Here is a 572,331-nt window from a genome sequence, read left to right on the forward strand (position 1 = left end):
TTGAACTTCTTGCCACAAATCTACAGTATCATAACCTTATCACCTTAGGATGTATGCAGACTAACTGAAAACCAGAAAAAAACTAGGCCAGATTACCTTTGTCCCAGTTGCTCTTTGATTACTTGTCCAGCCTCACCATATAGGAGTCACCGGAGATACAGTGATTCCCAATCTTGTCCCTGTCCTAGAGGCACTATCGAGGGACATCCAGATGGGGAGGAAGTTTGAGGGCCTTTGTTATATGCTGCAGCAAGCTTGAAAGGAGCGAAAGTCACTTTCAGAATGCTGTCTGTGAATTTACTGGGGGGCTGTCCATAGATTTGAAACAACTGATCTGTAGACCAAACTGTAGTTTGGGGTACAAAATCAGATGTGTTTCTTGCCCTCTTGGAGGTTGGACCCTGGTTGCAGATGATAACCACTACTAAGAGTAAAGTGGGTATTTGGAGATGGGTGGGAGGCATACAGGCAAAAGCAACATTTGTGAGCAAAGCCAGGGGTTTGGGAAAGCAGAGAGCAATGTGCCTGGGGAACATGGCGGCAACTATTTGAGACTAAAGGTTAGTAATGGGGAATAAGGGAAGCAAGTTGAGCAAAATGGATTGGGTCATAGAGGACCTTAAATACCTGGAGGAGAAGTTTGGCCTTTGCCCTGTAAACATAGGAGTACATGGACATGTTTGAGCAAGACGGTGCAGGGGCAGAGCTATGCTTCTGGAACATTCACCTGTCAAGTGTGAGGGATTAAATGCAGGGAAACTAGCAATTCAAGGAATGCAGTAATTCTAGACGGTATGTGTGACCCGAACAAAGGCAGTGGAAGCAGGAGGCAGAAGAGAAAAAAATCAGCAAATTCTGCAAGTGATGAGATGGAGAGGAGCTGTCAGATGCCCGGATGAGGAAGCATTTCTGAGGAACATAAAGTTGGAGGTGGGTTCAGTTTCAGGAGTAGACAAGGCAGCCAAACTCGGGAAGTTCACGCGGTCTTCTCCTTAGAGAAGACCCCTTCATCTGGGCCCATTTTTTTGTGTCATCACAAGATGATGAATCCAACCAGTAATTCCACCCTCTGCATCTTGAATCACTTTTCAGTGAGTCACGGGAATTCCGAATCCCCTCATTTTACCCCTGTAAAGAAGGGGGCATTTATTTGGGCAGTTTTTCTTTCACAAATTAAAAATGTTTTAAACCCAGTAACTAAAAGAAAAAAATCAGCTTTGTTCCTATTCATATTTTAAACATTTATAAGCCATGTTTATATAATTTAATAAGCTGTCATTTAACACTGTAAGTATCAGAAAGTTCTTAAATATTTAAGGTACATTGATTCTACCAAGTGAATTTAGTATGTGTGATTCTTAAGTTTAACAGGGCATGGGAATTCCATGTGCACATAGAAGGGATCCCCTGTCAGCATGTTTTTTTCCAGCAGTTTTTAAATCCATTTATATTTCCTTAGAAATTCAGATTCTGAATGAAAGGGAAGCATAAAGAAATTAACAAGAGAAAGATGGACAGTATCATCTGTTGCCTTCCAGCTGTGCACCAAGAAACATTAGGTGCTTTCATATACATTTCTCATCTTGTTCCCACGGTCGGCCCCTGGGATCAGTGTTAGGCTCAGTTGCAGATGAAGAGGCAGCAGCACGATTGCCACCGTCCCTCCATGCCACGCTCCCGGGCCCTTTCATTCAATAACATTGGATTAATATTTGAGTGCCTTCTATGGGCCAAGCACCCACTTAGGCCTTCGGAATATAGTGTGCACAGGACAGATGAGGCCCCGCTTCTCATGGATCAGGCATATGCCTTCTAGGGATGGGGTTGTGTTTGTCTTATCTCTGTCCCCAGTACCTGGCACAGAGCCTGCCCATGACAGCATTGGTACTTGAACTTGATTCTGAGCATCTTCTGGGGGCCAGATTCTGGACCAATATAGTCTAGCAAATCACTGCAAGGAAATCCCCTGGCACCCCTTATAAAAAGGTTTCTAAGATGCAGCACTTGTTCTGCCCTATGTCCCTCTAATCCCTAAAATTGAGCCAAAGGAAGACAAAGTCTGAAGCTAGTGTGAAATTATACCTGCCCACGCCCTCCCACCCACGGAGGTCTAGAAGACCTTGGGAAGCTCGAAGAAGAGCTACTAGCACCTAATGTGAGTTTGGTGCTTTTATGTACGTTATTTTATGATCCTGTTTTAAAAGATAAAAACAAATGCTAAGGCAAAGTGATTTACCCTGTGTTCCACAGCTAGTGGCAAAGCTCTGGTCCATCCCTAGGTGTCCTGACCCTAGTCGGTTCTAAGCCACCACACTGTATATGCATATGAGTGTACCTTGTACCGCTTTGGTTCTCCCTTATAAAATGTCATCCTTTGTGATAGAGCCACAGGAAGACTCATGAGCTTTAAGTCACACAAGTGAGTTAGTAACAGCTAGGATTTGAACCCTGGTCAAAGTTAAGTCAGTCTCTGCAAGACCTGACCAGTTTTCCTTCAAACATTTCTAAGCTGCTGCAGAAGAATGCCACTAGCCTAGTGCAGTGAATAAAGTTTAATTGTTCCATCATCTTTGCATCATTTGGCCAAGCCTAAATCAATATCCCACATTCTGGATGCCAAGGAATGGAGAGAAGGATTGCTCATTTTAGGTTCGATTGTGTAAATCAATGCACTAATACCCACAAAGATACACACAATTAGGGTTTTTCCAAAAATGGGAAGCAACCAAAGACACAGGTCCACTGTGATCCACCTCCTCAGATGCTCAAGATCCACACATGCCCTTGATTAAACATCCCTTGGAGAGCAAGTGCAGGGAGTCAACCTGAAGTTTCCTGATTGCTACAAAGTCCCTCAGGTAATTTACACTCTTCTAGCTCTTTTAATAATTCCATATTGATAGTCTACATCGTAGGTACTAAATTAGGGGTCGACAAACTTCAGCCAAATCCAGCTTGCCGCTCATTTTTTGTATGGCCCTTGAGCTAAGAATAGTTTTTACATTTTTAAATTGTTGAAGAATATCAAAAGGATTATTTCATGTCACATAAAAAGTATACAAAATTCGAATTTTAGTGTCTGCTATTGGCACACAGCCACACATATCAAAGTGTGTGAATTATCTATGGCTGGTTTTGTACAACAGCAAAGTTGAGTAGCTGCAGCAGAGACTGGCCCACACAACCTAAAATGTTGACTGTGGCTCTTTTCAGAGACTTGCCTTCCCCTGTAGCAAATGGTAAATTTAGCCACAGCTCAAATAAAATTACGAGAAAAAGGAAAGAAAAGGGAAATTATTTAAAATACATAAATGGAAAGATGGCACATCCAAAAAGGAAATACAGGTAGAGGCGATGGGTTTTTGTTTTGTTTTGTTTTGTTTTACAACATGTCATAAGGCCTTAGCTGGTTTATTCTTCCTCTGGGTGAATTTTAATGACATGTAAATAATACCTCGATGAAGCTGGTGTGTTTTTTGTTTCATTTTTAAAGATTCTGCAGGCTACTTGTAACCAAGCTACAGAACAATCATTATATCTGTGTGGGAACTTTTTATTCTCAGTGCAAGCTGGAGGACCTGTTTGGACAATGGGCAAGAATCAGGCAAGTCAAGAGGTCCAGGAAGCAGATGGCGTGGTCAGGCCTTGGGCGGGTGGTTCTGCCTGGCTGGAGAGAGGGAGGAGCTAGTCCCCTCCGCTTCAGAAAAAAAGCAAAAGGCCTCTTCCAAGACGCTGATCAATAGGGAACTTCCCCCAAAGTCAAAGTGGGAAGCTGGAGAACGTGGCAGTTAAAACATTGGGAAATGTCTGCTACTCATTAGCAATATTTGGTGCCAAGTCCTGATGAGGATTCAAAGATGAACCAGACATGCAACTTGTATTCAAGAAGATGAATGGATAAACAAAATGTGGTCTATCCATCCAATGGAATATTATTCAGCTATAAAAATGAATGAAGTTCTGATACATGCTACAGCATGGATGGATCTTGAAAACATTATGCTAAGTGAAATAAGTCAATCACAAAAGGACAAATATTCTAAGATTCCACTTAAATATTTAGACTAGGCAAATTCAGAGACAAAAAATAGATTGGTGGTTACCAAAGGCTAGAGGGGGAGGAGGGAAAGGAATAGCATGTTATTGCTTGATAAGGGTACAGAGTTCCTATTTGGAGTGATGAAAAAGTTACGGAAGTAGTTTTGGAGACAGTGGTGATGGTTGCACAGCATTGTGAATGTAAGTAATGCCACTGAATTCCTCACTTAAACATGGTTAAAATGGCAAATTTTATGTTAATACACATTTTACCACAATAAAAAATTTTTAGCTGTATATTTGTATATCTTTGTAATGCTAAAATCCAAATAAATTAATCCATGCTTGGCACAGGAACACCAGGTATACAAGGCAAAAATCCCAGAATTCGAAATGCAAGACATTTCATTTCACAGCTAAATGCAAGGCAAATCGAAGAGATGCAAACCCTCTGACCCAGCACTTGGACCTCCTCTTTGTACAGACCTACCAGAAATGTGTAAGAACCAAAAACTAGAAACAACCCCCAAAGTCTTCCAATACTAGAATGGATAAGTTGTGGTATGTTTATACCACAGAGTACTTGCAGCAATGAAAATAACCAAATATGTCTGTGTCAGACAACATGGATGAATCTCAGAAGCATAATGAAATCAGACTCAAAAGAATGCAAACTGATGCCATACATATAAACATATATTAAGCCCGCAAAACTAAACTATGGTATTAGAACTCAGCACAGTGTTTCCTTTTGGTTGTGGGAAGGAGGTAATGATTGGAAGGGACATGTAGAGGCATTCTGGGGTGTTGGCGTGTTCTGTTTGTTGACTTGGTCAGGGTTATATGGGTGTTTGCTTCCTAATAATTCAGTGAGTTGGACATTTAGGTTTTCTGCACTTTCCTGGAAGGGTATTATACTTCACAGTAAAAGAGTTTTGCAAAAAGGCAAGCAGAGACAATGAGATTCCACCTGAATCAACTTTTTCATAAGATGAATATACTTAATACAGAATTTCCAGAAAACCCTGGTGTTTCTTAACATCTATTAAGAACCTCAGGATATTCCTAAAGAAATGCAAATTAGAACAACCATAAGGATTGCATCACACCTGGGATCTGTTAGGGACCCTGTGCAGCCCGACCGTGATTCTGGCCCAGGGATCCCCCACAGGGCTGTGCAGTCATAAATCACTGTGGAATTGAGAGAATGTGGTACTTATCCTGAGGGGACAAAGGAAAGTGCTACAAGTTCAAAAGTATATATCCTGCTATTTATGACAGCAAGAAAAATGGAAACCATCCAAATGCCCAGAGAGAGGGGATTCTAAGCCACCGCTGGTAAATCCCCTCAGGGAACCATTATGCAGTCATCTTAGTTGAGACACAGTCTAGCCAAGTAATTTCTCCCCATTCTTGAATTTATTTCTAGGAAAATCTTAACAAAGCTTTAATTAATGATTATCATTTAATTATGCATTTAACGAATCACCTTTATTGGGAAAACATGAATCTCATGAGGAGTAATGCAAAAGTCACAACAGACATCAGTGACCACTATGTGGGGTTTTTTGTCATTTAAATACCATTAAAGTTGACCGTAGATTCTTTCAAAGATCTTTTATTCATCTTCATTTCTCCCCTCCAGCCTCTCTTGGCAAGAGCAATTAGCGAAGTCATTAGTGGTTCTTCCAAACCAGAAATGTCACAGGCATGGCGAGCACCCTGAGGGGTGGGAGGAGTGAGGTGTCCCACTCGCTGGACGCCCTGGGGTCTCCAGGGAGAAGACTTGCACGGCCTCTGACATCCGAGGGCATTGTCTCCTCATCCTTTTGGTTCTCTCTCTTTACTGGCTTAGGATTATGAACGTAATTATCAGTAGGAGATGGGGTGAATGGCCTGATACTGTGCACCCAGAGGGAATTTTACACACTTGATCAGGGATGCTGTCCTCATCTTACGGATATGGAAGTGAGAGATTCTAGGAGGGGCTGTGACTGTCCCTACCTGCTTGCTGTGTTACCTTGGACAAGTTGCTCTGGGCTCCCTAGTTCCTCATCTGTAAAATGGGGATAATTCATACTCTTATCTCCCAACTCTGCATGGAGAAGGCTTTGGAGTCACACAGACTTGGCCTGACTCCTGACACTGCCCCCTACTTTGAGTGACTGGGGGGTCATCTCACCCTGAGCCTGTAAGCAGAAAACACGTCAGTGCCAGCTTCAGCTGCAGGTCACAAGGTCAATGTCCTCATGGTGCCTGGCTTAGAGTAAGTTTCCAGGTAGCAAGTGGTTGCTACAACCTGCTCATGCTGTTCTGTCCCAAATGTCTTTCTGGCCCCTTCTCTGGGATGGAGAGACCCTTTCCAGCCTTCAAAACTCACTGCACAACAGCTTCTCCATTGGGGCTGTCTCCAACCCATGGGAGAACCCACTGCAGCCTGCCATGTCCTCGGTCTCCTCGTCTGCACTGCTGCAGACCCCAGTGTGTGTGGAGGCAGCTGGCTGTGAGTCTAGCTGCTCTCTGCATCTCCCGGCACACAGTAGGTGCTAACTCAACATCTGCAGAGTGCTTGTGAGAGGGTTCCCTGGGCCTCCTATTACCTTTGCAATGAAGGACACGTGGCCTGTCTGATAAAGAAGCAAACTTCTATCGGCCTGGGCTGAAGCCCAACCTGGGAGCTAGGCCAGGCAAGCTCGGGAGGGGCCACCTCAGAGCCGGGACAACTAATCCAGGACCAGAGTTTGGGGTCAGAGTCAGGCAGTCCTGGGTTTGAGCCCACCTGTGTCACCTACCTACTGGGTAAGTCATTTCGTGTCTCTGAGCCTCCATTTCCTCACCTGTAGGGCAGGGATAATGGTAGTGCTGCCCCCTCTGGGACAGTTGGGGGGGTTTCAGAGAACTTTGTATCTGAGCAGCACCTGGCAGGGGCTCACAAGTCCCATAAATGTGCTCAGACCCCTGACCACCCTACACCCTGACCAGGCTCGGTCCCATCCAGTTTAGCTACAAAGTCTTCCTCCTCTGTCCCTCCACCACCTCACCAAAGGCGAGTCTTTGCAACATGGGCAAACTGCTGTTTGCAAGGGAGCTCATGCATGTGGTCTGAAGGCAGGTGACACGAGGTTCCCGATGAGGCCTGGAGGCCCAGAGGGGGTTACATGGGCACCAAGGATCACCATGTGGATAGCTGATGAAGAGATCAGATTGGGCTCCTGCTTCTCTGCCCTAAATGCAGCTGTGCTCTGGACCCAGGAGGGCACAGTTGATGGGCAGGAGGGGACCTGAGCCCGCAGCACCAAGTCACGGGACTGGCCAGAAGCCAGCGGGTGCAGGTGCAGAGCCTCGCCACCAGGTGGCAACAAGGCCGCCTCGCTAGTCCACGGTCTCCCAGGCTCTATCGCTGGTCTCTGGCCTACGCCCTGACACCCCTACCCCAGGCCTGGGTACCAAGCCCTTGGCACAGCTCAGGGTCAGGGGCTTGCCTCCCGAGAACTGAAGTCCTGCCTCACGGTGGTGGCTGGAGGGAGGGTGGAGGTAAACTTGACCATCACCAGGCTATGACCTTGGACATGTCACTCACCCTCCCTGGACCTCAGTTACTGCCTTTACAGTTTGCAAAACACTTTCATTCAAGATCTTTGGACACTGTCATTTAAAATCCTCATGTTATAGACAAAACTGAGACCAGTCCAGGGTTGTAGCATGGGTGGGAGGAACTGGATCATGTGATCTGAGAGCCTGGACAGAAAACTAGACAGAGGGCATCCACTGGCCCCTGTGAACCAGCCACTATCTTCTCTTGGGCAAAATTAAGGGACTGAAGGATGGCTGGGCATAGCTGTCAACCTGGGGCCTCTTATGGCCCAGGGGACTGCCCTGGGTGATTTTCACCTTGAACCCAAGGCTCCAAAGGTGTCCAGCCTCTGCTTTCCTTCCGCGATGACATGGAAATCACTACGTCATCAGCAGTGCAATTTGTCACCAGATGGTGGTGCCACCGCCCCATGACATCTGTGGCAAGGACTTCTAATTGACTCCCAACATTCATTTCCCAGCCTCCCTTGCAGCTAAGTGTGGCATGCAGGCATTATGCCTTTAAAAGGAGAGAGGCTGCTCCCCTCCCCAACCCCCTTCCCAATGGCTGGTCTGCAGCCTCAGGGGAGGGGCTGTAATGAGCATCTTCAACCACAAAGACAAAGGCAGAACAACAAGATGGAAGGAGCCTGGGTCCCTAAATCTGGGGGCCTTCCTGTCAACCCCGGACAGTTAATATGCCAACTGTGAAGTTTAAAGTCACTGTTTTTAAATTCTGCTCTAGTAACATCAACCAGGCCCATTGTTCTGTCATTGGAATAAAAGAATCACATGATTAGCTATCACTGAAGTGCTCACTACATGCGAGGTACGTTAGTTGTCACTGGGTTATGCTGTAGTAACAATTACTCCCATCTCAGTGGCTTACAACAAACAGATTCCTTGTTGGTGCCACAAGTTGCTACTGTGGGTTGACTGCAGCCCTGCTCTACTCTAAAGCACGCAGATGCAATTTTCTCGGTTGAGGTTTCTCTTAGACCCCAGGTTCTTGCTGTGACCTGTGCATCATGAGCTCCCAGAGGAGGGAGGGGGGAGCATTTGTTCACAGGGACTCTCCAGACTCAGACCCTTGCTGGCCACACGTTTTGTGACTGAGGCCTTGGTGGCAGGCTGTGCCCAGTCACACGTCTGCCAGCAGCCCTACTCTGAGCCTTTGGCCAGAGATCACCCAACTCTCAAGATCCAGCCCACACCCTCAACTGCAACCCCCAGGCTGGCAGTCACTTGTAGGGACCCATCACCACCTCTGGAGTTCCTGAGTGGATCCTTACTTCTGGCCAGATCCCTTTGGACCTCCTGGCCCCTCCCCTTCTTGAGCCCAAGCTGATTGGCCCAGGGGTGGATGCCTGATCCAAGCTGAGCCAATCGAGATTTCTCAAGAACTCGAACAAGGACACAGAGTTGTGGAGGCACATTCTAATGGCAGTAGAAATAATGACAATAACAACAATGGCAGCTAAGGTTTATTGGACACTTGCAAAGAGAACTCTGTGACACACTCTTGATGAGCATGGAATCCTCACAACCCTTGGAGATAGGAAACTGAGGCTCAGAGAAGGCCCAGAGGTTGTTTTGGTGTGCACATGGCACTCAAGGCTCTCCATGACCTGGTCTCAAATTCCTCTCCTGCCCATCCCTTGCCATCCTCCCAATCTCCCTCCAAATGACCATATGACCCATACTTCCTTCCTCTTACCCCTCCCCGCCTCTACACTTGCTGTAACTTCTGCCCGGCCTTCTCTCCAAGCCCCACTCAAATCTGCCCTCTTCTGGGAAGCCCTCACTGTCTCTCTCCTCCCAAGAAGATGCCCTGGGCTTCCCCAGCACTTGGCACGATCGGGAGGCCACGAATGGAGCTCCCTGACTGTGCCGTGCCCCTTTTCTGTGCCAGATGGCTTTGAGTGGGTACCCAAGTCTGCTGAGCCCCCACATGTGCTATCCCTCTTAATGCTCCCAATGGCCCTTGAACTGGGTACCTTCCACCTTCATTTTACAGAAAACAAAAGGAGGGCTCAGGAAGACACAACAATCTCACCAATGCCACTCAGCCAGAGGGTGGCGGGGCCGTGATTCAGCCTTGGTCTCTGACTCCTCAGTCTGGCCCCTGATCTAAACATCTCCTTCTCTATCTTCCTACACTGCTGCCTCCAAAAGAGAGTTGAGGAGGGTCCTAGGGGACAGGGGACAGGGAGAAGCAAGAGAACGAAGAGGGATCAGGGTAGGAGGTGAGAGGTGGGCCTTCTCTGGGAGGTGTCAGTGGAGATGGTTCAGGGGCAGAATCAAAGGACCGAGGGTTTGGAGGCTGGTGCTGAGGGATTATTTTTGCCATGGCTACCAGGCCCTCATCCCCGGCCCTGTACCTGCCTCTGGGGCCACCTGTAGCTCCATATTGTGCACCTGCTCTCACAAGCTCTTGGAGAAAAGATCCCATGTGCCACACTGTTTGCAAATTCCTTCTCCAGGCACACTGGTGAGGTCACTCCTCTGCTCTAAAACTCCCTGTGGCTCCCAGTGCCAGAAGTTAAGCTGCAGATCTGAAGCCTGATGTTTGAGGCTCTCTGCAACTGAGCCTTGAGCTCCTCATCCCACTCTCTGCTCCCCTTCTAGCGCCCCACCCCACCCACTGTCCATGCCTCCAGGACTTTCCAAATGCTGTTCCTGCTCCTGGAGTATCCTCCCCCTCTTCAGCCTGGAAAACTCTTCAGTCCTTGAGATCCAGAGGGAATGCCCCCTCTTCCTTCCACCCCCCATCCCAGAGGCAGCTGCTGCTTCCTCAGCTTTAGGGGATCAAGTCTGCCTGCTCAGTCCCTGGGGCTAGTTCCTCTCTGTCCCCCAACATCCTGCCCAGAGGAGACGGCCAGAGATTCGATTACTTTTCTCAGTTTTACATTTTACACGTGAGGAAACTGAGGCCAAGAACCCACTGGAGGCCAGAATGGCCACGGTGCCATCGTGCTTGGTGCTTCCCACATACCAGGCCCAGGGGGTTGAGCTGCATCGTAGCCCTTTGCAGTTACCACCACCATGGCCCCCACTCTGTAGAGGACGAAACAGAGGCATGAAGGGGGGAAGTGACTCCGCCAAGGATCCAGGCCAGTGAGGGGGTGTTAACCGCAGACACTGTTCTAATCCTGACTCTGCCACCGGCCCTCGCTGGGCCTCAGTTTCCACGTGTGTGATCTGGGGTGACAGCTGCACCTAATCACAGGATTGTCTTGCTCACTGAAGGAGGCAATGCCTCCTGGAACTCAGGGGAGCTCAGCGAGACGGCGGCGTTCATCAGTTATTCCTACCGAGGGACAGCTTTGCCCTGTACCCTAGGGGCCTCATTTCCTTCACCTTTCCAGCTTCTTCCTTCTCTTCTCTGGGCCCCAGAGAGGAATGGTGACAGAGGGACCAGTTCTCCCCCGAGCTTTGCCATTGGGCGAGAGACATCTGGTAAGAAGCCCTGAGTCGTCCATGGGAGGAGACGGATTTGGGTTTCATGTTCCAGAACCTTTTCCCCTGAGGGCCTAAGCCACAAATGGAGCCTTGTGCCTGTGGGGCTGAAAGCCCAGCTCTGCCATTTACTAGCCGGGTCACCCCGGGCAAGTCCCAGCTCCTCTCTGGGCATTGGCTTCTGCCTCTATAAAATGGGGCACTGGGGCTGGGATTCTGGATTCTCCTTCCAGTCACTTCTTACTGAATCTGCACACCAGATCGTCCTGTATGGACATATTACCCGGGAGGAGCTGTGAGAAATGCTATGACTTGCCCAAGGTCACCCGTGAGTAACTGAGCAGTATTCCTGCACCTGGGACACGGAGCCATGCTCTTCCCTCTGAATCTGGGTTCTGAATTCTTAGTTGAGGCCCTGGTCTCACCGGGCCAGAGCTGGGAGGTAGGGAGGGTGGGGCCACACTGGCATCAAAGCTGTGTCCTCTGGCTGGGCAGCCCTGAGACAAGGATGCTTTTAGAGACCCCTGAGGCTACAACAGGAAATCCAGGGCAGCCCAGAGCAGCCCTGCCTGTTTTTTTTTTGTTTGTTTGTTTTTTTGCTGAAGCTGAGATGACAGATGAATTTTCAGGCTCTTCTGCTCCGTGGCCTGTGGTAGGGCTGTGACATGAAGGAGGTAACAACTGCTCCCTCCTATGGTAGCTTCTGGATAGGACATGGAGCCTCAAGTATGCAGGGACCTCAGGATTACTTTGTCCAGTCCCGTGCCCCCCAGAGGAGCCTGGAGAGAAATGTTGAACCCCCCACCCCAGTCCCCAGGAGACATCTCATCCAGGTGTCTCCTGGTTCAGAAGTGCTCACAGAGGTCAGGCAGATGTGGGGAGGGACATAGGCTACTTGGGGCAATCGGTGTCACAATATCAAGGCCACTGGCCGCCCACACATCTGCATGTCCCCAGAGCCGAACCAGCAGATCCTACATGAGTCTGGCAGTCCTCTTTGCCACTCTGAACTCCAGTTTCCTCATCTGTGTCCTCCCACGGTTCTTAAGAGGATTGAAAGAGGGCGGACCTCAGAAAGGGGACTGTTCCCTCCCCCACCAAACAAATGACCCCAGCGAAAGTTCTGACAGCCCTTAGATACCACCCTCGGTGCCTGAAACCCCATGGTCAGAAGAAGGAGGGGCTGTTTGCTGGACACCGGCTTGTGGGGCTTTTACTTAATCTTCAAAACAACACTGGGAGGTATTTTTGCCACCCTTTTTTTTAACAGGTGGGGAAACTGAAGCTCAGAAAGACAAGTCCTTTGTCTCCTGCTGTCCGCCAGGGCCCTAGGAGTGGAGAACAGAAGGGGCTGGGGGTGGGAGAGGCACTGGCTTTGTGCACATGCCTCTAACATCTGGGGCCAGTTGTGGTCAGACACTGCCAGCCCGGGGCTCCAGGGCTGCCCAGGGAGACCCAGTCCTGCCCCTCAGAGCTCACAGACAGTGGGGATGGAGGACAGTGGCCAGACTCAATTTCCCAAACAATTTAACCTCGCTTGTGCTCAGGCCCAGAGAAGGTCCAAAGGATGAGCCCGAGCCAGGAGGGGAAGAGGAGGGGCTAGGTGTTCCCAATGGAAGGCCAGGCTTGTGCCAAGGCCAGGAGGCCTAGCCCAGAGGGTTTGGGGATGGAAACAAGTTCAGCCACCCAAGAGAGCAGAGTGTGAGACGGGCAGGAGCCAGTTTATGGAGACAAGGGGGATTTTAAACTCCGTTTGGAGAGCAGAGGGGAACCACTGAGGATTTTAAGCTGGGAAGGTAGAGTGTAGAGATGCTTGGCAACTCTAGGGAGGGGGGTGGAGGCAGTAAGACCGCGGGGGGCTGCAGGCGGGGTGGTTGGTGGCCTGGGGAAGGGTGAATGTGGCTGATCTGAGACGAAAAGAGCAGGGGCCACAAGACTTGATGGATTCGATGGAAGGGGAAGAGGAAGGGGCTCCTCAGAGAGGTGAGAGGGTAGGAGCAGGAATGGGCGAGGGGACTTCCCGGGAGATGTCTAGTTGCTGAAAGCGAAGGGGCTACGATGGCTCAGGCGGAAGGGGTCTGAAGAGAGCCGAGCGGCCGCGGTGTGCGCCTCTGCTGGGCAAGCAGGAGGGGCAGGTGGTGAAGGCCAGGGGGACGTGGAGTCCGCAAGGATGGGGAGGTGGTCCAGGTTTTGGCCCCGGAGTTGGGAGAGGGGTGGTTGAGTCAAGGAGTAAGGGAAAACTGAGGGCAGAGGTCGGAGGGCGCAGCGGGGTCAGCGTATGGGGCGTGGGCGAAGTGGGAAGGGTGGGAGGCCGGAGCCCCCAGTCCAATGGGGAAGGCAGGAAGGCGACCCTGGCCTCGCTCTCGAGCCCGCAGGTGCGGCCCCAACCCCTGTGTGGCCTGGGCCGGCCGCTGGCCTCGGGGCCGCGGGTTCCTCCACGGTGCACGGGGGCAGGCCCTGCCCTCGGGGGTGGTTTCAGTCCCTCTCGAGCACGCCAGGTCCTGGCGGGCCGGGCAGGGGCAGAGCCAGGATCCAGGGCGCGGGTTCGAGCAGGCTGAGGTGTGGCTCCCCGCGGTCCCCGCCCCGCTCCGAGTCAGCACCGCCCCGCGCTGGGGTGGCGGGGCCCAGGCCGACCATCTCCTCGAGTTCCCCTCCCTACCCCCGGCGAACAGCCGGGTCTTATTACCGCCCCTCCACCCCCAGCGTGCCGGGGGGTCCCGCGGCCGGGGTAGAGGGGGAGGGCCGGGCTATAATCAATCCCAGGCCGGAAATTCCTCCCGAGGGGCCGGGCCAGGCCTGCGGGTGTGAGGGGGAACGGGGCGCGCAACCAGGAAACCAGCCCGCACCCCCCTTCCTCCGAGCACGCCCCCCGCATCATGGAAACTGGGCCGCGGGCCCGACCCCCGCCCGGCCCGCTCCGCTCCACATTCTTGCCTCTAGGGGCGGGCGCGTCGCGAGGGCTGGGCCGCCCCTTTCAGGCCCGACAGCAGAGGGAGCGCCAAAGACCTCGGCATCGGCATCCCCACCCCCGCTGTATTTGGGACCAGCGCCGCCTCTCCCCCGGCAGCCTGGACGCATCTTCTTGGGGGAGGGTGGGGAAGTCGAGGCATGACCCTCGACACCCCCTTTGATTCTCCCAGCTCCTAGAGCCGGGTCCACACCCGTTACCCCTCTTCCCCCGCTCCGCGATTACTGCTCATTGAGCGCTCCGGGCGGAGGGCGGGGCGGTGTCCAGGTCCGCGCCCTGGGATGTGCGCTCTGCTCTTAACGCCTCTAGCATCTTGCGAGGCAGACACGGTCATGTCCATTTGACAGATGAAGACAGTGAGATTCAGATAAAGGAAGGGCTGTGGGTCGGGGTGGAGCTGGGACTGGGGCCGCCTCCTCCGGAAAGCCCCCCGGACGGGCAGAGCATCAGTTGGCTCTTGGCCGCGCCTGGAGTCCTCTCCCGGGCGCCTGCGATGAGGGGCTCTGAGAGGCGGGGAGGGCCTGCGGGCTTCGAGTCCCGAGTCTGCACGCCCGGGCTGCACGCGCCACTCTCGGGTCTCGGTTTCCCCGTGTGGGCAGGGGACGCGCTCCAAGGCCTTCGTGAGCGCCGTAAGCGGGGAAGGCGGGTGATGGCAGATGTGGGGCTCCGCGCCCCCCACCTCGAGCTTACGCCAACCACAGTGCTTACCTGCGTCCCTCACACCTGAGTCGCGGCCTCCTCCTTGCAGTCGGGCCCAGCCCTGCTTTGGCCGGACGGTCCCGGGGGCTCTCGAGGGGCGGGGTCGGGGCGGCGCTGGGCGGAGCCGGGGCCGGGGGCGGGGCCGGGGGCAGAGATTCCGCCAAGACCGCGGCTCCGCGGCGAGCCCCCGCGCTCCGACTGCGACCAGGACCCGCCGGGGCGCGGTGGTGCCAGGTGAGCAGAACTAGGGTCCTGAGTTCCACCCCCCAACTTTCCCCAACTTTTTTTTTTACCCCCTCCTTCCAGAAGGGACCCGGAGGGTGGGAGCCGGGTTCCCCTTTCCTCCCGGGCCAGAGCGTAGCCGCGGGCGGTGGGGGGACTCCGGAATGCGGAGGACCCGGTCTCAGCGACTGCCCGCGACTTGGGACGTTCGGGCTGTGTCCCCAAGTCTCCGCCTTCCTGTGGTCTCCAACGTGTATCGCTGCCCTGCAGAATATTGGGGTCTCTGAGCGTGTCCCCATCACTCTGGCCTGCACACCCTTCCCGTTGGGGCTGGGGCGGCGGTCATTTCTCTGGCTTAGGGGTGGGGAAAGGGCTCCACACTCAGGGACAAGGCGGACATGGGCTCCGCCGCCTCCTTGGACGCTCCAGTATTTGGTGCCAAGCCTAGGGTGAGGGTCGGAAAGCCTGGCCTCCGGCCCTGGTGGCGCCCGCGCCTTGCGTGGCGGTGTGGCCCGGGGCAGGCCCCTCCGCCTCTCTGGACCGCAGTTTCCGTCTGTGGAAACCAGGTTTTAGATGCGGTAGAAGCTGCAACTCAAAGTAAGGCCTCGGGCCTTCAGCCCTCCTGTCTGAGGCAGGGATGCAGTGCCCCGTTTTGAGCTTTGGGGGTGCGGATGGGGAGTGGACAGCGTAGCCAAGTCTCCTCCATGGAGCCTCGGCCACGGTCTCCCACGCTGAAGCTGTTTAGAAACCAGGCCGGAAGAGGAAGGATGCACCACTGGACAGCGAGGTCCTAACTCCCCCTCCTGAGGCCCGGGGCGCCCGGGCTGGGGCACCGTTTCTCTCCACACCCTCCCTCCCCGACACGCAGCCCGGCTTCTCCTGTCCCGGCCCGGGTCCAGTCCTCAGTCCCAGCGGCCGGAGGGGAGTAAGCCGGGCAGGCAGGGACTCTAGGGCGCAGGGGCTGTGCCGCCTCGCCCTGGAAGCTCGGGCCACGGAGGCCTCGGGCGGAGGAGGCCGTAAAGGAGGCCAGGCGGCGGGAAAGGGGGATGATTCATTCCGAGGAGCCCGAATTGGAAACACCGCAACCTGGGAAGACTTGCCCGCGCCGACGGGAGAGCGGGGAGGGGAACCGGCCTGGCGAGATCCTGCGCCCAGCACAGGCAGTCCCATCCTCCTGCCCAGGCCGGGATCCGGCCGTTGGGGGAGGGGGAGGCCCCTTCTGCGCCTAGTTTAAAGAAATCTTGGGCAAAGTCTGCCGCCGCCTCCTCCTCTGACTCGTCGTGGTTAGAGCTGTCTTTCCGGAGTCTTGCTCAAGTCTCTCCTGCTGCAGCTTCAGTGCTGACTGAGGAGGTCTGGAAGGAAGGGGCGGGCAAGGAGAGGCTGGAGCCACTGACACCCCCTCCTTCCCACGCTGCGGTATGTAAAGCGCAGGTGGGGGCGGGGGCGGGTTGGATACGAGGGGCCCACGCGCGACCTCTGCGGACCTGAGCGGTCTGAGCCACGTGCGGGGGAGGGGTCGAGCGGGTCTGTACTTACGCGGCTGCTGGGAGCCCTCACGCCTCCCGAGCCCTGGAACTCGCTGGCTGGCTGTGGGGGTGCAGAGGGAAGGCAGGCGGCTGGAACCCGCAGCCAGAGATGCAGCAGGGAGCGTTCTGCGCCCCCTCCCTCCTCTCCGCCCGCGGGCCGGGCCAACCCTGGTTTCTGCCGCGCGTCCCTGGCTCCCAGCTCCTCTGCGGAAAACCCGAGTGGGGGTGGCTCCCCGCCGGGCAGCCCGGGAAAATCCGGGGGTGGCAGCCAAGGATCTCCAAGCGGCCTGGGCGAGGCAGCCCAAGATTTCTTCCCGGATTTGGGACCCGAGCGGGGCGCCCCGACCCCAGGCCCGTCGGTTCAGTTCCTGTCTCCCATCTTTTCTCCGCAGAGCGCCCAGACGACGGCGAGATGACCGTTGGGAGCCCGGGAGACTGTCAGGAGGCGCGGAGGAACCCCGAGGGCCGAGTCTCTCGCCTGGGCCGCCGCCTGGGCCGCCGCCGGCGCCCGCGTTCCCCGCCAGAGCCTCTGCGGGTTCGCGCTCGGCTACGGCTGCGCTCGCCGTCGGGGGCGTTCGCGGCGCTGGGGGCGCTTGTGGTGCTGGTGGGCATGGGCATCGCTGTGGCCGGCTACTGGCCGCACCGCGCCGGGCACCCGGGGCCCCGAGCCGCCAATGCCAGCGGGCCCCTTATGAGCGAGCTGCGACGCGAGGGTCGCGGCGCTGGCCGGGCCCAAGGCCCCCACGAGCGGCTGCGGCTCCTTGGGCCGGTGGTCATGGGCGTCGGTCTGTTCGTGTTCATCTGCGCCAACACGCTGCTGTATGAGAACCGCGACTTGGAGACGCGACGACTCCGCCAGGGTGTACTGCGGACTCAGGCGCTCCGGCCCCCCGACGGTTCCGGCTGGGACTGCGCTCTCCTCCCCAGCCCCGGCTCCAGGACTCCCCGAGCCATAGGCTATGCAGAGCCAGAAAGCTGGGACCTGTCTCCCCACCGGGGTACCTCACCCGTCCCATCAGTGCGGAGTCTGCATTCAGAGCCTGCTAATCCTCGCCTGGGGTTACCTGCCCTGCTCAACAGCTACCCGCTGAAGGGCCCAGGGCTTTCCCCACCCTGGGGTCCGCGGACCCAGACTGGCCACGTGATCATCACCATGCAGCCCTCCAGTTCCTGCACTGAACATTCCAAGTCTCTAGATCTGGGCCTTGGAGAGCTCCTGCTTGGAGCCCCAGCAATTAGGGACTGTGCTCACCGCAGCTGGCCAAGGCTGGACCGCCTCAGTCTGGGCAGTTATGCCAAGTTGGCAGGAGGAGTGGAGGCCAGCCTGCTATGAGGGTGCAGCATGCACTGTGGTTAACAGGACCAGGAGTCCCAATGTCCAGTAGATGCTTCAGTCACATCAGGGGGTAGGGATGGATGCTCCAGCCCCAGCAGCTGCAAAGGCATCCTGACTTTGTGCATGTCAGCAGTCATGCCAACTGAACCAGGGTTCATCTGAGCTGGAGACCATGTTTTAAGGTGGAGTCTGGAAAACAGCATGGCTAGGCTTCAGGAATTCCTTCAGTCTCCAAACATGGCCTTAGCTCTGAGGAGCTGGAGGTCCAAGCCAGGGTAATTGAGAGATGCACTTGGCAAACCCAAAGTGGTAGGCAAGGATCCTTAAGACTTGGTGTTATGGTTTGGGCCTCTGGGAAAGTGGGCCATAGGGTGGCGCTAAGACCCTCTACTGCCATCCAGGATGGAGTCTGAGCCTTAAACTGCCACACCTCAACCCCATTCTTCTCTCAGCCATGCAGGGTACATCCCACTAGGGCTACACTACTGCCACTGCCTTCATTCTGAGGATCTGGTCCTTTTCCAAAAGGGTTTGAGAAACCCCCTTCTCTCCTTACTTCATCGCAGCCTAAGCTACAAAATCTCCCTTCAGTTGGCAGGAGGCACTTGTCAGTTCTCAGAAATCCTTTAATACAGTGTTAATGATGGCTTGAGTGTAGGTCTCCTCCACCCATTTTAATTTTTCCCAAGTTGCTGGTAGGTAGAAGAGAACTTTAAAAGTAGGAAGTAGACCCTCACAGAGTCAGGTTTTTTTTTTTAAAGTTTATTGAAAAATGCAATACAGGAAGCAAGACCAAACACATATCTAAACACTACAACCACTTCTCTTACTACAAAAGGTCAAAATAGCAGACCTAATCATTGCCTATTTAATCTAAAGATTTTACCGATTTGATTCTGCTGCCATAGTACCTATTCTGTCAAGAAATGTAAACAACTACTTGATATGATTCATAATTTGTAAAAAATTTACAAAGCTCCTTCATTTTTGTCACCAAAATAATACATTTGAGAGAGATCTGTAAAAACAAAACCAGCCTAGGGCTGACTCCTAGGCAGAGGTTTCCTGTGAGCATCCCTTGGTGTTGGTCAGGCCACAGGTTCTGGCTCCGTTTCCAAGGGTGGGCTGTTGTCTCCCCACCTCCAGCTGCCTTGTAGAATACGTGGTGGTACAGCCAGGGTTCAGGTCCTGCTTGGTGGGAGGGTGGGAGGCAAATACCTCATGTGGCTTGGAGGAAATCTTTATTTCTCAAGTGAAAATAAAACTGCAGCGAGAGTTGTTACTGTGGTGTGTCTGAGTCATTTTAAGAAAATTGCTGCCAAGTCACTGACCCTGGAAATGGAATTCTCCTCCCCCCTCGTCACCATTTCTACCTGGACAGAGCCTGTATTTCTTCATACACACACACATACACACACACACACACACACACACACACAGCAGGAAGAAAATCCAAATAACTGCCAAACCCCAAGATCTGGTGCCAGAGAGGGAAGGGGAGGAGGCTTGGAAGGATACCCCTTGTCCACATCATGGCTTCTCAGATCTGGAAGGGCATTAGCTTCTGGTACACCTTACAGACAAGGAATAGACTGAGAGAGAAGTGTAGTGAGTTAGTGACAGAGCTGAGGCAAAGTGTAGGTTCCCTGATTCATGATTCTGTGCTACAAAAACTGCCACACTGATTTGCAATGTACAGAATATTCAGTATGCCAAAATTTTAAATGGACATGTTTGTGCTCTCCTTATTTTCCCCACCCTCTTCATTCCACAGGTTTCAGTTTTGTGAGCCCCAGTTCTTTCAGGACAGCTGGCCATCGGCACACTCCTCTTAGGAAGAGAGCTCACAGTGCATCTTGTTTGATATGAGCTGCATTTCTAACCTAGCCACTTCTGGCAACACAGCCCAGGCCTAGGCACCACCTAGAACACCTAATAATTTCAGATTTTATGCCCACAGCCTTTAAGTCTATTCCCAAGATAAGACAATCTCTTTTCCTCCAAGCCTATCACAAATCCCACCTGTGCCCTCACCGTCCCTCCCTAGAGAGAGCTGCCTGTTGGTTAGTAGCAATCTCACATAAGTAATCACAAAAAATACACACACCTGAAATCATTTCCAACCAGCTACGATGTTCCAACAAAACTTAGCCAGTAGAGACTGGCCATATTCCGCTGGCTCCCACTATTAGGAACAGGCTTTAGGCGTCTCTCTCTTGCTCACTTCCCTGGAGCCCCCAGCAACAGCATGAAAATCTGCTGTCTATCTTCTAGCCTAGACTTAAGATTCCAAAAAGCTTCCAAGCAGATCTGTTTGTGGGAAGATGGGAGATTAGAGAAACCCTGCTGAATAAAATAACCCCTAAATTTTTATCAGAGGTGCACAGGCATGGGGGACTCAACACCCCCCCCCAAATAATAAATAAATAAAACAAACCCAAAGTCCACCACAAAATCAAGTCCTCAAAACCCAACAGACTTAGATGGCAAGTGGGAATGAGTGGAGCTGGTGCATGTACCCTTGGCCATGCAGTGCTCTGCGGGAAGGAGGGCCCCTAGAAGCCAATTCTCTTACTCCAGAGGACTGTTTCAAGTAGGTGCCTGTGGAAGGGAAGAAACTTCAAGGAACACAACCCTCTCTGAGTAATATTCCTTATTATCATGGGATTAAAGAAAGAGGCCCAGGAATGGTCATCTAGAAATACTTCTTGGCAGGATCTGATTGAGGTAAACCTGCCATTTCCCCATGTGAAGTGCACACTCCCAGAACTGGAAAACCTTATTTGAAAAACCTCATTAACTTTCCTTCCCCAAATCACCACTAAAGAGGTGCCATTAGAACTTTTAGTTGAAAGTGCCTATTTTTCTGTGAGTTTTGGTCTCCTGAGATGGAAGCTGGGGGAAGAGAGCCACTGCTTCTTCTGGGCAGCTGGGGAGGGAAGGCAGGAAGGTGAAGGCCACCGATATGTTCCAACATTCACAGTATCAGATATAGCTGAAGCAACTTCTTATGTCTTTGATCTAAAGAAGCTCCAAAAAGAAAGAATGGGCTGGAGGAAGGAAGGGAAAAAGGAAGAAAAACATTACATACTTAGCAGAGGTCTCTGCCTCACCCAAATCACCCACAACAAAGCGGGGCAAGGACTTTTTCCTGGGGTCTGTGGATCAGGGTGGCCACCCTGCGTGACATTCTGGTAAAGTCGTATCATTGGCTCTGAGAAAGGGCTGGTTTATGATTTTTTTTGCTGTCATCCAAAGGGTATAAAACTAAGAGAAGAGCAGGGAAGCCCAGTGGCTTTGGCCTCCAACACAGCTGACAGAATTTTTGGAGAATTTCCTGAAGAATTCTGTGGACACTGTCAGTGTCTGGATTGGAAATAAATGGGGAAAGGCTAGTTGAAGAGGCTGCAAACCACCCCATTTAAAAGAAAAAACACTATTTAAAAACAGTCCATAGAGTGAAAAGCTGAGCAATTTCTGGTATCATAATATAGAAAAAGGTATTCAAAAGGATCAGTGATATCTAGCAGAATCTCTTGGTATAAATTCCAAACAGAAGATGAAATTAATTTCCTGGTGGTTTGGAATAATCTTGAAAGTCTGAAGTCCGACTACTCCAGGTTAGCTTCTTTATCATTTTGCTGGTTTTCTCTTGGATGGGAGAAGGGCAGGGAGTTGGGGGTAGGATAGTTCCTAGAGAAAAGAGAAGTAAATTTTTTAAATCCTGAAAAGGAGAAAGTTGCCCACTCCCATTACTCTCTGACATAGTATCACAGCCAAGTTCTTATGGCCACAAGTGGCAATTAAGGTCCAAGAGGTTTTACAAGGTCTAGTCCTAGTTCTCACTGATGGCTTTTTTAAGTCATGTGTAAACTACTTTTAGTCATGAATTTATCTGGATCCTTGGCTCCCAGAAAGCAGCTACCCTGCTTGTAATTCTCTAGTCTGGCTCTAGAGCTTCTGCCATTCTTCCCTCTAAAATGTATCCCTCCCATTTTCAGACATCTTGATCCTGTTTTTCTTGGTTTTGTTCTCCCCAGGCCCACCCAGGTAAGCTCAGAGATACCATAACAGGTGGGTTAAAGCAGCAGAGAGAAGGGAGGGGAAGATGAAGTGGAGAAGCAGGAATATGCATGATGATTCCAGGGGTGGGTTGAGGTTTATCTCCAACTTTGGGGTACCTCCTCCTACCCAACACTGCTAAGGGCAGGGGGCCATGAAGAGACCTGTTTGCTTAAGTTGGAGCCAGCTACTTAATAACCTGCTATATCTCCCACATCACTTAGTCTCTCCTCAGCCTTCACTTTATCAAATCCTAGCATGGACACCTCTTTGAAGAGGTGGGCTCCCGAGTGTCCAGAGTTCCTGTCCCAAGCTCTCTGAGTCTGGGACAGTGGGCATCCTTGATCCAGCTGAAATACCTCTCACCTGAGCTCATTCCTCAGCAATCTCAGTCTCCTGATGGACAACCACCTTGGTCACTGACATGTCTGGGTGCTGCTCCTTTGCCTCCTTGATGGCCTGTACGAGGACCTGACAAAGACAGAAACAAAGCCCATCAGGCAAAAAGCAGCCTACTGGTAAAGCAAGGCAGAGTCCAGAGGACATCATTTCTGTGGCAAATGTGATCCTTTTGTCTGAAGTACCAGGGCAACATTAGGCTAAACCAAGCTGATGGTTACTTTATCCACCCTGTCCTGGGCAGGGAGGGTTCCTGGCCTAATAACACAGACACAGGGAAGGTTAGTGATTCTTTCAAGATATCAAGAGAGGGACTTCAGGGGTGAGAGATGCACTTGTCTGTGTGGGCCCAGGAGGATTCACTCAAGAAGTGAGTCTAGAGGGCAAAGCAAAATCTGAGTTCAACACAGTATAACCAAGAAGTTCAGGACAGGAGAGGAAAATAAACAAGTATGCTATAAAAGGAAGTGATGTCTTTGGCTGACATGGAAAGAATGAAGGAAGAATGAGGTGGAAGGAAAAGAGGAAGCTAACATTTATTGTATGCCTTCCACATATGTGGCCTAAGCATGTAACCTGTTATTTACTTATTATCTTCCCCACAACTCAGTGAATTAGGGTAGTATCATTATTCCCATTTTATAGATGAGAAACTGAGATTGAATGGTTACAGTGTTCAATGTTTCATAACTGGTAAGTAATACAACAAGATTTTAACTCATCTATCAGACTTTCTTCCTTACTATCCTGTCTTTTATTTTCCTACAGGGACCCTGTTTTAGATCTGGAGAATTTTTAATACTTTACAAAAGCTGAAGAGCACAGAAGGAAAATCAAAGAAGAACAATGATGCCACTCTCCTTGGGCTGCAAGTCAAGGTGGAAAACTTACTCAACACAGTCTTTGGGGGATGGTAGTTTGGGGATTCTCAGAGAGAGTGCCAATCACAAAGGACTTCAGTTAGATCTGACTAGCTGGACTGCTGACCCTGACTCTTAATAACCATCTCTAGGAGAGACAGGGGAAAGAAAGAAGATGCCTCTTCTGGTCTTGGCCCCCATGAAAGCCAAGCTTGGACCTGCCAACTCCATATCTCAATAGCCTCCTGCTCTTGCTACTCAGTGCTGTTTGTCCAACACACCTACTCATGCCTGAAGGTCCAGCTCAAGCCTTCTCCCTGGTTACTCTGGCCAGCTTCTATTTAGTCCTTAAAGTGCCACCTTCCCCAGCCAAAATGCACCATATTTTATGCCTTTTCTACCTCAGTACCTAGGAGAACTAAGGGATAGTGGAAGACTTCTTTGCGCTATTCCTTTATCACAACAACCCTGGAAGAAACCTATGATTATCTTTATTTTACAGATGGTGAAAGTAAAGGTCAGAGAAGTAAAATACTTTGTTGACTGCTCTTGCTGTCTAGCACAGACTGAGCATATACATAGCAGGGATCACATCACACCAGACTAAATAGGTAGGTGCAGGCTGGGAATGCAGCAGGACCCACTGAACCGGGGCAACAGACTGCAAGACCTCCCACTTAGGGTTCTCAGCCTTTTTTCTGGGATCCAGAGTCCAGGGTTCTCAGCTTTAAGTCTCAACTTTCCCTACCAAGGGAACTAACTGCCAGCACTGCAGCTCTGTTTTTCTTTTTGTTTAAAGCACTCAGCATATCAGCATAAAGACCACAGAATTATTGTTTCAGCAATCCTGTCAATGACTCCAGAAGCATTTGCATGCAGTCTCTTCTACCCCCTCTTCTTTGCAGCTTTACTGTTCTAACTTTATACCCAGCAGAGAATTGGGAACATTAATTCTGACCTTATTATTTGCTAATTGCTTACACCACACAATTAGCACCTAATTAACATAAAAACAGAATTTTTAGTGCTCAGAAGGGCCCAGAAATTATCTAGATCAACCTACTCTCTTTTAGGAGAAGAAAAAAATTCAGAGGTAAAGTGATTTGCCCAAGGTCACTCTGCAAGTCAATGACAGATCCAGGACAGAAACCAAGTTTCAAGTCTCCTGATTTCTTGTTCATAATACCATGCCCCCACTAGTTGTCTCCATAGCTATCACAGCCCTCTGAGGGTGGGGATTATGACTTTGTTTTGTTTTAACATCATCTACTATCTCTAGCACAGGTTTGGGTACATGATAATCCCTGAATGACAACAGGTCCATTTACTGCAAGTCCACCATGTGACACACACTTGTACATCCAGTATGTCACTTGATCCTCAAAACAATCGAGAGAGGAATATGCTACAATCCCCATCTTACAGATGAGGAACTGAGGGCTCAGAGAGATTAAGAGCTAGGTAAGCACCACGATTTAAACCAAAGTTGATTTGAGTCCAAATTACACGTTCCATTACATTTCTTTACTTCCCTAACTTAAACAATGCAGGACCTGAAGCTTCTTAGGTTCTGAACTACAGGAAGCTGATGAGGCAAAGGAAGTGAAGGCAAAAATCAGAAATCCCTTGCATTTTCATACATTGAATGAATGAATAAAAAAGGGTCCTATACACAGGTCTCTGTGTTTTGATTCCTTTTGTTCCCCTTCTGAAGCTCAGTTCTTCTTGATTAAGAACTAAGAGTAGCCAAAGGGGCTTTCTGGAGATGAAGATGGCAGAGGAGTACTTTGCAAGAAAACTCCTTCTACATTCAACAATCTTCCTGCCCAGGGACCCCTCCCCAGAATCTCCTCAGCATTCCCACCTGATCATGGTCAATATCGGCGTCTCCTGTGATCACAATTCTCTTTTCAATCCGGGTCTCTGAAATCCCACCTTTTACAGTCTGAAACCAAAGGGAGTTGGTCATATGAGTTTAGCAATATAGCAAGAAAGGATGAAAAAGAAAAAAAAAAAAAAGTAAGAGATTATTCTTAAAGCTCCACTTCAAAATCTCTCACCTGTCCAAAATCTTGGTTAGACTTGCTAAGCTGAGCATGGCTCTACTCCCTTGGATTACTAAAATCTCTAATAAACTAACCAGAAGGGCACAGGGCTCTATTTATTTACTCTCTCCCTTTTCTTCCTCTAAAACACAACAGAAATTCAGAGTAAACAAAAAGATAGGTGTTTCCCTTTGCTCCTCTCCTGTATATTTTATTTGATGATTTTCAGAAGGAAAAAAAAGACAATGAGCAAAAATGCCACACAGATTGCAACTGGACTCTTTATCTTGCTCCCATAAGCCATATTCTAATATATTCTAATATTTCAGCATCCAAACCACAGTTTCCATAGACCAACACCGGGCATAACATAAAGATTCTTTGTCAGACCCTTGGTCCTAATTTTTGGCTTGGAAAATATGGTTGCATAATAATACCAACACCACCTGCCCTTAAACTGACTTTTTAAACTTACCTCTACCAGAAGGATAAGGGACTCACTGATAAGAGAGACAGACAGATGTGCAAAGAGAACAGTCACTTCTTGACTGTGGTCTTTCTTGAGAACTACTGAGACTACTGAGTAGGCAGGAATATTCTCAGGGTCTCTCTGGGTTTACTGCGGGGGAAAGCAGCAGGGCCTTTCCACAGAGGAAACTGAACACTTGGAATAATTTGGGTTTCTCGGGATGGAGCTGAAAACCCTTCCTATGGACCAGGGTCCTTCAGGAAAAGAGGCAGCAAGCTCAGCATGCCACTGGATTCCAGATAGAAGTTATAGCTGGTCTGTTACCTTAGTAATCTGAGTTGTGGTGGTACTGCTTGTGGTCTCAGATGTGATGGTCTGCGCTGTCAGCAAGACTCCTGGGTCTAAGTCCCCACTGCTGTCATCAGTCTGCAGAAGGAATCACACTTCATCACCATGCCTCTTAGGAATCTTTATGGGCAAATGCTGCAGGCTGAAGCTTTGTTCTTCAGCTGCACATTCTAAAGCAAAAACTTTACTTCCTTACAGTGAATTATTAATAAAGAAATTCCCTGGGAACAAGGCTCCTTCTAAAACAGTTGGATGGGTCCATTTTCTTTAGCATCGGGTCAGTGACAGAAGTGGATCAGAAAGAGGAGGCAAAAGTATAGCCACATGTTCAACAAGAGTAACAATATCTACACATGTACATAGCATTTTATAGTTCATAAATGGCTTTCAAAACATTATCTTTTCTTGATGTTCCTAGCATCAAATGCTGAAGTAAATAGAAAGGGCAGAGATTATTAGCATCCCCAGGTAAGAAAACCCAGGCTTAGAAAAGGTAAACAATTTGCCCAAAGACTGAAAATTAGTAAATGGCAGTTGTTCTCTCTACAAATCTGGTGCTCTTTGCATACCACCCAAGGCTGGAAAGGTGTAAACTCTTCGTTGGGAACACTATAGGTAGGTTCTGAATCACGTGGTAGAACTTTCCACAAAGAACTAGGAAAGGCTCTTGCTGGGGTTTAAGAGACCTCGGAATCTTAGCCTATCTTTGAAGATCAAGATGGGAAACTGGATGAAGTAGGAAATGTCCCTTTAAGGCAAAGTGGGAGGACATACGTCTGATATCCCTTAATCACATTTCTGATAACAGAACTATTATTGAAACGGGTCCTCCTTATTATAAGGGTTTCTAAAGTATTTTAAATACTGGGCCACACAACTAATCTGTATAGAGAACAAGGGCTCTGCGGCTACTTCTTGTTTCTCCAGAGCTCACTATACTATGACTAAAACAATATGTTATTATGATATTATGATCAGGCTGAGAAGTGAAATTAGCAAAAAGGAAGAGAGATGATTGGCAAGGGACAAACTTAGCTGAAAAAAGTAATCAGCAATCATCTGGGTTGTCAGTAGACTCAGAGCTATTGATAACCCTGTGACCAGATGGAGAGAAATAGGCCTAGAAGGATGGAGTCTGCCTACTACAGCACGCTTTTCAGATAACAGTGACCTAAAATACCCGGTATAATACACTTCTTCTGAGAGGTCATTCTGACTTCTCTGAGCTTTAGTTTTCTCATTTGTGAAAGGGAATACTGTAATATGTGTTCTACCTACACCATAGCATTGTTGCAAAGTTAAAAAAAATCATAGATATAAAGTACTTTATAAATAGTTACAAGAATATAAATTTGCATGCCAGAGGGCGAAACCTTTTTGAAGAATTCCTCCTCTATTAAACCTGTGACTCTCTTTTTCTACCTCCCACCAACTCCCCCTATTCCCTTCTTTCTGTCTTTGAAGAAGGTGAAGATTGAGGAGGCTCTGTTATGATTTCCTACTTATACTCTTTCCACATGGGACCTCTTTTCCTTGACCCTGTTTCCAATGTTCCCTCAAAATGGTATTGTGATTTTGGTAAAATGGTATTGTGGCTTCTAAAGTTAAATATCCATTTATGCTATAGCTTAGCAATTCCTTAGGTGTTTACCCAAGATAAATGAAAACATATGTCCAGAAAAAGATACACAAAGTGTGAGACTTGTGGAAGAAAAAAAAAAAAGGTACTTGTGCCATTTATTGTCAGGCAAGATAATACAAACAGCAGCAAAAATACTTATAGTAAATAAATAAATAATAACAATAGCAAATGATTATCTGGTACTTACTATGTACCAGGCATTTTGGAAGCATTCCTCTGCATTTGTTCTAAATGACCATCTTTAATTCTAAATGATGGTCTAAATGACCAGCCTCATAACCATCTTATGAGATACAATTATTATTAGCTCCATTTTACAAAAGAGGAAACTAAGGCACAGGGAGTTCAGCAATTTCTTGCCTACACATTAGTAAGTAATAGAGCAGGAGTGTTCAAAACCAGGAACAATCTTCCCCATTATACTATACTGTCTCTTATCATTAATAAGAAGTAATTTGTGTCTTCACCGATTATCTTGAGCCTGGTTAAAATTAAATAAAGAGCAATTATAACAACAAAATATAATAGCTACCATTTTTGAATAGCTACTATGTCCAAGGCAAACATTATCTTTATTTATTTCAGTAACCTTATAAAGGTATTTTTCAGAAAAGAAAACTAAGGCTCAAGAAGGTTAATTTGTGGCCCAAGGCCACAAAATTAGCAAGTGTTGGAATTAAGATCCAGGTCTTTCCGACTCTAAAAACTATGTGTTTTATCTAGCACATCATGCTGTATGCCTCCTACATGTTGGCATATTTTTAAATGGTTGCTTCTTTTCCCCTTTTTTGTATGGACTATACTCAAATCACATGGGTTTCTGTGGGCAATGTGGCCCTCACAACTTTTGAAGACAATTTATTTTGAACCATTAAACATTTTTCATGATATCATGCTTATACCACAAAATTCAAAAACTTAAAAGTAGTATACAGTGAAAAATAAGTCTCTCTCCTACTCCTGACCACAGTGCTACAGTTCCCTTCATCGGAGGCCAACACAAAAGCTGGAATTTTTTTTTAGTATCCATCTAGAAATTGTCTATTCATATACAAAGACTACACATAAATAGCTTTACACAATCCCTTTTCCCTCTCATAAAGAGTAGCATATTTTACACACCTCTTTGCATCATGCTTTTTCATTTAACAATTTATCTTGAAGATTGCTCCCATCAGAGGACTTTCTAAAAATAACTGAAGATTGCTCCCATCAGAGGACTTTCTAAAAATAACTGCAAAGAATTACCTTAATTGGAAGTGGCCTAATTATTTAAATAGTTCCCTGTTGATGGATATTTAGGTTGTTTCCATAATAGTGAAAATTTAAAGAGTTTCCCTCCTGTATCCAAGTAATTCTTTCCTACATCCTTTGGCTAATAGTGTGTACAATCTTAAAGCAATTTCCTATTCCTTCCTTTTTCAGTCTTCTTCACTGTCAAGTCCTACTCATTCATTACTTTGTTCCTCTTTACATATCTCTGTTTTTCTCATTTCCTCAGGCTATACTTCAGTTCTTTAAAAGCAACTCCCTGAATGCACTGTAGTCATATTCCTGTCTCCAGGCATCCCCCTTATTTAAAAACACAGCTTTAGGAATCATCTTCCCAAAACATTTTTAATTATGCCACTTTATCACCACCGCTCAAAAACTTTAAGTAACCACTCATTGTTAACCAAATTCAAATTCCACACTCTGGACACACGAGAGAGAAAGGGGAAGCATACTAAAATCAACTGTATGTCTATGAATGTGCCAAGTGCTTTACAGACACCATTTCACTTAATCTTTCCCAAATCTTGCGTGGTAGGTAGTATTGTCCCCATTTTACAGTCAAGGAAACAGACTTAAAGAGTTTAGCAATTTGTCTACAGTTGTCCAGGTAGTACATGGTTGAGCTAGAATACACATTCCATTTATACAACTGCAAAGCACTTTTTAATTACCAAGCTACACTGTTTCCTAAATGGGGATATCACCACTTAGTACAAAAGTGATATGAGGATTAAATGAAAGGACTTATGTGAAAGTACCCAGCCAGAGCTTCACATGACTGTCTTCTTCCTTTGGTCCTCACCCAAAATGTCGCCTCCTCAGAGGGGGCTTCCTTGACTATCCTAGACAAAAAGCAGCATGTAATCCCACATTATTTAATTCTTTACCCCAGTTTAGTTATTGCCGGTCTCTCCTTAGTAGAATTTAAGTTCCAAGAGGACTGTGCCTACCTTCTTCACTGCTTTGTATTCCCTGGGCTAGAATAGGATATAACATATAAATGCTCAATAAGTATTTTTTGCATGAATGAATGAATTAATAATGACTCAGATTAAAGAGGGACAAGTTTTCCTTGCTTTTAGCATCTTTTGAAAAATAAAAAATTAATTCAACATAAATCAACCCTAACCCAAAGTACCAGCACTAGAGGAAAAATTTACTGAAAGAAGTAAACAAAAATTGTAAATACTTACATTCTTATGTGACTTTAAAATTGATTTAATTTTAATAAACTAATTGTAATTATTATAGCTGTAACTTATTTATGCTTTCAGGTATATCAAGTCCTGTCTGCACAATACTTTATCTTATATAATATAGAGGGGATCAAAGCTCAGAGATGTTCAATTACTCGCCCAAGTTAGCAAATGTAGGAACCAGGAACTGAACTCAGGTTTGTCTGACGTCCCAAAAGTCCATGTTTTAAACCATTACACTAGATTCTCTCCCTAACTGGAATGCATGCACATAAGCAATCAGATCTAAGATGATTTTGTTTTTAATACAGCAATTTTGGGACACCCCTTAGATCAGGAGTCTCTTCTAAAAAGAACTGCCCCAGAAAAGCATGGCATTATTTGCAGTAAATACTAGAAATCATGTGAAGAAAAAAGGTTATCTACTGTCTTTGCTCCAGTCTTTGGTTCTGAGGCACTGTAAAATAAAATAAAACGGCCTCCTGCATTGGGCATTGACAGGAGAAAACCCCTTTCGAGGACTTTTCCAGAGGACAAAAACAATTGACCTGCAGGGGTTTCCCGAGAAAAGGGAACACCATACAGGGTCACTGATAAACGACACTTTGTGATAAAATTAGTTTAGGTCCCACAGAGAGGGCTTAACAGAAGGACAAGCATACCATACTAATCAAAGTATATCTGCTCCCCGCTTTGTAAGATCCCACTTTGTAAAATGGAAAACTAATGTCTGCCAATCAAAACATTTCCTCACTTGCTTCAGCATTTGCCCTACATGTGCTTCCCATTTCCACCCTCCTGGAGGAACTCCCATCCACTTTCTGAATGGGATGCTGCCCAATTCATGAATTACTCAATAAAGCTGTGAGATCCTAAATTGTATGTAAAGGTCTTTTATCAGCATCAAACTGTGTCCTACCTGGGCAGCCTCGTAAGTGATGGTCTTGGTCTCAGTGTGGACAATAGGGACATCTTTGGTTGGGATTTCACTTTTTGCAGCATTGGCAGTATCCAAGATGGTGACAGTCTGAGTCTTCACCAGTGGAGGCTGTGAAGCAGTAAAGAACGAGTTATTGGAATCTTTCTGACAGCGGTCAGAGAACTAATCTTCTGACATTGATCTGATCAAAGTGTTAGCAAAGGGTTAGCTCAATCTCCAAAGGCATTTACTCTGCCCACTTGGACAGTATTCCAAAGTAGCCCTGAACAGGTGTCAAATTATGAGGGATATTAAAGAACAATATTTGTGTAATCACTTTCATATGCTTAATGGCAAGTTATGAGACCAGACGTTTACAACTGGTGACAGACTGACCTTCAGAATTTGAATATAAAACTATTTGTCAAATACCAATCACTTTCATTTGTTCTTGTGACTGTGTCACTGTAGTTAGGAAAATCAGCCACATTTCCTCCACAAAGTATAAATGGTACACAAAGCAGCAGTGGCACTGGAATGCATTACTCTGGAATTCATTAACTTCTTTCAAATCAATGTCAGATACCCATTTCAGAGTTGTTGAGAAGAAAAAGTATTTGGAAAACTGGATAGAAAAAAAATCAGTTCTACCACCACCTGGTGATTAACCTCAGAATTTCAGAAGAATGAACATTAGTGTAATATCAAAGGCCTTTTTGCCCATCAGCTCACCTTCCCCGAGACTATAAATCACCCTGAAATTCCCATTTGAGAAGATTAGTGCCTATGATCACAGAAGCCCTTGTGGGTAGGGTCAGTGGGAGTGGTGGGGCTGCACTATGTGGCTGCAATACATGAGTTATTTGAGGACTGAAATCTCATAAAAAGTTCAGTTGCTCCCTTTAATTAAGATTATTTGACTTTCTGAACATGGTCTCAGAACACCTAAGGCTCCTCACCATAGAAGTCTCAGAAATGCACCTCTTCAAATAGTCCATGCTTGAGCAAGGAAAAGGGAAACATACTTAAACCAGCCTCATGAAGATGACTAGCTGGAGTCTACTACCAAGAGTTTTTAAGGCAGTAGGGGAGAAAGCATTTCTAGCCATGGATTTAATTCCTCCAAATAAATTTCTTTGTAGCGATCAATGGCTTTAATTTTATTCTGTGATTTTAAAAAAGCAGAGAGGCTACCCTCACCACCACCACTACCTCCTCCACAGAACAGATTTTGGCCCTTTCCCAAAGAGAGTCATTAGACCTGCATCACTGAATCAGTTACTACCTGGAAACTTCGAATGAGGGTGGGGAACTGGTTACCCACACAAGGATAAAGACATGATCCATTTTGCTTTCCAAGTGGCTCTCCTGGAGTAACACATTCTTCACCACTCTCTGCCTTTTTTTCACCAAGTTGCAGCCGGCAGGAAGCTGGTGTTATTGACAACTTGCCCAACGGGCCTTGTAAGGCACTGACCTGTTCCTCCACTCCTATACATTCCCCATTTGAACCTCTTGGCATCTCCTTAATGTCAAGATGGCCAGCTGCCCCCTGCACCTTCTCTTCTGTCTCATTGCTGCTTATGGAGAGGGAGCCAAAGTCAAAGCTTTGTGGAGATTCCGATGGGGTGGTCATTTGGCTCTCACTAGGAACTACTGAATGCTTGGGGCCCTCCTGTTCAGGGTCAGGTTTAATGGATGGCCCCTTTGCCACAGCAGCCATCTCCTCTGTACGAATGCCATTTATACTCTACAAATGAATGAACACATACAAAAGCAAGAAGAAAAGATTAGCAATAAGTGGAGAACATAAGTGTCCAAACTTATTTTGATTATATTTCCATAACACTGTTAATGTGAGAAATTGTTTCAGTGTGCCTCATACAGAACCCAGCATTTTGTATTCTTCTGGTCTTCCCTGCAGAACATATTCCTTCATGCTTAATTACTTTGCCATTCCTAAATACTGGAACTCATTACTATGCACAGGGTACAGTGCAATTAATGAGTCAATCAAAACATACTTTTTGAGGAGTACAATCAGATTGAAAAATGTTTCACACCTCCAAGCCATATATATCATAACAGCCTCTAATGGAGAAGCTAAAATCTAGACTTTGGTTGGCAGGGATATAGACATTGAATACATCTAGCACATATTTACTCCAATCATTGTCATGGCATCAAATATATAAAAAATACTGAAATGTTTCTTTGAAAACAGAGTAAAAGTGATTCAGCAACAGAGATGCATTTCTTCACAAATGAATGACACAACACTTTCAACCTCCAAAAGAAACAAATTCTGGAAACACAGCAGAGTTCCCTCCTGGTCTAAATGCCTCATACCACAGGAAAAATAGTTATAAAATAAGTACTTCAAAGAGAATTGGATAAGAAGATACCATCACAGCAGATGGATTCATTCCTAAAGTCTATAGAAAGGTGCTCCAGGTGGAGGAAGAAAGAGTTTACACTAGCAGGAAAGGAATATGAGCCATCTGAAAAATGAACAATCTTACAGAAGCTAAATGTCATGGCAAGTAACATCTGCCATGTTTCTAGCACTCACCAGAAAGCTATAAATAAGCCACCTAGGACTGAAATTTTGTTGAGGTCATTTTAGCATATTATATACCACATAGGAACTTTATAACAGAAAGGGATTTTTAAGAAGGTATGCAAGGGTGTGCCTGGAGGATACGATATGTGCTTAAACAAGCTTACACATTTTCATGCTCAAGCAGTGTTGTAAGCATTATGTTACAAAATTGTTGCTGCTCATTAACTTTTAAACTAGCCTACATTGCAATGAATACAAACCAGTGCTCTATTAGAGCAAGAAAAGATGTACTGCACTCAAAAACTTTGGGTCAACTTTATTCCTAAACCATTCTGAAATATGCAACCTAAGAGCATATCAAAGTGGCATAAGTTGAAATCAGATTAGGCAGATCTTTCAATGGCCGATTATGAATATTACTTAGGACACAAAATAGGTTATCAAAAGATGACAACAGGGGCTGTTTCTGTCTGCAGATGTACCAGAGTTACAGAAAACATTCTTGCCAAGAGTATATAAATTTCCTCATGTTTAAAATGAGAATATACTCGGCTTGATGAGGAGGTTGTGAAGACCAAATATAATAACATATCAGGAAGCACTCTGTGAGTTCTAAAGCACCATACAGATTCATTAATTCAACCAATTAACTGGGCGTCCTATTATGTGCTAGGGCCTGGGGACACTAAAATGAATTTGCTGTTATATTATTAATATATTGCACTACTTTCTAAGGCATTTATCTTACCAGTCCTTTTGAGTGTCCAAGAAGCTGCTACAGAGCTGTCCAAAAATAGATCCACTGGTAATAAACAGGCTTTTTCAAATGGCTGTGTGTTAGCCCTAGCATTGGGAAGAACATATCTAAACCCATTCACAGGAAGAGGAACTTCAGTCTTCTCCAAATAATTTTTTCACAACCAAGGATGCTGATTAATAATCAGGAAAATACTTAAAATAATCAAATAAGAGTCAACTTTGTGAAGTCTGCTCAAGAAATAAGTGGTGCTCTTTCATCAAGAAGCCATTTGTGAATTAAACGTTGCTTAGGCCAGCACCACCTGGCTGGAACTACAAAGTTCCTACTGATGAGTAAAATTAGATCAATCATTTTTTTCAAAGCATGTATAGAGGACACCAAGGGTAAAAGCTGTAGCCACTGTAATATTAATTCAACAAATATTTACTGAGCACCTAATATGAGCTACTCAAAGGAAAACTGACAAGAGTTGGGTTATCATTTATCGCACTCTCACATATGACCAAATCAACTTCTCCAGTTGGCTCCATTGTCCAGATCTCTGGTTATCTTCCCAAGCACGTGGAATGCAACATGCCCCAAACTAAGCTAATCTCTGCTGCTGCCTGGGCTACCCACCCCAAATTCCTCCCAAGTTTTCTATTATATTGGTAAATGGCACCATCATCCATCCCATCTTCCATGTCAGAATCCTGACAGTCATCTTTGGTTCCCCCCTCACACTCATCCCCCAAGCCCCATAGATTATATCATCAAGTCATTTCTATTCTACCTTCATTTCTCCTTAATCTATCTACTTGTCTTCATTCTCACATTCATTATCTTGGTTCAAGCTTTTATGCCTCACCCAGACTACTACTAATGCCCTAAACAGTTTTTCTTCTTTCTTCTCTTCTTTTTCATCTCAAATCTTCCTTGAATGAATTACCTAATCGGCTTCTGTGTTGTGTTCTGGTTAAAGTCTAGACCTTTTAGCATGACACAGAAAATACTTCAAAAACCTGATCCACACCTCACTCTCCAGCTTCATTCTTCTACACCTCTGCATATATTCTTCCCTCTATTAATTTAAAATTTGAAGATTCTCAGTTTCATTTTAAAAGTCAGTGGCTCCTGCTGAGTATGATAATTCAGTATTTTCTTTGGGAGAAAAAAAAAGGATTTTTTTCTAAAGGCATTCTCTTGAAAACTATTTAAAGGGTTTATGTCTCAGGATCATCAAACCCTGTGAATGTATACGCCTTTATGAGTTAAAAATTACCCCTCCCTTGGATTATGGATTTCAGATATCATTAAAAGCAGGATGTGGGTGTTTTCCAGGTATTTTGCTGCCACTCCATTAAATGCAATCGAGAGCCTTTTCCTTTTTGGGTTATTTTTGAAGTAAAGGATTTCCATATTTGAAAAGACTGTCCAAAGAACCACAGTTACACTTTACAAGACTATCTTATCCTACAAAAACCACAGTGAAAATACATTCTGAAAATTTTTCTGAATTTTTGCTAAATAAGTAATAGCCATATAATTTTTTTTTTTCCGGAGGGCCTATGTAGTAATTTTTCCACACACAACTAGTCACTTGTTCCCTGCTTAGTGAAGACCAATTTTACCTTTGGGTGGCAACAGGAAAACAATTCTTTTCTCTATTGAAATGAAGATGAAAATTTTATCTTTCTAAATATTACAGATAAATGTCTGGGCGGGCAGATAAAGACCAAATGAAGAACTACAGTGTCACTGCCAAGTTTGTCAACCAATTTCAAGGATCCACTTTCATCTCAGGACTGTGGTTAGATGTTGGGATTGGGGAGAAGACAAAACTGCTGACTTCAAAGACTAAAACCTCCTCTAAAGAATGTGGTATATATGCTTTCATTTCTTATCTACTTAAATAGCCTATTTTCCTATGTGTGTAATTATGCACCTGAAAAAGACTATAAGGATATATACTAAAATATTACTAGTGGTGGGATAGCAAATGATTTGTGTTTTTTTCCTTTGGGTTTTTCATTTCTAAAATGAATATGTATTACTTTCATAATCAGAAAAATGTTATTAAAATTATTTTCCTATGCAAGCTTTTGTATCTGGCTTCAGTAATAGAATGATTTTTAAAATCTGAAGTCTGGTAAACAAATTATGAAGGAAGTGTTGATAAATCCTTAATGTCCTCCAAACCTTTAAAAAATTTGAAAATAAACCTTAATAGGTTCCTACAAAGAAAAAGTAGGCAATGGAAAAAATTAAAAGAAATGTCAGTAACTGTTAAATAGTATGAAAATTCTCTTTTATAAGGATAATAAAAAATATAAGACTTTGACTTTCAAAACCAACTCACTAAATTAACAAAGTTAATGATGGACTTATGGGAGTAAAAGAAATAGCTCAAATTTAAATTGTAGCTTTACTTTATGTGTGTGTGTATATATATATATATATATACACACACACACATTAATATATATATATATATATTTTGAAATCTAACATAAAAAATCTGGTTTATTTCACAAAAGAGACAAAGTTAAGACAAAATCAATGGAGGCTGGCAGGTTTCATAAAGGTGAATTAGCCGCCATGATGACAGGAAGGACAAATCTCTGCAGGTTTCCTTGTCAACTGTACAAATGTCTCAGCTTTATCAACGCCCAGAGAATGGGCGCTAGTAATATTAAGCTCAAGCATCTTTCTAATCAGTGTTTAAAGTTTAAATTATTGTAGCTTTCCCTTGATTTCTACCTTCTTAGCCTTCTTTTTAAAACCATTATTATTTTTTTTAATTAGAGAAGTTGTAGGTTTACAGAAAAATCATGTAAAAAAATAGTGTTCTCATATCTTGTTTAACGTTTTCTGATTTAAGAGATGCAAGGGATATTTTCAGGAATATGAATAAAGATATGGTTCTATCTGTGATTTAATTTCTCAGTAAATTTTGTCAGCTTTCTGCCTCTGAAATGGTGAAGACACTCAAAGGAAATTATCACTTTCTTGGCAAAGTAATGATAACAATTGGGAACTTAAAATACTAAAGATCAAAGTAAATTTGTTTAAATAGTAACTCGAGATTTGTAGTATATGCTATAGATCAACACCACCATACTTCAACATCCAGAATGAGTCTATATTTCTTAAAAGATTACTTTTTGCAAAGAAATGGGAACCAGAGCAATAAAGACATCCTGTTCCTATATGGCAATAAGTATTTCCTGAGCACCTGAAGTGGGCCAAGCCCAAGGGTTTAACTAGAGCTGGTCTTTCTTTCATTTGTTAGCAAGTTCTCAACCAGGTCCTCATTATATTTTAGAGAGCATCACTAGCCAGAACTTTGAGGAAAGAAATTGTAATAGACAAGAATTAAAATATATAGATATAAGACTAGCTAATAAATATTCCTGAGCCAAGAAACTCAGGAAGGACACTGGCCAGTTTTGATATCTGAATTGTCTATTAAAAAAAAACAGATGGCACATTTCTGATTAGTCACAAAATTGACAACCATTTTTAAAGCTTGATAGATTTACTGCTGTTTCTAGGGCCCAAAGCATGTCTTTCCATATTGTTAATATCACACATTTTGGTTCCTGAAAGTACCAACTTTTCCTCAAAAAGAGTCTGAGATTCGGCATGCCATCCTCTAGTCACTTTACTCAATGGACTTCCAAAGTCTACCACACCTATTAAACTACCATTGCTTTCTACATAATCTTCATTCTATTTTGCCATTTGGTCAAGTAAAATGACATTCAAGACTGGCTTTGTAAGTACTACTTAATGATATGATCAACTCTGAAATGTCACCTTCATTTTTGCAATGACTTTGTGGCCCTGCAAATACTTCAGGGAAAGTTAATAACATTAAACTTTTATCAATATCTCTATATTTCAGAAAAAAAGAGATTCACTAGATTTTTTTATATAGATTTATATAGATTTTAAAAAATAAGTTTTGATAAGAAAAAGGGAGAGAACACGAGGTGGCAGTGGGATAAGGGGCACAGACACACATACACCCACAGAGCACATTACCCTTGCTTTGCAAACCCAGTAAGAAATGCTTTGCACTGCAATTGCCCATAGAACCAGCAGGAATCGAGGTTATCTTGCAAAGCACAGAGAAGGAAGATACTCAGCAGAAGAGTCCAGCTCCTGGTTCTTAACTAAAGTAAACAATAAATGTTACAGATAATAAACAATAAATATTATCAACAGTGTATTTAAATAATATCCCCAAATGGTCTACAGCATGCAAACTAAAAAAAGAATCCAATCTTGATAAGATCAGTTAATTGCGAGTGCTTTGTTCCTACATTCTTCTTTTTAATAAAACATAGCAAATTTATGTCTCAGCAAAGAAAGCTTTCAATTGCTGGGGGGAAAGCTCTAAAAAACCATATACTTTATATGCTAACATATTATCAATATTTGTCATCTTCCTATTTTGAAAAATTTTTTAATATTAATGTTTCCCTTGGTTGTATAATCAGTAGGAACAACAAAACTGATGAATTTTTTTAAAAAAATCAAGCCACAACAAATGCTTTTAAATGGGCACTTGCAATAAAAGATAAATCAGATGTGGTAATTGCTTCTTTTGCAAAAACCATTTGTAAATGGCACATAAAAATGACAAGTCAAGCAGCAGTAGCCCATTCTTCAGCCAAAAAAGGAAATAGAAGAAAGAATAAAAATTACAAAAAGAAAAACATTCCCTAACCCTCCCCACCCCAAAAGCCTCATAAATAATAGTTTTGGTATACTTTTGGTAGAAAACTCAGGCCAACTTGCAGTTTAAAAAGAAACACTATAATCACAAACACTGAAGATGGGGATAAACTAACAACCATGTGGCTAGCAAAAGAGTACTTAAAAATGCTATCGTTCCTCTCTGGTGTGCCATCCTTTATTGCACAGTACATTTCTCTTCATTCTAATTTTGCTTTCTTGGCTAGAGTCTCTCCCCTCATTTTTTTTGTTTTGTTTTGTTTTGTTTTAAGTTTGGCATGCTATTGGTCCCTAGCTAGAAACAAATCCTTCTAGTATTCACTAGCTTCTCCGCAAAACTCAAAGCTACTGTCGTGGTCCAATGTTACTCTCTAGTATATAAAGATTATACCTGGATAAAGGAGCTTATTCTGGAATACACTGGCCTTTATTAAATTAAAGTTGATAAAACTGCTTATTATAGGAAAATCACTCCACAACGCAGCCTTTTTGTGGCTTTTACAAAGGCCAGGAAATGAAATTTGCCAGTGACAAATATCCTTTAAACACAGTTTTTATAATTTTCCAAATAGTGCTGTTATTAGATTATCCCCAGAATAGGTGAATGTAAAAGCAAACAGCTTCAAAATCCGTGCATGATGCAAAATTTTAACTACTAAATAGAAAATTTTGCCTTTGCACTGCACTCACCAGCAAGGACTCCTCAGATCATATGAGTGATCTCAAACCTGAATAGAACTATAGAAGTCAAAGTGCTTGGGTAAACACTAAAGGTTATATTAAACATGTCTAGGAGACAAGAAGCCCATACTGGCTAACTTTGTTTTATAAGACTATGAAGGGTCATGTGGATTGTGGGGAAAGGTGGGGCAGATAGATATGTAGAGTAAGGGGCTGTGTAACCAGTACAAAAGCTCTGACCATTTAGTATGGTCAGCATTTAGTATGGAACAAAAAGTCATTCCAAAAATGACTGAAGTCATAATATGTAGTTAAGAAAAACATAACACCTCAATTTGACAGCCAGGAAACAGCATCTTGATTCCACAGAGCTAATGGAAAAGAAAACGATCATTAAATACTAAATAGCTGTGACTTCTCTTCCTGGAAAATTCTATAATAACGAAAATGGCTTTCCATATTAACATTTTCAAGAACCTCCTAAAAGGAATATGGCTTTGGGGAAAAAATACAAAATTTATATCTCATACAGTTGTGGCTACAAAGTACATACTTTAATCTAGTAAAGAGATCACTCCAAAATGTGGAGTGTTCATCTTAAGTATTCACCTGGATAATATACAATAACATCTACAGCTGTGAAAGTAAGATAAGAGAAGTTTTATCCCAGGTGAAATAAGAGATAAATTGATATACCTTCTGTTAATTCCATATTACAGGAGAGAGCTCTTGTCACACCCACGTATCCACACCCAGTCTATTCTTCACTCTTCAATGCAATCAGAGTGGCAATGCTGGATGGTTAATAACTACTAATCTGTAGAGTGCTTTTTTAAAAAAAACAAAAGAAAAATTCAGCATATTAAAAATGCTTCTGACAGATGTGACACTTACATATGTTGTACTGAGTTAAGTGTTGTAGGGACTGAATAAGGTGGTGAGAAAAAAGTTATTTTTAACACTTGGTAAAAATAAGTCAAATGAGTTCAAAGATGATTTAAAACATTAATATTCTGAGGAATGAAGAAATGTCAATAAGTTATCTCTCTTTTAGGACTGAACAAAAGACATGACTGTGAAAATATGGAAAAACAAGAGAACTTCTCTGGAAAGACTGATTGACAGCCATCACTTACAGATCAGTTGAAACAGTAGTTCCTTTTCCCTTTTACTTATTTATTTATTTTTATAGTGGGCCTGTCTATGCACAGCATTACTGGCTTTTATTTCCTTAATGACTAGCAGCAACCAGAATCAGATTTATAATATGATTTATTCATAAATTTACATAACAGAACAAATAATTTGAGAAAAATATCAAAGAAAATGATCCAAAAGAGAAATTCTTTAGCAAACTTCTATGGGTTCAAATATCTTGCTGAGCTGTTAATGGATGAACAATTTATTCAACTAAGTGTCAGAGCTAAAGAATACTGGATAAGAGAACTAAAAGCAACATAGGTTTAGGGATTTATTAGAAAACACCTCTCAAAGCTAATTACAGGTCAAGGACTTCATCAGAACACAACCATGACAAACAGGGAGCAAAGATACTTATAATATAACTTTATTTTATTGTGACTTATTGGTAAATACTGCCCAAATAGGCACTGGATTAGGGAATCCCCCTCAGAGAAATCTCTTTATTTTTAAAGGAATGATTAGAAAGAGGGACTCTTCTGAAATGTTTTCCTTAGATACTCAGCCTTAAATTTATATAACTGCCCAAAGCACTGAGGTGTATTCAAAAGCCCAGATTGAAAACCTTCACTTTCTTTACCACGACTGTTAGACAACTCTGAAACCCTGTTAAGGAGAAGGTGGTTTGGGAATTGTTGTTTATTCTTTAAAGGAAAATGGAGGCAGACCTTTTAAAACTAAACAAAATAAAGGGGTAGTTGGATCCATCAGTGAATATGTTAAGAGCACAGCTAAGAAAGAGCAAGTCGGAAAAGTGACAAAAGAAAGGGTGCTATGGAGGTTGAAGATAGTTGAGATTCCAGTTCAGGTGTACTATGATTGCCAGATAAATAGAAACTACCTTGTCTTTTGTTTTCCATTTCAAATCATAAACAAGGCCAAAAAATACTTTGAAACTGAATGGAAATGCTAGGATTGTTAACTATAGCTACTCAAAACACTCAATGCAAAGGCAGGAAATCAGTTCTCTGGTCTATATCGGGGTTCAGTAAACTAGCCAGTAGGCCAATTCCAGCCTTCTTCTTTTTCTATGGCTATGAGCAAAGAATGGTTTTTACATTTTTTAATGGTTGGGGAAAAAACAAAGGAATATTTAGTAACACATAAAAATTATATTAAATTCACATTGTAGTCAGTGTCCATAAATAAAGTTTGAATAAAGTCATGCTCAATCATTAATGTACTGTTTATGGCTGCTTTCACTCTACAATGGCAGAATTGGGTAGTTGTGGCAGAAAAATATGGCCTGCAAAACCTAAAATATTTATCTGGCCTTCTACAGAAAGTTTTCCAACCTCTGATCTGTATGATGTACAAAACCCAGAAGCATTTGATATATTTGGTGTTTTTATAGCAGGTAATATATAGAAGAAAGGTATTAAACTGCTTTCTGCAATGTATTTTAGATAAACACAAATGTTCAAATAAGTGGTTTCCTTTGTGACATTACTCTCCAAGATGAGTTTATAAATATACATCTGCACCCCTGTCTCAGAAAATATGTTCTATACTGAAAATAGCTGATTATTGTCTATTGTAAATGAACAAGAGCTTTCATTTTGGAACCAAATTACAAGACCTTAACAAGAAGGACTGACATCTACCACAGAAGTATACACAGATTCCCTGAATCCACCAAGACAATACTACAGAGATAATGAGACAGAGAGAAGGAGCTCCTGGACTGTATATGTACTTCCTTGGCTACCTGAGTGTGCTGACTGGGCATATGATGATTACTTAAAAGGATGAATTTGAAAAGTTTTCTGAGAAAGTCTGCTGCCAACATAATTCAATCATAGTATTTGTAGAGAAATGACACTACAAAATATATTAATTTGGCACAAATTTGTGTCCTAATACAAGAGATTCTAGGTGAAAACTTAAGAGTTTACCCACTATCATCTGTGATTAATCATTTAATTCAATTTTACAAATAGTAATTGTTATATACAAGGCTATGTGGTACCTAGGACGCAAAGATGATAGACAGGCAAATAAAGATGAATAACCAAAGCCTGTCACCTTGAGAATCTCATAGTTTTGAGAAGATAGATACAACTAAAAGAGATGGATTAACAACATTTTAAATACTTAATATAACTTACTTGGTGGGCTTTTAATCATAATCAGAACATTAAACAGAAAGTAAGTTTCTATAATTTTATCATGTCACACTTGTATAAATCAAATCACTTAGGGGCTTTAATGCATGTAGAAGTTATTCAGGCTGTTAGAGGAGGCAAGCAAACTTAGAAAGCAGGTTCTAGAGGTGTGCTTCCTCAAAATATAAAAGTGATATTATCTTTACAGATTCTAGGCTACAAAGCCACAATCACCCTCCTTCTCTCATCTAAAAAAAAAAAAAAATCCAAGCTCCTGTTTCTCTGTAGGAGGGTGAGATTACAAGGATTTTAAAATGTGCTTTTAGAGAGAGTAAGATGGGTAAGGACACAAAGCTGAATAAACCATAAAGAAGCAACCTATGGCAGCAAAGCCAGAAAGATAAAGAACTGACAAAACAGGAAAATTAAAAAAAGAAAGGATGCAAGTAGAAGGATAACATGCTAAGGGGAAGATTAGAACAGATCTGAGTATCAGATGATAAATTATCCAGGGGCAAGAACTGTGACTCTTTCCAACACGAGAGTTACCTTTACGTGAAAAACTATGTGGAAGAAAACAGGAAATTCTTCAGAATGCCTCCATTGAGAACAAAGAAGTGAAAGCTAAAGGGAAATAGATTTTGACTTAATATAAGAATGATTTATATATGAAATCAGAGCTATCCGGACTTCAGGTCAACCAAGATGGCGACATAAGACACTCCCTGATGCTATTTCCCCACAGACTCTTTCAACAACTAGCAAAAACTGGCAGAGTCATCTTCCTCAAAACCCCAGAAGCAATGAAAGAAAAACATTAGACTCTCAAAGAGTTAGAAATTTTAAAAAAGAACCAAAAAGAAATACTGGGGTTCAGTTCAGTACTCGAACTGAAAAATTCCCTAGAGGGTTTCAATAGCAGATTGGAGCTGGTAGAAGAAAGAATCAGTGAACTTGAAGACAACACAATTGAAACGGTTTAGGCTAAGGAGCAGAAAGGAAGAAGAACAAAAAAAAAATTATTGGAACCGGAGAGGCGGGGCAAGATGGCAGACTGGTGAGCTGTATGTTTTAGTTACTCCTCCAGGAAAGTAGGTAGAAAGCCAGGAACTGCATGGACTGGACACCATAGAGCAATCTGACTTTGGGCATACTTCATACAACACTCATGAAAACGTGGAACTGCTGAGATCAGCGAAATCTGTAAGTTTTTGTGACCAGGGGACCCGCACCCCACCCCTGCCAGGCTCAGTCCCGTGGGAGGAGGGGCTGTCAGCTCCGGGAAGGAGAAGGGAGAACTGCAGTGGCAGCCCTTGTCGGAAACTCATTCTACTGATCCAAACTCCAACCATAGATAGACTGAGACCAGACACCAGAGAATCTGAGAGCACCCAGCCCAGCAGAGAGGAGACAGGCATAGAAAAAAACAGCACGAAAAACTCCAGAATAAAAGCGGAGGATTTTTGGAGTTCTGGTGAACATAGAAAGGGGAAGGGCAGAGCTCAGGCCCTGAGGCTCATATGCAAATCCCGAAGAAAAGCTGATCTCTCTGCCCTGTGGACCTTTCTTTAATGGCCCTAATTGCTTTGTCTCTTAGCATTTCAATAACCCATTAGATTTGTGAGGAGGGTCCTTTTTTTTTTTTTTTTTTTTAATCCTTTTTTCTTTTTCTAAAACAATTACTCTAAGAAGCCCAATACAGAAAGCTTCAAAGACTTGCAATTTGGGCAGGTCAAGACAAGAGCAGAACCTAAGAGAGCTCTGAGACAAACGCAATAATCCAGTGGCTGAGAAAATTCACTAAACACCACAACTTCACAAGAAAAGGGGGGTGTCCACTCACAGCCATCATCCTGGTGGACAGGAAACACTCCTGCCCATCGCCAGCCCCATAGCCCAGAGCTGCCCCAGACAACCCAGTGTGATGGAAGTGCTTCAAATAACAGGCACACACCACAAAACTGGGCATGGACATTAGCCTTCCCTGCAACCTCAGCTCATTGTCCCAGAGTTGGGAAGGTGGAGCAGTGTGAATTAACAAAGCCCCATTCAGCCATCATTTCAGCAGACTGGGAGCCTCCCTACACAGCCCAGCAGCCCAGAACCGCCCTGGGAGGACGGCACTCACCTGTGACATAGCACAGTCATCCCTCAACAGAGGACCAGGGGGTGCAAGGCCTGGAAGAGGGACCCACTCGCAAGTCTCAGGAGCCATACGCTAATACCAAGGACTTGTGGGTCAGTGGCAGACACAAACTGTGGCAGGACTGAACTGAAGGATTAGACTATTGCAGCAGCTTTAAAACTCCAGGATCACCAGGGAGATTTGATTGTTAGAGCCACCCCCCCTCCCTGACCGCCCAGAAACACGCCCCATATATGGGGCGGGCAACACCAAACTACACACGCAAGCTCGGTACACCAATTGGACCCCACAAGACTCACTCCCCCACTCACCACAAAGGCAAAGCAGGGGAGAACTGGCTTGTAGAGAACAGGTGGCTCGTGGACGCCACCTGCTGGTTAGTTAGAGAAAGTGTACTCCACGAAGCTGTAGATCTGAAAAATTAGAGATAAGGATTTCAATTGGTCTACAAATCCTAAAAGAACCCTATCAAGTTCAGCAAATGCCAAGAGGCCAAAAACAACAGAAAATTATAAAACATATGAAAAAACCAGACGATATGGATAACCCAAGCCCAAGCACCCAAATCAAAAGATCAGAAGAGACACAGCACCTACAGCAGCTACTCAAAGAACTAAAGATGAACAATGAGACCATAGTACGGGATACAAAGGATATCAAGAAGACCCTAGAAGAGCATAAAGAGGACATTGAAAGACTAAATAAAAAAATAGATGATCTTATGGAAATTAAAGAAACTGTTGACCAAATTAAAAAGATTCTGGACACTCATAGTACAAGACTAGAGGAAGCTGAACAAAGAATCAGTGACCTGGAAGATGACAGAAGGGAAAATGAAAGCATAAAAGAAAGAATGGGGAAAAAAATTGAAAAAATAGAAATGGACCTCAGGGATACGATAGATAATATAAAACGTCCGAATATAAGACTCATTGGTGTTCCAGAAGGGGAAGAAAAGGGTAAAGGTCTAGGAAGAGTATTCAAAGAAATTGTTGGGGAAAACAGCCCAAATCATCTAAACAACATAAATACACAAATCATAAATGCTCAGCGAACTCCAAATAGAATAAATCCAAATAAACCCACTCTGAGACATATTCTGATCACACTGTCAAACACAGAAGAGAAGGAGCAAGTTCTGAAAGCAGCAAGAGAAAAACAATTCACCACATACAAGGAAACAGCATAAGACTAAGTAGTGACTACTCAGCAGCCACCATGAAGGCGAGAAGGCAGTGGCACGATATATTTAAAATTCTGAGTGAGAAAAATTTCCAACCAAGAATACTTTATCCAGCAAAGCTCTCCTTCAAATTTGAGGGAGAGCTTAAATTTTTCACAGACAAACAAATGCTGAGAGAATTTGCTAACAAGAGACCTGCCCTACTAGAGATACTAAAGGGAGCCCTACAGACAGAGAAACAAAGAACGGACAGAGAGACTTGGAGAAAGGTTCAGTACTAAAGAGATTCGGTATGGGTACAATAAAGGATATTAATAGAGAGAGGGGAAAAATATATATGACAAACATAAACCAAAGGATAAGATGGCTGATTCAAGAAATGCCTTCATGGTTATAACGTTGAATGTAAATGGATTAAACTCCCCAATTAAAAGATACAGATTCACAGAACGGATTAAAAAAAATGAACCATCAATATGTTGCATACAAGAGACTCATCTCAGACACAGGGACACAAAGAAATTGAAAGTGAAAGGATGGAAAAAAATATTTCATGCAAGCTACAGCCAAAAGAAAGCAGGTGTAGCAATATTAATCTCAGATAAAATAGACTTCAAATGCAGGGATGTTTTGAGAGACAAAGAAGGCCACTACATACTAATAAAAGGGGCAATTCAACAAGAAGAAATAACAATCATAAATGTCTATGCACCCAATCAAGGTGCCACAAAATACACGAGAGAAACACTGGCAAAACTAAAGAAAGCAATTGATGTTTCCACAATAATTGTGGGAGACTTCAACACATCACTCTACAGATAGATCAACCAGACAGAAGACCAATAAGGAAATTGAAAACCTAAACAATCTGATAAATGAATTAGATTTAACAGACATATACAGAACATTACATCCCAAATCACCAGGATACACATACTTTTCTAGTGCTCACGGAACTTTCTCCAGAATAGATCATATGCTGGGACATAAAACAAGCCTCAATAAATTTAAAAAGATTGAAATTATTCAAAGCACATTCTCTGACCACAATGGAATACAATTAGAAGTCAATAACCATCAGAGACTTAGAACTAATTCACAAATACCTAGAGGTTAAACAACACACTCCTAAACAATCAGAGGGTTAAAGAAGAAATAGCAAGATAAATTGCTAAATATATAGAGACGAATGAAAATGAGAACACAACATACCAAAACCTAAGGGATGCAGCAAAAGCAGTGCTGAGGGGGAAATTTATAGCACTAAATGCATATATTAAAAAGGAAGAAAGAGCCAAAATCAAAGAACTAATGGATCAACTGAAGAAGCTAGAAAATGAACAGCAAACCAATCCTAAACCAAGTAGAAGAAAAGAAATAACAAGGATTAAAGCAGAAATAAATGACATAGAGAATAAAAAAAACAATAGGATAAATATCACCAAAAGTTGGTTCTTTGAGAAGATCAACAAGATTGACAAGCCCCTAGCTAGACTGACAAAATCAAAAAGAGAGAAGACCCATATAAACAAAATAATGAATGAAAAAGGTGACATAACTGCAGATCCTGAGGAAATTAAAAAAATTATAAGAGGATACTATGAACAGCTGTATGGCAACAAACTGGATAATGTAGAGGAAATGGACAATTTCCTGGAAACATATGAACAACCTAGACTGACCAGAGAAGAAATAGAAGACCTCAATCAACCCATCACAAGCAAAGAGATCCAATCAGTCATCAAAAATCTTCCCACAAATAAATGCCCAGGGCCAGATGGCTTCACAGGGGAATTCTACCAAACTTTCCAGAAAGAACTGACACCAATCTTACTCAAACTCTTTCAAAACATTGAAGAAAATGGAACACTACCTAACTCATTTTATGAAGCTAACATCAATCTAATACCAAAACCAGGCAAAGATGCTACAAAAAAGGAAAACTACCGGCCAATCTCCCTAATGAATATAGATGCAAAAATCCTCAACAAAATACTTGCAAATCGAATCCAAAGACACATTAAAAAAATCATACACCATGACCAAGTGGGGTTCATTCCAGGCATGCAAGGATGGTTCAACATAAGAAAATCAATGTATTACAACACATTAAAAATTCGAAAGGGAAAAATCAAATGATCATCTCAATAGATGCTGAAAAAGCATTTGACAAAATCCAACATCCATTTTTGATTAAAACACTTCAAAAGGTAGGAATTGAAGGAAACTTCCTCAATATGATAAAGAGCATATATGAAAAACCCACAGCCAGCATAGTACTCAATGGTGAGAGACTGAAAGCCTTCCCTCTAAGATCAGGAACAAGACAAGGATGCCCGCTGTCACCACTGTTATTCAACATTGTGCTGGAAGTGCTAGCCAGGGCAATCCGGCAAGACAAAGAAATAAAAGGCATCCAAATTGGAAAAGAAGAAGTAAAACTGTCATAGTTTGCAGATGATATGATCTTATGTCTGGAAAACCCTGATAACTCGACAATACAGCTACTAGAGCTAATAAACAAATTCAGCAAAGTAGCGGGATACAAGATTAATGCACATAAGTCAGTAATGTTTCTATATGCTAGAAATGAACAAACTGAAGAGACGCTCAAGAAAAAGATACCATGTTCAATAGCAACTAAAAAAATCAAGTACCTAGGAATAAACTTAACCAAAGATGTAAAAGACCTATACAAAGAAAACTACATAACTCTACTAAAAGAAATAGAAGGGGACCTTAAAAGATGGAAAAATATTCCATGTTCATGGATAGGAAGACTAAATGTCATTAAGATGTCAATTCTACCCAAACTCATTTACAGATTCAATGCAATCCCAATCAAAATTCCAACAACCTACTTTGCAGACTTGGAAAAGCTAGTTATCAAATTTATTTGGAAAGGGAAGATGCCTCGAATTGCTAAAGACACTCTAAAAAAGAAAAACGAAGTGGGAGGACTTACACTCCCTGACTTTGAAGCTTATTATAAAGCCACAGTTGCCAAAACAGCATGGTACTGGCACAAAGATAGACATATAGATCAATGGAATCGAATTGAGAATTCAGAGATAGACCCTCAGATCTATGGCCGACTGATCTTTGATAAGGCCCCCAAAGTCACTGAACTGAGTCCTAATGGTCTTTTCAACAAATGGGGCTGGGAGAGTTGGATATCCATATCCAAAAGAATGAAAGAGGACCCCTACCTCACCCCCTACACAAAAATTAACTCAAAATGGACCAAAGATCTCAATATAAAAGAAAGTACCATAAAACTCCTAGAAGATAATGTAGGAAAACATTTTCAAGACCTGGTATTAGGCGGCCACTTCCTAGACTTTACACCCCAAGCACAAGCAACAAAAGAAAAAATAGATAAATGGGAACTCCTCAAGCTTAGAAGTTTCTGCACCTCAAAGGAATTTCTCAAAAAGGTAAAGAGGCAGCCAACTCAATGGGAAAAAATTTTTGGAAACCATGTATCTGACAAAAGACTGATATCTTGCATATATAAAGAAATCCTACAACTCAATGACAATAGTACAGACAGCCCAATTATATAATGGGCAAAACATATGAAAAGACAGTTCTCTGAAGAGGAAATACAAATGGCCAAGAAACACATGAAAAAATGTTCAGCTTCACTAGCTATTAGAGAGATGCAAATTAAGACCACAATGAGATACCATCTAACACCGATTAGAGTGGCTGCCATTAAACAAACAGGAAAGTACAAATGCTGGAGAGGATGTGGAGAAATTGGAACTCTTATTCATTGTTGATGGGACTGTATAATGGTTCAGCCACTCTGGAAGTCAGTCTGGCAGTTCCTTAGAAAACTAGATATAGAGTTACCATTCGATCCAGCGATTGCACTTCTCGGTATATACCCGGAAGATCGGAAAGCAGTGACACGAACAGATATCTGCACGCCAATGTTCATAGCAGCATTATTCACAATTGCCGAGAGATGGAAACAACCCAAATGTCCTTCAACAGATGAGTGGATAAATAAAATGTGGTAAATACACACGATGGAATACTACATGGCAGTAAGAAGGAACAATCTCGCGAAACATGATAACATGGATGAACCTTGAAGACATAATGCTGAGCAAAATAAGCCAGGCACAAAAAAAAGAAATATTATATGCTACCACTAATGTGAACTTTGAAAAATGTAAAACAAATGGTTTATAATGTAGAATGTAGGGGAACTAGCAATAGAGAGCAATTAAGGAAGGGGGAACAATAATCCAAGAAGAACAGATAAGCTATTTAACGTTCTGGGGATGCCCAGGAATGACTATGGTCTGTTAATTTCTGATGGATATAGTAGGAACAAGTTCACAGAAATGTTGCTATATTATGTAACTTTCTTGGGGTAAAGTAGGAACAGGTTGGAAGTAAAGCAGTTATCTTAGGTTAGTTGTCTTTTTCTTACTCCCTTGTTATGGTCTCTTTGAAATGTTCTTTTATTGTATTTTTTTTTTATTTTTATTTTTCATACAGTTGATTTAAAAAAGAAAAAAAATTTAAAAAAAAAAAAAAAAAAAAACAAGGAAAAAAAATACTTAGTGCCTCCTTGAGGAGCCTGTGGAGAATGCAGGGGTATTGGCCTACCCCACCTCAATGGTTGCTAACATGACCACAGACATAGGGGACTGGTGGTTTGATGGGTTGAGCCCTCTACCATAGGTTTTACCCTTGGGAAGACGGTTGCTGTAAAGGAGAGGCTAGGCCTCCCTATAATTGTGCCTAAGAGCCTACTCCCGAATGCCTCTTTGTTGCTCAGATGTGGCCCTCTCTCTCTAGCTAAGCCAACTTGAAAGGTGAAATCACTGCCCTCCCCCCTACATGGGATCAGACACCCAGGGGAGTGAATCTCCCTGGCAATGTGGAATATGACTCCCGGGGAGGAATGTAGACCTGGCATCGTGGGACGGAGAACATCTTCTTGACCAAAAGGGGGATGTGAAAGGAAATGAAATAAGCTTCAGTGGCAGAGAGATTCCAAAAGGAGCCAAGAGGTCACTCTGGTGGGCACTCTTACGCACAATTTAGACAACCCTTTTTAGGTTCTAAAGAATTGGGGTAGCTGGTGGTGGATACCTGAAACTATCAAACTACAACCCAGAACCCATGAATCTCGAAGACAATTGTATAAAAATGTAGCTTATGAGGGGTGACAATGGGATTGGGAAAGCCATAAGGACCACACTCCCCTTTGTCTAGTTTATGGATGGATGAGTAGAAAAATAGGGGAAGGAAACAAACAAACAGACAAAGGCACCCAGTGTTCTTTTTTACTTCAAGTGCTCTTTTTCACTTTAATTATTATTCTTGTTATTTTTGTGTGTGTGCTAATGAAGGTGTCAGGGATTGATTTAGGTGATGAATGTACAACTATGTAATGGTACTGTGAACAATCGAATGTACGATTTGTTTTGTATGACTGCGTGGTATGTGAATATATCTCAAGAAAATGAAGATTAAAAAAAAAATTATTGGAACCGTAGAGACCCATGGGACATCACCAAGCATAACAATATATGCATTATGGGAGTCCTAGGAGGAGAAAAGACAAAGGGGCCGAAAGAATATTCAAAAAAATAATGGCAGAAAACTTCACAAATTTAATGAAAGACATGAATATGCACATTCAAGAAGCCCAACCAAACCCAAACAGGATAAACTTGAAGGGAACCACTTCCAGACACACAGTAGTCACACTGTCAAATGAAAGGGAAAGGAGAGAGCAAAGAAAAGCTGCAACAGAAAAGCAACATGTCATATACAAGAGAGTCCCAATATTTTTAAGTACCAGTTTCTCTCCAGAAGCCATGGAGGTAACAAAACATTTAGAGTGCTGAAATAAAACAATAGCGAACCAAGAAATTTATATCCAGCAAGACTTTCAAACATGAAGAAGACAGTAAGACATTCCCAGATAAAAAAGAATTGAGGGAGTATGTCACCACTAGATCTGTCCTACAAGCAATGCTAAAGGGAATTCTTTGGACTGAAAGGGTCAAAGCAACATAAAGAATTAAGGACTTTCAAGTAAAGGTAACCATATAGGTAATTATAAATGCCAGTACTATTGTATTGTGTTTCTCAGTATGTAAGTCACTTTTTATTTCTTACAGGCTCTAAAATGCAAACACATAAAAATCTATGGTTTTGGACATACAGTGTATAGTTATAATTTATACAAACCCAACAAAAAAGTGAAGGGTTGGAGAGGTATAGAAACAATGCTTGTGTTTGTAATTTTTTTTAATGATGCAAACAATTTAATGATTACTGTTGAGCACATATTTCGGAAATTTTTTACTTAAAACTATAACAAGTTAAATACATGTTTATAATATACAAAGAAAATACAACAAAAGTAAAACTTGCTTTAAGTGTGTCTTGCACCTAGACCAGTGGGTTTTTTTTGTTCTCTTTTTTTCTTAATATATCTTTATTTTTGAGCTGTACAAATACACTTAAGAATTTGATCTTTATAAGTACAGCATCTAGGAAATAAAAATATAATCTCATCTCAAAGAAATAAAAAGTTTGTACATGATTATATGCCAAACAAAAGAGAGAATGCTAGAATACTCTGATAGTGCAGGCATCACTAAAAAGGAAAAGAAAAAGCTTCAAAGGCTCATTAACTCTCTATGTTTTAAGGAAGGAGGATTTTTTGACCAAGTAGCTTAAAAGCCAGCAAAACAAGGATCAGTAATGGCAACTGTAGGGTATGGAGTATGAAATGACAAACTTTACACAAATACACTGTTAGAAATTTACCAGTGAACACCAAAGATCTGAGAAGCTGCTCAGATAGCACCACCTTATTCCAGTGTTTGCTATTGAAGTTAAGTTGGTATCAAATCAAACACAACTGTTATAGATTTAGGATGTTAAATTTAAGTCCATGGTAAGCACAAAGAAAATTTCTGAGAAACAGAAGGAAATGAGAAGGGACTAACAGTGACACAATATTAAAAAATCAAATAAATATGAAAGTAGGCATTAACAGAAAAATTGAGGGACCAGGGTGTGAGACTTACAAAGACCAAAGTAGCAGAAGAAAGTCATACATTACCAGTAGTTACATTAAACGTAAATAGATTAAACTCCCCAGTCAAAGGCAGAGATTAGCAGAATGGATAAAAAACCATGACCCAACAATATGCTGATTATAAGAGATTCACTTTAAAATCAAAGACACAAGTTGGTTGAAAGTGAAAAAAAATGGGAAAAAAAAATATATATATACCATGCAAACAGTAAGGAAAAGAGAGCTAGGACACCTATACTAATATCAGATTTTAAAAAACTGTTACAAGGAATATAGTGGTTTGAAACTGTATGTGCCTGGGAAAAACAAGTTCTTAAAGTGAATCCATTCTTGTGGGTGTAAACCCATTGTAAGTAGGATCTTTGATGAGGCTACTTCAGTTAAGGTGTGACCCACCTCATTCAGGATGAGTCTTAATCAAAAAGGGCACAGAAGCAAGAAGCTGAAAGCAAAGAAACCCAGAAGAGAAAGGAGAGACAGGTAGACGCCATCATTTGCCTTGCCATATGGCAGAGGAGACAAGGATGGCTAGCAGCTGGTCTTCAGGAAGAAAGCATCACCTTGATTTGGACATTTTCCTGGCTTTAAACTGGAATATAATAAATTTCCATTGTTTAAGCCAAACCATTTCATAGTATTTGCTTTGAGCAGCCTAGGAAACCAAAACAAGGGAGAGAAGAAGAAAGTCATTATATTCTAATAAAGGGATCAATTCAATAAGAGGACAAAACAGTTATAAATATATATCCACCTAATAGGAGAGCCCCGAAATATAGAAAGCAAATATTGATGGATTTGAAGGGAGAAATAGACAGCTCTACATTAGTAGTAGGTGACTTCAATATACCACTTTCAAAAACAGAAAGAACATCTAGACCAAAGATCAATAAAGATATAGAAGAACTTGAATGATACTATTAAAAAAAAACTAGACCTGACAGACATATTTAGAACACTTCATCCAATAGCAGCAGAATACACATTCTTTTCTAGCACACATGGATCATTTTCCAGGATAGATCACATGTTAGGTAACAGAACAAGTCTCAATAAATGTTAAAATATCGAAATCATACATTTTATTTTCTCCAATCACAATGGAATGAACCTAGAAATCAATAACAAAGAGAGAAATGGAAAATTCACAAATATGTGGAAATGAAACAAAGTACTCTTAAACAACCAATGGGTCAAAGAAGAAATCATAAAGGAAATTAGGAAATATCTTGAAGCGAATGAAAATGCCAACACAACATACCAAAACTTAAGGGATGCAGCAAAGGCAGTGCTGGGAGAGGAATTTATAGCACTAAATGTTTACAATAAAAAAGAAGAAAGATCTCACATCAGAGACATAACCTCAAAGCAGGAAGAACTAGAAAAAGAAAAGCAAACTAAACCTGAAGATGACAGAAGGAAGGAAATACAAAGATTAGAGTAGAGATACATGAAATAGAGAACTGACAAAACTTCAGCTAGATTGACAAAAGAAAACAAGAAGACACAAATAACTAAAATCAGAAATGAAAAGGGGAGCATTACTACTGACCCCACAGAAATAAAAAGAACTATAAGAGGATACCATGAACAACTGTAAACCAAAAAATTTGATAACCTAGATGAAATGGACAAATTCCTAGAAACACATAAACTACCAACAATGACTGAAGAAGAAATAGAACTTAGCAAACCAATAACTAGAAAAGAAATTGAACCAGTCATCAAAAAACTTCCAACAGATAGGCTGTGGGAGAGAGGTGTGAGGGTAGAACAGTTAGCCAGTTAGAAGACTGTGACTAAACTCCAGTCAAGGTGGGGGGACAGTGGGGATGGTAAGAAGTGAATGCTATAACAAGCCCAGAGGGGAAAACTGTTTTTGAGACTCAGCACACTCATCAAAAGGTAACTTCCCACCTCCCCTCATCAAACAAAAGACAAAAATGTGTTACAAGTAGAATCTGCAGATGTCAGGGAATGTCCAAGGTAAGCCAAGAAAATAAAACTTAATGTCTGAGATCATGTCTGTTACAGGTAAATGCCATTAAGTAAGGATTTATTAGTTATTTTAAGATCAAGGTTGTGTTTTCATGTTGTGTCATTTTACAAGGTTAGTCCTAGGCTCAGCTGTAAAACCAGTCAAGCTAGGGAAGGAAATAATATTCTCTTTGCAAATAACTGCTCCAAAAAGACTCTAAACATTTGTGTGCAATTTTCTTTTTTTAAACAGAAAAATAGAGTGTGAGTCTAGGCCAAAGAACAAGGAAATTCCCAGAGAGCAGGGCTCTTTTTGGTAGCAGACAAAAGATAGGTGAGGGCAGAGCAGCTGGCCAAGGCCACAGAAGGCTCTGCCAGCCCCTATGGGCTCATATTCAGCCAGGCTGGGCAGCTCTGCTCATCACCAAGGAGAGGACTCATCTCTCCTTTGGGCTCAACTTCCTCAGCTCCCATTGGAGGCCATATACCAGAATTCCTCCCCTTCTCACACGGGAGAGGGATTGCTTTTCTCTTTCTCTCTACAAATCTCAGATAGTTGAGGTGAGCTCCACTGAGTTGAAAAGCCTCCTGCAGGAGTAATTCCAGGGACTAGTTCTAACTCAGGAGTCTCAGGGGAAGCCTGAATCCCAGAAATTTCTGTGACTTTGTTACGACTTTACCTTTAAACAATAGCAATGTTCAGGTATAGAAACTGGGCTTGGCATATGCTAAGGCATGTGAGAGGATTCTCCCTTCAGTGAGAGGCACAACAAGTTCTGAAGCTGTTGAGGCAATTATTTAATTCCAGGCTTCAAGGAAAGGGAGAATCCCAAGATATGTTTTAACCTTTGGGTGAAAAAATAATAATTTAAAATACAGTAACACTACTAATATCATTGTAATGATTAGATTCTTTTGGTTGCTGTGCTGGTTTGACTCTATTATCTCCCCCATAATAGCCATGTTCTTTTACTCCAATCTTGTGAGTACAGACTTATTATGAGTGGAAACTTTGATTAGATTATTTCCATGAAGATATGAACCCGCCCATTCAGGGTGGGTCTTGTTTAGTTTACTAGAGTTCTTGACAAAGCTGAGAGCCCACACAGACCCAGATGCTGGGAGAAGCAGACAGAAAGACGTTTGGAGATGCTAACCTAAGAGGTGAAGCCCAAAGTTTGCCCTGGAGAAGCTAAGAGAGGACCCCCAGATGCTTAGAGAGAAATGCCCTGGGAGAATAAGCAAGGATGCACAGAAGCTGAGAGAGAGAAGCTAAAAGAGACAGAAGCCCAGAAACATTTTGGAGAAAGCCATTTTGAAACCAGAACCCAGGAGCAACAGACCAGCAGATGCCAGCCATGTGCCTTCCCAGCTGACAGAGGTGTTCTGGACACCATTGGCCTTTCTTCAGTGAAGTAATCCTCTTACCGATGCCTTAGTTTGGACACTTTTGTAACTGTAAATTTGTAACTGAATAAATTCCCTTTATAAAAACCAAAACAAAAAACAAAACAAACAAAAAAAAACTTCCAACAAAGTAAAGCCCAGGACCAGACTGTTTAACTAGTGAATTTTACCAAACATTCCAAGAAGAATGAACCCAAATCCTGCTCAAACTTGTCCAAAAAATTGAAGAGTCCGAGGGAATTCTCCCTAACTCATTCTGTGAGGTCAACATTGCCCTAATATACCAAAGCCAGAAGAAAATTACAGACAAACATCCCTTATGATTATAGATGTAAAATTCTCAACAAAATACTTGCAAACTGAATTCAACAGCACATTAAAATAATTATACACCAAGATCAAGTGGGATTTATCGCAGGTATGCAAATGGGATTTATCACAGGTATGCAAAGGTAGTTCAAAGTAAGAAAATCAGTCAATTAATGTAATAAACCACATTAATGGAACGAAGGGGCAAAAACACATAATCATCTCAATTGATGCAGAAAAGGCACCTGACAAAATCCAGCACCCCCTCTTGATAAAAACATTTAGAAAACTAGAATAGAAGGAAACTTCCTCAACATGAAGAAGAACATATATGAAAACCCCATACTCAATGGGTGAAACATACTCAATGGTGAAAGACTGAATGCTTTCCCTCTAAGATCAGGAGCAAGGGAAGGATGCCCACTGTCACCACTGTTATTCATTGTTGTCCTGGAAGTTCTAGCCACAGCAATTAAGCAAGAAAAATAAATTAAAAAGGCATCCAAATTGGAAAGGAAGAAGTAAAACTTTCCCTCTTTCTATCTGCAGATGACATAACCCTACACATAGAAAAACCTGAAAATTCCACAACAGAAGTATTAGAGCTAATAAACAAATTCAGCAAAGTGGCAGGGTTCAAGACCAACATGAAAATATCAGTAGTATTTCTATACATTAGGACTGAATAATCTGGGGAGGAAACCAAGAAAAGCATTCCATTTACAATAGCAACTAAAAGAATCAAATATCTAGGAATAAATTTAACCAAGGATGTAAAGAACTAATACACAGAAAACTAAAAAACGTTGCTAAAACAAATGAAAGAAGACCTAAATAAATGCAAGGACATTCCATGTTCATGGATTGGAAGAGTAAATATCATTAAGATATCTATTCTACCCAAGGTAATTTACAGATTCAATGCAATCCCAACCAAAATTGCAATAGCTTTGCTTACAGAAATGGAAAAGCCAACATCAAATTCATATGGAAGGGTAAAGGGCCCCAAATAGCCAAGACCATCATGAAAAAGAATGAAGTTGGAGACTCACAGCACCCAATTTTAACACTTACTACAAAGCCATGGTAATCAAAACAGCATTGCACTGGTACAAGGACAGACATAGACCAGTGGAATTGAATTGAGAGTTCAGAAATAAACCCTCAAATCTATGGCAAATTGATTTTTGACAAGGGTGCTAAGTCCACTCAATGGCAAAAGAATAGTGTGTTCAACAAATGGTGCAGGGAATACTGGATATCTATTTGCAAAAGAATGAAGATGGACCCCACCCTTACACCATATAGAAAAATTAATTCAAAATGGATCAACAACCTAAATATAAGAACCAAAACTGTAATACTCCTGGATCATTGAGACATACAATACAATAGAATACTATTCAGCAGGAAAAAGAAATGAAGTTCTGATACAAGCTACAACATGAATGAACCCTGAAGACATCATGTTGAGTAAAATAAGCCAGACACAAAACAAAAAATATTGTATGATCTCACTGATATTAAATAATTTCAAAAAGCAAATTCAGAGTCATAAACTACAGTAGTGATCACCAGGGTTCAAAGTCCAGGTAGGGAATGAGGACTTAATGATTAATTGCTACAGAGTTTCTGTTTGGGGTGAGGAAAAAGTTTTGGTCATGGTTGATGGTTATGGTGGGGTAACACTGTGAATGTAATTAACAGCACCAAATTATATACTTGAAAGGGAAATTTTAGGTTGTACACACGTTACTAGAAAAAAAAATTTATACAACACAAACAGTGAATCCAAATATAAACTATGGACTATACTTAACACTTTAATTATAATAATATTGTTTGATCAAATCTAATAAAGGTATCACACTAATGCGAAGTGTTAATAAAAGGGAAAACTGCATGTGTTAAAGGGGTTTATGGGAACTCCGTATTTTCTGCAAGATTTTTCTGTAAACCTACAACTTCTCTAATAAAATAAATTATATATACAGATATATAAATCAGAGCTGTCCAAAGGTATAATGTACTAACATGGGAAGTATGTAAACACAGGCTGGGGGATCACTTAGTAGAGATATTATAGAGAACAATCAAGCACTAGGAGGGAGGGGAGTTGGATTAGGGGCCTATCCAATCCTAAAATTCTGATAATGCTTTGTCTTTGTGCCTTACAATGCAGAGCATAGTGCTTGCTAGCGGGCAATGAATGAATAAATGGATAGCAGTAACCATGTTTTCCCCTTCATTCTTACTCTCTTGTGTTTTACTGAGATAGAATCTCCCATATATAAAGATTCCTCAAAAACAGTAGAGAAGAAACTGAGAGGCTGAATTGCATCCTTTATTGACTGTGGGGACCACAAGAGAAAATTGGGACTCTGTGCCTTCCCCCTCCCTTTTAATCTTCAAAATGCCAGATTTATTTCCTTTATCAAAACAGGATTCTGACTATGATAAAGAGGAGGACATTGCTGCCTCTAAGATACCAATCATAAAAGATTATAAAAGTCTTCTCAAAGCATCTGTTTCTTTAATAATCTGTCATCTATACATTTAGTTAGGCTAGTATTAAATTATTTAGGTTTAGTCTGTATTTCTGATATGTGGGAATAATTACTTACTACAATGAACCATAGTTATTTTTTTTCTTTCAAGTTCTAGTATGATAGGAATTTAGTTTATAAATTATTGGTCATAGCCATTCCTCTTTCTCTTCTGGCTAAACTTTATATGGCTGCCTCTCTTATCTGTCCTCACTCCAACACCATATCTTCTTAATCAATACAGGTGCCCCTTCCTAGCCCTGCCCCAATGTGTTTCTTTTTAGGTCATACATAGTCTGTTGCAGTAAAAAGGATATCCTAAAGCATGAAGGGTAACAGCAACAAAAATAAGAGCTAACTTATTGATATCATACATTATAGTGCAGAGGAAGCAAATATGGTTATCCCACATGCCATATAAACTAGAAAATAAGGAGGTGGCCTAGTTTCTAGTACCAAAATACAAACAACAGGGGTAGCTCAAGGGCAATGAAAAAAAAGAGAGAGAGAGAAATTTCTGTGGGTAACATAAACAATATAATAGTCTTTTTCAATGCTATAAAGAAGTTTAGGATTTTATCATTTCAATGAGAAGGAATAGAAGGATGGCAACTTCTGTAGAGAAGTTCTATATATCTTTATCAATTTCCATACCCTGAGCAAAAAGAGCAACAATCAGAAAACGTCTCATTATTTTGGCTTTTTCTGTCTTCCTTTTGTAAATGTGTGGCCACTGGGTAAAGTCCAAGAATAAATTTTGATTGCTAATGGCTTTCAAAAAATAGATGAACTTCGAATGGCTAGTATATCATATATACTTATCTGTAAGAAGTATTTCAGAAATGACTCAGGAAATTAGGAGAAAGCTAATTTGTTTATATCCACAGAAATTTCAGAGTGAATTTTACAATAGTAATTTAATAGAATGAAATATACCAGGTTCTAGAATGACAACTGGAAATGTAATCCAAACTGGTTAGATCTGTTCAGATAATTGAAATCCACAGATAATCCCCAGTCTGATTTTAGCCAACACTCAATTTCTTCTCCCCTCAAAACTTTTACTGAAGATGTAAACAAGTAGTACAACTGATCCATGCAAGTTGAATATCTTTCAGATTCCAAATATTAGCATATAAAAAAAAATTGCTAGAAGATAGGTCCAAAATATAAATGCTGGGTTTATTTTCAAGTATGGTCTGACTTGGATAAAATGAGTTGCTTAAAAGTATGATGAATTTGGAAAGACATTTTTAACTTTAGTAGCTGTGACGTACTTGGTCAAACATCATTGAGTAGATGGAAATAAAGACAGCTATTTAACTGCTTAATTTCAAGCAAAAAATTCCAAGAATTTAATGCATTTTTGTTTTTGTTTTAATTTTCATTTTCTTAGCTCCCAAAAGACCAAGAATTGATCTGGTGTTCAAATGACAACCATAGCCTTTGGTTCCTGGAACATGTTACAGATTCATTCTCATGAGGTAGGTTTGTCTCCACGCTACTAAGTGGAAAAATATGGGCACCAAGTATTTAAGTGAACTTCTCAGAGTCACCCTGGAAATGAATTGCAAAACCAAGGCAAAGACTTTTTACTGGTCTATACTGATACCTTTAGTCCAAATTGTTTTTCAATTATCAACTTGCCATTAAGAAGCTGAACCAGGGTAAAATCAATAAACAGTTTTTCAGATCTCTCTATGGTATTAAGAATATAATAAGGTGAGGAAAGGAAACCAAGAATATTTACAGCTTTATGTTACAAATATTGGCAGCATTAACTTTATTTAGGTAACACAAAGCTGGAATATTTTTCATCTGATAACTATGATGGGTATATCTTTTGAGCCTGCATTGGTCAGTTTAGTACAACACAAAGGCTTGGCTGTTCTCTTCTCAACCATTCTCACTGTATTAATAGATGAAATGACCACTCCTTGTACTTATCAGTAAGTATCTCTAAGGACTCCTGCTGAGATTCAGAAACCGAAAGTATCAGTGACTTAGACTACATGCTTAAAGGACTTGTAGAATAATTCCAATACCAAGGGAGGCATGATTTAGGGTGAAATTTATAATAATAATTAATAAAAAGCTGTGTAGAAAGACAAAAACTGGAAATATAATCTGAAACAGTTATAAAAGTACTAACAAAATTCTAAGATTTCCTTTTCAGTTCCTTAAAAAAAAACAAAAAAGAATTAAACCAATGTTATAGTTACATTTGTTCATTAAAGAAAGCTCTTGTATCTCTATTTCATAGATAAAGGGGAGTACTTAGGATTATCACTTTCTGTTAGAGTAGCTTTGCAATTTTTCAAGTTGATTTGCAGTTTCTCTTATTATGAGTAAATCAATAAATATGCTTAGTTACAAAACATTAGCTATTAACAGACATAGCATGATATGAAAGAAAGACACTTGTACCAGATTTTTAAATTTAACCACTCCGGGCTTCTTTTCCCATTTTTGGAAATCCTATAAGGACAGGGTAGCAGTTTTTATGAAATAACAGAGAATTATTTCTACATGTCTTGAAATATAATAGAATAATACTGGTGGATGTTGAAGGACAAAAGATTCTTGGCTTTACTGATCTCTTTTTTGTTCTAAGAGGTCATCTTCTCAAAGACAAAAAGTCTTGTTTAGAAGTTTCATCAATGAAAAGAGTTGAGAAGTAAAACTGTAAAAATCTGTTTGATAACCCTATAAATTCAGATTTCAAAACAAATATTTGAGACATTAACCAAATCATTCACATTGGTACGTTCATATAGCCATAAAAAGCAAGCTACATGCAAAGTTTCATTAATATTGAGGTAAAAATAATTGGTTAGACATCAGAGTTGTGTTCCAAAGAGAGAGTGCACTCATATTTACATTCAGGGAAGCCTTAAAATCAACATGCAAACAGAGGACACATATTTATCACAATAGTACTTTAGCTCACAAGGCCACTGATTAAAAACAACTGACTTCAACACAAAGTGAAAAAACAAACAGGTCTAAGTGCATCAGGAAAACAAAGTATATAAATATATATTTTAAGCTTATCATAATGGCTGAATATTGCTTCTAACAATATAATTACTTAAGTCATAAAGAAGTTACACAGTAATTTTAATTCAGAAAAGTGTATGCTTATGTACAGCTCATGAAGAAATCTGTATTTCAGGGCTTTTAAAGATGGGTAGGAGAAAGAATAGTTTGGGAAATACAGCCATGCCTGGAGGCTAAGGACACCAGCACCATTTTCCTTAAGCCATCAACACCCTATTTGTGAAAAGACGGCATTCAACCTTTGCAGATTTCTGTATACCAGGTAGGATAAAGTGGTCTGTTCCTGTACATCTCAGAAATACTCATGAGAGGGCCACAGAAGTCAAAAGTTCTTTTCCAGAAAAGGCCTTTGTACATACTGGTTTGATAATCCCAATAATAGAAGTGGTTATAAGACTTGTAGATTTAAAGGTATCATTTTAAGGCTTCTGAAAGGTTAGCAAGTCAAAAAAAAATTTGTTTTTTACTATATGGAGCCCATGCCACACAAATGACTATAGAAGATTAGGAAAATATTCCATCAAATATTTCTAGGAGTATCTTGCTTTGTGAGAAACACTGGAGAAATGGACACAGAATGGTAAATAGTAAAAACATGCAGGATACAAGAGTTAAAGCTTTTGGGAAAAGTACCAAACTGCCATATGCTTATATATGATTTGTCTATGCAATACAAAGGCTTGTTAAACTTTGGGGCATAAAAGTTTAACAACTTTTCAAGTTCAACAAGTGGCTTGGACAATTCATTGCTACTTCTTTAACACCCCAAGTTACATACTCTACAAAGAGTAACACTTTATTGGCAGAAAAGCAATCATAAGCACTCCCCTAGGATACTGAAGTATCAAGATCAGAAGGCATCATACAGGAGATAACACAGTAGAAGCCAAGGACAAAAATTCAATGATTTTAGTCTTGCCAGTTCAGATGAGCACCCTGTTTTCCAATCACAGAAAGACCAACCACCAAATAGCCAATGCAAGGATCACAAGAAAAGACATCACAAAAGGAATACGAGGAGATGGAAAAGTACTAAAGTAGAGGTGGCACTTTTTGAGAGACTTGTGATCCTCAGGGATTGGAATAGAAACCTTGGGAAGAATTTCTTCATTTTCTTGCTGGGGCAAAGCTCTTTCAGTAGATCTCTCTTGCCTTTTAATTTTCTCTTCATCCTGTACTAACAGAGCACGTTCCTGTGTCTGCTTTCACGGTAGAAGATCAAGAAAGACAGAGAAAGATGAACAAAATGACAGATGAAAAATGCTCAAAAACGATACTTGGGGATGTGCAAAGGATTTGGGAAGATCTTTTGGACGTTCTTCACTTTAGCTTCATGTAGGCAATTTATCCTGGCAAAGTATTTGTAACTCAGTAGGGTGCTCAACAGATAATTTTTTGAATGAATTAACATTAGAGCTTCTGAAAGTTCAAGAAACCACTGGCCTTCCTTAGTTGTATTATTAACTCCTCCTTCAGAGGATATTCACATATGAATTTTGGGTCAATTTTCACTGTTTTGGTGCTGCCAATTTTTCTTAGATCAATTGGGCAAAGCCAATAATGAAGCATTCTCCTTGCCATCAGAAAAGTTACTTTTATTACAAATAGAATGGCAGAATATAAAAAGTTATCCTCATATTTCTTCATACAGACTTAAAAAAGCAACAGTTCTTTCGGTCTAGTCATGAGCTTTTGCTCAAGGGAGTAAAAACCTTAATTCTATACATTTTAAAGACTGCGAAAGAAAAACACAAAGTATAAAAATTTATAATGTGTCTCCAAGGTCTATTCAAGTAGAACACAAATGATTCAATTTTTGGAACCTTAAACATACAAAACAGAAAATAAAGAAGGTTTAGCAATTGCAAACTTCCCTTTCTCAGTCATGATTAAAAAATAATAAAAATAACAACCATCATGAAGGTTTATGCATAACATTAAGCAAACACTTTTGATACTTTTAAGGAAAGTTTTTTTTCCAATTGCTCAATTGAGAAGTTTTCCTCCTCCTGTCCCCCAGTTTCTGTACTCTGCCATCAACAGCTAAGACAGATGTTATCTATGAAAGGAAAAACTTGGCTCTAAGTTCTTTCAGTTGAGCTAGTCTTCTCTGATCAGTTTGGAAGTTTGACACTGGTTCTTTGCACACCCCCAAGTGATAGGTATCAGGGAGAAAGTAGCTGGGGGACTGGTCAGCAAAAAGAAAAAAAGGAAAAGAAAGGATGCAAAATTATAATGATTTTTAAAATAAAAAAAATAGGGGAAGAAGAAAGACAACATAAAAAGAATAGGGTACAATTAAATTCATTTTCTCTCTAAATACATATTTATATCTTCATGCAGCTTTTCAACCAGCCATGCGCCGAAATAAGCAAATTGAAAGCTGCAAAAGCTGCAGCAGTGAAAATGTTATGTGTTAGGCCAAAAGGTTGTGGGTGTGAATTTACAACTACAGCCAAAAGAAAAAAAAAATATTACTCAGCAGCTGCTGTTAAGTTCTGGGGGGATTATCTGCTTAGTGCCATGACAAGAGCAAATTCTGATCGAGAAGCACAAGTCATAACAGCAGCTTTACCTCTGGCCCACCAACCTTTCTTTCCGAGGGAAGGATAGAGGTTTTCTTCACCTGGTCATACACAAATTATATAAAATTCAGTTGCCTTGCAATGCAGCAACAATGTTGTCAAAGGTGGAAGAGGTATCCCCAGAGAAAAGAAATACTGTCCTAATTATTAAAGAAAAAGATATGCCAGAAAGTGGAATTATCCCACTATTAAAAGGTTATCACAGCTGAGTTCTTATTTATCACATTGTTTATTTAGAAGGGTAATATACATAAGCATAAGAGCTACAACTGCTCAAGGATTCCCCACGAATCTAATTTAGTTCATAAAGTCATTTCTTTAAAGTCCACAGAATGACATCTCCCTTTCTAATACCAGCCCTGAGATGATTCCTGGATGGTTTCTATTAAAAGACATGATATTTTCTGGAAATGGAGACCAATTTAAATTCACCTAACCTCATCCAAGAGAGTTTTTTAAGGCAGCCAACCTCTATCATAACTTGCTCAGAGTTAAAAAGAAAATTTCAAAAAAAATACGCAGTTACGGTTTGCAGTCAGGGCTAACCATGTCAGAGAGCAATGAGGCATTTTCCCATGGCGTAACAGACTTAATAGAATTTTATAGTCAGTGAGGACCTTAACTACCACCTATCCTATAAACTACTCCTGACAAGATAAGTGACTTGGTCAGAATCACTCAGTTAAACTATGATTAGTCAGACCCTCACAATGAAATCAAGTCACCACCACTGCTAGACCCTTTTGACTCTTATTGCTAGGGATATATCAGAATGAAATACTTGACACTGAATGTGGTGGTCTCACTCAGAAAGCATGGTCATTGTGTCAGTTCAGGGTACATTCTCTAGAGCTACAGAGCAAAGCTAATGTTCCTTTATATCAGGGAATGGAAGCTGAGAGGACAGTTAATAAGACAACAGTATCCTATCGTCCCTGGTAATTCTATTTAGCTGCTTATCATTCAAGTATTCTCCAGCCTTACCTGGATAAACTGGTTCAACTCTGTTTAGAAATCATTAGCCAATTTTTAATCACAGTTTTAAAAAATACAAGAAGTACCCTTTGTGGACTGACTTTTATCATCTCCACTTCCAGAAATGAAACAATAATTTGGATAGTTTCCCATGAATTCTGAATACTAAAACCAGTTTTTAAATTATTAACACATCAATTTATCTCTCTTAACTAGAATTGCTACCGCTTTGGGGGGAAAAATAAGCAATTAATTTTTAAATCATTAAAATCACTCAATGAGTCACTGGGACTATTATAAATAAGGTGACTATATAAATAAAGGATATATAGATATATGCTCAAGGTAATTTTCAAGATATTCTTATTACACAGATTTATTCAGGTATAGGAATTCTAAAATAGGTGATGACAATAATAGAAGAACAACAGACCCTGAAAGGTATCTCTGGCCTCTTCTAAAAGTGACTGTCTTATAAAACAGCATATTAAAAGTTTGATGTTACTCGTTATAAAGATGAAATAAATTGTCAACAGTGTTTCTAAAATTGAAATACTATCATTAATTCTTGGTGTTCTGCATTCTCTGGTTTAGGGGCCTCCTTGGTTTATTACATAATTATGGCCAACCATTCCAGTTGTAGTTATTTCTAACTTATACAAATATTCAAGTAAAGTAAAAAAAAAAAAAAAGGCTAATCCCTTTCCAATTTTGACTTTACTAAATTTAGTAAACTCTCTGGTTCCTGAAAGCAAGTTTGAATATAAACAAAGCTCTACTGGTTTATGGTCAATTTGTAAACACACACTAGTCTGAAATATGCAGCTACAGACACAGTTCTCAGAGCCCCCTCTGCTAATAATCTACTGTTGACTCTAAATGACTCCCATAATTGGATTGGGTAGCCTACAAACCTAAAAAACAAGTGTTTGATTATGAATACCTTAAAATTGAAATGAATTGGTGAGACACCAAAACTAAATTTCAACTCTAAACTTTCTTTCAGATATAGAATATTAATATACAGAAACATTTATTCCATGGATTTTGATAGTTGTTCACATGGACAAAATACTCACTCCTTCTCCTGTTGGGATTTGCCCATTGATGTTCAGTGTTCGGAAGGGAGAGTGAGTAGATAAACGTTTATCCCACTCACTAGGCTGTGGTTCTGGTACAGATTCCATGAAGTTCTTTTTCAGCTCACTGATGCTGGCATGATGTTTTTTGATCTCTTCTTGACTCTTGTCTAGGTCCTATAGTAAAAGGACAAATATGCAAAACAATAAGTACTCAGGGAAAAAACACACTAAGAGCAGCCCATCAGAGACTATGGGCACTGGCTGAAAATATACCATCATCCAGGATAAAGTTACTAATCCATAAACTGTATTTGAACTGTAAATGTAACACATGGTATATTTGCTTGCTTTTTTTTTTTTTAACAAGGTGCTTTTCTTGGAAGCAGTGAAGCATCACTGCCCTTAGCAGTTTTAAAGAGTTCACTTTACATTAAGATACTCCTTAATTTTATGACTCTTCTTCCTGTTATGGCAGATCTCCAACTCCTCATCCCAAGAAGGTAATTCCACAACAGCCTCAGCTTGATATGAACTGATTTAGGCTCAGCTCAGGCAGGATGGAGATAGCAATAGATAGGTTAAATGAAGAACATGGTGAAAGATTCAGCTCCCACCATTGGCTGTCTTGCACTGAAGTGCAACAGTACAGTATTCCTCCATTTGTACCTGAGATAGTTCTGCTTCCCTATTACTAGGGGGTCGTTGTTGCTTTTAAATAAACAGGAACATCCCTTTCTTGATAAACAAATTTATCATCGAAATTCCTCGCTCAAGCTTCCAGGGAAGACTGTTACTACCTCTGGAAAATCACTAAAGCGTATGGAATATAATGGCTGTTTTCCTTTGCCAATGCTATTCACATGAACTAAAAGCCATACGCTTTCTATCTTATAACAGCGTCACTACATCTCTTAATACAATTCAAAACAAGGACCTTCTTCTAGTAACCATTAATGGGTTGAGAGCAAGTTAACAAACGAGTTTGTCAAATACCTTGTATACCTTCTTAACAATTTAAAATAAGTGACTACTCCAGCAATTTGAATACTGGGCAACTAGTGGTAGGGGCAAGCTCTTAAAGGGAATATTCCAGGGAGAAATGATCAAAACTCAGGTTAATAAAGCATGAGCTAAAAGTATAGGAGTTAAGAAATATTAGGTATAAAAGTGTAAAGGGGATGTCAAAGTTTGTCTAAAACAACAACTTTCAAAGGGAGACTCAGCCAAACACAGTCTGGGAGATATAACTTGAAAACAAAAACTCCAATGTTTTTTGTCCAACATACTTAAGAAAAAAAACTCAAAAGATCTATCCTTAAGATCAGAATACATGGGAGCTTGTCATTTGATGACTGATGACAATCCTGGGTTTATTTTATATCAAGCCATCTCTGTATCCAAGAAAAACATAATGCTAAATAAATCTCCTTATATGTTGTGTATATTTTGGGATTAGTCTTTGTTTTGTGGCTCTGTGGGAAACAGCCTAATTTTGAAAAAAAGAAAACTGGAATTCATTTAAATCAAAATTTGTTTGAAAGTTTTTTCTGAGGGCACTATAGGCCTCAACTAGATAAATCTTTTTCAAAGGCAATGCCAAAGGGAAAATAGCATAGGAAAAAGAATCAGTGAGACACATAACAACAATTTTGATTCTGGAGATGTTCATTCAGAAAATTCTCTTTTTATTTATGCAAGACTGAATCATGTATATTTGCTTTGAGATCAGTCAAAGAGAAAACCAACTCCACAAGGGCAATCCTGTAGCTCCCCCATAAGAGTACCTCTTTTCTGCTGGATGAAATGTTGAAATGTGACTATAAGTCACTAACATGGGTTTTGCTCTGGAGAAACAACAGTTTGCACTTTTGTTTTAGCTGAAAGCAAGAAAAGCATGTTTACTAGCTAAGGAAAAGCATAAACAAGCTCATTCAAAGACTCAATAGTGAGCTGACCAACTGAGACCCACGAGGCCTCACCAGGCATGTGAGGCCCTGTGACCAGTTCCTCATTAGAATGTCTATCTGCTTGGGCCAAGAATAACTTAACACAAACAGGAGGGTTAAAAGTGAGAATGGAGCAAAACAAAAATGAACAAGAGATGCTATGGTTAGACCATAACACTCTGGGTTAGCCTTTTAATATGAGAGACTGGTGATTTGTTACTCTTCTTGCCTAGTGTTTGATTAGCTTAGAATCTGAGAAAACAGATATTTCAATAAAACTGATAGCTTCTTAGGGAGCTTTCTCCATCCTTCTTAGCTGGCTTTTTGGAAACCTGTGGGGGCACAGAGTAAAATTAAGATCTCAAAGGGACCTGTTCCAAATAGAATCTGTCAAAGATACTTGCTACAGGTTCTCTTTGGGAGATGGAGGAGGAGGCGGTAGATCTAAAAATGAACTCGACCTTATTTGTGCCAGAACAAAGCATTAGTGAGGGTGGGGTAGGAATAAGGGGAGGAGGGATGCTTAAAAAAAAAAAAAAATGAAAAACTGCTTGAGTGACAGATAACTTGAGAGAACTTTTTTAGGAAAAAAAGAAACTTCTTTTTACAATATCTCAAGAATGATGGTCAGCCAGATTACCCTGGCTGTTTTCAGGTTAGACACTTTTTGATGCCTAGCGTCTTATAATTTTAGCAGCAATCAAATCATACAGTTCATTCAATAGAAAATGTTCTCAAAAGGCATTTACTAGTTTTAATTTTCAAACACACACTTATGTAGGAATCCCCTCTCAGAGTTGTTAATGAAATGCTGGGAAAAATCACATCACACAGGGCCTTGGTAAGTCTAGTAGCCGTAACACACCTCATGGAACAAATGGCAAATATATGATTGGTACTGCAGGTTCCAATTAGGAGGAAGCACTGAAGATGGACTAGTCAAAAAAAAAAAAAAAGAACACATAAATTTGGATTGGAAGATGTTGCATTGCTGAATATAAGGCAAACAACTGATAACTATTATCTTTCCTAATCTCTGAAGACAATCATTTCAGGTCTAATTTTAGATATGGGATAAAACAAAGTGAAGGAAGTTGCCAAGTTTGAAATATTATAGGTTCCAGCCTTGGAAAACCTCATGTTACATACATAATTATATATAAAGCACTTGGTATTTGCCCAGCACGCAGTTCATGCTTAATGAAGGCTGGCCATTAGTATAATTTTTATTAATTTTACCAAAGTACCTCATACATAGCAGAATCAAAATATATGTATTGATAAAGAATAAGAAGAGGTTAAGCAATGATTAGAGGCCATATGGTAAGTCAGAGATCATCTAAAAAAGTTTCTTCAAACTTCCAGTTTCATATTTACCACATTTAAACATGTTCATCAATCAGGTCTCAACAAAAACGTTACCTCTTCCAAGAGACCTTCCCTGACTGCCTTATTGACTAGTTTCCCTTTGTTAACAAAGCATACTGCTTACTTCCTTCATAGCTTTTATAATAATTTGTAATCATTTAATTATTGTCTGCTTACTCATTTATTGTTTCTCTCCTCCCCACTTTCTGAAACTGCAAGCTTCCTGAAGGCAGGAACCATGTTTTTCATCTTTCTATTACATCTCTAGTGCCTACCACAGTATTTGGAATATAAAGGCACTTACAAATGCTATATGAATGAAATGTGTATTTTAATAAATATTTTGAAAAGACAAATTCATAAATTTCAATTATTCCCAAACTGATCAGTCCCCTTACAATAATTTGAATCAACACCTGTCTATTTATTTGTAGATACTTATTATTCTTCCCCAGGCTTAGGTGTGGAGCACTCAGCACACCTAGCACTGTTCAATGGCCCCAATGGGTACTGTATTTTTGATAAAATTGATAGTAATATTGGTGTTAAACAATTACAGGGTCACAGTATTTTAGGATTAAAAGAGAGGCTTCATAGGCTCTTTCTTTTGTCAGCACAACATTCAAATCACTCTGGATGAATGTGAGCCTACTAAATTTAAAAATTCACCCATAGGATTTCTAAAACTAAAGTTCTATAACTTTCTTCAGCAACACATTTTAATGACAAAAAAATCTTCAAATGTTGAGAAATTTTTCTTTATAAATAAGTTAAATCTTGATGCCAGAGTTAAAACTCATTTCTTTTGGCTCTGTCTGAAGTGTAGTTGTGACAGTTGTAAAGTGAAGATATTACTAATCTGCTCATCAACTTATATGTGATTTTTTTCTATTTTGTAAATTAATTTAGCTTCTGCTTTTTTCTACATGGAATAATTCTCATTTCCTTAATTTTTCCTCTAAACTTCTAATTAGTTTTATATTTCTCTATCCTATGTGGAGCCCAAAACTAGGTAAAGTACACAAACATAGGTCTGGTAAAAATCAGACCAATGTGGAATATAATGGGAATGGGATGTTGGTATTGCTAAACAGAAAAATAGTATAATTTAGAAGAGTTAGACAGACCCTAACTCAAATCCTAAATTCACCAATTTACCAGCTTTGTGACCTTAGGGAAATTAAATTACTTAGTTTCTCTAAGCCTCAATTTTCTCACCTTTAAAATAATAATGCTGTATTCACAGGCCTGTTTTTAGAAGTAAACTATCTTATCTCTTCCTGTGTCTCACTTTCTTTTTCTTTCTTTCTTTCTTTTTGACTGTCCTTCTGTCAGTTTCAGGTATCTCCAATATTTTAAGTCCTTTCTGAACTGTGATTTTCCCTACTTTTTCATACTGTCTCAGTTCAGAAGATAAAAAAACAATTCAAATTTGCTTACTGAGAGGCTTTGAAAATTCAAGAAACTTTTAACACTGATGTAGAACTTTCTAAAAGTGGGTGAAACAATGGAACCATGAGAAATAGAGGTATTTCCAATCATATATTTTTTAGATAAATATGAGAGATGGAAAGTAAAAAGGATCAGAAAAGATGGTTGCATATCTTCATGTTTATCAACATGCGAAAGCATTTTAAACCTAAATTCTCTCATGCAACGGCATGCAAAACTAAATGCAGCATAGAAAGAAGAAAAGGGGATTAGCAAAGAATGCAGAAGTTCCACGTCATCAACTGAAATAAGCTTCAAGTTCATACAAACCTCCAACATTAAATTGCTATGTCTGATATAAATGTTTTCACCATCTAGTCTCTCTCTTTTTTTCTGTGAAAATGAAAGGGGAAAAAACAGAAAAGCATAAAAAATTAAAATGTTGTTCTTGCAGGGAAAAACTGCAAACTGGCAAACCAAAAAATATTTAAAATTAAATGTCTGCAGCACAGCATACGCCAACATGAAATGGTCACAGAAGCACAAGGACACACAAAGAACACAATTATCACTAGAAAATGGATGACCTTGTTCATGAATGATGAAAAAATGTAATGATGCTATTTCAATAGACAGTGCTTCTGGTTTCATTGGCTTCTTAAGTAGCAAGGTGTTATATACTCAAATTTGAAATGCTGTTGAAGAGTTTTTGAGCATTACCTTAAAATTTATGACTTTAAAAAGCTTGAAACTCCATGTTCCATGGAATGAAGAAATGCCTAAAAACATTACTTAGCTTTGGAGATATATTTTGTATTTAGTAATACTACAATATGTAAATTTCTAATACCTGTCATAAGAAAAATCTATGGGCATTTTGAACATAATCAGTTAATATTCTTTTAAGTAAGAACTGATTCATCACACTCTATTGTTGGGAAGAGTGGAACACACAGCAGCCAAACCCACAGTTATTAACAATATTGGGAGTCGCTGCTAAGATGTTTTTTTTGATAAATATATATAAAATATTGTCAACAATTCCATGAATACAATTCCATTGTGAAATATTTCTTACAAAGTTTATGTATAAAGGATAGGTTTGGTCTTCACTGATTATTTTTAGTTTAAAGATATATTTTCCTATGGAAAGTTTACTTTAATGTAATCTTTCAATACGTAATACAGGATTATAATTTCTCTAGTGACATGCATGTGTCTGCTTTTTTAAAGTACCTTCCGATCAAGAGAAATCAATGAAAGGAATGGAGCACTGTCCTTTTAATGCACTGTAAATCAGCATGGGTGAAATGGCAATGAAGTTTTGTGAAAGTGAAAAATGGCTAACCTTCCTCATTCTAATCAGATCTTCAGTTTTTTCTGCAAGCTTCTGTTTTGCCATAATTAAAAAAGAAAGAAAAATGATAAAATTTGGGCTTGTTGAAGTCTGTTTGAACCTTCATTTCATAACTTTCATTTTTAAGGAGAGGGAGTAGGGGGACAAGAAAAAATTGAAGGGGTTGGGGGAGAGGAAAAAGCGACCTGTTGGCACAAACCTGAGTTTGGTCACCATTTGAGGTGGGTACTGTGACCTCGATCTGGGTTTTTTCCACCTACATTTAAGAAATAAAGTGGTAAAAACATTTTAGGTTAGTAGGCTTCTATGAATAGTGTTGTTTCAAAATAAGATGAAACTTTAAGTTGGTTGTAAAATATGCTCTGATAAAGTATGTAAACATGATGCAGTCTTATGGAGGGTATTACAAGGAAGGATATTACTCTCAATAGCAGTCTGTTAAGTTCACCATCACACTTTCAATGCCAAAGAGGTAATAGGGATATCCAAATTTTAAAAAAAATAAAATTAAGGTAATTATTCCATTGATGAAGAAAACATATTTTTATACTTATTTATAAAAAGTATTTATTAATTTTAGGTTTATTTAATGCTACAGCCATATGCTTTTGTTTTGCTTTTTTTAATGATCTGGAAGTACTTTAAATAACATTTAAAAACAAATTTACATATGAAGATACCAATGTATGACATACATGACAGTTAGAAACAAAAACAAAATCTTTATACGTAAAACATACATATAAAAAGCCATGTATAACACCAAACTATTATATACATAGGACTTTACTAATCAATTTATTTAAGGAGGCAGTTTCAACCCTTCAGTTTATTAGACAACAAAATAGCAAAAGCAACTCAATCCAAATTGTTACTGATACACACAATTACTCTCAGGGCTGAGTTATAAAATAAGCACATTCAGGGCTCAGCTACAACAGTCAAAATTTGCAATCTCTTCTCTAGGGAGCTTGAGTCCTTGTGTTTGGTGAAAGGGCAAGATTCATCCTCAATAGCACAAATGGAATAGCTGAGTCCTCCTGCCTAGTTTGAAATACCTTTAATAATAGTCATTTTATATTCACAAGATGGAGTAATTTCTTAAAGTAGGCTATTAAGAAGAAGCACAGCAGAGTCAGCAAAGCCTACAACACTGGATATTTCAAAATTACAAAATTAACTTTTTAATTAAGGGTTAAATCAATCACATTGTATCATTAAGATCTTACAAAGTCTCGTCAATCTGTGGTTTTGACACTCTTCTTCTTACATTTGACAGCATTACTTAGGAATACCACATCATTGAGCTACCTCCTCTAGGACTGAATGTAAAGAACATAAGATAACACCAAACTTTGTGACACTGTCAAATCATAAGCACATCCAGTTAGGGCACTTTTAACCACCAGGGGTAATTTGAGGCATTTCTACTGTGGATAACAGCATACTTACAGTATGACCGTTAACAAGTTATTTTACCCCTCCGAGCTTAAGCTTTCTTATTATTAATACATAGATAATGTCCTACTACATATGGTTGTGTATGCTTACTAATGGTAGTTTTTAATCATTCTATAATGCTTAAATTACTAGTTTTAATGAATAATGACTTCTTTTTGCTTTGGATACTTTAGCAATCCAACAAAAGAAACTGGGAGCCTCTACTTCGAAGAATAAAGGCCAAGTAACAACAGTAGTTCTGTCTATGACCCTATAAACAACATTTAATGAGATGAAGATGTACATGAGAGAGAGACGCTACCTTCAGAATAGACCCTGTCAATGATTCAAGATGGCAAAAGCTATCTCTATCTGGCACCAAATTAGTGTTAGATGATGAAATTTACATTGTTATGAGGTTACTTTATTACTACTGTTGCTTTATATAATAAATATGGCTTAAAATAAATGTCATTATTATTTTCTAATTGCTGCAAATAAAATCAGCTCAGCATCACCCTTTATTCTGCTACTACTATTACAGTAGTTGAACATTATCAGAGGTGGCTTTCAGTCTGATTTCAACAAGAGCATCTCAAAACACATATTTATGTAGAATTCACTGGCATCCCCTACTAGTACTTAAAAGGAGAGGAATATACCAGGGAGTGATCTCTCCACTCTGACAAGGTCTCATGCTAAGGGTATCTATTCTTGAAGATACTTGTGTCTGTCTTATATGCAGAAGGAGAACAAGTAAATTAGCATAAGGCCAGAGGAATTTTTGCAACTCAGGTTTCCCTTGCCAACTCCAGAAATCCTACACTTTTCAATTAGTAAAATAGAGGGATAGTCAGAATTGCCAGATAAAAGATATTCTAACATTAAAAACTGAGGTATTCTAACATTAAAAAGTCATTACTGACATGAACTTGTTGGCCAATATCATGCACATTTGACTAGGTACAGAAATGCAAACACCCACTATTCACTCAATCTTTTTTTTCCTCTAGATTCAAGTTGTTCTCAAAGGACAACAGTTTATTTTTTAGATAATACAGTTAAAACAGATCTAGATTGGCCACTGCTCTACCATAAATAAACTAGATACTGAACTGTCTCCAAAAGAACAGGATTAATTCATCTGCAAAGGTGAGAGCACTTACTAAAGTCTTATACAGTTTTAAATTTTTTAACAGACAGATAAAAACATAATTGTTCTTATGAACACTCATCCTGATAATTCCTGTGTCAACAGTGAGGATTATATTTGCTTCAATAAATCTGAACTAGCACCTCAACTTCAACACTGCTTAAATGTGTTTAAAATGCTTATCAACATATAAAAGAGTGGTCCACTAACTGTTATTCCCAGGAAATCTGCTAATTAAATTGGTGCTTTTGCAAAATGGCTTACTGACTGTGGGTACAATCAATTCAGAAATGTAAACAACTCAATAGCATCACATCTCCTACACAACAGATCTTTTCCTCTTTGTAAAGTTACCTTAAAATCTGAACAACTGCATAGATGTGTTTTATGTAATATTTGTTCTCTGGAAATGTTGAGCAAACATCCATCTTAGAAAATAAAATTATATTTTAATCACACTAGCAGAGCATACTCTTAAAAACCAATGTGGAGACTCCTTCTGGATGAGCAAAAATTCTTTTAAAAAGCAGATGATCACTGTACCAGTCTGTTTTACAAACCTGTATTTTTTTTTTTTTTTACGATATAAAGTTGGGTCAAGATATGGACAACCTGTAAACTTCTTCTGGGATAGTTTACTGTCTTCATAACATAATTATATGAAATTATCTTACAGGTTCATAGTAGAAGCCTTCTTTTGGAAGAATGAGGAAGAAATAACTTTGTTATTATTCTACAAAAATCAATTGCTTTTAAAACCTTCCTGGTCAAGGAATTAAGACCTCTAAATCAGAAAGTGAATTAGTTAGATATTTGGACTTATGACATACCTTCCACACTTCTGTGGGCTCTGGCTCAACTTGCTCAGGTGGCACTTCTTCCCTTTTCACTTCAGGCTTAACTGTTTCCTTCTGTGTTTTAGAGACCACTGGTTTTTTGACAGAAGAACCTGGGACACTGCCTTCTGTGACCTGACCCTGAGCAATGGCTGGGGCAGAGGTGGGCCGAGGACTTCGGTCTGCTGAGTCAACAGCCGCTGCCACATGGGAAAGGATAAACAAAACATAAGTGAAGGCAAGAGTTACCATACTATTTCAAAGTCACTAAGTGAACTAATTGTAAATCCAGGACACATATGAGCCATTAAAGTGTCCAACAGGCTATCATACAGAAGGTAAGAAATAAGTTCTCTGCTAGGTAACTGATGAGAACAAGAAAGCTGAAAGTACCCTAAATAGAAAAGCTAAAATGTGCTAATTATCATGTTTCATAAATGTTGAATGTGTATGTGTGTGCAGCATTGCAGTAAGAAAAGATATTGAAGACCCATGTTATTAGTTAGCAAGATTACTTAACCTTGTAATCTGTTAGAAATAAAGGCAGTTTTAAGAGCCTGCAGTGAAGGCTATGGAGGAAAAAAGGGATTAAGTCTGATTTCTTTCTGAAATAAAGATGAGTTTATTTATAGACAATTTCAGGAATCTAAAATATATTCCAGGAAAAAAAAAAGGATTAAGTCCGATTTCTTCTGTGAAACCTTCTTGGAATGATTATGAAGTAGCTTGATAAATGGATCTTCTGATAAGACATGTACTATTCAGTACTTTTAAGGGCAAATCTTTGGACCAGACACTTTTCTTTTTAATAATAAATCATTTGATTAAAATAATATGAATTCACGATGGAATATTGTTTGGCTACAGAAAGGAAAATGAAGTCATGAGACATGCAATGGGGTGAATGACAGTGAAGACAATATGTTGAGCAAAATAAGAAACAAAAGGACAAATATTGTATGATTTTGTATAGAAAACACTTATAAAAAAATTAGGGCTAGATTGTAAGCTCTTACAGCAGTCAGATTCATTCCTGAGTTTTATCCTTTATTTCTAAATTTTGAGATGCTGTGCTCTATGTGTATAATCAGGTATTTCCCTGGAACTTTGGGTACCTATGTGACACCTAAGACTCAGTGTTAGGGTTCTACAGCTCAGAAAGTCAGCATTACTCCATATACCAACTGCTAAAGAAGCTGAAAAAGAGATCAGACCTCAGTTAGACATGAACAAAGTTGACTTGTTTGGGACTAAGATAAATCAGAACACAGGGCAAAGGATAATATGTCTGTATTTTAAAAATTCACCCTCTGTGTGAGATCAAAGAAAGAGATGTTTACTATGTCCAAATTTAAAATTTTCTATAGCACACAATATAACTTGACCTGTGTAGCCAGTTTATTTAAACAACCTAAACACATGGAGCCTAGAATAGGGAATGAGATCTTGTAATTCTGTATAGCTTAATGCAATACCCTGATACATTCCAGAATATGTTGGGTAGATAACCAAAAGTATTTGTAAAGTCCCTTGAGGGACTAGAGAAAAATTTCCCACCTGGGAAATTTCTGATACTTTCTCAAGCATCAGGGACTCCCAGTTGAATGAGCCAAGCTCTCGATCTTCAGGCTTGCTCTTACGAAACTTATTTCTGTAACAGGGAAGCTAAGTCTATCTATAGTTATGCCTAAGACTCACTTCCAGATAGCCCCTTCGGTTGCTCTCTAAGCCCAAACCTGCAAATAAATTCATTACCTTACCCACTATGTAGGACATGACTCTCAGGGGTATATGTCCCCCTGGCAACTGGGACACAACTCAAATGGATGAGCCTGGCCCTGGCATCATGGGAATGAGAGAGCCTTCCTGACCAAAAGGAAGAAAAGAAAGGTAACAAAGTAAGGTTTCAGCGACTAAGAGATTTCAGATAGAGTCAAGAGGCTGTTATGGAGGTTATTCTTATGCAAGTTTAAGCTAGATATTACAAATTGTCATGGTATGTTATAACCCAACCAATAGTATTCCTGAAAACCCTAAAGAATACCCAGGGCTATATTTGAGCCTCTGTAAAAGTTTCATTCACTAAGTTTATTTTTCAGAAACTTAAAACTTCTGGTTTGTAGCTATGCCAGATAAGCCCTGAAACCCAGATGTACCAGTCTCTCCAAGAACATCAACCAGTTGCATCTCCCTAACCCATAATGTCGACATTCCTTTTTCAACATGAAGAAGTTAGAATGGACATTGCCCAAATATCCTTGAAGATTGAGAGAATGATCAAATGTGAGGGAGGAGATGTAACAGAGAAGATAGGATTTAATAAATGATTATGACTAATGAATCATTATATAGATATTTCTTTTTAGTCTCTAATGTATTAGAACAGCTAGAAGGAAATAACTGAAATTGTGGGACTGTAACCCATACCATACTTTGAAATTTGATCTACAACTACTTGTTTAATTGCACTTTGAAAGTTATCACTTTTCTGCATATATGTTTCACAATAAACAATGTTAAATATATATTGATATATATATGAATTCAAAATCTTTGGTTCTTAGTCTGAACCAACAACAAAACCTTTTGGACTCTGTCCTAACCCTCTCCCAAAGTCTTCTCAATTTATATTATAGCATCTATTCTCAAATATATTTAGGGCTTTGGTTCTCATCCATGTGTGATTTTGTCCCCTTGGGACATTTGGCAATGTTTGAAAACCTTTTAGCTTGGTAAATTTGAGGATGGTGGTGGTGCTACTGGCATCTAGTGCATAGAGGCCAAAGATGCTGCTAAATATCTTACAATGTACAATTCCCACAACATAGAATTATCCAGCCCTAAATGCCCTAAAAGTGCTGAGGTTGAGAAACCCTGATTTTAGGGAAAAGACTGTACAGACAACATTAGAGAGAAAGAATAAACAATATTGGCTTATGATAAAAGCTTGATCTTTTCACAGAGCTAATGGATGTTTTGGTTTGGACTATTTGGCATGTAAGTTTTAACAGTTTACTCCAAAATACTCATACTCTTTTTATGGTTTTTATTTTCATTCTTTCAGTGACTAATAGAAAACATCTACACATTTTGTAGTAAAACCTCACTAATCTGGCAGAGTCTAGGAAAGAAGGTGTTTTTCCCATGATTTAATTTTCTGATAATGGATCATTACACTTTTGTGTACTGAGACTTTTAAATTTCAACCATTTTGCATGGAAATATTTATAATTTTTATTATATACTTTCCTGTCTTCTTAAACTGAGCACACTGAACATAATTTATCCTGATAAATTTAGACTCATAAGCTGTAAGGATTGGGCAAAACAAAGGCATTCCATGAATCAGAATAGATAAAAAATTTTAATTCACAGCTACTTCATACACACAATGTCAAGAAAGAAATGCTCATTATCCTGTATTGATCTCCAGTGAGAGGAATCATTCCTCAGAGGATGGAATAGGGAAAATAGCAGAAGTACAAGAATCTATTTTATCTTTTAATGAAAAATCTGTCGCCTCTTCCAAGTCCATTCTACTCATCATAGATGCTCAAAGCCAGTCAATGCAAGAATGGCATATGGCAGACCAAATCTAACAACACAGGAAAATGTGACAAAATATTTTGCTCACAGTTGTGTTAAAGTATCATCATACATGTGTATTCACACCTCCTCCCAAAGAATTAATTTAGCTCTGCCTGGCATCATAAAAACATAGCCCATGCTTTCACCATGTGTTATTTTGCCACTTGCATTTGGTTTCAATCCAACACTAATATCTCAGAGCCAAATGATTTGTCTTCAGCATTCCTAGCGCCTGGCAATCTGTACTGTATGTGGAAAAGTAGGTATAAGTGTGGGAGTTAGGGGCAGAAACAGAGTTCAGAGGTTGGAAAAATGATGACATTACAATGAAAACCCTGACTGTGAAAGGCAGTGTGTAACAGAGGCAAAAGACAAATCATATGTCTTAGGTTTGCTCTCACTTTAGTCATACATAGTAGTATGACCTAAGAAAAGACCTTAATCTTACAAATATTAGTTCCCTCATTTATAAAATATGGAAGATATCAATTCTATAAGATAGATGAGAAGGAAGGCATATTCAATGGATATAAAAATACCTTTTAAAACCCTAAATATCAATCAACTTTTAATGTTGTACCTAAATTCTTATAGTTCTCTGGTTCTGGGTTAATATTATTTCAAGTGTATGTTGAGAAAAAATTAATTATGTGCACACTGACGTGCAATTAAAGTGAAAGATATCACCTGGGAGCCCTGGAGAATGGCAATATTTCTCTTCTTTTCTCAATAAGGAAACTGCAAACATGGAACACAGAGACTCATGGTAGTAACTATATTGTTTTTTAAAAACGTAATTCACATACAATACAATTCATCTATTTAAAGTATATAATTCAATTTTTTTCAGTATACTCCCTGGGTTGTGGGTAGTGATTATTTTAAGATATTTTGGGCTCTTCACTTTTATTAATTCATTTGTTAGCTTTTATAAGATTTTGATGCATACATAGAGGACACAAGTTTAAAAATTCAATATCTCCGATTTCTGAAGGCCTACCGAAAGAAGAGTGCTGGTGGTAATAACTATGGACACATTAAACATTAGCATTATATTGCTTTTGGTTGACAACAGCAAAAAGTTAAACAGTTATATAATAGAGCAGTAAAGAGTAAAACTCAAACCATCATACTGTTTAAAGGTACACTTAAATTCTAGTCTAGCTCTGTTACTTCCTAGTGCAATTCCTGGCATACTAAAGGTAAGCGATGGTACAGTGGTTCCATTACCAGAGGGTCCACATGAATCATCTGTGGATCTGGAAAAATAAACAGAAAAGCCCAGCCAATGCTCAGGTCCACCTCAAACACATGAGTCAGAATATCCAAAAGTGAGGCCTGGACATGAGTTTTGTTTTAAAACTCCAAAGATGATACGGATGTGCTCCCCTGGGAAGAATCATTGCAATCACTACTCACCAAATGAATGTACTACCTGGTTGTATGACCCTAATAAATTATATAACTTTTTTGCCCCAGTTTCCTCATGAGTAAATAAAGAATTCCTAAGTGCTTCTCTGTGGTATTAAATAAGAATATACAGAAAAGTCTTGAAAAGCAAAAAGTGAAACAAAAATGTAAGCTGAAAAAATATTCTTATCACTATTAGCCATCCTTATGATTTATCACTGTACCATATAAACTGGGATCCAAACCAGTTTTAGTTCTCCAGCTGATAAAGCAGAAGCTCTGAGCAGCAGACATAGCAGAATGAGAAAGGGAATGCTCATTTGATTTATTAAAATGAGGTCCCTTATAAAGCAATTCCTTCTTGAAGACAGTTGTATAAAAATGTAGCTTATGAGGGGTGACAATGGGATTGGGAAAGCCATAAGGACCACACTCCACTTTGTCTAGTTTATGGATGGATGAGTAGAAAAATAGGGGAAGGAAACAAACAGACAAAGGTACCCAGTGTTCTTTTTTACTTCAATTGCTCTTTTTCACTCTAATTATTATTCTTGTTATTTTTGTGTGTGTGCTAATGAAGGTGTCAGGGATTGATTTAGGTGATGAATGTACAACTATGTAATGGTACTGTAAACAATCAAAAGTGCAATTTGTTTTGTATGACTGCGTGGTATGTGAATATATCTCAATAAAATGAAGATGAATAAATAAATAAATAAATAAATAAAGCAATTCTTGTAAAAGTTTCCCTAATATACCATCTCTAGCTTAGAGGATTATATTAATTAAGAAAGAAATATGGCCCCGAATAAGGAAAAATCCCTTTTTGAGGAGGATGGATAGGGATCTAGGAAAAGAAGAGAAAAAATAGTAATAGACATGTTTTCATTTTCCAGTTCTTATAATGAGAAGATAGCACACAGAGAAACAAGACATTTGAAAACAGAACTGCAAAAAACACTTGTCTTAGTTTGTATGCAAGTCAGTTGTTTAAAAAGTATATATATAAAGTGCTATAACAGTGCTTAAAATATATGAAGTGCTCAATAAATATTGACTATTAACATCTTTTCTTCTCCCCCTTCTATAAAAAAAAGAAGTCATCATGGCAGAGAGCAAACAGCACTGGTCTGGGAGAACAGTCCTGGATTATACCTCTAATTCTGTCACTAACTAGCTCACTAACTAGCTATGTGACTTGAGGCAAGTTACTTAAATTCCAAGGTTACACTGTACGAAATAACGAATATTGGTGGGTATCTATCTCAAGAAATTAGAAAAAAAACAGTTCAATAAAAGTAGAAAGAAAAAAATACTAAAGATATGATCTGACATGAATTAAAATTTAAAATGTACAATAGGAAGAAAACAAGAAAACTGAAAGTTAGTTCTTTGAAAATTATTAAAATCTAGTAAGATTATTTAAGGGGAAAAAAGGACGCAAACTACCAATATAAGGAATGAAAAAAGGGACATTGCTATAGAACTTATAGATATTAAAAAGGTAGTAAATGGATATTATGCCAACTTCATGTCAATAAATTTGAAAATTTAGATTAAATGGGCATTTCCTAGAAAAACACAACTAATCAAAATTGAACTAAGAACTAGTACATGTCAACAGTTCTTTATCTAGTAAAGAAATTGAATCCAAAGGAAAACCTTACAGATCTCTAGGCCCAGAAGGCTTCATTGGTGAATTCTTCTAAACATAGTAACAGAGCTAGAACTAGAATCAGATTTCAATGATTAAACCAATTTTACATTTTTGGAGTAAATTCAATTTGGTCATAATATGTTTCTCTTTTAATGGCATTTTAGGATTTTTGCAACTATTTTCACAAGAGAGATGAGTCTGTAATTTTCCTTTCTTGTAAGGATGCAGTCAGGTTTTAGTGCCAAATTTATACTGGCCTCATAAAAAGAGTTTAGAAGAATTCCTTCTTCTGTTCTCTGGAAGAGTCTGCATAAGAATGGTGTTATTTTGGTGGAAATTGACAAGCTGATTCTAAAATACATGAGGAAATACCAAGGGTCAAAAATAGCCAAGATAATCTTTAAGAATATAGTTGGAGAATTTATAATATCAGATAAAGACATATTAAAAAACTAGAATAATTAAGATTGTGTGGTGTTGGCACAAGGATAGACAAAGAGACCAATGAACTGATTAGAGAAACCAGATATAAACTCCCAAATATATGGTCACTTGATTTATTACCAAAATGACATGGGAATAAATGGTATTTTCAGTATACAGTGTTGTCAAATTAATATCCATATGGAAAACTAATGAATTTTCACCTCTACTCATTGCACTCATAAAAATAAATTCCAGGTGGATTAAAGATCTGAATATAAAAGGCAAACATTAAAGGTTTTAGAAGAAAACAGGAGAATATTTTTATGACCATGAGTAAGCAAAGATTTCTTAAATAAGACCCAAGAAGTTCTCATGATAAAGGAAAAAGTTGATAAACTGGATTACATTAAAATTTAGAACATCTGTTCATCAAAAAATACTACTAACAGAATGAAAAAGCAGGTCACATAGTGGGAGAATTAATTGCAATATGTATATCTGACAAAAGATTCATATCCAGAATATATAAAGAAATTCTACAAACTAATAAGACAAAAAGCCAACAGAAATATGAGCAAATGATTTGAACAGCCACTTCATAAATGATGAAATGTAAATGGCCTATGAAAAGGTACTCAACTTAATTAGTCATCAGGGTTTGAGTGAAGATCCGAAAAATCAGAAAAAAAAATTAAACCTTTTTTCCCAAGCAGAGGAAGTTAAAGAGAGGGCCAACAGTTGTACTGTATTTAGGAAATTCTAATGCATTCAAATATCATATAAAAGTCTGGAACATAAATTTCTACTTACATTCAATACTCTCTACATACGAAAAACAATCATTTTATTTTCAACATTTATTGAGTACTTACAATGTAGCAAGTACTGTGTTAATTACCAGGACCAGTCAAGATCTTAAATTATTTCTTTTAAAAAGCCTCAAAACGTAAAGACAGAAAAGAGGAGCATGAAATATACCAAAGAAAAAAAAGATTGGGACTTGAGAAAATGTGGATTCTGTTTTAAGTTTGTCCTAACAAATTATGTTACTTTGGACAAATTACTTTGCTAGGCTTTAGGCTCCACTTCTATAAAACTAGATGGCAGAAATAAATGATTTCAAATTTTTTTTTCCAAATCCCCAAACTCTGTCATATTAATGGTAAAGCCATCAAAGCTATAATTGTCTTCCTCTAGAATTGTCTTACATGATTTGCTTTGGGAATCTCAAGCATTACTACAGAATCAAACTTTTGAAGGCAATTTTTTGAAGATCCCCGCCCCTCCACTACAAGCATAGTGTATAACTTACTAATAACTAGCCAGCATTAGCCAGACAGGACATCAAAATTTTTGTTAAAGTCTTGAATTGAGCTATGAGGTTTCTACAACTAGAAAAATAGATAGTCAAGATGGGATTTCTCTAAGTAAAGGTTTCTAATTTGTTCAAGGTACCAAAGCTCATTAACACTTGAATCTTTGGTTAATTTTGCTATCAGAAAGATACATCAGGCATAGTATCCACTTAACCTCTTAGTGGAAAAAACTGAGGGATATGGTATCAGTCAGACCTGGATTTCTTTCCTACCTTTGCAACTAGCATCTGTGAGATCTTGAACAAGTCACTAAAACTTTCTAACCTCAATTTTCTGACCTGAAAAATGGGGATAAAAATAATACCTCCCTATATCTAAGGCAAACTGAAAGTAGGGCAACTTGCTGGTCAAGGAAGGAAATGCCTGATTGTGTTACATGTATACGGCAAAGCAAACATAAGACTTGATTTTCCATATTTCTCCAACACTGCTCCTCTCTCAGACCTTCCCACTGCACTAAATGATCAAACCTAGGAATAAACCTTGATTTTCCCTTCCTTTCTCCAACACTTAATTTATTAGCAATTCTATCAGCCCTACCTCCAAAACGTATCCCTGACCACTTTTTACTGTCTTCATTACAAATACTCAAGTCCAAGCTGTCATCATCTCTCAACCAGATTCTGTAACAGCCTTCTCCCTGCTTTTCCTTTTACAACCCCTTCAGTACCGTATCCACCCAACAGTCATAGTGATCTTTTTAAAATGAAAATCAGATCATAGCACTCCCTCTAATAGCCTCCCACTGCAATTAAAATAAAATCTAAACTCCTTACTGTAGCTTACCAGGCCCTACACAACCTGGCTCCTGTCTACCTCTCTGACCACATTCATTTTGCATTTCTCTCCCCTTCATTCACTAGGCTCTAGACCTATGCTGTGGAATTTGGGAGCTACTAGTCACATATGGCTATTTAAATTAAAATTAAAATTCAGTTCTTCAGTTACATAGTCTCATTTCAAGTTCTCAATGACCACACGTGGCTATAGGTAACCAACTGGGAGAGTGCAGAATAGAAGACTTCATCAGCCCAGAAAGTTCTATTGGATAGCAGTGATCTAGACATGCCAAAATCATTCCTACCTCCAGGCCTCTGTACTTGCTATACACTCTTCTGGAATGCTCTTCTCACAGATTTTGGGATGACTGGCTCCTTCTCATAATTCAGGTGTCAGCTCAAATGAAGCTCCTTAGGAGTCTTCTAAATTTAGATTAGACTAACCAAACTAAAACTGTTCCCTAATGCCCTCCTATTCCCAGAAACTCTCTATCCTACTACCCTGTTTTATTTTCTTCATAGCACTTACATTATCTGAAATTATTTTGTTTTGTTTTGTTTTCTGTTTCCACAAACAGAGTGTAAGTTCCATGAGGCAGGAGAGCATGTTCTAGGGGAAATCACAGACATACCCTAGTGGTCATCTCCCAGTCCTTCCCTACACTTCCTCTTTTTCTATTGTGTGCAGATGTTTCAAGATGTTTCCATTTTTGCAGTCTGGAGGAGATGTTAGGTCTAACGAAAGGCCTGACCATTTCTTAAACCCAAAACCAGAAATAAACAGTTCCAGTTGCTTATCAGGGCAGGAACTCTCAGTGGCAGGGCCCCTACCCCTTGGAGTATATAAATACTCAACATTCAAACAGTATAGGGTCTTTCAACTCTGACTGAAGCAGGGTGTGTGGAGCTGCCATCCACTGACCCGACCTGAATAGTTGTTCTCCCCAGGGGAGACACCACAATGGGATCACTTCCTTTCCTCTTTTGGAATTTTGGGCTGTATAAGTAATAAAGACGTCATTTGCTGAAAGTTTTGTGATGCCCGAGCCTGTGTTCTCATGAATGCACCACGTGGCAACTCACTCCATGCATTTATGTGTTCATAGGTGTATTCTCCAGAACAATACCTGGCACATAGGGAGTCCATAATAAATAGTTGAACAAAGTAATGAATGAATAAATATCTGAAAGTCAAACCAACATGAATTCCAATGCTTGTACTTTTGCTTACTAGGTGTCATATCTTAAGATAAGTTATTTGATCTTTGAGGCCTAATTCATGGTGTTGTCATGAAGATTAAAGAAGACAAAGCATGTAATATGCCTTGTTCAATTACTTTTAAACAGCTCCTTCAAACTCAGGACAGTAGAGAAACACCAAAATAAAGAAGCATGCTCATAGTATGGAGGCACAAAATTCCTACTGCTTGGGTGATTTCTTTTCCAGGTGTGGCTGGCTTATTCCTGATGCCTCTAAATTGACTTAGGTGTATCCAGTACATGTTCCTAGAATGCCCTGTTTTCCCCACTATGATAAGTATCATAAAATCCCCATTAGGTTAAGAGTTCAATGAGGGTAAGGGCTATATATGTCTTATTCACCACTATAATACCCCTAGCACTTAGCGCATTATCTAGCACAGGAGATGACTACGCCATGAAACAGGCAGGAATATCATAAGAAAATCCTCTTACATTCTATTACAAAATTTCCTCAGACCACAGCAAGAAATACTTTCTGAATTAATAGAGAATTTCCAAATGGTGCTTATGATTGCTTTAGGATGCTACAGATACCTCCTCAGAGGGTATGGATACATAAACAAACCACAATATGGGTACATGGTTCTGGATGATACAAAACAAAATAATAATTCTGTGGCCAGAATATTAACAAAATCTTAAAAATAGCTAACATTTTGCAGGGCACTTGTTAAGTGCCAGCCATTGCAGTAAGTACCATATATATATATATCATCTCATTTATTCTTCACAAAAACTCTTTCAGGTAGTATATTATTATCAGTCTCATTAAGGATGAGAAAATTGAGACAGAGATTAGGCAACTTGCCCAGGAACAAGAGCTGGGGTTGAAGAAAATCAGGTCTAATTCTAGAACCCAGAACTTCAGTAGTCTATATAGACATGGTAACATGTATATTCCTTTCACAGTAGATAGCATAGGGCTGTGCATTGGTCGGTCCTGAATAAATGTATTCAATAATGATCTATTTTGGTTAAAACTTCTGGACTGTCAATATATACATTCATGAAAACTATTTATTTCTTCTGTATTTTAAATACATAAAACTCATGTAACTAAACAAGATAAATTTAAATAAAATATTTACAGTGTGAGTATAGTTTAAATATTTAAATATTCATTTAAATATTTCATTTACATAGAAGTTGAGGGCTCCAATAATGGGATTGCTTTTTCCCTATTACTGCCATGTGACAATAGGCTTAAACTTGTTTTTAAATGATTGCTGTAGTCAGGAGGACTCTTTTCATCTTTCCTACTAGAAAATAACTGAAAATGCTTAAAGAGGGCTTTAGTTCAGCATGCTGCATTAGGTTTCGACTCCGGAAGAGAGACTGAATTCTAATTAATAAAGGTGCTCGATCCATACTACCTAGCTGTGGAACCCAGATCTCATTACTACTCTCTCTGAACCTGTTTTACTCTTCTTAAGATGACTCCACTGAATTAGACAGTTAGTAAAATCCATTTCAATTTTACCACTGAGATTTCAAAATTTGGTTCTCTTTTAGATAACTGTTCTTCCTTTATCTCTCCCTAACAAGTTAGGATCACAAGAAATCATTAATACTCAATACAAACCTCCATCAAGGCTCCGGGATGCTCGTTTGCTTGCTGTACGTTCAAAGTGTGGGGCAGGCCTGTCAATCAGAGCACTAGCTTGCCTGGTCTCAGCCTGAGTCCGACCACTGTACCGAAATTTGGATCCCAATGCAAGAAATTTGCTTTTGGGAATGGTGTCTGTAGATGTCAGTCTGGAAAAATAAACCCATAATAATCATATATTTTATATGTACATATTGTCTCATTATTATGAGACCATGAAATAATGTGAGACTAAAAAAAAATCAAATACAGAATGGGAGAAAATAGTTGCAAATCATATATCTGACAATGACTTAGTATCGAGAATATATGAAGAATTGTTATGACTCAACAACAAGAAGACAAACAACCCAATTAAACAATGGGCAAGGGCCTTAAATAAACATTTCTCCAAGAGGATATACAAACAGCCAATAAGCACAAGAAAAGATGCTCAGCATCATTAGTCATAAGAGAATGCAAGTCAAAATCATAATTGGACATTATTTCACACCCATCAGGAAGAGTATTGTTTAAAATAGGAAAAATCACAAGTGTTGGCGAGAACGCAGAGAAACTGGATCCCTTGTACATTTTTGGTGGGATGATAAAGTGGTACAGCCACTGTGGAAAACAGTTTGGCAGTTCCTCAAAAGGTTAAACATAGAATGACCATGTGACCCAGCAATTCCACTTCTATGTATATACCCTGAATAATTGAAAACAGGGTTCAAATATATACTTGTACACCAATGTTCATAGCAGTATTATTCACAACAGGCAAAAAATGGAAACAACCCAAGTGTCCAATGGATGACTGGATAAACAAAATGAATAAACAAAAATACATACAATGGAATATTGTGCAGCCAAAAAAAGGAATAAAGTTCTGATACATGATACATGAATCATTATGTTGAGTGAAGTAAGCCAGACACAAAAGGACATATATTTTATGATTCCACTGACATTAAATATCTAGAATAAACACATTCATAGAGATAGAAAGTAGACTAGAGGTTACCAGGGGCCAGGGGGAGCAGTGAATGGTGAGTTTTTGCTTATTAGGTATAGAAGGCCAAGAAGGAGTCTTGGTAATGGATGTGGATATGGTAGCATAACATTGTGAATGCAATCAATACCACTAAATTATACACATGAAAGTAGTTAAAATAGGAAATTTTGTGTGTGTGTGTGTATATATATATATATATACATGTTACTACAATAAAAAAATTTTTAATTAATAAAAAAAAGTTTCACAATTCTCATAATATCCTTATAATTACCAAAACAGACTTCCAATCAAGCAACCATTATTTTAGTTCTATGTCATTTCTTAAAGTAAGCAGTATAATTTACTTGGGACCTGTATTAATAGTATCATCTTATACCCTATAAAAAGGGCATTGTGATTTTCAAAATGCTTTTATAGTACTGCAAAATTTTCATCACATCCCTGTAATATTTTCACCATTTTACAGATACACGAAACTTAACCTCAAAAAAGGAAAGTTACTTGCTTAAGGTTACACAACTGTTAAGCGGTTGGGCTGTAACAGAATCCAAGCTCAGAGCTCTTTTTTTCACCCTACTAGAAAAATTTGTCAAATGCACTCCAAATTCAATTAATGACTGGTAGCCTATTTAAAAGATTATTTGGTGTTATTATCAACTCATCATCTTTCTATAGAGTACCAAGTACATTCTTTTGTAATGGCACTTACTACACTAAATTGAAACAATCAACTTATATGCTAGTCTCCCCTCTAAAAGCTTGCAAGTTCTCTAAAAGCAAAGGATAAAGGGCATGACTTGTTCATCTTTGTGTTTGTTTTAGCATAGCCTGGCATGAATTTGGTACCCATCAAACGTTTGTTGAATAAACATATAAATTACTACATCAAACACTACCACAAAAAGGGAGGAATATTTTTTTCCCTTTGAGATAATTTTAATTCAGCAATTATTTACTTTCTTTTATATTTTGTTTTATGTAATGGAGCATTACATTTTAATATATCCTTTTATTTTGATGCAATGAATTTAGATACATAATCCTACAGGTGATACAATGGCTGCAACTGAAATCTATAGACCACAGAACGTTTTAAAACATTCAATATCACTCTTTTTCACTCTTCATAACTCTTTTTTTCATTTAATTATCTTTATTAGAAATCACAGCTAAACTTTTCCTGTGTATTTAATGATAGAAAGAGTCATATACTGCTAAAAAGTAATTGGTCTGATAGAATAAAATTTTATTTTTTATTATGAGGAAGTATAAAATAAACATTTTAAAAGATGAAATAAGATTAGGATTATTTATTAGTGGAATAAATATTTTATGATATGAGTTGATAAATGGGTTTTGAACTTCCTTTTTTATTTTTTATTATTTTTAGTTATTAGAGAAATTGTGGGTTTATAGTATCACTCTTTTTTGAAACTATTTTTTTGGTTTGATTTAAAGAAGATGATAGAAGCATACAAATGTGTTAATGCCAATAATTAAAAGATTTTTTTTGAAGTTTCCCCTCCTATTTTATTTTGAGACAACAAGTGAAATACGATTTTCCCTGACTTTTCTTCTTGTCCATTGAACTACAGATTTAAGTATGACATGAAAATACAAATAGAAGGGGACTATATCAGCATTATCTCTCTTGACAGTCATTCATAAACACTCAAGTTTATTTATGTAAGAAATGACATGGGATCTGGGATTTGCTTCAAAATAAACAGGGGGAAGGAGTGAGTAGGGATATAAATGAAACAGGATGGGCCTTGAGTGATGATAATTATTGAAGCTGGGTGACAGGTACAAGGGGAGTTCACTAAGCTACTCTTTACTTTTGATATTTTGCAAGTTTCCTAAATAAAATGATTTTTTTTTAAGGGGAAAGCTGATGATAACCAGCTTGATCTCTTTTCAACACAAGTTAATACTTATCTAAGGTTAGTCTTTTCTGCTGGATAGCATGTCCACTCAGGACAGGGTGTAGGAATTTTATGGTATATTCCCAATGCCTAGCACAGAGCTGTTAACAAGGGGTTAACAATGTGCCCTCCTGAAGAGGTGAGGAAATGAAACTTCCTTTGGTCTTTTGTTTATCTGGACAACTGAGCTTCAAAGACGGTTTGTGTGTTCCCTTCCTGGGGTTGATCAGAGCCAAAAAAAGGATTAGCTTCACACCTTTAATTTTCCAGTAAAAAAGCCTCACTGGGAATTAGAGAAGCACTGTTCAGAGAAACTCCAGTGGAGGCAAGTCAGGATACCTTCCCCTATAGGACTGATTTTAGCTTCAGTTGGGGCAATCCTGGAGCCCAGTAAACACAAAGTCCTCGTTATCACTTCTCCCTTCCTTCTACCATACAAAGAATAGTGTTCTGTGAATGTTGAGGTATATGCTTCAACCCAAGGAGGGAAAACTGCTTTTATTTTGTCTTATACAAGATGTTCTAACCTGAGCTAAAATATACAAAGAAGAAAATTTCAATAGCAGGCTTAAAATAGAAACAAGCATAAATAATTTATCCTTGACAAATATTTAAGTAAGAACAATACCTGAAAAATGTATGATGTTCTACACAGACTTTCCATAATTTCTTAGCTGCTCGATAACTGGGAAGCTTGAATCCAATGGTACTTTCATACTGTTCCTGCTATAAAAACACAAATAAACATGGAACATGAAGTATTATTCAAGTCCCCTTATGTGAATAGTACTGACTATGTGGTACAATACTAGAGAAATATGGTGCTAGAGAAGAAGCCATTGTGAATAAGAACTACGCTACCAGTTTAAGGAGATAAAATACCATTTGAAATTTTTCCTACTTATCAAAAGAAATTCACTCACTGAGGATTTTTCCAAAGTGAGGAAGGCAGGGAATGCATCTTATATTATTTTAGTTCAGAAAACACACAGTGTACATTTTTCTGAGACATAATAAGTCACCTTTTCATTGTTCAAACACTGCTCTTCCTGAGTTACTGTCTTCTTTGTGGATGTTAGAGGCTACTTAATGATTAGGGAAAAGTATGGCAGAGGATTCCTCCAATCAGTGCTGTTATACAATAGTGATTAGTAGTTGAAGCTAAAATTAAGGTCCAAACCAGATTTTTAAAAATTTTTAAATTTTATTTTATATTTATTTATTTAGAGAAGTTGTAGGTTTATAGAAAAATCATGCATAAAATACAGCTCCCAAATACTACCCTACTATTAACACTTTGCATTAGTGGTACATTTGTTGCAATTGTAAAAAAATGTAAGAACATTTTTGTAATTGTACTATTAACTATAGCTCATAGTTTTTATTTTAGTAAAATGTATAGAACCTAAAATTCCTCCTTCTAACTGCATTCATATATATATTTCAATGCTGTTAATTACATTTAATATTGTTCATACTAGATACTTGAATTATACTAAATGTTTTCTCTTTTCCTCCTAGGATTCACCACTAACTTATCTAGAGACCTCTGATTGAAGCAAACCATATCGTGTGAGAGCTATTAGAAACACTGTCCTGCTGCCTTCTTGTTTCTTTGTCTCTGCCTTAGGCATAGTTTATAAGATTGAAAGGAAACTGACATTTATTGAGTGCCTATTATTGCCAATTAACACTACCTTATAGGTAGTATCATCTGTATTTTTACAGATGAAAAAACTGAAGTCAGGGAAATTATTTGCTCAGCCTCAAAGCTGTGAAAGTGGTGAACTGGAATTTCACCGTTTCCACTATATCCAGCCACTTCTAAATCATCTCCTATAGTACTGTAGTCATAATACACTATTTCTCAAAATCCTACCATTGTTCCTGATTGCTTTTTTTAAATAAGAATTCTGAATTTTTAATATATATCATATAATTGACATTTATAGAAATCAAGGACTGCTTCATTATCTTACTAATATCTGTACATATATATTTATTTTCTGTGATCCCACATTAAAATGTAGGATTGTTGAGGGATGAGACTATCCACTGTTACACCTAGCACCTAGAATAGTGACTGGCACAAGGAAAGCCCTCAAAAAACATTTTTGACTGAATGGCTCATGGATTTGAGACTTCTTGAGGGAAAATCCTAATTACTTTCTGCTGGGCACAGTTAAATAATTATAGTACTAAATAGATGACTTCAATGATAATCTTTATCCAAAATTTTTAAGGCTGCTAAATCCCGTGTTTCCACACTCAAATAATGAGCTATATTCACCAGCAGATGGTGATATATACCCAAAAAAGCCACCTTCATAGTATGGTGCTTTTTGTAGAGGGCTATTACACATGTCTTCTCATTTGATCCTCAAACCAACTCTTTTAGGGGGAAGGTATTATCCTGTTTGAATGGTAAGGAAGCGCGCTCTCTCTCTCTTTTTAGGATTCCTATTTAAATTAGGCCAGTATTAGTATATCCTGAAACTTGACCATCAACTAATGACTGAGTTATCTGGTACAAATTTGAACATCCAACTTTTAAAAAAATCTAAAATGACCCTAGAATATACATATTTCTCAGTAACCATTAGAAGCTATACACACAAATACCTTTTAATTATCTTAGGTAAAGGGTGGGTGGTGCAAAAATATGAGTTATTTAACCCCACAAATGAGTTTAAAATCTCATGCTAGTCAATTTCAAACTATTTTTCCATCAAGTTTTTACCTGAGGTAAACAAGGAGCAAATTCATCAATCCGAGTGTCACTTTGGCCATGGTATATTTACTTACACGAACAGAACTGTCCAGAAGACCAGCAGTAAGAAAGAGAAGCAGCATTGCAAGACTGATTAATTTGGGAAATAGCCACTGAATAGTTGGCTACAGAGACCTCTTAGTGATAAAACAAGGAAACCTGGATGAAGAGGTATTTTAGACCTGGTCTGTATTTGGTTTGGGAGGAAGAAACAAGAATCTTGTACCTCTCCAGGCCGAATCTTGATGAAAAAGCTGCTACGTTTATAGGAAATCTTCAGCACTTTGGGCCAGGGAAAGCGGTTAATTCTCAGCTTATCTTTGTAAACCAGAAGGCCACTAGAACAGACACCCAGCATGATATCCACTCCCTCCAAGTCCTGAAAAAGAAAAGCATTAGCATTTCAGTCTTCAGCCAAGTCCCCAACATGTAGGTGTCTCTCATGAGATAAGGTGAAGATATCCACAACCAAAAACAGTTTACAAAGCATCATTGAAATATGAAGATTACCCTAATAATCATAATCCATGGGAATATTCAGTCTATGTAAGAAGTTTGTTACTACACAACATTTTAAGAAAATCAGTGTTATTACCTAACACAAATGTCTTAAAAATGTCCAAATCTGACGTTGGATTTGTTACCTGCCCATATTATTATTTACAATTTATTAGGACAATGTTAGGTAAATTCTTTATTTCTGATTTACGTCAATCTTTATTCATATGGATGGATAAATCAAGCAATTTCAAGGTATTTTAGTTACAATGAATTATTATGCTTAAACTTTCAACCATTACAATCAATTACTTCATTCATTAGTGACTCTAAGCAAACATCTACTTTTCTCTTGTACAAGAAACAGGGACATACATACATCTTACCCACTGAAGGAAGCCAACTACTATAAGGAGCAATACAGCCATCAGCACCACCCCCTACCAAAGTCACTGTGAAATGTCATCGGACTTACACCTCATCCGCCTTTACAATACTCTTTCTGTAACTAAACAACAAAGTTGGAAAATAACTGAGCTTTCATTCAAGTCTTCTGGAAGAAATGGGACCCCATAAAATCAGGCTCTGCATCTTCCAAAAGACTTCCCTTAATAATCCAAAAAAGGGACACTAATTTATTTTTATCATGTCTATCTGTATATGAAATTCCAGGATAAGCACTCATGTTCTTATTTTTGTCTTATAGTTCTAAAATGCACTTAGCTCAAACCTATCACTATCTTAATCAGCAAATAATTACTGCATACTCACTAGATATAGGATAGGAAATACATCAGTGTCGCCCTGTGTATCAATCTAATCATGTCCTTCTGCTGTGGTAGCTGCATGTCCTATACATGTGTGTTTTTAAGTCTGTGGACCACATGTGTCTTAATTTATAAGTTCCTAGGGGCCAGGGCTTAGGGCTATGTATACTTCCAAATATCCATGCACAATTATAATTTTTGTTTTTTAAATTAGAAAGTAGTTTTTCCTTCAGAAATCATAGTAAATATAGAAGTTGCCTCTATTTATACACAAACTCAGTATGAGAGAATCTCAGATTTTTATAATTGATGTTAAGTATTTTAAATTAACTAATTTAATAGTTAGCCAAAAAAGAAGAGTAAAGTAAAATAAATCTATATTTACATGCCTTTTTATTAAAGAATCTTAAAAAATTAAACATACGCTATTCATCATCTATGTCTATAATTCAAGGAAAATAAATTTCACCTGAGTTAATCTCTATAGACGCCCATTTGTTTAGCTAAGTAATCAAAACTCAGAGTTAAATGCTTCTTGACTATGCCTTTTCCCAAAATGATTGTAGAGAAACATACTAATGCCTACATGTTTTATGTACAAGCACAATAAAGAAGCTGAGATTATATATAGCTCCAATTTGATGACTATATAATTGAGGATTTTCAGAAGATGCCCTCTTAAGTTTTTAAAGCCTGTGGGTACAACTATATTTCTCTCTTAATGATGTTTTGGAGAAACAATTTGCCATATAACACTTGGGAAAGGAACATGCTGCCTGACTCCAACCATTCCTGATAATTACTGAATCAACACCAACCTCTAGCAGGAATCGAGTAGTAAAACTTAACAATTTCAGTTCTGAAATACACTTATTCTGATATACTAAGCTTCCTACCATCTACTTTACAGATTCATAGAAGTTACAGCATCCAGCCCAAACAATCTGGAGCAACATCTCAAAAAAAACTACTAATAGGCAATGAATTTCATTAGAATTATAGAATTTAAGAAAGAGACTTTGGATATCAGATATTCAGGGTTGGGAGAAGCCTTAAAGGTGATTTTAGTCCAGTCATCCACCAGATGCTTGAATTTCCTTTTATAAATTCTAATATCAAATGATTATTCACCCTAACCTCAAATACCTCCAGTGATAGGGAGCTCACTACCTACTGAGGTAGTGCCTCCTATCTTTGAATAGCTCTGACTGTTAGACAGTTGGTCAAATGTAGCTGAATAGTTTTCCCTATAGTTTCCCTTTTACTGGCTCTAGTTTTATATCTTGGAAACAGAAAATCTCTACTTCATATACCAATCCTTTAAATATATGAAGACAACTATTATGTCTTCTCTAAACTTTCTCTTCTCTGGGCTAAGTATCTCTATTCCTTCTACTGTTTCTCATTGGGTATGATTTTGAGTTCCCTCATCAGGCATCCTAGTTAAGTTCCTCTGAAAGTGCCTCAGGTCATCCCCCTTGAACTCTTTTTCCTCACAATCCCCTCAATCTCTCCAGCCATTTTAGTAGCTGAAGATGAGAGAAGTCAAGGTACTTGCATTAAGTATTTATACTGTTAGTTTGTACTTGGCTGAATTAGAATTAAAGCTCAGGTTTCCAATTCTTCAACCCAGTAATTTTCAAATGAGCCACTGTGGTTCATTCTGTGTGCATTAGAATCACCTGAAGAGCATGTTAAAACACAGATCTTTGGGCCCCACCCCCAAAGTTTCTGATCAGTTAAGTCTGGGGTAGGGCCTGAAAATGTGAGTTTCTGGCAAGTTCCTAGGCGATGCTAAGTGCTGCTGGTTCAGAAAACACACTTTGAGAACTGCTACCCTACGCCAAAGATTCTCAAATTTAGGATGCATAAGAATCATCTAGGATGCTCACTAAATCTGGAAATCCTAGAGCCTCTCCTTCAAAGTAACTGAGTACACATCTGGCGAGGGGCTCAGGAATCTGCACATTTCATAAATGCTCCAGGTGATTCTGATTCAGATGATGGTGACTTTGAGACATGTCTTGTTGCCACTCTACACTTGCAAATGTAACTGTCAAAGATCCTAGTATTTTAGGAAAATATGATTTATTTTGCTCTAGGTGCTCTATCTTTTTCTCCTTACAATGGCTTGGATATGAAATGTCATCTGGATGGTGGGATTGCTAAGGGGCTAGATTCAACTGACACATTTAAATTAGAACTACTATTTCTTTTGAATATTTAAAAATATTCCCAATAAAGGCTGGTAAGGAGTATTATATAACATAGTTCTGATACATGCATATTAATAAAAGTCAAAGTTACCATTACCTTTGCTTTATGAAGGTCCACTCCATACATAGACAACTTTTTGGCATTCTCAAGAAACTCCAGGTCAGCCTGAGCTGGAGTCATGGACCTTTGAGACAATAAAAACACTCTTTTAGTGTCACAGGGTCAACATCTACAGTAAGAACATTTGTATATTCACTGAACCTTATATAAACAAACATATACATACTAATGTGTATATAAGATATATTTTATAGTCCTGAAAGTAAAATATTATGGAAGAGGACTTTCATCACTACCTGCATCTAAATAATTGAAATATGTCTTAGAAAAAGAAATCTTAAGGAAACAAAAAGTCATAAAAAATTTTTTTAACTCCTAGTAAACAATTTCCTTAAAACTGCCTCATCCACCATCAGTTCTGCCCCTTCCTTTCCGAACCTTCTTGTCCAACACACAGAAACTACTCTCACTAATTTTTCTTGCCAAAGAGGTGACCAAATTCAATCCTCTGAGGGCAGGGCACAATTTACAGTATCATCTCAGCTGCCTTTTTCTTTCTATACCCCTCATTGAATTATTATGGAAATTAAACAAGAGGGCAGCTGACTTTACTTAACTGGAGACTCTTAATGGGGGCAGGCTTGATGAAAAGAAAATTTCTGGTAACAGATGGTGTCCTGCCCACTGATTTAAAGTAAACAATTTGGTTAATAGATGTACATAGATAATAGGGCTGTTTTCTCTGTTATTAAGATGTCTTCATTACTAGGCATGTAATGAATTAGGTTTGTTTGAAAACAATCAGTCTCACTGTCTAAACACTTACTGTGATGGTCTTTCCTTTATAAGTCTCTTCTCTTTTGAAAAGTGCTCATAAACTGTTATGTTGAGCTTTCAAGACAAAGAAATCACTTCTAGTGCAACACATTTCAGACCAATCAAATATAACTTCACGGTAACAATAATGCAGCCACATCCTCAAAGAAAACCATGTAATTGCCTGTTTCCCATAGGACTGCCTCAAGTTATATGAAGCGTCAGGGCCTTTTCATTTAACAAGGAAAAGTCTCTTTCAATCCCCATCTGCCTTTACCCTCATTCAAAAGAACAAAGAGTTTCTATGAACAAAAAGAAATCAAAACTCAGGAAAGAGGCTACAATTTGATAATGACTCAGCACCTCTGAATAAACTTCTTTCCACAATTTCTAAAGCATCACACCTGAATTCTATTCATGAGTGGACCTGAAATTGAAGATGAAAAAAAGAAGAAAGGGAAAATTAACCTATATGCCAATCTGCAAATTCAAGTCATTAAATAGATCTCAGGGAAGTTTTTTCATGTAAGTTATATATTTTTCTAGTTGAGGTTACTCCCAGCTATTTTATGCTTTTTTATTATTGTTATTACTATCAATGGAATGAATTTTAGGATTTTGAAATTGGAATAGAAGTTCAGAATCAGAGTCCAACATTCTTCATTCTGCTGATGAAGAAGCTGAGGACCTGAGCACACAGTCACAGGCAGGTTATGATTCCTAGTTTGAGGGAGGAGGCTTAAGTCAGGACTCAAATCATACCACTTGGGCTGGATTCCTGGCTCTTGCACTTGAAGTATGGTGACCCAGCATCTCCCTCAATCTCCTAACTAAAAAGTAAAAATCATAATGTTTACTTCCAGATATTAGGAAAGGGAATGCATTTTTTTTTGCTTTTGTCTTTGCTGAACAAATTAATGTGGCTATTAGGATCAAGTGAGATAATGGTTGTGAAATTGCTTTGTAAACTATAAATGTTTATTTTTATTGCAGCCTTGGTTTTCTTATAGTCCAGTGGTCCATCTACACATAGCTCATAAAATAAAATAAAGAGAAATGACTTGGATCACTTGATTTGGAAAACAAAATTTGAAACATTAAAAGCTGCAATCATGATAAAATCTTCCCTATACTCACTCCTCCAGCCCTGCAGTATTATCAAACAATCAGAAGAGACATTAACGGGATCAAAAAATTTGAAAACAGATTTTAATTTCAAACTCTGTAAATGAATGTTTCTATACATAAGCATGCTTTAAAATTATATTAAGGGCAGGTGATAAGAAGAGAGTGTTAACTTTAAAACTATGACTTTCCAAGTTAGTTAAAAATAATATATATATTTGAAATTTGGCTGATGCTTACATTTTTTAAATTTTATATGATTTTTTAAATTTTGAAATACTCAAACTTAAAAATTACATTCAATACAAAAAGTTTTTCCTTAACCATCTGAGAGTAAGTTGCCAACCTGAAGACCCATCATTCCTGAATATTTCAGTGTGCATTCCCTACAAACAAGGACATTCTCCCATATAACTTCAATATAACTATAAAAACCTGTCCTTAACCTGGAATCAGACATGTTTTCAAGGAGCCCTGGTTCCTTTTAGTGGAGAATTAATTTTAGAACCTAAGATATGAATTATAGCTATGCTTATTGCTATCGAGTATTGCTATTCTCAGGCCCTCTCCATGTACAGAATTAGGAGACTCGCACATACACACAACACATACCCCTATTTACATCTATATTTCTATTTCTATATCTATTTTCTATTGAAAACCATGAGTTCACACTGAAGCCTCCAATTTTAACCCAGGTTCATTTTAGTTGCTCCCTTTCCATAGTTGTATTTCCTTTTACTGACAGTAAGGAATCTGACTCCCATTATCATTTGCATATTGATTACTTTGGTCAATCCCCCTGTATATAATCAATCTCTCATTTCTGCCGCTGACCCCTCTCCCACGCGGATACCTCCTTACTTTGCTTCTGCTCTCATGCCAGTGGTGGCCACCCCTCTATATGAATGCCTTCTCATCCTGCTTGGACCCTGAATCCCATCCTGGGCTGCTCCCTAACACATGGTTGCCCTCCTTACCTCACTCAGGTTCTGACTGCCCATGTTAGGCCACTCCTTCCATGTACATCTTCATCCTGCTCTGGCTTTGACACCCTGCACCAGGCACCACCTATGTGGACACCCTCCACACCCCACACAGGCCTTACCCCCATGTGGATGCCCTTCTCATTCTACTAGACCTCTGATATCTGCCACCAGGAACCCCACACATGAACACCCTGTTCATCCCATTTGGACTCTGACTCCTCATGCCAGGCTGTGCCTGAACCCATGGATGCTCCTCTCATCCTGCTTAGGCACCAATATCCCAAGCCAGACTGCCCCTCTGCATGCATGACTACCTTGATCTGACTATAAAAATCATATACATCCATCCATAGTATCAAATTTGGAAAATATTAAAAGCATGGAAAGAAAAGAAAATCTCCATAGTCCTTCCACTCACACACATCTATACATGAAAATATAAGACATTTTAAAAACTTGGAATCACAATTTGAATTATATTCAACATAAAATTTTAAAGATCAAGGTTTTTCCTAAATTTTCCAACACTCTTGAAAGTAACAACAAACCAGGAACTCTCTGGGATCAGATTATCTTTAAACCATTAAGAGTACTGTGTTGAGTTTATTCAGTAACACACAATAACTTACTACTTGTAAGTACTGCAGCTTCCTATAGTGCCCAATGGGGGAATTTGGAACTGGCTAACTCTTGCTCATTGAAAAGAAAAGTTATAACAAAGTTTCCCTGTATTTATTTCTTTTGAGCAAGTGGGGTCAGGATAGAGCCATTCAGTGAGCTCCACTGTTATGTGTCTGTTGCATCTCCTAATTAAAAACTGTGACTTTAAATAATTAAGTGGGGCAACTGACAAGTTTAAATACCTTCCTGGTACCCACCGAGGGAAATTACTTTTTTTTTTTTTTCTAGTATTCCTAGTTTTTCATCAGATTAGGTAATCTGTCCATTTCACCTAGGTGTTCTAATTTGCTGGCATATAATTGTTCATAGTACCCTGTTATAATCTTTCTTATTTTTGTAAGGTCAGTAGTAATGTCCTCATTTTCATTCTTGATTTAATTATTTGTGTCCTCTCTTTTTCTTTGTTATTCTGGCCAAAGGTTTGTAAATTTTATTGATGTTTTTTTAAAAAGCCAACTTTTGGTTTTATTGATTCTCTGTATTGTTTTTATATTTTCTATTTCATTATCTCTGCTCTAATCTTTACTATTTCTTTCCTTCTACTAACTTTGAGTTTAGTTTCCTTATCTTGTTCTAGTTTCTTTAGGTGTGAAAATAACATTGATTTGTGATCTTTCTACTTTTAAATACAGGCATTTAGAGCTATAAATTTTCTTCTGAGCAGTGGCCTCACTGCATCCCAAAAGTTTTGGTATGATGTTTTTTGTTTTCATTCACCTCAAGATATTTCCTAATTTCTCTTGTGATTTCTTCTTTGACCTGTTGGCTCTTTAACAGTTGAGTTAATTGCCACATATTTGTAAACTTTCCAGATTTCCTCCTGTTATCGAATCCTAGCTTTATTCCATTGTGGTCTGAGAACATACTTTGTGATTTCAATATTTTTAAATTTATTAAGATTTGATTTGTAGCCTAACACATGGTCTATCCTGGAAAACATCCCATGTGTACTTGAAAAGAATGTGTATTCTGCTATTGTTGGACCAAGTGTAAAACACATGTCCATTAGGTCTAATTGTTTAATAGTGTTGTTCAAGTCCTCTATTTCCTTACTGACCTTCTGTTTAGATGTTCTATCAATTATTGAAAGTGGTATACTGAAGTCTCCAACTATTATTGTAGAACTGCCTATTTCTTTTAATTCTGTCAATTTTTGCTTCATATATTTTGGGCTCTGTTGTGAGGTGCACATATGTCTTCTTGTTGGATTGAACCTTTCATCAAAACATAATACCCTTCTTTTTCTCTTGTAATCTTTTTTTATTTAAAGTCTATATTTTGTCTGACAATAATATAACCATTCTGGCTCTCTTTTAATTACCGTTTGTATAGCATATCTTTTCTACCCTTTTACTTTCAACCTCTCTGTGTCTTCGTACTTAAAGGGAGCCTCTTGTAGATGGCATATAGATAGAGTAAGCTTTTTCATTTAATCTGCCAATCTCTGCCTTTTAACAGGGGAGTATTTAATCCATTGATATTTAAGGTAATAACTGAGAAGGAAGGATTTAGATCTGCCATTTCTGTATATGTCTTGCATGTTTTTTATTCTTCAATTACTCCAATACTGCCATTTTTTTTTTTTTTTGGTATTTAGTTGCTTTTTTGTATTGTACCATTTTGATTCCCGTCTTCTTCCTTTTTTTCTATATTTTTTAGTTTTTTTATTAGTGATTACCTTTGTAATTACAACTAACATCTTAATTACACCCTAGTTTGACTAGTACTAACATAGTTTTCGTAGTAAACACACTCTCTACTCCTATATATCTCTGTCCTTCTTCCTTTATATTGTTATTTCTCAGGTTAACATAGATTTTAAATGTTATTTTACACATTTTGCCTGTAAGTTATATGGGGTGGAAGGCAGTTACAAACCCCAAGTACAATAACACAGCATTTTTACATTTTACGTATGTAGTTAACCTTACCAATGCTCTTTATTTCTTCTTATGGCTTCAAGTTACTGCCTAACGTACTTTTATTTCAGCCTAAAGGACTCCCTTTAGCATTTCTTCTAGGGCAGGTCTTCTGATCATGAACACTTTCACCTTTTGTTATCAGTAAATGTCTTACTTTCCCCTTCATTTTTAAAAGATACTTTTGCCAGATACAGAATTCTTGGTTGACAGATTTTTTCCTAAAGACTTTAAATGTCACCCCACAGCCTCCACTGTTTTTTTGTTTTGTTTTGTTTTTTTACTTTTTTTTAATTAAATTCAGTTTTATTGAGATACATTCACATACCATATAGCTACCCATGGTGTACAACCAGTGATTCACAGCACCACCACATAGCCATGCACCCATCACCACAATCCACTTCTGAATACCCTCCCCACATCAGAAAGAATAAGAACAAGAATAAAAAATGAAAGTAAAAAAGAACACCCAAATCATCCCCCCCATCCCACCCCACTCTTCACCCAGCCTTTGTCCCCATTCTCCCATTCATCTACCCACACACTAGACAAAGGGAGCACAATCCACAAGGACTTCACAATCACACTGTCACCCCTTGTAATCCATACCACTATACAGTCATCTACAGGAGCCCAGACCACTGAGTTGGAGTCTGATAGTTTCAGGTATTTACTTCTAGCTATTCCAACACACCCAAACCCAAGAGGTGTTATCTATATAGTACATAAGAATGTCCACCAGAGCGACCTCTTGACCCCACCTGAAATCTCTCAGTCACCGAAACTCTACTTTGCCTCACCCCACATCCCCCCTCTGGTCAAGAAGACACCCTCAATCCCAGGATGCCAGGTCCAGACGCATCCCCAGGGGTCACATCCTGCACTGCCAGAGAGATCCACACCCCCAGGAGTCAGGCCTCACACAGAGGGGAGGGCAGTGAGTCCACCTGCAGAGGTGGCTCAGCTAGAAAGAGAGAGGGGGCCACATCTGAGCAACAAAGAGATATTCAAGGGGAGACTCTTAGGCAAAATTATATGCAAGTTTAGCCTCTCCTTTGCAGTAATGAGCTTCATAAAGGCAAGTCCCATGATAGAGGGCTCAGCACATCAAACCACCAGTCCTAATGTTTGTGACAACATCAGCATCAGTCCAGGTGAGGAAGTTCAACACTGCCACACTTTCCCCCAGCTCCTTAGGGGGACCTGTAAATATATCCTTATTCTCTGCCCAAATTACTTTGGGATGTGTCACTATTTCACTCTAACCTATACTAACCTATCATATCTCACTTCCTATTCAAAGTTCCATGTAATTGTGGTGTTTGAACAAACCAACTGTAGAAAATATAGATCCTGCACCAAATAGATATCTCTTCCCTTGGTCTCACACGGAAGTTGAAGTTTTAAAACAGTCAGTTTCAACCTTTACCGTTTGGCCCGGTTTGCCCTAGTCTTAACCAGATCTGCTTCATTCATATCGCTAATTGAAGTCTGGGCTTTTTTTCAGCTTTCTTTTTTTTTAATAGTTGCTGTATGCACTGATACTAACATTCATATCTGCTGAGCTTGAGCTGTGAGTTTCAGGTCACAGAGATACGCATTATTCCAGAAACCAATCAGGTTATGCATTAAGAGATCAGCATCTCAAAGTTTGGAGACAGCCATTACAATTCAGGAATAGATTTGACTGCTGTAAGAGCTTACAATCTAGGGACCATTACAATAATTGCTTCCCTCTTAGAATTGAATCTCAGAACACAGTCTGAGTTTACACATTGTAGTTAGTCCAAATTGGTGAGGCATTATAGTGTTTGCCTTTATTTCTGGCGTACTTCACTCAAATGCTGTGTACAAGATCCATTCATCTCGTTGCGTGTCTCACAGCTTCACTCCTTCTCGTAGTTGCTCAATATTCTATTGTATGCGCACACCACAGTTCACCATTCTGTTCCTCAGTCTATGTACCCTTAGGCCACCTCCACCCATTGCAAATCACGAATACTGCCTCCATGAACACCAGTGTGCAAATGTCCATTCATGTCTCTGCTCTCTCCATTGTTTTCTTATGACAAATCCACTCTTAATCTTATTGGGGATCCTTTGTATGTTCCCAGTCACTTCTCTCTTGCTGCTTTCAAAATTCTTTCTTTGTCTTTGGATTTTCACAGTTTTGCTATAATATGTTTTAGAATAGCTTTCTTAAGAGTCTATCCTGCTTGGAGTTTGTTGAATTTCCTGGATGTGTATATTCATATCTTTCACCACATTTGGGAAGTTTTTGGGCATTATCTTCAAATACCCTTTGTGTGCCTTTCTCTGTCTCTTATCCTTCTGGGGCTCCAATGATGTGTATGTTGATACTTGATGATGTCACACAGATCCCTAAGATTCTGTTCATTTTTCTTTATTATATTTTCTTTCTGTTCCTCAGACTGGAAAATTTCAATTTCCTTGTCTTGGAGTACACTGATCCTTTCTTCTGCTTGTTCCATCTGTTCAGTCCCTCTAGAGTTTTTCATGTCTATTATTGTACTTTGCAGGTCCACAATTTGTTGTTGTTGTTTTTAATAATTCCTATCTATTTATTTTGTTCAGACGTTTTCCTAATTTTCCATAGTTCTTTGTATATGGTCATTGAACATATTTAAGTCAGTTGATTTAAAGTCTAATAGTTTCAATGTATGAGCTTGCTCTTGGACAGTTTCTGGCACATTCTCTTTTTCCTCTGAATGGGCCATACTTTCCTGTTCCTTTCTGTTTTTTGTAATTTTTGTTGAAAACTGGACATTCTGAATACTATGTTGTTATACCGCTGGAAATCTAGTGCTCCCACTCCTCTGGGATTGCTAGGCTTTGTGGTTGTGGTGGTTGAGGGCTATAGCCATCAATTTGCGACTTTTCCAACTACTTTTTCTCCCAAATGGAAAATGGAAAGAGGAAAGACAAGAAAAAAAATAGAGGTACTGTCTCTTTAAACTGCATCTCCCACTTTTGCCGGAGGGGGGTTGAAATAATGGCAGTTCTCGGAGCCAGTCCCCCAGCAATCTGAAGTAACTTATTAAAAGCAGTGATCAGCAATAAGGCCACACACTCACGGATGTTGGAGAACTAGGTTTTCAGAGCCTACACTGGTACCAGCAAGCTGCAACACGAGCCTGGGCTGCAGTCCCCACTGCTTCCTGTCATGTGGTTGGGGGATGGTAACCACTGCTCAGAGGGCGAAATTCACTGATTTTTAGTGCCATTTACCAGCTTCTTCCTCCAGCTCTTCCCAAGATGCTGCACAGTGTTCCACTAGACTCAGAGTTTCAAAATAGTTCATACAGACAGTTCCTGCCTGTTCAATAGCTGTTTTGTGGAGGGACAGATTCCTGGAGCTTCCTATTCTGCAATCTTCCCACAGTTCTCTTCTAACCTCATTTTGAATCCTAGACCCCTTTCAGAATCTAAGGAGAGCTGTAAATTCCTCCCAGGAAAAATGAACATAGTTCCACATTTATATAAAACCTTTAAAAAATACCTTCAGGGGTCTCATGGGCCTTCTGATATTTATTGATGGACACATGGATCCCAAGTTAAGAACCCCTGCTCTAAGGCTCTCAAGGCACCTAATACAGCATAATGTGTTTAAAATTTGAAAAAAATAAATAAGGCAATAATAATATTAGTTACAATTTTTGAGCACCTACTGTGTGCCAGTCACTGTGCTAAATGTTTTATATATATTATTTCATTCAGTTTTCATCCCGAAATGTAACTATCGTTACTCACATGAGAAAACTATGGTTCAGAAGGTTTAAATGACTTTGCCAAAGTCAAACAATGGAGGGAACTGAACTCAGGTTGACTCTTTTTACCACACCATGTTCCCTTTAAGGCAAACACTGAATCAACACCAGGCAAGAGTTTAAACTTATTGCCAAAACAAATACAGAGCAAATATTGGAGCCATATTTACCTGTGTGACTTATGCAATTCCATGACCTTCTCTTCAAGCTCTTTGGTCTGATTTGGGGCCAGTTTAAAATCACTAACATAATCCGCACCATGGAGTTCTTGGTCATAGTCTCCCAGCTCAGACTGGATGGTATAAGAACCCAACAATGCTAAGGTTGCAAAGGAACAGGGCAGACGTCCTGCAACTATGTCCTGCCGAAGCTGAAGACATAAATAGTATCTACAGACAAAAAAGAAAAGATGTTATCATGTCAGCAACAACAACAAAATAGAGACAGAAAGGAAGAAAAGGGGGAAGAAAACGAAGGATGAAGAGTGGGAAGGAAAAGAAGGAAAGAGGAAAAATAGAGTAACACTAAATATGACAAAATATAAATAATTCTTATTAATTGTAGTAGATATATGGCTGTTCATTATTTCTTCCTTTCAATATGTTTGAAAATTTTCCATATAAAATTTTTTTTTAAAAAAACTAAAAACTGTAATCATGTTAGACTCTGTATCAAGAAAGAAGAAGAAAAGTCAAGTCTGAAGGAAGTAATTAATATTTTTTTGGGGGTACACTAATTACCATCTACACATAAATTAACTTATCTAGTCTTCATTAAAAACTTATTAGGTGAGTATCATTGTCAGATTATAGAGGAGGAGATAGCCTCAGAGGCTTAGTTAGCTCAATATCAGAAAGTAAAAAGGTTGTTTGGCTCCAAAACTAGGGTCTTTCTTTTCTATCAAACTGTTTTGTCAAATGTGCAAATACCATCCTGCATATACAAAGATGACATATCAACACATTTTCACTAGGATATGAACATTTGGGGTATGTTCCCCCCAAGATGGACTAGTTACTTACAGCTTTCCATACACTATCATCAGTCACCTTGTGAGACTAATTCCACCTATACGGCAAATTATTGGGAACTCAATTGAGTGCCCCCACCAGCTGCTAGGCACTTTCTGTCACTGTAATGTTCACACCTAGGACCCAGCCTTCTGAACACTTGTTTTAACTGACAGAGTTTACCTGTCAGACCATTTTACAAAACAGGAAAGCTAGGAGGTGTGATTACAAAATATTCCTATAATAATTAGAATCATACCCTCTTTGGGACCATAATAAGATATTGAATAACATATGCATCAGCATAGTTTTGTTATTTATAGTCACTACATACATGTCTAAAAAAGAAAAAATCAGAGCAACCAAGTCAGAAAAATCTTAAACTCCTCTAAAATGTAGGTAATTAGCAAAGATATGGGGAGATTTGTTTTGTTTTATACATAATAAACCTGAATGAAGAAAGATGAGTAAGTACTGACTCTAAAAGACAAACAATTTCTTCCAGGCAAATCACAGACACTTGAGACTTCAAGCCCACTTATTTGTAAGCCTGCCTTAGAGTGGCCAGAAACTTCCTAGCTTAGTTACCTGTGAAAAAGAAATAACCAAAACAATTTTCTCAGGCAAAGATACAGCATGTCAACTTCAAGAGGGTACTAAGGATGACTAGACAATGAATAATAATGACAAAAAATGGTATAGACTTTTCAAAGAATTTAACAATTAGATTTTTTAAAAGTTTGCCTAGTCTATTCCCTAATTTTAGAGATATGGAAACTGAGGCCCAAAGATTATAAATTTGCCTAAAGTTGATAGATGACAGCAAAAGCAGAATTAGAAAATAAGTTTGCCAACCAACCATTCAATTCAACAAACATTTATCAAGCACCTTCTATGTGTGAGGCTACTTGCAAGATGCTACAGATACACAAATATGCCCAGTGGTACTCTCCAACATACTGGTTTTCCATTTTCTTCTTTTGTTAATATTTTTACAGAATTTTAAAGAATCCAATAAAGGCCACTTTCTTAGAAGAAATCAATAGGCTTTTTTTTTTTTAAAGAGCACAAGATTTCTTTCATAAATTAAGGGCACTCAAAAATTACAGAGGGTCAGTTCATAAGGATCATGTACTAATCATACACTTTCAGAGAGACATAAATAAGAACAATAACACAGATTTTAGTTTTTTTGATCCCTGTTAGAAGCTTTTAGCCTAAGGAAACTGATGGGAGAGGAGTATTACAAAAAGAAAAAAAGAAAGAAACAGCTGGAGCTATTTTACCATTATATTTGTGTCTTGCCCATTGGAGGGTTACACGGTTTATAGGAGCCCTGTCCACAGCTTAGAACAACACCCAAGATAAGCAGGACTGATTCCCCTAACAATTTCTTCTAGGCAAATAACAGATACTTGAGGCTTTTAGGCTCACTTATTTGCAAGCTTGCTTAGAGTGGCCAAAAATCTCCTATCTTAGTTTAACCATTTCATAGCTCATCAAATTATTTTCAATTCTGAATAGGGAAATTCCAAGAGTTCATGATGATGAGAAATACTTATTACATATTCAACTATTAATCAATTATTTACCTTGTTATATCTTCTGTTAGCTGTGCTGGGTCAGGTGGATAAAACTTTACATTAAATGTGAAATTCCAAGGAATACCTATAAAAATAAACACAAAAGAATTTTATACTCTACGCATAAATTTCTGATTAATAGAAGTATCTCAAAATATTCAAAAATTTCTCTTTTTTTCCTAAAGTTTTTTAATATTCTCATGCTTTGGGGTAAAATACTATTTTTATTTAAAAAATAAAAAGAAGAAGAGAGTTGCTTAGACACCACTTCAGATTTAGAGGATCTGATTATTTTACCCAACCTAATACAATAGTTTTGTTTACAGACGACTAAAACTACACAGGGCCAGCCTTGGTCCCGCTTTTTGGGTCTTCTTCAACGTTTTCTACAGTCACTCGTCAGACCCCCAGCAGCCAAAATGGTGTGGAAAGGAAGATTTTCAGGCAGCCTTGAAAGATGCTGGAAATAAACTTGTAGTAGTTTATTTCCCAGCCACATGGTGTGGGCCTTGCAAAATGATCAAGCCTTTCTTCCATTCCCTCTCTGAAAGGTACAACAAGGTGGTGTGCCTTGAAGTAGATGTGGATGACTGTTAGGATGTTGTTGCAGAGTGTGAAGTCAAATGCATGCCAACATTTCAGTTTTATAACAAGGAACAGAAGGTGGGTGAATTTTCTAGGGCTAATAAGGAAACGCTTGAAGCCACCATTAATGAATTAAGCTAATCTTGTTTTCTGAAAATATAACCAGTCATAAGCTGTTTAAAACTTAACTTGTAATTTTGTTATTTATAAAAAAGAAAGATTACATATGAAGACTATATACCCAATTGCCATCTGATTATAAATGACAATCAAATATTAATCTACACTTAAAAAAAAACTACATAGGTAAAATAACATGAAGGAAACCATCCTACAACTAAACATGTTTGTAGCAGTGGTTTTAAAAATGTGATCAATATACCAGTCCCACAAACACTGAATCGAAGAAAGAGAAAAATATCAGGTAGAAACCTTCTGTCCTGGACTGGCTGGTCCTCTCCTCTCCCCCTCACTTGGTTTCACACAGCTTAGGAAGTGCACAGAAGCAGCAGCCAGGATCCCTCCCACCTCCCACCGGGGACACAGACTATAAAATCTCTCACAGCAGTGAGACAGATCCCCACCTGTACCCAGACCCAGAGACACAAGCCCTCAGAGACCCACAGAAGGACTTAAGCTGCAGGGAGGGCAGAATACAAAAAGGCAGCAAGGAGGAATTTCCAACATGGAAGATTAGGGAGGGAACCACAAAAATCTTCCCTAAAAGCAGGAAGTAGCCAGGCAAAAAATACCCAAATCAACTGTTGGGGACCCGCAGCAGGTGGCCTGATCCTTGCCTGGGAACAGCTGCAGACTGGGGCAACTGGGGAAATCCACTGCCACAAATAAAGTATGTGACACAGCCCCACATTGAACCAGATTTTGGCTGGCATTGGCCAGTGAAGCGAGTGCACAGGAATCTGGCAGTTTCAGCCCCACCTGGTCAGATGCAGCCAGGGCTCCAGGAGGAAAACAGTTTCCGAGCATGATTAAGTCACCAACAGTGCCATCTGCTAGGAAGGCCGGAAAATGCAGGAGAACTGCAGGGCTATTCAGAGCCTTTCAAGACCCTATCCTAGGCCCACGGGAGCTGGTCTACACCCTCTGCAAAGGTACTTGGCCCTGTTATGGCTGAGAAATATGGACGACTAAACAGTCAAAGCAGCACCCTAAAACAAACCTAGATCTTGCTGCCCAGCAAAAAAGCAGAGCACTCCTGGGCCAGCTGCTGGCTGGGGAAGTTGAACCTCTCAGACCCCAGCCCAAGGTCCTTTCACATGGGAGCCTGGGAATCATCAGACACATTATGCCCACAGGCAGGGTCTCAGCCTAGGTGCACAGTGCCCATCCCTAGCCCTGGAGTCAGCAGCTTCCAGCACACATGGCGAACTGCGACCCTGACTGGACTGTTGCTTGGTTGGGTTCTGGACCAGTAGGCTGCCACAGTCGGGGAGAGGTGGGGGTGAGAGGAAGAGGTGGCCAAAGAGTTCCACCTGCTGGGGAGACAGGGAAAGGGCAGTCCAGCAAACTGTTTTATGCCCAGGCCTTAATAGCCTTCTGAAAAGGGTTGCAATTCCTGTGTGAGGCCCCAGCCTTGGCTTGGCTGGGAATTACTGACAAACCAAGTGCCAAAGGAGACATTCAATGCAAACCCAAGCAACTACACTATCTTAGATGAGCAAGGGAAGTCAACTTTCAAAATAACCTTATCAAGATATCAATGCCAAGAAACCTGCAAAAAAATCACAAAGCACATGAAGAAGCAAGAAGATATGGCCAAGCCAAATTACCAAATTAAAAAGCCAGAGGAAAAACAGAATTTGGAACACCTAATCAAAGATGTTCATACTAATCTCCTAAATAACTTCAATGAGTTCACTAAAGAGATAGAGAATATCAAGAAGACACTAGGAGGAGAAACTAAGATGGTGGCTAGGTGAGACAGGGCAAAAAAACACCTCTGTGAAAAACACTAAATAAAAACCAGAAAGTGACCCAGAATACCGGTTACAGTGATACGCCAGCTGGACGAGTTCTGCTAGTTCCACAGGGGCTATATACTTGGCAAAACCGGGAGTCTGCATTCTGAAACGAGTGAGTAAGCTGGCTGGAAGACCCGCAGCCACACGGCATTGTGGGGAACTCAGGGCTTGGTGTTTGGAGACCGACTGGCTCTTTTTAAAAAAAAAAAAGGGGGGGGGAAACCCAGGAGCAGCTGCAGTTGCGGGAGTGGGAACCACGCAGTAAAACACAGCAAGAGGGGGCTGGGCCGGCCTCTCGGTGTCTGGCCTGGAGGATAGTCCACTGCAGATACCCTCGGGGCCGGGGGAACGGAGGGGAGAGCTGGAAGCTGAAAGAAACCCCGCGGCTCGCAGCTGGCTCCCTGGAGGGCTGGATAAACTCCTGCCCAGGGCCGTGCCCACAGCCCAGAGCCCTGCCAGCTGTCCCGGAGCTGGGAAGGAGGAACTGTGAGTGGGGTGGGGGGGTTGAGACACACCGTTCGGCCATTTTTGCTTCAGGCTGAGAGCGCCGCTGCACAGCCCAGTGGCCGGGGCTTCCCTTGAGGGACGGCATGCACTGGTGACGTAGTACAGTATTCCCTCGGCCGAGCTCCTGGAGGATCGTGGCTGGGAGGGGGGACCCGCTCGGAGAACCCAGGGACACTACGCCAAGTCCGGTGGTTTGTGGGACAGTGAGAGAGGGTCTGAGGCTGAACTGAAATGAAGGCTTAGACTATTGCGGCGGCCTTGAATCTCCGGGAACCTGGGGGATTTGAATATTAAAGCTGCCCTTCCTCCCTGGCCACCCATACACACGCCCCGCATTCAGGGCGGACGGCTCCAGCAACACACCCAAACTGAGCTCTCCAACTGAACCCCACAAGAATCATTTCCCCACACACCGTGGGAACAAGGTTGAGAACTGACTTGAGAGGTACAGGTGACTCACAGATGCCATCTGCTGGTTAGTTAGAGAAAGTGTACGTCACCAAACTGTGTTTCTGAAAAATTAGATTGATATCCTTTTTTTTTACAACTTGAAAGAACCTTATCAAGCAAAACAAATGCCAAGAGGCCAAAAACAACAGAAAATCTTAATGCATATGATAAAACCAAATGATTTGGAAAATCCAACTCCAAACACACAAATCAAGATTTCAGAAGAGACACAGTACTTGGCAGAATTAATCAAAGAACTACAATTGAGGAATGAAAACACGGCAAAGGATTTAAAGGACATCAAGACCATGGCCCAGGATATAAGCGACATAAAGAAGACCCTAGAAGAGCATAAAGAAGACATTGCAAGAGTAAATAAAAAAATAGAAGATCTTATGGAAATAAAAGAAACTGTTGGCCAAATTAAAAAGACTCTGGATATTCACAATACAAGATAAGAGGAAGTTCAACGTCTCAGTGTCCTAGAAGTCCACAGAACAGAAAATGAAAGAACAAAAGAAAGAATGGACAAAAAAATCGAAAAAATCAAAATGGATCTCAGGGATACGATAGATAAAATAAAACATCCAAACTTAAGACTCACTGGTGTCCCTGAAGGGAAGAGAAGGGTAAAGGTCTAGAAAGAGTATTCAAAGAAATTGTTGGGGAAAACTTCCCGAACCTTATACAAAATATAAATACACAAAGCATAAATGCCCAGTGAACTCCAAATAGAATAAATCCAAATAAACACACTCCGAGACATATGCTGATCAGACTCTCAAATACTGAAGAGAAGAAGCAAGTTCTGAAAAACAGCAAGAGAAAAGCAATTCACCACATACAAAGGAAACAACAAAAGACTAAGTTGTGACTACTCAGCGGCCACCATGGAGGTGAGAAGGCAGTGGCATGACATACGTAAAATTCTGAGAGAGAAAAATTTCCAACCAAGAATACTTTATCCAGCAAAACTCTCCTTCAAATCTGAGGGAGAGCTTAAATTTTTCACAGACAAACAAATGCTGAGAGACTTTGCCAATAAAAGACCTGTCCTACTTCAGATACTAAAGGGAGCCCTACCAACGAGAAACAAAGAAAGGAGAAAGAGATATAGAGAATTTTAACAGACATATATAGTACCTTACATCCCAAATCACCAGGACACTCATTTTTCTCTAGGGATCACAGATCTTTCTCCTGAAGGGACCATAAGCTGGGACATAAAACAGGCCTCAATAAATTGAAAAAAAAAAAAATTGAATATTCTCAAAGCACATTCTCCAAACACAATGGAATACAAATAGAAGTCAACAATTTTTGAACTGTAACTCCACTGTTTACTTCCTACATGATATAAAATACACAAACTCTAACGACAAATCAATGGTTTTGAACTCAACGTAAAATATGTAATTTTAGACAACTATATAAAGGTGGGGGAATGGAGGAGTATAGGAACATAGTTTACATGTCCTATTGAAATGAAGGTGGTATCAAAGAAAAACAAGATGTTATGGATTTAAGAGGTTAATTTTAAGCTCCACAGTAAACACAAAGAAATTATTAGAGAATATAACCATAGAGATGAAAAGTAGAGTTTGGGTTAAGAGAAATGGGGGAAGGGGCAATGAGGAGTTAAGAAATGAGTGTAGGGTTGTTGTTTGAGGTGAAGGAAAATTTCTAGTAATGGATGGTGGGAAAGAGCATTACAACATTCTAAATGTGATTAATCCCACTAATGGAAGGCCAGGGAGGGGGTGGAATGGGAAGATTTAGGCTGTATATATGTTTCCACAATTGAAAAAAAAGACAGTCTAAATAGATGACAATTGAATGCCAAGGATGAACCTGGATGGGATTGGAGGATGGAGGACAGGAGGCTCAAAGGGTCACAGTTGAGACATAAGGAAAAGGAAATACAGAATGTAAGCTTTGTATCATTGTTGAATCTCTTATACTTCTTAGCTGCACTTAATGGGATTGCATAAAAGAATGTTCTTACTCATGGGGAAGTGTATATGTGAATTATAGTGTTTGTTCAAGGGTGTGAGCAGCTAGCTCTCATATGTTCAGAAGACAGAGCAATAGATGATGGATGATAGCTAGGGAGGGAGGGAGGGAGGGAAAGAAATAGCGATGTGACAGCATGTTAAAGTTGGTGGATTGGGCTATCGGGGGAGGGGGGTCAGTGCATGATGGAATTCTGTGTATGGGGTTAGTATTGTTTTTGCAACTGTTCCTATAACTTTGAATTTATTTCAAAATTAAAAAAAAAGACACTAAAAGACCATAAAGAAGAATCTGAAAGAATAAATAGAAAAATAGCAGATCTTATGGAAATGAAACACACTGTAGTATGTATTAAAAATACACTAGAGACACACAACAGCAGATTTGAAGAGAAAGAAGAAAGAATAAGTGAACAAGAGGACAGAACAACTGAATTTGAACACACAAAAGTACAAATGGTCAAAAAGATGGAAAAATTTGAATTGGATCTCAGGGAAATGACTGACAACATGAAGTGCACAAATATAAGAATCATTGGTGTCCCAGAAGGAGAACAGAAAAGGGTTAGGGAGATTATTTGAGGAGATAATTGGGGAAAACTTCCCAACCCATATAAAAGGCATAAATATACAAATCAAAAAAGCCCAACAAAGGAATGCAGACCTGGCATCATTGGATGGAGAACATCTTCTTGACCAAAAGGGGGAAATGAAAGGAAATGAAATAAGCTTCAGTTGCAGAGATAATCCAGAAGTAGCCGAGAGGTCTACTCTTATGCACAATATAGAAAACCCTTTTCAGGTTCAAATGAATTGGGGTAGCTGGCAGTAGATACCTGAAACTATCAAGCTACAACCCAGAACCCATGAATCTTGAAGACGACTGTATAAAATTGTAACTTATGAGGGGTGACAATGGGATTGGAAAAGCCATAAGGACCACACTCCCCTTTGTCTAGTTTATGGACGGATGAGTAGAAAAATGGGGGAAGGAAAAAAACAAACAAACAAGGCATCCAGTGTTCTTTTTTACTTTAATTGCTCTTCTTTACTTTAATTATTATTCTTGTTATTTTTGTGTGTGCAGTAATGAAGGTGTCAGGGATTGATTTTGGTGATGAATGCACAACTAAGTAATGGTACTGTGAACAATCGAATGTACGATTTGCTTTGTATGACTGCATGGTATGTAAATATATCTCAATAAAATGAATATTAAAAAAAAAAGCCCAAACTCCAAATAGAATAAATCCAAATAGTACCACTCCAAGACACATACTAACCAGACCATCAAATACTGAAGAGAAGGAGAGAGTCCTGAAAGCAGCAAGAAAAAAGGAAATCACCACATACAATGGAAACCAAATAAGACTAAGCACTGACTATGTCAGGCACCATGGAGGCGTGAAGGCAGTGGTATGATATATTTAAGATTCTGAAAAAGAAAAATTGCCAGCCAAGAATTCTTTATCCAGAAAAGCTGTCCTTCACAAGTGAGGGAAAGTTTAAAATTTTCACAGATAAACAAATGCTGAGAGAATCTGCTAACAAGAGGCCTGCCCTACAAGAAATACTAAAAGGAAATTGTCAGCAGAATAAAAAAAGACAGGAGAGAGAGGTCTGGAGGAGGGCATAGAATTGAAGAGTATTACTAAGGTTAAATTAAAGGATAAAAAGAGGGAGAGAAAATAGATCTGACAAATAAAAAATGGAGGATAAGATGGCTGAATCAAAAACTGCCTTTACTATAATAACTTTGAATGTTGAATTAAACTCCCTAATTAAAAGAAGCAGATTGGCAGAATGGATTTAAAAATATGATGCATCTATATGCTGTTTATAAGAGACTCATCTTAGACCCAAAGATACAAATAGGTTGAAAGTTAAAGGATGGAAAAAGATATTTCACGCTAGTAAACAAAAGAAAGCTGGGGTAGCTATACTAATATCAGACAAAATAGACTTTAAATGTAAATATGTCATAAGAGACAAGGAAGGGCACTATTTATTAATAAAAGGGGAAATTCACCAAGAAGAAATAACAATCATAAATGTTTATGCACTCAATCAAGGTGACCCAAAGTACATGAGGCAAACACTGGCAAAGCTAAGAGGAGCAATAGATGTTTCTACAATAATAGTGGGAGACTTCAACACACCACTCTCTTCTATAGAAAGAACAACCAGACGGAGGACCAATAAGGAAATTGAGAACTTAATGTGATAAATGAATCAGACCTAACACACATACACACACACACACACACACAGACACACACACGTATATAGTTGCACCCCCAAATGCCAGGATATATATTCTTCTCAAGTGCTCATGGAACATTCTCCAGCAGAGATCATATGCTGGGGCACAAAACAGGTCTTAATAATTTTAAAAAGATTGAAATTATTCAAAGCCCTTTCTCTGATCATAATGGAATGAAGCTGGAAATCAATAACCACCAAAGAACCAGAACTTTCACAAATATATGGAGATTAAACAACACACTCTTAAACAATCAGTGAGTGAGAGAACAAAATTGCAAGAGAAATCAGTAAATATGTGGACAAATGAAAACAAGAACACAACATATCAAAATCTTTGGGGGAGAGTGAAGTCACCAACATGGTGATTTAAACAGCTACTGAAAACTTCTCTCTAGAGATTCAACAACCAAAAAAAGGACAATTCTGAATTGTTTGAAACTCTAGAGGAGGATGTAGAATGGAGAAAGATGCTGCAAATGCCGAATTGAAGAAAGAGAAGAAATACCACGCAGAAATCTTCAGTCCCAGACTGGCCAGTCCTCTTACCTCCCCTTCACTTGGTCTCAATGTGAGAAAGGCACAGAATCAGCAGACAGGACCCCTTCCACCACAGACACAGACTACAAAATTTCTTACAGCAGTGAGACATACTCCCACAATTTAAAGAACTGGGAGACAGGGGAGGACATTTCAATGCCCAGGTCAGTGAGGGACAAAGAAACTGAGAAAACGTGGACAGAGACTGTGTTTCCAGCTATAGGTCTTAAAGCCCTTCCCCAACCCTTGAGAAAAGCAGCAGCTTGCAGCCGTTTCCTTGCCATGCAGATAGCTGGAGCACTGGGTTAGCTGAGATAGTACTTTGCCATAGGTGGAGCCCCACATTGAGCCAGATTTTGGTCGGCAAAGTGAAGGCATAGGAATACCATCATTTCAGTTCACCTGTGTAGACACAGCCTGTGCTTGCAGGCAAAGCAGCCTCTGGAAATGATTAAGTTTCCAAACAGCACCATCTGCTGGCAATCCAGAAGGTGCAAGGAAACTGAAACACTTTTAAAAAGATGCTCCAGATCCTTTCTTGGGACCATGGGAGGTAGTCTACACACCCTGTATGGAAACACATCCCTTTTTTGGCTGAGAAATAAGGAAGAACCAACTGTTAAAACAAGGCTCTAAAATAAACCCAGGTCTTGCTGGCAAGCAGAAAACAGAGTACCACTGGAAGCCAGCAGATTTGTATTACCACACATAGTGAACTTGCTGGGGTGCCCAGTGCCTACCTCCCATCCCTGTGGGCACCTGATTTTTGAGGGAAGACTAGGGGGCAGAGCCAATTTGACAACTGGCCAGGGAGAGAAACCAAGAAAAGACAAAGAACAAAGACAATCAACAAGAAAACCCTAGGCAAAAGAGAGAAAACAACCTCCAGAATAAACTAATCAAGAAAATCAGATGCCTAGACAGCAAAAAATCATGTCACACCAGGAAACATGTAGATATGGCCCAGTCAAAGGAACAAACTAACACTTCAACCGAGATTCAAGAGTTGAAACAACTAATTATAGATGTTCAAACAAATCTTCCAAACCAAATCAACGGGTTGAAAGAAAATGTGACAAAAGAGATGAAGGATATACAGAAAACACTGGGTGACAATAAGGAAGAATTCATAACTTGGAAAAACAAATGACAGAACTTATGGGAATGAAAGGCATAACAGAAGAGCTGAAAAACACAATGAAGACATACAACAGCACAGTTGGAGAGGCAGAAGAAAGGATCAGTGAACCAGAGGACAAGACACCTGAAATCTTACATACAAAAGAACAGATTGGGAAAATATGAGAGGGTCTCAGGGAACTGAAGACAACATGAAACGCACAAATATACATGTTATAGGTGTCCCAGAAGAAGAGAACGGAAAAGGGGCAGAAAGAATAATAGGGGAAATAATCAACGAAAATTTCCCAACTCTTACGAAAGACATAAAATTACAGGTCCAAGGTAGGGGAAGTAATGCTGGAAAAGTAGGTTAGAGTTAGGGTTTTTTAAAATAACAGCTTTATTGTGTATAACTCACATAGCATACAATTCACACATTTAAAATATAGAATTCAATAGTTTTTAGTATGTTCAGAGATGTCTAACCATCACCACAATCAAATTTTAGAAAATTTTCATCATCCAAAAAGAAAATCCTGTCCCATTAGCACTCACTCCCCATTTCTATCCTTCCCTCTCGATCCACTGGCCCTGGCCACTACTAATCTGCTTTCTGTTTCTATGGATTTGCCCATTGTGGCCATTTCATATAAATGGAATCATGCAATATATGCTCCTTTGTGACTGGTTTCTTTCACTTGGCATACTGATCTCACTTTTTTCTTATTACCAAATAATATGGATGAATATACCACATTTTACTTTTTTACTGAACAGTTGATGGACATTTGAGTTGTTTCCACCTTTTGCCTATTCTGAATAATAATGCTATGAACATTCATGTGTTAAAAAAAAAAAAAAAAATTACAGGTCCAAGAAGCACAGCATATCCAAAACAGAACTGATTCAAATAGACCTACTCCAAGACACTTACTAATCAGATTTTCAAATGTCAAAGACAAAGAGAGAGTTCTGAAAGCAGCAAGAGAGAAGCAATCCAACACATACAAGGGAAACTCGATAACACTAAGGGCAAATCTCTTGGCACAAACCATGGAGGTGAGAAGGCAGTGGAATGATATATTCAAGATAATGAAAAAGAAAACCTGCCAATCATGAATCCTATATCTGGCAAAACCGTTCTTCAAAATGAGGGAGAGTTTAAAATATTTACACGCAAATAGCACTGAGAGAGTTCATGAACAGGAGACCTTCTCTACAAGAAATACTAAAGAGAGTGCTACAAACAGATAGGAAAAGACAGGAGAGAGAGATTTGGACAATTGTAGAAATGAAGATATCATGAGATAAAAAGAGGTAAGATCAGGTATTTGATACTGAAGGAGTACAGAACGTTCAAGAGGATTGATTGTATAGATCCAGAAATGGGTAGCACAATACTGTGTGATGGTACCACAATATTGTAAGTACACTGAACAAAGATGACTGTGAATACAGTTGAAAGAGGAAGGTTAGGCATATGTATGACACCAGCAGGAAAGACAGAAGATGAAGACTGGGACTCCATAATTTAGTGAAACCTAGAGTGGCCAATGATTGTGATTAAATGTAAAATATACGAATGTTTTTACATGAGGGAGAACAAATAAATGTCAATGTTGCAAGATGTTGAAAATGGGATGGTATTGGGGAAAATTACGTCAAGTCTACAGTTAACAGAAACATTATAATATGCTTCCATTAACTGTAACAAAGGCAATGTACCAAAGTTAAATGTCTGTAAGAGGGGGATATAAGGGAGGGGTATAGGATTCCTGGCATTTGTTTAGTTGTCTGACCCTTTTATTGTATTGTATTGTATTTTTCTTTTCTTCTTTTTTTCAGTCATCATTGTTTTTTGTTTCTTTTCTCTTTTCTCTTTTGTCTCCTCATTTTTGTTGTTGTTGTTTTTTTGTTTTACTGAAGAAATGGAAATGTTCTCTATAGATTGTGGTGGTGAATGCATAACTATGTGATTATACCAGAAACGGTATTTTGAAACTTCAGCTTCTATGTGAGACCAAAGAAAGAGATGTTTATTTGGTGCAAAATCTATATTTTCTATAACACAGTATATAATTTAACTTGTATAGTCAGTTTATTCAAACACAATAATTACATGGAACTTTGAATAGGGAGTAAGATCTGGTTGGTTTGTATAAGTTAGTGTGAAGCCCTGACACATCTCAGAGTAACTAGGGGAGAGAATAAAAATGTATTTGCAAAGCCCCCTTGAAGGACTGGGAAAAATTTGGAAATATTAAACTTCCCCACCTGGGGAATTACTGATATTCTCACAAACACTGGGGGCTACTAATTCAGAAGGCCAAGCCCTCGATGGGGCTTGCCCTTATGAAGCTTGTTACTGCAGAGGAGAGGCTAAGCTTACTTATAATTGTGCTTAAGATTCACCCCCAGAGAACCTCTTTTGTTGCTCAGATGTGGCTTCTCTCTCTGAGCCAACTCTGCAAGTAAACTCACTGCCCTCTCCCATAAGTGAGACATGACTCCCAGAAGCGTAAATCTCTCTGGCAACATGGTACATGACTCCTAGGGATGAACCTGGACCCAGCATCAAGGAACTGAGAAAGCCTTGACCAAAAGGAAGAAGAGAAATGAAACAAAATTAAGTTTCAATGGCTGAGAGATTTCAAATGGAGTCAAGAGGTCATTCTAGAGGTTACTCTTATGCATCACATAGACATCCCTTTTTAGTTTTTAGTTTATTAGAATAGCTAGAAGGAAATATCTGAAAGTGTTGAACTGCAATCCAGCATCTTTAATTCTTGAAGACGAATGTATAACTATATAGCTTATATGGTGTGACCGTGTGATTGTGAAAACCTTATGGCTCACACTCTCTTTATCCAGTGTATGGACAGATGAGTAGAAAAATGGGGGAAAGAAAAGTAAATGAATAATAGTGGGGGAGGAGGGGTATGGGATATTTTGGATGTTCTTTTTAACTTTTATTTTTATTCTTATTTTTGGAGTAATGAAAAATTAATAATTTTGGAGTAATGAAAATGTTCAAAAATTTATTGTGGCGATGAATGCACAACTATATGATGGTAATGTGAACAACTGTTGTACACTTTGGATGACTGTGTGGTTTATGAATAGGTTTCAATAAAATTGCATTAAAATTAAAAAAAAAAAAAGAAGACCAGGTTGCCAGAGGCAAAATGGTAAGGCAATCAATATTTCCATGAGTATTCATATCAACCAGAATATGTTACAAAATATAATTCTATACAATAAATTTAAATTGAGATATAATTTACATCTATATCTATAGGCTATAGAATATATATTCTGTTCCACGAGTAAAGACAAATACATATACTCATGTAACCAACACCTCTATCCAGATGTAAAGCATCAACAACAGCCAAGAAAGTACCCCTGAGATCTCTCTATCACCATAGATTAATTTTGGCTGTTCTAGGATTTCATATATATGGAATCATACTGTATGCACATTTTGCATTTGGCTTCTTTTGAGAATTATTGCATTATACTTTTAGTTAATGAAATAAGTTTTAGTTAAGCTTATTATTCAATAATGTAATATTTAAATACCATATTAATGTTATTTGTGGAATCCAGTTGTAAATAAAATATTCAATCTATTTAAAAAATTAAATACAAAAATTGTTTTTAAATATTGAATTTAAGTTTTTAAATGCAATTTTATTGAAACATATTCACAGACCATACAATAAAAAAAAAAAAACAAAAACCTATGGGATGCAGTGAAGGCTGTACTGGGAGGGAAATATATAGCTCAAAATGCCTACATTAGAAGGAATAAACAGCTAAAACCAATGACCTATCTTAACAACTGGAGAAACTAGAGAAAGAGCAGCAAACTAACCCTAAAGCAAAGATTAAAGAAGAAATAAATGAATTGGAAAACATAAAAAAAACAATAGGGAAAATCAATAAAACCAGAAGTTCATTTTTTGAAAAGATCAACAAGATTGACAAACCCTTAGCTAGCCTGATAAAGTCAAAAAAGAGAGAAAATGCAAAAAAATAATATCAGAAATGAGAGGGGGGACATTACCATGGGCCCAAAGAAATTTTTAAAAAATTGTAAGAGGATACTACAAACAAACTGTATGCCAACAAACTACACCACTTAGATGAAATGGATAATTTCCTAGAAACACAAGAACAACCTATACTGACTCGAGAAGAAACAGAAGACCTCAGCAAACCAATCACAAGTAAAAAGATTCAATTCATCACCAAAAACTTTCCTACAAAGAAAAGCCCAGGGCTAGATGGCTACACAGGGGAATTTTGCCAAGCATTCCAAGAACTAACACCCTTCCTGCTAAAACTTCCAAAAAATTGAAGAAAAAGGAACACTACCTAACTCATTCTATGAAGCAAACATCACTCTAATACCAAAACCTGATAAAGATACTAAAAGAAAGGGAAACTACAGACCAATCTCTATAATGAATATAGATGCAAAAATTCTCAACAAAATACTTGCAAATCAAATCCAATGGAACATTAAAAGAATTATAAACCATGACCAAGTGGGGTTTATTCCAGGCATTCAAGCATTGTTCCACACAAGAAAATTAATCAATGCAATGCAACACATTAACAAATTGAAAGGGAAAAATCACATCATCTTGATTGATGCAGTAAAGGCATTTGACAAATTTAGTATCCTTTCTTGTTAAAAAACACCTCAAAATGTAGGAATCAAAGGAAACTTCTTCAATATGATACAGGGAATATACGAAAAACCCACAGCCAGCATTGTACTCAATAGTGAGAGACTGAAAACTGTAACCTTAAGATCAGGAACAAGACAAGGATGCCCACTATCACCACTACTATTCAACCTTGTACTAGAAGTTTTGGCTAGAGCAGTTAGGCAAGAAAAAAAAAAAAAGGCTCCCAAATCAGACAGAAAGAAGTAAAACTCTCATTATTTGCAGATGGCATTATCCTATACTTGGAAAATCCTGAGAAATCTACGAGAAAGCTACTTGAGCTAATAAATAAATTCAGTAAATTGGAGGGATACAAGATTAACACACAAAAATCAGTAGTGTTTCTACACACTAGAAATGACCTAACTGAGGAGGTAACTAAGAAAAAAATTCCATTCACAATGGTAACTAAAAGAATCAAGTATCTAGGGATAAGCTTAACAAAGCATGTAAAGGACCCGTACACAGAAAACTACAAAACATTGCCAAAAGAAATCAAAGAAGACCTAAATATGTGAAAGATATTCCATGCTCATGAATAGGAAGGCTAAATGTCATTAAGATGCCAATTCTACCCAAATAGATCTACAAATTCAATGTAATACCAATCAAAATTCCAACAACCTACTTTGCAGTCCTGGAAATGTTAGTTATTAAATTTATTTGGAAAGGAAAGGGGCCTCAAATAGCCAAAACATTCTAAAAAAGAACAAAATGGGAGCACTTACACTTCCAGACTTTAAAGCTGATTAAAAAGCCACAGTGGTCAAAACAGCATGGTATTGTACCTCTTTGTTGCTCAGATGTGGCCCTTTCTCTTTCTAACTGAGCCATCTCGACAGGTGAACTCACTGCCCTCCCCCCTACGTGGGACCCGACTCCCAGGGGTGTAAATCTCCCTGGCAACGCAGAGTATGACTCCAGGGGATGAATGTGGACCCGGCATCGTGGGACTGAGAGTATCTTCTTGACCAAAAGGGGGATGCAAAATGAGACGAAATAGTTTCAGTGGCTGAGAGATTCCAAATGGAGTTGAGAGGTCACTCTGGTGGACATTCTTATGCACTATATAGATAACACCTCTTAGGCTTTAATGTATTGGAATAGCTAGAAGTAAATACCTGAAACTACCAAACTCCAACCCAGCAGTCTGGACTCCTGAAGACAATTATATAATAATGTAGATTACAAGGGGTGACAGTGTGATTGTGAAGACCTTGTGGATCACACCCCCTTTATCTAGTGTATGGATGAGTGGAGGAATGGGGATAAAAACTAAAGGACAAATGGGGTGGGATGGGGGGATGATTTGGGTGTTTTTTTTCACTTTTATTTTTTATTCTTGTTCTGGTTCTTTCTGATGTAAGGAAAATGTTCAGAGATAGACTGTGGTGATGAACGCATAACTATGTTATCATACTGTGGACAGTGGATTGTACATCATGGATGATTGTATGGTGTGTGAATGTATTTCAGTAAAACTGAATTTAATAAAAAAAAAAAAAGCATGGTATTGGCACAAAGACAGACATACTGATCAATGGAATTTAATTGAAATTTCAGAAATAGACCCTCAGATCTATGGTCAATTGATTTTTCACAAGGCCCCCAAATCCACTAAACTCCGGCAGAATAATCTCTTCAGTAAATGGGGCCAGGAGAACTAGATATCCATATCCAAAGGAATAAAAGAGGACCCCTACCTCACACACTATACAAAAATTAACTCAAAATGGATAAAAGACCTAAATATAAGAGCCAGTATCATAAATGCATGGTATGTGAATATAACTCTATAAAATTGTAGGAAAATATATATAAAGGAGTAAAAGTGTTGGAGAAAACATGGTGAAAGGGATGATGCCTCACCAATATGGACTAACTACAATGTGTAAACTCAGAATTGAATCTTAGAACATAGCCTAACGTGGACATAATAATTGTAATAGTCCCTACATTGTAAGCTCTTACAGCAGTTAACTCTATCCCTGAATTGTAATGCCTATCTCTAAACTTTGAGATGCTGATCCCCTAGCGTATAACCTGATTCGTCTCTGGAACAATGCATATCTCTGAGACACCTGAAACTCAGAGCTAGAGCTCAGCAGATATGAATGTCAGTATTAGTGCATATATCAACTGTTAAAAAAAGCTGAAAAAGAGCCCAGACTTCAATTAGTGATATGAATGAAGCAGGTCTGGTTAAGACCAGGGCAAGCCAGGCCAAAGGGTAAAGGTTGAAACTGATTGTGCTTTAAAACTTCAACTTCCATATGAGACCAAGGGAAGAGATATCTATTTGGTACAGGATCTAAATTTTCTAAACGGTACAACTCTTTAGTCGATTTGTTCAAACACCACAATTTCATGGAACTTTGAATAGGAAGTGAGATACGGTAGGTTAGTATAGGCTGGAGTAAAATAGTGACACATCCCAGAGTAATTTGGGCGGATAATAAAAAATATATTTACAGCCTCCCCCTCCCCAGCCCCGAGGATCTGGGGGAAGGTGCGGATGTGTTGGACATCCTCACCTGGACTGGTGTTGATGTTGTCACAAACATTGGGACTGGCGGTTTGATGTGCTGAGCCCTCAATCATGGGACTTGCCCTTATGAAGCTCGTTACTGCAAAAGAGAGTCTAAACTTGTATGTAATTGTGCCTAAGAGTCTCCCCGAGTACCTTTTTGTTGCTCAGATGTGGCCTTCTCTCTCTAACTGAGCCATCTTGACAGGTGAACTCGCTGCCCTCCCACCTACGTGGGACTCGACTCCCAGGGGTGTAAATCTCCCTGGCAATGCAGAATATGACTCCCGGGGATGAATGTGGACCTGGCATCGTGGGACTGAGAATATCTTCTTGACCAAAAGGGGGAAGCAAAATGAGACAAAATAGTTTCAGTGGCTGAGAGATTTCAAATGGAGTTGACACGTCACTCTGGTGGACAGTCTTATGCACTATATAGATAACAACTCTTAGGTTTTAATGTATTGGAATAGCTAGAAGTAAATACCTGAAACTACCAAACTCCAACCCAGCAGTCTGGACTCCTGAAGACAATTATATAATAATGTAGATTACAAGGGGTGACAGTGTGATTGTGAAGACCTTCCGGATCACACCCCTTTATCTAGTGTATGGATGAGTAGAAAAATGGGGATAAAAACTAAAGGACAAATGGGGTGGGATGGGGGGATGATTTGGGTGTTCTTTTTTCACTTTTATTTTTTATTCTCGGTTCTGGTTCTTTCTGATGTAAGGAAAATGTTCAGAGATAGATTGTGGTGATGAACGCATAACTATGTTATCATACTGTGGACAGTGAATTGTATACCATGATGATTGTATGGTGTGTGAATGTATTTCAATAAAACTGAATTTAATTAAAAAAAAAAAAGAGCCAGTATCGTAAAACTCCTAGAAGAAAATATAGAAAAATATCTTCAAGACCTAATGATTAGAGGTAGCTTCTTAGCCCCCACACTGAAAGCACAAGCAACGAAAGAAAAAACAGATTAATGGGAACTCCTCAAGACTGACCACTTCTATGCTTCAAAGTACTTTGTCAAAATGGTGAAGAGGCAGCCAACTCAATGGGAGAGAATATTTGGTAACACTATAACTGATAACGGTTTGATATCTAGTATATATAAAGAAATCCTACAACTCAACAATGAAAGGACAGACAACCCAATTATAAAACAGGCAAAAGATACGAATAGACATTTTTCCAAAGAGGAAATACAAATGGCTAAAAAGCTATTAGGAAAATGCAAATCAAAGCCACAGTGAGATATCATCTCACATCTATAATAATGGCTGCTATTAAACAAACAGGCAACTACAAATGCTGGAGAGGATGTGGAGAAATAGGAATACTTACTCACTGCCGATGGACATGTAAAATGGTACAGCCACTGTGAAAGAGTTTGGAGGTTTCTCAGAAAACTAAATATTGAGTTGCCCTATGACCCAGCAATTCCGCTACTCAGTATATACTCAGAAGATCTGAAAGCAGGGACGCGAACAGACATTTGCACACCGATGTTCACAGCAGCATTATTCACAATTGCCAAAAGATGGAAACTATCCAAGAGTTTATCAATAGATGAGTGGATAAACAAAATGTGGTATATATACATGATGGAACATTATGCAGCAGTAAGAAGGAATGAGGTCCTGAAGCATGGGACAACATGGATGAACGCTGAGGACACAATGCTGAGGGAAATAATTCAGACGCAAAAGGAAAGATACTGTATAATTTCACTAATATGAACTAATGAGAACATGTAAACTCAGAGACTTAAAATGTAGAATACAGGGTACTCAGAGATAGACAGAAGCTAGAGAAGAGGGAGCATTACCTAATATGTATGGAATTTGTTAACGAAGTTGAACTTAAATGTTTGGGAATGGATAGAGGTGATGGTAGCTCATTATTGGGATTAATAATAATAGTGCTATATTGTAGGTGAATTTGATTTAAAGTGGTTGTTTAAAGTCATGTACGCCACTGATTAACATTACAAATATAAATAAGTTCTACTTATTTATAGTTATTGCATGAACTACTACAAATGTAAATAAATAAATAAATAATAAAAGGGTATATCAGAAAAAAACATAGCTATTGAAAACTATGGACTATGGTTAATAGTAATATTTTAATATTCTTTCATCAACAGTAACATCCTTACTACACCAATACTATGTGTTAATGGGGGGGATAAGGGATATGGGAGGATATGAGTTTTATTTTTTATTCTTATTCCTGTTCTGGAGTAATGAAAATGTTCTAAAATTGATCACGGGGGATATACACACAACTACGTGATGATACTGTGAGCTAGTGATTGTATACTTCGGATGGTTTGTGTGGTGTGTGAACATTATCTCAATACAATTGAAAAAAAAGGGGGGGGGGTCCTGCCCTTTTAGTAACACACACACACACACATGCACATATATACATACTCACATCAATGGAATCATTAATACAGAATTCAGGACAGTGGTGACTTCTCCAGTGGAAAGAGAGGAAGATGCATTTGGGAAGGGACATATATAAGCTTCTGAGATACTGATAATGTTCCATTTCTTAATTGGGTAGTAGGAACATAGGTGTTGATATATATAATACAATGTGTGTACGTGTATGCATATGCATACATACAGACAACGATGTATCTATATACACAGTGTGTGTGTGTATTTACACATACTTTTTTTTATCTGTATGATGTATCTCACTATAATTTTTTTTAAAAGAAAAGCAGAGTTCCATTAATAACTTATCAAGATGGTTAGCTTATAGTTCATGAAGAACAGGATTCAATATGTGACACTAACTTTCATAAATTTCACTCTATAGTCTTTTTAAACATGGAAGGATATTTTGAAAACGTCCATAATTTGCATTAATTATTCATCAGCATTTTATAGTGTATACAGAAGGTGTCAAGACTTCTTGCTTTTGCTATATACTATTAATAGAAAGATGGTGAGGAAGGGATGGTGGTGGGTAGCCTGACTCAATAGGAGAGATCTCTCTTAATCAGAACCAAAGAAATAAACAAAGTTAAACCTTAAGCTTGGAGGAGGGAAAGTGATTATTAACAAATCTCAGAAGAGGGTCCAAATGGGTAAGACTAGGTCTGAGGGAACTTTAAAAAAAACAACCACCATACAAAGCAATACTGTATATTGTACACGGGAATAGATCAATGAGGGAAAAATATAAAAGCATGACTGAAAGGAATCACTGCAAATTCATAACAGATTTCTAGAGGTAGAGAGAGAAGGAGATAGAATTCGGAGGAAAACGAAGCAGACAAATTTTACATGTTCCGTTCTAATCCTTTTAAGTTAAAAAAACTAACACACATTAATTCTGGGTGGTAGGTAAAGGAGAATTTATTACATATACCTTCACAGTTTTCTACATGTTTTGAAACATGGAAAAAATCTTGCTGTTGGAATAGCAATTCAATTTTAAATATTCATTCATTTAGGTTTTTGATTTAGAAATTCTACTTCTAGGAATTGATCTAATTGACACTTACATAACTGCACAGAGATACAAGTAAGTTCACTACAACCTTATTTGTTAAGGCTTACTATTGATATTAGCCCAAAATACCCATCAATAGGACTGGATGTAAGTATTGTGCTACAACTATATAAACATTTAAAAAATAAAAACAAAATAAATGTATATGTCTTGATATGAATACTACTCAAATCTATGTAAAAAAGACTGGTTGTACATTTGTATTAAAATACATGATATATGTGTGTCTATATATACTCAAAACATTTCTGGAAAGAACACAAGAAATTGGTTACCATGATTGTCTCCAGGAAAGGAAATGGAAACCACATGGCCAAGCCAACATTAAAAGGGAGAATTACTTTGTAATGCATCTGCCTGTATTTTTAAATTTGTACCACATATTTATACTATTTTAAAAATTAATTTTAAAAACTAGGGAGAGCATAATTGTATTTTTGAAAAATAAACATAAATTTAAGTATATTATCTGCAGAGAATAGGAGAGGGGCTTATACTTTCTCCATCATATAGTTCCATAATGTTTCAATTTTTCACAATGGGCATATATCACCAACACGAAGAACTACATTAAAAAAAAAAAAAAACCTTTACAATAAACATTCTTTGGCTTAATGAAACGTTGCCATTTTTATTCCTTATTAAAGTTTGTGTTGGGGACATGTTTATTTCCCTATGCTTTACTAAGGGTTTTTATTATTTTGTATTGTTTTAAAATGGATAAACACTTAGATTATTTTTCTTAGCAAGAAATTTTTTTTACAGCCAGAAGATAATCTACTATGTATTTTTCTTCACTTATAACTCTTTTTTAACTTTGCTTCCCAAGGAGTCCTCTTTCACAATAACATTTTCCTGAGTAACACTAGATATTAAAAGAAAAATATTAAATATTGAATATTAAAGGAAAACACTTCACCATAACAAAAGTATTTTCTTTCAAGAAACAAATGAAAAATAAAATATGTATTCAAGTGGTAGATTTAAAACTCAATCATAATAAATAACAACTATTGTACTTCCAAAATGTTTCCTCAAAAATAAACTAAACTGAAGGATATATAGACTTATACAAGAAAAAAAAGTTTCCACCCCCTAGCCAGCCCATTAGACCTGGAAGCTGCAAAATCCTAACCTACACTTTTTTCACCCTAGAAATATTAATCCCAGGACACCAGTCTGAGCAGGATGTGTAGCAGTAATATACGCTAGAGGGCTTGGGGCTAAGCCGCCATGCCAGAAGGGCCACTGGAAAGTAGTTCCTTTTCTTTCCTTCATTTTTTTTTCTTCCACAGTCTTTATTCTTTGATTCGGAAGGGGACTGTTGAACAGGCACAAAAAGAATTACAGAAAGGAAAACATGCTGAAAAGGTAAATAGTCAAGAACAATGTAAAAGAAACAGGATCAGACAGCAAACTCCTAATAATTGGCTACTACGGTTTCAATCATTACCATTTTCAGAAGTGACTCCCATATTCTTTTTCTCTTCTCATCTTTGTTCTTTTCCATCTCTGTGAACCTCAATTGCTCCTGTCTTCTCTAACTTTGCATAGTTGTAAAAAAAAGAAAAATCAAGATCTGACCTACATCTCAGTAGCATCCACCCCTGCTGCATTTTTCTATTATGGAATCTACTCCTTCCAGAGGAAGGCTTTAACTCAATTTCAAAGCCATATGTCATAGTCAGAATTCTAAAGTGACTCACAGTTAGAAAATGACTGGAAATCCTCTCACCTTTAAAAGAAAGAAAGTACTATAAAAAGGGCTATAGCCACTTACCATGAACCTGCTTTTTTATTTCTTTGGCAGAATCCAGCCATGTCTGTAAAAAGAAGAAAAGGCATTCACAAAGAGCTCCAAAAATATAGACAATAGAATACCAGAAGCCAAAGTACTAACCATTTTTAAATAGTGCCTCCATGTCAATCAACATTTCTCTCCATGTTCTTGGCATTAATTTCACATAGCAAAGTGATTCTGAGCAAAGAAACAGGGAGCCAGACGTCTGGGCTTGAATCCTGGCTCCACTTCCTGGCTGGGTGACTTGATGTAACATATCTCTCTGAAATTCTGTTTCCTCATCTGCAAAATGTGATATCAGCAGTACTGCCTATCTCACAGAGGTATTGGAAAGACTAAATGAGTTATATGTAAAATTCTTTAGTAAACAGCAAATGCTCAATAAGCACTTGCTATTTTTATTATTCTGTAGACTAGTAAAGATCTACAACCAGGAATAATTGACATCACTCAAATCTTAACTTTCCTCTCCAATCCTGACCTCCGGTCTCATTCAAGTTTTCTATGTACAGCCTCAGGTATATGGTTTGTGCTCAGTTAATGTTTACTGAATAAATGAATAATATGTTTTCCCTGACGGCTCTTGCCCATATATTCTCTTCCTTCTCTGTTCTCAACTCCACTTAGAGTCTGCACACCACTAGGACAGGGCTTTAAAAGCACCAACTGATAAGTTTTGTGGAACCTCTGAGAATCTTGGTTTATGCTATGCAAGTGCAATCTAGCACTCTCAACAAAGACTACTTTCTATCACTGTGGAATGGATATCTCCCTAGCAAGATGAAGCAACTCCGTGTTTCCATTATTTTTTTTTTTTAATCATCATTTTATTGAGATACATTCACATACCACGCAGTCATACAAAACAAATTGTACTTTCGATTGTTTACAGTACCATTACATAGTTGTACATTCATCACCTAAATCAATCCCTGACACCTTCATTAGCACACACAGAAAAATAACAAGAATAATAATTAGAGTGAAAAAGAGCAATTGAAGTAAAAAAGAACACTAGGTACCTTTGTCTGTTTGTTTGCTTCCCCTACTTTTCTACACATCCATCCATAAACTAGACAAAGTGGAGTTTGGTCCTTATGGCATTCCCAATCCCACTGTCACCCCTCATAAGCTACATTTTTATACAACTGTCTTCGAGATTCATGGGTTCTGGGTTGTAGTTTAATAGTTTCAGGTATCCACCACCAGCTACCCCAATTCTTTAGAACCTAAAAAAGGTTGTCTAAAGTGTGCGTAAGAGTGCCCACCAGAGTGATCTCTCGGCTCGTTTTGGAATCTCTCTGCCACTGAAGCTTATTTCATTTCCTTTCACATCCCCCTTTTGGTCAAGAAGATGTTCTCCATCCCACGATGCCGGGTCTACATTCCTCCCCGGGAGTCATATTCCACGTTGCCAGGGAGATTCACTTCCCTGGGTGTCTGATCCCACGTAGGGGGGAGGGCAGTGATTTCACCTTTCAAGTTGGCTTAGCCAGAGAGAGAGGGCCACATCTGAGCAACAAAGAGGCATTCAGGAGGAGACTCTTAGGCACAAATACAGGGAGGCCTAGCCTCTCCTTTGCAGCAACCGTCTTCCCAAGGGTAAAACTTATGGTAGAGGGCTCAACCCATCAAACCACCAGTCCCCTATGTCTGTGGTCATGTTAGCAACCATGGAGGTGGGGTAGGCGAATACCCCTGCATTCTCCACAGGCTCCTCAAGGGGGCACTACATCGTTTTTTTTTTTTTTTTTTTCCTTGTTTGTCTTTTTTCTTTTTTTTTTTTTTTTAACTTTCCCTTCTTTTTTCAAATCAACTGTATGAAAAAAAAAGTTAAAAAGAAAACAAACATACAATAAAAGAACATTTCAAAGAGACCATAGCAAGGGAGTAAGAAAAAGACAACTAACCTAAGATAACTGCTTAACTTCCAACATGTTCCTACTTTACCCCAAGAAAGTTACATACTATAGCAACATTTCAGTGAACTTGTTCCTACTACATCCATCAGAAATTAACAGACCATAGTCATTTCTGGGCATCCCCAGAACGTTAAATAGCTTATCTGTTCTTCTTGGATTATTGTTCCCCCTTCCTTAATTGCTCTCTACTGCTAGTTCCCCTACATTCTACATTATAAACCATTTGTTTTACATTTTTCAAAGTTCACATTAGTGGTAGCATATAATATTTCTCTTTTTGTGCCTGGCTTATTTCGCTCAGCATTATGTCTTCAAGGTTCATCCATGTTGTCATATGTTTCACCAGATCGTTCCTTCTTACTGCCGCGTAGTATTCCATCGTGTGTATATACCACATTTTATTTGTCCACTCATCTGTTGATGGACATTTGGGTTGTTTCCATCTCTTGGCAATTGTGAATAATGCTGCTATGAACATTGGCGTGCAGATATCTGTTCGTGTCACTGCTTTCCGATCTTCCGGGTATATCCCGAGAAGTGCAATCGCTGGATCGAATGGTAGCTCTGTATCTAGTTTTCTAAGGAACTGCCAGACTGACTTCCAGAGTGGCTGAACCATTATACAGTCCCACCAACAATGAATAAGAGTTCCAATTTCTCCACATCCCCTCCAGCATTTGTAGTTTCCTGTTTGTTTAATGGCAGCCATTCTAACCGGTGTTAGATGGTATCTCATTGTGGTCTTAATTTGCATCTCTCTAATAGCTAGTGAAGCTGAACATTTTTTCATGTGTTTCTTGGCCATTTGTATTTCCTCTTCAGAGAACTGTCTTTTCATATCTTTTGCCCATTTTATAATTGGGCTGTCTGTACTATTGTCATTGAGTTGTAGGATTTCTTTGTATATGCAAGATATCAGTCTTTTGTCAGATACATGGTTTCCAAAAATTTTTTCCCATTGAGTTGGCTGCCTCTTTACCTTTTTGAGAAATTCCTTTGAGGTGCAGAAACTTCTAAGCTTGAGGAGTTCCCATTTATCTATTTTCTCTTTTGTTGCTTGTGCTTTGGGTGTAAAGTCTAGGAAGTGGCCTCCTAATACAAGGTCTTGAAGATGTTTTCCTACATTATCTTCTAGGAGTTTAATGGTACTTTCTTTTATATTGAGATCTTTGGTCCATTTTGAGTTAATTTTTGTGTAGGGGGTGAGGTAGGGGTCCTCTTTCATTCTTTTGGATATGGATATCCAACTCTCCCAGCCCCATTTGTTGAAAAGACCATTATGGCTCAGTTCGGTGACTTTGGGGGCCTTATCAAAGATCAGTCGGCCATAGATCTGAGGGTCTATCTCTGAATTCTCAATTCGATTCCATTGATCTATATGTCTATCTTTGTGCCAGTACCATGCTGTTTTGGCAACTGTGGCTTTATAATAAGCTTCAAAGTCAGGGAGTGTAAGTCCTCCCACTTCGTTTTTCTTTTTTAAAGTGTCTTTAGCAATTCGAGGCATCTTCCCTTTCCAAATAAATTTGATAACTAGCTTTTCCAAGTCTGCAAAGTAGGTTGTTGGAATTTTGATTGGGATTGCATTGAATCTGTAGATGAGTTTGGGTAGAATTGACATCTTAATGACATTTAGCCTTCCTATCCATGAACATGGAATATTTTTCCATCTTTTAAGGTCCCCTTCTATTTCTTTTAGTAGAGTTATGTAGTTTTCTTTGTATAGGTCTTTTACATCTTTGGTTAAGTTTATTCCTAGGTACTTGATTTTTTTAGTTGCTATTGAAAATGGTATCTTTTTCTTGAGTGTCTCTTCAGTTTGTTCATTTCTAGCATATAGAAACATTACTGACTTATGTGCATTAATCTTGTATCCCGCTACTTTGCTAAATTTGTTTATTAGCTCTAGTAGGTGTATCGTTGATTTCTCAGGGTTTTCTAGATATAAGATCATATCATCTGCAAACAATGACAGTTTTACTTCTTCTTTTCCAATTTGGATGCCTTTTATTTCTTTGTCTTGCCGGATTGCCCTGGCTAGCACTTCCAGCACAATGTTGAATAACAGTGGTGACAGCGGGCATCCTTGTCTTGTTCCTGATCTTAGAGGGAAGGCTTTCAGTCTCTCACCATTGAGTACTATGCTGGCTGTGGGTTTTTCATATATGCTCTTTATCATGTTGAGGAAGTTTCCTTCAATTCCTACCTTTTGAAGTGTTTTTATCAAAAACGGATGTTGGATTTTGTCAAATGCTTTTTCAGCATCTATTGAGATGATCAATTGATTTTTCCCTTTCGAGTTTTTAATGTGTTGTAATACATTGATTGTTTTTCTTATGTTGAACCATCCTTGCATGCCTGGAATGAACCCCACTTGGTCATGGTGTATGATTTTTTTAATGTGTCTTTGGATTCGATTTGCAAGTATTTTGTTGAGGATTTTTGCATCTATATTCATTAGGGAGATTGGCCGGTAGTTTTCCTTTTTTGTAGCATCTTTGCCTGGTTTTGGTATTAGATTGATGTTAGCTTCATAAAATGAATTAGGTAGTGTTCCATTTTTTTCAATGTTTTGAAAGAGTTTGAGTAAGATTGGTGTCAGTTCTTTCTGGAAAGTTTGGTAGAATTCCCCTGTGAAGCCATCTGGCCCTGGGCATTTATTTGTGGGAAGATTTTTGATGACTGATTGGATCTCTTTGCTTGTGATGGGTTGGTTGAGGTCTTCTATTTCTTCTCTGGTCAGTCTAGGTTGTTCATATGTTTCCAGGAAATTGTCCATTTCTTCTACATTATCCAGTTTGTTGCCATACAGTTGTTCATAATATCCTCTTATAATTTTTTTAATTTCTTCAGGATCTGCAGTTATGTCACCTTTTTCATTCATTATTTTGTTTATATGGGTCTTCTCTCTTTTTGATTTTGTCAGTCTAGCTAGGGGCTTGTCAATCTTGTTGATCTTCTCAAAGAACCAACTTTTGGTGATATTTATCCTTTCTATTGTTTTTTTGTTCTCTATGTCATTTATTTCTGCTTTAATCCTTGTTATTTCTTTTCTTGTACTTGGTTTAGGATTGGTTTGCTGTTCATTTTCTAGCTTCTTCAGTTGATCCATTAGTTCTTTGATTTTGGCTCTTTCTTCCTTTTTAATATATGCGTTTAGTGCTATAAATTTCCCCCTTAGCACTGCTTTTGCTGCATCCCATAGGTTTTGGTATGTTGTGTTCTCATTTTCATTCGTCTCTATATATTTAGCAATTTCTCTTGCTATTTCTTCTTTAACCCACTGATTGTTTAGGAGTGTGTTGTTTAACCTCCAGGTATTTGTGAATTTTCTAAGTCTCTGATGGTTATTGACTTCTAATTGTATTCCATTGTGGTCAGAGAATGTGCTTTGAATAATTTCAATCTTTTTAAATTTATTGAGGCTTGTTTTATGTCCCAGCATATGATCTATTCTGGAGAAAGTTCCGTGAGCACTAGAAAAGTATGTGTATCCTGGTGATTTGGGATGTAATGTCCTATAGATGTCTGTTAAATCTAATTCATTTATCAGATTGTTTAGGTTTTCAATTTCCTTATTGGTCTTCTGTCTGGTTGATCTATCTATAGGAGAGAGTGATGTGTTGAAGTCTCCCACAATTATTGTGGAAACATCAATTGCTTCCTTTAGTTTTGCCAATGTTTCTCTCATGTATTTTGTGGCACCTTGATTGGGTGCATAGACATTTACGATTGTTATTTCTTCTTGCTGAATTGCCCCTTTTATTAGTATGTAGTGGCCTTCTTTGTCTCTCAAAACATCCCTGCATTTGAAGTCTATTTTATCTGAGATTAATATTGCTACACCTGCTTTCTTTTGGCTGTAGCTTGCATGAAATATTTTTTTCCATCCTTTCACTTTCAGTTTCTTTGTGTCCCTGTGTCTCAGATGAGTCTCTTGTATGCAACATATTGATGGTTCATTTTTTTTGATCCATTCTGCGAATCTATATCTTTTAATTGGGGAGTTTAATCCATTTACATTCAACGTTAAAACCGTGAAGGCATTTCTTGAATCGGCCATCTTATCCTTTGGTTTATGTTTGCCATATTTTTCCCTCTCTCTATTAATATCCTTTATTGTACCCATACCGAATCTCTTTAGTACTGAACCTTTCTCCAAGTCTCTCTGTCCTGTCTTTGTTTCTCTGTCTGTAGGGCTCCCTTTAGTATCTCCAGTAGGGCAGGTCTCTTGTTAGCAAATTCTCTCAGCATTTCTTTGTCTGTGAAAAATTTAAGCTCTCCCTCAAATTTGAAGGAGAGCTTTGCTGGATAAAGTATTCTTGGCTGGAAATTCCTCTCACTCAGAATTTTAAATATATCGTGCCACTGCCTTCTCGCCACCATGGTGGCTGCTGAGTAGTCACTACTTAGTCTTATGCTGTTTCCTTTGTATGTGGTGAATTGCTTTTCTCTTGCTGCTTTCAGAACTTGCTCCTTCTCTTCTATGTTTGACAGTGTGATCAGTATATGTCTCGGAGTGGGTTTTTTTGGATTTATTCTATTTGGAGTTCGCTGAGCATTTATGATTTGTGTATTTATGTTGTTTAGAAGATTTGGGAAGTTTTCCCCAACAATTTCTTTGAATACTCTTCCTAGACCTTTACCCTTTTCTTCCCCTTCTGGGACACCAATGAGTCTTATATTCGGACGTTTCATATTATCTATCATATCCCTGAGGTCCATTTCGAGTTTTTCAATTTTTTTCCCCATTCTTTCTTTTATGTTTTCATTTTCCATTCTGTCATCTTCCAGGTCACTGATTCGTTGTTCAACTTCCTCTAGTCTTGTACTATGAGTGTCCAGAATCTTTTTAATTTGGTCAACAGTTTCTTTAATTTCCATAAGATCATCCATTTTTTTATTTAGTCTTGCAATGTCTTCTTTATGCTCTTCTAGGGTCTTCTTGATTTCCTTCATATCCCGTACTAGGGTCTCATTGTTCATCTTTAGTTCTTTGAGTAGCTGCTCTAGGTGTGTCTCTTCTGGTCTTTTGATTTGGGTGCTTGGGCTTGGGTTATCCATATCGTCTGGTTTTTTCATATGCTTTATAATTTTCTGTTGTTTTTGGCCTCGTGGCATTTGCTGACCTTGATAGGGTTCTTTTAGGGTTTGTAGACCAGTTGAAGTCCTTATCTCTAATTTATCAGATCTACAGCTTCGTGGAGTACACTTTCTCTAACTAACCAGGAGGTGGCGTCCACGAGACACCTGTTCTCCACAAGCCAGATCTCCCCTGCTTAGCCTTTTTGGTGAGTGGGGGAGTGAGTCTTGTGGGGCCCAATTGGTGTCCCAAGCTTGCGTGTGTAGTTGGTGTTGCCTGCCCTGTATGTGGGGCGTGTTTCTGGGCAGTCGGGGAGGGGGGGGTGGCCCTAACAATCAAATCTCCCTGATGATCCTAGAGTTTTAAAGCTACTGCAATAGTCTAATCCTTCAGTTCAGTCCTGCCACAGTTTGTCTCTGCCACTGACCCACAAGTCTTTGGTATTGGCGTATGGCTCCTGAGACTTGCAAGTGGGCCCCTCTTCCAGGCTGTGCACCCCGGGTCCTCTGTTGAGGGATGACTGTGCTATGTCGCAGGTGAGTGCCGTCCCCCCAGGGCAGTTCTGGGCTGCTGGGCTGTGTTGGGAGGCTCCCAGTCTGCTCAAATGATGGCTGAATGGGGCTCTGTTAATTCACACTGCTCCCCCTTCCCAGCTCTGGGACATTCAGCTGAGGTTGCAGGGAAGACTAATGTCCACGCCCAGTTTTGTGGTGTGTGCCTGTTATTTGAAGCACTTCCGTCACACTGGGTTGTCTGGGGCAGCTCTGGGCTATGGGGCTGGCGATGGGCAGGAGTGTTTCCTGTCCACCAGGATGGTGGCTGTGAGCGGACACCCCCCTTTTCTTGGGAAGTTGTGTTGTTTAGTGAATTTTCTCAGCCACTGGATTATTGCCTTTTGTCTCAGAGCTCTCTTAGTTCTGCTCTTGACTTGACGTGCCCAAATTTCAATTCTTTGAAGCTTTCTGTATTGAGCTTCTTAGAGTAATTGTTTTAGAAAAAGCAAAAAGGATTTAAAAAAAAATAAATAAATAAAAAAAAACGGCCCTCCTCAGAGATCTAATGGGTTATTGAAATGCTAATAGACAAAGCAACCAGGGCCATTAAGGAAAGTGCCCAGGGCAGAGAGATCAGCCTTGCTTCGGGATTTGCATATGCGCCTCAAGGCCTGATCTCCGCCCTTCCCCTTTCTGTGTTCACCAGAACTCCAAAAATCCTCTGCTTTTATTTTGGAGTTTTTCGTGTTGTTTTTTTTCTATGCCTGTCTCCTCTCTGCTGGGCTGGCTGCTCTCAGAGTCTCTGGTGTCTGGCCTCAGTCTATCTATGGTTGGAGTTTGAATCAGTAGAATGAGTTTCCGGTAAGAGCAGCCACTGCAATTCTCCCTTCTCCTTCCTGGAGCTGACAGCCCCTCCTCCCCCGGGACTGAGCCTGGCAGGGAGGGGCGCGGGTCCCCTGGCCGCAAAAACTTACAGATTTCGCTGATCTCAGCAGTTCCACGTTTTCATGAGTGTTGTATGAAGTATGCCCAAAGACAGATTGCTCTGTGGTGTCCAGTCCACGCAGTTCCTGGCTTTTTACCTACTTTCCTGGAGGAGTAACTAAAACATACAGCTCACCAGTCTGCCATCTTGCCCCGCCTCCTCCATTATTTTTAAAGGAAATCTCCCAAGGTAGCTGGAAGCTGTCAAGACCTACCAGGGATTCCATCAGCCATTCTAAGACTATGGGGCTAGAATATCCATCAATTTAGACATAGGGAGGGCAAGCCTAGATTTGTGTCAGTCACATGGGGACCCCAAAGTACAAGCTACCATATAGAATAGATTATTATTGTTTCAGTATCTAGACCCCAAATCAAAATTAAAAAAACAAAAAAAAAACCTTCTGGAAAGAATAAAAATCAATATGTACAGGGTGGGGCAAGATGGCGGAGTGGTGAAGTGTGGGTTTTAATTACCCCTCCAGGGCAGTTGGTAGAAAGCCAGGAACTGCGTGCATCGGATACCACAGAGCAATTTGATTTTGGTCATACTTCATACAACACTCAAGAACAGGTGGAACAGCTGAGATCAGTGAAAAAATCTGTAAGTTCCTGCAGCCAGGGGACCCACGCCCTTCCCTGCCAGGCACAGTCCCGTGGGAGTAGGGGCCGTCAGTGCTGAGAACTAGGAGGGAGAACTGCAGTTGCAGCTCTGATTGAAAACTCAGACTGCTGATCAAAAACTCCAAACAAAGACTGAGACCAGACACCAGAGAATCTCGGAGCAGTCAGCCTGGCAGAGAGGAGAGAGGGCTGGCAAAAACAGCAAAAACAAAAAAACAAAACAAAACAAAAACCCCAAAATAAAAACAGAGACTTTTTGGAGTTCGGGTGAACATAATATGGAGAAGGGCAGGGCTCAAACAAAATCAGGCACATATGCAAATCCAGAGGGCGAGGACCCTTGTCTAGAGAGCCAGTTTCTCTTGTGGATAGCACTCCTTTTGTCAAGTGTGTAGATGGATGAGTGGATAAATGGGGACAAAAACTAAATGAAAAATAGGGTGGATGGGGGGGATGATTTGGGTGTTTTTTTTTTATTTTTGTTTTTTATTCTTATTTTGATTCTTTCTGGTGTAAGGAAAATGTTCGAAGGCAGATTGGGGTGATGGGTGCACAACTATGTGATGGTACTGAGAATAGTTGATTGTGCACCATGGATGATTGTATGGTATGTGAATATATCTCAATAAAACTGAATTAAAAAACAAACAAAACAAAAAAAAAAACCGAATGGTGCCATCACCATCCTAATGCAGCCTTGGACTGCATTTGCTTGCATCATTGACTCCTGTTGAGCCTTATTATCAACCAAATCCCATGCATAGAGCCCCCACCTGCCTGCCACCAGAGTGACTGCAGTTGCTAAGCCACATCTCCCACATCCTGCAGTTGTGCATTGTACTTTAGCTCATAAATTTCAACTTTTGTGGGAGCAGTTTTACTATGTTGTAACTTTGATCTTTATATACCACATAAAGAGTCCTCTGTACAGTGTTTGAAATAAACTTAGTGTCTGTACCAAAAAAAAAAAAATCAATGTGTACAAAAATGATTACTCATACTCAATTCATATTATTCAAGTCACAGCATTTTATTTAACCCACAAATATTTGAGGAATGACTCCACGTGCTAGGCACAATGGTTACCAAAAAAAATAAAAAATAAAAAATAGTGCCTGTCCTCAAGGAGCCAAAAATCTAATGGGAGAGACAGACATTAAAGAATCAGTTTGTTTGCTCTAAGTCTGATAAGTGCTATGATCAAAATGTGCTCTGATAGAGCTATGCACAGAGTGCTCTAAGAGCACAGAAGAAGGGCACCAAAATGGACTGGGGATAAGAGACAGTTAGAAATGTTTCTCAACTGAATTTTGGGAGGACAAACAAGAGTTAGCCAGGAAAAGAAGGAAAGAAAGTAATTAGAAAGGCACAAACGTGTAAGAGAGAACATATACTGAGAAGCTGCATATAGTGCAGCACAGCTGAAGCACAGAGCTAAAGAGGAAAGATGTAGAGATGTAAAATTGAAAAGGATGGTAAGCAACAGATCATGGAGGGCATAATCTTCCATGTTAAGAAACGTGGACTCTATCAAATGCTAGGCAAGGCAGAGCCATTGACTGATTTAAAATATAAGAGTGACATAAATTAGAGGAAGCACAAGTGTAGGCAGGGAAACCAAATAAGAGGCTGTTGTTGAAAACGGTAATTATGGTCCAGAAGAGAACAATGCCTAAAGGTACAGACTTTGAAGTCAGTCTTGAGTCCCATCCTGTCTCAACCTTTTCACCATCTATTAGCTATATAACCTTATATAATACAATCTAACTTCAATTTTCTCATATGTAAAATAGGGATAAAACTACCCTCCTCAAAAAATTATTGTGAGGATTAAATTATTTGATGTATATAAAAAGCACATAGCTGGTATGAATAAATGGTAAATGATACTGCTCATCTAAAGGGCCTGATGGGATAATGGACTTCTAGGGGGCTGAGAAGAAAGATATTTAAGAGCTAAAACAGAATTTGTGATTGAATAGATGGGGTGAGCCAATGATGAGAGATGGTAAGGTATAATGGTAAAGGATAGTTACCAAGTTGCTGACTTGGGTAACTGGATGGATGCGGTACTATTTACTGAAATAGTAAACATAGGAAATGGAACAGATTTTATGAGGAAGAAAAAAATTGCAAAAAACTGACCATATCCAAATGTCCATCAACAGTAGAATGAATGAATTGAGGTACATTGATACAGTTGACGATATTTTTAAGGTATCTTTGGAAATCCAAGCAGAATACTTCAATAGATAGCTATATAGGCAAGTCTGGTCCTCAAAAGAAAGATCCGGATCAGAGACATAAGTTTGGGCACTTTCCTCACTTAGGTGGTAAATGAAACTGTGAAAGTACGTGAGATCACCCAGGGAATATACAGCACAGTGAGAAGAAACTTAAGATAGATCCTTGGGGAACACTTGCATTTAAGGGATGGAGAGAGAACAGAGCTGAGAAGGAGTGACCACAATGGTAGGAGGAAAACAAGAGATCAGTATTACAGAATCCAAGAGACTAGAAAGTTTCAAGGATAGAGTAGTCAAGATCATCAATGCTACAAAATGGACAAGTAACTTAAGAACTAAAAACTGTCACATGTATATTGGCAAGAGCAGTTTCAGCAGAGTAGTAAGGGTAGAAATCAAAATATGAGCTATACCAAGTGCAGGTGAGGATATGCACATTCACTGCTGGATGGTAAGCTGGTAAAACCACTTGGAAAACTGTTTGCTAGTTATCTACTAAAGCCTAACATATATCTTCCCTACAAACTAGCAATTCCACTCCTAGGAATATACCCATCAGAAATGTGTATACACATAATATGTAATGCATATTACAAGATATGCACCAAAAGACATGTACTAGAATGATCCTAGCAGCATTCATAAAAGCCCCAAATTGTACACAAGGCAAAAGTCCATCATCAGTAGAATCCATAAAGAAATTGCTGTATAGCCAAACAATGCACAATCATGCAGCAATGAAAATGAACTGTACTACTCACAAAATATGATACTGAACAAAAGAATCCAGATCTAAGAGAACATACTCTATGATTCCATCAATGTAAAGTTTAAAAACAGGCAAAATTATTTGATGGTGATGATGCCAGGAAGAGGTTACTTTTGATAGGGGGTAGGTAGGGATAGCGATTGGTAGGGGTTGGAGGTAGTGACTGGGAGGAGCTTCCGGGGTCCTGGTAATGTTCATTTCCTGATTTTGTGGGTGTTTACATAGATGTGTTCACTTTGTGAAAATTTTTTGAGATGTATATGTATGATTTATACACTATTTTGTATCATACTAACTGGCAATGAGGAAATAGAGATAGCATGTGTAAACTAATTTCTCAAGGGGTGTGGTTGTGAAGAGGAGGGGAAAGACAGGGTTATAGCTAGAGGAAAGAAGAAGGACTTAATTGATAAAACAACAAAATATTGAGAAGACAAAAGCAATTTTAGTATTTTAGGAAGGCCTTACTATCTTAAAATAGCAATTCTGGAGAATCTTCTAGCCTCTATTTGAATACTTTCAGTGGTAGGGATTCCCTTTCAAGTCCTTTTTATCAATCATACCCTTGTGAGTTAAATATATTAACATTTTAAACAGAATTTACATTCAGGAATTTTTGAAAAATCACATTCCAACTCAAGCTTTTCTTTTTTTTTAAGGTTTCCAAATAATATAAAGATGAAGAGCAGCAATATCCTGATCTAGAGCTTCATTTATTCAAAAGAAATACTACAGGTCTCCGGTGTGCTCGTCTATCTCCAAACACCTTCTCACATGTTGTTCTTTCTACTTGGAATACTCTGTTCCCACATCTGCATCTGGAAACTTCCTAACCATGTTTTATAATTCAGTCTGATGTCACCTTCTTCAGAAAGCCCTTTTTGACTCTCCAATCTGTTTGGGTGCCAATCTCACTGCTATACCCTAGTCAGTCTGGGAGCTTCCTGAGGAAAGAGACTACATCTTTTATAGCCCTGTCTAGCACAAGGCAGATGCTACCTGCTCAATAAATGTTTGATGAACAAATGAACAAACAAATGCTACTAAAATAAACCAGTACAGAGATGATAAAGTTTCAACTAGAGCAACGGCATATTAAGGAGGTGGAATGAATAGCTGTTGGTATCTTTTGTAGAAATTACAAGCTTAGATCATAAGGCTCTAAGAAAAACTACATGCCTGAGTTGGCCATCAGTTACCCTTATCTGGAGGTCCAAAAGCCCCACACATATAACCATGTAAATTGTACAACAGGCAAATCCTTGTCTTTTGAGACTTATCTATAAGCTCCACATGTCTGTCTTCCCTAACTTGAAGAATAACTATTATTTATGCTACTGTTAGGATGTTGACTTTAAATCACTGCACCAAGATATGTTTATAAAAACTCTAGAGCAGCTAATCTAGGACCTCAGTCCTCAGATGTTAAAAAAAGTGACATTTAAATCCACTAGAGATGTCAGTCCAAATCTACCTAGCAAAAGACAAGATCCCAAATGCAGCCTTCTTTTATTCTACAAGTATTATTCTACAAAATTCATCTTAGTCTTTCTAATTTATCAGAAACAAAGATACAATAATACTGGCACTTGCCTTTAGGGCTAGTCATGAACCTATGGAAAATAATCCACCCTTTCAGACTAAATTCTTCACGCTCTTAATTTACTATTTACTCCACTGGTGGTTGTTCTTTGATTTTGCAAATTGAGAAAGATATGTTTTGGATATGACTAATGATCTTTTCAGAGTTGATCATCTGGCTCCAAAGGTAAGAAAATTCATCCACATAGAAAACGGAAAGAGAAAGAAAAAGACCATACACTGTTGAATTGCATGTACTTCTAATTTAAAATTCTCATTATTTACCAGGAAAATTCAAAGTTTTTTGCTTAGAGAAAGAATTTGGAGAGGAGAGGCATTTAATGTGGATGACCTTTCTCACAAGGGAAAAAAAAAACCTTGACTCATTCATAAATAACTCATTCTAAGCAGAAATGAAACACAGAAAAGCAAATTTTTAATTCATATAATTTTGATTCATAGTGGTAATAAATCTCTCACAGGGCTATAGAAATCTGGTTGTTTCTGGCTGTTTTTCCTCTTCAGACAAACAAAACATACAGATCCAGAAATTCTTAAGAAGAGAAGTTACATTCTTGAGAAATCAGAGTCTGTTAAGGAATACAGACATAGTCCCATACAATGGATGAAAATCAACCCACACCAAGATATATCACTGTAAAATCTCAGAATCATAAGGATTTAAAAAAAAAAAAAAAAAAAAAAGATTCTACTGAATTCTACAAGAGGGGGTAAGGGGGTGGGAAGAAGGTCATACAAAGGGTCAGGAATCAGGATGGTTTTTGCCTTCTCAATAGCAACATTGGGACTAGAAGACAATGGAGCAATGCCTTCAAAATTCTGAAGACAATCATTTCAAACCTAACATTTTATACCCAACCAAACTAACAATGAAGTGTGAGGACAGAATAGACATTTTTCAGACATATAATGTCTCAAAAAGATTACATTCCATGTACCATTTCTCAGGAGGCATGCTCTACCAAAATCTGAGGGACAGCTATGAGAAAGGAAACTGGAGAGAGAGAGCAAATCCCCAGAATGATGGTGATGGAAAATACCAGGGACACCTGTGTACCAGGCTGAGCAAGCAACCTATCCAGACTTAAGACAGCATATTGAAGGACTGTCATCACCAAGCTGCCTTTTGCTAACGTATTGACCCTTTAACCCAACAATGCTTAGGTAAGTCTTCCCCACATTCATTTTTGTACAGGGTTTGCCTGGGCCATCTGCTAATGAAGTCCTTGTTTTCCCCTGGCCCTGCTTTCTGAATTAGCTAAGGACTCTCATTTTTAACACAATGAAATATTCTGCTTTGACTTATTCATGAAAGCTAGAGGTTGAACATGATGAGGTTAGAAGCAGAAAATATTGAGCAGCCCATTCCCCCTGACCATGTTTCTGCTGGAAATTCTAGAAGCACTTGGCCAAACTATAGACCTGCCAGATTACCTAACTATAAGTCCTATGTTTCCGAAGATTCACTTGTCCACTGACTTCCCCAGAAAGGGCTCTCATAAACTATCAGGGAAGTTGAAGCCAGACTGTTATTTAGGGACACTGGCTTTTCTTTTCCTGAAATACTTCATCCAAAAGGAACAATAATGCCTTTTTCTAACACAACCAATTTTGTGCTTTGCTTATTCAGCTTTTATAATAGGCACTTTTAACAAAATTTTATACATAAACATATAAATGAATATAAATAAAGCAATTTAATATTTGCTCATTAAAAAAATAAATAAGATGATGAAAACCACTGAAGGAAATAAAACTTGCTGACAGGACAAGAGTATGGATGGCACTAACACTGGTGAAAAGTTTTCAATGCAACTCAGAAAGTTTTTGTCCCAGCAATGGACCCTAGGAGCTCAACTGCAAATAGAAAGTATTTCCCTTGCTGAAATCCTGTAGCTGAGCTGCCTCCTAGAAATTTAAACATGCTGGCTCTCAGAAAAATTGTTTCCAGATATATTAAACAAATAGGTACTCAGTGACTTTATTTACACGTCAAATTTAAAGATTCTCAATTATTCTCAAAATACCCTTTTCCCCACACCCAATATAATAACATTCAATTTCTGGGAATCAAAATTATCTCACTGAGTTTGTATAACATAAAATACTTCTCAGTCTTTTACTTGATTCAGAAAATTGAGAATTTTCTAGCTCACAGATGCAAAACATTTTTCATTGTATTTTGGGGGTAGTGTTTTGTTTTCTAATCACCTTCAGTGTCCCTTACTAATAGAAAATAAGGGTTTCAGAAAGCTTGAGCCTTTAGGACAAAAGAGTAAAGGTTAAGTTCTAAAAGGAATATTAACCTACTGCTGGCAGACTTAGTTCCTATGTTTGAGTCAACAGTGATCCATATAGAAGGAACAAACTTGTAAATGTAAACTGCTATAGATACTAAGTAAATTTACTAAGTAAATTCTACAAACAGATTTGTCTTCTAGTTTTCCTCATCTAACTCAAATAACCCAGTCTATAAGGTTTGCAACTGTTAAAAGCTGCTGCCCCTCAAATTTTCTTAATAAATTGAAATCTTGGGAAAAGAACCAACTAAAATGGCTCAAATAAATTGTACATAAGACTCTCTCTCCATGACCCAGCCCTATGTACCTCTCTAGATTCATACATTATTCTATTTTTACTCCCTAATTTTCAGCTAGGTCAGATGGCTCTCAATGCCACTCTCAACCAGGTCTCTACACAAGCCATTCTCTCCACTTTACCTGCTCATTTATCCTTTAGTTCTCGGCTTAGGCATCATCTCCCCAGAGAATACTTCCCTGGCCATACCCTCCCATGACATACTGTACTACCTTTTGTACATCACAGCAGTAACTAATGTTACAGCACTAAACGATACACTCCAGCAGGCAAGAATCATGTCTACCTTGTTTGCAGCTATATCCATATCACCTAGCATAGCACCTGCAGATATCTGTTAAACTGAACGAAAGTTTTCATCTTTAGATTTTAAGCTAAAGATCTGGAATTTTTAGTTAATCAGCCCAGGAAATAATACCAATAGTTCTTAGGTAAACATCTGACTACTTTTCTTCCCTCTTTCATGCTTTCACACTTTATTTCACTTCCTTCAAAAGTTAGCAACTGGTTTCCTTTTAAGCTGAAAGAAAATGTTAGAATTGTATGAATAATTGGGGGCTGACAAGAGCTGAGAGATGTTTTTGGGTCATGAGAATTGTTTAAAATGGAGACTGATGAGGATTGTACAACTGAGTGATGACAGTGTGAGATATGGATGGATTATCGTGGCTATAACATATGCTATGTGAACTTAGGAACCCCCTGCTTTGAAAGTCAGGTCCTCAATATTGAGGCTTGCTAGGGCGAAACTTATGGCTGTAAAGAGGAGGCTGAGTCCACCTGTAATTATGCCTAGGAGTCACCTTCAGAGAACCTCTTTTGTTGCTCAAATGTGGACTTTCTCTCCCTAAGCCTAACTCTGCAAATAAATTCATCAGCTTCCCCCTGATGTGGAACAGGACCTCCAAGATGAATGAGCCTTCCTGGCAACGTGGGACATGGATTCTGGGAATGAGCCTGACCCTGGCATCAAGGGACTGAGAATGCCTTTTTGACAAAAAGGGGGAAAAGAGAGGCAACAAAATACGGTTTTAGTGGCTATGAGAATTCAAATAGAGTCAAGAGGTTGTCCTGGATGTTTCCCCTATGCAAGCTTTACCTACATAGGCCAAATGACCACAATATGATAAGCCCAAGTCAACAGTAGTCCCAAACACCTTAAAGAATACCCAGATCCCTATCTGAGACTATAAAAGTTTCACTTGCTAAGTTTATTCATCAGAAACTTAAATCTTTCAGAGTGCTCCTATGCTAGCTAAGTCCCGAAACCCAGAGGCAATAGCCTCTTCAAGAACATCAACTAGATGTGCCCCCTTTGCTCATAGGGTGACACCCCTTTTCAACATGAACAGGTTAGGGTGGTCACTGCCTAGACATCCCTGAAGATCAGGAAAGTGATTAAACTAGAGGAAAGGGTAGCAACAGACAAGATGGAATTTAACAAAGGATTAGGAATACTAATCTTTATATAACCTTTTATTTCTTAGTTGCTAGGGTATTAGAATAGTTAGAAGGAAAGAACTGAAATGGTGGAACTGTAAACCATAGCATCTTTTGAAATTTGTTCTGTAGCTACTTGTTAAACTGTAATTTGAAAGCTATACTCTTGTATATACGTTAGATTCCACAATCAGGAAATAACTGAAACTCATATTAACTCATAATAACTTGGGAAATTTCCTATATATCTACTTGTTAAATCATAGTTTGAAAGATATCATCTTTTTGTATATATATTTCATAATAAGGAAATAACTGAAACTGTGGAATTGTAACCTATAATATTCTTTGAAATTTGCTCTCTAACTACTTGTTAAATTGCACTTGGAAAGTTATCACTTTTATGTATATATGTTATATTCTGCAATTTAAAAAATGATAAAAAAAGAATCATTGTATGACTGTTCCAGTAATGTTGATTCTTTTTCTCTTTTTTAACATTATCTTCAAACTATAATATAATTATATATCATTGTAATTATACATCTAATGCTAACATCACTTTATTATAATATCAATGAATATCAATGACAGACCATCCATTCAATGAATATTTATTATGAACACTCTATGTATTAGATACAATACTAAATGCATAAAATATGAAGTTACTGGTATCTAATCAGTACATCATACCTCTTTACTTTCCCTGCCTTTTAAAAATATACAATAGATACTTCTCAGTGATTAAAGAATACACCAGTGCAAACACTGGGACTGGTGGTTTGATGTGCTGAGCCCTCGATCATGGGACTTGCCCTTATGAAGCTCGTTACTGCAAAGGAGAGTCTAAACTTGCATGTAATTGTGCCTAAGAGTCTCCCCCTGAGTACCTCTTTGTTGCTCAGATGTGGCTCTCTCTCTCTCTCTAACTGAGCCATCTTGACAGGTGAACTCGCTATAATAATGTAGATTACAAGGGGTGACAGTGTGATTGTGAAGACCTTGTGGATCACACCCCTTTATCTAGTGTATGGATGAGTAGAAAAATGGGGATAAAAACTAAAGGACAAATGGGGTGGGATGGGGGGATGATTTGGGTGTTCTTTTTTCACTTTTATTTTTTATTCTTGTTCTGGTTCTTTCTGATGCAAGGAAAATGTTCAGAGATAGACTGTGGTGATGAACGCATAATTATGTTATCATACTGTGGACAGTGGATTGTATACCATGGATGATTGTATGGTGTGTGAATGTATTTCAATAAAACTGAATTTAATAAAAAAATAATAATAATAATAATTTTTTTTTTGCCAGTTTCTTATGTTCAAGCACTCTCCTCACCTTAGAGGTTGCATTATCCCAAATGGCTAGACCAAAATAGTCTTCTTCCAAAAGATTGAGGTGTTCACATACTCGTTTAAGTAAATCTTGTCCTATAACGTGTTTCTGCAAAAACAAACATTTTTTAGTCGAGGTTTCCTGTTGAGCCCATATTTATCACCAAAAAGATGAAAGGTCAATTTCCAATTTCCTCTTTACCCTTGGTTACTAACAAACTTTCAGATGGCTACATAATCTAAGTAAGAATGATATGTTAAAAAAATCCTGTTTCGTAATTTGTCAGCTTACATATTCAGCACACTGACAGTGGCTTGGAGTGCTACAAATCAAAGCAAAATTCTACCTTCCCTCTATCCATCATCCCCCACCTCCACCCTAAATATCACACTTTTATTTTTGGTACAATATTTCTAGAGCATTTATGGGCTTGCTCTCAGTCACTGTGACCACCTGAATTAATTATATCAACTGTTGACACTGCCAGTTAATTGAGGCTGTGGAGATCATTAGACTCTCTTCCATTTCCAGACCCAAAGTCCCAAGAGAATGAACTATGTTTCAAACTCCTTACAATCTCTTTCAGAAGAATGAATAAAGTGGAAAATTCTAGATATCCTACAGACACTACCTGTTAGTGGCTGTTTCAGTGATGCTACGAATCATTTTCTTAATACTTCTTTACCTAGAAAATCAAACCATCACCCAATTTGGGTACTTGTATTCCTCTTTCTAGGGGACAAATGCCTAACTTAACAGGCTAAGATTTAGAATCAAGAAGTCCTGGCTCCTCTGTTTACTAGCCAAGCAACCTGAATCATATTCAATTAATCTTTCTGAATGTTAGGTTTCTCATCTATAAAATGCTGACAATATTTATACTTGCCCTACCTGCCCTACTGGAATTGTTGAAAAAAATCAAACACGCTAATACCTTCTGAGAAATAAATACAAAAATACTTCAAAAAATTAGAAATCTTTTTTGGATACATATACATGACATGTCCTTCCCTCAATAAGTTGAGTTATTTATAATGACTATAAGTAATTCACATAGCTGTTCATTCATTTTCAGACTTACATCACTTTCCTCATATTTTCCCCTATGTTTTCACTCTAAAGGATAAAAAATGATTTGGGAATTATTCATGTACAAGTCTATAATCTTTTATTCATAATTCCAAATTCTAAAAAATCTGATGACAAATTCTGAGTTGTGACTGTTGTGAGGTTATGATCTTCAGTCATCCCTCTTAGAATGAATCTTTATATAAATTTTACTACTGAAGTAATGTGTTTGATCATGAGGGTGCTGCTACAGACCCTGTTGGGTATATTAGGAAATAGGCAGAACATGTACTTATTGCTTTTCTAAAATCCAAAATATTCTGAATTCCGAAACACATCTGCCATTAAGGGTTTCAGATATAAGGGACCCATATCTTGATCTTGCTCTGAATGAGAAGAATGAGTGTGGAATAGCTTTCCCCAGCTCCAATCTAGTTAGTGGCAAGAAGCAGAGGATGCAAACCCTAGGTCTCCTCTAGCTACTAGGTGTGGTAACTGTTTTCAAAACCCAATAGTACATTTTTCTTTATTTCCTTTTTAAAACTTGAGAGAGAATACCCATGAATAAATACAGTGTAAATGTTTAGACTATTTATTTGTGCTTGGATATATTTGCATTTGTACATAATTCAATTCAGAAATAATTTGTACTTAAGATACAAGTACTTAGGGATTATATGTTTTAGCAATAAAAGCTGTTATTAATAACAATCACAGCGGATTGCTATTATATCAAGCATATGATAACTGACAACTACTGCTCTATTTAAAAAAAGTCAGTTTTTCAAGGATTTTAACTTGTCCTGAAGAAGCAAAAAATAACTCTGATATTTTTATTCAATCCCAATTCAACTATTTATTCCTTCAGAAAATAACAGTAAATCTTAAGAAATGGTATTACTTGATTTAAATTTCTTCTATGTCATTTCATTGGGCTAAAGAAATACATTAAGTAAACTAAAGCTTATTAAGGTTTAGATTTGGGAGACCAGAAATGTTACAAATAGCAATTTTTTTTACAAATATAATTATGGGGATAGCTGCACCTAATATCAGATACTGAGGCTATCCTGAAACCTAGTTATGGAAGGTCACTCTATAAATAACAAACCTATTTTTTTTAACAAAATTGTTTTTGATCATTAAAGAAACATATCCTTACTTCACAAGATTTTGGTAGATACTGAAAAAAGTGGAGAAGAAAAATAAAACTCATTCATAATCATAATCCTCTCACTCCCACCTCCAGAAAATCCCTGTTAACATTTCAGTCCATAGATATGTCATGAGACTAGGACTTATCCAGGAAAATGGCAAAACTTACCCAACCCCATATGAAACAATTTTAAGAGTTCTGAATACTGGAAATTAAAATGTACTCACCTCCAAAACACATTCATAAACTGTGTCATCCAGTAAAGTAACCCTGCAGTGCATGTTTCTATGTCTTCTGATTGACTTCTGGGAAGGCTTTAACTCTTTTTCTGCTTTTGATTCAGGATTTTCTTCTTTCACTTTTGGTTTGGAGCACTCTTCAAGTCCTCCTTCTTCCTTGGTTTCAAAATCCAGATCTTCTCTGTGTTCTTCCTGAGCAGGCTACATATCCATAACATCATCAAGTCAGTAATAAAGACATTTCAAAAAACATGCTGTATACACTCTTATCTATAATAATGCTACCAATAAAAGTACCAAATGCAGAAAATAAATTGTTAAAATAGTAAAAAAAAAAAAACAAAAAAAACATTAAGATTAAACAATTATTTTCCTATAAAGGATCCCTCAAAAGATCTTCAGATTCTGCTATTCTCAAAATTCCTCAGATAGAATCCCATCTTTCCCACATTAATAAATGAAGGTTTCAGGTAAACCAGTAGACATTAAAATCTATTGCTGTCAGGACTATATATTCCTCCTGACTATGCCATTATATGATGTCACTAAAAGCTATCAAAACTTTAACATCTCTGCCCCATGCTCCTCAATTTTAGTAAGGTACTCTAATGAATAGCAGAATAGGATATTATTTTCCACATATTCTAAGTTTTATAAATGGCTAAAGGGGTGGCTGGAAACCAGTTTTAGAGCATAAAACAACATATGTAGTAGGCTAAAAACTGTAATTATCAGTTAACTCCTTCCTACCAGGTATAACAAAAGCTAAATGCAAGGAAGATTCAAAGAAGCAAGAGACAGACTGAAATCTGGGTCCCCTAGGAAAAATCAGTAAGTCATCCCACAGTAATACAAGTAGGTGTGACAACATTTTGGTGTATACTTCCTGACTTCCAACCCAATGAAACTGCTAAAAGATTCTTAACTAAACCCCACTAATTCTTTTCTTTCAAAAGAACACATGGTTGGCATTTAGGAAAAAAGATTTAATTATTTGGCTCCTGCCTTAGATACTGGAGATGGTCTAAAAGGCTCCTTCCCATCCATCACAATCCTCTTAAATATGACCTCTTCAGAAAGACCATCACTGGTTATCCTATCTACCCTAACCTCATTCTACTATTCTTTACAGCAGTACCTTTTGTTGCCTTCGTAAGACTTACTACAATAAAATTTTGTATTTACTACTTTTTTTGTCTCCTCCATTAGATTATAAATTCCACAAGAATAGGGACCATGTCTGTTTTATAATAATAATTATTATTATAGCAGCAAACATTTATATAGCACTTACAATGGGTCAGTTACTTTTCTGAGAGCATTACTTATATGAACTCAGTTAATCCTCATAACAACCCTGTGAAGAGGACACTATTATTATCGCCAGTTGAAAGATAAGAAACTGTGGCCAGAGAAATTAAAGTAACTTGCCTACTAAGATCACATAGTTTATAAGTCACATATCAGTCTGGCTCCAGAATCCGTGATCTTAAAACTCTATGCCAAGGAGATGTGTCCTATTTGCTTTTTATTATTCCAATAATGTTATTTAATATTTCTAGTTTTAGGGTAAGATAATTTTCATATTGTCCTTTATAAGTGATTGTTTTGTTAAGAAATGTCTGCAAATTTGACAAAAACAATAAAACATGTTATACTTGTTTGTAAAAAAAAAAAAAAACAAAACTCTATGCCATTTTGGGCCTGGCACACATGGTGGTAGATAATCAATAAATATATATTTTTATTAGAAAAATTATTATTTATTTCTGTTCCTTTCATACATCTTATTTTTCAGGAAACAATCTTAAATACATACCTGAAATAATGTACTATCATACTAATGGCAAAGCACCATAGTTAAAGCTGATCAGCTGTTCAGAGTTTTCAGGTTACAGGGTCTCACTTCCTGATTTTACATTAATTTCTATAAATCAGAAATGCCATTTCCAAAAAAATGTTAAGGGAGTTGTAAAAAAAAAAAAAAATCACTCTATTCAATACTGTAGTTGTAGAAATGCAGTATATTTCCTTCTAGAAATAATAAAAAAAAAAAAACTAAGAAGAAAATGCCACTTAACATTGTTGGTATGCCAACGTAGGTCAGTAGGAAAAAATACTGTGATAAGATTGTCTCTCTGATGTTACCAAGAAGAAATTCTAGTCCAAGATTTAATAAGTTTCCTGTTTTCACTAGATGCTTCTTCCTCTGCTGCTTTTCATCCTTTTCCACATTTCATATTAGAGGATTGGTCATTAACAGAAGCAAATCCAGTGTCCCTGATTCCTTCTCAAAAGGCACTCTAACCCATCAGATAGCCTGGCAGTTTCATTCTCATGAATACTCTAGCCATGAAAAAACTCATTTTAACACAGACAAATCCAAAGAATAGAAGAAGAAATCTACTGAGTTTTGGATGTTTGGTGCCTTGGATCAGTCCAGGATTATGACTCCTAAACCTCCCATTGTAATCGGGAAGCTGGATGCAAGTCCTTCCAAAACATATTGTCTGTCTACTCTGTAGGCCAGGAAAGCTACTGGCCTCTGATGCCCATGTTCATCAGTCAGAGAGCCAGCACTTGGAGGTTCAACAATAACATCATAAATTATTCTCCAGTGATGAGGAAGTAAGACACCACCACCACCAGAGCATACATCGTCATGGCCAATGACACAGGGTGGTTTCTTCAGCTTCAGGTTGGGACATTCAGGCACTAAGAATGGGACTCGGTACAAGACCTTGATGCTGGTGGCAGCAGCTCTCCCCAATAAAAAAACATTTTATGGCAACCAAAAATATCCAAGGTACTCTGGTACAGCCCTATAATGCACTCACTTTCAAAAAATCCTAAAAACTGGAGATGTGGATAGGAAAGGACCACTTAAATGAAATTCTCCTACATATTCAGAAACATGGTTAAGAAAATAAACTTGGATCCACAAGGTTCGGATGGGACTTGCACTGATTTATAATAACCATATGAATTGTTTATAAATAAACACCAGTTTCCAAAAGACCTAAAATAGTATTTTCCCCTAAACAACATCCCCTTGAAATTCCATTAACAATACTAATTTATTTTATTTTTCTTCATATGTAAACAAATGCCTCTATACAATTTGTCTCAATTCTGAATTAATGAAGCCTCAATGAATGAGATTTTAATTAAATCTAAAACTAAGCTTCTCCAGATTATCTGTTTCAAGCTCAGTATAAATGCTATTATCTCTCAAAAAATAGACAAATTCTGATTCCAATGCCAACTAAAACAAGACAAATTTTCCCTTAATAAAGCACAGGGAGGAAAAGTATCAAGCTTCCTGAGAGATGATGCAATTTAACACTTCTAATCTTCCTGAAATAAAATTAAATTAATAATATTAAGATATGTAGGGTTTCTTTGCCTTCACTGTGAAACCGCTTACTAACTGACTAGCAGTAGCTAACACACTGAGTGCTTACTTAAGCCAAGCAATGTCTTAAGGGCTTTACATGTTTATTTCTTTTAATCCTCACAATAGTCAAATGAGGTAGATATTATTATCCCCATTGTACAGAGGAGGAAACTGAAAAAAAAGTGTCACTTCTCCGTGACTTGAACCCAAAAAGTCCGATTCCATAGTCTGCTTTCTTAACTACTACATTATACTAAATCTTGTTTTCAACATTGTTTCATTAATAACAATTGCATAATTTCAACTTTATCCTAAATTTTACTCTAAGCATTCTTTTTTTTCCAATTCAGTTTTATTGAGATATATTCACATGTCCTACAATCATCCACAGTGTACAATCGTTCACAGTACCATCACATAGTTGTGCATTCATCACCACAATCAATTTTTGAACATTACTCCAAAAAACTAAAGAATAAAAGTACAAGTAAAGAAAACACCCAAAACCTCCCATCCCCCAAATCCCCATTATTCATTTAATTTTTGCTCCTATTTTCTACTCATGTGTCCATTACTCTTAACAATTAATGTACAAGTAGTATTCCTAGAAATACATGTAATATTTTTTTAGAAAATCCTAATAAAACCATATAGGTCAAATCTTGGATCTATAACAGAAACATATAGGATTTTTTAAAATGCGGTCGTAAGTTTTGTTTTCCAATATATTTTTTTTTATTAGAGAAGCTGTAGGTTTACAGAACAATCATGCATAAAATACAAGATTCCCATATACCACCTCACCACCAATACTCTCACTGGTGTGGAAAATTTATTACAATTGATGATAGCACATTTTTACAACTGTACTATTAAAGTCCATGATTTAACTCAGGGCTCACTGTGTGTAGTTCTGTGGATTTTTTTAAAAAATTTTATTTTGTTACCATATGTACAAACATTTCCCCTTTAAATCATATTCAGATAACTATTTCAGTGCTGTTGTGTTCACAGTGTTGTGCTACCTTCATCACCATCTATTACCAAAATATTTCCATCATTCCAAACATGAACTCTGTACATTTTAAGCCCTAACTTCTCATTCCCTATCTCCATCCCATCCCCTGGTAACCTATTTTGAAGATTCTGACTCTATGAGTTTGCTTATTCTAATTATTTCAAAACAGTGAGATCATACAATATTTGTTCCTTTGTGTATGGCTTATTTCACTCAACATGGTGTCTTCAAGGTTCATCCATGTTGTTGCAAAAATCAGGACTTCATTCCTGTTTATGACTGAATAATCATCCACTGTATGTATATACTACTTTTTATATATCCATTCATCTCTTGATGGACACTTGGGTTGCTTCCATCTTTTGACAATTGTGAATAATGCTGCTATGAACATTGGAATGCAGATATCTGTTTGAGTTTCTGCTTTAAGATCTTTTGGGTAAATACCTAGTAGTGGGATTGCTGGATCATGTGGTAGTTCTATACTTAGCTTACTGAGGAACCACCAAATTGTCTTCCACAGTGGCTGCACCATTTTAGATTCCCACCAGCAAAGAATAAATGTTCCTATTTGTCTGCATCCTCTCCAACATTTGTTATTTTCCATTTAATAGCAGCTATTCTAATGGATGTAAATGGTATCTCATTGTGGTTTTGATTTGGATTTCCCTGATAGCTAACGATGTTGAGCATCTTTTCATATGCTTTCTAGCCATTTGTGTATCTTCTTAAGAGAGATGTCTATTCATGTCTTGCACTGGTTTGAAGTTGTTACGCACCCCAGAAAAGGCCAAGTTCTTTTAATCCATTCCTGTGGGTGCAGACCTCATGTAAATTCAATTCTTTTACTTTTGCCTTTAATACAATGTGTTTCTGTGCATAAAATTATTTGTGTGCTTGCTGTCTTAGCCTAACCAAGCAGCAACAGAAGAGTAAACTAAGGATGAAGACAAATATAGTAGTGCCAAAAACCACAATATATATTTTGAGAGGCAGATTAGGCATCCTGAAGTTGGAATGTGGGTAATCCACACTCATGGATGAACTGAGATTTGGATTCACAGAGGACCTGAGTTTAATACAATACACCATAGCTAGACAGGCTGCAGCAATGTTTCTCAAAGTGTGTTTGATGGCTGCATTCTTCTTAGGCCAGTTCCTGTTCCCTGCAGATGTGGAATTCTCAACATCTCTGAAGTTTGGTGAATGGGCCAGTGAGCCTCTTTCTTTAGAGCCAGATCTTATTCTACATTAACGGCTCATCATCTCCTGGTTCTTGTACCAGTGGGCACAAAAGACCCTCGGGCACGCAGGCAGAGACAGGCATAAGGGACAGTCAGTCGCGGTCGGCAGGCGGCTGGCAGTGAGCATCTGTCAGGACAGAGCTGGGCTGTGAGGCGACTGCTGACTGTGTGGGGGGGCCCCTGGCAAGGTGTGGGCCGGGCCAGAAACATATAGGATTTATACTTTTAACTATGCAGGTAATGTTCACATGCTTCAGAAATGGAAACTCTGATGATAATTTGTAGATACTAAGGCTGAAAACAAACGAAACTCCTAGAAAATAGTTTTAATTACAGTATTAATGTAATGTTTTCTGGGCAATGAGCAAATTCACAACTCATGTATAGTTTGACAACACTATGGTGCAATTACCTAAATAACCGTATATTACAAGGGTGACAGAAAGAGCTAGACTTCCTCATCTAAATCTTACAGTCTGTGGTAATATGATCTAGTTGAAGAAGACAAAAATAAGGCAGGCCTGGCTTGAATCTTTTTCAAAACTTTTGAAAGATTTCTGAGAAAAGGACCATGTTTGCTGATAAACTATTCCATTCCTAATTATTTCACCACAATTAACTCTCAACCACCTTACTCCATTTTCTTCCTCTCAGTATAAATCTGAGACTTATTCTATTATTACAGAAAAATTATATATGGATTGAATAAAATAATTCAATACTTTTCCTTCATTTTCTTTCTTTGATTTACAGAGCATAAGCATCTTTTTTAAAATTTGGTTTCCAGTGACTACATAAATGTCCTTAGAGCAGAAATTCCAAAACTTCATGTTACTTAATTACTATCAATATCTAAGTCAACTGGTTAGTAAGAAATAAAATCAAATGTTTTTAAGTGAAAAATGAAGTGTATAACATGTTTTCATCAAACCCACCTCCATACTTTCACACATCCTTACCTGTGTTTCTGCACTGCTTAATGAATGAAGATCCAAGGATGGGTCTGTTTTGAGCTCAGGTTCAGGAGCTGCAATTGGGGCCTTTAAAATAATCTCTTCATCAAGACTGGTTCCAAATTCTATTTCTTTCTGACCTCCTTCACCTTTCTCTTTAGTTGACACTACTTCTTTGCCTTCTTCCTCAGAGACCTGAGACTTGGGCCTTTTGAGAAATGAGGAGAACAGCCGTGACAGGCCCCTGCTTTCTGATGTCCGCTCCTTGTTCTTGGTCAAGTCTTCATGTGTAGGAGTGTCTCCATCTGATGTTTTCAGCTTCTGCTCACACTGACTATCTCCCTCAGCTGCTGTTTGAGAAGCCTCCTCTAGCTGAGTTTCCTGGTGGTCTACGTTTGTGGTTACCTCACCCTCTTCCTTCTGTTGTTGGTGCTGTGAATTTTCAGTATCGGCCACTAAACTCTTCTCTGTTGTCATGATGTTGCTATAAAAAAGAAGAGAAAGGTGGACTCATATAAGCAATACACCGAACTGTAGGCCAAACCTTAAATCAGATCAAGTGTGACAAAATTAATAAACTTAGGTATTTAATCACCAACAAACAGTACTCCACTCCATTAAACATAAGACTTTCCATTAAAGTACAAAAATATCTTAAATATACATCCTGAATAAATTATTAATACATTGAATCACCAAAGACATGCACATACAGAGATTACTTAAAATAGTATCCACTGAGGCCTCCTTATATGAAATACAACATATTTGAAATTCAATGCTCTGAACTGTATCTAGAAAATGCAATTTTATCCTTCCCAAAAAAGGACCTTTTTCATATACTATCCTTTGAGGGTATCATTATGAAAGTGTCAGATTTGCAGGAATTATTTTCTGCAAAATTCTCTACATCCCACGAGATGAGATTAAACATTTCCCCAACTCTTTGTTCTCTTTCTTTATATCTTTTAAAATGCAGACTTCTCTATTAAGAACAGCAAATGTAGAATCCTGATTTTTATAAGACTTGACAACTGCAATTGCAGGTAAAATAATCACAAAAAATTCTTTAGATCTTCATGTTACAACACCCAACTACAGCCTCTTTCAGAAATATCCAATTTTAAGTTCCTTAATACCTTTTTTCCTTCTGATAAATATGATTTTGAAAACTAAGCATTTTTAAGAGTAGGAAGTGGAACTATCACAAATACATCTCAGAGAAAAGTATTCAGGATGCAAATGTTGATTCATTAGTAGTAGAGAAGAAGGCAGTCTGTAGACCACATATAATTCAAACTTGTTGGTTTCCTAACCTCTTGATCTCAAAATCCCAGTATTATTAGTCAAACTTCACATAACAGCCACAGAGCATTGTCATGCCTAGTGTACTGAAGAATAACCAGCCTACAGAAGGTATTCTCTAAGTTAAATTTCTTCAAGTAAATTTATTTCAAATATTCATTTGAATGAATAAAGCATCTAGCACCTGTGCTGGTGCTAAGGCTACAATGGTAAACAAAACAGACAAGGTCTATGTTATCAAGGAGTTTACATTCTTGATTCAGCTTTAATCATTACAATGAAAGAAAAATTCAAGCAAAACTGTATTTAAAATACAAGCTAAACCTAGAATAATTGTGTGTAGATGGAACAAAGCAGTGTAAAGGGAAGAGAGTGAACATCTATTGAGCACTGTTTCTGTGCCAGGCATGCCAGGGGCATTATCTACATTATCTCAATTAAGCCTTTCAACAACCCTGAAAGGAACAAAGAATCACTAAATCTTATAGTTGAGGAAATTGAGACTCAGAAAGTAACTTAACTAAGATCACATTGCTAGTCAGAGGCAGATCACTACAAGTGGTGTTGAAATAAACAAAGACATATTTATAAAAGGAAAAGCCCTTATATAGGCGCTTATTGCCAATTTGCTCAAATTCTTTTATTTTAAGCATTAAAAATATTTATTTAGAGAAGTACGTTTTCTAGCCTCATTTGCTAAGTCATCAAAATTACTCTTAACTAATGAAATTTGTAATCAGTCTTTATAAATACTATACATTTACCAACCCATATTCATCCTTAATTTGTTACAACTGAGTAAGATGCACTTGTACTTAAAGAAAATCTGGATCCTGAACTACCAGTTATTCTAAAAGAGTAATGATTTGATTGGAGAGCACAATTTACTTCATACTTTCTTTGCAAAAAATAAATAGGAAACGCTAAGGATTTAGCACTATTTTCTATGGATTTGAGATATGGCTTCATCATTCACCTGGGTAAAAAGGAACAGACACCACTTCTATGTTAAAGTTTTCTTACATAAAATACTTAACTTAAATAAAAAAAATTTTTTTCTTACATAAAATACTAAGATCTCTCATAGTCTATAAGTAATTACAACACTTTTGCTTATGTTTTGGCAGATATGAAAATCACTTAAACTTCATTTCTAACAGCCTTTTATTTATATCCTTCAGTAAATAGAGTACTTATTCTTGTGTTTTACAATTTGTTTCTTAGTATTCCTATAATTCCTTTCATGTGAAAGAATGTCTTTAAGAAAGCAGCTGAATGAGTACCCTTCAGATGCTATTTTAAAAAAAAATAGATGTTAACAATCCATATGCTATGTTTATTTGTTAAACTTTAACTTGCATCGAATCAACTAACAATCTTGCTAAAATGTAGATTCTGGTTTGGCACATCTGGAATGGGACCTGGGATTCTGCATTTCAAACAAGCTCCCAGATGTTGCCAGTGCTGCTGATCCATCCACCATACTTAGAATAGCGAGGCATAAAAAAGAACCATAACAATCACTTCAGGAACATACCTCAAAATGCCTAAGAAACAAAGATGGCAAAAAGCTGCTTTTAGAAAATGGAATGTGAACAGTGAAAAATACTCTACCCAGTAAATGTTCAACAAATGTTTGCTGAATTATTGAAGCAAAGAACGCAACGTATTATTAAACATAAAAGCTGAACCATTAACATATTTTAGAACTCTTTTTTGTGTTTAATCAGACCTTGAAATTTTAACCACAATGCCAAGTTTCCCATGCAGCTGTGATACTTGTCAAGATTCAGTATTCTGGGTATCTCCATTGATACGATGTATTTGCCACATTTAGGAAGGAATGATCAAGCCATATGACCACAGAATTAGAGAATAATTAATCTATCCGTGCAGAAGCAATGCATTTTGCCACATAATTGGACGTATATGAAAAACAAGCTGGTCATAGGTAAAGACCAGATGAGAACAGAATATAAGGAACAGTATACAGAAAGTTGAAAAGAGCACACAAGCAGAAGAGCAAAATAATTCTATTGGAAAATACTGAAACCAACTTCAGGTAATAACATTAAATGCTAGAAAGCAAACAATCAAGAATCTAGACAATGCAGCATTCAGCAGAGATGCTGCAATTCAATCTACGCAAGAAAAAAAATAGATAAAAATGAACAACTAAGGAGACTTCTTCTACAATATTCTTTCCAGCCATGCTCATATACAGAGCAATACTGCTAGTAATAGCCACAAAAGCAAAAACAAAACAAAACACGTAACATAAAATGAAACCGAAAAACCACCAGATAGGTATCTCTGGTTAGTTCTGAGGCTGATTAGAATGAAACAAACAAAAAAATTAATAGCAAATAGAAAAAAATTCTATGAACCATATACTAAAACCTTAAATAAACTTGTTCTGGCAAATCTGTCACAGTTATACATTCAGCTAACTTCTTTACAATACAAATGATCAGATGGGTATCCAGAGGAAAAGATACAAAGAAGGCAAGCAGTAAAAACAGGAAAAATGTTCTACAAACAGACCCTTCTTGTGTAAATGATACTATTTTCATTCTGGATACAAAATCCAAAAGGAGGTATCTATTTACTTAATGTCAGAATGAGGGCTTTTAATTAAAAAAAAAGAAAATCAGCACAGCTCTGAAAGATAAATGATGCATTTCCATTCCATCCTAATCCTAATCCACCAAATCCTAAAAATCATGGCCCACTCTCCCCACCCTGGTATCAAAGATAATATCTGGATAATATCTTTCATCGTTTTTGTATTTCTAACAACAGAACAGTCTTTAAGGCTTGTTGGGGAAACTTTGTAAAAACTCTTTAGATTGTTAAACCAAGAAAATTTCCCTTATAATTTCCATTTGGGAATGAAGTATAATGATTTAATTATTGGCATTATTCTTCAAATTAGCTCACTGAACATCTATCAGTGTTTACTGGGTGCTAACCATGTATAAGGCTTTGGTTTTGCTCTCTGAGAGGGACCAAAAAGAATACAGCTCTTAAGGAGATAAGACATTTACACAAATAATTAAAAAACAAGGCAGTACTTGTCAAGGCCTCAGAGTGGTACCAACTAAGCATTACAGAAGAAGAAAATGAGAACTTTCAACTAGAGAGATCAAGAAGGGACTCATGAAAAATATGGTTTTTATGTTATGCTTTGATGGATGAGTATAAGATGTCAAACGAAAAGAGAAAAGGCATTAGTAAGAATATTGTAGCTATTCAGGGACTAGCAAGTAATCTAGGCTGTTTTAAGAAAAGGGCAAAACAAGTAAGTAGGAAGAGGTAAGGTTAGCACAGAGATACCATTTAAAATTAAATTCTAACTGAAATAATATTATAGCAGCTACCATTTATTAAGTACCTATTAAATGCCACATATTATGCTACATGATTTACCATATTATCCTACAAACATTCTGAGACACACATTCTCATTTTCCAGATAAACAGGTTTGGGGAGGTTAAAAATCATGCCTCAAATCACAAGGCTAAACCATGCTTAAAATAAACTTAATATACACCAATGTATTGATTCTATTGTAAATTCTTAGGCTAGTATCCGTCTCTGCAAAAGCTTAGTTCTGTAATTACTTCAGACATTACTAAACCACTATTCTCTGCTGAAGAAATCACTGTATCTATTGAGAATTTATGGGCAAGTTATTCAATCTGGTCAAGACCACCTTCCTTCCCACAAGTTTCAAGTTCCCCACCCATGTACATATTTCTCTTTACATACAGCATATGAGAAGACAGAATGGAGAGATGGGGAAAGGCAGGCTAAAGAGATTATAAAGGGACTTGAATATCATGCAAATAGTTTGGACTTTATCCTAAAGGCAGCGGAGAGTCTTTGAAGGTTTTTAAACCAGGAGGTGGATAAATAAAGTGGAGGAGGGAGAGGCTAGAGGCAGAGAGAGACTCAACAAATCACTGGGTAAATTCAGGTTATCAGTGAATATTCACAATGGGAATCCCTAGGGAAGCTGAAACCAATACTGGACAGAGACACTTGAAAAGCCTTGCAACCAAAGCTTTAAAACTATTGCCACCTTTAGTGTCTCTAGCTTATTCTCACCAGAATGCCTCTCATTAACCCATGCAGTTTCAAATCTGAGCCTGAAGGCATTTTTATAATACACCTCCTTGGCCCATTCTGATAAATGGCCTCAGAAAAGTGGTACAGCAATAGAACCAAAATAGAAAAGAGAAGAAAGATGGATATCTTCCAGGCATCTCAATACAACATGTCCAAAATTAAATTATTGATTCCCACCCTACCCCACACCTCTCTTTTTCCCACCTTAGAAAATGGCTCTATCACATCAATCCACTAGCTAAAACCAGAAACCTAAGTGTCATCCTTATCTCAGCCCTCTCCATTTCCATTCCCAATCAAATCCATCTGTTAGTCCTATCGAGTCCCACAGAGTCTACCTCCAAAATATATTTTGAATCAGTTCCCTTTTCTCAATCTCTACTGCTACTATGAGCAAGCCTCTTTCACTACTCACCTGAATTAAGGTCCTTGAATGATCTGGTTTTTGCCAACCTCACCAATTTCACCCTGTTCAGTCTTCCTACTAGCCTCTATATTTTAACCAAGTGCTTCCCTGGCTTAAAATATATATTTGTGCATGATAAGTCTGGCTTCTTCTTATCCTTCAAGTTTCAGCAGTGAATAATACCTCCTGGCAACATGAGCCATGACTCCTAGGGTTGAGCCTGGCCTTGGCATCATGTGATTGACAATGCCTTCTTGACCAAAAAGGGGAAAACACATGTAACAAAATAAGGTTCCAGTGGCTAAGAGATTTCAAATAGAGTCGAGAGGCAATTCTGGAGGTCACTATTTTGCAAGCTTCAGCCAGATATTACAAATTTCCACAGTATGCCAAGCTCCAACCAACACTACTCCTGAAAACCCTAAAGAATATTCTGGGCTCTAGCTGAGAATCTATAAAAGTTTCACTTATTAAGTTTATTTATCAAAAACTTAAAACCTCCAGATTGTCCCTATACCAGATGAGCCCTGAAAACCAGAGGTACCAGTCTCTCCAAGATCATCAACCAGTTGCATTCCCTTACCCCATAATGTCAACACCCCTTTTCAATATGAAGAAGTTAGAATGGTTACTGCCCAAATATCCCTGAAGATTGAGAGAACGATCAAATGAGTGGAAGGAGTTGTAACAGAGAAAACAGGATTTAACAAATGATTATGACTACTGAATCACTATATATATTTTTTAGTATCTAATATATTAGAACAGCTAGAAGGAAATACCTGAAATTGTGTAACTGTAACCCATACCATACTTTGCAATTTGCTCTATAACCACTTGCTAAATTGTATTTTGAAATTTATCACTCTTCTGCATGTTCTATTTCACAATAAAAAAATTTTTTTAAAAAAAGACCTTCCTTGACTGCATTTATATCTACATGTCTCCCTAATAAACCCTTCTCCATCTCTCTCCCAGAACCTATTTATTTTCTTCATAGAATTTCTCTCAATGTATAAGAATATTCTTGCTGTTTACCTATTTAATACCTGTCCTCTCCACTCCACCACCACCACCATTACACTGTAATATACATGACAGAAGGGCTGCTTTCCATTCCAGAGCATACCTATCACCTAGCATAGAACCCAACACATTTTAGCTACACAATAAATATTTGTTCTGTAAATGAATAAATATGAGGAAAAAAGAATGCACTTAGGTTTAACAATAGCAATCATACATGTATAGGATGGAGGTTATCGAATTTGACAATGGTTCACAAAAATAAGGATCTTAGGTCTTGATTGAACATGACCCAACAGAGATAAAATTGCAGTTCTAGATTTACAGTGACCAGAGGATTCCTTTGGCTCTTCAACATATATTTCCTGAGATGTTCCTATGTTTCAAGAACTATGGTAAGTTGTAGCTACAATTGTTGAGAAAGACAAACATACTCCCTGACTTTCTGGACTTATAGTCCCCATTCAGATGATCATGGAAAGTAACAATCCCTCAGTTCTCAGTATTTATCATACATTTAGTTCTGGGAACTTTATTTTAAAGGTTCCAGAATCTGTCCAAAGAAGAGAGATGACGATGGAATTTGAAACAGTGTCATAAGATAAATAGTTGAAGGATGTTGGTATGCTTAGCTTAGAAAAAGAGAATACAAAACAGGGCTCTGATTGTTACCCTCATAAATTTCAAGAGCTGCCAAATTCTATGTTACTCCTGAGCAGAACTCAGATTAGTCCGTGGAAATTATAAAGACACAGCTTTCATCTAAATGAAGTAAATGAAGAACTTTCTAATAATCTTAGATATCCAGTAATTAAATAGGTTGCCTTAAGAAGAGTAAGTTTATCATCACTGGAAATATTCACTCAAAGCTGAATGACTATATATGTCAGGGATACAAGAGAAAGGATTTTTCCATTGAGTGAGTTCTTACATTAACTGACCTTTAAGGTCCCATCCAAGGGAAGGGGGAAAAAAAAAGAGGGCATTAGAATAGTGATACAAATGGATTTTTTTTTAAAAGCTGTATTAGAGAGTTAACGTTACCATTAGGGTTAGAAGAGGATGGGGAGAAAAGAGAAAAATAAAGGATAGAAGGCCACTTTTACTTCTCTTTTTCAGACAAAAGAATCCAGTTGCATTCTTCCAGACAGAAAGAAAAAATGTTCAAATACTGGTTTCAAAAACATGCAAGACAGTTGTTTCCCAATAAATATCAATCCTCCCTGAAACCACAAGAAACTATCTTTCCTTTATAATTCTACTTAAATACACTAATAAGCACTTCTAGAAAAATAGGATAACCATTCTCCCTCCACTCTCCCAAAATTATTTGGACTTCAAAATAATTTTTATGTAGACTTCTGAAGAATACTTGAGATTCTGTGTGAATCAGAAACATCACTCAACATGAACACAGTTTTCAACAACTTGGGTTTTAATTTAAGTCATTTCTATGGTGACTAAAACCATTGAATCAACTCATTCAAAGATACTTTTAAATAAACAAACTCTTACTCATTTCATTCTAAGAAGGCCATAAAACATTCTTTACTTCTCTATAGAATTCAAACTTGTACTTAGAAGCTGTCAAGACACATTCTACCAGGTATACCACATGGACCCTCACAGAATATACAACCCCCACGTTCACTAGTCATAAGTGAGGAAGATGTGAAACCAAAAAAAATTTTTTCCATAGAACTGAGTTTTACTGTAAAGTGCCAAAATGTGTTATTTTAGCCATTCTGGATGCAAATATTTCTAAAATGGATTACATGCTTGTTTCAGTTTTTAAATCTATAGAATATAATTAAACCTTTATTGATTTAGTCATCATTCTGAACTTCATTTACTATTCAGTGTTGATGTACTCAAGGGCTACTGAGGTCTGCAGGGATGTTTAGCTCTGCCAGAAAGATACCTGAACACTGTGCTTTTTTATTTCTTACATCTGCCTTAGTTTTTCTTTCTTCCTTATGTGCAGTATTAAGTCTCATTTCTTGCTGATGTCAAGGTGGCCTGCCAACAAGTAGCCTCCAATATCTCTTCTAATCTGCTATTTGCTAATCTACTATTGACTAGGAAGTCAAATAGCCATGTGTGTTAAAATTATATTTAAAATAAGAGTGAGTGCTAAGGAAGACAAGAATAATGTTTCATACTATTGGAATAAATTTAACACATGGATTTAATGAAATCTATTTTAGCTCTTCAAATACACATTAGCCTACTTTGAGGTTCCTATTATATTGTGATTAGTTGAGGCTATTAGATAAGTAATAAAGCACACCAATATAACAACCAATGTCTTTCTTTACAAGTAGAGATCAGAAATTTTTAATGCTGTTATTTATAAGTGTTGTATCCATATAAACTGTTCTGTAAGACATAAAACAAAGTATTAGTTTAGCCTGAAAATGTAACAAAAAGAGAGGAGAACCACACAGAAAATGCTTAATAGCATCAAAAATCTCAAAGTCAATACAAACAAAATGTGGAAAGTTCTACTACAAAGGGATTACAACTAAAATTATGGACCTTTTCTTAATCTCTTATTTTTCTTTTATCTTAGAGCCAATTCAACCTAACAATGTTTATTAAACAACTTCTAAACTCAAGAAATTCCCTAAGATTTATTATATTGGTAAATTTCACTTTAAGAAACTACAGCAAGTTAACTGAATGCCAAAAGTCATCTGACTAGAATACAAGTATAAACATAAATTGGATCATGGCCTGTTTTAACAGATACTCTGGAGACTGGAACAGATGCAGTGGTTGTCTTCTACCATTGTTCAATGTGAAAAATATACTATAGACTATGCAGTCAGACATACAATGCTTTCTTATGAATTTTAACAATGGCACAGAGACAAGACTTGGAAAAGGTGGAGTATTCCAAACAACCTGCTATTTGCAAAAAGCATTCAATAAAAGTACTGACTAAGCTTGTGACAATTTTCTTTCTCAAAAGGGAAGAGCCCTACTATTGTGGACTTAATTCTGAGCAATGGAGAATAATTAGTCGGTGACATGAACATGACAGAAAACTTGGCAGAAAATAACAATTTCACAAAGTTTTATGTTGAGAAAAGAGGTAAGTCATAATCAAATATGCAAACTTATTATAAGTAAATTTTAAACAATTAAAAAAAAAAAAAAGAAAGATATGATTGCATGACCAAGGATTATTTAAGAATACAAAACTCATAAGGATAGGCAATTGTAGAAAGTGAAGTTCATTCAATTTACATTTCACAGATAGATATTAAATGCCAGGTACTTTTCTAGGCCCTGGAGATATGACAATGAAATTTTCTCTATAGAATAAGGAAATTTTTAAAACCATAGGGAAATTATTAAAGACACTGTCATGAATAGCAGAGAGATTATGGGAACATATGTACAGAATGATGTTTTTAAAAACAGCACTGCAAAGGAATGCCTACAGGTGAATAATAGAAGATGGCAGACTGGTGAGCTGTAAGTTTTAGTTACTCCTCCAGGAAAGTAGGTAAAAAGCCAGGAACTGCGTGGACTGGACACCACAGAGCAATCTGACTTTGGGCATACTTCATACAACACTCATGAAAATGTCGAACTGCTGAGATCAGCGAAATCTGTAAGTTTTTACGGCCAGGGGACCCGCGCCCCTCCCTGCCAGGCTCAGTCCCGTGGGAGGAGGGGCTGCCAGCTCCGGGAAGGAGAAGGGAGAACTGCAGTGGTAGCCCTTCTCAGAAACTCATTCTACTGATTCATACTCCAACCATAGATAGACTGAGACCAGACACCAGAGAATCTGAGAGCTGCCAGCCCAGCAGAGAGGAGACAGGCATAGAAAAAAAAAAATAACGCGAAAAACTCCAAAATAAAAGCAGAGGATTTTTGGAGTTCTGGTGAACACAGAAAGGGGAAGGGCGGAGCTCAGGCCTTGAGGCGCATATGCAAATCCCGAAGAAAAGCTGATCTCTCTGCCCTGTGGACCTTTCCTTAATGGCCCTGGCTGCTTTGTGTATTAGCATTTCAATAACCCATTAGATCTCTGAGGAAGGCCCTTTTTTTTTTTTTTAATCCTTTTTTCTTTTTCTAAAACAATTACTCTAAGAAGCCCAATACAGAAAGCTTCAAAGAATTGCAATTTGGGCATGTCAAGTCAAGAGCAGAACTAAGAGAGCTCTGAGACAAAACGCAATAATCCACTGGCTGAGAAAATTCACTAAACACCACAACTTCCCAAGAAAAGGGGGGTGTCTGCTCACAGCCACCATCCTGGTGGACAGGAAACACTCCTGCCCATCGCCAGCCCCATAGCCCAGAGCTGCCCCAGACAACCCAGTGTGACGGAAGTGCTTCAAATAACAGGCACACACCACAAAACTGGGCGTGGACATTAGCCTTCCCTGCAACCTCAGCTGATTGTCCCAGAGTTGGGAAGGTGGAGCAGTGTGAATTAACAAAGCCCCATTCAGCCATCATTTCAGCAGACTGGGAGCCTCCCTACACAGCCCAGCAGCCCAGAACTGCCCTGGGGGGACGGCACTCACCTGTGACATAGCACAGTCATCCCTCAACAGAGGACCCGGGGTGCACAGCCTGGAAGAGGGGCCCACTTGCAAGTCTCAGGAGCCATACGCCAATACCAAAGACTTGTGGGTCAGTGGCAGAGACAAACTGTGGCAGGACTGAACTGAAGGATTAGACTATGGCAGCAGCTTTAAAACTCTAGGATCATCAGAGAGATTTGATTGTTAGGGCCACCCCCCCTCCCCGACTGCCCAGAAACATGCCCCACATACAGGGCAGGCAACACCAACTACACACGCAAGCTTGGTACACCAATTGGGCCCCACAAGACTCACTCCCCCACTCACCAAAAAGGCTAAGCAGGGGAGAACTGGCTTGTGGAGAACAGGTGGCTCGTGGACGCCACCTGCTGGTTAGTTAGAGAAAGTACTCCACAAAGCTGTAGATCTGATAAATTAGAGATAAGGACTTCAATACGTCTACAAACCCTAAAAGAACCCTATCAAGTTCAGCAAATGCCACGAGGCCAAAAACAACAGAAAATTATAAAGCATATGAAAAAACCAGATGATATGGATAACCCAAGCCCAAGCACCCAAATCAAAAGACCAGAAGAGACACAACACCTAGAGCAGCTACTCAAAGAACTAAAGATGAACAATGAGACCACAGTACGGGATATGAAGGAAATCAAGAAGACTCTAGAAGAGCATAAAGAAGACATTGCAAGACTAAATAAAAAAATGGATGATCTTATGGAAATTAAAGAAACTGTTGACCAAATTAAAAAGATTCTGGACACTCACAGTACAAGACTAGAGGAAGTTGAACAACGAATCAGTGACCTGGAAGATGACAGAATGGAAAATGAAAGCATAAAAGAAAGAATGGGGAAAAAAATTGAAAAAATCGAAATGGACCTCAGGGATATGATAGATAATATGAAACGTCCGAATATAAGACTCATTGGTGTCCCAGAAGGGGAAGAAAAGGGTAAAGGTCTAGGAAGAGTATTCAAAGAAATTGTTGGGGAAAACTTCCCAAATCTTCAAAACAACATAAATACACAAATCATAAATGCTCAGCGAACTCCAAATAGAATAAACCCAAATAAACCCACTCCGAGACATATACTGATCATACTGTCAAACACAGAAGAGAAGGAGCAAGTTCTGAAAGCAGCAAGAGAAAAGCAATTCACCACATACAAAGGAAACAGCATAAGACTAAGTAGTGACTACTCAGCAGCCACCATGGAGGCAAGAAGGCAGTGGCACGATATATTTAAAATTCTGAGTGAGAAAAATTTCCAGCCAAGAATACTTTATCCAGCAAAGCTCTCCTTCAAATTTGAGGGAGAGCTTAAATTTTTCACAGACAAACAAATGCTGAGAGAATTTGCTAACAAGAGACCTGCCCTACTGGAGATACTCAAGGGAGCCCTACAGACAGAGAAACAAAGACAGGACAGAGAGACTTGGAGAAAGGTTCAGTACTAAAGAGATTCGGTATGGGTACAATAAAGGATATTAATAGACAGAGGGGAAAAATATGGCAAACATAAACCAAAGGATAAGATGGCCGATTCAAGAAATGCCTTCACGGTTTTAACGTTGAATGTAAATGGATTAAACTCCCCAATTAAAAGATATAGATTCGCAGAATGGATCAAAAAAAATGAACCATCAATATGTTGCATACAAGAGACTCATCTCAGACACAGGGACACAAAGAAACTGAAAGTGAAAGGATGGAAAAAAATATTTCATGCAAGCTACAGCCAAAAGAAAGCAGGTGTAGCAATATTAATCTCAGATAAAATAGACTTCAAATGCAGGGATGTTTTGAGAGACAAAGAAGGCCACTACATACTAATAAAAGGGGCAATTCAGCAAGAAGAAATAACAATCGTAAATGTCTATGCACCCAATCAAGGTGCCACAAAATACATGAGAGAAACACTGGAAAAACTAAAGGAAGCAATTGATGTTTCCACAATAATTGTGGGAGACTTCAACACATCACTCTCTCCTATAGATAGATCAACCAGACAGAAGACCAATAAGGAAATTGAAAACCTAAACAATCTGATAAATGAATTAGATTTAACAGATATATACAGGACATTACATCCCAAATCACCAGGATACACATACTTTTCTAGTGCTCATGGAACTTTCTCCAGAATAGATCATATGCTGGGACATAAAACAAGCCTCAATAAATTTAAAAAGATTGAAATTATTCAAAGCACATTCTCTGACCACAATGGAATACAATTAGAACTCAATAACCATCAGAGACTTAGAAAATTCACAAATACCTGGAGGTTAAACAACACACTCCTAAACAATCAGTGGGTTAAAGAAGAAATAGCAAGAGAAATTGCTAAATATATAGAGACGAATGAAAATGAGAACACAACATACCAAAACCTATGGGATGCAGCAAAAGCAGTGCTAAGGGGGAAATTTATAGCACTAAACGCATATATTAAAAAGGAAGAAAGAGACAAAATCAAAGAACTAATGGATCAACTGAAGAAGCTAGAAAATGAACAGCAAACCAATCCTAAACCAAGTACAAGAAAAGAAATAACAAGGATTAAAGCAGAAATAAATGACATAGAGAACAAAAAAACAATAGAGAGGATAAATATCACCAAAAGTTGGTTCTTTGAGAAGATCAACAAGATTGACAAGCCCCTAGCTAGACTGACAAAATCAAAAAGAGAGAAGACCCATATAAACAAAATAATGAATGAAAAAGGTGACATAACTGCAGATCCTGAAGAAATTAACAAAATTATAAGAGGATATTATGAACAACTGTATGGCAACAAACTGGATAATGTAGAAGAAATGGACAATTTCCTGGAAACATATGAACAACCTAGACTGACCAGAGAAGAAATAGAAGACCTCAACCAACCCATCACAAGCAAAGAGATCCAATCAGTCATCAAAAATCTTCCCACAAATAAATGCCCAGGGCCAGATGGCTTCACAGGGGAATTCTATCAAACTTTCCAGAAAGAACTGACACCAATCTTACTCAAACTCTTTCAAAACATTGAAGAAAATGGAACACTACCTAACTCATTTTATGAAGCTAACATCAATCTAATACCAAAACCAGGCAAAGATGCTACAAAAAAGGAAAACTACCGGCCAATCTCCCTGATGAATATAGATGCAAAAATCCTCAACAAAATACTTGCAAATCGAATCCAAAGACACATTAAAAAAATCATACACCATGACCAAGTGGGGTTCATTCCAGGCATGCAAGGATGGTTCAACATAAGAAAAACAATCAATGTATTACAACACATTAAAAACTCGAAAGGGAAAAATCAATTGATCATCTCAATAGATGCTGAAAAAGCATTTGACAAAATCCAACATCCCTTTTTGATAAAAACACTTCAAAAGGTAGGAATTGAAGGAAACTTCCTCAACATGATAAAGAGCATATATGAAAAACCCACAGCCAGCATAGTACTCAATGGTGAGAGACTGAAAACCTTCCCTCTAAGATCAGGAACAAGACAAGGATGCCCGCTGTCACCACTGTTATTCAACATTGTGCTGGAAGTGCTAGCCAGGGCAATCCGGCAAGACAAAGAAATAAAAGGCATCCAAATTGGAAAGGAAGAAGTAAAACTGTCATTGTTTGCAGATGATATGATCTTATATCTAGAAAACCCTGAGAAATCAACGATACACCTACTAGAGCTAATAAACAAATTTAGCAAAGTAGCGGGATACAAGATTAATGCACATAAGTCAGTAATGTTTCTATATGCTAGAAATGAACAAACTGAAGAGACACTCAAGAAAAAGATACCATTTTCAATAGCAACTAAAAAAATCAAGTACCTAGGAATAAACTTAACCAAAGATGTAAAAGACCTATACAAAGAAAACTACATAACTCTACTAAAAGAAATAGAAGGGGACCTTAAAAGATGGAAAAATATTCCATGTTCATGGATAGGAAGGCTAAATGTCATTAAGATGTCAATTCTATCCAAACTCATCTACAGATTCAATGCAATCCCAATCAAAATTCCAACAACCTACTTTGCAGACTTGGAAAAGCTAGTTATCAAATTTATTTGGAAAGGGAAGATGCCTCGAATTGCTAAAGACACTCTAAAAAAGAAAAACGAAGTGGGAGGACTTACACTCCCTGACTTTGAAGCTTATTATAAAGCCACAGTTGCCAAAACAGCATGGTACTGGCACAAAGATAGACATATAGATCAATGGAATCGAACTGAGAATTCAGAGATAGACCCTCAGATCTATGGCCGACTGATCTTTTTTTTTTTTTTTTTTTTTTTTTTTAATCATCATTTTATTGAGATATATTCACATACCACGCAGTCATACAAAACAAATTGTACTTTCGATTGTTTACAGTACCATTACATAGTTGTACATTCATCACCTAAATCAATCCCTGACACCTTCATTAGCACACACACAAAAATAACAAGAATAATAATTAGAGTGAAAAAGAGCAACTGAAGTAAAAAAGAACACTAGGTACCTTTGTCTGTTTGTTTGCTTCCCCTACTTTTCTACACATCCATCCATAAACTAGACAAAGTGGAGTTTGGTCCTTATGGCATTCCCAATCCCACTGTCACCCCTCATAAGCTACATTTTTATACAACTGTCTTCAAGATTCATGGGTTCTGGGTTGTAGTTTAATAGTTTCAGGTATCCACCACCAGCTACCCCAATTCTTTAGAACCTAAAAAAGGTTGTCTAAAGTGTGCGTAAGAGTGCCCACCAGAGTGATCTCTCGGCTCGTTTTGGAATCTCTCTGCCACTGAAGCTTATTTCATTTCCTTTCACATCCCCCTTTTGGTCAAGAAGATGTTCTCCATCCCACGATGCCGGGTCTACATTCCTCCCCGGGAGTCATATTCCACGTTGCCAGGGAGATTCACTTCCCTGGGTGTCTGATCCCACGTAGGGGGGAGGGCAGTGATTTCACCTTTCAAGTTGGCTTAGCCAGAGAGAGAGGGCCACATCTGAGCAACAAAGAGGCATTCAGGAGGAGACTCTTAGGCACAAATACAGGGAGGCCTAGCCTCTCCTTTGCAGCAACCGTCTTCCCAAGGGTAAAACTTATGGTAGAGGGCTCAACCCATCAAACCACCAGTCCCCTATGTGATAAGGCCCCCAAAGTCACTGAACTGAGCCATAATGGTCTTTTCAACAAATGGGGCTGGGAGAGTTGGATATCCATATCCAAAAGAATGAAAGAGGACCCCTACCTCACCCCCTACACAAAAATTAACTCAAAATGGACCAAAGATCTCAATATAAAAGAAAGTACCATAAAACTCCTAGAAGATAATGTAGGAAAACATCTTCAAGACCTTGTATTAGGCGGCCACTTCCTAGACTTTACACCCAAAGCACAAGCAACAAAAGAGAAAATAGATAAATGGGAACTCCTCAAGCTTAGAAGTTTCTGCACCTCAAAGGAATTTCTCAAAAAGGTAAAGAGGCAGCCAACTCAATGGGAAAAAATTTTTGGAAACCATGTATCTGACAAAAGACTGATATCTTGCATATACAAAGAAATCCTACAACTCAATGACAATAGTACAGACAGCCCAATTATAAAATGGGCAAAAGATATGAAAAGACAGTTCTCTGAAGAGGAAATACAAATGGCCAAGAAACACATGAAAAAATGTTCAGCTTCACTAGCTATTAGAGAGATGCAAATTAAGACCACAATGAGATACCATCTAACACCGGTTAGAATGGCTGCCATTAAACAAACAGGAAACTACAAATGCTGGAGGGGATGTGGAGAAATTGGAACTCTTATTCATTGTTGGTGGGACTGTATAATGGTTCAGCCACTCTGGAAGTCAGTCTGGCAGTTCCTTAGAAAACTAGATATAGAGCTACCATTCGATCCAGCGATTGCACTTCTCGGTATATACCCGGAAGATCGGAAAGCAGGGACACGAACAGATATCTGCACGCCAATGTTCATAGCAGCATTATTCACAATTGCCAAGAGATGGAAACAACCCAAATGTCCTTCAACAGATGAGTGGATAAATAAAATGTGGTATATACACACGATGGAATACTACGCGGCAGTAAGAAGGAACGATCTGGTGAAACATATGACAACATGGATGAACCTTGAAGACATAATGCTGAGTGAAATAAGCCAGGCACAAAAAGAGAAATATTATATGCTACCACTAATGTGAACTTTGAAAAATGTAAAACAAATGGTTTATAATGTAGAATGTAGGGGAACTAGCAATAGAGAGCAATTAAGGAAGGGGGAACAATAATCCAAGAAGAACAGATAAGCTATTTAACGTTCTGGGGATGCCCAGAAATGACTATGGTCTGTTAATTTCTGATGGATATAGTAGGAACAAGTTCACAGAAATGTTGCTATATTATGTAACTTTCTTGGGGTAAAGTAGGAACATGTTGGAAGTTAAGCAGTTATCTTAGGTTAGTTGTCTTTTTCTTACTCCCTTGCTATGGTCTCTTTGAAATGTTCTTTTATTGTATGTTTGTTTTCTTTTTAACTTTTTTTTTTTTTTCATACAGTTGATTTAAAAAAGAAGGGAAATTTAAAAAAAAAAAGAAAAAGAAAAAAGAAAAACAAGGGAAAAAAAAAAAGATGTAGTGCCCCCTTGAGGAGCCTGTGGAGAATGCAGGGGTATTCGCCTACCCCACCTCCATGGTTGCTAACATCACCACAGACATAGGGGACTGGTGGTTTGATGGGTTGAGCCCTCTACCATAAGTTTTACCCTTGGGAAGACGGTTGCTGCAAAGGAGAGGCTAGGCCTCCCTGTATTTGTGCCTAAGAGTCTCCTCCTGAATGCCTCTTTGTTGCTCAGATGTGGCCCTCTCTCTCTGGCTAAGCCAACTTGAAAGGTGAAATCACTGCCCTCCCCCCTATGTGGGATCAGACACCCAGGGGAGGGAATCTCCCTGGCAACGTGGAATATGACTCCCGGGGAGGAATGTAGACCCGGCATCGTGGGACGGAGAACATCTTCTTGACCAAAAGGGGGATGTGAAAGGAAATGAAATAAGCTTCAGTGGCAGAGAGATTCCAAAACGAGCCGAGAGATCACTCTGATGGGCACTCTTACGCACACTTTAGACAACCCTTTTTAGGTTCTAAAGAATTGGGGTAGCTGGTGGTGGATACCTGGAACTATCAAACTACAACCCAGAACCCATGAATCTCGAAGACAGTTGTATAAAAATGTAGCTTATGAGGGGTGACAATGGGATTGGGAAAGCCATAAGGACCAAACTCCACTTTGTCTAGTTTTGGATGGATGTGTAGAAAAGTAGGGGAAGGAAACAAACAGACAAAGGTACCCAGTGTTCTTTTTTACTTCAATTGCTCTTTTTCACTCTAATTATTATTCTTGTTATTTTTGTGTGTGTGCTAATGAAGGTGTCAGGGATTGATTTAGGTGATGAATGTACAACTATGTAATGGTACTGTAAACAATCGAAAGTACGATTTGTTTTGTATGACTGCGTGGTATGTGAATATATCTCAATAAAATGATGATTAAAAAAAAAAAAAGTGAATAATAAAGATGACTCTACTGACCATACAGATAAATACATGGATATATAATGATTCCAATAAAAAGATCTTATCATCAAAAAAAAAAAAAAAAAAAAAAAAAAGGAATGCCTACAAAAATAAGGGCCTAAGGCTAAGGCCAGTAAAGGATGGAGCTAAAAACCTACTGAAAATGGCAAAAAAATAAAGAGAGAGAGAGAGAGAGAGAGAGAGAGAGAGAGAGAGAGAGAGAGAGAGAGAGAGAGAGAGAGAGAGAGGAAGGGGGGGTAGAGAAAAGAATGAAGGAAAGCAAGAAAAACAGGAAACAGAGAGAAAGAAAGGAAGAAAGAAAGGCCCAAATTGCCTGTGTTCTTTCAAACCAGCAACCATAAAGACAGATTTACAACCAAAGATAGTTCAGACAAGTATAATTTTATATCTTAAAATGTGTTTAGATCTCCGGTCTCAGGGAAAAAAAAACATATTTCAATATTTAGAAGTAACTTGCAAAATTTGATCTCAGATTAACTAATACATCATGGGTTATTACCAAATTTGCAGCTAGTATGATTGAATCATAGTTCAAAAATCTCAAGCTGGAAAAATGGACCAAAACTGTTACCAAGCAAGGGCTCACTGCCCAATGTGCACAGAAATCAATGTAGTGACACCAGAATTTTGAGAAAAGAGAGTTTTATTACATGGCAGCCAAGTAAGGAGAAAGGAGAAAAGAAAAGCTCAAATCTGTCTTCCCAAGTCTAAAGAGTTTAGGGATTTTTTTTTTTTTTTTTATGAGATTTAACCAAGAGCAGGTGGAGTTATTACCGAGCAGTGTTACAAATCACTCAATTAAATGGAAATAGGCTAAAGTAACCATTACAAAAACAAGTATAAATCATTCTGTTAACAAAAGAGAGCAACTACAATATCATGTAAACGAAAGGAGATAGGCTAAAATAACTACAAAGACAAGTAAAGAAATGGAAACAAGCTAAAGCAATTGTGCTGGTTTGACGCTGTTAATGTACCCCAGAAAATGCCATGTTCTTTTAATCCATCCCTGTGGGAGCAGACCTATTGTGGATGGGACTTTTTGGTTGGGTTGTTTCCAACGATATGTGACACACCCAATTGAAGGTAGGTCTTAATCCTTCACTGAGCCCTTTATTAGAAGACAAAAAGCAGAAACACACACAGAGACAGAGAGAGAGAGAGAGAGAGAGAGAGAGAGAGAGAGAGAGAGCAAGAGAGAGAGGGAGAGAATGAGAATGAATGAAGACAGAAAAGCCCCAGAGAAGCAAAAAAGGACCCACAGAAACTGAAAGAGCCAGAATCTGACAGCAATGAATGCCAGGAGCTGGATTGGCAGATGCCGGTCATGTGCCTTCCCATGTGACAAAATAAATAAATCCCCATTGTTAAAAGTCAGTCCATTTCTGGTATATTACATTTCAGCAGCTTTAGCAAACCACAACAGTAACAATTACAAAAGCACGTAAAACTGCTACAGTCAGTTGCAAACCAACAAGGTAGAATTTAAAAGAAATGTAAGATTTCTGCATTGAGTTTTGAAAAAAAAAATTGCAAAGGAAAAAAAGTGAAAACAAATGTCCAATCAGAGAATAAATAAATTAAAAATAAATTTATAGAATGGAAACGTACCACAGTGAAAATGAATTAGAACTACACATATCAACATAGATGAGTCTCATCATATTCAATGAAAAAATTTATTTCATGTAATACTGTTTATATAAAATTGGAAAAATACAATACTATATATATGTATATATATAATGTAGTAATACATATGTAGCAGAAATAGAAAGAAATAAACATCTACAAAATTAGAACAGTGGTTACCTCTAGAGGAGAGGGAGAGAAATGAGATTGGGGAGGGTTACGTTAGGAATCCTCAAACTATATCAGAAATATTTGTAAACTGGATAATGTTTACCTTTTCTTATTTCTTAAATATTTTAAAAATATTTTTTAAAAGAACTATATAATTACATTATGGGAAAGACCTAACTTAGCAACATTATTTTTTAAAGCTTTTATGAGACAATAATGCAATGTAGAGTCTAAAACATTAGCATAATCCTAATAGAAGTATGGTATCTATATCACAGGAAATAACTGAGCCATTGTATTCTTTACCATTAGCCATAGGATATTGTTTCATTCTGAGCACTGCATTTTAAGCTAGTCATTAACAAAATAGTATAGCCAATGACCAGAATGATGAGGAGTCTAGAGACCATGACCTCAGCTAATCCATCAAAAGAACTGAGGATGCTGTTTTGTAGGAGGATAATAAGACTGAGGAAGAAACTATATAGTTGTCTAAACATAAAAATAGGGGTAATCTTTCTCTGTCATGCATGTAAATCCTGTATTTTTATATTTATCACGTTATACTGTTTTGTGATTGCTTGCTTAAAATGTTCTACAAAGGCAGCTACTACACCTGTCTTGTGAATGTTGGTCTCACTTTTCTTAAACGTATTAGGCATGCTCTTGACCAGGGCCTTTGTATTTGTTGTTCATTCAGCCTGGAAAGCTCTTTCCAAGATATTCTCAATGCTTGTTTCCTGTGAATCTGTACTCAAATATCACTTTCCCAGTAAGGCCTTCCTCAGCCACCCTACCTAAAATTGGAACCCACACCATAATGCTTTTCCCTTTCCTGCTTTAAATTTCTCTATAGGACTTACCACTTTTTAATAACATACTGTATAGTTTCTATTTATTTATTTTGCTTACTGTCTATCAAACTAAAATATAAACTCCATTGGGGCAAAGGATTTTGCCTGTTTTGTTCACTGCTGCATCCCCAGTGCCTAGGATGCTGCTCAGCATGTAGCTGATGCATACTAAATATCGGTTGAATGAATAAATGAATGAAAGAATATGTGACCCTGATAGGCCCAAAAGCCAAAAACTACTTTCCTCAAGACAAAGGAGGCAAACATGAGTCATTTGGTGAAACATAAAGAAATTGACAGATTTCAGACATACTCAAGAATACAATTTTTTTTTTTTTTTTTTTTTTTTACAGATCCAACGTATTCAGAAACTTCAGGCATAAATATGGAAAGTCCTTCTTTTAGACATTTCACTGTGTCGATAATAAGAAATGTACAGATACATTTAAGTAAGGGTCTCATCCAACTCAATTTCAAAAGCATTAAAGAAGAGCTAGGCACAATGGGGCATTCAAAGATGAACAAGATATAATCTCTCTTCTCAGGAAGATTATCATAATGCAGTAAGCAAGCAAAAAAGAAAAGCTCAAGCAGAATGTGGTATATTCTGCAACAGAACTAAAAATAAAGTTCTGTTTATTTACTATGAGGAAAATGAGTAATTCTAGCTTACTGAACCCACAAGAAGACAGAATTAATTCTCCTCTGCTTATCTCCTCATGGGCACCTTTCAGACCAGGTTCCTCATTCCTGAAAAAGAGATCTTTTCTTCCTAATCTTCTATTCTAGCTCCCTCACTAAACTAGCTTTATCCCCATCTTATTCAATGCTACCCTCTTCTACTACCCATTAAATCCCAGATGGTTTTCAAAGCTTCTACTACGACTGCTTTTATTTGTATCACCATCATTCGTCCAACAGTTATCCCTTATGGAAGGCTAATTACTATAACTAATATCTACTCCAAAAAAAGCACAAATGCTTCAATTTGAAAATTGTACAAATACTTTTTAAATAGTCTCTAAAGGTCAAGTTATCTCAAAACACATGCATTTTCTAAAATTATTAACATTAACCAAATGCAAATCCTTTTTCCTCAGCTGGAATTTTTTTCCAATTAAATATGTTTGAGTGAAAAAAATTGATGACTAATATCATAAACTTTATATTCCCCTTCTAAAGCTTTTCACTTGTAAATACTTACCATGTTAACGAAAAATGTTAGTTCAAAGGAGAACTGTCATTTAATTACAAAATAATAATTAAATTATTGTGTTGTCTAGCAGCAAAAGGAAATTAATACATCATCCCATGTGGAAGTACAAGACCTTGCAAAAGCTCAAGTTTATTCCAAATATTTTCTTGTGTAGTCTAGATAGTCTCTAACAAAGGTTAACACTGAAAGGAGATCAGAGAAATGGAGCATCAGTACAAATGGCAATGACTTCAGATTCCCTAAGGGTATACAATTCTGGGTCAGCTCCCAGGAGTCTGAGTCCAAAGAGAAGCAGATCTAGTCAATCCCAAGTAACCTTTAGGTGTTTCAATGCTGCCAAGAGGATCATGAACCAAACTAGATACTCAAAAACCCTGTTAACTCATTCTATACCTAAATCTGATTCATTCACCTTTTTTCTCTTTGATAGTCCTCAGACTTACACCTTATTCTCTAAATTATATTATCCAATTAAAAAAAAAAAAAACTCTATCAGGAAACACCTCTCAAAATAGTTTTTAAAACCGGGGGACAGAAAGGTATAGAAACATAGTTTATATGTGCTACTGAAGTTAAGTTAGTATCAAAGCAAACAAGATTATTATGGATTTAGGATGTTAAATTTAAGTCTCATGGTAACCACAAAGAAAATATCACAGAATATGCAAACTCATGGAGACAGAAAGTAAAGTACAGGTAACCTGGGGGGGGGGGGGGCAGGAGCAATGGGGAGTTAATGTAAAATGAGTATAGGGTTTCTGTTTGGGTTGAAGGGAAAGTTCTAATAATAGATGGTGGTGAGGGTACTGCAAGACTGTGAATGTGGTTAATTCCACTGAATGGTATTTTTGGGAGGGGTTGGGATGGGAAGATTTATGTTGTATATATGTTTCCACAATTGGACGAAGGGAAGGAGTAAGGAAGGGAGAGAGGGAAGGAGGGAGGCAGAAACTAAAGACAATGACAACTAAATACAATATATGATTCTGGATGGATCTATGACTGGAGGAGAAAGGGCTCAAAAAGACTTTACTGGGGTCATCTCCGCGGCCGCAGCCATGTCGATGGCTGTGAACTTTGGGAATAAGAGCTTCCAACCGTGACCACCAGACAAGAGCAGCTTCCCACTGGATCACTTCGGTGAATGCAGACGCTTTAAAGAGAAATTCATGAAGTGTCTCCGTGACAATAATTGTGAAAATGCTCTGTGCAGAAATGAATCATAAGAGTACCTGAAGTGCCAAACGGAGAGGCGGCTTATGGCCTAAGGACCACTGAAAAAACTGGGATTTGGAGATTTGATAGATGGAAAATCAGAAGCCCCAAAAAAATCTTAATGAAGGGAAGACACTGGACTGGGCTTAGGGGACCATGTGCGATGGAGCATGCTGCATGGCCTGGAACCCCAAGGTCCACAGTGGGCCTGAGCAGTGTTCCTGAAAGATGGCTGTGGCAGAGGGCCCGAGAAAGGCTCGACAAGTCAAAGTGGCAGTTCCCTCCCACCAGGATGTGTCTCAGATCAGGGAAATGGCTTCTCTTTTCAAACTCCCAGAATTATTCCCAGAAATTATTATTCCTCTTAGATTCTCCTTTTCTCTAAGAGGGTGACACCATTCATAGGGGGTTGGTGGCCGGAGGGAGGTAAGAACACCCCAGAAACAGTTCTCTTAGGAAGTGGGTGCTTCTGGCTCAGCAAAAAGGTGGTTGTGTACTCTAATACTCTGAATATCTATTAACTAATGTGTTACATTTCAACTTCAACATATTTCACACTGCTATATAGATAGATATTGTCAGAAAATAACTTCCCTGGCAAAATGTTTTTTTCTTTTTTGCAGTCATAAACATACATTCCAGCTATTTCCTTCTTTTACAAAAAACAAGCACAAAATAGGAAGTGAAAAGTATTCTGGCTTTATATAAATTTGACCTCTTGAAATTCTCTACCTATGCTGAACACCTAGTATGTTTCTAAAAGGATCATCTTCTGCTTTGTAAAAAGGAAAAAAAAAAAAAAAAAAAAAGGACACATTACTGGGACATAAGAAAAATTAAAAGATAAAATGTTAGTTTTATTTCAACATTAAATTATTGAACTTGATAACTACACATAGGGTTATTACATAAGTAAATATCCTCATTCATAGGAAATGTACATGGATGTATTATGTGTTCAAGGAGTATGATGTGTGCAACCTGCTCTCAAATGTCAAAAGATAGACAGACAGACAGATATGGCAAAGGGAAAAAATGTTAAAATTGTTGGATTTGGGTATCTGGGGGGAGGCTGGGGTATGTTGGAGTTCTCTGTATGGGGTTTATATTATTTTTGTAACTGTCTTGTAAGTTTGATATTATTCAAAATAAAAGAATTTTTTAAAAGTTTAAAAAAATTATAAAGTATTTTCCCAGGTTATTCAGGCTCTAGAAAATTTTAAAACAATAAAATGACAAGGAAGCCAGTAAGAATTATAAGGTAAAAAAAGATTTTCCATAATTAAACAACTAAATATTTTGATTTTTTTCTCCTCTGAGGAAAAAGAAAAGTTAAGTTTTACACTAATTACAAGCAATATAAACAAATCCACTCACTAGTTCAAACAAACCCATGTACAAATTCAATAAACATTTATTGAACATATCCTAACAGTCTAGGCGCCATGCTAAGAGCCAAAGTTGCAAAAAATATAAGATGTTGCTGCTGACCTCAAAGATTACAAGTCTATTAAAAAAGACAGGCAAGAGCAAGCAGTCATGTAGTAACACGCGGAAATTAAGCAGAGCACAGAGAAAAGGAATTTAAACCAGCCAACAAAAAAGGCTTTTTAGAGACAACCTGAACTAAGTCAAAAAAGATGGAGTATAACTGAATTAAGTGAAAAAAGGAGGAAAGAACATTATCACCTGAATGTGCACCTGGAAAGAGCATGCACACCTGAATGGGAAACAACAAGCAACTCCCTAGAGATAGAGTATAAAATATAGGATGACAGAAAATAATGGTGGATGAGATAGGCTTGGGAATAGGTAGAGGTAGATCACAGTAGGCTTTCCTTTGCAAGGCTCAAGAATTTATACCTTGCCCGCTGTGAAACAGGGAGCCATCAAAAGATTTTTAAAAATGGAAGTACCATGGAAAAAACTGAGAAAAATCGGACAATACGCTTTGGTGAGTGGATGCAGAAGATGGGAGAAAAAAAGAAACAAAGAGACTAATAGAAGCACTAATAGGCTTGCTGAAAGATCATTAGCGCCCAAACCAGGTTGCTGATATAGAAGAGGAGATGGATTCAAAAACTACCAAATAAAGTTAGTGTTACAAAGTGGGTAACAGCACCAATGGTTTTCAGAGTCAAAAAAATCACTAACTGGCAATATGACTATGCCAGGTTGAAGCTGTTATGGACCCCAGAAGAGCCATGATCCTTTAATCCAATATTGTGGGATGGGACCTTTTGATTGACTATTTCCATGGAGATGTGATCCCGCCCATTCAGGGTGGGTCTTAATTAGATCACTGGAGTCTTTAAGAGAGCTGAGAGCCCACACGGATCCACATGCTTGGAGACACTTGGAGATGCAGACAGAAAGATGGTTGGAGATGTAATCCAGAGTTTGCCCTGGAGAAGCTAAGAGAGGATCCCCAGATGGTCAGAGAGAAACGCCCTAACAGAACAAGCAAGGATGCACAGGAACTGAGAGAGAGAAGCTAAGAGAGAAAGAAGCCCAGAGGCATTTTGGAGAAAGCCATTTTGAAACCAGAACCCGGGAACAAAGGACCAGCAGATGCCAGCCATGGGTCTTCCCAGCTGACAGGTGTTCTGGATGCCATTGGCCTTTCTTCAGTGAAGGTATTCTCTTGCTGATGCCTTAGTTTGGATGCCTTTATGGCTTCAGAACTTTAAATATGTAACCAAATAAATCCCCTTTATAAAAGTCAATCCATTTCTGGTATTTTGCATAATGGCAGCTCTAGCAAACCAGAACAATGACCTTTGGTAACTTCCTTAACTTTTCTAAGCCTCAGTTTCTCCATTTGTAAAACTGTCCCTATTTGACAGTTTTGCAAGGATTACTGAGAAAATGTAAATCATTTAGCACAGTAATTGTCATTTGGTAAATAATACTAATTTTGTGATAGCTATTATGTTATTATTATTCATAAGATAAGGAGACCAGGCCTTAGTGACTTGTAAGTCATAAGACAAAGGAAAACAGGGTTGACGTTTATGTTTTTTTCCTCAAGTGATAGTTGGATAAGTGCAAATTTAAAAGAAGAAATAGGTTTAAAGTGAAAGATGATTTTTCTGTTTTTAGACATGTTGCACAATCTACAGGACATCCAAAATAGCTTAAAGCATTCTGAGACTTTAAAAACAATGCTGAGTGTAAAATGTAACTCTGGGTATGTAAAGTTATCAAACCAGAGTTATAAAGAAGCACAGAATGTTAAACCTCAAAAAGAACTCATAAATCATATAGTCTAATCTTTTTATTTTCATGAACCTTTTGAGAATCTGATAAAAGCTACAGATCTTTACCCCAGAAATGTTCTAAAATAAAATTTTGCAACAAGGGATTAAGAATCTCCTGATCCATTCCCTTCAAGAGCCACTGAGATAGAATTAGGCTGAGTTTCTGCTAATTAGAGGAAGAGTCAAAACAAAACCTAGGCCTATTAACTCTCAGTTCCATGTTCTTTCTCCATTTTTACCTGCAACCTGAAAAGATTCTTGCATATTTACATTTTATTTAATCAGACCTGCAACATTAAAATCTGCAAACACATATACAATGGGATTTAGATTTTACTGATGTCACCTTGTAGCCCTCATCAGGCTTTCTTGAGACAATGGCATTTCCCAAAAGTCAATTGTTTGCCATTTATGCTAACAGAATTACCACTCAAAGTAAGTAGAATTATTTGGGGCAGGTTCTTTTTGTTTCTTTGTTTTGCTTATTTACTTTTTTTAAAAAAATATAAAGTTCTTTTACTTTTTAAAAACTTTTCTTCCTAATGGGAAATGATTTATTTAAATGTAAAGAATACTGTTACATTTAATTCAATAAACACTAACTGAAAGCTACCAAGAATTAGGCACTAAGAAAGCAAAGATAACTAAGAATCCAAAGAACATCCATTAAAATAAAAACAAATATGCCTAAAACTTTAAGCAAAACAAAACAAAACAAAACAAAATGTGTTTGTTTGTGCCAACGCTAATTTAATTTTGCTTTATTTTTAAAAATCCAAAAGAATCCATGAGGAAAGAGAAACCTATACTCAACTATTGGTAGTTCAAATTAGATTGTGTGCAATGAAATGCTCTAATAGATACAAAAACAAAAGTTAGGGGACCTCGGTTAAGGAGCAATGGGCTTTAGATTCTGACACACCTGCATTCTACTCCTAGAACTGCCTCTTCTTAATTCCAAACCTGGGTAAATTACTTCAATTCGCCAAATCTGTCTTATTGGAAAAAATGAGAAAAAATGAGAAAATAAATATTTACCTCAGCTAACATTCTGACAGGAAAAATTGGATTGTTTTACAGATTACATTTGTAAATTACATAAATGACAAGTGTACTATATTAGCTAATACATTTATTCTGCCTCACTAAAGTGGAATTTGCTTCTGTGTCTACATTTTATATTTAAGCAGGTCTTATGGTGTTGACACAAGTATATTTTCTCTTAAAAATATACCATTTCAGTCTTCCAGGAAATGGTGGATCAGGAGAGACAGAGCAAAATTCTCCTCTGTAAAAAACACTAGTAAAAGGACAGAAAGCAATCCAGAACAGCAGTTCCAGGGTTCCGCCGGCTGGGCAGGGACTTCTTCACCCATAGCGCATGTGTACTTGGAGAAGCCGAGAGACTGCATTTAAGACTGGTGAGTGTTCGGCCCAGAATGCTGCTGGGGAAAAGGTAGTTGGAGCTAGGTGACAACGGTGGAGGGGAGCAGCTTTCCACACCCCGGGCACCCTCCTCAGCACTTGGCTTGGGTAATAACCCTTCACAGACCCACAACCAAGAGCCCCCGTGCCAGGGACTGGCAGTTGAAGCAGAAAGACGAGCACGGAAGGGGGTAGCTTTCCACGCCCCATGCAGCCATCTTTGCATTTGGCTGGGAGACAACCCTTCACAGCCCCATGGCCAAGAGCTTCCTTGACAGAATTCAGGATTTGGTGGGCTTGTGATAGCATCCACTCTTCCTCTACGGAAGCCCGTGGTGTGCAGAGCCTAGAGGCAAGGGTGTTGGATGGAAGTGCCAGGAGCCCTCCCCCAATCCCAGTGACTCACAGTCACAAGGTAGATAGGGACTGGAGCTAAAAGGTGAGACACAAAGCTCTGAAGCCTCAGACTATTCCACCCGCAGCCCTGGGAGCAGCAGGATCACTGTGCCCTGGAGCAGACACCCTGCAAAACAGCACAGAACACACTCCCCACCTACAGGGCTGGCAGTCCCCAGTGCACACGGAAAATCAGTGCATTGATTGGACTTCCACATGGTTTGGACCCACACTCAGTACACATATGAAGTTGGGGGAGAACTGGCTTGAGAGTAAGAGATGGCTCAAGAGCATCATCTGCTGGTAGGTCAGGGAAAGTGCACTCCACCAAACTGTAGCTCTGCTAAATTATAGATAAATGTTCAGATAATCCAGCATATCCTAAAAGAACCCTATCAAGATAAACAAATGCCAAGAGGCCAAAATCAATGGAAAATTATAAAGCATGAGAAGAAACCAGAAGATATGGATAACCCAAACATACAAATTAAAAAGCAAGAAGAGACACACAACCTGAAGCAATTAATCAAAGAAGTACACATAAACATCAATATCATGGCTCATGATATAAAGGACATGAAGATCTAGAGGAGCATAAAAATTTTGCAAGAGTAAATTAAAAAATAGCGGATCTTATGGAAATAAAAGAACTTGTCAATCAACTTAAAAATATTCTTGAAACCCATAATACCAGATTTGAATATGTAGAGGAACGAATTAGCAAACTCAAGCACAAAGTGACGAATTGCAAGAGCACAAAAGAACAAATGGTGAAAATCAAAAAATGTGAAATGGATCTCAGGGAAATGATGGACAACATGAAACATGCAAATATAAGAATCAGTGGTGTTTCAGAAGGGGAAGAGAAGAGTAAAGGGCTAGGAAGAGTATTCAAAGTCATTGTTGCGGAAAATTTCCCAACCCTTCTAAACAACATAAATATGCAAATCAAGATTCCCAATGAACTCCAAATAGAAAAAATCCAAATAAACCCACTCTGAGGCATACTCAGCCAGATATGCCAAATGGCCACATTATGATAAGCCCAAGTCAACAGTAGTCCCCAAAACCCTAAAGAATACCCAGGTCCCTATCTGAGACTCTATAGAAGTTCCACTCACTAAGTTTATTCGTCAGAAACTTAAATCCTCCAGAGAGCTACTATGCCAGCCAAGTCCTGAAACTCAGAGGCAACAGCCTCTTCAAGAACATCAACCAGATCCATCCCCCTTTCCCATAATGTGAACACCCCTTTTCAACATGAACAAGTTAGGGTGGTCACTGCTAGACATTCCTGAAGATTGGGAAAGTGATTAAACTAGAGGAAGAGGTAGCAACAGACAAGATAGAATTTAACAAAGGGTTACAAATACTGAATCTTTATATAACCTTTTTTTTTCTTAGTTGCTAGGGTATTAGAATAGCTAGAAGGAAAGAACTGAAATGGCAGAACTGTAGCCCCTAATATTCTTTGAAATTTGCTCTATAGATACTTGTGAAATTGAACCTTGAAAGTTACCACCTTTCTGTATATATGTTGCATCTCACAATGAGGAAATAACTGAAACTATGGTACTGTGACCCATAACATTTTTTGAAATTTGCTCTATAGCTACTTGTTAAATCATACTTTGAAAGTTATTGCCTTTCTGCATATATGTTATATTTCACAATACAGAAATAATTGAAACTGTGGAACTGTAACTCATAACGTTCTTTGAAATTTGCTAACTACTTGCTAAATTGCATTTTGAAAGTTATCACTCCTTTGTAAATATGTTATACTCCACAATTTAAAAAATGATAAATAAAAAAAAAAAACCACATCAAGGTACCACTCTGCGGGACACTGATTACGTGCTTCAACTTGGCGGGCCTGGGCTGGGGGACCTGATCAGCCCCTGGGGAGGGTGGTGGGCACGGGCGACAGCGCCCTCCGCAGCCCCCCGGGCCTGGGAAAGTGAGGCCGGAGGCAGGCCCCATTTCCTCACCCAAAATACCACTGTTAGGGGAGGCTTGCCGTAGGGAACCGCCTTTTCCCCACCCCCTTATCTTGCCCGGACACTCCCCGTTGCCAGTGCAACTCCCATTACCACCAGTGCGCATACATTGTTGCCAGACACCGTTACCGGAGCAACTCTCGCCCCTTTTCAATCAACCTCCGCGCCCTCTCAAAACCAATCCAAGCCTTTAACCTCTACAGCTACCCCGCCCTCTAAACGCCCGATATAAGCTTGTACTCTCCCCTAATAAAGCTCTCTCTCTCTTGGCTTCTTCACCCTAAAAGAACCGTGTCCCGCCTGTTCCTTTCTCGCCGCCCTCCATACTTTGCACGCCTACGCCGGGGACCGGGCCCAGTCCCCCGCCTCGCCCTCGCCTCCGGGAAAGAGCCCCCGCCGCCGGCACCCTCCAAGCAATCCTGAGAGCCTAGGATTCGGTAACCGGCCGCCACCTCCCCCCCCAGACGAGTCAACTGCGACCGCACCACTCAACACTTACTAAGACAGCTATTGTAAAAAATAAAATTGAAACCACAACTGAAAATAGCAAGTGTTACTAGAACCCTCATACATCACTTATGGGAATGTAAAATGTTGCAGCAGCTTTAGCTAACATTTTGGCAATTCCTCAAGTAATTTAATATAAAGTTATATGACCCAGCAATTCCACTCCTAGGTAAAAGGTATTATTCATAACAATCAGAAAGTTGAAACAACCCAAATGTCCATCAAATGATGAATGGATAAACAAAATGTGGTATAGTCATACAATGGAATATTACTCATTCATAAAAAGGAATGAAGTACTGACACATGCTATAACATAGATAAACCTTGAAAACATGCAAAGTGAAAGAAGCCAGACATAAAAGACTACATATTGTACGATTCCATTTATATGAAATGTCCAGAATTACCTAATCCATAGATACAAAAAGTAGATAATACTTTCCAGGGGCTGAGGAGAGAGGGGAATGGGAAATGATTGCTAATGGGTACAGGGTCTCTTGTGGAGGTGATGAAAATGTGCTGGATTTAGACAGACGCAATGGTTAAAACCTTGAGAATGTACTAAAAACAACTTAATTACATACTTTAAAATGGTGACTTTAATGTTATTTTAATTTTATTTCAAAAACCGAAACAAAAAATGCAGTATCAACTAGAGAAATCTAGGAATAAGAGCAAAAATGAACTCAAAAATTATCTATAAATCTTGGAACTACAACAGCATGTACAATTAAAGCTGTTATTGCCAAAACACCTAGAAACCCATGACGGCTTTCTATATAGAGGTGGAACTAGTCTGCCTGCCCCACAAATGAAGAGCAAACTGATGGGATTTTCATCCAAAGTTTTAAACTGCAGTCTAAAAATTGCACTCTGGATCTGGATAGAGAGAATCAACCTTTGATTATGATAGTAACCTGCATTGGTACAAAGTTGAATTTTTCTTTTTTCTTTTACTTGTGTGAAGTTATAACAGTCATAAGTGTTACTATATGTATCCATGAAAAATGTATTACACACCACACATGGAAGAAAACAATTTGATTAACTGTGTTACCTCAATTCTATCCCTAAGAAGTAGATAGAACAGATATTATCCGTTTTATCAAAAAAGATACAATCTCAGAGGAGTAACATGACCTATTCAAGGTCTGCAAGTGCAGGGCAGAGAGTGTAAACCAGGTGTTCTGATTCCCAGCCCGGTTGACTTTCATTAAATCAGTGTTCTCTAACTTTAGTATGCTACTTTCACCCTTCGTTCAACAAGTCTATTTAAACCTAACTGCTTTTTATACATCATTTCTATAGGAAAATAAACTCAATTTCCAAATTACAGTCTTATTAAGTCCTATTAAAATATAACAGATTTATAAACCAGGATACTCTCTAAATATGAAAAATACTTCAAGAATACTTAACACCTTATTTATCTAAGGTCATTTATCTTGGAACCTCACTTATCATACGAGTTAAAATAAAAAACACTATAAAACATTCTTATTTAGGAAAGCCCCCTTTAGCCCTCACTCAGAGCCCATTTACCTTTGTTTTAAGCATAAATTCTAACGAAATTGTTTGTCTAACTTACTGGATAAACTAAAAGTGTAAGAGGTTATGATTCTACTAGATACATACAGCTGAGTAAAGTGACAATGTACAATGAGGAAGGAGACACAAAAATCCAAAGGTAAGCATTCCCAATCATTTATTATAGGTGTAATAAATCCTATATAGGTCAAAAGTCTTTATAATTGTTCATAATAATCCATAATCATCATTAAAAAGCTGACTCGCATTCCATACATTTTATTTAAGAAGGCAAGGAAGGATATAGCTCCTATTTTGCCAAACTCAAAACCTTGTATTCTCCTTTTCCTCTTTTTCTTCCCCATTGGTTAAATCCAACCAGTTGCCAAATCCTACTGATTCTCTCTCTGCATCTTACTATTTATTTCCATTTTTACCGTTCCTCCACTAATTCATTCAAGACTACTATAAAAGTAGCCTGTCTCTGCTTCCAGTCCTTCCTACTACAAAAATTATCTTCCGAAAACAAAAATTTAATCATGTCACTTATATTCATTTAGCTAATAAATATTTATTGAAAAAAAAACAACAACAAGCTTTAAAGGCTCTGTAAGAACTACAGCATAAAATCCAAACCCCTTTTCCAAAGCACCTCATTCTAGCTGTGATATGCCCTCACCCTACCATCAGTCTCTTCTCCCACTAGCCTGTCTCAGGCAGCCTGGGCTGCCTGTACTGGAACTACCTGCTATTTCTTAAAATAGCCCGCACTTCCCCACTTCTGCCTCTTTGCTCACTGCAATACCCTATGCCTACTTTTCTACCTACTGAAATTTTTATTGTCCTTCAAGATCCAGCCCAAATTGCCATGCTTTCCATGAAACCTTTACTAATCCTTCCTGTAACAACTGATCCCTCCACCTAAGCGCTTTCGTTTACTTAAGATATGCTGGACATAAATATCCAGCTCATTATTTCTAAGTGTTACACATTATTTCATTGTATAAATGCCACAGGTTTTCCTCAAAGGTGGCATACAATTTCAAAGCATTAATTATTTAAATACAGAGGTAAATAAAAATAATTCTATAACTTTCCAAGTGCAATTTAACAAGTAGAGAGCAAATTTCAAAGAATATAACGGGTTACTATGTATATATGTTATATTCTACAATTTTAAAATATGATTTAAAAAAATAATAATTCTATAATCCCATTCCCAGATATTAACTGTCAACTTTATTTTTTTAATAAAAGTAATACATGCATTTGGTTAGAAAATTCAAACAGTTCAGAAAGGTATTTGCTAGAATTATAACAGTAACTTCAAGTAAAAGTTTAAAAGAATCTAACTAGAGGAATATGACGAGAGCATGAACAATTGGGGGAGCAGCACAGGTAAACATTCCCTGTAATTTTTTTTTTTCCCACAGTGAAATGGGCTATTTTTTAAAGGCCCATCCTTAAAAACAATGGCCTGCTGTGTTTTTGTCAGGCAGTCTGAACATTATTTGTTATGGTTGTTGTTTTTGACATTCTCCACACATGGGGAGGGAAAATGGATTATCCAGAAGCAACCAATCATTGGCAATATCAATGGGCGGCCCCATGATGTCTAAAAACTATTCCTAATGTTCTCTAGCTCCCCTACAAAGTACTCTTCATGGAAAGGGCTTTTCCCTGTATGGTTCTACCCTACCACAACCAGACTGAACAAATGCAAACTGTATCTACAGGTTACCTAGTCCTTCCCAGCACAAGCTTTAATGAAAACGCTTCCTATCAGGGCTGACTTACTCCAGGGCTCAACCACACTCCAATCCATTCTTCAGGCTACACACAATCTTTGTCTCTCTCCTATAGAATTCTTACTGCTATTTCAAGGCCGAGTTCAAATTACATCTCTTCTAGTAAGTTTTCCTTAAATTCTAGCCCTCAGTGATCTTTCCTCCTCTCTTTGGAATTTGGAGAGCTTGTTTATACCACATACTCCAGTATTTCATTACATTCTACTCTGTTCTCTATTATTTCATGTAAATTACTGACTACAAGCTCCTTAAAGGCAGAGTTTATATCCTAAATATACCACAGTAATTAACCAGTGTAATTTCATAATATGTATTCAACAAATAATGTTTTAATGTGATTTCTATTTGAATTATCTTGTAGTGATACAAATATTAAAATTTTACATATAATTCTCTAATAGTGGAATTCTTAAAATTTATTTGTGCCTATATGTTGCATAAAGGCAATATAAGTAATACTGATTACAAGCAAACACAAAGATTATTTTGCCAAGCAACTTTGCAAAAGACAACTAACTCAATCTGTGACAGTTGTCTAGCATCAAGGAAAAGTTCTTTTTCTTGGAGAGCTACAGTGTAGGTCTACTGAATGAGCCGGCAGTTATTTACTTTCAGTTCCTCAAAACTAATTTTTCCATACAGCTGTGTTTACTCACACCATGTTTCATTTATGCAAGAGGCGTAAACAGGCATAAAACAGCAGAGCCCAGATCTCTCCCTCTCTTTTTTTCCCCTTGCCTTTTTTATTTGCCCTTCTGCAGTTTTCTAGCCAAAGCTGTAATTAGTACCTCACATGGATCTATATTTTTCTAATAATAAACAGCCTACCACACAATGACATGTATACACACACAGCCATGTGTGTTCCTAACAAATAAAGAATATTTTACATTTGCAAGCTTCAAAGGCTTTTACTAGCTAAATAGACACATTTCACATGACAGCTGCACTGACTACAGATTGATTCATCCCTTTCTCTTACTGTACAGCAAAAAGGGAAAACAACTGATTGATTTGAGGCTGAGTAAAATTATGAATATAGGACCTAAAACAAACCTTAGTAAGTAAACCACATTTGTCAAAGAAACTTTTTCTCAAATTACTAAAAAAATTCTAGTGTTTGTTACATAACAATTTACTCCGATTTTTCTGTAGTCATGGTTTTCAGTCAAACAGATTAGTGTTTCTTAAGACAGCTAAAAAAAAGACAACATATATATATATATGCAGGTTCTGCATTCTGTTCTACATTCCTTTCATAACCCACTCTCCTCTGACAACCACCCATCATCACTTCTCTTTCACTCAATAGTCTCAACAGCTTGTCAATCTCTCACCCACACCCATTCAGTAACTAGAGAACAGTTAAAGAATAATTAAACCATTTGATTGCAAAGAAAAAACCCAACTCACTTGTTAAACATTTAATTTACAAGTATAATTCAAGTAGGAAGAAAAGATTTATTCCTTTCCTTTCAGGGCACTATGAATGAAAATTCCTTCATCCTTGAAAAAATGTCCACTGAAACTGGCCTATGAACTATAAATATGCCTTAGCAATTGTTACTACTAATAACGATAATAATTAAAATTCAGGGTCAAGAGTCCTTGGAAGCTTGAGTTTATGTCTGGGGTTCAAAAAGCCATATGCTCTAATGCTGACTATAGACTATGTCTCCCATATTTTCAAATGTACATAGATGCTATTATGACTAAGAAAATCAAAATACACTTAAAAGATGTACTGACTGATAGTAGTTTTTGGCATTATGCATTTTGTTAATCAAAAATTACAATCACTACAGCTGGAAGACATGAGAAGCATAAAGTTAGTAGCATCAAAAGCATAGAGTAGGAAGGCAGAAAATTCATTAGGAACATATCTGAAAGAACATGCAGGCACTCTCGCAAACACAAGAGGGGTGAGAGGCAGAGACTCCCACACTGTGGGGCAATCTGCTTTTATACATTCTTGTTCCTTTCGTAATTTTTATTAACTGTTTTGGGACCTCCCATTTTCCCTCATCTGTGATGCTTGAGGGTAGCTGACTCACTCAGGTGGGGGTCCTTTGGCCTCCAGGTGCTGTTTATTGTTGTTCTCAGAGACACCTTTCTCCTGGAGGCCTGATTGAAGGGAATTTGCCCTTTGCTTATCCAGTAGCCATAACTCACTATCACAGGATGATCAACTAGAATGTTTTATCTTACAAAGGAGTCTACATAATTAAGGTTGAAAAATCACTTTACAATGCTGAACTCCTTGAATTGGAACTGGGTACAACTCATCTTTTTTCAGTTAACACATAGGAAGTTTTAAGTAAAGGTGCTTTTGAACTAAGCTAAATATGGCCTTAAACAAGAAGAGACTGAATCACTCTTCTACATGAAGACACTGGGTCATTCTGTATGTTTTTCAAGTTGGTAAAAAATTTTTAAACCCTAAAGTTGGAAGACCTGAGAAGCATAAAGTTAGTAGTATCAATATATTGCATGAAGTTAAACTATTTACTCAGAAAGAGTTACTCAAGAACTAAAATTTTTTTACCACAGTAATTGTTATGTCTAATCTTTAAGATTCTACTGTAAACGTGACTGTCATCATCATTTTATTCACACAAACATTAGCTAATATAAAGTTCAGGATGTAATGTTAAATAAGGGGGGTTCCTGCTTTAAAGAACAACATCTCCAAATCAAACTATTTTTACTCTCCCTTTGGGAAAATTTAATAATCTTGAAAGCACAGTTGTGCTTTGCAGCAAAAAAGAGTCTTAATACTGATTTGTCCAGACAGGGTGCAAGTGGCCTTCTACAACTATGATGGATACATGAGAATTGTTTAAAATGGACTGATGATAACTGTACAACTAAGTTAAGATAATGTGAGATACACTGATTGTTTATCTTGGACAGAACATATGTGAAATTAGGAACCCCCTACTTTATAAGTCAAGCCCTCCGTCTTGAGGCTTATTCTTGTGAAATTTATCGCTGTAAAGGGAAGGCTAAGCCTCCCTATAGTTATGCCTGGGAGTCACCACCAGAGAACCTCTTTCACTGCTCAGATGAGACCTTTCTCTCTCTAAGATCAACTCTGCAAATAAATTCATTAAACTCCCCCCAATGTGGGACATGACTCCCAAGTGAGTGAGTCTCCCTGGCAACATGGGACACAGAATGAGCCTGTCCCTGGCACTGAGGGATTGAGAATGCCTTTATGACCAAAGGGGGAAAAGAAAGGCAACAAAATAAGGTTTCAGTGGCTAAGAGATTTCAAATAGAGTCAAGAGGCTCTCCTGGAGGTTATGCCTATGCAAGCTTCAGCTAGATATTACAAATGGCCACAGTATTATAAGCCCAAGTCAACAACAGTCCCCAAAATCCTAAAGAATACCTTGGTCCCTATCTGATACTCTATAGACGTTTCACTCTTCAGAAACTTAAATCTTACAGAGAGAAAGAGAGAGAGAGAGATCTTTAATCTGCTCAAGGAAATAAAGAAAAACATGAGAAAGAACTAAAGGGTATCAGGAAGATAATGAATGAACAATATGAGAATCTCAATAAAAAAACAGAAATTTTTAAAAGGAACCAAACAGAAATATTGGAGTTGAAAACCACAATAATTGAAATGAAAAATTCCCTAGAGGGTTTCAACAGCAGACTGGAGGTGGCAGAAGAAAGAATCAGTGAACTCAAAACACAAAACAATTAAAATTATTCAGGCAGAAGAGCAGAAAGAAAAACGAATGAAAAAAGTGAACAGAACCTAAGAGACCGATGGGACACCAACAAGCATATCAATATATGCATTATGGGAGTCCCAGAAAGAGAAGAAAAAAAGGGGCTAAAAACTTCCCAAATTTAACAAAAGACATGAATATGCACATTCAAGAAACCCAACCAACCCCAAACAGGATAAGCTCAAAGGGAACCATACCCCAACACATAGTAGTCACAGTGCAAAGGAAAGGAAAAAGTTCTGAAAGCTACAAGATAAAAATGCAATGTATTATATAAAAGGGAGTCCCAATATGATTAAGTTCTGATTTCTCATCAGAAACCATGGAGGTAGTGTGACTAAAAGAAAACTATTGCCAAATAATTATTTTATATCTGGCAAGACTATTTTTCAAAAACAAGGTAGAGACTGAGACATTCCCAGATAAACAAAAGCTGAGGGAGTTTGTCACCACCAGACCTGCCTTACAAGCAATGCTAAAGGGAGTTCTTAAAACACAAAGGAAAGGATATTAGACAGTGAACAATGCAGCATAAAAAAATAAAGACCTCCAGTAAAGGAACAAGTACAACTAAAGGTGGGGGGCAGAGGGGTTTAGGATCAGTGTTTTCTAAGCTATTGAAGTTAAGTTGGTATCAAATCAAACATGATTGTTATAGACTTAGCATGTTAAATTTAAGCCCCAACCACAAGGAAAATATATGAAAAACATATAGAGAAAGAAATGAGAAAGGGCTTACAGTGGTACAATACAAAACATCAAATAAATATGAAAGTAGGCATTAATGGAAGAATTGAGGGATAAAAGAAACATAAGACTTAAAGACCCAATAGAAAAATGGCAGGAGAAATTCCTGCATTATCAGTACTTACTATAAAGGTTAATGGATTAAACTCTCCGGTCAAAAGGCAGAGATCGGCAGCTTGGGTAAAAGAGTATAACCAAACTATATGCTCACCTTAAATTCAAGAAACAGGTAGATGGAAAGTGAAAGGATGCAAAAAAATTACACCATGCAAAGAGTAACCAAAGAGAGTTGGGGAAGTTATATTAATATCAGATAAAATACTTCAAGTCAAAACTGCTACAAGGGTCAAAGAAGGTCACTATATACTGATAAAGGGGTCAATTCAACAATAAGAAGTAACAATTATAAATATATACATCTAACATCAGAGCCCCAAAATATCTGAGTGAAATACTGCTAGATTTGGGGAGAGAAACTGATAGATTTGCTACATTAATAGTAGGAGACTTCAATATATCACTTTCAATAATGGATAGAACATCTAGACAGAAGATCAACAGGGAAACAGAAGAGTTGTACAATACTATAAACCAACTACACCGAACAGACATCTATACAACTCTTCACCCAACAGCAGTAGATACACCTTCTTCTCAAGTATACATAGATCATTCTCTAGGACAGGCCAAATTTTAGGTCACAAAACAAGTCTCAGTAAGTTAAAAAATACTGAAATCATACAATGTCTCTTCTCCATTATCTTCATAATGGAATGAAGCTGGAAATCAATAACAGAGAGAGAACTGGAATTTCACAAATAATGTAGAAATTAAACAACATACTCTTAAACAACCAATGGGTCAAAGAAGAAATCACAAGGGAATCTGAAAATATCTTGAGGCGAATGAAAACAAAAACGCAATACACTAAAACCTACAGGATACAGCAAAGGCAGTGCTGAAGGTAATTAATAGCTCTAAATGCTTACACTTAAAAAGAAGACTCTCAAATCAGAGACCTAACCTCACACCTGGAGGATCTAGAAAAAGAACAGCAAACTAAACCTAAAGAGAGCAGAAAGAAGGAAACAAAGATTAGAACAGAGATAAGTGAAATGGAGAACAAAAAACAATAGAATCAACAAAACCAGAAGTTGTTTCTTTGAAAAGATCAAAATTGACAAACCTTTAGCTAGACTGACAAAGAAAAAAGAGAAGATGCAAATAACTAAAATCAGAAAAGAAAGGGGTAACATTACTACTGACCTCTCAGAAATAAAAATGACTATGAGGATACTATGAAAAATTGTACACAAACAAATTAGATAACCTATATGAAATGGAGAAATTCCTAGAAACACACAAACTACATTACCTACACTGACTCAAGAAGTAGAAGATCTCAACAGACCAATAACAATTAAATAGATTGAACCAGTAATCAAAAACCTCCTAATAAAACAAAGCCCAGGACCAGACGGCCTCTCTGGTAAATTTTAGCAAGCATTCCAAGAAGAATTAACACCAATCCTGCTTAAACTCTTCCAAAAATTGAAGAGGAGAGAACATTTCCTAATCATTCTATAAGGCCAAAATCACCCCAATTCCACAGCCAGATAAAGATACCATAAGAAAAGAAAATTGCAGATCAACATCCCCTAAGAATATAGATGCAAAAATCCTCAACAAAATACTAGCAAACCAAATCCAATAGCACATTTAAAGAATTATACACCATGATCAAGTGAGATTTATCCCAGGGTATGCAAGAGTGGTTCAACATAAGAAAATCAATTAATGTACTACACCACATTAATAAAACAAAGGAAAAAAACACCTGATCATCTCTGTTCTAGTTTGCTAATGCTGCTGTAATGCAAAACACCAGAAACGGATTGGCTTTTATAAAAGGGGGTTTATTTGGTTACATAGTTACAGTCTTAAGGCCATAAAGTGTCCAAGGTAACACATCAACAATCAGGTACCTTCACTGGAGGATGGCCAATGGCATCTGGAAAACCTCTGTTAGCTGGGAAGTCATGTGGCTGGCATCTGCTCTGGAGTTCTGGTTTCAAAATGGCTTTCTCCCAGGATGTTCCTCTCTAGGCTTCAGCTTCTCTCCAAAATGTCACTCTCAGTTGCTCTTGGGGCATTTTTCCTCTCGTAGCTTCTCCAGAGCAAAAGTCTGCTTTCAAAGGCCATCTCCAAAATGTCTCTGTAAGCTTTAAGTCCTCTCTCAGCTTATGTGCATTCTTCAAAGTGTCCCTCTTGGCTGTAGCAAGCTCGCTCCTTCTGTCTGAGCTTATATAGTGTTCCAATAAACTAATCAAGGCCCATTCAAAATGGGTGGGGGCCACACCTCCATGGAAATTATCCAATGAAAGATCTCACCCACAGTTGAGTGATCACACCTCCATGGGAACACCCAATCAAAAGTCTCCAACCCAATCAACACCAATCAAAAGTCTCGAAACCAATCAACACCAATATGTTTCCTGCCCACACAAGACTGCATCAAAGATAACTGCATTTTGGGGGACATAATATATCCAAACCAGCACAATCTCAATTGATGCAGAAAAAGCATTTGACAAAATCTAGTCCTCTTCTTGACAAAAACACTTAGAAAACTGGGAATAGAAGGAAACTTTTTCAACATGATAAGGGGCATATATGAAAAACCCACAGCAACATCATACTCAACAGTACAAGACTGAAGGCTTTCCCTCTAAGATCAAGAACAAAACAAGGATGTCCTCTGTCATCACTGTTATTCAATATTGTACTGGAAGCTCTAGCCACAGCAATTAGGCAAGAAAAAGACATAAAAAGACATCCAAAATGGAAAAGAAGAAATAAAACTCTCCATTTGCACATGACATGATCCTATATATGGCAACTCCTGAAAAGCTCACAACAAAGATACTAAAGCCAATAAACAAATTCAGCAAAGTGGCAGACTACAAGAGCAACATGGAAAAATCAATAGTATTTCTATAAATAGTAATGAACAAATTAAAGAGGAAATTAAGGGAAAACTTTCATTTACAATAGCAATTAAAAGATTCAGTTATCCTGGAATAAATTTAACCAAGGATGTAAAGGACTTGTATGCAGAAAACTACAAAATAGTGCTAAAAGAAATTAAAAAGACTTAAATAAAAGGAAAGACAATTCATGTTCATGGATTGGAAGACTAAATATCATTAAGATGTCTATTCTATCCAAAGCAACTCCACTCAAAATTCCAAAAAGTTACCAGGATATAGAACAAGGCTAAAGAATGGGGAGCGGTTGCTTATTATAAACAGAATATTCAGCTATAGTGAACTTAAACATTTGGAAATGGACAGAGGTGATGGTAGCACATTGTGTGAATAACTAACAGTGTTGAATGGTCTGTGAATGTGGTGGAAAGAGCAAGCTCAGAGTCACGTATGTCACCAGAAGGAAAGTTGGAGGTTAAAAGATGGGAATGTATAAAACAGTGAGTCTTGTGGTAGGCAATGTCCGTGATTAACTGTATAAATATTAGAAATGTCTTTCATGAACTAGAACAAATATATGACACTATAACTAGAAGTTAATAATAGAGGGGCATATAGGAAAAAAATATATACCTATTGCAAACTATATACTACAGTTAGTAGTATTTTAACATTCTTTCATCAACAGTAACAGATGTACTATACCAATACTATGAATTAGTGATGGAGTGGGATGGTTAGAGGTATGGGAGGATTTCAGTTTCCTCTTTTTTTTTTTTTTTTTGGTCTTTATTTCTTTTCTGGAATAATGAAAATGTTCTAAAAACTGAAAAAAAAATTGTGGTGATGGATGCACAGGTGTATGATAGTACTATAGGCAATTGATTGTATACTTTGGATCTTTGGATAATTGTATGGTATGTGAACAATCTCAATTTAAAAAAATAAATAAATAATAAAAGAACAATCAGCTTGATATGAACCAGCACAGAACAACCTTCAAGCTTCAGGTGAGAAAGTCAAGCTGCAGGACAGTATTTATAGTAAGCTAATTTTTTGCATTAAGCTTATTTGCAATTTGCTTATATATGTATTATGTATCAGTGGAAGAACACACAAGAAGTTGTCTCCTAGGAGGGTAACCAGGTGGATGAGCATAGACTTGGGGGAGAGATTTTCCATATTAACTTTTTTTTAAATTTTGTACCATGTGCATGGATTAATTATTCCAAAACTTTTCAAAATTAAAAAAAGAAGAGAGACAAAATTGTGACAGTAACATTCATCTCAGGTATTAGCTGAAATAATGAAATCACGAAAAGATTCAAAATAAGTCTCTTTAGTACTTTTACAGCTCAAAAATACCAATCCAAATACCGTACTTTGCAACTTAAGAGTTTGCTCAAGTACATTCATGTGAGCTTCTCAGCTTCCCTGAGTCCTTTTATTAATTCCCTAAGAAAACAACTATATGACAAGTATTTTACTGTCCCAGTGTCTAGATCCATATAGATAATTATGTTGATGACCTCAGCTGCACAAGACAGCCATTAAACTGTTACAGTGTATATACATATGCTCATTCCTGTCTTAAACCACTCTATCAACTTATTGGAGAAATCACAGCCGAGGTGCTGCATGAAATCTGTCCATTGTTTCCAGAAAAAAACAAGTTAAATCTTTAGCTTCATCCCAATTTACACAACTATAGAAAGAAAGGGTAAAAGGGGACAAAACCTCTAGATAAACAGTCCTTGTCTGGAAATATTCATCTTTCAAAATGTATATAATACACATAATTAATAACCTAATACCATCATTGTGGACAAAGAGTGTTTAAAAATACACTTTGGAAGAAAATTGCCACAGATAACAGTGGTTTAACTTCCCATGCAAAGATATTTTCCTTTTATCCTTTTTCAATATTTTTCAGATTTACTACAATGAGCATGTATCACTTTGATAACTGGGAGGAAAAAGGTGTTGCCTCACTTCAAGGAGAGAGGAAATTTGATTTTATCACATTAAGTAGTAAATTATAAGTATAAAGTCTCAGTTCGTAATTCAATTAGGCGTAAGTTATTACAGGCTATAATTTTGTTTCCCTTCTAACTCGACTCTTGAACTAGATACCTCTTTCTCAGTTCTCCTTATGAGTGAAGAGGCAAGATTACCTCCTTCTGGTGTCTTCGAAGGCTGACTTCAAAGAGTAGGTAACACTAATCTTCAAGTCACTTTTTACCTTCTTAAGTATACTACCCTTCAGATCTCCTGATTTCAAGAAATATTCACAAACTAGTCTCTTTTTCCTAGACAACTTCTGTCTACCTAGGCCAAATTCCCTTAGTAGCTATCCTCTCAAGTTTTTTTTTTTTTTTAACTGAATTGCTTTTGTTCCATTATTGTACTCCTTACAGTGTCTTGATTCAATTCCTCCAATATGCATCAAATCATTTTGTTTTGGGGAATCTTTTTTGCTCAATTTCTGCCCCTACTTCTAAGCATTAATTCATGGAATAATGTGAAAATAAATGTATTCAGTTAAACTGTATGTTATTATAATTTCAAATGGTTCCACCTAATGTTCAACCTGATATCAGGCTCAACCTATTAATTACATGTAGAGGTAGGTTTTTAGAAACACCTTGTCTCAATAATTCAAAAAATAACAACTATAATACCATCCTTGGTAAATTGAAGAGGGTTGTATTTCTTCAACTGGCTTTGATATACATGTGCAGAAACTGCCAGGCACCTACCTAAGGATGTCTCCCATTTTTCTTATTAACAAAATCCCTACATAATTAAGGGGAATAATGTGACCAACTAAAAGACTACATTTTCTAGTTTTCCTTACAGTTAGAGGCAGCCAGTAGGATATAAATGGAAATCATTGCCCTTTGGCCTTCTGTCCTTTTCCCTGCTGCCTTCTTGCCTAGAACACAGATGGCTGGCTGGGGCTCGAGCAGCCATCTTATGACCTTAAGAATAAAAGCCATATGTTAAAGTTGGCAGAGCATAAAGTTAGAAGACCAGATCTCTAATTTCATGGGACCAAAGGAGTTTTTAGTTTTTTGTTTTTTAAATATGCACATAGAATTTACTCTCTAAAACAGATGTATGACTAAATAGTCACTCTAAAAAGTGTCCCAGTTACACCACATCTAAAACCTGGTCATGGGCACGCAGCATAGAAAGACAAAACAACTTACTGTTTAAGAAACTGGTCCTAAAGTTAGATAATCATGGGTCTGAATCTGTTTAGCTACTTGCTACCTATGTGGCTTCTTGGACACATTACTTAACACTTCTAAGCCACAGTTTCTTTATTAAACTGTTGACAACTATGGGTTGTTCTGATTATTAAATTAAATAATAAAGCTTAAACACTGCCTGGTCTCATCTTGTAAGGCTGAACATGTATACTCTATGACCCAGCAAAATACTTACACACACATAAGCACCTAACATACAAATATACAAAGAGACATGTACAAAAATGTTCTTTGCAGCACTGCAATGTCTATCACCAGGAAAAGGGATAAATTATTGCAGAATATTCATGCACTGTAATATTATAACACTGTAAAAGTGAATCAATTAATGTAAATGAATTTCTTAGAAACAATGTAGTGAAAAAAAGCAAATAGCAGGGGAATTCAACAATATATCATTTTAATAAAGCTCAAAAACAAAACTAAATGGTATTTTTAAGGATATATACACACATACCCACACAGTTTAAAATTATTTATTAAATGAATGTAAAATACAAAATACATAACAGAATTATCTCTGAGGAGGAAGCATGAGAATGGAAAGGGGAGAGAACATAAGGAGATTCAACAGACTGGTAATGCTCTCGTTCTTAAGATGGATTGTGGGTTCACAGGTATTATTTTTTCCATTGTGCTTCCTAAATTACATTTATGTCTCCCCTATCCATTTTAAATGTATCAAATGTCAAATAAGCATATAAAAATAGTATGAAAGGAAACTATCTGCTGATTTAAATCACTGAAAAAAAACATTCCACTCTTGCTAATTGCTGCTTCAGAGTTTCAATAACTCAGCACAAGTACATACACTACTATCCTTAGAAGCTTTCCAAGAACCGCTCATTTACTTTGTTTTCTCTCCAAGCATGTGTCCAACTACTCTTGGACAAACAAAATTCCCACATGACTTGAGACATACTGAATATACTTTCTACAGGATAAATAGTATAAGGGGTGACAACTTTTATAAATATATTCTATAAAGAATTTCCACATAAGGGGAATGTTCAAAGAAAATATGAGAAAAACCACATTTCTAATTATTAAATAACTTCAATTTGTAGCAAATCAAAACGCATTCTAGTCAGTAGATAGCATAACTAAAGAATTTTGCTTGTTAGCAGGAATATGAAATATCCTGTAATTAAACCTTAAGATGTCCAACCTATTCTGTGATATATCTAGAATAACTAGATTTTTAAAGGTATCCAAACACTGGAAGAGTCCCCTTAATAGCCTCTCACAGTAAGAAAGCCATTCATCCTCGAGAGATTAAGAGGCTTATTTAAGATCCATAATTAAGCAAAGAATTTAAAGTTACATTTATCCATTGATTTGGCCCTCCCTTTTGCACACCCCCAGCTGCTCCATTCCCATTCCTGGATAATTATGCTCTCTCCCTTGCCTTGCTTTTTGTTCTTTCCCCATACTCTGCATATTTTCTCTATACACAGAATCTTTCCTTTCAGTCACAATATAGTTTCCTTCACCTCTCTCCCTTTGTTTGGGTTTCTTTCATTCCACATAAAAAACATAAAACACTTCAAGTATTTGCTAACATCCTGTCTGCCCTTATAAATGTCTTTAATACATCAAACATCATGAACCCTAGGACAGTCCTTTGAGATTTAAACTAGCTAGCTATCTTCTTCGCAATTTGGTTTTATTGGTCAAAGGTACATGCTGTAGAGCATCAGGGGATGGGGTGGAGGAGTATAGGCATGAAACAAAATGTAATTGCCACCTTAGCAAAATGAAAATGGAGTTACTATTTCAAAGTAGAAGTCTGAGTATTATTCAGGTTGCAATTTTTTCAACATAACACAGACCCCAAATTTTATCTAGTGGAAATAAACAGACCAAAATTAAAAGTGGGATTTAGAATATAAAATATCCAAAATTTTCATAGCATGCCTAGTTATCCTAAATTGTGTATATCCACATTTTGCCAAGTTCCAATCCAACTGGATATGGACAGGTAATGTAGCAAAGGAGATTCCTGTTCTGAATGGGAAGTTGAAGTAGATAAACCAAGGTTCTTTTCAATCATAAAAGTCTATTACTTCTATTTGTAAAAAATAATAAACATCTTACTTTACTTTGGGTTATCACGAACCCAAATCTATGTCCACACCATTTTTATTCTTACATTTGCAGTATCTATTTGAAAGGAATAAATCCATCTTCTTCAAAGATTACTTTTCCAGATACCACACAAACATCCATTCTCATGTCACAGTTGGACATTCTGATTGATCGACAAGTATAACAGCAGCCTGGAGCCATCTTGCAAAATAAGGCTTTATTAATCAGGACTTCTACAATGTCTCTGGCAAATCTAGATTAATTGTAGATGTCAGTCTAATTCAGCCAGCCCTGCAGAATTTCTATCATTGAAAGGAAATGTATTTTCTAATTTTGTTCACAAATCTATTTAAGAAACCCCGCCAAGACAGACAATAATTAGAGTGGGTAAGATACAGTATTCTGATGTTTACTTCATAATGCGCATCCAATATCTTTATCCCTTTTCAAACTTAAAAGAAAATAAAAGAAAGACAGAACATTAAATCTCTATACCTAATATATTTCACTGGTCTACAATACCTTTATTCCTTTAGAATGATGAAAGTCCTTTCTTCCTTTAGGGTAATGCTGTTGTAGTATAAAAGATATCTTCCTAGATACATTCTCATTTACAATATTTGCATTGCTGATATAAGCTCTTTAAAAACCATCAGTTTAAAAATTCTAAACTGCGAACACTAAGTAGCTATTATCATAAACAAACATTAACTGAAATCCATTTATGTCACAGGCACATCACTAAAGAGACATACACACTGTCTTTATCAATATGACAAAAAAATAATTTTGGAAATGGATGGTGGTCATAGTAGCACAACAACGTAAATGTAATTAATGCTACTGAATTATATGCTTACAAATGGTTAAAATGGCAAATTTTGTAATATCTATGTTACCACAATAAAATTTTTTAAAAAATAAAAATAATAAATAAATGCTTACATTCCAGGTGTAGTTCTCTTTAAGAACACATACTGTCCAAGAATTGTCTGCATATGTTTTTCACCAGATAACTAACCAAGTACCAAGAGAGACTTTGTGGTTATAAGTCAATTACAGCATAATCAGAGTCAATTTAGTTTCTATCATTGTTAAGAAGAACTATTTTAGCATTTGATAACTTAAAAGTAGAATTACAGTCTGGTTTTTAAAATCAGTTTTGAAATTTTGATTTTTGTCCTTAGAATCAAAGAAACTATTATTACCTAAAACTTTTACCAAATTAACATCAGATTTTTGTTTGTTTCTTTTTCCATTGACCAGAGTTGAAATCTACACTCCTACTACGTATAAAGGGGAGGAACGTTTTCTTTTTTCTTTTATTAAACTGAGATGATTGTCCTATTCTAATTAAAACAACAAAGTAAGATTTCCCAATGGAATCAGAGTAGGAGAGGCTGGGGAGGATGAAATTCATAAAGCTCCACACTGCCTCATCAAGTGAAAAATACAAAAGGTGAGAAAGAAAACATATCAAAATGTTTGTTGTAGACAGGTCACGCATGATGCACAGCGGGCATGCTGCACCAATTCATCTGTCTTGTTGATGCCGAGACAGAAGGGGAAGGGTTACAGACTGGGGTACCTACACCCATTAGTGCGTCTCTCAGTCATAACAGAATAAGGGAAATCTTGAAGGCATCCTGAAAATTGCAAGGTAACCCAGATTTGCCAATGTCTTTTACCTTGGCCATAGTAAACAACAGTTTGCTATAAACTTAGACTGATGAATTTATACTGCAGATCCTCAGAATATTTCACTTAGAAATTGACAGCTAAACTCCTAATGTTTACTTTATTCATACAAGATTGAATTTGAAACCCTGCTTCATCTTTCATTTCAGAGATAGTCAGAGTTGATTTCACTGGTCCATTCCATAAGTTTTCTTTCTGAAGAAAAAGACTTTCCCAAAGAACAAGATTTTATCAGACAGAAGAAGGTTATTTGTTTAAAAACATAGGGTAGTTGCCCTAGAACTTTCTTATCTGGAGACAGGGTAATTACAGTTGTATAAGGGCTGATGCCAAGGATGTGTTCAGAAGGGTGGAACATGTGTTTCTTCTGCCATTCTACACTCATGGCTGCCTACTTTGTTCACTGCTGCCCACAGCTGGCTCACTGTTGACTGCCAACTATTGCCCTTCTTCAACTCTCCCAATGTCTTTTGGCAACTACAACTAGCTTGGAATGGCATTTCATATACACTTTGACACCTCAAGAATTTACTTTTGACTGCTTTTCCATCCCCCACTAGAAAATAACATTTCTTTCTATTGGTTTTCATATTGCAATTTCTATTACTTCCTTCTTTGGTTGATTTTAAACCAGAACTAAATATAAACAAATGTCTACATTAGCAAGGACCAGAGAAGTGGTACCTACAAGAATACCTGGCCTTTCTTCCCAATCTTATTCCCACCATTCTTATTATATTATCCTGGAATACTACAAGAGAGATAGTATGGGACAGTATCAGTCTTTAAAATTATTTTATTAACTAGATACAATTATTCCACTTTTGTTAATATCTCCAACTTAAGCTGTCTAAAGTATGGAAAATTATATGCATAAATATAGTCCAAGTAGCATTACTTGCAATAGCCCAAACTGTAAACCACTTAAAAGTTTAGGGCAGGGGTCAGCAAACTCTTTCTGTGAAGGGCCAGATATTATTTTAGATTTTGCAGGTCATACAGTATGTCACAACAATTCAACTCCACAAAAGAAGCCATAGATAATATGTGAATAAATGGGCATTGCTGTGTTCCAATAAACTTTACTTACAAATGTAGGGGTCATAGTTTGCCACCCTTGCTTTAGGGCTAGGGTTGGGTCAACTTGTTCTTTATCGGGACAAACAGTAAATATTTTAGGCTTTGTGAGTTATATACAGTCTCTATCACATATTCTTCTCTATTTCTTTATAATCCTTTAAAAATATAAAAATTATTCTAGCTTGTGGACTATCCAAAAATAGACCCTGGGCCAAATTTGATCCATAAGCAATAGTTTGCCAACCCCTGGTCTAGGGGAATAATCACTAAACATATATATATAAAAAGCCAGTGAATGGTACATTATATATTCATTAAAAATTAGCAATGAATGTTATGTAAAACATGAGAAAATATTATATTAAGAAACAGAAAGATTTTTAAAAATATATGAATGGGAATGATTATGGCTGAAAAAACATACCAAGCATATAATTAAAAAAAAAAAATGACAAAGTAAAATTGTTAACTGTGGGTACAGTAGGATAGCAGAGAGGTAAATGAATGACTTTGTCTTTTCTCAGTATTTCAGTTTTTCTTTAGTCTGTTTAGTTTCATAATAAAAATGTTTTAAAATTTAAAAAGTGTTTATAGTGTTATTATTAAAGGATGATGAATGGTTTTTAGTTTTGTCTTTATACTTTACTTTATTGATCAAATTTTCTAAAAGTCCACAATATTACTTGTAAAATCAGAGAGAAAAAGGCATTTTAAGTTATTCATTTTTATAGATTTTCTTTTCAGAAAAATTATCTCTGCTAATAAACTAGTACCACAGCTTAGGTAACCTTTGACAGGTATCTCATAACTCAGTATAGACTCACTAAAAACATTTCTTCCTCCAAAGGAAACTCATCTAGTAAAACCTTCCTATAACCACCTTCACCTCATTCTTCCTCATCCTTTGATTCCACACTAAATGTTATAATCTAACATTCTAATACTGTGAAATAAGTTCTGAAAGCCAAAGACCATCTAGTGATTCTCTTATATACTTTCCACATCCCCTACCCCAGGGTAAACTGAGTAATATTTAAGACCTTCAGAAATGAAAAGCCCCCAGTCAAGAAAAGTAAATGTCAAGCTTTCATTCTCTTATCAAGCAACACATTGAATATCCTAATACATATATTCTGGCACACCAAATGTCAGATAGTTGTTAAATTTTTTTGATCGTTTATTTGTCTGTTTTGGTTACACAACCTACAACCAATCTCTCGATATTTTGGTTTCCCTATTTTGGAACAGAATAACTTATCACAAATTAAACTTAACTGCAACTAGGTTAGAACAGTTTCACCAATAGACTTGGTTTTCCAAAAAACATAAATCTTTGAACCAACCAAACATAACATCAAAACTTGTTCCTCAACCATTTCCCAAGAAAAGATTTTGCTATCTGATTTCTGATGATGTATTTTAATGTTAGTTACCTACATTTCATCAAGGCACTTCCAATAATTATTCTGAAAATAAGGCCCAAAACAGGAAAGGGTAGTTTAAATTCAAGATTTAAGCTTTCCACCCAATTTAACATTTAAGAACTACAGTAGTTTGGCTGCAAAGGCAGCCACAAACAAATCCTCCCATCAAGTGTTGGAGTATTTCCCCTCCCCTTGAATATGGGTTAACCACGAGAATGCAATAAAAGTGACTTTCTAGGAGTTTCTGTAGTTTCTGGTTCATTAGACAGCAACCCAGCCAGCATGTAAAGAAATCCAGGGTACTCATGTGGAGAGAACATCCACATGGAGTAGACCCAAGGTCCCAGACATATGAGTGAGCACAACCAATACCATAATTGAGAGAGGCTCAGCCTTCCCAGCAGTCTCCAGATGATTAAACCATCCCAGCTGAGGCACCAGACATGTAATTAAGGTCAACTTCAACTCTCCAACTCCAGTCCAGCCAATATAACTAATACCACATGGAGCAAAGACAAGTTGCCCTAGCCTACATGATACAGAACAGAAACAAGCCATTTTCACATAGCCCTGCCAAAAATCCTGTCCAGATAACAATAAACAATAAAATAATTAAATTTAAGCTACTAAATATTGAGGTGACTGTGTAGCAATAGATACTAGGGCCTTCTGATTCAAAAACATAAGAAAAATAATTAAGGTCTTAAAAGGCAATTGCACACAAAAGAAGGCAGTAATGGAGGAACTGAAGAACAAAAAACACATAAGACATACAGAAAACAAATAACAAAATAGCAAATGTAAATCCTAATTGTTAATTACATTAAATGTAAATATTGGGAGTTTTTTCTTCTTTCTTTTTGGAAGAAATCAGAATTTTTCATATTGACTGTAATGATGAATACATAACTATGTGATTATAGCAAGAGCCACTGATTATACACTTAGGATGGATTGTATGGTGTATGAATAGAACTGTTTGAAAAAAAAACACTAAAAAATGTAAACAGATTCAATTCTCCAATTAAAAAGCAGAGATTGGCAAAATGAATTAAAAAATATGATCCAATTATATGTGAGCTATAAGCAACTTATTTTCAGAGACACAAAAAGATTGAGAGCAAAAAGAGGGAAAAAGATACATCATGTAAACAATAACCAAAAGAGAGCTGGAGTGGTGATACTAATATTACAAAAAGACTTTAAGACCAAAATTTTTACCAGAGACAAAGAAGAACATTTTATAATAATAAAAGGGTCACTCTATCAGGAAGATGTAACAATTATATACACATATGTACCTAACAAAGAACCCCAAAATACTTGGAGAAAAATCTGACAGAATCAAAGAAAGAAATAGACAAATCAACAATCATAGCTGAGACTTCAATACCCTCTCTCAATAATGGATAGAACAACCAGATAGAAGAGCAGAAAGGATATGAAGAATTAAACACTATAAATCCACTACTCCTAACAGACATCTTTAGAAAACTCCCCCAACGACAGCAACATATACACTCTTCTCAAGCACATATGGAACATTCCCCAAAATAGATCATAAATTAGGCCATAACACAAACTACGTTCACTGACCACAATGAAATGAAATTAGAAATCAATAACAGGAGGAAATGTGGGAAATTCACAAATGTGGAAATAAAACAATCCACTTGTAAATAAAAGAAGAGTCAAAGAATAATCACAAGGGAAATCAGAATATACCTTAAGACGAATAAAAACAAAAACATAACATATCAAAACTTATGGGATGCAGCAAAAGCAATGCTCAGAGGGAAATTTACAGCCATAAACATCCACATTAAAAAAAGAAGAAAGATCTCACATTAATAACCTAGCCTTCTACCTTAAGAAACTAGAAAAAAGAGGAGCAAACGAAACTCAAAGCAAGCAAAAGAAAAGAAATAACACAGAACAGAATGGAAATAAATGACATAGAGGATATAAAAATATAGAAAATCAACAAAATAAAAAATGGGTGCTTGAAAAGATCAACAAAATGAACAAGCTTTTAGCTAGACTGACCAAGAGAAAAAGAGAAAACTCACACTACGAAAATCAAGAATGAAAGAAGAGATATTATAACTGACCTTACAGAAATAAAAAGGATTACAATGGAACACAATGAACAACTGCAAGACAATAAATTAGATACTAGATGGGCAAATTCTAGAAAGACATAAACTACAAAACCTGACTCAAGAAAGAACATAAAATCTGAAAAGACTTATAACAAGTAAAGAGATTCAGCAAGTAATCAAAAAATTTCCCACCAAGAAAAGCCCAAGACCAGATGGCTTCACTGGTGAATTCTATCAAATGCTTATGGCTAAAGAATTAATACTAATCCTTCACAAACTCTTCCAAAAAAAAAAAGAAGAGGAAGGAGCACTTCCTAACTCATTCTATAAGGTCACTATTACCCTGATACCAAAACTACAAAAAGATACTGTAAGAAAAAAAAAAACTACTCCCTTATGAACACAGATGCAAAAATTCTCAACAAAATACTAGCAAATCAAATCCAGTAGCATATAAAAAGGATTATACACCATGATCAAGCGAGATTTATCCTAAGAACGCAAGATTGGATCAACATACAAAAATCAATGTAATATACCATATCAACAGAAGAAAAGCCAAAATCCTCATGATCATCTCAATAGACACAGAAAAGGCATCTGACAAAATCCAACATGCTTTTATGGGGGAAAAAAAAAGGAACAGAAGAGAACTTCAACCTGATAAAAAGCATCTATAAAAAACCTACCATTTTCCCAGTAAGATCAAGAATAAGAAAAAGATGCCCATTTTCACCACTTCTGTTTGACGTTGTACTGGAGGTTCTAGCCAGGGCAATCAGGCAAGAAAAAGAAATAAAAGGTATCCAGATTGAAAGGAAGAAATAAAACAAGATCTATTTGCAGACGACACAATCTTATATACAGAAAATTTCAGGAATACACACACACACATACACACAAAGACCTAGTACAGTTAATAAACAAGTTCAGCAAAGTTGCAAGATACAAGATCAACATGCAAAAATTAATTGTACTTCTATACGTTACCAATGAACCATCTGAAAATGAAATTAAGAACACAATTCCAGTTACAATAGCATCCAAAAGAATAAAATACTTAAGATTAAATTTAACAAAAGAAGTATATGAGACTTGTAGTGAAAACTGAAACACATCATTGGAAGACATTAAAGAAGACTAAATAAATGGAAAGAAATCCATTCGTGAACTGGAAGATACTGTATTAAGATGGCAATACTCCCCAGATTTAACTATATATTCAATGCAATGCCTACAAAATCCCAACCACCTGTTTTTCAGACATAGACAAGCTGATCCTAATATTCATTTGGAAATACAAGGGATAGCCAGAATAGCCAAACAATATGGAAAAATAACAACACGGGGGAACTGCACTTACCATTTTCAGAACTTACTACAAAGCTACAGTGATCAAGACAGTGAATTACTGGCATAGTCTAGACATATAGGTCAACAGGTTAGAACTTAGACTCCAAAAATCATTCAATACTTATATGGTCAAATGATTTTCAAGGATGCCAAGACAATTTAATAGGGAAAATACAGTCTTTTCAACAAATGATGCTGAGACAACCAGATAATCCACAAGCAAAACAATAAATGTGGACCCCTTCCTCATTCTACAAAAAAAAATTAACTCAAAATGGATCAAAGTGGGAGTGTACGCAGCCTCGCAGCGCCCCGCGGCTTGGGGTTTTCCCGCTGGGCCTGCCCTCTTGGGTCGCGCTCCCAGCCGATTCCCGCACCTATGTCTGCCGCCGCCGCTCGGGAGGGCTGAGGCTCAATCTCCCAGGCGCCCGATAGCTTCTGTTCGGTCAGCGGCGTGAAGAACCCGCAGCGGCGCATCATCGGAGCCACCTGACCCGTGGTTCGCCTGGCAGACCCGCCGAGCTTCCTCAGTGTCCTCGGGTTGGTCCCGGCACTGCCTCAGCGGGGATCGCTCCAGACGCGCAGACTGGGCCGGACCGCGCGCCCCAAGCGGGTAGCGTCATGAGGCACCTGACCTACTTCTGCTGCGGCCAGGTGGTGCGGTGCTTCGGTTGTAGCTCCACGCAGCTGGTCATCCCCACTGCTAACTTTCCTCTACAAGTAGTAGATAATCTTGCAGCTGATATATACACTGGCATTTATTATGGTTGGGCAACTTTTGGAAGTGAAGATGTCCATAAGATGGTGGTGAGCATGGGATGGAACCCATATTACAAGAATATGAAAAAGTCCATGGAAACTCACATTATGCATACCTTCAAAGAGGACTTCTATGGGGAAATGCTCAATGTGGCCTTCGTTGGCTACCTCAGACCAGAAAAGAACTTTGATTCTTTAGAGTCACTTATTTCAGCAATTCAAGATGATATTGAGGAAGCTAAGAAACAATTAGAATGGCCAGAACATTTGAAACTTAAAGAAGATAATTTCTTCCACGTTCCTAAAAGCAAAATAATGAATGGCCACTGCTGAAAAATCATCATATTGATTCATTCACTGTTTAGTATTTCACTGCTCATAACTACAGTCTCATATTGGCTATATTTTAAAAATCATTTTCCTATTGCTATGAATTAATTTAAACAGTACAATGTAATTACTATATTTATGTGTCACCTGTTAAACCCATCATGCCACAGTATTAAAAAGATTTCATTTCAAAATCAAGGTTCTTTTTTATGTTATATGTTGATTAAAAACTCTTTCAATGTTTTCTAAAATGTACCATTTAGAAAGGTCTTAAGTTTCTTATGATGAAAATAAAAGGTATGTGATTGTGGGTGAAAGGCATATCACTAGTTTGAGATGAGACGTATGATTTTCATCGTAAAATACCAGTAGGTATGTATGTAGTTGTATATAGCATGTGCTGCTAAACAGAGCAGGCTTGTAGAAGTAAACACATTAAACAGGTTTGGTAGTCTATAATAAACCTAAGAGGAAAAATCCAGACTTTGTATTTTTTATAATGGTGCACTAATTTTTTTCACATTAATATATTTTATTATAGACAAGAAGACTTGTGAAATTTCATTTCAGTCATTTCCTTCATGAGGTGAAATCATTGTATCCTGTTCCATTTTTACACAGACTGCCTAAATTCTAAATGGTCTTGACTTCCTCCTTCCACTATCTTTTTATTTGTATTTTAAGACAAAGACAAATGAGTGTTTCTCAAATCTGTAGTTCTCATTTTTCTGTTGCATAACACTTTCCTCCTTTTAAGAAAAGATATTCTTATTCTTCAACACTTTTCTTGATTGGTTCCTTTTTCATTTAAATGATCGTCAGTGTCAAGTTTTTTGTTTTGTTTCTTCCATTTAGATTAGTTTAACTGTACACTTACAAGAGATTGAATCTGTCTTTGCCATTCCATCCTTTCACCATGTGAACAGTAATGGCCACACATATCTGCATTGCCCTTTTAGGAAAAAAAAAAAACTTCTTTAGGTTTGAAAATTTAATTGAACATATAGTTCATTTATATATGCCAGTTTCTTAAAGAACACAAAATCCTTGGGATTCCCCTACTCTGAAAATATTTATGAGCCAATTCAACTAGGAAAGAGCTTGAAAATTATTTATTTTTCATGTAATCACATGCCTGAAAAAACCTAAACTCTGTAGTTGTGTATGTTCAATACCAGTCTAAAGAGTACCTGTATATATCTACTTGTTAAATAACACTTTGAAAGATACTACCTTTTTGTATATGTTATATTTCATAATAAGTAAAGTAACTGAAACTGTGGAATTGTGACCTATGATATTCTTTGAAATTTGCTCTCTAACTACTTGTTAAATTGCACTTGGAAAGTTATCACTTTTATGCATATATATTATATTCTACAAGAAAAAATGATTTAATAAAAAAATAAAAATAAAGAGTGCCTGTCACTTGAGGGAAAAGCATAAATAAAAAGTTCTAGTTCATCTTCATCTGATAAATTTTCCTTCCTGCTAACTATGTGATTTTTGGCTATTTAAGCCTCTTTGTTTATGTAGGCAGAAATTTGAAATTGAAATTTGGGAAATTAAGTTAAAGACTGCTTTGGTCCAGAAATAGTACATTGCATCACTATTCACTTTAGCACTGGATTTGCTGGAAAGGAGGGGTAGTATATAGAACGCAATTTTAAAGATGAAAATAACTCATTTATAAATCAGTTTTCTCTAATCTGTATAAATGAATTAGAATAAAGTATACAGAAAAACATCTAAAAGTCACATTCAATTGGGGGAAACATGGATAAATTCAGTTGGTTGTATTTTACCTTATGGTGTACGACCTTGTGGCAAACAGCAGTTTGTGGCATTTTTTCATTTCTTTATAAAAATACTTAGAAATTTTAATTTAAAGTTAGAAATAAAAGTTTTATTTATATAAAATACTTGAAAAACAGATGCTTCAATTATCTGTGCTTTTATGAAGCAGAGTTAAACATGCCAAGTGTAAAAACAAATGTGTTTATTTTGACTAGTTTGCTGTTAATTATGCCCTCATAAGTATATGAAAGTTCTTTGATATTTTATTGTTGCCTTGTGTTTTTTAAATAGCCATTGCTTTTGAAAATCTGATAGTATCAACATTTTCAAAAATTTTATATGAAGTATTTATGTATTTTAAGAAATTACAGTAGTACCATTTTGATTAGTCTGAATATTTCCAAGCATTGAAATAAATGTTGACTAAGATAAAAAAAAAAAAAAAAAATGGATCAAAGACCTAAATGTAAGGTATAAAACTATAAAACCCTTAGAAGAAAACATAGATGTAAATCTTTATGACCTTGGATTAAGCAATAGTTTCTTATATATGCCACCTAAAGAACAAGCAACCAAAGGAAAAATAAGGTAGACTTCAGAATTAAACCCTTCGTACATCACAAAAGTGAAAAGACAACCCACAGAATGGGAGAAAATATTTGCAAAGCATGTATCTGCTAAAGGTCTAGTATCCACAATATAAATACATAAATAACTCTTATAACTCGATAACAAAAAAATAACCCAACTAAGAAAAATAGGAAAAGGATCTAAATAGATGTTTCTCCAAAGAAGATAAACCAATGGCCAATAAGCACAAGAAAAGATGCTCAACATCATTAGTCATTAGGGCAATGCAAATAAAAAGCACAAAGAGCTACCACTTGATATCCTCCAGGATTGCTATTTGTTTTTTAAGCAGAAAATAACAACTGGTGGTAAGGATGTGGAGAAATTGAAAGCCTCATACACTGCTGGTGGGAATGTAAAACGGTGCAGCCACTATGAAAAACAGATCAGCAATTCCTCAGAGAGTTAAACACAGAGTTATATGACTCCAAAAATTTCACTCCTAGATATATACACCTAAAAGAAATTAAAACATATGTTCACACCAAAACTCATACATGGATCTTCATAACAGCATTATTCATAATAGACAAAAAGTGAAAACAACCCAAATATCCAACATCTGATGAATAGGTAAACAAACTTTGGTATATCCCTACAATGCACTATTATTCAGCCATAAAAATAAATGAAGTATTGATACATCCTACAACATGGATGATCCTTTAAATCATTATGTTGAGTAAATAAGCCACACACAAAAGACCACATATTGTTGTCTCCATTTACATGAAGTGTCCAAAAAAGGCAAATCCAAAGGTAAAAAAAGTAGATTAGCGGTTATCAGGAGCTAGGGAGAGAGGAGCAAAGGGAGTGACTGCTAACAAGTATGGAGTTTCTTTTGAGAGTGATGAAAATTTTCTGAAATTAGATAGTGGCAATGGTTACACAACCTTGTAAATATGCTAAAAAACACTGAATTGTACACTTTAAAATGGTGAACTTTATACTATGTAAATTATATCAATGACCAAAAAACCAAAAAAAGAATACAAGTGAGGGCTAGCAATTTGCATATGGTAAAAAGAATACTAAGCAAAATCAGAGAATGCCAAGGATCAAGTACTGTCTCTGTCATGAATAGGTCAAATTAGTCCAAATTTGGGGACAACAGTTTCCATATATCAAAATGAGAAGATTGGACCAAATGATTTCTGTAGTCCCTTCCAAATCTGACTTCTAATTTTAACTATTAATTACCAAATATGATGATAAACATACAATTCTAACAATTCAAAAACCTAAAGAACACAAAGATAAGAATAAGGGAAGTTGGAATAAGATTTGGAATGTCAGAGAAGAAAGGGCAAATCATGCCAAGGTTAGAACAACATATGAAGGGAATGAAAAAGAGACAAAACATTTTACAGTAAGGAAGTAAACCGATGAGGCCAAGAAAGCTAGGCTAAGGAAATTTGTTAAGTGGTAGAGAGTACAGAAACTCTTGAGAGAATTTAGCACTGCCCACAACTCCACTGGAAGTGGACAACTGGAAGCTCACCCTTCGTACCCTCCTGGATCCTGACCCATGAGCCTCTTCCCTCTACTGATTTTAATCTGTATCCTTTTGCTGTCATAAACTATAACCATGAACATAATAGCTTTCAGTGAGTTTTGTAAGTCCTTATAGCAAATTATCAAACCAAAATTATCTTGGGGACCCCTGAACTTGCAGTTGCGTTTAGAAGTGAAGGTGGTATTGGGGACTCCTGAACTCTGCACAAGCCAAGACATTAAATGAAATATACAACAAGACCTGATGACAAAGAGAATATGATGAGTGGATGATATGAAGAAGTGAAATCAAGGTTTCAAGTCTAGAAAGGGGAAAATATTGTTGCCATTATAAAAATCAATGAGACTCCCATGAAGATGGTGGAGTAAGGAGAAGCAAAACTCACTCCTCCACCAAAAACACCTAAAGAACAGGCAGAAACTGTTCAAAGCAGCAGGTCTTGGGCTCGGGAAAACAGGGAAGGACCACTGCAACATACAAGAAAAAGGAGAAACTATAACGGAGAAATTACAATGCGTGACTGAACTTGGCTGCAGCTCCCAGCACCCATTCTCCACCCCTGAAACCAGCAGCTTCAAGTTGGCCTGGTTTTCAACCAGCTGCCTGCTACAGAGATGGGGCAACAGAGAGGCCCTCCCCCAAGGAAAAGAGGGGGACACAGCACAGTCCTGATCCAACTGTTGGCCAGCAAAGTTGCCCTCTGGGTCCCACAGTCTTGATCCCTTTCAAGCAGGAGCCTGGGGTGCCCACAGCACCACTGTTTCCACCCAGAGAAACCAAGGTGAGTGACTGAACTCAGCAGTGGCTCCTGGTGCCCATTCACCACCCTTGAGGCCAATAGCTCCTGGTCGGCCCAGACCCTGCCAGGTTGGCTGCAGCAGACTGGGCGAGTCAGGTAAGCCCTCACACCTGGGAACAGAAAGGGACACGCCACGGTTCTGATCCAACTGTTGGTCAGCAAAATTGGATGGGAGTTCCCACAGTCTTGGTCCTTTCTAGACAGGAATCTGCAGCATGATGGTGCCATTATTCCCACCTGCCTCAGAAACAGAGGGGAGAGAGGGCTAAAAAAAAAGGGGTGGGGTGGGGAGGGGAGCTTACCTATATAGAGCTGTGGGAAATAGGTGGCTGAAGAGTGCCATCTGCCAGTGGGAAGGCTAGGACAGTGCAGTCTTGGGAAGCTGCTTTCTGGACCCTCTCCCCAGGACCCTCTGAAACTGTTCTATACCCCCTGGCCCCATTTTGGCTGGGAAATGCTGATGACCCCAGTGCCAAAAAAGACCTTTAACGTGAGCCCAATCAACAACAAAATCTTAGATGAGAGGGAAAACAACTCTAAAAATAACGTTATCGAGATAATCAGATGCCCAGATACCAGTAAAAAATTATAAGACATACTAAGAAACAATGAAGCAAACAATGTCAAAACTGAAGGGAGTAATAGACAACTCTACAATAATAGTAGGAGACTTCAACACACCACTCTCTTCAATAGACAGAACGTCTAACAGAGGATCAATAAGTAAACAGAGACCCTAAACAATATGATAAATGAACTAGACCTAACAGACATATAAAGAACACTACATGCCAAAACAGCAGGATATACATTCTTCTCAAGTGCTCATGGAACATTCTACAGGATAGATCACATGCTGGGACACAAAACAGGCCTTAATAAATTTTAAATGATTGAAATTGTAAAAAGCACTATCTCATATTATAATGGAATGAAGCCAGAGATCAATAGCAGCTGGAGAACGCGAAAATTCACAAATATATGGAGGTTAAACAACATGCTCTTAAACAATTAGTGGGTCAAAGAATAAACTGCAATAGAAAACAGTAAATATTTCAAGACAAATGAAAACAAGAACACAACATATCAGAACTTATGGGATGCAGCAAAAGCAGTGCTGAGAGGGAAATTTATAGTCTTAAATGCCTACCATAAAAAGGAGAGAAGAGCTAAAGTCAAAGACCTAACTAAACACCTGGAGAAACTAGAGAAAGAACAGCAACCCAATCCCAAAATAAGCAAAAGGAAAAAAATATCAAAGATTAAAGCAGAAATAAATGCAACAGGACAAAAAAACAACAGCGAGAATCAACAAAATCAAAAATTGGTTCTTTGAACAGAGGTGACGGTAGCACGTTGTGAGAATAACAGTGCCAAATGGTGCGTACGTGAACGAGGTGGAAAGGGGAAGCTCAGCATCATATATGTCACCAGAAGGAAAGTTGGAGGTCAAAAGATGGGAATGTATAAAACTGAATCCTATGGTAGGCAATGTCCATGATTAACTGTACAAATATTAGAAATCTCTCTCATGAACCAGAACAAATGTATTACAATACAACTAGAAGTTAATAATAGAGGGACATACAGGGAAAAAATATATACCTACTGCAAACTATATTCTACAGTCAGTAGTATTTCAACGTTCTTCAATAAACAGTAACAAATGTACTATACCAATATTTCGAGTCAACAATGGAGGGGGGGTGGTTAGGGATATGGGAGGATTTGAGTTTCCTTTTCTTTTTCTTTCTTTTTTTTTTTCACTTCTTTGTCTTTATTTCTTGTCTGGAGTAATGAAAAACGTTCTAAAAATTGAACAAAAATTATTGTAGTGATGGATGTATGAGGGTACCAGGGGCAACTGATTGTACACTTTGGATCTTTGGATAATTGTATGGTATGTGAACAATCTCAATAAAAATTAAAATTAAAAAAAATGGTTCTTTGAGATCAATAAAATTGACAAACCCTTAGCTAGACTAACAAAGAAAAGAAGAGAGAAGATATAAATAAATAAAATCAGAAACGAAAGGGAGTCATTACCATGGACTCCGAAGAAATAAAAAAGATCACAAGAGGATACTATGAACAACTGTATGCCAACAAACTACACAACTTAGATGAAAACAATTTCCTAGAAACACAAGGATTAGAGAAGAAATAGAAGACCTCAACAGACAAATCACAAGAAAGTGAATCAGTCATCAAAAACCTCCCAACAAAGAAAAGCCCAAGACCAAATGGCTTCACAGGTGAATTTTATGAAGCATTCCAAGAAGAATTAATATCAATTCTGCTCAAACTCTTCAAAAAAGCGGGAACACTACCTAACTCATTCTATGAAGCCAACATCACTGTAATAACAAAACCTGATAAAAATACAAGAAAATAAAATTACAAACCAATATTTGTAATGAATATAGATGCAAAAATCCTCAACAAAAAACTGCAAATCAAATCCAACAGCACATTAAAAGAATTGTACACCATGACAAAGTGTTTTTTATCCCAGGTATGCAAGGGTGGTTCAACACAAGAAAATCAATTTATGTAATACACCACGTTAACAAATTGAAAGGGAAAAACCAAAAAATCATCTTGAGTGATGTAGAAAAGGCATGTGACAAAGCCCAGCATGCTTTCTTAATAAAACACTTCAAAAGATAGAAAAAGAAACTTCTTCAACATGATAAAGACTACACATTAGAAAACCACAGCTAACACTGTACTCAATGGTGAGACTGAAAGCTTTCCCTCTAAGATCAGGAAAAAGACAAGGATGTCCACTGTAACCACTGTTATTCGACATTGTGCTGAAAGTTCTAGCTACAACAATTAGGCAAGAAAAAGAAATAAGGGGTGACAACATCAACACAGCAATGTAAACAGCTACTGAAAACTTCTCTTCAGAGATACAATGAGAAAAAGGACAATTCTGAATTGTTTGAAACTCTGGAGGAGGATATAGACTGAAGAAAGACACTGCAAATGCTGAATTGAAGAAAGAGAAGAAATGTAAGGTAGGAATCTTCTGTCCCAGGCCAGCTGGTTCTCTCCCCTCCCCTTCATTCGTTCTCCATGTGGGAAAGGCACAGAATCAGCAGACAGGACCCCTCCCACCAGGGACACAAATTTGAAAATCTCTCACAGCAGTGAAAAATATCCTCACTGTTTGAAAACCCAGTGGACAGGGGAGGACATTTCAAGGCCCAGATCAGTGAGGGACAAAGAGACTGAGAAAGCATGGACAGAGACTGTTTCCAGTCCTGGGTCTTAAAGCTCTTCCCCCACCCTTGAGGGAAGCAGCAGCCACCAGCCGTTTCTTTGCCTTGGAGACAGCTGGAGTGCTGGGTCAGCTGAGGGAGTACTTTGCCACAGATGGAGCCCCATATTGAGCCAGATTTTGGCTAGCTAAGTGAGGGCATAGGAATCCCGCAGTTTCAGCCCTGCTGGGTCAGACACAGACTGTGCTCGGAGGTAAAGCAGCCTCTGAGGATGATTAAGTTACCAAGCAGTGCTATCTGCTGGAGAGTCTGGAAAGTGCAAGGGAAGTAAGTAAAATACTTTTTGAAAGATGTTTCAGACCCTTTCTTAGGTGCACAGGAGCTGCTCTACACACCCTGTATGGAAACCCAGCCCTGTTTTGACTGTGGAAACAACTGTTAAAGCAGCTGTCCAAAACAAACCCAGGTCTTTCTAGCTGGTGGAAAACAGAGCACCACTGGAAGCCAGCAGATCCATATTACCACACACAGGGAACTTGCTGGGGTGCCAGATGCCTACCTCCCATCCCTGTGGCAGCTCATAGTGGGTGCCTGATTCTGAGGGGAAAACTGGGGGGCAGAGCCAATCTGACAACTGACCAGGGAGACAAATAAAGAAAAGATAGAGATCAAAGACCACCAACAAGAAAACCTTAGGCAAAAAAGAGAAAACAACCTCCAGAATAAACCAATGAAGAAAATCGGATGCCTAGACAGCAAAAAACCAAGGGCCATATCAGGAAATGGGAAGATATGGCCTTGTCAAAGGAAGAAACTAACAACACAACTAAGATTCAGGAGTTGAAACAACTAATTATAGATGTTCAAACAAATCTTTTAAATCAAATTAACGATTTGAAAGAGAATGTGACAAAAAAGGTGAAGGGTATAAACTCCACCCAGTAGCCTTGACTCTTAAAGATGATTGTATAACAATGTAGCTTACAATTGGTGACAGTGTGATTGTGAAAACCCTGAGGATTGCACTCCCTTTATCCAGCGTATGGATGGATGAGTAGAAAAATGGGGACAAAACCTAAATGAAAAATAGGGTGGGATTGGGGGGGAGGGGTGATCTGGGTGTTGTTTTGTTTTGTTTTGTTTTGTTTTTGTTTTTATTTTTTATTCTGATTCTGATTCTTTCTGTTGTAAGGAAAATGTTCAAAAATAGATTGGGGTGATGAATGCACAACTATAAGAAGTACTGTGAACAGTGATTGTACACCATGGATGACTGTATGGTATGTGAATATTTCTCAATAAAACTGAATTTAAAAAAAAAGGTGAAGGGTATAAAGAAGACACTGGGTGACGACAAGGAAGAATTCATAAGCATGAAAAAACAAATGGCAGGACTTATGGGAATGAAAGGCACAATAGAAGAGAACAAAAAACAGTGGAAGCATACAACAGCAGACTTGGAGAGGCAGAAGAAAGGATAAGTGAGCTGGAGAACAGGACATCTGAAATCCTGCACAAAAGGAACACATAGGGAAAAGAATGGAAGATTATAAGCAGGCTGTCAGGGAAGTGAATGACAACATGAAGCACATGAATATACGTGTTATAGGTGTCCCAGAAGGAGAACAGAAGGGAAAAGCGGCAGAAAGAATAATAGAAGAAATAATCAATGAAAATTTCCCAACTCTTATGAAAGACATAAAATTACAGGTCCAAGAAGCACAGCATATCCAAAACAGAAATGATCCAAATATGCCAACTCCAAGACACTAATCAGATTTTCAAATGTCAAAGACAAAGAGAGAATTCTGAAAGCAGCAAGACCAAAGCAATCCATCACATACAAGGGAAGCTCAATAAGACTACGTGCAGCTCTCTCAGCAGAAAACATGGAGGCAAGAAGGCAGTGGTATGACATATTCAAGATACTAAAAGAGAAAAACTGCCAACCAAGAATCCTATATCCAACAAAACTGTCCTTCAAAAATGAAGGAGAGTTTAAAATATTTACAAACAGACTCTGAGAGAGTTCATGAACAGGAGACCTCCTTTACAAGAAATACTAAAGGGAGTGCTACAGACTGATAGGAAAAGACAGGAGAGAGAAGTTTGGAGAAGAGTGTAGAAATGAAGATATCAGGAGATAGACAAGGGTAGAGATCAGGCATCTGACGTTAAAGGAGTATAGAATGTTCTAGAGGATTGATTGTATCGATCCAGAAATGGATAGCACAAAACTATGTGATGGCAGCAAAATACTGTAAGTACACTGAAAAAAGAAGACTGTGAATACAGTTGAAAGAGGACACCAGAAGAAAAGATAGAAGATAAAGACTGAAACTGTGTAACTTAGTGAAACCTAGAGTAGTCAATGATTGTGATTAAATATACAAATATAAGAATGTTTTTGTATGAGGGAGCAGCAAGAATGAACAAAGTTGTGAGGTATACAAGTAGATGAATGGACTGTGAGGACAGTAGATTGAGTGAAATAAGTCAGAAATGAAAAGACAAACATTATAATGCCTCACTAATATGGACTAATAATGTGCAAACTCTGAGAATTGAATCTGGGAGCATGGGTTTTCAGGGCAAGGCTTATGTAAAGGTTCCTAGATTGTAAGCTCTTAACATCAGTCACATCTGTTCATGAGTTGTAACAATTATTTCTAAATTTTAAGATGCTGAACTGTTTGTGTGTGACATGGTCGGTCCCTGGAGCTTCAGGTGTCTGTGTGGCGCCCGGGACTCACAGCCAGAGCTCGGCAGCTGTGAGTGTCGGCATTGCCCCATGAATCAACTGTTAAAGAGGCTGAAAAGGAGATCAGACTTCGATTGGAGGTACAAACGAAATGGAGTTGGTTGATATTTGGATAGATCAGACTAAAGGGTAGAGGATGATATTAACCGTGTGTGATGGTTAGGTTCATGTGTCAACTTGGCCAGGTCATGGTACCCAGGTGTCTGGTCAAGCAAGCAGTGGCCTAACAGGTACTGCAAGGACATTTGTGGCTGGTTAATAAACCAGAAGGTTGGTTTATTAAATCATCAGTCAATTGGCTGCAGCTGTGACTGATTACATCCACAAAGGGCATGTCTTCCACAATGAGAGAATGTAATCAGCTGGATTTATTCCAATCAGTTGAAGACTTTAAGAGAAACAGAGGACCTTCACTTCTTCTTCAGCTAACCAGCGAAGCATTTCCTGAGGAGTTCATCGAAGTTGCCAGTTTGCTCCTGAGGAGTTCATCAAACACGTTCATCAAAGTTGCCAGTTCACTGCCTGAGGAATTCATTTAACATTTTCATTGGAGTTGCCAGTTTGCTGCCTGCCCTATAGAATTTGGACTCGTGCATACCCACAGTTGCGTGAGACACTTTCATAAAATCTTATATTTATAAATATTTCTAATTGATTCTGTCTCCCTAGAGAACCCTAACTAATACACTGAGTTTTAAAACTTTGGCTTCTGTGTGGGACCAAAGGAAGAGATATTTATCTGGTGCAAAATCTGTATTTTCTGTAGCACACTATATAATTTAACTTGTATGGTCAGTTTACTCAAATACCATAATTACATGGAATCTTGACTAAGGAATGAGATCTTGTTGTTTTGTACAGGTTAGCATGAAGCCCCAATACAACCCAGAGTAATCTGGGCAGAGAATAAAAATGTATTTGCAAAGCCCCCTTTAGGGACTGGGGGAAAATGTGAAAATTTTAAACTTCCCTAGCTGAGGAATTCCAGATATTCTTGCAAGTATTGGGGTCTACCAGCTTAGTAGGCAGAGACCTTGATCTTGGGGCTTGCCCTTATAAAAAATGTTACTGCAAAGGAGAGACTAAGCCTACTCAAAATTGTACCAAAGAGTCACCCCCAGAGAACCTCTTTTGTTGCTCAGATACGGCCTTTCTCTCTTAGCCATCTCAGCAGATAAACTCACTGCCCTCTCCACTACATGAGACATGTATAAATCTTCCCAGCAACATAGGACATGACTCCTGGGGATGAGCCTGGACCCTGCATCATGTGATTGAGAAAGCCTTCAGACCAAAACAGGGAAGAGAAATGAAACAAAATAAATGTTCAGTGGCTGAGAGATTTCAAATGGAGTCGAGAGGTCATTCTGGAGGTAACTGTTATGCATTATATAGATACCCTTTTTAGTTTTCAGTTTATTAGAATAGCTAGAAGGAAATATCTAAAACTGTTGAACTGCAATCCAGTATCCTTGGTTCTTAAAGGTGAATGTATAACTATATGCCTTATACAGTGTGGTTGTATGATTGTGAAAACCTTATGGCTCACACTCTCTTTACCTAGTGTATGGACAGATGAGTAGAAAAATGGGGACAAAAAGTAAATGAATAATATGGGGGAGGAGGGGTATGGGATGTTTTGGGTGTTCTTTTTACTTTTATTTTTATTCTTATTTTTATTTTTTGGAGTAATGAAAATATTAAAAAACTGTGGTGATGAAGACACAACTATATGTTGATACTGTGAACAATTGTTTTACACTTTGGATGACTGTATGGTATGTGAATATATTTCAGTTTAAAAAAAGGAAAAAAAAAAAGAAGTAATGAGAGAAAGAACTAGGAAAAAAAAAGAAAAGAAAAGAAAAAGAATTAAAAGGCAACCAAATCAGAAAGAAAGAAGTAAAACTTTCACTATTTGCAGACAACATGATTCTATATTTACAAAGCACTGAGAAAACTATGACAAAGCCACTATAGCTAATAATGAGTTTAGCAAAGTGGCAGTATGCAAGATCAACAAACAAAAATCAGTAGTGTTTCTCTACCCTAGTAATGAGCTATCAAAGGAGATAATCGAGAAGAAAATTCCATTCACAACAGCAACTAAAAGAATCAAATATCTAGGAATAAACATAACAAAGAATGTAAAGGACCTGTACACAGAAAACTACAAAACACTGCTAATGAAATCAATGAAGACCTAAACAAATGGAAAGAGATTCCATGTTCATGGACTAAAAAGCTAAATGCTGTAAAGATGTCAATTCTGCCCAAAATGATCTACAGATTCTAGGCAATACCAATCACAATTCCCACAGTCTACTTTACTGAAATGGAAAAGCTAATTATCAAATTTATTTGGAAGGGTAAGGGGCCTCAAATACCCTAAAACATCTTGAAAAAGAAGAAAGATGTGGGAGGACTCAGGTTTCCTGTATTAAAGCATATTATAAAGCCACAGTGGTCCAAACAGCATGGTACTGGCATAAAGATAGACATTTTGACCAACAGAATTGAATTGAGAGCTCAGAAATAGACCCTCAGTCTATGGTCAATTAATTTTTGAAAGGCTCCCAAGCCCATTCAACTGGGACTGAACAGTTTCTTCAATAAATGGTGCTGGCAAAACTGGATATCCATATCCAAAAGAATGAAAGAGGACTCCTATCTCATGCCTTACACAAAAAAAAATTAACTCAAAATGGATTAAAGACTTTATTTAACATATAAGAGCCAGTACAACAAAATCCTAGAAGAAAATGTAAGGAAACATCTTCAAGATCTAGTGGTAGCTAATAGTTTCCTAGACCTTACACCCAAATTGCAAGCAACAAAAGAAAAAAATAGATAAATGGGACCTCCTCAAAATTGAATACTTCTGTGCTTTGAAGAATTTGGTCAAAAGGGTGAAAAGGCAGCTAACTCAATGGGAGAACATATTTGGAAACCACATATCTGATAAGGGTTTGATATCCAGAATATACAAAGAAATCCTACAACTCAACAATAAAAAGACAAACAACCCAATTAAAAAATGGACAAAAGACATGAATAGACATTTTTCCAAATAGGAAACACAGATGGCTAAAAAGTACATGAAAATACCCTCATCCTCACTAGTTATTAGGGAAATGCAAATCAAAATCACAATAGGATATTTCACACCTATTTAGAATGGCCACTATTAAACAAAAAGGAAACCACAAGTATTGGAGAGGATATGGAGAAATAGGAACACTTTTCACTGCTGGTGGAAATGTAAAATGGTACAGCTGCTGTGGAAGATGGTTTGGCAGTTACAGAAAGCTAAGTACATAACTGCCATATGATCTGGCAATCCCGCTACTCAGTATATACCCAGAAGAACTGAAAGCAGGGATGCAAACAGATATATTCACACCGATGTTCATAGCAACACTACTCACAATTTCCAAAAGATGGAAACAATCCAAATGTATATCAATCAAACGGAAAAACAAAATATATGATGGAATATTATTCAGCAGTAAGAAGGAATGAAGTCCTGAAGCATGTGACAACATGGATGCTTTAGGACAATATGTTGAGTGACATAAGTCAGATACAATGATCTCACTAATATTAACTAATTATACTTTCTAAACTCATAGGCATAGAATCTAGAATATAGGTTACAGGGACTTAGAATGAGGCTAGAGAAGAGGAGCAGTTGCTTAAAATGTGCAGCATTTTTATGTAGGTTGAATTTAAATGAGTAGAAATGGATAGAGGTGATGGGTAGCACATTATTGTGAGTATAATTAGCAGTGCTGAATTGTGTATGAATGTGGTTGATAGGGGAAGTTTAGAGTCATATATGCCAACACCAGAAAGAAAGCCAGAGGTTAAAATATGAGACTATATAACTCAGTAAATCTTGTGGTAGATGATGACTGAGATTAACAGTACAAATACAAAAAAGTTCTTCCATGAACTAGAACAAATGTACAAAACTACTACAATGAGATAATAATAGAGTGGTATATGGGGGAAAATGTACCTATTGCAAACAGTTAACAGTTATATCTTAACATTGTTTCATCAGCCGTAACAAATACACCACAACAATGCTAGGTATCAGTGATAGCAGGGGATACGGAATATGGGATGTTCTGGATTTTCTCAGGTTTTTTTCTTTTTCTTTCTTTTCTTTCCTGGAGGAATGAAAATGTTCTAAAATTGATTGTAGTGATGAATGCACAACTATGTGTTGATACTGTAAGCCACTGATTGTATATTTTGAATGGATTGTATGGTGTGTGAATATATCTCAATAAAATTGTCTTAAAAAAAAGGAATGAAGTTCTGATATACATGCAACAACATGGGTGAACCTTGAAAATATAATGTTGAATGAAATAAGCTAAACACAAAAGGACAAACATTTTATGATCTCACTTATATGAAATAATTAGGATATGCAAATTCATAAAGTCAGAAATTAGAATGCAAGTTACCAGAGGCAGGGGTGGGTGTGAGGAATGGGTAGTTAATGCATAACTGGTACAGAGTTTCTTATTGGGATGATGGAAAGGTTTTGGTAATGGATGGTGGCAATGGTAGCACAACATTGTGAATGTAATTAGCTCCACTGAATTGTATACTTGAAAGCGGTTAAGTGATTAATTCTAGGTTATATAAATGTTACCAGAATAAAAACAAATTGGAAAAATCATAGAAGTCTACATCACTAAGAGTGAACCCTAATGTAAACTATGAACTATAGTTAATAATGTAATTATAATGATCCTGTTTTATCAATTGTAATAAAGGTAATAAAGGTACCACACTATGCAAAATGTTTATAATAGAGAAAACTGGGGGTGTGGTATATGGGAACGCTGTAATTTCCTCATGATTTTTCTGTAAACTTATAACTGTTTTAATTTTTTTAAAATGAGGAAAAAAATGAAGCAGGAAAGATAAGACTGGAAAAGTGATGCTGGTCTTAGACATACCTCCTCCTCCTAGATTTACCCTGTACTGGCTAATGATGTACCATTCATTTATTCATTAATCTATTCATCCATTATGCCAGGCACTAAGCTGGTCACTAAGGATTTAAAAATGACGAAAACACATGCAGTCCTTGCTGTGATAGTCTTACAGTCTGGCAGGGAAGAAAGAAATTTAACAAGAAATTTCAAAAGTATCAAACACTACAGAGAAGTGCAGAACCCTAAGGTTAGGCAACAAGCAAACCTAATCATAAGCCCTGTACCTCAAACAAAACACTTGGGTATCAGGTGTCTCCTTGGCCTTACTTCACATAATCAACACATCCTTCAAGTGAATTTTAAACTAACTCCTAAATATTTCTTCACTTAGTCCCTTCCACTGACACTATTTAGGTTCAGACTCCAGTTACATTTTTTTGGTTTAACACAGTAGCCTTCTATTTAGTCTTCCTTCTTCAGTTTCAGTCCTCTTCCATTCATCCAACACAGGGCAACCAGAATAATCTTTCAATTTAATATCATCTGCCTATAGCATTCCCCTATGGAAAATTTTCTATGGTTCACCATATGTTTCAGGATAAAGTTTAAACTCCTTAACATAGCATCCACAATTTTTCATGGTCTGACTGCGCACTACTTCTTCTCTCCACATCATTTATTCTAGGGCAGAAAATTACTCAAGGTTCTCCTAATATGCCATTGTTTCTCCTTTCCATGTCTTTGTACTTGGAATTCTCTCTGTCTGAAAAGCTCCTTACACACACCCCTTTCCAAGAGGCATGGCTAGTTCCCATCTGTCCTTCAAGAATTTACTCGAGTCACCTCTTCTTGAAGGACCTCCCTGGCCACTATCTTGGCCTTGGTAAAATTTGCTTTCCTTCCTTGGCTTTTCTCCTCTATAAACCCATAATGTCCTGTGCATACTTCCTGAAAGAGCCATTCTCCCTCTGACTGTTGGTTTCCTTGAGAGTAGGAAACCAACCTACCTTGAGCATCTCTTTACCTGGTTCATCTCTGAAATCTCTATTTCTAGTACAGTGACCAGCAAAGAATAAGACCCTGGCATAGGTCAATGGTGGATAGACGTGATGACATAAAATATCCAAGTGGGGTTATCTCACAAGCAGTAAAAAGACAGAGCTGGAGCACACACGTTGGAAAATGTAGGTATTAGACTTAACAGTTTCAGGTAGTAGTAGAAATACTAAGAGCAGATAAAATTTTAGAGAAATAGAAGCCAAAATACAGAGGAAAAGGGAGAGTTCCTCAATGTGTAAAGGGTTCTTTTTTACACACTAAAGTGAAATCAGTCTGTCTTGGTTACAGTGTTAACATAGAAGATTGTCTCTGATGAGAATCAGTGATATCATTTACAATCCTTGCTTTTCTAGATGGTAAAAATAAAAGTAGAAGAGAAATCTAACTTAGAAATCATTTGGATATTCTAAAATTTAGTAACAAATGGGGGCAAAGGAAACAAAAACAAACAGAAAAAGACCTTTTTTAACCAGTCATATGTATTAACCATGTCTAAGATCTCATATTCCTTATAGCTAAGAGCTATAAAGAATATGACAAAGTATAAGACTAAGTCTGTGAACTTAAATTTACAATCTAATTAGAAAGATGTCATATACAGGCAGTATGAGAAGTTACAGACAAGTGCAAAAGCTTTCAGAAGAAAATGAAAGGAATCTTTTTTTACATAAGAATCAAGCTTTTCCAATTTATCTTTTCAAAACCTTGGATTTTCACAGGTTGAATTTTCTGAAAAAGAGATTATAATGTGTTCTAGTTTGCTAATGCTGCTGGGATGCAAATCACCAGAAACGGATTGACTTTTATAACAGGGGGTTTAGGCTACAACCCCCACAGAGCATCCCCAGGTGAGTGTGCCTAGGGCCACAGGAACAATGTGGTTACTGGGAATATGGCTCCCTCCTGGGCAATTTGACATTGTCTCTGTGCTTCAATACAGCTGAGCATCAGAAGCAAGAGGAGATTGGGAAGACGGTTGCTGCAAAGGAGAGGCTAGGCCTCCCTATATTTGTGCCTAAGAGTCTCCTCCTGAATGCCTCTTTGTTGCTCAGATGTGGCCCTCTCTCTCTGGCTAAGCCAACTTGAAAGGTGAAATCACTGCCCTCCCCCCTACGTGGGATCAGACACCCAGGGGAGTGAATCTCCCTGGCAACGTAGAATATGACTCCCGGGGAGGAATGTAGACCCGGCATCGTGGGACGGAGAACATCTTCTTGACCAAAAGGGGGATGTGAAAGGAAATGAAATAAGCTTCAGTGGCAGAGAGATTCCAAAACGAGCCGAGAGGTCACTCTGGAGGGCACTCTTACGCACACTTTAGACAACCCTTTTTAGGTTCTAAAGAATTGGGGTAGCTGGTGGTGGATACCTGAAACTATCAAACTACAACCCAGAACCCATGAATCTCGAAGACAGTTGTATAAAAATGTAGCTTATGAGGGGTGACAATGGGATTGGGAAAGCCATAAGGACTACACTCCACTTTGTCTAGTTTATGGATGGATGAGTAGAAAAATAGGGGAAAGAAACAAACAGACAAAGGTACCCAGTGTTCTTTTTTACTTCAATTGCTCTTTTTCACTCTAATTATTATTCTTGTTATTTTTGTGTGTGTGCTAATGAAGGTGTCAGGGATTGATTTAGGTGATGAATGTACAACTATGTAACGGTACTGTAAACAATCGAAAGTACGATTTGTTTTGTATGACTGCGTGGTATGTGAATATATCTCAATAAAATGATGATTAAAAAAAAAAAAAAAAAAAAGAAGCAAGAGGAGAAGCTGCAGCAACATCTCCAATTGGCAATACACACAGGCTCCTATTGGAAGAGTCTTCTGGGTTAAAGGGAAGGGGGAAGAAGCACACTTGAGCCCTCCTAGATGTTGACTTCCAGGAAGGAGAGTGAGGACTGAAGAGTCATCAGATTCAACATTTCTTAGCTCCTGGAAAACCAGGCAATCCTGAAGGGAATATCCTTAGGTAGAATTTCTCACAGCTCAATGGCCTTTGCAGCCTCCCTTACTGAACTCCAAGCAGAGGCCAGCTGCCCCATCTGCTGGGATTTCCTGAGAGACCCAGTGACCACTGACTGTGGCCACAACTTCTGTTGCTCCTGCATCACCCAGTGCTGGGAAGATCTACAGGACATCCTCCCCTGTCCCATCTGCCTCCACTACTGCCATGACAGGAACTTCAAGAAAAACAGCCAGTTACGTCACATCACTTATATTGTAAAGCAACTTACCACCAATTGGAACATGAGGAAATGGCAGGAAGAGAAACCCCCATGTGACAAACACAATCAGCTTCTGACCCTGTTCTGTGAGCAGGACCTGGAGCTGCTGTGTGCCCAGTGCAGGGTCTCCTCTGACCATCGGGATCACCACCTGATGCCCCTTGAGCAAGCTGCAGCTACTCACAGGAAGAAGCTCAGAAGCTACATTGAGCCCCTGAAGAAGCAAGCTGAAGATGCTGAAAAGGGGTTAAAAATCCAAGTATCAAAATCATTTGAATTGCGGGTAAAGGTGGAAAATCCGAGGGAGGAATTGTACTCTGAATTTGAACTTAAGCATTTGTTGGGAAAAGAGCAGGATATAATTATTTTGAAATTACAGACAGAACAGAAGTATGCTGAAAAAAAACTAAGGGAAAACAAAGTAAAATTCTTAGAGCATATTTACACACTAAAAAAATCTAGTGAGTGAAAGAGCAGAAAAGTGTGTGCAGTCAGAACTGGAGTTACTCACAGGTATTGAAAGCATCCACACCAAGTCAACACTCCAGCAATCCATTCATATGAATTAAAGAAAAAAGATATCTGTTCTCTTGAAGAGTATTTTAACCTACAGAAAATAATCAACATATTTAAGGTAAATTTGACACTAGATACTGAAACTGCTCACCTCAGACTTGTAATCTCAGAAGACAGAAAAAGTGTGACATTAGGAAAGATGAACCCAAACTCGCCCTATAGCCTTGAGAAGTTTACTTTTTTGCCATCTATACTGAGTTCTCAGGGATTTGTTTGTGGCAGGCATTATTGGCAGGAAGAAGTAAGAGGCAAGGGGGTAGGAGATATAGGTGTCTGTAAAGAGTCTTTCCCCAGAAATGCTATTACATCACCATTCCCAAAAGATGGATGTTAGGGAATATGGCTCTGGTCTTACACCTGTGGTGCTATGGATACAATAAAATCCAGACAGATAGGCATTTTTCTGGACTAGGAGTTGGGACAGGTTTCATTTTACAATTTGGATAATAGGTGTCTCATTTATGCTTTCTCAGATACATTTAAAGAAAACTTTTTCCTTATATCTCTATTGGATCTGCTTCAGGTCTTCTTACAATACATATGGTTACCACTGAATAAAGAACTAAGGATATTGTGTATTTGCTAATTGTTGGTATATGATATAAGTGATAATGGTATTTTGTGATTCAGTTGTTTTATTAACTTTTTCTTTTGAAATAATTAGAGTCATGGGAAGTTACAAAGATAATGCATTATGGTCTTATTCTGAAACATTAGAAGACAGTCATTTTCTGTGTCTCAGTGTCTGTATCTAATAACACATTCATCATGCCTATTTCACAAGAATGTTGGAAGAAATGACTACCAGATGGTTTTGCAATTCTAAAATAAAATAATTCCAAATTAAAAAAAAAAAAGTGTGGGGGGTGGTATTTGGTTACACAGTTACAGTCTTAAGGCCATAAGTGTCCAAGGTAACACATCAACAATTGGGTACCTTCACTGGAGGATGGCCAATGGTGTCCAGAAAACCTCTGTTAGCTGGGAAGGCACATGGCTGGTATCTGCTCCAAAGTTCTGGTTTCATAATGGCTTTCTCCCAGGACATTCCTCTCTAGGCTGCAGTTCCTCAAAAATGTCATTCTCAGTTGCTCTTGGGGTATTTGTCCTCACATAGCTTCTCCGGAGCAAGAGTCTGCTTTCAATGGCTGTCTTCAAACTGTCTCTCATCTGCAGCTACTCTCTCAGCTTCTGTGCATTCTTCAAAGTGTCCCTCTTGGCTGTAGCAAGCCCGATCCTTCTGTCTGAGCTTATATAGTGCTCCAGTAAACTCAGCAAGGCCCATGCTGAATGGGTGGGGCCACACCTCCACAGAAACTATCCAATCAGAGTCATCACCCACAGTTGGGTGGGGCACATCTCCATGGAAACACGCAAAGAATTACAATCTAATCAACACTGATATGTCTGCCCACACAAGATTACATCAAAGATAACGGTATTTAGGGGGACATAACACATTCAAACAGGCATTTTGACAAAATAAAAATCAGAAAAGTGGTTGCTTCTGAGAAAGGGTAGGCAGGGATCAACAGGGAAGGGACATGAGGGAACTCTCTGAGATTACAATAATTTTCTCTATCAGTGATTCTCAAAGTCCCCAGTATTACTGTCATCATTGGGAACTTGTTAGAAATGCAAATTATCAGATCCTACCCCAATCCTACACAATCAGAAACTCTAGGGAAAGGCCCAGCATTAGGTTTTTTAAAACCTTCCAAAAATAGAAAATCACCATTACAACACCACTGTTTTGATTCTTCCTCCAAAATTTTTTCTAATGCAGCCTTTTATTGATTCAAGCACAAATGTTAAACATGAATATCTACAAAAAGGTAAAGGAAAACATGGACAAAGAACTAGAGGAAATCAGAAAAACAACAGATGAACACAAAGACAATAGCAATAAAGAGATGGAAATTATGAAAAGGAACCAGACAGAACTAAAGAACACAGTTATAGAAATTTATAATTCCCTAGAGGGGTTCAACAGCAGAGTGGAGCTGGCAGAAGACAGAATCAGTGAACTTGAAAATAAGACAATTGAAATCATCCAGTCTGAGGAGTAGAAGGAAGAAAGAATGAAGAAAAGCAAACAGAGCCTGAGGATTCTGTGGGACACCATCAAGTGTACCAATATATATATTGTGGGAGTCCCAGAAGGAAAAGAAAGAGAGAATATTCAGAAAAATAATGGCAGAAAACTTCCCAAATTTAATGGAAAACCATGATTATACACATCAGAGACACCCAACAAACTCTGAAAAGGATAAACCCAAATAGACCCATGCCGTGGCATATTATAATCAAATTATCAAATGCCAAAGACAGAGCTTTCTGAAAGCTGCAAGAGAGAGGCAACATGTCATGCACAAGGGAGCATCAATAAGATTAAATGCTGATTTCTCATCAGAAACCATGGAGGCCAATAGGCAGTGGGATGACATTAAGCTGCTGAAAGCAAAAAATTCCCAACTATGAATTCTATATTCAGCAAATAAATCTTTCAAAAAGAGATAGAGATTAAGACATTCCCAGGTACACAAAAGCTGAGAGAGTTACTCACTGCTAGACCAGCCCTACAGCAGAAGCTAAAGGAAGTTCTGAAGGTTGAAAGGAAAGAACACTAGACAACAGATCAAAGCAGCATGAAGAAATAAAGATCTCTGGTAAGGACATGGGTAACTATAAATGCCAACACTATTATATTTTGGGTTTGTAATTCCACTTGTACTTCCTACAGGATCTATAAGGCAAATGCATAAAATGTAATGAAAAATCAGTGGTTTGGGACCCATAATGTATAAACATATAATTTGTGATAAGAACTAAATAAAGGTGGGGGGATGGAGGGGCATAGGAACAGAGTGTACATACTACTGAAATTAAATTGGTATCAAAGCAAACGAGATTGTTACAGATTTAGGGTGTTAAGTTTAAGACCCAGGTTAACTACAAAGAAAATATTGGAGAATATGCAAGCTCAAAGACATAAATTAAAGACTGTCAGGGATCAGGGGGAGGGGGAAAATGGGAGTTAATGCAAAATGTGTGTAGGGTTTCTGTTTGGGAAGATGGGAAAGTTTTAGTAATAGAAGGTGGTAAGTGAACCACAACATAGTGAATACGATTAATCCCATTGAATGGTATGCTTGAGAGTGGTTGAGATGAAAAACTTTATGTTGTACACATGTCCCCACAATTTAAAAAAAACAAAGAAAGAGCAACTAAGGAAACAATGACAATTAAAGGCAATTCGTAATCTTGGGCAGGATCTAACAAGGAAGGAGAAAAGGCTCAAAAGGACATTCTTAGAACATATGAAAATATTGAAATATGGACTGTAAGCTTTATATCAGTTTAAATTTCTTGAACATGATAACTGCACTTAAGGTAGTTACATAAGTAAATATCCTTGTTCTTTGGAAATGTATATAGTATTAAGTGTTCAAGAACAACCTATACTCCAGTGTTCAGGAAATGGATTGACAGACGAAAAGGGGGAGGAAGAGAGAGAGAGAGAGAGGGAGAGAGGAAGAGAATTAAATTTATATTAGAAGATGTAGTAGTTCTTCAAAACTAAAACAAAATAAATATACAACTACCTATAACCTAAATATACAAAATACACTCAGCTCAAAATCTAACTGTATTGTGCTCTTAATATTTACATTGCCAACTGAAGTATTTAAAAATCTAATGGGAGGCAGGGCGAGACGGCAGCATAGAGAGGTGTGGAATGTACTTAGTTCTCTACAGAAACTAGTAAATAGCCAGGAACAACTAGTAAATAGTCTGGAACAACCGTTGGGAGACATCCATGACTGAACACACATTGTACACCAGCCTGGAATGGGTGGAATGGCTGAGATGGCAGAACAGAACTATAAGTAAACCTCTCCAAACTGCGGAGCTGGTGCCCCTCCCCCACTGGCACAGCAGGCTGAGCTTCAAAACTTCACTGTGGGAATGGGAAGAAGTCCCTGCCAGGAGCAAGGAAATGTAGCTCAACCAAGCTCAAACTGCAGTTTTAATTAACAAATCTGGACTACTGAATACAAGCTACAAGCACAGATAAACCTGAGGTTCCTTCTGGCACAGAGGAAGCAGGGCTGATGGGGGAAAAAAAAATACATAAATAAACAGAGGCTTCTGGAGACAGCTGAGCTCAGAATACTGCAGAATGGCTGTGTCCCAAGAAAAGGGGCACAGAGAACCAGGTACCAACACCAGTCAACCAACGAAACTGGGGAGAAGGGGACTGGCTCTGAAAAGGGGCTTTCTCTCTTTTTCCTTTTTTTTTTTTTCCTCTCATTCTAAGTAGCTCATTAGAGAAAGCCTCAGGCATTTGCAATTGTATGATATAAGGGAGGGATGTGGGATTCTTGGCATTGGTGGTGTTGTCTGACTTTTTTATTGTATTTTAATTTTATTTTCTCTTGTTTCTTTTAAGTTGTCGTTTTTTTCTTTCTTTTTCTTTTCTCTTTTTACTTTTTTTACCTCTTCCTCTTTCTTTGTGGAAGATATGGATATATCCTTATATAGATAGTGGTGGTGAATGCATAACTGTGATTATACAGGGAACAATTGATTGTTCAGTTAGGATGGAATATTTGGTGTGAATAAAACCATCTAAAAAATAAACAGAGAAATACAAGTGCTGGAAAAAATGTGGAGAAAGGGAGGTACCTAATCAACATCAGTGGGGAAGTAGAATGGTGCAGCCCATCTAGAGGGCAGTGTGGTAGTCCCACAGGAAGCTAAGCATGGGGTTGCCATAGGGTCCTTCAACTCGATTATTAGGTAAACACTTGGAAGAACTAAAAGAGGGACACAAATGGACGTTTGCACAGTGGGGTTTATGGTGTCAGTATTCACGATCTGCAGTGGATGGAGGTGGCCTATGGGTACATTGACTGATGACTAGAATGACAAACTATGGAGTATACATGCAATGGAATACTGAGCTGCTACAAGAAGGAGTTAAGTTGTGCGGTGAATGGACATTGAGAACAGTATGTTGAGTGAAATAAACAGAAATGAAAAGAAAAACATTATAATGCCTCACTAATATGGACTAACTATAATGTGCAAAGTCTAAGAATTGAATCTGAGAGCACAGGTTATCAGGGGAAGGTTCCTAGATTGTAAGTTCTTTCAGCAGTTACATCTATTCCTGAGTTGTGATGGTTATTTCTAAATTCTGAGATGCTGGTCGGTCCCTGGAACTTTGGGTATCTGTGTGACACCTGAGACTCAGAGCCAGAGTCTGACGGCTATGAATGTCAGCATTACCCTATACAGCAAATGTTAAGGAGTCTGAAAAAAGAGATCAGACTTCAATTAGAGATATGAACGAAATGGACTTGGTTAGGACTAAGGTAAATCAGACTAAATGGTAAAGGACTATATTGACAGTGTTTTTAAAATGTCAACTTCTGTGTGACACCAAAGGAAGAGATGTTCATTCTGTGCAAAATCTATAGCTTTTGTAACACACTATATAATTTAACACATATGGTGAGTTTATTCAAACAACCTAATTACATGGAACGTTGAATAGGGAGTGAAATCTGGTTGATTTGTACAGATTAGTGTGAAGCCCCAATGCATCACAGAGTAATCTGAACAGAGAATAAAAATGTATTTGCAAAGCCTCATTGAGGGATAGGGGGGAAAATGTGGAAATATTAAATTTCCCCACCAGGGAATTAATGATATTCTCACAAGCACTGGAGGCTACCAATTTAGAAGGCCAAGTCCTCGATCTTGGGGCTTGCCCTTATGAAGTCTGTTACTACAAAGGAGAGGCTAAGCCTACTTAAAATTGTGCCTAAGAGTCATCCCCAGAGAACCTCTTTTGTTGCTCTGATGTGGACTACTTTCTAAGCCAACTCTGCAGGTAAACTCACTGCCCTCCCCTCTATGTGGGACATGACTCCCAGGGGTGTAGGTCTCCCTGGCAACATGGGAGATGATTACTGGGGATGAGCTTGGCCCTGGCATCATGGGATTGAGAAAGCCTTCTTGACCAAAAGGGGGAAGAGAAATGAAACAAAGTTTCAGTGGCCAGGAGATCTCAAATAGAGTCCAGAGGTCATTCTGGAGGTTATTCTTATGCATCATATAAATATCCCATTTTAGTTTTTAGTGTATTGGAATAGCTAGAAGGAAATAACTGAAACTGTTGAACTGCAACTCAGTGGCCTTTATTCTTGAATGATTGTATAACTATATAGCTTACACTGTGCAATCATGTGATTCTGAAAACTTTGTGGCTCCCACTCCCTTTATACAGCATATGGACAGATAAATAGAAAAATGAGGACAAAAAGTAAGTGAATAATAGAAGGGATGGGGGTATGGGATGTTTTGGGTGTTCTTTTTTACTTTAACTTTTATTCTTATTCTTTATTGTGTGTGGTAATAAAAATGTTCAAAAAATGATGAATGCACAACTATATAATGATACTATGAACAACTGATTGTACACCATGGATGATTGTATGGTATGTGAATATATTTCAATAAAATTGAACTTTAAAAAAAAATCTAACAAAATATCTAGGCTTTTGTTTCTAAAACAAGAGTGTGCACCCTAGGAAAAAAGCTTTACTTCTACTGTCACCAACTTCTCATATTTCTCTGTCCTTCCTATAAAAGAGAGCCACCAAAAAAATAAAACCATTAAATGATGAATGTTAATGTTAATGCTGGTAAGGCCATACTATCATGGAGCAAATTTGCTTCTACAGGATTAGTAAAGTATATGGTTGTGCTAGTTTGAAACTGTTGTGTACCCCCAGAAAAGGCCATTTTCTTTTAATCCATTCCCATGGGTGCAGACCTATATTGTAGGTGGGAACCTTTGATTAGGTTGCTTTAATTGAGATGTGACCCAACCAATTCAACGTGGGTCTTAATCCTTTACTGGAGTCCTTTATGAGGATAAAAGACAGAAAAAAGCTGAGAGCTCAGAGAGACAAACACCCACAGAGCTTGGAGAGAAAAACCCTGGAGATGCTAAGGGAGAACTCAGAGAAGCCGAAAGCAATGAGACCCGGGAGTAAAGGAGCGGTATATGCCAGCCATGTGCCTTGCTATCTAACAAAGGATCCCAGATGCCAGCAGCCTATTTTCAGAGTCTAGGTAGCATCCTGTTGATGCTTTAATTGGGACATTTTCAGAGGCTTAGAACTATAAATTTGTAAACCAATATATCCCCATTGAAAAGCCAACCCATTTCTGGTATATTGCATTCCGGCAGCTTTAGCAAACTGAAACAATGGTATTTTAATAATGTTCTTGATTTTCTTTATTACCAGAAGAGGTAAACAGAATTAAAGAAGTTGACATAAAAGAGAAAATGCTTCAAGGGCCTGAAAAATAGACTATCTGGTCTAAAATTGAACAGAAAGGACAAATCTCAGGAATGAAGTACTGATACATGCTACAAGGTTAAGGAGAAACCTTAAAAACATTATGCTAAATGAAAGAAGTCAGACACAAATGGCCACATCTTGTATGACTCTATTTATATGAAATGTCCAGGTTAAGCAAATCTATAAAGACGTAAAGTAGTTAGTGGTTGTCTAGGCCTGGGGGTGAGGGGGTAAGGAATAGAGAATGACTGTTAATGGGTTTGGAGTTTCCTTGGGGTGGGGCAGTTCTAAAAATTACACTGAGTGATGGTTGCTCAGTCCTAGGAACACAGTAAAAAAACAAAGAATTGTACACTTTAAATGGGTGAACCTATGGCATGTTAATTATCTCTCAATAAAGCTGTTAAAAAAAAAGCAAAGGTCAGAATATATATAAGTCAAGTGCAAACCAGATTTTAAAGGAATGCTATTTAAAATAATAATTATTATTATTATCTTTAGTTTCCATTCATTAAGGACCCAATATGTACTAGGAACTATGTTAAGAATAGTACACCTAATCTTTTCAGCAATTCTACAAGATAGGTATATTATGTTAAATGTTATCTAAATTTAACAGATGAAGTAATTGAGAAATAAAGACGATAAGTAACTTGTCCAATGACACACAGCTGATCAGTATCAGAGCCAGGATTCTAAACCAGGTCTGTGACTCCAAAGATCTTTGATCCTATGACACTTTTCCTGTCTTAGAAGCAAGACAGAGACTTGTTCTATATTCTTAGAAATGTTTTCATATGTAGATGTGTACCCCTACACCCCTTCAGTAATTAATGTCTGGATACAAAGGACACCTTTAACATTTAAACTCAGCCTGCTCAGGGTTCCATGTTGATATGTCACCACTGTCCTCAGCCTAACTTAGTACCTGATTAAGTACTAGCATTTCAAGCAAAACTCTCAGAAATAAATTTACAACAAATTAAAGAGTAGCTCCTAAACTGTCAAATGGTAAGATTCAAAGAATCATAAGAGAAAATGTGAATGGTAGATATTCTGTGGGTAGCTATGGTCTCTTCTAGAAGGACTGTATAGATGTGATGTTGATCACATGCAAGTAGTGGGTCCTCTTTCAGATATAAATATAGGCTGGGAAAACAGAGAACCCCTTTTTTTACTCAGGGCCTCCCTCTCTGGGTTTAGAAGAATCTGGATATGCTGATGGTACTCCCAGGTAAAAAAGTTAAAGATGGCTTCTGCCACTGGAAGGCAGATGGATGTATGTTGTGAGTCAAGAGGGGAGGTATCCCAGAAGAAGACCACAAATTGAAGAGGAACTCTATCTTATGAGCCAGAAGCACACTAATACCTTTGAGTTTTTTTCCCTTTTGTATCTCTGAGTCTTTAGTAAAGTACTAAATGTTCCAGCCTGGTCTCAGCTGTGTACTAAAGGAGTACTAAGAGAAGACTCATCTCAGAAAATGGAAGGGAAAGCAATACTCCCTGAGGGCACCAAGGGATTCCCAAGGGAAAGGTGAATCTTGGGGAACAAAAGGTCTTGCCGTGAGCTCCAATTACTCTACCCCCTGTGCAGAATCTCCCTCCAAAGTGACCTCTGAAGGACCCTGGCTTTTATTTATTGAGATAGAGAGAAGTTTTTTCCTATCAAAAGCAGAATCATACTGTAAAAACCTAGCTCCATCTGATTCCAAAATCTGTATTCCTATTGGCTGCTACATTACACAACCTCCCAAACATTATTAATAGAAAATTATTTGCAAAAATATGGGAGAAAATAATTTAACAGGAGAAGGAAAACAAAAGAAGGAAGGAAGATAAGGAAGGAAGGAAGGGAAGGAGGCATTTCACCAAAGCAATAAAAACTTACCATGGATTGAATGTCAAAAAAATGGAAATATTTAAATTAATTAGCATATATGGAGAATCATATCTGATATACAGTCAGCATTTAATAAGTGTTAATTCCCTTCCTTAGGAACAAATACTATAGAGCCAAGTAGAAAAATTCTGTCTTAAATTTGGGCTTTTAAAAAAGTTCAAGTGCAATGGTATTAGATTTGATATCCAATAGCAACAACAAACCCCACATTTCTTTATTGAAAAATTACTCTATAGGTAAAAAGAACCCAGAATTGGGGTAACTATAAAATTATACATCAGTTATTTGTTTCAGACAAAATGAGGAACACAATATCTCACTCCTCTAAAATGTATAAAAGCAAAAATATATGCAAATTCATGAATTCATTAAACTGCAAATGGTTTGCTTTTTTATTTACTTTACAACAATAAGGTATACTATCTTTGTGTAATTGCTAAAAGTCACAAAGATTCAAGGCACTTCAGATTTCAGGTGGCTTGTGAACAAGCTCCCCTGCAAAAACAACCACCCAACCATCTGCCAAACCCCTTCCTGTTTTTCAATCTTGGATGTTTACTTTCACATCTGCTGCAAAAGATAAAAGCAACAATGGGGACATCGACCACATGACTGTGTCTTACCAACCCAGGAAACCAAGCCACAGTTGCTGTGAAATGGTTCTTTAGAATACTCCCACACAATCCCAAAAATGTTAACAGTATAAGTCTGAAGCAAACCCAAAGATCACCACTAGATTAACCACATGTTTTCTATTTAGCTGTATTATACATAGTTATATATAATAATCATATAGATGCATACATATATACACAATTTAAGTAGGAAAAAAGTAAGGGTCCAGATGGAAAAATTATTCTTAAACCAAAGTTTTTCTCCCCCATCTCCATGAGGTCAGATTTTATCAAAGGGAAAAGGGAACTAACTCTTATTGAGTGCCTGTTATGTGATAAGCACAGCATGAGGTTTGTTTTTGTTTGTTATTACTATGTATTCTCTATAATGTAGATATTATATACTTATTTTACAGAAGAGGAAACTGAGGCATAGAAAAGTGCTTTCACAAGATCACAATTATTGAGAGTTATTAGCTCTGTCAGAAGGCCTGGATTATATTGAATAGAGGTGTGGCACTAAGGAACAATGGCTTTGAAACCAATTTTTACTTAGTAGTGGTGTGGCTTTGGACAAGTTATCTGACCTTTAAACTCAGTTACCGAAAATCTAAAACAGGATTAGTTAACACTACTCCACAGAGTGGTGATGAGGCTCAAATGAGAAAATAATGATGGCTATTATTATCTGATGCCAGGCACTGTTCTAAATACTTCACATATTAATTCATTTATCATAACAATTTTAAAGGTACGTATTTTTATCACCCCCATAGTACAGAATGAGTAAACTGAGAGAGATACAGAAGTTAAGTAACTTGCCCAAGGTCACCAGCTAATAAGTGACACAACTAGAATTTAAAGCCAAGCATTCTAGCCCCAGAACCCGCATTTTTAACACCTATGTCATACCTGTAAAACACATGGCACAGAGCTTGGCTTTTAATAAGTCATTAATAAACCCTAACATTATTTTTTCACCTGGCACATAGTGGCTGAAATGAGTTGAACCGAGTAGATGAGCCAGAATTTTAACCCGGGTATTACTCTGCTTTTTCCATAACTTCATGTTTTTCTATGTCACAGAGCCTATTTTCCTAAGTTTCTGCGTGCATGCCTGATCACTTCTATTAAAACTAGATTATCAAACTTCCTCTGGGCAAAGGTCATGTCTTCTACACTTGTGTGATCATAGTAACCCACAGGGCCCTGCTCATTTTAAATGCTCGATTCCTATTTATTAAATGAATGGTCACGCTATTCCTCCCTCTGCTCAAAATCCTCCCAAGAATTCCAATCTCAGAATAAAATGCAGTCTTTAGCATGGCCAAAAAGGAATTACATGATCTGTTCCATCTCCTACCTACTACTTCTCTGAATTCAATTCCTACCATTATCCCCTAGATAACTTTGATGCAGTCATGCTGGATATTTCTCAAACACACCAAAGATGTTTTTGCACATGTTGTCCCTTCTGCCTGGGAGGCTCTTCCCTCAGGTCTCTGCTCAAATGTCACCTTATCAGAGAGGTCTTCCCTGACCACTCTATCTAAAATCTCTACTGCTCCTCAAGTCCCTCACTCTTTGTCCCCTTATCCACCTTCCCCTGATGCTCTCTTAAAATTGATACCTTGTATTTTCTATTTTATTTTACTCTATTCTAACCTTTTTCTATTCTGTTTTATTCACTGCTGTGTCCCAATGCACCTGGAACAGTGCCTGATAAACAAAAGACAATCTACAAATATTTACTGAATGAATAAATAGTAGGTGTATTAGTTACCTATTGCTGCACAACAAATCACCTCCAAAAACTTAATGGCTTAAAATAATAAACATTTATTATTGTATAGCATGGCTTAGCTGGGTGCCTGTGGTTCAGGGTCTCTCATGGAATTGCAATCAAGCTGTCAACCAAGGGTACAGTCATCTGAAGGCTCGACTGTGCATGGAGAATCAGCTCCCCACCTCACTCACATGGCTGCTGTCAGGCCTTAGGGTATCTGCTTCCAAGCTCGCTTACATGGTTGCTGGCAGGCTTTGGTTTCTTGCCATGATGTGGAATTCTCCATAGCTGTCTGAGTGTCTTCACAACATGGCAGCTGGTGATCTGAATGAGGGAAAGCCAGAGAGCATCCAAGACAGAAGCCAGTCATAGCCTTTCTGTACCTAATCTTGGAAGTGACATCTCACCATTTTTACAGTATTTTATTCGTTAAAAAGTGAGTCACAGGCCAGATGTGGCCCTCTCTCTTTAATTAAGCCACCTTTGCTGGTGATCTTGCTGCCCTCCCCCCATGTGGGACCTGACTCCCAGGGGTGTAAATCTCTCTGGCAACGCAGGATATGACTCCCAGGGATGAATCTGGACCCAGCATCGTGGGATTGAGAACATATTCTTGACCAAAAGGGGGATGCGAAATGAAACAAAATAAAGCTTCAGTGGCTGAGAGATTTCAAATGGAGTTGAGAGGTCACTCTGGTGGACATTCTTATGCACTATATAGACAACACTTTTTAGGTTTTAAGGTATTGGAATAATACCTAGAAGTAAATATCTGAAACTACCAAACTCCAAACCAGTAGCCTTGACTCTTGAAGACGACTGTATAACAATGTAGCTTACAAGGGGTGACAGTGTGACTGTGAAAACCTTGTGGATCGCACCCCCTTTATCCAGTATATGGATGGGTGAGTAGAAAAAAATGGGGACAAAACCTAAATGAAAAATAGGGTGGGATGGGGAGGATGATATGGGTGTTCTTTTTTTACTTTTCTTTTTTATTCTTATTCTGATTCTTTCTGGTAAAAGGAAAATGTTCAAAAATAGATTGGGGTGATGAATACACAACTATAAGATGGTACTCTGAACAGTTGATTTGTACACCATAAATGATTGTATGGTATGTGAACATACCTCAATAAAACTGAATTAAAAAAAAAAAAAAGTGAGTCACAGGCACCCAGGGGTGTAAATGCCCTTGGCAACTCGGGAAATGACTCCTGGAGTTGAGCCTGGACCCAGCACTGTGGGATTGAAAGGATCTTCTTGACCAAAAGGGGGAAGAGAGATTAAACAAAATAAGGTTCCAGTGGCTGAGAGATTTCAAATAGAGTCAAGAGGTCACTCTGGAGAGTGTTCTTATGTCCTATATAACACTCTTCAGTCTTTAGTGTGCTGCAATGGCTAGAGGGAAATACCTGAAGCTGTCAAACTGCAACCCAGTGACCTTGATGCTTGAAGATGACTGTATAACTATGTAGCTTGTATAGTTTGACTGTGTGACTGTGAAAACCTTGTGGCTCACACTCCCTTTATTCAGTGTATGGTCAGATGAGTGGAAAAATGGGAACAAAAATTAGATGAAGAATAGGGTGGGATGGAGGGGATGGAAAGATTTAGGTGTTCTTTTTTGCTTTTATTTTCATTTTGGAGTAAGAAAAAGGTTCAAAAATTGATTCTGGTGATGAACGCACAATTGTATGATGATGCTGTTAATCATTGTACAGTGTGAATGACCATAGGGTGTATGAATATATCTCAATTAAACTGTATTAAGAAAAGTAAACAAACAATGAGGGGAGGAGAGGAATGGGATGTTTTGGATGTTCTTTTTTATTTTAATTTTTATTTTATTTTTTGGAGTAATGAAAATGTTCAAAGTTTGATTGTGGTGATGAAAGTACAACTATACGATGATACTATGAACAACTGATTGTACACTTTGAATGACTGTATGTTATGTGATTATTTCTCAATAAAATTGCATTAAAAAAAAAGTGAGTCACTGGGTCCAGCCTACATTCAAGGGTAGGGGATAATATAAGGGCATGAATACCAGGAAGCAGGAATCATTGGAGGTCCTCTTAGAGGCTGCCTCCAATAGAAAACAGTAGTTGGGAAAAAGGATTTTTACAAATGCCAAAGAAACATCCCAAATATTAAAACTGTACCTTTACCAAGGAGAAATCTGGTGTTATCACTTTAACTAGGTAATCAAAGTTAGCATCACTAATTGTTGGACAGCCTGACATGTGCCTCCTTGTATGATGCAATATGAAAAACACAATATCATCTATTAAGTACTTTTACCAAAAATGTTTGACCCACATTTGTTAAAAACTATTGAACAACATCTTGAGGAAACAATCAAGACAAATTCAGAATAGGACATTCTACAAGGCAACTGGCACCTGGACTCATCAAAAAGTCAAAGTCAATGACAATTAGAAGGTTAAAAAAAGAAAAGGTGGCAGGGGAGTACTGTTCTAGATTAAAGGAAACTAAAAGACATAACCAAATACAAACATGAATATTGACTAGACACTAGATTTAAACCACAACAACAACAAAAAAAAAAACTATTAGAGACATTTTAGGAACAACTGGGGAAAACTAAATATGGATTGGATATGAAAATATAGTTAATTTTCTCAGGTATGATAATGGCATTGTGGTTATGTAAGATAATGTCCTTATTCTTGGGAAATGTACACTGAAGTATTTAGGAGTAAATTGTCATGACATACGTATCTTACTTTCCAAGAAAATACGATACACACACACACAAATAGAGAGAGAGCAGTAACGAGAAGCAGAGTCAGAATTATAGCCCAGGTCTTAAATATTAATTGTCCTGGATTTCACATTCTCACTGCACTAGTGGGCCACCTATGTTATATATCTAGCTACGGTGCTGACTATTATCTGTGTTTGGGGGGGTCAGAAAGACATGATATTGACCCTATGCACTCCAGAAGCTCACAAGCTCACTGCGGAATGCCAGTTTTACATGCAATACAAAACAACATGGGACAATTCTGGTATATAACAAATAAATGCATAAGAATTCAGAAGAGGATATCAATAAACCTTCAGAGAATAAAATATATTTGAAACCTCTTCCCTCTAACAGACTATATTTACACTTCACCTCCTTTCTCTTAAATATATCTCCTTTTCTTTGTCTATTGGCAAAAACACATTAATTACTTCCTACCTAAAAAAATTATCTGGAGACTGTCTAAACATCAAATGCATATTTCGCCTGTTTGGAACACAGGATATGATTTTAAAAATAAAATACTATTTAGCTTCTCACTGGAAAAGCCACTGATAGACTATGTGGATTTTCTGTCCTTCAAAAGCAATTGTGCTATTTCAAGTGTTGAGGATGCCAGAAAGCTCAAAATTTTACAAATAACCTCACAAAGAGCTCTTTCCCAACACCAGATGGAAAGAAACTACTCTAAAGACACACATGTAGGAGGACATATATAAAACATCATATGACACCATGCAAAGGGTCCATATAATTACATAATACCATCAAGATTAGCAGGACTCTTTGTAAGGCTAGTTGCTGCAAGCGAGAGGCTAAGCTCACTTATAACTGTGCCTAGGAGTCCTCCCCCCACCACAGAGCTTCTTTGTTGCTCAGATGTGGCCCCCTCTCTCTCTAAGCCCACTCAGCAGGTTGAACTCACTACCCTCCCCCTAAAGTGGGACATGATATTCAGGAGTGTAAATCCCCCTGGCAATGCAGGAAATGACTCCTGGAGATGAGCCTGGACCCAGCACTGTGGGATTGAGAGGATCTTCTTGACCAAAAAGGGGAAGAGAGATTAAACAAAATAAGGTTCCAGAAGCTGAGAGATTTAAAATGAAGTCAAGAGGTCATTCTGGAGGGTACTCTTACGCACTATATAGATATCGTTTTTTAGTCTTTAGTGTGTTGGAATGGCTAGAGGGAAATACCTGAAGCTGTCAAACTGCAACCCAGTGAACTTGATGCTTGAAGATGATTGTATAACTATGTAGCTTGCATAGCTTGACTGTGTGACTGTGAAAACCTTGTGGCTCACACTCCCTTTATTCAGTGTATGGTCAGATGAGTGGAAAAATGGGAACAAAAATTAGATGAAGAATAGGGTGGGATGGAAGGGATGGAAAGATTTAGGTGTTCTTTTTTGCTTTTATTTTCATTTTGGAGTAAGAAAAAGGTTCAAAAATTGGTTCTGGTGATGAACGCACAATTGTATGATGGTGCTGTGGATATCTGATAGTACACTGTGAATAACTGTAGGGTGTGTGAATATATCTCAATTAAACTGTATTAAGAAAAGTAAATTAACAATGAAGGGAGGAGAGGAATGGGATGTTTTGGATGTTCTTTTTTATTTTAATTTTTATTTAATTTTTTGGAGCTATGAAAATGTTCAAAGTTTGTGGTGATGAAAGCACAACTATATGATGATACTGTGAACAACTGATTGTACAATTTGAATGATTGTATGTTAAATGATCATATCTCAGTAAAATTGCATAAAAAAAGATTAGCAGGACTCTGTAAGCAGTAAGCTAGTAAGAGCATCAATTCTCTGAATCATTTAGAAAAGAGAAAAGGGCAAGGAACAACAAGTAGGTGACAATGAAAAAAAAAAAAAGCCTTCTCTGAGCTGCCTTCCACGTGTCCCTTTTGCATGCTGAAACAGTTGGCAGGTAAAATTTGAGGGCTTAAATCCTTGGAGCTCTTGACAGTTCTGCCTGTGTCCATATGGCCAGAAATTGAGGGATAAAACTGAATTTCAACAACGTGAACCAAGCATATTATCAAGGTGAAACACTCTTCACTTGAATATAGTGTAGAACTTCAAATTAGTAAGTTAAAAATACATGCTTGGCATATAAATTAAAATGGTATTTCTTTATAAGATAACGTACTCAAAGATATATCATAAAGATCTCATTGTGTTAAATGGTTCTAATAGGATTACTTAAGAATTTATGCACTCACTAGGTAATCACTATATATCAATCACAACTGAAGCTTGGCAGAGTATTATATATTCATAAATTACCAAAAAGATACATTTCTATTAGACTTGACTTAAACTTATTCAAAATAATCTTATGCTTTAATATAGTTAAATCACTGAGTTTCTCACTCAAAACTTTTAGATCATCACTTTTTATGGTATAAGGTAGATACTGTTAAAATATAATGCATATAGTGCTGAATTGTGTGTGAATGTGGTTGAAATGGGAAGTTTAAAGTCATGTACGTCACCAGAAGGAAAGCTAGAGGTTAAAACATGGGACTGTATAACACAGTGAATCTTGTGATAGAAGATAACTGTTATTAAAAGTACAAATACAAAAAAGTTCTTTCATGAACTAGAACAAATGTACAACACTGTTACAAAGAGTTAATGGTACAGTGGTGTGCTGGTTTGGATCTGTTATGTACCCCAGAAAAGCCTATGTTCTTTTAATCCAATCTTGTGAGGGCAGACCTATTGTGGGTGAGACATTTTGATTAGGTTGTTTCCATGGAGATGTGACCCCACCCATTCAAGGTCCCCTTGCTGGTGACCATTATGAGAGGATAAAAGGCAGAGACATTTTGAAGAGAGCTCAAAGAAGCTGACAGAAACCCAGAGACATTTTGGAGAAAGCCACTGAAACCAGAAGCTAAACCAGGGAGAAAAGGATCAGCAGAGCCAGCCATGTGCCTTCCCATGTGACAGAGGAATACCAGGTGCCATCTACCCTTTCTTCAGTGAAGGTATCATCCTGTTGATGCCTTAATTGGGACATTTTCATGGCCTTAGAACTGTAAATTTGTGAACTAATAAACCCCTATTGTAAAAGCTAATCCATTTCTGGTATATTACATTCCAGCAGCTTTAGCAAACCGGAACAAGGGGTATGTGGGAAAAAATGTACCTGTTACAAACTATGGACTATAGTTAATAGTAATATCTTTTTTTTAATAATTCAATTTCATTGAGATATATTCACATAGTCACATACCATGCAGTCATACAAAGAGTACATCAATTGTTCACAGTATCACCATATAGTTGTGCGTCCATCACCAAGCAATATCTTAATATTCTTTCATCAACAGTAACAAATGTACTACACCAATATAAGGCGTCAATAATGGGGGGATAAGAGATATGGGATATTTTGGGTTTTATTTACTATTTTTATTTTGGGGAGGAGTAATTAAAACATTCTAAAATTGACTGTGTTGATGAATGCACAACTATGTGATGATACTCTGAGCCACTGACTGTATACTTTGGATGGTTTGTATGGTGTATAAGATATCTCAATAAAATTGCATTTAAAAAAATAAGGAAATTTTAGAAGTAAAAAATATAACATTAGGAAAATAAAAAGTTGTTTTAATACAAAATGAAAAAAAGGTATATACTGTGGCTACCTAAAGCTAAAAAACAAACAAACAAACAAACAAAAAAAACCATAATGCATAAACCTCAGTCTATGTTGTATCCAGTGCTACAATTCAGACATATAGAGGACTTAACAAAAGTTGATTTATATTAGGATGTTTTTTGTGGAGGATGGAAGGCACAAGAAGAGGTGGGTTGGATTTGTAAGTCACAATTAACCACAGAAATATATATTGTATCCTTATTTATTTTTTTACTTCCGCCTGTTTCAAAAAAGGAAGTGAGCTATCCCTGTCCTTATTTTAATAGAGCATCTACTGCTTCTTCCAATCTATTTATCAATATAAATTCAGTCATATTTTTTATCCATTCATCAGACAATCTTGCCTCTTCCTACTCACTCTGCCAAGATGACTTTAACCTTACCCAAGGTTCCACTCCATATAGCTCATAAACAATTTTTTTTCCACAAATAAGACTTTTTATTTTGTTTGAATTTTGAATAGATTCTTGGACTGGTGGCTCATATCCATCAGCTCATTCCACTTTAGCACCCATTTCACCCGTTGCTTTTCCAGAACTACTACCTTCACCATGAAGCTCCATGAGTTTTCCCAATTCAAAGCTGGGCTTCTTCAACATTTTTACTTTTCTAACAAACACATCATGAAGAGGATAGATAGATTGGCAAGTCTTTTCTGTGTCTTTACCAATGCTGTCTGGAATTGATTTATTGATCACTTCTTTCAAGTCATTTGTCTGCAACTCTCAGGTCATGATTTCCATCATCTTCTTCCAGATTTGGCAGACCTGTTGGTGCTGAGCATAAGAGGTCTTCCGAATCTGATTGTTGTGTTTTTTCATAAAACCAGCACAGAACAGACAAAGCAAATAACTGTCAGTAGTTTTGACATCGACATGAGCTTCAATCATAGTCTGCCATTTTTTGGCCATGGAACACATTTTGTCATGGGTAAGATCCATGCCATGGAAGCTGGTTAGGCAGTTTTTGCCCTGCACATCCTCAGTAATTAGCTTAAGTTTTCTAAATGCAACTTCATCATTCTGCAGATCAGCAAGGCCCACTTCAAAAACATGACCCTTAAGGCCATCCATCAGAGTTGGCTCCTTGAGTCTTTATAACTAGTGTTTTCCCAATATTTCTTATATTAAATATTGCTGGCGCTTTCACATCAATCCAATCTTTTTTAGAAAATGGATCAACCACTTTTTTCTTTGCTCCCTTTTTGCCACCTTTTATAAGGCGCTTGTTGTTTCCAACCGCCACAGTGTGCCTCAGAGAGCCAAAAGGGCTAGTTCAGAAACAATTTTAATCTCCTCAAATAGACATGGTCCTGAGAGTTAAGGATGATAGACAAGGCCCTAGATTAATTGAGTGACAGTGACTCAAAGAGCCTTCAACCATGGGGAGGAGGAGAGTAGTGATTCAATAAACAATCACAGTTAATCCATACAGATTTATTTTGGAGATAATCAAGGGATAACTGCAAAATGAGATGTGGTCTTAATAAATGCAAAACATAATAAAATAAACGTGATGCCAGACTGGCTCTGAAATTTCTACACAGCAAGAACTTCCAGGGGTAGCAATCTGATGGAGAATTTGAATAGCAAACATCCAGTTTTTACTCAGATTGCATGTTTACTTAAGGTGGCTTTGGGGAAGCTTATGTAGATTATAGGGTGGGAGATATTAGAGTCCTTCCAAGCCATTCCTCGAATTGTATTTGCCACAACATGATATGATGCTTTTCTTCAAAGTCAAAGATTTATCCTCAAACACTACAAGGGAGGTACAATCCCATTTAAATAAAAATAGCAAAAATACACATAGACTTTCATCATAATCAGACTGTCCCATTACACTTTCCTAAAACCAACATTTAAGTAAAGTGTCCATGAGGTAGTTCTAAATGAGATCAGCACTCAAAATAAAATGTCAAAGCTCTCCTCCCTAACACCTCCAATTTCTGAATAATGCTCATTCCTATAGTTTTTTTCTTTATTCTTCTCATTATGTGTACATTAAATAAGAGCAAAGCAAAGCAAAACACTAATCTAACCCAGTGTGTACACCAATGTATTTGTTACACTGCATTTTACTGAACACACCATGAACCAACTCATAGTAAGAACACACAGTAAGCTACCAGTGACATACCAACAAACGTGAATTAACAAAAATTAACCTATATATTGGGCATCCTGCTTTCCTCTAACTAGAATCTATTATAAATGCAATGAATCAACCACACTTTAAAAATTTGGATCTCTAAGTAAATAAGGTCCTTAAGTGACGAGTTCAGAAGCCTCTTTTAAAAGTTTCATTTTGGGGGGCTTTACTGAGAGAAAAAAGCAATGTCATTCACAAGAAAAAAGTTCTTAGGGCTATTGGTTAGCTCACAAACGAAATAAGGTGATTCCATGTTCAAGTTAACTGGGACAAAACAAGTCCTTTTGAAGTAGCAATGAATCTGCAGCTGAATAGCATTTGACCAATCACCAGCTTGATGAGACTGTAGGAAAAATACACTGGCAGCACTTGACACTGGCCTGCTTCTTAGATAACAAGGAAACTAGCCTAAATGTACTCTCGTCTTAATTTCAAAAGCAAACTCAGCCCCTCCTGGCCACGGATACTCTAAAATTATGAAATCAGATCACGAATATTAAATTGGATTTGTACATTCAAAAAAACAATATGTGCAAGCCCTATTGCTCACATCACAAATTATGGATCATATATTTTAGATCACAATCTGCTGGTAAGCATATCAAAGTACCTGAAAAGAACTCAAGAGTCCTGTGGCTTTAGGCAATGCTCCTGACAAGCTTAACTCTGAAGCACTTCTTAGGAACAAGAGGAAGGAAGCCAAGAAGCCAAACAGCATCTTAAGCACACTATCCCCCATATTATGAAGCTGTTTCAAATTAAGACCATAAACTAAGGATAAGATGGAAGCCTAGCTCTGCAATTTTCAAAAATGTTAAAACTCAGACTGCACACAAGAAAATATCACACTGGTAAACTTTAAATGTGGGTCACAAACTTGAGAGAAGATAACAACAGGAAAAAATATAAAGGTCATATCTCAACAAAATGCCACAACCATTTCTTTCAGAGGAGATCAGAATCTTTAAAATCATTAGTTAATTTAGATATTATCCCAGAAGTGTTTTGGAGAAAAGAAAGGAGATAAGATAAAAGCATTTTTAAATATGCAAAAAGAATTTGTGTATTATCTTGTATAAAATATTGTATTATGTTATTCTAAGAGTAAACTCACTTTAAAACATAGATTTATTCCCATATGTGCCACTCAAATACAATGTATGATTTAGGTGTTTAACAAATATTAAAGAAATATTTTAGGCCATTAAGAAGGAGAACAAATGTAGAAAGGCAAGCAGAGACCCACCTACAAGATAAGACTTCTGTTGGCTTAGTTTATTTGCTAACACAGCCAGAGTTGCCAGTTTCCAAGCATTAAACTTGTCATTAGAGTTTTAGCTCTCTGTAGAATGAAAGCCTAAAAGGTTTTCTTAATTCACCATTAGTCATCATTCACCTCTAAGAGCTACACACACTGAGAGGACATTTAGGACCTAAATCCTTTTAACAAACATCAGTTAAAGAAAACTCAACTGGCTGGCCATACTAATGAGGTGCAAATAAAATCTGAAACAAAACAAAAAATTATTCCATCAAGTTCCTTCCACACAGAGCACTTTACCCCATACAATATCAAAATGTAGAACATTTTTAAGCATTTATATACAAAGTAAAAGAACAGAAAAATATGACATGCATAGGTGGAACTTAATGGACAAAGGTACAGAAACGGTAAAGCCTATGTTATTACTGAGGAGATCTATTCAGTTGGAGAATACAAGGAATAAGGAGAATAAAGTTGGAAAGGTAGATCGCCCTATTACGCAAGGACTTACCTATAAGACATTTTGCATAAAACTTTGATATAAATGTTGGGAGAATTTTGATGAGGCCTAAAGATTTAAAACATTTATTCCTAAGCCTGAATTCAATTATACAAAAAAAAAAAAAAAGTAGTTTTGTTAGTAGAGAAAAGAGGAATAAGAAGGCTAGCATGCTGACCTTGGGTCTGCCAGTGAATTCACTTTTAAAAATGGTATAGATACACTTCAACATATGAAAAAATTAGAATATAAACTGTAAGCTTTATATCAATGTTAAATTTATTGAACTTGATAACTAAAGTACATTTGAAATCGATACTTAAGTGAGTATTTTTGTTCCTAGGAAATGTACATGGCGGAATTAAGTGTTCAAGGAGCATGATGTATACAACTTACACTCAAGTGTTCAGAAAATGGATAACAGAACACAGATAGATGGACAGATAGATGGATAGAAAGAATGATACAGCAAATGTGGCAAAATTAAAACTGGTGATCTTGGTATTTGGGAGGACAGGGATATGTTGGCACTCTGTCTGGGGTCTGCATTATTTTTTAAACTGTCCTGTAAGTTTGAAAGTATTTCAAAATTAAAAGTTAAAGTTTTTAAAAAAGATATACTTCCTTTTCTCCAGGAATATGAACATCTATCACTACCTTAATTAGAAGCTTCTTGTAAAAAGCCCTGAATTAGCATCTTGATTCCAAGGCAATCTGATGATCACTTATTATATCCATTTTTTTAATCTGTCATTTATTAAGTGCTTACTGTGTACCAGATATTCTATGCACAAGTATTACACAGATTATAGTAATACAACCCAAAAAACTATTTAATAAAACCCCAAATTTTACAGCTGGCAAATAATTTGTTTTCAATGTACAGAAAAGGAAAATGAAGAGTACATCAAGTTTCCATAAAAAGTAAGGGTTAATGCTTCATCAACAAAATTGGGATGAGAAGAATTATATGAAGGATAATACATACATAAACTTAATTAAAGGGTCAAACCAACAAATTCTTGCCAGCACTGAGAATACAGAACACAGAAAGGAGCAACAGCATTGACATATATCCTCAAGAGAATATAAATCCACTATAATAATATCCAAGACACAAGACACAATCATTTCTTGCAGTTTTCCCTAAAAACAGAAAGAACAAAATAGCAGCTGTGAAATTACACAGAGTACTAAAAAAAAACTCGGCATCTCTTTAAAAAAAAAAATCTATCTCCTAATCAGCAACACATGCCAAAAAACGACAACTCTCCACAGACTAGTCATTTATGGCAGGTTACAGTTCGAGAAACAACGGGATGACAGTAGCTATCATGTGGCCAGAAACCAGTCGTCAGCAATTCGTTTCACGTGAGATCACTTTCTCTCAAGAGAATGCCTGTTCCTGGGAAGAATGAACCTGTTTTGGCAAAATCTCACCAGGAATAATAGCCTGGTGATGAATCTCAGAGGACCAGCCTAGATCCAGACTCTCCACAGGTACAAGCACCACAGCAGGCATCAGGAAATATTTCCAAGTCGACAGATGAACCAACTGAAAAAGAGGTCACGAAGCCGAGAGAATAGATTTAACCCTTTGGTCACTTGGAACCTTGACGACTAAGGAGGAAAACATTTGATCTTTAGGGTTTGGGATTTTTTTTTTTTTTTTTTTTTTTTTTAATGATGCAGACGTTTATGGCGGGAAGGCCTAAAAGACCTTCAAGAGCTCCTCCACTCCTCAGATTCTGCCTGACTGCTACAGACTGCTCCGGCTACCTCGTCAGGAAGACATCGCTCGCCTGCTGCACCCAACACCTTAGCTATCTGAAATCGGCAACACTCCTCATTTCTTTTCCTTCCAACGCTCCTGCCCACTGTACAATGATTGACAGACCAGAGGGTACCGATTTTCCCTCGGCAAAAACATACCCCAAGCCTAACTTTTAAACGCTCCTCCAGCCCAACCCCGCTCCGTGGTGCCCCTTCCCCTTTCCTCAGCAGCTCCCGGTCCGCCTCTTTCTCCTCGGGCCGGCCGCGTCCTCACTCACACCCCTCAGCGCTCCGGAGTGCGGAGGCCGTAGAGCCCGCGCCCCCGGCCCGGGGCCTGCGGGGGGCCGAAGACAAAGGGACTGCGACGACGCCTCCAGGACTGTGCCCGGGGGACAGCTCCGCGCCCTCCCCCTCCTTCCCGGCTCGCGCGCCGCGGCCGCTTCGCCTCACCGGTGGCTCCCAGGCCCGGACCCCCGAGCCCGCTGCAGCCGCCGCCAGACGAACAATAGCAGGAGGAGGTGCCGGCGTCCGTGGCTTGGGCCCACACCGGCTCGCGGGCCCGCAGGCTGCCGGCTGACTGACTGACTAACCCACGGATGAAGCGAGAGAGCCAGAGAGCGAGCGGCTCAGGCGTGCACCCTCCCGCTTCCACTCCTCCAGTCGAGGCCGGCCCGGCCCGCAGCCAGCCCGCCCGCGCACGCCCCTCCCCCTCCATTCGCCACAACATTGTAGTAAATTCCTATTGGATGGCGCCGGAGGAAGAAGGGGGCCGGGCCCGCGGCCCATCAGCCCATTGGCTAAGGCCAAGTTCTGGCTCCTCTCGCTCCCTCCCTCCCCTAGGTGGGTAAGGAGCAGGGAGGGGAAGGAAAAAGAGAGGGGAAAAGGCAAGGGGCTGGCTGCCTGTGCGCACGCGCAGGCCGAGCCCCGGTGTTCCCGACCCTTGCAGTACCCACGTGGGGAGTGAGGCAGCTCTTACCTTGGACTATGATGAGGCGCAGAGGAGAGCCAGGTTACAGGCCGAGATTTAGACGCCGCAGAGAAAACGAATCTCACATAGAGGCTGAGCTCTCACCTCACCCCAGCCATAGTTATTAGATTCCTGACTGCCCACCAAGGCACCTAACGCACCTAGTGACTTTGATTAAGCCACTCAGTTTCTCTGGACTTCAGTTTCCCCATTTACCAGCTTGACTGTTTCTAGGCGCCATTCCAACCTTGATATTCGATAAGACTACCTCTCCTGGCAACTGTGTAAGACCTGAAATAGAAACTGAGAGTTGTGGTCATGCCAAGATTGCACCTCTTCTCTGCACCTAAAGGTCTCCTAATTCTGCTTGTGCCTTTGGCACCCTCAAAATCATAAACCAAATCTCTTGTACCTAGCTTCCCAGATCTGGTCTCCAGCTGACTTAGAGGTGCTGTGATAATTACCTGGTGTACATTTATTTCCCTCCAGAAGTTTTAGGGGCCACTTGAACCTTCACACTCCCTACCAGGCTGATCTCTGAACAGGTTGTGCTCCCCAGAACAGAAAGAAGGTTCTGTTTTGAGCATGATACCTATAAGGTAAGATAGGTTCTGATACTCCCATTTTAGAGATGAAGAAACTGAAGACCAGAGGCTTAGACCTGCCAGAATAAGAAACCTCAAAATATGACATCAGAACCTGCACTCCAAACCAAAGGCTTGCTAGATTGTCTCTTGGTATCTAATCACAGCTACCTCAAAGAACAGCTCAGGTTCTGAAAACAGACTACCTGGCTTCAATTCTCAGCCTCCAACCCTTCCCAATTCTTTGGCCTTGGTCAAATTCTTAACCTCTCTGTGCTTCAGTTTAATGGTTCTTACTCCACAGAGTTATTGTTAAGAATTAAATGAATTAACTAACAAATGTAAAGGGCTTAGAACAGTGCCTAGCTCATGGTAAGTGCTACGTAAGTGTTCATTATTACTACTATTTGGAGACCAAAATATGGACTGAGAGATCTGGGGCCGGCTGGTATAATAATAATATAGTTGTTAAGCATTGGATTATTGTCAGCACTGAGCCAAGCACATTACATGAATTATCTGTTTGAAACATCATTAAAACCCCTTAAGAACCGTGTGACTACCCTATCTAAAACAACCCCCACTCAAACAACTTGCCCTGCTTTCATTTGGCTTCATAGCACTTACCCCTACCTGACTTTCTACTATATATTGATTTATTTGTTATTGGTCTCCACCCACTAAACTACAAGCTCCAGTAAGGTGGGGTCTTTCTCCTTCTTGTTCATCTCCCAGAACAGTGCACACTTGATAATTTGTTGAAAGAGTGAATGAATAATCCTTATTTTACATATAAGGAAACTGAGGTTTAGTAAAGTTAGACGACTTAGCCATGTTCATTCTGTGTATTAGGGATGAAGCACCTGTTCTTGAATACTCTGGTCCACTGCCTCAGGTCCTCAGTTTCAACCATGCTTCTGACTCAGGGAGCTCCATCCCTACCACTTCTGTGTTCTGTGTTCTAGAGGCTTCCTTCATCTATCAGACAGAAAACTGGTACTATGAAGGATGCTTACTGAAGTTCAGTAACCAGGAGGCTCACCACCACCACCACCACCACCATGCTGCCCAGCAAATTCAGATTCATGAAAACCAATAATCTCCTTGCCATAAAGTGTTAGCCAATGACATGTGGTATTTAATAAGTCTTGGTTGGATGCATGGAATGTGTATAATTTAATAATCATCACTCTGAAAATAAGTAGGGGTCTCCGGCTAGCAGAAAATGGTTAGACACAAGTCTGGTGTGTAAACTACTCTTAAATTTGGAGGGCTGTTCAACACCACATGAAAAATGTTGACACAGGTTTAAGAATCTGAAAGGTCTGAATCCCAGTCTTGGCTTTTAATTTTTAGCCTGGAGATTAAAGGTCTTTGTAAACTGTAAAGAACTATCCACACATGAGGGATTTGGGGTTATTAATTAGGTACATACTCTCACCTGTTAGGCTAAATGCCCAATTGCTGGGCCCACCACATAGTGCGAAGTGGGAGGTTGAGAAACACCCAACCTGAAGGCAGAAGTTACTACCCTTACCCCCATGCTCTTCTGCCCTATTATAAGGGGCTTCTACAAACCAAACATCCAGTCCCAGCACACCCGGCAGAGGCTGCCTTTGGGTACCAAGGGTAAGGGTCCCAGACACCACGTCTGAGGCTAATTTCCTAGGCAGAAACTCAGCCTGCGCCATGCTCCATGCTCACATCTGGGTGGTGACTGTGCCATGCTCCAGGCCCTGGGATGGGATCCCTAGGGGACATCTCTATCCCGCCTGCCATCTGAGCCCACCACTGCCTCCCCCCCACCCCACTCTTCCTGTTCCTTCCTAGGGAATACAAGCCCCGCTAGCTGCCTGTCAGCCCCTGGAGCGGTCAAGGACGCTAAGAAAATAAACAACAACAAAAAAAGCCAGCATGAAAGGGTCCTAATCCTTCCCCATTGCAAACTGAGCTCCAGCAAAAGCAAAAACCAGCTGCACAGAAGAGGATGAAATTAGGTGGTAAAATTAAATGGTGACCAGTGGGGAGGGCCAGTGAGGCCTGGGTGGGAGATAGGGCCTCCAGTGACCTGGAAGAGATGAGATTGGAAGAAAGCGGGGGTGGGGTGGGAGAACAGTTGGAGTCTGAACCATTCCCAAATCTAGGACGTGGACGGATTAGGGGCACAGCTGGCCTACAGCCCCAGTGCTAGGGCTCATAGAAACTGTCTGATGTATGGGGTGGCAAGAAATGAAGAGGGCTTTGAAAAGCTGGACCCACCAGTAAAGTGTTCTGGACAGTCACTATTAAATAAAAACCAATTCAGGTACTGAAAGTACATGAAGAGTAGAACTTTCCATCCTGCCCATGGTCATAAAATTGCAGTCACTTTAGACCTTTTAAAAACAAATGATAAACAAGCTAAAGGATGGGAAAATTACTGTTCATACAGGAGTGTGGTTTCCTAGTGGATTACTTTATTAGTAGTACTTTAAAATTATTCACAAAAATTTAGAAAATATAGTTAAGAAAGAAGAAAAAAATTTTTAATCTCCATAAACCCACCAATCAGAAATATTTTGGTGGGAGAGCTTCCCTTCTAGTATCTTTTCTATACATTTACTTTTTTGTTTACATATATTAAAGCATATGAAACTGGTGTCTTTATAGGTTAAAAATGGTCAAGTGTCAGCAATTTCATATGGTTGGACCTGATGCTTTTTAAAAATTTGGACCATATTGTTTTGGAATTGACTTTTTTCACTTCAATATATTGTGAACATCTATGTCATCATTTTCAACAGTGCTATTGAGAAGGCATACAATAATTTATTTAACCCTATTATTGGACATTTAGGTTGTTTTATATTTTGTCTTATAAGTGATACTTGACAAACATCCTTTTCTCTGAATCATACCCATAATTATTTTTTTAGGATGTGTTTATTGCAGCATATTTTTTTTTAATTATAGTGCACAAGTCTGCCTTTCCCAGTCAAATTTTGAGCAAAAGAAATCAGCAGTTACAGTAGTTTTGTACAATACTTTTGTCTTTCGTTTTGAAAACAAAGCATGTTTTGACCTCTTTGACAGAATGCACTTTGCTTGCAAAAATTGCATTAAAATCTGTCTGAAAGGGTTTTCTGTGCACAGTAAAAGCAAAAACTAAGTGTGATTGAAATATATTTATTTTAAAGCAAATACACTGGAGTTGTATGGAGTGATGTCCTTTCGGCTGCAGAGACACTTCAAAGAACAAGGGGCAGAAAGAAGATAGTAAAAGAGGACCTAGTAGGGCAGTTTCTAACACATTTATTTAGACCCCTGGATTCTCAAAATGTTAGAACTGGAGAGGTTCTTAAGAGATCATCAAGTCCAAGCCACTAACATTTAAACAGATGGGAAAATGGGTTCAGAGACTGGAGGGACTTACCCAAGGCCACACAGCACAGTGATGGCAGTGTCCAAACTTGAACCCAAGTCTCCCAACCCCTATACAGGGGTCCACTGCTTTCTTCCAAGACCAGATGCATTTGCTCTCCAAAGCTGGAGGTCAAGCTAAAATTCTACAGCTATAAAATCTACCTGGACTGGAAGGGACCTTAAAGATAATTTATTATTAGAATTAATAACAACTACATTTTGGGGGGTATTTACCATGTGCTGGGCACATAGCAAGTGTTTTACATGTATTATTGCATTTAGCCTCAATTACAGTTGAAGAAACTACAGCCTAGAAATGTTCAGTGATTTGCCCAAAGTCCATTTAAACTAGGTGTGTCTGATGTGACTGTCTTCCACTCCACACTGCCTCCATGGCACTCTCAGGAAAACAATTTGAAAATTATATGAATGGGCAACACCAACATCTGACTGTCGCAAGACCCCAGGGAAAGGTTGTTGTGGCTGCTTGTGATTGTAGCCCTGGGACATTCAAGAAGGGACCCAAGCATCTGGCTTCCTGTGACCCTCCCCAACCCCCCTCTCTCACCAGCTGGTGCAAGCCTAATGACCCTGATCCAGCAAAGCCTCCAGCTCATTCAAGCTTAACCCACTAATTCTCTCTCTCCAGGTGGGACTCTGTAGGCCTAGACGGTCTAGAAACATTGGGAGAGGATCAATGTCCCCAGCTAGCAAAGCCCCTTCTAAAGCTCGTAGTTAAAGTCAGCCTAGCCTAACCCTTACCTGGCAGAGGGAGATGGCATAGGGAGGGGAGCAGAGGCAATTGGACACACAGAAGTGGTCAGGTTTGACTTGGCCTAAGACCTTGCAAAGCTGCTGGTAGCAGGACAGTTCCCGAGCTGCCTGTCTGGCATTCAGTTAGCCCCAATTTCCAAGCCTTCCAGTGACTGGGAGTGTTTCAGTGGGGCAGAGATAAATGACTGCAAGTAAGTTCAGCCTTGGCTTTGCCATAAATTCACTGTGTGGCTCTGGGAGAGTCACTTACCCTCTCTGGGCTCCCATTTCCTCACTGGAGTAGGCAGGCCTACCCAGGTGGTCTCACAATGTCTCCCAGATGATTTGAGGGTGCAAAAGGACCCTGCAGGTTAGAAAGCCCCACACCTGTGCCAAGTATGGTTTTTATTTTAAATCTCCTTTCCACCAAGCAGAAAGAATCCTCAACCCCAAGGCAAAAAAGCCTTCTTAGGATTGAGGACACACTGACCTCACCTTTCTTCATCCAACAAACATTTATTGAGTACCTCTTTTGTGCAGGGACTGGGAATCCTGGCATGAATGCAATGAGTCCAGTGGCAATGATCATAAAATCATCATCATCATCATCATCCCATATATAGGAGATAGAAGTGGGGGGAAAAAATGTGGGCTTTTGAGGCAGACAGACCCAGACTCAGATCAAAGCTCCACCACTGAGATGCTATATGAGTTCACACAAGTCACTTTCCTTTCCTCAGTTTCCTTATCTGTCAAATGGGGATAATCCATGCCATCCACTGTACCAAGTACTTTATATGCAATATGTCACAGAACACTCACAACAGCCTCTTGAAGAAGGTGTGGCTATAATTCCCATTTTACATTTGAGGAAGTAGAGTTTCAAATAGACTCTAAAGTAGAGAAGTGAAAACAATTCATCCACGATCACCCAGCTAGTAAGTGGCAGAGCCGGGATTCAAACCTACATCTGCCTGGTTCTGTTGCTGCTACTCTTTTTACAGGTTATAGATTGCCTGAATTTCTGTGATTGTCATTATAGTAACACTAGCGAAGCTGTGTAGGGCACTCATTATATGCCTGTGTACTTTACCTGCATTCTCTTATTTCATTCTCACAACAACTTTGTGGTGTGGGTATTATTTTAAACCCAGTTTACAGCTTTGGGAAGTGAAGTCAGAGAGTTTAAGTAATTTGCCCAATGTCACACACACGAAGAAGGGATATATTTGGGAGAGCAGGTGTGTCTGACTCCAGAAGCCAAGCTCTTCCCCACTACATCACCCTGCCTCTGCTTACCAGTGAGGCAAAGCAAGCATCTTTATCTTTGTTTGACAGATGAGAAAGCTGAGGCCCAGCAAGAGGTGGAGAGGTGCTTAGCAGCAGCACGTCAGCACCTGAGCAGGGACTTGAACCAGACTCCTAAATTTTAGACTATTTCCTCCACCTGGAATGCCTGAATCTTGAACATCAGAAAATGCCCCTGCCCTGCCCACTGAACATTGGAAACCCCAGACCTAGTTCCCCCAGGGGTGTGGTGCTCCCCTTTACACTAGCCGAGGCATGGAAAGCCGAGAATGTAGGGGAGAAATTTTGCAGGACACAGTCTGAGGAAGGTAGCAGTTGTGCTGCAGACCCAAGTGTCCCTAGCTCTGGGCACTTCCATCTTGGTCTCCCTAAGCCTTGGCCCAGAGCAGGGATGGTGGGGGTGGGGTGGGGATGGGGGGTACAGAGGAAGCTGCTCCAAGCCTGGGCTGGCTGGGCTGGTTGGCCCACTCTCAGCTGTGATTTCTGCTGGGAAAAAAAAGCTCCATCCTCTGGGCCTAAGTGCTAATTACCAATAATGACATAATAACCATTGTGATCTCAACAGCCAAACAGCCTCAACTAGAAATTCTGCATAGCTCAGGCCGGCCCAGGAACAAAAGATGTGGGCACTCCATTTGAAACTATTGCCCTAGCAGAAAATGTCAGAAGCAAAAGGGACTCAAGATTGACCCAGGCAAAGTATTATATAGCAAATGGAGAGGATGATGACCACTCACTTTCTCATTAATTCATACAGTTATTTATTGAGAACCTACTATGTGTTCAGCATAGTGCAGGACCCAGAGAGGACAAGGTTTCATTTATTCATTGCACAAATATATATTGAGCACCTACTATGTGCCACACACACTGTTCTAGATATAGGGGATATATACAAAACAAACAAAAATTACCATCATCACCAAGCTTCCTTTCCAATGCAGGGAGACAGACAATGAACAAATAATCAATAAAGTACAGTGAGTGAAATAAGCCAGACACAAAAGGACAAATATTGTATGATCTCACTTATATGAAATGGCTAGAATATGCAAATTCATGAAGACACAAAGAAGATTACCAATTACCAGGGGCCAGAATGGGGTGGGGAATGGGGAGTTACTACCTAATGGGTACAGAGTTTCTATTTGGGGTGATAGAAAAGTTTTGGTAATGGATGGTAGTGATGATAGCACAACATTGTGAATGAAATTAATACCACTGAATTGTATAGCTGAAACAAATGAAAACGGGAAATTTTATGTGTTTTATATATATATATATATAAACCACAATAAAAATTAAAAACATCAACAACAACAGAAAAACATACAACACAAAGAGTGGCCCCTAATGTAAATTATGGAATTTAGTTAACAATATAATTCTTATAATATTGGTTCATCAGCTGTAACAAATGTATGACACTAATGCAAGATGTTAGTAATAGAGAAATCTGTTGTGGGGAGAAGAGGGCATACGGGAACTCTGTACTTTCTGCATAATTTTTCTGTAAACCTACAACTCTTCTGTAAAATCAAATCTACTAAAATATATATAGTGGGTTGGAGAGTGATAGTGCTAGAGAGAAAAATAAGCAGGGAGGAAGGATAGAAAGTGCAGAGTGGAAGGGTATTACAATTTTAAATAGGGTGATCGGAAAGGCCTTACTGAGAAAGTGACATCATTTAAACAAAAAAAAAAATTAAGGAGATGAGACAATGAGTCATGAAAGTATTTGGGGGAGAAGTGGTCCAGGCTGCAGGACCAGTACATGCAAAGGCCCTGGGGTGAGAGTGTGCCTGGTATGTTTGAGGACTTGCCCAAGACTCCAGTCATTAACAGAGCAGGGAGGGGAAAGGACTCTGACACTGACACTTCACCCACCGTGTACTTAAACTCTCTTAGACCTGAGGACAACTCTGGAAGGTAACCATTCTGCTCACCGTCCTCACCACTGTATAGAGGAGAAAAGTGAGACACAGAGAAGAGAAGTAAATGATCCCAGGTCACACAGCTCATTTAGGCTAGTCTGTCTCACTCCAGCTTTCCACTGTCTCCCTTTTCCCTTTTCTCTCCACCCTCTCTCTGTGCAAATCCTAAATATTTGTTGACTGACATTTCCAAGCTCTGCCTTTCCAATGAACTGTTTTCTGACTGGCTTTTACTGATTTCTCCTTGTTGTCTCTACTGATCATAGAATAGCAACAACAATCATTCTAATGTGCCAGCTAATTAGACAATCAGCATAGCTAATTTAGTCCTTAAGCAATCCTATGAGGTTATTATTTTTCCCATTTTATAGGTGAGAAAACTGAAGCTCACCAAGGTAAAGTAACTTGCTAGAAATCCCACAGTTGGCAAGTGGTGAGGTGGGATTTAAATCAAGGTCCGTCAGCTCCTGAATCCCTACTTTTAATCCTATAATATTAGTAGAAACCTCTGACATCCCCTTCCTTTTAAAATCAGAAAACAAAGGCTCAGAGAGGCAGGCGATTTGCCCCATCAGGTGTCCACATTTGGGGCTGGGGATGAGGTTTTTTTCTCCTTTAGGCCTGTTTTTGCCCTCTACAGAAACCTTGGTGCAGTCCTAGTTCCCTGAGGACAGTTCAAGAGTTCACGTCCACCTCTGTCCCTTTAGCATAGGATTAGGTAGCGCTGGGGGGTAAATGGTCCAGGCCCCTTTGTGCTTTCTCCTTTTCCAAAGAGCTGGCTGTAGCATTAGAGCAGAGGAGGCTGGAGAAGGGAAACTCCGCCCTCATGTGGCTGCTTGGAGAGAGATCGTGCAGCCTTGGCACAAAGAGGGGCAGAGATAGGTTGGGGACAGGGGCCGAAATCAGGCTGAAGGTATAGTTCGAGCACCCCGGCCAAAAAGAGAGGGGGATGTAGGAGAGGATGGAGGAGGCCAATGCTGCTGAGCCTCTGGCTTTAAAACTGGCTTATTGGGTGTCATTGGTTCAATAAGAAACCATATCAAATACTCCAAGTCCCCAGACTGGGGATGAGTAGGCAGAAAAAGGTTCTTAGAGACAGCAGTAACCATTGCAATAACAGTAGCTACCTACCACTGAGGATTCACTAGTACCAGGCACTGACGCAGGTGCTTTATCTACATTATTGCCTCACAGTAAAGTTGGCCCCATTCTACAAGCACAGGAAACTGAGGCTGGGAGAAGTAAAGGGCCAGCTGAGGTCCACTGCACCACATCCCTACATGGGGCAGTGCAAAGAGGGTCCAGAGACCTGGGTTCCTGCTGTGTGACCTTGCACCATCAACTGCCAGCTCTGAACTGAGGTTCCCACATCTGTACAAAAGGGGACTTGGTCACCAGCATCTGCGGTAAGATCCAGGAAGCTCAGGGATCAGTTCTACTCTGACCAGGAGATACAGGACATCACACTTACTTTTCTCCCAATCACCCAGAAAAAGAGCCTGATTATCAGCAGTCAGGGAGGAAAGAAACAAACTACATATTTTCAAAATATGTGTCCCAGTTTCAGGGCTGCTGCTGGCTCTGGCCTTCAGCCAGGGAAGGGCCTCTGGGGTGGGGGGCATCCAGGCCTTGGGACTGCCCCCTTGGGCCTAGGCCAAGAGGGACAAGGAGTAGAAGGGGAGCCAGCTGGCACTGGGCCAGGACCCCTCTGGAGAGTTGGGCTTGTTTCTTAATCTTTTCCTTCCTTTGTTGGCCTGAGCGGGCTGCCAGGAAAGGCAGGGGAAGCAGTGGGTTGGGCCAAGGAGGCAGAGGAGTCAAAATAATGATTAAATTAGAACTTCCTTTTATGGGGTGCCTATTCCATGTAGATACCAGGCCAGGCTGTTTGTGGGAATTATCTCATTGAAGCCTCCGCCCTTCCCTGTGAGGAAGGCCTGCTGTTCCCATTTTAACAGAGGTGCAAAGAGGGGAAGTGAGTAACTCAAGGCCACATGTAATTGTAATCGCCAGTGCTGGCAGAGGACCCAGGTTGTTGACTCCTGAGAGAGGCAGCCACTGGGTTCGACTGCGGTGGAGGTGAGAAAGGAAGGGGTAGAGAGAGAGGGGAAGAGCAGGGGTCTTAGCAAAGGCTTTGGCAGTCTCGGTGCAGCTCTAAGGGTTCAGATGGCAAGTGAACATGTCCAAACTGACCATTTCCTGCCTGCACTGGACCTTGCTTCCCTGTCCAGCCTCATCTCCCATCACTGCCTGCCTCTACCTCTATGATCAAGTCACACCAAACTACAGGTCAAGCCTTTACACATGTTGGTCCCTGTGCCTAGAAAGTTGGTCCCTCCATTGCCAACCTAGAGATCTCATGCATCCTTCAAATCCCAGCTTAGCTCTCTTGTCCCTGATGCCTAGACTTGACCATGCACTGCCCTGGGCTCCCTCTGCTCGTGGTCCATGCGTCTCTTGTTGAGCTGTTCCAGTGTCTGTGTGTCTCCCAGGCACCCTACACTGCCAGTTCCTTAGGGGCTGTGACCCTGTCGGAATCATCTTTGTGCCCCCAGAATCTGGCACATACTCAGTGCTCAAGAAATCTTTGTTGTTTCTGCATTTTATAACAGAATCTTCAAGGTAGGCAAAGCAGGTTTTCTTATCTCCACTTTAGAGAAGAGGAAAAGGAGGGCAGGAGAGAGGGAGTGACTTCATGAGGTCACACAGACATTCAGTGACACTGGCAGGACCAGAACCCAGGGCTCCTCTGTACCATATAGCCCCTGCCTGGTGCCTACCCTGAAGGTCTCTCATCTCTGTCAGACCCACCAGGATCACAAGGGACCTCAAAGGCAGGAGTGCAGGCCCTGGGCCCCAGTAGCCAGAGGCCTTGTCCCAAAGTATCCAGCTCAGACATAGCTGCTGCCCAAGGGAGTGGGGTGAGAGAGTGGCAAGGAGGTGGTGAGGAGCAGACAAGTGCCTTTTACCCACCCCCAGTCCAGCTGTGGTTCCTTCTCCCAGATATGCCCTTTGGTCAGAAACCCCAGAAGGCCCCATCACCCTCCAGAACCCAAGACCCCACTCTCACTCTTTCCTCTTCTGCCTGCCCAGTGCAGTCCATCATCACATCCTGCTGGCTTGGCCTCCTAAACAGACCTCCCGTTCATCCACTCTCTGCTGCTCATCCCACAGCATGGTCCCAGGCCCAGTGTCTCAGCATCTCTCAATTGAGATGCTGCCCCTCCCTTCCAGTTCGTCCTCCACACCAAGTGATCTTCCCAAAACAAGCCAGGCCATGTCCTTCCCTTGCTTAATATCCAATGGCTCCTCATTGCCTCTGGGTCAAGTCCCCCTAATTCTCTGAGCCATCTCTCCAGCCACATCCCTACAAGTGCAGGGGGTGGAAGGAACTGCATCTCTGCATCTCTGCACATGCAGTTCCTTCCACCTGGAATGCCCTTCCTCCTAGTCTTTGCCTGAGAACGCTATTCCCACTTCAGTGCATCATCAGAGTTGCAGTTGGTGGTTACTGCGTCCTTCTCCCCAGCTAGACTCTGAGTTCCTGGGGGACAGGGACCACACAGATTCATCTCTGTGGCCCAGGCCCAGCACCAGGCCTGGCACAGGGTGGGTGTGAGTAAAAGCAGATGACTAGGAAAGGGAGGCACATTCTGACTTCTCTGAGGCCTTCTGTCCCTCACTTCCTCCCTCCCGTCACTCCAGGTACCCTTTGGAACCTGTCAGACTAGGTTGCTGCTCACCTATCCCAGACAGGCCCCTCCCAGATCTGGTCTCCCCTGTCTCAACAGGAAAGTCTTTGTAATCCCCAAACAATACTCATAATTATAGCAATAATAATAATAATTACTACCACTTATTGAGTACTTACTATGTGCCTCATAGGCATTATTTAATCCTCAAAAGAATCCTAGGAGGTAGTTAGGTTCTTTCATCATCCCCATTTTACAGATAAGGAAACTGAGGCTCCAAGAGGTTAAATATCTTATCCAATGAGTAGGAATGGATACAGGATTCAAAGCCAGGTCTATCTGACCCTCAACCACTATGTAGTCTGGTCTTTTCCAGCCTTCTGTGGTCTCCCCTCTTCAAAACTGTTAGAACACCAGGCCTGAGTAGGGGTTCAGTGTGTGTGTGCATGTGTGTGTGTATTTATTCATCTTTCAAAAACACTCCAGTAGCTCCCACCAGCCCTGTGCTGGATATTGGTGAGGGACAGAGAGGATTCAGACATAGACTCTGCCTCCTTGGGGGAGACAGGGAGAGTTTCACACTAACAATTTGGGTCTTGGATCAGCAGACAGGGGTCTGCCCCCAAATAACTGTAATTCTGGGTAGCTCAGCCCCAGTTCCCTCGTCCACAAAGGGACAATGACAATGCCGACCCCAGAGGGTGGCTGGAAAGACTACCTGAGAAAATGTGTCTAAAAATGTCAGCATGTTCTGTACCTCAAAGGAATTTGTCAAAAAGGTAAAGAGGCAGCCAACTCACTGGGAGAAAATATTTGGAAACCGTTTATCTGATAAGAGACTGACATCCTGCATACAGAAAGAAATCCTACAACTCAACAACAATAGTACAAACAGCCCATTTACAAAATGTGCAAAAGATATGAAAAGACATTTTTCCAAAGAGGAAATACAAATGGCTAAAAAACACATGAAAAAATGTTCATCTTCACTAGCTATTAGGGAAACACAAATCAAAACCACAATGAAATATCATTTCACACCATTAAGAATGGCCACCATTAAACAAACAGGAAACTACAAATGCTGGAGAGGATGTGGAGAAACTGGAACGCTTATTCATTGCTGGTGGGACTGTATAATGGTAAAGCCACTCTGGAAGACAGTTTGGCAGTTTCTCAGAAAACTAGATATTGAATTACCCTAAAATCCGGCAATTTCACTTCTTAGTATATACCCAGAAGATCTGAAAGCCATGACACAAACAAATATTTGCACGCTGATGTTCATAGCGGCACTGTTCACAGTTGCCAAGAGATGGAAACAATCCAAGGGTCCTTCAACAGACAAGTGGATAAACAAAATGTGGTGTATACATATGATGGAATACTATGCAGCAGGAAGAAACAAGGTCCTGAAACATATGGCAACATGGATGAACCTTGAAGATATAATGCTGAGTGAAATAAGTCAGACACAAAAGAAGAGACATTGTATGTTACCACTAATGCGAACTAACCGAACAACGTAAAACAAGTGTCTTAAAATGTAGAATATAGGGGACTGGAGCTAACGAAGGGGAAATGATAAACTAATGTTCAGACGTGATAATGAGGGTGAACTTAAAGGTATGGGAATGGACAGGGGTGATGATAGTTCGTTAATGGGATTATAAGTATCAATACTGCACTGAAGGCAAACATCATCGAAAGTGGTTGTTTAAAGGCATGTATCCCACAGATTAGCACTACAAATATAAATAAGTGTTTGCATGATATACTTCTAAGGTATGACACTGGTACAAAGAGTTAACAACAGAGTGGTATAAGGAAAAACTACCCATTACATATTATAGACTATATATAATAGGAATACCTTACCAGCACTACACTAATACTTGGGATGAATAATTAGGGGCTGATAAGAGCTTTGGGATGTTTTGTGTTATGATAGTTGTTTAAAATTTGAGTGATGATGATTGTACAACTAAGTGAAGATAATGTGAGATACTGATTGTTTACCTTGGGCAGAATATATGCCATGTGAAATTAGGAACCCCCTGCTTAATAAGCCAAGCCTTCAATCCTGAGGCTTGCTCTTGTGAAACTTATGGCTGTAAAAAGGAGGCTAAGCCTTCCTATAATTATGTCTAAGAGGAACCGCCAAAGAACCTCTTTTGTTGCTCAGTTGTGAACTTTCTCTCTCTAAGCCCAACTCAGCAAATAAATTCATACATGACTCCGAAGGGAGTGAATCTCCCTGGCGATGTGGGACATGACTCCCAGAATGAACCTGGCCCTGACATCAAAGGATTGAAAATGCCTTCTTGACCAAAAGGGAAAAAAGAAAGTAACAAAATAAGGTTACAGTGGCTAAGAGATTTCAAACAGCGTCGAGAGGCTATCCTGGAGGTTACTCTTATGCAAGCTAGATATTCCAAATGGTCACAGTATGCCAAGCCCTAACCAACAGTGGTCCCAAAATACTTAGGCCCCTATTTGAGTCTCTATAAAAGTTTCACTAAGTATATCTCCCAGAAACTTAAATCCACCAGAGTGTTCCTATGCCAGACAAGTCCTAAAACCCAGAGGCAACAGCCTCTTTAAAAAAATCAACCAGATGCAGCTCCCTTCCCCATAATGTTAACAACTGTTTCTAATATGAACAAGTTAGAGTGGTTACTGCCAAGACACCCCTGAAGATCAAGAAAGGGATTAAATGAGAGGAAGGGGTAGCAACAGACAAGATAGGATTTAACAAAGGATTACGAATACTGAATCTTTATATAAATGTAGTGTGTATATATATATATTAGTTGCCAGGGTATTAGAATAGCTAGAAGGAAATAACTGAAATGGTGGAACTGTAACCCATAACATTCTTTGAAATTTGCTCTCTAACTTCTTGTTAAATCATACTTTGAAAGTCATCACTATTCTGTATATATGCTGAATTTCACAATAAAAAAATGTATTAAAAAAAAAAAAGTCAGCACGAAACAACCAGCCCAGCATATAAGAAACGTCGAATAAATGGCAATAATAAATATAATGACTTGAGAGTCTCAGGGTATCTAGGCCAATGCCGGATGCAATTCTCCAGGACCCTCCCTGGAGCCTTCTCAGCCGGAACTTGATAGTAATGATGATGATAATGCCTAACCCGCCCATTTTCTCATTGAACAATTCTTTGAGGGAGACATCCTTTATTAGCTCTATTTTACAGGTGAGGCAACCAAGGCCCAGAGAAAGTAGGTTACAGAGCTAAGTCACACAGCAAAACAATGCAACCTGGAACCTCCATCCAACTGCTTCCACACTGGACAGAGCCCTGCCCCTATCCTAGGACCCTGGCTAGCCTGCTGGGGAGTTCAGAGTTCCTGATTCCTAGATTCCAGCTAGGTGGGAAATTAAATGTGGGAGAAACCAAAACAAGGGACAATTTGCTCACACCCATCCCCCCTCCCAGAATGAGCCCAGGGCTGTGAGGAAACCAACAATTACCAAGCCAAGCCCTAGGCTGGCCACTTCTCATTGACTCCTCCCCACACCCATATTGGGGAAGTGTTATGATCTACGTGTTGCAGATGAGCTCTCCAAGGCTCAGAGAAGTTAACACTTGTCCAAGGTCACACAGCTAGGAAGTGGCAGTCCTGGGGGGACAGAGTCCCTCTCTCCCCTCCCTCCTCAGCCCCAGACTCTCCCAGCTGCCCCTCTCTTCTGATAAAACCTACAGGCTCTGCTAGTCCAGATGCCTAGGCCCCTCTCTCTGCCAATTGATGCCTGCTGTGTATTAAGCCCCAAACACTCAGCTCAGAGGATCCAACACTCACTGTGACAGAGCCTTGGCCCTCAAGGAATTCACAGTGTAGTTAGCAAAGAGGGGATTTGCATTCACTGAGCCCCTATGATGCCAGGCAGTTCATATCCATTCACCATTTAATCCAATACAAAGCACATTGACAGGCGTATAGTAGATGCTCAATAATTATGTTCATTCATTCAGAAATATTTAATACACATCTACTGTGTGCCGCTATAGCCTAGGTGCTGGGGATACAGCAGTGAACAGATGAACAAAAATTCCTGCCCTCATGGAAACAAATATACTTGTGTAAGGCAGGCACTAATACTCACTTTATAGAGGAGAAGCTGAGATGCACAGAGCCACCAGCTGTAAGTGGCAGAGAAAGCCTTCTGTGTCAGACTGCATGGCCCCAGAGGCCTTTGCACTGTATCATGTGACCCCAAGTCACCACCCCAGGTGTTAAGCATCAGGAGAGAAGTTGGCCTTGGCTGTGTGAGATCCTAACTTCACAGAGTGCCCGGCCTCAGCTCTTCCACCCCAACCTAGGGCCTCCCTCTACCCCTCCTGGTGGCCTCAGAGCCACAGGACATGCATGAGAGTCAAGCCACATGGTGGTCATTTAGCCAACCCAGTACTCACCCAGAAGCAGCCATCAGGATCACACATCCAGTCGGGGACAGGGCGTGGAGCCATCACCGCAGTGGCACATGGAAGCAAAAGACAGCAATGAGACACACAGCCAACACACAGGCTATCTGGGGCCTCCTCCTTGGCCTGGGCCTGGGCCAGTGGGGAAACCCTGCCCTCCCTCTCTGCCTCTGGGGCAGACACGTTTCTAGCCAGCAATAATCCAATAATCCAACAATCTTCCCCCAAGCTCACTGGGCCTCCCAGGGCCATTCAACAGACACTAACTGAGCACCTGCTGGGTGCTCGGTGTTGGGGATACAGTATGAACAAGACAGACATGGCCCCTGCTCTCATGTAGTGCAGTGAGTAGGCAATCATAAATATTTACTGAATGACAACTGTGATGGGAGTGCTTCAAGGAGATTTAGCAACTCGGGGTCAAATCCTGGCTCTATCATTCACTAACTTTGTGACCCTGGGCCCATTTCTTTACTTCTCTGTGACTCATTTATTCATCTGCAAAATGAGGATAGTATTAATACCCACCTCACAGGGTTGTTGTGAAGACTAAATGAATTAATACGTATAAAACGCTTTGAACAATGCTCAGCACACAGTAAACAGTTCCTAAGTATTTGCTACTATTATTATAGGTGGTTGTAGGTGTGGGTTTTGAAGGGATCAAGTGTGGGTCAGGTCACCACCTGCCTGATAAGGTTGCTACAGGAGGTGAAGCTGGGAGCACGGGGCCTGGCTGCAGGGTAACGGCTCAATAAATGCTGGGTGTTATTCTCAGCGCTGCTCTCCAGAGCAGTCCTAGGTAAGAGGCCTTTCAGCAGAAGAGCTGTCAGCAGTGCCCCGTGGCTCCATGAAAAAACCATAACTGAAGCTTTGGGACCAAAAAAAATAACCTGCAACCACATTCCCACCTAATTCTGAAAATGCCTCATCTCCTCTGACCTTCACAGTAACCTGGGAAGTGGCCTAAGGCAAAATTCCTAGTATCCCCATTACAGATTAGGACAGTGAGGTGAGGTGAGAGATTCCTTTCTTTGTGTCTTTGGGTGAGTCACTTCACATCTGCAAGCCTAATTAAGTGGCCCAGACAGGATTCCAACTCCCATCTGCCTAGATTTTGTTCTCCAGGTTTTCTTGGTTCTTTCCCTTCAGTCTCTGAAAGCCAGATGCATGGCCCCAGAGGAGGCTCTGAACCTCTCCAACCTTTATCTGAAGTAGGTGTCACCCAGCCAGCCCAGGATCCAAGCTGTTCCTGACCCAAACTCCTCTTCACAGGCTCAGCCACCGCCACTGTGGCCCTCTCCTCAAACCCTTTACCCCAGCGCTGACCTCAGCCAGTAAACCACAGGTCAAGGAACATCTGCATTCAACTCCTCTAAATCCATGTTTTACAGATGGGGAAACAGAGCCCAGCATTGGCCACATGCCCAAGGCAGCCTTTCAGTGCCAGCAATTGAGTGGGGCTGGTCCCCTGGGAAAACTCTCGGGTGGGGCCGTGACTCTCCAGTTGCTCCCACTGCCCCTTTTCCCTGTGCTGGATGCATCCAGCCAGGCCTGGTGAGAGCAGGGCCAGGCCTTGAATGGGACTTAAAGCAAGCAGCACAGCCTGCTCCTCAGCTCCCCAGCCTGAATAACCCAGAGCTTGGAGCTCACCCAGCAGGAGTCAGGCAGGCTCTGCAGGTAAGGACTGGGCATGGGTGCCTCAGTTTCCGCAGGGTGGAGGCTCCCCCACTTACTCGAATCTGAGCTTTGGAGTCAGACAGATCTGAGTTCGAATCTTGACCCCTGCCACTTCCTAACTGTGATTTTGGTCAAGTTGATTCACCTCCGTGAACTCCTGTGGAAAAGGATAATAGCTCTACCCTCATGAAGCTGTGAGAATTAAATGGGTTAATGCAGCATATTAAAGGCTTAGCAGAGAACACCATGCACAGTAAGTGCTCAAGAGGCTCTAATTATGATTAGAGAACACAGGCCAAGAGCAGGACTTGGGGGCCCGGCACACTCCACCTTGACCTTGCCCTGTCCTATCCCCTCATGAGGGGTTAGGGTATGTGGTAGACTAAGTCCCAAGGGAGGTCCTGGGGGCTATAGTAATGGGTGCTGGAAGACCCTTAGAGATTCTAGGTTCAACTTCCCTCCCCTTTTCACAGAAAGGGAAATGGAGACCCTGGGAGAAAAGTGACCGGCTCACAGCCGATTCCGGGGTAGAATCCTGCCCCCTTTAATGAACAACAGAATCTCAGGCCCTGGGGAGATTCTTAGTTCATACAAACCCACTCTGCAAGCTCCTCCCCAACAAATCACAGGCTACCAGGCCCTCCAAGGTAAGCCCTTTGACTGTACAAAGGTTTCCTTTCCTATTGAACACTATGGCTGGCAAACCTATATATGGTACATAGTATATACTCAGGAAAGGCTTAGGGAATAATCAAATGAAGTTATTCTCTAGTTCCAAAGCTCTGCCCACAGGCTCCTCCTCTAGGGGTTTCTCCTTGCATTTCCCCTCCCAATCCTACACTGCCCTCTGTCTCACCCTGCAGCCCAGGGCCTGTCAGCTGGGCCCAGCTCCAACTGACAGAGCTCTGGGCCTCCACGGGCCTGCACAGCATCAGCATCTTCCCAGCCAAGCTGGGATGTTCCTGCCCAGTACAGCCAGCCAGGCTCCTGGCCAGTATCCACTCTACAGAGGGCCCCGCCCTGCCTGGGGTGGGGGTGGGGGCAGCCTGGAAGCTCTGGGAGCTTCTATTGGCACTGGGCCCTACAAGGGGGAGGCCAGCCTGGCCTAGGCAGTGCAGGGATGGGTGGATCAGGAGACGGCCTGGTGTAGGGCCTCCTCCTCTCACCGAGTGCCACCCACACACCCGGGAACTCCACCCATATTCCATGTTGCTGGGATCTGGCAGGCCCTGCCTGACTCTCCCATACACATAGGGGAAACTTCAGGGCTTCCCTGCTCTATTCGCTTCTTAAAACATCCCAGTGATCAGCTCTCAGACCAGCTACCATTCCGGTCACTGCACACTCATTGCCTCATTTGATTCTGCTAATGCCTGTAAAGTCCAGATTATTGACTAAGGAGGAACCTGGGGCTCAGAGAGGTAAAGTAACTCATGCAACATCACACAGCAAGGAAGCAGCAGGGCCAGGATTCAAACCCAGCTCTGCAGCATGCAAAGCATACAGGGCACTAGATGTCCCCATCCCTCCCTTATTCTTCAATCCTTACAGCTTCTGTTTCCCCTTATTCCTTAGCATCTAACCCAAACCTTCCTTCTCCTTCTGTAAGGCCTCCCTGCCCCCATACCTTGTTAGAATAGTTCCTACCTCATGGCTGCTATGACACCTTGTTTACAGGCACCCGACAGCAGACAGCAGCAGGTACCACAGGTAGCCAGGGACAGGAGTTATTTCTGAGATGTCTGTGTCTCTGCCACTAAGAAGGATTTTGAAGGCAGGGGCTGGTCCAGCAGGTGTTCCTTAGACCAGACCTCACTTCTATCTGTACCCCCTCCTGCCAATCTCCTCCCCACCCTCCAGTCTCCTGCCAAGACCATCCATCCCCCAGGCCTGTAGCTGGGCTGGAGGTGGGGAGCTTGCTGAAGCAGAGAGCCTGGGCTCTTTGGACTCTCTGCTAATGCTCTGGCCCCTCCCTGGCTCCCACCTCACCTGCCTGCTCATAGCTGAGGCCGGACCCTGACCTGACCCCAAGCAGCCTCACAGGGACATCCAGCTGCCCTAAACCCCAGCCCCAGCCAGGCTCTCCCCAAGCCTCCTCTCCCTGAATCTGAAGAAGGCCCCTGCTGGGGTCTCTCTGGACAAGTCTCCGCCTCCAACTTGCTGTAGGGGAGGGGTCCTGTCCTACCCCAAAGAGGTGGGGTCTGCCGGAAAGTGTAGGTGAAGGGGAGAAACTCTCGGGGAAGGATAGAGGACAAAGTCAGGGAAAGACCAGGCCACAGAGACAAGAGATGGGAGCCATTGGGAAGCGAGAGATGAGGGCAAGCCGGAGTCTGAGCCCGGCAGAGAAACCCGAGAGACTAGAAACAGCGGATAGTCCCCTAGACCAAGCCTGGAAGAGTGTGTGGGGCAAGGCGGCGACGGGAGGGCTACCCCGGCGTGCACAGCAGGCGCCCCATCTCGCGGGTCGCGCCGACCCGAAACTCAAAGACAGTTACATAAGGTCGGTAGCGGGGCTTGGGGCTCCCGGCCCTGGCTCCCCTTCCCGCTGCGCCCCTCTCGCCCTCCGGCTCCGGACGGCGCTGCGGCGGGCTGTGCAGGGGCGTGCAGCGCCGGGCAGGGCGCGGTTGGGGGGTGGGGGGCGCCTTTGGCGGCACCTCTCCGCAGGGACAAGTCCGCGGGAACCGAACCGGTACTACCGCCGCAAACAGGCCTAGGGATCCGGCTGGGACCGCCAGCGGCACGTGACGAGCTCCGGACCCGATCTCCCGGACCTGCTCTCCTGACCCCGTACCCTTCCCTGGACCCTGAACTTCGAGACGCCCGGACTCCTCTGGACTCCCAGCTTGGAACCTGGAACCTGGGTCCCATAGGGCCCCTCCCTGGACCTTTAGACCCTGGTCTTGCTCCTCCCAGGATAGTCCGGGCCCTTGGGGATAGGTCCACATGTCCCTCAGTCCGTCCGTCCCAGGGACCCGCTGCCGCCCCCCAGGTGGTCCAGGCTCACCTGGACTGAACGGGGCGGGGACCTGGCCGGGCCAGGCCGGGCCGCGTTCTCGCTCTCCGCCGCTCTCGCCCTTTAAGAGGTTCCTGCCACTTTGCCCCGCCGGGGGCCTCCACCTGCACTGACAGGGCAACTCTGGTGCAGGCCCCGCCCCCTACCCGGGAGGCCTCTTGATTGGCGCAGGCAACTGCCAATCGACGGGGCGGTGGGGAGGGCGGGGCGGAGGAGTGCGAGTGCCGCAACCGGGAAGGGGCGGGGGCTGCAGGTGCGGCCTGGCCGGGATGTCCATCCCGGAGCAGCCCTGGAAAGACCGCAGGGGTCGAGGGAGGGTCGTGAAGGGAGCTCCTGAATTGGCTGGTGTGGTCCTTGAAGTCACGTGGCGAAAGCATGATGCAATTTGCCACGTGGTGCTGCCCCTAAGAGTACTAGGTAGGAAGGGGTTGGTCTTGGGAACTAGGGGAACCTGGACTTACCTGGATCACCTGTTCCACCACTTCGTCCTGTGTGACCTTGAGCAAGTCACTTCTCTGAATCCGAGTTTCTCAACTATAAATCGTACAATGTTTTCCTGAAAATTAGTCATCTATGTTAAGTGCCAAGCACAGGTCTTACTCCGTTCGCAATCCATAAATGCGGTTCTGGTTCCTCTCCTCATCTTGCCACTTTTCTCAGACTGTCCTCCTCTTGCTGCTCCATCCCATCTGCTCTGGAAGGGGCTTCCACAGACACTGGTCCAAGTCTCCCCACCCCCTCATCTAATTTCAGACCTGTGCTCACACACCTCCAATGGCAGGTAGCTCACCATCAATCAGGGTGACCTCTTTCACTTTAAAAGGGTCCCAAGACTTCAAAAGCTCTTCCTCAGGTTCAAGCCAAATCTGCCCTCTAGGTCCACCTGGAGAACAAGCCTAATCCCTTGTCCATATATAGTAATAAAGAGTATAGGAGCATAGACTATTCCAGGCTGGAGAGTCATGCAGAGCCGATCCCTTCTTTGACAAGTGGGGGAAACTGAGGCCCGCTGAGAGCAAGTGACTTCCTATGAATTCAGTGGTCTTCCCACTAGATGGGCTCCAGAGTCAGAAGGCCTGGGTCCCCATCCCCCATGCTGCCACTTACTAGCTGTGTGACTTTGGTCAAACTACTCTCTCTCTCCAAGCCAGTTTCCTACTGTGTAAAAACAGGGTTAATTTTTTCCTCAATGGTTGTTGTGAGCATTAAATGAAATAATCCATATAAAGTGTTAAGAACAGTACCAGTCTCACTGTAAGCATTCAAAGTACTAGCATTTATTCTGATTAGTAATGTTATTGTTATACATAAATGAATTAAAGGTTATAAATTCATTTTTGCCTCCCTCACCCCCACCCCTCAAATCACTGAAGCCTCTTCTGAGCCAGGTTTTAGGCTTCAGTGTCCTGGTGCCTGCCCTCAAGGAGGGCATGGTTCAGCAGAGGGTCTGGCTGAGCCCCTAAATCTGGTGAATACTTCCTGATAGAGGTGGGTGGATTCCAGTGCACCAAAAAAGCTTTGGATTCTTTGACCAGAAATCTGGACAAATCAGACCCCTTCAGCCCCTAGCCCTGTGAATCCCTTGGGGATACCAGACAATCACACCCAGGCTCTGGAGCATATTGACACATCTGTCGCTGTCCTCATACTCACCTGCCCACCAAGCAGTACCATTCAGTAGTTTAGAGTTTGCATTAGCTGCATGCCCTTAGGCAAGTTACTTCCATTCTGGGATAAAATAGGATTAATAATAGTACTAATTTTTTTGATGGAGCTGTTGTGAAGATTAACAGAGAGTGTGTAAAAATAGATATGCAAATACCCAATATTAGATCAGTATTATTTTTAATTGCTCCCACGTGTTTTACGCAGAAGACAGCAGTCGTGAACTTGATTTGGCCTCTGCAGACATGTTTCCCCTCAGACCTAGATCTGTGATTCTCAAGGGGACAAGAGAACCCCAGCAGTGGAGTGTTGGGGACTATTCTAATGAGCTGCCGCAGGGCCCGCCCCCTCCCCGGTGTGGGCAGCCATAGGCCTCCAGCTCCCGTTGTGCTGAGCAGCCTGTGGGTGACTCAGCAGCGCAGCGCTGCCCCTGCCCCAGCCTGATAAGTGCCTGTGTTTGCGTGTTTGGGGTAGTCAGGGAGGGATCTGTGTTTCTCTGTTTGGGGGGTGGGGGTACATCTGGGAGTGTGTTTGCGATCTTCCGTGTCTCCCGTCTCTGTGTATTGGGGGCAATGGTGCATGCGACGGTGTGCCCCTATAGATGACTTTGCATAGAGGGTGTAACTCCATTTTTGTCTCTCTGTATGTGTCATATAAACAGGCCGCCCTCGTGCCCCAGACCCTAGGGACCTAGAAAGCTCTGCCCTGTCCCAGGGTCCTGTCTGCCCGTCAGTATGCGTGGGTTTCCTGTTGAGGTTACTTGTGTGGGTGAACATGGCCCTGTCGATTGGTCCTGTCGTGCAGGGGTGCTGTCACTGCCTGCCTGAGCTACGGCCCCTTACCCCACTACCCCTGCGGTGAAGTCTCAGTCTCCACCTCCTTCCCAGACCGCAGGGAGCAGGAGCAGTTTGCTACCTGAGATGCTATCAGTGAGGGGAGAGCTCCTGAGGCGGAAACTCAACAATTAGTCACCACCTCTAACTGTTGTCCATGCATTCCCCATTTTATCTTGTTGAATCCTCACAGCCAAAAGGTCTGAGGCTTAGAGAGCTGAAAGAACAGCCCAAGGTCACACAGCATTTAAGTAATCAACAGTGTAAAGGTGACAGGCAGGGGCCGCTCTCCCCCCTGGGCTGAGCACCCAGGTTGCCTGGGGCCTGTGGGGAGCTGATAAGCTTGGGAACAGCAGCCTGTTTGCGTCTCCTGCTCCTCCTCTGAGTCGCTGGGCCTGTGTCCACTGCTTATCCTGCCAGAGGCTGCGTACTGCCATCACCAGCAAATGTATCTTGAGCTGGGTGATAAAGAGGCTGGGGGAAGGGGTGGGGCAGACGGGGGAGCATCGCTTCCTTCAACAAACTGACCAGTAGATGGTGGTGATGGCATCACAATATTGTGAATGTAATTAATATCACTGAATTGTACACATGAAAGTGGTTAAAATGGAAAATTTTTGTGTTGTATATATGTTACCATAATAAAAATTAAAAAAAAAAAACTAACACAGTCTTCACCCAATGTTGGGGGAGGGGGGTCACAAGACCAGGCTACAGCAAATAGTGGAGACCTCAGTCCTGAGGCAGGGGGTGTGGCTCAGATCAGCCTCCGGTTTGAATCCTGACTCCACCACCGAACTGGCCAGTCCATCTCTCTCCTAGCCTGTCTCCTCATGAGTCTGCCTTTCCTGACCCCAGGACACTATAAACTGTGGATTGCTCTCCATACATAATGGACATTCCTGCTGTGACTCGTGCTCTCCTATGGGAAGGGCCAGAAAGCAACTGTGTATCCACAGTGCAGAGATGGGAAAGAGATTCCATTTGGGGTATTAAGGAAAGAATGCCTGGAGGAGGTGACTTTCCAACTGGACTTTTAAGGGTGAATTTACTGCAAGGGAATGGGAAGGTCATTCCAGGAGGAGGGAGCAGCCTGCACAAAGGCCTGGAGGTAGGAGAGTGAAAGTGTGCTCTAGGCACAGAAAATGGTCTGCTGTATTTGCAACATGAAGTGAATCTGAATCACGAGACCAGATTTTGGGAGGCCTTGAATGCCAGGTCAGACATTTGGAACAGCTGGGCGTGTTTCAGATGGAGACAGGTATGCTCTGGCAGTCATTTTGCGAGGGGTGGGGGTGGGAGGTGGGGAGGAGGAGAGAGGGAGAGTTGTGGGCAGTGGGTCAGGGATCCCTCCCCAAGATGATCCATTTGAAGCCTAGAGCAGATCCCCAGGATGACATCAAGGTGGGCAAGATGTCCACCAAGTTTCTCCAAGGGAAAGGTGGGGGTTAGCAGGAGTGAAGAAGGAGAACCGGGTCAGATGCCCCAGTCCAGGGAAGGCCCTGAGCACCAGTGAGGGTGCCCACCAATGGAGAATATTTAAAGGATTTGAAAGGCCCCACTACCCCAGAGAACCTCCGTGTGGGGAGGAGGCTGATCCCGCCAGGAGAGTCGGTTCCCAGGGAAGGCGCCATTTCTTCCACAAGCCCCTGTTAAAACAGTCAGATGCTTCACTAATCTAATCCCATGAGATACCCCCATTTTATGGAAAACGAAAGTGGGGCTGAGAGAGCATCGGGATCTGCTCACCATAATGCAGCCAGAAAATGGCAAGGCCAGGACTTAAAGGCAGTACCCCCAATTTCTTAGCAGGGAGGGAAAGAGCTGAGGGAGATGTCTGGAAATGACTGAGATGCAGGCCACGTGGGCCAGGGAGCGGGAGAGGGACACGTGCCAGAGAGAAGGAAAGATGGTGTCTGGTGCCACCTCGCGGTCACAGAGCAGCAGGATCGGAGCCGAGCTCTCCCAGCAGCCAGAGTGGAGCTGCACTAGGGTCTCGGCAGGGAAAAGGGAATTTGGTTTGGGGCTCCCAGGGGCTCGAAGCAGGCGGTGTGGTGATAAAGTGGGCTTTCAGGTGGGACTGCCCTAGACTGCAACCCCTGCTCACCACGACTTGACCTCAGCAAGTCCTTTATCCTTGCTCTTCATCTCTTTTCTCAGTGCCTTGGAGAGGATTACAAGATAATCTTTATCCCGTGAAGACTTTTCACAGTCTTTATTCTTTCTTTGCAGTTGGGGAAACTGAGGGCTCGGTGGGCTGATCCAGGTTTGTGGGGATATAAATCTTATTTGGGGGCCTCCTTAAGAAAAAGAATGAACAACTAAGACTGCACCCCTGAATTGTATACTTCATAGTGGTTAAAATGGGAAATTTTATGTTGTATATATGATAACACACTAAAAAAATTAAAATAAATAAACAAATTTTGAACTAAGAACACAAAATACTTCATGCCTGAGGACACAAGTGGGAAGGAGAGGACGTCAGAATGGAGACTGTGGTCTTAAGCGACTGAGGTTAAAATATTTTACTTATGCAAATTTTACTGAAACACAAGACCTTGTGAACACACTGCCAAGGGCCCTCCCAGCATCCTTGAAACTGTGAGGTCCTAAAGCTTCAGCCGCATGTAAGTCTGCTCCTGGGCCTGGAGGAATTAAGCATGGGGTCTCCCACAGGAGATTTGGGAATTCCAAAGCCAGAGCAGGATCTGGTTCAGGTCTCCCCACAACCCATTCAGGCAGGGCTTTCACCCATATATCCAAGAACTTCCTGCCAGGAACTGAGTCCATACTCACTGACCTTCTGAGTGGTCACATCCTAAGAGCTGGGTATCTCCAGCCAGGACTGCTCAGGGATCCACTGTTCCATACAGTCAAATCTTCCTTTGCGTTCCAGGCTTGTGTCTAACTCCATAAGCCCCAGGAAGCCTCCTCTGGCTGTCCTCACCTCCCCAGGGAGTGCTAGCACCATGGTTGGCACGTGAAGAGGCCCTTGGTCAGGACAGTGTTGCCTGAGTCACTGCAGCACTGCAAGTCTGATGTCACACATGTGTGATCAGTCCCAACGGGCACATCCTGGGGCCTTCCTCTTACAGCCAGGCCTGTGCAGGAGACAGAGAGACCCAGACCCAGTCTCAGTCCTCACTGACCTCATAATCTGGTAGTGATTTAAAACTGTATGTACCCTGGAGAAACCATCCTTGTGGCTGTGAACCCACTGTAAGTAGGACCTTTTGATGAAAGGTTACTTCACTTAAAGTGGGGCTCACCTCAATCAGTACGGGTCTTAAGCCTATTACTGGAGTCCTTTATAAGAATGAAATTCAGACAGAGAGAGAATCAAGAAGTTGAAATCACCAAAACCCAGAAGAGAAGGAAGAGACCAGCAGACTCCACCATGTGCCTTGCTGTGAGGCGGAGAGCCCAGGATCACCAGCAGCCCATCTTCGGGAAGAAAGCATTGCCTTGATGATGCCTTGATTTGAACATTTTCCTGGCCTCAAAACACATGAGCAAATAAATCCCCATTGTTTAATCCAACCTATTTCATGGTATTTGCTTTGTGCAGCCTAGGAAACTAAAACAGCAGGTAGGATATGCACTGAATCTTTTTTTTTTTTTTTTTTTTAAGTGGGGATGGGGGACAGCACAGGCAGAGGGGACAGTGTCTATGCACTGAGTCTTAAAACTTGTAGGGCTAAGAAGAATTTAGAGATCAAATAGTCCAATAGTCCAATAGCGGGTGTCAAACTCTTTTAGCCATAGAAACCCAATGAGAGAAACAGAGGGAAGCAGGGCTGCTCTGAGTGAAGCCGTGGGCATGTAAGAGCATGGGGTGGGGAGTATTCAACTACTTGCCCTCTCCCTGTCCCACCCTCTACTTTGCCTCCCCTAACCCCTCCAAAGAACTATGGGCTGGAACCACTATTCTACTTCAAGCCCTTTGCTTTAATAGATGAGGAAACTGAGGCCCAGAGAGGGCAAGAGACTTGTCCAAGGTCACAGAACATGTTAGTGCCAGAGGCTGGATTCAAACTCAGGTCTGTTTGACTCCAGGTTTCAGGTTCTCTTTGTTCGACCTCAATACTGGACAGTTGGGGCTGAGCCATCCTCCCCAGCCCCAACATCTCTCTGCTCCCTCACTCTGGACCCTCCATCCTTGCAGCAGAGCCCGGACAGCAGAGAGAAAAGCTCAAAGGGATCCTTTGGTCCCTTTTGGAAACTGCACCCTGGAATGAGGTCAGGTTTTTGTCTGTCTAGCTCATTGCTTATCCCCAGCCTGAGTACAGAGACTACCACACTGTAAAAAATAAATATTAGTTGAATGAATGAACTTGAGGCCCAGAGTAGGGGTACCTTCCTGACCTTCCTGGAGTTCTTCTCCTGATCCCCTGGGGGTGGAGATCTGGGCTGGGCTGGTTTCCTTCCTACAGATTTTTTTTTTTTTAACAAGCATAAAACCAATATTTAATTTGTGGGAGTTCATAATTCAGATGAGAAATGAAAAGTTTTTCAGACAGCAGTGAACTTGGTCAGAATTTTTGTTTTAAATTCAATTTTTAAAAGATAAAGAAAATAAAGATACATAGCTTGGGGAAAAGAAGGCAATAACTAGAAGCATATGCAGGCTAACTATTATTATTTTGGAGATTATGAATCATGAATACATATAAAGTACTTAGAATAACAGTGCCTAGAAAATAGTCATCTTGATAGATGTTATTTTTTTAACAAAAAATCTGCAAATACAATATTAACTCATCTCTTAGAATATATCTGAGAAGCTTAAAATTTAAAAATCTACTGAACAATTAAAATAGATGTCATGTAATCTATCCATTTCTCTCATTGGCTTTCAGGCCTTCACTGCAAGTCTCTGTTCTTGCTTTACAAAAAGGTGTAATGTACCTGAGTATCTAGATTTCAGACATGCAACAGGTTAGAAAAGGAGGAAGGAGTGGTTACATCAGGCATATCAATGGCAGCAGTAAATAGCCAGCAGAATTATGAAGAAAAGCAAATAGGTATTCCCTCAAATACAGCAGTCTAACCCTATATAGTGTAAAGTATGTAAAATACAAGTCTGAGGATAACAGAGCAACTTATGTTCATAAAATAATGATCCAGTACCACCCCACATTCTGGTTGAAAATAAATTCAAATCTGGCTGACTTAAGCAGGAAAAGAATTTATTGGAAGCCTATCTGTTAGCTCACAAAATGGATAACCAGGTTCAGAAAAAAGATTAGGAACTAGAAAGAGTTGACATAGGGTGTCATGATTGCTGTGCTGCTGCCAGACTGATTTCTTAATTGCCCCTGTGTCTTTGAGTCACCACACGTGAGATTCAAAGCCTTAGCTGGCACTGTGTGTCGTTGTTGCCAGGGGCAGCTTCCTACAGATCTTAGCAAAGACTTTCAGCTTCACTGCTTCTTTCTTGCATCTTCCCTTCAGAGCACTGTCCTGACCATCAGGGAAGGCCAAGTTTGAATCCACTGCTAGTCATGTGACTTTGGGCAAGTCATTTCCCCTCTCTGAGCCTTCATCTCCTCTTGTTAAAAATTTTTACTTTATAAACTTTTTAATTCATTCAGTTGAACTAGTTATTAGGGTTTTTCATGTAGTAGGCACTGAGCAAATCACATAAGAATGACAAAATAAGTGAGATGGTAGTTTACTGTGAAGGCCGGCACAGTGTCTGACACACAGTGGGCCGTCAGTAAGTGATAACTCCCTGCCCCACCCTCACCCACCCAGTTTCTACCAACAGAACGCCTCCCTCATTCATGGAGGAACCATTGATTTTTAGGAACCAGCTCCAGTCCACAGCTTCCAGGGATGAAGAATGGGGCAGAGGAGCAGGCAGGTGGGTGAGGAACGGAGAACAACTGAACAAAGGCAGAGCAACTAAATAAGGGAGAGATTGCTGGATAAGGCCAGAGGGGGAGGCAGCAGCCATGAAATGAGCCTGCTCCCTGGCAGCTTTAACTCAGTTTCTCCCAGGCAAGTTGTTTGGCTGTGTTCCTGTGTGTACACGGTGTATGAAGGAGGGTGTGCTGCGGTGGGAGGTGTGTGTACGTTCCTGTGTGTACACGGTGTATGAAGGAGGGTGTGCTGCGGTGGGAGGTGTGTGTACAAAGTGCACATGGATGCCTGTGTGGGTGAACAATACGTGTACAGGTTTCTGCATGAAACAGGAGTGCACTTACCAGATGTGTGTGTATGCACGTGTGCACACTCACATGTTTGTATGTGTGTGTACACATCTCCATGTGAATCTGGGTGAAAACACAAAATGTACCTAAGGAGTGGAGGGAGGGGAAGGGTGAAGAATGTGCCCAGTCGTGTGTCTGTTTAGGCCTTGGGTTGGTGTAAGCCTATTTGTGACTTTGTGGTACATGTGGCCCCCTCTAGGGCAGTGCCTCTTAACCCTTTGAGTCCTGCACCCCTGGAGCCTCCTATGAAGGTTGAGGATCTTGCAGTGTGTACGCCATTTGGGGGAGCTTCGGAATAGTCTGTGGACCGCTGAGGGTTACTCTACCTAAATGTAGGAGTAGGAGACTATGGGTGATGCTTCCCCATTCTTTCCATGTTTATAAGGTTTCTTAGTGTCTATAATGAGCATATATTACTTTAATACAGGACCAGGAAATACTGTAAATGTAATTGAAGGGGAAAAAAAAAGCCTGATGTTCTTTCCACCCTTCTTTCCCTTTTCCTCAGGGAGCAGCATGGTTCTCATGGATCTGGCGACGCTGTGAGGACCCGGCAGCCTGATGACAAGAGAGCAGGTCTCGCCCAGTGTGGGGACCACTGGCAGCAGGCGTGGGAGGTCCAGGCAGGGCGAGGGTGGTGTGGCTGGCCCAGTCAGAGAACCCTTCCTGGAGGTGATCCAGAGCTGGTGAAACTGGCACATACCAGGAGTCTGCCCTGCTCCACTTCTTGGGGAACTGCCTGCTCTTGGGTTGGGCCTCGGCAGTCCTCTTCCTCTAGTAGGTTCTCTTCTCCCTGCAAGGGAGCTTAAGGTTGCAGGCAAGCAAGTTTGGACTTAGATTCCAAGCATCTCCCATTTGGAAGGGGTCTGAGAGCTCAGCTGGATTTGCCAGACAATAGGGAGCCACGGAAGGTTAAAGGCAGAATGTGTTTTCCACATTGATAATTATGTACCATAGTCACCATGCACAGCTATAGTCTCACTGTGTCCTCAGGAGGGTCTTGGGAAGTTAGTTGTTATAATAATTATTACTGTAATTTACAAAAGAGGAAAGTGAGGCCCAACATGGTCATACAGATATGTTTTCCCTTTGAGCAAACATGAAGGTGAATTAAGTCTCCACTGCATACATAATCACATAAACCCGGATGCTCTCACGCACATGGTACAAACACACACATGCCCCCACCCCCACAGTCCACAGTTGGGGGTTGTTGAGATTCCAGTCGGGGTCAGGGCCCAAACAGTCCCAAGGGTGGGTAGCCACTGGCTGGGGCTTTCCCTAACACTGGGTCCCTGGAGGGAGATTGCCCCAGGAGGGAACAAGGGGTTCCAGGCCAGGTGCTCTCTAAATGACCGGGTCACTTGTAATGGGAAGGCAGATTCTGGGCCAGGAAGTAATTCCGGTCCAGAGAGGTACTTAGAAACAAGTGGAGCTGGCAACTATTTGAGGAGGACAACACTGTGGAGACAAAAGCTCTCTTGGGGAACCAGGTTCTACCGCCCACCCTCAAGGCTGCCTTGGATGCACGCAGAGAAGGCCTGGTGCCATAGGCAGGGTCACTGCAGGACGTGGAGCGGTGTGTGCTGTGTGTGGAGCTAGAGGTAGTGGGAGCCCCAAAACACTGAAAGGCAGGGCTCTGGAGGTGCAGGGCATGTAGATTAGGGTGGAGGGGACACAGGAAAGAGCCCATTCAGGAACAGGGGGAAGGGAAGAGGAGTCCAGAGGCCCGATTTGGTCTGAAGCATGCCCTAGGAAGTGGCTGCAGCTGCTTTGGTGCCTCTTGCATCAGACAGTGCTGCATCTCCCCAGAGACAGGTTCTGGGGGCAGGGCTTACCTTTCCCCTCAGTGTGAGCAGTCAGGTCTACGTCACCCTCCAGACTGTCCCCCCACCCGTCACAAGGGGACCATGGAAGGTGAGCACAAGCAGCAGCCAGACATGCAGATACTGAGAACAGTGTTCACTTTATTGGGAAAACAAAAGGTTGGATTCTTGGAAAAGATGGAACCTGGGGTAACAAGAAGCCAGGTGTTTTGAGTCAAGCTTGGTTTTTGCCCTGCCCAATTTCTTCACCCTCAAGGTAGGGCAGCCTCGATTACAAACACCAGACCCCCGGATATCCTTTTCCCTGCCTCTGGGAAAAAGCCCAGTGGGTTTTTACAACAGCTGTCTATTTCTGGAATCAGTTTTTTCGCAGGATGGCAAAACCCACAGAAGCCACCAACTCCTACTTCTGCTCCTCTGTTGTGCAGAGGCCCAGAGACGGACAGAGATCTGTCCAAAGTCACAGAGCAAGGAAGTGGAGGATGGAGGGTCAAACACACAAACCTTGTCTCCTGGACTGGAACTCATTCCAAGGGGAGATTCTAGATGTGCTCCATCAGATGGATGTCACCTGCAGTGTCACCTGCCAAGGGATTCCATGCCCATGACTCAAACATTCAGGCCAGAAGACCCAGGCCCATGCCACCCCAAGACGTTCATTCCCTCCCAAGCTGCCCACCCATTCTTGGGTCCCTGGAAGGGCAGTCCTAGTGAGGACAAGAGAGAACAAGTATAAGGTACTTGGGGAGAAGACACCTTGAAAACTGCTTCTCCACTGCAGGCTGTCCCACCTCCTGAAACTAAGGAGATGGTTAAAAGAAAAAGGCCTTTGCTCCTGGCCCAGCTACAGCATTAAGTTATGGGTCAGAGCAGTATAACCTACCTCATTAGATAACATTAAAAAGCTCCATTTATTGAGCATCACTGTGCACCAGGCACTTTGTTCACCCACTCAGTAGGGCAACTACTGTGTTCCAGAAGCTGGCAATACTTTTATGACTAAAACAAAGTCCTTCACTCCCAGCTTCTTTTATATCTTCACTTCTTACCAGGTAAGTAAGCATTGTCAACCATGATTGAGGAAATGGACTCAAGAGAGTGAAATGACTTGCCTAAGGTCACATGGCAAAGGGGCAGGCAGCAGAACAAGCAGGCCTTCCGAGGCAGGGAGGAAATGGATAGGGAGATGGGCCTGCGAAGATCACAGTTGTTTCCTGGGTGGCTGGCATGTGCCTTTGCTGCCCAGGTTAGAAGGCACAGAACCCGGCACAAGGAATCCTCAGTCCACGACTGTGAGACTGGACCCGAGTGTCTCCCCACTGCCCTCTGTGTAATCGTAGAGCGTTTCCTCCTAAGAGGAGGAGGAAAGTGGGGGAGGTGGACTTGAGCCCTAAGTTGGGATCCCAGGTGGGCCTGCCACTGACAAGCCATGCCTTGGGCAAGTCATTCCCCTCTGAGCCTCAGTTTCCGCATCTGTGAAATGGGGTAACAATAATACCTACATCATAGTTATGCTGTAGAGATTAAATGAGTTACCCTGTGTAAAATGCTTAGAACAGTGATGGGTGCCAGGGAGTGCTACTATTACTAGAAGTGGAAGTGCTCTGTCCTCGGGGAAGGGCTGTGCACCAGGTGGGGCTCATCCCCAGGGGCTGATGGAACAGGAGCCTGGGTGACCTGACTCCAGGTCCTGCACTTGCTTGGCTGCATCAGTGTGTCCGTCTTTAGGGCCCTCACCAGCCCCATTTTGACTTCCCAGCCAGAACCACAGCCAGTTGCTCCAGTCTCCTGTTTCCCAACATCTGCAAGCTCGGAATGGGGCCCTGACTCTCCTGTTAGCCCTGCTTCCCAGCTCCCAGCACTCTGTGCTCAGTGCCCAGAAAGGAATTTGAGACATGCTACCGTGTTTATGAGTACGGGGCCAGGATCTATAGCGGTCACTTTCTAGAGATGTGTGAGCCTCCGGAGCTGATTCCCAGCCTGGGCCTGCAGGGGGGGCTAGTCAGGGCTGGCACCCATGCCCTGGGCTAGAGATCTGTTGCTGGTATCAGGAGAGAGGCTGATCTTTGGGCTAAGACCCAGCAGATGCTCGGCCTGGGCTGCTGCTCCTTCGAGCATCTTCTCAGGATCCTGGTGGCCCCTCTCCACCTTGAGGGGCATTTCAAATGCCAACCAAGCTCACCTCCCTAGAGAGCTGCCGCTGGCACACCCATAACTATTAGAGAATAGTCCTGTATTGAGGACCTACTACGTGCTGAGCACCTTGGAAGGCACCTCATTCACAGCCCTCAGAGGGGATTCCAGGAGGGATTGTGACTTCCCTGAAGTCACAAGGCTAACAAGTGGCCAAGAATCCAGCAAGATCAAGACCCTTACTAGAGACTGAGCATCATATTAAACTGGCTCATTCTCTCATCTTTGATCTAGGAGGAGACAGCAGCTCAGAGACGGTAAGTCCCTTGCCTAGATGACAGCCAGTTAGCTTCAGAGCTGAGACATGAATCCAGGTTTGGGGGTCTTCCTAAGCCACAGACAAGACAACTTGAGGGTTCTGCCTTACTCCCATCATCCTCCTGCAATTCCCCAACTCCCATCGTCTCTTTATGACACTTGACATCATTATCCATCACTCCCTCCCCCTGGGAACGCCCCCCTCCTCCAGTTTCCATGGCAGCACATTTTCCCCATCCTGCTCCAGCTTCTCCAGCAGCTTCTCTCTCAGTGGTGGCTCCTCCCGAGCCTAGGAAGCAGGGGGATCCCCAGGCTGGGATCCCAATCTTTTCTCTCTGCATGACTACCCCTGAAAGCTCATCTGCTTTTCCCTCTAATTCTCAAGCTCTGACCTTGCTTTCCAGCTCCACTTTCAAGTAATAACAGCTACTTACTATGTGCTAAGAGCTTACTTATGTGCTAGGCCCTGAACATATATTATCTCACTAAATCCTTACAACAATCCCATGCAGAAATCCACTTTACAGATGAGAAAACTGAGCTCAGAGAGGGAAAGCCAAGGTCTGATTTCAGCCTTAACAATGACTTCTATTACATCCAGTAGAGATATGAAATCGTAGGGCATTTTGAAACTAGGGGCAAAACCTTCTCTCCGACCCTCTGGAGAGGGAGGAATGGAAATTGGGGGTGGGGGTGGGGACCAGAACGAGTCCAGTTGTGAGAGCCCTGTGCTGGTCTAGAATTACACTGTCAGTTTGGAGCTTTAAAAGGCATCCTGCACAACATATTTTGAAACATGAAGATTAGAAGAGCTTCAGAAGGAGCAAAAGTTCATGGAAAATTGCCCTTTTCTGTCAGATTTTTTTTTCACTTGGTTTTAAGTCTTCAAAAACTTCACCCTGGGTTCCTGTTGCTAAGGCCCTTCTATTTCAACGATGCCTGGAAGTAAGTGGAAACTTGGATTCTGGAGTTCCTTTCACCAAACCAAGTTCTGTCACTAACAGGCTCAGTGACCCAGGGGTGAGTGGCTTGTCCTCTCTGATCTCAACCTTTTTGTCTAGAATAGGGAGATTCTACTTCCCCCACAGTGTTGTTGCGAGGATCCAGTGAGAGAATGTGCACAAGGTGCTCGGCACAGAGCCTGACACACAGAAGTGCTCGTTAAGCCCCAAGCTTAACTGGGATTTGCCAAGCACTGGAACATCTTCATGCTTTTGCACTTCTCGTTGTTCCTTCTTCTTGGTGGTAAACTCTTATTCATCTTTAAAGGTCCCCGACCCTATTCCAGAATTACTACAAACGTGTTTTAGAAGAAAGCTAGAAAAGGCACTTCCCTGTGACACCCTCCCTGGGGACTTCTGCCACTGTACTCATTACCTTGAGATGCAAGTGTCTGTTCATGTTTTTTTGTCTCCCAGCATGGGCTAGGACTTTTGGAGGTCAGGGCTGTGTCTGACTCATTTCTGAGCCCCAGTATTAGCATGCATAGCCTGGTATGCAGTTAAGTTTCAATACAAATTTACTTTACCTTAAACGCACGACCCAGTCCATGCTGACCTTAGGACAAACTTATATATTAGGAATGGGAAATAGCAGCCAGATCTGTTACAGTCACAGGAGATGGCAATGAGCAGGCCCAGAGCAGCCCTGAGAAAGGCTGAAGGAGACACTGTCCAGAAGAAACAGCCTGGCTCCAAAGTTACCTCTTTCAGGAGTCTTTCCTGGTTCCTAAATTGTCCCCTTTCTTTGCCATCTCCCAAGCATTAACTGGAGGGGACCCAGGTGATGAGGAGTGTCCAGGAGGGTCTCTGGTGACCCCTGCCTTGCTGACACACCCCCCCCCCCCCCCCCCCCCCCCCGCAAAGGGCCTCTATGGTCACAGGCTCCATTTGAGTATTGAAAGTGACCTGGGTGGACTGGGCCCCCAGGCTAAAGTGGCTCAGCAGGCTGGACTGAGGGCTGGGCATTGCCCCACATCTGCTCAGACTTCAGGGGAGCCATTTCCAGAAGGAAGAACATTTCCAGGTCTTGGGCTCCCAGGATCCTCACCCTGAGAAAGGGGCTGTGCTCTGCCCACCGAGAGCACCCCTGCCCCTAATCTGCACCAAAGCCTCTCTTGGCGCCTAAGCCCTTACCCGCTGAATGCTAGCTCAGCCCCTGCTGGAGTGACAGCCTCCCAGACAGGGAAAAGGCTTTTGTTCCAAGGAAATGACTGTCAGAGGGAGAAGAGGTATATTGTTTCTTTTTCTTCCTTTTTCTTTTTCTTTTTTTTTTTTTTTTTTTGCGTGTTTGAGACAAAGATGTCAATTTCTTCTCATCTGTCCCAAAAAGGGAAGAAAATTAAATTTGTTTTTACAAGGGTGTCAGCACATTACTTTGACAGGGAGTGAGGGGTGCATGAGTTGCCGCATCTGTGAGGGAGGGGAGAGGAGGTGAGGGCCTGAACAAAAAGGCCAGCAACTGAAGAGAAAAACGTCTATGCCTAGCTCTGGGGGGCCCACCACCCTCAGCAGCTTGAGGGGTAAGGGAGAGAGGGGAGCACATGCTGAGGCCAGAGTCTGCACTACAAAAGCCTCCCCACCCCCCACCCCAACCCCCAGTTCCTTCAAAGTCAGGTCCTGTGGGTGCAGTTCCATCTCCTCCAGGACACAGGCAGATGTTGGAAAAGTGGGGAGAGGGTTCCTTTGAAGCATACATCCGGGGCGGGAAGAGTAGGAACTGGTGCTTCCGATCCTCCTCACTCAGTCCCAGGTGCTACTTACCATCCAGGGGGCTCTAACTCACCTGGTCCTCTGTTCTGGAGAAGCCAGAGCCCTGGGGGCTCTGGAAAAGCACACTCTCAAAGCAGAAGCCCTGCCCCTCTGCCTCTTTTCAGGACCACAGCCCAACATCATCCCTCAGAGGCCACCTCCTCGCTCCTTAGAACTCGGGACTGGGGTTCTTTCCCCAAATGAGCCCCTGTCCGGCTACCCTCTCCCGGTGCCGCTGGGACTCAGTGCTGGGGACGCTATCCCGATGCGGGAGTCCCGCGCGTTCCAAGGAAATGACTGTTGAGGGGATAAGTTATATTGTTTCTCCCTCTTCTTTAAAAAATAAGGATACCAGGTTGGACCAGAACCGTGGCGAGCCCGCCCCCTGCTAGAACTCGGGGCTGGGACGCTACCCCAAAGTTGAAACATCACCCCACTGCACACGGGTTCCATCTCGCTCCTCCCCACAGCAAAGACGCCCAATCTTGCTGCTCAATTTTCAGGCCACCGTGTCCACCGTGGCCCCCTCCCGGGTCCTGGGCCGCCGGGTCCTTCTGGTCTAGGCCAGACCCCTACTCCGGCAAGCCCCAGCTCCCCACTCCCAGCTAGCACCCTAACCGAATGTCCCAAGGTTGAGGCCCCGCCCCACTGCACAGGCCCTATTTCGCGGCCCAGTTCTAGAGCCACAGGTCCCCCTCCCCTTGGGTCATTAGCTCCCTAACCCAACCCAGAGCCATGCACCCAACAGAGGCCCCGCCAGGGCAGAGGCCCGCCCCACTGCGGAGGCCCCATTTCGCAGCCCCTGCCTGGTCTCAGGCCCGGCCCTTTTCTCCAAAGTAGTGGCCCCATCTGGAGACCCCAAGTCTCTCGCCCCACTACTGCCCCATTCCTTCCCCCATCATAACTCCATATGGGCTCCAGGTCACTTCCGAGGGGCTCCCGGGGGGCCGGCCGGGCCTGGTCAGGCAGCGGCGCCCCCGCCGGGGCCGTCCGTCGGGGAGCAGGCGGAGACCCGCTCGCGGGCAGTGGCTTGGCGGGCACGGCTGAAGCTGTCGGGTTCCGGGCGGCCGCAGGGCGTGCGGCAGAGCTGGCGGAAGCAGCGCTTGAAGTTCTCGTCGAGGAAGGCGTAGAGCACCGGGTTGAGGCTGCTGTTGGCGTACCCCAGCGCGATGCACAGGTGCAGCGCGGCCACCACGAGCGGGTCGCGCCGGTCGATGTCCACCAGCATCCAGACGATGACGAAGATGTGGATGGGCGCCCAGCACACCACGAAGGCGCCCACCACCACCAGCACCATGCGCGTGATGCGCCGCAGGCTGCGGTCCTTCTCCTTGGAGCCCGACAGCAGGCGCACGCTGCGCAGGCGCAGCAGCATGAGGCCGTAGCACACCGTGATGATGAGGATGGGCACGACAAAGGCGAAGAGGAACACACAGATCTTGGTCACCCTGTCCCAGTACCAGCTGGGGTTGGGGAACTGGAGCGTGCACACCACCGCCCCATCTGGCCCGAGGAAACAAGGACAGACAGGGTGTGAGCAGCCTGTGTGCCCAAGAGGCCCTTGCCTGCCCATCCACCCCACAGCCTCTTCCCACCTCTGATTGTGCACCTGGTGAACTGCTCACCCTTAAAGACCCAGCAGAACTAGCCCTCATCAGAAGGTCCTTGCTCTCAGCTTCTTTATAAGCATCCATGTCCATGGATGGCAGTAATGGCACAACCTAGCCCAGTTCATTAAGAGCCAGTCATCATAACTCAAAACGCCCAATACCCATTACTAAAATGGCTCTAGTAGAAGCAGAAACTGCTAAATTTGATTTAAAGGGCTGGATGAGCACCTTAGGGGATGTGGGATTCAGATACGGGGCTGAGGCTGGCCCAGGGGACTCCTGAGATCTTGCAACATTCTGGGATTTGAGGAGTCACACGGTGGACTTGGAGCCTGAGAGTTGTGAGAAGGGGGTGTGGGATCCATGCCCTCAGCCTGCAGACAGAGGGGGTCCACAAGCCATCAGGCTGGCAGGACCCCCAAAATGCTTTAATCCAGGACATTCACTGTGCAGATGGCGAAACCAGGTCCAGAGAAGAATGGCACTTGCCTGAGGTCACACAGCAAGTGGCATACAGAATAGTAAGTGCTGATGGCACACAATGGGGAGTGCCTGTGTGCCTGTGTGCAAGTGTGGGGAGGGAGGAGGCCCATATGGTCCAGCTCCCAGCAGGGCTGCAGTTAATGGCCCATAAGCTGAAGGCTGACATTGAGGAATAGAGCTACCTGCTGAGTCAGGAGGGATGGCTCAGATGCTGTGTAAGGACAGAGGGGGCTCTAACCTTGTGAGGGTCATAGGTGGCCATGAAGCCTCTCATCAAACCTGCTCCCCTCTCCCACCTGCAAACCTTCATCTTGCCCTGAGGCCAGAAAGAACAACAGATCTGGAGGCAGGAGCCTTGGGTTCTAGGCCAAATTCCACCAGATGCCTCATTTATGTGACCACCTGACCTCTCTGATTCTCAGTTTCCTTACAGTTAAATGGAAGTAGGAGTCTGTGCCCTACATCGCAGGCTTAATCATGATAATATCTACTATTTATTGGGCCTTGACAATGAGCAGCTTTGTCCTAAGTGTTTTACACATATTAGCTTATTTAATCTCAACACTCCATGATATAGTGTGGCTCAGATGGAATAGTCACTAGGGTCTTTGGCACCTGCTAGACTACGTTTTTTGCTCCCTTACATCAAGTTGGGAACTATACGAACGGCTATCACTGGGAAGGAATGGGCCATAACATAACAGTTAGGAGTGGATGTGCTTTCTTCCTGTTCCCTCTCCATAGTCGTCTGACGGCTGGTTGCAGAGTTGTGGGAAGAGGATTCTGAAACCATTGGTTGAAGCCTGGATCCTTGAATGATCATGTGGAATACAGCCCCTCCTCCTGCTGCTCACATGGTACTATGACGTGAGAAATAAACCTCTACTGTTAAGCCACTGAGTGTTAGGGATTGTTTGTTTCGGCAGCTATCTGACTAATACAGGTAGTTACTACAAAAATTACCATTTTACTCTGAGATGTACCTATCTGTCCACTGTGCAGATTGGGCTTTACTTTGGGCATTTGGGCCAATGGTTTTCAAATTGGGGTGGAGGAATTTGGGGATGGAACTGCAGATCTTGCAGCCTCCACTGCTCACTGGTCACCCTCATCCTAGTGGACATCCATCCATCTCCCAAAAGGTAAGCCATCCACACACCTGGGCAGCTGCCTACATGCCCATACAGCAGCCATCAATACTGTCATTGGCCAACCCCTTTGGTCAGCAACCCATCCACCCACAAACCAGTCATTCATCCTCCCAGTTGTCAACCATCCACATTCCTCTTTGGCCAACCATTCACACTTCTGTTAGCCATCCATCCACATGCCACTGGCCAGCAACCAGACTTCCATTTGGCCGGAGTCATTCTCCATTGGTCAGCCACCCCACCGCCCCTCCAGCCAGCCAGCCACATGCCACTAGCCAGCCAACCATGCTTTCATTGCTCAGGGATCCACACCTCCACTGCTGAGCCACCTCCATCCTAAGTGACCTTCAAACCCACAGAGGCCCATATGTTGCCTCCTGTGCTCAGTGGCCCTCCCTCGCTCACTCACCCCGGGGGCGTGTCACAGCCATGACCATGATGGGCACGCCAACACCTGAGGCCAGGACCCAGATGCAGATGTTGATGAGCTTGGCCTTGGCAGGTGTACGGAAGTCCAGGGCCTTGATAGGGTGGCAGACAGCGATGTAGCGATCGACACTCATCATGGTGAGTGTGAAGATGCTGGTGAACATATTGTAATAGTCAATGGAGAGCACAGCCTTGCAGAGCAGTTCCCCAAAAGGCCATGTCTTCATAAGGTACTTGGCGCTCTGGAAGGGCAGTGTGCTGGTGGCCAACGCATCTGCCAAGGCCAGGTTGAAGATGTAGATGTTGGTGGCCGTCTTCATCTTAGTATACCTTGGAAGGAAGTACATATATAATTGTTCCCATTTCACAGATTTCAATTTCAATTTCACATGAAACTCAGGGAGCTGCAATGACTTGCCTAAGGGCCCACAAAAGGCAAGGGCAGAGGTGAGACTCAAAAACCCTGAATTATCTGACTCTGCATCATTCCTTTCCATTACAAATGCCAAAGGATTTCTTGGCTTTGAGACACTTTGGCAGAAGGTATCTTAGGGAAAATCCTTATCTTCTAGATGTACTCAGCAATATGGTTAAAAATAAAACTGGGCCCCAGAGGAAAATACATCTGTATTCTAATCCTGCCTCTAATCCTTATTAGCTGAGTGATTCTGGGACAGCAACTTGAACTCTCTAGGTATCAGTTTCCATAACTGTAAAAGGAGGGGTGATACTTCTACCAACCTCACAGGGTGGTTATGAAAATTCAGTGAGATAATATAGAACTCAGTCCTGAGCCTGATGCATAAGAGCTCAAGACATGATGGCTTTTGTTATTTTTCATTGATGAGAAATCAAGCTGGGGGCTGCAGAGGGACCTGGCTCTCTGGCCTCTGTCCACTGACCTAGCCTTCTGGGAATAGGACTGGCCAGCTCGGGAAGGGACTCTGCCTGGAGGACCAGCTGGAGCCTTGGAACCCCTGGGTGTCCTCCATGGTAGACCAGGGCTCCTAGTCCTTCTTGTGCTCCCATTCATCTTTCTTATCCCCATGCAGCTGGGCTTCCCTCTCTGTAGAAACAGCAGTGAGGCCCCCTCCCCACCCATGAAGGTGCAGGGAAGGGGAGCAACTGATGAAGTGCTACACATCCAACCTGGGGCATGAGCCCAGGTGTCCAAGTCAGAGACCTACAAATCAAGCTGTGCACCGAACACTCCCCAACATCCCTCCAGGCTCTGCACCGCACAGCTGTAGGCACCACAGCCATCCCCTTGTTTGGCAACCACTTACAGTCTGGCTCCTTCTGTGCCTGGACTGGACACCTGTAGCCTAGAAGAGACCGCATATACCCAGACTGTCCCCATGCGATGCAGACACCCCTGAAACACACAGGTACACTGAGGAAGGGGGAAGGGCTTCTTTATGTCCTGGGAATGGTCTGGGAAACCCTCAGAACGGTTACACAAGCGACTCATAAAATTTCAGAGCAGGAAGGGCCCTGAGAGATGAAGAGGACATGATTTTTTTTTAAGTGAGGCCTAAGGACTCCCTTAGAATGACCCGAAAAGCCTGTGAGAAATGCAGATTCCTGACCCCACTAAATCTTAATCTCTGGAACTGGGGCCTGGGAATCTTCATCTTTAACAAGGCAAGGCTCCCTCCCCACACAAGCGATTCTTATCAACTCTAAAGTTTGAGAATCACCGATGTAGCCTAAAGCCCTACGGGGGAAAGTTAGGGAAACTGAGGCCTGGAGAAGTGGCATTACTCACTCGAGTCCACACGGTGACAGGGCAGAGCCAGAGCTCCCGACTGCCAGCCCAGGGCTCTCTTTTCACTTTCCCACACAAGCTGTTTCCACATCGTGTGACTCTCCTTTAGAATCTGATGGCAGGCCCGCCCCGGACGCTTGGGACGAGTGAACTCAGTGTGCTCTGAATGACTGAACAAACTCACATCAGCTACGGCTGTTTCCTTCATGAAGTGACTGATTTTTTTTTTTTTGGCTTTGAAAAAAGAAGAATTGACTCACTCATTGTCCTCCAGGGCTGGCACCTGTCCCGCTCCCTCCCAAAATAAGTGCCATTTGCTCTGGGGCTGGAGAAGCACAAAGTTTTGCTCAGAGACAGCAGAATTGCAAGTCTCGGGAAGTGTGTCTTCAGCGGGGTGTGGGATCACAGCTGTGTGGGAGGCGGTCCCAACCCCACAGCTGACTCGTCTAATTTCTCTTCTCTTACGCAGAACAATTAGAGGCTGTTCTTTGCCTGCTATTTTGATTTGTGAAGGATCCTTCAATTTCCCGGGGGGATGGGATGCTGGGAAGTGGGTGATGGAGCTTCTGTAGCTGATCCAGGCAAGGATGAGCATTACGGCACTGTCTGCCTGCCAGGTGGAGGCCCGGAAGCTTCTCTCCTCACCCCCTACAGTGGCCCGGGAGCCAAGCCAGTCCTGCTGGCCTCCTTAGAGCTCCCCTCTCCAACCCCAAGATAAGTCATGCTGCTCCCCTGCTCTCAACCTCTCTGTGGTCCCCCAAAGTTCTCTCTGGGTTCTACAAGCTAGTCCCTGACCACCTTCCTGGCCTCAGCTCCCAGCACCTTCCCTTTATCCGATGTGCTTTGCCCACCCCTCTCCCACCTCAAAGCCTCTGCACTTGCTGTTTCTTCTGCCTGGAACCAACCCTCTTCTCCCCAGCTCTGCCTGGCTTGCTCCTTCACTGAATTAAGGACTCTATTCAAATGTCACCTCCTCTGAGAAGCCATCCCTGACCACCTTATCTCAATGACCCTCTCCTGCCATCACTCTCTAGCCCCTTAAGCTGCTCTGTTTCCCTTTATTGCACAAACCATCACCTGACTTACATTTATCTTCTTTTCTGTTCATTTGTCTCTCTCACCCATGTAAGTTCTCCCTGAAGGCAAGGGACTTTGTCCATTTTGTTCCCTGCTGTATCATCGGGCCTACCAATAGTGCCTCGCTTAGCAAGCAGCAGGCTCCCGAGACGTATTTGTTGTCTGGGCATCTTAATCCAGGCCTCATCAGCGCCCTTGGGCACCACTGCAGCAGCCTCCTGACTGCCCATCCCCCCAGCAGCCTCTCCCCCACAATTCATCACCCACTAAGTTAGGGTGCTCATTGTAAAAGGAAAGTTTGTTCAGGACACTCTCCTGCTTACAACTCTTCTGTGGCTCCCCAGTGCCATCTGGGGAGCCTCCTGTCCTACAGTGTCTTCCCATGTCCAGCAACACCCAGAGTTTTTCCGATGCTCTGTCTAGCATGCCACTGTAATGGTTTGATGGAGATCCTTCCAACCCATGTACATGCATATGTCCTTTTTTATAAAATTCTATTTCTGCAAATGTAATACAATTACATAGCATAAACAAATTCATAGAGTCCAATAATGAAAACAGTTGTCCCCACCCCCAACCCTTTCTCACTCCTCTGTCCTGTTCCCCATAGGCAACCACTTCTAAGGTTTTAACTATTCTTCTAGTGATTATCTCCACAATTCGAAATAATATGCTTACATAGCTATTTCATGATTTATCAATTTTAGACAATATCTGTATTCAGTTAGGCTAGGTGTGGTAGGTTGAATTATGTACCCCAGAAAAACACATGTTCTTAATTTTAATCCATTCCTGTGGGTGTGAACCTATTATAAATAGGAGCTTTTGAAGATGGTATTTTTAGTTAAGCTGTGGCCCAACTGACTGAGTCTGAGCCTTAATCCTATTACTGGAGGTTTTATGAAGAGAAAGTCACATGGAGGAGAAGAAGCTGGAAGTCAATGGAACTTGGAAGAGAAATATGCATCACCATGTGACAGAATAGCCAAGGACCCAAGGATCACCGGCAGCCAGCCCCAGAATGCCAGTCTTCTGAGAGAAAGCTTTGCCTTGCTGGTGCCTCCATTTTGGACTTCTCCTTGCCTCAAAACCGTGAGCCAATAGATTCCTGTTGTTGAAGCCATTTTGTGGTATTTGTGACCACAGATGGGAAATGAAGACACTTGGCTACATAGCAGTGATAAACAATCCCAAAATCTCAGTGGTTCAACACAATTAAAAGTTGATTTCTCACTCCTGCACAGTCCTTTCAAGGTCTCCAGGACAACTGTATTCCACGAGGCCATTCTAGGCTATGTCAATCCTGTGGCTCTGCCCTCTTAATCCACGGCCTCCTCAGCCACCACAGAAGGAGGAGAGACAGCTCCAGGGTAGTCTAAGCTTCAGCTTAGGGGTAACACATCACTTCCACCTGAAGCCCAATGGCCAGAACTAGTCAAGTGGCCTCGCCCAAGTGCAAGGGTTGAGAAGGGCAGCCTTCCATGTGCCCAGAAGCAAGTGGAACCAGAAGTTAGCGAGCACTAGTAATGCCCCGTCACAACTCCCTCTTACGGTAGACTTGCAAGATATTGCCCACTGCTGAGTCAAATGTAGGTGTAGTCCACTGCTGAACTATCATTACATTTATTTTCTAGTATAGAATTTTGTTTTTCTGGAAGTTAATAATTGCCTCTTTTTTTTTCATTTGCTTAGTTCTGTGTATATATTGCTAAATCTCTTCAAACATTCCAACACATCTGTAAAATGCCTTTTCTCTGTAGTAAGGTAATCTATCAGTTCCTTTTATTCTCCTAGTGATCTACCTCCTGGAACCTTTTCAATCTGGGACTGGCTGTGTGCTGCACCAGCTGCACACCTGTGCTAGAGGGCCAGTTTTCTGGCCTGCAGGTCTTCCTTTATCTTGGTTTATGCCCTCATTTTGATGGCGCACATCCTCTAGTCACTTCCTGAAAAAGGGCACCTAGTAGGTGAAATGATTACACCCCTGCATGCCTGAAAATGCCTTATTCTATCCTCCCTTCTGATTTATAGTTTGGCTGTATATGGAACAGTAAGTAGTTTGGAAATAATTTCCATCAGAATTTTTAAGGCACAGCTTCTTCAACTTCTAGCTTCCAGTGTTGCCACTGACGTGTGTGAAACCAATCTGATGCTTGAGGATCTGTATGTGATCTCCACTGCACGACTCCACTGCCACCAGAGGCTTTTAGGATCTTCTCTTTATCCCTAAGTGTTCTGACATTTCATGATGCTGTGCCTTACGGTGTCTGTTTTTCATTTGTATTGGGCCCTCCCAGTATGAAGATTTACATCCTTCAATATGAAATGCTGTCACGTTATTTCTCAGATAATTTCCTCCCCTCTGCTTTCTCTGGAATTCCTGGAAAATCCATTAGTTAGAAATTGGGCCTTCTGGATTAAACCTCTAATTTTCTTTTCTATTTGCCATCTCTTTGTCTTTTTGCTATATCCTCTGGTAAATTTCCTTTTCATTATCTTTCTACCCTTCTAGTGACTTAAAAACAAATTTGGCTCTCATGTTTCATTTTGCCACTGCTCTTTCTTTTTTTTCTGATTATCCCTTTTTTATACAGCATTTATAGCATCTTATTTCATGGGTACAAGATCTTCTTTTAACTCCTAAGGATACTACTAATTTGGGGAGGGGGTGTGATTTTCTTCTGTCTGCATTGTCTGTTCCCTTCAAACATTTTTCTTTGTTTGTCTGCTTTGGCTTCTGTGCTGGGTTGAATAGTGTCCCCCAAAATTCATTTCTACCAGGAACCTCAGGATGTGGCCTTATTTGGAAATGGGGTCTTTGCAGATGTAATTAGTTAAATCAGGATGAGGTCATCCTGGATTATGGTGGTCATATTTAAGAAGGGGAGAGGACACACCAGGAAACAGACACACAGGGAAAAACCCGAGTGAAGATGGAAGTGGAAATTGGGGAGATGCAGCTATAAGCAAGCAATGCCAAAGACCACCTGCAGCCCCCAGAAGCTACGAAGAAGCAAGGAAGGGTTTTCCCCAGAGCCTCCTGAGGGAGCACAGCCCTGCTGGCACCGTGATTGGGACTTCCAGTCTCCAGACCTGTGAGAGAATACATTTCTGTCGTTTTAAGTTACCCATTTACGGTCATTTGTTACCGCAGCTCTAGAAAACTAATACAGCCGCCCCCTTTGATTCCACAGACTTCCTTCCACTATCTGGTGATGCTCGACTAAAGGTTGGTCCTTCAGTCAAGCACTAATTGGCAGCTCTGTATGTGTCTGCATCAAGTGGGGAACCCACCCAACTGGTGGGCTTCACTGTAGGGGCACTGAGAGATGATCTGGCTTTTACACGGGGAGAATCGAAACATCACTTCCTATAGGTCTCTCTCTGGGGCCTTCAGAAAAGAATCCCCCCATCTACTGTCTGGGGAACCCACTTCTGGCAGGATTCTGGGAGAAGGGCTGGAGAAAAGACATGGAGATCCCTCACCCCCCACCTCTTTTCCATTTGGTATCTCACTCTTGGTTCCTCCACATTAACTTCCCCAGGGAGTCAACCTTGACCTTTTGCAGGTGGGGGGTGGGGGTGGGGCAGGGGGACAGTCACCGGTTGTGCAGGGTGCAAGGGTGGGAAGCCCGAGGGTCTCACTGCTCCCTCTACGGACAACCAATCTCTCCCCTGCCTCTTTTTTTTAGCCCCACACCTCACCCCAACTCAGCTTGTTACTCCTCTTCCAATTCCTTCCCATCACCCAAATAAGTGTTGACATCTCTTAGAGATCATAAAAGTGAGGCATGAGAAGTGAGGTGTCACAGGACTTGAAAGTGGCAGAGCTGGGTTTGGAACTCAGGCAATCTAGTGCCAACACCTGGTCACCACTATGCTGCACTGCCCTCAGCACCTGTTCCTTTCCTTCCTCCCCCACCTCTCACACTTAATGTAATGTAAAGGTCAAGGAACGTGAATGTATTACAAGCTGAGGTTCGTTCACTCATCCAACAGGTATTAAATGTGTCAGGCAGTTACAGATACAGGAGTGAAGATGAAAATCTGCCCTCTTGAAACTTAAGGCCTTCAGCAGGGACAGGCATTGAACAAACTGCTGCACTGATAAATGCATAGTTACCCACTATTACCTCTCTGCCATGAAGGATAAGAACAAGGTATAATGACAGAGACCAACCTGTTGCGGGGAGGGGTAGTGGGGGGGAACCTGGCTTAGACTGGGAGATCAATAACGGCTTCTCAGAGGAGGTGACATTTCCGCCAGGTTAGGAAGGATGAGGAGTCAGCCATGTGAAGAGAAGAGGGAAGGTTGTTCTGGGCAGAAGAAACAGCATGTGCAAAGGCCCTGTGGCAGGAAAGAGCTTGATGAGCTGCAGGTATGGTCGGAAAGCCAGTGTGACTCAACGGCAGTGAGCCAGTGGGGGAATGACAGGAGATGCAGCGGGAGAAAGTCAGCAGGAATCAAATTGTGCAGGCCCTTGGGCCATGGCCGGAAGTTTGGATTTTATTCCGAGTGCAATCTGGAGATTCTAAGCAGGGAAGTGACAAGGTTTAATTTGTGTGATCTTAAAAGATCACTCTGACTACTGCTTGGAGGCTAGTTGGAGGGAAGAGCAAGACTGGGTGAGAAAATGAACATTCTAGAAAGATAAATCAGTTGCTGCCCCATCCCCCAAACACCACTGTTGGTCTCTGTCCATGATTCTTTTTTTGCCCCCCTATTTCAAAAAGTGTGGGTAATCAGGGGCTGCCACTGTTTCTATTTTCCAAACTCAGGAGTAGGGTGAGGGGGTCCTTTGGATGGATTCAGATCTTGGCTCCTCAACATACTTAGCTGCATCATCTTGGGCAAATCACTGCACTTCTCGCAATCTGTTTCCTCATTGGCAATTTCAGAATGGCCGGGCTTTTGGGGAATCGACACAAGTCAAAGTGTCTAGCTTGCTGTGTTAGCATGTAGACAAGAATTGCTAGTGTTTGTGGTCTTCTCCCCCTGAGATTTCTTGGCTTTTTTCTCATAGGATTTAATCCTCATCTACAGGACGCAACCCAGGGGTCTGAGGAGAATAAAGCTCTCAGTGAACTTCTATCTACTCTTAAATGCCTTTGCTTTTTTCTAAGTCAAAATCCCCATTAGCTCATTTGAATTCTGCAGCTGCTGGGGAACTCACTCCAAACTATCTTTCTTAGTCCTTAATGAGGTTTCCTTTAAATGAAGCAGAGTGGCCAAGCATGTCCCTTTCAGAGCCCTAAATCCCATCCATCGTCTGTCAAACAAACCCCATCAGCAGGGAGGCTCACCACCACCCTTACTAATTTTCTTTCAATTTGATGGAGATTGGGTGCACTCTGTGAGTGAAGGGTCTCCTCCCACTTCAGCCTGCACAGCCAGGAATCACATTAAATCTGCACACATTCCTGGGCCTCTGAGAATTGGGCTTCTCAGCTGAATACCCAAGAGCAGACCAATAAATAAGGTCCTAGGAAGAATTTTCTCCCGAGGCAAACCCAGAGGAGTTTGTCAGAATGGCTGATGTCGTAATGCCCGGTGCCCCAAAGAAGGTTATTGCATTCCCTCCTGTGTACAAGGCATCCTTGGGCCTAGGTTTGGGTGGGCTACTTATTTTCTTTTAGCAATGCCCTCTAAGCATCTCTTCTCTTATGTGCCAGGTGCTATGCCCAAATGTGTGATTTCATTTTACCCTCACTGCAACCGTGAGTACTAAACCATCCTCATTCTACAGATGAGCAGAGCGAGATGATGGCACCCAAAGGCACACAGCAAGGAAGTAACAGTGACAGGATTCAAATTAGATCTTGCCTCCTGCACTGGCTTGTCCAACGTTGGCCATGGTGAGAGGGGCCCAGTTTGGAGGCCAAGACAGAGTGGAGTGAACGGGTCCAGAGGTGGGCTGGTTCCATAACATTCACCCGTTTTTCACACATTCCTCCATCCTGCAAAGATCCGGGGATTTGAAGCTCACCTGCAGCGTGCTCACAGCCCAGGTAGGGTTGGGGAGAGACAGACTGGTAGACATGAGAACAATGTCACCAGCACAATGACACAGCCCAGTGGGGCAAGGAGGAGGAAGAGGGTGATACAGGACAAAGCATGGACCTTTGGGGCAGTAGCCAATGTTTAAGGACAATAACTACTTGCAAGGCTTTTCTCAGGCCTGATTTTATGTACTCCTTCTACCTGTGAGACAGGTGTTCATTTGGTTTTGTTTTTTAATAGGTAATGAACATTTGTTGAAGACTTACTGTGTGCCAGGCACTGGACTAAGCATGTTACATCATCTAATCCTCCTAGCACCCCTATGAGGTAGATGGTATTTATTATCTTCAATTTAAAGAGTGGTAAAGGAACTGGCCCAAGGTCACCGAGTCAGAAAGAGGCTGAGCTGAAATTCGTACTACCTCGGAGCTGCTGCACACTTTCCCGAAACGCCAGGGCCTCTCCTTCCTCTTGACTTTGAACCTAAGTACTCTGTTGCACCTGACAATTAAAATGCAAGCTCTCGAGAGCAGGAACCACAATTGTCTTGCTCACCACTGTGAGCACGGAACCTACAGCAGTGCCTGGCACAGGCAGGCAGGTGCTCAGCACATGTTTGTTGAATGAATGAATGTTGACGTGTCTGTCTTCCACACTGGACCGGGACATCCTTGAGGCAGGGACCATCTCTCCTTCCTGGTGGGAATCCCAGCCTTCGGCCAGGCACAGAGTAGATCTGGCATTCCCTGGATGACACCCTGTGTGAAGTAGGCGTCAAGGTGTCCCAATCCTCGGAGGTAACCAGCCACAGACCAAAGAGCTCAAAATGAGACAGACAACCCTCCCTTCCTCCCTCTGTATCTCCCTCTCCTCCTGCCTGCCACCCTCCCTCCCTCCCTCCCCCCAACCTGGGCCAACCCAGGTTCCGCAAAGGACACACGAGCCAGACCACCCTGACTGCCTCGAATCTGAAGCAACTCGACTCTGCCACTGGCGAGGGGAAATGCGCAGTCAGATTGTCTATCCAAGGCAGCTCACTGCTCACTGGTTTTTAACTAAAGTGAGAGGGGTTTCCCACTTACGCACACAGCCCAGGCGGTCAAAGTAGGGGCAAGAGACCTAAAACCAAACACAACAACAAAAGCAACAAGACCAGGACATCAGCACCCTGTCGGCCGACTCTACCTTGCAGCACCTTAGGGATCAGATCAAACAAACTGGCTTCAGCCCAAATCAAAACCAATTTTGGTCCTCAACAGTGTGGATAATTGGAGTATTTTATTTTGTTTCCAAATGCTCTTTGAGATTTCAAAAGTAACAGCTGCTCACTATCAAATCTTCAAACAATAGAGAATCATTTAATAAAGAAAGTAAAAAAAAAAAAATGCACTGTTAATTTTCTAGACCATTGTTGGAGACAGCTCCATGCAAACACACATATACCATTTTATGTAAATGGAATCTTGCTCTAGTGCTGTTATATAATCTGTTTCTTTCTCGCAAAAAGAGGCTGTGACCATCTTTCCATATCCATAGATACAAATTAACATAATTTTTAGTTGTGTATTTTTTCTAGTCCAAGGGTCAGCAAACGTTTTCTGTAAAGGGGCAGATAGTAAATATTTTAGTCTTTGAAGGGTACATAAGGTTTCTGTAGCATTTTCTTCTTAATGTTTCGTTGTTGTTGTTGTTGTTTTTACAACTCTTTAAATATGTAAAAACCATTTTTAGCTCCAGGGCCAAACAAAGACAAATCACAGGCTGAGTTTAGCCTTGTGTATGGATACTAAAGAAGCTATTTAATAAAGTTGTTTAATTAACCCCTGTTGAAGGACATGTAGGTTTTTTCTGCTTTTTTGCTATTAGAAACAATGCTATGATAAACATCTTTGTGCATGTGACTGACAGTCCCCTTGAGAAAAATTCCCAGAATCTAAAAGCTGGAAGGAACTTTGGAGGTCCAGCGCTTCACAGTGAGGGTGTTCCCTCTGTAGCACTCCAGACAAATGGCTAACTAAGTTTCTGCTTGTGTACCTCCAGCGACGGGGAACTCACCACCTGCAGGCAAAGTCCATCCTGTTGTTGGACAGCTGCGGGGTAAGCAAGTTCTTTCTTTTTTGAGCTAAAAACTGCCTCCTTCTCACCTGGTCCTGCTTACAGTCAGAATCTAAACCTAACCTCTCCCTCCCACACGTTGGAAAGCAGCTTCTGTAAAACTGGGATGGTAACAGCACACACCTCATCAGGCCGTAGGGGGACCTAAGTGACAATACAAGTGAGCACTCACTACGTGTTAGGAGTCATGGGAGTTGGCTGCCTTCTGAGCTCCGTGTGGCCATCCAGTGGAGCCCCATCTTGGTTTGTCCTCGAGCATTCACAAGTGATCATCTGGATGAAGTTGACACTGCCCTTTTAGGCTAATGAGGAGCCTGAGATGATGCAAATTAATCACTTGGCAGGTGCACAGATGGTGCTCCGGCCCTGGCCTTCCCCCATTTCTCCAGGCAGGCGAGGTCAAATCCATTTTCTGTGGGATCTACAGCCTCAAATCCACTAGCATGGGCAGATGCCCCAGCCATCAGAGCTTGCTTCTGGGGACGGCTTTCCAGGTGTGGTCCTGCCCCGTGGCTGGCCGCATCTGCCCATAACCCAGAGGTGGTTTTCAGTGCTTCTTACCCCGCTGGCATCACTGCTGGTGGAACAGCAGCTCCACCTACACCCCGTCATGCACTCCCCAAGTGGGGTTCAGCCAATCACCAACAACATGGCATCCGGGACCCCCCAGCTCACAACTTTGTTTATCTCCTCCTTCTAAACCTCTTCAGAAATTCCCTGCAGCCTGCGCCTCTACTTTGTGGGCCTCTACTCTGAAGATCCAGGCACCCACTAAGGCTTTAATAAAGATCTGTCCACATCCCAACTCTCAGAACCTGTGAATACGGCTTCATTTTAAAAAAGGATCTTTGCAGATGAATTAAGCAAAGGATCTCGAGGTGAGACCATCCAACGACAAGTGTCCTGAGACACACCGGGAGAAGGGAAGTGGCCACATGAAGAAGGCGGCAGGATGGGAGTGATGCAGTCACAAGCCAAGGAGCACCTGGAGCCACCAGAAGCTGGAAGAGACAAGAAAGGAGTCTTCCCTAGAGCCTTCGGAGGGAGCACAGCTCAGCTGACGCCTTGATTTCAGACTTCCGGCCTCCAGAACCATGAGAGAAGAAATTTCTGTTGTTTTAAGCCACCAAGTTTGTAGTCATTTGTTACGCTGCCCTAGGCAACTAATATGATAACCGTCACTGTATGTGATTTGGCATCTTGTCTTCATGGTGGATTTTAAGGGGCTCTGCAGAAAGCTGTTGACAAGCCAATCCCCCAAAGGACCAAAAGGGAAGCTGCAGCCCAAGGAGAAGCATGGACTTAGTACCAGACACATTTATATCCAAGCCCTAGGTCTGTCCCAACTAGCTCTCTGGTTCCGGGTGAGAAGTCTAAGTGCTCTGAGCCTCAGTTTGCTCCTCTGTGAACTGGGCATACAATCCTGCTACCTCGTGAGGGTGTGGTGTGAACTGAATGAAGTAATGCACACCATGCCCCCAGCATGCTGCCTGGCACGCTCTTATCCTGGTGGCTTCTCTTCTTACTTAGGCGAGAAAAATAGGCCCAGAAGGACACCCGCTGAGCTGCCCGGGAGGACCTCACTCCTGCCTCTCTCGCTGGCTCTTGGTAACCTGCCACCACTGGGGTACGACACAGAGCCCTGTGTTGGAACTCCAGCACTGGAAGAGGCCCTGATCTGTAACCCTGAGTTCAAGCCTCCCCTTCCACTTTATGGATGGGGAAACTGAGCCCTGGAGAGAAAGTGAATGCATGAGGTCACTGATTTCTGGGATCCCAAGTCCTTTCCCCTTCCCCGAGCTGCCCTCCCAGACACTCAATCTCAGATAAGGGTTCAAGTGACTGAGGCTGAAGGGAAGGGGGGTGGCTCCTGTCCAAAGAACCTACACAACCACCAAAGAAAGTGAGTGTTAGGCTCCCCATTTTACAGGTGAGGCTCAGAGGAATGAAGTAACTCCCCAAATGTCCCGGAGTGACAGGGACTAGGACTGGGCCTTGGGTTCCTGACTCCAGAACCCTCTATCCTAATCTCTATCACATCTTCTCCCCCTGGGTCAAGTTCAGCCCCTGTTTTGCAAATGAGAACACCAAGGGGATGGCTACAGCCGTAATCACAGAGGCTCTATGCATGGCAGGGAACAAACAGATTAAATAAAGCAACTGCCAGCCAGATGGGGTCCAATGGGGGCTCCCTCTATTTGCAGACAAAGGGTAGCTGCTCTCCCAACTGGCAAAACAAGCCAGGCTGGGCAGCAAGGGCTTCAAGCTGTGTCCCTGCCCACCATTTAACAGGAGTGGCAAGAGGCCAGAAATTAATTAGCTGTCTCAGTTTTGGCAAGCCTGAGGAAGGAGAGTGGTTCGTTATAAGGAAGCAAGCCTGAGGAAGGAGAGTGGTTCATTATAAGGAAGCCCAGTGAGCATATCACTAGAGAAGATTAAGGGCCAGAACATGGAAAGAAGGAGCCCCTTCAGGTTGAACATGAGTGGGGAGGCCCGGCTGGTTATTCTCTAGAATAAACAGGCCAGGTGCCTTGTTCAGTTCCGTTCCAGAACGAGAACACACCTGCGGAAGCCAGGCAAGAGAAGAGCTTCTCCTGTGCCTTGGCTCTGCTTCCAGCTTAAGGATGGCTGGACCAGGGGGTGGGGCAGCCAGCTGGGCACAACGGGGAATCCAAGGAAGAGTCCCTCACTGCGGAATGTCAGGGCACGGGTCTCTGGAAACAGGACATGTTCCTCCTGAGTGTCAGACCCTAGGCCAGGGCTCCAACTAGGAACAAAGGATACTCCTCCCCCATCCCACCCCCACCCATCTGGAGAGAGAGAGAGAGATTAGCATGCAGGTGTCTGAAATAGTAAGTGGTCCCTGCTCTGATGAGGGACACACATGATACTGTGGGAACAAAGAGGAGGGGTACCTGTTGCCCTGAGGGCATCAGAGAAGGCTTCCTGGAGGAAGGGTTTACTAAGCTGAAAGGGAAGGAGTTACTCCAGAGAGACAGGCCTGAGGTTCCTGGACATATTTCCCTCTCCTATTGTAGTTGGGGGTTTTCCTTATAGACCGACCCCAGCAACTCTACAGAGGGAATCTCGTTAACAGAGTGCCAACTAAACACATCTATTTAAGAAATACTTACTGATGCCTCCTTAGGGCCAGGGACCGAGATAGGAAACTGGATATAAAGATGAATGAGTCACAGTTCCTGTCCCCTAGGAGCAACCAGTCAGAAAGGCAAAGCAAACACAGGAACAAGCAATTATACTACGATTCTAAAAGCTTCCTAACCATCCATTTTCGTCTGAGTTTCCCCTCTGTTCTCGTTTGCTAATGCTGCCATTATGCAAAATACCAGAAATGGATTGGCTTTTATAAAGGGAGTTTATTTGGTTACAAATTTACCGTCTGAAGGCCATCAAGTATCCAAATTAAGGCATCAACACAAATATACCTTCACCAAAGGCCAATGGCGTCTGGAAATCCTCTGTTAGCTAGGAAGGCACGTGGCTGGCATCTGCTGATCCTGGGTTGTGTTCCAGCTCATCTCTCAGCTCCTGTGCATTTTCAAAATGTTGCTCTTGGGGTGTTTTATCCTCTCTTAGCTTCTGCAGAGCAAAGTGTCAGCAAAGGTCTGCTTTCAACGGCCATCTTCAAAATGTCTCTCTTGGCTGCAGCACGGAGCTCCTTCTGTCTGAGCTGTTATAGGGCTCCAGTGATTTGATTAAGACCCACACTGAATGGGTGGGGCCACACCTCCATGGAAATTATCCAATCAGAGTTACCACCTACAGTTGAGTGGGTCACATCTCCATGGAAACAGCGTAATCCAAAGGTTCCAACCTAATCAATACTAATATGTTAGCCCCCACAAGATTGCATTAAAGAACATGGCGTTTTGGGGGACATAAGACATCCAAACTGGCACACCTCTTTCTAGATGCCAGACACTGGATGACAGCACTTGATTGACACTGTCCCATCTCTGCTTCCCAACAACTGAGTAGGTAAGCACTATCACCCACGTTTGGCCGATGAGGGGACTGAAGTTCAGAGAAGTGGAGAATTTGCCCAAGGTTACACAGCCCATAGGCTGCAGTACCAGGACTCAAGGCCAAGTCTGTCTGGCCCACGTGAGTCAACACTAGGCTGAAGCCAGTATCAGGGTGCCACATAGTCTCCTGCCACACAGTCTCCTACCCAGAAAAAGGCAACGACAGTTACCACCTTGTCGGGTCATTGCGGGGATTCAATATGCTGAAAGGCAGCATAATAAAATGGAGAGAGAGTGGGCTCTGCAGTCAGATTCTTATTACCTGGGTGTCTCTGGGCAAAGGGCTTACATCATTGAGCCCTGGCTTCTTCACCTGTAAAATGGGCACATGAAATTGTTCCTACCTCATCGAAGTGTTATGAAGACTAAATGAGATTTTGCACGTAAGATCTCCTGCACAGCGCCTTCTGACCTTGCCAAAGCACATACCATGGTTGTAATTTGTGGATTCTTCGTTTGTGTCCTTACTATAGTAAAATATTGCCTACAAGCTTATCATTTTTAGTGACCAGATGTGGATGTTACACAGTTTGCCTAACCTGCTTCCAAGGGACACTCTTGGAGGACAATGGGCCCAGCAGGCCCAGTGCAGAGCACTATACACCCATTCTCTCGTTTGAACCACACCAACCTTGGGAAGTACGTGGCACTATATTCTCATTGTGTTCACAAAAAGAAACTGTGGCCCAAAGAGAAGTGCTTGTCCCAGACTGTAAACTGGACAAACCAGGGATTCAAAGTCAGGTGTTCTGAAAAATTTAGGTTTCCCACTTCCAAGCCTGGGTTACTTCTCATTAAATCTCTCTGTGCCTGGCACATGATAGTTTTGTTTTGTTTTGTTTTATTTTTTTTTAACATTCTCTTATTTTAATAACATATAGGTCTATCCTGCTCCAGGGCCTCTTCCAATCCACGACCCATGAAAAGCCATTTTTCCACAGCAGGAATCAGGGGCTATCATGGCTTCTACCTTTTTCAAAGACATTGCTTCACGTCCACTTCACCACACGTGGGCTATGGGGCCAAGAAGGTCTCAGTTCAAAGGCTGACTCTGCCACTTCCCGATGGTGGCCCTGGGCACGTGAATCATCATCTCCTCATCTGTCAAACGGAGACAGATGTGGTAACCTCATGGAGTTGGGAGACTTAAACAGGATACTATATATGAAGCACTCAGCACAGAGCTGGCCACCTTATCAGTGCTCAAGAAAGGTCAGCTGTTATATCTTTGGTGTTAAGTCCATCGAGTCAATACGCCATACTTTGCTGTTGAACCCTGTCTCATCTGGGCTGACAAGGTCTGGGCAGATGGGGTGTCTTGTGACTACCTGCCCCTCCCAGCAGGACAGCCTCTGCCCACGTGCTGGGCTCTGCTCCCTCCCACTACGAAGGAATGGAAAATCACTAGATTTGGGCATTTCCTAGTACTCCGCAAGGATGAATTTTTGTAACCAAGGGAAACAGATTATCTCCATCTGTCCTGCAGAGGCATCTGGCCTGGCAAGGAGAAGCAGCTTCTCTCCCTTGGCTCAATCCTTGCCCCTGGCTCCAGATGGCTGGGCAACCAGCCCAAAGGCATCATGATCACCAGCAAGAGTTTCCTTCCATGGGACAGCCCCAGAGCTAAGGTCATAACCTTTGCATCATCTCCCTTAACTTTTACCGTTGCTGTTCCCTCTGCCTAAAGCACTCTCCCTTCTTGTAACAGACCTCTGATCAAATGTCTCCTCCTCCCTTGACCACCCCCCATCAATCTCTGCAGTCAACCCCATCCTCTTGCCTGTTTCATCTTACTTTATTGCCTATAGCCCTTGCCTTAGATCTACTGGTTTATTGTTTTATCGTTTCCCCACTAGAATGTCAGCTCCATGAGGGCAGGTACTGTGTCTTGGTCACTGCTGCATCACCAGCACCTAGAACCGAGCCTGGTACCTAGGAGGGGTCCAGTAAATATCTGCTGCGTGTGTGTTTACCGAAATCCTGTGATATTGGTATTCTCTCATTCCCATTCCACAGCTGAGAAAACAGACCCAGAGAGGTGAGCCCAAGGGCTGAAAGCCAGCAAACTGTAAGCTTGGATTTGAAGCCTGATCTGTCTGCGTCTAAGGATGTGGCTGCCAGTCCAGCTGCTGGCCTCCACCTCAGGAACTTGGGGTTCTTTGTCCTGTAAAGTGTTATCAGTGACCCCCAGGCTGGGCGACTTTGTGCAAGAACCCACTTCTCATATTTCCAGATTGTTTCCAGCCCCCCTCTGGTGCTCCCTTAGTCTCAAGCATGGAAAAGATGCAAGAAGAGAGAGGGGACAAGGTGTCAGGAAAGCCAGGTTCCAGTCCTGCCTCTGCCACTAACTCAAAAGACATAGAGCCTTCAGAAATACTCATACATCTATGGCCAATTGAATTTTGACAAAAGTGCCAAGTCCATTCAATGCGGAAAGAACAGTCTCTTCAAGCATGTTCCTAGGAAAACTGGATATCCACATGCAAAAGAATGAAGGTGGACATTTATACCGTTTACAAAAATTTACTCAAAATGGATCAATGGTCTAAATATAAGAGCTAAAGCTATACAACTCTTAGAATAAAACTTAGAGAAATATCTACAGGACCTTGGATTAGGTAACAGATTCTTAACACTACACCAAAAGCATGAGCAATGAAAGAAAAAATAGATAAACTGGACTTCATCAGAATTTAAAACTTTTGTATATCAAAGGACATTATCAAAGGTGTGAAAACACAAAAGAAAGGGGAAATATTATCTGGAAAGCATATATCTGATAAGGGTTTACTATCCAGAATATAAATGAATTCCTATTTATTACTCAACAACAAAAAGACAAACAACCCAGTTAAAAAATGGGATAATACTTGCATAGATATTTCTCCAAAAAAAGATACACAAATGGCCAACAAACATACAAAATGATGCTCAGGATCAACAGCCTTGGGAAAGGCAAATCAAAACTACAATGATACCACCTCAATCCCACTAGTATGGCTATTTTTTAAAAAATGAAAAATAATAAGTGTTGACAAGAATGCGGTGAAATAGGGACCCCTCATACATTGCTAGTGGGAATGTAAAATGGTACAGCTGCTGTGGAAAACAGTTAGGCAATTCCTCAAAAAGTTAAACATAGAATCACCAAATGACCCAGCAATCCCACTTCTAGGTATATGCATCAAAGAGATGAAAGCAGAGGCTCGGAAAGATAATTTGCACATCAATGTTCACAGCAGCATTATTCACAATAGCCAAAAGGTGCAAACAACCCAAGTGTCCAACAAAAGATGAATGGATAAACAAAAGGTGACATATCCATACAGTGGAATATTATTCAGCTATAAAAAGGAATGAAGTTCTGCTACATGCTACAAAATAGATGGACCATGAAAACATTATGCTAAGTGAAACAAGCCAGATGCAAAAGGAGAGATATTGTATGATTTCACTTACATGAAATGACTAGCATAAGCAAATTCATAGAGACAGAAAGTAGATTACAGACTATCAGAAAAAGTAGGGGGGGTGGAGAGTCAACACTCAATGGGTATAGAGTTTCTGTTTGGGGTGACAGAAAAGCGTTGGTAATGAATGGTGGTGATGGTAACACAACATTACTAACGTAATTAATATCACTGAATTGCATAGTTGAAAAATGATTAAAATAGGAAATTCTATGTGGCACATGTGTTACACAATAAACATTTTAAAGAAAACAAAACCATAGGACTATACAGCAGAAAGAGTTAACCCTGATGTAAACTATGGACTTTAGTTAAAAATATAATTCTAATAATACTGGCTCATCATTTTTAACAAATGTACCACACTAATGCAAAATGTTAATAATAGGGAACACTGTGTGTATGTTTAGGGATCAGCTATCAACACTGCACTTTCTGTATTGACACTTTGTACTTTCTGTATAATTTTTCTGTAAACCCACAACTGTTCTAAAAAAGTAAAATCTATTCACATCCAAGGCACTCAAAGAACTCCAAACAAAACCCAAACAGACCCACACTGTGACGTATTTTCATCAAACTGTCAAATGCCAAAGATGAAAAGAGAATTCTGAAAGCCACAAGAGAGAAGCAACATGTCACGTAGAAGGGAGGTTCAATAAAATTCAGTGCCAATTTCTTTTCAGAAACCATGGAAGCAGGAAGGCAGTGAGATGATAAATTTCAAGTGCTAAAAGCAAAAAATTGCCAACCAAGAATTCTATATCCAGCAAAACTATCTTTCAAAAATGAGGAGGAGATTAAGACATTCTCAGATAAACAAAAGCTGAGTGATTTCATCACCACTAGACTGGCCCTACAAGCAATGCTAAAGCAAGTTCTACAAGTTGAAAGGAAAGGACTAGATCCAAGCCACATGAAGAAATAAAGATCTCCAGTAAGGGTAAAATGCCCATACTGTTCTATTTTTGGTTGGTAACTCCCCTTTTTACTTCCTACAGCATCTAAAAGGCAAAAGCATAAAATGTAATGAGAAATCAGTGACTTGGGACTCATACATATAAGCATGTCATTTGTAACAAAAACTATAGAAAGGTGGGGGGACAGAAGGGTATAGGAACAGTTTGTGTATACTACTGGAGTTAAACTGGTATCAAAGCAAATGAGATTTTTATAGCCTTAGGATGTTAAACTTAAGGCCCATGGTACTACAAAGAAAGTATCAGAGAATACACAAACTCAGAGATAGAAATTAGAGGACAGGTTGCCAGGGGTGGAGGCAGGGGAAATGGGGAGTTAATGCAAAATGGCTGTAGGATTTCTGTTGGGAGAGGAGAAAGTTTTAGTAATGGGAGATGGTGAGGGTACTGCAACATTGTGAATGTGATTAATCCCACTGAGTGATATGCTTGGAAGTGGCTGAGAAGGAAAAGTTTATGTTGTATACATGTTGCCACAATTAAAAAAAAACAGAGCAACTAAAGAGACAATGACAATTAAATGCAATACATGATCCTGGATGGCATCCAACAAGGGAAGAGAAAAGGCTCAAAAGGACATTACTGAAAAAATTGAAATACAGACTGTAAGCTTTAAATCAGTGCTAAATTTCTTGAACTTGATAACTGCACGTAAGGTGGTTACATGAATATCCCTGTTCTTGGGAAATGTACACAGCAGTATTAAGTGTTCAAAGAGCATGATGTACACAACCTACACTCAAGTGGTCAGAAAATGGATTGACAGATAAACAGATGAGCAGATAGATGATAGATAGATAAATAGATAGAAAAATAGAAAGATATGGCAAATGTAGTGTAGCAAAATGTTAAAATTGGACCTGGGTCTCAGGGAGGATAGGGGTATATTAGAGTTCTCTGTATGGGGTTTGTATTATTTTTTGTAATTGTCCTGTTAAGTTTGAAATTATTTCAAAATAAAAAGTTTAAAAAATAAAATAAAGTGTTATTATTTGTTTGTTTGTTTGTTTTAAAGACAGGGTTACCTGTCTAGGCCTGGGTTACCTTGTTTATAAATCGGAGGGGATGAACTTGACATTTAGAGTGGCAGAGGACAGGGCAGTGGTGAAGAGTGTGGGCTCTGGGATCAGAATGCCCTGAGTTCCAGCCCTGACCCTGGGACTCTGGGCAAGTTACATCACTTTTCTGTGCCAGAAGCTTCCTCACCTGAAAAATGGGTGCACCAATGCTCACCTCCTGAGGGATCTGTGAGGACCAAATAGGATAATGTATGTACAACCCTAAGCCGAGTAACTGGCACAAAACATATGCTCAATAAAGAGAACCAACATCCAGGATTCAAATGCCTATGCCTTGATGAAAGGGTTACCTTTGCAGGGGAGGTGAGGAGGGGCATTTCTGCCTCTCCCTGTGTATTCTCTGAACAAGCTTCCTGACCTCCTAGGACTTGGACGTTTGAGTTCTTTCCCCTTGGCAAGAAAGACTCGGAAAGCTGAAGATTTTTCCTCACACCCCCTCCCCAGCCGGAGACAAAGGTGTTGACTCTGCAACTGCACTGGGAACTGCAAATCAACAGAACACAGCCCAGACAGCCATTCCACCCCACGTCTCCCAGCTGGGAATGGGGCCCTTGGTAAAGTGCTCATACCAGCCAGGCTTTCTGCTCTACCCCGCGATTATCCCTCTTCCTGTGCATGTTATGATGTTCCGGGTAGCCAATTTGATTTTCAGGTCCCAGGACTCTGAGATTAATGAAATCAGGCCTTGCCCTTGCACAGCCCCATTCCTCTCAAAGCTTGGGCCTCTGCCAGGAAGGGGAGAAGAGGAATATGAGATCACAGCATCTGAGATTCCTCTTCAAAGCTCAGCCATGGAAAGAAGCAACTGAAATTGTGTTTTTTTTTAATTTTTTCTCCACCTGAATCTCCACTGCCCCACCTCTGCCCGGTGGTCCTGCAGTCCCTGCTTGCATATATGAAGTGATGGGACGCTGCCTTCATTACAGAGCAGCCCATACCTTCTTGTAGAGCTGTGACTGCTGGAAAATTCCTTATAGAAATCATTCGAGATATACACAAGCAAATGCATTCAAGAATGTTCACAGCAGAATTATTTAGAGTGGTATAATATTGGCAATAATATGTCTTCCCAAATATGGCCATTCATACAATGCAGCCATCAAAAACCATGTTTGGTAACATGAGAATACACCCATGATATAATGTGAAGTGAAAGGGCATCTTACAAAATATTATATATACTGCGATCCTGATTTCATTAAAACAGAGAGAGAGAGAGAGAACGCAAGAGAGACTCAGAAAAAGAGATGGGTCTTTGGTGGGATTATGAGTGATGTCTGTCTCTGCTTAAACTTTGCATATTTTCTAAAATAGACACTATATTTGCATTGTAAAAGAAAATTCCTAACATTGGGCTGATAATGTTTCACTATAGCATCCACCCATTAATTCTAGTTCTTTCTTCTGGGGTTCAATAAACGTTGATCAAACTAATGAGAAACAAGTCTCACTCCTCTTATAGAAAATGTTTGCTGAATATTGGTGCTGAAGCTCTTCACACCTCATACCTTATAAATCCCTTGGAACCACTCCCATTTTACAGCTGAGAAAACTGAGGCTCCAAGAGGTATGTATGTCCTGCCCAAGCTCACTCTCTTAGTAAATACCACAAGTGGGACTTGATCCCAGGTCAGGCTGGCTCTGACACACAGACACTGTTCCCCTTCAGAGGTTTGCAGACAGCAATCTGCCCTCCTTCCCTGGCCCTGTAACTCACTTCTCTAACCAGACACCCACAACTCTCTCCTCCATTCCTCACGTGTCTCTCGGGCAGCGGTGGCAGAGTGAATCTGGAGTGGTTTTGGAGTCAGAACGACCTGGGTTCGAACCTCAACTGTGAGAGGCACCTGCTCCCTCTGAGCCTTTGTGTCCTCATCTGGAAATGAGAATATAGGGCCCTCGTTGCAGTGCTGCTGTGAGGCTTGGAGAAGCCTCTGGTATGTGAAGGAGGCTCTGGAAGAGGCTCCTCAGTGTCCTCAGCGATCCTCCGGACTCACCCCGAGTGCCTGTGAGTCACGCCCCCACCCCTCAGGGAAAGAACACGAGACCTGGCAAGTGGCAGGCTCTGGCGCCAGGCCAGGAGGCACCGAGGCACACCAGCCAGGGCTGCTGCGGGCTCTCCCTGCTCAGCTTCACCAGAGGCCGGCTAGCCCAGCTCCTGCTTCCCGCAGGTCCCACAGCACCCCATTTTACAAAGGGGCAAAGAGGCCAGGGTCTCAGTGACCCATTCAAGTCCCACGGCTCACTTTCTATTGCCCCGAGCCAGCCTCTCTGGGTTCCCACATTGTGCTCCCCATCTAATCCATCCTTCTCATCCCTGCACCAGATTTGTTCTCCCAAACACTGTTCTGCACAAACTGCTCCAAAATCTTCTTCCCCACCCATGGTCTGTGAACCAAACCGCTCTCATTTCCGGACCTGCCCAACCTGGCAGGGGGGGGTGGGGGGGGGCGGCTCAGTCTCACTCCAGCCTCAGCCGAGCCTCTGGCCCCTCCCGCAGCCTTGCGGGGCCTGTCCCCAGGCCTCTTCATAGTCTTCCCTCAGTGGGACAACTCCCTCCAGGTTTCTGGGGCTGGTCCATGGAGTCCCTCTAACTTTTGCAGCTTGCCGGGAATTCTGGAGGGCAGGGACTAAGCCAGCAGATTCATCCCTGGCTCCCCAGGGCCCAGCTGAGGCTCTGGCACACAGCAGGTGACCATGGGGAGGAGGACGCCTGCTTGCAAGGCCCCTCCTGTTCTGGCCCCTGCAGCCTCTCCATCCTCACAGCCGCCCAGGCCTGGGCAGGCTCGGGTCAGCTTTGGTGCACTTCCCTGCCCCCTGCAGCTTATCTGCTGAACCTTTCTTTGCTCGTGCTGATCCCTCTGCCTGGAACGTTCTGACCTCACCTCCCCAGGTGCACCTTCATGATGCAGCCCAGGTAGCATCTCCTCTAGGAAACCCTCCTGGACCACCTCCTCACTGGCTGGCTCAGGTGCCTCCCCTGGGCTGCCACAGTGCCAAGAAGCTGCACTTGTCCCTGGAGTTGTTACCCATCAGGGGGATCCTATGATTCATGGCTTGGTAGGAGCCAAAGGCCATACGGGCAGCTCTAGTGAAGAGTCTGTGGGCAGTGCGAGCTAAGGCTGAGAAGGAAGGCCTAGCAAGGGTCAGCAGCAGCAAAGACTTGTTGAGTGAATAAATGCGCAACTGATGCAGGAAGTGGGAAAGGACCCAAGGCAGGGAATGCGGATAATCAGGCCTCAACAGCCACCTGCTCTCTCCACCTGCAGCAACTGCAGGGGTGCTGGTTAATCACAGCATCTGGTCATAGTAGGGGTCTACTTAGCGCCAGGTGCTGTGTTACAGCCTGTACATGCATGACCTCATTTAATCCTCCTAGTAACCTATTATGATCACCCCAAGTTTACAGATGAAGAAATGAGGCTCAGAGAAAGTTAAGCTGTTTGCCCAAAGCCAAACCACTAGGATGTGGTAGAGCTGGGATTGAGACCAGGGACCCCAGCCATGATCTCAACCACCACACTGTGTCACCTCACTGGGCCCTCTCCTGGCCTAGGGACCCTGGGTTAGGACTGCAACCCAATCAAGAGTGGGGAGGGAGACAAGAAGGCACGGGGCTCACTCTGGGCCTCCAAATCATGATGGAGACTTAGCATTCCCAATTCTTCAAGGATGACACTTGAGCACTTTCTCAGCAGCTCCTGGCACCTCAGCAGTAGATGGATGGCACAAACCAGAACTCATTCACCCGTCATGACCCAGCCGCAGCCCAGGCTATCCAACCCAATACTCCTTCTCTGGCTCAGTGCTGCAGTTGTCTTGGATGGCAACATATCTTTTTCAGTCTTCAGGGACAAAGGTACCTGGAAATATGTACTATATTCACATTTTACAGATGAAGAAAGTGATGTGTAGAGGGGCATTGCAACTGGCTAATGATCTTAATAAGTGGCAGAGCCAGCATTTGATACAGGGAGAAAAGCCAGAAGAGACAGGCTGAGGGAGAGACCAAGGGGGCAGAGAAACACGCAGCCTGAGACAGTTACACGGGGGCAGGCTTGGGGCAGGGAAGAGGCTGAGCAGACTGCAAATCTGCTGACACCAGGATCAGGGAGAGACGAAGGAAAGACGACAGGAAAGGGCTGTGGGAACAGAAAAGGCAAAGTGGAAAGGCACCGACGCCATCCTGCCCTCCTTCTGGGATGGGCAAACCGGGAAGTTCTGGGCCACATGGAGGAGAGTTGGGGTAACCTGCCAGACAGAGTCTGTGTGAAGCCCTTCACACACCACCCTGCCCAGAGAGCTGCCAATGGGGACTCTCTGAGATGCCAGCCCCACTCAGGGCACTGACTCCACCCAGAAGGAGAGGTTGTCTCGTGTCAGTTCACAGGGCCCAGGGAACCCCCAAGGCCAGCTCCAGGTCACCACAATGGCTGGACTCACACCACAGGAGCAGGGAGTGATGCTCTGCCTTGGGAATCAGACGTCCCCAAAAAATCCTGCTTGCACTTCACAGAAGCCGTATTCCCGGGAATCACAGGCTGTTTGCTAAGAGTGCAACTCCCAGGGGCCCCTGTCATGCATCCAGAAGGATGCACAGGCTTCTCAGGAGCATCCATGAAGGCAGGAGGAGGGAATGGAGAGGGTTTCATGAGCTGGGATTCTGAGTTCCCTGTGTTCTTTTTATTTAGCCCCTCACCCATGTCATGTTTCTCCTAGCCCAGGCTCTTGCTTTAGCTTTTTACTGAATTACCTCCTCATCCTTCACCACAGAGGCCTTCTCTGACCTCCCTGACGAGGGGAAACTCCTCCCCGCCCTGCTCTGTGGGCTCCCAAAGCCCTTAGCACAGCAACAAATTAGTATTTATTGGGTGATTAGCTGACCTTAAGCTCCATGAGGGCAGGGACAGTGAATTTTTTTCCCTCCCTACTGTATCTCAGCATCTACCACATTACATCCACAGAATTCTCTGGAATGAATTCATTCTTTTCTTTCCTTCACCCAGAGACCCTTCCTGTCCTCAAAGATCCTATTAGGATCTAAATGGCTCAGCTATCATACATTATCTCACTTAATCCTCACCACAAGCCAAGATGTTTATTGTTATTCTCACTTTACGGATGAGGAAATGAGCTTCAGAGACGTGAAGTTGCTAGCCCAACTGCACAGCAAGTAAATGGTTTTGAACTCAGGATTCAAATTCAGACCTGCCTAGCTGCCCACTACATCACCCTGCTTTCCTGCATCAATGATCTCCTGGATCTTCCCTTTGCAAACCTTCCCCTGCCCCCCAAACTGCCTAAGTTCATGAATGATCAGCCAAATTAATTCATCCTATCATTCATTCATGCAGCCAATCAACCAACTCTTCTATCTTTTGTGCTAGGCCCTTCGCTGGATGCCAGGAAACCATAGATAGGTCAGAGCTCAAAGAATCCTTAAGGAGATCTGGGGACTCTTCTCTCTCCTGGGCTGCCCTCTCCCCGCTGCTCTTAGACTTTGCCAGCTGAAGCCAAGCCCCATGCAGCCTAATCTCAGCCTCCCTCTCAGTGGGGAGGGCTACGTGCCCATCATTCTCCCTCCCCAAGGGCAGCAGCCTAAAACACATGGGCCCAATATCAGGCAGGATCATGGTCCTTACGTCTCCATCATTCTCTGAAGATTCTGGGACAGAAGAGGAGGGACAGGATTCTGCCCACCCATCCCCCTTCCATGCAATGAATTGACTGTCCCCCTTCCCCAGGCAGCTCTGGAAAAAGTTCTAGACTTTGAGTCACAAGGCCAGAATTCTAGCTTAGGGGAGAGTAAGTCATCTTGCCTCTCCCCAAGCCACAGATACCTCATCTGAAAACTGAGGATGATGATGAGTTTCTGGTGCCTGGTCCACAGACCTGTCAGTGAGGATTAAATAATTCAGAACCAGAGATACAGTTCTCACATAGATGGTTGGCCAGGGAAATGTCTTAGCAGCATGGGGACCTATGGAGACTAGTGATGCTGCTTGCAAGATGCATCTGACAATACAATTTGGGGAGGTTGGCTGAAGTGCACCTAGCAGGCTGAGTCCAGAGTGGACCCTCAGAAGTGGGAGGCCCTCACCTTGCTCAGTGGTGGTGGAAGGAGCTGTGCTCATCAGCCCAGCAGACAGAGGGCCCTGGGGAAGGGGCTGCAAATGGGACTGAACACACTAACGCTCAGCTTTCCCTAGATTTGAGCACCTGGAGCTCCCCTAGAGACAGCGTATACCAAGAAACTAGAACTCTCCAGCTCGCAATCATAGCCACACTCAGGCCCACCTTAGGACAAGCACCTTCCTCACTTTCTCTTCTTTAATAGACACTGGATTCTGCAGAATCTGGAAAATTCCTCCATTCATCATACACACGGCTTCCATTTATTGGGGCCAGGCACCACGCCAGCTACATTATATCTTCTCTTCCATTGGTATCTCACAAAAACCCTGTCAAAGGTTCTATTGCCTTCATTATATAGAGGAGGAAACTGAGGTTCAGAGAGGCTAAATGACTTGTCCAAGTCTCAGAGCGAATATGCAGCAGAGCTAGGATTAATACTCAGGTTGTCCTGATCCTAAAGCCTTTGTTGCCTATGAAGGCAAAGGGGAGAGTAACTGACAAAAACATAAAATGAAGATCCTACCTGCCCATGCCTAGGGGAATTTTCCCACTGTAGCTGGTGATGAGTCATTGGAAGCACAGGAAATTCTTGTGCCCTCCACTTTTCCGGGGGAGCAAAGATGCTGCCACAGATGCCAAAGCCCTCTTGACATCCCCGCATCCCACCTCTCCATGCCCCAGCACACCACACTCTGCCCTGCAGAGACCCCATACTTTGGAATTCATACTTATCAGCTGAGGAGATAGGGTCTCAATTCTTCAGACAAGGAAACTGCAGCAAGTGGGAGGTAGGGTGGAGGAACAGTGCCCCCACTGTAACGGGCATCAGGGACTGGGCTGAGACCACAGTTCACATCTCCAGCCTCTGAGTCCATGATCTGCCCTCTGCCCTGCCTGGTGACACCACTGTCCAGAGAGGTTGTGTCCTCAGTCAACCAGTATGGAGGACCCACCTCCAACTAACAGTAAAAACCAGAGCACCTTTGTTATTATAAGGATGGGAGTTTCTACTCAACCCTTTGTGCCTAGGCTTGGGGTGGTGGGGTTGGGTCAGGAGGACTGCTTCTGGGGCAAACTAATGAGATATCAGAACTGTACATACATACCAAGGAGAGAAGCTCACTTCCTGGGGTGAATGCACAAACTTCACTCCAGCCCAAACACATCACTGCTGCCTTTGGCAGAAAAAAAAAAAAACAACTGCCTGGGCAGGGAGGAGAAAATGGGAGGGGGCATTTGTGAGGAGGCTGTGAGGCCTTTCTGAATCGCATCCAGACTTCCTGACAGGATGGCCACTAGGGAAGGGAGCAGGGAAATGGCTGTGACTGTCAGACCCACAGCGGTGGCTCCCTGGATCCAGGAACCACCGGCTCTCCATGGGCAAATGCAAACACAGTTGCACAAACATAGGTCCCTGTGGCCACATTGGATGCCCCCCTCCTAGGTTTCAGGGGTTTGACGAGAAATAACACAGTCATATTGTCACATTCTCATACATGGAGAATCACAAACCGACAAACACACACCAACACAGGGACTCCAACAGATGTGATTTGTAAGTGTCCCCACAAACACCCGCCTGTCCCACTACCTGTATGGTACTCACACACTCTCCCTAGAGGTCCATGGCACCTTAGGGCATCTCCACCCACTGCAGCCTGGCATCAGAGGTCCGGACACACAATACATTTGTACTGTCACAAGAGAATCACCCACTCACAAACTGTGACAGACACACAAACTGTCACCAAACTGTCCCACATCCCTGATGTAGAAACAAGGGGATGCCAACAGGAGATCAAATATTAATTTCGTTTAACGCGCGTTCGCGCGCGCACACAGAGACACACATTTCTGCGTCCCACCCTCGCAGGGGAAGGGGCCACTGGGCCCCAGCGCCCCCTGCAGCAAGTGCAGAGGTCCAGGGAGTCTGGGGTCCAGGAACAGGGTCCCAGTCCGCGGTCGCAATCCTCACCCCGGGGCCCAGTCCAGGGCGTCATCCTGCAGAAGACTCACCGGACGATGCCGAACATGACGAGCACGTTGCCCAGGAGCCCCACGGCGCACACTGCCGAGTAGAGCGCGGTGATGGCGATGGCCAGGGCAAGGGATGAGGCGCTCCGTGCGCCCGGCGACCCCGACGAATTGGCGCCGGCACTCGGGAAAGCGCTGGGGAGGGCTTCCGACGCGTTGGCGAGGAGCGGGGGCTGCAGCTCGGCGTCAGCGGTGGCTGCTGGTTCCATGGCGGCCGGGGGGCCCGCACCGAGTCCTTCCCCACCGTGCGCCCTGGGCGCAGGGACACGGTGCGAGGGGTGCGCAAACGACCTCGGCCGCGGCCCCGACGCCACCAGCTGCAGCGCCCCGACCGCCCCGCTTCCTCCGCGCCTTCTCCGACTGTCTCACCGCTCGCACGGGCCCTGCCACCGGCGCCCGCCCGCTCTCCTTGCCCTGAGTGCTGTGAGTCTGGAGCCGCTGCGGGCTTCTCGGACGCGCCCGCCGCGCGCACCACGTGGCTCGGAGGCGGCCGCCAGTCTGCGCCCGCGACCGGGGGCGGGCGCTGCACCAGTTTCTCGGAGCTGGGCCGGGGAGGCCTCCCACCGCAACCTGAGGCTGCTCGACTGGCCCAAAGTCCCGCCCCGCTCCGCCCTGCCTGGACTCACTTCCCCACCCGCTTTGCGGCGTTGGAGTCAGAAGAACCTGAATGTGAATTCCGCCTCTCGCCCCTGCACTAACGGCTAAGGTGACCCCGAGCAAGTTACTCAACGGCTCTCAACTTCATTTTCCTACTTTGTAAAATGAGGATAATCGCACCACCTCCCTCAGAGGGTTATTGGGGAGATTAAATAAGATGAGGTGGGTAAAGAATTTAGCTCAGTGCCAGGCACACGATAAATAACTTACTGTCCATGTTTTTTCTTTTACTCCGTTCATTTGCTCAGCATATATTTTCCAACTGCCTAATATGAGCCAGGAGCTATTGGAGATCCCCTGATGGGCAAAACCAGATGCAGCCCCTGTCTCCTGGTGCTTACCTCCCACTGCCGGGGACACATATCAATCCTAAAATCACACTAATGACGACATATTTACAAATTGAGGAAAGTGAAGGTAAGGAATACAATCCTGTGGCAGGGTCTATGAAACCCAGAGTGAAGACAGTTTCCCTGAGTTAATGACACTTAAAGTGAGATGTGAAGTTTGGGAGAGGAACTAACTTAGGGAAGAAACAAGAGAAGAGCTTTCAGACCAAGGAAGCACATATGCCAAGGCCCTGTGGCAGCAGGGAGCCCTGTTGGTTTCCTGGAACTGAAAGGAGGCAAGGGAGAGATGAATGGAGGGAGTGAGTTGGGCAAGAGTGGGATGAGGTGGTGGGCAGGGCCTCGAAGACTACCTTAATGACCCCGGCTGCTGTAGGAGCAGATGGAAGAGCCACATGGTTAACTCATCCTTCCTACGAGCCTGGACCCAGAGACATCGTCCTCCTTGGGAATAGAGCATTACTCTGTTCCAAGACTGTGTAAGCACTTTATCCCATGCATCATCAACACCTGGAGTGGATTCTGTTATTCTTATCCCCATTTTATAGATGAGAAGACTGAGGATAGGCACTAGATTCTCATATGGTAATTATTTCTATCTGACATTGTCTCCTCCTTGGAGGGCTCCAGGCCTGATTGATCCCTGCACCCAAGAGAGGGCCAGGATCACAGTGGATACTGAGGAAATGCTGCATGGTAAATAAAGGTACCAAGGGGGAGTGGAGGGGAGACAACCTTGGGGTTCCCAAGCTGTAGGCTCTGGGGCGATGCTCTTGGTTCTAGGAGTGGCTGGACAAGGATCCCTTACTCACTCTACCCTCTTGCTTTACTCATCTCTCCATGTGCAAGTCATCTCTTTCCCTTCCCCAGAAAGAACGAATTCCCAAACTCATCCTTCTCTCCATACCCTCTGCCCCACCTAGCTGCTTTCCAAGCCCCTAAACCAGCTACAGGTGACCCCATCACCACAAAACTTTGCCACTGGACCCTCTAAGGACTCATCAGACAGATTTTTGATCTGTGGTCACATGTGCTGCAAAAACTCCCTGCTCCGCTCCAAAGTCCCCTGGAACTTGGAGACTTTTCCGGCGCCAGGAAAGAGAAATTGAGACAGGAAGGAGGAGGGCAGCATAATTGAAGTTCTGGCCTCCTCCCTGCACCTCCAACAAACCAAGTTTCTTCCTACCTCCAGACATTTGCACATTCTATTCCTTCTACTGGGAAGGTTCAGCCATTCCCCCAGATGAAACATTATTCATCCTTCATGTTTCAGCTTAAATATCACTTCCTCTGTGAAACCTTCACTGACCCACCCACTTCAAACTTGTTCTTTATTCTCACAGCACCTCATTCTTTATAGATTTCCCACATATTTATGTGTACAGTCATTGGATTTTTTTTTACATCACCCTCATAAAAGGGCATGTGTACTTCTGTACCACCACCTTAGTGCATCCCTGGCACAGAGGTTCTTACTTGATGAGTGATGGAATAAGGAAGCTCAATGTCAATTTTGTTTTAGTGAGCTCCCACTTTGATGAGGGAGACAGGACAGAAAAAAGCTTAAGAAAGACTTAAGGAATCTTCTCAGCAACTATACTGACTTTCAAGTCAGTTCACAGGACACATAACACCCTTTGCGTAAATGTTGTAATTGAGGCAGGATAGAATAGGGCAGTGGTCCCTGTCTTCTATTCAGCTTCCCAAACTTCTCATGGGACAAAAATTTCCCCTAAAACTTTGAAACCTCCCCAAACCATAAACACTTGTAAAAGCATGGGCCCAAAGCAAATTCTTAGTTAATAACAGAAGGCATGGGGTCATAAAGGTTGTTAAACATCTGCCCAAAGACAAATTTTATATATGCAATGGCAGGTCACAAATTCTGATAACTGCAATAACTCCCTCCTCCTAGAACAAAGAAGACACCAAGTGTTCAAAGGTTGAGATAAGAAAATCACAATAAAACTTTCCTATATAACAAGCTAACTCACTGCCACTCATCCACATTATCTCTTTAACGTGTATTCTTTCTCTCTTTCTTTAATAAACTTTACCACTTATTCCTACTGACCCCTCTTGTCTCTCAATTATTTCTGTGGCATGAGCTCCAAACCTGGAACGGGGTTCTACCTGGTACTGTTGCCAGCAGGGCACCAGTTACAGTAATCACATTTCATTTGGAACTGAAATGCTGGTTCTCACCTCCTCACCTCCCTTGGCTTTTAGCTATCACCAAGCAAGTCTACCCTCATTCCTTGGTGTTGCATTTGGGGTCCTCCCTAGTCTGGTCCGAACCTATCATCTGAGGTTCACGCCACCCATCAATTCTGCTTCCATCCCTTGTTGCCACCCCAATCTTGTGCTCCAGCCACACTGGACTGAAGGGAATTTTTAAAAATTGCATTCCATAATGTTTTTTGCATCCCTCCTAGGTACAGAGGTGCTATGGTGGAGACAAAAGACAAAGGCTTCCCTTAACCCACTGAGCTTCAGTTTTCTCATCTATAAAGTAGAGAGATGCAAGATTGGGGTGAGAATCTGGTGAAACAATAGAATTTTTGCCAACTGAAAAAGGGCGGGTGAGCATGAGTTATCAATCACGAGGGTGAATAAGACCATCCCTTAAAGGAGCTCACAGTCAAGAAGGTGGAAAAGTTATGTAAATAACCAAGAATATGAGCAAAATAGAAATAATCTCTAACAAGACAGACATGCTAAGTTCTTGTGAATTGCCACCAGTAAGGACATTGGAAGAACATGTGGGAATTCTCCACAGAGGTTTCCACAATGGCCTTCCAAAGCGAGTACTTTTAAAGAGATCAACTCTTACTTGGATGTGGGCATTCTAGTCTGTTTCCCTTTAAAAAGCTATTGCATTTTAGTGATCACAACTCATACATAATCCTGTTGGCCACCACTTACGGAGAACTTGCTAAATGCCCAACAGTAGGCCGAGTGTTTTGTGAATTATCTAAATTAGCCCTCATGCAGCCCAGAGGTGAGAGGTACTGCTGTGATTATTCCATTTTGCAGAGGTTAGATTACCTGCCCCAGCCAGAGCTGGGTTGCCAAGCCAGGCCTGTGTAACTCCAAACTCCAGTCTCCTGACTGCTACACTACACAGCCTCCCAGAGCAAAGCCTGGAAATTCACACATACATACACACACACAAAGAAGCCAAGAACCCAAGAATCCACGGCTCCTATCTCTGCTCCACGGAGTTTACCCCGCTGTGGCGGCTGATGAGTCACCCGAAGCACAGGAAATTCTGGAGTCTGTGGTGGAGCACAGTTGACACAGCCCTCTGCACTGGGGTTGCCAAAGGATTTGGGCCACACTTGGGACTGGTCTCCATCCCTAACTTCAGGGAAAAAAACAAAAACAGAAAGAGATGGGAAATACTAGGCTCAACCCAGGGCATCAGAAGGCGTCAGCCGTGGAGAAACAGAAATCGCTGAAGGAGTCAGAACAGAAAGGAACTCCCTGGGGAAGCTATTAACAATTTAGTACGTGGGAATGTGGCTCCCACCTGCCAAAGAGACAGATCTGCCTGATGGAAGATACAGCAACTGCCTCGGCAGTCAGCAGGCAGCTCCCCTGGGTTGCCTTTCAGTCTGACTCCCATCTGCAAGCCCCAGGAGGGGGGAGTAGGACAGTAACAGTAACGATAACCATAAAATAATAACCGCTTGCATTTGCAAAGCACTTTCAGATTGATGACTTCATCTTATCCTGACACCAGCTGATCCCTGGGAGGTCAGGTTTCATTGTCTTCATTTTAGAGCCAGGAAGGCATGGAGGGCCTGGATGAGATCCCTAAGAACCAGCAAGTCATCTGGTGGCCCAAGACCTACCCCCCAACCCTACCTCTACACAATCTCCACATCCTGTCCATTCTTCCCATAGAACGCTTGAACCCTGCCATTGTTCCTTATTCTTACTACCATCTTCCTATTCTGGCGCCACATCATTTCTTGCTGAAACTACCGAAAGAGCCTCTGAAATGATCTCCCTGCAGCCAGGCTTTGCTGCCTTTAGGATGTTCCACATTTTCACATCTCTCTACCTGTTAGCCTCTTGTAGCACCTTCTCCTTCATGTGCTATGTTCCAGTCAAAATAATAAACTGCTTGTAGTCATCCAAATAACCTGCTTCTCTCCTCTGTGCTTACCTAAGCAGTTCAGAGGGAATCTTTAGCATCCCGACTGGATTTGAAATCTCAACTCAACCACTTACTAGTTGCATGACCTTGGGCAAGTTGCTTAACTTCTTCAAGTTTCATAAAATGGGGACAATAAAAGTGCCTACATTATAGTAGCCGGCATACAGGAAGTGCTCAGTATGTGTTAGCTCTTGCTGTGATGAACTGGAACATTCTACTGGACCCTCCCCCCAACCTCTTCCTCATCTGACACCTACATCAGGTCTCAGATGAAATGTCACTTCCTTCCCTGCTCCCCAAGTTAGTTTAAATCATACATTGTTCCCTTGGGGCACATCTGCCTCCTGGAAACAGGTCCTGGGTTCCTTGAAGACCATTCCATCCAGCCATTGCCAGGGAAGCCTGGGTCTGTCAGGAGGAGGTGGGAATGGAGTTGAAGAGGAAGAGCAGCCCAAGGCAGGAGAGAAAGATGGATCCCCTGAGAAGGGGAGGAAAGAGAGGATGGTGCGCTCCTTAAGTGAAGACTTTGATAGGTGTTGAGAGCCTAGGAAAATTCTGGCAACAAGTTCAGTGTAAAGGGAGCAGAGGTTTAGTCATCTTTTTTTTTTTTTAACATTTTATTTTACATGCGTATGTATATGTATTTGTGTGTTTGTATATATATGTCATACATATATGATATGGTCTCCTTTTGAATGGACCCCTGAGGCTTGACAAAAGTACTTCAGAGGTGGCTTTGATGGACCAAATGCCAAAGCTCTTTGACACCTGTTTCCTGGATCACGTAAACCTCCAGAGAGAAGAAGGCCTGGACACTTCCTGCCCTCAAATAACAGATTGGATTTTCCTACAGCCCTGGGGGTTGGGGGGTAAAGGCAGAGTTCATGTGATTTAGGAAAAAACCTTTAGGTTTCTGTATCTGAGTGTATGGAGGAATTGTGTTTACCTATAGAGGAACCATTATGAGACCCAGACCAGGCACCAGCAAAAGGCAGGTGAAAATCATCTTTTCAGAGGATTTTTCAGAAGAAGGATCCTGACTTGGAGAAATTGAAGCTGCAGAATCGCCCTTCACTTCCTCATGCCTGGGATTCAGACAAGTTCAGCCACCTGCCCAGCGTCCATGTCCTCCCCCTTATTCCCGCATCTGAGGCCTTGATTAGGCAGAAGGGGGTGTTCCCTCGATTTGGGGGAAGGAGGCCTCTTTCCTTTCTCAGAGGATGCATTTGTCTAAATAAATCAAGCTAATCTGTGGTGGATTGCAAAAATGGTCACAATTCTTCATTCCTCTCTGTACCTATGCCCTTGGCAGTGTGAGTTTGCAGTCTTTCCACCAGCAGCAACGTCTATTTTCTTACCCCTTATAACTGGGCCAGCCTTGTGACTTGCTTTTCCCAATAGAAGGTGCTGGAAATGATAGTGTGCCAGTTTAGAGTATGGGCCTAAAGAGTTCTTGCATTCTTTCACCCAATCTCTTGGAATCCCACTATTACCCTGGGAACAAGCCTGGGCTAGCCTGTTGGAAAAGAGACCTAGTCACTCCCATCACCCCAAGCTGACAGCCAGCCAACACCAGACTTTTGAGTAAGTAAGGCCACTCCAGGCCAGCCAACCCCAGCCAACCCAAGAGCAGACATAGGCACATGAGTAAGCCCAGACAAGATCAGCCAGGCCTGGATCAGATCAGCAGAACTGCCCAGCTACCCATAGACTCATAAGCAATAATAAATGGTTAGTTTCAGTCACTAGGTTTTGGGGTGGTTTATTCAGCAGGAGTCATCATGATACATAATTCCCTACATCAATGATTAGTCTAGGGGTGGACATGAGATCAATGAGTTGTAAAGAAGTCTGCTGACAGACTTTTCTTCCAGGATAAAAGGACAAAGCTCCATCAGGAGAAAATTTTTGCCCCTGCCCCTTGGGAAGTTGGTGTGATGCCTGGAGCTGTAGCAGCCATTTTGCATAAACATGACAATGAACAGTCAATGTGATGAGATTGGCAGAGTGGAAAGATAGCAAAACCTGGGTTTTTAGTGATGTTGTTGGGCTCTAAGTACACTAGCTCTGGGCTACCTACTTCAAGATTGCTTGTTTAAGCCACTCCTAGTCATGTTTTTTTGTTGCTTCTGGCTAAAAGCATTCCTGAAGAATGCACTTGGGGTAACATCCCAAGAACGGTGACACAGAAATAAGCAGTATGGTTTAATGGCATGAATACATCTTTGTTTTGAGGAGATGGAATTCTGTGATTAAGAGTTTGTACTCTGGGTTTGAACACTAGATTGGCCACCTGCTAGTTATGTGCCTTTGAATAATTTTCTCAACTTCTCCAAGCTTCAGTTTCCTCATCTGTCAAGAGGTAATAAAAATCAATACCTATTTTTTAGGATTATGAAGAAGATAAATGAAGTAATATAAGTACAGAGCTGGGTATGGTGCCTGACACATAGGAAGCATGCAATAAGCTTCTGTCTTAGCTAGTACTATTACTAACAATAACCAAGCCAGTGTATTTATGTCACCCTTTCTTTCTTTGACCTTGTAGGGCAAAGTGACCCCAGTTTTGGAACAATCTACTCCTGGATGGGTGTCCTGAATGGTGTGCTGGTCCTGCCATGGATCGATTTGCCTGCATCTAATTGTAGGATGTGTTTGCTTGTTTGAGGTGGAAGGTGATGACAGGAGGGATTAGGAGGGACCCTGAGGACAAGTGAGCAGCAGCAGGGAAGGGGCAGTGGCTGGGAGGAGAGTGTGGGACAGGCTCGGCGTTCCCCGGCCCAGTGTCACCTGGAGCTCCATGAGGGGAGGGACCTGGGGTCCTGCAGGCAAGAAGGCAAGGGGGCTCGGAGGTGTGGACCCCAGCAGCCCAGGTGGGCCAAGTGTGACCCAGATGGGGAGAATGGGCCTGCTCTGGACTTCCGCCCCCGAGACCAGCATACGGTACCTCCCCTGCCTGCTCCCAGGAGGACAGTGAGCAAACTGCATGATCACAAAGTGACATGCTTGAAAATCCATCTATCACCATGTTTTTCCATATCAAGCTGTCACTTCCTTAGGAAAAATCAGTTCTTCCTTCCTTTCTCTGCCTTTCCTTCTCTTAATCCCTTAGCTTCCCTTTCTACTCCAACATGCCCTTCCCATCCCCTCCACTGGATTCCCTAATGCCCACCCACTCTCTGCTCTCCTCCTCCTCACCAATTACCGTCTGGAGCATCCCAAAGCCACCTTCGCTCATCTCCTCACTCCAACACTAGGGGTGTCAAAAATTGTTTCAACTGATCTTGTCAGACGGATACTTATCACTGACAAGTCCTGAGTCTCCTTTCTCCAATGTATCTTCCTTTCCCCCACTCCCATCCCTGCCCTCCCCAACCTCTCCCCGCAAAACCCAGGCAGGACTGAACCAGAGGTGGACACCAGGGAGCCAGCCTGAGTGCCCAAGGCCCTCGCCCTCATGGAAATTTCGTGCCCCCAGAGTCCTCTCTCCCCCTCCCCAAAAAGGACCCTCAGGCTCTGGATGCTTCCTCCTGGCTGGGCTCCAGCTGTTCTGGTAGCGAGGCAGGGTGAAGTGTGAATCAAACACAGCTTACAAATCCTGAGTTAACATCTGTCACCAGAAGCACAAAATTGGAGAACTGGGAAAACAAATCTTAGGCAGCATCTAGTCAAACCCTTCTTCAGTTTACAGAAAAAGATACCATGGTCCAGAGTGGTGCCAGGACTTAGCCAAGTCACAAGCCTGTTGGCAGATTCAAGATCAGAATCCTGAATCCTGCAACAATGCTCTCCCCCCGCCAACATTGGGTGGGGTGACTTTGGGCAATTTCATTTCCACTCGTGCCAAGCACTTTGTGTGGCACTTTATGTACAGAGTTTCATTTAATCCTTAAAATAACTTTGAGAGGAGGAGTGTTATGATCCCCAGTTTACAGGTGAGAAATCTAAGGCTCAGAGCACTCCAGGGACTCGCCCAATGTCACACGATATGTACAGGAGCTGGATTGGAATCCAGGTCTCTCCCCTCCAGAGACCCTCCCAACCAAGGCACAAAACCTCTTTGTGAAACTAAGGACCCTGGGCCTTGGTGTCCTCATCTGTAAAATGGAGAAACTGGACTCCATGGTCCTAAGGCCCAATGCTGAGTTTGGGAGGAATTTGAAGGAGGATGGCTGTTCGCATCAGTGGGAGAATTTTTCTGTTTCCCCTTGTTTGCTTCAAAACAGTTCGCCCCCAGGTTTACGCTGAGAGGAGCCAGGGGAAGGTGCCATGGCAACCACAGTGGCTCTGGGAGCCGAATTCACCTGGCTTTGCCAGGCTGGCAAATTGAGTGACCTGAGGCCTGCCCTTCCCAAGGGGGTCAGGGCAGAGCCAGGGCTGGCCCAGAGGGCATGAGTCAGGCCACACGGATTTGGGGAAGTGGGACTCACAGCCTGCACTCTGCCCCTGAAACCCAGCTAGGCAGAGAGAACAGGGATTTGCAGCCTGAAAATAAGGCTCTATGGCTTATAAATGTAGGGATCTTGAACAAAGCATTTACTTTCTCTGAGCCCCAGGGTTTTTTGTTTTCTTTCTCACCTAGCACATAGTATATGCACAAAATAAATAGCAGCTGCCAGCCCCAATCAAGATGGGGCTCAGGGCTCTGTTTCCCTATAGAAGCTTTGAATAACCAGCATGAACTGGCGGAAACATCTTTCTCAAAGCTTCAGAAAACTGTTAAAGGATTGCAGTATCAGGGTAAGTGCTGAATCAGGAATAAAGCAAATTAAAAGTGGTAGGCTCTCCTGGCACCCTGGCTTTGGTTCTGGAGACAGCAAGTAACCCTCTTGCACATACTGGGAACATGTATGTCTGGCCCAGTCTGTCTGGCAGTGGCCTGAGGGACTGAACCAGGACACTTGTCTCAGGCTTCCCATCCCAGAACTTGCCCTGCATGTAGAAGGCAGCTCATAGAGCTCTCCTACGGAACATTCTGTGAGAGCAGTCAAACTGTGGCTTCCAGGGTCAAAGGACTGCTGGCTGTAGGACACATAGTGCAGTGCCTGGGCCATGAGGAAACCGTTTCCTAGGGAAGAGGGGCATTCATATCCATGTAGATGGGGGAATTCCCAGAGCCCTCATGCATGCCCCTGACAAGACCCACGTGCAGAAAGGATTAGGGAGGCCCTTATGCTTTGGCCTGAGCTGTTCTCTAAACTCTGCTCAGGTCAGTCTGAAAAAACTGGGAAAGGTCTTTCCTTTTATTTTTTCCCCCCTTCTTCTTCTTCATTTGTTAGCTCCTGTCATTCAAGGATAGCTCCGTCATGGCACTAACTGGATAAAAGCTTAAGGAACAGATGCCTCGGAGTCTAAATTCCAGTGATGACATATTAAAATATTAAAACATTCAAGTTTCAACAAAAGATTATAAACACAAAAGAAGCAGGAAGTGATGGCCCAGGCAAAGAAGATTAAAGCAGTTGAGACCATTAATGAGAAAGATTAAACCTGGAACAATGCAAAGACTTTTAAAAAATGATCCTAAATATGTTCAAAGAGCTAAAGGAAAGGTTGGAAAAAGAACTAAAGGAACTCAGGAAATTGACAGATGAAAACAAAAACAATAGCAATACAGAGGTGGGAAATTATGAAAAGAAACCAAACAGAGCTGAAGACCACAGTAACAGATATTTAAAATCTCCTAGAGGGGTTCAACAGCAGAGTGGAGCTGCAAAAGAAAGAATTCAGTGAACTTGAAGATAAGACAATTGAACTCATTCAGTCTGAGGAGAAGAGAGAAACATGAAGAAAAGCGAAAAGAGCCTGAGGATCCTGTGGGACACCATCAAGCAAACCAATATACACATTGTGGGAGTCCCAGAAGAAGAAAGAGAAAAAGGAGCAGAGAGAATATTCAAAGAAATAATGGCTGAAAACTTAGCAAATTTAATGACATGAATATACACATCTGTTCCGGTTTGCTAATGCTGCCTTTCTGCAAAATACCAGAAATGGATTGGCTTTTCTAAAGGGGGTTTATTTGGTTGCACAGTTACAGTCTGAAGGCCATAAAATGCCCAAGGTAATGCATCAACAATCGGGTACCTTCACTGGAGGATGGCCAATGGTGTCCGGAAAACCTCTGTTAGCTGGGAAGGCATGTGGCTGGCATCTGCTCCAAGTTCTGGTTTCAACATGGCTTTCTCCCAGGAGATTCCTCTCTAGGCTGCAGCTCCTCTTCAAAATGTCTCTCTCGGTTGTTCTTGAGGCATTTGTCCTCTCTTAGCTTCTACAGAATAAGAAAGAGTCTGCTTTCAACGGGCATCTTCAAACTGTCTCTCATCTGCAGCTATTCTCTCTCAGCTCCTGTGCATTCTTCAAAGTGTCCCTGTAGCAAGCTCGCTCCTTCTGTCTGAGCTTATATAGTGCTCCAGTAAACTAATTAAGGCCCATGCTGAATGGGCAGGGCCACACCTCCATGGAAATTATCCAATCAGAGTTTTCACCTACAGTTGGTCGGGTCACATCTCCATGGAAACACTCAAAGAATTACAATCTAATCAACACTAATACATCTGTCCACACAAGATTGCATCAAAGATAATGGCCTTTGGGGGACACAATACATTCAAATGGGCACAACATCTAAAACAATCAACAAACTCCAAACAAGATAAACCCAGAAAGACCCATACTGTGACATATTATAATCAAACTTATTATCATCAAACATATAGTAGGACCTTGTTTTACACGAACTCAATACATGTAAATTCAGATATATGTGCTTGGCAATAGAAAAAATAAAAGGCAGAGGGGGAGAGAGAAAGAATTAAAATTTCAAAAAATTATTTCTATAATTAATTTTGTTTACTTATTTTTATGTGAGTGTTTATTTTCCTTATTTTTTTTTAAATGTGTGATAAGTATATTTGTATAAGAAATACTTATTAAATAATGAGGTTTGCTATTATACATGATTTTCAACATACTTGAAGGGTCTTGGAAAGTATTGGTCACATAAAATGAGGTTCTACTTACTGTATTATCATCAAACTGTTGAAAGCCAAAGATGAAGACAGAATTCTGAAAGCCACAAGAGAGAAGCAACATGTCACATACAAGGAGCCTCAGTGAGATCAAATACCAATTTCTCATCAGAAACCACGGAGGCAAGAAGGCAGTGGGATGACATATTTAAAGTACTGAAAGCAAATAACTGCCACCCAATAATTCTATATCTGGCAAAACTGTCTTTCAAAAATGAGGGAGAGATGAAGACATTCCCAGATAAACAAAAGCTGAGGGAGTTTGTCACCACTAGATCGGCCCTACAAGACATGCTAAAGAGAGTTCTGTAGGTTGAAAGAAAAGGACAATAGACAATAGGTCTAAGCCACATGAAGAAATAAAGATCTCCGGTGAGGGTAATGACATGGGTAAATACATGGTTTGTGACTCCACTCTTTACTTCCTACAGGATCTAAAACACAAAGGCAAAAAATGTGCTAAGAAATCAGTAGCTTTGGACTCATAATGTATAAACGTGGGATTTGTGACAAACCATATAAAGGTGGGGGGATGAAGGGGTATAGGAACATAGTCTGTGCATACAATTGAAGTAGGTATCAAAGCAAATAATATTGCTATAGATTTAGGATGTTAAATTTAACATGGTAATTACAAAAAAAAATCACAGATCAGAACACAGGGTAAAGGATGATATTGTCTATATTTTAAAAATTCACCCTCTGTGTGAGACCAAAGGAAGAAATGTTTACTATGTCCAAAATTTAAATTTTCTGTAGCACACAATCTAACTTAACCTCTGTAGCCAGTTATTTAAACAACCTAAACACACAGAGCCGGAATAGGGAATGAGATATTGTAACTCTGTATAGCTAAATATAATACCCAGATACATTCCAAAGTATGTTGCTTGTAAAGTCCTTTGAGGGACTAGAGAAAAATTATGGAACTTTTAAACTTCCCACCTGGGAAATAGGTGGGAAGTTTTTGATACTTTCTCAATCATTAGGGACCCCCAATTGAATAAGCCAAGCCCTTGATCTTGAGGCTTACTCTTATGAAACTTATTTCTGTAATGGGGAAACTAAGTCTACCTATAGTTATGCCTAAGAGTCACTTCCAGAGAACCTCTTTTGTTGCTCTCTCGATAAGCCCATACCTGCAAATAAACTCATTACCCTCCCCACTATGTGGAACATGACTCCCAGGGATGAGCCTGGCCCTGGCATCATGGGAATGAGAAAACCTTCCTGACCAAAAGAGGGAAAAGAAAGGTAACAAAATAAAGTTTCAGTGACTAAGAAATTTCAAATAGAGTTGAGAGGCTGTTATGGAGGTTAGTTTTATGCAAATTTAAGCCAGATATTGCAAATTGCCATGCTATGTCATGCCCCAACCAACAGTATTCCTAAAAACCCTAAAGAATACCCAGAGCTATATTTGACACTCTATAAAAGTTTCACTCACTAAGTTTATTTTTCAGAAACTTAAAACCTCCAGTTTGTTCCTATGCCAGATAAGCCCTGAAACCCAGAGGTGCTGGTCTCTGCAAGAACATCAACCAGTTGCATCTCTCTACCCCATAAAGTCAACACCCCTTCTTCAACATGAAGAAGTCAGAATGGTCATTGCCCAAACATCCTTGAAGATCGAGATAATGATCAAATGTGAGAGAGGAGATATAACAGAGAAGATGGGATTTAACAAATGATTATAACTAATGATCATTACATAGATTTTTTTCAGTCTCCAGTGTATTAGAACAGCTAGAAGAAAATAACTGAAATTGTGGAACTGTAACCTATATCATCCTTTGAAATTTGCTTCATAACTATTGTTAAATTGTAGTTTGAAAGTTATCACTTTTTTGCATATATGTTATATTTCACAATAAACAATGTTAAAAAATATATATCAGAAATGCAAACTCAAAGAGACAGAAAGTAGAGTACAGGTGGCAGGGGCAGAAGGCAGGAGGAATGGGGAGTTAATGCATGATGGGCATAGGGATTATGCTTGGGGAGATGGGAAAGTTATAGGAATGGAAGGTAGTGAATGTACCACAACATTGTCAATGTGATTAATCCCACTGAATGGTAGGCTTGGGAGTGGTTGAGATGGGAAAATTTACTTTATATATATGTTCCCACAATTAAAAAAGAGCAACTAATAAATAAATATATAGCATCTGTTATTATTATTCCTAATATCCATATTCTGAAGAGTTGGGTGCCCATCAGATAATGGACTTGAAAATGTTTTAAATACTGTAGCCTCACATGTGTTTAAGAGGTTATCACTATTACCCAATAGGAATAGTCACATTCCCTTTTGTGTGTAGAGTCCCTTTTATATACAGAATAATTTAACTGAACACCTCCTATATACAAGCATATTTTAGATGCTATGAATGGGAAAAAGTACAAAGATGAATGAAATGCAAATCTTTACAGGCTAGAAGGTGACATATGAGATACAAGGGAGGAAGAAGTTAGTGTTATGAAAGAGTCAGATCAAGTTGCTGGCAGTTGAGAGCCATAGATTGAGTTGAATGAATGGGGAAGCGTTCCTGGACATGTAGCCAAGGGGGCAGACCACTTCCTCACTGTACCACCCCTTGCCCAGGACTGCTGCTGACACCTCTGTGAAGGTACACACCTCCTAGGTTACAGTTATTTAGGGACATTGGCTCTATCAGTTAGGACTCTGTGGTTGCAAGTAACAGAAACCCACCTCAGTGATTTTAAATGGATAAAAGATATGCAAGGGGTCTTGTAAGAGGATGGGATATCTCAGCGATGTCACACTCAGGGATGGAGACTGGCTCAGGAGGGCCCTGCCACCAAGGAAAGAATCCAGGGCCTGGCTCTCTGGTTCTCATCTTTACCTTGTCCTTCCATCTCAGTGAACCAGCATCCTCTGCTGCTCCAGCCAGAGTGATGGTTCTGGACCACCCTGCAGTTCCCAGGCTCTTGAGTTTTAACTTTCAGCCTGGCACACAGTAGGTAGGGTGATCAAACATCCCTGTTTGCCCTGGATTCTCCTGTTTTTAGCATGAAAATCAGTCCCAAATCCCAGGAAACCCCTCACTCCCAGGCAAACCAGTTGATTGGTCACCCCAGCTGAAGGTCACCCCAGCAGTAGCTGTCAGGCAATGTTTATTGAGAGACTAAATGTTCTACTTCCAGCCACAAGCAGGAGTAGTTCTTGAACCCCCATTCAGTGGTTCTGGCAAAGGGAAAAGCCTGATTGGTCCTACCTAGGTCAGGTGACCCCCACTGGTCCAATCAGGATGGGCTCCCAGGTACCAACAGTCATGGAGGGCAAAAGTTCCTAGAGAGCAGAGGAGGTGGGGTCATTTGGTTCCCTATCCATAAGAATCCACCAAAAGATGTCCAATATAATTTCTGCCTCTCCGGCCAACAGTGAACTTTTTAGGGGGGAAAGGTCCATGTCCTATTTATCCTTGTATCCCCAAAGTCTAGCACATGCCTGACAGAAAGTCAATAAGTATGTAATAAAAGTTATTTCTTTCTGTTCTTCTAATACATCAAGCTTGTTCCTGCCCCAGACCTTGCCACTTGCTGTTCCATCTGTCTAGAATGTTCTTCCCGCAGTGCTCACATGGACGGCTTCTTCTAACCATTCAGGTCTCCTCAAACAGCGGCCCTGAGCTCCCAAACTCAATTATATCACTCTCCCACCCTAGCACTAGCTTTCATATCAACCTATTTGCAACCTGTTATTATTTCCTGGTTTTCTTCCCAGCATTAAATTATCTTGTTCATTTAGTGGCTTGAGTTTTGTCTGTCTTCCCAGCGCTGGAATGTGAGCTCCAGAAGGGCAGGAACCTTACCTGGTTCATCACTGTGTCCCCAGGGCAAAGATAGTACCTGCCCCCTCACATGGGCTTAAGAAATATTTGTTGCCTGAATAAGTAACTGGATGTAGAGGAGGAGGAGTCGCACTCAGGGTGTAGGAACAGCACCAGCTGAAACAGGGAGGTGGGAATTAATTGCAGGGTCTGTACCGGGAAAAGAAAGTAGCTTAGTTTGGCTGGAGGGTAAAGAGCACAAAGAAGAGGAGTGGGCAGCAATTCGGATGAGTGGGTTAGTGGGTGAGGGCCAGATCTCCACATCAGAATGTGTGACTCTCAGCTTCCTGATGACTGCAGGAGAAAGTTTTAGGTGAGGCTCCCCTTTATACAAAAGAATAAATTCTTAGTTGCTTCAGGTGAGTAATGGCCCGGTTGGGAACTTGAACATTGAATTCCTGCTTCAATTTGACCATCAAGTTTGCTTCTCTCCTGTGCTCTGAATTATGTTAGGAACCATGAAGGGTTGTGGGAGGGGAGGTGCAGTGGATGAGATGAACTCACCTGTGCTGCAGGAAGCTTAAACGCCATTCTATCCTGAACTTGCATCACTTCCCCATCAGCCAAAACTCCAGGTAGGCAGGCAGACACTTCTCAGACTGGAGTTGTGCGGGTCACCATTGTGATCCCCACTCAGAGTCCGAAGCCCTCTCCCAGCTTCTCACTAGCATGGACCACTGTGATCAGGTTTCCGGAGGGCAGCAGCCTCTACCCTCCTGGGGTGGTTATTATAATGATGCCCTTGCCCACACATTTTCTCAAGGAAGTGAAAATTTCTACCCAAAGACCTGCTTTCCAATAATGCTATGACAACCTTTATCGGGTAGTGTTTGCATGAGAATGTCTTCGGTGCTCTTACAGCAACCTTGGGAACTAAGCAAAGCTGGCTCTGACCACAATTCCAAGAAGCCTTGTGCAGAGGGGAAAGAACAGAGGCTTCTTACCAGTCATGTGACTGGGGCAAGACTCTCACACTCCTTGAGTACATTCACTTACGTACATTCCTTAAGGACATGCACTCAGCGACTCATTCAACAAATATTTATTATGTGCCTACTGTGCACTTAATTCTGAAGGCATGGCAGTGAGCAAGGGGGACACGAACTGTGGCTCACTGAGTTTATATTCTAGTGGGGTGAGGAAATAAGAAATAAGAAACAACATCAAACACAATTAGAGGAGGACTACCAGGAAGATGGCAGAATCGGGAATTGCAGGGTTCACTCCTCTCCCCAAAGCAGCTAATGGACAGGCAGAAATTGTCAAAAACAACCATTCTGGGGCTCCAAAAACCAAGGGATTATTGCACATTTCCCAGGGAAGAGCAAGACTAAGAGACTGAGAAACTGAGTTGACAAACTGTGAGTAACTCACATGGCCAAGGCTCCTGGTGCCCATCCCCCACCCTGGAGGCAAGCAACTGCAGGTCAACTTTGTCCCTGCCTGGCGAGCTGCTGCAACTGGGAGGGCCATAGAAGCACTTCTCCCCAAGAACAGAGGGTGCCATGGCCCAGAACTGAGCCAGCTATTAGCTGGCAAATTTGACCATTGGGTTCTGCTGCTTTAGCCCAACCCAAACAGGCACTGCCCATGCCATTGTTTTGACTTATCAGAGGTGGAGCCACCAGAGGGCTAAAAATACCCTGCCTTATTAGGGCTCTGGAATGGGTTGCCAAAAAGCACCAACTGCTGGGCAGGCCAGGAAAACACATCCTTGGTGAGCTTTAATGAAGGCTTTTTGGTGTCTTTCCTACCCTCCCCAGAGCCTTTTGGAACTAGTCTGGGCACCAGCATGGTCCCTGGTCCTGTTTTGGCTGGGAAATACTGATGAACCAAGGATCAGAGAAGAACCTTAACACAAGCCCAATCAACAAGAAAATTCTAGACAAAAGAGAGAAACTGACCTTCAGAATAATCTCATCAAGATAACCAGATGCCCAGATATCAGCAAAAAATTACAAGCCATACTAAGAAATAGGAAAATATGGTCCAATGAAAGGAAAAAATTAAAAAGTTGGAGGAGAAACAGAATTTGGAACAACTAATCAAAGATGTTCAAACAAATCTCCTAAACCAATTCAAGGAAATGAAGGAAAATATGGCTAAAGAGATAAAGGATATTAAGAGGACACTGAGTGAGCATAAAGAATTTGAAAGCATCAAAGAAAAGTAATAGAACTTATGGGAATGAAAGGTAAAATAAATGAGATTAAAAATATGCTAGAGGCATACAACAGCAGAGTTAATCAGGCAGAAGAAAGAATCAGAGACCTAGAAGACAGAACATCCAAAACTGAACAGATTAAAGAAGAGAAAGAGAAAAGAATGGAAAAATTTGAGCAGGGTCTCAGGATGCACATAAAGCATACAAACATACATGTTGTGGGTGTCCCAGAAAGAGAAGAGGAGGGAAAGTGACAGAAAGAATATTTGAGAAAATAATGGTCAAAAAGTCCCCAACTCTTATAAAAGACATAAAAATACATATCCAAGAAGTGCAATGTACTCCAAACAAAATAAATTGGAATAGACCTACTCCAAGACATGTATTAATCAGACTGTCAACTGCAAAAGACAAAGAGAGAATTCTAAAAACAGCAAGAGAAAAGCAATCCATCACATACAAGGGATCTTTAATAAAAGTAAGTGCCACTTTCTCATCAAAAAACATGGAGGCAAGAAAGCAGTGGTATGATGTACTTAAGATACTGAAAGCAAAAAACTGCCAGCCAAGAATTCTTTATCTGACAACACTATCTTTCAAAAACGAGGGAGAGTTTAAAATATATACAGATAAACAGAAGTTGAGAGAGTTTGTTAACAAGAGATCTTTCTCTACAGGAAATTCTAAAGGGAGTGCTGCAGCCTGAAAAAAAAAAAAAAAGACAGGAGAGAGCCTTGGAGGAGAGTGCAGAAATGAAAATTGTCAGTATGGGTAACTAAAAGGGTAAAAAAATAGACAAAAACAAGATATGACATATAAAAGCCAAAGTTGAAGTAAGTACTGCCTTTACAATAATAACATTGAATGTTACTGGATTAAACTACCCAATCAAAAGACAGATTGGTACAATGGATAAGAAAACATGGTCCATCCATATGCTGTCTACAAGAGACTTATGTTAGCCCAAGGATACAAATAGGTTAAAAACAAAAGGCTAGAAAAAGATATTCCACACAAACAGCAACCAAAAAAGAGCTAGAGTAGCTATACTAATATTGGACAAAATAGACTGAAAATGCAAAAATGTTATAAGAGACAAAGAAGGACATTATATACCAATAAAAGGGGCAATTCACCAAGAAGAAGTAACAATCAGAAATTTTACACACCTAAGCAGGGTGCCTCAAAATACATGATGCAAACACAGACAAAACTGAACGGCTGTAATAGATGTCTCTACAATAATAAGGGAAACTTCAACACACTGCTCTCATCGATAGATAGACCATCTAGACATAGGGTCAATGAGGAAACAGAAAACTTGAATAATATGACAAATTAATTACACTAACAGACATATACAGAACATTTCAGCCCATAACAGCAGGATATACATTCTTCTCAAGTGCTCATGGATTATTCTCAAGAATAGACCACATCTTGGGTCATAAAACAGGTCTCAGTAAATTTTAAAAGACCAAAATTTTACAGACCACTTTCTCTGATCACAATGGAACGAGACCAGAAACCAATAACAGGAAAAGAACTGGGAAATTCACAAAAACATGGAGGTTAAACAACACACTCTTAAACAATCAGTGGGTCAAAGAAGAAAATGCAAGAGAAATCAGTAAATATCTCGAGAAGAATGAAAACAAGAACACAACATTTCAAAACTTATGGGATGTAGCAAAGGCAGTGCTGAGAGGTAAATTTATAGCCCTAAATACCTACATTAAGAAGGAAGAAAGAGCTAAAATCAAAAACCTATCTGCACACCTGGAGGAATTAGAAAAAAGGACAGCAAACTAATACCAAAGCAAGCAGAAGGAAAGAAAGAACAAAGGTTAGAGCAGAAACAAATGAAATTAAGAACAAAAAACAATAGAGAGAATCAACAAAACCAAAAGTTGGTTCTTTGGGAAGATCAATAAAATTGACAAACCCCTAGCTAGACTGACAAAGGTAAAAAGAGAGAAGAGGCAAATAAATAAAATCAGAAATGAAAGGGGGTCCTTACTACTGACCCCACAGAAATAAAAAAAGATCTTAAGAGGATACTATGAACAACTGTATGCCAACAAATTAGACAACTTAGATGGAATGGACAACTTCCTAGAAAAACATGATAACATACACTGACTCTAGAAAAAATAGAACTCAACAAATCAATCACAAGTAAAGAGATTGAATCACTCATCAAAAACCTACCAAAACAAAAACAAAAACAAACAAAAAACATACCAACAAAGAAAAGTCCAGGACCAGATGACTTCACAGATGAATTCTACCAATCATTCCAAGAAGAATTAATACCAAACCTCCTCAAACTCTTCCAAAACATCTCTGAATTGGGATTTTTTTCATCTGTAAAATGCGACTTTGCAGGGCCATTGCATGGATTAAACTAAGATGTTTGTAGCTATAATTAATACTAATGTACATAAAAAAACAGCAAAAGTAATTAAGAGGTCTTCTGTATCCATAATCATAATGATGATAAGCGTTATAAAACCCCAAAACAAATCTGAGCCCCGTAGGAAAGTACCTGAAATTTCCTTTGTGTCTTTCTTCACGCCCTCCTCTGTGGCCATGGTGACAGCAGCAGTGAGAGCTGAGTTCCATTCCAGCCCTGCCTCTTCCATGCTCTCCTCTGAGATGGCAATCTGGGTGATGCTACCTAAAAGCAGTTCATCAGAGGTGAGGCCAGTGAATTTATGAAAAAGTCATAGCTGTCCTACTTTATACTTGCAGCCACTGAGCCCTCATTATTTTAACATTCTGGCCACTTGCCTGCATGCCCATACTTTAAAAACTAGAATCCTCAGTAAGTCAGGGTGAATATTGGATTCTCTACCGAGAATCTGCCTTGCAAAAGAAAATGCCTTCTTCTTACTCAGAATAGAAAGTGAAAGATAACATACAATCACAAAAGGGCAATCTGCTTCCTGAGCAGGTATATTTCTGATAGAGACTGAAGTGGGCATGGTTGCCAGACTGTCTGCCCCAGGCAAACTGAGGGTAAGGAGAGCCTGGAATAATTTAAGAGAAATGTACAGGGTTTGGCCAAAAGCTCTACTGCAACACCACATTTGATACTAAGCATCTAGAATATCCGAGGTTGCTATAGCTTATTTATCAGCCTATATAAGGAAAAACAAGAAAACAGAGACCAACAAAAATCAGATAAGAAGAGATCCATGAACAGCAGATTAACAGAGGAAAAAATCTTTACTATCAATTGTAAATTAAAATTTTAAATAAAGGAAATTAAGGAAAATCAAACTGATCTGAATAAAAATACAGACAAGTGTGAATGCTACATGTTAGAAGATATCAATAATCAAAGACCCAAATAAACGGAAGGACATTACTTGTTCATAGACTAGAAGACTAAATATCATTAAGATGTCAATTCTACCCAAATTGATTGACAGGTTCAACACAATCCCAATCAAAATTCCAATAGCCTACTTTATCAAATTTATTTGGCAGGGTAAGGAGCCCCGAATCACCAGAAACATCTTGAAAGAGAAGAATGAAGTTGGAGGGCTTACATTTTCTGATTTCAGAGCATGTTACAAAGCTACAGTGGTCAAAACAGCAAGGTAGAGACATAAAAGTAGACATATTGATCAATGGAATCAAATTGAGAGTCCAGAAATAGACCTGCAGATTTATAGTCAATTGATTTTTGACCAGGCTGCTAAGTCCACTCAACTGGAACAGAATAGTTTCTTCAACAAATGGTGATGGGAGAACTGGATATCCATTCCAAAGAATGAAAGAGGACACCAATCCCACACCTTATATACAAAAATTAACTCAAAATGGATGAAAGACCTAAATATAAGAGCCAGGACCATAAAACTCCTAGAAGAAAATGTAAGGGAGCATCTTCAAAATCTTGTGGTAGGCAGAGTTTTCTTAGACTTGACACCCAAAGCACAAGCAATAAAAGAAAAAATAGTTAGATGGGACCTTTTCAAAATTAAATACTTTTGTGCATCAAAGAACTTTGTCAAAAAGGTGAAAAGCCAGCCTATTCAATGGGAGAAAATATTTGGAATCCACATATCTGATAAGGGCTTAATATCCAGAATATCTAAGGAAATCCTACATCTCAACAATAAAAAGACAACCCAATTAGAAAATGGGCAAAAGACAGATTTTTGGGCCACCAGCCCATCTGCTCTCTTGCTTCACACCTAGCAATATACTCTTTCTCTCTGTGAAACCCTGGTGTCCCAGGAATTGATTATTTGGGCCATCAGGCAGAGAATTCACCACTTTTGTCCAGTATCAATTGGCAATTCTGGTGGGACCAGAAACAAGGAGGCCATCTGCCCGAGGTCCTGGGGCCCCGGTAGAGCCAGTAAGCACAGTAACCGAGCCTTTTGCAGCCGCTAGATGATCTCTAGTCTAAAGGCTTGGCACTCGGGTTTTTCTCTGTCCTGCAGGCACCCCGGACCTTTTTGGCACCTCAGAAAGTTTCAAAGAGAGAAACTGTTTCCAGTTCCAAGCCTGGACATCTGACTGGGTGAGTGGGTCATCAAGGTAGAAGTGGATCAGAAGTTAGTTCAGAGGTTTGAGTCCCCTAGACCTAGGCTTGTAAGCCTGGATCTCACTTCCAGAACAACCCCCCTTGCTCTGACCTCTACACCTTTCTGCTTTCTGGGTACCATTCTGTACGGGGTTTGAGGCCCTGATCTGAGTTTGTCTGTTGAGTATAATCCTGGAAAATAAGTAATCCAACAATTAATTGGTGTTCATGAAATTAAGTAGGACTGTTTCACTGTTAGCTGGTGTGTTACCTAGGAATAGTAAGTGTTTTATGCCTGTTTAATTGTTAATCAGTGTGTTAAGCATTTAATGCCTGTTTAATTATTAGTTGGTGTGTTCAGTCTAGTTATTAATTGGTGTGTTACTTAAATATAGTAAGAGTTGAGTGTCTGTTTAAATTTGTTAGTTGGTGTGGAGAACACAGGTTATCAGGAGATAGAAAGAAGGGCATGTGAAGCTGAAGGAGTATAGAATGGTCAACAGGATTGATTGTATAGATCCAGAAATGGATAGCACAATACTGTGTGATGGTAGCACAATCTTGTAAGTACATTGAACAGAGATGACTGCGAGTACAGTTGAAAGAGGAAGGCTAGGGGCATGTATGACACCAGGAAGAAAGATAGAAGATAAAAGACTGGGACTATATAACTTAGTGAAACCTAGAATGGTCACTGATGGTAAGTCAATGTACAAATATAAGAATGTTTTTACATGAAGGAGAACAAATGAATGTCAAACTTTGCAAGGTGTTGAAAATGGGATGGTATTGGGGAAAAAATACAATCAATGTGAACTAGAGTCTATAGTTAACAGTAACCTTGTAAGATGCTTCCATTAATTGTAACAAAGGCAATATATCAAAGCTAAATATCTATAAGAGGGGGATATAAGGGAGGGGTATGGGATTCTTGGTGGTGGTGGTGTCTGACCTTTTTATTTTATTGTCTTTTTTTTCTTTTTCTTTTTTCTCCTTTTCCTCTTTCTTTGTGGAAGAAATGGTAATGTCCTCATATAGATTGTAGTGGTGAATACATAACTATGTCATTTTACCAGGAACCATTGATTGTAGACTTAGGATGGAATGTATGGTGTGTGAATAAAACTGTTTTAAAAATAAACAGAGGGATAAAATTGCTGGAGAAAATGTGGAGAGAGGGATGTACCTAATCACTGTTGATGGGGAACTAGAATGGTGCAGCCCATCTGGAGGGCAGTGTGGTGGTTCCACAGGAAGCTAAGTATGGGGTTGCCATTTGGTGCTGCTACTCCTTTACTGGGTATATACTTGGAAGAAATGAAAAGAGGGACATGAGCGGACATTGCACACAGGTATTTATGACAGCAGAATTCACGATTCATAATGGATGGAGGTGACCTAAGGGTACATTGACTGAGGAACAGAATGGTGAACTGTGGTGTATACATACAATGAAATACTGAGTGTTGGCAAGAAGGAATGAAGTTGTGATGTATACAACTAGGTGAATGGACCTTGAGGACAGTATGTTGAGTGAAATAAACCAGAAATGAAAAGACCAACATTGTAATGCCTCACTAATATGGACTAACTATAGTATGCAAACTCTGAGAATTGCATCTGAGAGCATAGGTTATCAGGGGAAGGCTTATGGTAAAGGTTCCTAGACTGTAAACTCTTACAGCAGTTAAATCTATTCCTGAGTTGTAATGGTTATTTCTAAATTCTGAGATGCTGAGCTCTTTGTGTATAACCTGGTTGGTCCCTGGAACTTTGGGTATCTGTGTGACACCTGAGACTCAGAGCCAGAGTCCAGCAGCTATGGAAGTCAGCATTACCCCATACAGCAACTATTCTAAAAAGCTGAAAAAGAGTTCAGAACTTCAATTAGAGATATGAATGAAGGTGATCTGGTTAGGACTAAGGCAAATCAGACTAAAGGGTAAAGGATGATATTGACAGTGTTTTAAAACTTCAACTTCTGTGTGACACCAAAGGAAGAGATGTCTATTAGGTGCAAAATCTATATTTTCTGTAGCACACTATATAATTTAACTTGTATGGTCAGTTTATTAAAAAACCATAATTACAAGGAACTTTGAATAGGGAGTGAGATTTGGTTGGTTTGTACAGGTTAGTATGAAGCCCTGAAACATCCCAGAGTAATCTGAGCAGAGAATAAAAATGTATTTGCAAAGTCCCCTTGAGGGACTGGGGGGAAATGTGGAAATATTAAATGTCCCCACCTGGGGAATTACTGATAATCTCACAAGCACTGGGGACTACCAAATTAAAAGGGTAAGCCCTCAATATTGGGGCTTACCCTTATGAAACCTGTTACTACAGAGGAGAAGCTAAGCCTACTTATAATTTTGCCTAAGAGTCTCCCCTAGAGAACCTCTTTTGTTGCTTAGATGTAGCCTCTCTCTCTAAGCCAACTCTGCAGGTAAACTCATTGCCCTCCCCTCTATGTGGGACATGATTCCCAGGGATATAAATCTCCCTGGCAACATGGGACATGACTCACCCAGCATCGTGGGACTGAGAAAGCCTTCTTGACCAAAAGGGGGAAGAGAAATTAAACAAAATAGAGTTTCAGTGGCTAAGAGATTGCAAATGGACTTGAGAGGTCATTATGGAGGTTATTTTTATGTGTTATATAGATATCCCTTTCTAGTTTTTACTATATTTGAATAGCTGGAGGGAAATACCTGAAACTGTTGAAATTCAACCCAATAATCTTGATTCTTGAAGATGAATGTATAAACTATATAGCTTACAGCATGACTGTGATTGTAAAAACCTTGTGGCTCACACTCTCTTTATCCAGTGTATGGAAAGATAAGTAGAAAAATGGGGACAAAAAGTAAATAAGTAATAGGAGGGGATGGGGGGTATGGGATATTTTGGGTGTTCCTTTTTACTTGTATTTTCATTCTTTTTTTTTGAGTAATGAAAATGTTCAAAAATTGTGGTGATGAACACACAACTATATGATGGTACTATGAACAACTGATTGTACACTGTGATGGCTGGGTTCATGTATCAACTTGGCTAGGTGGCCTAGCTGTCTGGTCAAGCGGGCACTGGCCTGACGATTCCTGTGAGGCTATTTGAGGCTGGTTGGTTTGTCGGATCATCAGTCAATTGACTGCAGCTGACTGATGACTCATCAAGGGGCGTGCTTCCACAGTGAGAGAATGCAATTGGCTGGATTTGGTCTGGGTGATCAGTTGGAGGCTCATAAGCCGGACGGTTAGAGAACCTTCACTTCTTCTTCAGCTGCTCAGTGAAGCTTTTCTTGGGGTGCTCGTCGAAGTTGCCAGTTCGTTTCCTGAGGAGTTCGTCAAAGTTGTCGGTTCGTTTCCTGAGGAGTTCTTCAAAGTTGCCGGTTCGTTTCCTGAGGAGTTCGTCAAAGTTGTCGGTTCGTTTCCCGAGGAGTTCGTCGGACGTCTTCCTTGGAGTTGACAGCTTGTTGACGGCTCTGCAGAATTTGGACTCGTGCGCTCCCGCAGTTGCGTGAGTCACTTTTACAATTTGATAATAAGAGACATCTCTCATTGATTCTGTTTCCAAGGAGAACCCTAACTAATACAACTTGGTACCGAGAGTGGTTCTTGAGAAACGGAATCTTAAAATGGGCTTTTACAACTTGTTTTCTACTCTGATTAGATTCAAAGGCTTAGAGAGATTGGAATGTTAGAGTGGATTTATCATGGAAAACCTGCTCACACAGCCCTGGAATGTCCAGAGGACACACCTTTTACCAGGACTGTAAGGAATAAATTTGTGGGACTAGCTCCATCATCCCTGAAGAGCTCTGTAGTCGCCCTTCTCTGTAGGTCAGATATTACTGTAGGAACTGCTGTCACTGAACTGGAATCCTTAAACACAATGGGGATAATTGGGTCCCGAGTCAGCAGAAGCCAAGTGGCTGCAGTTAATCGCCACAGACAAGGTGGACAGGGCTACCATAATGGAAAACAGGCTCAAAGCAGCAATCAAAATAATATGACTCGCAGAGACTTATGGCGTTGGCTAGTGGATCATGGAGTACCAAGTAGTAAAATAGATGGGCAATCAACTAAATTCTTGTTTGAACTATATAAGCAGAATTCTAGGCCACGTGAACAAAAATCTCCCTTGAATTACAAAAACAGAGAGTCACGGCCCCTTAATCAATTCCCAGACTTGAGACAGTTTACAGATCCAGAGCCTCTTGAATGAAGGGAAGGCCGGGTACCCTTGGAGAAGGACTCTGTCACACTGCCAAAAATTTACACTGTTAATCTTCCTCCCAGCCTTCCCCAGGGGGACCTACGGCCTTTTACCAGGGTGACTGTGCATTGGGGAAAAGGAAATGATCAGATATTTCGTGGATTATTAGACACTGGGTCAGAAGTGACATTAATTCCCGGAGACCCAAAACGTTACTCTGGTCCACCAGTCAGAGTTGGGGCTTATGGAAGTCAGATGATTGATGGAGTTTTAGCTCAGGTCCGTCTCACAGTGGGTCCAGTGGGTCCCTGGACCCATTCTGTGGTTATTTCCCCAGTGCCGGAATGCATAATTGGAATAGACATGCTCAGCAACTGGCAGAATCCTCACATTGGTTCCCTGACTCCTGGAGTGAGGGCTATTATGGTGGGAAAGGCCAAGTGGAAGCCACTAGAGCTGCCTCTGCCTAGCAAAGTAGTGAACCAGAAGCAATATCGGATTCCTGGAGGGATTGCAGAGATTAATGCCACTCTTAAGGACTTGAAGGATGCAGGGGTGGTGATTCCCACCACATCCCCATTCAACTCTCCTATTTGGCCTGTGCAGAAAACAGATGGGTCTTGGAGGATGACTGTGGATTATCGTAAGCTTAACCAGGTGGTGACTCCAATTGCAGCTGCTGTCCCAGATGTGGTATCATTGCTTGAGCAAATCAACACATCCCCTGGTACCTGGTATGCAGCTATTGATCTGGCAAATGCTTTTTTCTCAATTGCTGTCAGCAAGGACCACCAGAAACAGTTTGCATTTAGCTGGCAAGGCCAGCAGTTTACATTCACCGTGCTACCTCAGGGTTATATCAACTCTCCAGCCCTATGTCATAATATTGTCCGCAGGGATCTTGATCATTTCTCCCTCCCACAAGACATCACACTGGTCCATTATATTGATGATATCATGTTGATTGGACCTAGTGAGCAAGAAGTAGCAACTACTCTAGATTTGTCGGTAAGGTATTTGTGTGGCAGAGGATGGGAGATAAATCCAACAAAAATACAAGGCCCTTCCACCTCAGTAAAATTTCTAGGTGTTCAGTGGTGTGGGGCCTGTCGAGATGTTCCTTCTAAGGTGAAGGATAAGCTGCTGCATCTGGCCCCTCCTACAACCAAAAAAGAGGCACAACGTTTAGTTGGCCTCTTTGGGTTTTGGAGACAACATATTCCTCATTTAGGTGTGCTACTCTGCGGGTGACTGAGCTTGTACCTCGACTTACCAGGCCTGGGCCAGGGGACCTGATATCACCCCCTGGGGAGGGTAGTAGGTACGGGCGTGAGTGCCCTCTGCAGCCCCCCCGAGCCTGGGGAGCGAGGTCAAGGCAGCTCCCTCTTCCTCACCCAAAATGTCACAGGCAGGGGAGGCTTGCCGGAGGAAACCGCCTTTCTCCCAACTGCCCTTTCCCCACTTCCTTATCTTACCCACTCACTCCCTGGTGCCAAGGCCACTCCTGCCACCGCCAGCGCGCATGCACCGTGGCCAGAACAACCCCCGCCCCGCTGCAACGGCTCCGGCGTTCTCTCAGAACCAATCCTAGCCCCTATCCCTTCAGTATTGCCATTTAAGGCTGCTTCACCTCCTTTCCAGCCCTGCCCTTCTTACCAGCCTATATAACCTGTAATCACCCCTGAATAAATCTCTTTGGCGCATACTCCTACTGGATGAAGAGTGTCTTGTCCCTATCGCCGCCCTCCATACCTTGCACGCCTCCCGCCGAGGACCCGGCCACGTCCTCCGCCTCGCCCTCGCCTCCGGGAAAGAGCCCCCGCCGCCGGTACCCCTTGAGCAGCCCCGAGAGCTGAGGGCTCAGCTACCGGCCGCCTCTCCCCCTAGAAGCAGTAACCGCGACCGCAACTGGTGCCCCGTGTGAGGAACGTCTCCACACAACAGTTTGGCAGGTCGCCCGCTCGCCCGGACGCCTCTCCAGCTTCCCGTTTCCTCGCCTGCAAGGTAAGGGCCGCCTCTCCTTCGCCGCTTCTGGAGCCGTGGGAGGTTCACTGCTCCGAAGCCGCTCCTCCCTTCCCCCACGCTCTCTTCGTCCTCTTGTATGCGCACTTCTATGACCCCCGTTCCTCCTAACGCTCTCCCTCTTCCCCTCCATAACTTTGCTGTAGTTCTTTGTATCTTTGTTTCCTCATTTGGCGCCGTGTGCCTCTTTGCAACCGCCCCCCCCCCGACTGCTCCCGTTGCCAAAGGGCATTGCTTTCCGCTCTCGCCGTCTCCTTTGGCCTCGCGGCCACGGTTTATCTCATTCTCTCTGCTCGGTAAACAAACCCCCCTCCTCCCCCCTCCGCTATGGGTAATCGTCTATCTACGTGCCAGGCACCTCAAGTTCGTGCTCTAGCGGGTCTCCTAGACACACATCGCTGTAAAGTGTCTGTCCGGCAGCTGCAGGTATACTGGGACCTCCTGCTGCCCTTTAACCCATGGCTCACCACTTGCCATCTTTGGGACCCTGTTACTTATGATCGTCTTATTGATCAAGTCACTAACGCCATGGAACATGAGAGCAAGCGCTTCCCTCCCGGCTTGCTCCCCACCTTGATAACCATCCGCTCCTGCCTTCAAGGCTCCCTCCCCCCTGATCGAGGCCCCGTTAAATCCAAGGAGGCCCTATCAACCCAGCCAACAGATTCAGATAGCGATATTAATTCAAATCATGACTCGGACACGGAGTCCTTAGTCGAGCAGATTAACAACGCGCTCGAGGTGACTCCCAAAAAGCAAAATAACACTGCGCCACGCCAAAATGGCGAACTTCCTCCTTCTTTTTCCATCGAGGGGAGGAAATGCTCCGGCGATGACATCAGCCCTAAGCTGGGCCGGAAACCGCGTACGCTTTACCCCGCCCTTCCACAGGGCGGAGCTAGTCCGCCATCTTGTGCCTTGAACCCCGCCCTTTCACAGGGCGGGGCTGATCCACCATCTTGTGTCTTAGCCACGCCCACCGCGCCGCCATCTTGCGACGCTTGGGGCCTCCCACTCCCGCCTCCCCCTTCGGCGAGCTCCCCCTCGGAGCCGCTACCGGCAGCTGCCGCCGCTCCTCCCACCCTGCCGACTAACAACCCCTGGCTGCCTTCTACACCTCAAGGCAACCCTTGGGACAACGCTCCCCCTACCCCCACTCCCGCGCCAAGTCCTCTGCAAGCGCGTCCTCCTTTCTCTCGTGCTTTTCGCTGCTTTCCTCTTAACCTTGCCCCCACCCCACAGAAACCGTATGACTGGTATCCCATTGACTCAGATACTATCAAGCAGCTTCGCAGGGCCGTCAAGGAGGACGGGTTAGGTAGCCCATACGCTTCCCAAATACTGCAGGATCTCGGCATGGACTATTGCATCCCCCAAGACTGGGCCTCGCTTGCCCGTTCCATTCTTAACCCCGGTCAGTTTGTTGACTGGCGTGCTCACTTCCAGGCAGAAGCAGCTCAGCAAAGTGAGCAAGACGCAGCCCTTGGAGTCTATCATCCCCCTGAAGCCTATTTGGGCACTGGAGCATTTCTAAATGCGTCTGCTTATATTAATGTCCCTGCCACCTTCTGGACTGTCCTCAGAGGCATCGCCTTACGCGCGTTTGCCAATTGCTCTGCCTGTCGGCCTAATAAATTCACCAAGCTCTTCCAGGAGCCGAGTAAGCCTTTCGCCACCTTTGTCTCCAGAGTCGAAGAAACCTGCGCTCAAAAGGTAAGTGATCCCCAGGCCCAATATTACATGTGCCCATCCTCAAATCCTGAAAAATCGTACTGTAATTCCCCCAACGAGTACTACTGTGCATACTGGGGGTGTAAAACATTAATCACTAATTGGAAGCCTCCTGTTCCTAATCATTACCTTACCCTAAAGTGGGCCCCTACAGGGTGCAAACTCCCTACAGTTAACTGGCTCGGCCAAGAAAGTAAGGGATCCTGCACACATCTTAATCTTACAGTGCAGCTCCCCACTAATCCCTCCTGGTTACTCGGTCAAACTTGGGGCTTCAGAATCTATGAGAAAGGAACCGACCGAGGATCACTTATTCTTATAAAAAAGAAGGCTGTAAACCAACCAGGCCAAAATACTGCATTAAAAACACCCTCTAGCATAGGTCCCAACCAAGTCATTAACCCCCTTTTTCCACAGCCCTCCAGCCGCACTTCAAGTACAAGCAGCGCATCCGGAGGCCGCACCTCAGCTGCAAACAACGCATCGCCAACCCCACCACCCCAACCTTTTCTACCCCCCTCTCATTACTCCTCTCCCCTCTTCAGCCTTATCCAAGCAACCTTCACCTCACTAAATGTCTCCTACCCCAATTTTACCTCATCCTGCTGGCTCTGCCTCTCCACCTCTTCCTCTCTATACGAGCCCGTTGCCTCCAACCTCTCCTTTTCAGAAAGCACAGAAAACAGCCCCTTGGAATGCATTTGGAATACCTCTGCCGTCCCCCTAACCTTTCATTCAGTCTCCTATACGGGAAAGTGCGTCCGCCCTCGCTCCAGTAACTCTCCCGACCTCACTGCCTGTGCCAGCTATTCATCTCCCAGCAGCTCGGCAAAATTTCTCATTCCTCATAACTCCTCCCAATGGCTCTGCTCCTCTACAGGACTTACCCCCTGTCTCAGCACGAATATCATCAGTGAATATAAAGAAACTTGCCTCCTAATTGTCCTTATCCCTAGGGTCTTATACCACAGCGAAGAAGACTTCTTCCTCCGTCTGGAAAAAACTGCGGCTCCTGCCCCACTGCAAAAGCGAGAGCCCATCACCGTCCTTACAATTGCCTCCCTCCTAGGTCTTGCCGGCACTAGCACCGGAATCGCTGCACTAGCCAGTCAAGGCTCCGCCCTATCTCACCTCAGGGCGGCTGTTGACGAAGACATTCATCACTTACAAAACGCTATTCACCATCTAAAAAATTCTGTCAATTCCCTCTCTGAGGTAGTGCTCCAAAACCGCCGAGGTCTTGACCTTCTCCTCCTCAAAGAAGGAGGCCTCTGCGCCGCCCTAGGAGAAGAGTGCTGTGTTTATGCCAATTCCACAGGTCTCGTCGAGGATAGCCTGAAAAGGGTCCAAGAGGGACTGGAAAAGCGTAAAAGAGATCGTGAAGCCACCAGTTATTGGTCCAGTTTTTTCACTCCCATCCTCCCATACATCCTTCCTTTTCTTGGCCCCTTATTAATAATTATTCTAGCTCTCATCTTAGGACCCTGCCTCATCCGCAAAATTGTCCAGCTTGTAAGAAAACAAACGGATGCCATTTTTTCCTCGTTCGTGCAAATCCAGTATCAGCGACTCGCCACCTCTGACGCCCCCCACTCCAAGATGACAGCCAACCCTCCGCGACCTCAACGCCACCGGTCGACTCGCCAACCGCGAGGCCCTTCTCAATCACCTGAACATCGCTCTCGCCTCGAGTTCCAGCTTCTCTGAACCCCTGAACTTTAAACCCCTCACCTTCGCCCAGCCCGCTGCAGCGAAGCCATTGTCAAGCGCCCGGGCACCACACCAACACTGAGCTCCAGCCTCGCTGAGCCACCGTCAACCCCTTTTTCCCTTCCCTAACCTCCCCCTTCCCTCACCCGTAGTGGGCCTCTCCGGTAAAGCCTCTTCCTCTAATTAGAAAAGAAAGGGGAATTGCGGGTGACTGAGCTTGTACCTCGACTTACCAGGCCTGGGCCAGGGGACCTGATATCACCCCCTGGGGAGGGTAGTAGGTACGGGCGTGAGTGCCCTCTGCAGCCCCCCCGAGCCTGGGGAGCGAGGTCAAGGCAGCTCCCTCTTCCTCACCCAAAATGTCACAGGCAGGGGAGGCTTGCCGGAGGAAACCGCCTTTCTCCCAACTGCCCTTTCCCCACTTCCTTATCTTACCCACTCACTCCCTGGTGCCAAGGCCACTCCTGCCACCGCCAGCGCGCATGCACCGTGGCCAGAACAACCCCCGCCCCGCTGCAACGGCTCCGGCGTTCTCTCAGAACCAATCCTAGCCCCTATCCCTTCAGTATTGCCATTTAAGGCTGCTTCACCTCCTTTCCAGCCCTGCCCTTCTTACCAGCCTATATAACCTGTAATCACCCCTGAATAAATCTCTTTGGCGCATACTCCTACTGGATGAAGAGTGTCTTGTCCCTATCGCCGCCCTCCATACCTTGCACGCCTCCCGCCGAGGACCCGGCCACGTCCTCCGCCTCGCCCTCGCCTCCGGGAAAGAGCCCCCGCCGCCGGTACCCCTTGAGCAGCCCCGAGAGCTGAGGGCTCAGCTACCGGCCGCCTCTCCCCCTAGAAGCAGTAACCGCGACCGCACTACTCCAGCCCATTTACCGAGTGACTAGAAAAGCTTCTAGTTTTGAGTGGGGACAGGAACAAGATGAGGCTCTGCAACAGGTCCAGGCTGCTGTGCAAGCTGCTCGGCCGCTTGGACCATATGATCCAGCTGATCCAATGGTGCTGGAAGTGTCAGTGGCAAATAGAGATGCTGTTTGGAGCCTTTGGCAGGCTCCTATAGGAGAATCACAACGCAGGCCCTTAGGATTTTGGAGTAAAGCTTTACCATCTTCTGCAGATAACTACTCTCCATTTGAGAAACAACTGTTGGCCTGCTACTGGGCCTTAGTAGAGACAGAACGCTTAACCATGGGCCACCAAGTTACCATGAGACCTGAGTTACCTATCATGAGCTGGGTGTTATCTGATCCACCAAGCCATAAAGTTGGGCGTGCACAGCAGCACTCCATCATAAAATGGAAATGGTATATACGAGATAGAGCTCGAGCAGGTCCTGAAGGTACAAGTAAGTTACATGAGGAAGTGGCCCAAATGCCCATGGCCCCCACTCCTTCCACCTCACCTTCTCTTGCCCAGCCCACAGCTATGGCATCTTGGGGAGTTCCTTACAGTCAGTTGACTGAGGAAGAGAAGACTCGGGCCTGGTTTACAGATGGTTCTGCACGATATGCAGGTACCACCCGAAAGTGGACAGCTGCAGCACTGCAGCCCCTTTCTGGGATATCCCTGAAGGACAGTGGTGAGGGGAAATCCTCCCAGTGGGCAGAACTTCGAGCAGTGCACCTGGTTGTTCACTTCGCTTGGAAGGAGAACTGGCCAGAGGTGCGTCTGTATACTGATTCCTGGGCTGTTGCTAATGGTTTGGCTGGATGGTCAGGGACTTGGAAGGAACATGATTGGAAGATTGGTGACAAAGAAGTCTGGGGAAGGGGTATGTGGATAGACCTTTCTGAGTGGGCAAACAACATGAAGATATTTGTGTCCCATGTGAATGCTCACCAGAGGGTGACTTCAGCAGAAGAAGGTTTTAATAACCAAGTGGATAAAATGACCCGTTTGGTGGATACCAATCAGCCTCTTTCCCCAGCAACTCCTGTCATTGCCCAATGGGCTCATGAACAAAGTGGTCATGGTGGTAGGGATGGAGGTTATGCATGGGCTCAGCAACATGGACTTCCACTCACCAAGGCTGACCTGGCCACAGCCACTGCTGAGTGTCCAATTTGCCAGCAGCAGAGACCCACACTCAGTCCCCGATATGGCACCATTCCTCGGGGTGATCAGCCTGCTACCTGGTGGCAGGTTGATTACATTGGACCACTTCCATCATGGAAAGGGCAGCGATTTGTTCTTACTGGAATAGACACATACTCTGGATATGGGTTTGCCTTCCCTGCACGACATGCTTCTACCAAAACTACAATACGTGGACTTACAGAATGCCTCATCCACCATCATGGTATTCCACACAACATTGCTTCGGACCAAGGAACCCACTTCACAGCAAATGAAGTGAGTGGATGGGCACATGCTCATGGAATTTTGTGGTCTTACCATGTTCCCCATCATCCAGAAGCAGCTGGGTTGATAGAACGGTGGAATGGCCTATTGAAGACTCAATTACGGTGCCAACTAGGTGGCAATACCTTGCAGGGCTGGGGCAGTGTTCTCCAGGAGGCTGTGTATGCTCTGAATCAGCGTCCACTCTATGGTGCTGTTTCTCCCATAGCCAGGATTCATGGGTCCAGGAATCAAGGGGTGGAAACAGGAGTAGCACCACTCACTATCACTCCTAGTGATCCACTAGGGAAATTTTTGCTTCCTGTCCCTGCAAGTTTAAGCTCTGCTGGTCTACAAGTCTTGGTTCCAAAAGGAGGAGTGCTTCCACCAGGAAACACAACAATAATCCCATTGAACTGGAAGTTAAGGCTGCCACCTGGCCACTTTGGGCTTCTTATGCCTCTGAATCAACAGGCAAGTAAGGGGATTACTGTACTGGCTGGGGTGATTGATCCTGACTATCAAGGGGAAATAGCACTGCAACTACACAATGGAAGTAAAGAAGAGTTTTCCTGGCATACAGGAGATCCCCTGGGGCGTCTCTTAGTACTACCATGCCCCGTGATTCAAGTCAATGGAAAACTGCAACAACCCAATCCAGGCAGGACCACCAATGGCCAAGAAACTTCAGGAATGAAGGTTTGGGTCACCCCACCAGGCAAAGAACCACGGCCAGCTGAAGTGCTTGCTGAGGGTAAAGGGAACATGGAATGGGTAGTGGAAGAAGGTCGTGATAAATATGAACTACGGCCACGTGACCAGTTACAGAAACGAGGACTATGATGATATGAATATTTCCTCCTCGTTTTGTGATGATTATGTTTGTATTTGTCTGTGAAGAAAATATTTTTGCTTTCTTCTCTGTCTTGTCCCCTTATCATATGGCATAAGCTGTAACGTTCATTTTGAAGATATGGTTTTAGGTGATGTGTACGACTGCCAAGTTGACAAGGGGTGGACTGTGATGGTTGGGTTCATGTGTCAACTTGGCTAGGTGGCCTAGCTGTCTGGTCAAGCGGGCACTGGCCTGACGATTCCTGTAAGGCTATTTGAGGCTGGTTGGTTTGTCGGATCATCAGTCAATTGACTGCAGCTGACTGATGACTCATCAAGGGGCGTGCTTCCACAGTGAGAGAATGCAATTGGCTGGATTTGGTCTGGGTGATCAGTTGGAGGTTTATAAGCCGGATGGTTAGAGAACCTTCACTTCTTCTTCAGCTGCTCAGTGAAGCTTTTCCTGGGGAGCTCGTCGAAGTTGCCAGTTCGTTTCCTGAGGAGTTCGTCAAAGTTGTCGGTTCGTTTCCTGAGGAGTTCTTCAAAGTTGCCGGTTCGTTTCCTGAGGAGTTCGTCAAAGTTGTCGGTTCGTTTCCCGAGGAGTTCGTCGGACGTCTTCCTTGGAGTTGACAGCTTGTTGACGGCTCTGCAGAATTTGGACTCGTGCGCTCCCGCAGTTGCGTGAGTCACTTTTACAATTTGATAATAAGAGACATCTCTCATTGATTCTGTTTCCAAGGAGAACCCTAACTAATACATACACTTTGGATGACTGTATGATATTTGAATATATCTCAATAAAACTGAATTTTAAACAAATGGGCAAAAGACCTGAATAGGCATTTTTTCCAAAGAGGAATTATAAATGGCTGAAAAGCACATGAAAAAATGCTCAACATCACTAGTTATCAGGGAAATGCAACTCAAAACCACAATGAGATACCATTTCACACCCACTAGAATGGCCACTATTAAACAGAAAACTACAAGTGTTGGAGAGGATGTGAAGAAATAGGAACATTCATTCACTGCTGGTGGAATGTAAAATGATATAGTCGATCTGGAAGACAGTTTGGCAGTTCCTCAGGAAGCTAAGTAAAGAACTGCCGTATGATCCAGCAATCCCGCTACTAGGTATATACTCAGAAGAACTGAAAGCAGGGATGCAAATAGGCATTTACACACTGATATTTATAGTGGCATTATTCACAATTCCCAAAAGATGGAAACAACCCAAGTGTCCATCAAGGGACGAATGGATTAATAAAATGTGGTATATACATATGATGAGATATTCTTTAGCAGTAAGAAGGAATGAAGTCCTGATGCACACAACAGCATGGATGAACCTTGAGGACATTATGTTGAGTGAAATAAGCTAGACACAAAAGGACAAATATTGTAAGATCTCACTATATGAACCAAAATAATGAGCAAACACATGGAGTTCATACCTAGAATATAGGTTACCAGAAGGTAGAATGAGGGTAGAGACTGGGAGCTGATGCTTAATTTGTGCAGAATTTGTAATAAGGGTGATTGTAAATGTTTGGAAATGGATAGAGGCGATGGTAGCATATTATTGTGAGTGTAATTAACAGCGTTGAATTGTGTGTGTGTGATTGTGGTTGAAAGGGGAAGTTTAGGATCATGTATGTCACTAGAAGGACAGCTAGAGGATGAAACATGGAACCAAATAACATAGTAAACCCTGTTGGGAACAACGAACGTAGTTAATAGTACAAATATAAGAATGTTCTTCCATGAACTAGAACAAATATAGGACACTATTACAAAATGTTAATAAAAGGATGGTGTATTAGTTAGGGTTCTCTGGGGAAACAGAATCAACAAGAGATATCTGTAAATATAAGATTTTATAAAAGTGTCTCATGTAACTGTGGGTAACTGAGTCCAAATTCCACAGGGCAGGCAGCAAACTGGCAACTCCAATGAAGATATCTGATGAACTCCTCAGGCAGCAAACTGGCAACTTCAATGAACATGTTCAATGAACTCCTCAGGAAACGAACTGGCAGCTTCAATGAACTCCTCAGGAAATGCTTCACTGGTTAGCCAAAGAAGAAGTGAAGGTCCTCTATCTGTCTCACTTAAAAGTCTTCAACTGACTGGATTAAATCCAGCTGATTACATTCTCTCATTGTGGAAGACAAGCCCTTCGTTGATGTAATCAGTCACAGCTGCAGCCAATTGACTGATGATTCAATAAACCAGCCTTCCGGTTTATTAACCAGCCACAAATGTCCTTGCAGTACCAGTTAGGCCAGTGCTTGCTTAACCAGCCACTTGGGTACCATCACCTGGCCAAGTTGACACATGAACCTAACCATCACAGATGGTATATGGAGAAAAAAATATGCCTAATGCAAATTGTGGACTATGGTTAACAGTAGTATAATATTCTACCATCAGTTGTAACAAAGGTACCACACCATTGCTAAGTGTCAATAATAGTGAGGGCTAAAGGGTTTGGGGTTTTTCTTTAGATCACTGAAAATGTTCTAGAATTGAATGTGGTGATGAAAGCACAATTCCATTTGATTGTACATGTTGGATGGATTGTACGGTGTGTGAATAAAACTGCTTTAAAACACACACTCACACACACTATAATGAGAGATTTTTGCAAGCATCTCCTGTGAAGACTTTTGATGGATAAACTGATCCTGAGTGAAGACGACCTTAAGGCCTCACCAGGGGAGGAGCTGGGCAGAGCAGTTTTAAGAAAAGGGCTAAGACTCATTTCAATTCACTCTTTTGTAAAACGGAGATAAGAATTTCAGCTGTGGCATCATAGAGAATGTGTAGAATGATCCCATTTTGTTTTTTTTAAAAGATGGATGTGTCTAGCAGGATGGTAGAAACTGTCTTCACAGATGGCAACAGACTCTTAAGGAGGGAGCTTTCTTTAAGATAACACTTTGATTCACCACTTGAGATAGAAACTGTGAACATCAGCCCTCAGATGACAAGCCAATGAGAGAGATCAAGTAAGAAATGAATAGGAACTGGGGGATGGGGAGAAACAGCAAAGATGAGAGGAAAGGAAGGAGGGGACACTGAAGGGGGAGAAAGGCTGAAGGACTTTTCTGAGCAGTGATGATGTCAGTATTGAAGATTAAATCATTTGTATTACTGTGCTGTAACTCCACCCTCTCTGTTCCTCCCTACTAAACTAAAGTTTGCAGTATATCCAACCAAGGCTTCTTGTGAATGGGTTTTTTTCCTGGAGGAGCTAAATTCCGGGTCTTGTTAACACCAGAGTATGTTGCCCTAGGAGTTACACATCAGAGCGGCCAAAAGGATGCAGAGCAGAATCTAAGAATTCAGAGACTTAGGAAGCAGGAGCCAGAGGTAACTGTGCCCACTTAAACCCCCTGGAAATTCAAGTGCATTCTGAGGAGGGTACCGGAATTTCCACTGGACACAGGAAGAAAGGTTCAAGCCAATCTTATCTCAGTGTTAAGACCCCAACTAACCTCCGGGTGGCCTGCATATGAATGCCTAAGAAAATAAAGCACGGATAGCTTGGGACTGAAATATTAACTACTTATTTCTGGATGATAGAATGACGTGATTTTTAAAAAAATATCTTTATGTAACTGTATAAATCTTTTACAATAAGCAGAAAAAAAATCCAACAAGGTTTTTTATCATTTTAATAAATAACATAAATCTCTCCCTGCTGCCAATCTCACTGAAGTGGCAGAGATTCCAGCCCCTCACCCGGCTGGGCCTCCGTCTTCCACTGCTTTTGGAAACATGACTCATCTCGCTCTTCAAGCTTCTGTGAAAATGAAAAGAGCTCTCGAGGAGAATGGCAAATTACCCATCTCTGCCTTCTCTCCTTCCACTGTGAGAGGGAGAGCAGCCCAAATTGTCCTGCCCTTCTCTCCAGAGAGGTAACTCCCAGCCATTTGCCTGCCAGACCCGGAGGAGCCTTCCACGTGCCCTGAAAGCAAGCCAAGTTAGTAAGGGGGTGACCCTGGAGCCGCCACCCCAACTCTTTATCAGAGCCCACCTCACAGACTACCACAGGACCAAGCTTCCCCACAAAGGGCATTTGGGGAAGGTTGGAAAGGAAAATAACGAGTTAAAAGCAAGAGTACATTTAGTAAATGGTCCAGGTGAGATAACACCTGTAACTAGTCTTCTTGGCTCCCCCTCTCCTTTCCTACCCCAACCAAATAGTTCAATCTCTCATTCTGAATGACTGCATGGAGTCGTCTTCTCACCAATATTCCTGAGGGTTCCTGGAAAGGGAGGTACTTAATAGTCACAATAATAATATCCTGTACTTATTGGGTCCTGATTAAATTGAACAGTATGAATTTGCCTATCTTCAACCATTTTTGACCCACAAAACAGCAACTCCATATGGCTGAAACAGATTCCATGTTGCATGCACTATAGAAACTAATGTACACAGCAGCTCATTGAATCCTCACAGCAGCCCTGTGAGGTAGGGACTGTTAGGCTCAATTAACAGAGAGTGAAACTGAGGCTCGGGGAGGTTAATTGACTTGCACAGGGCACACAACTTGTAAAGTAGAGCCAGGGATCAAAATAAGACAGTCTGACTTCAAAACCCACAGTTTAACCGCGAAAACATAGTCATATGTCTTATCTCGGCGAAATCTGAACAGCTGCTCTGGCTTCTTCCTGATCATTCCTGGCTGTCTGGTAGTCACTTTTTCAGGCTTCTGCGAGGCTCCCAATCTGCTGTCTTGCTCTTCATTCCCCAAGGCAGCACCAGCCCCAGGCTAATTCCAGGTGTGTCAGCTAACAAGCCAATCTGACAATTCAGTGAACCAAAACTTAAAACTGATGTCATACAGGGACACTGAAATGTGTATTCTGAAGGCCCCCAGCCATGCCCCTGGCGGCCCGTCTCTGTCTCCCACCTGTGCATCGTGGGGCCTTCCCTACTCAGATGAAAGTCTTCTGCCCCTGCCCTTTCTTCTCTGTGTCCACAATGCCCCATCCCCATTTCCTGGGTCCTCCAGAGAAAGAAAACAAGAACATCTACAGCCAAAACCCAAACCCATCAACCAACCCAAATCACCCAAATGAAAATCTAACAACTTCTCCACCCAAAAAGACACCCTTTACCAAACTGTGCAAAGTAGTTTAGCTCTTTGGGTCTCAACTTCTCCTTTCACAATCATTCTGGAACGTGCTTTGCATAATCAGAGGCCAAGTAGGTATTTTGCACAAAGAAAAGACCATCTTCCACCAAGATGAATTCTGGATTAGTATAAGAAATGCTGCAGGCAGCTTTTTTGTTTTTAATTAATTAATTAATTGACTCTATTTTTTAAAAACAGGTTTAGATTTACAGAAAACTTGAGCAGAGAGCAAAGAGCTCCCATATAGCCCCTTTCCCCCTACACAGTTTCCCTTATTATTAACATTTTGCCTTACTGTGGTACATTTATTACAATTGATGAATGGGTATTGATACATTATTACAAACTAAAAGTACATCATTTACAACAGGGTTCACTCTTTGTGTTGTACAGATCTTTGTTTTTTAAAAAATATATATTTTTAATTGTGGCAAAATATACATAAAATGATTTTAACCAGGGTTTCCTGAGCCCTCACTTTGCTAGGTAAAGTCTGACTCAGTTTGGGGCTTTGTCCCCCACTCTCTCTGTGGCAGAGGACTCCCCCAGCTGCCATAGTTTTTAGCCATCCCCCAGAAATGGGAGTGTTCTCGTGTAGATTGTGGTGGTGAATGCATAACCATGTGATTATACTGGGAACTATTGATTATTCACTTAGGATGGATTGTATGGGGTGTGAATAAAACTACTTAAAAAATAAACAGAAAGATACAAGTGCTGGAGAAGATGTGGAGAGAGAGATATACCACCTATTCACTGTCAGTAGGTAAGTAACGGTGCAGCCCCTCTGGAGGGCAGTGTGGTGGTTCCACAGGAGGTTAAGTACAGGGTTGATGTATGATCCTGTAACCTGGTTATTTGGTATATACTTGGAAGACATGAAAGCAGGGACATGAATAGGCATTTTCACATTGGTGTTTATGGAGGCAGTATTCCTGATTTGCAATGGATGGAGGTGGCCCAAAGGTGCATCAATGGGTGAACGGGAGGGTGAACTGTGGTGTATACATACAATAGAATATTGAGCAGCTGCAAGAAGGATTGAAGCTGTGAGGCATGCAACTAGGTGAATGAACATTGAAGTCATTAAGTTGAATGAAACAAGCCAGAAATGAAAGGACAAATATTAAAAGGCCTTCCAAATATAAACTAACTATAATGAGGAAATGCGGAGAATTGAATTTGAGAGCATCGGTTATCAGGGGATAGAAAGTGGGCAGAGATTGGGCAATCAACAATGCAGGAGTACAGAATGTTCAATAAGGCCTATTGTAAAGGTTCCTAGATTGTAAGCTCTTACAGCATTCACATCTATTCCTGAGTTTTATCTGTTATTTAAGAGATGTTTACTTGTTACAAAATTTATATTCTCTGTAGCATGCTATCTAATTTAACCTCTATGGTCAGTGTATATAAACAACATAATTACATGGAACCTAGAATAGAGAATGAGATCTTGTTATTCTGTACAGGTTAATGTAAAACCCTGATACATCCCAGAGTATTTTGGTCAGATAATAAAAAAGTATTTGCAAAGTCCCTTTGAGGGACTGGGGGATAATGTGGAAATATTAAACTTCACCTGGGGAATTCCTGATATTCTCGCAAGCATTAGGTAATCCCAATTTAATAAAGTCAAGCCCTCAATCTTGGGGCTTGCCCTTTTGAAAATTATTCCTGCAAAGGAGAAGTTAAGCCTACTTATAATTATGCCCGAGTCACCCCAGAGAACCTCTTTTGTTGCTCAGATGTGACCTCTCTCTCCAAGCCAATGTGCAAAGAAACACAATTCCCTCCCCACTATGTGGGACATGACTCCCAGGGGTGTAAGTCTCCCTGGCAACATGGTACATGACTCCCAGGGATGAGCCTGGCCCTGGCATTGTGGGATTGAGAAAGCCTTCTTGACCAAAAGGGGGAAAAGAAATGAAGCAAAATAAAGTTTCAGTGGCAAAGAGATTTCAAATAGAGTCGAGAGGTCATTCAAGAGGGTATTCTTATGAATTTATATAGATATTTCTTTTTTGTTTCTAGTGTATTAGAATAGCTAGAAGGAAATACCTGAATCTGTTGAACTATAATCCAGTAGACTTGATTCTTGAGGATGACTGTATAACTATATAACTTTTATTGTGTGACTGTGTGATTGTGAAAAACTTGAACTGACACTCCCTCTTTTCAGTGTATGGGCAGGTGAGTAATAAAATAAAGACAAAAAACATATAAATAATAGGAGGGATAAGAAGTATGGGGTGTTTTGGGTGTTTTTTTTTTTTTTTTAATTCAGTTTTATTGAGATATATTCACATACCATACAATCATCCATGGTGTACAATCAATTGTTCACAGTACCATCATATAGTGCATTCATCACCCCAATCTATTTTTTGTTTTTGTTTTTTAAATTCAATTTTATTGAGATATATTCACATACCATGCATTCATACAAAGCATACATTCAATTGTTCACAGTACCATTATACAGTAGTGCGTTCGTCACCAAAATTAATTTTTGAACATTTTCATTACCACACACACAAAAATAATAAGAATAAAAATTAAAGTGAAAAAGAACAATTAAAGTAAAAAAGAACACTAGGTGCCTTTTTTTTCTTTTTTTTTTTTTTGCCCCCATATTTCTACTCATCCATCCATACACTGGACAAAGGGGAGTGTGGTCCATATGACTTTCCCAATCACATTGTCACCCCTCATAAGCTACATTTTTATACAATCGTCTTCAAGTAGACTTGATTCTTGAGGATGACTGTTTAACTATATAACTTTTATTGTGTGACTGTGTGATTGTGAAAAACTTGAACTGACACTCCCTCTTTTCAGTGTATGGGCAGATGAGTAATAAAATAAAGACAAAAAACATATAAATAATAGGAGGGATAAGAAGTATGGGGTGTTTTGGGTGTTTTTTATTTTTATTTTTTTCTTTATTTTGGAGTAAGGAAAATGTTCTAAAATTGATTGTGGTGATGAATACACAAGTGTATGATGATACTGTGAGCCATTGATTGTATTCTTTGGATGGATTATATGGTGTGTGAATATATCTCAATAAAATTGCATTAAAAATGATTTTAACCATTTTAAGTGGACAATTCTTTGACAATACTGTGTAACTTTCAACACTGTCAACTTGCAGATAGTTTTCATCATCCCAAACCAAAATTCATACTCATTTAGCAATAACTCCTTATTCCCCACCTCCCCCCCACCTCTGGTAACCTCTATTCTGCTTTCTGTGTCTATGAAATTGCTTATTCTAAGTATTTCATATAAGAGAAGCCATACAATATATGTCCTTTTGCTTCTGGCTTATTTCAATCAACATGATGTTTTCAAGGTTCATCCATGTTGTAGTAGGTACTTCACTTCTTTATTTATCTGAATAATATTCCATTGCATGGATATACTACACTTTGTTTATCCATTTATCTGTTGATGGACATTTGGGTGGCTTCCAACTTTTGGCTTTTGTGAATAATGCTGCTGTGAACAATGGTGTTCAAATATCTGCTTGAGTCCTTGCTTTCAGTTCTTTTGGGTATATACCTAGAAGTGGGATTGCTGGGTCACATGGTAATTTTATGTTTAAGTCTTTGAGGAAGCGCCAAACTGTTTTCCAGAGTAGCTACATCATTCTACATTCCCATCAATAATGTACGAGATTTCGTCACATCCTAGCCAACACTTACTTTCAGTTTTTTTAAATAATAGCCATCCTGGTTGGTATGAAGTGGTATCTCATTATAGTATTGATTTGCATTTATTTAATGGCTAATGATGTTGAACACCTTTTCATATACTTATTGGCCATTTGAATATCTTCTTTGGAGAAGTATCTATTCAAAACCTTGGCCCAGGAGGCGGGGCAAGATGGCAGACTGGTGAGCTGTATGTTTTAGTTACTCCTCCAGGAAAGTAGGTAGAAAGCCAGGAACTGCGTGGACTGGACACCACAGAGCAATCTGACTTTGGGCATACTTCATACAACACTCATGAAAAAGTGGAACTGCTGAAATCAGCGAAATCTGTAAGTTTTTGCGGCCAGGGGACCCGCGCCCCTCCCTGCCAGGCTCAGTCCCATGGGAGGAGGGGCTGTCAGCTCCGGGAAGGAGAAGGGAGAACTGCAGTGGCAGCCCTTATCGGAATCTCATTCTACTGATCCAAACTCCAACCATAGATAGACTGAGACCAGACACCAGAGAATCTGAGAGCAGCCAGCCCAGCAGAGAGGGGACAGGCATAGAGAAAAAAAACAACACTAAAAACTCCAAAATAAAAGCGGAGGATTTCTGGAGTTCTGTTGAACATAGAAAGGGGAAGGGCCCTGAGGCGCATATGCAAATCCCGAAGAAAAGCTGATCTCTCTGCCCTGTGGACCTTTCCTTAATGGCCCTGGTTGCTTTGTCTCTTAGCATTTCAATAACCCATTAGATCTCTGAGGAGGGCCCTTTTTTTTTTTTTTTAATCCTTTTTTCTTTTTCTAAAACAATTACTCTAAGAAGCCCAATACAGAAAGCTTCAAAGACTTGCAATTTGGGCAGGTCAAGTCAAGAGCAGAACTAGGAGAGCTCTGAGACAAAACGCAATAATCCAGTGGCTGAGAAAATTCACTAAACACCACAACTTCCCAAGAAAAGGGGGGTGTCCGCTCACAGCCATCATCCTGGTGGACAGGAAACACTCCTGCCCATTGCCAGCCCCATAGCCCAGAACTGCCCCAGACAACCCAGTGTGACGGAAGTGCTTCAAATTACAGGCACACACCACAAAACTGGGCGTGGACATTAGCCTTCCCTGCAACCTCAGCTGATTGTCCCAGAGTTGGGAAGGTAGAGCAGTGTGAATTAACAAAGCCCCATTCAGCCATCATTTCAGCAGACTGGGAGCCTCCCTACACAGCCCAGCAGCCCAGAACTGCCCTGGGGGGACGGCACTCACCTGTGACATAGCACAGTCATCCCTCAACAGAGGACCCGGGGTGCACGGCCTGGAAGAGGGGCCCAGTTGCAAGTCTCAGGAGCCATACGCCAATACCAAGGACTTGTGGGTCAGTGGCAGAGACAAACTGTGGCAGGATTGAACTGAAGGATTAGACTATTGCAGCAGCTTTAAAACTCTAGGATCACCAGAGAGATTTGATTGTTAGAGCCACCCCCCGCTCCCTGACTGCCCAGAAACACGCCCCATACACAGGGCAGGCAACACGAACTACACACGCAAGCTTGGTACACCAATTGGACCCCACAAGACTCACTCCCCCACTCACCAAAAAGGCTAAGCAGGGGAGAACTGGCTTGTGGAGAACAGGTGGCTCGTGGACGCCACCTGCTGGTTAGTTAGAGAAAGTGTACTCCACGAAGCTGTAGATCTGATAAATTAGAGATAAGGACTTCAATTGGTCTACAAATCCTAAAAGAACCCCATCAAGTTCAGCAAATGCCACGAGGCCAAAAACAACAGAAAATTATAAAGCATATGAAAAAACCAGACGATATGGATAACCCAAGCCCAAGCACCCAAATCAAAAGATCAGAAGAGACACAGCACCTAGAGCAGCTACTCAAAGAACTAAAGATGAACAATGAGACCATAGTACGGGAGACAAAGGAAATCAAGAAGACCCTAGAAGAGCATAAAGAAGACATTGCAAGACTAAATAAAAAAATGGATGATCTTATGGAAATTAAAGAAACTGTTGACCAAATTAAAAAGATTCTGGACACTCATAGTACAAGACTAGAGGAAGTTGAACAGCGAATCAGTGACCTCGAAGATGACAGAATGGAAAATGAAAGCATAAAAGAAAGAATGGGGAAAAAAATTGAAAAAATCGAAATGGACCTCAGGGATATGATAGATAATATGAAATATCCAAATATAAGACTCATTGGTGTCCCAGAAGGGGAAGAAAAGGGTAAAGGTCTAGGAAGAGTATTCAAAGAAATTGTTGGGGAAAACTTCCCAAATCTTCTAAACAACATAAATACACAAATCATAAATGCTCAGCGAACCCCAAATAGAATAAATCCAAATAAACCCACTCCGAGACATATACTGATCACACTGTCAAACACAGAAGAGAAGGAGCAAGTTCTGAAAGCAGCAAGAGAAAAGCAATTCACCACATACAAAGGAAACAGCATAAGACTAAGTAGTGACTACTCAGCAGCCACCATGGAGGCGAGAAGGCAGTGGCACGATATATTTAAAATTCTGAGTGAGAAAAATTTCCAGCCAAGAATACTTTATCCAGCAAAGCTCTCCTTCAAATTTGAGGGAGAGCTTAAATTTTTCACAGACAAACAAATGCTGAGAGAATTTGCTAACAAGAGACCTGCCCTACTGGAGATACTCAAGGGAGCCCTACAGACAGAGAAACAAAGAAAGGACAGAGAGACTTGGAGAAAGGTTCAGTACTAAAGAGATTCGGTATGGGTACAATAAAGGATATTAATAGACAGAGGGGAAAAATATGACAAACATAAACCAAAGGATAAGATGGCTGATTCAAGAAAAGCCTTCATGGTTATAACGTTGAATGTAAATGGATTAAACTCCCCAATTAAAAGATATAGATTCGCAGAATGGATCAAAAAAAATGAACCATCAATATGTTGCATACAAGAGACTCATCTTAGACACAGGGACACAAAGAAACTGAAAGTGAAAGGATGGAAAAAAATATTTCATGCAAGCTACAGCCAAAAGAAAGCAGGTGTAGCAATATTAATCTCAGATAAAATAGACTTCAAATGCAGGGATGTTTTGAGAGACAAAGACGGCCACTACATACTAATAAAAGGGGCAATTCAACAAGAAGAAATAACAATCGTAAATGTCTATGCACCCAATCAAGGTGCCACAAAATACATGAGAGAAACACTGGCAAAACTAAAGGAAGCAATTGATGTTTCCACAATAATTGTGGGAGACTTCAACACATCACTCTCTCCTATAGATAGATCAACCAGACAGAAGACCAATAAGGAAATTGAAAACCTAAACAATCTGATAAATGAATTAGATTTAACAGACATATACAGGACATTACATCCCAAATCACCAGGATACACATACTTTTCTAGTGCTCATGGAACTTTCTCCAGAATAGATCATATGCTGGGACATAAAACAAGCCTCAATAAATTTAAAAAGATTGAAATTATTCAAAGCACATTCTCTGACCACAATGGAATACAATTAGAAGTCAATAACCATCAGAGACTTAGAAAATTCACAAATACCAGGAGGTTAAACAACACACTCCTAAACAATCAGTGGGTTAAAGAAGAAATAGCAAGAGAAATTGCTAAATATATACAGATGAATGAAAATGAGAACACAACATACCAAAACCTATGGGATGCAGCAAAAGCAGTGCTAAGGGGGAAATTTATAGCACTAAACACATATATTAAAAAGGAAGAAAGAGCCAAAATCAAAGAACTAATGGATCAACTGAAGAAGCTAGAAAATGAACAGCAAACCAATCCTAAACCAAGTAGAAGAAAAGAAATCACAAGGATTAAAGCAGAAATAAATGACATAGAGAACAAAAAAAAAACAATAGAGAGGCTAAATACCACCAAAAGTTGTTTCTTTGAGAAGATCAACAAGATTGACAAGCCCCTAGCTAGACTGACAAAATCAAAAAGAGAGAAGACCCATATAAACAAAATAATGAATGAAAAAGGTGACATAATTGCAGATCCTAAAGAAATTAAAAAAATTATAAGAGGATACTATGAACAACTGTATGGCAACAAACTGGATAATGTAGAGGAAATGGACAATTTCCTGGAAACATATGAACAACCTAGACTGACCAGAGAAGAAATAGAAGACCTCAATCAACCCATCACAAGCAAAGAGATCCAATCAGTCATCAAAAATCTTCCCACAAATAAATGCCCAGGGCCAGATGGCTTCACAGGGGAATTCTACCAAACTTTCCAGAAAGAACTGACACCAATCTTACTCAAACTCTTTCAAAACATTGAAGAAAATGGAACACTACCTAACTCATTTTATGAAGCTAACATCAATCTAATACCAAAACCAGGCAAAGATGCTACAAAAAAGGAAAACTACCGGCCAATCTCCCTAATGAATATAGATGCAAAAATCCTCAACAAAATACTTGCAAATCGAATCCAAAGACACATTAAAAAAATCATACACCATGACCAAGTGGGGTTCATTCCAGGCATGCAAGGATGGTTCAACATAAGAAAATCAATCAATGTATTACAACACATTAACAAGTCAAAAGGGAAAAATCAATTGATCATCTCAATAGATGCTGAAAAAGCATTTGACAAAATCCAACATCCCTTTTTGATAAAAACACTTCAAAAGGTAGGAATTGAAGGAAACTTCCTCAACATGATAAAGAGCATATATGAAAAACCCACAGCCAGCATAGTACTCAATGGTGAGAGACTGAAAGCCTTCCCTCTAAGATCAGGAACAAGACAAGGATGCCCGCTGTCACCACTGTTATTCAACATTGTGCTGGAAGTGCTAGCCAGGGCAATCCGGCAAGACAAAGAAATAAAAGGCATCCAAATTGGAAAAGAAGAAGTAAAACTGTCATTGTTTGCAGATGATATGATCTTATATCTAGAAAACCCTGAGAAATCGACGATACAGCTACTAGAGCTAATAAACAAATTTAGCAAAGTAGCGGGATACAAGGTTAATGCACATAAGTCAGTAATGTTTGTATATGCTAGAAATGAACAAACTGAAGAGACACTCAAGAAAAAGATACCATTTTCAATAGCAACTAAAAAAATCAAGTACCTAGGAATAAACTTAACCAAAGATGTAAAAGACCTATACAAAGAAAACTACATAACTCTACTAAAAGAAATAGAAGGGGACCTTAAAAGATGGAAAAATAGTCCATGTTCATGGACAGGAAGGCTAAATGTCATTAAGATGTCAATTCTACCCAAACTCATCTACAGATTCAATGCAATCCCAATCAAAATTCCAACAACCTACTTTGCAGACTTGGAAAAGCTAGTTATCAAATTTATTTGGAAAGGGAAGATGCCTCGAATTGCTAAAGACACTCTAAAAAAAAAAAAAAAAAGAAAAACGAAGTGGGAGGACTTACACTCCCTGACTTTGAAGCTTATTATAAAGCCACAGTTGCCAAAACAGCATGGTACTGGCACAAAGATAGACATATAGATCAATGGAATCAAACTGAGAATTCAGAGATAGACCCTCAGATCTATGGCCGACTGATCTTTGATAAGGCCCCCAAAGTCACTGAACTGAGCCATAATGGTCTTTTCAACAAATGGGGCTGGGAGAGTTGGATATCCATATCCAAAAGAATGAAAGAGGACCCCTACCTCACCCCCTACACAAAAATTAACTCAAAATGGACCAAAGATCTCAATATAAAAGAAAGTACCATAAAACTCCTAGAAGATAATGTAGGAAAACATCTTCAAGACCTTGTAATAGGCGGCCACTTCCTAGACTTTACACCCAAAGCTTAAAACAAAAGAGAAAATGGATAAATGGGAACTCCTCAAGCTTAGAAGTTTCTGCACCTCAAAGGAATTTCTCAAAAAGGTAAAGAGGCAGCCAACTCAATGGGAAAAAATTTTTGGAAACCATGTATCTGACAAAAGACTGATATCTTGCATATATAAAGAAATCCTACAACTCAATGACAATAGTACAGTCGGTCCAATTATTAAATGGGCAAAAGATATGAAAAGACAGTTCTCTGAAGAGGAAATACAAATGGCCAAGAAACACATGAAAAAATGTTCAGCTTCACTAGCTATTAGAGAGATGCAAATTAAGACCACAATGAGATACCATCTAACAGCGGTTAGAATGGCTGCCATTAAACAAACAGGAAACTACAAATGCTGGAGGGGATGTGGAGAAATTGGAACTCTTATTCACTGTTGGTGGGACTGTATAATGGTACAGCCACTCTGGAAGTCAGTCTGGCAGTTCCTTAGAAAACTAGATATAGAGTTACCATTCGATCCAGCGATTGCACTTCTCGGTATATATCCGGAAGGTCGGAAAGCAGTGACACGAACAGATATCTGCACGCCAATGTTCATAGCAGCATTATTCACAATTGCCAAGAGATGGAAACAACCCAAATGTCCTTCAACAGATGAGTGGATAAATAAAATGTGGTATATACACACGATGGAATACTACGCAGCAGTAAGAAGGAACGATCTCGTGAAACATATGACAACATGGATGAACCTTGAAGACATAATGCTGAGCGAAATAAGCCAGGCACAAAAAGAGAAATACTATATGCTACCACTAATGTGAACTTTGAAAAATGTAAAACAAATGGTTTATAATGTAGAATGTAGGGGAACTAGCAATAGAGAGCAATTAAGGAAAGGGGAACAATAATCCAAGAAGAACAGATAAGCTATTTAACGTTCTGGGGATGCCCAGGAATGACTATGGTCTGTTAATTTCTGATGGATATAGTAGGAGCAAGTTCACAGAATTGTTGCTATATTAGGTAACTTTCTTGGGGTAAAGTAGGAACATGTTGGAAGTTAAGCAGTTATCTTAGGTTAGTGGTCTTTTTCTTACTCCCTTGTTATGGTCTCTTTGAAATGTTCTTTTATTGTATGTTTGTTTTCTTTTTAACTTTTTTTTCATACAGTTGATTTAAAAAAGAAGGGAAAGTTAAAAAAAAAAAAAGAAAGAAAAACAAGGAAAAAAAAAAGATGTAGTGCCCCCTTGAGGAGCCTGTGGAGAATGCAGGGGTATTCGCGTACCCCACTTCCATGGTTGCTAACATGACCACAGACATAGGGGACTGGTGGTTTGATGGGTTGAGCCCTCTACCACAGGTTTTACCCTTGGGAAGACGGTTGCTGCAAAGGAGAGGCTAGGCCTCCCTATGGTTGTGCCTAAGAGCCTCCTCCCGAATGCCTCTTTGTTGCTCAGATGTGGCCCTGTCTCTCTAGCTAAGCCAACTTGAAAGGTGAAATCACTGCCCTCCCCTCTATGTGGGATCAGACACCCAGGGGAGTGAATGTCCCTGGCAACGTGGAATATGACTCCCGGGGAGGAATGTAGACCCGGCATCGTGGGACGGAGAACATCTTCTTGACCAAAAGGGGGATGTGAAAGGAAATGAAATAAGCTTCAGTGGCAGAGAGATTCCAAAAGGAGCCAAGAGGTCACTCTGGTGGGCACTCTTACGCACAATTTAGACAACCCTTTTTAGGTTCTAAAGAATTGGGGTAGCTGGTGGTGGATACCTGAAACTATCAAACTACAACCCAGAACCCATGAATCTCGAAGACAGTTGTATAAAAATGTAGCTTATGAGGGGTGACAATGGGATTGGGAAAGCCATAAGGACCACACTCCACTTTGTCTAGTTTATGGATGGATGAGTAGAAAAATAGGGGAAGGAAACAAACAGACAAAGGTACCCAGTGTTCTTTTTTACTTCAATTGCTCTTTTTCACTCTAATTATTATTCTTGTTATTTTTGTGTGTGTGCTAATGAAGGTGTCAGGGATTGATTTGGGTGATGAATGTACCACTATGTAATGGTACTGTAAACAATCAAAAGTATGATTTGTTTTGTATGACTGCGTGGTATGTGAATATATCTCAATAAAATGAAGATTAAAAAAAAAAAAACAAAAAAAAAACCTTGACCCTTTTTTAAATTGGGTTGTTCGTCTTTTTGTTGCTGAGTTGTAGTTCTTTATATATTCTGGATACTAAATCCTTATTAGATATATGGTTTCTGAATATTTTCTCCCATTCTTTAGATTGATAATATCCTTTAATGCAAAAAAATTTTAAATTTTGATGAAGTCCATCTTATCTATTTTTTCTTTTGTTGCTTGTGCTTTTAATGTAAAATCTAAAAATCCATTGCTTATTACAAGGTCCTGAAGATATTTCCCTTTGTTTTCTTGTGAGATTTTTATAGTATTAACTCTTACATTTACGTGTTTGATCTATATTGCATTAATTTTCATATATGATTAGAGGTTGGGGTCCACATTCATTCTTTTGCATGTGGATTTTCAGTTGTCACAGTACTATTGAAGAAACTATTATTTCCCCCATGGAATGCACTTGGCACCCTTGTAAAAAATCAACTGGCCACAGATGTGTGACTTTATCTCTGAACTCTCAATTCTATTCCATTGATCTATACTTCTATCCTTATGCCAGACCACACCGTTTTAATTATTGTAGCTTTGTAGTAAGTTTTGAAATCAGGAAGTGTGAGTCTTCCAACTCTGTTCTTTCTTTCAAAACTGTTTCGTCTATGGTGCCCCTTGCAATTCCATATGAATTTGAAGATCAGTGTTTCCATTTCTGCAAAAAAGTGTGCTGGGATTTTGATAGGAATTGCACTGAATTTGTAGATTAAGCAGTATTGACATCTTAAAAACATTAAATCTTCCAAACCATGAACACAGGAAGTCTTTCCATTCATTTAGATCTTCTTTAATATCATTCAGCAGAGAAACTAAGATGACGGCTAGGTGAGACAGGGCAAAAAAAACACCTACGTGAAAAACACTAAATTGAAACCAGAAAGTGACCCAGAATACCGGTTACAGCGATGCGCCAGCTGGACGAGGTCTGCTAATTCTAAAAGGGCCATATACTTGGTGAAACCGGGAGTCTGCATTCTGAAACGAGTGAGTAAGCTGGCTGGAAGACCCGCAGCCATACGGCAGTCTGGGGAAGCCAGGGTTTGGCGCTTGGAGACCAACGAGCTCTTTTAAAAAAAAAAAAAAAGGGAAAAACCCAGGAGCGGCCGCAGCTGCAATTGTGGGAACTACGCAGTAAAATACAGCAAGAGGGGGCTGGGCCAGCCTCTCAGTGTCTGGCCTGGAAGATAGCCTGCTGCAGACAACCTTGGGGCTGGGGGAACAGAGGGGAGAGCCGGAAGCAGAAAGAAACCCCACGGCTAGCAGCTGGCTCCCTGGAGGGCTGGATAAACTCCTGCCTGGGGCCGTGCCCACAGCCCACAGCCCCGCCAGTTGTCCCGGAGATGGGAAGGAGGAACTGTGCAAGGAGGGGGGTGTGGAGATGCCCCATTTGGCCATCTTTGCATCAGGCTGAAAGTGCTCTGGCACGGCCCGGTGGCCTGGGGCTTCCCTTGAGGGACGGCGCGCACTGGTGACGTAGCATGGCATTCCCTCGGCAGAGGTCCTGGAGGATCGCAGCTGGGCAGGGGGACCCACTCGGAGAACCCAGGGACACTACGCCAAGTCCGGTGGTCTGTGGGACAGTGAGAGATAGGGTCTGGGGCTGAAATGAAATGAAGGCTTAGACTCTTGCGGCGGCCTTGAATCTCCAGGAACTTGGGGGATTTGAATATTAAAGCTGTCCTTCCTCCCTGGCCACCCATACACACGCCCCACATTCAGGGCAGACGGCTCCAGCAACACACCGAAACTGAGTTCTCCAACTGAACCCCACAAGAATCATTTCCCCACACACCACAGGGACAAGGTGGAGAACTGACTTGAGGGGTACAGGTGACTCACAGACACCATCTGCTGGTTAGTTAGAGAAAGTGTACGCCACCAAACTGTGTTTCTGAAAAATTAGATATGTATTTTTTTTTACAACTTGAAAGAACCCTATTGTTCTAGTTTGCTAATGCTGCAGAATGCAAAACACCAGAGATGGATTGGCTTTTATAAAAAGGGGGTTTATTTGGTTACACAGTTACAGTCTTAAGGCCATAAAGTGTCCAAGGTAACACATCAGTAATCAGGTACCTTCACTGGAGGATGGCCAATGGCGTCTGGAAAACCTCTGTTAGCTGGGAAGGCATGTGGCTGGCGTCTACTCCAAAGTTCTGGTTTCAAAATGGCTTTCTCCCAGGACGTTCCTCTCTAGCAAGCTTGCACTTCTTCAAAACATCACTCACAGCTGCACTGAGTACCTTCTCTTTGAGTCAGCTCATTTATAAGGCTCCATTGATCAAGGCCCACCCTGAATGGGTGGGGTCATGCCTCCATGGGAATATCTCATCAGAGTCATCACCACAGCTGGGTGGGGCACATTCCAAGCAAATCTAATCAGCACCAAAACGTCTGCCCCACAAGACTACATCAAAGATAATGGCGTTTGGGGGACACAATACATTCAAACTGGCACACCTATCAAGCAAAGCAAATGCCAAGAGGCCAAAAACAACAGAAAATCTTAATGCATATGATAAAACCAGACAATATGGAGAATCCAACTCCAAACACACAAATCAAGATACAGAAGAGACACAGTTCCTCGCACAATTAATCAAAGAACTACAACCGAGGAACGAAAACATGGCAAAGGATTTAAAGGACACCAAGAAGACCATGGCCCAGGATATAAGTGACAAAAAGAAGACCCTAGAAGAGCATAAAGAAGACATTGCCAAGAGTAAATAAAAAAATAGAAGATCTTATGGAAATAAAAGAAACTGTTGGCCAAATTAAAAAGACTCTGGATATTCACAGTACAAGACTAGAGGAAGCTGAACAACATCTCAGTGTCCTAGAAGTCCACAGAACAGAAAATGAAAGAACAAAAGAAAGAATGGAGAAAAAAATCGAAAAAATTGAAATGGATCTCAGGGATACAATAGATAAAATAAAACATCCAAACTTAAGACTCATTGGTGTCCCTGAAGGGAAGAGAAGGGTAAAGGTCTAGAAAGAGTATTCAAAGAAATTGTTGGGGAAAACTTTCCCAACCTTATACACAATATAAATATACAAAGCATAAATGCCCAGCGAACTCCAAATAGAATAAATCCAAATAAACACACTCCAAAACATATGCTGATCAGACTCTCAAATACTGAAGAGAAGGAGCAAGTTCCGAAAGCAGCAAGAGAAAAGCAATTCACCACATACAAAGGAAACAACATAAGACTAAGTAGTGACTACACAGCGGCCACCATGGAGGTGAGAAGGCAGTGGCATGACATATTTAAAATTCTGAGAGAGAAAAATTTCCAACCAAGAATACTTTATCCAGCAAAACTCTCCTTCAAATTTGAGGGAGAGCTTAAATTTTTCACAGACAAACAAATGCTGAGAGACTTTGCCAATAAAAGACCTGCCCTACTTCAGATACTAAAGGGAGCCCTACCAACAGAGAAACAAAGAAAGGAGAAAGAGATATAGGGAATTTTAACTGACATATATAGTACCTTACATCCCAAATCACCAGGACACTCATTTTTCTCCAGTCATCACAGATCTTTCTCCAGAAGGGACCATAAGCTGGGACATAAAACAAGCCTCAAGAAATTAAAAAAAAAAAAAATTGAATATACTCTAAGCACATTCTCCAATCACAATGGAATACAAATAGAAGTCGATAATTTTTTAACTCTAACTCCACTATTTACTTCCTACATGATATAAAATACACAAACTCTAAGGACAAATCAGTGGTTTTGAACTCAAGGTAAAATATGAAATTTTAGACAACTATATAAAGGTGGGGGAATGGAGGACTATAGGAACATATTTTATGTGTCCTATTGAAGTGAAGGTGGTATCAAAGAAAAACAAGATTGATATGGATTTAAGAGGTTAATTTTAAGCCCCACAGTAAACACAAAGAAATTATCAGAGAATATAACCATAGAGAAGAAAAGTAGAGTTTGGGTTAAGAGAAATGGGGGAAGGGGCAATGGGGAGTTAAGAAATGAGTGCAGGGTTGCTGTTTGAGGTGAAGGGAAATTTCTAGTAATGGATGGTGGGAAAGAGCATTACAACATTCTAAATGTGATTAATCCCACTAATGGAAGGCCAGGGAGGGGGTGGAATGGGAAGATTTAGGCTGTATATATGTTTCCACAATTGAAAAAAAAAAAAAAAGACAGTCTAAATAGATGACAATTGAATGCCAAGGATGAACCTGGATGGGATTGGAGGATGGAGGACAGGAGACTCAAAGAGTCACAGCTGAGACATAAGGAAAAGGAAATATAGAATGTAAGCTTTGTATCATTGTTGAATCTCTTGTACTTCTTAGCTGCGCTTAATGGGATTGCATAAAAGAATGTTCTTATTCATGGGAAGAGCATATGTGAATTATAGTGTTTGTTCAAGGGTGTGAGCAGCTAGCGCTCATATGTTCAGAAGACAGAGCAATAGATGATGGATGATAGGGAGGGAAGGAGGGAGGGAGGGAAAGAAATAGCGATGTGACAGCATGTTAAAGTTGGTGGATTGGGCTATTGGGGGATGGGGGTCAGGGTATGACGGAATTCTGTGTATGGGGTTAGTATTGTTTTTGCAACTGTTCCTATAACTCTGAATTTATTTCAAAATAAAAAAAATAATAACATTGTGAACCTGAAAAAGACAAAAAGAAATATCATTCAGCAATGTTTTGCAGTTCTCAGTGTACAAGTCTTTCACCTCTGGTTAAATTTATTCCTAGGTATTTTATTCTTTTCAGATGCTATTGTAAATGGAATTGTTTACTTGATTTCTTTTTCAGATTGTTCATTACTGGTGTATAGGAACCCAACTGACTTCTGCTCTTTATCTTGTATCCTCCGACTTTACTGAATTTATTAATTAGGTCCAGTAACTGTGGTGGATTCCTTGGGATTTGCTATATTTAGTATCATAACATTTGCAGATAGGGATAATTTGACTCCTTCCTTTCCAATTTGGATGCCTTTTGTTTCTTTCTCTTGCCTGATTACTCTGGTTAGAACTTCCAATACAATGCTGAATAACAGTGGTGACAATGGGCATCATTGTCTTGTTTCTGATCTTAGAGGGAAAGCTTTCACTTTCACTACTAAGAAAGAAATTTGCTATGGGATTCTCATAAGTGCCCTTTATCATGTTGAGAAAGTTCCCTTCTACTCCTAGTTTACTGCCTGTTTTTATCATGAATGAATGTAGGATTTTATCAAATGCCTTTTCTGCAACAATTGAGATGATCATGGCTTCTTTCTTCCATTCTAATAACGTGAACGTTGATCGATTTTCTTATTTTGAACCATCCTTGGAATCCTGGAATAAATACCACTTGGTCATGGTAAATAATCCTTTTAATACACATTGGATTCAGTATTTTGTTGAGGATTTTTCATCTATGGTTATAAGGGACATTAGTCTGTAATTTTCTTTGTTTTGTATCTGTTTTAGTATCAAGGTAATGCTGGCCTCATAGAACGAGTTCTAATTTTTGAAAGAGTTTGAGGATTGGTGTTAAATATTCTTTAAATGTTTGGTTGGATTCAGTGATAAAACCATCCAGTCCTGAACTTTTCTTTGTCGGGAAGTTTTTAATTACTGGTTCAGTCTCTTTAATTGTTACAGATCTGTTGAGATTTCTATTTCTTCTTGCATCAGATTAGGTAATTTCTATGTTTCTATGAATTTGTGCATTTCATTTAGGTTTTCTAATTTGTTGGCATAGTGGCATAATACCCTCTTATAATTCTTTTTATTTCTGTAAGGTCAATAGTCATGTCCTCACTTTCATTCCTGATTTTAGTTATTGGTCTCCTCTCTCTCTTTCTCTTTGTCAGTCTGGCTAACAGTTGGTTTTACTGATCTTTTCCAAGAACCAACTTTTGCTTTCGTTGATTCTTTCCATTGCTTTTCTGTTCTCTATTTATCTCTGCTCTAATATTTACTACTTCCTTCCTGCTGCTAACTTTGAGTATAGACTGCTCTTCTTCTTCCAGTTTCTTTAGGTGTGAAGACATGTTATTGATTTGTGATCTTTCTTCTTTTTTAATGTAGACATTTAGAGCTGTAAATTTCCCTCTGAGCTATCTTTGCTGTATCCCATAAATTTTAGGATGTTGTATTTTTGTTTTCATTTGCCTCCAGATATTTCCTAATTTCCTTTGTGATTTCTTCTTTGACCCATTGGTTGTTTAATAGTGTTTTGTTTAATTTCCAACTATTTGTAAATTTTTCATTTTTCCTTCTATTATTGATTTCTACTTTTTATTTCATTGTGGTCCAAGGAGATACTTTTTATGACTTCAATATTTTTTAATTTATTAAGATTTGATTTGTGGCCTAACATATGGTCTATCCTGGAAAATGTTTCGTGTGCCTTTGAGAAAAATGTGTATTCTGCTGTTGTTGGGTAGAATGTCCCATATATGTCCATTAGGTCCAATTGGTTAATAGTGTTGTTCAAATCTTCTATTTCCTTATTGATCTTCTGTTTAGATGTTCTATCAAAACATCAAAAATGGTGTACTGAAGTCTCCAATTAATATTGTAGAACTACCTATTTCTCCCTTCAATTCTGTCAATTTTTGCTTCATGTATTTTTGGGCCCTGTTGTGAAGTGCCTGTAATTGTTTATAATTGTTGTATCTTCTTGCTGGATTGAACCTTTTATTATTATATAATATCCTTTGTTTCTTGTAATCTTTTTTTTTTCTTGTGAACTCTTTTTTTTTGACTTAAAGTCTATTTCGTCTGACAATAATATAGCTATTCTGGCTCTTTTTTGATTACTGTTTGCATGGAATATCTTTTTTCACCCTTTTACTTTTAATCTCTTTGTGTCTTTGTACCTAAAGTGAGACTCTTGTAGACACCATATAGATGGACCATGTTTTTTTATCCAATCTGCCAATCTCTTCCTTTCATAGGGGAGTTTAATCCATTGATATTTAAGGTAATAACTGAGAAGGATTTACTTCTGCCATTTAATTTGTTTTCTGTATGTCATGTGTGTTTTTTATTATTCAATTACTCCATGACTGCTTTTTTTAATATATTTAGTTGATTTTATTAGAGTGTACCATTTTGATTCCTTTGTTCTTTTATTATCTCTGTATTTTTTATTTTCTTAGTGGTTACTCTGAAATTACAATTAACATCTTAAACGACAATTACCTATTTAGTCTGGTACTGATCTAGTTTCAGAGGTATACAAACTCTCTATTCATATGTATCTCTGTCCCTCCCCCTTTATATTGTTAGTGTCTCAAATTACATCTCTATACATTGTATGCCCATGTTTAAAATGCTATTTTACACATTTGCCTGTTAAGTCATAAGGGGGGGGGGGCAGAAAGCAGTTACAAACCAAAAGTTCAATAATACAGGATTTTATATTTACCTGTGTTGTTACCTTTAGCAATGCTCTTTATTTCTTATATGGCTTTGAGTTACTGTCTGGTGTCCTTTATTTCAGCCTGAAGGACTCCCTGTAGCATTTCTTCTAGGGCAGGCCTTCTGGTTATGATCTCATTCAGCTTTTGCTTATCTGCAAATGCCTTAATTTCTCCATTTTTGAAGGATAATTTTGCCAGACATAGAATTATTTGTTGATAGTTTGTTCGTTTGTTTTAAGTACAACACTGTAAAAGTAATTAACGTCAGTTAATTCTACACCTAAAATGGTTAAAATGGTAAATGTTATGTTTTATTTGTTACTACAGTTAAAAAAAAAAAGAGAAAGAAAGTACACATCAATGAAAGGGGAGATAGGAAAACTCTCTCTTCCAGCACAGGGGAAAAAGGAAGCTTGTATTTCTCAGCCTAAGTTGGAGTGGAGAGGAGTAGTCTCTGGGAATTTCTAATCTAAGCTGTTTGAAATTTGACTGTACACTTCTCACATGGTCTTGGAGTCAGAAACTCAGGAATTAATAGAAAATACATCCTGGACCCATACTCCTGCTCTAGAGAGACACATCTTTAACAGGACTGTATGGCCTGGGGGAGCAGTGCTGGGATACTTTGAGAGAGGGACATCCAGAACAAAAGTGTGGCTCAAAGCCTTTTGCATCCATCTTGCTTGCTTCAGTGGTCTTATGCTGGGCATTGCGTTTGGGGATCAGACTGAGGGCACACAGTCTGCGCTCAGCATTCTCCCCAGTGTGAGAGGCAGAGCAGGGTCTAGAACCCGGTGCCCCTGACCTACACGATGCAGCTTTTAACACCAGGGCACAGGAGCTCCCATGTGCAGAGACCTGGACTAGGTTCCAGAGATGTCATGAATGAGGTGATAAGCCCCCCTAGGGTCTCACTGGAAGACACACTAAATGAGGGATTTTAAATAACTCATCAAATCTACAGTAAGGACTGAATGTGTGCACACCATGAGGCCATGAAATAAACCAGTGAAGGGGCTCAGTCAGGAAAGGCTTCTCAGCAGAGAAATGTCTACATTGGGGATGAGGAGAATTGCCCCAGATAGGGCACAGAAAATTGAGTGTCTCTGTTGGCACCTTCCATCTCCTCCTGGCTCTGTGTCCTTGCAGGTCTCTTCCCTTCTCCAGGCCTCTGTGTTCCCATCTAAGATTCAAGGTTAGGCTTGGGGGACAGAAGGGAGGCTCAGCTCTGAGGCAGGGGGATGCTATAGGAGGGGATAGGAAGCCCAGAGGAGCTGAGGGTAGAGACAGGCTGGGGCAGGCAGTGCAGAGCCTGGACTTGAGAAACTCTACCTCCTCCTCATTGGCTCAGTCCCTAACACTTGCAAACTGGCCTTGGCCCCAGCACACTTCTGAAACTGCTCTCTCTAAGGTTACCAATGACCCAGGCACCAAAGTCCTTCCTTGTTCCTCATTCCCCTTGATCTTTTGGAAGTAGCCAACACTGTTGCTCACTCTGTCAGCTGGCCTGGTTCAGACTCTTCCTGCTTCCCACAATCCTCTCATGGGTAGCAGGTTGTTCTTCCTAAAATGCAAATAGAAGATGACAATCCCTTGCTCAGAAACCTTCAATGCTGAGTGAAGGGGACATGGGACCTCTCTCTACAATGTTTGCAACCTCTTGGAATCTGTTATTATTTCAAAATAAAAAGCTGAAAACAAAGCAAAATTTAAAAAACCTCCAGTGACTCCCTACTGCCCACTGATTTAAGTAGAAACGCATCACCCAGGCATGCAAGGCCATCCACAATATAGCCTCAACCTACCTTCTCAGCTTTATCCCTCACTTCTCCCTTGCACAGATTGTGTATTCCCACCAAACCCTCCCCATCCTTTCCTACTTTCCTGCCTTTGCTCATGCACTGATCCCCTCCTGGAATCTCCCTTCTCTGCTGCTCAATTTACTTTCCATCATCCACATCCACTACAAATGCTACCTCTTTCTCCTCAAAATCTATCTTGATCATTCACAAACACAACTATACTACTTAAACTGCTGAAAGATACCCTAAAATACAAGGGCTTGAATAAGTCTTCCTTGATTCCTGCCTATTTTCTGATGCTAGTTCTCCAGTTTTCCTTTTGATTCTGTGAACTATTTTATAATCTCCCAATACATTCTTTCTCTGCTTAAGCTACCAAGAATTGGTTTCTGTTGCTTGCTATCAATAACTGTAACTGATACCCCTGCATTCCTCCTAGACTGCTGTCAAGTGAGATGCTATGTACACAGATGCTTTGTGAACAGTAAAGCCCAGTAGAGTTGTAACTTATCTTTCTGTTAGATATTCCCTGACTCTGTTGCCTCCTACCACCCAGCGGCCTCCAACAGAAGACAACCAGCAAAACAACTTGCAATCACATGAGCCAAAAGGAATGAAGGGCCAGAAGAGCTGGCAGTGAGGCCCCAAAATAGAACACTCAGGTTACACTTGATAATTACCTCCCCATCTGTGACTTTTGCAATTATATAATCCCAACCATATATATATATATATATATATATATATATATATATATATATATTTATATTTTTTTTTTTTTGCATTGTAAACAGCTAACAATCTCAAACACCACTTACTGATAATTTCTGACTCCATTAGTGGAAGTTTAAGTGCTTTGTTTAGAACCTTTATTACTGAACCACCAAGGGAGAGAAAGTGGCCATTTCCCAACCCTGCAGTTCCTTCATGCAGCCACATAGCCTGCCCTGTCCACTTAGCCAGAAGAAATCCACTCTTTCTTTAAACTTCCCTTGAATTTTTTTTCAGATATAATTTACAAACAGTAAAGTGTACAAATCTTAAGTGTACAGTTCAATGAATTTTTACAAGTGTATATGCCCAAGGGCCCATTACCCAGATCAAGACAAAGAACATTCTCCACACCCCAGAAAATCCCCTCATGCTTCCTACCAGTCAATACCCCAGGGAGAACCACTCTTCAGACCTCTATCAGCTTAGATTGTATAGCCAGTTCTAGAGCATCATAAAAATGGGATCATGTAATATGTACTCTTTTGCTTCTGGCATCTTTCATTCATCAAGTTTTTGAGTCCCCAGGAATTTTTTACTAAATCTTTCTTAGGACCTCCTTTACTTTCCACATGAAAAATTTCCTTACCTATGTACATGTGTTGTGTCTTCCACTAGGCTTGGAAGAGGGTCCACGTCAGATGGCACCCCCACAAGACCCTCCATGAATTAGATGCTTGATAAATTACCAAACGAATTTGCCAGTAAGAACCAGAGCTACTGATCTGATTTCTCTGACCCCCTTGCAGTCCCTGTCACGAAGCTGAGCACATCTACCAAACACTTATGTCCCAGGCTCCGGGCTGAACCCTTTATACATTTAGCTTCACATAGTGCTCACAACAGCCCGCTGTAAGTACAACTTTGTCCCATTTTCCATGTGAGGAAACTGAGACTCAGAGATGTTACATTGCTTCTCCCAAGGTCAGCTTACTAAGAAGTGACAGAGCCAGGACAGACCCTGGTCCGTCTGACCCAGAACCCAGAACTACTAACAACTAACCTGCACTGGTTAGGAAAGAAGCTACAATTAATGACCAGCATGTCCTTTGTGATAGCTCACGGACTCCTCCCCTCAGCCCAACGCACCAGTTATTATGCTCATCTTCAGTTAGGAAGGCTAAGGCTCAGAGATGTTGAATAATCTGTTCATAAAGCTAGCAAGTGGCTAGGATTGGAAACTAGGATCCCTCTCAACTTAAAACCCATGTTCTTTATGTGATACCCATCGGCTGCCTTTCTGTAGGACCATTGACTGCATGAAAAGGGCTTTAGCAGCTGATCTCTGCAGGCTGGGTGCCTGCTTCCTTTTTCTTTCTTTCTTTCTTTCTTTTTTTTTTTTTTTTTTTTCCATCTCTGGAACTTTTATTTCAAACAGAAATCAAAACTGAAATTGTACTAGACTGCATGCTCCAAAAATTGTAAGAACTGGTTGCTCTTTTCAGGTGTTTCTCAATCTATATTTTTTCCAAAGAAGCATGACTAGATAGATTTCCTTCCAACTCTGTTTCTGGCTCCAGTTGGTGTTAAAACTAACTTGCGTCCTTTCATTTGTCCTTGTACATTTAATTGTGCTTAATTTCTTTAATTACCTTAACTTATTCCACTTATTCCTAAATTCTGTGAAACTAGTTTTATGCTTTATTTTAATCTCTGCCAGTTTATTTCCATTCTTCTGCTCAGTAATTCTAGTATTGAACGCAGTGGATTTTTCTCTCAGAACAGCTTGCATTATGTCACAGAAGACAAAGATACATTTTAAAACTTTTTCCTGATTACAAAAGTAACACCTGTCTGTAAATTTAAAAGTGAACATTCAGTAATGTGTGATTTAGATGAAAGAGTTCTTTGTTTTCTGTAATTCCATCTTCACCGCCACTCCCTCAACTGGAGTTGGAGATTGGTGACTATTCCTCCAAATTTTTTCTAGGCTATTAGCAAGAGTATATATGTATATAATTATCACGTCTTATAGTGATTAGAGAAATGGAATCATACTTCCATACTTAACATAAAATTTACTCTTTTCAATTAATCACAGAGACAGTAACTTTTCATATTGGCATATATAAGCTGCTCTCAAGGGCTACATAATATCCAAGTGTATGGATGCATCATACATATTTAACAAGACCACTAAGGATTGATGTTTGGTCTTTTCCAATTTTGGATATGACAAACACTGCTGCAAGAAACATCTTGCTCATCCATCCTTGCACACTTAAACAAGTATTACTATAGAATTTGGAGTTATCTCATTATTATCCCACAGGTATCAAACAAAGTTGCCTGGGACCACAAATAGACCCCGTTTTAAAAATAGCATGTTCAAAGAAACAACAGGAGTGCCTGCCTAACATGGTTTCAGGGTAAGTAGCATGGAAGACCCCTAGGAGAGATACAGGTGGGACTTAACTGGAGTAATAAAAGGATCAAAAGAGAGAGTGTTTAGAGTTTTATAAATGTGTGAAACCAGATTTGTAGGTTTTGAAACATTTGGGGGACTACAGACTGACTTCTTCCCTGCTGACTCTAGTCAGTCAGTGCAGGTAGAAATGCCCACCCATCTTGCTCTGACTCCTCTACTAGTCTGTGGAAGGAAGCGGGCACTGGGGAGACAAAGCCTAGAATCAAAACAAGCAAGGAACTCTTCTCCTGGGTGCTAAGGGGGTGAGCCCACCTGGAGCAGGGAGCAGGGAGCAGAACAGGGAGTCAACACAACCAACTAATTCTAACCAAAGGGGCAGAAGGAATGACTAAAGGTAATAGAAATTAATGAATCTGAAAATAGAAAACACCTGAACTTGTTCATTCTCAAAAGCTCCAAGAGCTCACACTTCAAAAAATATTAATAATAAAATAGATAAACCAGTTTACTAGCAGGCTGAGCAAAGGTCCACCCTGGTATATTTGAAAAAATACCAGTGAGGTGCAAAGGAAGATGTGATCAGAGATGATGCTGGAAAGTTAGGCAGGTGCCAGGCCATGGAGGATCTAGTGTGTCACAACAGAGAATTTGGACTTTATCCAGGGGCACTTGGGACTGGTTTGTGTCTTTTTTTTAAAACTCATTTTATTGAGATATATTCACACACCATGCAGTCAAAATAAAGCATAGTTTCAATTGTTTACAGTACCATTATATAGTTGTGCATTCATCACCAAAATTAATTTTTGACATTTTCATTAGCACACACACAAAAATAATAAGAATAAAAAATTAAAGTGAATAAGAACAATTAAAGTAAAAAAGAACACTGGGTGCCTTTTTTTTTCCTTCCCCCATTTTTCTACTCATCCATCCATAAACTAGACAAAGGGGAGTGTGGTCCATATGGCTTTCCCAATCAGATTGTCATCCCTCATAAGGTACATTTTCATACAATCGTCTTCAAGATTCATGGGTTCTGTGTTGTAGTTTGATAGTTTCAGGTATTTACTGCTAGCTATTCCAATTCATTAGAACCTAAAAAGGGTTCTAAATTGTGCATAAGAGTGCCCACCAGAGTGACCTCTCAACTCCTTTTGGAATCTCTCTGCCACTGAAGCTTACTTCATTTCCTTTCACATCCCCCTTTTGGTCAAGAAGATGTTCTCCATCCCACGATGCCGGGTCCAGTTTCCCCCCAGGAGTCATGTTCCACGTTGCCAGGGAGGTTAACTTCCCTGGGTGTCAGATCCCACATAGGGGGTAGGGCAGTGATTTCACCTGCCAAGTTGGCTTAGCTAGAGAGAGAGGGCCACATCTGAGCAACAAAGAGGCATTCGGGAGGAGGCTCTTAGGCACAATTATAGGCAGGCCTAGCCTCTCCTTTGCAGCAACAGTCTTCCCAAGGGCAAGTCCTGTGGTAGAGAGCTCAGCCCATCAAACCACCAGTCCCCTATGTCTGTGAGCACATCAGCAACCATCGAGGTAAGGAAGCCCAATACTCCTGCATTCTCCACCAGCTCCTCAAGGGGGCTCTGCATATTTTTTCATTTTTTTTAATTAATTTTTTTTAATCAACTATATCAAAAAAAATTTTTTTAAATACAATTAAAAAAACATTTCAAACAAACCATAACAAGGGAGTAAGAAAAAGACAACTAACCTAAGATACTACTTTACTTCCAACACGTTCCTACTCTACCCCAAGAAAATAACCTAATATAGCAACATTTCTGTGAACTTGTTCCTACCACACCCATCAGAAATTAACAGACCATAGTCATTCCTGGGCATTCCCAGAACGTTAAATTTACCCACGATAGCTTATCTGTTCTTATTGGGTTATCATTCCCTCTTCCTTAATTGCTCTCTATCACTAGTTCCCCTACATTCTACATTATAAACCATTTGTTTTACATTTTTTCAGTGTTCACATTAGTGGTAGCATATAGTATTTCTCTTTTTGTGCCTGGCTTATTTCGCTCAGCATTATGTCTTCAAGGTTCATCCAAGTCGTCATATGTTTCACATGCCTGCTTTCTTGCGTCACGGAAATGCCAGGGATCAATGGTCTCCTTCAAAGCACTACTGTGGGTAGTAGACTGGACTGTGCAAGGTTATGACTAGGGTGGCTATGTCTGTGGCAGCATTTAAGATGTCATCCTCAAACATTAGTAGGAAGAATATTTCAAGGAAGCAGCAGCCCTCTGAATTAAGTGAAAATAAGGCTGGTAGATCTATCAACATGGAAGGGATGGATGACATCAGTTGTTATAAAATATAAGTGATGATGAGTATAGCCTCAGCCAGTAGATTATGTTCTGGGGATAGGACTTGGGAATCTTTTAATAAGGACCTTACAGGCCATTGCAATCTTTTCCTCTCTGGGCCAGGAGTTCTTGTCTTTGGGGAAAGAAAACTGTCTATGAATAGATTCTTAAACAGAGGAAACCATCAGCAAGAATATAGTCAGCAATCACCCAAATCTCATAATTCACTCATTCAACAAGTTTTTGATCCTCTACTGTGTACCCGACACATAAATCCCAATGCACTACTTCTTGAGTTCCTATTGCATGTATTGCATTAGTCAATTTGCTAAGTCTTTTGTCCTTTCACCAAAGATGTAAACCTCAAAGACCAGAACTTTTTATCCTTTTTTTTCTCCCACCAAACTAGGGATAACGCAGCTATACTTGGCAATTCACCATTCCCCCAATTTCCCATGAGGTCATTCCCTCTACCTAGAATGTCCTCATTTTCAAGGCCTCCTCCTTGTTCAAATGTCACTCCCTTTGTGAACTTTCCCCAAATGCTTCAAACGTAATCCTCTTCTGAAGTCTCCTAAGGGCCAGAATAGCACTCATTTTCCTATACAGTGATTTCTGTGGGGCTTCGGTCTCCCTGGCTGTGCTTCTTATTACTATTCCCTGTGCCTACTCACAAGCACTTAGTTTGTCAAATATCAGCTAAACTTCACCTCTTCCCCTGATCAAAATAGAGCTCTGCACCTCAGGTTTATATAAGGTTGAGGCAAAACTGGCAATTCAGAAAATGCCCCTCTAGTGCCATCTCCTGGCTAAAGGGGGTATGACAGTTCCTAATTTGATCATTTTTCAACTTAAGTATTCTGGAGTTCCCTCAATTCTTTTTATTCTTTTACTCACTCTTCATTTGTTCATTTCTTGCCAGGCGCTGAGTGTACTGGTGAGCAAGAGAGACTCAGTTCTTGACTTCAGGGAGCTTAGACTCTAGTGTGTAAGAGAGACTAGAACCAAGTGTGGAAGATGCCGAATGTTTTGAGGCTGCTTTGTCTGTCCCCGAAGCTATCATTCCCAGAGGCCACAATCAGAGCTACTTGGGCTTTTGGGAAGCACATATGTGGCTGGGACTACCCTCCTCATCCTACCCCTCCACAGGCTCCTCTTTTTTTTTCCTTTTTTTTTTTTTAAGGTTAATGATGACAAGGAAAATCAGTATGCTACACAAAAAAACAATTCAGTGTCTTTCTCGGTGCCTCTTAACAATGGAGTCCTGGAATCCATTTCTTGCATTCTTGGAGCACTAACATTAGAACCACAATGTTAGAGCTGAAGAGGCCTCCATTCATTCAGCAAACAAATATTTCTTAAACACTTATTAGGTGCCAGGAATCGTGTTATGTGCTGGGGTTGTAAGAGTGAACAAGAAAGGACATGGTACATGCTCTCATGAAGTTTAGCGAGAGAGGAAACAAAGCAAGTAAACAACTTTTAAATATTTATTTATTTTTAATAGGTAATACATTAGTATGATTCAAAGTACAAAAGGGTGCACAGTGAAAAGCCTCCCCCCGCTCCTGCCTCTAGTCACCTAGTCCCCTCCATAAAGGCAAGCAATGTTACCAATTTCTTCTATACCCATCCAAAGATAACATACGCATAACAAGCAAATATATTATTTTCCCCCTTATCATACATATGGTGGTATTCTATAGTTTGTACTGCACCTTGGTATTTTTTTTCACTTAATATGTCTTAGAAATCATCCCATATCAATACAAAGGTTCCTATCATTTTTACAGTTGTATGGCATTCCACTGTATAGATATTGCATGATTTAAAATAATGTTACATTGTGTTAAATGTTATACAAACAGAAGAGAAGTAGGGAGCTGAACTTGGAAATAACAGGGGAGATCTGACTTTAGATAAAGTGGGTCAGAAAAGGAAACTCACTTCCAGGAAATTACACTGAAGCTGAGTCTTCAAAGGTAAGAGGGAATCCAAGCAGAGGGCACAGGGAGCAGTTACGATTCTAAAGGCAAAGGGAAGCTGCTGGAGAATTCAAGTGGGAAATGGGCATGATCTGATTCATATTTGTAAAAAAGTTCACTTAGGCCAGCTGTTACATGGAAGGTGGATTAAAGGACAAGAATGGAAGTAGGGAGATCAGTAAGAAGGCTGATGTGATCCACCCAGACAGGAGATAACAATAGTATGGCCTAGGGTTGTGGCAGTGAGGATAGAGAAAATTCATGTCGCTGGGATGTATTTTGGAAGTAGCACTAAAAGGACTTGCTGAAGGATTGGATGTGGTGCAGCTTCATGGATCATTTAGCCCAGTTCCGTCACCTCCCAAGCAGACCAAACCTAATTACCTGTTTGCCACAGGTCACAGAGCTAGTTCACAGTGGGGTCAGGCCTAGAATCCAAGGTTTATGACTCTCAGTTCAGTACTCTTTCACTCTAGTTAAGTGAAAAGAGTTGGAATTTGAAAATAGAAACTGTATTTTTGAAATTCTGTTAACCAGTAATTACTGATACATTCAATTTTTAAAAATTGGTTTGACAGCTTTTTGTTAGCTTTCTTGACTCCCCACCTTAGAGTAGAAAGAGACAGATGTGGAGTGGGTGGAATTTCAGATCCACCCTACCTGCTATAAACCTGGAGCAAGGAGGACAAGGAGTGTGGGACATGGGGAGTGATTTTTAAGTAGGACAGGTCAGGGGAAACCTCATTGATAAGATGACCTCTGCCTAAAGAGCTGAAGGTGAGGGAGTAAAGCCTTGCAGCTATCTAAGGCAGTATTCCATGCAGAAGATGCAGCTGGAGCGAAGAGCCTGGCATGTTGGAAGAGTAGGAGGGAGGCCAAGGTGAGTAGAGCCAATGAGCAAGAGGGAGCAGAGTAAAACGTGACATAAATGTGGGAAAGGGGGCCAGATGGCATAAGGCATTGTGGGCTGTTGAAGGCTTTGGCTTTTACTCTAAGACAGCAGCCATTAGAGGATGGGAGCTGAGAGGTGTCATGATCTGATGTACATTTTCACAGGATCCCTCTGCTGCTGTGTGGACAGACTATAGGAAGCAAAGGTGGAAACAGAGATGAGTTAAGAGACTGTTGCAGTCAATTTGGTGAGAGTGACCTGGTCCGGGGTGGGAGCAGAGGAGATGGTAAGAAGTGGCCAGCCAATAAAATTTACTAATATGATATAGGATGTGAGAAAGGAAGTCAAATCTGACTCACAGAATTTGGCCTGAGAAAGTAGAAGGGTGACTTTGCTATGAAATGAGAAGGGGGAGAGATGGAAGGAAAGGTTTGATTTGGAAGTGTTGGGTTTGAGATGTGAGACGCCCAATGGAGAGGCCAAGCAGGCAGTTGGACATAAAAGTTTAGGAGACAGGTCTGGGCTAGTCTAATTTGGGAGTTGTCACACAGATGGTGTTTAAAGTCAAGGGACTGGACTAGCAAGTACAGATATAGGGTCTGTACAGATATAGTCACTCTGACATCAAGAGGACAAACGAGGAAGAATCAGCCAAGAAGACTAAGTAGGAACAACCAGAGAAACAGAAGGAAAATCAAGAGGTATGCTGTGCTGGAATTTAAGTGAAAAAATTCATCAAGGAGGGTAGCATCAAAGAGTGTAATACCCTGCTTATAGGTCAAATAAGAAGACTGAGAATTAGCAACATGGAGGTCACTAGTGACCCTGACAAGAACAGTTTTAGAAGAATGAAGAGGATGAAAGCCTGACTGGAGTGGGTTAGTGGAAGGAGAGGAATGTAACCAATGAGTACAGCTTCCTCGTTAGGGTTCTGCTGCAAAGAGGAATGGGGAAATGGGCAGCAACTAGCAGAAGAATGGGAAAGATAGAAAAAACAGCATCTTTACATGTTGACAGGAATGATCCAATAGAAGTAAATTGTGATGCAGAAGAGAGGGAGATTTGATGGAGATAACGTTCTTGTGTTAGTGAGAGACTCAGATTTGGTACACAAGTGGAGAGAGTTGTTCTAGACCAGCAGCATCAGCACCACTAGGGAATTTGTCAGAAATGCAAATTATTGGGTCTTACCTCAGATCTACTGAATCAGAAATTCTGGGGATGGGGCCCAGCAATCTGAATCTTAACACGTTTTCCAGGTGATTCTGAAGCATCCTAGTCTGAGAACCAAACCCTTGGGCTATCCATGTTTCTGTCCAGACATGCCTGGCATGTAGCAGACCTCCTCATTCTATGTTCCCTATCCAATCCTGGCCAGGGGCTTACTCTCCACCCACATGCCCAGGACATGTCCTTTATTTCTGCATCAATATGCCTTGATCTGGAATGCTATTCATCTAAAAATTGAGCAGTTAACTCTTTAAAAGGAGAGGCTTTGGGAATCTTTTCAGGAAAAACTTGGGTTCTGATGCTTAAGAGCAAGATTAGGACTAGCTTCTGCCAAGTTGATTTTGATGCCTTAGACTCAAGCCCTTGGGGCACTGCTCATCCCAGGAGCCCAGAATAAAACCTCATGGAGTTATGACTAAGGAGGGAAAAAAACCTGCAGATGATTTGGTATTCCTTTTTTTGTAAAATTATTTAAAATTGTGGGTATATATTCAGGAATACATGCATGCTATATATATTGATATATGTATCATAACATATATGACATATGCATCATAAAGCAAAAGATTTTTAAAAACATTTAGGAGACAGCACTGTTATAACAAGGTGTACCTAGTCACTTTTTACTCTACGTAACTGAATCATTTTTAATTAGAAAATCACTACTAGTTAAAGAATTTAAATTCCTGTAAAAATCACAAAATCAAGTGGCTTCAGATGTCATTTTCTCTTTCAAATGAGGAAACGTGTACACATCAAACAGCTTATTAATGATAGAACAGAGCACGTGTAGGTGAAATGATGAAGCTGTGAAGGAAGATGAAGAGCCAAAGGGTTCATGTGGTTTCCAGAGAAAAAGACAAAACTAAGGAGGAAAACCCAACCTAGAAAGGGCAATCTGCTGGGCAGATGCCCATTTTCTGTTCTTACAGTACCCTGTGTGTATCTTCCATAACTCCAAACTGTATTATAGTGTAGTTCCTAAACTGAATTTAGAGGACAAGAATCTTATGTCTCTTTCCCCTAGCGTCCAACACTACCACCAAGAGGGGCTCTTGAATAGATGGAAAAACAAAACAGTACATTTACATGCAAAACTGAACAGAGCAGCAACACTGGGGGTTTCCTCAGGTTGCTGTTTCTTGAAAGGAATTTAACTGAGTACATGAACAGCCCCTATGGCCAGCAGGTGGGGCCAGAGTAGTAACTTTCCAACCTCTAACCAGACATTAAAAAAATAAAAAGGTAGAAAGAAGCAATAAATCATGTGTGACATTAATGTCCACCTTTGCCCCACAAGCAGGGTGGCGCGAGGTCCCACTTCCCCGTCCTTCAGGCAACCCAGCTCACCTGTGCAGATGCGGCACTGGCACAGGCAGAGAGGACATTCCTCGAAGATGTAAAGAGCAACAGCAGAGCAACAGCAGACACCATCTTGAGCCCATGCTCTCTGGCGGTAAAACAGCTGCTCAGTCAGGGCAAAAGCGTACAGAAACCAGAGGGTCCTCTACGCTGCGATTCCGTCGGTGGCGTCAGAGGAGGACGAAGACCACCAGGCGTCAGCAGGAACAAAAAGGATAGCTTCCCGCGGGCCACGAATACCGCGCAGACTGAACGCGCTGGTGCGAATGCGCTGTCTAGTCAACAAGCAGAGGAGCTGAGCAAGTTGGGAAACGCGGTGTTGAGGGGGTGGCAGGTTCCGCCCCACCGCTAGCTGGCAGGCAGAACCCCAGAACTGGTCCGGGAAACCCCAAACCAGAACCCTGAAGGTTTATGGTTCACATGCTTGCAGAAACAGATTGTGGGACAGTCTCCAATTCATTTAAGCTGGCTAAGGGTAGCTTATCCCACAGCCATGTCAGCTTTCCACGTGCAAACCCAGCAGCTGTATGTTACAGTTCCAAAGAAAGGCTTTTCAGGGGTAAGGAATTTCATTGACTGTCCAGAAACCACTAAGGGCGAGTATTCAGTTAACTAGAGAGTAGCATAGCCTTCCCAATTCAGAAAACATCTGACTGTAAGCTACCAAATCTGAATACTAGATATACTTATTCCTACTCCTATTTTCAGAATGATGGGTTCTACATACTCATGACACTGACCATAAATCATTTTTCAAATAAAGGTCAAAATAATTGGTATTATCCAAGTGCTCCATAATGAAAAATGGGAATCTTTAGTACATGACCATTTATTTTCTCACAAGACAGAAAAAGCTCTGAACCCCTAAGATAAGTTGGGTGGTGTGGAAGCTACCTCTAACATTTTGGATCTCTATTTACAAGGCTAAAAGTAGAAGGTATAGGATGCAAACCCACCCTCATTGAGCATTAATCTAGGTAAAGTATAATGCCAAGTGAAAGCCTTCTGGATAACTCCAGAATATTCATTCATATGTAGCACCATGAACAAGGAGGAAGAAATGAAATGTCTAAGTGTTTTGAGCAGGCTAAATGATTTTCCACCTATACCATTAATAAAAACCTCAAATTAATAATGTTGTAATTTTTTAAATTGCGTTATAAAAAAAAAAGGATGGTTTCTACTACTCTCTAATCAAATTTCCTTGGAAAAATGGGACTGGAGCAGGGAAAAAAAGACGAGCCCAAAGACCTTTTACTGCCAGAAAGGAAGGTAGGGCTCCAAAAATGTTGAAGGGATGTCAAAGACACAGAAGCCAATTGCAAAACTCTGAATGGCCAAAGCAGGGACAATGTGAACAAAATAAATGATAGCACTGGATAAAATATCCAAGAATCCATATTGATATAACTGAGTAAACAAGTGGAGAGAAGGGCCAGTTCCTGTTACAAAATTCTAACTGATAAATGTAGAAGGAATGATAGAAATAGAAAAATATTTGGCAAATGCCTCAATACCTTTCGCAGGCAAGAATAGTTCATAGATGCCAAAATTAGTGGGCCCAAATATGACAGTTTCAAGATATCGTCCCACAAGTTACTCTATTAACTACAAAGGGAAAGTTAAAAGTCTGGCAGATACCACCTTATCCAAATGATCAAAGTTAACAACACCAGTAACAGGATACATGAACATTGAAGTACACCCATAATGCCTGGAGAAGAGAACATCACTTCTGTAGTATTCTCACCAAAAAAAAATAGCTTCAAACTAACAGAAAACATCAGACATCAAATTTGAGGGACATTCTGCAAAAATAACTGGCCAGTACTCTTCAATAGTGTCAAGGTCATGAAAGAAGACTCAAGAACTCTTTCATATTTTGGGAAGAGACTAAAAACAACTAAATGAAATGTGGTATCCTGGATTGGACGGACATTAGCGGGGCACATGGCACAATTCAAATAAGGTCTGTTGATTTTAATAGTGCTGTATCAATGTTAATTACTGGTTCTGATAATTATACCATGGCTACGTCAGCTGTTAACATTAGGGGAAGCTGGGTAAAAGGGTATATGAAAATGTCATATAATTTTTGCAACCTTACCGAAGGACTAAAATTGTTTCAAAATAAGTTGTTTTTTTTTTTAAATGGAACATCTTGGGGAAGATAGCCAAATTAATTAAATAACTAAATGTAATTTAACAAAATGTAACTAAAACCAAAACTGAGTGAATGCTGGATTTATGTATTTTGGACCTTTTAGAGTTTAAAAATTTTTGAATTATGACATCAATATGTGGTGAGATTGTTCAGTTTCCCCCATCTTCAACAAAGGAGAAAAGTGAACACTGCTATTCAAAGTCATTACATTCACAGATGACAGAACTGAACAAAGCCTTGAGAGCAAACAGTCAAGTCAACACCGGCAAAGCTGTCTAACAATAAAGAGACCTGGTTTGGATGTTTTATGGGGTACTTCACTAAACCAACTTTAGGATTAAACTCGTAGAGTGAAAATAGTCTAATTTTTTATATTACAAAAAAAGCTACAGCCAACATTTTTTTAAAATACATAAATTCCAACCCCAAGATTCTAACCACCTCAACACTCAGGGGCTAGATGAGTAGCCCTATTAGGGGCTCCAAATTTCCTTTCAATTTACCCCCAAAGTCATACTAATAATAAAAAAAGATTGGAAAGTACTGGTGTAAACTACTAAAGTGCTCAACATTTCAAATGGCAAAAGAAGTATCTTGAATAATCTCACGTTCAACTTGGATACAAGGTAGGAAAATCTAGGTAAAACTGCTTTTGAATTTGCTTCTCTGGATATTTCCCCTTTTCAAGGTTTTGAAATACTAAACAATTAAGCCAAATGGTGTCCCCTCCAGAAGTCACAAAGTTTGAGCTCAAATTGAAAAAAATCAATAGTACATTTCTAATTGGGTAATCAAGTACTGCCAAACTAATGAAAACAGAAAGGACTCCCCAATTTGGGAGGAATATACTTCAAAGAGTTTGGCAAACAGAAAAATCTAAGAATATTATACTGTGCCTCTGGTAGATGAGGAATAGTTTTTGATTGGAGTGTCAACTATAATGCTAATTACAAAAGCAGCATTTGTGGGCACTTTGATTAAGTAGGCTGGGCTTAGTAGAATAGAGTTAAGTCTTTCAAGGGCAAAAAATTGTCCAACAGTATTGAAACCCATTTTAGAACGTTTTCTTATTATAGAAGTTTTCTCATTTTCCTAACTCTCCCTAATTGGGGGACATCTAAAGAGCAAAAAATCTTTAAGGCAAAAAAGTATCCACACCTTAAGGAACGAACAAGAGTAAATCAAATATTGTTACAGTTACAAGGCTTAAGCGAAAGCCCACTGGAATTTATAATTCTTGAACAGACCTGCATCAAAGTGGAATTCTTATCTAATAAACCATGTTTAGAATTAAACAATCGTACACTAAAACTTGTACCCTTGGTTCTGTACTCTACCCACTGCACACACAAGACATTGGACCAGATCCTATGGGATTAGCACAGTCCCTGATATGTAATAATTCAAATACCTGTTGAATGAATGAAATTAGCAGTGACTCTACATTCTAGGAAGCATCCAAGAAAAAAAGCATTATGAATATTTTGGCCCACCTTCCTTTGAAGAGGTCATTGATTATGCGGCCCTGGGTTAAAAAGCAAGCCTGAACAATTTCTTCTAAGTATGAACTGTCTAAAAATAGTTGCCATCTCACCTCTTAAAACTCCTTATACAGTAACACTCCAAATCTTTCATAAAAGCATAACAGACTCAAATAATATTAAAAGATAATAGAAATGATGCTCAACAGGATCTCACGTTTATTGAGAAGTGATTAATGGTAAAAAGAAAGGCAATGCCCTTTCCTCATTGGCTGAACAAGAAACCAAAGAAACATTCACTACACGTTTTACAATATTTTTATCTTCCAAAATGCATTTCTGTAAACGCGTTTTTATCACTGTTCTTAGCTTTGAAATCAAATTAATCCTGACTTAATCAGTATAATGTACAAGAACAGAACATTTCTTAGGACTCCTAGTACTTTACTTTGAGTAACAAAGGGTCAGAGAAAATAAACCACCCTTAAAGACACAACCTTGGGTAACACTGTTAAATTCTCCTAGACAAAAATTCTTCATAAAAACGTTCTTCCAGTTCGGAAGGAAAAACCAAATTCCCACTTTCTGGGGTGGATGCCCAAAACCTTCGCAACTCAAGTGTTCTCCAAGTGCAAATGTCAAAATGGGGGGAGGAAAGGGTTTAAAAATTAGAGAAAACTGTATGCACTTACGGACTTTAAAATCCGAAAAACATAGTAAAAAGACAAAAAAAAAAAAAAAAAGAAAGAAAGAAAACAAACAAAAAAAACACAAAGCATTATGCTCTGAAATCACAACCAAAGCCAAAATAAAGGGGACATTTTCACCTAAACTACCTAGAGGGATTTTTTGTTTAGTTTTTTCTTTTTCTTTTTTTTTTCTCCATTTTCCAGTTAGGTCCTATGTCTTTTGTGAAATTCCAATACTTAAACTGCAAGTTTGCAATCGTCTCTGAAGTCAATGAAATTAAGAAAAAAGTCCTAATTCTCTTGAAGGTCAATCTTTCCTTTAGGATATGCAGGTGCAACCTCTGCTGCAGTCTGTGTAGAACTGCCTTTTATTTCCCACGACCTTGACGTTCCTACAGAGGTAAGAAAACGTTGAAATAGTTAGTTAAAACTTATCTGAATATGCTTAAGAATTACAACTTTATAAAGTAACTCAACAGAAACTTAATTATTTGTGCTGGATAGAATATTCCCAACAAATAAAAACTGGCTTTTACTTTTTAAATTTTAAACCAAAGCAGTAACACTTAGGCATCCCATCTTTTACTTTAAAAAATTCATTACATGACTAAACAGATTTGTTTTTCTGTTATACTTGGTTAGGCTAATACTTGTCAGTCTCCCAAAACTGGACCTAATGGAAGTAACTGAAACACGCATCAATAGCTTGAAGATGGCAAGCAGAGGAATACTAGAGTCAGACCAACCTAAACCATCCAAAAGTTTCAATTACAATAGAAAACTTTCAGTTTAAAGAAAAATTGAATTAATCAAGTAATGATCAATTTTACCAGTTTTAAATCAAACTTTCAGCGACACTGTATCTCTCATGTCACTTTTGAACTCGTCTACCTGGTTTTGTCTTTCATAAGGATGGATTAACATTTATCCAACTTCTCTTATGTTACTGACTTTGCTTCAGGAAATCCTTGTGTTTCTTGATTAAATCATATTCCTATGTTTACTATTCTTTATACCAAGAATGTCTGTCTGACTTTTCCCTTCTGTCCTTGAAGGTACAGCTTAAAACCCCTTCCTTTTCCTTTGCGACTTCCTTTACCCCTGAAACCTTCAGTGTCCTTTTCCTAATTCTGTGCTCAAAACTAAAAACCAAAGTTTAGTTATGCTCAGTTTAATTATGTGGACTAAAGCAGACTTATGCTTTTAAATTTTATTGTGGCGACATGTAACAAAATTTTTCATCTTAACCATTTAAGCGTACAATTCAGTGGCCTTAATTACATTAAGACTTTTTAAAATGAAAATCTGCCTATTAGCTCAGGTTAATGTAATGTAATCCCAGAAGTATAATAAATAAGTTTATTGGCCCCAAATTGTTCCGCTAGGTTAGAAAACTTGGACTCTAGATCACTCCTCTGCCAAATCCTTGTTTTTTCCCCCAAAAAACACTTATAATTCATCAGCATACTAAATAATAGTATTTAAAATATTTAGTCACAAACTCAAAACAGCACCCTGTATTATTTCATTTTTTAAACATGAAGCAATTATATATACCCCTACCATATATAAAAATTAACCCAAAATAGATCATATCTTAAAGATAAGAGCTAAAACCGTAAAACTCTTAGAACAGGGGAAAATCTTCACGTCCTTGGATTTGGCAATGAATTATTAGATATGACACTGAAAGCATAAACAACAAAAGAAAAAAACAGGTAAGACCTCATCAAAATTACAAACAAACGGCATTAGCTGCCTTAATCCCCTATCTACACCAAGAAAGCAGAAGATACAATTCAGCAAGTTAACTAAATTGCCCTTATTCCCAAATGCAGTTTTGATATATACAAAAAAATTAATATTTATCTATTTGCAAAGAAAGATAAACATTCTTCTCAACATATTTTGAAAAGTAAAATAAATGAATTTGGCACCATTTAAAAAAATTTAAGTGACTCAAGATTTTAAATAATCAAATTATTTTTTTTTGCTTTGTTTTTTTTTTAACATTATCTTCATTTAAAAAAAAGTAGAGGGTAGAAACAGTAATCAGTAGAATCCTGCTTAAAGGGTCTCCCACTGGCCACACCTGCAACAATTTGAGCTCTATTACATAACCATACTGATAGGTAAACAACTATTATAGTCGTATCTTAATCAAGCAACAATTATCAATAGATGCTAAAAGTAGAGGATGAAAAGTTTGGTTGAGGAACAGGATGACGAAAATAGTCTCAAACTATTTTTTCCCCAAATTACATTGGAGAAACTGGTGGACAACACCTTAAAAAAACGACCAAAGTTAACATTATGGCATAAACAGACATCTTGAACCTCCTAATGTGATGTGCAGAGAGACACTCACAACATCACTTGCATAGGATTCCTGCCAGAGAAGCAGAAATGGAATGTACATAATGAGGATACCTCAGACAAATCCAAACTAGGGGACGTTCATAGAAATAAATGGTACGTACTCTTAAAAAAAAAAAAAAAAAAAAAAGTCAATGTCATACAATCGTACAACAATGTAGCTTACAAGGGGTGACAGTGTGATTGTGAAAACCTTGTGGATTGCACTCCCTTTATCCAGCGTATGGATGGATGAGTAGAAAAATGGGGACAAAAACTAAATGAAAAATAGGGTGTGGGATTATTTGGGTGTTCTTTTTTACTTTTATTTTTTTATTCTTATTCTTTCTGGTGTAAGGAAAATGTACAAAAACAGATTGGGGTGATGAATGCACAACTATATGATGGTACTATGAACAGTTGATTGTACGCCATGGATGACTGTATGGTATGTGAATGTATGAAATGTATCTCAATAAAACTGAATTTAATTATTTAAAAAAAGGAGTAAATGAACAATGGGGGGAGGAGGGGAATGGGATGTTTGGATATTTTTATCTTAATTTTCATTTTAGTTTTTGGAGTAATGAAAATGTTCCAAGTTTGTGGTGATGACAGCACAACTATGATGATACTGTGAATAACTACACTCTGAATGATTGTATGTTACGTGATTATATCAATAAAATTGCAATTAAAAAAGCCAATGTCATAAAACAAGCATGTGTGTTTGTGTATGTGTGTGTGTATGTGAGAGAGAGACAGAGAGATGGAGAGGGAGACAGAAAGAGACAGACAAACTACAGCAGGTTAAAAGTGACTAAAGAAAGATGAAAATTAAATGCAATGTATGATCCTGGTTTGGAACCTAGGCCAGAAAAAAACAATTACTATCAAGGAAATTAAAACAACTGGTAAAATGTGAATAAGATCTGTAAATTACGTAACAGTACTCTGCTAATGTTAAATTTTCTGATTTTGATAATTACACTGTAATTATGTAAGTGCATACCCTTGTTCTTAGGAATTACACACTGAAGTTATTTAGCAGAAAGGAGCATGATACCTAGAACTTACTCTCAAATGGTTCAGAAAAAAGTAACACAAAGAATAATAAAGCAAATGTGGCAAAATGTTACATTGGGAATTCTGAGTGAAGAGTACATAGTAGTTCTTCGTACTATTCTTGAAATTTCTGTAATTTGAATAAATATAAAATTTTTAATTATCTTGAATAAAAAAGAAAACAACACAATGGCAGTTTTCACTGAATTCTGCAAAAAATGGCTGCAGTACAAGTTACAGTTAAGAAGTAATAAACATTTTTAAACTTACACTAAAAGTCATTAAATTACGATATTTTAACAAAATTAAAGTCTGTTCGGCAGCTTTTACAAGTCTCTAAGAATGAAAAAAAGACAGAAAAGATTCTAACATAAGGTTTATTATTTTTAACCACTTTTTAACATTAATGCCTTTTAGATTAGTTTCTATGAAAAACATCTCTTACAGAAAGTTCTGACTATTTCCTATTACCACTGGAACTATTAAGTATTTTGACAATTTACAGTCAAAGGGCTTCACTAGTAGGTCAACTGTAGTTACCAACATTTCTAATCAAACAATCTTACCCTGGTCATTCATATTTAATAAAAGAAAGGGAGGAAAAAAACAGAAGGGAGAAGAGCAGAAAGAACACACAAAAGTCAACTCCAATAGGTCCAAGTTCCAGCCAGAAACACCATAAGCACAACATACAGTTGTGTCTTGTTGGACACACAAGCCTCTATTATGTGAAGACGCTAAGTATTCATCACAGCACTAGAGGTGATGTAGCAAGTTGGTTTCCCCAGAGAGCTGTTATGTGGTGCCTGCCTGCCATCCTTTTTACCTAGTACTCTTAAGAGTCACGTGCAAAGCAGTAAAGGAGCGTGAGAAATGCCACAGTGAAATCTGCGTTAGGAGCATGCTGAAGTGGCCAGCTCAGTTTAAGCTCCTGCCATGGATGCACAGGCTGTTCACAGGCTGTTCACAGATGCAAGGAGGTAAACATAAGATCCTCAAGCTCAAACACAAATTAATTATAAAGTACCAGTTCATCAGAAAAGTGCAAGAAGGAAGGAAGAGGCATTTCTGAAGCTTGAAGACCACTGTGATGGTGACAAGCAAGCAAGGTAGAGGAAAACAGCAGGGTAAGATTTTACTGAATTCATCCCCCTCTTCCAAAACTGCTACAAAGATATCCATTCCTGGTCTTTATCAGTCCACAAGTTCAAAGAGAATTATGAATACACTAAACAGTCATAAGAAATGAAGATAAATTTAAAGATATTAAATTAGAAAGTATAAACCAAGGAATAGGTTCCTAGCCCTCAATATCTGGTCTGTGGTTTAAATAACCAGAAGTAACATCCAATCCACACCTCAATGCACTCAACCCCACTCCAAATCTATGATTATAAAATACAAGATTTGATCACTAGGTGGCAATGTTATTTAATGTGTGCACATACGAAATCTCTTCATATAAAGAGATCTTTGCCTATTTGTTTTTCCTCTATTTAGCTTAACACTCTCCTTTTTCATTCTATCATCTTTCCCCCTCCACTTTTATTTTGAAATAATTTCAAATTTACAGAACAGTTGCAAAAATACAAAATCCACAGAGACTGCCAACATACCCTCCAACTACATACTCGGATCCAATTTTCAATATTTTGCCAAATCATTCTACCTATCCATCTATTATCTATCTACTTAACTATTTTCTAAACATTTGAGAACAGGTTTTATATATCATGCTCCTTAAACACTTAATACTTCTTTGTAAACAATGGTACTTACGTAACCACCTAAAGTACAGTTATCAAGTTCAAGCAATTTAAAAAGCTTACAGTCTACATTCCAGTTTTTTATATGTGCCAACAACGTCCCTTTGGGTCTTTTCTCCTCCACTGTAAGTTCCAGTCCAGGATCACATATTGCATTTAATTGTGTCTCTCTTTTAAATTTTTGTGTAACATATACACAACCTAAAATTTCTCCTTTTAACCACATTCAGATACCTAATTCACTGGTGTTAAATACATTCACAAGGTTGTGCTACCATTACTATCATTCATTACCAAAACTCTTCCATCACTCCAAAAAGAAATTCAGTACCAATTAAGCATTAACTCCCCTCTTCCTACCCTCTCCCCTGAGATCATACAATATTTGTCCTTTGGTGCCTGGCTTATTTCACTCAACATGATGTCTTCCAAGTCATCCATGTTGTCACATGTCCCCTCTACTTTTAACTAGGCCATAAAACACAGCTGGGGCAGATTCATATTTATTTATTGGAAATAATTTTATTAACTTTAAAATCTGATGTGTTTATCCACTTTTAAAATTAATTTATATAGCCCTCACCTAATTTTTTCCTATGCCCCCATGGACAATGATAGGAAAAAACACAAAAATTCAGCACCCCTTTTTGAAAATATAGAATGTTTAGACAGGCTAACATGAAAAAAATGTGATATGATTATACTGAAATCACTTTCAATCTTTACAGTGTCTGATTCTGTGTATAATAAGAACTAAATGAGTCTAATGTCAGAGAAACTCATGGCAGGTAAGCAAAATATCTATTAGTTTTCCAACCTAAAGACTCTTCTATCTTCTCATTCCTTCTTAAGTTTTTTCTAGGTGCAGAATGGTCATTCAGTTGGACTGAATTCCTAGGAATTTAAGTGAAACACCAGAATAAAGTAAAATGCCTAAACTAATAACCTGCCTGACCATATACTTCTTCTCCAAGACTGTTAATAAGTAGCTAAACTCCTTATTTACATTTCTCTGAAGGGTCAGAAATAAAAAGCCTGGATAATTCACTATTTTCAGTCACTGATTAAGATATCTTACTAGTAATTTCTGAACTGAGAAAAAAGGGCAGGATAAATAAGTAAATTAATATTTTTCAGTGTAAATAAAAGTAAAATTCAAAAACACTAGTTTCAAACCAAATCAAACAGTCTGTCAGGCTTGCCTATTCTGAGAATTATTTCTTCACTCTCCAGTAAGAAAGAACTACATTTGAAGTGAAGCTAATTTCACAGCAGAACCAATTTCTCCTAACACTCTGGCAATATTGAATTTGTCTGGTATTATCCTAACTGTATTAGAACACAATTAAACAAATAAGGTATTTAATAAATTGTCAAGTCTACCCTGCCCCAGCACAAGGATGTGTACTGGCAGATAAATTCCGAAAGAATAAAGGAATCATTAGAATATGCCTTCCAGCTACCTGATAAACAATATTCACCTCCAGCTAACCTTCAAAAATTTCCACTCTAACCATCCTCAATACCTCCTAATATGAATACCACCCTAGTCCAAGCCACTATCATCTCTCACGTAGACACTGCCACGGCTTTAGTTGACCTCCCTCCTTTCACTCTTGTGCTCTCTACCAAATTTCTAGGGTTGGGCCCCAAAATGGAAACCAAGGAGCACTATGAAGTACCATACCAAAAGTTACTGAAGAACTTGATGGTTGATCCACAGTAAACAAAGGTGCAGGTATATACATATATTTGCACCTAAGATTACTGATCACAAGTCATTCATATGACCTATGTGCAAATACTTCATTTATGTATACATTTAATCCTAACAACCCGATGAAGTATTTTCCTTATTTTTTTAAAAATACTAAGGCTCAGAGAAGTTAACTTGCTCATTGACAGTGGCAGATATAAAGCCACAGATATGCCTCCAGAGCCCCTAAACTTTGCATATACATTCACACATTCCATATACATATTCATGATTCATGTTCTATCATTATCAACTATATATATATATATATATATAAGCTTTTTTTAAAAAAGGCCTGTCATATGCATAATATACTTAATAGAATCTCCTCCTAACCCCCAGAAAACTGATAAACTTGAAAAACCAGCTTTTTAACATCTTAGTTTGGGCAACTTCAAGATAGCTATCAGTCACTAAATCTAGCTTAAAATTATCTAACGACTTTCTAAAAAAAATCAATGTGCTCACAAGAAGAAAGCATGTAAAATAAAAGTAACACTAAATTTAAGTGAAAAACTTGAAACATTAAAATCTCTTAGAAAAGCCTACTGTCTCTAAAAAGGAAATTCTAATGAAGTCACACACATGGTATTTTTGAAAGACGTGTAGACTATTAAGCCAAAGACAGTTCCACCTCTTTCAATGGATAAAAAGTACAGTGAATTCACTAAAACAGGGGGTCATAATATTGACAGCTGATGAAAAATGACAAAACTCAAAAGACTCTTTCAGCCTTAAGGCATATCACAGTAATGAACAGTACAACCAGGCATATCAGACCCATGTGAATTCTAACATTGTTTCTGATGATGAAAGACTTGAGACTAGCAGGAAGAGACTAAGGCTACACTTTCTGTCTTTGTGGGTGGGGAGGGATGGAAAGAGACTTCAGTACAAAGGAAGAAATCTTAGAAACCAAAACTTCATGAAATAGAAGCTTGAGGACTTTGATGTGAGAAACAAAGCAGGTGAAAAGTAGGGAGAGATAGGACATCAACTCATGACAAACACAATCCAGGGATTTTCAACTTTTAAAATACTAGGGATCCTCCTGTAAAGCTGATAAAATGCAGATTTCCAGGCCTCATCCCCAAAGATGTTCAGTCAATAGGTGAGAAAGAACAACCTGCAATTTAAGTACTGTCGAATGATAATTTATGTATGAGAAACTTGTCTTTGATAATTTCTAATCCTATTGATAAGAAACACATACATTTTTCTAATTTAATAAGGTTGGGATAGAGCCTATTTTTAAAGAAGTGAAAAAACCTCACTTTCCAGTTGATTCAAAAGTTGTCTTATATTTGCACACCAATGTTCATAGCAGCATTATTCACAAATGCCAAAAGATAGAAACAACCCAAGTGTCCATCAACAGATGAATGCATCAACAAAATGTAATATATACATACAATGGAATATTATTCAGCAGTAAGAAGGAATGAAGTTCTGAAACATGCAACAACATGGATGAACCTTGACGATGTTATGTAAAATAAGTCAGACACAAAAGGACAACTATTGTATGATCTCACTAATGTGAACTAATTACAATATGTAAACTCATAGCTATAAAATCTAGAATATAGGTTACCAAGAGATAGAATGAGGCCAGAGAATGGGGAGCAGTGCTTAATGTGTGTGGAATTTTTAACTAGGTCTAACTTAGAAGTTTGGAAATGGATAAAAGTGATGGTAGCATATTATTGTGAGTCTAACAATGCTGAAAGGTGTGGGTGAATGTGGTAGAAAAGGGAGAATGTCACCAGAAGGAAAGCTGGAGGTTAAAACATGGCAATATGTAACAGTGAATCTTGTGGTGGACAATGACTATCATTAAGTGTACAAATATAAAAAGTTCTTTCACAAACTAGAACCAATGCATAACGCTATTACAAGGAGTTAATAACACAAGAGTACATAGGGGAAAAATATACTATTGCAAACTGTAGACTATAGTTAACAGTAATATCTTAATATTCTTTCATCAACGGTAACAAATGTACCACAGCAATATTTGGGGTCAATAATATGAGTGGGTATTTTGAGTTTTCTTTTTTCTTTTTATTTTTCTGGAGTAATGAAAATGTTCTAAAATTGATGGTGGAGATGAATGGTCAACTATGCGATGATACTGTGAGCCAGTGTTCTAGTTTGCTAATGCTGCTGGAATGCAAAACACCAGAGATAGATTGGCCTTTATAAAAGGGGGTTTATTTGGTTACACAGTTTCAGTCTTAAGGCCATAAAGTAAGGTAACACATCAGCAATCGGGTACCTTCACTGGAGGATGGCCAATGGTGTCCGGAAAACCTCTGTTAGCTAGGAAGGCACGTGGCTGGCGTCTTGCTCCAAAGTTCTGGTTTCAAAATGGCTTTCTCCCAGGACATACCTCTCTAGGCTGCAGTTCCTTAAAAATGTCACTCTTAGTTGCACTTGGGGTATTTGTCCTTTCTTAGCTTCTCCAGAGCAAGAGTCTGCTTTCAACAGCCCTCTTCAAACTGTCTCTCATCTGCAGCTCCTGTGCTTTCTTCACAGTGTCCCTCTTGGCTGTAGCAGCTTGCTCCTTCTGTTTGATCTTATATAGTGCTCCAGCAATTTAATTCAGACCCAATCTGAATGGGCGGGCCAACACCTCCATGGAAATTATCCAATCAGAGTCATCACCCACAGTTGGGTGGGGCGCATCTCCATGGAAACACTCAAAGAATTACAACCTAATTAACACTGATAGGTTTGCCCACACAAGATTACATCAAAGATAATGGCATTCAGGGGGACATAATACATTCAAACTAGCACATTCCACCCCCTGGACCCCAAAATGACATTATCTTTCCATATACAAAATACATTCATCCCACAACAATATCACAGAAACTTAAATCATTTTAGTAACAATAAGATCTCATCAAAATCAATTATAGGCATGGTCAGTCATAAGGCATAATTCTTTAGCTATGGATCTGGGAACTTAGAACAAGTTATGTGCTTCCAATATACAAAGGAGGGACATTCATAGGATAAACATTCCCACTGCCATAAGGAGAAACAGTAAGGAAAACAGGGTTTAAGGGACCAAAACAGTTTCTAAAACCCGCAGGATGAACTCCATTAGATTTCAAAGTCTGAGTCATTAACAGAACAATGTTGCATCCTTGGGGCTTGAGAGAGCGGAAGTCTAACCCTTCCTAAGGGCCTTTTCAGCAGCCCTTTCCTCTCCAAATGCTGGGGTGAGTGCTCCAACATATCCACACACTGGGGAGACCACCTTCTTGGCCCCACACTCAAACATCGGGGCAGCACCCGGATTCCCTTCCATCTCCAGGGCACACGCTCAATCCCCTCAGAACAGTGTGGTGGCAGCCAGGCTCTCCCCAATTCCCTGGGATTGTACTCTACCCTGTTTGGGGCTTGGGGTGGCAGAACATTTCCTGAGCATCAAGGCGGAAGGCTCGCCCTCAACCTCCAGGGCAAACTCACCCTTTCCATGCATGTGGGCTGCTCCACTCTCCCAGCCCGAGACCTCCTGACTCCAGACCTCAACCTCCATGGCTGTCTTTGAAGAAATTTTTCCTTCAATTTGTTCCTTGTCAGTCTCCTCCAGTCCAGACTGGCAACAGCTTTGTCTATAAAGGTCTCGCAAAAATTCTGTTGGCTTCGCATGAAGCACACAGGTACCAAAGCCGTCAGACAATGGGACTTTCCACAAACTCTTTCTGCTTAACTCCTTTTCCAATCTTGGCTTGTACTGAAATGGCGGCTGGGTTCCATGTTTGGTTACATCCTCATGTTGGGCTGTAGCTTCTGGGATTCCATCTCCTGGAAGCCTGGAATTTTCCAAGCCATCAGCTTCTGGTTTCTTTGAACCCAAGAGTTCAGTTCTAAGTTTATCTCTCTCTGCTCTCATTTTACTATAAGCTGCCAGGAGAACATCCTCCACACATAGTCTGGAGATCTCCTCAGCTAAGTATTCCAGGTTGTCACTTTCAAATTCTTCCTTCCATCTGACACCAGGACTCAATTTTGCCAAATTCTCTGCCACGTTAAAACAAGGATCGCCTTTCTTCCAGTTCACAACAACACATTCATCATTTCTGTTCAAGGCCTCGTCAGAAGTATCTTTAGAGTCCATATTTCCACAAACCGTCTCTTCAAAGAAGTTTAGGCCTTTTCTATTAAGCTCTTCACAATTCTTCCAGAATCTTCCCCTTATCCATTTAAAAAACCATTCCAACATGTTTGGCATTTGCAAACTCAGCAGAACCAGCACCCCACTTCTGGTACCAAAATCTGTTCTAGTTTGCTAATGCTGCCAGAATGCAAAACACCAGAGATGGATTGGCCTTTATAAAATGGGGTTTATTTGGTTACACAGTTTCAGTCTTAAGGCCATAAAGTGTCCAAGGTAACACATCAGCAATCGGGTACCTTCACTGGAGGAAAATCTCTGTTAGCTAGGAAGGCACGTGGCTGGCGTCTTGCTCCAAAGTTCTGGTTTCAAAACGGCTTTCACCCAGGACATTCCTCTCTAGGCTGCAGTTCCTTAAAAATGTCACTCTTAGTTGCACTTGGGGTATTTGTCCTCTCTTAGCTTCTCCAGAGCAAGAGTCTGCTTTCAACGGCCCTCTTCCAACTGTCTCTCATCTGCAGCTCCTGTGCTTTCTTCACAGTGTCCCTCTTGGCTGTAGCAGCTTGCTCCTTCTGTCTGATCTTATATAGTGCTCCAGCAATTTAATTCAGACCCACCCTGAATGGGTGGGCCAACACCTCCATGGAAATTATCCAATCAGAGTCATCACTCACAGCTGGGTGGGGCGCATCTCCATGGAAACACTTAAAGAATTACAATCTAATTAACACTGATAGGTCTGCCCACACAAGATCACATCAAAGATAACAGCATTTGGGGGGACATAATACATTCAAACTGGCAAAGCCAGTGACTGCATAGACTTCAGATTGACTGTATGGTGTGTAAATATATTTCAATAAAATTGCCTTAAAAAAAATCAATTGACCACAAAAAAAATAAAAAGTTGTCCTAAATCAGTTGTTATAGTTTCTGGAGTTTATATTCAGTCTTTCGCCCAGTTCCAACCTGCTCCCTCTCCCCTACCTTTTGCAGGCCACGAACCCTAAGTATCATCTAAGTAACATTTGTCGTAAATGACTATGAATTACCTAAGAACTTGTCTAAGTTCTAAGTTCTAGGTCTGCCACTAAATTGAGGTAGCTTTGCAGTTTGTGTGTAAAATGACAGAAGGGTAGACTAAAACCTTCCTATTCAATTATATAATAACCTTTCAGTATACATTATCCAGAACCTTTCTTTTGCTTTCCTCTTTATTCCTGCTGCCTGTCATCAGCAGCAATTTTTACAACCTTCAGAAAAAGGTGGACAAGGTCAGGCAAAGGAGATCCATTTCGCTCCAATGATACCTGTTAAGAGGAAGATTACAGCTGAGTAAGGGATTTAAATTCCAGTTAATTATGTTCGTCATATGCTTATATGTTGTCAGTAATTTTAAATTATGAATCTGAAGACACAGCATGGTATAAAAGAAGAACAAAAAGGCTTTGGGGCAAGATAAACCCGAATGCAAAATTCCAGCTCTGCTACCTCATAGCTAGTGATCTTGGGAAAGGTATTCCTTCTAGAATTTTAGTTCCCTATCTGTTTAATGAAGATAATCTTAACTATTTTACAGGATTACTGCAAGGGATAAGAGATGAAGATGGGGAACATGCCTGATACATATGTATCCAAATAAACGGTTAAAAACAGGAAATATCTGTACTATTTGGTTAAGAAAAAAAAGCAGTATAAACATTATATACAAATACGATTATAACTGTGTAAACTTGTGAAAGTAGGAGAGAAAGGAAAATGCCAAAATGATGAGTGGTTATATCAGAGCAGAGAGGGATTATGAATAATTTTCATTTTCTACACTTTTGTAATTTGGTTATATTTTACAATGAAAAGCGTAAATACGAAATTTGCACATTGCATATTTACATACAAACACTTAAATGCTATTCACACACAGATTACCAAAAAAAAGTTCACATTAAGTCAAGAGCTTATATAAGTAACTTTTCTAAATGGCTTCATTTATTACACAAGTAATAGGGCCAAAGTGTAAACTTTGACATATTCCGCAAGCAGAGTACTAAGAACCACAAGAAATTACAAGAAAGCAAATAAGTTAGAAGAGTAACTGCTTGTACCTTCTCTCTACATACATTAACTCAAACTTGGGAGTTCAGCCATTTTATTCCTTCATCTTTCCACTACCTTTCCTACCTATCCTTCAAAACCCAACTTAAATCCAGCCTCCCAAGAAAATTTCCTGATGACTCTAGATCTAATTGGTTTTGCCATTCTTTTCTTCCAAACTTGGTAATCTTACTTTCTGTAAAAATAGCACTTTATTAAATCAGTTCAACTAGAGAGTGTTTATACAGCAAGGGATGAAAAGCACTAGGGCACCATCTATTGGTCTAGATAGAAGAATTTGATCCAAAAGAGGTGGCAACATGATGGTGGCATGAAAGCTAAGCTACCTGCTTCTGTGCAGGAGAAAGACATAAGTAATGATCTGAGATGCCATACTCACAGCCTTTCTCCTTACTAGCTTGCAGACTAGTAGGAATCATTATCGAAGGTCAGTAGTAAGGTATCATGTTTGTTTGCCCTAATTCATGATCAGATCTTTTCCTCCTCCTCTACATGAAACTCCAGAACAGATCCAGGGAACATTGCTTTGTCATACTGTCCCCCTTTAACTAGGGCAGTCAAAGCTAATGCTGTAACAGCACACCCCTCCTCCCCATCTCCCTCCTGGGAAATGTCTTCCCCACTCCAACTCCAGGACAAATATTCCAACACACCAGAAGTAATACTGAACTGGCAGAATCCTCACACTTCTCCAATTTCAAAACAAATCCTCCCTCCACTCCAACTTCTATGTCATTCCCCTACTTTAAAACTTTCATGTCACTCCTGGATTTCAAATTATGCTTCATAGGGGAGATGTTTCAGGTACTTCTCAGGGGAGTAGGAGAATGAGTATGTACTAAGTCATTCACTGGATTCCGCATGAGGTTTTGTTTGGGGAACAAAAGAATTCCAGTGCTACAAAGTTTGAAAACTGCTGTGGGACTAATCTTTACTTCTGCAGATGAACAGAATGGCTCATATCTGAGGAGTTCTTGGTTTAAACCATTCATAGTAGCTACTAAATGATTCTAGCATTGCTAACTACCCCTTATTGCAGGAATGTGTAAGTTTGGAAAAAGGCAGTTCCCTATCGATCAATCTTTAGCCATATCAAAAGCAGAATACTGTCATTTTTAATGCCCAATTGTATTTCAGACATTTTTATATGACCTAATTCACCAGAACAGCCCATACTAACTAAATCAAAGCTGGTCTTACTTCACTAAATCTCTTTAAGGCTTGGAACAGACAGCTTGGAAGATACTGAGACTGTTTGGGGGTGGAGAAAGGTTGGAAGGATATGGAAAGAGCAAAAGCGAAGTCTGTTGAACGCAGTATCAAGATCAAAATCTTTAAACCCTTAACAGCAAAGCAATCTCATGTTGCTTTTATTTAACAGAAATCAGTTGGCAATTTCAATCATCCACTACCCCTCTGCAGCCTTAATAGGCTGACTATACTTCTTGAAGTTCTCTTCAAGATAACAGCCTTTCCTTGTTCTCTTTCTGAAGCAAAGACTATTCCAGCTCAATCTCTTTCACTTCCTCCCTCTTTAACCCATATTTTACATTTTGGTATTTCTAAGGGTTCCTTCTTTGGTCCTCTTCTCTCATTCCAGTGAGTGTTGGCTCTGGAGCCATACTGTGGGGTCAGAGCACCAGCTCTGTCTTCTTAGCCTGTGTGCCTCTGCAAAGTTATTTACTCTTCTGTGTCTCAGTGTTTTAATCTATAAATCTAAGATAACTGCACCTACCTTCAACAAGGATATGAAAATTTATGTAAAAATATGTCAAGTCTACAGAACAGTCAGCTGTATGCTAGACACTGTACAGAGCATTTAACTGTTAGCCTTATTTTTATTACCAAAATTCCTGAATAACTTACATCTTTTCTATGCCTTTACCTATATAGAGGACTGAAAACTCCCAAATTTCTTTCAGCAGATCTCTCTTCTGAGCTCCAGGTCCCCATTACAAATTGTAATTTATAATTACAAATTGTAATTTATCATAATTTAATAAAGGTATTTAAAATACATTCAATACAATGTATTTAATTGTAAGTGTATGTAATTTGTTTTAATAATGACTGTGTTTAACAGCTTGCTAAAATTCTTGAAAGCTAAACATTTTGCTCACAAGTACCCAGAGACTTGCTGAAATACCAATGCTATCACGTATTAGCTATGACACCTTGGATAAATTAACCTCTTTGAGACTGCTTTCTCATCTGGATGTTATAATGTTAGATGAAATAGCTAAAACTTTTATGTGCAGTATGTGCTAGGCATGCTATCATTTGAGAGCTTATTACTCTATTTGATATCATGCAAATGTTATCTCCTCTGTGAAGCCTTCCTTAATTTCCCCAAATATATCACTTGTCTCTAGAATGTCAAAAAATCTCTTCATTCCTCTATTACAGCTCTTATTCCATATTTTTATCCATTTTGTTGTCTTCCTAACTTCTTAACTGCTCCTAAGGCAAAGAGGGTACCATATTTATTTGTTCCACCCCAGCAATTAACTCAAACATTTGTTGAAAGATGGATACAAGGGGGATGGGTCAAAGAAATCCAAATTCAGTGTCATCTAATTCTCTTCTAGCCCTCCTTTAAGGAGGCTGCATAAAGAGACATTTTATCTATTCACAAAACAATGAAGATGATGAGTAATGCACTGAAAAACATCCTCCACTCTTCAGCAGAAAGACAAGTGAATTTAGATGCAAGAAAGAAGTAGACATAGGTGGCCTTAGAAATTTAACAAAAAAGTTCAGGTTTGCCATCTTGACTAAAAACAGGATGCCTACTCACTAGTCTAAAGAGGGAGCTTCAAACAGTGGTGGAGTAGAGAAATGCTAAATTAGAGTAAACAAAACTCTACCATAGTATTTATTTTATTTTATAAGGATTTAATAAGAAAACAATATTTTTGGCTAAAGTGATGTTTTATTCCTCTCCAACTTCTGAATCACTAAAACTTGGATTTTTTATTTATTTATTTTTTTAAGTTGAAAGTGGAGCTAAGGTCATAACTTCAAACATTTCTCACAAGTGACTAAATGCCCAAATTAAAGGATTAGGAAGAAAAAGATGGCTAGTAAGGGGGAAAAAAACCTCACAACCTCCTTATAAAGAGAAACTGTACTCAGGCCAACCTGGGAAACCTGAATTAAAAAAAAAAAAAAAAATTACAGAAACATTTCTTTTCAATAACTATGTCTAAGGTTCTTTAAATAATTAAGTCTTTACTATAGCATAGGTAACAATTTCTTTCACTAATATTAAAAAAACACAGCATACCTAATCTGTCCCAAGATTTACTGGGAATCCACCATTCCTGTCACCCATGCCCTTGCTTGCCTCAAGTCTTCTCTTCTTACATGTAATAAATATTTAGCTCAGAAACTACAGAACAGAAACAATGACCTTCCTAAAGAGACCTGTTCACTGTTTAGCAGCATCAATTCCTTTACATGCTATAAGATAACTCAGGATGTTATCTTGGGACAGCTTAACATGCTCAATCACTGGAATCTCTGGTCTAGAATAAGAATAAACTACCCCAGGTACAACATACTAATAAATGTTCTTTTGGCCTCTACTTGAAATCCTTCTGTAACTAAGAACTCTGTATTTAGCCAGCTCCAATTAGAAAGTCTTCCCTTTCACTTACAGCAAACTTCCTCCCTATAAACTCTATCCATTGGTTCTAGTGCTGTCTTCTGGCATGGAGAATAAAACCACCCAAGTTTTAGAAGCATTAAAAAATAGCTATCATATAGCCCTTTTAAATTGCCTCTTCTAACACCCCACCCTTCATGAAATCATATTAATGATGAAAAAAAATAACACCTGTGGTTTATGATAACATCTATGAATCACTTATTATGGGAAGAAGATATATGTATTCAGTAAAGATACCTACTGTTATCACCATAAACTGGTTCACCTCTACTACTGCAAGCTTACTATCATTGCCTTCTATACAAAAAGTTACACCAAGGAGTTCCTCCATCTTCAGATTGCACCTTATTCCTTGCCCCTTTAATTCTAGTACTTTTTTCCCCCTTGTGTACCTGTCTCAGTTAAATTCCTTACTTATCAAACCAATTATTTAAATATTTCATTCAACAGCCCCCCCCCCCCCCCACAATCGAATCTCCAAGCTCCCTTCAGGAGAAATCCATTCCATGAAGACCAAAAATTAGACTTGTTCTTAAACTGCAACAGACTTCCTGTTCCAAGTTATCATCTATACCGTGTCACAGACTTGGGCCTTTTTGTACCAAAGTTAACTCTTTTCCAGAACATCTCTGGCTATCTTCTGTACATCTTGCAAGTCTCCACTCAGAGGTCACTTTCTTCCAGGATTCTTCAATGACCAACCCTCTCACACCTCAGGCTGGATAGGCAACCTCTGTAAAGCTTCTAAATTGGCACCCTGTGCATACCTTGAGAAAACACTTTCTACTGTTATCTACTACTAGTGTAATGTAAAACTCCCAGACAACTTTCTTCTGATTTCTCTGTAGTGTCTAGCACACAGTAAATAAAAACTGTTCAAATAAAAGATAAACTTTAATAGCTTCACCACAACTCTCAACATATAATAAAACTTATCAAAATACACTCCATTGTAGGTTTTGTGTCTGAAAATAGTAATAATTCTAGAGGTACTTAGGAAATCCTGCCATTTCTGCTTAATAACAATGAAATTAAAAAAAAAACAAAAAACAAATCTTGAGCTACTGCCACCATAACCAAATCTTCTCTACAGCTGTTCTCTCGCTCTGCATTCTCCATTAACTTTCCAGTTAGTTCATAAAAATTATCTATTCAAGTGCCTGACAATCTTAAATCGTGCTAGATTTTTAGAGAAATGCGGTAATTAGTCCCCTATAGGAAGCTACTTGCCTTGATTTTTACCTGTTAAAGAACTAGAAATAGAAAAAAATTTTTTTAACAAATTATTTTCGTGAGGTTTATCAGACACATCACTAATCCAGGGAATAACTCTACCTGACTATTTCAAAGTTTAGTCAAAAAGAAAGGTTCTTAACGCACTGTAGCCTTTAACAAAAAATTTTTAAAAAGAAAAAGTCCACATACCAATAGATGGTACAGAAAGACTTTCAAAAAGGAAATATCTGTATCGTTTGGCCCAGCAAACAACAGATGTGAATATTCATAGGGGAGAGTGCCATGTGACAATGGAGGTTGAGACTGAAGCACGGCAAATGCAAACAGAACATCAAGGATTGCCAGTAAACCACCAGAAGCTAGGAAGGAGCAAAGGATTATCCCATAGTTTTCAGAGAGCCTGGTCCTGCAAGAATACCTTGATTTCAGACTTCTAGCCTCCAAAACTGAGATGACAAATTGCTATCGTTTCAAGCCACAAAAAACAAACAAAAAATATTTATACAAAAAAAATGTTCGCTGCAGTGTTATTTTGTTGGAAGAGAGTCATAAAGAAGCTGAAATGTTCAACAATTAGAAGTGGTAAATTACACTAAATCTATGACAGAATACTATGGAACCTATCAAGTGACCTCACAGAAGAATATTTAACAATCGGGGAAAGGTTCTAAATAAATGCAGAAAGATCAAAACGGTATCTGAAGTATAAAACAATGTGAAACACACTATTAAAAATGTCACTACAAACATATGGAAGAGTCAAACCAGATCCAATGCTTGAAGGTTCTATAACACCGAATTTGAATTAAATCATGCGACAGAACAATACTAGGCAAAAATGGCTAGTTCTGCTGTAGTGTGTTCTGCCAAGATCATGCCCAATCATGGAATTTTAGAACAGCTATGACATCTTCAGGATGAAGTTTCTTAAAACACTTCCCTACTTATTTATCGAGTTACTGCCACCATTTGGCATGAAGATATTTTTCAGTCCCATTAATACAAAAGCACGCACACAACCATGCCACAGTATGGAATTCTAACCACGAGCTATCAATCCCATTCTCATAAAACTTGCTTAGTCTTGGAGAGCTAATAGACTGGAAGAACAGTTTATGATCAGTTATATAGGGATGTTAAGGATAACAGCAGGCAAAGAAGGAAGAGGTAAGGCAATATTGACCAAAATGGTAAATAGGCTTAGAATTGTAGGGACCTTCCTGAAATCCCAGCAGCTCGTCTTACAAAAAGTAAACTAAGAAGTAATCTGATACAAGCATAATCAAAGCTTTTTTTTTTTTTTTTTTTTTTTTGGTGATTTGTTCACCAGCCTGAGAACAATTAGGGTACTCATTAATCAAGTCTTTAGAGAGTGGTTTTGGAAAAGAACCATTAATTAGCTTAATAAAGACCCTAAGCTTTGATTATCATTACTCTCACCATGAAAACACTAAAAAAGCTAGTCAATTCCAACATATGAAATCTCACACCTATTTAGGAAGTTTAATTATCATTCACTGAAATCACCCAGTGAATTTAACACAAATACACACTTGATTAGACACTTACATAAACTAACAGTTCTTAAATTTGCTACCTCATTTTTCCCCACTGGTCCCAATACATACAAGTTTATCCTAACATATGTGCTATGTATATCTAAAATAAAATCCTGTCTTTGCCTTCCCACTTTTAAACGAAATGTAGGATACAACTTTGCAAGATGAAGGAAAGCAGAATCATAATATGAGATAGATGTTAAGCATGTTTCAGTGGTTACATCTACCTAGATGTCCCTCACACAGCTTAATATGCTACGCCACACTACATGATGCCTAAAAGGTCATGGTCCCCTACTCTATTCCCCAAAAACAGGAGCCTGAGAAAACGTTTTTAGAACCCTTCAGATGTCTAGCAAAAAGAATCAGCAACCAATCTTCTACAGAATTAAGGAAGATTTTAAGTTAAGCCGCTGAACTTTGGAGAAGGGAGTTTTAAGAATAATTGAAAAGGAGAAAGCTTTTTCTGACAGCCAATTTTTCAATAATCTGGCTTCCCCAATGTTTTTAGCATCACTGACATATGAATCTCCATTTCTTATTTCTCTATTCACATTAGGAGGTAAGATGACAACCATCCTGCATTAGTGGAACAAATGCACCTCAGAGTTCCATGTTAGGAAGGAAAATCTACCAAAGAGCCCTCCTACTACAGCTGCTTACGAAAAGAACTAAGTTTTCATAGAAGCATAACAATGAGTACCACAAATCATAGAATAGATATACAAGATATATACAGAATGAATTCATGACAAATTTAAGTAAAATGTATTTACATAAGCTTGTTAGGTTTTGTTTTGTATTTTACATTTGAGACTAAACAGCTCAGAATTCTAGCATTAATAATCTAGAACTTAAAAAAATTGTTCCTTCCTTTCCTCACCTATTCCTTCCTACTTTTAAGTATGTCTAAGTCCTAGCTAATACATTACTTGCCCCAACCAGTTTTGTTAATCACCTTCTTCTGGTCCTCAAGTTTACCTTCAATCCATATCCACAGAGGAAGCACTATACCAACTCTTTCAAATAAATTCAACTCTTTAGTATAGATCCATACTCTAGCATTTTACCTAAGATTTGGGTGATGGGTAGAACAGGAATCAATAGAAAGAGACCCTTCAAGAATACAACAAAATGTTAAGAACGAGAACCACGTTTTCTGATGTGTGTTTTCCAAGTCTTATGTATTAAAAATCAATTTTTCTAATGGAAAGAAGGCTTTGAAAAAATGTGATTAAGCAAGCTGAATGCCACAAAGGACAGGAGCAAGAAAGTAAGTTCTGAAAAACAGCCTCTTAACACTACCAGTTGTCAAAGGCAGGCAGAAAAGGGATTTCAGAGCTCAGCGACCACCCTCTATTGAAAACAATCACAGTACCCCAGTTAGGCCAAAGGTCAATTCCAAAAGAGAATGCTTCACCTTTTTCTCTGCAATATTACAGCCTTAAATCTTTTCCTACTTTAATTGCCATGGTTCTACTACTTTAAATATTCCCTTCACACTTCTTTCAGATTCATTCTTCACCTCTTTCTGCATCATGTAATTTCAGGTTCTGTTTTTCTTCCTTCAATTTAAGCCTGCATTTCTGACTCCATTACTGTTCCTTCATTCCTTCATACTAGAATTCAAAATAGACTAATTACATTTCCACAAAGTCTTGATGGAAGAACTGAGTTATTTAGAAGAGCTTCTATTAATGTTTTACTTTAATACCGCTCCTGTCTAGTTCCCTCCTCCTTCCCCAAAAATCTTAAGAATGGTAAGTTGATTACCTTTTTAACACTTTCTTCTTCCTCTTGGCGTTTCTCATAGTGTGAGAAGTCATCAAAAATGGAAGTGGTGTGCTTGTAGCTGGCTATGATTTTCAACACCTGCTTAGCCTTTTCCAGAGGCACTTCCTGAGTGTCCCTGGAGTTGGTCACTGGTTTATTCTCGTTGTTCTCTAAGCGAATGTGTCGCAGTTGGCTATTGGGAACGTCCTTCACAAAAATCCACCTGACATCAAAACGACCCTTCCATTTGTCCTGGGACCACACACCCGCACATGTGTTGTAGTCCACAGCAGATTTCATTTCTGCAACGCCACAGAAGTGTCCACTGCCGTTGACACTGAAGAGTAAGTAAACGGGGCCTTTCCCGTTCATGGAGCGGTAAGCAGCATCCAGTCTCTTGTTACCATGCTCTGTGCTGCACCAGATATTATATTTAATGGAACGGTGGATATCGTCCTCAGAGTAACTCTTAATGATGAAAACCCGGCCATGTTTCAGATTCCAGTCAAAATCCTTGGGGTTATAGTTATTAATGGATCGCAGCTTCTCCAACACTGGGTGGGGCTCTGAAGCAGCAGATCCAGAACCAGCCTGAGACTGTCCTACTCCATTACCATCTACCCCATTATGACCAAACCCACTGCCACGGTTCCGAGGTGCTACCCAGCGGGTTGGCTGAGCTGCCTGTTGCTGAACTGAGAGCTGGGCAGGCTGCGGTGGAGGTGGGGGCAGTGGTTGTGTCTGTTGCCCTACTGATGCCTGAGCCACTGGTGGGCTATTGTTAGCCTGCTGACCCACAGGCTGGGGGGACCCCTGGGTTGGCTGTTGACCTATATTCTGAACCAAAGCCTGTGAAGGAGCTTTTGCCACAGGACCCTTGTTATCCCAAGTTCCAATATCCATGTTATGCTTTATTGGGGGTGGTGGAAGACTCGACCCTGCAATGCCATTCTTGGTCTTCAGTTTAGGTTGCTGTTTTGCAGGCTTGCTAGCAATATCAGCCCAAGATGCTGGTTTTGGAGGTGCAATGGTAGCTGGAGGCAAACTATTGGAAGCCACGATGTTACTAGTAATGGACCCACTACCAACAGCAGAACCTACCACTTTTGGAACATTGCTTGCAACTTCTGTGCTACCCAACTTCAGTGCCGCCATCCCTTGGTCTATAGTATTCATGCCAGGAGCCTTATTCAGGGTCTCATTGGCAAAAGCTGACTGTCCATCAATCATGGCTCCACCTAAGGAGCTAGGTGCATAAGCATAATTGCTACTATATCCAGAGCTCTGAGTAGACTGTCCCTGAGAACTGTTATTTCCCCACGCTGAGAAGTCGATCCCACTGGGAAAGAAATTAAAACCATGCTGACCAAGAAATGGAGTGCTACCTAGGGCTCCTGGTTGCCCAAACATTGCATCTGGTAGGAAGTGGGGCTCTCCGTTGCTCAGTTGTCCATAAGAAGTTACATAGGGCATGGCTGTGTCACCCCCAGTAGACCAAGCAGCTTCACCTAAAGAATAGGAGAAGCCAATGGAGGGACTGTAGTAACTGGGTAAGTAGGAGTCTGACATGGCAGTATATGCATTATTCTGCGGAGGTAAAACAGAAAAAAAAGAAACAAATCAAAAACACAAAAATAAAATAACATCAGGACATTCTTTCCCCCACTTATATATCCAATGCAAATATTTCAGCCATTAAGATAAAAAAGGAGAGTGGCACATTTCAGGTGGTCTCTTCCCATTAACACTCTGGCATTTACATATTTTAAGAAATCTTGACTTAATAATTGAAATGTTTAAACCTTTAAAGTTAAACTGATAGTTACAGTAAATATGGGCCTTAACTTTTGCACCGTAATTCAGAAATAACAGAATCTAGAAATTTACCAAAGATACAAACATTGCTCCATAGAAGTGGAGATGATGCTTTCAAATAAAACCAGTATCTTTGGATTTAAAGAGAGGGAATTTTGGCAGAATGGGGAAGTGTTCAAAAGAGTGTCCTCCTAAAATGCCCTACACTCAGAAAAACAAAACAAGATGGGAATTTCGCATCTTAGCTCAAATATCTCTGCAGCCATTCTTCATCTATAAACCAAAAAGCAAGGTTCACTACACCCTAATGTTAAGTTCTTGTAAAATCACCAGGGAGCATCAGTAGATGCCATCATTTAATTAAAACCTCAAGAAGAAATGCACAGTGGCTTCCAGAGAACTTAAAGCTAGAGAAAAAAAAGTTACTATCCGTTCTGCTACACCTATAAAATTAATGACTGTCAACTGAAATGCATATCTATCTTTTCCATGAGAAACAGGAAAGTATGATTCTGGAAACACTGTGCAGTCTGTAACTTATAAAAAATCATTCTAAAGATTAAAAATCGGGAACATGCAACTACTCTTCACTGGGAGACAGATTACAATTGCAGAAATCTCAACCATTCTCGAGCTTACTTCAGTTTGTGCTGAACAGTATTTCAATTTTTTTGTAAATCCTACAGCTTACAGAATAGTTCCATCAGTGAGAAATCAGAGATAAACAAAGTTGGTCTCAACAGATGTAGATACAGCTCAATTCAAAATAGAACACTTCACACCCTAACTCCAAAATAGTTCTGGTAATCTAAGAGCCCATTAACCACTCAATAGGTAATCATGTCCTTAAGAGACTTGGATAACCATGACTACCTTAAACTCCAAGGCCAACAGTGCTTCTCCCCAGTCATTACACATCTCTTCAAGACTAAATATTTCAACCTAATACAATTAGATAAAATGGTGGTGTTTCTCTCTGACAATTTTAGTTTTTTCCTTAAAAAGTCTTTTCTCACATACCCTTTCAAGTTCAAGAGAAGTCTATTTCTTGAAAACTATTCAAATTATAACACAGACCCAAATAATCCATTAAATATAAAGAATTCTATAGCCTATAATCAATAAAGTCTGAAATACTATTCCAACATAAGGCACTGTAAAAGTATTGATTTAAAAAGTAGAGGGGTCTTGAAGATAAACTCTAAAGAACAAAGATTATCAGGTTTCCCTTCTTCCACTATAAACCAAGAAATATTGTCTTAAAACTTTTTTTAAAAAACAAAGATATTTAAACTTTGGCTTAATGAAGAAAAACCAAATGCACTTATTGTCACAGATTTTGCCAACATACAGCTGAATGCCTATACCCAAACTGGTAGGCCCCCACATGCCCTGAGCTCAAAAATCTGAATTACACAATGTTTTACAAAAACTATCTAGAATTATGTTTCTACATGCTCCCACTATCCCTATTATGATTATGTTAGCAAACTACTTCCACAGCAGGAACCTATTACTAATTTATTCCTTTATTTCTTTCCTCACTTTTCCTGGTCAATTGGTCTGCAAAAAACTTTTTCCAATAACACTTGTTTACGTAGTTTCTGTAATTTGAATACAGAGAATTTTACATAGGAAATCTAAAAGTTTTCTGTAAGAACCAAATCCAAATATGGCCATGTATGTCAAGTTCTTCAAGACTACCAAGTATAAATCATACAGCATATGTTCAAAATTTATTTAAATGATCAATAAGCTTCTTGATCTTTTAGGCTATTTTGGATGGAATATTTTCAATTTTGCTGTTAGTCTGCTAATCTGGGTAGTTACATTTATTAGCTTCAACTCTGTGACTATGTCTTCAGGACCCAGGATAGTACAAAGAACCACTGAGTAAAAACAAGTTTCTACACATATAGACTATATTACCGTATGTACTAGTGTTCACATTGGAGGACTATTACAATATAAAAACCTCAATTATTCTTGATCTTACTATAGTCTGTACTGAACAGTATTTCAACTTTACTTTTTAACTCCTATAGCTCAGAGAACAACCCCTTAAGTAAGAAGCCGGAAGTACACAAAATTGGTTCTACAGATGTAGACACAGCTCAACTCAAAATACTTTACCCTAACTCCAAAACTCTTCTGCTTATGTAAGAATCCATTAACTAATGGCCAAAGGAAGGGAGATAATTTTGTAGTGATGGATAATGTGATTTCACATTAGAGTTTTTCCCATCAAATATTTAATCCAATTTTCCTAAAGGAAAGATTTTGGTGGTGAAAATTCAGAATATTTAACATTGGAAAATACTTTTTAAGTTTTACAGCACTGCTATATTATTAGTAAGGGGAAGACATTCACTCAAACAAGTGTTACTGTTAGTATACAGTAAAATGTTATACGTATTACAGTTTCAGAGAACAATTGGTTTGCTAATACAGAGATAGGATCTTCACAGTCTCTGTAGCGTTTGTAATAACTGTTTCATAACACATTAACAAAAAGTATATTAAAAAAAAAAAAGGTAGTAAGAAGGTCACCCCTAAATACGAAACTTATTGAGATAAGGCAGAGAAAGAATACTAGAATATCACAGCCTTTGATCAGACATGTAAATGGTTAAGTACTCACGGGCCTTGCCTGTGGGCTCAAGTAAGGTTCAAAATCATCATCATTTAATCCATCCTTTTGATGTACAGATCCATTTTGTACTAGAGAAAAAAACTCAAATTAGGAAATGTCTCCATCTTACGGTTCCCCTCCCAAATTAATCAAATATACCCTAACCTAAACAGGGAAAAAGTTTACTACTTAAGAGAACAAATAAATTTGAATTCCAAAGATAAATATGAGAGTGAATGCCGAGCAGAATTCGCTGGTGAAAATGTCTACCTTCACCCAAGCCGATCTAAAAAGGTCATTTTTATTGGCTCCTCCAGATTTCAATTCCCTCCCGCTTCCCCTCCCCCATCACATGTGGGTACTTTCAGTGTGTGATCCACGAGGATGAAAAACAAAGGCCTTCTAAGACCTACAGGAAACTAAGGACCTGAGACATTTCAGAACCGAATCCACCCCCACCCTTAATGAATTACCCCTTGTTCACTAAAATGCTGTTCGCCAGCTGCAAGAACACGCCGAAAGGGCCAAATACTTAAGCGTGAGACACCTGCGAGTTAAGCAGCTTCCGAAAGGTCCTCTCCCTGGGGCGCTTCCCGGAGACCCCGCCCCCACAACTCCGGGCCCAGGGCCACCGGCTGAGCTGGGCTCACCTTTGTTTCCTTGACCTTTTGGTCTCTGCGGGCGAAGGAAACGTTGCCGAGCAGCAAGTTGTCCGAGGAAGACATGGAAAAGGAAGGACAAATTAAACCAGGGCCCAAGAAGGAAATAAAGCAGCAGGCCTGGGGAGAGGGGAGGCGTCAGGAATGGTGGCGAGCCAGAGGCTGAAAAAGGGAGGCGGGGAAAAGCGGGGCCCGAGGAGGAAACGCGGGGGACCAAGGCTTCAAGGAAAAGGAAACAAGGAAGGAAAACGAGGCCCGATGAGGCGAAGGAAAGCAGCGCGGCCGGTGGGCTCTGAGGCACGGGGAGAAAGGGGGAAGAAGGACTGAGGGAGCGATAAAGGGCGCGGCCGGACTGAGAGGCCCGAAACCCGGCCCGCTGGTGGCACCGCCTCGGCTCGGCGGCCGGGGGCGGCGGGCCCAGGCCTAGTTGGGTTCCCTCCCGCCTCACACAATGGCCGAGGCATGCGGGCCGGGCCTGTACCTGCTCCAACAGGCTGCTGGCCGACATGGCTCTCGGATCCTCACGGGTGGCGACGACGGCGGAGACAGCGGCTGAGCCCCAGCGGCGGGAGCAGGCGGCGCGGCAGCGGCTTTTGTCCCTGACACTCGGGGCCTCGGCGGACGTAGCGGAGACACAGCGCGCGACTCTGGCTCCGGCTCCGCGACGCTCTAGCCCGAGCGCTCAACGCCCGTCTCTATGCCTTTACGCGCGTGCCCGCCCCTCACAGCCGAACTAAAGGCGCCGAGTGGCGGGAGCGCTGACTCTCACATTCATCACCCACGCGGAAGGGCCCGGCGCGAAGCACCACGGGAAGGAAGACGCGGGGCCGCAGCGCCCTCTGGTGGTCCGGAGGAGCGGAAGCGACGCGCTCTGCCGTCCCTGCCTCCAATACCTTGCGATTGAGGCCTAGGTGGGTGGGGGCGGCCTGGGTCTCCCCTCGAGGTTTTGACTAACGCGTGGAAGGAGTGTTTTAGCATAACAAAACCACCAGAGCTGGAGGAGCAGACCTCGGAACGCGAGATAAGTTAAAATAAATCTGCTTCTCAGCTGCATCGATATCCCACCCCCATTTGGGAGGGTATTGGGAGAGGGTTCACAGAGTCCTCAGGGAAATTTAGTGGGGGGGAAGGGGTCACACCCTGAGAGAGACTCCTCAGCGGGGCTTGGTCACTCTCTCTGTTAGCCAACTGCAACAGAGAATTCCCAGAGGGGCAAAAGCAACCACAAAAAAACTGGCTCCCTGCAAAACATATTCAACTTTTAGTATCACTGGGTGGGAGGAGATTCTCCCATTTCTTTTCTAGGGAAGTTGCTGGCCCCTATGATAATCTGTTAAATTGTGGACTTCATTTCCAAGAAAAATACTACTCACAGTCAACACAAAATTTTACATGTGCTTTCAAGGAGTCCACAGAACCCAAATATATGAATCTCAAAAGGGAGTATCCTTGAACTGGGGATGGAAGGAAATTAACACTATTTGACTTTCTTTTACGGGCCAGGCTTTGTTGTTAGGTGCTTTCAAACATAGTAAAGACTTTCAACAACTCTTCAAAATAGCTATCAGTTTCTCGGATTTTACAGCTGGGGAAACAGAGGTTAAGTAAAATGCCCAAGATCACAAAGCTATTAAATAGCCAGGTGTATCTGACCCTAAGAGAAACTTATGGTGTCCCTCCACCCACATAAGAGAAATCCTGTATTTAGGAACCAGAATACAGATGCGATCCAAGGATAAGCAAAAGCATTTTTAATCAGGGGCAAACTCAACCCCTGCAGGAATATTGGATCCTAGGACAGCCCATCTCTGAATAGTTTTGTTATAGTAAGTAGCAGTCAACAGATAAATAATGCACTATTAAATGTCAACCTGATACCATCCACACCTTAGTTGCAGGAGGCTTTGGTGGACTCAGTAGTAAAATAATAATACAGCATCTTGGATTTTAATCACATTTTGCATGGAAGCGCTCAAAGCATTTTTTTCTGCCCATAATCACTTTTACGGTTGGAAGGAATAAGATCAAGCACCCAAAGTGATGGACTTATAGCAGACAGTACAATGTAAAGTCTTAGAGCACAGACATCACTTAAGGAATAAAGAAACCTAGTAATAACTTTTTAAAAAGATAGTCATACATGACCCAGATTTATGTATAAACTGTATAAGTAGTTGCCTACACTTACCCTGAGAAACGGCATGTATTGTAAAAAGATGATTAGAACAGGAGTCATATCCTGGGCAGAGGGTCTAAATATTGTCCTCGCCACCAGATTTGCAGTAATTGGTAAATTACTAAAGGTCTATAAAATCCTCTCATTTGATAGATGGGATAATAGTACTTCCCTAAAAAGTTTGTTGTGAAATAAAGGTAAAAAGAAAAGAAAAGAAAAGAAAAACAGACATTAAAACATGTCTGGTATATTTTAGGTTTCTTTCCTATAATTCCATTAAGGAATGATAGTAAAAATTTCCTCTTTCTAATAATAACATTGTGATGCCTAAAGTTGTGATTAGTTCCTTTGGGATTATCCCCTGCTCTCCAGGAGTGTTTCCAGTTAAAATGCAAATACTCTTGGGGAAAGGGTTAAGTCTGGATTAGTTCACCAGATTGACTTTAACAGGCCCTTGAAGAAACAGAACCCGTAAGACTAACACTTTATCACTGGGAAGAGGGAAGGAAGTCTGGAATGTGGGTATCCTGTTAGGGAGACCCAGACCCCTTTTGGTTTGGAGGAAAGAATATTTGGTTTGGAGGAAAGGAAATGAGTTGTGTTATAGTTTCAGTTCTGCCATTGGATGGATAAAGCCTTCAATGCCCCTTTCAACAAGTTTTAACTGAGGCCAGGAAAGGTGCTAACCTGGGCTGGGGAGACAGTCTTAAGATAAGTCCCTTTCCCCCTGAAGCTTACTGACTATTCAGTGAAACTGACAGTAAGCAAATAGTTACTTAAACATTTAATTATAGTTGTGAACAGTGCAATGAGGAAGTATAGACAGATCTAGCCCAGTCAGGGGAGCCGGGAAAGTTTTCCCTGAGGAAGTGTGTTTCAGCCTAAGCATGAAGGATGACTGGAAATTGACCAGACAAGGAGGGAAGAGAAGCCAGGGGACAAGATGTGCAAAGGCCCTGAGCGAGGAAGGAGTTTGGCACTGATGAGGAACTGAAAGAAGTCCATCATGACTTGCCCATAATTGGAGGTAAGGTGGCACCAGATGGGACAGGATAATTTGATCAGACAGGTAAAAATGAGGACTTTAGTCTTTACCCTACAATGATCAGCTAATAAACAGTTACATAGGAGAGTAGCCTGCTCAGGTTTGTTTTAAGAATTTCACTTTGTTTGCAGTGTGGGAAATTGATTAAGGGGGAAGAAAGTAGATTATGAGTTAGAAGAGTATTGCAATAAATCCAGGCAAAAGATAATGATGGCATGGTCTAATATAGTGGCAGTGAAGATAGTGAGAAGTGGGCAAAACTGAGAAGTTTTAGGAGTCTTGGTGATTGCTTGGATTGTGGGGGTGGGGCCACGAAGGAGAAGGAGATATCAAGGACCATGCCTGCTTTGATTAAAGCTGTTGGGCAGATGAGGTGCCATTTTCTAATATAGAGAATACTGGAGGAGGAGATTTGTGGTGATGGGAAAAGATCATACATTTATCTTTGGACATGCTGGGTTTCAGATAAACAAAAACAAATGGAAATGTTCTGTAGGCAGTAAAGGGTTTGAGGCTTAGAAAGAAAAACTGGAGTGGGGGTACAAGTCTTTGATATGCAGACATTATTTAAAGCCAAGAGAGTCCATGAGATTTCCTCAGAAAAGTGTGAGAAGGGAAAAAAGCCCAGGACCAAAACCATGAAGTACTTCAATAATAATGTTTGATAGAGGTGGAGGAAAAGCCTCTTGCACACATGTACTTACACACTACTCAGAGACTGAAGGGAAATCAGGAGAGCAAATAATTTCCACCTTGCTCTATTTCCAAGACTGTAAAATAAGGAAGTAAGGTAGTTGGACCAAAACGACATCTAAGAAGATAAAGACTGGGACTTTTTAGCTTAGCAAAAACTGGAGTGGTCAATGATTGTGACTAAATGTACAAATATAAAACTGTTCTTGCATGTGGGAGAGCAAATGAATGTCAACCATGCAGAGTGTTGGAAAGGGGATGGTAGAGGGGAAAAATATAATCAAAGCAAACTGGAGTCTGTGGTCAACAGTAACACTGTAATATGCTTCCATTAAATGTAACAAAGGCAATATACCAAAGCTAAATGAGCATGAAAGGGGGATATAAGGCAGAGACATGGGATTCTGGGTAGTGGTGTTGTTTTCTAATCCAATTATTGTATTGTATGATATTTTACTTTTCTTTTTATTATCTTTTTATTATTCATTAAAAAACAAAAACAAAAACAAAACAAAACAAAAACGACATCTAAGGTCCCTTTTTTTTTTTTTTTTTTTAGGTTTTCATCTCTGAATCCACTGATTTATTTTTTTTTAATCTTCATTTTATTGAGATATATTCATATACCACGCAGTCATACAAAACAAATCGTACTTTCGATTGTTCACAGTACCATTACATAGTTGTACATTCATCACCCAAATCAATCCCTGACACCTTCATTAGCACACACACAAGAATAACAAGAATAATAATTAGAGTGAAAAAGAGCAATTGAAGTAAAAAAGAACACTAGGTACCTTTGTCTGTTTGTTTCCTTCCCCTATTTTTCTACTCATCCATCCATAAACTAGACGAAGTGGATTGTGGTCCTTATGGCTTTCCCAGTCCCCTTGTCACCCCTCATAAGCTACATTTTTATACAACTGTCTTCGAGATTCATGGGTTCTGGGTTGTAGTTTGATAGTTTCAGGTATCCACCACCAGCTACTAAGGTCCCTTCTTGATCCACCATTTTAGACCTTTGGAAGATGGAAAATAAAAAGATCCTTCTGGATATGTGAAGGGGAGGAGATGAAAGAGAGAAAAGAAGTAGGAAATGGGAAAGGCAGATTCTACATTCTCTTCAGAATTTTGCCATGAAGTGGTTCTCAAACTTTTTGAGCCCTCTGAGCCCTTTATCAGAACAGAAAACTTCATCGGCCAAGTCACCCCCTTAATATGGTAGGAATAGAAAAGACCTCCTATGAGAAATGTTTATATACTTCCCAAAACTGACCACATAAATACCTATCTTTAAAGATTCCTGGCAGTTCTCTGTGGTCCACATAGTGTACAAAGCTTGTCATTCTCTAGCCCTGTGTATTTCTTAATCCGCAACTCCCATGTTTCCCCTCAAGCTCCATTCTCCAGTCACACTGAATTTTTCCTCAAATGCATGTTTTTTCCCAGAGCTTGTGCTTTTGAACATGCAGTTCTTTCTATCTGGAATGTTCTTCCCATCTCCCCCACCCAACTCTTACATGTTGTTCAAGATCCTGATCAATGAAACCTTATGTCTTCCCCCAAGCAGAAAGTATGCTCTTTTCTTTGTTCACCCATAATATTAGCCGTATTTCCTTAAGGTGACTTATTCTAGTGTATTAAAACTATGTGTTTACATCAATATTTCATTTTCTTTTGGAAGTCTGGACTCTATTGAGAATCTAATGAACGTAATGAATCTTCTCTCCAGAAAAATGCACATTATGCCCTAATTTTTAGCTACCATCTCACTGACCACTCCCCCACCCACCCATCCATCCCATGAACCAGGTTAAGAGAACCCCTAAACTTATATTTGTCTTTCCAATAAATCTGACTGCTTATAGGACAAAGATCATGTTGTACTATTAATTATTATAACTCAATGCCTGATACATAATAGGCACTAAACAAATGTTTGCTGCATTGGTCTGTCACATTCATTTTCAAGATTTTTCCTAGTAGTCTCAATCCCATTTTATTGAAAACATTATGGGGCCAACATTTGTGTTAAAATGTTAAATGTGCAATTTAACCAGCTTAATTGGAAGGCACTGAGGAATCCCAGGGTAAATTGATGGTTGGGTTTTAATGTGCAGGTGTGTTTTATGAATCCCTCAGTAAAGGTATGAAAAGAGCAATATGAGAAGAAAGGCTGAAAGACCTACAGCTGGGCCAGGTGGCCTTGGGACACTAGGAATTCACAGCTGTGCATATCCAAGGGCTGGTGGTACAGACATCAAGGGCAAAAAAGAATAAGAACCAAGAAGGAGCCAGCACTAAAGGAGCCTTGAAGTTTCAACTCAGAGTCTAGATATGAGAGCAGAAATTTTCACCAATCCTCCAGGAAGTGAGAAAGGTAATTGACAATGTAGTAAGTTTTTCATAAGGCTAATCCTATACAATATAAAGGACTGTTCTTTACTCTCTCCTATATGTTTGAGGTTAAAATGCCCTTTCTTTTAAAATGATGGCAGTAAGAATTAGCAATTTTTAAAAATATCCTTATTTGGCAAAATATAATGTTGGAAACCCCATATCGGCCCCATGATTTTTGCATTGTTGGTTGTTTTTGTTTTTGTTTTTGTTTCTGTTTTTTGTCTGTTTTATTGATACATGGAATCTAAAAATCTGAGTACCACTGGACTAGGGAACAGCTTGTAGTCTGAATCCAAGACAACAAATGGAGAGAAACATGGAGTGCAAACACAATTTCTAGAGATGGTGCCAAGGGGAAATGAAGCCAGGGAGACCCTGGAAGGACTGATTCAGATCTAAATTTGTGCCAAGAGAAAAATAGTTAAATCAATGAAAGTATATCTAAACTACTTGTGACATTTTACAGATAAATCCTTCCCATTTGGGTCCTTGAATGGTTGCTACAGAGAACTTAAATTCTAAAAAGGCAAGAATAGAGAGGTGGTGTCCAATTTACTCCAAAAGGTTGATCAGAATAGCTTGATTAGTGGGAGTGTTAACTTAGCATTTCTGAGGCATAGGATTTCCATTTTTGTTCCTGAAGGAGAGGAATATTTGCTTTTTGCTCCACTGGCAAAGGTTTACAGTACTCCACTGTTCTAGAAGTAGGTAGTTCCCTATGTAACACTGGCAAACGGGGTTGGGATTTATGCATGATAAGAATTTGGCAAAGAAATGGAGTTCTAATTAGAAACCCTGACATCAGTGTCATCTCAAAGTGGGCTATTAACCAAGCTATAACTCAGCATTTCCTGTGACAGACAGATACTTTGAGTCCCAAAATCCTTCATCAGGTCAGTGGACTTTCCTTCTTCACACTCACACTACTGCCTCTCCAATACTCATCCTGTAAGGTAGGGTAAAGGGCTTGCTTCTCATCACAGAGAGCAAAATCTTATCAGCTATGATTGCTCTAGATGTCTGAAATTTCAGCCAAGCTGCATCCCAATCTAGGCTTGGACCCACAATGGAAAATTTTTGCTATACACTGTGCCCTACCTTAAGTAAACTGAATATACAAAAAGTTGAATATAAACAAAATAACTAAGCAAATTTTAAATAAAATGTCATCATATAAAATGATTCATTGAAAGTTTCCCTTTAGATATTAAGCTTTTCTAGCATTTAAACACTCTATTCAATAAATTTGATTGGTATACAACTCTTCCAGTATATCTGTTGCTTAGAGAAGAATGCAACTATGTTAGATTCTTTGTTGTAAAATGAGCTTAATATTACTATGTAGCACATAGGGTTATTGTAAGGATCAAATAGATGAATGTAAAGTGCTTGAAACAATGCTTGGTACATACTTACCCTTCACTGAGTACTGGCTATTAATATTATGACTATTTTTCATGCATCAAGTATCTGTTGTGCTCCTACCACATGCAAAGCACTGTTTCAGGGACTGTGGAAATAACAATGAAGAAGAGACAAGAATGGCCCTGCTATTATGGAACATCCATTCTGGTTGGGGAGAGAATAAATGTATGTCAAGTGCTAAGTAAAATGGAGAAAAATAAAGCAGGGTAAATGAAAATAGGAAGCATAATGTAGAGGGAAGCTGTTATTTTATAAATGGCCAGAGAAGTCCTCTCTGATAAGGTAATGTGGACAGAGACTTGAAGAAAATGAGGAAATAAGCCTTGCAGTTATCTGGGGGGAAAGTGTCTTAGGATTTTTGAATAATAGTAGTAATAATAATAAAAGCTACCAAAATAAGTAGGTCTGGGTTTGTAATAAGGAGTGGCAGGGTCTGTAATGAAATAGAAGAGGCCATGTCCCATGGAAGTCATGCCTCAGTTCCAGTCAGATGTTGCTATGAGGAAATGTGGACCCAGTTGTTGTAAAACCATCTGACTTTTTTTAAGAGAAACTGAACCTGGGGATTTTCATGCAAACTGCCCTAATGTTTAAAACTCTCTGTATGCATAATTGCTTACCTATGTTCATCAAAAGACATGCACAAGAATCCAGTTGCCTTGACTCTTGAAGATGATTGTATAACAGTGTAGCTTACAAGGGGTGACAGTGTGATTTTGAAAGCCTTGTGGATCATACTCCCTTTATCCCGTGTATGGATGGATGAGTAGAAAAATGGGGACAAAAACTAAATGAAAAATAGGGTGGGGGGGGATGATTTGGGTGTTTTTACTTTTTTTTTTTTTTCTTGTTTTTACTTTTTCTGGTATAAGGCAAATGTTTAAAAAAGTAGATTGGGGTGATGAATGCACAATTATATGATGGTACTGTGAACAGCTGATTGTACACCATGGATAATTATATGATATGTGAATATATCTCAATAAAACTGAATTTTTTAAAAAAAGACATGCACAAGAACATTCATGGCACTATTTGAAATAGTCCTAAACTAGAAACTACCTAAGTGTCCACAAATAGTAGAATGGATCAGTTACACATAGTCACAGCTTCTGTACAGCAATAAGAAATCAACTATAACTTCACTCAAAATTATGGATGAATCTCAAAAACATAATATTGAAAGAAAAAAAAAGCCAGTCACAAAGGAGTATGTGTTGAATGATTCCATTTATGTAGAACTCAAGAATAGGCAAAACTAAGCAATGGAGTTGAAGCGCTGGATCGTGATTACTCTTAAGGGGAGGGTGGGAGTAGGTATAAGAGGGCATGAGTGGGGCTTCTGAGGTGCTGGTAATTTTTTTTTTATCTGGGTACTGGTCTCATGGGTGCATTGAGTTTTAAAATTTATTAAGTTGTGCAATTATGATTTGTGCACTTTCCTGCATGTTGTTATTCTTCAATAAAAAGTTAAAATAAAACAAAATTGTGGGCTAAACAAAACGAGTCTTCAAGCCAAATCAGGGCTGTGGGCTGCCAGTTTGCTCTACAATGTACAGACCTAGGAAAAAATTTTTCTAAAAAAATCATACTTTGAAATGCAAGTAAGCCACCTGTGTGCTTTTGTTAGAACAGCTCCTAAAGCCCAGTGAGAAACTTCTCTTTCTCTCTGTGGCCTTACACAGTCCCACATTTACTGTTATATGTGGTCCAAGTCCATCATTCATTCTTGTTCCCAAACTAGGAAAATAAATCTATATACATGACATTCCAAGTCATGTTCCATCAGTAGAGGTACAGAATTGGAGACCATAGATGCATTAGAACCTAGAAAACAATTTCAGAGTAAGTTGTGGTCAACTTTGAGTTGAGAGGGCACCAGGAGTGTTAAGGTTGAGAGGTTCACAAAACATAACAGAAATTTTAGGTAGTTCCAGGGAAATAGGCTCAAACTGGGCTGCAACAATTTATCTGGACAATGAAGTATGTCTTAACCTGGGCCATGGACCATGGGTAGAGAATCAATTAGGTGCAAAAGATATGTTTTAGAGTCTGTGTGTTTTGAGAAACTTACTTTTAGTTATTGCACAGCACATCCCAAAGGTGCTTCAATTCAGGTGACTGATGGAATTGGGAATGCCTATCTTAGGTAGTAAAAACTACACTCCATGGATGTTTGCTAAGATTGGGTCCTGGCAATGTGATTGGGAAAGCCATATGGACAACACTCTCCTTTGTCCAGTGTATGGATAGATGAGTAGAAAAATGGGGGCAAAAAAAAAAAAGGCACCCAGTGTTCTTTTTTACTTTAATTGTTCTTTTTCACTTTAATTTTTATTCTTATTATTTTTGTGAGTGTGGTAATAAAAATGTTCAAAAATTAATTTTGGTGATGAATGCACAACTATATAATGGTACTGTGAACAATTGATTGTATGCTTTGTATGACTGCATGGTATGTGAATATATCTCAATAAAATTGAATTAAAAAAAAAAAAAGATTGGGTCCTGGAAGTGCCTTGAGTTGAGAAGTGATTGTCTCAAGAATTGAGAATCTAGCAAGGACTATAGTAGGAGGATGAAGTGGGGTTGTGGATAAGGAAGTTAGAGGAGCCTTGTACCTTCTGGAAGTCAAATCACATAGCTCAGGCCTAAGAAAGATGTTCCAGGATTGAAAAGGTACCTGGAAAGCACACAATAAATTAGGGCTGCCTACAAGCAATAATTCCTGGGGCAAAGGGTTCAAATCTAACAAACTGATCCCTTAGGTTTCCTTGTCTAGTGCAATAACTTTAGATATTGCAATTTATTACAGATGACATGAAAATTTCCCAAGGAGGAGTCATCCTAGGTGTGAGGGTTCTGCCCCACTCCCAGGAAAGTGATCAGTTGTTCTAGGAAAATTATTTGAAAATGCAGGGGCTAGCCTAGTGTTTAACTTTTTTTTGTCTCAGTGAGGACTATTTCTCCACGAATATTGCCCAAGGTAAACCACAACTTCATGCCTATTTTCAGAATTCTTTGTCCTTTCTACCTCCTTGGTAGTACCAAAACCTGGACCCGTTATAACTAATGATCGAGTAATTCCATATTTCATGCTTGATTTTCACTCTCTTTATAATCACATGTTACCAAGAACAATATTCCCTACCATTGACTTACCTAAAGTGCCTTTCATGCATGGGATAAAAGGCTACCACTAAAGGGTGTCAGAACCGCCTGAACTGGATATGAATTTCCAAGGTATATGGATTAACATTGGTCTTCCTTCCCTAATATGGACAGAAGTATGAAAGAAAATTCCATGTAAAGTGGCTCTGAATCTTTAATATTCAACCCTTTGTTCATTTTTTTACTTCAGAATGACTGTGTATGAACGGGTGAAGAGGCAGTGGTCGTGAGGGGCCTGGAAACTGAGAAGGGGAAGAAAACAAGGTAGGGACCAAACAAGGACATGGTCAAGAAACAGCTTTACAATAGACTCCATGGCCTTTGTGGAAACTGCACGTCAGGAAGATGTGGGGCATTTACTTACTACCAGCTAGACCCCATCCTGCGCTGGATTCAACACTGGATCCCATCCAATGGAAAATCTGAGAAGCCAGTGCATGACCCAGCTTTTACCAGTGGGGTGCTATCGGTTTTGAGAAAGTACCAGTGCCGCTGACTGCCTGGCTCTGTAGGCAGAAGCAGCAAGAGACTAAGGGTTTTTCTTTCTTTTGTATAAATACGCCCAACTAGCTGAAAATGAAAGAGTAGGACAAAAGTAGCCAAAAATGGTCTCTCTTAAATCAGCCTTAGGTACATACTTTCTCCTGAAAATATTCCCATATTCCCTGACCCTACCCTCCCACCCCTAAGCTGGGTTAAGTATTTGACCTCCTTGTTCTCTCAGCTCCAGTCAACAGCTCTATCACTGCACTTACCCTATGATGATGATCTGTTTCAGGTTCTCTCACTAGAGAAGAGGGTTCTTAATTTTTTGGTGCCTTTGGCAGTCTGCTGATATCTACGGACCAATTCTCAGAATAATGTTTTTCAATGCATAAAATACATAGTATTACAAAGGAAACCAATCACAGTGAAGTATAGTTCTTAACTCCAGAGAACATCTGAAGTATGAATCCCTTGAGACCAGAACTTTGTACTGCCAGTGCCTAGCACAAAGCCTGGCACATAGATGGTACTTATCAATGTTTATTTAAAGAATGACTAGAAAGATAAATGACTGCTGGCAAGTCAGCTTGAAGAGTGATTCATTGCAATTGCTCGTGCACAAACCAATGGCTTGCATATATCTCACCCTGTCTGTGATCATCTAAACCAGGGCTGTGAAGGAACCCGCACTCAACAGCAGTGCCACAGCATCTAGTAATAATGACAAGCTAGTGGAAGACCAGTAATACAAAAAGCTCATGTATTTTCACCAGCTGGAATACTCAAAAGAGTGAAAGTAAACTGGCTTTGTCTTTAGGAGGTGCTCTCTTGACTTTGGAAGCATGATGATCACCTTAAAACACTAACAGCTTTGACAGAGGAAAGAAAGGAACCTGAGCTAATGTGTTGGTTTTCTCTGGGGCTCCTCTCCTGTCCCAAATTGGTCCTGTCATCTCTGGGAAAGAGAAAAGTGTCTCTAAAAACCACAATAGGGATGAGATAAGTCTTTCCAGGTTCAAGTACTAGTTCCAGTCTTAGACAGAATTTTTGTTTTTATGTACCGACAGAAAACCTAAAGAAGTAGGAAATAAAAGCCACTTACATCACTAAAGATATATAAAGGGCCAAAGGTTTGTTCTAAGCTGATTACTACGCCTATTAAATATTTCTGAAAGAAAAATAAAACCCCATACAGTTTTAAAGCTGGAAACCACAACTGTATGGGGCAGAAATCTCACCCTTAAGGCTTTTAAGATTGATCCTCCCAAATTGGAGGGCTTCTCTGACTTACACAGCCATCTGAGATCTGGCAGAACAACGTTTTCACTTGTCTGACCAGATTTCCAACATCTATTAAGAGAAGCATGGTTTCAGGTGGGGGCCTTCTTTAAAAAAAAAAAGAAACTACAGGTTGAAGTTTTGTTTTTAATTAAAAAAAAAAATCCTCCCACTCCTAAGGTGTGTGCTTTCTTTTCAACCTATTTTTCCTTTAAATTGTCTGCAGTTTCCCTATATTTTCCCTAGTGCAGTAAACAATGCAATCAAAGAAAGAAAAACCAGGGTCCACTCTTGCCCCAAACACTGAAGAGGGTTAAAGAGAGGGAATCACAGCATGTAAATGGCCCAGCTCTAAATACACAAACATTTAAAAAGTAAACAAAACAACCTCCCTCCCCCAAAGACATTATTTTTGACATTCCTGGTACATTTCCTATCAGATAATGTTACAGACAAATGTTTCTTTCCCAGGGAGTCCAGCTCACTCAGGAGGAGACATCAACTCAGTGCCTCAGGAAAGCTGTGGTGGGGGTGAGGGTGGGGTGGGGCTGAATTTTCCCTGCCAAGCCTAAGGTTTTGTTTTGTTAACAAGCTCAATATCTCACTGAAACATCTGTGGTATAAATGGTATAAATCAATCTAAAAGGGGATGCAGGCAGGCAGGCACCTACCTGCCAATCTACAAAAAAACTGCAGAGCACAGTATCTAGGAGACAGAAGCCATTCCGGGTTGAGGGGTGGAGGGCAGAACAAGAGGAAGCACCAAACGAGTGGCTGCTTTTGGTTCCAAAGCTGAAAATGGGCCCCACCAAAAATGACATCTGGTCTGGATGAAGAACTCCCCTGCCCCTGGAGTCATGCAATAAAAATGATGGCCTTGGAGCCTCACCCCCAGACAACTACAATCCAAGAACCAGAGTAATTTTCACCACATCACACAGTTTGCAAATGAATGGGCTGATCCCAATTTAGGAAGTTAAGTGCTCTGACAAGGGGGTAGGAGGCGGGAGTAGGGGGTTGGGGGGGTGAACTACCACCTCCAATCCCAAAGCCCAGCCGTGGCATCCCTGGATTTCTATTTCTGCAAAGCCACAGGCCCACAGCTGCCACTTGTTTTGTGGAACTGTACCCTTCCACTCATCACCTGCCTCTCCTCAAAACTGGCACCCACGGTTACCCATGGTGACAACCTTCAGGTTCTTAAGAGCTTTCAGTCACACTCTTGGAAGTAAGAAATTTCCTTGCCCCATCCTCACCAAAGCACTTCCCTTTTTAAGCTGCTGTTGGTATGCCATCTTCCCCTCAAGCAGAGATCAACTTCCTTGTTTCAGAGTTTTGCACTGGCTTCTGAGGCCCTTTCTGAGATCTGAAATAAAGTATCCTTTTGCATCCACATGTGAGTGGGTTGCTTTCCAATGCCAGATCTGTTTTCTGATCAATGCACCTTCGCAAAAATAAAATGACATCCATATGCAGACAGACTAGCCAGGGAAGAGCTTTTTGGACAGGGTTTCTGGTTATCTCGATGCCTCCCCTAAAGGAAATAACTTTCTTGGTGTAAGATTAGAACATTGAATGATCTACTCTCAAACTCTGGAAGGGCAGCCTGTTTTGTCCATTTCTCAATGAGGTGGCAGGAGGGACCCAACATTTTCAGTTACAACAACAAGATTTTGTTTAAAAAAAAAAGGATCCTATGTGGAAATGAGTGGGACAATGATAAAAATAAACAAATAATTAAAATTCCAAACCAAAAGATATCTCCTGGCCCCAAGTTCCCCAATTAATCCTCCAAGACCACAATCTCCACATTGTGGACTTGATGCTGGTGTTCTTCCATTTCAGCCACAACTTTCTCCTCAGTCCTCAGTTCTGTCTCCAAAATGACTGCTTTGCCCTCAGTATCCTCAGCCTCTGGGTCTGGGGCTGGGTCAATCTCAATGATGGTCTGCCCATCCTCTGAGGTGCTTTCAACAGCCTGGATTGCTGAGGTCAGACCGGACTCCATGGCCACCAACTCCACAGGGCTCACCATGGTGGTCATGTTGCCCAGGGTACTCCCATCCTGCATGGCAGTGGAGCTTAGCAGCGCCAAGCTAGATGAAGGGTGGATGGTCACTGTGTCTGGTGAGCTGCTCTTGGCAGAGGAGACCACGGTGGCATAGCGGAAGAGCTGAGGACCAGAAGGCAGTGTGTGGACAGTCACAGGGCTGGAGCCCTGGCTGAGGGTGGCCACTGGAATATTGCCCATGGAAAATGACTGACCCACGGGGGTGATAGTGATGGGTGAGATGACTGTGAACTGAGGCTGCTGGACAGGAGGAGAAGGGCTCAGTACGGTGGTGGAGGCTGGCCGCTGGAGTCGGGGTCTTTTTGGAGGCTTAGGAGTGCTCACAGGCATCAGTACTACATTTTGAACAGTCTGGGATTTCAGCCTGTGATCCTGAGCTTGCTTCTTCTGCTCTTCCAACTGCCGTTCCAATTCTATGGAAAAAAAGACAGACTTTGTATAGAGGAAAGAATAACCTTGGGAACATCAAACTGGGAGTCAGAACATCTGGAATAGTGTCCTGCTTTTGTCACCATGTAGTCTAAAGCAAGTCACTTCATTATTTTCAAAATGAAGAAACTAGACTGGATGATTTTAAAAATCCCTCCAATAATTACATTACATTTTGTGATTATAGTCAGGGCAACAGTTCAGAATCTTTTGAAGGCTATGATCCTATTATTCAATACTAAAGCTCCCCTGGCATTTTGTCAGTTGTCACCAAATACAAATACAAACCAAAATGGCCATCAGTTGGTCTTGCGGCTTGAATATGCCCTGACTGGGTCTACAGAACAGACCAACAAAAAAAAAAAAAAAAAAAAGGAAGGAAACCAGAAATATCTCTGTACAATCCCACAATCCCTGCGGAACTTCCATGGACCTACCAAGGAACCACACACAAGGGCCACTCTGAAAACAGTGATTCCCAAACTGTCCTTCAAGGCAGGAGGAGCACTCTGCTGAGTTGTCTAGAAAACTCCTTTAGTGGTGACCAAATAGCCTCAGTATCCCATTGGCCCAGAGAAATCTACAGAAAGTTTCAGAGGAAGTCCCTGAGAATTACAGAACTTTGAAAGAGATTTTAGAGTTCAAATTCATTTATTTTTAATGAGGATCTAGAGAGATAAAGTGACTGTCTTAAGTTACCAATTAAATCTATACATTTAAAAAATTCTGAATTGGGGAATATTATAAATAAAGCCCATTGTTGGGGTACTCAAACTGGGAACATAAATTGGTATAATCTTGGAAATTTGAAAACAGGTCACAAAAATTCATAAAAAAATTATCAATACTGTTTAATTTCAAGCTTAGTCCTGAGAAGTGGTTTAAAAGGTCATAAAAAGAAAAAGTTATATTCATACAAGGTGACTGCCACATTATATAAGCTACTGAAGAAATTTTAGAAAATTTAAATGTCATCCCTAGAATGTTCAGGTAAGCCTACTGTGTAGCAATTTGGGATATTACTAATACATCATAGAGAAAAAAGCAGAAAACAAAACTTTATGTATACTATGATTAAAATGATCTAAAAACTAATGTGGACAAGGAGCCAGAAGCCCATACTTTAAAAACAAAACAAAACAAAAAAAACACCTCTTTTTTTAATGGCTTAAAGTTTTTCAAGGTGAGACAAAGCACTGGATCAGGAGAAGGAAGAGTGTTCTACTCCAGGTTTTGCTGCCAAGTAGTGATGTGGCCTCAGATAAATCATTAATCCTCTCTGTGCCTCTACTGGGCTATCTGTAAAATAGGGAGAATAGCCATTCCGGCATTTTTAGGAGGATCAAATGTGATAGGGTATCTCTGAAAGCACTGGGTAAACTGGGTCTAAATTATAAACTGGGTATACAAATAAATTTAAAACAACCTCAACTGTTCCTTTCTTACTAAATTCTTTCTTTCTTTTTCTCTTCATGACCAACCATAATATATTCTACATTATTCAAATGCTAATAATATATAAATGCTACTTGTATTATATCTTTCACTGCCTTACCTCTTCCGATATCTTCTCTTGATTCTCTCTGGAAATAAGTGGTTAATCCCGTTTCTCTTCCATCATACCCACTACATCCTTCTGTCACAAAACTTACTATTTTTTGTACTTATTTGTTTCTAGGTCTGCTTCCCCCTTGAGTCCTCTTAAAGACTATGAAAGACTGAGGTGATTTTATGTAACTTTGTATTTCTAACACCTAGTTTGGAAACTAACTCAAAGTAAGTACTTAATAAAAAAAATTGAATTAGCCATGTTCTTACAATATCTGATTACCAAAATAATGGAGAAGGTGCTAAATATACATCCACCAAAAGATGTATCAATAATGTAAAAAAGACAAAGGCCAATTTGTTTCTTCTGCCACCAACATTACTGGATTAATGGAGCAATTCTGCAGACACCTTAATCCTCAAGAAGATACAGACAGGATGCTTGCTTCTTTCTCTTTTCCTTTGTGCCCCCTTTACTTCCCACCACTTCAACTCACCTGGGGCTGTATATAAAGAAAAAGTAAAATCTGAAATTATGTGAATTAAAAAAAAAACAAAAACTTAGTCCCAAGAGAAGTCAACAAGTAAATGTTAACACTCAAGAACACCAATATAATATTACCTAAGAAGGGTGAGAAGTAGCACATACCTGTCAGAGTATAGAGAAACTGCTCTTCTCCCTGCTCTATTTGGTTCCTTCTGTTGTCCAAAACCTTCTTGACTGTATCCATTAGGCCAAATGTATGTGCTACATTGTTAAGAACAGCAGCATCTATTAAAACAAAAGACATATCTGTCAAGTTAAAACAGAAATGTTCCATCAACTCTCTGTTGTGCTACGTACAAATATGAAACAACCCAGAAAGGATGGCAGTATCTTAATTTCATATACTTTATTATAATTAATTTGATATAATTGTTATATCTTTGTAAATCTTTCCATATAAATAAATACAGAAATCAGAAAAAAAATCTTGCATCTGGTTACAAGTTCTGACTTTTGGTTTAGAAAACATGGTCAGTGTACTAGATAGAGCTAAAAGTATGAATCTTAGTGATATTGAGCAGAGCAGTAAAGTGATGAGGCAGGCATGTCATTTCTCTCCTCAGTTTTCTCATCTGAAACAAATGGGACTAAAAATACTTGCTCTGAAACACAGATATGAAGATAAGAAGTATCATATTTTAAGTATTAAACATGGGGGCTGGCATGCAATATTATTATTAATATTATTTCTCTGTTTCCCTTTATACAAAACTTCCTGAAAGAGTGGTATTTGCTGTCATTGCTTCCTTAACTCAGACCATTTCTACCTTTACACTCTCTTACAGTCATCGCATCCAGTTCCATGGTTTTAAATACCAGGTGCATGCTGAGAGCTCTTATATGGATATCTCCAACCATGACCTCTTCCTTGTGCTTTCAGATTCATATATCTGTATATCTGAGTAAAATCTTCATTTGAAATCCTCATAGGCATCTTACTTTAACAAGTCAAAAACCAATTTTGATTTCCCCTCTAAACCTGCCCTTTCCCTGGTGGTTCTTCATCAACCTTAAATGGCATCACCACTCACTGCACCAAACATTTACTAGTCATCCTGGATTTTTTTCTTTCTCAACAAGACTTGTCATTCCATATTCAAAACACACCCCCAACGTGATCATTTCTTCCCAAGTCTACCACTACCACTCTAATTCATGCCACTATCATCTCTCGCCAGGACTAATTCCTTCAAGTCTCCCAATTGATCTTGTTTCTACTCTTGCCCCATTATAGTCTATTTTCCACACGCAGCCTGAGTGACCCTTTTAAAATACACATCTTATCACTTCACTCCCATGCTCAAATTCACTATGATGGCTTATCATCACCTTAGAATAAAACACAGAGCTCTGACTAAAGCATAACTGAACTGTCCCCTCTTCCTCTCCAACCTTACCACTTGTCGCCCTCCCCATAACTTACTCTACTGCAGCTGCACTGATGTTCCTGTAATTCTTTTGAGCCCACCAGACTCATTCCCACTTCTGGATCTTTGTTCCCTCTGCCTGGAATGCTCCTTCTCCTAGCTCATCACATGACTAGCTCCTTCAGTCCAAGTCTCTGCTCAAATGTCAGCTCCCTAGAGAGCCTTCCTTGACCACCCTATCTAAATAGTCACCCCTGTGGTCTGTATTACATGCCCTTTTTTTACTACAAGCATGCATACTTTTAAATTTTAAAAAAGATTTTGCTGTAAATTGTTTACATGTATGGTAGATAATGTATGGGTTATAAAGAAGTAACAAGAAACAACTAACACATCTAAGTAAGAACTCACTGAACAGACAAGCTTATGAGGTCTCATCATAACCCCATTTGTTTTAGATGATTAAACATCCTTACACATTCTGCACAGCAGCAAGCACCCTGTGAATATTTAAAATATAGCAAAATATTCAGCTATAAGTGAACGTAAGAGTTCTGGAAACCTTTAACTAATAGAACATGAGAATAATCTAAAACTAAGTAGATTTTTCCAATTCTCCTTCTCTATATAAATTGCTTTTTAGCATGATTCATAAAGGTAAAAATTACCTGTGGAAAAAGCATGGCCAGACCTGAGTTCAAAACCCAGTTATGTACCCTGGACAAGTGACTTAATTTTATAAGTCTTAGTTTCCTCTTCTGTAAAACAGGCATCTAATACCCACACCTCAAGATTGTTGTGAGGCTAACAGGACCTGCCTACACTTTGAGTGTTCAAAAAATGACCACTGTTGTTACAATTAGCGTACTTACCTGTGACCTGGAAGGGAGTCTGGATGAGCCGCTGCTGAACTCCTCTGAGTAGCTCCTCTATTTCCTTCTGTATATTGCAGACAACCTCTTCCATGAGCCCTACATCTGCTATTCCCTTCCAGAACATCAAAGTGTCCTCTGGCATAAGAGAAATAAGAGGGAAGGTAAATGAGGGATGCTTCACAGATGCTTAGGCACATTCACTACAATGTTAAATTCAAAATTATTTCAAATCAAAAAGGATTTCCTATTGGGCCATTTCTGAGACAAGGGAAGGAACTTTTGTAACTTCAGCTGCCTCCCTAAGTTGGTGCATAATTATTTGGCCCCTTCAGCAGCATAGGGGCTTGGGATAATTGTCTCAATTTGCCATGCCGTCAATTTGTCATGGCTCTAGCTACAAGGAATAGGCATCATCCTCCAATAAAAATATTAAATATATTCTTCCCTTAGCCCTGTAGTTAGAAACAACAAAAAAAGAAAAGTTGAATAGGTGGGGATATAAGTTGTTTGTGGGTATAGGCTGTATCTTTTCATCTATGGATCTAGACTCTAGCAACAGTGGCAACTAAAAATACGTTCGAATAAATATTGGTTAAATAAGTTAATGAATGGGGAAGGTAGTGCAGCCTTTCTTGGTCCCCTGTAAGATATCATCATTAATCACCATTCTCTTACACCACCTGCTACCTAACTTTTCCTTCTAACATTTTGCAGCTTGGTTTATCTAAGAAATGTGCTAAAGTTGGAGATAGTTTGGTAAGATGAAAAGCATGCACTAGCCTCTTCAAGAACATCAACCAGATGCATCCCCCTTCACCATAATATTGGCACCCTTTCCAAAATCAACAAGTTAGGGTTGTTACTGCCCAGATATCCCTGAAAATTGAGACAGTGATCAAACAAGAGGGAGGAATAGCAACAGACAAGATAGGATTTAACAAAGGATTACAAATACTGAATCGTTATATAAATTTTTTTTTAGTCTCTAGGGTATTAGAACATCTAGAAGAAAATAAATGAATTGGTGGAACCGTAAACCACAACAGTCTTTGAAATTTGCTCTATAACTACTTGTTAAATCATACTTTTGAAAGTTATTACTTTGCTGTATATATGTTATGTTTTACAATAAAAAAATGTTAAAAAAAAAAAAAGCATGCACTAAACAGCTGATTTCAGCTCTGACACTTATTGGTTGTGTGAGTGGTCTTAGGCAAATTGCCAAAACTCTCTGAATTGGGATTTTTTTCATCTGTAAAATGTGACTTTGCAGGGCCATTGCATGGATTAAACCACGATGTTAGTAGTTATAATTAGTACTAGTGGGCATGAAAAAAAAAAACCAACAAAAGTAATTAAGAGGTCTTCTGAGTCCATAATCATAATGGTGATAAGGGTCACAAAACCCCAAAATGTATCTGAGCCCCATAGGAAAGTACCTGAAATTTCCTCTGTGTCTTTCTTCACACCCTCCTCTGTGGCCATGGTGACAGCAGCAGTGAGAGCCGAGTTCCATTCCAGCCCTGCCTCTTCCATGCTCTCCTCTGAGATGGCAATCTGGGTGATGCTACCTAAAAGCAGTTCATCAGAGGTGAGGCCAGTGAATTTTGAGTCATAGCTATCCTCTCCCTCATACTTATAGCCGCTGAGTGAGCCCCAGTTATTTTAACATTCAGGCCATTTGCCTGCAGGTCCACAGTTTAAAAACTAGAATCCTCAGTAAGTTAGGGTGAATAATGGATTCTCTACCGAGAACCTGCCTTGCAAAAGAAAATCTTTTCTTCTTACTCTGAATAGAAAGTGAAAGATAACATAAAATCACAAAAGGGCAATCTGCTTCCTGAGCAGGTATATTTCTGATAGAGACTGAAGTGGACATGATTGCCAGACTGCATGCCCCAGGCAAATGGAGGGTAAGGAGGGCTTGGAATAATTTAAGAGAAATGTACAGGGTTTGGCCAAAAGCTCTACTGCAACACCACATTTGATACTAAGCATCTAGAAATCTGAAGTTGCTATATAGCTTATTTATCAGCCTATATAAGGAAAAGCAAGAGAATTGAGACCAACAAAAATCAGATAAGAAGAGTCCATGAACAGCAGATGAACAGAAGAAAAATCTTTGCTATCAATTATAAATTAAAATTTTAAACAAAGAAAATTAAGAAAAACCAAACTGATTTGAACAGAAATATAGGCAAGTGTGGATGTTACATGTTAGAAGATATCAGTAATCAAAAGACCCAAATAAATAGAAGGATATTCCATGTTCATGGACTGGAAGACTTAATAATATCAATAGGATGTCAATTCTACCCAAACTGATTTACAGATTCAATGCAATTGCAATCAAAATTCCAACAGCCTACTTTGAAGAAATGGAAAAGGCAATTATCAAATTTATTTGGCAGGGTAAGGGGCCTGGAATAACCAAAAACATGTTGAAAAAGAAGAATGAAGTTGGAGGACTCACACTTCCTGACTTTAAAGCATATTACAAAGCTACAATGGTCAAAACAGTATGGAATTGGCATAAAGCTAGACCTACTGATCAATGGAATTGAATTGAGAGTTCAGAAATAGACCTGCAGATTTATAGTCGATTAGTTTTTGACCAGGCTGCCAAGTCTACTAAACTGAGACAGAATAGTCTCTTCAACAATTGATGCTGGGAGAACTGGATATCCTTATGCGAAAGAATGAAAGAGGACACCTATCCCACATCTTATATAAAAAATAACTTAAAAATGGATCAAAGACCTAAATATAAGAGCCAGGACCATAAAACTCCTAGAAGAAAATGTAGGAAAACATCTTCAAGGTCTTGTGGTAGGCAGAGGTTTCTTAGACTTGACACCCCAAGCACAAGCAATGAAAAAAAAAAAAAATAGATAATTGGGACCTCCACAAAATTAAATACTTTTGTGCATCAAAGGATTTTGTCAAAAAAGGTGAAAAGGCAGCCTACTCAATGGGAGAAATACTTGGACACCACATATCCAATTAGGGTTTGATATCCAGAATATCTAAAGAAATTCTACAACTCAACAACAAAAAGCAAACAACCCAATTAAAAATGGGCAAAATTCTGGGGGTTATGGTAGGAACAAACTTGCAGAAACGCAGTTATTTTAGGTTATTTGTTTTTCTTATTCCTTTGTTGGATTATAGACTATAGATTTTCTTGGGGTAGGGTAGGAACGTATTGGAAGCAATGTAGTTGTTTTAGGTTATTTGTTTTTTCTTATTCCTTTGTTTTGGTTTTGTTTGAAATGTTTTTTTTTATTGTTTATTTTTTAATTTTTTGATCAAGTTAAAAAAGACAATGAATGAGTGTGAAAAAAAGTAAATGAACAATGGGGGAGGGAGGGGAATGGAATGTTTTGGATGTTCTTTTTTATTCTAATTTTTATTTTATTTTTTGGAGTAATGAAAATGTTCAAAGATTGACTGTGGTGATAAATGCACAACTATATGATGATACTATGCACAACTGATTGTACACTTTGAAGGATTGTATGTTATGTGAATATATTGCAATAAAATTGCATTTAAAAAAAAAAAAAATGGGCAAAAGACTTGAACAGACATTTTTCCAAAGAAGAAATACAAATTGCCAAAAAGCACATGAAAAGATACTCAACATCACTAGTTATTAGGAAAATGCAAATCAAAACCACAATGAAATATCATTTCACACCAACTAGAATAGCCACTATTAAACAGAAAACTACAACTCTTGGAGAGGATGTGGAGAAATAGGAACACTTATTCACTGCTGGTGGGAATGTAAAATGGTGCAGCTGCTGTGGAAGACAGTTTGGCAGTACCTCAGGAAGCTAACTATAGAACTGCCATATGATCCAGCAATCCCACTACTAGGTATACACTCAGATGAATTGAAAGCAGGGACGCAAACAGACATTTGCACACTGATGTTCTGCCAAAAAATGGAAACAACCCAACTGTCCATCAAGTGACGAATGGGTTAACAAAATGTGGTCTATACATATGATGAGATATTCTTCAGCAGTAAGAAGGAATGAAGTCCTGATGCAAGCAACAGCATGGATGAACCTTGAGGACATTAAGTTGAGTGAAATAAGCCAGATGCAAAAGGACAAATATTGTATGATCTCACTATATGAACCAAAATAATAAGCAAACTCATGGATTTAAACCTAGAATATAGGTTACCAGAAGGTAGAATGAGGGTAGAGAATGGGGAGCTGATGTTTAATTTGTGCAGAATTTGTAATAAGATTGATTGTAAATGTTTGGAAATGGATAGAGGTAATGGTAGCATATTATTGTGAGTGTAATTAGCAGCGCTGAATCATGTGTGTGATTATGGTTCAGAGGGTAAGTTTAGGGTTGTGTATGTCACTAGAAAGACAGCTAGAAGATGAAACACGGGACCATATAACATAGTGAACATTGTTGGGAACAATGAAGGTAGTTAATAGTACAAATATAAGAATGTTCTTCCATGAACCAGAACAAATGTAGGTCACCATTACAAGGGGTTAATAATAGTGTGGTATATTGGGAAAAATACACCTAATGCAAACTATGGACTAGCGTTAACAGTAATATTTTAATATTCTTCCATCATTGTAACAAAGGTACCACACCAATGCTAAGTGTCAATAATAGGGGCATGTAAGGAATATGGGGTTTTTCTTTCTATAGCAATGAAAATGTTCTAAAATTGATTGTGGTGATGAAAGCATAACTCTATGATTATACAGAAAGCAACTGATTGTACACGTTTGATGGACTGTATGGTGTGTGAATAAAACATGCACAATAATAAAATGAAAAACACGTAAAAAAAAAAAATCAAAAGGGTTCAAAGTGGTGATAGATGCCACAGCCAACTGGTTCCCACATTCTAAAATAAAGCTGCCAGTGTGCTCATTGCATCACGCCAAGTTTCGGGCTTTCACTGAGCCCAAGGCTGGAGAAGCTCTGTGTGCCAGCAGCAGCAACCCTTAACTTGATGTGAACAGAAGAACATCTTGCCTCTGTGATCTTTCTCCAAAAATCTCACTTCCCCATCTCATCATGAGAAAAACTTCTGACAAACCCGCAATGAGGGACAGTCTTCAAAATCCCTATGCAGTTCTCCTCCAACTGTCAAGTCACCCAAAATAAGGGGAGTCTGAGAAACTCTCCCAGCCCACAGGAGATTCAGGAGACGTGACAACTAAAAAGACAACAGAAAAAGGACACTCAAGAAAAACTGAGAAGTCTAAATGAACAGAGGACTTCAGTTCATTAAAAAAAAAAAAAAAAAAAAAATCAAGCAAAGGAATAATATCAATCCTGATAACAAGTAAAGGAGCTTTGGTCAAATAAAAAGGAAACTAAATAATTTCACAGCATTTTTCACTTTCAGATGAAAGAATCAAGTGACCAAAAATTCTAACTGCTAGGTATTTTATACTATCCTGGAAGAAATTAAGTTCCAAAAGATTTGGCTTCTACTCACCCACTGGTCACTCACAGAACATTAGGGACAGCCAGAAGAAACCTTGAGAGGTCATTTTTAACACAATACTTCTCTAACTTTTATATCATTTACGTTCTTGTGAATCTGTCTAGCACATTTATAAATCTTCCGCCAGTAATTAAGACACATTTTCTCCAGCTGTGGTGAGTCTTCAGCTGGACTAAGCGAATCCTTAACAATCTTACATGGCTACATCTTTCTGGGACGGGAAATAGAAAGCCCTAGTTCAAGCTCAACGGTACTGAAGTTAGGTGTCTGTCCATCCTGTCTCATTTATGAGGAAGCCTCAGCTTAGTAATCTGGACCCTTTCCAGGCAGAGCTCTTTGGTCCTTACAGCAGGGTTTCAAGAGTCTAGCCCAGCCAATGACACACTGTCACGGATACACCTCAGTTCAATGGCTGAAAACCATTCATCATTCTAATCTAGCTTCCTGCCTTGGCTACTAGTAGCACAACAGAGTCCAAGTTCAACCCAAATATGCCAAGTGACACCAAAACAGACAGGTGAGTAACTATTATAACTACTGAACCATATGTCTAGTGCTTATCACACACTGTAAGAAAGAAACAGGGAAAGGAGTTTGCCAATAGGACTCATTTGGGAGAAAAAAGGAGGTCTATTTGCAAAACATGGAATCCCACCCAAGTTTACCATTCCTTACAAAAATGTACATGGATACTCACAAGAATTGAAATTAAGGAACAAAGGGGAGAAATGAGAAAAGGTTCTGCTGAAAAACACAGTGGGTTTTCAGGTGGTTTCCTACCCCCTACCATCGGCCGAAGTGGGTGTCTGCACCACACTTGTCTGCTGTCCTGGCACTGGAGCTCTTGCACTGCTGATCAGAAGATCGAATTTGGTGCTTCTGCAGGTATTGGAGCAAACCTTGTCATGCTGGTAAAAATCAATCTGACCAGAGTCCATCATTTTCCTGTGCAAAGGGAGACAAGAAGTACCAGTTCAGCCTCTACTTCATCTAGAGGGAACTAGGTCTCAGAAACAAATACTGCTAAGTCTATTCTGTAGATTAGTGAAACTCAATAGTATTAACAGTCATTAAGTTGCAAAAATTCTAACTGGGGCTATACAATTTTCATTTGTCCTGTCCATGTTTACTAGTACTCCTCTCCCTCCATAGTATATTCATAATGGATACTCTCTTCTATGTCCTGATATCACTAATCTTTAGGTATATATTCCTGACAATAGCTGAATTTTCCCATAGAACCTCACTGAAACCCATTCTGAAAGAGGAAAAGACTAGTTCATATCCCCATACAACTGAGAAATGCCACAGATAAATTACTTTTGTGATGAGATTCTGAGGTACTAATATTCTTAGACCAGCAAGGTCTGTTGCTACTTTCAGAGACATAAATTCAGAGATTTCTTTCATTTAAAATAGAGATAGCTAACAACTCTCCTATAAATACAAATCAAAGTTGATTATACTGAACTTTCACTAGAAATTGTCCCTAAAAGGGGATCCACAAGACCATGTTATTATGGAGAAGGAGCAAAAACATGCAGTATTTTAATTATAGTAAACTCGGTGTTATAATTCCATTTGGCTTTCACTTAAGATTTTTTTAGGCCTTCTGATTCCTCTCTAGATTTGGGGAGATTTGGTATATGCTTGTCTTTCTGGCAAATAAATCAGATGAAGAACAACAAAAATGAAAGTTAAAGGTATTCCTCCCCAAGTTAATTCAACTATTGATTTTTCCATACAAATTAAATGGAAATTTTTTTTAAATAATGTTGACGTGTCTCTCACTATAAACATAATATGTGAAAAAAATTTTAACATATCTATGGAAAATACAGAAAACTATAAAGAAAACAACTTCCCTTTAAAAAATTCTGAAAGAATAGTCTCTTCAATAGGTGTTAGGAAAACCAGATAATCACATGCAAAAGAATGAAACTGGACTTGTTCTGCACACTATACACAAAAATTAACTCAAAATGGATCAAGAACCTAAATATAAGAGCTAAAACCATAAAACTCTTAGAAGATAACATAGGGGCAAGGCATCATGATCTGGGACTCACCTATAGATTCTTAGATACAACATCAAAAACATGAGCAACAAAAGATACAATAGATAAATTCAACTTCATCAAAATTAAAAACTTCATCAAAATTAAAAACTGCATCAAAAGACATTATCAAGAAACTAAAAGGACAACCTACTGAATGGGAGAAAATAGTTGTAAACCATTTATCTGATAGGGGCTTTAATATTCAGAATATATAAAGAACTTTTACAATGCAACAACAAAAAGACAAAAATCCCATTTAAAAAATGGGCCAATGACTTGAATAGACATTTTTCCAAAAAAGATTTACAAATGGCCAATAAACATATGAAAAGATGCTCAATATCATTAGCCATTAGGGAAATGCAAATCAAAACCACAACAAGATATCACTTCACACTACCAGAATGGCTATTATTGAAAAAAAAATAGAAAGTACTAAGTGTTTGAGAGGACACAGAAAAATTGGAACTCTAGTGCATTGTTGGTGGGAATGTAAAATGGTGCCACCACTGTGGAAACCAACATGGTAGTTCCTCATAAAGTTAAGTACAGAATTACCACGACTCAGCTAATTTATTCCTATGTACATATCCAAATAAAATGAAAACAGGGTCTCAAACAGATGCTTGTACCCCAATTACCATAGCAGCATTACTCACAATAGCCAAAAACTAGAAACAACCCAAGTGTCCATCAACAATGAATGGATAAACAAAATGTGGTACATACATACAGTGGAATATTATTTAGCCATGAAAAGGAATGAAGTTCTGAGACATGCTGCAACATGGAATAACCTTGAAAACATGCTCAATGAAATAAGCAAGGGACATAGGACATGATGTCATTTATGTAAGATATCTAGAAATAGCAAATTCAGAGAGATAGAAAGTAGATTAGAGGTTACCAGAAGATAGGGAGAGGGGATAGGAGGAAGTTTTTGCTTAGTGGGTTTAGAATGTTTGTAAATAAAAATTAATAATAAAAAAAATCCTACAACGGAGATAACATCAATATTTTGGCATATTTTCTTCCACTAAATTTTACTTGTGTGTTTTTAACACAGCTATTATTCATTAATAAAACTGCACTGTTTAATTGATTTTATAATTTTTCTTTCTTTACCTTACATTGTAAGCATTTTCCATGTAAAAATCTTCAGAAATATTTTAATGACTGCCTAATATCCCTTAATATACACTCATATATATTTAGAAAAGCCATAATTTACTTTAGATGTACATTAAGGCAGACTACAATTTTCACCATAACAAAAAATACTATAATTAACATCTTTACACTTAAATCTCTACAAGCACAATAGATTATTTCTTGGACAGATTTTTGAAAAAGACAAAGAGTAAGATGTTTTTAAGGCTCTTGATACATTTTCTATGGGGAACTTTTAATTTTTGACCATATTTTAAAATTTTCTATCAATAAGTGAGTACTCAAGAAATACCAAACCAATGGTAATCTTCATCTGAGAGAAAACATTACAATGAAAACTTGCTGCAAAAAGGTGGGGTGGGGAGACAGTACATTTGTTATTTACCATCCTTCTACTTAACCAGTTTACTGATTTGTCAGTCAGCCTACACTTCTCCATGACTGTCACGCTTCCTTAGCACCTGGCTTAGACCTGACTCTGCTTGGTGATCTCAAGCAGGACTGTCATCTACTCCTGAGCTTTCTGTCCAGAGAGGATTCTACCCCAACCACCTGACATCAGAAAAAGTTGTCATAGATGTTAGCAAGAGTTAAATTAATGCAGTCTTGCATCCTTCCCTGGAATTTTAAGAACAAGTTGATGAAGGTCAAATAATGCATGGATTGCTCAAGCCAATCCTTGAGATAGAAAAAAAATCTCAAATTAAAGAGAAAAGACTGGATTCTCTGGAATCTACCATGATTAAGTGCCCCAAAGGTTGCTGAACGGTGTGTACTTGCTATTAGAGCTTACCTGAGCATGATTCCACCCAGACGAATGGCTCTCTTCCAGTCCTTCAGGGTAGACTTGCCAGCTAGATGAACAAAGTGCTTGGGGCTGATCAACTGATCATTGAACTAAAGTCAAAAGAAAAGTCCAAAAAAATCCAATGTCAACTTAGCCAGGCCAAGAGAGAAAGGAAAGAGATGATAACTCTACATGTTATGTACAAAGATACTGAAGCAACATTCTAAGTCACAGCCTTGTATTATCTAGCTGCCTGCCCTATTATGCCAGAAATGATGATCCTCTCCCCAAGGACAGTTCTCTTCCTCATATAGAGGACATGAGGAGGGTCAGAGATGAATATATTGATTAGCTTCTAGAATCCATTTATGACCTGAATCAGGTGGCTGGGTCGAGTGTTACAAAGACTATTCATATAAACTGAAGTTATCTATCCAGCTCTGATTACAAGAATCAGGATGTGGCAGAAGGGAAAAGTATGGCAGAAACCAATAGCTCTGCAGAGCCTCAAAACTCTGGAATCCTTAATGATTCTAGGATGATGCCACTGATAGTGACTATTATCTAGGGGTACAGCTGTGGCTGCCAATGGAGACAGAATGAACAATCATTCCTCACTGTGCTCTCTTGAAGATTATTTTATCTTTATTAATAATAATTTTAATATACTCTACCACAATGCACACCAGTGCAAGGCATTTTACATATATTATCTCATTTAATCTCCTAGCATATATATTATTCTAGCATTATATACATATGACCATTCTCATTTTAACATATGAGGCTCTGAAATATTAAATAAGTTACTCAAGGTCACCCAGTTAGTCAGTGATAGAAATGGGACTCCACTCATTCATTCAACATATATTTACTGATCACCTACTATATGACAGGCACAATTCTAGGTGCTGGGGATATATTAGTGAATAAGACAGACAAGTTTCCTGCTTTCATAGAACTTGAACCCAGTGGGACTTGAAACCAGGTCAATTTCATTCCAAAGTCCTTATTTGTTTCTACCATGAAGCATGGGACTATAGTCACAAAAATAAAAAATAAAAAAGCATTCCTATGGTGGAAGAGATAGAGGAGGCACTGAATCTACATCTTTCAAAACCAAGGAGCTACAAAATAGGCCCCAACAAGGAGAAAAGACAATTACCTTGACACACTTCACATTTATTCCTGGACATACAAACTTCTTCCAGAGGAGGATGGCTTTGCTCTCCCCACAAGTTATGGGGTAAGCAATTTCCATATCCTCATTTGCTTCTATAGTGCTTGCATCTGAAAGTGAAAAAAATATCTGTTATTTATCAAAAAACTCTTTCTCAAAGCTTAAATGCAAAATCTATAATCTCCTGGTTCCTCTGAGGGGCTAACAGTTCATACTTACCGGTATTGCTTAGGAATCCAAATCCTCTGGATGAAGTTTGGCATAACAGCTATCTCTTACCAAGCACCCACTATTTGCCAGACACTGTGCTTTGTGCTTTTATATGCATTATTTCATTTAGATCTTACAACAATCCTATGAGGCAGCGATTATTTCCTCTGTTTTACATATAAGTATGTGGGACTCAGAAAGGTGAAGTGATTTTCCCAAGGACACCCACCTAAGGAATGAGAAAACGGGATTCAAACTAGATCTATCTAACTTGAAAGTCCATTTTCTTTCCAATGACTTTCTCCCAGTAAACACTTTGTCAGTCTTCCTCAGCAACTTCCCTAATAACAAGGATCAACCCAGAAGCTTTAGTTTCTTTGTGGGATTTTTATGGATGAAAACTCTTTTCTGCAACCCTAGCAAACTGATGTTAAATAACTACTATCAACTGACATTCCTCAATGGTATCTCTAGATGTGCCACCATCAAATTGATGGCTGCAGCATTGAAGGGGCACACTGGGGAAAAGCGGGAGTGGGACAAAAGGCACATAAAGAAATCTCAACCGTGGAGGCTAAGGTCAAAAGTACCAGATAACAAAAAAGACTTACCAATGCCTTCTTCAATTTTGTGTATGGTGTGAGTCTCTACTGCCACAACTGCTGTGTTATTCTCCGACCCCGCTTCATAAATCCTGTTGTAAAAGTGTCCATCGATAAACAAACTACATAAATCATGAAAAAATTAATATTCACAGCATGGGGTTAATACATTTGTTTTATTCTATCCCCTAAGGAATAAAATAAATATATTTACAACTCTACAAAAATGTTAGTGCTTTCACTAGTTCCCCATTGCATTTAAACTCCAAGCTGCCCAGGACTGCTTAGCAGTTACTACCATGGAAATTAATCAACAACTTCCCTCACTTCAAAGGAAAGTAATTCTTCTCCTGCTACTGTATTTACACCACTACTTGCTACTGTATAACAGACTTTAAATGTTCATGACATATAGTGTTCCTTCAAGTAAAAGCCTAAGTTACTTTACAGAATTATCTTGACAAAACTAAAAAGTATACCACTAGACAGTACAAGACAGGAAGAACCACGAAAAATAATAATATGTTGTTGACCCTAGAGGTTGATGTCCCTTGTTAGAATCTAGGCACTTAAAAAAATTTTTTAGCACTTTAGCATTTGTTATGGTACCATAACCAAGCTATTGACATGAACAGAGCCTAGTGAAAGAAAAGTAAGAGAGAGACTATGTCCAAAGAAATTAGCAGTAAATAAGAGGCACCACTTAGGGAAAGGTTATATAATCCAGGTCACTCTAAAATGTCTCTACCTTCTGAGAAATGGTCTCAGATAACCTAACATGATCATTTCTATTATAAGCCTAATGTGTTAATTATTGTACCGTGTTATTTGAGCACTGCCTGTGTAATCTCCTTTGCCTCAATGGCGACCTACCTCCATGGTGACACCTCGAGCACAGACCCCCTTCTGAATTTCACACCAGGATACAGTTAACTACTAAATAAATAAATACATTTGTATGTCCCATAGAACTTTGTTGAATTCATTGTGTCTAAAATAACCTCATTCAGGAACAAGACAAGGATGCCCACTATCACCACTGTTATTCAACATTGTGCTGGAAGTGCTAGCCAGGGCAATCCGGCAAGACAAAGAAATAAAAGGCATCCAAATTGGAAAAGAAGAAGTAAAACTCTCATTGTTTGCAGATGATATGATCTTATATCTGGAAAACCCTGAGAAATCGACAATACATCTACTAGAGCTAATAAACAAATTTAGCAAAGTAGCGGGATACAAGATTAATGCACATAAGTCAGTAATGTTTCTATATGCTAGAAATGAACAAACTGAAGAGACACTCAAGAAAAAGATACCATTTTCAATAGCAACTAAAAAAATCAAGTACCTAGGAATAAACTTAACCAAAGATGTAAAAGACCTATACAAAGAAAACTACATAACTCTACTAAAAGAAATAGAAGGGGACCTTAAAAGATGGAAAAATATTCCATGTTCATGGATAGGAAGACTAAATGTCATTAAGATGTCAATTCTATCCAAACTCATCTACAGATTCAATGCAATCCCAATCAAAATTCCAACAACGTACTTTGCAGACTTGGAAAAGCTAGTTATCAAATTTATTTGGAAAGGGAAGATGCCTCGAATTGCTAAAGACACTCTAAAAAAGAAAAACGAAGTGGGAGGACTTACACTCCCTGACTTTGAAGCTTATTATAAAGCCACAGTTGTCAAAACAGCATGGTACTGGCACAAAGATAGACATATAGATCAATGGAATCGAATTGAGAATTCGGAGACAGACCCTCAGATCTATGGCCGACTGATCTTTGATAAGGCCCCCAAAGTCACTGAACTGAGTCATAATGGTCTTTTCAACAAATGGGGCTGGGAGAGTTGGATATCCATATCCAAAAGAATGAAAGAGGACCCCTACCTCACCCCCTACACAAAAATTAACTCAAAATGGACCAAAGATCTCAATATAAAAGAAAGTACCATAAAACTCCTAGAAGATAATGTAGGAAAACATCTTCAAGACCTGGTATTAGGCGGCCACTTCCTAGACTTTACACCCAAAGCACAAGCAACAAAAGAGAAAATAGATAAATGGGAACTCCTCAAGCTTAGAAGTTTCTGCACCTCAAAGGAATTTCTCAAAAAGGTAAAGAGGCAGCCAACTCAATGGGAAAAAATTTTTGGAAACCATGTATCTGACAAAAGACTGATATCTTGCATATATAAAGAAATCCTACAACTCAATGACAATAGTACAGACAGCCCAATTATAAAATGGGCAAAAGATATGAAAAGACAGTTCTCTGAAGAGGAAATACAAATGGCCAAGAAACACATGAAAAATTGTTCAGCTTCACTAGCTATTAGAGAGATGCAAATTAAGACCACAATGAGATACCATCTAACACCGATTAGAATTGCTGCCATTAAACAAACAGGAAACTACAAATGCTGGAGGGGATGTGGAGAAATTGGAACTCTTATTCATTGCTGGTGGGACTGTATAATGGTACAGCCACTCTGGAAGTCAGTCTGGCAGTTCCTTAGAAAACTAGATATAGAGTTACCATTCGATCCAGCGATTGTACTTCTCAGTATATACCCGGAAGATCGGAAAGCAGTGACACGAACAGATATCTGCACGCCAATGTTCATAGCAGCATTATTCACAATTGCCAAGAGATGGAAACAACCCAAATGTCCTTCAACAGATGAGTGGATAAAGAAAATGTGGTATATACACACGATGGAATACTACACAGCAGTAAGAAGGAACGATCTCGTGAAACATGTGACAACATGGATGAACCTTGAAGACATAATGCTGAGCGAAATAAGCCAGGCACAAAAAGAGAAATATTATATGCTACCACTAATGTGAACTTTGAAAAATGTAAAACAAATGGTTTATAATGTAGAATGTAGGGGAACTAGCGATAGAGAGCAATTAAGGAAGGGGGAACAATAATCCAAGAAGAACAGATAAGCTATTTAACGTTCTGGGGAGGCCCAGGAATGACTATGGTCTGTTAATTTCTGATGGATATAGTAGGAACAAGTTCACAGAAATGTTGCTATATTAGGTAACTTTCTTGGGGTAAAGTAGGAACAGGTTGGAACGAAAGCAGTTATCTTAGGTTAGTTGTCTTTTTCTTACTCCCTTGTTATGGTCTCTTTGAAATGTTCTTTTATTATAGGTTTTTTTTTTTTTTTTCATACAGTTGATTTAAAAAAGAAAGGAAAGTTAAAAAAAAAAAAGAAAAACAAGGAAAAAAAGATGTAGTGCCCCCTTGAGGAGCCTGTGGAGAATGCAGGGGTATTGGCCTACCCCACCTCGATGGTTGCTGGCATGGCCACAGACATGGGGGACTGGTGGTTTGATGGGTTGAGCCCTCTACCACAGGATTTACCCTTGGGAAGACTGTTGCTGCAAAGGAGAGGCTAGGCCTCCCTATAATTGTGCCTAAGAGCCTCCTCCCGAATGCCTCTTTGTTGCTCAGATGTGGCCCTCTCTCTCTAGCTAAGCCAACTTGAAAGGTGAAATCACTGCCCTCCCTTCTACGTGGGATCAGACACCCAGGGGAGGGAATCTCCCTGGCAACGTGGAATATGACTCCCGGGGAGGAATGTAGACCTGGCATCGTGGGACGGAGAACATCTTCTTGACCAAAAGGGGGATGTGAAAGGAAATGAAATAAGCTTCAGTGGCAGAGAGATTCCAAAAGGAGCTGAGAGGTCACTCTGGTGGGCACTCTTACGCACACTTTAGACAACCCTTTTTAGGTTCTAAAGAATTGGGGTAGCTGGTGGTGGATACCTGAAACTATCAAACTACAACCCAGAACCCATGAATCTCGAAGACAATTGTATAAAGATGTAGCTTATGAAGGGTGACAATGGGATTGGGAAAGCCATAAGGACCACACTCCACTTTGTCTAGTTTATGGATGGATGAGTAGACAAATAGGGGAAGGAAACAAACAAAGAGACAAAGGTACCCAGTGTTCTTTTTTACTTCAATTGCTCTTTTTCACTTTAATTATTATTCTTGTTATTTTTGTGTGTGTGCTAATGTAATGTAAGTGTCAGGGATTGATTTAGGTGATGAATGTACAACTATGTAATGGTACTGTGAACAATCGAATGTACGATTTGTTTTGTATGACTGCATGGTATGTGAATATATCTCAATAAAATGAAGATTAAAAAAACAAAAACAAAAACAAAAACAAATGGCAGGCAATTTCTTGCCATGTCATTAAATCTCACATAGGTCCTTGTCTATGTGACTGATTTCCCTGTGATTATTTTACTTCTTTGTAAGTTAAAGAGCCATTTTGTCTGTATATTCCAGTGCCTAAAATATCATCTGACATACACCCCCCTGCTAGTTAAATATCTGTCAAATATTAAATGAATGAATAAATTCATATCCTAGACAGCAAAAAAAATAAACAAACAAACAAAAAAAATAAAATAACCTCATTATCTTCCCTCTCCCTCCCCTCAAACTACTCTTTTTCTTGCTATATTCCCCATTCTTGTTAATGGCAGCACCAACACACTGTAGCCAAAGATAGAAACCTTGGAATTACACTAGATTTCTTCCTCTGCTTCCTCCTTAACTCCCACATAGTCAGTCACCAAACCCTGGTAGACGCATCTCCAGAACTCCAACCATCCTCCCTGTCTCCATCACCACTGCTACTGACTTAATTCAGGCATCACTGTCTCTAGTCTGGACTAGTCTCCTTGCTTCTAACTTACCTTCTATACTCCTACTAAAGTGACCTTGTAACTCTCTCTTTAAACCTTCAAGAACTCTCTCCTCACTGTTAAAATAAACTCCCAATCTTTAATATGATATTTAAGCTCCTCCCCAAGCCCTATCTTAAAATCCAAGTCCCAGTTATTTCAAACTATTTGTGGTTCCCCAAAATACCATCTTCTCTTACACCTTCTGTCTTTGCTCTTACTTCTCCCTCTGCTCAGAACATCCTTCCCCATCTATTTGTTTTGGAATAAGTAGCCTCTATGATGTTTTTCCTACTTCTTCCATTCCAATCCCTTCCGTATAATCACCCACTTCCTCCTTTGTGATCCAACTGTACTTTGGGCTTTTTTCATAATAGCTATAACACTTAATAACATATACTTGTTTACCTGCCTGTCTCCCCTGGGACATATCTAAGAGGTCCTTGAGAGCAGGGATTCTCTTATTCATTTATTCAAATTTGTATGCCCATCACACAAGATGCTGATTGGAACATGGCATAGCACTCTATAAATAGCTGTTCAATGAATGACTGAGAAGAACACAAGAAACCATCGCTGCAAGTAAGATTAGTAAACACCTTCTAAATTGACCAATATGTGAAAAGTCTCTTAAAAGAATAAGTTCTCATTTATATACAATTTCAACAACAAGTAAATTATACTTTGGGGTGGAAAATAGGAGGCATATTCAATATTTTCATGAGTGAACAAGATTTAACAGGGGAACGTTTTCTAAAGTAACTCAGGGTAATGATGTAAATACTTTATATGTACTCCACTTATAATTCAAAATCATAAAATAAGTTCAAAATGCTAACAAGGCATTGTAAGATACTGACAAGCCTCATGAATTATCAAAAGAAAGCAAAATTATGTGTATTACAGCTTTCAAGATAAGTTCACTTTATTGTATTATATTTTTCTGAAAAATGATAATTCATGTATAGCTAAGTTTTTTTATCCAGAAGGTTAAGGAAAGATAATCTGATGAACTGAACATTGAATTAGAATTAGGATTCTCAAAAAATGAATGTTTATTATATAAAATAAGGGGTATCCTACTGATCTGAAAGAGTTAATACATCTTCTTAACACCTTAAAATTTCTACTAGGGAGGGATATAGGTATTAAGGGGAAAATAGGGTCACTACTCCTCAAACTGAACTATTGTATTACATTTGAACTGAATTTCCTCTACAGAAGAAGAATAAAATCAGTCAGCACACTGAGTAGCCTTAAGTAGCAATAAAGTCACCAGACCCTGATCTCATTATGTTAACAACTTGATTATGAATTCAAAAAGAGCTGGAAAGCCAAGAATGGTGATGGAATCCTAGTTCCTTCACTCCTCCTGGAAATTTTTTAGCATGGTATAAAAGAGACTTTATTTGAAAAAGTTAACAGCCATTCCTTTTTTTTTTTTTTAAGAAAGCATCCTTGAGCAAGTCTTCCATCTAGAAAAGCTTCCAAAATTAAAAGCGTTATAGATATTTTACTATCCACGTTAAAAAAAAAATTAAAGGCAGACATATTTTAAAGCCAATCTAGTTTTAACACGAAAGTACCATCTTATACAATGTGTCACATTCTATGTATTAATTTCAAGAAACTGTTACCTGATAGTCTACTTTGGCTTCAGAATGTATCCCTGAAAATGTGTAAAATGTTCTTTATGTATAAGCTAAAAAGACACACAAGGGGAGTTGTGTACATTGAAATCTAAAATATTTATATAAAATCCCTATTTCTTGCCTTTTGTATATAATCTTTAACAATATATTCCCAGCATTTCATACATTTCATATTTCCAATATAGATATATCTTTGTTTCTTTCTTTCCTGCTTGAATTTATAGCTAATCTGGTTAAGTGTGACTGAGGCTGAAAACTAGCACCCGATGATTTCCATCTTTTGTCTCTAGTACTAATTCTGATCATCAGTATCAAAGTTTTTGTTTCCCACTCATTTTTATAAAATAAGGTAAAAATACAATAAAAAATTCAAATAATTAGATACTACTATTATAGAAATCGACTGAGCATTGATTGTCAACCATCTCAAAATGCAGTATCTCAAAATGCTTATTCATTAGCTCATGTCCTAAATTCAGTGTGTGAACAGTGGATTGGAGATTCAGTATATGTCTTACAAAGATATCTATATCTAATCAAGCAACCAGAAGAAGCAATATCATTAGGAAAATAAAAGAGACAGACAAAACAAAATAAATAGAATTAAATCTTCAAAAGAAGTAAGTCTGTAAATAACAGAGAAGTTTTTTTTGTCTCTACAAAGGATAAAACAAGTGACAATTGGAGCACTTTAGGAAAGAGAAGAAATTGTGCTCCATGAGAAAATAAAGCTGCCAAGAACTCCTTTATTTCCTCCTTGTTATGGGTTGAACTGTATCCCCCTAAAAGACACGTTCAAGTCCTAACCACCAGCCGGTGAATGCTACCTCATTTGGAAACAAGATCATTTCAGATAGAATTAATTAAGTTAAAATGAGGTCACAAATAGTGACACATCCTAGAGTAATTTGGGCAGATAATAAAAAACATATTTACAGCCCCCCCCTCCCCAGCCCTGAGGATCTGGGGGAAGGTGCAGATGTGTTGGACATCCTCACCTGGACTGGTGTTGATGTTGTCACAAACATTGGAACTGGTGTTTTGATGTGCTGAGCCCTCGAGCAAGGGACTTGCCCTTATGAAGCTCATTACCACAAAGGAGAGTCTAAAGTTGTATATAATGGTGCCTAAGAGTCTCCCCCTGAGTACCTCTTTGTTGCTCAGATGTGGCCCTCTCTCTCTCTAACTTGTTGGGGACGATTAAGGTAGCATGTATAAAATCCACCCTCAGCAATGCCGGAGATATGCAACATGACCGCTGGGGCTGATGCAATAGCGGCTTAAGTTGCCCTCAGCCTTCTATGGAAGTGATAGCCGTTTGTGCCTAAGATTCACATCTAGAGTGCTAGCTTTACTACCTGCCTTCTATCCCAGCAACAGTAGCCACCAATCCCGTGCTAGCCTTACATCTGCCATCCACCCTAGCAACAGCAGCAGCCAATCCTAGGCCGCCACCCATTCGTACTAGCCACTCCCTCTACCTTAGGGTATATATACCCTGCCTCTTCAATAAAGTTTTGCAGCTTGATCAGAAACCTGTCTTGCTGTCATTCCTCGCGTCTCTTGTCCCATACCATTCCTCCCTCACAGGATTTGGAGCTTCCGTTGAACGTCCCGCCGGCCGGGACACTAACTGAGCCATCTCGACAGGTGAACTCGCTGCCCTCCCCCCTACGTGGGACCCGACTCCCAGGGGTGTAAATCTCCCTGGCAACGCAGAGTATGACTCCCGGGGATGAATGTGGACCCGGCATCGTGGGACTGAGAGTATCTTCTTGACCAAAAGGGGGATGCAAAATGAGACGAAATGGTTTCAGTGGCTGAGAGATTCCAAATGGAGTCAAGAGGTCACTCTGGTGGACATTCTTATGCACTATATAGATAACACCTCTTAGGCTTTAATGTATTGGAATAGCTAGAAGTAAATACCTGAAACTACCAAACTCCAACCCAGCAGTCTGGACTCCTGAAGACAATTATATAATAATGTAGATTACAAGGGGTGACAGTGTGATTGTGAAGACCTTGTGGATCACACCCCCTTTATCTAGTGTATGGATGAGTGGAGGAATGGGGATAAAAACTAAAGGACAAATAGGGTGGGATGGGGGGATGATTTGGGTGTTCTTTTTTCACTTTTATTTTTTATTCTTGTTCTGGTTCTTTCTGATGTAAGGAAAATGTTCAGAGATAGATTGTGGTGATGAACGCATAACTATGTTATCATACTGTGGATAGCGGATTGTGTATCATGGATGATTGTATGGTGTGTGAATGTATTTCAATAAAACTGAATTTAATAAAAAAAAAAAAATGAGGTCACACTGGAGAAGGGTGGGTCCTAATCCAATATTACTGGTGTCCTCATAAAAAGGGGAGAAGAAGTGCACAGAGAATGTCATGTGAAGATAGAAACAAGAAAGAAGGCCATGGGGAGATGGAGGCAGAGATAGGAGTGATGTATCCACAAGCCAAGGAATGCTGAGCATTGCCAGCGAACACCAGAAGCTATAAGAGGCAAGGAAGGATTCTCCCCTCCAGGTTTCAGAGGGAGCGAGGCCTGCCAACACTTTGATTTTGTTCTTCTAGCCTCCAGAACTATAAGACAATACATTTCTGTGATTTTAAGCCCTTAGGTTTGTGGTACTTTGTTTCAGCACCCCTAGGAAACTGATACACCCTCCTCAGGTACCAAAAGGGAACTTTTGCAAGTGTGTGTATGTGCATCTGCAACAAATGAAATTTTCAAATACATAAATCTTAACAAGCAGGCATAATCTGTTGGCACCAAAAAAGATTTAAATCACTCTATCAACTAACTATATGTCAGGAATAGTTTATATCAACTTTCCCTTACAGCTCGTAGAATATTTCCTCCATGCTTAAAAATACTTAAAAATGTCAGCAAACTGTGTTATATTTTAAAAAAACAAGCCCTTATCCTTCAGAGATAGATACTAATGTCTGGGATTTGCTTAAAAAAAATTCAGGAATAGGTGGGTGTAGAGATGAAACAAGATTGGCCATGTGTTGATAATTGTTGAAGCTGAGTGACGAATACCTACAAAGGGTTCATTATACTATTTTCTTCATTTTTGTACGTATTTGAAATTTTCTATGCTAAAAAGTTTTTTAACTTACCAAGAGAGGTTACTGACTCTTTGTCTCCATAAGTACTCGATTGGAATTATATTATGTGTTTGCCCAGAATCATTTCTAATCTTATGAAGAAATCTTTTATGCATACCCCAAGATAGAATAACTAGCCTCCTTTTCTCTGTCGATCTAATTCTTATTTAACCTTCAAGGCCTTTTTCAAATCTCATCTCTTTTTTTCAAATTCATAGTGACCCTCTGATTTCCAAAGAACTTCTTAACCATGCCATTCAATACACCTTAGATTTTGCTGTGCTAGTGATCTTTTTGCTTACAATAAGTAAATAAATATATATATATGTATATATTTATATATATATATATATATATATATAGGTTTTTAAAACTAGACTGCAAGCTCCATGATGGAAGAACCATGTAATGTATTTCTTTCAACACCTTAGTAATATGTTGTATTTTAGTAGGTTGTTGATAATATAGTTTTTGATAGTCTAAGCTTGATAGTTTACCCATTCCTGAGGGTTCAGAGAGTTTTCTAGCAGGAATACGTTTGTAATTGCCTTGCTTAATCTCCTCCAACTCTAACTACACTGTCTTTTGGTAAACATGTACCAAGGCCTTGTGCTAAGTAGTGTGGATAAATAAGAGGTCACAGTGAAAAAGAAGAGGGAGAGAAATAAGGGAACAACTAACTATTAAAGTATCAAAATGATGAATATAGCACACATTATATTATGGAGATGAAAACATAGCCAGCTAAAAGAGATTGATATTGAATGCTCCCCTGTGCTAAGCAACCATAAAGTTATAATTTCCCCACCCTTTAAACCTCCCAAATTTTCCAGAATATCCAAATCTCTAGTCACTTACCCTTGTTGGACAGGCTGTAGCTGCAAGATCACCTGGGTTTTAGTGTCTTCAGGGTTCTCCCCGTCATTTCCTTCAGTGGGTACCACGACTACATCCCCCACTGGGACAGTCACTTCTGCATTAGCCATCTTTCACATGAAGTCAGATAGCTAGGGCTGCTACGAGGAACAAGAAGCACCAGTAACTTTATCTGGTTTGAAAAGATGGCAACCATAGAAAAGAAATACTTAAATAATCACTATCAATTCTTAGGAGACCGGGGAGATCACGATCCTCTGAAAAGGACAGGAACTGTGGAGAGGGACTGACATAGGCTCTGCTGTTTCCAGAAATGCCTTAGTACTCACTTGCTATTGTAGGTTTTCTTAAGTATGTCTGATCTATTCAGTGCTGTGCTGGAGCTGTTTCTACCAGCTCGTGAGAACTGATTGTGTGAATCTCTTCCCAACTCCAAGTTCAGTGACATCAAGTTGGTATCTTGAAACCAGCAATGCTGGGAGTATTTACAGCAAAGAAATTGGTAAATGTTACACATCAGAGTTTTTTTTTTTTTTTTTCTGGAGAGGCAGTTTACTGGCACACCACCAGTTCCATCCAAACAGTAAGCTCCTATTTATTTTCTCTGGAGCCAGTCATTACACCTTACCAAATGCTCTGTCCTTTACAAATACTTAAGTATTTGCTGACTGACTGAACTAAGCCAAATGAAAAGGGAAAGGTGACTTGAATTATGTAGTTGCTTAATAAATGCTGAATCCAATTGCATGACCTCCAGGAACTGCTTAATACCTTTTTGCCTCAGACTGAATGGAGAGATGCTCTCACCTAGAATCTCCCTTACAGAGTTGTTGAGGAAACCAGTGTCCAGCACCATGTGCAACTTGACTCTAACTCAAAGCACTGTCCCAATCTGACCGAAAACTTAGATCCCCAGGGTACTCTGCAGCTATCAGTCTTCACAGCTGAAAAGAAAGGGGAGAATCACTTAAGAGAGTTTAGGTAAGAGCTCTGTATTTGTGAAGATGTCTAAGACTGTGCCTGATCAGAGTAGGCATACAATGGATGAAGGCTTGAATATGTAACTGGTAGTCTGAAGACCTAATCCAAGTCTCAGCTCTGCCGCAATTGTTTGCCTATAATACAAATACTTCAGAGTGGCACACAAAGTCATTTAATCCCAAAATACTTTTCTAGTCTTATGTGCAACTACAATATCCCAAAAATCTTAAGCTCCGGCCATACCAACCACCCACTGAACCATGAATATATAATGTATTTTCAAGTTTCTGTGCCTTTGTTATTCCCTAAGTCTGAAATGAGTTTCTCGTCTCATTTTTTCCTTCAAGGACCAGTTCAAAGGCCACTCCTCCATGAAGCCATTGCCAAATCATTCTTTTTTCTGCATTTCCCCAGCACTTGCTTTGTAACTGTCTTACAGTATTTATCACACTGTGCTCTGTATTGCAGTTAATTGAACAGACAACTATTGCCATCAATGCACTTCATTCTCAGTGAGGACAGATGCTCTGTCTTCTCTAAAAATCTTTGTGCGTCCCACAGCAGGCACTGACATATGTTGGTTCAATTGATTTTGGTTTGCATCTGACCAAGTTAAAATTCCTCAAATCTATGACAAAACCAGTAGCTTCCCATAAAAAACCACCACCCTGCTGCTGCCCAGTACACTCATCGAGAGGGTGATATAGGACTGCTCCAGATGGGACAAAAGAAATGACTGTTGGTGTGAAAAGACTGAACCAGCAGCTTAAGTCCAGCTCATTTCAGTTTACGTCAATTTTCAATGTCAAATTTAGGGTCCCTTGAGCTAATCCTAACAAGTTGGGATGTCTGTTCTATTTCACATTAGACTGCATTTAATTGAACTTTAAAACTACTGCAGAAACCTGAAAAAAAATTCCTCAAATCTGAATTCTACTTCTGCCCTTTATGACTCTCACATTTAAACTTTTTTCCTAAACTCTATACCCACTATATCCAGCTGCCTCAATGATTTATTGTAGGATCCTTAGACTGAACTCATGTTCCTTCCCAAACCTACTCCTATGTTTCCTGTCTCAGCAAACAGTGCCACCCTCCACTTATTTTCTCAAGCGAGAGATTAAGGAATAATTCTTGACTCCTCGCTTCCTTCTCTTTCTAAATGGAATTGACCACCACAATCTATCCATCCAATCCCTATATATTTCTTTAACTATCCCTACTCTCCATCTTTGCTGCCACCCCATATTCTGGGCAGCAGTGCTCTTGCACCTAGATTTTACCAGCTGTTCCTCATCAGTTTCCTAATTTCTGTTCTTGCTCTCCTCCAATTCATTCTCCATAGAGAAGCCATTTCTCCACTTGAAAATCCTGCAGTGGAATCCTGTTGCTGCTAGTATGGAGTGAAAACAAACAACTTAACATGGCTTATATCCTCCAAGTGTGACCCCTGACCCATCACAGGCCTCATTTCTCATAGTTACTCCCCTCACATTCTGGGCTCCTATCACTGAATTTTTTCCAATTTCTAAAACATGCCATATTTCCTCACCTAAGCCTTCACACGTGTTTCTTCTACCTGGAATTCTCGTTCTCTTCCTTTTTTTGGCTAGTCTCTGCTAATCTTTCGTGATTTCTTTCAAACATCACTTTCTGGGGGAGGCCTTACGTGACTTCCATGACTAGGTTCGAGCCTGTGTCCTTGCTCCCTCAATTCCTGCAGCTCTTCTCTGACAACCATCATCCCACTTTGTTGGCCTCTCCCTACTAACCATACATTCTGGGAGGGCAAGGATTGCTTCTCCTCCTCGAGTTTCCCATGCAGTTTCCCCATGTGCAGCAGAGTGACCAGCACATAGGAGGAGTATAATAAATAGGTTTTGACTATCAAACTTCTATCTAAGAACCTGCCTACTAGAAAATCCCTAAGGCACCTTTCTGGTACATAGAAGGGATGCAAGAAATGTTTGGAATGATTTGCCTTACCCTAAAAGATGTCTAGAACTTTCTGTATTTCTAAGTTAGAAATGTCAATTATCATAGGCACCTTAAGTGACCCATAATTATGGTCAGCTGAACAAAAACTTACTGAGTTATCTACTCAATATCAGACACAGATTTCGGCTCTTTGGATATGAAGAGGGACAGTACCTGCTCTTAAGGAACTACAGAAGGTAAAGAGATACAGGACATTGTCATATACTAGAGGAGAAAAGTAACTGCAAGATATTACAGTACACAATCTGAATTTCTGCAAGTTAAAGAATTAAGACTAGAAAGAACCATTAAAATGTATGGTCAATCAAAATAATAGCTAGCATTTATTGGACACTCATGTACCATGTACTGTTCTGTTACTATTTTAACATTTTTAAATATTTTCATATTTTAATTTAAAAGACATAATATTTTAGCGGTAGTAAACTAATGGAATTTATTACTCCAAATTAGTGGTTCAAATTTTTTAAAAATTAATGGCTTAGTAAATTAAGACCTTAGAAGGATGCTTCTAATTTCAACCATATACCTTGAGTCTTTACAACATTCTGAATAAGTGGTTGACTAACTATTGGATTAATATCTTCCTCAACAGAAATTTGTATTTTACTCCTTATCCCTTCCACACCTTGGAACCCCACAGGAGTGTTTTGGTTGTTCTTCTAACCTGGGAGTTTACTAGAGAAGATAATTATAGTCATCCACAACATGTCTGTCAAGTGTCAGTCAGAGACATGGGTCTGATTCAACATGGCCATTTAACATTCTTTAGAGAAACAAGTTTGGGTTGAATATCTCTTATTACCCTGAATACCAGATTCATAGCAAGTAACCTGAAACCAGCTCTAAAGACTACATTGGTTAAATACAAGATTATCTCTTTGAGTTGACTGTAAACTGAAGAGTAGCTCTTGTTTAAAGCAACACAAACTCCTGAGGCAAGATGAAGGAGTTGATCCTTTGGGTATTTCATGGAGGGAGCCTTAGAGTATTCATTGCGGAATCACAAAACACTCTCTGTAATTCTAGGGAAACACATGTAAAGGAAAGAGGTCAAACTTACGTGAAAAGTAAGAGTTATTTTGTAGTTATTATCAAAGACAAAAAAGGCACTTTGAAAGTGACCACATCACTACTCAGATAAGCTACTGGAAAACTAAACAAATGATATCTGACCTACTCTAATTAAATCTATTCTCTTATGTCCTGAAAACCAAAGTAGAAAAAATGACAAGATGTTATGTGTGAAGTAAGCACAAGTATCATATGGTTGCAGGGACTGCAGAGTTGAAAGTAATAGAATAGAAATACCAGATATTCCGAAATTTGGTAACTCAAAATGTATTTACTCCACACTCTACTGTAACCTTTGTAGACTGTGTAGTCTATTCGTTTGTGTGTGCAGTCTATTCTTAAGAAATTTTCAAGTTAAACTTTATTACTTAAGGCCAAAACTCTTTGATGTTTTTCCTTCTTTATTCCTTCTCATCCATTTAGTAGCTGATCCACAGTCTACCGATGTAATGATATCATCAAATAGGCTGCAGAGAACCACTGTGAGGAAAATATCCAGAGCAAATGGAGTTCTGGATAAGTCACAGATGGGAGACAACTATGGTAGGTGCTTGGGAATGCAATGGAAAAACAGTTCTTTGATGGGTCATTCCAGTAGAGTCTGGGGGATTTCTGCTTAGGACAAGACCAAAACAGGGTCCAAGTTAACCCAGTGAAGTTGAGTATGAGTTAGCTATTCAACATAAGCTTGCTGAAGTAAATATGAGTGAAAAAGTCATCATTGAAACCAAAAAGCATTAAATATACATAATTGATATAAGGCTGACAAAATTAGAACAGACAGGTAGAACCATTTCATGAAAAACTCCTCCAAAAGCACTTTGGTGACCATCAGCAGGAGGTAAGGGGGGCAGAAAAGAATCCTTCTGTAAGACTAGAATTATCTGACAGTCCCTTTTCCTGATTCTTCCGGTAAGAAGGAAAACCCCATTTCTTGATTCTTCCAAATAGCACCAAGGCCCCCTTTGTGTCTGGTAGGGTGTAGTTCTGAGACTTCTTTCATGCTGAGAGAATTCAGGCCTCCTTCAGTTCCTTGTAGAGCAAGCCTTGCCCTGACCCACGGGTCAAGACTTGCAGCACCTTATCTGTCTAGTAGATCACTCTCCAGGACCCTCAGGTAAGATTCTGCCCTCATCTCTTTTGCCCCTCAATGAGAGGATACCTGGTCAATTCCCCTGTCATTTCTGAAAGTGTGAAAGTGTGGGGGGTTGTACACTAAGCTTCTTCCTCATAGCAATCAAAAACACAGGTGTCCCCATCTCCTCAGAAATGCCAGATTACCCAGTTCTCTACCCATATGTCAGGAGATACTCAAGTCTCTTTTCATTCCTTCACACAGCTTTGGACTCTACTTCAGGAAGCTGTGAGGTGTCTTCCTACCGTCCCCCCATTTGTGGGAAGGCACAGGCCTGCTCTATTTCCCTTGGAGCTCCTCTTCCTTGTCCCTTGCTCCCACTACCCAGATCTCTTCCCATGCCTTCGGAAGAGCACCTGCCTCTTTTCCCCTAGACTGGGTGTTCGAGGTCTCTAACGCGCCCCTCAGGAGCAGCTCGGCCACTCGTTTCCTCAGCAGAAGCCACTCTGCCCTAGCTCCCCCGCCAAGGATCCGAGGGTCTTCTCCGGGCAGGCATACGGGCTTCCCTCTCCTTTGGCTCCCCTCCCCGCTGAGGGCGACCTGGGCCTCTACCCAGCTCCTCATCAGTGGGCCAGGTGTTCCTCAGACCACGCCTCTGGGGGGTACCCCGGGTTCTCCCGACCCCTCGCCGGGATCCTGGGCACCCGGACCTCCCAGTCCGGAGTCGCTCCGGCCCCTCCCAGTTCCTTGGCAGAGGACTTCCGGGCTCCTCGGTCTGGGGGCCCCGGGACCCCCCAGTGCCGGGCTCGCCGGCCCCCGCTAGCCACGGCTGGGGGGCCCGAAGCCCGGAAGCCTGGGACCAAGCCCGGGCGGCGTAGCTGGCCGCGCTGGGGGCGGCCCGGCGGCTCGGGCGGACCCAGCGGCAGCGTCCCCCCACCCCCCCCGCGGCGCCGCGACGTCCGCTCGCTCCCCGGCGGCGGCGGCGGCACGCACAGGGCGTGGGGAGGCGCCCGCGGAGGCAGCAGCCCCCCGCCCCCTGCGCGCCCGCCCGCCCTCGCCGGCCGCCGCGCGGCCCCCGCGCCCGCCCCCCCGCCCCCACCCCACCCCGCGCCCGCGCGCCCACCCCTCCCCCTCCTCACCGTCTCCGTCGGGCGGGCGGGCGGCGAGCGGCCAGGACGGGCGGGCGACGGAGCATGCGCAGAGGCCGCCACGGCTGCTATCGCCGCCGCCGCCGCCAGGCCGGGCTTCAACACTTCCGGCCGTCGCCGCCGGCGAGCTGGCGCCTTAAAGGGGACGCGTCCCTATTGCCGGCCCCGCGGAGGATAAAGTCATCCGGAGGGATTTGGGCCTTACCTGAGCAGAGGTCTTCTGCCCTTGAAAGGTAGTGCTGGAAAGAACGCTAGAGACCCTATAACCCTTCTTCCCCCGTTTCATTGGTGAGGAAACTGAGCTAAATAAAAGCATTAGCTCATCTGCCATCAGGTTCAAAGCCAACTCTCTCGACTCCTCTGGAGGACTCTGCCCCTTTTCCCTCCCCAAATCCTGTTTTGTGAAGCTTACATCTTTTTAGACCTTCAGAAATTACTACCCAGCTGTCAATTTGGAAACAGAAGACCTGCTTGAGCATGGAGTCCGTTTCTGGTCACGGGTCCTTGAGCAAGCTCCTTAAATTCTGTCACCCATGTATGTTTGCCAAGCCTTTCCTGGTTGTCAAGTTCTGGGTCCAATTCTTGACTTTTCAGAAGCTTTGCGACTTTAGGGGAGTTATTTAACAGCTCTAATCCTCTGTTCCACGTAAGACAGAAAGTTATTGGGTGTTTTAAATGAGGTGATACATGAAAAGTGCTTAGGAAAGTTCCTGGGGCCAGTAATAGTAATTCATAAATATTAAGACATTTCTATGACCAAGCAGTGGGAAAAATGTTTTTGTCTCATTTACTAAGTAGGTTTTTGATCACTCCCATTTTACCTAGTCCCTCAAGGTCACATTACCTGTAAATGGCTTGGCCTGGATTTAAATTCAGACCCTTTTCCAGAGTCCATGGGTTATAACCACTAAGATGGTTGGTATTGTTAATGAGAACAAATGAGGTGGTGGTGTAACAGGCACTTTTGGGGAGTGGGGGATGGAGGAGGCTTGTTTCCCTATCTTGCCGCCTGTGTTTGAAGAGACTTGAGGAGGTGGTAGGAAGTTCTGCAGGTTCTTGTTTTAAGAGGGGCAAGGTAGCCCTTTAGTCAAACAATAGAACTGGATTTGGGGGTCAGACAGCCTAGATTCTAGGCTAAGCATTCGCAGCTCCAGGTTCTTAGCCAAGTCGCTGCTTCGCGTAAGTTTTGAATTCCTCATCCATAAAGTACGAATGACTAACTCACTCTACCCATCTCTCAGGGCTGTTATGAGGAACAAATGGGGAGCGTTGGTGCCCATGTTGGTGTCTGTTCTTATGATCAAGAACTTCCACATCAGCACATGACTCTGAATAAAGAGGGTTAGTCCTGACTGATCTCTTGACCTATGTGAACTATTCTGTAGTCGGAATCATCTGTGTATTTTGATTATGCATCATACATTCATTGCATTCACTAAAACCCTATCCCTGCCTTCCAGAAGTTCTTGATCCACCTTCTTGGGAGGCAGAATTGTAAAAGGTAAAGGACAGTTTTGGTAGGTGTTGTTTGTAGAGATATGAACAAAGCACTAAAATAAGTACAAAAGACTTTCCCTGGAGGATTCCTAGAAGGCTTCACAGAAGAGGGGACACTTGAGCCTGGTCACAAAGGCTAACAGGAGTTCATCCAAGGGACAAATGAGAAAGAAACAAACATGAACAAAGACAAAAAAGTAGGAATAGATGAGAGATGGAGCTGATGAGGAGGGCGAGAACCAGACAGTTGTGGTACACATGCAGGGGTTGGAGAGCTATGGAGGGTTTTGAAGCCCTCTCTGACTCCACTGCTGACATCCAGTCGCAGGCAGCAGGCCTCACCTGGACTGCTGCAGTAATTTCCCACTTGCTTCCTCTGAATGCCCTCAGCATGCCCATCCACCCACTCCCAAATCTTATCCACTCTAGGCACCCTAGGGCGAATTTTTAAAAAAGATAAAGTCAAATTGTATCACTCCCCTGTTAAAAACCCTTCAGTGGCCTCCCATTGCACTTAGAATAAAATCCAGATTGCTTGCCAAGGCCATCATGCATGATCTCCTCCCTGCCCTCCTCTCCTTTGCCCCTCACTCACTGTGCCCCAGACACCCTGGGTGCCTTTGTATGCTTGGAATCCTCCTCAGGGGCTTAGCTTTGGCTGTGGCTTCTTCCTTCTACCTGGAATGCCCCTCTCCCAGGCCAACAGAGCTCCTTCTCACCATTTATTCCTCATGGGCCTTCCCTGGTTCCCAACCTAAAGTAGGGTCTCCAGCCACATTCTTCTCGTTCATACCTGCCCCCCCTCTTTCTTCCCCAAACCCCCTCTCATCATGTTCATCAGGGGAACTATTTCAGGGAGAACTCCCCACCCCATGTCCCACTTACTTTCTCTCACATCCCCGTTTACCTTCATAGTGGTCCCTGCAATTGGAAATTCCCTTGATTATTTATTTACCTATGTTGTGTCAATCTCCAAAACCCACTTGACACAGTATTTGAAGCAGAGTTTGGTGCATGGTAGGTGTTTGTTGATTGAATAAATAAATGAAAAAAGGATCAGAAAAAAATTGTAAGAAGGTATAGACTGGAGAGGAGAAAGCCCAGGAATAGGAAACCCTGTGATTATCCAGTAAAGAGAGTGAGCCCCCCGTCCCCCCACCCCTCCCACAGACACACACAGAGCCAGAGCACGTCAGCAGTGAACTTGGGGTCTAGCAGCAGCTCAGGCATAGTGACCAACTGCGTGTCACGGGGGAGACGAGAAAAAGGGACAAAGGTGATCCCAAGGGAGGGAAGAAAGCCAAGAAAAGCTGGTTAGGGACTGAGGGAAAGTAGAAATGATGAATCAGTTTGAACTGTTGAGCCCGAGGTGCTTGAGGGACATCCAGATGAAAGTGTTCAAAAGAAGTTGGATTGACTTGTCTCAGGACACAGGACAGGGCTGGGGCTGGAATTTGAGAAATGTCAGATTGGACCACCAAGGCCAAGGGTGGTTGAGGTCCCCCAGGAAGAACGTGCAGAAAGGGAGGGGGGCAGAGGCTCAAACCTGGGGAACACTGAGACTTGAGGGACCTTCAGAGACCAACCAAAAGTGGTTGGGTAAGTCAGGGCCCTGGACAAAGGGGAGGACAGAAGTCTGGCATGCAGGCAGGGAGTTTCTGGGAGGAGACTGGCACCAACATCAGATACTGCAGATAAAGGAAAAAGGGGAAGCCACTGGATTTGGCTGTTTCTTCCAGGGCGGAGTCACCTCCAAGAATTGCAAGGAAGCCAGATTGTAGCGGATCAAGTAGAAGATGGGAGGAGAAGTGGAAGGAACAGCCAGTGAATAAGACAAAAGGCCATAAGATGATTATTTTAGGGGGAGAGAAAGGCAAGTGAAGGCTTTTCTTTTTTGTACTTTTCACTTAATTGTCTTTCTCATAATCACATGTTCACTGTAGAAAATTGTAAAGTGCATAAAACGTTGGGGAAGTAGAAGGAAAAAAACAACCAACAATTTCTTGATATCTGGTCTATTTCCTTCCAATCTTTTTTCTATACCTTTTTTACACATTTTGTTCCTTTACCTTAATGAATTATTTTGAATATACAATTCTGTATTGTGCTGGTTTTGTTTTTCACTAAACACTGTCTCCTCAGCATTGAATTATTCTTTTTACCATGAGAAATGCTTGAGTGCCTAGTCTGGCTTTCCCTCCCCTCCAGAACTCATGGGGGTCTCTCTGATGTCTAAGCAGATAATCTTATTTGGGAGATAATTCTGTTCACTTTGGTGAATTGAAAAACTGAACAGTAGAGGGGCCAAAAATAACTTTGGGAACAGCTGACAGGGTTAAGAGAGGCCCGGATGTGGGATGTTGGGAGGCATCAGGTCTCCTTGGGGAGAATGTGGGTGTGAGTTGGACATGGGCCTGTGGGTAGCTGCCATCAGTTTGAAAACAGCAGAGAAGCCGAGGTGTGGTGATGCCCAGGCCTGCCGAGAGCTTGCTAGCTGCCAGGCACTGCTCTAAACACTTTAGATCTCTCCCCCACTTAAACTGAGAGGTTAAGCAGTTTTCTCAAGTTCGCACATCCGGTTAGTGGCTGGGTTGGGTTTGAACAGAGGCCACTGCACTCCAGAGCCCACACATGTAATTACCCCTCCACTGTGGAGCTCCTGTTCCTATCAGGAGATAAATCACTTGGGGAGACTTTATACAGTACCTGTACCATGGCCCTGACCCAGATGAATTCAATCTGGGTATTTGGGGCCTGGGCCTGGGCATGAGTACAGTATTTTTTTAAATGCCCGTAGATGATTCTAATAGCCAACCAGGGTTGAGAACCACCATTCTACTGGCTCCTGAGTATGTTTATTCTATGCAAAATAACAAGGATGACGACAATGGCTAACTCTTACTGAGTGCCATGCCCTGTTTTTTTTGTTTTTGTTTTTCAACCATATCCAATTTTAATCTTTTGTTAAACTTATTATGGAATCTATTTCCAACTTTAAAATCATGCCCTGTTTTAAACACTTTATATGTTTTAAGTTATTTAATCCCCACAAGGTAAGTACTAGTAGTGTCCCTTTCTTACAGACAGGGAAACTGGGGTTACCTAGTTGGTAAGTGGTAGAACTGGAGTCTGAGTCTATGCTATGACCTGACCACTGCGATTTCCTGAGACTTTAGCTGCTCAGGGGGTTGAAAGGAAAGGAAACCAACACAGATTGAGCCCCTTCTCTGTACTGGCACTGTGCTAGGAGCTTTCCCAAGGTGAAATTCAGGTAAGTCTCCAAGTAGGCAGTGTGATCCCTATTTTCCAGAAGAGGCAGGACAAGGCTCACTGAAATTAAGTGGCACACCAAGTTACAAAGCTGAGAACTGGCTGAACTGTCCAAGGTCATTTCTGTCCCAGGCCAGCTTCTTGGCCATTTCATCCCCTTCCCTAGTGTCACCTCTCACCCATTCCAGGGACTGTAAATTCCAGTGCTTGTCAGGACAGGCCTTGAATGGAGTCTGCAGCAGGCCTGCTGGAGCCAGACCAACTGGAGGGTTCATGCCCCATCTGGCGGGGCAGCAGTTCCTCTGCTAGCCTGCTGTGAACTTCCCAGAATATGGGCCCAATGTGGCCAGAGAACCTAATTTGGAAAAGGAGGTGGAAATCCTGGGTTTTATTTGGTATCCTTGGATTTGTAAATGTTGCCAACTAATTAAAAAAACAAAACAACTGCATCTGGATTCTACATTGTCCGTCTGTGAAGAGGTGTGGCCTGCGGGTCCCCAGGAGGCAGCCTCTAGTCTCTCTTCCCACGTATCTACCTCCAGCCTAGAACAGTGTCTCCAGCTGCCTGGCCAGCCACTGGCTCTGCAAAGTCAAGAGGTCCACGACTGAATCACTTCTATCCTCATCTTCCCTTAGACCACCCCCGTTGTGTCCTCTGTCTTAAGGAATGGCACCTCCATTGCTCAGTCACCTCCCAAAGAGCCCTCTAATACCACCTCTTGTCTGAAACTCCCCTTGGTCCGGACCACCATCACTGCCTGCCTCTGTTATAGCCAGAACCTCCTAATTGGTCTCCCTACTTCCTGTCATGCCACCTTCCAGTCTTCATTGATGCACCGGTGTCCTCCCTTCCCCTCAAAATAAAACAAAACTCCTTTCATAGTCTGCAAGACCCTCCATGACCTGGGGCCGGGATCTTCTCTTCTACTCCTTTTTCTCTTCTGTTCCTCTGCTCCAGCCACACTGGCCTTCTCGTACTTCCTCCAACACGTGGGTTTCATGGTCTTTGCCAGCGCTGTTTCCCCATGACCAGAGCATTCTTCCTCCAGGTCAGCTGGCTGGCTCCTTCCCATCCTCAAGATCTCATTGCCTAGCCAGGCTATCCCTGTCCATACTGGGTCAAGTTGCGCTCCCTCCCCAGTCACTCTCTCTCTTACATCATCCTAACCACCATCTAACATACCTCGTTTCTTGTCGGTATCCCCCCCTCTTCCCTCGCACATGCACACACACACACACACACACACACACACACACACACACACACACACACCGGCCCTGCAATGGAAACTCCAGGAGAGTCGGACATGATCTGTTCCAGCCCCTAGAACATTGCCTAGCACATAGAGAACACTCAGAAAATAATTATTTCTTAAAGACTGCCTGCACTTTTGTGTCCAACTCCCCACTCCCTACAGCTTACCCCACTCCTCTGCATCTATATTCTCAGAATCCAGAAATCACTAACAGATGGGGAGTGAATCAGAAAAGGAGGCAGGAGGCAGAGAAAGTGTCAGCACAAAAAATACCCAAAATGTCTGAGATGAATCTAGATACAGTCAGGTGAATCACCACCTCACCCCATCCCAACCCCAACCTCACCCACTGTCCACCACCACAATTGAAGCAAAAAACTGACTTTCTGGTTTTGGAATCAGAAAGTTTTGCTAGCCTGTGACCTTGGACAAGTCTCTGCCTGAGCCTCAGTCTCCTTATCGGTAAAAGGGAGATGGTATGGTATCTCATTCTCAGTGGGGCTGTGAACAGTAAATGAGGTAATCCACAGGCACACAAGGATTTAGAATAATGTCTGGAATGTACTAAGCATTCAAGAAATGTCAAGCTTTTATCATCATTAATACTTCCAACTAGCACTTACCACTCACCCACCTTAAGAACTCAGCAGCCTCCATTGGCTATAGGACCTTAGTGAAGCCCTTTCTGGGCCTCAGTTTTCCCACCTGTGATGGGGACCATTAGTGGCTATTCATGAGCGCTAGCAGTGTGCCAGGCCCTGTGTGGGCACATGGCATACCCACCAGCTCACCTGTTAGTGTGTAAGTTCCTGAGCCGGTACCCAGCCCCCGGCCCAGTACCAGGGACATAATAGGCCTGCCCAAACCCTTCACTGCTGTTTCTTATCGATAGTCACTAATCCCAACATCCTGGATATGGGCTGGTAAACCTGCTCAGGAACCAGGTGTCACTTGTTCTAAGACAGAAGCATTATTTGACATCTGTCCCTGAAAGATAGAAGACTGCTCTCTTCTCTGCCAAACTGACATCCCTTTCCTTTCCTCCCTTCACAGTTCCAAAGCCTCACAGTTTCTAAATCCATCTCCTTGAGCCACCAAGGTGCTATGAAAAAGTTGGGGGAGAGAAGTGACATAGAATGAGATAGGGAGGTCACGGAGGGCCTCCCTGAGGAGGTGACATTGGAGCTGAAATCTGAAGAATGAGGAGGAGTTAGCCATGTTGGGAGAGGGACTGTTGGTAAGAGAATATTCAGAAACAAAAGTGAACGTTCTGGAGGACCTGACGGGAGAAGGATAGTGTTGGCTTCTGGGGTACCAGCTAGGTGGCAGGAGTCCTAAGAACAGAGGGTGGGGGGTCACACCAGACTTGTAGGATATTAACCTATGAGGTAGTAAGGCACCAAGTTAGTAAGGGTTTTAAACCAGGGAGTGACTGATCAGTTGATACACAGTTAACTTCAACTTCAAAACCAGAAGCTTAGCATACAGGAAATTAACTCTGGTTAACTTTCTAAATCAGAGAATTGATTCCATAAACTGATTATAGATTCTCAAGCTACCAGCTGGCTGAACTTTTCTCCTGCTAGCCCCTGATTATTTATTTTTTTTAATACTTTTATTGTAGTAGAATTTGCATACCATAAAATTCACCCATTTTAAGTGTAAAATTCAGTGATTTTTTAGTGAATTTATAGACTTGTGCAACTGTTATCACAATCCAGTTTTAGAATATTTTCATCATCCCTCAAAAGATCTCTCAATCCACCCTCCCACCTCCAGCCCCAGGTAACCACCAATCTGCTTTCAATCTCTATAGATTTGCCATTTCTAGACATTTTACATAAATGGGATCATACACTATTTGGTCTTTTGCATCTGACTTCCTTGTGAGTCCTCAATTTTACTTATCATCATTTGTCTTCTGGTGACTATGTGTCCTCCTCATTCCCCTAACTTTTTCATGTACTCTGTATTTTTTGTAGAAATTAGGAAAATATGAATAACAAAAAAGAAAAAAAAAACCTTCACTTTCCCAATAAGTCTCTCCTCTCGAACCAATTCCACCACAGCTGATATTCCCTTTTGGGAATCCCCTGTGTAAGAAGACCTTGGCTCTGCTACTTTCTAGCTGTGTGATCTGGGCACTTCTGAGCTTCAATTTCTCATCTGTAAAGTGAACCTCGTTGGTTCATGTAATGATTAAAGGAGCTAATGCATACAAAGTGCTGGCACTTGCTAAGTGCTCCATAAAGGCATAAAGGTGAACCATCATCATGGTGAGTATAAAAGCCTCTATTTCAAAACTTTAATGGGTGTATTGTATTCCACTATGTGGATATCCTATAGTTGATCTAACCAGCCTCTTATTTTATTGAATGATTACGCCAAAGATCTAGAAAGTACTGCTCCTTGGTTGCCACCTGGTTTTGCAAGGTTCCTAAGTTATTAATGGTTTCCACAGTTTTAAATGGTTGGCTGAAAAATAGAAAAAAAGAATACTATTTGAATTATGAAATTTAAATTTCAGTGTCCATAAAGGTTTATTGGAACACAGCCACACCCATTCATTTCATATTGACTATTGCTGCTTTGCAACAGCAGAATTGAATGACTAGCAAAGACCAAATGACTCATTACAGAAAAGGTTTCCCAACACCTGGTGTAAATAATTTTCAATTTCTTCTGCATTATAAAACACTGAAATGATCATCCTCAGCCTGTGAGACCAGGTCCCAACAGCCTCTTCTGGCTTCCCTTCTGTCCTGGGCCTGGATGGTTTTACTCCAGTGAATCTGGTCTTTTCCTTCCTAGAAAAGCACTTTCTCTTTAGCCTCAAGGCTTTCCCACTTAAATTGCCCTTTCCCCCATGCTTTGCCTGGTTGTCCTCTAATCATTCTTTAGGTTTCAGCTTCAAATTCATTGCTTCAGAAACTTTCCCAGACAGCTCCCTCCCTTCTCCCCAAGATTCAGCTTTCCTGTACTCTACTATTCTCTCTCCTCACTAAACTATAAAGCCTTGTGAAGTCAAGGGTTGTGTCTATACTGTTTGCTAGTATTTCAGAGCACAGTATATATTTGTTGTTAGAACGAACGGGCCCTTCTAGGTAAATCTCTTAAATGAGGATACATTCCTATGAGATGAATTTTTGAAGTTTTAGGTTTTTATGGCTGCTGCTGAATTGCCCTCCAGAAAGGTTGTTGCTAAGCAGTATGAGAGTGCTACTTAAGTCCGTTTTAAATTATTGCCTTTGCATGTTTTTAAAGGCCAAAAGTTTCAGAAAGAACTCCGTGTTAAAGATAGGTATGCCTGCTTAAAGAGAGAAGGGTTCTTACAAAATCTGTTTTGCTTAATTGCATCGCTCCTCGTGGGCAAGGTTCCTGTGCTCAAACCAGTTACCCTTGGTTAAACATGTCAGTGTGCTTAACCAAGTTTCTAACTCGTGAAACGGGGATAATACCTGCGCTCTTTATACTTCAAGAGACAATCAGCTGCTTTGTCTTTCTCAAGCGGCTGGGAAAAACACGGTTTCCAGTTTACTACTAGAATTCTCGTCACATTGCTTAAAGTTTGAACGTAAAAAAAATTCAACAATCATAAAAAAATAAATAAACTAATAGAAAACCACCAAATTCAACTATAAGCTAAATTTCGGCTTCAGACCAGTAAAAACAAAACCAACATAACCCAAACCTCAAAAAACTCGGTGAGCACAAAACACTGTTTTTTCACTGACATAAGAAAGGGCGCCGGGACCAACGATCACCAGCTGCCCTAATTACAAAAATTATGCTTCCGAAATCTCTTGATGTCGATTCCGCACGAAGAGCAACCGAGGCGCCCTCCGTGTGCCACTCACGACAGAAGCCCTTTTTACTTCATTAACACTGAACATACAGTGGCCATGTTAGTGAATCCATCTAACGGTAGAGGTGAAGACAAAGCCTATGCCATTTCCTATTTCACCGTCCTGAGGGATCCTAAAAGCCTAAGAGCCTAATAGGGAGCTTCACAGAGAAAACATCTATGACCTATCCTTTCGATTTTATGTAAAACTAAAGCAAGGACATAAATTGTTATGCAAATATGCGCAGTGCTTGCTGGGAAGTTGCCGGCGGACGCAGAAGGCATGACGGAAAGGAACCACTTAAACGCGTGCGGATTGCAGTTGACCTCAACTCGCTTCCGTGGTTTACTACGCCACGCAGTAACCTAATCTGGGCACTGGAGTACTCGCTTCTTCGTGGCCGCTCAGGCACTCCACTTTGCTTGGTGTCCTCCCTGTTGAGAGCTCCCGTTTTCTTTCCAGTCGGCACGCAAGGAGCGCCGTGCTGTGGGCGCTGTGGTTGGCAAACTGGGGAAGACAGGAATTCCAAACCAAAAATGAAAAAGCACAACTGATGGCCACACCTAGCCATTCGCCCTAGAGCGGTCCCGGCACGGATGTACAGGAGGCACGGCATCGCTGTAACAGGAAAAAGGGAAAAAGCTGGTAACAACCTAATGTCCGCCTACACGAGAAAAAATGATAAACATAATGTGTATTCATAAAGTGGAATGCTATATACCGCACATTGAAGGAATGAGTTAGACATCAAAAAACGTTGAGTTATAAAAGCGGTAAAATAAGGTACAGCATTATACCAGTTACGTGAAAAAAAGCAATATTGCACTTCAAATGATTGAATTATATCTTCATCCACGCACATACTCAGAAAATTGGGTACAAAAAAAGATGTTGAATAGGGAACAGCATACCACTGATGTGATAAAGAGCACGCACACAGGACAGTGCTATACATTTCCTACAGCCACATATTATGTATATATAAATACATACTTTTTTTTAATCTGTAAGGGCACACATCAGTGATTACCTCTGGGAAGAAGGGAGGGGATCAGGATTGGGGACAGTGATTACACAGGACTTTAGATTTACATGTAATGGTCTAATTTTTAAAAAGGAGAATGGGTGATAATTGTGTGATTTTATTATTTGTGTAATTAAAAACATTTTAAAAATATAGTCTTAGCCTGGTATATTTTCTCCATATCTTTCATTTTTTAAAGTCAGGTTTACAAGGTACAATTTACAAGTAGGAAATTCACCTTTTTTACTATACAGTTCTATGAGTTTTAACAAACATATAACAGCTGTGTACCTACCACCATAAGCAAAATATCAAACATTTCTATCACCCCCAAAAGTTTCTTTGTACCTCCTTCTAGTCAACCCCTCCCCAGTGCCCAATCCCTGGCCTCTAGTGATCTCGTCTCTGTCCCTTTATTTTGCCTTTTCCAGAATGACATATAAATGTAATTACTCACATATTCATTTTTAACATAAAAACACTGGGTGTTAATCATAAAGAAATGGAAACAGTTCAGAAATGATGTAAACGTGAAAAAGCTTCCCCCAAACTACTAACAGTCTAGTGTTCATCTTGCTAGACTGTTTTCTATGGACATATATATTATTTGTATATATTTTCTTAAAAAAACAAAACATATAGACTGTTAGGCATTTTACTTTCTTGGCTTAATACATGGAGGTCCCTGTCCTCTACAAAGCAGAAGCTACAAGAGAAGGGAGTCACATAAACAGGTCTTAACACTAATGAGAAGCAGATGTATTGTACAAACCACTGGGAAGGCCAGAGATGTACACTATCAGTTGTGTGTCTGGGGCTCCTCCTATAGTCCACTAGTCATCTCTTAAAATGAGTGCACTCTTCTACTTAATCCTTCCATGCCATCCCACTGCATGTTTAGGAACAAAAATCCCAAGTTCCCACCTTAGTCCACAAGGTCCTGCCTGAGCAGACCCCTGCCTACCTCCACAACCTCACTGTCTGCCAACCTTCCCCATCACCTATAAAGCTCCAGTCATTTTGGCCATCTTGGTCCCTGAATAACCTCTTTCCTAACTTGTCCCAGGGCCCTCCATCACCCAGTTAAGTCTTCCTCAGGTATTCTTAACCTTTTGTGCACTTGTTTATGGTCTGTCTCCCACTCTAGATTCTAAAAACAAAAATATTGCCTGTCTTTTCCACCAGTATGTACCTGACTCCAAGCACAGTAAGTGCTGAAAAAACTTGTGTTAAATGAATGAATGTACATTTAAACTGGGCCTTAAAAATATGGACAGGAGTGCAACATCAAACTGTTATGCCAGACCCTAATGAGAATGAGAGCACTGGCAGGGAAATAAGGCCAAAAAAATGGCTTGGAGCCTTAATGGTGAAGGGGTTTTGAATCTGCGAATTTGGATGCGATAACACTGTAGAGGATGGATTGGGAACATGGTGAGATGAAGACCGGACAGGGAGGTGTATAGGCAGGGAGAGAAGGTTGGTGCACCAGTCCAATTGGGACACAGCTCCTCCTGATTTCTTCTGGCAGTTTGTGCACTCCTTTGTGTTTGTGGGTTTTTCTTCTTACCGTGAGCCCCTCAGAGTTTGGAACCGGGTCCTACTATTTAAATACCTAGCATCTAGCATAGAGCCAGGAATACAGTTCCCATCAAGTTTGACCTGTGACATAACTAAATGTACCAGAGCTTAACGGTTACATGGCAGGTTCAGGCTTAGAAGTGAGAGTTCTGAGTTCAAATCAAAACTCTGCACTTATTAGCTGGAATCGGTTTACTTTAAATGACTATAAATCATATATCGGAGGTAAGGGGCTTAGCACAGAAAGGGTTCAATTGTCACTAATTGTCTACTCAAAGCCACACCAGTCTCTTCCGTCTCCAGGTTCCTGTGCTGCAACTTCCATGGTGGGGTCCTACAGAACACCTTTGGAGTGCTACTGTCCCAGGAGATATTCCCATCGTGATAATAACACGACAGAGGCGCCAACCAAATATGGCTACCTTTAAGCCATCCGAGGCGTCAGCTATCGGTCATTCTGGAGATAATACACCACAGGCAGAGTCGGGAAGAAACAACTAGGGCACAGCCAAATAGCCCCGGGAGTGCAAGGGGAGGAGTTTGCAGACGATCTCACCTCAGCGGGAGAAAGTAAACGCCAACGCCAGAGCAGAACGAAAACCCCAGCTACCACCACGTGTCGGAGGGCAGTCTGCGCCTGCGCAAGTTAGGCGCGCGCCCGCCGGCCGGAAGAGCCGCGCGTTTCCGGGTTGGAGGCGGGGAGCGGTGCCGGAAGTGCTTGGGGAGGGCCGCGCAGTCGGACCGGCTTCTGAGACGAACGCTTCACTGGGGCAGTCTCCGCATATCATGGGGAGATAGACGCTGCTGCCTGTGAGTCTTGGGCCCTGGCAGTTGAGAAAGAAGAGCGGGAGGAGGGAGTCAGGACCTGGACCCGCAGTGGGTCAGTGTTTGAAGAACCAGGTGGTGGAGGAGACGGGGATGTTAAGGGTTCAGGCTCTTGGGACCGGACTGGGGATCGGGGCTCCGAGAAGACGAGACTGTGGGAACCCGGGTTCCAGACAGGACTTAGGGGACGGGGATGGATGTGAGTTTTCTGGCATCTGAGGGAAGCGGTGTGAGAAGGACAGGATTGTGAGGACCCGCTCTCCTAAGAAGAGAGGGTCTGAACGGGAACAGGATGTGAAGACACGGACTCCTGGTAAAAGCAGGGCAGTGAGTGAGGACTTGGGCTTCTGAGGGGCAGAAGCGGTCAGCGAAGACTTGAGTTTGCGAGGGAACAGAAGCGGGCAAAGAAGACAGGTTTTTGTGGGACAGAATAGGTACTTTGAGACTCCGAGTTCCTGAGGGAACAGGGCTTTGAGGACCCAAGCTCCTAAAAGCCGAAGATCTCAGGAGCCATGGCTGTAAGGAGGTCAGCCTCCGAGGGAAAGGGAGAGAATTTGAAAACAGTTATAGGGATCCATTTTTTAAGTCGTATTCTCTGAACCCTGAGTAGTAAAGGAAGTTATTCAGGGGAAGACGACTCCTTCGCGCTGCATACTTGGTTTCTGGCAGGCTTTCCTTCTGTCAGATACCTGATCTAGGAAGCCCATCTGCAAGCATCTTCGTTTTCTACTTCATTTTTGCGAAGCTAGAATGTAAAGTTGAAAACAGTTTAAACTCATTATATATTTTATAAGTGCCTTTAAATTCCATTCCACTCACCCCTGATTAAGCCAGACCACTACATCCCAAATAAAAGAATGTCAATGATGGAAGGACCAGAAAAGATTACCTTTTTAAACCCTTATTTTACAGTTAAGGAGGCTAACTAAGGTCCAGAAAGGGCTTGTGATCATAGTGAGGCAATGATTAATTAGATTGTGATTTTGACACAGTACTCTGCAGTGCTAGCAAATTGGAGGTGCTTGGTTTCTATTCCTTGAAAAAATGCCTCTAGAATCTTTGCTCTAACTTGAAATTCAGGAAGGAAATTTTTACAGATGCTAGTACTTATTTTGAGTCTTGTTACCTGGCTACTCTGGGTGGTATTGACATTGGTACTGTGGATCTTACTTACCAGTAAAGAAACCTTCAAATGAAACCCATATATATATATATTTTTTTTAATCTGTAAGCCGTTAGAAAGTTGCATATAAAGTTGTGCCCTGTAATTTTAATATAAGCATTTGCTGGGGGTGGCTGCTTTTAGATAAGGATAGTGGGAGACTTGGACCATTCACTTCTCTTCTGCAGTAATAATATATTTTATCGAAAACTATGCAGACCAACCTGTCACTGTCTTAAGCACTTTCAAGTGTTATATCATTTAATTCTCACTTAGAACCTCAGAAGTTAGATTTTTAATCACATTTTACAGAGAAGGAAATAGGTTCAGAGAAGTTAAGTAACTTGCCTGAAATCACATGGTATTAAGTGGCCGAGCCTCAGTCAAACGCAGTTATGTGTCTCCAAAACTTTTTTCTGCTTTTCTAAGTGGGTTCCTCTCCAAGTCTCAGTTTGCCCATCAGCAAAACAGAAGTGATAGTTATACAAAGCAGATCTCTGAATGAAAGACACTCCTCCCGTTAAGCCCCTCTTGATGTCAAGTACTCTGATTTGTTAGAGTGCTTATAGACTATGGTATTTGCAAATATAGAGTAGGGTGTTCCTGTGTTTTCACAGAAGCATAGATAATCAAAATAGAAAAACAAGACTTGTGTAGAGCTTTCCTTGCAATGGAGTAAGCTATACTTTAAATTTAGGAAGCCAAGAAAAACCAATTTGGAGGGCATAAATTGGATTGACTTTACAATTAATTGTAACACAAACTAGATGATTGGGAACCTGGGCTAACTTAGTTGAACCTACTGTTTTTTCCCAATGGTTATCCTATACTTTATGCAAGGACTATACTCTACGCAAGTGATCAGAACTTATTTACACCAAATTATGAGGTAGAACATGCCACCATTTCAAAGTACTTGATGGTTTGATTAATGATCATTTATTCCTGAGTTAATATCCTATCCACATCTATATTTGCAAAATGTACCCTGTGTCCCTCATTTGTGGCTCTAGCATTGATTGAGTTATTATAATAGAATTTCAAAGTACCTGGTCAGAAAATCATTGTATTAGAGTTAAAGCAGATATGAACATAGGAAATATTGCTTTTGACCTGAGGTCTTCATGAAAAGTCCCAAAATGTTTTGGAGGCAATGTGTCAACAATGTTTGCAGTCAGTGCTATGAAACAGGTGTGTTGGAGGCAGAAGACAAATTTTGAAATCTTTATATAATGACCATATTTTAAATCTTATACTGTTTGTTAAAGCTAAAAGGGACTTTAGACTTTGCCTAATCCAGCTCCTAATTATAGATATAGAAACTCTGGCCAAAGGACGCTCACATAACTTGCTAGTGGCAGAGCTTGGAGGGCAACCCAGCTCCCTGACTCATCTCTCTGTTCTACGGTATCTCTCATCAGCCTTCTGCTGACCACTTGCCACTACCATTTTTTTTCAATCCCCTGTTCCTTTTTTCAGTCTCTTTGGCCACAAAAAATGGTTGATAGGGTGCCACCAATACATGGATATGTGTGCTAACAGCAGGATGGGTAAAACCTTTTAATGCACCAAAATTTAATGTAACCAAGATTTAGAAGAGAGGAGAACATATATATAAGATTAACAGACATGTTTATTAGTGCTTACCATGTGCCACACACTCTTCTAAGCACCTTAGGTACATTAAATCAGTAAATTGTCATGACAACCCCATGAGGGGCAATGAGGATATTAAGGCCTAAAGTGATTAGGTAACTTGCTCAGAGACATACAACTAATAAGTGCCATAGTTGGAACTTGAACACAGACACTGCCATAGAGTCCATGCCCTTGACCACTGACTGTACCTTTCTGTAAAGTCAAAACTGCCTAAACAGGGACAAACTAGTTAATAACCCCCATATTAGCTTCAAATTGGAAAAAAAAATCCCACATTTCTGTTGCTCTCCAGTCTCACAGCCTTCTGTTAATTGATTCTTTTGGTTTATTTAGGCTAGAAAGTTATGATACATCCAGATGCTGCAGAGCAGAGAAATAGCTAGGTAGAAAAGCCAGTCATTCAGTCAAATCATGCACCACAGTGACAAGGCTTTTATGCCATCAGGCAGGTCCCCTTGATGCCAGTATTTTGTTTAAATAATTCCTAAACATTTCAGAGGTAAAAGGGTTTTAAAGACAATATGAACCTCCAGTCTTCTATTCCCTTCAGTTAAAAAAAAAACTGAAATAATAAAAAAATACATACACACACACAAACACACATACACACACAACAATAAAAAATGAAATAATAAAAAAATAGACAAAAAAAGAAAACAAAAACAAAACAAAAAACTGAGTGGAACAGATGCCCAGAGAATGCTAGGGTCTTATACCTACTGCAAGGTCTCCTGGTTTCTTGGCATTCTGAACAAGTGAGTGTTAGAAATTTGAGTAAGCCAAAGGCAGCCATGGTGTATTGCATAATGGAATTCAAGTTATTTATGTTCCATTCATTCCATTGTGCTTGATCAGATTCATCCAGTTAGGCTTGATGGGAGTTGCTGGTAAACAGGTAATTTGAACTTGGAATCATTGACCATTCTGATCAGGCTATTATGTTTTGTTTTAATTTTTTAACTTTATTTTTTAATTTACAGAAAATAAAATTTACTTCTTCTGATATACAGTCTATGAGTTGTAACAAATACATACTGTCATGTAACCATCACCACAATCAGGATACAGAACTGTTCTAACATCCTGCAAAATTTCCCTCATTTTCATCCTTTGTAGTCAAAATTTTCCTATTCCTCTCCTCTGCCCACCACTGATATGTTCTCCACTCCTATAGCTTTGTCTCTTTCACTTAGCACAATGCATTTGAGATTCATCTATATTGTTCCTTTTTAGTGCTGTCTAGTATTCCCTTGTGTGGATGTACGTACCATTGTTTGTTTTTCCATTCACTAATTGAAGGATGTTTGGATTGTTTCCAGTGTCTGGTGATTATGAATAATGTTGTTACATTCACATGCAGGTTTTTGTGTGAGTATATTTTCATTTATCTAGGAGAAATAACTAGGAGAAGGATTGTTGGGTAATATATATGTGTTTAACTTTATGAAAAATTGCGAAAGTGTTTTCCAAAGCAGCTGTGCCCTTTTATATTCCCACCAGCAGTATATGGGAGTTTCTGTTGTTCTGCGTCCTCTCTAGCAGTAATGTCAGCTTTTTGTTTTTGTTTTTTAATTTCAGCCATTCTAGTAGGTGTGCAGTAGCATTTCATTGTGGTTTTAATTTGCATTTCCCTGATAACTGATATTGAGTATCTTATCATGTGCTTATTTGCCATCCTTATATCTTCTTTGGTGAAGGGTCTATTTAGCTCTTTTGCCTGTTTTTTTATTGGGTTGTTCTCCTATTGCTGAATTTTGAGAATTCTTTTTTTTTTTTTTTTTTTTTTTAAATTTTATATTCTGTGCTGTTGAGTTCACAAATGTTCTGCTACTATCACCGGCATCCGTTACCAAAACATTTCTATCATTCCAAATAGAGGCTTGTACATTTTAATCCTTACCTTCCCATTTCCTATCCCCACCCCTGGTAAGCTATGTTCTAGATTCTGAGTTTGCTTACTGTAATTGTTTCAAATCAGTGAGATCATACAATATTTGTCCTTTTGTGTCTGGCTTATTTCACTCGACATGATGTCCTCAGAGTACATCCATGTTGTCACATGCATCAGAACTTCATTCATTTCTACGGCTGAATAATATTCCATTGTATGTGTGTACCGCATTTATGCATTCATTGATGGAGGGGTGCTTCCATCTTTTGGCAAATTGTGAATGCTGCTGCTGTGAACATTGGTGTGCAACTGTCTCTTTGAGTCCCTGCTTTCAATTCTTTTGGATGTATATCTAACAGAGGGATTGCCAGGTCATATGATAGTTCTGTACTTAGCTTTCTGAGGAACCACTAAACTATCTCCCACAGCCATTGCACCATTTTACATTCCCACTGGCAATAAATAAATGTTCCTATTTCTCCACATCCTCTCCAACATTTGTAATTTTCTGTTTTTTTAATAGTAGCCATTCTGGTGGGTGTGAAATAATTTATTGTGGTTTTGATTTGATTTCCCTAATAGCTAGTGATGTTGAGCAACTATTATTCATGTGCTTTTTAGCCACTTGTGTATCCTCTTTGGAGAAATGTCTATTCAAGTCCTTTGCCCATTTTTCTTATAATTCATTTTTCTTGAGATAGAGTCACATACCATGCAGTCATCCAAAGTGTACAATCAGTTGTTCACAGTACCATCATATAGTTGTGCATTCATCACCCCAATCTGTTTTTTGAACATTTTCCTTGTAGCAGTAAAAGTGAAAAAAAAATAAAAAATAAAAGTAAAAAAGAACACTCAAATCACCCCTACCCTATTTTTCATTTAGTTTTTTGTTGCCATTTTTCTACTCATCCATCCATATAAAGGACTGCAATCCACAAGGCTTTCACAATCACACTGTCACCTCTTGTAAGCTGTATTGCTATACAATTGTTTTCAAGAGTCAAGGCTACTAAGTTGTAGTTTGATAGTTTCAGATATTAATTTCTAGCTATTTCACTGCACTAAAACCTAAAAAGGGTTATCTATATAGTGTATTAAGAGTGCCCACCAGAGTGACCCCTTGACTCCATTTGGAATCTCTCAGCCATGGAAACTTTGTTTTGTTTCATTTTGCATCCCCCTTTTGGTCAGGAAGATGTTCTCAATCCCACAGTGTCAGGTCCAGATTCATCCCCAGGAGTTGTATCCCGTGTTGCCAGGGAGATTTACACTCCTGGGAGTCAGATCCCACATAGGGGGTGGGCAGTGAGTTTACCTGCCAAGTTGGCTTAGCTAGAGAGAGAGGGCCACATCTGAGCAACAAAGAGGTACTCAGAGGGAGACTCTTAGGCACAATTATAAGCAGGTTTAACCTCTCCTTTGCAGTAACGAGCTTCATAAGGGCAAGTCCCTTTATAGAGGGCTCAGCACATCAAACCGTCAGTCCTCAGTGTTTGCGAGAACATCAGCAACAATCCAGGTGAGGAAGCCCAACACCTCTGCATTTCCCCCCGGCTCCTCAGGGGGGCCCTGCATATATATTTTTATTCTTTGCCCAAATTGCTTTGGGATGTGTTGCTATTTCACACTAACCTATGCAAACCTACCAGGTCTCATTTCCTATTAAAAGTTCCATGTAATTATGGTATTTAAACAAACTGTACGAGTTAAATTGTTTAGGAAATACAGCTCTTGCACCAACTAACCATCTCTTCCCTTGGTCTCACATGGAATTTGAGATTTTAAAATGCAGTCAGTATTGTCCTTTACCCTTTGGCCCGATTTGCCCTAGCCCTAACCACATCTGCTTCATTCATATCTCTAGTTGAAGACTCTATTTCAGCTTTTTCAACAGTTGCTGTATGTTGTAATACTGACATTCATATCTGCTGAGTTCTAGCTCTGAGTTTCTGGTGTCACTCAGATACCCAATGTTCTAGAGACCAATCAGGTTATACACAAAGGGATCAGCATCTCAGAGTTTGGAGATAGCCATTACATTTCAGGAATAGATTTGACTGCTGTGAGAGCTTACAATCTTGGGACCATTACAATAATCATTTCCCTGTTAGGCTGTGCTCTAAGATTCAATTCTTAGTCTACACATTGTAGTTAGTCCATATTGGTGAGGCATTATAGTGTTTGCCTGTATTTCTGGTGTAGTTCACTCAAAATGCTGTCTACAGGTTCCATTCACCTCGTTGTGTGTCTCACCTCTTCACTCCTCACAGTTGCTCAGTATTCCATTGTATGCACACACAACAGTTCACCATTCTGTTCCTCAGTCAATGTACTCTTGGGCCACCTCCAACCATTGCAAATCATGCATACTATCTCCATAAACACCAGTGTGCAAATGTCCATTCATGTCCCTGCTCTCAGATCCTCCAAGTAAATGCCCCCTAATGAGGTTGCAGGACCTTATCTTTTGCCGATTTTTAAATTGGGTTGTCTTTTTATTGTTGAGTTGTAGGATTTCTTTAGATTTCTGGATATTAAATCCTTATTGGATATGTGGTTTCCAAATATTTTCTCCCATTGAGTAGGCTGCCTTTTCACCTTTTTTGACAAAGTCCTTTGCACAAAAGTTTTTAATTTTGAGGAGGTTCCATTTATCCATTTTTTTCTTTATTTTTGTGCTTTGGGTGTGAAGTCTAAGAAACCGCTGCCTGCCACAAAATCTTGAAAATGTTTCCCTACATTTTCTTCTAGGAGTTTTTAGTCATGCTTCTTATATTTAGGTCTTTGATCCATTCTTAGTTGGTTTTTTATACAGTAGAATTCTTTATATATTCTATAAAATTTCATTTCAGATAGGTGACTTGTAAATATTTTCTTTCAATCTGACTCGCCTTTTTATTTTCTTAACAATGTCTTTTGCAGAGCAGAAATTTTAAATTTTCGTTGTCCCTTTCATCAATTTTTAATTTTCTGGATTGTGCTTTTAGTGTTGTTGTCTAAGATTTCTGCCTAATCCAAAGTCAAGAAGATTTTCTCCTATGTTTTCTTCAAAAAGTTTTATGGTTTTGTGCTTTTGCATTTAGGTCTCTGATCCATCTTGAATAAATTTTTGTATACGATGTGAGATATTTTAAATTTTTTGACAGGTAACATATGCATGTGGTATAGAATTTGGGATATACTGTGCAAAATAAGTTTTCTCCTATCGGCCCTTTAAGCTATGCAATTACCACCATCTCCTATTGCCCAGGGCAATCACAGTTATCAGTGTCTTATATATCTTTCCAGGAATAATTTATGCATTTACAAGTGTGTGTGTATGTCTTTAATGCAGTTTCATTGAGATATATTAACACACCATACGAACCATCCAAACTGGCTCAAGTATCATCACATAGTTGTGCTTACAACCCCATGATCAATTTTAGAACATTTTTATTACTCCAGAAAAGAAAAAGAAATAAAAAAGAAAACCCAAATCCTTCCATGTCTCTTATCCCCCCCTATTATTGACCCATAGTATTGGTGTAGTACATTTGTTACTGTTGATGATAGAGTATTAAAATATTACTGATAGAGATTCTGGGAAGATGGCGGCATAGAGAGGAGTGGAAGACTTAGTCCCCCCCAGAACAATTCATAAATGACCAAAAAAACAGTAAATAACCTGGAATAACAGCGGGGAGACAAACGTGACTGTCCACTCATCATCCACCAACCTGAATTGGGAGGAATGCCCGAGATCACAGCATAAAATCTGTAAGTAAAACTGCAGACCCGCGCTGAGAGCCGAGAGCCTAGAGCTGAGAGCCCCTCCCTCACGGAAGCCGCACTGTGCACTCTCTCAACCCAGCTCCAAGTGAGGTTCTAGTATTAACTGCTCAATACAGACAGTGAATCCTCAACAAGCAGACAGCAGTTTTTGGTGACAACTGACCTTGGGAGAGTCAGGGGACATACCTGTCTCAGGATAGGGAGCCCAGAGGATCGGGTGCTATCTCTGGCTGACGGGTGAACCTGGTTGTTTTTCTGTCCCTCTCTCTCTCTCTCTGGAGAAAACCTCAGCTGTTTTCAGCCCGCAAGACATTGCAGTAAAGACAGCCTCAGACATTCTGCATTCTGAAACAAGCTGAGAGTGCGCGGCGGCATGGCCTAGCGGCCCAGGGCTTCCCTTGAGGGACAGCGCACGCTGGTGATGTAGCACGGCATTCCCTCAGCTGAGCTCCTGGAGGATCGCAGCTGGGAGGGGGGACCTGCTCAGAGAACCCGGGGACGCTATGCCAAGTCCGGTGGTTTGTGGATCAGCGAGAGAGAGGGTCTGGGGCTGAACTGAAATGAAGGCTTAGACTCTTGCAGCAGCCTTGAATCTCCTGGAACCTGGGGGATTTGAACATTAAAACTGCCCTTCCTCCCTGGCCACCTGTACACAGGCCCAAATTCAGGGCGGACGGCTCCAGCAACACACCCAAACTGAGTTCTCCAACTGAACCCACAAGAATCGTTTCCCCACACACGGCAGGAACAAGGTTGAGAACTGACTTGAAGGATATAGGTGACTCACAGACGCCATCTGCTGGTTAGTTAGAGAAAGTGTACATCACCAAAATGTGTTTCTGAAAAATTAGATTGATATCCTTTTTTTGTTACAACTGGAAAGATCCCTATCAAGCAAAACAAATGCCAAAAGGCCAAAAACAACAGAAAATCTTAATGCATATGATAAAACCAGATGATATGGAGAATCCAACTCCAAACACACAAATCAAGATATAGGAAGAAACACAGTACCTCGCAAAATTAATCAAAGAACTACAATCGAGGAACGAAAACATGGCAAAGGATTTAAAGGACATCAAGAAGACCATGGCCCAGGATATAAGTGACATAAAGAAGACCCTAGAAGAGCATAAAGAAGACATTGCAAGAGTAAATAAAAAAATAGAAGATCTTATGGAAATAAAAGAAACTGTTGGCCAAATTAAAAAGACTCTGAATATTCACAATACAAGACTAGAGGAAGCTGAACAACATCTCATTGTCCTAGAAGTCCACAGAACAGAAAATGAAAGAACAAAAGAAAGAAAGGAGAAAAAAATTGAAAAAATCAAAATGGATCTCAGGGATATGATAGATAAAATGTCCAAACTTAAGACTCATTGGTGTCCCAGAAGGGGAAGAGAAGGGTAAAGGTCTAGAAAGAGTATTCAAAGAAATTTTGGGGGAAAACTTCCCCAACCTTCTACACAATATAAATACACAAAGCATAAATTCCCAGCGAACTCCAAATAGAATAAATCCAAATAAACCCACCCCAAGACATATTCTGATCAGACTGTCAAATACTGAAGAGAAGGAGCAAGTTCTGAAAGCAGCAAGAACCACATACAAAGGAAACAACATAAGACTAAGTAGTGACTACGCAGCGGCCACCATGGAGGCGAGAAGGCAGTGGCGTGACATATTTAAAATTCTGAGAGAGAAAAATTTCCAACCAAGAATACTTTATCCAGCAAAACTCTCCTTCAAATTTGAGGGAGAGCTTAAATTTTTCACAGACAAGCAAATGCTGAGAGACTTTGCCAATAAAAGACCTGCCCTACTTCAGATTCTAAAGGGAGCCCTACCAACAGAGAAACAAAGAAAGGAGAAAGAGTTATAGAGAATTTTAACAGTCATATATAGTACCTTGCATCCCAAATCACCAGGACACTCATTTTTCTCTAGTGATCACAGATCTTTCTCCAGAAGGGACCACAAGCTGGGACATAAAACAAGCCTCAAGAAATTTAAAAAAAAATAATGGAATATACTCAAAGCACATTCTCCAACCACAATGGAATACAAATAGAAGTCAATAATTTTTGAACTGTAACTCCGCTATTTACTTCCTACATGATATAAAATACACAAACTCTAAGGACAAATCAGTGGTTTTGAATTCAATGTAAAATATGTAATTTTAGACAACTATATAAAGGTGGGGGAATGAAGGAGTATAGGAACAGAGTTTATGTGTCCTATTGAAGTGAAGGTGGTATCAAAGAAAAACAAGATTGATATGGATTTAAGAGGTTAATTTTAAGCCCCACAGTAAACACAAAGAAATTATCAGAGAATATATAACCATAGAGATGAAAAGTAGACTTTGGGTTAAGAGAAATGGGGGAAGGGGCAATGGAGAGTTAAGAAATGCGTGTAGGGTTGCTGTTTGAGGTGAAGGGAAATTTCTAATAATGGATGGTGGGAAAGAGCATTACAACATTCTAAGTGTGATTAATCCCGCTAATGGAAGGCTAGGAAGGGGGTGGAATGGGAAGATTTAGGCTGTATATATGTTTCCACAACTGAAAAAAAAAAAAAAGTCCAACTAGATGACAATTGAATGCTAAGGATGAACTTGGATGGGATTGGAGGATAGAGGACAGGTGGCTCAAAGGGACACAGTTGAGACATAGGGAAAAGGAAATATAGAATGTAAGCTTTGTATCATTGTTGAATCTCTTGTACTTCTTAGCTGCGCTTAATGGAATTGCATAAAAGAATGTTCTTGTTCATGGGAAGTGTATACGTGAATTATAGTGTTTGTTCAAGGATGTGTGTGGCTAACTCTCATATGTTCAGAAGACAGAGCAATAGATGATGGATAATAGATAGGGAGGGAAGGAGGGAGGGAAAGAAATAGCAATGTGACAGCATGTTAAAGTTGGTGGATTGAGCTATCGGGGGAGGGGGGTCAGGGTATGATGGAATTCTGTGTATGGGGCTAGTATTGTTTTTGCAACTGTTCCTATAACTCTGAATTTATTTCAAAATAAAAAAAAATAGCATTTGATCTAGCAATTCCACAGTTAGCAATTTAACTTCCAGATATACTGACAAAAGTGGTTAATTTATATATATGTACAAGATGTTCATTACAGTTCTGTTTTGTAGCAGCAACATACTGGAAGCAATCAAAATTTCAACCAGTAGTGAAGTGAGCAATAAATTGTGGTACATCTATGTAATGGAATATATATGCCCATAAAAAAGGTATTAGGCAGACCTGTGTATAATGCTATAAATAAATCTCCAAGATATACTAAGTGAAGAATGCAAAAAAAAAAAATTACTGATAATATAGTCCATAGTTTGCAATAGGTACATTTTTTCCCATATACCCCCTCTATTATTAAATCCTTGTAATAGTGTCATACATTTGTTCTAGTTCATGAAAAGAACTTTTTTTTATTTATACAATCATTGACATTGTCCACCATAAAATTCACTGTTATACATTCCCATGTTTTAACCTCCAGCTTTTCTTCTAGTGACATATGTGACTCTAAACTTCCCCTTTCCATCATATTCACAAACCATTCAGCACTGTTAATTATTCTCACAATAACATGCTACTGTCACCTCTATCCATTTCCAGTGTTTCAGTTCAACCTAGTTAAACATTCTGCACATATTAAGCAACTGTTTCCCTTTCTTTAGCCTCATTCTATATCCTGGTAACCTATATTCTAGATGTTATAGCTGTGAGTTTACATATTATAATTCATATTAGTAAGATCATACAATATTTGTCCTTTTGCATCTGACTTATTTTACTTAATGTCCTCAAGGATCATTCATGTTGTCACATGCTTTAGGACTGCTGGATAATATTCCATCATATATATACCACATTTTGTCAATCCATCTGTTGATGGACACTTGGGTTGTTTCCATCTTTTGGCTATTGTAAATAGTGCCACTATGAAATCCAGTGTGCAAGTGTCTGTTCGTGTCCCTGCTTTCAGATTTCAGGGTATATCCCAAGTAGCAGGATTGCCAGGTCATAAGGTAACTCTATACTAAGCTTACTGAGGAACCGCCAAACCATCCTTCACAGTAGCTGTGTGTGTGTGTGTGTGTGTGTGTGTGTGTGTTTTGATCCCATGATTACATTTTTAATAATTTATATTATAGTTGAACTCGATGTAAATAGAATATCATACATATAAAGAATTTCAGCCTAAAAGTCCGTCAAAAGGGATATAGTTAAATAAATTAGGGAATAATTATGTAAAGGAATCCTTAAAAAAAAATGAGACCCTTGAAAACATTATGCTAAGTGAAAGAAGCCAGTCACAAAAGACCAAATATTATATGATTCCATTTCCATGAAATGTCCAAAAATAGGCAAATGTTTAGAGACAGGAAGTAGATTAGTGGTTGTCTAGGACTGGAGTTGTTAGGAGAAAAATGGGGAGTGACTGCTAATGGATATGGGGTTTCTTTTAGGTGGGATGAAAAAATGCTAAGATTACATAATGGTAACAATTGCATAACCCTGTGAATGTACTAAAAAACCATCGAATTGTATACTTTAAATGGTTGAATTATATCTTATGGGAATCATATCTCAAGCTATTAAAAAAATGAGGAAGCTCATTAAATAATCTTTAAGATATATTGTTCAGTGAAAATATGAGGTATAAAACAGAATCGTGAGTGAGAATGGATAAACAAAATGTAGTATATACATACAGTAGAATATTATTCAGTCCCTTGAAAACAAATGCAGATCTGATACAGGTGACAACATGGATGAACCTTGAAGATATCATGTTGAATAAAATAAGCCAGACACAAAAGGACAAATACTGTATGATATCACTGATATGAAATAATTAGAATAGTAAATTTATAGAGTCAGAAACTAGAATACAGGTTACTAATGACAAGGATTGGGGTAGGGAATGGGGAGTTAATTTTTTTTTTTTTTTTTTGCCTCAAAAAGTGACATTTATTCAAAGAAAAAAAAAAGGGAAACAAAATGGCAAGATGTCCATCCCTTGACTCCCTTCCCTTCCCACTCCTGCTCTTCCTCGGCCCCACAGGAATGAACCCTAGCTGGGGCTGGGTAACAGGGCAACCCCTCAGATGAGGTCAGCAACATTGAGGGGCATTTCCTCAATGGAGGTGTTGTGGAAGATCTCAATGTCTCGAAGAGTACTATTGCCTTCTTCTGTCACCATGTTAATAGTCACCCTTACAGCCAAAACATCCACCATGACCGATTCTGTGGATATAGTTTTCTCTGTTGGTGAGAAGGTCATAGTTGATGACTAAAAAATCCTGCTGCACATCGGTGCCTCTGGCCAGCAGGTCAGTGGTAATGAATACTCTGCTAGAACCGGAACGAAACTCCCTCTTGATCACATCTCATTCCTTTTGGTGCATATCGCCATGCATGGCAGAGAGAGTGAAGTCTCGGGCATGCATCTTCTCAGTGAGCCAGTTGACCTTCCTTCGGGTGTTGATGAAGATGATGGCCTGGGTGATGGTCAGGGTTTCATACAGGTCTCACAGTGTGTCCAGCTTCCACTCCTCTCGTTCCACATTGATGTAGAATTGGCGGATACCCTCCAGTGTCAACTCTTCCTTTTTGATGAGAATCCGGATAGGGTCCCTCATGAACTTCCTAGTCACCTCAAGCACATCAGAAGGCATTGTAGCTGACAACACAACCACCTGGGTATTGCTGTTGAGTTTTCGGAATATGTCATAGATCTGGTCTTTGAATCCGCAGCTTAACATTTCATCAGCTTCATCCAATACAAATATTTTGATGTATTTGGGAGACAGGTATTCTCCGATTAAGCATTTCAAACACACAGCCTGGGGTCCCCACAATGATTTGGGGAGCCTCCGTCTGCAGCTTCTGAACCTTGGCACGAACATTGGTGCCCCCGATGCAGGCGTGGCAGGAGGCACCCATGTAATCACCTAATGCCATCACTACCTTCTGTATCTGCTGAGCCAATTCCCGAGTGGGAGCCAGGACCAAGGCCTGAGGGGCCTTTAGATCCAATTTGATTTGTTGCAGAATTGATATGGCAAAAGTAGCCATTTTCCCAATCCCCAGATTGGGCTTGAGTCATCACATCATAACCCTTGATACAAGGAAGAATGGCTTGCTGCTGGATGGCAGAGGGCTTCTCAAAACCATAAGCATAAATGTCACGGAGGAGGGACTCCGAGAGATTCATGTCATCAAAGCTATCAACAATCTCATTCCAGTTACTCTTGATGACACCTTCGGGCTCCATCCCATCAGGGCCATTGTCTCTGGATCAGGAATCCTGACTCACAGACATGGTCCTTAAAAACTCAGGAGTTAATTTTTAATTGGTACAGGATTGCTGTATGGTGTGATGGAAAAGTTTTGGTAATGGATGGTGGAGATGGTAGCACAACATTGTGAATGTAATTAACACCATTTGAATGTGGTTAAAGGGGAAATTTTAGGTTATATATATGTTACTAGAATTAAATCAAAAATAAAAACACATAGGACTGTATAACACAAACAGTGAACCCTATTGTAAACTATGGATTATACTTAATAGTACAATTATAATAATATTCTTTCTTAAATTGTAACATAGGTACCACATAAATGAAAAGTTTTAATAATGGGGGAAGTATATAGGAACTCTATTTTTTGCCTAATTTTTCTGTAAACCCAGAATTTATCTAATAAAAAAATATATAAAAGCAAACAAACAAACAAGAAAAACAACAACAAAATCAACTGGTCAGAGATGTAAGGATTTATTTCTGAGCACTCAATTCTATTCCATTAATCTATATTCTCTCCTTGTGCCAGTACCACACTGTTTTGATTACTATAGCATTGTATTGAGTTTTGAAATTGGGAAGGATGAGTCTTCCAACTTTGTTGTTTTTCAAGATGGCTTTAACTACTCGGGGCCTCTTGCCCCTTTTTTTTTTTTTTTTTTTTTTTTTTTTTTTGCAAGAGAGAGAGAAAATGATTTTTTTTAATTGTGAACTTTAACATATGTACATAACAGTGATAACTTTCAAAGTATGATTTCACAAGAAGTTAGCAAATTTCAAAGAATGTCATGGGTCACCTTTCCACAGCTTCAGCCATTTCCGTTATTGTAAAATATAACATACATACAGAAAGGTGTCAACTCTCGAGGTGCAGATCAGCAAGCAGTTATATAGGTGATTTCAAAAATTGTTATGGATTACAGTTCCACAGTCTCAGTCCCTTCCCTATTATGCAATACAAGGTATATACGGAAAGGTGAAGACCTTCAGGGCACATTTAACAAGCAGCTATAGAGCAAATCCCAAGGATGCTATAGGCTATAGTTCCACCATGTCATTTACTTCCTTCCAGCCATTACAACACCCCAGCATCCAAAAAATATATATAATTATATATAGTTTCAGTATTCATAGACCTTTGTTAAATCTTAACTTATTTGTTGCTACCTCTTCCTCTCACTTAGTCTCTTTCTCCATCTTCAAGGGTGTCAAGGCAGTGAGCACCCTAACTTGTTCATATTGAAAGGGGATGTTGACACTGTGAGGAAAGGGACTGCCTCTGATTGTTGTTCTTAAAGAGGCTGTTGCCTCTGGGTTTTAGGACTTGTCTGGTTTAGGAACAGTCTGGTAGATTTAAATTTCTGAAAGATAAAACTTAGTGAGTGAATCTTTTATAGAATCTCAGGTAGGGATGTAGGTATTTGGGGACTTCTTTTGGTAAGAGCATGGTATACTGTGGCCATTTGGGATGTTTAGCTGGAGCTCGCATAAGAGAAACCTCCAGAATAGCCTCTCAACAGCCACTGTGATCTCAGCTTGTTACCTTTCTTTTTTTCCCTCTTTTGGTCAAATAGGCATTTTCAATTCCTTGCTGTCAGGGCAAGGTTCATTCTTGGGTGTCATTGTCCCATGTTGCCAGGGAGATTCATTCCCCTGGGAGTCATGTCCCTCATGGTGGGGAGGTTAATGAATTTATTTGCCAAGTTGGGCTTAGAGAGACGAAGTTCACCTTTGAGCAACAAAAGTGGTTCCCTGGAGGTACCTCTTAGGTATAATTATAGGAGGGCTCAGCCTCCTATTTACAACATTAAATTTCACAAGAGGAAGACTCAAGTGGAGGGCTTGATTTATTAAGTAGTGGATTCCTAACTTCACTTAATATATATTCTATCCCAGGATAAATCCTCAGTTTCTTACATTATCTTCACTCAGTTGTACAATCATCACTCTCAACTTTAAACAATTATCAGAACATAATACATCCTAGAGCTCTTATCAGCTGCTAACTTTTCATCCCTAGTATTAGTGTCAAGTTGGTAAGATATTCCTATTAGATATATTCTTTAATACATAATGGGTAGTTTTTCCATACCACTCTGTTGTTAACCCTCTGCACCAGTGTCATAAATATATCATGCTAACAATTATTTAGGTTTGTATTGCTACTCTTTGGGTTTCATGCTTTGAAACAACCATTTACAAACATGTTCACCTTCAATGCATCACTGATACTTATAATCCTGTTAAAGAACCATAGACATACCTGACCATTCCCATACCATTAAGATCACCCTCATTATCATATCTGTACATATTAGATTATTGTTCCCCCTTCACTAGTTTCTGACTTACCTCTTGGTTCCCTATATTCTACATTACAAGACACTTATTTTACAGTTTTCACAGAGTTCACATTAGTGGTAACATACAATATCTCCTTTTTTGTTTGGCTTATTTCACTCAGCATTATGCCTTCAGGATTCATCCATGTTGTCACATGTTTCATGACTTTGTTCCTTCTTACTGCTGCAGAGTATTCCATCATTTGTATATACCACATTTTGTTTATCCATTCATCTGTTGAAGGACATTTAGATTGTTTCCATCTCTTGGCAATTGTGAATAATATCTGTTCATGTCACTACTTTCAGATTTTCTGGGTGTATACCGAGAAGTTCAATTACTGGATCGTTGGATAACTCGATACCTGGTTTTCTGAGGAACCGCCAAACTGTCTTGCAGAGTGGCTGTACCATTATACAGTCCTACCAGCAATGAATAAGAGTTCCAGTTTCTCCACATCCTCTCCAGCATTTGTAGTTTCCTGTTTGTTTGATGGTAGCCATTCTTATTGATGTGAGATGATATCTTATGGTGGTCTTGATTTGCATATCCCTAATAGCTAGTAAGGCTGAACATTTTTTCATGTGGTTTTTGGCCATTTCTATTTCCTCTTCAGAGAACTGTCTTTTCATATCTTTTGCCCATTTTATAATTGGGATGTTTGTACTATTGTCATTGAATTGTGGGATTTCTTTATATATGCAAGATATCACTCTCTTATCAGATACATGGTTTCCAAATAATTTTCTCCCATTGAGTTGGCTGCCTCTTTACCTTTTTGACAAATTCCTTTGAGGTACAGAAGTTTTTGATTTTGAAGAGTTCCCATTTATCTGTTTTTTCTTTCATTGCTTGTGCTTTGGGTATAAGGTCTAAGAAGCAACCTCGTAATACTAGGTCTTGAAGATGTTTCCCTACATTATCTTTTAGGAGTTTTATGGTAGTGTCTCTTATATTGAGGTCTTTGATCCACTTTGAGTTAATTTTTGTATAGGGTGTGAGGTAGGAGTCCTCTTTCATTCTTTTGGATTTGGATATCCAGTTCTCCCAGCCCCATTTGTTGAAGAGACTGTTCTGTCCCAGTTCAGTGAATTTGGGGGCTTATCAAAAATCAGTTGACCATAGATCTGGGGGTCTGTTTCCGATTCTCAATTTGACTCCATTGATCAATATGTCTGTCTTTGTGCCAATATCATGTTGTTTTGCCTACTATGCCTTTACAGTAAGCTTCAAAGTCAGGAAGTGTACGTCCTCCTACTTCGTTTTTCTTTTTCAGAATGTTTTTAGCAAGTTGAGGCATCTTTTCCTTCTGTGCCGGTTTGGATGTATTATGTCCCCCAAAACGCCATATTCTTTGATGCAATCGTGTGGGGGCAGACATATTAGTGTTGATTAGGTTGGAACCTATTGATAGAGTGTTCCCATGGAAATGGGACTCAATCAACTGTGGGCAAGACCTTTGATTGGATAATTTCCATGGAGGTGTTAACCCACCCATTCAGGGTGGGTGTGAATTAAATCACTGGAGCCATATAAAATTGCTGACAAACAGGAGGAACTCAGAGCAGCTGCAGCTGAGAGACACATTTTGAAGATGGCCGTTGGAAGCTGACACTGACATTTTGGAGGATGCCATTTTGAAACACAACCTGGGAGCAAGCAGACACCAGCCATGTGCCTTCCCAGCTAACAGAGGTTTTTGGATGCCATCGGCCATCCTTCAGTGAAGGTACCCTGTTGTTGATGCCTTACCTTGGATACTTTATGGCCTTAAGACTGTAACCTTGTAACCAAATAACCCCCCTTTATAAAACCCAATCCATTTCTGGTATTTTGCATAATGACAGTGTTAGCAAACCAGAACACCTTCCAAATAAATTTGATAACTAGCTTTTCCAAGTCTCCAAAGTCGGTTGTTGGAATTTTGATTGGAATTACGTTGAATCTGTAGATCATTTTGGGTAGGATTGACATCTTAATGCTGTTTACCTTCCTATCCATGAACACAGAATATCTTTCCATGTCTTTAGATCCCCTTTTCTTTCTTTTAGTAAAGTTATATAACTTTCTGTGTAGAGGTCTTTTACATCCTTGGTTAAGTTTATTCAAGGGTACTTGATTTTATTTAATTGCTGTTCGGAATGGAATCTTTTTCTTGAATGTCCCTTCAGTTAGGTCATTTCTACTATATAGGAACATTACTGACTTATATGCATTAGTCTTGTATCCCACCACTTTGCTGAATTTATTTATTAGCTCAAGTAGCTGTGTTGTCAATTTCTCAGGGTTTTCCAAATATAAGATCATATCATCTGCAAATAGTGACAGTTTTACTTCTTCCTTTCCAATTTGGATGCCTTTTATTTTTTTGTCTAGCTGGATTGCTCTGGCTAGAATTTATAGCACAATGTTGAATAACAGTGGTAACAGCAGGCATCTTTGTCTCATTCCTGATATTAGGGGGAAGGCTTTCAGTCTTTCACCATTGAGTACTATGCTGGCTGTGGGTTTTAATATATGCCCTTTATCATATTGAGGAAGTTTCCTTCAATTCCTACCTTTTGAAGTGTTTTTATCAAAAAAGGATGCTGGATTTTGTCAAATGCTTTTTCAGCATCTATTGAGATGATCATTTGATTTTTCCCTTTTGATTTATTAATGTGTTGTATTTCATTGATTGATTTTCTTATGTTGAACCACCCTTGCATACCTGGGATGAATCCCCCTTGGTCGTGGTGTATGATTTTTTTTAATGTGTCCTTGGATTCAGTTTGCAAGTATTTTGTTGAGAATTTTTACCTCTGTATTCATTAAGGAGCTTTGCCTGTAGTATTCCTTTCTTGTAGCATCTTTATCTGGTTTTGTTATTTGAGTGATGTTGGCTTCATAAAATGAGTTAGGTAACATTCCATTTTCTTCTGTTTTTTGAAAGAGTTTAAGTAGGATTGGTGTCAGTTCTTTTTGGAAAGTTTGGTAGAATTTCCCTATAAAGCCATCTGGCCCTGGGCTTTTATTTGTAGGAAGCTTTTTGATGACTGATTGGATCTCTTTGCTCATGATTGGTTTGTTGAGATCTTCTGTTTCTTCTCTGGTCAGTCTAGGTAGTTCATGTGTTTCCAGGAAATTATCCGTTTCCTCTATATTATCTACTTTGTTGGTGCACAGTTGTTAATAGTATCCTCTTATGATTTTTTAAATTTCTTCAGGATCCATAGTAAAGTCCTCCCTCTCATTTATTATTTTGTATATTTGGGTCTTCTCTCTTTTTTACTTTGTCAGTCTAGCTAAGGGTTTGTCAATCTTGTTGATCTTCTCAGAGAACCAACTTCTGGTTTTATTTGTTCTCTATTGTTTTTTTGTTCTCCATATCATTTATTTCTGCTTTAATCCTTGTTATTTCTTTCCTTCTACTTGCTTTGGGATTAGTTTGCTGATCATTTTCAAGTTTCTTCAGTTGTTCCATTAGTTCTTTGATTTTAGCTCTTTCTTCCTTTTTAATGTATGCACTTAGAGCTATTAATTTCCCCCTCATTACCACCTTTGCAGCATCCCATAAATTTTGATATGTTGTGTTCTCATTTTCATTCATCTCTAGATATTTAGCAATTTCTTCTTTGACCCACTGATTGTTTAGGTGTTGTTTAACCTCCAGATATTTGTGAATATTCTATGTCTTTAATGGTTATTGACTTCTAGTTGCATTCCATTGTGGTCAGACAATGTGCCTTGAATAATTTCAGTCTTTTTAGATATATAGAGACTTTTTTATGGCCCAGCATATGATCTATTCTGGAGAAAGTTCCATGAGCACTAGAGAAGAATGTATATCCTGGCAATTTGGGATATAATACTCTATATATGTCTGGTAAGTCTAATTCGTTTGTCACATTGTTTATGTTCTCAGTTTCCTTATTGGTCCTCTGTCTGGTTGATCTATCTATAGGAGTGAGTGATATATTGAAGTCTCCCACAATTATTGTGGAAACATCTATTGTTTCCTTCAGTTTTGCCAATGTTTGTCTCATGTACTTTGGAGCACCTTGACTGGGTGCATAAACATTTATGGTTGTTATTTCTTCTTGGTGAACTGTCTCTATTATTAGAATATAGAGTCCTTCTTTGTCTCTTATGACATCCTTGCATTTAAAGTGTATTTTATGTGAAATTAGTATTGCTACACCTGGTTTCTTTTGGTTGTAGTTTAAATGGAATATTTTTTTCCATCCTTTCCCTTTCAATTTCTTTATGTCACTGGGTCTAAGATGAGCCTCTTGTAAACAACACATTCATAGTTCATATTTTTTAGTCTATTCTGCCAATCTGTGTCTTTTGATTGGGGAGTTTAATCCATTCACATTCAATGTTATTACTGTGAAGGCAGTACTTGAATCAGCCATCTTATCCTTTGGTTTTTATTTGTCAGATGTATTTTCCCCCTCTCTTTATTTCCTTCAAGTTCCCCTTATTAAGACTCTTCAGTTCTGTGCCCTTCTCCAGAACTCTCTCTCCTTTCTTTTTTGCTCAGCTTGTAGAGCTCCCTTTATTATTTCTTATAGGGGAGGTTTCTTGTTAACAAATTCTTTCAGTATTTGTTTGTTTGTGAAAATTTTAAGCTCTCCCTCAATTTTGAAGGAGAGCTTTGCTGGATAAGGAATTCTTGGCTGGCAATTTTTCTCTTTCAGAATTTTAAATATGTGATACCACTGCCTTCTTGCCCTCATGGTGCCCACTTGAGTAGTCAGTACTTAGTCTTCTGTTGTTTCCCTTGTATGTGGTGAATCGCTTCTCTCTTGCTGCTTTCAGAACTTTCTCATTCTCTTCACCCTTTGGTAATCTGATCAGAATATGTCTCAGAGTGGGTTTATTTGGATTTATTCTATTTGGAGTTCATTGGACATCTTTGATTTGCGTATTTATATCATATAGAAGGGTTGGGAAGTTTTCCCCAACAATATCTTCATATATTCTTCCTAGCCTTTTACTCTTTTGTCTTCCCCTTCTGGGACACCAGTGTTTCTTATATTTGTGTGCTTCATGTTGTCCATCATTTACCTGAGATCCATTTCAAATTTTTTCATTTTTTTACCTTCATTCTTTTGTGCTTTCACTCTCCATCACCTATCCTCATGTTTGCTAATTTGTTCCTCTGTCTCTTCAAATCTGGTGTTATGTGTCTCAAGAATATTTTTAATTTTATCAACAGTGTGTTTTATTTCCATAAGATCTGCTATTTTTAAATTTACTCTTGCAAATTCTTTATGCTCTTCTAGGGTCTACTTCATGTATCCTGAGCAATGATACTGATGTATGTTTGTACTTCTTTGATTAATTGCTCCAAGTTCTGTGTCTCCTCTGGTTTTTTAATTTGTACGTTTAGATCATCCATATTTTCTGGTTTCTTCATGTGCTTTATAATTTTCTATTGTTTTTGGCTTTTTGGCATTTGTTTATCTTGATAAGGTTCTTTTAGGATATCCAGAATTATTTGAACATTTATCTATAATTTGACAGAGCTACGGCTTGGTGCAGTGCACTTTCCCTGACCTACCAGAAGATGGCACTCCTGAGCCACCTCTTACCCTGAAGCCAGTTATCACCAACTTTGTCAATGCACTGAGTAGGGGTCCAAACCATGTGAAAGTCCAATCGGTGCACCAATTTTCTATGTGCTCTGGGGACTGCCAGCCCTGTGGGTGGAGGTGTGCCCTGTGCAATTTGTTAGGGAGTCTGCTCCAGGACCCAGTGGTCCCGGCCATTCCCAGGGCTGCTGGTGGAGTACTTTGGGGCTGCAGAGCTACAAATCTCACCTTCCAGCTCAGATACCCCACAGTCCCCCTCTGCCGTGTACCCACGAATCCCTTGGATTGGGGGAGGGCTCCTGGCACTTCTGTGAGGCACCCTGGCCTCTAGGCTGTGCACACCACAGACTTCCATAGAGGAAGAGTGGATGTCGTCACAAGACCACCAAATCCCAAATTCCCTCAAGGAAGCTCTCGTCTGTGGGGTGGTAAAGGATTGTCTCCCAGCCAGCTGCAAAGATGGCTGCACGGGGCGTGGAGAGCTCCCTCCTTCCACAATCATCTGCCTGCTCCAATGGCCAGTCTTTGGCACAAGGGCTCTTGGCGAGTCTATGAAGGGTTATCACCCACCCCAGGAACTGAGGAGGGTGCCCAAGGCATGGAAGGCTACTCCCCTCTGCACCATCAGCCAGCTTCAGCCACCCATTCCCCAGTAGCATTCCGGCCAAACACTCACCCCTCTTAAACGCCACCTCTCAGTTTCTCAAAGTACAAACTTATTATGGGTATAGAAGTTCCTGCGCAGCCAGTAGAAACCTGGAACTGCTGTTCTGGAGCACTTTCTGTCCTTTATTTAGTGTTTGTTGTGGAGAAGACTTTTACTCTATCTCTCCTAATCTGCCACACACCATAAAATCTATCCAAAGTACACAATCAGTGGCTCACAGTATCATTGTATAGTTGTGTAGTCATCACCAAAATCAGTTTTCAAGCATTTGCATTTCTCTGTAGCTTAGAGCTTCTTTCCTTTCTAGATAAGGCACCATTTGAATGATGGACTCCCATTTTATGCAGCTGGGATTTTGATGTTTGGTTTTTCCATTTCTATGAAGAAGGCTATTGGAATTTTAATTGGGATTACATTGAGTTTATAAATCGTTTTTGGTAGTATTGACATCTTAACTGTATTTAGTTTTCCAATCCATAAACACAGAACGTCTTTCCATTTATTTATGTCTTCTTTAATTTCTTTCAGCAATGTTTTACTGTTTTCCATGTACAAGTCCTTTATCCTTCGTTAAATTTATTCTTAGGTATTTGATCTTTTAGTTGCTCTCTCACTGTGATTTTCATTGGCATTCCTCTTATGACTAATGATGTCAAACATCTTTTCATGTGTTTATTGGCCATTTGTATATCTTCTTTGGAGAAATGTCTATTCATGTCCTTTGCCCATTTTTTAATTGGGTTGTTTGTCTTTTTGTTGGTGAGTTGGAAGAACTCTTTTTATATTGTGGAATTAGACCCTGATCAGATATATTATTTGCAAATATTTTCTCTCATTCTGTGGGTTGTTTTGTCATTCTCTTGATTGTGTCCTTTGATGCACAAAAAGTTTTTAATTTTGATTAAGTCCAATTTATTTTTTCTTTTGTTGCTTGTACTTTTTATTTATGAACATAAATTTTCATTTGTCTGGGATAGATGTCTGGGAGTGCAATGCTGGGCCATATGGTAGTTGCATGTTTTGATTTTTTTCTTTTAAATTGACTTTATTGAGATATAATTTTTGTACAGTAACATGCACACATTTACCTTGATGAGTTTTGACAAACGTTTGCAGTTATAAGCATCACCCCTCTCAAGATAAAAGATTGTTTGCATCACCCCAGAAGTTTCCCTCTAATTGTGCGGTCCATCTCTGCCCTGTTCTATCACTAGAGATTAGTTTTACCTTAATAGATGTTCGTATTAATGCAGTCATATGGTATGTAGTCTTTTTTTTTTTTTTAATCATCATTTTATTGAGATATATTCACATACCACGCAGTCATACAAAACAAATTGTACTTTCGATTGTTTACAGTACCATTACATAGTTGTACATTCATCACCTAAATCAATCCCTGACACCTTCATTAGCACACACACAAAAATAACAAGAATAATAATTAGAGTGAAAAAGAGCAATTGAAGTAAAAAAGAACACTGGGTACCTTTGTCTGTTTGTTTGCTTCCCCTACTTTTCTACACATCCATCCATAAACTAGACAAAGTGGAGTTTGGTCCTTATGGCATTCCCAATCCCACTGTCACCCCTCATAAGCTACATTTTTATACAACTGTCTTCGAGATTCATGGGTTCTGGGTTGTAGTTTAATAGTTTCAGGTATCCACCACCAGCTACCCCAATTCTTTAGAACCTAAAAAAGGTTGTCTAAAGTGTGCGTAAGAGTGCCCACCAGAGTGATCTTTCGGCTCGTTTTGGAATCTCTCTGCCACTGAAGCTTATTTCATTTCCTTTCACATCCCCCTTTTGGTCAAGAAGATGTTCTCCATCCCACGATGCCGGGTCTACATTCCTCCCCGGGAGTCATATTCCACGTTGCCAGGGAGATTCACTTCCCTGGGTGTCTGATCCCACGTAGGGGGGAGGGCAGTGATTTCACCTTTCAAGTTGGCTTAGCCAGAGAGAGAGGGCCACATCTGAGCAACAAAGAGGCATTCAGGAGGAGACTCTTAGGCACAAATACAGGGAGGCCTAGCCTCTCCTTTGCAGCAACCGTCTTCCCAAGGGTAAAACTTATGGTAGAGGGCTCAACCCATCAAACCACCAGTCCCCTATGTCTGTGGTCATGTTAGCAACCATGGAGGTGGGGTAGGCGAATACCCCTGCATTCTCCACAGGCTCCTCAAGGGGGCACTACATCTTTTTTTTTTTTTTTTTTTTTTTCCTTGTTTGTCTTTTTTCTTTTTTTTTTTTTTTTAACTTTCCCTTCTTTTTTCAAATCAACTGTATGAAAAAAAAAGTTACAAAGAAAACAAACATACAATAAAAGAACATTTCAAAGAGACCATAGCAAGGGAGTAAGAAAAAGACAACTAACCTAAGATAACTGCTTAACTTCCAACATGTTCCTACTTTACCCCAAGAAAGTTACATACTATAGCAACATTTCAGTGAACTTGTTCCTACTACACCCATCAGAAATTAACAGACCATAGTCATTTCTGGGCATCCCCAGAACGTTAAATAGCTTATCTGTTCTTCTTGGATTATTGTTCCCCCTTCCTTAATTGCTCTCTACTGCTAGTTCCCCTACATTCTACATTATAAACCATTTGTTTTACATTTTTCAAAGTTCACATTAGTGGTAGCATATAATATTTCTCTTTTTGTGCCTGGCTTATTTCGCTCAGCATTATGTCTTCAAGGTTCATCCATGTTGTCATATGTTTCACCAGATCGTTCCTTCTTACTGCCGCGTAGTATTCCATCGTGTGTATATACCACATTTTATTTATCCACTCATCTGTTGATGGACATTTGGGTTGTTTCCATCTCTTGGCAATTGTGAATAATGCTACTATGAACATTGGCGTGCAGATATCTGTTCGTGTCACTGCTTTCCGATCTTCCGGGTATATCCCGAGAAGTGCAATCGCTGGATCGAATGGTAGCTCTATCTCTAGTTTTCTAAGGAACTGCCAGACTGACTTCCAGAGTGGCTGAACCATTATACAGTCCCACCAACAATGAATAAGAGTTCCAATTTCTCCACATCCCCTCCAGCATTTGTAGTTTCCTGTTTGTTTAATGGCAGCCATTCTAACCGGTGTTAGATGGTATCTCATTGTGGTCTTAATTTGCATCTCTCTAATAGCTAGTGAAGCTGAACATTTTTTCATGTGTTTCTTGGCCATTTGTATTTCCTCTTCAGAGAACTGTCTTTTCATATCTTTTGCCCATTTTATAATTGGGCTGTCTGTACTATTGTCATTGAGTTGTAGGATTTCTTTGTATATGCAAGATATCAGTCTTTTGTCAGATACATGGTTTCCAAAAATTTTTTCCCATTGAGTTGGCTGCCTCTTTACCTTTTTGAGAAATTCCTTTGAGGTGCAGAAACTTCTAAGCTTGAGGAGTTCCCATTTATCTATTTTCTCTTTTGTTGCTTGTGCTTTGGGTGTAAAGTCTAGGAAGTGGCCTCCTAATACAAGGTCTTGAAGATGTTTTCCTACATTATCTTCTAGGAGTTTAATGGTACTTTCTTTTATATTGAGATCTTTGGTCCATTTTGAGTTAATTTTTGTGTAGGGGGTGAGGTAGGGGTCCTCTTTCATTCTTTTGGATATGGATATCCAACTCTCCCAGCCCCATTTGTTGAAAAGACCATTATGGCTCAGTTCGGTGACTTTGGGGGCCTTATCAAAGATCAGTCGGCCATAGATCTGAGGGTCTATCTCTGAATTCTCAATTCGATTCCATTGATCTATATGTCTATCTTTGTGCCAGTACCATGCTGTTTTGGCAACTGTGGCTTTATAATAAGCTTCAAAGTCAGGGAGTGTAAGTCCTCCCACTTCGTTTTTCTTTTTTAAAGTGTCTTTAGCAATTCGAGGCATCTTCCCTTTCCAAATAAATTTGATAACTAGCTTTTCCAAGTCTGCAAAGTAGGTTGTTGGAATTTTGATTGGGATTGCATTGAATCTGTAGATGAGTTTGGGTAGAATTGACATCTTAATGACATTTAGCCTTCCTATCCATGAACATGGAATATTTTTCCATCTTTTAAGGTCCCCTTCTATTTCTTTTAGTAGAGTTATGTAGTTTTCTTTGTATAGGTCTTTTACATCTTTGGTTAAGTTTATTCCTAGGTACTTGATTTTTTTAGTTGCTATTGAAAATGGTATCTTTTTCTTGAGTGTCTCTTCAGTTTGTTCATTTCTAGCATATAGAAACATTACTGACTTATGTGCATTAACCTTGTATCCCGCTACTTTGCTAAATTTGTTTATTAGCTCTAGTAGGTGTATCGTTGATTTCTCAGGGTTTTCTAGATATAAGATCATATCATCTGCAAACAATGACAGTTTTACTTCTTCTTTTCCAATTTGGATGCCTTTTATTTCTTTGTCTTGCCGGATTGCCCTGGCTAGCACTTCCAGCACAATGTTGAATAACAGTGGTGACAGCGGGCATCCTTGTCTTGTTCCTGATCTTAGAGGGAAGGCTTTCAGTCTCTCACCATTGAGTACTATGCTGGCTGTGGGTTTTTCATATATGCTCTTTATCATGTTGAGGAAGTTTCCTTCAATTCCTACCTTTTGAAGTGTTTTTATCAAAAAGGGATGTTGGATTTTGTCAAATGCTTTTTCAGCATCTATTGAGATGATCAATTGATTTTTCCCTTTCGAGTTTTTAATGTGTTGTAATACATTGATTGTTTTTCTTATGTTGAACCATCCTTGCATGCCTGGAATGAACCCCACTTGGTCATGGTGTATGATTTTTTTAATGTGTCTTTGGATTCGATTTGCAAGTATTTTGTTGAGGATTTTTGCATCTATATTCATTAGGGAGATTGGCCGGTAGTTTTCCTTTTTTGTAGCATCTTTGCCTGGTTTTGGTATTAGATTGATGTTAGCTTCATAAAATGAGTTAGGTAGTGTTCCATTTTTTTCAATGTTTTGAAAGAGTTTGAGTAAGATTGGTGTCAGTTCTTTCTGGAAAGTTTGGTAGAATTCCCCTGTGAAGCCATCTGGCCCTGGGCATTTATTTGTGGGAAGATTTTTGATGACTGATTGGATCTCTTTGCTTGTGATGGGTTGGTTGAGGTCTTCTATTTCTTCTCTGGTCAGTCTAGGTTGTTCATATGTTTCCAGGAAATTGTCCATTTCTTCTACATTATCCAGTTTGTTGCCATATAGTTGTTCATAATATTCTCTTATAATTTTTTTAATTTCTTCAGGATCTGCAGTTATGTCACCTTTTTCATTCATTATTTTGTTTATATGGGTCTTCTCTCTTTTTGATTTTGTCAGTCTAGCTAGGGGCTTGTCAATCTTGTTGATCTTCTCAAAGAACCAACTTTTGGTGATATTTATCCTTTCTATTGTTTTTTTGTTCTCTATGTCATTTATTTCTGCTTTAATCCTTGTTATTTCTTTTCTTGTACTTGGTTTAGGATTGGTTTGCTGTTCATTTTCTAGCTTCTTCAGTTGATCCATTAGTTCTTTGATTTTGGCTCTTTCTTCCTTTTTAATATATGCGTTTAGTGCTATAAATTTCCCCCTTAGCACTGCTTTTGCTGCATCCCATAGGTTTTGGTATGTTGTGTTCTCATTTTCATTCGTCTCTATATATTTAGCAATTTCTCTTGCTATTTCTTCTTTAACCCACTGATTGTTTAGGAGTGTGTTGTTTAACCTCCAGGTATTTGTGAATTTTCTAATTCTCTGATGGTTATTGACTTCTAATTGTATTCCATTGTGGTCAGAGAATGTGCTTTGAATAATTTCAATCTTTTTAAATTTATTGAGGCTTGTTTTATGTCCCAGCATATGATCTATTCTGGAGAAAGTTCCGTGAGCACTAGAAAAGTATGTGTATCCTGTTGATTTGGGATGTAATGTCCTGTAGATGTCTGTTAAATCTAATTCATTTATCAGATTGTTTAGGTTTTCAATTTCCTTATTGGTCTTCTGTCTGGTTGATCTATCTATAGGAGAGAGTGATGTGTTGAAGTCTCCCACAATTATTGTGGAAACATCAATTGCTTACTTTAGTTTTGCCAATGTTTCTCTCATGTATTTTGTGGCACCTTGATTGGGTGCATAGACATTTACAATTGTTATTTCTTCTTGCTGAATTGCCCCTTTTATTAGTATGTAGTGGCCTTCTTTGTCTCTCAAAACATCCCTGCATTTGAAGTCTATTTTATCTGAGATTAATATTGCTACACCTGCTTTCTTTTGGCTGTAGCTTGCATGAAATATTTTTTTCCATCCTTTCACTTTCAGTTTCTTTGTGTCCCTGTGTCTAAGATGAGTCTCTTGTATGCAACATATTGATGGTTCATTTTTTTTGATCCATTCTGCGAATCTATATCTTTTAATTGGGGAGTTTAATCCATTTACATTCAACGTTAAAACTGTGAAGGCATTTCTTGAATCGGCCATCTTATCCTTTGGATTATGTTTGCCATATTTTTCCCTCTCTCTATTAATATCCTTTATTGTACCCATACCGAATCTCTTTAGTACTGAACCTTTCTCCAAGTCTCTCTGTCCTGTCTTTGTTTCTCTGTCTGTAGGGCTCCCTTGAGTATCTCCAGTAGGGCAGGTCTCTTGTTAGCAAATTCTCTCAGCATTTCTTTGTCTGTGAAAAATTTAAGCTCTCCCTCAAATTTGAAGGAGAGCTTTGCTGGATAAAGTATTCTTGGCTGGAAATTCCTCTCACTCAGAATTTTAAATATATCGTGCCACTGCCTTCTTGCCTCCATGGTGGCTGCTGAGTAGTCACTACTTAGTCTTATGCTGTTTCCTTTGTATGTGGTGAATTGCTTTTCTCTTGCTGCTTTCAGAACTTGCTCCTTCTCTTCTATGTTTGACAGTGTGATCAGTATATGTCTCGGAGTGGGTTTTTTTGGATTTATTCTATTTGGAGTTCGCTGAGCATTTATGATTTGTGTATTGATGTTGTTTAGAAGATTTGGGAAGTTTTCCCCAACAATTTCTTTGAATACTCTTCCTAGACCTTTACCCTTTTCTTCCCCTTCTGGGACACCAATGAGTCTTATATTCGGACGTTTCATATTATCTATCATATCCCTGAGGTCCATTTCGAGTTTTTCAATTTTTTTCCCCATTCTTTCTTTTATGTTTTCATTTTCCATTCTGTCATCTTCCAGGTCACTGATTCGTTGTTCAACTTCCTCTAGTCTTGTACTATGAGTGTCCAGAATCTTTTTAATTTGGTCAACAGTTTCTTTAATTTCCATAAGATCATCCATTTTTTTATTTAGTCTTGCAATGTCTTCTTTATGCTCTTCTAGGGTCTTCTTGATTTCCTTCATATCCCGTACTAGGGTCTCATTGTTCATCTTTAGTTCTTTGAGTAGTTGCTCTAGGTGTGTCTCTTCTGGTCTTTTGATTTGGGTGCTTGGGCTTGAGTTATCCATATCGTCTGGTTTTTTCATATGCTTTATAATTTTCTGTTGTTTTTGGCCTCGTGGCATTTGCTGACCTTGATAGGGTTCTTTTAGGGTTTGTAGACCAGTTGAAGTCCTTATCTCTAATTTATCAGATCTACAGCTTCGTGGAGTACACTTTCTCTAACTAACCAGCAGGTGGCGTCCACAAGCCACCTGTTCTCCACAAGCCAGATCTCCCCTGCTTAGCCTTTTTGGTGAGTGGGGGAGTGAGTCTTGTGGGGCCCAATTGGTGTCCCAAGCTTGCGTGTGTAGTTGGTGTTGCCTGCCCTGTATGTGGGGCGTGTTTCTGGGCAGTCGGGGAGGGGGGGTGGCCCTAACAATCAAATCTCCCTGATGATCCTAGAGTTTTAAAGCTACTGCAATAGTCTAATCCTTCAGTTCAGTCCTGCCACAGTTTGTCTCTGCCACTGACCCACAAGTCTTTGGTATTGGCGTATGGCTCCTGAGACTTGCAAGTGGGCCCCTCTTCCAGGCTGTGCACCCCGGGTCCTCTGTTGAGGGATGACTGTGCTATGTCGCAGGTGAGTGCCGTCCCCCCAGGGCAGTTCTGGGCTGCTGGGCTGTGTTGGGAGGCTCCCAGTCTGCTCAAATGATGGCTGAATGGGGCTCTGTTAATTCACACTGCTCCCCCTTCCCAGCTCTGGGACATTCAGCTGAGGTTGCAGGGAAGGCTAATGTCTACGCCCAGTTTTGTGGTGTGTGCCTGTTATTTGAAGCACTTCCGTCACACTGGGTTGTCTGGGGCAGCTCTGGGCTATGGGGCTGGCGATGGGCAGGAGTGTTTCCTGTCCACCAGGATGGTGGCTGTGAGCGGACACCCCCCTTTTCTTGGGAAGTTGTGTTGTTTAGTGAATTTTCTCAGCCACTGGATTATTGCCTTTTGTCTCAGAGCTCTCTTAGTTCTGCTCTTGACTTGACGTGCCCAAATTTCAATTCTTTGAAGCTTTCTGTATTGAGCTTCTTAGAGTAATTGTTTTAGAAAAAGCAAAAAGGATTTAAAAAAAAAAAAAAAAAAAAAAAAAAACGGCCCTCCTCAGAGATCTAATGGGTTATTGAAATGCTAATAGACAAAGCAACCAGGGCCATTAAGGAAAAGTGCCCAGGGCAGAGAGATCAGCCTTGCTTCGGGATTTGCATATGCGCCTCAAGGCCTGATCTCCGCCCTTCCCCTTTCTGTGTTCACCAGAACTCCAAAAGTCCTCTGCTTTTATTTTGGAGTTTTTCGTGTTGTTTTTTTTCTATGCCTGTCTCCTCTCTGCTGGGCTGGCTGCTCTCAGAGTCTCTGGTGTCTGGCCTCAGTCTATCTATGGTTGGAGTTTGAATCAGTAGAATGAGTTTCCGGTAAGAGCAGCCACTGCAATTCTCCCTTCTCCTTCCTGGAGCTGACAGCCCCTCCTCCCCCGGGACTGAGCCTGGCAGGGAGGGGCGCGGGTCCCCTGGCCGCAAAAACTTACAGATTTCGCTGATCTCAGCAGTTCCACGTTTTCATGAGTGTTGTATGAAGTATGCCCAAAGACAGATTGCTCTGTGGTGTCCAGTCCACGCAGTTCCTGGCTTTTTACCTACTTTCCTGGAGGAGTAACTAAAACATACAGCTCACCAGTCTGCCATCTTGCCCCGCCTCCCGGTATGTAGTCTTTTAAGACTGGCTTCTTCTCATGTAAATTTTTTGGGATTAACTCATTATTGTTTTGTGTATCAGTAGTTTGTACTTTTCTTTTTGATATAAACTTTATTTTTTAGATTTAAAGAAAAATTGTGAAGACAGTACAGAGAGGTACTGCTAAGTTTTGAGAATACTTTATTCTAAGTACTAGTCCTTTGTTGGATATGTAATTTGTAAATGTTTTCTCTTAGTCTGTAGTTTGTCTTTTCATCCTTTTCACATGGGCTTTCACAGAGGAAAGATTTTAAAATTTTAATGAGGGCCAATTTATCATTTTTTCTTTTATGGATTGTGCTTTTAAATTTTTTTTATTTTAAAATATGTTCAAACTTACTGGATAATTTCAAATAATAGTGCAAATCCCTTACAGAGAACTCCAACAAATACCTACTCCACCCACACCCCAGACCCACCAACTTTAACCCTTTGGCACATTTGCCTTATTTTTCGGTCTATTCATCTATCTTTTCATCTGCTGATCAGTAGATGAACAGATGAACCGTCTATCAATTAATGTTCTGAACATTGAGTGTAGGTTGTATACATCATGTTTCTTGAACACTTAACACTGCTATGTACATTTCCTAAGAACAAGGACATTCACCAGTGTAACCACCAAGTGTAATCAAGCTCAAGCAATTTAACATTCCAAGCTCTGTTCTGAGCCAGAGAGGGGGCTGGGAAAGGGCCAGCCATGGTGCTACAAGATTCTACTGCTCTTAAGAAACCATATTCTTGATTTGGTTATATTGCATCTATATAGGTTGGAAGTCTGATACAAGTCTCACTGGGCTAAAACCAATATGTAGGCATGTCTGTGTTTCTTTCTGGAAGCTCAAGGAGAGAATCTTTTCCCTTGATTTTTGTGGCTTATAGGGGCTGCCCATATTCCTTGTCTCATACCTGCCTTAATCTATCTTCAAAGTCAACAATATGGCATCTCTCTGACCACTCTTCCATATACACATATACCTCTTTCTCTTGTTTCCCTTTTTCATTTTTTTTTAAACAATAAGGAAATTTCATTCCATCTGTAATCAGAAGTTCCAAAGTAGGGTAGCTCCAAGGTTGGTTAATTCAGCGGCTCAACAATTTTGCTAAGGACCCAGGTTCTTTCCACTCTTCTCCTGCCGTCCTCATGTTTGTTTGTTTATTCCAAAGTTAGCTCTACTTTCCCCTAGGTCACAAGATGGCTGACAGTATTTCAGGTATCACCTGTAGAAACAACATGGAGCAAAAGAAGTCTTTTCTTCCTGTGTGTCTTTTTATAAGAACAAGGAAACATTTTCCAGAAATATCCTGACAGACTCCCTTACGTCTCATTGGACAAAATATTTAGCCAGAAGAGGGAACTTTTGGGTGTGATGGTTATGTTTATTATTCTGATTGTAGTGATGGTCTACACTCTGTTGCTGCAGTCCTTTAACTGTTTTCTGGAGCTTTGAGAAAGGTGTTTCTGCCAGTTCTTGTATATGCAGTGTTAACTTAATTATCTGCTTTTGGGGGATTTGATTTATTCTTAATTGTGGTTGTTCAAAGTTCCTGCAGCAGGGACAGAGCCCTGAAGCATCTCACCCTGCTGTGCTGATTAAGTCAGGACCAGGATTGTGCTTTGGTTGTTTGCCCAGTCCTAGATCCCAAAGAATTTCTGTTTTTTTCTTTTCTCTAAAAGTTTTATTGTTTTATGTTTTACATTTAAGTGTGTGATCCATTTTTTAAAATTAAGTTTTATTGAAATATGTTCACATACCATATAATCATCCATGGTGTACAATCAACTGTTCACAGCATCATCATATAGTTAATGCATTCATCACCCCAATCCATTTTTGAACATTTTCCTTACATCAGAAAGAATCAGAATAAGAATAAAAAATAAAAGTAAAAAGAACACCCAAATCATCCCTCCCATCCCACCCTATTTTCATTTAGTTTCTGTCCCCATTTTTTCTACTCGCTGTGGTCTATTTTGAATGATTATTTTGTATAGGATGTGAGATTTAGGTTTGTGAATTTTGTTTTTTAGATCTTGTATATTTTTTCTAGTTTATGATTTCATGTTTAAAATTTAAGTATTTGTTCCCTCTGGAATGAGAGGTATATAGGAAGAGAAGAAGGTATACATCCCTTCCATTCCAGACAGATAAAATATTTACATTTTAAATGTGATAATAGATATCTTCCAGATGTGATCAGTCATACATCACCATTTATTTGATTATCTTTTCCCATTATATATGCAGTGTTAACTTAATTACCTACTTTTAGGAGATCTGATTTATTCTTAATTGTGGTATAATTTACATACAATAAAAAGTGCATGGATCTTAAATGTTCAGTGTAATCTGTTTGACAATGTATAAACCCATGTAATCACCACTCAGTCATGTTATAGTGTCTTAAATCCAACCATATAAAGGAACAGTCTAGGAAATTTAGGGTAGTGTCAGTCCGGTGATGGATGTCTGGTTATCATCTGAATTTTTCTTTTTTTTTTGAATTTTATTTTGAAATAAATTCAGACTTACAGGAACAATTGCAAAAACAATACAAACCCCATACACAGAACTCCAGCATACCCCAACCCCCCTCCACCAATACCCCAGATCCACCAACTTTAACATCCTGTCACTCTACCATTTCTTTCTTTCCCTCCCTCCCTATCATCCATCATCTGTTGTTCTGTCTTCTGAACATATGAGAGCAAGCTGCACACATCCTTGAACAAACACTATAATTCACATATACATTTGTCATGAAAGAACATTCATTTATGCAGTCACGTTAGGCGCAGCTAAGAAGTTCGAGAAATTCAACATTGATACAAAGCTTACATACTATATTTCATTTTTTTCTTATGTCCCAACTGTGTCCCTTTGAGCCTCCTCTCCTCCATCCTCAGATCCCATCCAGGATCATCCTTGGCATTTAATTGTCATTATCTATTTAGACTGTCTTTATTTTTTTTTTTCATTTGTGGAAACATATATACAGCATAAATCTTCCCCTTCCAACCCCTCCCAAGCATTCCATTAGTGGGATTAGTGGGATTAATCACATTCACCATCCATTACTAGAAATTTCCCCTCACCTCAAACAGAAACCGTATACTCATTTCTTATTAACTCCCCAATACCCCTTCCCCCACTTCTCGTAACCCATACTCCACTTTTCATCTCTATGATCATATTCTCTGATACTTTCTTTTTGTTTACCGTGGGGCTTAAATTTAACATCTTAAATCTATAACAATCTTGTTTTCTTTGATACCAACTTAACTTCAATAGGACACATAAACTATGTTCCTGTACTCCTCCCTTCCCCCACCATTATGTAGATCTTGTCAAAAATTACATGTTTTATATTGAGTCCAGAACCACTGATTTATCATTACACTTTATGTCTTTTAGATCCTGTAGAAGTAAATAGTGGAGTTACAAATCTAAAATACAGTAGTGTTGGTATTTATATTTACCATGAGATCTTTACTGGAAATCCTTATTTCTTCATGTGGTTTCAGTCAGTTGTTTAGTGTCCCTTTCTTTCAGCCTACACAATTCCCTTTAGCATTTCTTATAGGACTGATCTACTGGTGATGAAGTCCCTCAGCTTTTGATTATCTGGGAATGTTTTCATCTCCTCCTCATTTTTAATCTCCAGGTGTTTGTGAATTTTCTAAGTCTCTGATGGTTATTGACTTCTATTTGTATTCCATTGTGATCAGAGAATGTGGCTTGAATAAATTCAATTTTTTAAAATTTACTGAGGCTTGTTTTATGTCCCAGCATATGGTCTATTCTGGAGAAAGTTCCGTGATCACTAGAGAAGAATGTGTATCCTGGTGATTTGGGGTGTAATATTCTATATGTGTCTGTTAAATTTCTCTCTCTCTCTCTTTTCTTTGTTTCTTTGTCAATAGGGCTCTCTTTAGTATCTGATGTAGGGCAGATCTTTTATTAGCAAAATCTCTCAACATTTGTTTGTCTGTGAAAAATTTAAGCTCTCCCTCAAATTTGAAGGAGAGTTTTGCTGGACAAAGTATTCTTGGTTGGAAATTTTTCTCTCGCAGAATTTTAAATATGTCATGCCACTGCCTTCTCACCTCCATGGTGGCCGCTGAGTAGTCACTACTTAGTCTTGTATTGTTTCCTTTGTATGTGGTGAATTGCTTTTCTCTTGCTGCCTTCAGAACTTGCTCCTTCTCTTCAGTATTTGACAGTCTGATCAGAATGTCTTGGAGTGTGTTTATTTGTATTTATTCTATTTGGAGTTCACTGGGCATTTATGCTTTGTGTATTTATATTGTGTAGAAGGTTTGGGACGTTTTCCCCAATAATTTCTTTGCATACTCTTTCTAGACCTTTACCCTTCTCTTCCCCTTCTGGGACACCAATGAGTCTTAAATTTGGACTTTTTATTTTATCTGTCATATCCCTGAGATCCATTTTGATTTTTCCGATTTTTTCTCCATTCTTTCTTTTGTTCTTTCATTTTCCATTCTGTTTCTTGAGGTTGCTGAGTCATTGTTCAGCTTCCTCTAGTCTTGTACCATGAGTATCCAGACTCTTTTTAATTTGGTCAACAGTTTCTTTTATTTCCATAAGATCATCTCTTTTTTTATTTACTCTTGCAGTTTCTTCTTTATGCTCTTCTAGGGTCTTCTTCATGTCCTTTATATCCTGTGCCATGCTCTTCTTCATGTCCTTTATATCCTGTGCAGTGCTTTCATTGTTTGTCTTGAGTTCTTTGATTAATTGGGCCAAGTACTGTGTGTCTTCTAATCTTCTGATTTGAGTGTTTGGGTTTGGGTTATCTATATCATCTAGTTTTTTATCATATACTTTAAGATTTTCTGTTGTTTTTGGCCTCTTGGCATTTGCTTTTACTTGATAGGGTTCTTTTAGGATATGAAGGATTATTAAACACCAGTCTCTAATTTGTCAGATCTACAGCTTGGTGGTGTACACTTTCTCTAACTAACCAGCAGATAGCATCCGCAAGTCACCTATTCCCCTCAAGTCAGTTCTCCCCAACTTTGTCTTTGTGGTGTGTGGGGGTCTGATTCTTATGGGGTTCAATTGGTGCACCAAGTTTGGGTGTGTTGTTGGTGCTGTCCGCCCGGAATGTGGGGCGTGTGTCTGAGCGGTTAGGGAAGCCAGGCAGCTTTAATAATCAAACCTCCTGGTGTTCCTGGAGATTTAAGGCTATTTCAAGAGCCTAAACCTTCAGACCAGTCTCGCCACAGATTGTCCCTGCAGCTGACCCACAAGTCCTTGGTATTGGCATATGGTCCCTGGGATTTCCGAGTGGGTCCCTCTTCCCAGCTGTGCCCTTCTTAGGGCCTCTGATAAGGGATGGCTGTGCTACATCACAAGTGTGCGCCGTTCCTCAAGGGAAGTTCTGGGCCGCCAGGCTGTGCAGGGGCGTTCCCAGCCTGCTGTAAGGATGGCTGAATGGGGCCTGTTAATTTCCCCCTTTTCGCACAGCTCTGCCTTCCCAGCTCCTGGGCAGTTAGCTGTGGGTGCACTAAAGGCTATTATCCACGCCCAATACTGTGACGTGTGCTCATGTTGTTGGAAACACTTTCTGTCACACTGGGTCCCTTGGTGTGTCTCTGGGCTGTGGTGCCTGCACCAGGCAGGAGCGGTCCCAGCCCGCTGTGAAGATTGCTGCAAGGGGTGTGGCTTTTTTCCCCTTTTGGCTATCCTCTATCTTCCTCGCTCCGAGACAATTAGCAGCGGTGTACAAAAGGCTATCATCCACGCCAGATATTGAGGCGTTCGCCCAGCCCGTTCCTGCTGCGCTTCACTGTTTGGTTCTCGCTGCCGTATCTGCAGCCGCTTCTGGGTTTTTTTTAAAAAGAACTAGTTTGCCTCCAAACACCAACCCATGGTTTCCCCACACCTCAGCGTGGCCACCAGACATTCAGCTGGCTCACTCACTCGTTTCTGAATGCAGACTCCTGGTTTCACCAAGTGCATGTCCCTATGGATTTAGCAGTCCTTGTCCAGGTGGTGCATCGTTGGAACTGGTGTTCTGGGTCACTTTCTGGCTTTTATCTAGTATTTTTCATGGAGGTGTTTTTTTGCCCTGTCTCACCTAGCTGCCATCTTAGGTTCTCTGGATTTTTCTTTTAATAGGAAGAAATAGCTCAGCCAGAATTATTGAAGTTTTGAGAAGAATTTTGAAGAAAGAGGGCATGGGCCATACATGATTTTAAAAAACCAAGTGATCCTAATACTGTGCTGTCACCCTCAGCTGGCTCTTTGCCAACAAGTCATCTCCATTTCCCTTGGTCATTTAAACAATATATGTTTAGTTGGTTTTATTGAGAATAATCCAGGAGGTGATTTCTCATATTAGAAAGTTAGTGGGTTGGGGAAGATTAGCAATAGGGGCAAGGGTAGAACAGGTACGCACTCAGGTTGCTAAGTTTTACCAAGTTCAGAAAGCTGTTGCTATGATTCTGCAGATTCAAATTCCACAGTTTTTCCCAATGAAATATTTCATATGCTGCTAGTTTATCCAATAGAACATTGATTTTATAGGCAGGTAGTCTGTATGTACTGTATTTTCCCTGGGTCCTTGGTCTGTTAAGTTGTGCCAGTCTGTGCATCTGAAATGGTTCCATAGAAAGAGTAGTGCTTGATGCCAGTTGTTCATTTACAGGGAGCTTTTGAAAATGGCTGCCTCTCATTTCACCGGGCTCACAGCCGTTGCTGATGTAATTAAAGATCTAGACACTCAGATAGCTGTAAGTAAGTTTCTTGAGGCCACTGTGGGCAGAATTTGGTGAATGTGCATCTGATTTTGACAACACCAGACCTGAGGTCCACAGAGTCAACCTCATGGTTCTAAGATTTAGGAATCCCAGCTGCTTCAGGCTGAGGACTCTGCACCTACTTACATACTGCTAACACTCTGAGAACAATTGTTCTTATTGATAAAGAAGAGCTTGCTTTTTAACAGTAGCTTATATTGTGTTTATTGGGCATAGCCCTGACATAGACTTAAGCATGTTTTGAAATGCCAAAATAAACTAATCTGTTTCATGAAGCTTTGTGACTGGGTTTTAAGTATGTGACCGTGCCATGATTTCTGTGGATTTAACATTATTTGATGCTCAAAAATAATGCATGTAGTTTTTAACCAAGTATTCTGTTTCTACTAAGTCCTCAAAAATGTCTTGCTTCTAGTTTATTTTTATACACAAGATTCCTCATTTCATTTTGCTTTCTTCCTGATTTTAATTTTGTGAACTATTTCATTTTGCTTTTGGAAAAGAGATGGTTTCTAAATATCAGGTGAGAGCAATGAACAGTCACTCCCTCCAATTTTAGGTGGTCATCATCCCATATACACCAAAGACTTCTCAGAGTCTGAAAGACCTCATCTAATTTTACTTTCAAAACTCATCCTTTATTACAGTCTTCTGGAGCTAATTTTCATGTTTTCCTTTTACAGTTGATTGGCCTTGGTCCTCACAGCTCCAAAAGGAAACAGGATCTTGATAAGCTCTATGAGCTGAAATCCAAAGCTCGACAGATTATGAACCAGTTTGGCCCCTCAGCCCTAATCAACCTTTCCAATTTCTCATCCATAAAACCGGAACCAGCCAGCACTCCTCCACAAGGCTCCATGGCCAATAGCACTACAGTAGTAAAGATACCAGGCACTCCTGGGACAGGAGGTCGTCTCAGCCCTGAAAACAATCAGGTATCATCCTCTTTTTGCTCTCTGTAGGCACCTCATACCTGCTATTTGAACCTGTAATGCTTTGAAAGATGTCCATTTCAGATGTTACCTCTTCCTCTTAGCTAAAAAAGGTCTTTTCCTTTCTCTGGACTTCTAAAGTTCTTTATTGAATTATCAGGTACAACATTTATCAGTTTTTACTATATATAGTATATGTTTCTGCATATGTATCTGTATATATTTAGACATTCATATACACAAACACAACACCTTGCCCATGACAGGTTTTATATATATATTTATATTTATATATATTATATTTGCTATGTAATTGTTAAATAAAATAATAAATGGATTCATTATTCCTATAATAAAAGTACTCTTGAGTTCGGTCTTTCCTTCTTCTTATTCCTGCAACTGCTGCCATTATTAATGTACTGCAAAGATTCTATAATCAGTCCCCCTCTTTTTACATAGAATCCTGATTCTGCCCTTCAGAGCCACAAGCAATAAGTATAATCCCTTGATTTGAACCTTTTAGGCTGGGTAGAATGGGATGAAGAGACAACATTTCAAGGGAATGGGAAGAGGGAATAACAAAGACAAATGGGGCAGGGTTAGGCAGATAGTCAAGAAACCAACCTATGTTGAGTGTAGAATCTTTTGAAAAAGAGCAGGAGATAAAATTGTGTGGGTAGGATTACATCAGGATATAGTGGGCCTATACTAGTAAGTTTATATTGGCACTTTTAGTCAGTAGACATTCATTGCAAATATCTAATAGGGTAATAAGAGTAACATAATACAAGTTGTGTGTTTTAGGAGGATTAACTTTCAGTAAGGGGTCAAGAAGGGTAGGAGAGGTGGAAGACTGGTAGGAAGACTGAATCTCAGACATTTGCAGTAAATCAAGGTATGTGGCAAAAGCTTGATTTAGGTAATTATGGTAGGATGAAGAATGGATAAATCTGAGACCCCAACAACTACTTATTTTTTAATTAGTTTGTTTTTTCCTTATTTCTAAAGTTATATAAGAATACAGAAACTTTAGAAATACAAGAGAGAATAAATAGCTCATAATTCTACCACCATCGCCCAAAAAATAATAATTGCCAGCATTTTAGTGTAGGTCTTGATCATTTTAATGGCATATATGTGCAGTATCACATTTCTTTTATGAAAGAGGGATTGTAGTTGTATGCAGTTAAACAGATATTTAGTGTTACAGAGATGAACACGTGTTCCCTGCTCTCAGGGAGTTTACAGCCTATTAAGTGAGAGACAGGCAAGTTTATATATATGCACAATGACAAAAGGGTGCACAGAGTACAGTAGAGGCCAAAAGAGGAAGTGGTCATTTTTCTCTGGGTGGGCTAGGAAAGGCATAAGAAAGGAGATACTGTGAGCAGAGCAGATATCAGAAGAAGAGGGGAAGAACATGTCCAGAGACAACAGAGGCATGGTACAATTTGTGGTGGTCAGAGAATTGCAAATTGTTTATTGTTGGAGAAAAGATGAGGTACAGTGAGAGAAAGAGACAAGGCTGAAATAAATTGCCTGACAGCTGGACACTGGCATCTCTTCCAAACTGCTGTTTCTTCCTGTCTCCAGCCTACTTCTGTCTTGAGAGTGTAACCTTGTAGCAATACCACCAGATTGGCCAGATTGTAAACTCTTTGGAGAATAGAAACTGAACCCAACAATTTGACAGCTTTACTTCGTTATACAGTAATTAATTGTTTTGTTTCCTTAATACTTGGCTGAAAAATCTTCTCCTGGTTAACTTTAGGTATTGACCAAGAAGAAATTGCAGGACTTAGTAAGAGAAGTGGATCCTAATGAGCAGTTGGATGAAGATGTGGAGGAGGTAAGCTGGGGTTGGGTACCTCAGAGACTGTGTCCCTGAGAGCTAGAATAGCATAGTGGTGAAGAGCCCAGACTTCAGAGACAGACAAATCTGAATTTGAATCTTAGCACCTCCATTTAGTATCTGTGGCAGTAGACAAGTCACTTAAGCTCTCTGAGCCTCAGCTTCTGCCTTACCTATAAGGTTGTTGAGAGGAATTATGGGATAATTAATTTATACAGATTACCTAGGAGAATGACTGCTACTTTTGCCTGTCAAAAAAGGCACAGTCTGCTGCTCATAGGCGGTCACTGTAAAATATTTTAGCTGTTTCTATGGTATTCCTCCATATTTCTAAATAATACACTTAAACAGAAGTTCTATGATTCATTACTTTCATAATAGTCTGTTGACTTCCTATTATAGTACTTGAGAATTTTGTTATATCACACATACTTTTCCCCCATTTTTCCAATATATTTTGTCATAATTTTTTGATAACTCAGAAGTCAGTATTTACATTATTCTGGCTATATGAATATTATTCACCACCAAGCCATGTCATGTCTGTGATTACCTTTCCTTTCTTTTACAACTTATTTTCTTGATATTAATAATTGACTTTTTATTTACCTTTTTTGTAGGTTTTTTTTTTTCCTGCATGCTCTATCATATCTGTTATATATCTATCAAAATTGTTTTTCAAATGGAAAACTAATCTTTTGATTTATTTTATTTTGTTTTTCCTGGAGTTTTCACTCTCAGAAACTTACATCCTCTTCCGGTGTGATTAATTTTTAGGCCACTTGCACAGAATCCTCCTGAGTCTTCCTTTTGCTGTTTTCTTGTGTTTGATCTCTTGTTTCTTAGATTCCATGTCATTTTTTTTTAGGTTACTCCCATTTGTTGTTGTTGTTGTTGTTAGAGCATTTTTCTGTTGCTAAGAAAGGGTATGTGAGAGGTAAATTTCTAAAAATATCTATATTCTAACCTTATGCTTAATTTTTAGTTTGAGTTTAGAATTCTGCTTTGGAAATCATTTTTCCTTATAGTTGCTAAGGCTTTGCTCCATTGTCATCCAAAATCTTCTGTTAAGAAATCTTAAGCTAATCAGATCCCAATCCTTTTAGGATCCTATCTTCCCTGTTCTGAGTTTTCATATAATGAGCTTTAGTGTTGGTCTTTATTCATTCATTGTGCTGAGTTCTTGGAGGTTGCTTGCTTTTATTCTAGAGGCTTGTGCCTCAGTTCTGGGGTGATTTTGTGCATTAAGGTTTTTTGTTTGTTACTTGATGGGTTTTTTGGACTTTTCAGAGAAATATTTAATAACAGGGAAAGAAAAGACAGTTTACAAGCCAGTATAACCCCATGGTTGTTTCCATTTTTCAAGCAGAGGGAAAGTATTTGCTCTTTATGTGTTGTTTTTTTTTTCTTTGTAACAGCTTTATTGAGATATAATTCACATATCATAAAGTTCATCCATTTAAATATAATTCATTGGTTTTTAGTATATTCAGAGAGTTGTGCAACCATCACCACAATCAATTTTAGAACATTTTCATCACCACAAAAAGAAACCCCAGAACCATTAGCAGTCACCAACCAATTTCCCCTCAAGTACCTCTGCACTAGGCAAGCATGAATCTATTTTCTATCTATAGATTAGGCTATTCTGGATATTTCATATAAATGGAATCATATAATACGTGGTCTTTTATGACTGACTTGTTTCAGTTAGCATGTTTTCAAAGTTCATCTATGTTTTAGCATGTATTGATATTTCATTAATTTTATGACTAAAGAATATTCCATTTTATGGGCATACCACAATTTTTGTTTATCCCTTTATTGGTTGATGGACATTTGTGTTGTTTCTATTTTTTGGCTATTATGAATAATGTTGCTGTGAACATCCATGTACAAGACTTTGTGTGGACATATCTTTTCATTTGTCTTGGGAATATAACTAGGCATGGGATTGCTGGATCATATGGTAACTCCATGTTTAATCTTTTGAAGAACTGCAGTTTTACATTCCCACCAGCAATGTACAAGGAGTTCGAATTCTTATATTTGTTTTTTGATCATTTCTTCTCCAGTTTTTTGTTTGTTTGTTTGTTTTTAATTTTTACTGTGGTAACATATACACAACATAAAATTTCCCATTTTAACAACTTTCAAGTGGTTAAATTTCTATATTAATTACATTCACAATATTGTGCTACAATCACTACCATCCATTACCAAAACTTTCTGTCACTCCAAACAGAAACTCTGTACCCATTAGCATTAATTCCCCATTCCTTACCCTTTAGTCCTCATCCCACCCCCACCCCTGGTCTATTCCACTATCTTTGCTCTTTCTTTCTGGAATTACTATGCATTGGATATTAGATCTTCTGAAGTGATCTCTTAGGAATTTTGGTCTTTTTTCTCCCTGTGCTCCCCCCCCCTTTTTTTTTTGGTCTCTTTGTAATTGTTCGTTCTACCCTCTGGGGACTTTTTCTGAGCTTATCTTCTAAACCATTTAACTTTTTTTGGATGTTAAATTTTTACTTTCCAAGAGCTTTTTTTGTTAACTGATTGGTCCTATATTTTCCCAAGCCATTTTGTTTTTATTTAATGGTTATAATATTTTCTCTTCTCTCTCTCTGAGGCTATTAATTACATTTTTTGACATTTTCTTCTTTTCCATCCATTGTCTTTGTTCCCGCTGATTTCCTTTTTCTTTTTTTCCTTTGGTTTTTTAAATTTTCTTTTTAGTGTTGGAAACTTTCTTCAAATGTCTGGTGATACTGGCTATCCATTCTTAAAGAGTGAACCACTAAAAAGCCGATTTGAAGCAGGACTTATTGATTGATGGGATACGCCCAGTGGTTTACTGGTAAATGTTTAACAACCAGATCTTTGGGGGAAAAGGCTCTGATTTTTAGCATTTCCTGATTTCTGTGGTGTAAAAGTCTGGCTGTGGCCTATTTTAAGCTACCAACATGAACATCACTGAATGCAAAATTGGGAAGATGTGCACACTAGCTTTTTTCCCCCCCTCTGGGGATAAAAGTCTTTCTTTATTCAACAAAGTTACCTCATTCAGTAACAAAAGAACTGGAGGTAACAGTTCCCCCAAAGGTCTAGAGCAGTGTCTACCCTTGGCAGCAGGAAACAGGGCCCGCTGACATAGCTACAGGTTGGGGCCCCTGCTTGCTGCTTAGAAGCCGTAGTTGGGGTTCTTCCAAAGAATAACAAAACCTTCCAGAATGGGTATGCCAGAAAGAAAATCCTCAGTGGCCAATTCTGCCCTCTCCCCATGGATCATAATGGGGGGATACTGGGGTCATGTGTGTCTGGAACCCTGTGATGGTCTTAGGCTTACCAGCCTGGCCTACCACATCCATAATTGGCTTTTATCAGCTGGTTTCAGCTGGCTCCAGCACACCACTAGTTTCACTTCAGAACAATTTGTTCACAAGCCAACCTTCATATTAGGGGATTCTGTAAATGTCAGTATCTGTAAGTCTTTTCTCTGGAGTCGTTCAGTATATCTAGAAGAAAATCCTCCAGTTTCCTATCTGGGGGAATTTATCCCTAGCTTCTAACATTCCGGAAGGAAGGCAGGAGAAAGGGCCTATGTTTCTCTCCTCCCTCTGCTGTGTCTCACAGGTTCTAAACCAGAGCCACTCCTATTCAGTTTCCCTAAGAAATAAATTTGTTGTGTTCTGGGTTGGGTATGTTTGGAGAGAAGTCACCTGGCTGCTTTCAGAGTGTGGGGGTGGAGGGGACTACTATGCATAAAAACGTGTCAGTTCTCCCTGGTTTTAGATCCATGCCTCAGCCCAAACTTCTGTGATAAATGGCACCTACAAATCCTGAATCACTTGGGGGTTTCAAAGGGCAAACCTCTTAAGTGTTTCCTCTACAAGCACTTATGTTGTCCTTCTGTCTGCTAGTTCAGTTCCCACTCTTCCTCTGTCTTTTCTTTAGCAAAAATTTACTTTAAAGCTTGTTAATATCACTTGTCCATTAAGGTTTTTTCTCTTGTTTTTATTATCTTTGTGGATTTATGTGTCTTCTCCCCCCCACCCCCACTATTATTATTTTAATGGGTTTAAGGAGGGAGAGGAGGTCATTTTTGGATTTGATCTGCCATATTGAATCAGAAAGCTTTCCTTTACATGGTATCCATTTGGTTCCCGTAGGAAAGATGGCAGTGAGTTAATGATCTAGCAGAGAAGGGATGTCTGCATTTGTGGTTGTAATTTTTGTTTGATTTTGTTGGGTAGCAGAGGAGGCCATGGGAAATATATTGACTTATCAGAATTTCACATTGTTTCATGTACCTCTTTAGCTTCAGAATTCTGATCTTGTTCTTCATATAGCCTGGGAATAGCTGATAGTAAAGTGGAAAGAACCTAGGATTTGGACTTGGAGCCCTCAAGGTGGAATCATGGTTCTACTGTTTGCTGGTTATATGGCAATGAGTTAGTTATGCTCCTTAAGTCTTAGCATCTTCCTCTATAGAATGAGGATAACATCTATGCCCCATTTTTTTCACAGGATTATTATAATGACTAAATGAGATAATGAAAGTGTCTTAAGAATGAGGAATTATAATGATTCACTTTTGTTTTCCCACATGATTCAGAAGAAAATGTGGGGAGTAGGGATTGGGCAGTTGATCCCTCATGGATAGGAAGTACAGAAAGTGCATCCTCAGAATGGTGTCATTTGCACGGAACTGGCTAATGGGTTGATGTATCTCTATCGTCCTCATTCCTTCTCCCTACCTTATCCCAAATGCTGATTCCAGGCCATCTAATAGAAAGCCTGACAACATGTATGATTCAGGCAGATAACAGTTGTCCCAGTAACAGGAGCCTACCCTGCCAATGTTACTCTCATGGTTACTCTCCCCCACTTTTGCCTTCCCCAGATGCTGCTGCAGATCGCTGATGATTTTATCGAAAGTGTGGTGACAGCAGCCTGCCAGCTTGCTCGGCATCGCAAGTCCAACACCCTGGAAGTGAAAGATGTACAACTGCATCTAGGTATGTGGTCTCATTTCTCCCCAAGGAATCCTCACATCAGGATGAGACTTTTAGACTCTGGGATTTAGGTATTTATGTATTCAATGGTATCACTGAAGAGAGAAGAGGAATCCATCCATTGCAGGCGGAATGAGCCCAGGCTTGCTGTTTGAAACCAGATCCTGCTATTTCCTAGCTGTTTCACCTTATCTTTCTTTCTTAATTTCTCTTAGTGCCTGTTTCCTCATTTGTAAAGTGAGGATCCTGATTTCCTCCTTGCAGGTTAATTTCTGGAATTATGGGTTATGTTTGCAAAGTGACTGACACAGGGCCTGACACATAGGAAGAGCCAGGAAATGTATCTACAATTATGTGTGTCGTCACTGTTCAGATAAAGCTTTCTCAGTATTCCCTTCCAGCTTTCAGCCTATTTATGCTTTTTCCCCCAAGAAAATTATAATTATATTGTACATACAATTTCGAATTCTGCTTTTTTGTTTTTGTTTTTGTTTTGTTTGTTTTCACTTACTTAATAGATACTAAATTTGGGCTTGCATTTTTCTGGAATATAACTTATCTAACATTGATGACCATAATCACTTGGAAATGAATGAGCACCCCTCTGCATTTGGTTACAATGTGATCAAAAGAGAGAGAATATTGTATTACTGCAAAGACAATGAGGCCAAGTACATGAGACTGGAGGTATTAAGGGATTCAGTACAGATAAACTCATGACTGATTACTGAAAGACTCCCTCCCAGTATTGAGAAAGGATTGCTTGGGGAAGCACTGGTAGTCTCAGTGGAGTAAATAACACACTTCTGATTAAGATTGCTGGTATTAATAGCAGAGAACAAATATTGCAGTTATCTGTTGTTGTGCAACAAACCACTCAAATACAATGGCTTAAAACAATAACAGTCATTTATTTTGTTCATGAATTGGAAGGTTGATTGGGCTCAGCTAGGCACTTCTTGGTAAGGGTCTCTTATGTGGTTAAATTAGGTGGTGGCTAGGTCTCACATCATCTTGAAGGAAGACAGGCTTCCCTTCCATGTCTGATGCCTGGGCTAGGAATACTCCAACAGCTAGGGACTCCTCAGGCATTTTTCACTGTCTCTCTTTGTGGTCTCATCACATGGTCTCATCATATAGAAGCCCCAGGGTAGCTGGACTTCTTATATAGCAACTGTAGTCTCCCTGAATGAATATTCCATGAGTACGTGGCAGAAGCTGCATGACCTTTTCTAACACAGCTTCTGAAGTCACACAACATCACTTCTGCTGAATCTTGTTCCCTGAAGCAATCTCAAAGACTCGTTCAGTTTCAAGGGGAGAGAAGAACATAGACTCCACTTCTTGATGGGAAGGATGTCAAAGAATTTGCATATATATTTTTAAATCACCCAAATAGGTTATATTACTTTGAGAGTTTAGCTTTCCTATTTTATACTTTTGTTATTGAGAATAAAACCAGAATGCCAGTTAATTCATTAAGGGTAAGAAATAATTATCACAGAGACTTGAATACTCAAAAGGCTGCATGACCAGAAAAATTTCTGTAGCTAAATCATAATCAGAAGATTGCTTAGAGAGCATGGGATCAGAAAATGGGGAATTAGGGAACCTGGTGTTACATGGCGTCAGACCATCTAGGTCTGGTGCACACCCTCCCCAATGTCCCTAACAAACATGGGCTTGCCAATGGGGCTGTAAACTTTTGACACCTCTCTACTTGACTGGGCTGGGATGGCTATTGCCAGTGTTTGCTTCTCACCTATTTTTCTACACTTGAGTGACTGAATAACCTTCCCTTCTGATTGACGGTCTTTCATTAGAAATGTTAAAATTAATTGAGACAATGTACGTCCAATGTTTTGCACACTACTTCTTTGCACCAGGCATCTAATAAGTGTTTTATTCACTAAACAATTTTTGTTGCTATTATATTAATATTATATAAAATATATATACACATATATATAAAATATATAGATACACAATTAAATACACACACACCTGTACACTATGCCTGGTAGCTGCTATCTTCAGAATGACTTTACATATCCATACTCTGATCTACTTTGTGTTGATTGTAAAGTTTAATTCTCAGAGACTAATTTCAGTGTCACTTTCAAGTACTGATAAAAATATTGTTAGTAGAAGATTTTGGGCATTTTCTCCCAAAAGCACATATTGAACTGTTCAATCTAAGAAAATTTTTTATGTTTTCAAAGAAATTTTGGAGGAAAGCTATGTATCATATTATTCTAGGGTTAATCATAAATCATTCATTCACACACTATTTACTATGCATTAGACACAAAGCATAACTATAAAACCACTAGTTTTCAATTTGTTAAGTGCCTGACTGAGGTAAAACAAATTTTGCAAAACAAATTCCATTTTCAGTGCTCTAGGGGAGTGTGGTAAAGGAATCCTCGTATAAATCCTTTTGAATAGTGATTTATTCTCTAAATAGCCTTGTGTAAGTATACATTTTTTGTATTGAGTTTTCTTCAAGTGCAGTACACCTTTATAGGTGGATATATGGGTCCACATAGCTATGCCAGGTACTGACAAAATAGAATAAACGAAGTCCCTAACCTGTGGAAACTTCTAGTGATAGTCTTACAGGGATGATAGTATCCAGTGGCACAAGGACATGGAGCTGTGGTGTGGGCATACCTATGTCTATATTTATTTCTCTGTGTATTTATCCTGGGCCCTAGGCTAAACACATTATATACCTTATGTCATTGAATTCACTCAAACACCTTGTGAGGTGTAGATACTGCTGTTACTACCATTTGAAAGATGAAGCTGATGAGCAGCAGAGCTGGGACTTAGCTCTTAACTATAGAATGTTAGAAATGCCTTTCTGTTCCTAGTCTTCCTTTGGGTTTGAGGGGGGCTTATTTTGAGCATAGGAGTAGGACAATTGAAGAAACAAATGACTTCATTTCCTGCAGAGTAGATGAGCCACATGGAAACTATAGGGCTCAGCCCTCCTAGCTTTGACCAATTTACCATTTGTTCTTTGCAAGAAGCTCAAATTGGTTGTGGCCTTTAAAACCTTGGAGGAGGCACATGAGATTTCCTTTTGTATTGCATAGGATCCCTCTGTAGAGTTAGTGTGAGTGCATTTGATTGCCTGGGTTAGTCCTCCTTGACCCTTCCCTGATGGTCACATTGCACTCCTGACCCTGCCTTCCTGGTCCCCTTACCTCTGTGTTGGCCTCTTCCTTGCAGAGCGCCAGTGGAACATGTGGATCCCAGGATTTGGCTCCGAAGAAATCCGACCCTACAAAAAAGCTTGCACCACAGAAGCTCACAAACAGGTGAGCAGCCACCAGCGCCTAGGGATAGTCAGAGCTGATCCATTGAGCTGTATGTCATAAGATGATGCTCATCCCCTAGGGGCATTCATCAATTGCAGTTAACTCTTCTCCCACATGGCAAACATCTGACCAAAGATTGGAGAGGGCAAGAGGCAGCAGAGGACCATGGGAGTCAATCAGTTATTTCCTTGGTGCTGTTCTGTTCCCACGTGGGGTCTGTTTTTACCTCTTGACTCAGATGGGCCTCACTTAAAGCCATGGATTCTAGGTTCTTCTAATATTGTTGGAGCTCACACCCTCCATACCTCCCTAATGAAATCTTCCTTCATTGTTGCTGATTTGAATACCATGTATGGCCCTGTGAATAGAGGGCAGGTTGAGGAAAGCAGAAACACACTACACCTGTGCTGGAAGGTAGCCCCCAAGCTGTTCTGCCAGGCATGGTGGCCTCTCTCCCAGCTTCTCCTCTGTTCTGCTTCTCTTAACAAGGGCCTTAGAGGTCACTGTGAGAAGCTAATACCACTTTTGCTGTAGAGCAAGTTGTCCCTGCAGTTAGCCTCCCTTTGACAGGGCTGTTATCTTTTCTGTCTTTATTTAATTGACTACTCTGGTTTGAAAAGTGAGCCTTTTCCAAGCTTGACAGGTGTACCTGGGCTGTCCTAGGTGAGTGCCCCTGGGTTTTCCATGGCCTGGTATCTCTGGAGTGGGTATATTTACAGAGCTCACAGAGAAAGCCCTACAAGGAACCTGCCAATGGCCTGAATCAAAGGACTGCAGTGTTCTTTGGAAAGGAGTCCCTCTAGACAATTGTCTGTCACTTTGGCTCTACTCTCTTTTCAGTCCTGTTTACTTATTTATTCAACAAATAGCATAATGTTGGGGCAATCTCTTGGCCAAAAAGAGTGAGCAAAGCAAGAAAGTAATTTGACCAGTGGCTGGTGATAATAAAACTTGAAGCCTACCTGAATGTTTTCCTGGTGGGTTGTGGTGGCAGTTGTTAGTCTTCAGTTTCTCTTGGCTGTGGGTCATCAGATGTGAAATGTCAGCTCCCTTTTTATGTGGCAATTGGTATGAAATAGAGGTCCCTTCCCTATTTTCTCCATCATCCAAGAAAGAAGAAATTGGGGTTGGGTAGCCTAGAAAACACATGCTTTGATGGTCTCTCCTCAATCCCCAAAAAGCAAGGACCATCACCCTCAATTGCTTTTAACCATTTTGCTCTTCCGCTAGCTGATAGCCATTTGGATCTCTTGATCAATGAAATGGGTCCACTGGCCCATATAAACAGGTCTTGGGGCCCTGCAAGCTGCTATCAGGCTTGAAGGAGCCCCCGAGCTGCTCTGTGACCACAGGTCCTGAAGCCTCAGCCTTTAGTGTAGACTGTGCTGTCTCCTGGCCACACGTGGATGTCCCAGAATTCAGGCTCCTGCTCTAACCCACGTAATTGGCTTTTTTTTTTCTCTCCTTTCAGAGAATGGCATTGATCCGGAAAACAACCAAGAAATAACACACGGAAAGGTTAGGGAATGGACAACAATGTATTTGGAGATACTTGAGCTGAGGCCTCAGCCATCTCATCCATGGATTTTTTTTTTAATGCTTTACAGAGAAGCATATATTTTTTAACAGTGCAGCAATATCTATAATGACTGAAAGGATCTGCCAAAAGAATAAAAGCCTCCTACCCCAACTTCCGGTCCCTTTCCCTGCCGTCTCAAAGAGGAGCAAAGTATCTTCCAGAGAAGATTTTATTTGTGGTTTATTACATAAGTGGTTGAATATGGGACAAAGCATTATGGTCTTGTTTGGTGAGACAGTATTAGCAGGATTTGTAGAGGTTTTGTTTTCTTCTCCCTTACCCTTTTCCCTTTACTTTGTAATGTCAGTGTTTATATGAATATGACTTTCATTTGCTTTTCCAGAATAAAGAAGTTATTAATATTGACAGACACAGGGTGCATGGCTTATAGCCTTTGGAATGCCAGAGAGAGTTAGGGAGAGGGCAAGCAAGACTGGATGTAGCTATCTAGTCAGCAGATGGCAGCACCATTATTAATTTCTGTGTTTCAGAAAAACCCAGAGATTTTCTCTCATTTTACTGTAAAGGAGCCCATATCATCAATAGGAGTTTGAGTCCAATTTTTCTGCCATAAGAACTGGGCAGTGGTCACCTTCTCTCATGAGCCCCAGACTAAATAAGTATCCTGTTTTGGGCAGTGTTGTGTGCCTAAGAACCTTTTTGGATCTACTTTTCCTGGAACTACTGAAGAAAGTTGTGTTCATCCTTGGCCCTGAGAAGGGATAGCAGTAGCCTTGGGCAAAGGCCCGTGTGCAAGTGCCTGTCTTTTCTTGATTACTGGCATCCCCAATCCCTGTTAACCATCCTGCAGAGGAAGCCAAGCCCAAGGTCTAGATGAAGCCTAGACCTCAAGGTCATGTCCTTCGGTGGCACCAGGTATCATCTTGTCCCATGCCAAGCATAGCCCTTGTGGATTGTGAGTGTTCCAAGGGCCACAGGGAGGGTAGCTGTTTTGCCCAGGGGTCACCAACAAAGGCACATCCACCTTGCCTTGCCTTGGTCCTCTGCCTCCTGAGGCTTGGCCTAAGATGGGACCCTGCTTTTCACCCTCTCACACTCTTGTGTTTGACCCTATGACCCCTTTCTTCACAACCTCTTAGATTCATGGATGAGCAGCAAAAAGGCTGTGCTGATGTTACTGTTGTTTTTGGCTGAGTCTCAACATAGTGAGCCCCCAAGGAGGCAGCCAGCTTCTCCCCTTCCTGGCATTGCCCTGACTCTTAGCCATCAGATCACTCTTGTGGCCGACCAGCAGGAAGAGGATGTTGAAGCGTTTCACTTTCTCCAGAGCCGCCTGATACCCACAGGTGACACTCTCAACGATGTTCTATTGGTGGTATCAAACAGCAGGAGGCCTCCGGCGAGTTCCAGTAATAGGAGAGCGTCACTGACCTCGGCAGCCAAGAAGGAATCTGGAATTCTTTCACATCCTCTGTTGAGAACAGAAGATAAGGGAATTTGGGTTAAAAAAGGAAAAATAGAACTGAGGTAGAGAGTCAAAAGACCTCAATTCTTGATCAGTGTGTGACAGGGAAGTGGCTTCCTCTATCTGCTGTCCTATCTATATAATAAAGGGCTTGTTCGTTTGTTCAGCCAGTATTTATGAGCACTGCCTGTGCCTGTGCTAAGCAGTGAGCTACAATGATGAATAAAAACAGATACAGGGAGCAATTCTGCTATTGGATAAATGTAAAACTGCCACTGTGACAGGGGCTACCAAAGAGAGGTTCAGAGGGCTGGGGGCCTCATGATGGAAGTGGGGGTCAGCCCCAGTTGGGGAGAAGTGCTGTTTGAGCTGGGTCATGAGGGATCCAGGTGAAGAGGGGTGGGTTCTCTTTCAGGGAGGGAATGGCATGTGTACAAGCCCTGAGGCAGGGCAGGGAGGTAAATTGGACCAGGCCATGCAGGGCCTAGCAGGCTCTGGGAGAGTGGTCTTTATCTGAAAACTAATGGGAGTTATTGAAGGATTTTAAGCAGGAACTTGACCTGGTCAGATTTGCATTTTAAAAGGATCCTTCTGGCCAGGCAGTGTGAACAGACCCACAGGAACGCAAGGAGAGAGGGCAATCATGGCAACAAAGAGATTATTCAGAAGGCTGCTGCTTGGAGCAAGGTGGTGATAGTGGAAATGGTGAGAAAAGGTAGATTCAAAAAATGTTTAAGTTGTGCACTCACTGGGACTTGGTGATGGGATGGGATAAAAGAGAAAGGGCTGTCACCCAGAGATGTGTAAGGGATCTTCTGATGTGGTGTGTCTGGTACAGCTCAGCCCCCTACTAGTGCACGAGGCCCTGCACCTCATTACGTCAGTAACCACAGCCACTTGACTTTGATCCCCAGAGCTTAACATGGTGCTGGGCACGGAGCAGGACTTGACAAATGTTGAGGAACTCAGTGTAATGGGTGATGGATTCACTCTCATTTAATCCCATTTTCCACATGAGGAAGCTTTAGAGAGTTTAAGTAATACATTTAAGGTCACAAAGCTAGTAGTGATGATGCTAAGATTTCAACAAAGTCCATCTGACTCCAGAGCCTGAACTCTTAACTATGCCCTAAACTCCCTCAGTCCTGTAGAGACAGAGATGGGAGTGACTAAGGGGAGATGACAGTCTATGCAAAGGCCCAGAGGTGTAAAGAAGACAGTGTGTCAATGTGGCTAAAGAGCAAGGTGCAAGATTAGGAAAGAGTGGCCAGAGATGAGCAGGAGGTGAGCTGGGAGGTGGGCAGCCTCACGCTAAGAGGTGTGGTGGGCTTCATCCTGGCTTTTCACACGGGTACATGGAGTGTTGGTCCAGGGCCAGTGCCTTGGAGGCTGCCATACATGTGCACTGAGGTCTTATTAGTGAAGGAACCAACATTTATTGGACACTTAACACATCATATTTAACCTCCATCAACCGTGTGTGAGGTAGAAAGCATTCTCAGCTGGATTCCAGCCCAGTCTGGACAGGGTGGGTCCCCCCTCTTTACCCACGAGGTGTCAGTGGACCTCGGAGCCTGCAAGCCCTTCAGGAAGGATCGCATGGGTGGCAGACCTTGGCTCTCTGTTCCTTCTAAGGGACAGAGGGGATGGATTCAAGCCTGGGTTGCAAGGTTTACAAACCGGAACAATGAAGAGGTGGGAGGATGGCATGTTTAATACAGAGGAAGCAACTCATGCAAAGGACTGGAGGCAGGAAGCAGTTCAAACAAAGACCTGGAGGCAAGGGAGTTTCACTGTGCAGCAGGCCATCCCTTCCTCCTAGACCCAGAGCTAGCCCCTGAGCTTGGGACAGGATGCACTGGACCTCAATGCCATGCCCAGACTCTTCCTTGTCTGAAGACCTAAGGGGGTCTGAGCCAGACTCACTCTGGAATTCCCCACACCAGTCCTCGCCTGTGCAGCGTCCAGACGCTGAGCAGCTGCAGCATTCAAGCCCAGGAACCCTGCCAGAAAGAGCCACTCCCCAGCTAAGCAAGGAAAGATGGTGATGACAGCTCCGTCATTCCACACTCGCGGCACATCTCATCCACGATCTCATTCATGCCCACAACTTCCCTGTGTGGTGGAGTCTTTTGTGGGTGCCATTTTACAGATGAGGAAACTGAGGCTCAAGGACAGGAAGTTGCACACCCGGACTTTTAGAACTTTCCTTGGAAAGAGGCTGCGTCAGAGTCCCCAAAATCCAGAAAGCATAACAGTGCTAGGGTGCTGTTTATATTAACCCTTTGGATACATCCTGTCATTTGCCCTCCAGAGAGGTCCTAACACACTCCTCGCCCCCCCCACACACACCCCACGCCTCATCTCACTAGCAGGTCTTAGGTTGGCACTGCTTCAATCCCTTCCTCCCTGGAGTCAACACTGGCATGGGCCTGGGTGCTGCCTCCTGCTGGGGGGCCCAGGGCTCTGGGACTTGTGGATGGGGCGGACACCCCCCCAGTCCTCCTCCAGCTTGATGTCCCCCTGCTGCAGGGCCTGCCGGATGGCATTGGCAAGGGTGTCGAAGGCCAGGTCCACATTGCTGTTGTTTTGGGCTGAGGTCTCCACAAAGGCCATGCCCAGGGAGGCGGCCAGCTCCTCCGCCTCCTGGGCTGAGACACAACGGGTGCTCTGCAGGTCACTCTTGTGGCCAACCAGCAGGAAGATGGCCTTGTCGGGGCCCTGGGTGGCCATGACCTCCTGGTGCCAGTCTCGGATGTGTTCAAAAGATTTCCTGTTTGTCACGTCAAAGACCAGCAGGACGCCCACCATGTTTCGGTAAAAGGACCTGGTGATGCACCTGGTGTGGGTGGGGATAAGTTGGGAGAGGTTTAGTGCCTTCTTGACACCCCCAGAGGCAGGAGCTCCTCCCCTGAGATCCAGGCATCAAATGCTTCACATCCCCCCATGACCGATCATTTCACACTGCCCTGTTGATTCTCTGTTCTCTGTTTCTGTGTCTCCCCAAGAGATTGGGTGCTCCCCAGGTAGGGAGCAAGTTTGATTCACCTACTCTTCTCACCGCTCCTGGTGAATGCCTGATGTTTTCCTGATTCCAAGTCTGTTCCCTCATTCTCTGTATGGCAAACTCCTACTCATCCTTCAAGGGCCAATTCAAATATATGCCTTTCTCTGACATATCCTTGACACCTCTCTCTCTGTGCTCTTGTGTGCCCTCTCAGCACATCTGGGTCCATCTCCCCTCAAAGTCTAACTGCTCGTCTAGGGCAGGTCCCAGGTCTGAGCGTCTGGGCTCTTGGGCAGGGCCCAGCAGCATTTGTAGGATGAATGAATGAGTGTGAGGGACGTGGCCCAGAGGATCCAGACCCAAGGCAGCAACCCCCCACCTCCACTAGGGCCACACTTGGATTGGCAGCTCTAAGGGGCCCCTGGATGGCCAGATGGATGGGCACTGCCCTGGCCCCCAGCTGGAGGACCCCCATCTGCTTCCGGACCCCTCCCGCTGCCCCATTCAACTCTGGCCCCGGTCGCCCTCCTGGTCTTTCCCCCTCCCCAGCCCTCCCCATCCCACCCTTCCCCACCCAGGCACCTAAAGCGCTCCTGGCCCGCGGTGTCCCAGAGCTGCAGCTTGACGCGCGGCCCGGCCCGCAGCTGCAGCGCGCGGCTGTAGAACTCGACGCCCACCGTGGGCACCAACTCGAGCCCCGGCTCCGGCCCCAGGGTCCCTGGCGCGCCCGCCACGTAGCTCCGCAGCAGCGACGTCTTGCCCACGGCCGTGTCCCCCAGCAGCGCGACCCGAAACTGGTAACGGCAGTCCCCGACCTCCATGGCCCGCGTCCGCGTCTCCCACCTCCCGGCAGCTGTTTGTCCGGCCCCGCCCCGACGACGGGTCCGCCTCCGAGAACGCACTTCCCGGGAAGGGCCGGCGCCGCTCCTGCCAGACGCCCACCAGTCACCGACCGAGGACTGCGAAGTCTGGGACGGGCCCAGCACGGGGGGCACCGTGGGAGCGGGGCCGGGAAGAGACACTTCCTCCGCGGAGCCTGTAAAGTGGAGAGAACAATTACCCCTACCTCATAGGATAGATAATGTGGAAGAGGGAGCAGGGAGGGCAGTTAAACAAGCATGTACTCTCGAAGATACGATGGGGCTAGAGCATGCACTTCATCCATCCATCCATCGATCCATTTATCCATTGACGTGGTTTCTTTCTCCATCCCAGGGTTGAGTCTCTGGTTGGGACCCTGCTCTGAGCCTGAGGACCACAGTCTTGGAAGTGGATAGTTTATAGGTGTCACCTACCTGGAACCTCATTGGTCCTGGCCTGGGGTCTCCGGTTCGATGTGCAACAAGCCCTCACTGCTTCCTCCTAGCTGGCCAGGGTCGAGATGGACTGGGACAGTCTGGTGGAGGAGGCAGGACAGAGAGGGAGCCCAGTTCACCTGTGGCCAGATGGGGGTTCCTTATGCCTTGTGGGCAGCAACCCTTTGAGAGGGCTGTAGAGTGCCCATTTAGAGCTGGAGAACCAGGCTCAGAGAGGTCGATGGTCCCAAGTTACACAGCAGCGCTGGACTCACATCCAGGTTAATGTCTCACTCCATTAACCCCTTGATGCCAAAAAAGGGGACCACAAGGGAGGTCCCAAGAGATTCAGGACTTGGTGGGCTAGGTTAGGTTAGGAGCCAGAGCAAGGGCAGGTGCATCTGCTCCCAAGATCTACCCACCCTTTTCAATCTCGCCTTCTGCAAACCCAGGGCGTCAGGCTGGAGTTCTGGCTGGTCCCAAACAGCTTTAGTCTCTTGGTTTGCTCCCACTGATGACCTGATGACTCCACTATCCCACTGTGGGTGGATTTTACCAGTTAGTTTAACTCTCTCAGCAAATTGTTGCAGGGAGGGGGCCCTCACTCTTGCAAACCATGTCACGGTTCCTCGTCACACAACTTTATGAGTAGGTATTCTTATTCTGTCCATTTTTATAGATGAGAAAACTGAAGCCCAAGGTCATCAGCAAGGAAGCGATAAAGTCAGAACTAGTCATCAAGTCTACCCAAGGCCAAAGCCCTTGTTGGCTATTTCTGTTTCTGGCTGGACAGGCTGGGGATCTGGAAGGCCCAGGTTTTCTTCTGGCTAATTCCAAATGAATCAGTGAAAATCCATTTTCTCAAGATCTCCAAGTAATCTCAGCTGTTGGTCACCTGCACTATAGAACCCCAAGGGGCCCAAGTATCTGCTGGCCCCTCTGAGTGCAGGAGGAGGAGAGAGGAGGCTGAGAATCTGGGAACCATGAAGAGTCTTGAAAAGGGGGTGTGTGTATGAAAAATATTTTTTGTCAGGCTCCTGCTGGGCCTGGAGATGCCTTCAGTCCCTTCTCTTACCTACTGCCTGTGCTCTGTGCTCCCACCGTGCTGAACATCTTTCCCCTCCTCAGCTTTCTGCCAGGATCACTCTTCCTTTATTCTCCTAAGGGCTAACTAACTAACCCTTACTTTGGGTTCAGACAAGACACCCCATCCTCAGGAGGCCCTCACCACCTGCCCAGAGGAGCGCACATCCCCTTTGTCCACCTGTGATGTCTGCTTCCCTCCCAGGCTGCAAGCCCCTCGGGAGCAGGGACCAAAATGTCTGTATCTCTGGTGTGTGGTCCAAAGTAAAATTCAGTAAATATTATGGACAAAAGAATGAAAGAGAGTGGTAAGTGCTACTCATTCATCCATTCAATCAGCCAGTCAGTCAAATGCTACAATAGAACTGAACTCAGGGAACCAAAAGGTCAGAGATGGCTTCTTGGAGGAGGTGATGAAGCTGGGTCCGCCAGTGGGAGCTGGGGAGGTTAAGGAAGGAAGGCACTGTAGATGGGGGCAGCTGGGCAAAGGCAGAGAGGCCTGAAGCAGCTTGAAATGCAGTTTGAACCCAGCCCTCCCAGAGGCCTAGGCAGGCCTGCACTGTCAGCACTGACCCCTGCACTTCCTCCCTCTCCCACATGCTTCCAACCCTGGACTGGGGTCACGCGCCTGCCTCAGACTGCATCTGGCACTCAAAACCAGAAGTCAGCTGACCTCTGTCACAGACTCATTGTGTGACCCAGGGAGAAGTCATTTCCCCTCCCTCAGGACCCTGCTAAATGAGACACATTGGAGTACCCCCTCACAGGTAGTTCTGGAGGAACCGGGTGACTTAGCAGTTAAGGTCCTGCCGATCCGGGGTTTAGTTCCAACTCTGCCACTTACTAGCTAAGTGACCTTCGCTTAGTTTTATTTAATAATTCACTCATTCACTCATTAACTATTTCAACAAGTGCTGGCCAACTTTTCTTTACTAGGCACTTGTACAGCAGTGAAAACAACAGACAAAATTCCTGCTATCATGGAGCTCAAATTCTAATGGGGAAGACAGAAATGAAATATATATAATGTGATGTGAGGGAGCAATAAGTGTTAAAAATATCAAGCAGGGCAAAGGCTTGAAGAGTGATGGGTGCTCTATCAAATAGAGTGGTCTAAGGAGGTGACATTTGAACGGGCAAAGTATGTTTTTTTTTTTTTCCGCCTTTAAGGTGTGCACTTTCATTGAACTGGTCTCAAGTCAGTTTACACGTAAGTCCTGGATGCCTCGGCAACGCAACCAACTCCCAGGGAGACCAAAAGCCTTCATACATCTAAAGTTAGGGGACAGGAAGGGGGGGCCATGAGGGCTGACCTTTCAAAATAAAAAATTAAAAGAACAAGTATTAAGGCAGAAGATTTTTTTTTTTTTTAATTTGGATGATGCATGATTTACACGAAAGCCATGCTGTCACCCTCCATTGTGTGAATGTGGGCAAGGACTGGGCTATTCTCCTTAGGGAGAAGTGGGCAGCTTTTGGGAAGGCAAGGAACTTCCTGTAACCATGCATCTCACAGTATGTGGAATGACTATCCAAAAAAATATAAAAATAAAAAATAAAAAAGGACAATGTACAATCAAAGTCTTGGCCACATTTGTAGAACTTTGGGGATGCTCGCTCCAACCAACCGCCGTCACCTTCACCCTTCCAGTTTTTAAATCCTGCGTCAGGCACCAAAACACAAAACAAAACAAAAAATTAGGAAAACAAACAAACAAATAAACCCATGCCAATCTCCTCTGGTTTTCCGCACAAGTTAAGTTTTGTCAAGAAAGGATGTTATGCAACTACCTAACAGTCTGCCCAGAAGCATTTGCGGTGGACGATGGAGGGGCGGGAGTCGTCACAGGGGTGAAGTGAGGGGGTGAGGGCTGAGGTTGTCTGCCATGTCCAGGACAGGTGTGTTCAGGGCAGGAGCAAAGGCCCTGAGGTGGAAGCAGGCAGGGGTGCTCCTCAAAGAGCAAGGAGGCCAGGAGGAGGGGAGAAAGTGGTGGGTGAAGGAGGCGGGGAGGAGCAGGAGCCAGATTGTATGGAGCTTTAAAGACCAACCTGGGGACTTCAGCTTTTATTCCCACTGTCTTGGAGAGCCATTGGAGATTTTTGAGCAGGTGAATTAAATGATCTATCTTTTGGTTTTCCACTTACTGTTTCAAAGCTTTACTGAAGTGTAACTGACATACAATAAACTGTATATGTTAAAATATACAGTATGATGAATTGGAACATACATATACACCTATGAAATCATCACCAGATGAAGATAAGGAACATATACAGCACCCCTGAAAGTTTCCCCATATTCCTTTTTTAATTCCTCTCTCCTGACCTCTACCCCCAGGTACCCTCTATCTGCTTTTCTGTCGCTAGAGATTAGTTGGTATTTTCTTGAATCTTCTATCATTGAAGCCATACAATATGTATTCATTGTCTGGCTTCTTTCCATCAACATCATTTTTAAGAGTCATCCCTGGTCAGGCAGGGGGCGGGCGTGAGGGGCGCCGTCCGCCTGAGGGGCTGTAGACCCCGACTCCCGCGAGCGCCGTGGCTGGTTCGGCTGTTCCATGTGGCTCCGGCGGGGATGGAGGACTCGGTGGCGGCGGCGGCGGCTGCTGCTGCTGCGGCGGCGACGGAGGAGCAGCGCTGAGGAGGGAACCGGGCCAGACTCAGCCCGACAGCGGGATTAGAGTCCTCCAGAAAACACACCGCATAGCCCATGAGGTGGAATGGTGATGTCTCCATGAGGGAACCTCCTCTCATTCATCCTGTCATTTATATCATACTGTTCTCGACTGGGCAATTCATCTAAGATGGGATTTACCCTGTGACACAAACAGGGAGAAGATTTATGGACCCCAAACATCGTTTCAAGTTGTAGTTGAGTTTTTTGAAATATCGACAATACCCTGCAAAGCTCTTTTGCTTTGGACCCTCTGCTGTATTAAAGCTGCTGTGTTGCTAACCCAGCACTGCTCCAGTGTATTGATTGATCATCATGGCTTCAGTTTGGAAGAGACTGCAGCGTGTGGGAAAACATGCATCCAAGTTCCAGTTTGTGGCTTCCCACCAAGAGCTGATGGTTGAGTGTACTAAGAAATGCACCCCACCATGAAATGTTTAGCTATGGCTAAGAGCCCTCTCCCCTGAAAGCAATAACCTTGTTACTGAGTGAAGCAACCAGATAAACTGGTGGTAGTTTGGACAAGAAGAAGCCGAAGGAAGTCTTCTAAGGTTCATAGCTGGCAACCTGGAATAAAAAATCCATACCGTGGTGTTGTAGTGTGGCTTGTTCCTGAAAACATTGAAATCACTGTGACACTTTTTAAGGATCCTCATGCAGAGGAATTTGAAGACAAAGAGTGGACATTTGTCATAGAAAATGAATCTCCTTCTGGTCGAAGAAAAGCTCTTGCTACTAGCAGCATCAACATGAAACAGTATGCAAGCCCTATGCTGACTCAGACTGATGTCAAGTTAAAATTCAAGCCATTGTCTAAAAAAGTTGTATCTTCCACTCTCCAGTTTTCTTTATCTTGCATTTTCCTTCGGGAGGGAAAAGCCACGGATGAAGACATGCAAAGTTTGGCTAGTTTGATGAGTATGAAGCAGGCTGACATTGGCAATTTGGATGACTTTGAAGAAGATAATGAAGAAGATGATGAGAACTGACTGAACCAGGAGGAAAAGGCAGCAAAAATTACAGAGCTTATCAACAAACTTAACTTTTTGGATGAAGCAGAAAAGGACTTGGCCACTGTGAATTCAAACCCTTTTGGTGATCCAGATGTAACAGATTTAAATCCATTTGGAGATCCTGACTCAGAAGAACCAATCACTGAGAAAGCGTCTTCTAAAAAACCAGAAGAATCTTTTTATAATAACAGCTATAATCCCTTTAAAGAGATACAGACTCCACAATATTTGAACCCATTTGATGAGCCAGAAACCTTTGTAACTGTAAAGGACTCTCCTCCCCAGTGTACAAAAAGAAAAAATATAAGGCCTGTGGACATGTCCAAGTACCTTTATGCTGATAGTTCTAAAACTGAAGAAGAAGAGTTGGATGAATCAAATCCTTTTTATGAACCTAAGCCAAGTCCTCCTCCAAATAATTTGGTAAATCTGGTTGAAGAACTGGAAACTGAAAAGAAAATGAAAAGAAAGGCTCCATCCCCACCAGTTATCTCACCAAAGACAGGAAGAGTAAGTGAAAACACAGTTGTTTCTGCAGGAAGAGATCTTGCGACTTCTCCTAAGCCAAGTCCTATACCAAGTCCTGTTTTGCGGAGAAAGCCAAATGCTAGTCAGTCATTGCTTGTATGGTGCAAAGAAGTTACAAAAAACTACCGTGGAGTGAAAATCACCAATTTTACTACATCATGGAGAAATGGTTTATCTTTTTGTGCAATATTACATCATTTTAGACCAGATTTAATTGACTACAAGTCTCTGAATCCTCAAGATATTAAAGAGAACAACAAAAAGGCATACGATGGATTTGCCAGCTTAGGAATTTCCCGGTTATTGGAACCTTCTGATATGGTTTTATTAGCAATTCCTGACAAACTGACTGTTACGACTTACCTCTATCAAATAAGGGCACATTTCAGTGGCCAAGAACTAAATGTTGTTTAGATAGAGGAAAACAGCAGTAAAAGCACATATAAAGTTGGAAACTATGAAACAGATACAAACAGTTCTGTTGATCAGGAAAAATTCTATGCAGAGCTTAGTGATCTGAAGCGGGAGCCTGAACTGCAGCAGCCTATCAGCGGAGCAGTAGACTTCTTATCTCAGGATGACTCTGTATTTGTAAATGATAGTGGGGTTGGAGAGTCAGAAAGTGAGCATCAGACTCCTGATGATCACCTTAGTCCAAGCACAGCCTCCCCTTACTGCCGCAGGACTAAAAGTGACACAGAACCCCAAAAGTCCCAGCAGGGCTCTGGAAGGACTTCAGGATCCGATGACCCTGGAATATGTCCCAACACAGATGCAACACAAGCACAGGTTTGTTAGGCAAGCAGAGACTATTGAAAGCTGAGAACCTAGAATTAAGTGAGTTATATGTTAGTGATAAGAAGAAGGATGTGTCTCCACCCTTTATTTGTGAGGAAACAGATGAGCAAAAACTTCAGACTGTAGATGTTACTAGGAACTTGGACCAAGAAAAATTGGACGATTTTATACCGTTAGAATGCAGATCAGATACTGAATCACCTGTCAAAAAAACAAGTTTATCTCCCACTGCTAAACTTGGATACCCATACAATAGAGATGCAGACCCTGCAAAGAAAAAACATAGTTCCCTGAAGCAGACAGAGACTGATCCAGATGCTGACAGAACCACTTTAAATCATATATCCACAAAAACAGTCCAGCATCGAATGTTATCCAGACAAGAAGAACTTAAAGAAAGAGCAAGAGTTCTGCTTGAGCAAGCAAGAAGAGATGCAGCTTTAAAGGCAGGGAATAAGCAGAATACCAGCACAGCCACACCACTCTGCAACAGGCAGCTAAGTGATCAGCAAGATGAAGAGCGGCGTCAGCAGCTGAGAGAGAGAGCTCGTCAGCTAATAGCAGAAGCTCGATCTGGGGTGAAGATGTCAGAACTTCCCAGCTATGGTGAAATGGCTGCAGAAAAGTTGAAAGAAAGGTCAAAGGCATCTGGAGAACAAAACACTAAGTTGGTGGACTTGAAACTGAAGAAGCTCCTAGAAGCTCAGCCACAGGTGGCAAATTCATTCTCCAGTGCTCCTCAGAAAGCTGTAACTGAGAGCTCAAAGCAAGACATTAAGAATGGCACAGAAAATCTCCGGATTGAACGATTACAAAAAGCGACAGAACGTTTCAGAAATCCTGTTGTGTTCAGCAAGGATACTACAGTTAGAAAAACTCAACTTCAGTCTTTCAGTCAATATGTTGGGAATAGACCAGAGATGAAAAGGCAGAGATCAATACAGGAAGATAGATACAAAGAAAGGAAATGAGGAGAAGGTGGCGATAGCTGAAACTCAGAGGAAGCCATCAGAAGATGAAGTGCTTAATAAAGGGTTCAAAGACACCAGTCAGTATGTTGTAGGAGAATTGGCAGCACTAGAGAATGAGCAAAAGCAAATTGACACCCGTGCCGCGCTGGTGGAGAAGCGCCTTCGCTATCTCATGGACACAGGGAGGAACACAGAAGAAGAAGAAGCTATGATGTAGGAATGGTTTATGTTAGTTAATAAAAAAAATGCCTTAATAAGGAGAATGAACCAGCTCTCTCTTCTGGAAAAAGAGCATGACCTGGAACGAAGGTATGAGCTGCTGAACTGGGAATTGCGGGCAATGCTAGCCATCGAAGATTGGCAGAAGACCGAGGCCCAGAAGCAACGCGAGCAACTCCTGCTGGACGAGCTGGTGGCCCTGGTGAACAAGCGCGACGCGCTTGTCAGGGACCTGGATGCGCAGGAGAAGCAGGCCGAAGAAGAAGACGAGCATTTGGAGCGAACTCTGGAGCAAAACAAAGGCAAGATGGCCAAGAAAGAAGAGAAATGTGTTCTTCAGTAGCGGCCGGACCGGAATCTCGCCCAACATTTTAGAGTCTTGGGTTCCCGACCAGAAAAAGTCAGACTCATTGTTGATTTAAAACTTTTAACATTCTGTTTGGTTGGATTGTACTTCTTTACCACCAACACCCCTTTTCCTCTCCTACCATTCCAGATAATATACAAAATTACAAAATAGATTTGTTTCAAGATTTGTTAGTGAGTTAATCATTTCCTTGAAATCATGTGAAATAAATTTGCACAGACAAAAAAAAAAAAAAAAAAGAGTCATCCCTGTTATTGCATGTCTCAATAGTATTCTGCTGGATGTATTATAGCACAATTTGTTTCTTCAGTCACCTGCTGAAGGACATTTGCATTGCTCCAGTCTTTGACCATTACAAATAAAACCACTGTAGGAACCCCAGGCACAGGGCATTCACCAAGGGCCTTGAAGATTGCACACAGCAGCTTGCATGACCTAGGTCAGTTAAGGTTTGACCTATTCTCCTTGTAACATCAGGTGCTAAATGTAATCTATACCTAAAACTACGTCCTCCCTGAGACTCCCTGAGATTTGTGATCTCTATAATCCTCCCTTCCTCCTTGTTGTTTACAATCAACCCTCCCTACGTTGCACACACACACACACCCCACCCCCGCCGCCTTATGCTCTCATACCCATTGGAATGTTGAGCCCTTATAACCAGCTTATTCAGCCCCCCCAAAGTGCAGACTATTTCCATGTTGTGCTCTGAACTGGCCGCCATTCAGAGCAGCTCCTGAATCCATTCAGAGAAGCTCCTGGTTTCAGGGCAATGTGACTCGACTTCCCCACCCTGTAGGTAAGCCCCATAATAAAAGCTCATGTCTCAGAATGTGTCTGGTGCTTTCTTTGGTCCTTTGGCTACAAAAGCCTTCTTGGGCCATGACAACTACATTGATCATTCATGTTGGAGTCTGTGTGTGGGCGTATGCTTGAATTTCTCTTGGGTAAATTCTTCCTAGTACAGTGGTTGGGTCATACGGTAAGTGCATGTTTTATCTTTTTAGAAACTGCAAAACTGTTTTCCAAAGTGGTATGCCATTTTACTATCCCAAATAGTACATGAACTTTCTAGTTGCTCTACATTTTCATCAGCACTTGGTATTATTATCAGCCTTTTAAATTTTAGTCATTCCAGTAGGTTTGTAGTGTTGTATCACAGCAGTGTTAATTTGCATTTCCCCAATGACTAGTGATGTTGAGCACCATTTCATGTGTTTGCCATTTGTATTTCTTCTTTGGTGAGGTGTCTTTGAAATTCTTTGCACATTTTTTGTTGAGTTGTTTGACTTATTATTATTGAGTTGTAAGAGTTCTTTTGATTAACTTGTTTGTTTTTTAAACTTTTTATTTTGATATATATGTTTGAAATAACTTCAAACTTAGAGGAAAGTTGCAAAAATCATGCAAAAAAATTTATAAAGTCTAGTATAACTCCTCACCCAGTTGTCCAGATTTACCAACTTTTAGCACTTTGCCACTTTTGTTATGTCATCCTCTATCACCTGTCTGTCTGTCTGTCTCTCTATATCTATCATCTATCTAATTAATCTTTATTTTCTAAGAATTTGAGAGAAAGTTGCATCCATCATGTTCCTCTAACACTTAACCCTTCCATACACATTTCCTAAGAACAAGAATGTTCACTTATATAACCACCTTAAGTGCAACAATCAGATTCAAAAAATTTAACATTGATATAAAGCATATGGTTCATATTCCAATTTTCTAGTTGAACCAGTAGTACCAGTAATGTCTGTATTTGGTTTCCTTAGGCTGCTTAAAGCAGATATCATGAAATGGGTTGGTTTAAACAATGGGAATTTATTTGCTTATGGTAAATGTCTGGGAAAATGTCCAAATCAAGGCATCATCAAGATGATGCTTTCTTCCTGAAGTCGCTGTTCATTCCTCTCCCACATGACAAGGCTCACAGCGGCATCTGCTCGTCTCTCCTTCTCTTCCAGGTTTTTTTGCTTTCAGCTTCTTGCTTCCATGGCTTTCTCTCTCTCTCTCTCCCTCTCTCTGTCTCTTTCTCTCTCTGTATTCTTTTCATTTATAAGAACTCTAGTAATAGGATTAAGACCTGAATGAGGTGGGCCACGCCTTACCTGAAGTAACCTCTTCAAAAGGTCCTACTTAGGTTTACACCCACATGAATGGTTAGATTTCAGAACATGTTTTTCTGGGGGAACATAAAGCTTCAAACCACCACAATGTCTTTTTGGGCATTTTCTCCTCCATTATCAATTCCAGTCCAGGAGCATGTTTTGCATTTAATTGCCATTGTCTCTTTAGTCTCTTTTTTGAAAAATTGTGGTAACATATATACATTTTAAATTATCCCATCTCAGCCACTCCCAAGCATAGCATTCACAACACACGCTACCATCACCATCCATTCCCCAAACTTTCCATCACCATCACACTGAACGGAAACCGTGCTCCCATTATTAACTCCTCCCGCCCCCCTACCCCTGTAACTTACTTGGTCTCTCCATGAATTTCCATATTCTGGTTATTTCACAGAAGTGGAATCATTCAGTACCTGTCCCACTGTGCCTGGCATATTCCATTCAACAACCTGCGGTGTCCAGGGGAGGAGAGCTCCAGGCAGGGGGAGCTAAGCAAAGGCTCTGGGGCAGAAGCAGGCAAGGGGTGCTCCAAAGAGAGCAAGGAGGCCAAGAAGAGGGAGCAGACGAAGTGAGAACTCACGATGCCAAGAAGGTCCATCATGTTGTAGCATGGATCAGAAGTAAGAGTTCTTTACATACATCCCTTGTTGGATACATGGTTTTTTTTTCTCTTAGTTTTTTTATTTTAAATATTTTATTTATAAAATACTAATACAGAACTTCCTAAGTTTTATAATCCAAGTGTTTTACAAATAAAAACTTACTTGACTTTTCATAACAACTCTATGAAGTTGGTACGATTATTATTGTCATTTTACTGATGAGAAAACTGAGTCACAGGCAATAACTTGCCTGCAGACATGCAAAACAATTTCTGTGTATTATCATTAATAATAACAATAAAAAATAATCATATTCGGTAGATATGAGAAACTTTCCTAGGAGTTATGTCATCTGTGTGATTCTCTGAAACCTGAGAAAATAAGATCAGAAAATTTCAGGAAATCATTCAAGATCACATACAGTAGTTATAAGTGGGATCAGCTTAAATTCGAACTCATTTTGACAAAATTTTATAGGTGAGGAACAGAAAGAGTGTGGTTTTGTAATTTGCCCAAGACAGAGATTCCAAGCAGATATTCTGTCTGTAAGGTGATGCCCTGAACCCATCACATTGCATCCTGGTGTCTTTAGGTTGTCCCAGAAGCGGACAGTGAGACAAGAGTTCTAGTGAAACCATAGGGACTCCTCCACATGGCTAAGAATGTGGGAAAGTGAGAAGGAAAGGGAAGGAAGCCAATAAAGTACTAATACCATCTGGGGCAGCTGTTTAATCCCCTTGGGGAACTTGGGAAACCAGTGTAAAACAATCACCTCAGTTATCACCAGAGGGCTCTTGCTGAGACCAGCAGTTCTGAGTGTTGTGGATCTAGAGAAAGCCTTGAGGCAAGGAGCTGCAGGTGCCGGCAGTTGGAAGTTAGGCAGGAATGCTCTGGGATGGTAAAAGCTAAGGGGATATGGGCAGGCACCAGCGGTGTCTGCTGAACCTAGTATTCTGACCTCTCCATTGAAACCTAGAAAAAGTAATAATTATCTGTTCAAGGGACAGGATTCTTTGAGGCTCCACTTAAAACGGTTTGAACACCATGCATTTACTTCATTTATCATTCCTATGAGAGTAGAGCTTTATAGGATAAAGTATATAGTCTTTAAAACAATAATTGAGTAGTAATTCTAAAGAGTTAATGTTAAGTGCTCAACAACAAATCTTAATTTTTTTTGCCCACCTGTTCTTGAATGTCCTGGTAAATTTTTCTTTCATGTGATCCACAAATGCACTGTACACGTTACACAGTCTTCAACGTCTCTTGAGGAAGATGGTACAAAGGAGTTAGTGAAAGCAAACATGTATTGACTTTAACTGTTGTTTATTTTTAAAAAACTGCTATTTAACAACTTTGTTATCTTGTTTTGCATGGACATACAGGTCTTACAAAGCAGTTTTATATGCCCAGGGTGGAATTTGAGCCATAGTAAAATATGGTTCCTCACCGTCTTTTTATGAATATATCACAGATTCTTCTTGTCAGAACTTCTCACTTGAGTGCAATTCACAGAACCGAGAAAATGGACTGTCCACTCCCAGTGAGGCAGGAGGGGAATTGGAAAAAAAAAACCACCACCAAAAAGTCAGGCCTCAAGATACGAGGTATCTTGGTGATAAAAAAAGAGACTCCAAAATTCTAAATAAAACACTATTTGCATTCAAGAAAGAACTGAGTCCTGCATTCCTTAAAGATAGGATTATCTTTCACTATATACACTACAACAATTTAAAACTACTCATCTAAAGCAATGCTTAAACAACAGGGCTGAAGGCTTTCCCAGCAGCTGTAGAGAAATCATCAAAGTTCAACGCACCATGTAGACCCAGATTTAATGGGTCATGAGTCTTTTGGTAAAATTAGTTTTGACTCTTAGGTGCATTCACGAGGCTTGTAGGTAATCTTTTTGTGCTTTTCTTCTGTTGATCTTTCAGCAACTGGCACCTGTGTACCGTACTTAAGTGTTGTGACTTAAAATTTAAGTCAAAGGGTCTCATTCATAAGTTGTCACAAATTTTGGTAAATGAGCCTGGTACTTCTTCCTGAAGACAGGCTGTCCGTGTCCCTCTGTCACTTGGCAAGGCACATGGTGGTGTCTGTTGGTCTCTCCCTTCTCTTCTGGGTTTTGTTGCTTCCAGCTTCTGGATTCCATGGCTTCCTCTCTGTTTCTGTGGCGTTCTCTCTCTGCTTCTCTATATATACGTTTAGCAAATATTTTCTCCCAGTTTTTTTTTCCTTGACTTTTATTTTTTAACAGTGTCATTTGAAGAACAAAGTGTTTTTTTTAAAAATTCAGTTTTATTGAGATATATTCACATGCCATACAATCATCCATGGTGTACAATCAACTGTTCACAGTACCATCATATAGTTATGCATTTATCACCCCAATCTATTTTTGAACATTTTCCTTATACCAGAAAGAAACAGAATAAGAATAAAAAAGAACACCCAAATCAAACTCCCCCATCCCACCCTATTTTTCATTTAGTTTTTGTCCCCATTTATCTACTCATCCATCCATACACTGGATAAAGGGAGTGCAATCCACAAGGTTTTCATAATCACACTGTCACCCCTAGTAATCTACATTGTTATACAGTCATCTTCAAAACTCAAGGCTACTGGGTCGGAGTTTGGTAGTTTCAGATATTTACTTCTAGCTATTCCAATACATTAAAACTTAAGAGGTGTTATCTATATAGTGCATAAGAATGTCCACCAGAGTGACCTCTCAACTCCATTTAAAATCTCTCAGCCACTGAAGCTTTATTTCATTTGATTTCGCATCCCTCTTTTGGTCAAGAAGATGTTCTCAATCCCACAATGCTGGGTCCAGATTCATCCCGGGGAGGCATATCCTGCATTGCCAGGGAGGTTTACACCCCTGGGAGTCAGGCCCTATGTAGGGGAGAGGGCAGTAAGATCACCTGCCAAGGTGGCTTAGAGAGAGGAGAGGGCCACAACTGAGCAACAAAGAGGCACTCAGGGGGAGACTTTTAGGCATAATTTTAAGCAAGTTTAGCCTCTCCTTTGCAGTAACAAACTTCATAGGGGCAAGCACCAAGACAGAGGGCTCAGCATGTCAAGCCCTCAGTTCCCAGTGTTTGTGAGAACATCAGCAACAATCCAGGTCAGGAAGTCCAACACCTCCGCATCCTCCCCCAGCTCCTCAGGGGGGCCCTGCATATATATTTTTATTCTCTGCCTAAATTACTTTGGAATGTGCTGCTGTTTCACTCTAACCTATACAGACCTACATTATCTCACTTCCTGTTCAAAATTCCATGTAATTGTGGTGTTTGAACAAACTGACTGTAGAAGTTATACTGTTTAGAAAATATAGATCCTACACCAAATAAACATTTCTTCCCTTGGTCTCACGTGGAAGTTGAAGTTTTAACACACAGCCAGTTTCAACCTTTACCCTTTGGCCCAATTTGCCCTAGTCTTAACCAGATCTGCTTCATTCATATCTCTAATTGAAGTCTGGGGTCTTCTTCAGCTTTTTTTTTTTTCTTAACAGTTGCTGTGTGTGTTAATACTGACGTTCATATCTGCTGAACTCTAGCTCTGAGTTTCAGTGTCACCCAGATACCCAATAAGAACAAAAGTTTTTAATGTTGACAAAATGCAATTTCTCCATTGACTATTTCACAGGAGGTCCTGGAAAAAGGAAAGAAAATTAAAAATCAGCATTCAAACTGGAAAGGAAGAAGTAAACCTATCTTTATGCAGAGACATGTAAAAAAAATGCTAGGGAATTTCCGAAAAAGCTATAGAACTAAAAAGTGAGCTTAGCAAGTTTGCAGGATACAAGTCATTATACAGAAATTCATTATATGTTATTGCATAGTGTTATTGAGTGTTTGGAATTAGAAATTGACAAAAACAATACCATTTACAATTGCATCAAAAATATGAAAAACTTAGGGATAAATCTGTCAAAAGATATGCAAGGCTAGTGCACTGAAAATTACAAAACACTGTTGAGAGAAATTAAAGACTGAAATGAATGGAGTGATAAACCATCCTCTTGGATTTGAAGACTCAATATTGTTAAGAAGTCAGTTCTTAAATTAATGTGTAGATTCAAAACAATACCAAAATCCCAGGAGACTTTTTTTAAAAATAAAAATTGATTACCTTATAATAAAATTTATATGAAAAAGCAAAGGATTCAGAATAACCAAAACAATTTTGAAAAACAGCAAAGCTGGATGACTTATATTACCTTTTTTCAGGACTGTAAAAAGCTAGAGTAATTAAGATAATGTGGTATTGAGTTCAGAAATAGACCTACACATATATGATCAATTGATTTTTTAAATGCAGTTTTATTGAGATACATTCAGACACCACACAAACCATCTGATGTATACAATCACTGGCTCACAGTATCATCACATAGTTGTGCATATAACCCCAAGATCAATTGATTTTTTTACAAAAGTGCCAAAGCAATTAGTTGGAAAAAGATAATCCTTTTAACAAATGGTGCTGGAACAACTAGATAGCTACATGTAAGAAAAATAAACCTTACCTCACACCATACAAAAAAATTAACTTGAAATGGATCATAGACCTAAAAGTAAGAGCTAAAATTAATAAATTTCTAAAAGAAAACAGGAGAAAATCTTAATGTCTCTGATTTAGGTAAAGATTTTAAAAATAGGACACAAAAGGCACAAACTACAAAGAAAAAAAAAATCAATAGACTGGACTTCATAAAATTTGTAAACTTTGGTTCTTAAATCCTTGGCTGGTGTGTTGAGACCAGACTGAAGGGGGCAGTGGCAGAATTGGGGAGACTAATTAGGAGGCTACTGCAAAATCCAGGGTGAGTGATAATGGTGGCATCAGTGGAGGTGGTGAGAACTGGTCAGATTCTCGATGCATTTTAAAGGTAGAGGCCATAGGATTTGCTGGTGGATTGGACAGTGGGATGTTGGAGAAAGAGAGGAATTTGGGGTCACTCCCGGGACTTACTGAGGTGGGGAAGAGCAGGTTTGGAGGAGGAAAGATGCTGTTCTGAGAAACCTGTTAGGCTCTACAAGTGGAGATGTCAAGGAAACAGCAGGACATAAGGGTCTGGAGCTTCAAAGAGAGGTGGGGAAGTTGCCAGAATATTTCTTACTCTCTCCGAGTCTGTTGCCTTCTCCATAAAATGGGAATTACAGTAGTGCCTCGTTTTTGTTTTTCTTAATTCAGTTTTATTGAGATATATTCACAAACCATACAATCATCCACAGTGTACAGTTGTTCACAGTACCATTATATGGTTGTGCATTCATCACCACAATTTTTGAACATTTTCACTACCACAAAAAAAAGAACAAGAATAAAAGTTAATGTCAAAAGAACACCCAAAACATCCTGTACCCCCCATCACTCCCTATTATTAATTTACTTTTTGTCCTCATTTTTCTATTCATCTGTCCATACACTGTACAAAGGGAGTGTGCGCCACAAAATTTTTGCAATCACAAAGTACACAGTGTAAGCTATATAGTTATACAATCATGTTCAAGAATTAAGGCTACTGGGTTGCAGTTCAACAGTTTCAGGTACTTCTGTCTAGCTATTCCAATACACTAAAAACTAAAAAGGGAAGGCTATACAATGCATAAGAATAACCTCCAGAAAGACTTCTTGACTCTACTTGAGATCTCTGAGCCACTGAGACTTTATTTGGTTTCATTTCTCTTTCCCCTTTTGGTCCAAGAGGATTTTTCCCAATCCCATGATGCCAGGGCCAAGCTCATCCCCGCAAGTCATGTCCCATGTTGCCAGGGAGATTTACAACCCCTGGGAGTCATGTTCCCTGTGGTGGGGACAGCAATAAGTTTACCTGCAGAGGTGGCTTAGAGAGAGAGGCCACATCTGAGCAACAAAAGAGGTTGTCTGGGGGTGACTCTTAGGCCCAACTTTTTATTTAAATTGAGTTTTACTGAGATATATTCACATATCATACAATCATCCGTGGTGTACAATCAGCTGTTCACAGTACCATCGTATAGTTGTGCATTCATCACCCCAATCTATTTTTGAACAATTTCCTTATACCAGAAAGAATAAAAATAAGAATAAAAAACAAAAGTAAAAAGAACACCCAAATCATCCCCCCCATCCCACCCTTTTTTTTTTTGCCTTTATTAAAAGTTTATTTGTATGTTTTATTTATTCATTCATTTATTCCCTTTTATCTCCAATTCCCGCTCCCATCCCCACATAGTTAACAACTCTAATGCGTTTGATATTTATCTTTTACATTGTGTGTGAAATATTTTATACAGCTTTCATTATTAAAGCAAATTTCTAAAACCAGACTGTTATTTATCTTCTAAAAATAGCATATTTGCTTTATTTGGTGTGTGGTTATGTTTGAGCTTTTCAACTTTTTTTTTGCAGAAAAATGTAGACAATGCTAATCAGCATAAAGAATCAGAAAAAATAAATCACACCTAATTCCATTGCCCAGAGGGAACCAGTTAACATATTGGCTTACTTTCTTTTTTTTTTTTTTTCTTTTTTAATCTTCATTTTATTGAGATATATTCACATACCACGCAGTCATACAAAACAAATCATACTTTCGATTGTTCACAGTACCATTACATAGTTGTACATTCATCACCCAAATCAATCCCTGACACCTTCATTAGCACACACACAAGAATAACAAGAATAATAATTAGAGTGAAAAAGAGCAATTGAAGTAAAAAAGAACACTGGGTACCTTTGTCTGTTTGTTTCCTTCCCCTACTTTTCTACTCATCCATCCATAAACTAGACAAAGTGGAGTGTGGTCCTTATGGCTTTCCCAATCCCCTTGTCACCCCTCATAAGCTACATTTTTATACAACTGTCTTCGAGATTCATGGGTTCTGGGTTGTAGTTTGATACTTTCAGGTACCCACCACCAGCTACCCCAATTCTTTAGAACCTAAAAAGGGTTGTCTAAAGTGTGCGTAAGAGTGCCCACCAGAGTGACCTCTTCGCTCCTTTTGGATTCTCTCTGCCACTGAAGCTTATTTCATTTCCTTTCACACCCCCCTTTTGGTCAAGAAGATGTTCTCCGTCCCACGATGCCAGGTCTACATTCCTCCCCGGAAGTCATATTCCACGTTGCCAGGGAGATTCACTCCCCTGGGTGTCTGATCCCACGTAGGGAGGGGGGCAGTGATTTCACCTTTCAAGTTGGCTTAGCTAGAGAGACAGGGCCACATCTGAGCAACAAAGAGGCATTCGGGAGGAGGCTCTTAGGCACAACCATAGGGAGGCCTAGCCTCTCCTTTGCAGCAACCGTCTTCCCAAGGGTAAAACCTGTGGTAGAGGGCTCAACCCATCAAACCACCAGTCCCCTATGTCTGTGGTCATGTTAGCAACCATGGAGGTGGGGCAGGCGAATACCCCTGCATTCTCCACAGGCTCCTCAAGGGGGCACTACATCTTTTTTTTTTTCCCTTGTTTTTCTTTTTTTCTTTTTTTTTTTTTTAACTTTCCCTTCTTTTTTAAATCAACTGTATGAAAAAAAAGTTAAAAAGAAAACAAACATACAATAAAAGAACATTTTAAAGAGACCATAACAAGGGAGTAAGAAAAAGACAACTAACCTAAGATAACTGCTTAACTTCCAACATGTTCCTACTTTACCCCAAGAAAGTTACCTAATATAGCAACATTTCTGTGAACTTGCTCCTACTATATCCATCAGAAATTAACAGACCATAGTCATTCCTGGGCATCCCCAGAACGTTAAATAGCTTATCTGTTCTTCTTGGGTTATTGTTCCCCCTTCCTTAATTGCTCTCTATTGCTAGTTCCCCTACATTCTACATTATAAGCCATTTGTTTTATATTTTTCAAAGTTCACATTAGTGGTAGCATATAATATTTCTCTTTTTGTGCCTGGCTTATTTCGCTTAGCATTATGTCTTCAAGGTTCATCCATGTTGTCATATGTTTCACGAGATCGTTCCTTCTTACTGCCGCGTAGTATTCCATCGTGTGTATATACCACATTTTATTTATCCACTCATCTGTTGAAGGACATTTGGGTTGTTTCCATCTTTTGGCAATTGTGAATAATGCTGCTATGAACATTGGCGTGCAGATATCTGTTCGTGTCACTGCTTTCCAATCTTCCGGGTATATACCGAGAAGTGCAATCGCTGGGTCGAATGGTAACTATATCTAGTTTTCTAAGGAACTGCCAGACTGACTTCCAGAGTGGCTGAACCATTATACAGTCCCACCAACAGTGAATAAGAATTCCAATTTCTCCACATCCCCTCCAGCATTTGTAGTTTTCTGTTTGTTTAATGGCAGCCATTCTAACCGGTGTTAGATGGTATCTCATTGTGGTCTTAATTTGCATCTCTCTAATAGCTAGTGAAGCTGAACATTTTTTCATGTGTTTCTTGGCCATTTGTATTTCCTCTTCAGAGAACTGTCTTTTCATATCTTTTGCCCATTTTATAATTGGGCCGACTGTACTATTGTCATTGAGTTGTAGGATTTCTTTATATATGCAAGATATCAGTCTTTTGTCAGATACATGGTTTCCAAAAATTTTTTCCCATTGAGTTGGCTGCCTCTTTACCTTTTTGAGAAATTCCTTTGAGGTGCAGAAACTTCTAAGCTTGAGGAGTTCCCATTTATCTATTTTCTCTTTTGTTGCTTGTGCTTTGGGTGTAAAGTCTAGGAAGTGGCCGCCTAATACAAGGTCTTGAAGATGTTTTCCTACATTATCTTCTAGGAGTTTTATGGTACTTTCTTTTATATTGAGATCTTTGGTCCATTTTGAGTTAATTTTTGTGTAGGGGGTGAGGTAGGGGTCCTCTTTCATTCTTTTGGATATGGATATCCAACTCTCCCAGCCCCATTTGTTGAAAAGACCATTATGACTCAGTTCAGTGACTTTGGGGGCCTTATCAAAGATCAGTCGGCCATAGAGCTGAGGGTCTATCTCCGAATTCTCAATTCGATTCCATTGATCTATATGTCTATCTTTGTGCCAGTACCATGCTGTTTTGGCAACTGTGGCTTTATAATAAGCTTCAAAGTCAGGGAGTGTAAGTCCTCCCACTTCGTTTTTCTTTTTTAGAGTGTCTTTAGCAATTCGAGGCATCTTCCCTTTCCAAATAAATTTGATAACTAGCTTTTCCAAGTCTGCAAAGTAGGTTGTTGGAATTTTGATTGGGATTGCATTGAATCTGTAGATGAGTTTGGGTAGGATTGACA

General features: G+C 40.5%; 9 protein-coding genes, 2 long non-coding RNA genes, 1 other non-coding gene and 5 pseudogenes across 31 annotated transcripts; 6 read left to right on the forward strand and 11 right to left on the reverse strand.

Annotated features, from left to right (window-relative positions):
- Positions 1-13,348: 13,348 nt before the first annotated feature.
- Positions 13,349-14,182, forward strand: LOC119514376 (basic salivary proline-rich protein 4-like). The gene has a single exon (XM_037810114.1). The coding sequence runs from the start codon at positions 13,349-13,351 to the stop codon at positions 14,180-14,182; it is 834 nt and encodes a 277-aa protein (XP_037666042.1).
- Positions 14,183-14,878: 696 nt separating this feature from the next.
- On the forward strand, positions 14,879-19,103 carry TMEM200B (transmembrane protein 200B). Of its 2 annotated transcripts, XM_037827965.1 has the most exons (3): positions 14,917-14,971; positions 16,290-16,375; positions 16,878-19,103. In XM_037827965.1, the coding sequence occupies exon 3, from the start codon at positions 16,898-16,900 to the stop codon at positions 17,816-17,818; it is 921 nt and encodes a 306-aa protein (XP_037683893.1). In that variant the 5' UTR covers positions 14,917-14,971; positions 16,290-16,375; positions 16,878-16,897; the 3' UTR covers positions 17,819-19,103. The 2 variants fall into 2 exon arrangements, with proteins under 2 accessions (XP_037683892.1, XP_037683893.1); XM_037827964.1 differs by lacking the exon at positions 16,290-16,375 and having other exon boundaries at positions 14,879-14,971.
- Positions 18,569-277,603, reverse strand: EPB41 (erythrocyte membrane protein band 4.1). 8 transcript variants are annotated; one of them, XM_037827956.1, is made up of 23 exons: positions 277,565-277,603; positions 160,458-160,935; positions 153,828-154,040; positions 151,380-151,484; positions 132,253-132,295; positions 110,209-110,284; positions 107,777-107,995; positions 98,322-98,409; positions 94,970-95,122; positions 92,602-92,699; positions 89,028-89,200; positions 76,941-77,146; positions 73,717-73,773; positions 73,509-73,550; positions 72,491-72,553; positions 67,413-67,589; positions 65,364-65,399; positions 32,514-32,786; positions 31,037-31,165; positions 25,981-26,082; positions 25,007-25,087; positions 22,250-22,354; positions 18,569-21,514 (listed from the first exon to the last, which is right to left on the reverse strand). In XM_037827956.1, exons 1-22 carry the CDS (start codon positions 277,576-277,578, stop codon positions 22,256-22,258), a joined length of 2,925 nt encoding a protein of 974 aa, XP_037683884.1. In that variant the 5' UTR covers positions 277,579-277,603; the 3' UTR covers positions 18,569-21,514; positions 22,250-22,255. The 8 variants fall into 8 exon arrangements, with proteins under 8 accessions (XP_037683884.1, XP_037683885.1, XP_037683886.1 ...); XM_037827957.1 differs by lacking the exon at positions 65,364-65,399 and having other exon boundaries at positions 277,565-277,602; XM_037827958.1 differs by lacking the exons at positions 32,514-32,786; positions 65,364-65,399 and having other exon boundaries at positions 277,565-277,592.
- LOC119528202 lies at positions 155,991-159,708 on the reverse strand (annotated as a pseudogene).
- On the forward strand, positions 184,423-184,701 carry LOC119528203 (annotated as a pseudogene).
- LOC119528204 (riboflavin kinase-like) lies at positions 216,582-217,094 on the forward strand. The gene has a single exon (XM_037828849.1). The coding sequence runs from the start codon at positions 216,624-216,626 to the stop codon at positions 217,092-217,094; it is 471 nt and encodes a 156-aa protein (XP_037684777.1). The 5' UTR covers positions 216,582-216,623.
- Positions 254,861-258,733, reverse strand: LOC119528205 (annotated as a pseudogene).
- Positions 277,604-297,463: 19,860 nt separating the features above from the next.
- Positions 297,464-341,665, reverse strand: OPRD1 (opioid receptor delta 1). 3 transcript variants are annotated; one of them, XM_037827968.1, is made up of 4 exons: positions 341,644-341,665; positions 334,621-334,755; positions 301,663-302,012; positions 297,464-299,512 (listed from the first exon to the last, which is right to left on the reverse strand). In XM_037827968.1, exons 3-4 carry the CDS (start codon positions 302,000-302,002, stop codon positions 298,971-298,973), a joined length of 882 nt encoding a protein of 293 aa, XP_037683896.1. In that variant the 5' UTR covers positions 302,003-302,012; positions 334,621-334,755; positions 341,644-341,665; the 3' UTR covers positions 297,464-298,970. The 3 variants fall into 3 exon arrangements, with proteins under 3 accessions (XP_037683896.1, XP_037683895.1, XP_037683897.1); XM_037827967.1 differs by lacking the exons at positions 334,621-334,755; positions 341,644-341,665 and adding an exon at positions 330,370-330,596; XM_037827969.1 differs by lacking the exons at positions 334,621-334,755; positions 341,644-341,665 and adding an exon at positions 317,660-317,763.
- A 121-nt stretch (positions 341,666-341,786) lies between these two features.
- LOC119527676 lies at positions 341,787-351,467 on the reverse strand. Its single transcript, XR_005215449.1, has 3 exons — positions 351,154-351,467; positions 342,580-342,624; positions 341,787-341,827 (listed from the first exon to the last, which is right to left on the reverse strand). It is a non-coding gene; the product is annotated as an uncharacterized LOC119527676 (long non-coding RNA).
- A 56,017-nt stretch (positions 351,468-407,484) lies between these two features.
- YTHDF2 (YTH N6-methyladenosine RNA binding protein 2) lies at positions 407,485-434,655 on the reverse strand. The gene is made up of 5 exons (XM_037827970.1): positions 434,389-434,655; positions 433,899-433,923; positions 433,258-433,337; positions 428,802-430,388; positions 407,485-407,769 (listed from the first exon to the last, which is right to left on the reverse strand). The coding sequence occupies exons 1-5, from the start codon at positions 434,413-434,415 to the stop codon at positions 407,746-407,748; spliced, it is 1,743 nt and encodes a 580-aa protein (XP_037683898.1). The 5' UTR covers positions 434,416-434,655; the 3' UTR covers positions 407,485-407,745.
- Positions 434,656-446,052: 11,397 nt separating this feature from the next.
- GMEB1 (glucocorticoid modulatory element binding protein 1) lies at positions 446,053-481,858 on the reverse strand. Of its 9 annotated transcripts, XM_037827975.1 has the most exons (11): positions 478,398-478,413; positions 475,657-476,271; positions 475,310-475,467; positions 464,943-465,055; positions 464,107-464,231; positions 462,948-463,051; positions 459,712-459,869; positions 454,861-454,992; positions 453,419-453,556; positions 451,282-451,404; positions 446,053-449,068 (listed from the first exon to the last, which is right to left on the reverse strand). In XM_037827975.1, the coding sequence occupies exons 3-11, from the start codon at positions 475,435-475,437 to the stop codon at positions 448,368-448,370; spliced, it is 1,722 nt and encodes a 573-aa protein (XP_037683903.1). In that variant the 5' UTR covers positions 475,438-475,467; positions 475,657-476,271; positions 478,398-478,413; the 3' UTR covers positions 446,053-448,367. The 9 variants fall into 9 exon arrangements, with proteins under 9 accessions (XP_037683903.1, XP_037683906.1, XP_037683905.1 ...); XM_037827978.1 differs by lacking the exons at positions 475,657-476,271; positions 478,398-478,413 and adding an exon at positions 481,809-481,858; XM_037827977.1 differs by lacking the exons at positions 475,657-476,271; positions 478,398-478,413 and adding an exon at positions 481,595-481,723 and having other exon boundaries at positions 475,310-475,464.
- An 8,283-nt stretch (positions 481,859-490,141) lies between these two features.
- LOC119520227 lies at positions 490,142-494,715 on the reverse strand. Its single transcript, XR_005214148.1, has 2 exons — positions 494,633-494,715; positions 490,142-492,089 (listed from the first exon to the last, which is right to left on the reverse strand). It is a non-coding gene; the product is annotated as an uncharacterized LOC119520227 (long non-coding RNA).
- On the reverse strand, positions 491,367-491,499 carry LOC119528382. The gene has a single exon (XR_005215685.1). It is a non-coding gene; the product is annotated as a U11 spliceosomal RNA (small nuclear RNA).
- A 57-nt stretch (positions 494,716-494,772) lies between the features above and the next one.
- On the forward strand, positions 494,773-547,331 carry TAF12 (TATA-box binding protein associated factor 12). Its single transcript, XM_037827982.1, has 6 exons — positions 494,773-494,886; positions 534,938-535,189; positions 536,958-537,035; positions 541,945-542,059; positions 545,294-545,382; positions 546,854-547,331. Exons 2-6 carry the CDS (start codon positions 535,022-535,024, stop codon positions 546,887-546,889), a joined length of 486 nt encoding a protein of 161 aa, XP_037683910.1. The 5' UTR covers positions 494,773-494,886; positions 534,938-535,021; the 3' UTR covers positions 546,890-547,331.
- LOC119527678 lies at positions 508,526-509,746 on the reverse strand (annotated as a pseudogene).
- Positions 547,028-552,215, reverse strand: RAB42 (RAB42, member RAS oncogene family). Of its 2 annotated transcripts, XM_037827981.1 has the most exons (3): positions 551,977-552,215; positions 550,757-551,226; positions 547,028-548,393 (listed from the first exon to the last, which is right to left on the reverse strand). In XM_037827981.1, exons 1-2 carry the CDS (start codon positions 552,213-552,215, stop codon positions 550,803-550,805), a joined length of 663 nt encoding a protein of 220 aa, XP_037683909.1. In that variant the 3' UTR covers positions 547,028-548,393; positions 550,757-550,802. The 2 variants fall into 2 exon arrangements, with proteins under 2 accessions (XP_037683909.1, XP_037683908.1); XM_037827980.1 differs by lacking the exon at positions 547,028-548,393 and having other exon boundaries at positions 549,383-551,226.
- Positions 552,216-556,318: 4,103 nt separating this feature from the next.
- On the forward strand, positions 556,319-560,517 carry LOC119520234 (annotated as a pseudogene).
- Positions 560,518-572,331: the final 11,814 nt, after the last annotated feature.

This window comes from Choloepus didactylus, chromosome 2 (genome assembly GCF_015220235.1).
Source record: "Choloepus didactylus isolate mChoDid1 chromosome 2, mChoDid1.pri, whole genome shotgun sequence".
NCBI classification, from domain to species: Eukaryota; Metazoa; Chordata; class Mammalia; order Pilosa; family Megalonychidae; genus Choloepus; species Choloepus didactylus.

Excerpts from the sequence above, each read along its gene's own strand:
- RAB42 (XM_037827981.1), bottom strand. The coding sequence starts at position 552,215 with ATGGAGGTCGGGGACTGCCGTTACCAGTTTCGGGTCGCGCTGCTGGGG. Across the intron at positions 551,227-551,976 it reads GCGGGCCAGGAGCGCTTTAG|GTGCATCACCAGGTCCTTTT; the intron begins GTGCCTGGGTGG and ends CACCCACACCAG.
- EPB41 (XM_037827956.1), bottom strand. Across the intron at positions 92,700-94,969 it reads TCAAGATTCGGCCTGGAGAG|CAGGAACAGTATGAAAGTAC; the intron begins GTACAAGATTCT and ends GTGTTTTTATAG. Across the intron at positions 77,147-89,027 it reads ATCCCGGAGCCTTGATGGAG|CGGCTGTTGACTCAGCAGAC; the intron begins GTTTGTATTGAG and ends CCCATGTGGCAG.
- OPRD1 (XM_037827967.1), bottom strand. The coding sequence starts at position 330,596 with ATGGAACCAGCAGCCACCGCTGACGCCGAGCTGCAGCCCCCGCTCCTC. Across the intron at positions 302,013-330,369 it reads GTCATGTTCGGCATCGTCCG|GTATACTAAGATGAAGACGG; the intron begins GTGAGTCTTCTG and ends CTTCCTTCCAAG. Across the intron at positions 299,513-301,662 it reads GGCTGTGACACGCCCCCGGG|ATGGGGCGGTGGTGTGCACG; the intron begins GTGAGTGAGCGA and ends TCCTCGGGCCAG.
- TAF12 (XM_037827982.1), top strand. The coding sequence starts at position 535,022 with ATGAACCAGTTTGGCCCCTCAGCCCTAATCAACCTTTCCAATTTCTCA. Across the intron at positions 535,190-536,957 it reads TCAGCCCTGAAAACAATCAG|GTATTGACCAAGAAGAAATT; the intron begins GTATCATCCTCT and ends GGTTAACTTTAG. Across the intron at positions 537,036-541,944 it reads TGGATGAAGATGTGGAGGAG|ATGCTGCTGCAGATCGCTGA; the intron begins GTAAGCTGGGGT and ends TGCCTTCCCCAG.
- LOC119528204 (XM_037828849.1), top strand. The coding sequence starts at position 216,624 with ATGAGGCACCTGACCTACTTCTGCTGCGGCCAGGTGGTGCGGTGCTTC.
- GMEB1 (XM_037827978.1), bottom strand. The coding sequence starts at position 475,437 with ATGGCTAATGCAGAAGTGACTGTCCCAGTGGGGGATGTAGTCGTGGTA. Across the intron at positions 463,052-464,106 it reads TAAATGTGAAGTGTGTCAAG|TTCAATGATCAGTTGATCAG; the intron begins GTAATTGTCTTT and ends TTTTGACTTTAG. Across the intron at positions 451,405-453,418 it reads GACTCCCTTCCAGGTCACAG|ATGCTGCTGTTCTTAACAAT; the intron begins GTAAGTACGCTA and ends TTGTTTTAATAG.
- LOC119514376 (XM_037810114.1), top strand. The coding sequence starts at position 13,349 with ATGGGGCGTGGGCGAAGTGGGAAGGGTGGGAGGCCGGAGCCCCCAGTC.
- YTHDF2 (XM_037827970.1), bottom strand. The coding sequence starts at position 434,415 with ATGTCGGCCAGCAGCCTGTTGGAGCAG. Across the intron at positions 433,924-434,388 it reads CCAGCAGCCTGTTGGAGCAG|AGACCAAAAGGTCAAGGAAA; the intron begins GTACAGGCCCGG and ends CTTCGCCCGCAG. Across the intron at positions 430,389-433,257 it reads TGAGCCCACAGGCAAGGCCC|AATAATGCATATACTGCCAT; the intron begins GTGAGTACTTAA and ends TTACCTCCGCAG.
- TMEM200B (XM_037827964.1), top strand. The coding sequence starts at position 16,898 with ATGACCGTTGGGAGCCCGGGAGACTGTCAGGAGGCGCGGAGGAACCCC.